A 576,716-nucleotide genomic window follows, 5' to 3' on the forward strand; every position below is an offset into this window, starting at 1 on the left:
GAACTCCAGGCTTATATTTTAAGGTGAAATTGTAGTTGGATAATGCAGCCAACCATCTATGACCTGTGGCATCTAATTTGGCTGTGGTATTTATAGATGTAAGCGGATTATTGTCAGTATGGACAGAAAATTTGGCCCCATATAAGTAGTCGTGGAATTTATCAACGATTGCCCATTTGAGTGCAAGAAATTCAAGTTTGTGCACTGCATAGTTTTTCTCACTATTGGATAATCCACGGCTGACATAAGCAATAGGTCGGCATTGATTCTGCTGTTTTTGATACAAGACTCCCCCCAATCCCTCAAAAGTAGCGTCAATGTGAACTTCATAAGGTAACTCTGGATTGCCGTAAGCTAGTACCGGTGATTGTGTTAAACAAGACTTCAGTTGTTGAAACGCAGCTTCACACTCAGGCTTCCATCTATCACCAAAATTATCTTGTGGCTTAAAGTACGTTCTTTGATTAGTAGCACTTTTAACGGCCTTGTTTTTTACTACAGGAGGATATCCCTTGGTTAATTCAGTGAGGGGCCGAGCTATTTTAGAATAATTGGGTACAAACCGCCTATAATACCCACAAAACCCCAAAAAAGAACGTAGATCTTTTAAATTTTCTGGGCGAGACCATCCCCTCACAACCTCCACTTTGCCAGGGTCGGTGGATATTCCGTCTCGGTTCACAACATGGCCTAGATAGGTCACTGTATTTTGGCACAGTTTGCATTTGTCTATTGATAACTTCAACCCGCGCTGTTGTAATCGGTCTAAAACTTTCAAGAGTCTATCATTATGTTCTTCTAGTGTTTTACCAAACACAATAATGTCATCCAAATAGACAATCACTTCTCTGTAGCACATGTCCCCAACTGTTTGCTCCATGGTGCGTTGGAAAGTCGCTGGTGCTCCTTTAATCCCTTGGGGCATCTTCAGGAATTCAAAGAAGCCAATGGGACAAATAAATGCAGTTTTAGCACGATCCTCCGGATGCATTGGAATTTGATAATATCCACATCTAAGATCCAGAATGGAAAACCATTGGCTTCCTTGTAGGCAGTCCAATGCTTCTTCTATTTTAGGGACAGTATATTGATCCACTAAAGTCCGATTATTCAAGGTACGATAATCTATACACAAACGTATATCTCCATTTTTCTTTCTAGCTACTACAATTGGAGAGGCGTAGGGGCTTTCAGAATCAGCAATGATGTTATTCTCCAATAGATGCTTCAAATGCTGCCTAACGTCATCAAAATCAGCAGGAGCCAATCGACGAGACCGTTCTCTAAATGGACTCTCATCTTGTAGTTTAATTCGATGTTCAATGCCAGTAGCTGTCCCTAAATCCCAATCTCCAACTGAGAACACAGATTGATGATGAATGAGATGTTGCAATAGTGGTTCTCTTTCTGCCTGTGAAATATCACTGCCTATGAAACAATCGTTCAATTTAGTTAGGAAAGGTTCATCCTTTACTGAGTATGTTATATTAGGTTCTGGAACTATCAAAGGAGTAGACACCTTCATTGTTATTCCATAGAAATTGCAGACTTCTCTATTCTGAATGTCCTCCTGAAGTCGTGCTTGCTCCATACACCAATCACATAATGTCCGGAATAAATGGGAGTTGGTCCCTACAATAACAGTTACCACCCCTTGATCAGAAGGAGGATCAGGACAAACTAGAGCCAAAAATGGGAATGGAGGCTTATGACTTCCTGAATCCACGGGAAATTCAATTTGGGTAACAACATATCCTAAATATGGGTATTTTTGATTGCTTAACCCCCATATTGCTAGTCCATCAAATGCTAAAATGGGAAGGTGGGATAAATGTTGCTGGTACCAACTTTCAAAAATAGTAGATACTTGTGATCCACTATCCAGTAATACATTGCAGGGTTGTCCATCAATAATTGCTTGTACCATGGGAGCCTTTCCTATAATCCCATCGGGAATTACATTAGACCACTGGGTACTCCCCATTGCACATACTTTTATAAGTTGGGCGTCGATGCGGGGTTCATCGGCGTCCCATTGGAGTTTTCCGTCGGTGTTGAAGATCTTTCTACCCTGGAAGTGTTCCTTCGTATATTTCCTCCTTGTATACATTCGAAAGCTCGATGACCATATTGTCAGGGCCGGCGCCACCATTAGGCAGCTTTAGGCAGCTGCCTATGGGCGCCGGCCACTGGAGGGCGGCACGCTCCCACTTAATCTGTTTTATTATTTTTTCCTAAGCTGCTCTTGCAGCGGCCGCAGCGCGGGTCCAGCCAGCCGCTGCCGCCGCTGTTTGTCACCCTCACCACCGGCAGTGCTGACCCCCATCAGTTGTGCTGCTGGCTGTCCTATGGGGTGTTGGGCACAAGGGGGCAGTGTGAGGTTGCGGTAGCAGTACAGCAGCACAGTGGCAGCAGAGAGCGTCTGATAGCAGAGCCCTGCGTGCAACCCAGTAACAGCAGAAGAAGAGGAGCAGGGGAAGTGGTGACAGGAGAAGCCCAATCTCCGGGGACGCTGGGCTGCTGCAGGCTGCTGAAGGTATGTAATCAGTAGTGTAAACGAGACCACGCCCATTTAACTTAGGCCACGCCCCCTTTTCCACCCGCGGACGGCACAAGGGGGATAATAGGGTGTGCTCCAGATGTCACCAGGTCCAGGTGACGCCTCTGACCAGGAGGAGAACACCATCCAGTGAACACCTCCATAGGGGAATGGATTTCAGAGAAGACTCAGGTATGGCTCATCAGCGTATAATACCTGAGTAATCACAGTTGACTTAGGGCTCTAGAATCAGGAAGAACCAGGTGATAAAAGTCTGCAGCACTGTGCGGCATGGATATGCAGCTGCAAAACTACAGAGGGTGCAGGGGATACAACTGCTATGGTGCCCAGCCAGCAAGCAATCCCACTCAGAGCCATATTAAGATGGGGGTGGGGTGGTAAGTACCCCGGGCCCCAGTCTCTAATGGGGTTCCCTGGCCGGAGCTGCTGTACAGTGACGGTTCAACTTCTCTTCATGCTTCAACATCAGCAGCAGCCTCCCAGCAACAGCTGCTGCTGACGGCGGAGCTTAGCGAACAGTTGGATCGCCTCGATACCCTGCTGCATCTACAGTATATCTGTACCCGCAGCGGGACGCGGCCTGCGTGCTCCCTACTTCTCCTGTGGTGCCTGTGACTACTAGAAGACGCCGGCACTGTGTATCTGTCAGGGGGAGCAGGAGGTTTGCTGGACGCTGCCTGAGCAGAGGTCGGTGTTTAAAGTTATGTGTGTGTGTGTGTGCTTGGTGGTTGAGGGGAGCGGGACGTTAAATATATTTTCTAAAGTGGAATTGAGCACAGTTAACTAATATTTACAAGATGGGGATGAGGTGTGATCATTAAATATTGAAGAGGTGGGGATTATATATAATGGATGTGGGGTGTCATTAAATATATAAGGGGTGGATGTGATGAGTTACTGGGAGGGGGAAAGAGACACACACATACACAACACACACACACACACACACACACACACACACACACATATACATACATACATACATCCATACATACAGAGAGGTGACAGGTTGCAGTCTATTGACTTGTTAATAGTTTCAAAAACGTCCTATATTCCTATGGTTCGGGTTAGCGCCCATTGTCAGGGATTATATTGTGCCCAATGATGGACACAAGCCCAAAATCGTTTTTGTAAACTATTAACAAGTTTGCTGAGTGCAACCTGTCATCTCTTTGCATCTAATGGGTCTACCAATCCTGTCACCATTTGCGAGTGCCAGACACATGGTACAGGTTTTATTTATATATATATATATATATATATATATATAAAATCTCCTGCAAATGGGGAGGTGGCACAGTCAGGGGTGCGGTTGTGACGTGAGGGAGAGGCCCCCTATCTTAAGTGCTCCAGGCCCCCCCAAAGACTTAATCTGGCCCTGATCCCACTGCACCCTTTTGGGAATTTTTTTTTTTTTTAATTAGTACTGCCACGCACCGGGTTCGGGACTCGGCAGTTTACTTCCTGGAAGGGAGGGTGGGAGGCAGGGTGCAGAGCTAACCTCAATGTGTGACTGGCGCCGCTTGAGGGAACCCAGAAGCACACAGTATCTGCTGTAGCAATAGCGCTGCATAGCTGACAGATCGTGTTTGGACAGTGCCACACAGAATCACTGATGGTGAGCCCCCCTCCCCTACCATCCGTCCCGTCTGTCTGTCCGTCTATGCGCTGGTGTTCTGTCTATGCCACCCCACTTCCATCTGTCCATCTATCTATGCCCCCCCCACCGTCCGTCTATGCCCGGCCTATCATCCATCTATGCCTCCATATGGTTCTTTGTCTATGCCCCCACGTCCATCTATCCATCTATGCCCCCATATAGTACTGTGTCCATCTATGCTCCCCCCACCATCCATCTATGCCAGCCCCCCGTCCGTCTGTTCATCTATCCATCCATGCTCCCATGTGGTACTCTGTCCGTCTATGCCCACCCTGTCCATTTTTCCATCTATCCCACTATATGGTGCTCCGTCCGTCTGTTTATGCCTCCCATGTCCATCTGTCCGTCTATGACCCATATGGTGCTCTGTCTGTCCGTCTACTCACCCCATCCATCTATGCCCCCATATGGTGCTCTGTCCATCCATTCGTCTGTCCACCTATGCCTCTCCCTGTCCGTCCATCTGTCTATGCCCCCGTCTGCCCATCCATGCCCCATATGGTGCTCTGTCTGTTCGTCTATGCCCCTGTCTGTCCGTCTATGCTCCCCCCCCATCCTGTGCTGTAGTCAGGTAGTGTTTCTCCTGCTCGCTCCTCCTCCCCTCTCTCTCTCTCTCTCTCTCCCTCCCTCCCTAGCACCCTCTCTTGTGCCTCTCTCTCTTTCTAACACTGTCCCTCTCACCCTCACTTTCTTCCTGACTCTCTCTGACACTGTCTCTCTCTCCCTGACACTATCTCTCTTTCCTTGACACTGTCTCTCTCTCTCCCTGACACTGTCTCTTTTCCTCTCTCTCTCTCCCTGACACTGTCCCTCTCACTGACTCCCTGTCTCTACCTCTTTCTGTCCCTGAAACTCACTCTCTCTTCCCTATTTCTCTCTCCCTTCCTCCCTGACACTTTCTCTCTCACTCCCGCTCGCACTCCCTCCTTTCTCTCTGTCTCTCTGATGCCATCTCTCTCTATCCCCTCTCAACCCCTTCTCCCTGACACCCTCTCTCTCGCTCCTCTCTCTCCTTCTCTCCCCCTGACACCCTCTTTGTCTCTCACTCCCCCCTCTCTCTCTCCTAAGGGGCATTGTAAAGACAACAATGGGGGGGGGACTTTCAAGATGTTGCAATGGGGCCCACAAAGTTTTAGTTTCACCTGTGGCTCATAGTGGTCCATTATCTTCAGGAGATCTGTAGTAGCGTGCCAGTCACTAACAGCAGCATGACTACGCTATAAAATGCACGGGACACAATAATCCCTGCTATCATAGTCATAAAGAGTTATGCACAGTGACAGCAGTGGTCTCTGCCACATAGTCATAGAGATGTATGTACGGGGACAGCACTGATTCTTGTGCCACAGTCATAGAGATGTTTGCACAGGGATAGCACTGACTCCTGACACCATAGTCATAGAGATGTATCCATAGAGACGAGGGCTGATCCCACCTTTAGGCAGCTTTACATAGTTGCATAGTGTGCAGGGATCCTTGGGGGTTCCCCTAAGTCTGGCTGTCACAAAATGAAGGATGACTCTGAGAGGTACCCTTGTTGCAGTTAATGCAGATGGTGGCTATGGAACTTATAAGACACCTCAACCACTGATTCACCCGAGGGGCTGAAAAGAGGGTATTGCTGTGTGTGTAGGGGGATGGGGGGGGGGGGGTAGGCTGAAGTTTTGCCTAGGGTGCCAAGAAACCTTGCACCGGCCCTGCATATTGTCCACAATTATAACAGGTGAAATTGTTGTAACTACTCCTGTTATCATTTCTCCTATTAATCCCCCTTCCTCTTCCCAGGGGAGTTATAGTAGATGAAACAGATAGATTGGTTTGTAGGGTAATCAATTGATCTAGTTTCTTATTTTGTTCTTCCATTAATTTATATAGCTTTTCAGATGATAAATTATTTTCAGCTGTCGGCAATACTACTTTGACACGTTTCAAACTCTTTTCTCTATTTTCAATCTGTACTTCCTCCAATTTCACTTCCTTAATCAATTCTCCTAAAGTGAAAGGAGGACTCTTGGCCAGACTACATCGCAATCTCTGTGCTACCGGATTGCTGGTAAGAGCTCCACGCAGAAGATGTTTCATTCTCCATTCATCTATATCCTTAGCTTCTATTCCCCCTTTATCCAAGAGCTTATACAGGATTTTATCTATTCTATAGATATATTTAGTAAGAGATTCATTTGGTTCTTGATAGGTATGATTTAGTCTGGCCAGAATATCACCAACATCCTCTAATGTTCCGAATGAATAATCTAAGGCCTCAAAGTAATCTTTTAGGGTGGAATTTGGATTACTTCTTCTTGTAGCATGGATAATGCCCATAGCTGGACCCCTCAAACTCTCAACAATCCTTTGTTTTTTTATGTGTTCGGGGCATCTCCATTCTTCTGACTGTTGAGTAGCTGTTTCTTTCCAGGTATCATAGTTTTCCTCTCCTGCGGGTACTGGCATAATTCCCGAAAATATTCTTAACCTTCTATATCCTCCCTCGTAGTGCCATCATTCAAAATGACTAACTACTTTGTCCATGACTGAATCTACATTCTGTTCAGTACCATCTTCACCTCTAGGAATGTCTGTTGCTGGCTCCCCCGCTATAGAATAACTACCTCCTATATTCCCTCCTTCTCCTACATCGGTTCTACTATCACACTCTACTGGGGCTTCTTCACTGAGATCTTGGGGAATCATAGGCCAAATAATTTTCAATCTTCTACCTGGAACGTTCTCTAACATAATATTAGCAGGGATTAAGGATGGATCCAATTCATTACTGTTAGTTAATAATACAGCACATATCACTCCCAAATTACCTCTCCATTTATCACATATATGTGGGTCCTTAATCCCATACCATTTCTTCACTTCTTTAAGTATCTCCTCATCAGATATATCTACTAAATTTCCTCCAATATCCACACTACATTTAATATCCACCCTCTTCCTTTTACCCCAATTATATATATCCTCTCCATTTATGCACTCCATATTCGATCTCAGCAGTGCCTCCATTATGTAACCCTAAGTATTAGGAGGTTGATTTTATGGTTACTAAATCGTCACCTTCTTTATAGTGCCTCCACCCAAATTTATGATATATAGTATTCTATAGTGAAGGGGTAAATTTGGGAAAAACCCTAACTACTTTATTGTTTTATATTATCTTTTACAGTTAACCACGTACCTTCTATTTCTCCAATCCTCCACTCTAATCCATACATCAGGTAAGTAATCAACACTCATTAGATGCCTTTTCATATAAGTACTATTTATAAATGTATAACAGTAGCAATATTCATATTACATTACATATATACCATAAAAGAATGTACCGTACATAGGAATTATTCCAGTGTACACTCAACAAATGAAACACTTACTATACAGAATAATTCTTCCTTACTCCTCCATGTAATATTAATACATTAAATCATATTACATTTCATTTATACATAACAGTTACTATAACAGTCCTGACATAACAATCTGATGAATTAAAGTCCATAGCCCATTCCTATTATTTATATATATATATGCATATATATTTATCGGTCCTTTCTCCACCACTTTAAAATCTTGGCTCCTATGAATATTGAATATATAGATATATATTCCCAGGTAATAGTTTTTTTCTCCAACCAGGGGTTGAAATCCTCTGTAGAAATAGCAAAAGAACTGGATATATCCAATACTGCTAAAGCTATCCAAGCTGGGTGTTATATTCAGAAGAATGTTACTTGTATCAATGACTTCCTGTTATGTGACACAAAGTTAATATTGTATCCAATTGCAGAACTCTTTCAAAGGATGGGTATTATACAACAGAGAGGTTATTTCTGTTACTAACTCCGTATTCATCTATCTATATCCAATGGCTAGTTATATATGTATTTATAAGTCTATATGTAGACATATATATTAATAGTCCTTTTTAGTTATAAAGTACGGATTAATACAGCCTTTAATGTATAATGAGAACTCCTTTCCAATTAATTCAGTATGGAATATATACGGGGATCCCTTATTTATAGCCTGATATTTATCATGTTAACCAGAAGTATTCTCCTCAGTGTTTTAAGTAAATATAGGAGCATCTGTCTTATATATATAGATATATATGCCTGCAGACAATATGGCATAAGTTATTCTCCAGTTCTGTGACTCGTAGAATAAGTTCACTAAGCTCCTCCTTATCTATACAGCTGAAGTTGTTACCTCACAATTAAGGACAGGCTGCATGTCATGCAAGGTGATCCCTCCAGGTAGGGCTATCAGGACATAAAACAAATAATATAGCACAGACCTGCGTTGTCTTCACAATGGGGCTCCTGCCCATTGCCTTTGCAGTTCAATATTGACCAAACCCCCGCTCACTCTCATTGGCAGTCACTGGAGACCTGTCAGTAACTATGGCTACCAGTGTGCATGATGCTGTCAGACAACGTGGACAGGTGCACTCAGGGATTGTGATAGGCGTTGCATAAGAAGCTGGGAAAATGCCATCTAGAGTATCAGCGCAGCGGGACTGTAAATCTTTGTGTAGCGCTAACAGTTAGTGTGTGGGATGCATCTTCATATCTATAGTGAAACAGGTAATTGTCTCCGGCAGGCGGGGATATAGGCAGAGGCGGCTCTTTCAGGCGGAGCTTGAGCGGCGGCTTCTATCATGGAGCGGAGACTGTAAGAGGCTCCTGCAGGCGGAGATAGAGGCATGGGAGGCTTTACCAGGCGGAGCTTGGGCGGCGGCTTCTAGCATGGAGCGGAGACTGTAAGCGGCTCCGGCAGGCAGAGATAGCGGCATGGGAGGCTGTACAAGGCGGAGCTTGGGCGGCGGCTTCTAACATGTGAATGCGGTGGGCAGTGCCGGCAGGTGGGATCAGCAGCAGCGGTACAAGCGGAGCATCTGTACTGACAGTAGAAGCTTTTAGCGGGGAGCAGCGCTAGACACTGGAGCTATTAAGGTGGGTTATCTTACCACGATGTACCGAGTATGTTGTGTGTCTCCCGCTGTGCTCGCCTCCTCGGTCTCCGCTCTTGATGATCTCTGCTGCAATCTTCAATCTTCACCTGGCTACCGCTTCATCGCCTCCACTCTCGTCTGGCTCCTCTTCTTGCCCGATCTTCAGGTGCTTTTCCCCCTGGACTGAGGCTCCTTCCTCTCCCCTGCTCCCGCTTAATGTTTACAGCTCTTGACAGCAGGGCAGAAGGAGAGAGAAGTTTTGCTCACCGAAAGGGCACCACCAGTGTCAATGCGCTGAGATCCCCTCCTTTTATATTGGTTTCAGGGGTCTCGAGAGCAGTCATTTTCCCGCTCAGGTCGCGGGACACCCCTCAATCCTCCTGTCTCGTGCTCCCCCCAGCTGTGTATTCACTCAGGCATAGTTATCTACTCAGTCTCTGACTGGGGCTCGAGACAAGTGTCTTTTCCCGCTCCACAGTAAACCTGGCATAGTCCTAATTACATTACCTCAGTTTTATAATAGTTTCATCTACAATATTATTAATACCCATATATATATATACATATTTAGTTAGAGAATGGTCATATTCACAATATTTATTATTATATTGCGCCTATTACACATATAGTAACCATTAAGGGTCACATATGTTCAAAAAAAGTCACACAAGGAGGAACAGGAGGAACACTGCCAGAGCACTGCAAAATGACCTCCAGCAAGCCACAAATGTGCATGTGTCTACTCAAACGATCAGAAACAGACTCCATGAGGGTGGTATGAGGGCCTGACGTCCACAGGTGGGGGTTGTACTTACAGCCCAACACCGTGCAGGACATTTGGCATTTGCCAGAGAACACCAAGATTGGCAAATTCGCCACTGGCACCCTGTGCTCTTCACAAATGAAAGCAGGTTCTCACTGAGCACATGTGACAGACGTGACAGAGTATGGAGACGCCAAGGAGAACGTTCTGCTGCCTGCAACATCCTCCAGCATGACCGGTTTGGCAGTGGGTCAGTAATGGTGTGGGGTGGCATTTCTTTGGGGGGCCGCACAGCCCTCCATGTGCTCGCCAGAGGTAGTCTGACTGCCATTAGGTACCGAGATGAGATCCTCAGACCCCTTGTGAGACCATATACTGGTGCGGTTGGCCCTGGGTTTCTCCTAATGCAAGACAATGCTAGACCCCATGTGGCTGGAGTGTGTCAGCAGTTCCTGCAAGACGAAGGCATTGATGCTATGGACTGGCCCGCCCGTTCCCCAGACCTGAATCCAAATGAGCACATCTGGGACATCATGTCTCGCTCCATCCACCAACGCCACGTTGCACCACAGACTGTCCAGGAGTTGGCGGATGCTTTAGTCCAGGTCTGGGAGGAGATCCCTCAGGAGACCATCCGCCACCTCATCAGGAGCATGCCCAGGCATTGTAGGGAGGTCATACAGGCAGGTGGAGGCCACACACACTACTGAGCCTCATTTTGACTTGTTTTAAGGACATGACATCAAAGTTGGATCATCCTGTAGTGTGTTTTTCCACTTTAATATTGATGGTGACTCCAAATCCAAACCTCCGTGGGTTAATAAATTTGATTTCCATTGATCATTTTTGTGTGATTTTGTTGTCAGCACATTCAACTATGTAAAGAACAAAGTATTTAATAAGAATAATTGATTCATTCAGATCTAGGATGTGTTAAGTGTTATATATATATTTAATTTATTTTTTTTATATCTTTTTAGGACATGTGATGTGGTGGGGAAACCTCTACCAATAATCCCAGAATAATGCCTTCTACACGCTCCAGGCAAACTATTTATGGAAAACTGTATTTATGCCAATGCATTTTCATTATAGGCTTACCATACGGGTGTAGTATGTTATGCCGGCGATCGGCTCCCGGCGGCCAGCATACCGGCGCCGGAATCCTGACTGCCGGCATACCGACAGCTGGGTGAGTGAAAATGAGCCCCTTGCGGGCTCGCTGCGCTCGCCATGCTGCAGGCACGGTGGCAAGTTCTCCCTCCAGGGGGGTCGTGGACCACCAAGCAGGAGAAAAGCTGTTGGTATGCCGGCAGTCAGGATTCCAGCGCCGGTATGCTGGCCGCCGGGAGCCCAGACGCCGGCAAACTAAAGACCACCCTTACCATACCTTACTGTCCCTTTAAACCGGGACACTCATGAATTACACAGGTTCTGTGGCTGCCTCACTTCAAGCTTATATTTCACCTGTTTAATTAATTTGTGTTCCTGTTTAAAGTAGTGATGTGCACCGGACATTTTTCGGGTTTTGGTTTTGGGTTCGGTTCCGCGGCCGTGTTTTGGATTCGGACGCGTTTTGGCAAAACCTCACCGAAATGTTTTTGTCGGATTCGGGTGTGTTTTGGATTCGGGTGTTTTTTTTCAAAAAACCCTAAAAAACAGCTTAAATCATAGAATTTGGGGGTCATTTTGATCCCATAGTATTATTAACCTCAATAACCATAATTTCCACTCATTTCCAGTCTATTCTGAACACCTCACACCTCACAATATTATTTTTAGTCCTAAAATTTGCACCGAGGTCGCTGGATGGCTAAGCTTAGCGACACAAGTGGCCGACACAAACACCTGGCCCATCTAGGAGTGGCACTGCAGTGTCAGGCAGGATGGCACTTCAAAAAAATAGTCCCCAAACAGCACATGATGCAAAGAAAAAAAAGAGGTGCACCAAGGTCGCTGTGTGACTAAGCTAAGCGACACAAGTGGCCGACACAAACACGTGGCCCATCTAGGAGTGGCACTGCAGTGTCAGGCAGGATGGCACTTCAAAAAAAATAGTCCCCAAACAGCACATGATGCAAAGAAAAAAAGAGGCGCACCAAGGTCGCTGGATGGCTAAGCTAAGCGACACAAGTGGCCGACACTAACACCTGGCCCATCTAGGAGTGGCACTGCAGTGTCAGGCAGGATGGTACTTCAAAAAAATAGTCCCCAAACAGCACATGATGCAAAGAAAAATGAAAGAAAAAAGAGGTGTAAGATGGAATTGTCCTTGGGCCCTCCCACCCACCCTTATGTTGTATAAACAGGACATGCACACTTTAACGAACCCATCATTTCAGTGACAGGGTCTGCCACACGACTGTAACTGAAATGACTGGTTGGTTTGGGCCCCCACCAAAAAAGAAGCAATCAATCTCTCTTTGCACAAACTGGCTCTACAGAGGCAAGATGTCCACCTCATCATCATCCTCCGATTCCTCAGCCCTTTCACTGTGTACATCCCCCTCCTCACAGATTATTAATTCGTCCCCACTGGAATCCACCATCTCAGGTCCCCGTGTACTTTCTGGAGGCAATTGCTGCTGGTGAATGTCTCCACGGAGGAATTGATTATAATTCATTTTAATGAACATCATCTTCTCCACATTTTCTGGAAGTAACCTCGTACGCCGATTGCTGACAAGGTGAGCGGCTGCACTAAACACTCTTTCGGAGTACACACTGGAGGGAGGGCAACTTAGGTAGAATAAAGCCAGTTTGTGCAAGGGCCTCCAAATTGCCTCTTTTTCCTGCTAGTATATGTACGGACTGTCTGACGTGCCTACTTGGATGCGGTCACTCATATAATCCTCCACCATTCTTTCAATGGTGAGAGAATCATATGCAGTGACAGTAGACGAAATGTCAGTAATCGTTGGCAGGTCCTTCAGTCCGGACCAGATGTCAGCACTCGCTCCAGACTGCCCTGCATCACCGCCAGCGGGTGGGCTCGGAATTCTTAGCCTTTTCCTCGCACCCCCAGTTGCGGGAGAATGTGAAGGAGGAGATGTTGACGGGTCACGTTCCGCTTGACTTGACAATTTTCTCACCAGCAGGTCTTTGAACCTCTGCAGACTTGTGTCTGCCGGAAAGAGAGATACAACGTAGGTTTTAAATCTAGGATCGAGCACGGTGGCCAAAATGTAGTGCTCTGATTTCAACAGATTGACCACCCGTGAATCCTGGTTAAGCGAATTAAGGGCTCCATCCACAAGTCCCACATGCCTAGCGGAATCGCTCTGTTTTAGCTCCTCCTTCAATGTCTCCAGCTTCTTCTGCAAAAGCCTGATGAGGGGAATGACCTGACTCATGCTGGCAGTGTTGAACTGACTTCACGTGTGGCAAGTTCAAAGGGTTGCAGAACCTTGCACAACGTTGAAATCATTCTCCACTGCGCTTGAGTCAGGTGCATTCCCCCTCCTTTGCCTATATCGTGGCCAGATGTATAGGCTTGAATGGCCTTTTGCTGCTCCTCCATCCTCTGAAGCATATAGAGGGTTGAATTCCACCTCGTTACCACCTCTTGCTTCAGATGATGGCAGGGCAGGTTCAGGAATGTTTGGTGGTGCTCCAGTCTTCTGTACGCGGTGCCTGAATGCCGAAAGTAGCCCGCAATTCTTCGGGCCACCGACAGCATCTCTTGCACGCCCCTGTCGTTTTTTAAAAATTCTGCACCACCAAATTCAAGGTATGTGCAAAACATGGGACGTGCTGGAATTTGCCCAGATGTAATGCACGCACAATATTGCTGGCGTTGTCCGATGTCACAAATCCCCAGGAGAGTCCAATTGGGGTAAGCCATTCTGCGATGATCTTCCTCAGTTCCCGTAAGAGGTTTTCAGCTGTGTGCCTGTTATGGAAAGCGGTGATACAAAGCGTAGCCTGCCTAGGAACGAGTTGGCGTTTGCGAGATGCTGTTACTGGTGCCGCCGCTGCTGTTCTTGCTGCGGGAGGCAATACATCTACCCAGTGGGCTGTCACAGTCATATAGTCCTGAGTCTGCCCTGCTCCACTTGTCCACATGTCCGTGGTTAAATGGACATTGGGTACAACTGCATTTTTTAGGACACTGGTGAGTCTTTTTCTGAGGTCTGTGTACATTTTCGGTATCGCCTGCCTAGAGAAATGGAACCTAGATGGTATTTGGTACCGGGGACACAGTACCTCAATCAAGTCTATAGTTGCCTCTGAATTAACGATGGATACCGGAACCACGTTTCTCACCGCCCAGGCTGCCAAGGCCTGAGTTATCTGCTTTGCAGCAGGATGACTGCTGTGATATTTCATCTTCCTCGCAAAGGACTGTTGGACAGTCAATTGCTTACTGGAAGTAGTACAAGTGGTCTTCCGACTTCCCCTCTGGGATGACGATCGACTCCCAGCAGCAACAACAGCAGCGCCAGCAGCAGTAGGCGTTACACTCAAGGATGCATCGGAGGAATCCCAGGCAGGAGAGGACTCGTCAGACTTGCCAGTGACATGGCCTGCAGGATTATTGGCTTTCCTGGGTAAGGAGGAAATTGACACTGAGGGAGTTGGTGGTGTGGTTTGCAGGAGCTTGGTTACAAGAGGAAGGGATTTAGTGGTCAGTGGACTGCTTCCGCTGTCATCCAAAGTTTTTGAACTTGTCACTGACTTATGATGAATGCGCTGCAGGTGACGTATAAGGGAGGATGTTCCGAGGTGGTTAATGTCCTTACCCCTACTTATTACAGCTTGACAAAGGCAACACACGGCTTGACACCTGTTGTCCGCATTTGTGTTGAAATAATTCCACACCGAAGAGCTGATTTTTTTTGTATTTTGACCAGGCATGTCAATGGCCATATTCGTCCCATGGACAACAGGTGTCTCCCCGGGTGCCTGACTTAAACAAACCACCTCACCATCAGAATCCTCCTTGTCAATTTCCTCCCCAGCGCCAGCAACACCCATATCCTCATCCTGGTGTACTTCAACAGTGACATCTTCAATTTGACTATCAGGAACTGGACTGCGGGTGCTCCTTCCAGCACTTGCAGGGGGCGTGCAAATGGTGGAAGGTGCAAGCTCTTCCCGTCCAGTGTTGGGAAGGTCAGGCATCGCAACCGACACAATTGGACTCTCCTTGGGGATTTGTGATTTAGAAGAACGCACAGTTCTTTGCTGTGCTTTTGCCAGCTTAAGTCTTTTCATTTTATTAGTGAGAGCATGAGTGCTTCCATCCTCATGTCAAGCTGAACCACTAGCCATGAACATAGGCCAGGGCCTCAGCCGTTCCTTGCCACTCCGTGTCGTAAATGGCATATTGGCAAGTTTACGCTTCTCATCAGACGCTTTCAATTTAGATTTTTGGGTCATTTTACTGAACTTTTGTTTTTTGGATTTTACATGCTCTCTACTATGACATTGGGCATCGGCCTTGGCAGACGACGTTGATGGCATTTCATCGTCTCGGCCATGACTAGTGGCAGCAGCTTCAGCACGAGGTGGAAGTGGATCTTGATATTTCCCTATTTTACCCTCCACATTTTTGTTCTCCATTTTTTAATGTGTGGAATTATATGCCAGTATCAATAGCAATGGCCTACTACTATATATACTGCGCACAACTCAAATGCACCACAGGTATAGAATGTAGATGGATAGTATACTTAATGACGACACAGAGGTAGGCACAGCAGTGGCCTTCCGTATCGTACTGCTATATATAGTATACTGGTGGACACTGTCGGCAAACTGCAAAACTAAAATGCACCACAGGTATAGAATGTAGATGGATAGTATACTTAATGACGACACAGAGGTAGGCACAACAGTGGCCTTCCGTATCGTACTGCTAGATATAGTATACTGGTGGACACTCTGCACTGTACTCCTCCTATATAATATTAATTATACTGGTGGTCCCCAGTTCCCACAATAAAGCAGCACACTGAGCACAGATATGGAGTGTTTTTCAGGCAGACAACGTATACTGGTGGTCACTGTCAGCAAAACTCTGCACTGTACTCCTGCTATATAATACATACAGCTGCTCCCCAGTCCCCACAATTAAGCAGTGTGAGCACAGATATATTTATTATGCAGCACACTGAGCACAGATATGAAGCGTTTTTTTCAGGCAGAGAACGGACTGGTGGTCACTGATCAGCAAAACTCTGCACTGTACTCCTCCTGTCCTAACAGCTGCTCCCCAGTCCTCCCCACAATTAAGCAATCAAGTTCAACAATGAATAAAGTGAATAAACGGAGAGGACGCCAGCCACGTCCTCTCCCTATCATCTCCAATGCACGAGTGAAAATGGCGGCGACGCGCGGCTGCTTATATAGAATCCGAATCTCGCGAGAATCCGACAGCGGGATGATGACGTTCGGGCGCGCTCGGGTTAGCCGAGCAAGGCGGGAAGGTTCGAACCTGCCTCGGACCCGTGTAAAATGGGTGAAGTTCGGGGGGGTTCGGTTTCCGAGAAACCGCACCCGCTCATCACTAGCCTATTTATATGGCACCAACACATTATGCAGCATGTTACAGAGAATAGTCCATCCTACACATCAGTCCCAGTGGAGGTCACGGTTTAACAACCAGTATGCTTTCGGACTAACTGTGGAAACTGGAGCTCTCACAGGATACCTATGCAAACAAAAGGAGAAGATATAAACTCCACACAGAATCCGCCCTGGTTGGAATATAAGGCATTTTGGCCCTCATTCAGCTTCAGTCACTTTTCGGCCATCTGCGCACATGCAGCATGCACAAACTTTCACTTTGTGATCGTATTCCGGAATTGTCATTGGGGGGGGTGGGGGTGGGAGGAGTGGTCCAGGAAACGCAGGCATGTCATGGCCATTTTCAGGGCGGCCCAATGATGTCACCTGCGCCTCCTGTAACAGGAATAATGGCGGCGGTGCGCCTACATATGCAGCCGGGCTGCAGGTGACTACCACTAGATGCAGATTTTAGTGATGCGATTGCAATTGAATTGCGTGTGGTCAAATCGTGGCTATGCAGTATTTTGCACCCGCATATATGCACCTGATTTCAGATAGCTCTTTTGCCCCAAGAATTGGGTTGGTGTAAGTGTGCACTGATACTGATGACACCAAGCTCCCAGATAGTGGCGGTCTACAGCAGAGATGAGTACAACTCAGCGTATGGACAAATGTATGCATTCAGTTACATGCGAGTGATGCTGGAGAAATTGTGTCCAACCTGCATTTTTCCCCAGTGTGGTTTTTCTGTTCTCCATAAAGAAAATAAGAATTAACAAGAAACTTGCAGTCAGCTAGAGAAAGACCATTATAAGATCAATGACTTCAACATGTTACATCACTAAATGAATATTTTGCCCACACTGCATACGTCTTAGGGAAATATACAGGAGGAGGCGGGAAAAATGATCTTGTTCGCTCTCAGGCACCCCTTCCCGCCTAACAGTATCCCATATTGCCATGCTCATCTGTGGCATTCTGTATGCTGGGACAACAACACAGCCCCTCCGGCAGGGCTACCATCAGAAATGATGGAGCCCGGGACTGACAAATGAGGCCCCCCCATCACCACCACCACACGCACTTCCCTGTTGCTCCCCTTTGCATTCCCCAATCTCCTCCTGATTGGCTGCCCGCTCTGTAGTAAGAATAGCTCCATGGCTCTGTCCCTCCGAGGCTGCATGCCAGTGCACAGGCAGGCAGCTGGCATGGCCCCCGATCCTAACTGCAGCCACCAGGGCCCCATCTCAGTCTGGGCCCGGGACTGGAGGCCCCATCTTCCCCCTTTGATGGTGGGCCTGCCCTCAGGATCCGGTTAGCTTACCGGCTTTTGGGATGACGGCAGAGCATTCCCAATGCTGGTATGATGACTAGATTCCCGGGGGGGTTGTTACGTTTAGGCAATATAGGGAAAATAGGGTTAGGCTGCGGGGAGGGAGGATTAGGCTGTGGAGAGGGGGGTGTTAGTTTTAGGCACCGCTGGGGAGGGTTAGGGTCAGGCTGCAGGTAGGCAGGATTAGGGATAGGGGGTAGGGTTAAAATACTCACCTTAGAGGTGTTAGGATTCTGTGCATCAGGATGCTGCTGTCGGTATTTTAACCACTGGCATCCCAAGTGGCAGGATCCAGTTTACCATCCCAGCCCCTCAATTCAGGATAGTTGGAAAGTATGACTTTGGTGAGAGTCCCCCCATATTTAGTATAGTCTAATCAAAATTAATTACTTCAATCACAAAATACACACAATTCTAAAGTACGGCTACTCTATGAGAAATATTCTGCATCCTATTTTAATGTTAACACTCCCGGGGACACTAGTATAAACTTGTCAGACTTACAATAAATAAATATACTGTAAGTGGTAGGGAGAAAATGTTTAAATAAAATTAGCATTTTCAATATACTGTCTACTTAAAGATTGTGTAGCAATTACAAAGTTCTCACACAACACTTATTTATTTGATAAATTAGCTCTACCAATGTTTCTGTCTACTGTAAAGGACAATGTCATTGGCTCCTAACTGTATCGGTCATTAAAATGTCATTCATAACCAAACCATTGACTTAATTTCAGAAGAAATGTTGGCGAAAAAAAGGGAGCAGGGTAAAAAGTTAATGAGCTGCGTCTGAATCTAATTAAGACACTTACTCTGCAGTTCAATGGCAATGATAGAGAGCCTTAGGAAAGGAGAAAAAGAGGTGTCCCCACTTCTCAACCTCGGTTCTACAGGCTTTAGGGACATAAAGGATCACTCTGAAAACATGTGAACAGCACTCTAGCGTCTGAACTACATCGCCCAAGGGCGAGCTGGTCTACTCATGAGTAAAAGCAGAGCGTGCAATATTTCTTAATTAACATATGCAAGACAGAAGTTAAATTGGTAAAATATTGACTTCCTGATCTGGGAACCAGCTCTGTAGTCATTGCAGGGGAAGATAAGTGTCTGTCTGCAGGCAATACTATCGGAGATAGAGAAACTTCAGTGTGTGTGGTTGGCCAATGTTATCTGAGACTTTGAACTCGGTAGTTTATTACATACTTACTTATACTATTTATTGCATTTCATTTCCCATAAAGACTGTGGAAAATTTATCATGCACCTAAAAAGATAGATCATAATGAATGTTTGCGTATATATAGGGGCATACTAGAGAAGTATATATTACAGTCAATCTGTGTTGTGCTCCTATGTCTATCTCTATATACAGTATCTCATAGGCAGTGTCGGACTGGGGCATGAAGGGCCCACCGGGGGGATGCTGTAGTATGGGCCCATGCTTAAGGGTGTGGCCAGGCTCCACTGGGGTGTGGCCAGCCTCCACTGAGGTTTGGCTAACCATTACATGTTCTGTTCCCCTTGGTAAATATATAATAAACCATATTCTTGTGAAGTATAATGTAACATAAGTATAATGCATACTTCAAGTGCACTAGGATAGAGTCTGGAACCTGATCTCTAGAGGAGGAGGAGGGCCCACAGGCAGTTTCCCCAGTTCCCCTGTGGGCCAGTCCGACCCTGCTCATAGGTAATTATATATTTGCATATCAGTGAACAGTTACTGCCACCCCTCATGTGGAACATTCCAGCTGCCTTGCAAGGAATGGCACATGCAGGACACATTGACACAAATAATACATGAATGACGAGCCCAACTGCAGGTGTTCTACATGTGGCAGTTAGAGTAGTATTTAAAGCAGGAAATACTCATGTCCCCTTATGCTTCAGAAGGATTGTTATCCGAAAGCGCTCAAGCAGGGGGTTTGTTTGTGTTGTTCTATGGACCAAGGAGCCGGAGGCTGTGACAAGTAACCTAGAGGCCACCTGAGTAACCGGGACTTGTGGTGACTATACTGCTGAATTACGAATTACAGTATCTTGCTCTATGGATGGTTCTTCAGCGCATTCTTGTTATATGCCGTTTTTTAATCAGTGTTTGTGAGTGTGTTTTTATTAAAATATATTGAAATCACATCCACAGACGTTATTGCACTATTACTATTTTATATCTTTTAGTGCTTGACGGAGGAAAAAGTGTGTGTACAGCACATTTATGAAGCGGAATCATGCATTCCTAAAGATTTTATATCTACATGCAATATTGCCTTGCTCCTTCGTGTGGGTGGGACCAGTAACAAATACATTTTTATCTTTGTTACCAACAGGAATGCACTATGGCCCTCATTCCGAGTTGTTCGCTCGCTAGCTGATTTTAGCAGCATTGCACACGCTAAGCCGCCGCCTACTGGGAGTGAATCTTAGCTTAGCAGAATTGCGAATAGAAATTTCTTTGCAGTTTCTGAGTAGCTCGAGACTTACTCTTCCACTGCGATCAGTTCAGTCAGTTTCGTTCCTGGTTTGACGTCACAAACACACCCAGCGTTCGCCCAGACACTCCCCCGTTTCTTCAGACACTCCCGCGTTTTTCCCAGAAACGGCTGCGTTTTTTCGCACACGCCCATAAAACTGTGAGTTTCCGCCCAGAAACACCCACTTCCTGTCAATCACACTCCGATCACCAGAACAAAGAAATTTCTTCATTAAGCCGTGAGTAAAATACCAAACTTTTTAGCAAATTTACTTGGCGCAGACGCACTGCGAACATTGCACATGCGCAGTTTGCGACAAATCGCTCCGTTGCAAAAAAACTAACGAGCGAACAACTCGGAATGAGGGCCTATGTTCTGTGTTCCTCTTATAGTGTTGATCATCTAAAAGAAATTATATGACAACCTGTTTGGAGTTTATCTGAGATCTCTATACATCAATATTGTGTAAGCTTTTGTTATTACTGGATGTGTAAAGTTGCGCCACTTGGTTCACACCTTTTTTTTTTTTTGTTATGTTGTTTATTGGAACCACGTGAAAAGTTTCTCTGTGTACTAAGAGCTGCCACTGACATTAAGCGCATAAAGGATCTTTCTCCTTGTTTGTTACAAATAATACGTATCTGAGATGCAGGTTTGGCCATTTCTGGCAGGAAAGAAAAACACACACACACACACACACACACACACACACACACAGGGCTGGACTGGGACCAAAAATAGGCCCTGGCATTTTTGAAGCACACAGGCCCACCTCGGTGTCAGCATCTGACTCCTCCCCTTACTATTCCCGACTCCTCCTACTTCTTAGTCTATGCTCTTACAAATATAAATTAATATTATAACAACATACAAGTGTACATCATTCTGTATTAAAATACACACAACCATTGGTTGAAGTGGAAATGTTGAAGTGGGGGTATGGAAAAATAAAGGTTGTAACTAAGCGCGCGCGCTCCAGAAAAGGGGTGTGGACACGCATGCGCGCCCACTCTGTAGAATGAGAGCGTCTGTGTGCACTCCCGGCGGGGCCAATCGGCGACCAATCAGACAGAGAGTGTCCCATAGAGGTACTATGGCCAATTAAAATGGGACGTGATACACAGACATATGCCCCCAATAGTGCAGTGCCAGATCCACAATTGCCCCCACAGTGCCAGGTATACAAATGCCCCCACAGTGCCAGGTATACAAATGCCCCCACAGTGCCAGATCCACAAATGCCCCACAGTGCAAGGTATACAAATGCCCCCACAGTGCCAGGTATACAAATGCCCCCACAGTGCCAGATCCACAAATGCCCCCACAGTGCCAGATCCACAAATGCCCCACAGTGCCAGGTATATAAATGCCCCCACAGTGCCAGGTATACAAATGCCCCACAGTGCCAGGTATATAAATGCCCCCACAGTGCCAGATCCACAAATGCCCCACAGTGCCAGGTATATAAATGCCCCCACAGTGCCAGGCATACAAATGCCCCACAGTGCCAGGTATATAAATGCCCCCACAGTGGCAGATCCACAAATGCCCCACAGTGCCAGGTATATAAATGCCCCCACAGTGCCAGATCCACAAATGCCCCACCGTGCCAGGTATACAAATGCCCCCACAGTGCCAGGTATACAAATGCCCCCACAGTGCCAGGTATACAAATGCCCCACAGTGCCAGGTATATAAATGCCCCCACAGTGCCAGATCCACAAATGCCCCACAGTGCCAGGTATATAAATGCCCCCACAGTGCCAGGTATACAAATGCCCCACAGTGCCAGATCCACAAATGCCCCACAGTGCCAGGTATATAATGCCCCCACAGTGCCAGGAATACAAATGCCCCCACAGTGCCAGGAATACAAATGCCCCCACAGTGCCAGGTAAACAATTGCCCCCACAGTGCCAGCCAATTGCCCCCACAATGCCAGGTATACAAATGCCCCCAGTGCCCCCCACAGTGCCAGCCAATTTGCCCCCACAGCAGCTTACTTACCGCTGCTGCTGCTCCTCCGGCTGTGATGTGAGGTGTCAGTCAGGAGCTCAGAGCGCGCCAGCGCGGCTATGTCTGGCGGCGTGTAGCGGACTTCTAACCAGCCGCCGGTTCGTGAGCCAATCAGAGCTCGCGGACCGGCAGCGGCGGCTCCTGATTGGCTGCCGGTCCGCGAGCTCTGATTGGCTCACGAACCGGCGGCAGGTTTGAAGTCCGCTACACGCCACCAGACATAGCCGCGCTGGCGCGCTCTGAGCTTCTGACAGCTGAGACACGCTGCCGCTCAGTCCGGGGGCAGCATGTCTCAGCTGTCAGAACCTCAGAGCGCGCCAGCGCGGCTATGTCTGGCGGCGTGTAGCGGACTTCAAACCAGCCGCTGGTTCGTGAGCCAATCAGAGCTCGCGGACCGGCAGCGGCGGCTCCTGATTGGCTGCCGGTCCGCGAGCTCTGATTTGCTCACGAACCGGCGGCTGGTTTGAAGTCCGCTACACGCCGCCAGACATAGCCGCGCTGGCGCGCTCTGAGCTTCTGACAGCTGAGACACGCTGCCGCCGGACTGAGCGGCAGCGTGTCTCAGTGACAAAAGAGCGGGTCAGCTGGACCGGCCCACGTGGCCATTGGCTCTTCTGGCATTTTGCCAGAAGTGCCAGATGGCCAGTCCGGCCCTGCATACATATATATACATATATATACATATATATATATATATATATATATATATAAACTGCTCAAAAAAATAAAGGGAACACTTAAACAACACAATGTAACTCCAAGTCAATCACACTTCTGTGAAATCAAACTGTCCACTTAGGAAGCAACACTGATTGACAATCAATTTCACATGCTGTTGTGCAAATGGAATAGACAACAGGTGGAAATTATAGGCCAGCGGTGGCCAACCTGTGGCTCTTGAGCCGCATGTGGCTCTTTCTTTATTCAAATGTGGCTCCCAACATTCTAAATCATGTGACCACAACAGATACAGAAACCGCTGCACTCCAGCCAGACACGCAGCAGCACTACAGGGACTGAAAACTGAAGGAGCCAGATACTAGAGGTGAGGCACCCACAAGCAAACAGAGAACACATTAGGGACTGCTGCAATGGCATGAGTTGATGGGGGGGTGGGGGGGGGGCGGGTGTAGTAATACATGAGGGTGGGCTAGACTGACACATGGCAGAGCTGGCTGGAGAGACACAGGAGGGTCCTAGCAGGAGTGACGCGGGAGGGTGCTGGAAGTAGTGACACATGGGAGAGCTGGCTGGAGTGACAGGAGGGTGTTGGCAGGAGTGACACATGGGAGAGCTGGCTGGAGTGACATAGGAGGGTGGTAGCAGGAGTGACACATGGGGGAGCTGGCTGGAGTGATAGGAGGGTGTTGGCAGGAGTGACACATGGGAGAGCTGGCTGGAGTGACATAGGAGGGTGTTGGCAGGAGTGACACAAGGGAGCTGGCTGGAGTGACATAGGAGGGTGGTAGCAGGAGTGACACATGGGGGAGCTGGCTGGAGTGACATAGGAGGGTGGTAGCAGGAGTGACACATGGAAGAGCTGGCTGGAGTGACAGGAGGGTGTTGGCAGGAGTGACACATGGAAGAGCTGGCTGGAGTGACATAGGAGGGTGCTAGCAGGAGTGACACATGGGGGAGCTGGCTGGAGTGACATAGGAGGGTGGTAGCAGGAGTGACATGGGGGAGCTGGCTGGAGTGACATAGGAGGGTGGTAGCAGGAGTGACACATGGGGGAGCTGGCTGGAGTAACAGGAGGGTGTTGGCAGGAGTGACACATGGGAGAGCTGGCTGGAGAGACACAGGAGGGTGCTAGCAGGAGTGACACATGGGGGAGCTGGCTGGAGTGACATAGGAGGGTGGTAGCAGGAGTGACACATGGGAAAGCTGGCTGGAGTGACATAGGAGGGTGCTAGCAGGAGTGACACATGGGGGAGCTGGCTGGAGTGACACATGGGGGAGCTGGCTGGAGTGACACATGGGGTAGCTGAAGTTTATTATGTGAAAGTGGCTTTTTCAATGGATTTGGCTTGCATTTTTTTATTGTATGTCCTTCTGGCTTTTTCAATGTATTTTATACCAGGGGTGTGGTCTAGCAGGCACAAGGCCACATTCCATTTTTGCATGCGCGCCATCGGCTCGATGTCGGCTCTTTGACGTACCCAACAAGGTTTTTTGGCTCTTTGTCACTGACTGGTTGGCCACCCCTGTTATAGGCAATTAGCAAGACACCCCCAATAAAGGAGTTGTTCTGCAGGTGGTGACCACAGACCACTTCTCAGCTCCTGCTTTCTGGCTGATGTTTTGGTCACTTTTGAAAGCTGGCGGTGCTTTCACTCTAGTGGTAGCATGAGACGGAGTCTACAACCTACACAAGTGTCCCAGGTAGTGCAGCTCATCCAGGATGGCACATCAATGCGAGCTGTGGCATGAAGGTTTGCTGTGTATGTCAGCGTAGTGTCCAGAGCATGGAGTCGCTACCAGGTGACAGGCCAGTACATCCGGAGACGTGGAGGAGGCCGTAGGAGGGCAGCAACCCAGCAGCAGGACGGCTACCTCCGCCTTTGTGCAAAGAGGAACAGGAGGAGCACTGCCAGAGCCCTGCAAAATGACCTCCAGCAAGCCACAAATGTGCATGTGTCTACTCAAACGATCAGAAACAGACTCCATGAGGGTGGTATGAGGGCCCGATGTCCACAGGTGGGGGTTGTGCTTACAGCCCAACACCGTGCAGGACGTTTGGCATTTGCCAGAGAACACCAAGATTGGCAAATTCGCCACTGGCGCCCTGTGCTCTTCACAGATGAAAGCAGGTTCTCACTGAGCACATGTGACAGACGTGACAGAGTCTGGAGATGCCAAGGAGAACGTTCTACTGCCTGCAACATCCTCCAGCATGACCGGTTTGGCAGTGGGTGTCACAACTGAGGGCCTGAGCTGACGGAAGGCAGCCTCAGTTGTAGGGGCTGATATGTACCGGAACCTGGAAGGTTGTATCAGACCCCTGGACATGTAAGTAACATGAAGAGAAACCGCCCGAAGGCGTGACCACGACAACTTGAGTAAAAGTCAATGATATTTATTTATGACAAACTCCATGCATCACAGTAGCAGTAAAAAGTAACATAAAAATCAGCAGAGAAATAATAATACAGTTCCTGGGTACTACAGGGTGGCAGGGGCCACAGAGCTCTGGTGGTATGAGACAGTTCTTATTATCTGCAAGTTGGAAAGTCCTTACCAGGCTCAACTGTAGCAATGAGGAAAGCCCAGGGTCGTACCAGCTGGGGTTCCAGGGAAAGCTGGACTGCTGTAGATAAAATGCTGCTGTGGGTACTGGTTAGAACCAGACAGGTGTTGGCACGGAGTGGATACTGGCTGGAACCAGTTAAATAATAAATAAAGCTTGAGAGCGATGCAATGTAGATGAAATGTAGAATTTGAGAGCGGAGAAATAATAATACCGGTGGAGAGTGGTAAACTGCAGAAAGGACACCGGCCCTTTAAGAGAAGCTGTACACTGCTGGAAGCTGAGCTGGAAGCAGGTGATGTTTGTAGCTGGAAACAGGTGAGTCCAGAATGGATCGGAGAGTCAGGCTACACCGCAGATGGAATGCTGGTGCGGGTCTCTATAGCAGAAGTCTGGAGACAGGAGCTGGAACCTGGAAGACATTCACAGAAGAGAGACAAACTGGAACTAGGTTTGACAACCAAAGCACTGACGCCTTCCTTGCTCAGGCACAACCTATTTATACCTGCAGCAAGGAAGGCATTGGCTAGGCAATTATGCAAATTAATAATACTGACAACGGATTGGTAGGAATGATCAGCTGACAGAATCCAAGATGGCTGCGCCCATGCAGACACTTGGAGGGAAGTTTGGATTGTAATCCATGTGGTCTGGAAAACAGTAATGGCGGCGCCGGCCACCGGAGACAGGAGACGCCAGGCTGACAGATGCACATCCAACCACGCGGACACAGCGGAGGCCGCGGCTGACGTAATCGCCACTCTGAATGCAGAAGCTCAGGGACGGCGGCGGAGGCCGCGGGAGACGCCATGCCAGATGCATAAGGCGTTACTGTGACTGCGTCCAGAGAGACAGGCGAGGATGCGGGAATGTGCACATCAGGATGACAGATGGGATCCGGTCCTGGAGCGCTGAGCCAGCCTTAGGAGGCATCTGATGGGTAAGAAATGGCGTCCAGATACCCGGATCGTGACAGCACCCCCCCCTTTAGGAGTGGCCCCAGGACACTTCTTTGGCTTTTGAGGAAACTTGGAATGGAATCTCCGGACCAAGGCAGGAGCATGGACATCAGAAGCATTGGTCCATGAACGTTCCTCAGGGCCGTAACCCTTCCAGTCAATAAGATACTGTAGTTGACCGTAACGGTGACGTGAGTCCAGGATCTTGGCTACTTCATACTCAACGCCTCGTTGAGTTTGGACTTTCGGAGTTGGAGGAAGTGAGGAATGAAATCGATTAAAGATTAGCGGTTTCAACAGGGAAACATGGAATGTCCTGGGTATCTTTAAGAAGGGAGGCAACTGGAGTCTGTAAGCAACAGGATTGATGACTTGATCAATTTTAAAAGGACCGATGTAGCGAGGTGCAAACTTCATGCTGGGAACTCTTAACCTCAAATTCTTCGTGGATAACCATACCCGATCACCCACCTTGAGAGCAGGAACTGCTCGACGCTTCTTATCCGCAAACTTCTTGTACCTGAACGATGCCTTGAGCAGAGCTGATCGTACGCTCTTCCAGATATTGGCAAACTGATGCAAGGTGATATCCACTGCGGGAACAGAAGTTGCTGGAAGCGGTTGGAACTCAGGGACTTTAGGGTGGAATCCAAAGTTGGTGAAGAATGGTGTTGAGGAAGATGAAGAATGATACTGGTTGTTATGACAGAACTCGGCCCAGGGAAGTAATTGAACCCAGTCATCTTGAGAGGAGGACACATAGATGCGGAGGAAGGACTCCAAGTCCTGATTCACCCTCTCAGTTTGACCATTGGTCTGAGGATGGTAAGCCGTGGAAAATTTTAGCTTGACTTGGAGGGCTTGACATAAACTTCGCCAGAATTTGGCTGTGAATTGAACTCCTCGATCTGAGATAATTTCTTCTGGAAGACCGTGGAGTCGAAAGATCTCTTGTATGAATACTTGAGCCAACTTGGAAGCTGACGGAAGACCGGTGAGAGGAATGAAGTGTGCCATCTTGGTGAACCGGTCAACTACCACCCAGATGGTATTAAACTTGTTGCACATGGGCAAATCTGTAATAAAATCCATCGACAAATGGGTCCATGGTCGACGGGGAACAGATAGTGGAACCAGTTGCCCCGCAGGCGACTGGTGGGATACTTTATGTTGAGCACACTTTGGGCAAGATGCAATAAACTCCAAAACGTCCTTTTTCAGAGTTGGCCACCAATAGGACCTAGAGATAAACTCCAGGGTTTTTTGGATACCTGTATGTCCGGCAAAGCGGGAAGCATGGGCCCAATGCATGAGCTTCTTCCTTAGTGTCGGCTTCACAAAACTTTTCCCTGATGGGGGCGTAGAGTCCATCCCTACCGTGGAGAATGCCAACGGATTTATAATAGGATGCTTGTCTGAAGACTCTGACTCATTTTCTTGCTCCCATGAGCGGGAAAGGGCATCGGCCTTGCGATTCTGAGAGCCCGGACAGAACTGGAGTTTAAAGTCGAACCTGGAAAAGAAAAGTGCCCATCTGGCCTGACGAGGGTTGAGACATTGTGCGCCTTTCAGATATAGAAGGTTCTTGTGGTCTGTAAGGATGGTGATTGAATGAGAAGCTCCCTCCAACAGATATCTCCACTCCTCTAGAGCGAGCTTGATGGCTAGCAACTCCTGGTCGCCAATGGCATAGTTGCGTTCCGCTGGGGAGAACTTCCGTGAGAAGAAACTGCAAGGATGTAAATGGCCATCTTTAGCCCTCTGAGATAACACCGCTCCTACTCCAACGGAGGAGGCATCCACCTCTAGGATGAAAGGAGAGTCGATGTCAGGCTGTTTCAGGACAGGCGCAGAGATGAACCTCTGTTTTAAAAGATGAAAAGCTTGCATGGCTTCTTCAGACCACTTGGACGGGTTAGCACCCTTCTTGGTGAAAGCAGTAATAGGCGCCACAATGGTGGAAAAGTCTCGTATAAACTTTCGGTAATAATTGGCGAACCCTAAGAACCTCTGGACCCCTTTGAGGGTTAAGGGTACTGGCCAATTCTGGATTGCTTGTAGTTTCTCAGGATCCATCTCTAGTCCGGAACCGGACACAATGTACCCTAGAAACGGAATGGACTTGACTTCAAAGACGCATTTCTCTAATTTGCAATAGAGATGATTGACACGGAGACGGGACAGAACCTCCTTTACCCAAAAACGATGTTCCTCTAAATTGTTGGCAAAAATGAGGATATCATCTAGATAGACCACGACATGACGGTATAGAATGTCTCTGAAGATCTCATTGACGAAATGCTGGAAGACAGCTGGAGCATTGCTCAATCCAAAGGGCATGACGAGGTACTCATAATGTCCGTCACGGGTGTTAAATGCGGTCTTCCACTCGTCACCCTCACGGATCCGGATGAGATTGTATGCACCTCTCAAGTCCAACTTTGTAAAGATGGTAGCTCCGCTAACTCTGTCAAAGAGCTCAGTAATCAGGGGTAAAGGATAGCGGTTCTTGATGGTAATGTCGTTCAAACCTCTGTAGTCGATGCACGGCCGCAGACCACCATCTTTCTTTTTTACAAAAAAGAAGCCTGCGCCGGCTGGAGAAGAAGAAGGTCGAATGAACCCCTTTGCTAGGTTCTCTTTAATGTATTCCTCCATAGAATGCGTCTCGGGCAGAGACAATGGATAAGTTCGGCCTCGATGTGGAACCTTCCCTGGAACGAGATCAATCGGGCAGTCCCATTCTCTATGAGGAGGAAGGATATCAGCAGAAGCTTTACTGAACACATCCGTGAAATCTTGATATGGAGGAGGTGGAACATCAGACGACCTGGGGGAGGAAGAACAGACAGGCAACACTTTAAACAAACATGTCTCAGCACAGGAGGGACCCCATGCCAGGATTTGCGTAGTCGTCCAATCAATTGTAGGATTGTGAAGACGGAGCCATGGAAGGCCCAGGACCACAGGATGTGTGGCTCTTGGAATCACTAAAAGTGAAATAAGTTCGGAATGAAGAACTCCCACTCTCAGACGAACTGGTAGAGTCCTTAGAGCAATAACTGTATCAAAAATTTTACTGCCATCCACGGCAGTTAAGGAAAAGGAGGAAGGAAGTCTCTCGGTGGGTAGGGACCACCGTTTAACATAGGCTTCGGTAATAAAGTTCCCAGCTGCTCCGGAATCCAGGAGGGCAATGACGTTCTGATAACGTTGAGCAATTTGAAGCGAGACTGGGAGATTACAATCTTGAGGAGATGGAGAGGAGATCATTACTCCTAGCCGGCCCTCTCCTTGGCGAGCTAGGATTTGGAGTTTTCCCGGACGTTTGGGACAGGCATTAATAGTGTGAGACGGAGCTGCACAATACAGACAGAGAGACTCAGAGAGACGTCTTCGGCGCTCAGCAGGAGTTAAACGGGAACGGCCAATTTGCATGGGTTCATCTTTAGTTGGTGACAGTTGGCGAGGAGGAGGAGCAGAAGATTTTGGAGCAGATGATCTTCCACGCTCAGTTGCTCTCTCTCTGAAACGTAAGTCAACTTTTGTACAAAGTGAGATTAGCTCATCTAACTTGGAGGGTAAGTCTCTGGTAGCTAACTCATCTTTAATACGCTCGGATAAACCATGCCAGAATGCAGCATACAGGGCCTCGTCGTTCCATGCCAGTTCAGATGCCAGGATCTGGAACTGTATAAGATATTGTCCTACAGTATGTGATCCCTGGCGTAAACGGAGAATCTCAGACGAAGCTGAAGTTACCCGGCCTGGCTCGTCGAAGATGCGCCTGAATGTTGACACGAATGCAGTGTAAGAAGATAGCAGGGTGTCGGACCTCTCCCATAACGGTGATGCCCAGTCAAGGGCTGAGCCACTGAGAAGTGAGATGATGTAGGCAATTTTTGTACGGTCACTGGGAAAATTGCCAGGTTGTAGCTCAAACTGAATCTCACACTGGTTGAGAAATCCCCTGCAGAATCTTGGAGATCCGTCAAATTTTGCTGGCGTTGGAAGATGAAGACGTGGAGCAGAAACGGGTAAGGTGGGTGGGGTTATAGTTGGAGTCACTGTGGTTGACGCCCCAGATGCGCCTGATCCACGGAGAGTTGTCTGAATCCCATCCAGCCGAGTAGAGAGATCCTGGAGACAGCGGATGATGTGGCCCTGTGCAGCCTCCTGATGTTCAAGTCGGGCTGCCAGTTCTTGCATCGGCCTGGCCGCTTGATCCTGGTCTCCGGCTGGATTCATCTGGTCAGTGCTTACTGTCACAACTGAGGGCCTGAGCTGACGGAAGGCAGCCTCAGTTGTAGGGGCTGATATGTACCGGAACCTGGAAGGTTGTATCAGACCCCTGGACATGTAAGTAACATGAAGAGAAACCGCCCGAAGGCGTGACCACGACAACTTGAGTAAAAGTCAATGATATTTATTTATGACAAACTCCATGCATCACAGTAGCAGTAAAAAGTAACATAAAAATCAGCAGAGAAATAATAATACAGTTCCTGGGTACTACAGGGTGGCAGGGGCCACAGAGCTCTGGTGGTATGAGACAGTTCTTATTATCTGCAAGTTGGAAAGTCCTTACCAGGCTCAACTGTAGCAATGAGGAAAGCCCAGGGTCGTACCAGCTGGGGTTCCAGGGAAAGCTGGACTGCTGTAGATAAAATGCTGCTGTGGGTACTGGTTAGAACCAGACAGGTGTTGGCACGGAGTGGATACTGGCTGGAACCAGTTAAATAATAAATAAAGCTTGAGAGCGATGCAATGTAGATGAAATGTAGAATTTGAGAGCGGAGAAATAATAATACCGGTGGAGAGTGGTAAACTGCAGAAAGGACACCGGCCCTTTAAGAGAAGCTGTACACTGCTGGAAGCTGAGCTGGAAGCAGGTGATGTTTGTAGCTGGAAACAGGTGAGTCCAGAATGGATCGGAGAGTCAGGCTACACCGCAGATGGAATGCTGGTGCGGGTTTCTATAGCAGAAGTCTGGAGACAGGAGCTGGAACCTGGAAGACATTCACAGAAGAGAGACAAACTGGAACTAGGTTTGACAACCAAAGCACTGACGCCTTCCTTGCTCAGGCACAACCTATTTATACCTGCAGCAAGGAAGGCATTGGCTAGGCAATTATGCAAATTAATAATACTGACAACGGATTGGTAGGAATGATCAGCTGACAGAATCCAAGATGGCTGCGCCCATGCAGACACTTGGAGGGAAGTTTGGATTGTAATCCATGTGGTCTGGAAAACAGTAATGGCGGCGCCGGCCACCGGAGACGCCAGGCTGACAGATGCACATCCAACCACGCGGACACAGCGGAGGCCACGGCTGACGTAATCGCCACTCTGAATGCAGAAGCTCAGGGACGGCGGCGGAGGCCGCGGGAGACGCCATGCCAGATGCATAAGGCGTTACTGTGACTGCGTCCAGAGAGACAGGCGAGGATGCGGGAATGTGCACATCAGGATGACAGATGGGATCCGGTCCTGGATCGCTGAGCCAGCCTTAGGAGGCATCTGATGGGTAAGAAATGGCGTCCAGATACCCGGATCGTGACAGCGGGTCAGTAATGGTGTGGGGTGGCATTTCTTTGGGGGCCGCACAGCCCTCCATGTGCTCCCCAGAGGTAGCCTGACTGCCATTAGGTACCGAGATGAGATCCTCAGACCCCTTGTGAGACCATATGCTGGTGCGGTTGGCCCTGGGTTCCTCCTAATGCAAGACAATGCTAGACCTCATGTGGTTGGAGTGTGTCAGCAGTTCCTGCAAGACGAAGGCATTGATGCTATGGACTGGCCCGCCTGTTCCCCAGACCTGAATCCAATTGAGCACATCTGGGACATCATGTCTCGCTCCATCCACCAACGCCACGTTGCACCACAGACTGTCCAGGAGTTGGCGGATGCTTTAGTCCAGGTCTGGGAGGAGATCCCTCAGGAGACCATCCGCCACCTCATCAGGAGCATGCCCAGGCATTGTAGGGAGGTCATACAGGCAGGTGGAGGCCACACACACTACTGAGCCTCATTTTGACTTGTTTTAAGGACATGTCATCAAAGTTGGATCAGCCTGTAGTGTGTTTTTCCACTTTAATTTTGAGTGTGACTCCAAATCCAGACCTCCATGGGTTAATAAATTTGATTTCCATTGATAATTTTTGTGTGATTTTGTTGTCAGCACATTCAACTATGTAAAGAACAAAGTATGTAATAAGAATATTTATTTCATTCAGATCTAGGATGTGTTATTTTAGTGTTCCCTATATTTTTTTAAGCAGTATATATATATATATATATATATATATATTATAATTAAACTTTGTAATAGAGCTGAAGCGAACTCAGATGCTAAGGGGGTGATTCAAGTCTTGGCATGGTCATGGCTTGCCATTGTTTGAACCATTCTGTACAGTGACATCACAGATTTTCCATTGTATCACGTAAGAGTTGTGCAGGAAAATCTATGATGTAACTTTACTATAATTCTCAGCAATGTGTGTATTTGCGTACATCGCCAAGAAATGACTCGCATCCGAAGACTGAGAAACAAATATTAACGGCAGGACAGACGTTCAAGTTGATTAGTTATCTGCCCGGCGAAGCACGTCCACCACAGATGACAGTTGGTGCTGTATTGAAGGTCTGATTCAGGAGGACGTATGCATTCCAGTTAGTGATATTTCTGATAAACTGAACATTTCAGTGGGTACTGTGTACATCATTCATGAGCAACTGTGGTACAGGAAAAAGTGTTCACACCTGGTACCAAAGCAACTGACAGAAGTGCACAAAACCAACAGAATGAGATTGTCTCTCGCTCCGTTGGTGCGGTACATTGAGGAGCGAGTGCAGTTCCTGCACCGTATTGTTACAAGTGATGAAACAGGAGTACATCATGTGACACCGGAGATGAAGCAAGCACCCATAACATGGAAACACGCATCGTCACCACCTTCAAAGAAATTCAAAACAAATCCGTCAGCAAAGGTGGTCATAGTGACCCGGTTTTGGGGCCACAAGTGCGTGTTCCTTATTGATTTCCTTACCAAGGGATATACTGTGAATGCTGACCGGTATTGTGACACACTGAGCCGGTTGCAGAGGGCAATTCGTTGAAAACGTCCTGGGTTGCTACCAACAGGCGTCATACTGGGGGTAATTCCAAGTTGATTGCAGCAGGAATTTTGTTAGCAGTTAGGCAAAACCATGTGCACTGCAGGGGGGGTGCAGATATAACATGTGCAGAGAGAGTTAGATTTGGGTGTGGTGAGTTCAATCTGCAATCTAAATTGCAGTGTAAAAATAAAGCAGCCAGTATTTACCCTGCACAGAAACAAAATAACTCACCCAAATCTAACTCTCTCTGCACATGTTATATCTGCCTCCCCCTGCAGTGCACATGGTTTTGCCCAACTGCTAAAACAAATCTTGCTGCGATCAACTTGGAATTACCCCCATTGTTTGTTGCACGATAACACCAGGCCACACCCAGCAACTACACACGTGAGTAAGTACGGCACTACAATTGAGAGGTACTGGACCATCCGCCCTACAGCCCTGTGATCCTTGGTTACCTGCACAAAACTGGATGCTGCCCTCAACGTGCCCGGACCAAGGGCCTAATTCAGAGTTGATCGCAGCAGCAAATTTGTTAGCAGTTGGGCAAAACCATGTGCAGTGCAGGGGAGGCAGATATAACATGTGCAGAGAGAGTTAGATTTGGGTGGGGTGTGTTCACACTGAAATCTAAATTGCAGTGTAAAAATAAAGCAGCCAGTATTTACCCTACACAGAAACAATATAACCCACCCAAATCCAACTCTCTCTGCACATGTTATATCTGCCACACCTGCAGTGCACATGGTTTTGCCCAACTGCTAACAAATTTGCTGCTGCGATCAACTCTGAATTACCCCCAATACTGGACTTCAAATCAGTTTTGCAGAACTAATTCTTGGTGAACAGATTCTCTTCTTGGCATCATTTCCAACGCTCACTCCACATCAAAGACACTGCACTCTGGTGAGGACCCAGGACATTGCCAGCATACACAAGGGACTCCTTCAAGGGACTATGGGCCTAATTCAGACCTGATCGGTGCTGTGCATTTTCGCACAGCAGCTGATCAGGTCTGAACTGCGCCGACACCGCAGTGCGCCGGCGCATGCCAGACGACCGATGGCCGTCTCAGCCCTGCAATCGCCTCAGGCAGAGGCAATCGCTGGGTGGGAGGGAGCGGGCCGGTGGCGTTTGGCCGCCGTTTAGAGGGCGCGGTCCGGGAAATGCAGGCGTGCCCGGACTGTGTGGGGGGCAGCCCGCGGCGGCTGCGCGACGTCACACGCAACTGATGTGACAAGCACAGCGACAAGTAGCTCCCTGCCAGCACGCAGGAGCTGCGCCGCCATGGAGCTACTCTTCTAGTACAAAAGCATCGCCACTGTGCAATGCTTTTATACTTGTGCGACGGGGTAGGGCCTGACATGCGGGGCGGACTAGCCCTGTGTTGGGCGTCCCCCCGCATGTCTGTACACATCTACAATCAGGTCTGAATTAGGCCCTGTCCCTCCAGCGGTTCATATGTGGTAATGATCTTACATTTGGACTGTGCCATCAGCTCCTAATAATTTCCTGTACACCCATCTGCAATCCAGTTTATACTTAAAGGAACGGACACTATTAGTTGAGCAGCTTGAATTTGGCGACCGTTTATCTATGAATTTTAAAACAATTGATATAGGTTTGTTTCTATTAAATGTGAACCCTTCATTCCATCCGTTTTTGATAATCTTTAATTACCAGCGCTGCTATTTTACTATTGTGTTTTTTCGGTGCCCTACAGCCCTGACCTGGCACAGAGCGATTTCTTTGAACCACCTGGGTAGAAGGCGATTTGCAGCGGACAATGAATTTCAGCAAGCTGCCATGTCCTGGCTTGAGGCGCTTGACACTGATTTCTTCTATGCCGGGATAGAGGGGGTCATTCCAACCCACTCGCACGCTGCTGTCTTTCGCAGTGGTGCGAACGGATCGGTTCTGCGCGTGCACACCGGCCACAATGTACAGGCGCGCCGTTGCCGAGCGTTGGCCATCGTTGGGCAACGACATGAAAAATGAAGAAAGCGATCGCTACGGTGATCGCAAGAAGATTGACAGGAGGAAGGCGTTGCGGGGCGTCAACTGAGAGTGGTGCGGCAAACGCAGGCGTGTCCAGGAGTTTGGAAAGCGGATGTCTGACGTCAATTCCAGGACCTGCAACGCTGGATTGATCGCACAGGGTAAGTAACTCTTACCCTTGTCTTGTTCCACACAAAACTTTTTTAGCATAGCAGGGCTGCACAAGCGATCGCAGCCTTGCTATGCAAAACTACACTCTCCCATAGGCGGCATCTAGTTGATCGCATGGGCTGCAAAAAAGTTGCAGCGTGCGATCAACTCGGAATGACCCCCAGAGGCCTTAGTGTACAGTTGAACAAATGCTTAGACGGGTATGGGGACTGTGTGGAAAAATAATCTGGACAAAGGCTATACTATTGATTATACGTATACGCATGAGCTGAATACATTTATGCAATGAGAGGTCGTGTTACCTATCTTATTGAGCCACCCTCATATTTTGTCAGTCTTTAAGACAACTAGATCCAGATGCAGCTTCGAGCGTCCTTCTGCATAATCTGACCAGGACACCAAATAAACATACTCCTATCACTGTAAAATCCCTATATTTCTCTAGATCTATTTATGCCAGTAAACATTGTACACAGGGGGCAATTCAGACCTGATCACTAGGGTGCATTTTTTGCAGCCCTGCGATCAGATAGTCGCCGCCTACAGGGGAAGGTCTGTGCAGTTGTGCAATGGCATTTGTAGCAGAGCGGCACAAACATTAGTTTGTGCAGCCTCTGCCCAGCCCAGGACTTACTCTTCCTCTGCGATGCAATCCTGCTGATCGGAGCCGGAGCTGACGTCAGACCCCCCCTCCCTGAAAACGGCTGGTTCCGCCTGCGTTTTTTCAGACACTCCTGTAAAACGGTCAGTTGCCACCCACAGATGGCTTCTTCCTGTCAATCACCTTGCGATCACCCGTGCATTAGTCTGATGCGCCGACGTATTGCGGTGCATAGGCATGTGCAGTTCAGATCTGATCGCCCGCTGTGCGACAACGCACAGCAGTGATCCGGTCTGAATTACCCCCATAATCCTAATTGAGGCAGTGCTGAAAGACCCAAATAGACCACTTTGCAATAAAGCAACATTAAACCAGAATTCCATCTTCCCTATTAACAAGATAAGGTGGAATAGCTTCTAATGAATTTATTCATATAAGGCTCAAACAGAATTATGGCTTTTACAGGCCGAGAAAACGTCAGGCTAAAAAGGTTGCCTATTCTTAATTGAAATATGTGGAAAGTGCTACCAGTAGCTGATCTTGCCACGGGCAAGCAGGACTTTAGCCCGGGCCGCTGCTGCCCCGGGCCGCCCCCGCCGCCGTGGCAAGATCCGCTACTGGTGCCGTGCGCGATGACGTCATCAAGCACCGCACGGCATTGTGGGAGCGACCATAGACGCAAGAGGTCATAATTGACCTCTAGTGTCTATGAGGTGCTATAAGACATAAATCCGAGGAGCGGCGCCGGCAGCTGGAGACGGAGGGCAGCAGCGGTCGGGAAGCAGGAGCGGGGATGGTATTTATTTATGTAAGCGGCACAGCTGCACAGGGGGCACATCTACTGAGGGCACAGCTACAAGGTGCGCCACTACTGAGGGCACAGCTACAGGGGGCATAGCTGACCACCCCCCCTCCCCATGAAGCCACACCCCTATTTTTGGCCATGCGCCAATGGTGTGCACTAACCCTGGGGGGGGGGGGGGTGCCGAAGGAAATTTTCACCCTGGGCGCCACAAGGTTTAGAACCGGGCCTGAGTGCTACCAAACTGCACAACAGGTGCTAAATTACATAAGAAACATATTGGAAAACATACCGTACATCATCGTTTTTATTTTTCCACTTTCCCATTAGATTGGGACTTCTCACCTCCCAATTCAAAGTATAATCATTTTGTTCCTCAGGACCTTGGCAAAAGCGGTTCAAGTTCAAAGCGATTCTTTCAAATTCTTATCCTTTCTCGATTAACTATTTGGCCAGAATATTTTTAGCTTTTAAAATAGGTTATTTTCTAGTAGCTTAATAAAGCATTGGGAAAAGAACACTTAGCAAATGACTGATTGATTTTATTACTTTGTAAATTAATGGATAAAAGTAAAGTTGCAGGCGGCAGCCACCTTTCTTGACCTTATAAAATGTTAATTATAGGAAAGAATGACTAAAGAAATATAACATGGCACTGCCCAGTCCAGCAATTATCTCAGAACGTAACGTACACTACTAGCAATTACAATCCTATGTGGGAACTGCATGCAGACTGAGCAGTGAACTTACAGTACTTTGTAGGATTTTCTTGTAATTAGCATACAAGTTCTTGTGAAGAACAACGATTAAATTTGCATTCATTATATTTAGAGAATGGTTTTGATTACACAGGACATTGACTTGAAATGTAAAAGTTTTGGGAGAGGGAGGGAGTAAAAAAAAAAAAAAATGAAAAACACTAAGGGGGATTTTCAATTAGTGTACAGTTCTCCGGCAGTCGGAAAATCTGACCGTTTGGTATTTAATAGCGGGCGTTTGACAGTTTTTTGCTCCGTTTTCGCCATGCCTTTTCGACTTTTTTCTGGGTCGAATTGGCATGGGCGAAAACGGACCAAAAACTGTTGAAAACGCCAGCAAATTCAACAAAACACGCGTATTGGCGGCAAATTTGCAGATCCACGTGGTTTTCACCCAGGCGATTCTTCGACTTGTCTAAAAATCCGAACGGATTTTAAATAGGTTTAAGTGCCGTTTTTTCGACTAGTTGAAACAATCTGCACTAATTGAATACCCCCCTTCGTGGGTAAAAAATTGATGAGAAACGGAAAATTATTTTGACTACCAAAGAATAAAACACCATCCAGATTACAAGGTGTAACATTAAATTTATGAATCAGCCATGACTGTTTAGACACAGTAACCCAATGTTAAAACATTTTTGTTATGTAATGCATCCATTCATGTGATAGTGGTTTACCTGCAGTGTACAGAAGGCTTATACCATATACAAGTAAAGTGGTAAGAATACCAGGTTTGTGGCATATTGTGGTCTGGCAGACCTCTTTTACTAGTTATGTTTGTATTTTCTAAATTGTTTATTTTAAAGTTCTTCTTTAATATTGGAGGTTGAGTGATTGTGTTTTCAACTTAATATTCACTGATTCTTTCCAGATTTTAACAAATCATTTAGGTCGGAGAGATATTCTGTATGTTACAGTATTCTTCACATTTTCTTTTCTATAACAAATTGAGACAAATCATACAGTTAAAGTAAAATAAAATTCAATGTAAATTTGATGCCAATTTCCCCCCTCACTCCTTGTAGATCTTTTGAATGTACAACACAATTTTATTTCTTGAACATTCCAGAAGAAAATCAAGAAGCTATTTTTTTCCTAAAGGATAAGTTCCAGTTGTGAATGAAAATTAATACTGTAGTAGTCCGACTGACCGCTTATCCAGCAAATGCAAAAATATACAAAATATTTCACTTATATAGCACAGTTCACTTAAGGTTTACAAATGTGTAGTGTTTATTATATATATATTTATGAATATTAACAGTATTTTTGTATAAAGTAGCGTGTGCATTAAGTTCAGTTTCCTATGTTATAACGTTAAAGTATTTCACAAATACATTTTACTTAAAACTTGTTTTGAGTCACATCTTGCTGATCAATATTTAAGGTGATTTTCAATTATTTTTTGTTACCTTTTGTGATTGCTCCTCTACATTTTGATATCCACCAGATCTCCACTGAGCCCCTACATGAAGCAATTAATGCTTTTTGCAAACGCCATACCTTAACAGCACAGTTGTAGCAGATTGCACTCTATATAGCACTAGTTATCTTTTCAGTGGACCTTTTAAGGCAGCCAACTTATCTCAGTGGTCCGAATGCTTTCAAATTGGAACACAACTAACGTTAAGGATCGTATTAATTAGTTGGTCATGTAGCCACCAATAGCATGTTGTCCATTATTTCAGATGGTAAATGCAGTTTAGAAAGGCCTCAATAGTAATCGACGGATAGGAAGTTTTAAAAGCAACTAACAGAAAGCACACTGTGTCCAGTGTATGTCCAATATTTTAACAATTATTAGCAAATTACCTGGTCAATATTAAGATAATATGCATTAGGAATTTACTTATATACCCTATAATATATATATATATATATATATATATATATATATATATATATATATATATATATATATATATATATATACACACACACACATACATACATACAGTGGCGGATTTAGGGGGGGGGCACCAAGGCACGTGCCCCCCCTGTCATTTTTAGTGCAGACTGACATGCGGACTAGCGTCCGCATGTCAGTCTGCGGTCTCGTTTCGTCCCCTGCTGTTAGGAGGGACACGGAGGGCACAGTGCGCGCCTCTCCTGTGTCCCTCCTGTGTCTCCGGCGGCCGCTGGTCTCATAAAGGAAGTGCCGTTCGTGAGCACTTCCTTTATTACAGTGACCCGCGGCCGCCGGAGACACAGGAGGGACACAGGAGAGGCGCGCACTGTGCCCTCCGTGTCCCTCCTAACAGCAGGGGAGCGGGGGGAGCATCGGCGGCGGCGGAGGAAGGGACGCACTGGGGGGTTATATCTGGCACTGGGGGCATATTTGGCAGGGAGGGGGGAGGGGGGGGGAAGAACATCTGGCACTGGGGACATATATGGCACTGGGGGGAATATCTGGCACTGGGGGGAATATCTGGCACTGGGGGGGGGGGATATCTGGCACTGGGGGCATATTTGGCAGGGAGGGGGGGGAAAAGAATATCTGGCACTGGGGACATATATGGCACTGGGGGGAATATCTGGCACTGGGGGCATATCTGGCACGGGGGGGGGATATCTGGCACTGGGGGCATATGTGGCACTGGGGGGGGGGATATGTGGCACTTGGGGGAATAACTAGCAGGGGAGGGATATCTGGCACTGGGGGCATATGTGGCACTGGGGGGGGGAATATCTGGCACTGGGGCATATGTGGCACTGGGGCATATGTGGCACTGGGGGCATATAAAGCACTGGGGGGGGAGATATCTGGCACTGGGGGCATATGTGGCACTGTCTGGGAATATCTGGCACTGGGGGTATATGTGTACCTGGCACATGGGGGGGGGGCTATATTTGGCACTGGGGGCATGTGAGTACCTGGCACCGTGGGGGAATATCTGGCACTGGGGACATATGTGGCACTGGGAGCACAGCCCTAGCAACAAGGACTACCTCCTAGCAACGAGCATGACACCCAGTGCATGAAACCCCTGGCAACGAGCATGACACCCAGTGCATGAAACCCCTGGCAACGAGCATGACACCCAGTGCATGAAACCCCTGACAACGAGCAGGTATTTGAAAAGTAATTAGAAGCCTTACTGTAGGACTTAATGTGTAATGGGCATTACGGTGTGTGGCATAATGTATCACGGACATTGCGGTGTGTGTCAATGTGTCACAGGCATTACGGTGTATGGTATACTATATCGCTGGCATTGTGATATGTGGTATAATGTCTCAGGGTCATTGCAGTGTGTGGCATAATGTATCACGGACATTGCGGTGTGTGTCATAATGTGTCAGGCATTACGGTGTGTGGTATACTATATCACGGGCATTGTGGTATGTGGTATAATGTCTCAGGGTCATTGCAGTGTGGCATAATATATAACGGGCATTACGGTGTGTGGCATAGGGTATAACGGGCATTGCGGTATGTGTCACAGGCATTACGGTGTATGGTATACTATATCACGGGCATTGTGGTATAATGTCTCAAGGTCATTGCAGTGTGTGGCATAATGTGTCACAGACATTGTATGTGCTATAATGTATCAGGGGCAGTGCAGTGTGTAGCATAATGTATAACGGGCATTGCGATTCCTGTCATAATGTGTCACAGGCATTACGGTGTGTGGCATAATGTGTCTGGGGCATTACAGTGTGTGCATATTGTGTCATGTGCATTATTGTGTGTGGAATAATGTCTAAGGGCCATTGCAGTATGTGGAATAATGTATACTGGGCATTATTATAAGGAGGAAAAATGACAAATAATGTAAGGGGCATGAATCAGGATTATTTTTCTTTCCTGTGGTGGCCAACGTCTGGGCGTGCAGGTTGCAAAACTGGGGTATAAGGTAGTCTTTTCCTGCAATACCACGCCCATTCCAACGAAGCCACGCCCATTCCAACGAAGCCACGTCCCTAATGGTGCCCCCCCTGTAATTTTTTCTGGATCCGCCCCTGCATACATACATACATACATACATACACACACACAGTGGGGTATATATTTAATTGAAGTCGAAAGCTGCTGTCTGTCGAAAAGACGTCAGTTTTCAACTTTTTTAGGTCGGAAGGGGTTCCGACCTATTCAATATAACCCCAAATTTTTCGACAAGTCGAGGAATTAGACTTGTCGAAAAGCACGTGGATCGGCGGAATAGCTGCCGATCCACGTGCTTGTGTCGAAAACGGGGCCCAAACTGACAGGTTTTGGCCCCCTTTTCGACCATCTCAATTCGACTTTAAAAAAATGTTGAACTGAGATGGGGAGAGCAGCGCCGGAGACGGGGAGAGCCAAGGCGGGGACGGGGTGAGCAGCGCTGGAGGATGTCACAGCCACCGCTCACAGCAGCGTCCACCCGGTTCCAGCAAGCGAAACCTTGCTTGCTGGAGCCGGGTGGACGCTGCCGTGAGAGGCGGCTGTGATGCAGGGACTGGGAGAGGAGGGACGGGGAGAGGCAGAGAGACGGGGGAGGGGGGGGCTGTAGCACTGCTCTTCCCCATCTCCCCTCCCGCATCTCAATTTGACTTTTTTAAAAGTCGAAATGAGATGTCATTGAATAGCCCAGGTCGGATCCATTCTGACAAATGAATGTCGGAATGGATCCGACTTCAATTGAATACACCCCAGTATGTATGTATGTATGTATATTATTCCTGAGATTTCTCGTCCCATGCAAAACACAAAAAACATAATACAGTTTATTTCTTTTTAATTATTTATTCAAATCCTTGCAAGGAAATGAACACTAAGATTTAAAAAAAATAATAATAAAAGAATCACACTGCATTATATACAAGGCTTGTGACACCACAGGAACACAAGAATATTTCCATTAGAATATAACACAATTAAACTGTTTTCTGTAAACTTTAGAATCCATAAATGACAGACAATGAAACATTATTTCATATTGCAATGCTAGATTACTTCATTTACCATATTCTTTTAAAGAAAATTTTAATTTATAAACTATCAGTCACATTACATTACACTGTGGGTTTCCCATCCTAAAATTGTTGTTCATATCATATAATTTAAAGTGGTTATTTGACTAAATCATCAGACCATACCATAGAGATTAGGTTTAAAAAAAAAAAAAGAAAAAGAAAAGGAAATAAAAACCCAACACACAATACTGTTATTTTTGATTAGCATCTGACCTGACTGTTTTAGAGTCATAATGCACAGGGCATCTTCCCATGCATCGTACATGCAGAAGTTAATCACATTTTTAAATAAAATTCAATATCTATACAATTTTCCCCAAGGTACAATGATATGCATCCATGCAAAAGAAAGAGCTGAAAACTATCTGCTTATATTTACATGTATTAACAGACTTTAAAACAATACAAAAAAAGTTATTTGAATTTTATGGAAAACATTATTTACAGCAATCTTTTTAAAAAATATGAACATATCAATGCATATGTGATATTAATTTACAAGTAGTCAATATTATTTACATCTCTTCAAGAAAAATTATTTTGACTAAGACACACTTTTGTACTTGTTCAAAAATACAATATATTTTTTAAATGTCATCTTTCAATAACCTCTCAAATTAAATTGAAATAATGGTTTTCAAATGGAAAAATCCGATAATACCTAAATTACATTTAAATACAGGCTTTCTGGGAAGCAAATAAAATGGGAAGTACTTTGTAAGTGGCTTTTGGAGAAATAAGCTTGTGAAAGGAAGAATAAAACCCCTCCCCCCCAAACCCCCCCCCCCCAAAAAAAAAAAACCAGTAAGGCGTCAATCTCATGCAGATACTTGTCACTGCAAAGGCCTGCTACTACACAGAGATTTTGCTGCAAGCATAGGGATCCTTGAGACCTACCGTACATTAAAATACATGGGCTCTTCACTTGTGCTTATCGGAAAATGGACCATGATGAATAGAAGAAAATAGTACAGGCACCAATTTGGAATTTTGCTATTGTACACATGTGAATAACTTGAGATATCCCTTACACAGGTATCAATGATCCAGAAAAAGCTTCTATACAAGTTTCATGTGCTTCACAAGGGGTATACATCACACCAAACCCTAATTAACTCATAACAAACGTATAGATATTTAGGGCTGGTGAACTCAGGTAGCTGCCAAGGGCACAAATTATCAGGGGGCTGCTAAACACCTTCTAAGTGACTTACTTTAAATTATCCAGGGGATTTCACTACCAAGCGTAACATTCCCAGTTTAGGCCGATGCCCCACTACTCCAGACTGGCAAGGTAAGTAAAAGCCAAGGTGGTGATGGTGGAGTTTGCTGGCCAACTCAGTGAAAGAAGGGGGGAGGGCCATATAGGGACCCTGCACCGCTTGGTACAGAGTGAAGAATATAAATTGTAACTGCCCAAACAAATAAGGAAAATTCAGAAACCAAAGTCACGAGTGAGTGGTTACAAAATTAATACGTTTTCAGAAGTATTCACAATATCTGGTGAATAGTACTATTGTTCATTCTAGCACCCTGCGCCTAATCAGTTAGGGTGCATATTTTAATTTTGTAGGGCAAATGTATAATGTATCCCTACAGCTACTGTAGCGATATATCACGCATAAAATTTTGCCCTTAAAAATTTAAGTAAGCACCCCTTACTTATAAGGTGCAGGATGCTAGAATGAACACTACTGTACTATTTTTGGACAAAACTTTTATGTTTAGATCAACTAAATAATTTAGAATGTAAAGGTTAGAAAAATAATTAAAAAAGTAAATGTTAGAAAAATAATTATTGTAACATGATTTAGATCTGCTGCTAATATCATATTAAATTGTTTAGGAAGGGAAAACATATATATCTTCCCGAATAAAAAGATGCTGTGTATAGGTGGTGGCGGTGTTGAAGAAAATTAACCATTTTGGAGTTTTAATTGTAATTTAAAAGTATGGTCTTTTTACACAATGATCAATGCGGAGAGGTTTTTTTTTATTTTTTTTTACACTTTAATGCAAGTCTTTGGGTCCCTTGTATTACAAATGTATAGTCATGTTTTCCAAACCAGCAATTTAAACTAAAATGTAATACAATTATAGGCCAGAAATAAAAATTATGTAACCAACCCTTGTCATTTGATACTGTACATTCACTGAAAAACGTCAAATCTCAGAATTTTCAACTTGGAAAATGAAAATCCTTTGCCAAATCAACCACAATATTATAACCTTCAGATGAAAAAAAAAAAAAAAAAATAGACACTGACAGGGCAATAAAATTTTTTTTTTACAGCACTAATTAAAGGACATATGACAGAGCAATTCAATTGTGTGTCCCCGTGTAACACGTACCTGAATGACTGTGTAACACGTATCCGAATGGAGAAACAAGTGAATTGCTTCGTAAGGGGCCCACTAGTAGCATTCACAGGGCGAAACAATTGAATCAACCTCTGAGGATTTCATTAAACCACTGGTTTACACCTTAGTGACCTTGTGGTAACTTGTCTGGGTTCACTGTGCTTGCAGCATTGATTTTACATTACAGTCAAGCTGCCAAGCTGACTTTACAATAAAGAAAAGCTGCCAAAAACTATTAATATCATAAACATTACAGGGCGGAGAGAAATTATGTTCTCCAATCTACTGTTAACCCTCCCACCCCCCTCAATTTAAAAAATAAATAAATCTATATAACCACCTATATTAGTTCCCATTGCCCTAGCAGCAGTCCAGTCAATTTAATTCACCTATTTTAAATGGTAGCAAGGTGGTGTTAAATGGAGCAGATGGAGAAATCGCTAACCATAATCCAAGAACTGTGGTTTAAGAGTGAGCCCTTTTCAGCCAGGAGGACTGCAAGAAATATTGGAAAAGGAAAGAACGGATGCCTGTATCAGCCCCACTTTTCTGGCTACCATGAGGGCACATTAGTAAAATCTTTTGCGTAGGTAGTAGTGCAGCTTTAAGCAGGACTTAACTTTAAAAACGTTCAAAGAATGTTTAAAAAATAAGCAAAATTAATTATGCTCATCAAAGTTTTTGTCTTTCAATTGCTTCAAAAATGTGGAAGTTAGAAGGCAAATGAAGTAAACAATTAAAAGTAACAAACATTCCCACTGTTGGCCAATACAAAGTTTTGTGGCACCTTCTAAATAAAAAATGATGAGAAGATTGCAAAAATAAAATATTTGTTCTGCTGAAACCAGGTCATTGTTAGCGCCACGTTTGGATAATGTCACAATGTTATGTGAGGGAAGAAGGGGAGTGTAATTTGTGAAGGAATAACTGTATGGTTATAAATTAAAGTAACTTATTTGAGGTTACGGAGAAACTAAAGATTCAAATATGTCCCCAAAAATATAACCTCCAGCCACTAACACTAACATCATACCCGTAATGAAAGACTCCAACAAGACCACTCTGCATTGTCCAATTGTATCTGACTATGGTCAATATCATCAGGACCATTTCAAGAGTGTAAAATGGAGACGTTATCCATAACATATGTGATAACCAAATATATTCAATATATGCACAACATTTAATGGAAAAAGTAAAAATGTAAAAGTTTAAAACAGCAATACCTGTACATTTAATAATAAGCTAAACATGAGCAAGATCACAAACCCAAGTCCTTGAAATTAAACCATGTCCGTAAAATCATGCTGTTTTGTAATCATGCATGATACATTGAAACAAAAAATAAAATTCAAATTTGAATTTATTTGATGCAAATAGGATTTCAGCAATTCATTCAGGTTCCTTCTTTATTGTAAGCATATTGAAAAGTCCATACTTGCTGCCATTGGAATTATGTAAAGTTTTATTTAAAACATCATTAGGAGGTTTGGTGTAACCAATCCCATTGGTTCCTCTACTGTAGACAGATTCTCTTTTTAAGGTCATCTCTGCTGCTTGTCCCAACAAAGATTCTGTCCAGCTGGTCCGATCTCTTAAATCTTGACTGGCAGTCGGATGTGCCCCTTTTTGTAGCATATAGTATAATATAGGGTTAGTTTTTGTCAGCCTTGGAGAATCTTTCCCACAGTCATTCTTTTCCATGTCTGTAATAACCCATTTAATGGGACCTCTATCATTTGCAGAAGGACACATATTTAAATGTCCAGACTCGGTCCGTGTGGGATTTCTTAGAATGTCTGGGGAAGAATAAGGAGAATTCTTTAGAGGAGATGGATATTGAAATGTCACTTGACCTAAATTATTTTGAGGAGAATGTTTACCCATAAACATATTTAGAGAAGGAAGCATAAATTCTGAATTCCCTGACAAGTTACTTTGATTTCCCCTCACCATCTCCTCAACCAAAGAATTATTCCTATGCTGGGAGTCTCTGACACAATTTTCCGAAAGCAACAGTTGTTTCAGTACATTAAAACCTTTACTCTCTCTTGACCAACCCAAGTTTTTATTTTCACTAAAGGAATTCTGACCCATAAAATTCTTGTGATCGTGATCAGTCTTTGTACCGTTGACTTCTTCATGGAAAAACAATGTCTCACATGGCGTAGTGCAAAACTGCATGTTTCCGGCATCAGGCGAGTTCATTTTTGCTATTTTTACTTGGCTTTCTACAGGGTCATTTTGGACCATTTTCCTCTTTTTAGGCACAATACAAGGTAATTTTGATTGTTTTTGCTTGAGTTCAGCATGTCGGTTGTTTAAGTCTAGATCACTGGCATCATAACCATCATGGTTCTGACGTAGTAAACGACTTAGAAGGCCATTTCTTGAAATGGAAAAATCTTGAGGAGAAGAGTGTGGAGAGTTTACCTCCTCTGGAGCTGGTCTTACCACTTTGTGCAAAGAGACCCCTATTGGGCTTGGAGCACTTGCGTCTCTGTGCCCATTAAAGTGATCTTCAGATTCAGTTTTAATTTTGAAAGGTACAATTTGATCACTTGCTAACTTTTCAGTTCTGTCTGGGTTAACTTCATCTTTAATGTTAGGTTTCTGCAATTTTTCATTCTTGCATTTGTTAGGTGTGGCAAGGAGTAGTTGAAGTACAGTGCGCCTTTCTAGTAGGTTCTCGATTTCAGAACCAGGAAAACCAGAATCCCCTGGTGTGGATGGGCTGCTAAAACTTCTGCCTTCTTCAAACGTATGTGATGGATTTGTAACAAGTGGACTGTTTAGTCTATCAATTAACCCTAGAGTTTTGCAATTAGCAGTACCTAATGGTTTCTGAGGCCTTTGTTCATCAGGTGTTGCAGGTTGCATTCCACACTGAGCTAAATTTTGCAGCAACTTGCTAGCACTGAAAGCTGTATTCGTTTGTGCATTATCATTTGTTAGTGGGACAGCCACTTGAAGCGCTTTGTGTCTGGTAAGCTCTATCAAATGTTTAGATGCTGGATTTGCCAGTCTTTCTGATTGAATATTGCTTGTGTAAGGTGTGAAATGAGGCTTGACTGGAAAAGGCTGGTGAGTCAGATTTATCGGAGAATCGGCTTTTGTGGAACTGTGCAAAGAGAGTGTGTTTAATGGAGAAGAATTACTAATAGTTGGACTTTCTGAAAGATGACTTGGTGTTGACACATTGAACTTTGACAGGTCGTTTGCCTTTGGTGGTGTCCTTATATCATCAATTGTAGAAGGACTGTCTTCCAGTTTATGTCCAAGCAGTAACTGTAGCAATGTTACTTTCTGATACGGTTTCAGTGTAGAGTCCACAGAAGAGTCTTTATTTTCCTTGTTAAGATCAAGTCCATTAACTTTTGGATCCCAGTTGTGAAGCAATGACTCTGTTAAATTGTCTATGGAGGCTGCAGAATGCAACACCTCGGTCTTGTCTCCCCTGTTTTTGAAGGACAAATCTATAGGTGTGCAGTTGGAATGAGTACTTTCATCATCACTGCTTTCCTCTTCTGTAAAGCTTGGATTGTTATCAGAGTAATCTTCTGTAGTTGTTGGCGTGGCACTTTCTTCAAATGCCGGATACTTTTCACTGTGAGACTGGCTTTTCCCAACACTTGCACAATTTTGACTTTTTAGTAGATGCAAGAGCAAACTGTTATTGGGTGACGGCTTTCCATGGTTTCGTTCAGTGTTATTCTTATAACTAACTGCCTTCAGAGGAGAATTTGGAACGCCAAAAGGACTTGAAAATGGAGACATATTACCTGGATTACTGATTCCATTGGTTATTGTCCTTGGATTATTGTTGAGGGTAGCATGCCCATTTGTTGACAACTGGAACCGGCCAAGATCTTTCTCCGAACTCTCTTTCAACCTTGCCATTGCAGCCAGTCTCTCGCTTGCCAACTGACTGGCACTCTGTGCTTTTAGAGCATGTTCTCTTGAGTACTGCTGCAAGTGTGCTTCACTAGAGAGCAGCAGAGCTAGCTGGCTGCAAGCCACACTTGGTTTAGGTGAAGCAGTGGGGCTTGACCTTTTCTCCACCATATTTGCAACAGCTTGAAGTCTTGCAGCACATGAAATTGGCTCACCTGCTCCTTTGGTGCTACTTTGTGCAGAAGGAGGTTCGACAAATTTTTCCTGAATAGAACCATTAGATAACCCAGTCAGATTATTGTCAACTATATGATCTTTTGATCGGCTTTTGTTTAGGATAGTCTTTAAGTGATTCGAGGCCAAACCATAGCACTGACTATCTTTTTCTTCATGTACTGCCTCTTGGTTAAGGGAAAAACATTGATCTTTGAGACTTTGTTTTATATGTTGAGACAGTGCAACACTCTGCAATCTAGAGCTGAATGACTGAAGCAAAGAGGCAAGGAGTGTGCTATCCTGTTTGCCCTTGGGGACATTTTCAACCATTCCGGCCAACAGAGACTCATTTTTCTCGTTTACATTGATAGCATCAGAGATCCGCCTTCTCTTTGCAGCATTCCAGTCTTCTGAAGATTGCAGAAGTCTGGCTTTCTTTAGATGCAACATTCCAGATGACTGGCTATTGTTGTGCACCGGGGCATTACTTTTACAGTTAGTAAAAACATTCCCAGAAATTTTAAAGTTGTCATCGACTTTCACATGGCTTGCGAGTTTGTCAACTGCTGTCCCAGAACCACCGGCTGCCTGATGCATTAGTAATCCTTCTAGATACGTTAAAACAATGGGATCCTGTTGCATTTCAGAGCTAAGCTCTTCTCCATGAGTCATGTTCAATATCCGTATGCGTAGAAGCTAGGTCTTTGCCTACTTTTGAGAGCGAAGATGTGGGGCAAATTTTATACAGCAATTTATTTTTATTTTTTGTAATAATTTGCAGCCAGTGTGAAATTCAAAGCAGATGTTCTCTGAAGAATCATTGCCTGGAAAATGAATGTTCCATTGAATTACTCTGCAGGCAGCATGTTCAAATGATGTGCGTCAAACCTTCATACTGCTAGAACAAAAGTCTTGTCCTTTATAGAAACGGCACTTCAATTCTTGCATCAGAATTCACCCTGCAAATCAAGAAGACAAATATAAGATTTTTTTTCTAAGAAACAAAGAGTCAAAAACATACTTCATTCTTCTGAGCTGATTAATGTATCTTTGTGCGCTTAAGAAAAATAAACTAAAATAAAAATAGTAATCCACAAAATATTTTTGCTAACAGCAGCTCACAAAGGAAAGTCTTTTTGTAACCCGCCATAAACACATCACTTTGCAAGCTGAACCAACACTGATTGAAATACAACTTACAAATTCACTAAGAACCAATGTATCTTAAATATTAATCAGTGGTTCCTAGGGAATGGATAGGCTGACGTTGCCTAAATATTAGTTTAATTCACTAAATAGCTGTTTAAAACATTGCATCTTTAAACAATACATTTAAAGTTGCTAACATGACCTAATTTAATTGTTAGGAAAACAACAGTTTTTAAAAGAAAAATGTTCTAAGTTAGGATAACAAGTTCTCTTTAAAATCTAATTAAGTTTTGTTTGGAAAAAAAAATACGATCGTTCCCCCCGTTATCACTGTGTTTTGCGATTAGCAAATGTTTTCTGGTTCCCTCTTTAGAAACAGTACAAAGTCAAACACGTGAAAGTCAACTTGTACCTCCCTTAAAATAGATTTAATGCAGGGTAAGTCCATGATTGCCACGTCAAGGTCATACAGTAGCATGTAAGATTACAAACAGAACTGATGTAACAGCTGGCATTTGATCCAAGCTTCTGGGGTTTAGAATACACTTAACATACATATACACACAATTTACGCATTTTGTACATTGTGTCACAAATGTTTATCTTTCTTAGGAGACACCAAGTATTTAGCCTTCCACAACCTTCAGTGTCATCCAGCGTAAACTACAGTAGAGCAGACAAGAAAACAATGGCAATGGCAAATGGGGCGAAATTCAAATGTTTGGTTCTGCCGGCAGCCACTAGATGGCGCCCAATGGAGCTATTTAATTGTAGCTTCGTATGGGCGCGATGGCTGTCGGTGTCTACATTTTCAGTTCGCACCCCCCTGGGGTGGCAAGCTGAGTTGCGCAAATAGTGACCGTCACTTTTCACGATCATGCCCAACACTTTGGTCGGGTTTAGCTGCTTTACGCCTCTAAACTAGACCTTTATTGGCACGATCAGCGCAAAAAAACCCCCCAATTGAATTGTGCCCCGTGATCTCCAGTCACTTTAGACGGGAAATCGGGTGTGCAAAACAATTGATTACCATCCATAATTACTTTATTTCCAAAATAAGTGATACAATTAGTTACAACAGACCAGAACCCCAATCATTTCCTCTTTACAAAAGTAAAGCAGGACTTTATTAAACTTACAACACACAAATTGCTTTATGGAATAGATCTACTATAATAAGATACAAATATTCTCATACTTTGATAGAGCTACAGATGTTTCTCATTGCATTTTTATTTTTTAGTAAAAGTTATTACTTCGTTATCTGTAAGTTTGTGCGAACTGGGGCCTGCTGTTATGTTAATTATGAAGGCTACTGACTTCCTGTCCTGCTGTGTGTACAAAAATATGTTCTTACCACCATCACTTCCAATACCTTTCATTTCAAAATTTCCACGTTAAACTGTACTGTAGACTTGACATGACCGGCCATTAAAGGATTGTGAAAATGATATAGCAGAGACGGATAATGCAATGATTTTAGCTGATGTCTTATAGGTTTGTGAAAGAATTTTTAAGCGGCAATACTGTAGTTAACAAGGTAAAACTAGGTTGGTTTTGCCTTGTAAATGATTACCTCTTTAAAAAATATGGGCATACAGGACTCGTTGGAATCCTGGCACAGCATGCATCTCGTAGGCTATTACATAAGCTATATCTTTTAAATGCTAATATTAATTCACCAGTTTTCCAAATCTCACAGCAAAATATGTTTCCAACGCAATAGCTGATTTAGCATGCTAGGTACAAAAGTTAGAGGAATCTATGAAAGATCAATTTTGTAAATCACTGTTTAAATGACCAAAATGGCTTTAAATTATTTCAGACACCTGAAAGGATTCATGTTCCATGAAGTAAAAGGAGGAATAACAACTTCCTATTTCTCACTATAATAGGAAAACCATGAGTGTGCGAAATATAAAAAAAAATGTTTCCTCTGCCATAATCAAAAAAAGATTCCTCAGATCACTAGTGTTGAAATGATCACAGCAGGAAGTGCCTGGGATTTGTGTTTGCTGGCAGCCAATCACAAGCGTTGTTAACACACTGGCTACTGGATGCAACAGGGAATCTCGAGGACCCCTGGCTTCAGCCATCTCAGAGAAATTGACACTAGTGAGTGGCCCTTTTTTCATTAGTTCTAAATGTTTTGCTCATTTGGACTATAATGAATCTCATCCACTTTTACTCTCCAGGCATAATGAACAGGGGTAGATGTATTAAACCTGGAGAAGGCATAAGGAAGTGATAAACCAGTGATATGTGCAAGGTGATAAAAATGCACCAGCCAATCAGCTCCTAGCTGTTAATTTGCATATTGTAGCTGATTGGCTTCCTTATGCCTTCTCCAGGTTAATACATCTGCCCCAAGAGGACTTAGGGGTCTATTTACTAAGCCTTGGATGGAGATAAAGTACCAGCCAATCGGCTCCTAACTGTCATTTTTCAAACCTAGCCTGTGACATGGCAGTTAGGAGCCGATTGGTTGGTACTTTATCTCCATCCAAGGCTTAGTAAATAGACCCCCTAGGGACCTGTGTTGATTGTACGCAGACCAGTAGGGTTGCAAAGTATTCCACCCCAGATCCCAATTTTGTTTATTACAGCTATCGAGTGAGACATTGAGATTTAACGGGAAGAGAACGGGGAAAAAATCATGTTAATGATAATCAACCGATGGAAATTGCTACAAACCAAATATAGTTGAAAGAAAACTGCAGATATAGAGCTAGATTAATGCATTCCAATTTTGGTGATTTTTTTTAATTTGTTTTAGTTTTTTTTTAAATGGTGGGAATAGGACACCATTGCTGGATTCACTTTTAAACATGCACTGTAGGATGCTGGCTGTGGATGCATCCAAATAATTCAGCACGTTGAAAACAAACCTTCAAAGATTTTTAGCCTTTTATTGTAGAACACTTTCAAGCAAAGAATGGTCTTGTAATAGTTTTGCTCCCATTAAAATCACATGCAGAAACTACACTCTGGGGAAGATTTATTAAAGCTTTGGAGAGTGGCAAAGTGGAGATAGATAAAGTACCAACCAATCAGCTCCAAACTGACACTCATTCAACATAGCAATTAGAAGCTGCTTGATACTTTATCTCTTTCCATGTTTTGATATCTCCCCCACAGCCTGCAAACTGACAGGAGCTGATTGGCTGGTTTCCTTACCTCTCTCCAAGCTTTGATAACTCTCCCCCAGAGTGTCATTTCTGCAAATGTCATAGCGTCAAGTTCTAGCACCCACATATGGGTTGTAGACGAGCGGCTATACTAGTGTGTTTTAGGACCAGTGACCAGACCATTATGGATGACCTCTTTTATAGAAATGTACAAAAAAAAAAATGATGCCAGGAAGTAGCAGTAACACAATGTATAGTAAAACATCAAATCATGCATCACGTGAATAAACTCTGTCCTTATATTTAACAATCACGCACAGGTAAAAAGAACATAACTTAATTAGTATGGAGAATCTTTCCCCCCTATTAGCCTTTTTGGCTCACTGGACATTCATCTATTGATTGATAGAGAAGAGTTAGTGGTTCCTCCAGCTGTACAGTAATTGATGCCTCACTTAAAATTCCTGGAAGAAAGCAGATCAGCCTCTCTCGCTAATAGCGAATACTTGAATTGTTGGCCAAAATCAGGTTCCTGTAATCACTTATGCTAGCCATACATCAGACCAACTTTTCTCCAGCTCTATAAACTTCCAACCGTCCAACTAAAACAGTGCTCCACACATCTAACCAACTTTTCATTAGTGCTCAACACATCTAACCAACTTTTCATCAGACCAGCCAACCTACCAACTTCTCTCCAACTTGTGATGTCACCGAAGTAGGCGGACAGTGTCTCTGGGAACATTGGTATGCTGCACACCCCAATGTTCCATCCCATGTACACATACCCCTATGCACCTGCCTTATCACCTGTACATAGGGCACAGGGTGTTGTAGCATGGCTTGCGGGTGCTGTAGGTTTGGGGTGCCAGGATGTAGGAGCACTGGAGTGGGGGCTTACTGCCCACATATTAAGTGTGTTAGGGGCAATAGCTGACCACCTAACCTCTGTCTCTTTCCCACACACCCACGTCTCTCGTTCTCCCACAACCCCCACTTCTCTCACTCTGCCACACTCCCACTTCTCTCATTCTCCCACATCTCGCTCTCCATCATGTCTCTTGTTTCCTCTCACCCAGGGGCAAACACAGGATTTTAGGGAGGGGTTTCCAGATGTGAGATATATATATATATATATATATCCCAGGGAGACATGAAGAGGCAGAGAGAAAGAGGGAGAGACATGAAGGGGGTGGTGGGCATGGAAAGGGAGAGAGAGGTGGGGGCATGAGGACCGAGAGAGAGGGGGAGGGCATTGGGAGATGGGGGGCATGGAGAGAGAGAGAGGCATGGGAGAGAGACAGGGTGGCGTGGGGAGAGAGGAGAGGGGCGTGGGGTGGCATCGGGGAGAGAGAAAGAGGGCGCAGAAAGGAAGGCGAGGGAGGCAGTGAGAGAGCAAAATAGAGAAGCAGTTAGCAGCAGCACAATACTTCAGGAGAGGTGTCCGGCAGAGCAGTTACCTGGGGGTCAGGAGGAGGCCCCGTTGTCCCTCCAGCCAGGCACCCCGGCATGTATAGTGGCTCTGGCAGGCTCACCTCACCGCAGCCGACAAGACTTTGGTGGCTGGGGGCAATGGCAGAGGCGTGGGAGGAGTGGACAGGCAGAGACGCTGGAGGCGGTCGAGGGAAGGGGATAGGAGAAGATGCGACAGCGGCGGCTGATGCAGGATGGCGTGTGAGCGAGAGAGGATCCTGCTAGCCTGTTTTGTACAGCTGGGTGTCCTAAAAAGGAGGCTGGATTTAAACGCTACTCCTACTGAAACAAAACAAAAATATTTCTGCTGCCCTGAAATCGGAAATATTAACGCAGGGGATTATTGTGTTTAAATGTTACATTTACATTTATTGTACCAGACACAGAGATATCAGCCACGGATATAGATACATCTTACACAGCCTCATTATATATATATATATACATATATATATATATATATATATATCTATCCAGAGCTACATATATATATATACAGTATATATGTAACTCTGGATATATCAAAAGCCTCATATATAGATATGTCACCCACAGCTGTATATAGAGATATATCAGCCATGGCCTCATATATGGATATATATCAGTCACAGCCTCATACATAGATATATATCAGCCACAGCCTCGTATAGATATATATCTATATACGAGGCTGTGGTTGATATATTCTATATATGAGGCTGTGGCTGATTTAATCAGCCACAGCCTCATATATTGAATATATCAGCTACAGCCTCGTATACATATATACAGTATCAGACACAGCCTCATACATAGATATAATAAGAATTTACTTACCGATAATTCTATTTCTCGGAGTCCGTAGTGGATGCTGGGGTTCCTGAAAGGACCATGGGGAATAGCGGCTCCGCAGGAGACAGGGCACAAAAAGTAAAGCTTTCCGATCAGGTGGTGTGCACTGGCTCCTCCCCCTATGACCCTCCTCCAAGCCTCAGTTAGGTACTGTGCCCGGACGAGCGTACACAATAAGGGAGGAATTTTGAATCCCGGGTAAGACTCATACCAGCCACACCAATCACACCGTACAACTTGTGATCAAACCCAGTTAACAGTATGATAACAGAGGAGCCTCTGAAAGATGGCTTCCTAAACAATAACCCGAATTAGTTAACAATAACTATGTACAATTATTGCAGATAATCCGCACTTGGGATGGGCGCCCAGCATCCACTACGGACTCCGAGAAATAGAATTATCGGTAAGTAAATTCTTATTTTCTCTATCGTCCTAGTGGATGCTGGGGTTCCTGAAAGGACCATGGGGATTATACCAAAGCTCCCAAACGGGCGGGAGAGTGCGGATGACTCTGTAGCACCGAATGAGAGAACTCCAGGTCCTCCTTAGCCAGAGTATCAAATTTGTAAAATTTTACAAACGTGTTCTCCCCTGACCACGTAGCTGCTCGGCAAAGTTGTAATGCCGAGACCCCTCGGGCAGCCGCCCAAGATGAGCCCACCTTCCTTGTGGAGTGGGCCTTTACAGATTTAGGCTGTGGCAGGCCTGCCACAGAATGTGCAAGTTGGATTGTGCTACAGATCCAACGAGCAATCGTCTGCTTAGACGCAGGAGCACCCATCTTGTTGGGTGCATACAATATAAACAACGAGTCAGATTTTCTGACTCCAGCTGTCCTTGCAATATATATTTTTAATGCTCTGACAACGTCCAGTAACTTGGAGTCCTCCAAGTCACTTGTAGCCGCAGGCACTACAATAGGCTGGTTCAGATGAAATGCTGACACCACCTTAGGGAGAAAATGCGGACGAGTCCGCAGTTCTGCCCTGTCCGAATGGAAAATCAGATATGGGCTTTTGTAAGATAAAGCTGCCAGTTCTGACACTCTCCTGGCCGAAGCCAGGGCTAGTAACATGGTCACTTTCCATGTGAGATATTTTAAATCCACCTTTTTTAGTGGTTCAAACCAATGAGATTTTAGAAATTCCAAAACCACATTGAGATCCCACGGTGCCACTGGAGGCACCACAGGAGGCTGTATATGCAGCACTCCCTTAACAAAAGTCTGGACTTCAGGAACTGAAGCCAATTCTTTTTGAAAGAAAATCGACAGGGCCGAAATTTGAACCTTAATAGATCCCAATTTGAGACCCATAGACAATCCTGATTGCAGGAAATGTAGGAATCGACCCAGTTGAAATTCCTCCGTCGGAGCACTCCGATCCTCGCACCACGCAACATATCTTCGCCAAATGCGGTGATAGTGTTGCACGGTTACTTCCTTCCTTGCTTTAATCAAAGTAGGAATGACTTCTTCCGGCATGCCTTTTTCCTTTAGGATCCGGCGTTCAACCGCCATGCCGTCAAACGCAGCCGCGGTAAGTCTTGAAACAGACAGGGACCCTGCTGAAGCAAGTCCCTCCTTAGAGGTAGAGGCCACGGATCTTCCGTGATCATCTCTTGAAGTTCCGGGTACCAAGTCCTTCTTGGCCAATCCGGAACCACTAGTATCGTTCTTACGCCTCTTTGCCGTATAATTCTCAATACTTTTGGTATGAGAGGCAGAGGAGGAAACACATACACCGACTGGTACACCCAAGGCGTTACCAGCGCGTCCACAGCTATTGCCTGCGGATCTCTTGACCTGGCGCAATACCTGTCCAGTTTTTTGTTGAGGCGAGACGCCATCATGTCCACCATTGGTCTTTCCCAACGGGTTACCAGCATGTGGAAGACTTCCGGATGAAGTCCCCACTCTCCCGGGTGAAGGTCGTGTCTGCTGAGGAAGTCTGCTTCCCAGTTGTCCACTCCCGGGATGAACACTGCTGACAGTGCTATCACATGATTCTCTGCCCAGCGAAGAATCCTTGCAGCTTCTGCCATTGCACTCCTGCTTCTTGTGCCGCCCTGTCTGTTTACATGGGCGACTGCCGTGATGTTGTCCGACTGGATCAACACCGGTTTTCCTTGAAGCAGAGGTTCTGCCTGGCTTAGAGCATTGTAGATTGCTCTTAGTTCCAGAATGTTTATGTGAAGAGACGTTTCCAGGCTCGTCCACACTCCCTGGAAGTTTCTTCCTTGTGTGACTGCTCCCCAGCCTCTCAGGCTGGCGTCCGTGGTCACCAGGATCCAATCCTGTATGCCGAATCTGCGGCCCTCTAATAGATGAGCACTCTGCAACCACCACAGAAGAGATACCCTTGTCCTTGGAGACAGGGTTATCCGCTGGTGCATCTGAAGATGCGACCCTGACCATTTGTCCAACAGATCCCTCTGCATGGAATCTGCCGAATGGAATTGCTTCGTAAGAAGCCACCATTTTTCCCAGGACTCTTGTGCATTGATGTACAGACACCTTTCCTGGTTTTAGGAGGTTCCTGACAAGCTCGGATAACTCCTTGGCTTTTTCCTCCGGGAGAAAAACCTTTTTCTGAACCGTGTCCAGAATCATCCCTAGGAACAGCAGACGAGTTGTCGGCATTAACTGGGATTTTGGAATATTCAGAATCCAGCCGTGCTGTTTTAGCACTTCTTGAGACAGTGCTAATCCCCTCTCTAGCTGTTCTCTGGACCTTGCCCTTATTAGGAGATCGTCCAAGTATGGGATAATTAATACGCCTTTTCTTCGAAGAAGAATCATCATCTCGGCCATTACCTTTGTAAAGACCCGAGGTGCCGTGGACAATCCGAACGGCAGCGTCTGAAACTGATAGTGACAGTTTTGTACAACGAACCTGAGGTACCCCTGGTGTGAGGGGTAAATTGGAACGTGGAGGTACGCATCCTTGATGTCCAAGGACACCATAAAGTCCCCTTCTTCCAGGTTCGCTATCACTGCTCTGAGTGACTCCATTTTGAACTTGAACTTCTTTATGTACAGGTTCAAGGACTTCAGATTTAGAATAGGTCTTACCGAGCCGTCCGGCTTCGGTACCACAAATAGAGTGGAATAATACCCCTTTCCCTGTTGTAGAAGAGGTACCTTGACTATCACCTGCTGAGAGTACAGCTTGTGAATGGCTTCCAAAACCGTCTCCCTTTCTGAGGGGGACGTTGGTAAAGCAGACTTCAGGAAACGGCGAGGCGGATCTGTCTCTAGTTCCAACCTGTACCCCTGAGATATTATCTGCAGGATCCAGGGATCTACCTGCGAGTGAGCCCACTGCGCGCTGAAATTCTTGAGACGACCGCCCACCGCCCCCGAGTCCGCTTGAGAAGCCCCAGCGTCATGCTGAGGCTTTTGTAGAAGCGGGGGAGGGCTTCTGTTCCTGGGAAGGAGCTGCCTGTTGGTGTCTCTTCCCCCTTCCTCTGCCTCGTGGCAGATATGAATATCCCTTTGCTCTCTTGTTTTTAAAGGAACGAAAGGGCTGCGGTTGAAAAGTCGGTGTCTTTTTCTGTTGGGGAGTAGCTTGAGGTAAAAAGGTGGATTTCCCGGCTGTAGCCGTGGCCACCAAATCTGATAGACCGACTCCAAATAACTCCTCCCCTTTATACGGCAAAACTTCCATATGCCGTTTTGAGTCCGCATCGCCTGACCACTGTCGCGTCCATAAACTTCTTCTGGCCGAAATGGACATAGCACTTACCCGTGATGCCAGTGTGCAGATATCCCTCTGTGCATCACGCATATAAAGAAATGCATCCTTTATTTGCTCTAAAGACAGTAAAACATTGTCCCTATCCAGGGTATCAATATTTTCAATCAGGGACTCTGACCAAGCTACTCCAGCACTGCACATCCAGGCTGTCGCTATAGCTGGTCGTAGTATAACACCTGTATGTGTGTATATACTTTTTTGGATATTTTCCATCCTCCTATCTGCTGGATCTTTAAGTGCGGCCGTCTCAGGAGAGGGTAACGCCACTTGTTTAGATAAGCGTGTGAGCGCCTTGTCCACCCTAGGAGGTGTTTCCCAGCGCGCCCTAACCTCTGACGGGAAAGGGTATAAAGCTAATAACTTCTTTGAAATTAGCATCTTTTTATCGGGGGCAACCCACGCTTCATCACATACATCATTTAGTTCTTCTGATTCAGGAAAAACTATAGGTAGTTTTTTCACACCCCACATAATACCCTGTTTAGTGGTACCTGTAGTATCAGCTAAATGTAACGCCTCCTTCATTGCCAAAATCATATAACGTGTGGCCCTACTGGAAAATACGGTTGATTCGTCACCGTCGCCACTGGAATCAGTGCCTGTGTCTGGGTCTGTGTCGACCGACTGAGGCAAAGGGCGTTTTACAGCCCCTGACGGTGTTTGAGGCGCCTGGACAGGCACTAACTGATTGTCCGGCCGTCTCATGTCGTCAAACGACTGCTTTAGCGTGTTGACACTATCCCGTAATTCCATAAATAAAGGCATCCATTCTGGTGTCGACCCCCTAGGAGGTGACATCCCCATATTTGGCAATTGCTCCGCCTCCACACCAATATCGTCCTCATACATGTCGACACACACGTACCGACACACAGCAGACACACAGGGAATGCTCTTAACGAAGACAGGACCCCACTAGCCCTTTGGGGAGACAGAGGGAGAGTTTGCCAGCACACACCAAAAGCGCTATATATGACAGGGATAGCCTTATAATAAGTGCTCCCTGTATAGCTGCTTTTATAATATAATTTTTGCCACTATTTTGCCCCCCCTCTCTTGTTTTACCCTGTTTCTGTAGTGCAGTGCAGGGGAGAGACCTGGGAGCCGTCCTGACCAGCGGAGCTGTGTAAGGAAAATGGCGCTGTGTGCTGAGGAGATAGGCCCCGCCCCTTTTCCGGCGGGCTCGTCTCCCGCTCTTTAGTGTATTCTGGCAGGGGTTAAATATCTCCATATAGCCCCCGGAGGCTATATGTGAGGTATTTTTTAGCCAAATAGGTTTTCATTTGCCTCCCAGGGCGCTCCCCTCCCAGCGCCCTGCACCCTCAGTGACTGCCGTGTGAAGTGTGCTGAGAGGAAAATGGCGCACAGCTGCAGTGCTGTGCGCTACCTTTAGAAGACTGAGGAGTCTTCTGCCGCCGATTCTGGACCTCTTCATGTTTCAGCATCTGCAAGGGGGCCGGCGGCGAGGCTCCGGTGACCATCCAGGCTGTACCTGTGATCGTCCCTCTGGAGCTGATGTCCAGTAGCCAAGAAGCCAATCCATCCTGCACGCAGGTGAGTTCACTTCTTCTCCCCTAAGTCCCTCGTTGCAGTGATCCTGTTGCCAGCAGGACTCACTGTAAAATAAAAAACCTAAGCTAAACTTTCTCTAAGCAGCTCTTTAGGAGAGCCACCTAGATTGCACCCTTCTCGGCCGGGCACAAAAATCTAACTGAGGCTTGGAGGAGGGTCATAGGGGGAGGAGCCAGTGCACACCACCTGATCGGAAAGCTTTACTTTTTGTGCCCTGTCTCCTGCGGAGCCGCTATTCCCCATGGTCCTTTCAGGAACCCCAGCATCCACTAGGACGATAGAGAAATATCAGCACCAGCTGGCAGCTGCAATAGGGGGTTGCCACAATCGCAGGTGGCGGGGTGCGGGGATGCCGTGATAGCGGTGATTGAGGGGGTAGTATGCGGAATCGCCGGCGGGGATGTACGGGGTGCCGCGATCCTTCAGTCCGGCAGCAGCTTTGAGAGGGGTGCCGGCTATCAGACCCCCACCCACCCATCTGACCAGCTACCTGCCCCACAGTACCTCCGCTGCCAGGCTGACAGGGGCAGCAGTGAAGTACTGCCGCCGCTGCCCCTGCACTTCCTCCCGCTCTGCCGCGTCCACTACTGGGGGCGCCCGTGTGACAGGGGCAGCCCGGCAACAATCATGAACTGCCGGGGCTGCCCCTGAACCTCCTCCCGGCTCCCACACCACTTCCGCTGCTGCCATGGTGACAGGGGCAGCTGTCACAGACTGCCACAGCTACCCCTGCACTTCCTCCCGCTCTGCCGCGTCCGCTTCTGGAGGTGCCCGTGTGACAGGGGCAGCCCGGCAACAGTGATGAACCTCCAGTGACAAAGATGGTTTCCCTTGTCAGTAATACCCCTTTTAGACCGTCAGCTTTGAACATGGGTTATTGCACATGAGCGCGCATAACCCGTGTTGCTGTGCGGTCCGAAAGGGCCCATTTGGAATAATCCGGGTCGAGCGACACGGTATTCCAACTCAGGTAGCTTGCAGGTTTGAACACGTGTTCAACGCGGCTCACTGAGCTGTGTGAGAGGGATGCCGGGATGCATCGACCCGTTTTCCGTTCACTCTGTGTGGATGGGCGGCGCTTGGAGATCATGTGATCTCTAAGCGCCGCCCCCGCCGTGTCACCACTGACGTCACCAACCCAGCAATACGTCGGGTTAGGAACAGCGGCAGCAAGGGACCTGAGGTGGGTTGCACCCGGGAAGCACCCATGTCAGGCTCCCGGGTGCGACCCCCACAGGCATTTCTATAATGGGTGCAGTGTGTGCGGTGCACACGGGCCCGATTCCAGAGGGGGCCCCCACCGCACACGCTGCACCCATTCTCTAAATACTCACCCCTCAGGAGTCCCACGCCAACGTCCATGGCGGTGTTAAAAGTCCGTGGATATTTTCACGCATGCACATGTTCTGCGCATGCACAGTAGAGAAGTCTCAGGGAAAATGGCCACCGCGCCATTTTCCCGGAGACCTGCGCATGCGCAGTAGAGTCTGAGCGCTCTAGTGCTTAGACTCTCAGCGCTGCCGGCAGATAGGAGGGGGCCCGAACGGAGGAGGCTGCACCCGGGCTTCCTCCTCTCTTAAAGCGGCCCTGGCGACCCGCCTCAGTAGATCTAAAAGGGGTATTAGATGCACTATCGTCCCTGCACCAAGACGACTTGACTTATCGCTGCACAGAGGCTGCAGACTGCGGAAAGGTCACTGTATTTGTTTTTCCTTGTACGTTAAGTTTGTGGTACATTATAAATGGTTGCTAACTATTCTAAGACTTTGAAACTCAGAAGCATATTAAGTATCCATCACCAAATCTCATGACGATTGCTATAAATGCAATTTGCATAAACTTAACATGCCGTCTCCAATACTGAACAAAGCACACATTTATTTAAAGTCCGTGACCTCACGCTAAACTCTAGCATGTTGGCTAATTTGGCATAAAGACATTCAGTACAATGCTGTACCTACTTACAGCTGTTAAATGACCCGATAAATGAACTCTCAGCTATAAACAATACGCTTACTGTACTGGATAGGTCACCGAATCAACAACTTATTTTTCCTTTGTGCTCTGTGAAAAAGCTGCTTTTATCTGTGAGGGTCTCATCGTTATTAACCTTATTATATCTACTTATGTGTAAACGCCTCAATTTATTGCTGCACCTCAAATACGTTCTGTAATGGAAGTATGACAGGAAACGGGCATGTAACCATTGCACATAACCTCAAACAAAGCTTTAAATCTAGTTACTATTTGTAATCAAGCTGAATTTTTCGTTATAATTCAAATATTTTCAGATATACACGGTTGAGTCACATTATTATGACCACTTCCTACATTTGACATCGGCAACGCGTAGCTCATGAATTACATCACGTGTCCTGCGCTGGCTTGGTGGGTATATAAGGTGTGTGATAGGCCGTCTGCACACATATCACTCGTTGCCGTCATGGGTAAAAAGGAACAATTTATCCGAACTGCAGAATGGGATGATTATCGGCTTTCGGGCCAAGGGTGGCAGTATTTCTGAAACAGCGCAGTTTGTAAACTGTTCGCGTACTGCTGTGGTAAAGGTGTATCGTGACTGGACAAATGTCACCATTGTGAATAATCGACGTGGAAACGGCGAAGCGCCACTGATGTGTGAGGTGAACGTCGGCTACGAAGGTGCGTGAGGGCCGATGGACACACTACAGTGGAGCAGCTCACCATCATAATGAACCAGGGGGCTACCAGACGTGTGTCTAAAATGACAGTTCAGCCCGTTTAGCTGCTGGCGTGCTGCACACGGCGGTTACTCTGACTATTAGCTGGCGGTCATAATAATGTGACTCCACCGTGTATAAGAATACACAGATAAAGTTTCTGTCCTAGCTTACCTTGCTACTATAGTTTGCGATCTCTAAACTATATACAAATTATCAGTCCTTTTATCCCAACTACAAAATATATGTATTTTAGTTGTCTGGGTTACAGGACAGGTTTATTGAAAAGATTAAGCATAGGGCTCTTTTTGCATTTGCAAATTCATCAAGCGCTTTTCTCTGCACATAGATCCTTGTGTTTTATGGTCCTTTTATAATCCTCCATGAATCAGACTTTAGGGGGGATACACAGTGGGATCCGAATGCCGGCACCGACATCACCAATTTCCCTCATACCTCAAAGAGGTGCATAAGACAAATTAGTGATGTAGGGCTACCATAATTCTTGGGGATGTGCAGCCAAATAGAGAATTATATTCTACACTTAAGTTGTAAGCTTCTACATAAATCGTGTGCATACTTTATTAAGTTTTATTTCTGAAGTTATACACATATTACTCCGTACTTTACAGGGAATATTTCAGTCATTCACATCAATCCCACCGCCCAGTGCTGCTTACAATCTATGTATCCTATCACATGGACACACATATACTGTATACTAGGGAACATTTATTTGTCCATTGTCAGTTAATCCACCAGGATTTTTTTGAAGTGGGGTAGAAAACCATTCAGACACTGGAAAACATACAAACTCCACACAGATCAACCACGACTATTACACTTATGACCTCAGTGCTGTGAGGTAGTACAGTAAAGCTAACCTCTATGCCAGTCTTACATAAAAAAAACTATATTTAGTTACTATGGGCGATATGTACTAAGCAGTGAAAAGAGTGGAGAAGTGAGCCAGTGGAGAAGTTGCCCTGCTCTGTATAATTTTGTAGTATGCAAATTATGAATGTAACTTCAATGCTGATTGGTTGCCATGGGCAACTTCTCCACTCCACAATTGTACTCTGGAGACAAAAATCAAGTTTCAATATCCATCTCTGATGGAGGAGTCTGGGTTTGTTTAATAGCAGAACCCTCTGTGCTCGGGTCGTCTTCAGTTTGCCGGCTGTCGGGATCCCGGCGCACAGTATACCGGTGCCGGAATCCCGACACCCGGCGTACTGACACCTTCTCTCTCTATTGGGGGATCCACAACCCCCCCTGGAGGGAGAATAGATAGCGCAGCGCGCCACCGTGCCCGCAAGGGGCTCATTTGCGCTCGCCCAGCTGTCGGTATGCTGGCCACCGGCATACCATACTACACCCCTGTGCTCCAATGTACACTAGGAACTGTAAGTTTGGGGGAGGAGAAATTATGGTGTGGGTGTAGTTTTCCTGGTTTAGACTGGGATCCTTCGTTTCAGTACAGGGAAATCTAGATGCTACGGCATACAATGACAACCTAGAGCAGAGTTTCTCAACCTCAGTCCTTAAGGCACAATAACAGAACAGGTTTTAAGTAGAGATGTGCGGGTTCGTATTTACTCAGTTCTTCTCGTCAAATTTAGTTCAGAATTATCCAGATTCATCTTATTGGCTATCCGAAACACGCGAGAGCCGACTGCCAATAAGATGATGTTTTTGAGATCTGCGTTAAAACCGTGAAAATCCGAATCCTCACATCTATAGTTTTAAATATATCTATGCTGGAGCAAAATCAAAATAACAGAGGTACTTATGATGTCACCTGTGTTCAAGTATATCTATATTAAAAACCTGGAGTGCTAGTATGCCTTGAGGAAGGAGGTTGGGAAACCCTGATCTAAAGATTTGTGTGCTACAAACTTTGTGGCTAGTTTGAGGAAGGTCCATGACTATATACCAAGAACAAAGCAAGGTCCATCAAAAAATAAATAAATAATACATTTACAGGCCAGTCAAATTCTTATACACAAAACTCAGGAAAGATCCCTGACCCCATCTCCCCATCTGAACATCTTTGGAATGAACCGGAACGCAGATTGCAAGCCAAATCTTAAACTTCCATCCTCAGTGACAACCTCACTAGTGTTCTTGTGGCTAAATGGATGGAAATTCCCACAGCCTTATTCCAAAATCTAGTTTAAAGATGAAGAATAATGTCCGTTACATCATCAACTCCATACGGTTTTGTAATGAGATGTTCAACAAGCACGTATGCAGGAGCTCTGAGAGGATGGAAGGTAGGTATGTATTATGACAGCCGAGGCATTGTAGGGGCCCGGAAGTGCATGGAAGGTGTAACCATGCACACCCCTTCAGCACAATTCCGTGACCATGCTCTCTCCCAAACTGGTAAGGAATAAAGGGTTATATACTCCCCCACCCCCACCCCGCCATGGTTTTATTAATATATACAACTTAACTAGAGTGTAAGTGACAACATCGTTTTACTATCTGCAGCTTAGGTATTGGAATACTTCTCTCGGCGAACACGGTGATTTTGAAGGTTTGACAATCTCATTGTATTCAATCTCCTGTTTATTAACCAAGAAGCTCTTTGCAAAGTACAGCTCATAAGAGTCACCGCAGCAGGAGAGGACTGAGCAGAACTTCTGGGAGCACTGACCTGTCCGCTGGTGTGATTACGTTAGGGAAGACTGGGTTGTACAGTATGTGACAGAGGTAGGGTGATGTTATGATGGGAATGGAGGCTTGTAATAGATATTGCTGAAATCACTGGACAGGTTTCAAAAGTTTTAGCTTACTTGGTCTCCTGGATTTCCAAACACTCTTGTCTTTATGAAATGGCCTGTTACTTTTTAGTACTTCCTCAACGCAAACACACTGTCTTCAGAATACATCAACTCATACTAAAAAACAGTCTGACTAGGAGATCAGTTTTCTAGTAAACATACAAACAAGTTGCATGCTCAGTATGGGATTAAGATTTTTGCAGCATTGAAAGAAAAGAACATTTAAAAGAAATACAGATGTGTTGTCATATATCCAGCCTCAACACTAGAAGGCACTAGAAGGTTCTCACATGACCTGGCGTGCCAAGAGTGGTTGTTTGGCGTGACTGCAGCAAAGATAAGCATAATCCGTGACAAGTGCCCCCTAGACCCGCGATAAGCGCCGTGAACATACACAGGTCAGCGGCTTTTCGCGGGACCTATGTATTTTCGCGGGACATAGGGGGACATTTACTAAGCAGTGATAAGAGCGGAGAAGTGAGCCAGTGGAGAAGTTGCCTGTGGCAACCAATCAGCACTGAAGTAACATCTATAATTTGTATACTATAAAATTATACAGAGCTGCTGATTGGTTGATGGGGCAACTTCTCCACTGGCTCACTTCCCCCGCTCTTTATCACTGTTTAGTAAATGTCCCCCATAATTGGAGACGGCAATAAAAAAAAACTGCAAAAAACACCAGTTTGTCACGCCAGCAGCACTATAGCGGGTAATTGGATACTCCTATTACAGTACAAAACATTGCAGAACATGAGATATGGGCTTCTGGCTGTATATAAGCATTGTGTCACAATACCCACAGATAGCACCAGTTATTGAACCTAACGATGAGATTCCATTGTAGGCAGTGGGGACGAGATGACCGTCTAAAGGCCCGTACACATTGGCCAATATATCGGGCGTTCTCTTGAACGGCCGATATATTGCGGGTCCGTCGGCCAGTGTGTACGGCCGATACGTCTGTGAACTCCGTCGTTCACAGACGTATCGCGTCGGCCCCGCAGCACAGCCGACGGCCAATATATCTACCGATATATTGGCGCTTCGCTGTGTGTGTACACATGCTGCGGCGGACGGCGGTGATTGACAGCTGAACTGGGCGGGCGTGTGTACACGCCCGCCCAGTTCATGACGTCAGTCCCCGACGGATCAGGCAGTGTGTATGCTCAACACACTGCCCGATCCGTCCATAGATATATTTGCAGATCAATTGATCTGCAGATATATCTACTAGTGTGTACCCACCTTAAGTGAGGGAGGGAAAAGCACACAAAGGAACAAGGGATCTGCTTGTGAGAGCTTACAATCTAAAGGGGGGAGGGGCAGACAGGCGGGTGACAGAGGATAGAGTGCTGGGTTAGGATAATACATAAAGGGGGAGATGTACTAACCCTTGAAAAGTGATAAATTGCACGATAATAAAATACCAGTTAATCAGCTTCTGCCACGTCAAAGGCTGGTTTTGAAAAATGACAGTTAGGAGCTGATTGGCTGGTACTTTATCACTGTGACATTTATCACTTTTCAAAGCTTAGTACATATTCCCCATATACTTATAGCGCCAACACATTTTAAGCAGAGTTTTAAAATGAGAACATTCAAATCATTCAGATCCCTCCTTCCCCAGCGGAGCTAACAATCTAATTGTCTGATACAAACACACACACTAGTGTTTATTTAACGGAGGCCAGTAAATGCACCAGAAATGTTTGTATTTACTTTTTTAACTTTGGGAGAGAAATGCACCTGAAGCAAACCCACAAGAACACAGGCAGAACATATATACTGTACATACATACATACATACATCCCGCTGCTAGAACCCTGGTCCCCAATGTAACCAAAGCATGCGTGATGCAATGCCATCTACTGTGCCACTATGCCATATTCATATAGAAGAGCAGAGGAAAAAGCAGAAATATGGACAGTATGTTATCCTTAGGAAAACTGGTTGGAGGCTGTGAGGACACTGCAAAGGTTGGGGGCAGGGTCCTTAGGAGACCTTCCCCAATGTTACCTTCTCTGGTCACGTTACGCGATAAGCTCCATACAGATTTAAACCTCGTGTCAGTCTACCCAGCAATGTTAATGAAATGGTCTGTTCTGCGAAAGTGGATGTAACACCGGGGCTGTCTCTAGTTAAGCAGCGAAAGGCTCAGCGTCCTACACAAACATCATTAGAGAAGAATCTACGTCCACGCTACTGAAGTCCTGGCATGGCCAGCGACTCGGAGTTCCTTAACGAGAACTATATTGCAATGCAACGATACATCCCAACAAATCAACACACGAAAACCGCATACGGATAAAAAAAAAGGCAACTTTATAATAAAACCCAACGCCAAGCTGACAATCTAAGGCGACGATAACCTAATTAATCCGACTGTTGCTTGCGTTGCACACTTCACTCACCCATTATCATATTTTCAAGCCTCTCAATGTATAAAAAAAAAAAAAAAAAAGAGAGAAAGAAAACAAGATCCATGATGAGGCAACAACAGATTACAAAGCGTACCTCTGTCTAGCAGCAGTGGTGCCCAGCGCAGGTACAGCGCAGCAATCAATTTGTTCTGCAGACACAACGGCTTCCTTAGAATACTAATACATCCTTTCTCCTTCCGTCTTGACTCTCCGATGCCCAGGTCCTGACCAGTAATAAGGAGAATAAGAATATCCTCTAAGACACCTACTGGCACTAATCAACAATGTGCGTGTCAGGGCATCGGATTAAAACCTCCACTACGCTTCAGTCACTCAGTGCAGCTAAGCATATGCAGAACAAGGTCAGTATTAACCACGTAAACACAGCCCTGCACACAGCCAAGTGGACCTGAGTGAACTAATTCATCACTCCATACCATTGACTGACTTTTACCTCGAGGGACTCCAATTACATCTTAGTGTACGGATAAGATCGAGTAAAGGAGAAAGAAAAAAAAACAAGGCTTAAGACATGTTACCAGACACATCAATACGTCTAATAAAATAAAATTTCCTCCGATATATATACATTGAGAAAAAAAAAGGGTCTGTTTTTCTTTGATTGCAAGTACTTGTTAATATTTAACACTATATTAATATTTATAAATATATGTTAAAAAAATTAAAAAAAGTTTTCGCTGGCTCTGTGCAACTACACCTAGGAAACCATTACAACGCTCACACAGAAGCTGGTTTCGGTGCTGTGGCAACAAACACGAGAGTGCAACCTCTTTGTCCAGAGACGTCTGGGGGCAGACACCAAATCTGCAAAGCAATTCCCCTTCACTAAACCCCTACTTAAAAATCGCTGCGCAATAAAACCTGGGAGGAAGCGCTCAGCCATGAAACATCTGATTAACCATTCAAAAAGAGGTTCCAGAAATCATCTAAAAAAATCTATAGGCATAATCTAACACAATGACGGACAATAAACAAAACGTGCACTTCTTGAGACGCTTAAAGACGCTGCGCTGCATTGCGTGGCCTGTGAAATCGCTGCATAAACCATGTAAAGAGAAGCGAACAGCCAATGTACACTTTAAGTTGTATCAAATTGTCATTTACATTTATTCATAAAGCTCTGCATTTAAAATAAATAGCCCAGAACATTACCATTCAAAATAAGTGACTGTGAACAACTTTTGCAAGTTTTGCAGCTACTCTATTCCGCGCGGTAATTGGGATTAGTCGTTTTTACCCTCTGACAATATCAGGCATTTAATCTAGTTCCAATGACAAGGATGTAGATCAATGTTTCAAGGCTTTCAATATTATAATTTCCATTCTCCATGGCTTGCTCACTGCACCGTACCGTAATCGCTGACATCCAATATATAAGCAGCCGCAATGAGACATCATGAAAAGGACGATAATCAATAATGTAGCAATCGCCCTTGACACAGTGACATTGGCGGATGGTCACGTGACAGCAAGTCGCCGTCCACCCCCCCACCTGGCTTGTGACCTTGTACTTTAGATGACCCGAAGCCTGCCGAGTGAGGCAGCAGGCTCCTCCCTGCTGTCTCAGCAAGGTCAAATGGGTCAGCATGTCCCAATCTATAATCCACCACCATTTGTCAGCAGGGATGCTTGAAGGAGGCATGCTTGCTACAAGGAGAGAATGCCCAATTAGGCAGCTGTCACACAAAGCATTGGATGCAAAATTATCCCCTGTCAAAAGAGAGAGCAGCTGCGGGTGCCAATTACAACAACCTTTCCACCCTTTAGCTGCCGAAAACCAAACAGAAGGGGACTGGGAAAAAATGTGTAACAACAAAGCACTGAACTGCAGGCAGTTATGGTAAATGGCCAAGGTCATACATGAGGGAGGGGGGCACCTAAGATACAGTGTTCTGCGATGACGTTCTTGAACTTCAATTGTTATGGGAGGCGCAAAGCACAGCCAATACGGGGTTAATTACCGCTTCTGTTGCAATAAGCGCTGTTTTCATACATGTGAATAAGAATCGCTCATTATCACTGCCTAAAAGGGAAATTTCACTTGCTGAGTTCGTGGCATCTACGCAATAACCCAACATATATTTCAAACCGTACGTTTAATTTAAGGGCATTCCACAGAACAATAAGATTAAACCTAAAGACAGTGTGTACTGAAAGGAGCACTGGCAGTGCAGGGACACTGTAGCATCTGTACTTTCACACTTAAAATAAAAAAAATCATGGGGTCATCATTTATTTTTTATTACTGGCACCAGTAATCCGCCCCCTCAAGCTATGGAGGTAACCGCTGACCCAAAACACTAGTGGGGGCCCAGAGTAGAGCATTCAGGGGCTGCAGCCTTTCACTTGCACTGAAAGCAGGACTGGGAGTATGCATGAGGTTCTGAAGTTCATTTTAACAAAAGTTTGCAAGCACAGTAATACTCCTGTACACCTGACTTGCCGGGTTTTTACCTAGGTCCTGTAAATAAATGATGGATGGGGAGGCCAAGGGGTTCCGGTATGAATGGTCGACACTCATTAGGTCGACCACTATTGGTCGACATTGACGAGGTCAACATGGACTAATATTCGACACATGGAAAGGTCGACATGGTTATTTTTTACTTTTTTTGGTGTCGTTTTCTGCGAACGGGGGACCCCTAATAAGTGCACCGCGTCCCCTCGCATGGCTCGTGAGCTTCGGACAAGGTGCCTCGCTGCGCTCGGCACAGGTTACCGTTCCCAATCGTAGTCCACGTGGATCGTAAAGTATGAAAAAGTTCCAAAAAAACAAAAAATGGGAAAAACTCATGTCGACCGTTCATGTGTCGACCATTTGTCCATGTCGACCAATAGTGGTCGACCTAATGAGTGTTGACCTTAACATTGTCGACCATCTGAACGGATACAGGCCAAGGCGGGAGGTACGGGGTTTACGGCAGCGTAAATCCTGAGAATTGTGGCACTGTGCAGTGAGCCACAATGAGACAATTCACAGCGAACTGCGTCATCTGGCTCCCAAACTGTTTGGTGTGTTGCTTCCACTCCCCCTTTCTTTTGCTGTTTATGGGGAAACCAGGGGAAATGGAGGAGGGAGAAAGATGGTGAACAGGTGATTATATGGGGATGTATTTATGCCCCCTCATAATCCCTACAGTTGGCATACCGTCTAACAGGGACTATACCTGTGGCGAACGCAGCGAGCAGCTTCGTTGCGCCCCCGCACCGGCCATTTCAATACCGGGATCTCAGTTTGTATTGTTGTGTATAGGAGATAAGAGTTTCACCATCAGCTCTTATTCCCTGGGCTTTATAAGTTAATATTTAATGAAAGTTTAATTAAAATAAAGAAAACACAAGAATTTAATGTACATTTCCAATTCTAAAAAGCAACACTATTTTGCCGTGAACAGATCTGCTAATTTGCTAATCTGCTAATTTAATAGGTGTAATTTGCAGACTTGTCTATATGTAAGCAGAAACAAAAGCAAAAAAAAAAAAAATTTAAAAAAACAAAATCCCCATTGGCGAGCACAGCTACGTCACCGCCTCTGTAAATAGGTCAGTGGATTTACATCCTATTAGTCGGCCGTTAAACAAGCAAAATATCCGACACCCTGTTTGGCATTAGGGGAAACTCTCCTCATTCAGCGAACAGTTGGGAGCAGATGGGCTGCATCTAGCGGTACAGTCAGGCTATACTAGCTCACACTTCCCAGCAGCCAGGCTGCAGAGCTCAGCAACGCTGGACCTAAGGGAACTGGAGCAAACATTCAACACTAACATAGGGGGTCATTCCGAGTTGATCGCTAGCTGCCGTTGTCCGCAGCGCAGCGATCAGGCTAAAAATCGGCACTTGTGCGCATGCGGATGGTGCGCAGTGCGCACGCGCAACGTACTTTCACACAAGACTATGCAGTTTCACTCGAGGCCTAGCAATGCTTTTCAGTCGGGTGTAGTATGGCTGACCGGCGGTCTCCTGACCGCCGGTCAGCTTACCGACGCCGGGATCCCGGCAGCATACCGACGCCGGGATCCCGGCGGGGAGGGGCAAGTGCAGCAAGCCCCTTGCGGGCTCGCTGCGCTCGCCACGCTGTGGGCTCGGTGGCGACCTGCGGTCGCTACAGGTTCTATTCCCACTCTATGGGTGTCGTGGACACCCACGAGTGGAAATAGTCCCTGTTGGTCGGCATGCCGACCATCGGGATAGTGAGCCTTCGGGACGGTGGAGGAGGTCATGTGACTGTCGGTCAGCAGACCGCCGGTCACATGAATACCACCCTTTCAGTCGCACTGCTGTTCGTTCAGTGATTAACAGGAAGTGGGTGTTTCTGGGTGGTAACTGACCGTTTTCGGGGAGTGTGTGTAAAAACGCAGGTGTGCCCGAAAAACCGCAGGAGTGGCTGGGGAAACGGGGGAGTGGCTGGCCGAACGCAGGGCGTGTTTGTGACGTCAAAACAGGAACAGTCTGAAGTCATCGCTAGCTAGGAGTAAGTCTCGAACTACTCAGAAACTGCACAATCTTTTTTTGTAGCCACGCTGCGATCCTTTCGTTTGCACTTCTGCTAAGCTAAGATACACTCCCAGAGGGCGGCGGCTTAGCGTTTGCACTGCTGCTAAAAGCAGCTAGCGAGCGAACAACTCGGAATGAGGGCCCATAGCTCCTATAGGTTCTTCTTTTTAAAAAGAGCGTCAGTCAGTGGAATAACCATTCACGAGTTTGGTATGTATTGCGGGCGGGATGCTGGGTGTCAATATTCAGACAGCGACTTCCCACTCGCCAGAATGCCGGCAGCGGGGCGAGCGCTTAGGTCTCCTTGTGGACTCATTACACGAGCCACAGGATCTATTTCCACTTAATGGGTGTTGTAGATACCCACGAGTGGGAACAGTCCTGGTGCGCCTGGATACCGGCTGCCGACATTGTCGGCTGTCGGGATTTCGCCATCGGTATTAAGTATTTTGTCCCCTTCGATCATCACTTTGCCATTAGCAACACTGCCCCACTGGAATAAACAGTGCATTTATCTTAACCTAAACCAAGAAAAAAATAAGCGCGGTCCAGTTAAGATTTTAAACAGCAAATACACATATCCGGTTTATTGTACACAACAAGCTACAGGTAAATGTTTTGTTAAACACTTACAGTTAAAAGTGAATAGAATGCGTATAATACGGGAAGCATACAGTACCATTCTAATAAATGGGCAGGGGCCCTTAAATTGCACCCATCCCCTCAACATATTGGAAGCAGCCAGAAAGCTGTAGGCCACCGATTCCTAGTGAATTAGTAGGAAGGCATTCCTAAATAGTAATGCCAATCAAAATATGTCAGAACATACGGTGTGTAAGCAACACAAACATCTACAGTAGCTGAGAGACTGATATTTTGGACACATCATTCACTAGGGCGCTAGCTATCATGTCCGATGTTACAAGCTTTTTTTTGTTTTTGTTTTATTTCATTTGCTTTGTCTTCTCCACCTTCCCATCTCTGTCCTACCACCCCTTGGTCCATTTCTCTCTCTAATCTCTGTCCCTCCTGTCTCTATTGTCTCATCTCTGCCCAATATTTCTCTCTCCCAGCTCCGTCCCTATACACCCATCTCTCGCTCATCTGTCCACTCCATCTCTTGCTTATCTCTGTCCCCCTCTCTATGTATGTCTCATCTGTCTCTCCTCTCCCCAATTACCTTTCATCTCTGTGCCCCTTCCAGTCTGTCTGTCATCCACCCCCCTCTCTAATGCGGTCTCTTTCTCATCTCTGTTCTTCCCCCCTCCATCCGTCATCTCTCATCTGTGTCCCACCTCCACCCATCTCCCTCATTCATCGCCCCTACGCTCTCCTTGTCCTTCTCACTCACATCTGACCAACATGCCTTCTCTCACCTGTCCATCTTCTATCAATCATCTCTGTTGCAGGCAGCGCCGGCTCCGGACACTGACAGTAGGTCGCTGACATGTACATCCATACAGTGCTGGGGGAAGAATGGAGGGTGTGTCCATCAAGCAGCCAGTGGGAGCTGTGATGGGAAGGGGTAGGGGACAGGCTCCCTTAAGCTCTGACTACACAAATACTAGGTGGACACAGTAGAAAATTATATCATGGATAACTTGCTGTATTATTGGGTTTCCTGAATTTCAATATCAGATGTCTGGTGAACCATTGTGTATATAGTGGGGCAAAAAATGTATTTGGATAGCCACCGATTGTGCAAGTTGACCCACTTAAAAAGATGAGAGAGGTCTGTAATTTCCATCATAGGTACACTTCAACTGTGAGAGACAGAATCTGAAAAAAAAAAACCTAGGAAATCACATTTTAATGATTTTTAAACAATTTATTTGTATATTCTTGCGGAAAATAAATATTTGGACAATCAAAAAGTTTAACTCAATACTTTGTTTTATAACCTCGGTTGGCAATTACAGAGGTCAAACGTTTCCTGTAGTTCTTGACCAGGTTTGCACACACTGTAGCAGGTATTTTGGCCCTCTCTTCCATGCAGATCTTCTCTAGATCTGTCATGTTTTGGGGCTATCGCCAGGCAACACGGACTTTCAACTCCCTCCACAGATTTTCTATTGGGTTGAGGTCTGGAGGCTGGCTAGGCCACTCCAGGACCTTGAAATGCTTCTTACGGAGCCACCCCTTAGTTGCCGGGCAGTGTGTTTGGGTTCATTGTCATGCTGGAAGACCTAGCCACGTTCCATCTTCAATGCTCTTACTGAGGGAAAGAGGTTTTTGCCCAAAATCTCACGATACATGGCCCCATTCATCTTCTCCTTAATATGGATCAGTCGTCCTGTCCCCTTTGCAGAAAAGCAGCCCCAAAGCATGATGTTTCCACCCCCATGCTTCACAGTGGGTATGGTGTTCTTGGGATGCCATTCATCATTCTTCTCCCTCCAAACACGGCGAGTGGAGTTTATGCCAAAAAGTTCGATTTTGCTCTCATCTGACCACATTACATTCTCCCAAATCTTCTAAATCATCCAGATGGTCACTGGCAAACTTTAGACGGGCTTGGACATGTGCTGGCTTAAGCAGGGGGACCTTTCGGGCACTGCAGGATTTCAATTCATGACGAGGTAGTGTGTTACTAATGGTAACCTTTGTGACTGTGGTCCCAGCTCTCTTGAGGTCATTGACCAGGTCCCCCCGTGTAGTTCTGGGCTGATTCCTCACAGTTCTCAAGATCATTGATACCCCACGAGGTGAGATCTTGCATGGAGCCCCAGGTCGAGGGAGATTGTCAGTGATCTTGTATTTCTTCCATTTTTTAATAATTGCACCAACAGTTGATCTCTTCTCACCAAGCTGCTTGCCTATTGTCGAGAAGCTCATCCCAGCCTTGTGCAGCTCTACAATTTTGTCCCTTGCGTCCTTAGACAGCTCTCTGGTCTTGGCCATGGTGGAGAGGTAGCAGTCTGACTGTTTGAGGGTGTGGACAGGTGTCTTTTATACAGATAACCAGTTCAAACAGGTGCCATTAATACAGGTAACGAGTGGAGGACAGAAGAGCTTCTTAAAGAAGTAGTAACAGGTCTGTGAGAGCCAGAAATCTTGCTGCTTGGTAGGTGTCCAAATATTTATTTTCCACAAGAATATACAAGTAAATTGTTTAAAAATCATACAATGCGATTTCCTGTTTATTTTTTTCAGATTCTGTCTCTCACAGTTGAAGAGTACCTATGATGGAAATTACAGACCTCTCTCATCTTTTTCAGTGGGTCAACTTGCACAATCGGTGGCTGTCCAAATATTTTTTTGCCCCACTGTATATTTGTATTAGAAATTGAAGTCAAGGAAGGACCACTGGGATTTTTAGGTTCAATTTGTACTTGACTCTGAAGAAGCTACTCTCTGGGAGAACCCCGGAGAGAAGATGCAGTTGACAGCTGTGGGGGCTAGGCCAGACTAATTGTGTAATTAGATAACATACCAAAAATGGAGGCTCTATGAAGAGGGATTGGGGCCTAAATTAGTCCTGCCCCCACAGATCATTCTTCACAGTATTATCCTCCGGGAGTCCTGGGGACTCTTCCAAAAATTGTGAGTCTCCCGCAGGTTCTGAGAGAGTAGGTAAGTATGGTCCAAATCCAACCAGGGTATCCTTCCTTGTAGGCTTACTCATGGTAATTCAAATTCCATCCATAGCTCAAACACACACTGGTAGAGTTGGGCTACAAGTAGCTCTCAACGCCCCTACAGAACACACAAGATAATACAAACATTTCCTGCAAATTGTCCTATTATTTGACTCCTGAAAAATAAACATTTTCTTAACCTATTTGCTTACACCAGTGGGACTGAAACATTCTGGATTTCATAGAAAAAAAATAAAACAAGACATCATTTCATAAAACCTCATTGGAGCTGAGGGGTAACAAAGCATTTAAAATTCAGTGTCTGTCATTCCATGGGAGACTATCCCTTTAAATAATTGAAATCCTCGCCATCAACTACAAAGCTGTTTTGAAGCAGTTAAGCTTTGTTCTTTACATGTGTTCTAATTAAGTAAGAAACGACCTTGTCATCACACACAGCAGAAATCCTGGATTATGTCTTACAGCAAAATGAAAAAAAAAAAAAAAAAAAACCGGGTGAAAGAAATAATATAAGCACCTCGTTTACTGATGAGCGGAGAAGTTTTGGTTGGCTGGACGCTGAAGCAGTTTCACTGCATAATTTTGTGTGTGCTGAATGTCACAGGGCGGGTTAGATTGACCTTGGGTTGCATCAGCAACACAGCAAGGGTCGAGAAGCCTGCAGGCGTCCTTGTACTGGATTTACAAGACAAAAACCTTCAAACTGGCTGAAGGACATCTTAAATCTCTTCAAAGGTTTTCTGAACTAATCTGGGCTGCTCTTAGCCGGATCTGTGCCAGTATGAAAGGCAAAATGAAAAATAAAGTCTTTGACAGGGATGTGGTCTCTTAACCCTATCCGTACGGGAAGATACTTAAAAATCGTCGCTGCAGAGTATTACAAAAATACACATAACTGCATGTATAATCCCGTATACGCAAATAAGTATAAAGAAAAAAAAAGAAAAAATAACAACCAGCAACCTAAAACAAATCCAATAGACATTTTATGCCATGGTGTAAAGGCCACAGGCAAAGAATACATTCTGAGGATTCAACAGCTACTCTATCCTGGCTAAGGTTCCAAGCGTATTTACGGATAGTCTAATATACAATCTATACAGAGTATTAGGATTAAAGGGGGGGGACACCTGGATTGCACATCCTATTACTAAAGATATAAAGAGGTGCTATCATGCTGAGGCTTCCAATACTATGCTGGAGGAAGAGATATGCAGATGCACACTCTTAGCACTAAGAACTTGGTGCTAAGAGTGTGCATCTGCATCTCTCTTCCTCCAGCAGAGTATTAGGGTTGGCAGAAAAATATAAACAGTGTAAATAAACCATGCGGGGCAGATTTAGTAAAGTGCTGGGCTGCGCACAATGTGGGTGATTACGGGAGAAAAAACCTTGCTCGTTTTTGTTTGCGGTGAGAGCAAGAACTAGCAACGCTATCCTGCCATGATACCCCATGGAATGCTGACCAATTAATTGTGCTCCCTTGTGTGCTAGAGTTCCATGCAGCATCACTGCTGATAATCTGATAAAAAGAAACAAACTGCATTTAAAGTTTAATTACCACCTAATAGCCTGTTGTATTCTCTAGCAGTATCCTCCCCCCTGGTGTACCATATTGACTGTTAAGGCCACACTCCTCCCACTCATCACTAGATTGTAAGCTCTTACAAGCAGGGCCCTAGCGATGATAGTGTCATGGCAGCGGCATGAGGAACTTTGCACATAATGGGGTTAATTTACCAAGGTGGGAGGAGTTGTTTTTTTTAGAACTGGTGATGTTGCCCATAGCAACCAATCAGATTTTATCTATTATCTTCTAGAAGCAACTAGATAAATGTTAAGTAGAGTCTGATTGGTTGCTATGAGCAACATCACCAGTTCTAAAAAAAAAAAAAAACCTCATACCTTAGTAAATTTACCTCAGTGTTTTAGTTGTGTTTTGTGGTGAATTAATATAGGCTGCAGTCTTTCCAATAATCCTATTTTCAAAAGTCCACATGATGCATTGTTAACCCCTTCAAATGAAGAGCATGTACGTACGTGCCTAAACTAGATAGTCTGGAACTGAAGCATGTTAATTCCTTTTTAAGGGTCAAGTAAAAAATAAATAAAACAAATAAAATGTGCGGACTTGGCAATGGATATAAATGACTTATAATCAACACCAGGAGTCGGAAAATGTTTTTCTTTTTTTGACCATAAGGAATTCACCTTTAAAGCCTTAGCTGGGCTAATATTGACTTAGCTTGTATCAGAGGCAGATGGGGGATAATGGACCTGGGAGAATATACAAAGTAAAGAACAGGAAGTGCAGAGAGCCGGCCGGAGCTGTCAGGTCTGCCTCCACACAGCGGTTACATTTGGTCTGAGCAGGAGCATGCTAGCTGCTTACACTCACTATGATAATGCCTTTAAGCATCTTCAGCGTATAGGTCACAGATGTCCTTGGGGGGAGACAGAAGAGGTGAAAGAGAGACCAATAATGCCTGTATAGAGTGATCGGATTTGTTTGCTACGCATCATACAATCTATTTTAAACACTTCTGCATCGTTAAAGTGAGGTAACCACCGAGAGAGTGATAAAGTGAAGTCAGCACAACTGCACGGAAAGGTCTCTATCGAAGTGCATGGGTACAGTCAGTATGTGGATGCTTAACATAGGACTAAATCCAAAACATATACATTTATGAACATTAATTTAGATATTGCCAACGTAATCAGCTTTTAACTTGGAAATAAACAGTAATAAAAAGAAGACTGAGAGAAGTAAGAGGGCCCTGCTCGTAAGCTTACAATCTATAGTGAAATAGGCATTGATACACAATGCTAAGTGGTACATATTGCATATTGGTCCAACCAGAATTCAGTTATTGGCGACTAGTCACACAGCAATGTTGGCCTGATAGTGTAAACAGAGAACATTTGTAATTTTGTGTGAACTGAGTAGATGGGAGCTGAGGGAATGAATCTTATGTGGGTGGGTAAGGAATTTAATAAGCTTGCCTGAAGGAGTCTACAGGGAATCCCTGAAGGTACAGAGACTAGAGGAAAGTCTTGTTGCGCCTAGGAGGGCATTCTCACGCAGAGTGTGCACCCTTAAAAAAAAAATCCTGTAACTGTGAATGGGAGCAGGTAATAAGTGTGGATGAGAGGTAGATTTTGTGCAAATTCCATATTAAAATCCAATATCCATTACTTTGTAGATGACAAATTCTACCCCTTTTTCACTGTAGCACGGGTCGCAGCCGTGTCGCCTGACACGGCTGCGACCCGTGCTACAGCCCCCTTTCCCACAGCGCTCACCAACCGGACATATTGCCGGGTTGGCGACGATGCTAGTGACGCGGCAGGGGCGGCGCTGGGAGATCACATGATCTCCCAGCGCCACCCTCCCATACACTGTGAACGGGAGCCGTGTCGCCTCGACACTGCTCCTGTTCACACTACACAGCTTACTGGGTTGAACACGTGTTCAACCCGGCAAGCTACCCGGGTAGGATTCCCGCATCACTTGATCCGGGAATTTGCAGGGGGACCCTTTTCCACTAGGGAAAAACACGGGTAAATGCACGCCCCCGCTAGTGGAAAAGGGGTATAAATATCAATACCACAAATGCACGATTTGCTGGCTGCAAGCAACTGAAATCGGGTGTTTCGCTGCTCTGTCATACTGCTGATATGGTAGACATGCAGGTGAAACTCAGAAAATTAGAATAACATGCAAAAGTTCATTTATTTCAGTAATTCAACTTAAAAGGTAAAACTAACATATTATATAGACTCATTACATGCAAAGTGAGACATTTCAAGTCTTTATTTGTTATAATTTTGATGATTGTGGCTCACGGTTTAAGAAAACCCCAGATCCAAAATCTCAGAAAATTAGATTATTACATAAAATCAATAAAAAAAGGATTTTAAATACAGAAATGTCGTCCCTCTGAAAAGTATAATCATGTATATGTACTCAGTACTTGGTTTGGGCCCCTTTTGCATGAATTACTACCTCAATGCGGCGTGGCATGGATTCTATCAGCCTGTGGCACTGCTGAGGTGTTATGGAGGATCAGGATGCTTCAATAGCGGCCTTCAGCTCTTCTGCATTGTTCGGTCTCATGTCTCTCATCTTTCTCTTGGCAACGCCCCATAGATTCTCTTTTTTCTTTAGCCCAGGTAACACGCTTCTGACATTGTTTATTTTTCAGGAAAGGCTAGACAAGAGGAATACGACATTTGAAGCCCATGTCCAGGATCCGTCTGTGTGTGGTGGCTCTTGATGCACTAACTCCAGCCTCAGTCCACTCCTTTTGAAGCTTCCCCACACTTTTGAATGGCCTTTCCTGACCAGAAAAAAAGAACTGGTCTGTTGCTCAGTGGTCCAAAGTCCTCTTTTCTGATGAGAGCAAATTTTGCATCTCATTTGGAAACCAAGGTCCCAGAGTATGGGGGAAGAATGGAGAGGCACACAATCCAAGATGCTTGAAGTCCAGTGTGAAGTTTCCACAGTCTGTGTTGATTTGGGGAGCTATGTCATCTGCTGGTGTTGGTCCACTCTGCTTTATTAAGTCCAGAGTCAACGCAGCCGCCTACCAGGATATTTTAGAGCACTTCATGCTTCCTTCAGCAGACAAGCTTTACGGAGATGCTGACTTCATTTTCCAGCAGGACTTGGCACCTGCCCAGACTGCCAAAAGTACCAAAACCTAGTTCAACGACCGTGGGATTACTGTGCTGGATTGGCCAGCAAACTCACCTGACCTGAACCCCATAGAGCAGACCTGGCCAACCTGTGGCTCTCCAGCTGTTGTGAAACTACAGTCCCAGCATGCCCTGCCACAGTTTTGTTATTAGGGAATGCTAAAACTGTGGCAGGGCATGCTGGGACTTGTAGTTTCACAACAGCTGGAGCCATAGAAAATCTGTGGGGCATTGCCAAGAGAAAGATGAGAGACATGAGACCGAACAATGCAGAAGAGCTGAAGGCCGCTATTGAAGCATCCTGGTCTTCCATAACACCTCAGCAGTGTCACAGGCTGATAGAATCCATGCCACGCCGCATTGAGGCAGTAATTCATGGAAAAGGGGTCCAAACCAAGTACATATGTATGATTACACTTTTTAGAGGGACAACATTTCTGTATTTAAAATCCTTTTTTTTATTTATTTTATGTAATATTCTAATTTTCTGAGATTTTGGATCTGGGGCTTTCTTAAGCTGTAAACCACAATCATCAAAATTATAACAAATAAAGGCATGAAATATCTCACTTTGCATGTAATGAGTCTATATAATATATTAGTTTCACCTTTTAAGTTGAATTACTGACATAAATGAACTTTTGCACAATATTTTAATTTTCTGAGTTTCACCTGTACTGTAATACGTGTGCATTGTACATGCTTTATATGAAGAATACCCAGTGACTATAAAAGCGTGTAATCAGCCGTACCCCACATTCTGCTGAATGCAGCATACATATTATTGGGAACTATGCTGAGGCATACGTGTCTTACGCTGTACAGTTCCACTAATCCTATATAATAAAAGGCTAATGCTGCTCCTTACGTCTATGGGGGGAATTCAAGTGTTTTGCGCGCCAGCGGCCACTTGATGGCATCAGATGGGGGCAATTCAAGTATTGCTCTGTTCAGGAGCGCACAGCAGTCAGTACCGTCATTACTGTTATGTTGTCCAGTCATTCTGATGGGCTGTTAATGACTATAATTATATATATTTATTTTTTTCTGTGAACTAGAAGCTGTACACAAACCATCGCTACTACATACAACTCTGAATTAGACCCATAGCATTTATTGTGCTAAGCAACCTGAAATACATGTCGTTACTGGTTCTGCCAAATTGGCTGATAAATGACATAAAAATTCAGTCATCCCCAAATTAATTTAATTTACGCTGAGAACGAAACACAGGAATGCCCACATGGTCTGACCATGTCAAAACTAGCCAGCATCCCTGTGTACACCACCATGCAGAGCCCCTTATCCCCCACCCTGCAGACAGCAATTACACTGCTGACATGTGACTTCCTTTGGAAGCACCAGCCACTGTTAAAAGTTTTCCCAGTTAACAACATTGTTGAGATGTTTTCACAGCTTAAAATGACAGCTTCCTTGCGATCAACAAAGAGACATTACTGTACATGGGATGTGGGAACTCCACTGTAAGTGTGCCAGCTGTAAGCATTTTAAAATCTATATAGTCATAATACTTGTAGAATGATTTTTCTAATTATCGTGGTATTTACTGTAAAATGACAACGTGATGCAGAACAGATACGAAGCTCTAGGAATATATAATGTATTATTGATTCCTGTTGAAAATGAGAAGTGCAAGGTAATTCAGGAATAAACAGATTTAAACCACATATTCGTGTTCCCATAAGAGTTGTATTTGCCCAAACGGTTTTATCTCACTGGGGGAACAGACTACCAGACTGGCCGGCTAAGCTGTGACCAGACTTGCGTTCTGCATTTATAGCTTGTGCTCACAAATAGAATATATTCACAGTTCACACATAAATATCTCTGTAGATGCTGATCAAACACAAAGAATATATGAAATAACTCTAGCTTATGTTACGCAGTATTTAGTGGTGTATAACGTACAATGAGAGGTTTATGTTAATATGTAGGAATTACTGGGGTGTGTTGGGCCATTGCTGTAGACATTAGAGAGTTCAGTATGATTTCCCGATGGACGGGATGCTGGCGGACAGAATATCGACAGCGGCATCCCGTTCATCAGAATCCCGAAAGCCCCCTAACCCTCACCTGTACCTAACTCTCCCTTGTGGGTCCCTAACCCTCCCAGTGGTGACTAACCCTAACCCCCACCGCGGCGTCCCTGAAAAGAAGGATCAGGATTCCGGGCATCGGTATTTAGACGCTGGGATCACAAGTCCTGTTGGGATTTAGACGCCGATGTTCCTGCTGCGGACGGGATTCCGGCGTCGATATTTAGAACGCTGGGATCCCATCCGTCAGGATGCTGGCTGCATCCCACATTCGATTAGTATAGACCGCGAGGTGGCAGTAGACTGTGTTCTAGGGTAAAGGATTAGTAAGGAGTGGGAAGGAGTTGGTGATATATGGGTGGGGTATTGGTGTGTGGGAGGGTGACTGTAGTTCCTGGAGGGTTCTTTGTGAATCCACATACTGTACTTTCAATGCTCGGTTTAAAAGGTCTATACAGTGGACCTCTACAAAGTGGCACATAAATAGCCCTCTTAACAGCTAGACAGTGCTTAGAATTAACCTGATTAAAAAGCTGTTGCCATAAGTGTAGCTATAGTAGGTGCTGGGGGGAGGGGGGTGGGGTGGTACAGGACCTGGCACGACACCTGCACCCAGTAATGCTGCCAGCCACACTGGCATTAGTCATTAGTACAGGGTGGGTGCTCACCTCCTGAGCCCCGTGGGCGGCTGTCCCCCCAGCTGGCTCTGCCCATGGGGCTCAGGAGGTGATTGCCCGGGGCGTACTGTGGTGGTGCACAGCAGGGGACACCTGTGAATATTTTGCTATAGGGTTCCAAAGGTCTAGGTATGTCTGTGGCTGTAGAATACACATTATGATAGGATTAAAATAAAACCCCATTAAACATTGCTGTTAAGCAGCAGAGACTAAAAATAATACACAAACTGCTCTCGAAGTACAGGGAAACTATTTGCAGTCTGCTAAGCCTGGTAGGGTGCAAAGCATCCAAAGGATACAGTTAAAAATAACCCTTCACCCATTTAAAATACAGAGTGGAGAAATTAACCTGAAGAGCAGATGAAATGAATAGGTCAAGAAACGCGTAATATTGAGCTTACACCCCTCCCCCCGACCACTACTACAACAGAATAGATTTAGATATTATAGGACTAATTGTGCACAGCGTATCGGCAACTTTTCAAAGCACCCCATGTCCGAAAAGGTCCGATTGATAAAAAAAAAATAAAAAAAAAAAAATATATATATATATATATATACATACATACATACATACACACATATATATATATATATATACACAGCTCCAGTCAGCGGCACTCCTTTCTCATAGCAAAAGACACTTGAATAATGGCCGGTGCCCTCCAGCAACAAAAGCAATGCAGTTGTTAAAAGATACAATTACCCCTTCGGCGGCACTCTCAGTCAGAGGTATATAGGTGAGTGAAATGTAATGTGCTGTATTGTCCTGACGATAAAGTTCAATGAACGTTGACCCAAAGATATTGTGGTCTATTCTTTTCAAGCGCTGAGAGTGCCGCCGAAGGGGCTGCCCTTTTTTCGATGGTCTGCTGTCAGGCCTTCATACAATCTGAAAAAAAAAACTAATGAAAATAGGCACCTCCTGGTGTGATATCATAACCATTCAGTAACCTCCACCATCCATAACACCCTATAAATGGGAGGTGTACCGTTGATGGTGGAATTCCAACCACCTGCAGACAAAGCATATACACCACAATATCACGATTCTGGTACTCGTTCTGGTATCAATATAATCATGGCTGTTATTCTCTGGATCTTAGCAGTCACTCATGGATATCACCAAATGCAGGAGAGAAAACCGGAAAAGCCAATCGTGCGATACGATTTTTTTACACATTTATTAAACATAAAAATGGTAAATAGTTGCCCGTACAATAAATAAAGTAAAAACAGCTTATCTGTAGTACAAAGTCTCCGACCACAGGGTCTAAGTCACTCAACGCGTTTCGTCCGGTGCTCAATGCTGGACTTCCTCAGGAGTGTATTAGTGCTAGTCAACTACCCCTGTAAATTACTTTCAATAAGGGGCATGGCCTAATTCTCCTGGATTTCCGGAAATCACATCTCTTCCGGACGGATTTCGAACCAAAATAAAGTATCTCGTTTACATATAAATATATTTATACAACATATATCATTGGTGTCAGTGTGGCGTTTTCCATGCAGCACAAAAAACCCATTCACTTGTAGGCAGCTCTGATTCCGCCCATCGCGACCGCCGGAAGTCGTGTACGAGCTGGGCATCACAGCCGCCCACACCCCAAACGGCTTTGGTGCGTCCGGAACGCATGCACGAGTCAGGCCGGTCACAATGCCGCTTCACCGATCCGCGTCCAGACACACCTATTGATGGAGAGACTGAGTCTTCTGTCTGTGCACGGTGGCGCCATTTTACTGAAGACCATGCTATCTGGATAATCAAAACATCCTATTATTTTACTCTAAGGGCTTCAAATGTACTTTAGCCCCTATAACAAATATTTTGGCAACGTGTGTTATTTGTGCACACTTACTAAATGTTAATTACAGAAAGAATAAACATTTATGGGAACTACTAATACATGATTCTCTTATATACTTAAAATCAATGAATTTCTTCATATATTCTTAAAATACATTTCCTCACAGTAATTATAAAAAGTGGGGATATAAAAGTATATTACAAACATCATAGGTAAAATTCAAAATTCGTAAAACGGGACTAAAAAACTATTATAATATGTATATATTAAGATTTAATTATGAACAATAAATAGTTTTATATATATTTCATAATTATCATTTAATCCCTTCGGTGGCCAAGTTTTTAATTCATGTATCCAAAACATCTCACGTTGGGATAAAAAAAATTCTCTATCCCCTCCTCTTGGACCGAGTTTCACATATAATCTATATCTTATTAATAAATAAATATATAAATTTTTATTTATCAGTAAGGTGTGTGTGTGTGTGTGTGTGTGTGTGTGTGTGTGTGTGTGTGTGTGTGTGTGTGTGTGTTCTCTTGGTGAGAGGGCATTTCTATAGGCCCCAATTGGGAAGTTTCCAAAGGGATAAGAATTCAAGGTAATCTTCGAATACGAATCCTGAATTGAATATTTCACAATCAGCGTATAATGTTTTAGCGCACTCTGTTTTTATATATATATATATATATATATATATATATATATATATATATATATATATATATATATACATACAGAGGACAAAAACTGCGGCACTCAGGGTCTTTTGCTTGGAAAGATTTGTATTTAAGAATTCAGTTACATGACCCAGTTGCATAAATACAAATCTTTCCAAGCAAAAGACCCTGAGTGCCGCAGTTTTTGTCCTCTGTATCAGCATTTACTCTGGAGGCACCGGGGCAGCTATTTAAACGGAGGGAGTGCCGGTCTTTGGACTATTGTATATATATATATATATATATATATATATACACACACATACATACATACACACACACACTATATAAAACAATAGATCTTGCAGAAAAGATTGTTATTGTTCACATCGCCCTGTGTGGTCGCCCAGTGTGTACCGGGCTTCAGTATTTGCCCTCTCCTCATGCTGCATCCCGGTCACTCCCAACATCACCTCACAAGATGAAGCAGTGAGATAAGCTAGTAGCTAACCACCACCATTAATAAAATGTTTAATAAAGAAAGAATAGCAAAAATGGTTTTATTTTCTTTGCATACTTCTAATTTTATATAGCCACACTATCCCATATATTACAAGAATCTATTTAATAGTGTGTGTATGCAGAATGTAATGAAGTGGCAAGAAAAGCAATGAACGATGACATTAAATTTGCCTACAGTGAACTGCAACTCCAGCACAGGAAACTACTGACTCCCGGGGCTGCAACTGAAGTGGAACTTGCACCATCATCTCACACAGGAGTAATAGACAGGACCACAGTCATTATACTGAATGAACACAATCTGGTTATGAACCTATTGGCAATGCGTTAGTGGCTAATAAAAGCTTGGGAAAATGCATACCGAATGAAAGCGCATTATACTAGTGTTCATTCTAGCACCCTGCCCCTTTTAAATCCTGTGCAGTTCCTCTTTCCTGCCTGGGGTGTCGCTCTCTGCTCTGGTGCGTCTCAGCACACTCTGGTCTGTATCACAGCACTGAGTAACAGATCAGAGTGTGCTGAGAAGCACCACAGCAAAGCGACACCCCAGGTAGGAAAGAGGAACTGCACGGATTTTGAAAGGTGCAGGGTGCTAGAATGAACACTATTATACTAGCACTTGGAAGTCATGGACCTCTCTGAAGATGACCTGTGGCGTGCTAAACTGCGCTATTTGACGATATATATAGCTTGATGGAGAGAAACAAAAACAAACAAAAACAGTTCTAACTAGATAACGTTTGTTAAATCATTCAGAAATTTTAGGTTACAGATATGTCCTCATAATACGCCACGCAGTGCGAGATGCATGGCATCAGTGAGCCGCCCATTAATTATCGCACATGCCGCGCCCAAATGCACCAGGTTTAGCCGCTAACTACTCCCCCCCGCCGCAGCACTTCTCTTCCTGCTGATAGCTCCGCCTGCGGCTCCACATAGGTCCCCCGCAGCCAGCCCCTCCCGCTCACGGCCGCCGCTCTCTGCTCCCCTGGCCGCTGCTGTCAGCGCATCCGACAGTCGGATTTGTCCGTCCATTGAATAGGGGTTGTCGGATCCATTCCTACAACTGCATGTCGGAATGGATCCGACTCCTATTGAATATACCTCTAAAACTAACTACTGAGCACGCTGTGTGTGGGTGCCCAAAAGCCTGACTTCAGGCACATTTCTGCTTGCCGCCGGCACAAACAATTGAATTGCACCCGGTAACTGTAGACGGTAGCTGCGGCAACACTCAACAATTTAATCCCCCCTTATTGCAGTTATCCAATAAGCACAAGTAGGTTTTTCTGAGCTACTATAGTTTGTTGTAAGCACCAGCACGACCTGAGGAAGGGTCCTGTGTGGCCCGAAATGCTGCATCGTATGTAACATGCTTGTGCCTCGATGTCATATTTTGCATACTGCACCACTGGTACTTGTGGATGTTTGTACCCCGGACCGGGAGTGATGCAGGTTCTTGATTAAGCTGGGACATTAAAATTCATTTATACTGAGTCCTGGAGTGCCGTGTCCGTCTGGAACATTTGCTTGTTCTGACTCCACCATGTATTTATGCTTGGACAAGGGCACACAGGCGGTTGGATACTATTAGGAGTGCCGGATTATCCAGATATTGTAATATACAGGTTGAGTATCCCATATCCAAATATTCCGAAATACGGAATATTCCGAAATACGGACTTTTTGAGTGAGAGTGAGATAATGAAACCTTTGTTTTTTGATAGCTCAATGTACAGAAAGCTATTAAAAAATAAGAATTTACTTACCGATAATTCTATTTCTCGGAGTCCGTAGTGGATGCTGGGGTTCCTGAAAGGACCATGGGAATAGCGGCTCCGCAGGAGACAGGGCACAAAAAGTAAAGCTTTTACAGGTCAGGTGGTGTGCACTGGCTCCTCCCCCTATGACCCTCCTCCAGACTCCAGTTAGGTACTGTGCCCGGACGAGCGTACACAATAAGGGAGGATTTTGAATCCCGGGTAAGACTCATACCAGCCACACCAATCACACCGTACAACTTGTGATCTAAACCCAGTTAACAGTATGATAACAGAGGAGCCTCTGAAAGATGGCTCCCTAAACAAAATAACCCGAAATAGTTAACAATAACTATGTACAAGTCTTGCAGATAATCCGCACTTGGGATGGGCGCCCAGCATCCACTACGGACTCCGAGAAATAGAATTATCGGTAAGTAAATTCTTATTTTCTCTATCGTCCTAAGTGGATGCTGGGGTTCCTGAAAGGACCATGGGGATTATACCAAAGCTCCCAAACGGGCGGGAGAGTGCGGATGACTCTGCAGCACCGAATGAGAGAACTCCAGGTCCTCTTTTGCCAGGGTATCAAATTTGTAAAATTTTACAAACGTGTTCTCCCCTGACCACGTAGCTGCTCGGCAGAGTTGTAATGCCGAGACCCCTCGGGCAGCCGCCCAGGATGAGCCCACCTTCCTTGTGGAATGGGCCTTAACAGAATTAGGCTGTGGTAGGCCTGCCACAGAATGTGCAAGTTGAATCGTGTTACAAATCCAACGAGCAATCGACTGCTTAGAAGCAGGTGCACCCAACTTGTTGGGTGCATACAGTATAAACAGCGAGTCAGATTTTCTGACTCCAGCCGTCCTTGAAATGTATATCTTTAAGCTCTGACAACGTCCAACAACTTGGAGTCTTCCAAGTCGTTTGTAGCCGCAGGCACTACAATAGGCTGGTTCAGGTGAAACGCTGACACCACCTTCGGGAGAAAATGCGGACGCGTCCGCAGCTCTGCCCTATCTGAATGGAAAATTAAATAAGGACTTTTATAAGATAAAGCCGCCAGTTCTGATACTCTCCTGGCCGAAGCCAGGGCCAGTAACATAGTCACTTTCCATGTGAGATATTTCAAATCCACCTTCTTAAGTGGTTCAAACCAATGGGATTTGAGGAAATCTAAAACTACATTTAGATCCCACGGTGCCACCGGAGGCACCACAGGAGGCTGTATATGCAGTACTCCTTTGACAAAAGTCTGGACCTCAGGAACTGAGGCCAATTCTTTTTGGAAGAATATAGACAGGGCCGAAATTTGAACCTTAATAGATCCCAATTTGAGACCCATAGACAATCCTGATTGCAGGAAATGTAGGAAACGACCCAGTTGAAATTCCTCCGTCGGAGCATTCCGACCCTCGCACCATGCCACATATTTCCGCCAAATGCGGTGATAATGCTTTTCGGTGACTTCTTTCCTTGCCTTAATCAAGGTAGGAATGACTTCTTCAGGAATGCCTTTTTCTTTTAGAATCTGGCGTTCAACCGCCATGCCGTCAAACGCAGCCGCGGTAAGTCTTGAAAAAGACAAGGACCCTGCTGAGGCAGGTCCCTTCTCAGAGGTAGAGGCCACGGATCGTCCGTGACCATCTCTTGAAGTTCCGGGTACCAAGTCCTTCTTGGCCAATCCGGAGCCACTAGTATCGTTCTTACTCCTCTTTGCCGTATAATCCTCAATACCTTTGGTATGAGAGGCAGAGGAGGAAACACATATACCGACTGGTACACCCAAGGTGTTACCAGCGCATCCACAGCTATTGCCTGCGGATCTCTTGACCTGGCGCAATACCTGTCCAGTTTTTTGTTGAGGCGAGACGCCATCATGTCCACCATTGGTTTTTCCCAACGGTTTATTATCATGAGGAAAACTTCTGAATGAAGTCCCCACTCTCCCGGGTGAAGATCGTGTCTGCTGAGGAAGTCTGCTTCCCAGTTGTCCACGTCCGGGATGAATACTGCTGACAATGCTATCACGTGATTCTCCGCCCAGCGAAGGATCCTGGCAGCTTCTGCCATTGCACTCCTGCTTCTTGTGCCGCCCTGTCTGTTTACATGGGCGACTGCCGTGATGTTGTCCGACTGGATCAACACCGGTCTTCCTTGAAGCAGAGGTTCCGCCTGGTTTAGAGCATTGTAGATTGCTCTTAGTTCCAGAATGTTTATGTGAAGAGACTTTTCCAGGCTCGTCCACACTCCCTGGAAGTTTCTTCCCTGTGTGACTGCTCCCCAGCCTCTCAGGCTGGCGTCCGTGGTCACCAGGATCCAATCCTGTATGCCGAATCTGCGGCCCTCCAGTAGATGAGCCTCCTGCAACCACCACAGAAGAGATACCCTTGTCCTTGGAGACAGGGTTATCCGCTGATGCATCTGAAGATGCGATCCGGACCATTCGTCCAGCAAATCTCCCTGAAAATGTTTTGCGTGAGATCTGCCGAATGGAATCGCTTCGTAAGAAGCCACCATTTTTCCCAGGCCTCCTGTGCATTAATGCACTGATACTTGGCCTGGTTTTAGGAGGTTTCTGACTAGGTCGGATAACTCCCTGGCTTTCCCCTCCAGGAGAAATACCTTTTTCTGGACTATGCCCAGAATCATTCCTGGGAACAGCAGACGTATCATCGGAAAACACAGCTGCGATTTTTGGAATATTTAGAATCCACTCGTGCTATCGTAGAACTACTTTAGATAGTTCTTTTCCGACCTCCAACTGTTCTCTGGAACTTGCCCCTTTCAGGATATCGTCCAAGTAAGGGATAATTAAGATGCCCTTTTCTTTGAAGAGAGTCATCTTTTCGGCCATTACCTTGGTAAAGGCCCGGGGTGCCGTGGATAATTCAACGGCAACTTTTGAAACTGATATTGACAGTTCTGTATCACGAACCCGATGTACCCTTGTTGAGAAGGGCAAATTTGGACATGGAGGTAATCCTTGATGTCCAGGGACACCATATAGTCCCCTTCTTTCCGGTTCGCTATCACTGCTCTGAGTGACTCCATCTTGATTTGAACCTTTATGTAAGTGTTCAAAGATTTCAGATTTAGACTATGTCTCACCAAGCCGTCTGGCTTCAGTACCACCATATAGTGTGGAAGACTAATACCCTTTTCCTTGTTGTAGGAGGGGTACTTTGATTATCACCTGCTGGAAATACAGCTTGTGAATTTTTCCCAATACTGCCTCCCTGTTGGAGGGAGCCGTTGGTAACGCAGACTTCAGGAACCTGCGAGGAAAAGATGTCTCGACTCTCCAATCTGTACCCCTGGGATAATACTAGTACGATCCAGGGGTCAACTTGCGAGTGATCCCACTGCGCGTTGAGACTCTTGAGACTACACCCCCACCTAACCTGAGTCCGCTTACACGGCCCCAGCGTCATGCTGGGGACTTGGCAGACGCGGTGGAAGGCTTCCTTTCCTGGGAAGGAGCTGTCTGCTGCAGTCTACTTCCCTTTCCTCTATGTCTGGGCAGATATGACTGGCCTTTTGCCCGCTTGCCCTCATGGGAACGGAAGGATTGAGGCTGAAAAGACGGTGTCTGTTTCTGCTGAGATGTAACTTGGGGTAAAAAGGTTGGATTTCCAGCTGTTGCCGAGACCCCCAGGTCCGTTGGACCGACCCCAAATAACTCTTTCCCTTTATACGGCCATACTTCCATGTGTCGTATGGGATATGTATCACCTGACCACTGTCGTGTCCATGACATCTTCTGGGAGATATGGATCACGCACTTATTTTGATGCCAGAGTGCACATATCCCTCTGTGCATCTCGCATACATAAATATATAATGCATCCTATTAAATGCTCTATATCAATCAAATATTTTCAGTCAGGGAAACCGACCAAGCCAACCCAGCACTGCATCTCCAGGCTGATGGCGATCGCTGGTCGCAGTATAACCACCTTATGTGTGTATATACTTTTTAGGATATTTTTCCAGCTGCCTATCAGCTGGCTCCTTGAGGGCGGCCGTATCTGGCGACGGTAACGCCACTTGATAAGCGTGTGAGCGCCTTATTCATTCCCAACGCGCCCTAACTTCTGGCGGGAAAGGGTATAACGCCAATATTTGCTATCGGGGTACACCCACGCATCATCACACACTTTATTTTATTTTATCTGATTCAGGAAAAACTACAGGTAGTTTTTTCACTCCCACATAATACCCTTTTTTGTGGTACTTGTAGTATCAGAAATATGTAACACCTCCTTCATTGCCCTTAACGTGTGGCCCTAATAAGGAATACGTTTGTTTATTCACCGTCGACACTGGATTCAGTGTCGGTGTCTGTGTCTGTGTCGACCGACTGAGGTAAATGGGCGTTATTAAAAACCCCTGACGGTGTTTCTGAGACGCCTGGACCGGTACTAATTGTTTGTCGGCCGTCTCATGTCGTCAACCGACCTTGCAGCGTGTTGACATTCTCACGTAATTCCCTAAATAAGCCATCCATACCGGTGTCGACTCCCTAGAGAGTGACATCACCATCATAGGCAATTGCTCCGCCTCCTCCAACATCGTCCTCATACATGTCGACACACACGTACCGACACACAGCACACACACCGGGAATGCTCTGACAGAGGACAGGACCCCACCAGCCCTTTGGAGAGACAGAGGGAGAGTTTGCCAGCACACACCAAAAAAACGCTATAATTACATAGGGACAACCTTATATAAGTGTTTCTCCCTTATAGCATCTTTAATATATTTATGTCGCCAATTTAGTGCCCCCCCTCTCTGTTTAAACCCTGTTTCTGTAGTGCAGTGCAGGGGAGAGCCTGGGAGCCTTCTCTCCAGCCTTTCTGTGAGAGAAAATGGCGCTGTGTGCTGAGGAGATAGGCCCCGCCCCTTTTTCGGCGGGCTCGTCTCCCGCTATTTATTGTATTTAGGCAGGGGTTAAATATCTCCATATAGCCTCTGGGGGCTATATGTGAGGTATTTTTAGCCTTATATAGGTTTACATTTGCCTCCCAGGGCGCCCCCCCCCAGCGCCCTGCACCCTCAGTGACTGCCGTGTGAAGTGTGCTGAGAGGAAAATGGCGCACAGCTGCAGTGCTGTGCGCTACCTTTAGAAGACTGCAGGAGTCTTCAGCCGCCGATTCTGGACCTCTTCTTGCTTCAGCATCTGCGAGGGGGCCGGCGGCGAGGCTCCGGTGACCATCCAGGCTGTACCTGTGATCGTCCCTCTGGAGCTTCATGTCCAGTAGCCAAGAAGCCAATCCATCCTGCACGCAGGTGAGTTCACTTCTTCTCCCCTCTGTCCCTCGTTGCAGTGATCCTGTTGCCAGCAGGAATCACTGTAAAATAAAAAACCTAAGCTAAACTTCTCTAAGCAGCTCTTTATGAGAGCCACCTAGAATTGCACCCTTCTCGGCCGGGCACAAAAATCTAACTGGAGTCTGGAGGAGGGTCATAGGGGGAGGAGCCAGTGCACACCACCTGACCTGTAAAAGCTTTACTTTTTGTGCCCTGTCTCCTGCGGAGCCGCTATTCCCATGGTCCTTTCAGGAACCCCAGCATCCACTTAGGACGATAGAGAAATATTGTATTAAATGACCTTCAGGCTGTGTGTATAAGGTGTATATGTAACATAAATGCATTCTGTGCTTAGATTTAGGTCCCATCACCATGATATCTCATTATGGTATGCAATTATTCCAAAATACGGAAAAATCCCAAATCCAAAATACCTCTGGTCCCAAGCATTTTGGATAAGGGAGACTCAACCTATATATATATATATATATATGTATATATATATATATATATATATATATATATATATATATATATATTGTTCCTTTATTAAAAAGGTTTTGAAATAACAAAGTGTCCCCACAAAGTACTGGATTTCCAAAACTGTAAAAATAAACAAAGGGAGCCATTTATTTATTTTTGCGCGACCCAGCAAAAAGAACTTGGACAGGTTCTTCTCAACCCACAAATAAACAAACAGTCTAATGGAGTAATTCCCAATAGCCACACACATAAGCTCCTTATCATAACTTTGTATAAACAGTGCTTACTGGAATCATCGCTAAGAAGTGCATGCTCTAATGACTAATACACCACTGTCTCTACTGGACATACTAAATATACCACTGTCTCTACTGGACATACTAAATATACCACTGTCTCTACTGGACATACTAAATATACCACTGTCTCTACTAGACATACTAAATACACCACTGTCTCTACTGGACGTACTAAATACACCACTGTCTCTACTGGACATACTAAATACACCACTGTCTCTACTGGACATACTAAATACACCACTGTCTCTAATGCACATACTAAATACACCACTGTCTTGTATGCACATACTAAATACACCACTGTCTCGAATGCACATACTAAATACACCGCGGTCTCTAACGGACATATTAAAGTAAACTGAAATCCAAAAGCCTTTCTAGAGCCGCGGGTGAGAGGCCATGTGTGACACCATCCTTTAAATAAAAAATAAGAATTTACTTACCGATAATTCTATTTCTCGTAGTCCGTAGTGGATGCTGGGGACTCCGTCAGGACCATGGGGTTTAGCGGCTCCGCAGGAGACAGGGCACAATAATAAAAGCTTTAGGATCAGGTGGTGTGCACTGGCTCCTCCCCCCATGACCCTCCTCCAAGCCTCAGTTAGGATACTGTGCCCGGACGAGCGTGCATAATAAGGAAGGATATTGAATCCCGGGTAAGACTCATACCAGCCACACCAATCACACCGTACAACCTGTGATCTGAACCCAGTTAACAGTATGATAACAACGAAGGAGCCTCTGAAAAGATGGCTCACAACAAGAATAACCCGATTTTTGTAACAATAACTATGTACAAGTATTGCAGACAATCCGCACTTGGGATGGGCGCCCAGCATCCACTACGAACTACGAGAAATAGAATTATCGGTAAGTAAATTCTTATTTTCTCTAACGTCCTAAGTGGATGCTGGGGACTCCGTCAGGACCATGGGGATTATACCAAAGCTCCCAAACGGGCGGGAGAGTGCGGATGACTCTGCAGCACCGAATGAGAGAACTCCAGGTCCTCCTCAGTCAGGGTGTGCCCCTGACCAAGTAGCAGCTCGGCAAAGTTGTAAAGCCGAGACCCCTCGGGCAGCCGCCCAAGATGAGCCCACTTCCTTGTGGAATGGGCTTTTACTGATTTTGGCTGTGGCAAGCCTGCCACAGAATGTGCAAGCTGAATTGTACTACAAATCCAGCGAGCAATCGTCTGCTTAGAAGCAGGAACACCCATCTTGTTGGGTGCATACAGGCTAAACAGCGAGTCAGATTTTCTGACTCCAGTCGTCCTGGAAACATATATTTTCAGGGCCCTGACAACGTCAAGTAACTTGGAGTCCTCCAAGTCCCTAGTAGCCGCAGGTACCACAATAGGTTGGTTCATGTGAAAAACAGAAAACACCTTAAGGAGAAATTGAGGACGAGTCCTCAATTCTGCCCTGTCAGAATGAAAAATTAAGTAAGGGCTTTTATATGATAAAGCCGCCCATTCTGACACACGCCTGGCTGAAGCCAGGGCTAATAGAATCTTCACCTTCCATGTGAAATATTTTAATTCCACAGTGGTGAGTGGATCAAACCAATGTGACTTTAGGAAACTCAAAACAACATTGAGATCCCAAGGTGCCACTGGAGGCACAAAAGGAGGCTGTATATGCAGTACCCTTTTTACAAACGTCTGAACTTCAGGCACTGAAGCCCGTTCTTTCTGGAAGAAATTCGACAGGGTCGAAATTTGAACCTTAATGGACCCTAATTTTAGGCCCATAGACAGTCCTGTTTTCAGGAAATGTAGGAAACGACCCAGTTGGAATTCCTCTGTAGGGACCTTCTTGGCCTCACACCACGCAACATATTTTCGCCAAATGCGGTGAAAATGTTTTTGCGGTTACATCCTTCCTGGCTTCGACCAGGGTAGGGATGACTTCATCTGGAATGCCCTTTCAGGATCCGGCGTTCAACTGCCATGCCGTCAAACGCAGCCGCGGTAAGTCTTGGAACAGACAAGGCCCCTGCTGGAGCAGGTCCTTTCTTAAAGGTAGAGGCCACGGTTCTTCCGTGAGCATCTCTTGAAGTTCCGGGTACCAAGTCCTTCTTGACCCATCCGGAACCACGAGTATCGTTCTTACTCATCTCCTTCTTATGATTCTCAGTACTTTTGGTATGAGATGCATAGGAGGGAACACATACCCTGACTGGTACACCCACAGTGTTACCAGAGCGTCCACCGCTATTGCCTGAGGGTCCCTTGACCTGGCGCAATATTTGTCTAGTTTTTTGTTCAGGCGGGACGCCATCATGTCCACCTTTGGTTTTTCCCAACGGTTTACAATCATGTGGAAGACTTCCCGCTGAAGTCCCCACTCTCCCGGGTGGAGGTTATGCCTGCTGAGGAAGTCTGCTTCCCAGTTTTCCACTCCCGGAATTAACACTGCTGAGAGTGTTATCACATGATTTTTCGCCCAGCGAAGAATCCTTGCAGTTTCTGCCATTTCCCTCCTGCTTCATGTGCCGCCCTGTCTGTTTACGTGGGCGACTGCCGTGATGTTGTCCCACTGGATCAATACCGGCTGACCTTGAAGCATAGGTCTTGCTAAGCTTAGAGCCTTGTAAATTGCCCTTAGCTCCAGTATATTTATGTGGAGAGAAGTCTCCAGACTTGATCACACTCCCTGGAAATTTTTTTTTTTTTTTTTTCCTTGTGTGACTGCTCCCCAGCCACTCAGGCTGGCATCCGTGGTCACCAGGACCCAGTCCTGAATGTCGAATCTGCGGCCCTTTCATAGATGAGCACTCTGCAGCCACCGCAGAAGAAAACACCCTTGTCCTTGGAGACAGGGTTATCCGCTGATGCATCTGAAGATGCGATCCGGACCATTTTCCCAGCAGATTCCACTGAAAGGTTCTTGCGTGAAATCTACCGAATGGGATCGCTTTGTAAGAAACCACCATTTTTCACAGGACCCTTGTGCAATGATGCACTGATACTTTTCCTGGTTTTAGGAGGTTCCTGACTAGCTCGGATAACTCCCTGGCCTTCTTCTCCGGGAGAAAACATCCTTTTCTGGACTGTGTCCAGAATCATTCCTAGGAACATTAGACGTGTCGTCGGAAAAAGCTGCGATTTTGGAATATTTAGAATCCAGTCGTGCTGTCGTAGAACTACTTGAGATAGTGCTACTCCGACCGCCAACTGTTCTCTGGACCTTGCCCTTATCAGGAAAGCGTCCATATTTCTTTTAGGAAGAATCATCATTTCGGCCATTACCATGGTAAAGACCCGGGGTGCCGTGGACAATCCAAACGGCAGCTTCTGAACTGATAGTGACAGTTCTGTACCACGAACCTGAGATACCCTTGGTGAGAAGGGCAAAATTTGGACATGTAGGTAAGCGTCCCTGATATCCAGTGACACCATATCGTCCTGGTTCGCTATCACTGCTCTGAGTGACTCCATCTTGATTTGAACCCTTGTATGTAATTGTTCAAATCTTTTAGATCTCACCGAGCCGTTTGGCTTCAGTACCACAATATAGTGTGGAATAATACCCCTTCCCTTGTTGTAGGAGGGGTACTTTGATTATCACCTGCTGGGAATACAGCCTGTGAATTTTTTCCCAATACTGCCTCCCTGTCGGAGGGAGACATTGGTAAAGCAGACTTCAGGAACTTGTGAGGGGAAGACGTCTCGAATTTCCAATGTACACCTGGGATACTACGTGTAGGATCCAGGAGTCCACTTGCGAGTGAGCCCACTGCGTGCTGAAACTCTTGAGATGACCCCCCACCGCACCTGAGTCCGCTTGTATGGCCCCAGCGTCATGCTGCGGACTTGGCAGAAGCTGTGGAGGACTTCTGTTCCTGGGAATGGGCTGCCTGCTGCAGTCTTCTTCCCTTTCCTCTAACCCTGGGCAGATATGACTGGCCTTTTGCCCGCCTGCCTTTATGGGTACGAAAGGACTGAGACTGAAAAGACTGTGTCCTTTTCTGCTGAGATGTGACTTGGGGTAACAAAAGTGGATTTTCCAGCTGTTGCCATGGCCACCAGGTCCGATGGACCGCCCCTTTATACGGCAATACTTCCATGTGCCGTCTGGAATCTGCATCACCTGACCACTGTCGTGTCTATAAACATCGTCTGGCAGATATGGACATCACATCTACTCTTGATGCCAGAATGCAAATATCCCTCTGCGCATCTCGCATATATAGAAATGCATCCTTAAAATGCTCTATAGTCAATAAAATATTGTTCCTGTCAAGGGTATCAATATTTTCAGTCAGGAAATCCGACCAAGCCCCCCCAGCGCTGCACATCCAGGCTGAGGCGATTGCTGGTCGTAGTATAACACCAGTATGTGTGTATATACTTTTTAGGATATTTTTCAGCTTCCTATCAGCTGGCTCTTTGAGGGCGGCCGTATCTGGAGACGGTAACGCCACTTGTTTTTATAAGCGTGTGAGCGCCTTATCCACCCTAAGGTGTGTTTCCCAACTCGCCCTCACTTCTGGCGGGAAAAGGTATACCTCCAATAATTTTCTATCGGAGGAAACCCACGTATCATCACACACTTTAATTTATCTGATTCAGGAAAAACTACAAGTAGATTATTCCCACCCTACATAATACCCTTATTTGTGGTACTTGTAGTATCAGAAATATGTAACACCTCCTTCATTGCCCTTAACATGTAACGTGTGGCCCTAAAGGAAAATACGTTTGTTTCTTCACCGTCGACACTGAAGTCAGTGTCCGTGTCTGTGTCTGTGTCGACCAACTGAGGTAAATGGGCGTTTTTACAAGCCCCTGACGGTGTCTGAGACGCCTGGACAGGTACTAATTTGTTTGCCGGCCGTCTCATGTCGTCAACCGACCTTGCATCGTGTTGACATTATCACGTAATTCCTAAATAAGCCATCCATTCTGGTGTCGACTCCCTAGAGAGTGACATCACCAATACAGGCAATTTGCTCCGCCTCCTCACCAACATCGTCCTCCTACATGTCGACACACACGTACCGACACACAGCACACACACAGGGAATGCTCTGATAGAGGACAGGACCCCACTAGCCCTTTGGGGAGACAGAGGGAGAGTTTGCCAGCACACACCAAAAACGCTATAATTATACAGGGACAACCCCTTATACAAGTGTTTTCCCTTATAGCATTTTCACATATGTAATCATATCGCCAAATAAGTGCCCCCCCTCTCTGTTTTAACCCTGTTTCTGTAGTGCAGTGCAGGGGAGAGCCTGGGAGCCTTCCTCACAGCAGAGCTGAGCAGGAAAATGTCGCCGTGTGCTGAGGAGAATAGGCCCCGCCCCCTAAAACGGCGGGCTCTTCTCCCGGAGTTTGTGAGTTCTGGCAGGGGTTAAATACATCCATATAGCCTCAAGGGCTATATGTGATGTATTTTAGCCATAAAAAAGGTATAATACATTGCTGCCCAGGGCGCCCCCCCCAGCGCCCTGCACCCTCAGTGACCGCTGGTATGAAGTGTGCTGACAACAATGGCGCACAGCTGCAGTGCTGTGCGCTACCTTATGAAGACTGAAAGTCTTCTGCCGCCTGTTTCTGGACCTCTGGACCTCTTTAACTTCGGCATCTGCAAGGGGGGTCGGCGGCACGGCTCCGGGACGAACCCCAGGGTGAGACCTGTGTTCCGACTCCCTCTGGAGCTAATGGTGTCCAGTAGCCTAAGAAGCAAATCCATCCTGCACGCAGGTGAGTTTACTTCTCTCCCCTAAGTCCCTCGTAGCAGTGAGCCTGTTGCCAGCAGGACTCACTGAAAATAAAAAACCTAACTTAAACTTTTATTCTAAGCAGCTCAGGAGAGCCACCTAGATTGCACCCTTCTCGGCCGGGCACAAAAATCTAACTGAGGCTTGGAGGATGGTCATGGGGGGAGGAGCCAGTGCACACCACCTGATCCTAAAGCTTTTATTATTGTGCCCTGTCTCCTGCGGAGCCGCTAAACCCCATGGTCCTGACGGAGTCCCCAGCATCCACTTAGGACGTTAGAGAAATATGAAAGAACTACTTTAAAGAAAAACAAGTCAATGATGATACAGGTGTGTGTGTGTGTGTGTGTGTGTGTGTGTGTGTGTGTGTGTGTGTGTGTGTGTGTGTGTTTACTGTCCAGTATCTGGTTGATAGATCTATAGTAAAAGATAGACAGTCAATAGGTCAACAGTGTCAAAAGCTGATAGGGTCAAAAGGTTGACAGGTTCAAAAAGGTCAACACACATATGGTCACACAAAATTTCCCCCCAATTTTTCATCATTTACCATCCACGTGGACTACGATTGGTAACAGTAACCTGGGCCAAGTGCAGGCTGAAGCATGGTGAGCAAAGAGATCCCGCAAGAGTACACATTAACACTAATTTGTCTCAGATATGGTAAAACATACAAAAAAAGACACCAAAAAAAACTTGTCAACCATTTTCATGATCTTTTGAATCTGTGACCTTTTCTACTGTCGACCTTTTCCATGTGAATCATTTGATCCTGTTGGCCTTTTGGCCGTGCCGACCTTTTGACTCTTTCAACATTTCGCATGTTCACCATTTGGGGTTGACTCACTGACTGTCTATTTTTTATACTGTAGATCTATTGAACCACACCCGTACTGTCCACACAATTTATAGGACTACTAATACATCATAAAAAATACAAGAATAAGGACAGCGACCCAGGTTGTAGTAGCAATATTATATTGCAAACGGTGACATTTCAAGACCAGCGACCACACAAAAGACAACCTCCCTAAAGTCCATATACATGTAAGTAGCTTGACGCGTTTCATACTTAATAGGACTTCACAAGGGGCGTCCCATTTGTGGGTGAAAGGCATTAAAACTATTTACCTCCTGTTCCATACATGTGGACTCTTTGAACTGTTACCCGACTTTTCCTGTTGGCTAGATACAGACATAATGAATGAAATCACATCCAGCAGATAAGACACCATATTTCTGACCCTGTAACATCAGTTTCATGCATATGACCACCTAGTGAGGGAGTCATGTGAGGATTAAAGATTCAAGTTCTACAGACATGTTTTTAAATAACAGTACTTCTGGTACGCATAGAAAGATTCAAGTTGTATTACATTGTACGAAACATACATCATTAATAGGCTAAACATACTACACTAAATGGTTTCATCTCCACCCCCCTGTAGAGTGCTACACTGACATGCCTGTTGGTTCACTGATGAACAAGCTGCTACCCACAGACATGGGATTGGGGGAGTGTACCCCATTTAGGGATTGGGGTCTATTTACTAAGCCTTGGATGGAGATGAAGTCGCTGAAGATAAAGCATCAGCCAATCGGCTCCAAACTGCCATGTCACAGGCTGCGTTTGAAAAATGACAGGAGCCGACTGGCTGGTACTTTGGGGGTGATTCAGACCTGATTGTAGATGTGGTAAATATAGAACATCTACGATCAGCTTCCCTGACATGCGGGGGGACGCCCAGCACATGGCTAATCCACCACGCATGTCAGGCCCGACCCCCCCCCCCCCCCCCCCGCAGAAGTACAAAAGCATCGCACAGCGGCGATGCTTTTGTACTTCAGGAATAGCTCTCTACCAGCGCAGCTCCTGCACACTGGCAGGGAGATATCCATCGCTGCTCGGGTCGCAGCAGCTGCGTGAAGTCACGCAGCCGCCGTGGCCCGCCTCTCAAGCGGTCCAGGCACGCCTGCGTTGCCCGGACCGTGCCCCCTCCCACTCAGCGACTGCCTGTCAATCAGGCAGAGGCGATCGCTAGCCTAAGAGAGCCGTCAGCTGTCTGGCATACTCAGGCGCATGCACAGTTCAGACACGATCGCTACTGTGCGAAAACGCACAGCAGCGATCGGGTCTGAATGGCCCCCTTTATCTCCAGCGACTTTATCTCCATCCAAGGCTTGGTAAATAGACCAATCCTGGTATATTCCGTGTTTTTTTCACTGCACTATGGGGTATATGCAATTAGCGGCGAATCGCGGCAAATTATCGCCGTTTTTTAATTCGACACAATTCGACCGTCCAATTTCGGCAAGTGGTTGCCGAAATTCACCATATTAAATGGAAAACGGATTCGACAGTCCCGCGGGCGAAAAACGGCCGATTTGCCGGATTTTGCCGCGATTTTAAAAAACGGGGGAAACCCCAACAAAAAATGGCGTGGGGTCCCCCCTCCAAAGCATAACCAGCCTCGGGCTCTTCGAGCTGGTCCTGGTTCTAAAAATCCGGGGAAAAATTGGACAGGGGATCCCCCGTATTTTTAAAACCAGCACCGGGCTCTGCGCCTGGTGCTGGTGCAAAAAAATATGGGGGACAAAAAGAGTAGGGGTCCCCCGTATTTTATACACCAGCATCGGGCTCCACTAGCTGGACAGATAATGCCACAGCCGGGGGTCACTTTTATACAGTGCCCTGCGGCCGTGGCATTAAATATCCAACTAGTCACCCTTGGCCGGGGTACCCTGGGGGAGTGGGGACCCCTTCAATCAAGGGGTCCCCCCCCAGCCACCCAAGGGCCAGGGGTGAAGCCCGAGGCTGTCCCCCCCATCCAAGGGCTGCGGGTGGGGGGCTGATAGCCTTGTCAAAATGGAAAGAATATTGTTTTTTCCAGTAGTACTACAAGTCCCAGCAAGCCTCCCCCGCAAGCTGGTACTTGGAGAACCATAAGTACCTGCATGCGGGAGAAAAACGGGCCCGCTGGTACCTGTAGTACTACAGGAAAAAAAATACCCAAATAAAAACAGGAGACACACACCGTGACAAGTACAACTTTATTACACACTGCCGATCCCCTGTCAATTTCCCCCCCGCATTTTTAGAACCAGGACCAGCTCGAAGAGCCCGAGGCTGGTTATGCTTTGGAGGGGGGACCCCACGCCATTTTTTTTCTGAATTTTACCATTCCATCTAAAAAAAAATAAAAAAAATATTATTTTAAAAAATATATAAATAATACTTGTGCCTCCAAAAAAGACAAACCAAGTACCTAATCCCTTCTAATATAAATAGATATGCTATTATCAATAAAAAAACACACAAAAAAACATTTTTTTTATTAGTTTCACCCACCAAAGTGTGGCGGATTGAAAATGTCGAATTTACTGTCTAAAAGCACTGTTGTCGAATTTCCAAACTTCAATTGAATATACTTTGGTCGAATTGCAGCACTTGTATCATTGCAGAAAAGTCGAATTTGACAAAAGTCGAATTTCAAAAAGTCGAATTTTGAAAGTCCGTTTTTTTGACGGAAAGTACTGAATTGCGTGACGATTTTTTTTTTTTTTGGCGAAAAAGTCCCGTAATTCGACAATTTCGGGAATTCGACCGCAATTGCATATACCCCTAAATCAGTAATATTCTCCAAGAGTATAAGTGAGGCACTTTAACCCTTCTAACTCTCTCTCTCTATTATATTATATGTATATATATATATATATATATATATATATATATATATATATATATATATATACATACACACATACACACACTGTACATATGCTACACTGTACAAATGCTACACACACAGGCACGTGCATAGATACACACACACAGGCACGTACATACAAATATACACACACTTAAGCACAATGAAAGTACAGACACTTCATCTGTCGTCCAAACTCTGTGCACTGTTGGCACACTGTCAGGAGGTGATCCTTTGTACCTAGGGCAATTCATAGTGACCACTAAACTCCAAAGGACAAACAATCACAGGAAACTCTGCTGTGAGAAAAACCTACTGTACATAGGATTACATCTATTTCATCACTAGAAAAGAGGAAGAGTCAATATGCAACAGGTCAGGAGTCACTTTATTATACACAAACATATATAGTACATAGATCAACTTTTGTGAGCCGAGAAACCGGAAGAGAGTCAAAACAACAGTATTAAATACCAAACAATAATAAAGCCTTAAATGTTCTATAAACCTGAAGCTGGGGGGAGAGTGTGTTTTTGTCACACAGACATGTATACATGAAAGGGGGCTGTGACCCCAAGATCTGGTGACTCTCTCTTTGGGAATGAGCATAGATGCTGAAATGCATAAAGTTCAAGCTGCGCCCTGGAGAGACAGCTGTACCCCCCTCCCCACTCCCCCACCTGATGAATAGGAAAATGATTATACAAATGATAAAATCTATGAAAAACAATGCAGTGATCTCCTTAGAAATGTCACATGACGACACAGTACATCATGTGACTATGGAAAAGCTCATATTCTTAGCGTAACATAAACAAAATCAAAACCTAAAGCTCACCACAAAAGTTTAACAATATGGTGCAAGGTGTAGTCTCTCCTAACCTGTAGCAACAAAACAGACGTTTGCTTTATTTTCTAATATGAAGCATGATAGCTAGCTATATTCTGGTTTGTTGCTATAGTCCGTAATAATAATAATAATAAATTATTATTATTATCTTTACTCCTTGGTTTGTTTTTCTCTGATGGCTATTAATGATTTATAACAGTACAAATATTCCAAATTGTTATGCGATTCCCATGGCAGCCAAATGGCACATGATGTCATGAGCAGAGAGGCTTTGGAACTACCCTCTGATCTGCCTTCTGCTTCAAGCGAGGTTTCTGTCCCCCATTAGCTCACCTTAGGACATCCTCCCCCCTCTGCTTTCGCATGACACGTGGAGATCTGTGACCGTGTGGCAGCCATTTTTGTTTGTCTTCCACAGAGTTAATGAAAAGGAGATAATGATTTGAAGATGATCGTGAAGATCAGTTGATTGAGTTGGTCCTGGAAAACCACCTGCATGGGGCAGCCCTCTGCGCTAGGCAGCAAAATACTTTGTAAGGTGGTCATGCAGCTTTAATTAAGCATATCTGCCACACAAATATAACACACTTCAGAGATTCCATCAGATGACAGCGCATACGAAACCATTCTCAATGCGGCATACCAAACTATACTCTACATCCAATTATCTGTAAAAGAAGATAACTGTTTACACTGAGAAACAACTGGTTGCCATCTCCAGTAAAGGAATGACTACAGGATTACTTGTGTTCCATTCACAAGTGAAGGAGGGAAGAACAAAACCTAAAATAAATGAATCTTAAAGTTATCAGGCTGTTTTGTATAAACAGCAGCCTGTGAAATAGAAGAATGGAAAGCAAAAAGATAAAGCAGGTCAGTGTGACCAGTCACTCTGTTCTGAAAAGATACATAACGAAAAAAAGAGGAATTATTAAACTAGATACACTCAGTGAAATCATAGACAGATTACAGCCGTACAATGAGGCTTGTTATTTTAGCCCATGCGTATATAGTGTAGGGATATGAAAGTAATGTGTAATGCCACTACTATGCTAGGATTCTCTGCATATCTATCTACAATACAATGGCTTAAAGGCGACTTGCTGCAGTATTCCACCCCTGCAGATATCCTTTTGCATAGTAATACTTGGTTGGGCAATGGCATATCCCCCCCTTCAGTGAAATCACCATTTGCTCAATATAACAGTGCCCTTATCCTCATGTGCTTTGGGGGCTCTTTTGGGTCACAGGAGGGAAGAATCCAAAGTAGCGCCTAAAATTAATCCGTTCCAGCATCATTACAGCAGCCAGCTGTCACAGTAAGTCTGGAAACCGATCAGGATACTATGAGCCAACAGCGGGGACCCAGGGGAGGCATTCTGACACCACCAATTTGCTATTGCGGGCAAGTGTGGGTAAGAAGATTTTCAGGTGGAACAATAGTCTGTATATCCCTAGCATTTGTGCACCTAAACTGAATGCTACACCGGAGATATAAAAACACAGGCTGCCCAACGTTTCCCATATTGAACTTTTTTCACTACCATGTTTCATTTAGATCCAAAATATGCTTAGATCCGTGTTAGGCAACACAGGGCATGCCAGCTGCTGTAGAAACACAAATCCCAGCATGCCCTGACACAGTTTTGCTGTTAGCACATGTTAAAACTGCAGCAGGGCATGCTGGGATTTGTAGTTCTACATAAGCTGGAGTGCCACACAATTCCTACCCGAGTTTAAATGTTACAACTGCAATGTTAATCCTAAATCCTAGTCACCATAATCAGGTATCCATGATAGGTGGTCATAAGGATATCACGTTATTGTTGATGGACGATAAACTTCCACTTTTCATTGTCTTTTATTAGCGGAGGTTGAGGAGAGCTGGATTCCGGCCCCAGGTAAATGACACGAGTTGTTTAATCCAGAATGTCCTATTACTATCTAACTGTAATCACACGGTAATATAGGAATAAGTTGTTCGCACACAGGGAAGCAGGCCATCTTTTCAGCTGGATGGGTAGGTTACACTGATCCGGTCAAACAAGACATAACGTCCCCTGGGTACAAATTTCAGACACCTTGGAGAAGTAGTGACTTAATATATATTTGTACGACTCACAACATTGTTTAATCTGCAGTCAGTGAATGCAAGGTCACAGCAAGAAAACGCCTTAGGTGTAATGGAGACACACTAAGTGGCCAGACGTTGTATGCTCTCCCATATTGCATATACGTGTATACAGGTTGAGTATCTCTTATCCAAAATGCCTGGGACCAGACATATTTTGGATATCGGATTTTTCCGTATTTTGGAATATTTGCATACCATAATGAGATATCATGGTGATGGGACCTAAATATAAGCACAGAATGCATTTATGTTACATATACACCATATACACACAGCCTGAAGGCAATTTTAGCCAATATTTTTTATAACTTTGTGCATTAAACAAAGTGAGTCTACATTCACACAATTCATTTATGTTTCATATACACCTTATACACATAGCCAGAAGGTAATTTAAAACGATATTTTTAATAACTTTGTGTATTAAACAAACTTTGTGTACATTGAGTCATCAAAAAACAAAGGTTTCACTATCTCACTCAAAAAAGTCTGTATTTCGGAATATTTGGATATGGGACACTCAACCTTTATATATATATATATATATATATATATATATATATATAGAAAGTAGTAACATGCGGCACTCACAGCTTAGTAGAAACTGGTAAATAAACGGCCAGACTCCGTGAAGATAGATCAACGTTTCAATTTATAAAATTTTCGTCAGGATACAAACAAATACAAATGAACTCACCTTATATCCCCACCAGCGTGAACATTTCTCCCGCCCGCCGGAGCGCCAGCGCAGGACGCTGAGGCAGGGCGCTGTCAGATGACGTCGCGGCTAACAGCCGTTACGTGCACACCAAACCCATCACCATGGTGACAATCTAAACAAGGCAAAATGCTGCAGTCAATGGCGGTACTTAGAAATAAGACCTCCGTATAGTAATAAGATACAATCGCTTAAAAGCTTATTCCAATACTTCGACAAAAGTTAACATTTCGGATATAACCACCATGTTCAACGTGACAGATTAAGGGGATCTGCTAAGAGAAACCCATAGATATTAGTAACACTGAGTCACGAAAAAAAGAGGAAAAAACATTGTAGTCACAAAATGAATCGGGGCAAATGTAACAATCATATGGTACAAAAAATATATATAAAAATGAAAAGAATGAAAAAAAATGAAAAAAATTCATGAAATTTTTTTTATAATCAATATATATGAAAAAATTATATCTAATAAAAATAAAAAAACAATATGATGAAAACTAGCAATACTTGACACCTAAAAGCAGGACAAGGGAAGAGTTTCGTTAAGGCCCCGTGGGGCCAAGACATCCAATTTGGATATCCATCTGGCCTCACATCTCAGCAGAGCAGCCCCTCTGTCGCCTCCTCGTAATGATAAAGGAATATGATCTATCATGCGGTACTTGATGCTGGCCACACTATGTTTAAATTCAGCAAAGTGTCTGGCCACTGGTTGTTCACTCATACCAGTGGACAGTGCCTGTCTAATAGCTGATCTGTGTGCCGTCATCCTCTCTTTGAACTTCCTGATAGTTTTACCTATATAGGAGAGTCCGCATGGGCATATGATCTGGTATACGACATAGGTGCTCTCACATGTTAAGCGATGCTGAATTTTAAGCTTTGTACCTAAATGAGGGTGACAAAAAGTGTCACCACTAATCAGATACTTACAAGTAGTACAGGGACACTTGTAGCATCCCAATTTACCTGAAGTTAAAAAGTTCTTTGGGGGTGGCTTCCCTTTACCTGTAATGTCAGTTTTAACCAGAATATCCCGCAAATTGCTATACATATACACACACACACACACACACACACACACACACACACACACACACACACACACACACATATAGCACTGTGCAAAGGTTTTAGGCGGGTGTGGAAATTTTACTGCAAACTGAGAATGCTGTCAAAAATAGAAGAAGTGTTAATAGTTTATTTAAATCAATTAACAAAATGCAGAGTGAAAGACCAGAAGATTAATCTAAATCCAATCAATATTTGGTGTTACCCTTTCCCTTCAAAGTAGCATCAATTCTTCTAGGAACACTTGCACAGTTTTTGAACTATCTCAGCAGGGAGGTTGCTCCAAACACTTGCTCAAATCCTTCTGACTCATGTAATCCCAGACAGACTCTATGCTATATCATCAGTTCCTGGACTCCTTGTTCTTCTTTACACTGAAGATAGTTTTTAATGACATTGGCTGTATGTTTGGGGTCATTATCCTGCTGCAGAATAAATTTGTAGACGCCTCCCTGATGGAACAGCATGATGGATAAGTACATGCCTGTATTTCTCAGAAATGAAGCACAAAGAAACGTTGTGGATCGTAGACGCAGTGGTTGGCCAAGTAAACTTAGTGCTCAGTGATGAGAGACATCATGTTTACTTCCCTTCAAAATCAGAAGATGTCCAGCAATGCCATCAGCTCAGAACCAGTGGGACCCAGGTACGCCCATCTACTATTCGGAGAAGCATGGACAGAAGTGGTCTTCATGGAAGAATTGTGATCAAAAAGCCATACCTTCAATGTGGAAACAAGGCCAAGCGACTCGACTATGCATGAAAACTTAGTAATTGGGGTGCAGAAAAATGACACCATGTCTTCTGGACTGGGGAGTCAAAACTTAAAATATCTGGCTGTAACAGATGGCAGTTTGTTTGCCAGAGGGCTGGAGAGTAGTATAATAATGAGTCTCTGCGGGAAACAGTGAAACATGGTGGAGGTTCCTTGCACGTTTGGTGCTTCATTTCAGCAAATGGAGTTGGGGATTTGGTCAGGAATGGTGTCCTCAATGCTGAGAAATAGAGGCAGGTACTTATCCATCATGCAGTACCATCAGGGAGGCGTCTGATTGGCTCCAAATTTATTCTGCAGAAGGACAACGACCACAAACATACAGCCAGTGTCATTAAGAACTATCATCAGCATAAACAACAACAAGGAGTTCTGGAAGTGATGATATGGCCCCCACAGAGCCCTGATTCCCAACATCATCGAATCTATCTGGGATTACATGAAGAGACAGAATGATTTTAGCAAGCCTACATCCAAAAGAAGATCTGTGGTTAGTTCTTCAAGATGTTTGGAACAACCTACCTACAGAGTTCCTTCAAAAACTGTGTGCAAGTGTGTCTAGAAGAACTGATGCTGGTTTGAAGGCAAAGAGTGGTCACACTAAATATTGATTGGATTTAGATTTTTCTTCTGTTCATTCACTTTTCATTTTGATAATTGATAATTGATAAAAATAAACGTTTAGCACTTCTATTTTTAACAGCATTCTTACTTTGCAGCATTTTTTCCCACACCTGCCTAAAACTTTTGGTGAGCTATACCATGCTAACAACTATGGAAATGGACCCTTCACTTCGGTTCAAACTAGTGTCTCAAGAACATCAATCCTTCTTCATGAATGTGAAGCCAGGAATACGGATGACGTAGTTCCCTAGTGGTGTCACAGTTTCCTAGATTAAGAAGAAGTCTGGTACAGCCCAAAAATGTCTACTTCCACTTTGTGCACATAGCAAATCTTTTTACCGTATGCCAATACTCACATAAAACATAAATGGGTCTTTAGGATCTTTGGTCTTTAATCTGTTACAGCCATGTGTTTATTAAACTTAATTTTACCGTGAAAGGCACTGCACCATTCCCGAGCTATCGATAGGATATGGAAGGAAAGTTTTCCAAGTAAAGTTTTCACATCATCAGAAAAAAAATGTCCCAAAAACATAAAACATTTAAAAAAAAAAAATTACGACTTTTCATTATTCACCACATAACAATTCGGAAATTAAACTATTTCACACGCATAAAATGAAGCACGCATTTTTTTTTCTTCAGAAAGAGAACTCCTGAGTATGGTTTCGACCTTCCCTGCATGTACAATAAAACAAAGTGCAACTCTCGAAACATGTCTGCAATTAAATGGCGATAAACCAAACTTTCCAAGTCAAATAACTATAATAAGTTAGCAGCCTTTTATTCATGGTCTTAGATCAGTACACATAATGAATCGCACTGTGAAGTGAATAATTTTAAACGAATTGGGACACTTTAAACATTATTCATGTTTGTAAAGTACTGTGTCAGGAGCCCAGTAGTGTATGTAGGTATCTTGGTGCCCCTGCCAGAGTAAAGTACTACTAGAGCTTTCCCTGGCATTGGGCAGGTGACATCCCTACCAGCTCCGCTGGTGCCCCTGGCCGGTGCCATCCTGGACAACCTTTGTTACAGCCCTGAAGGAACCCATCGGATGTGACTAGCTTGTGGTACAGTTTGAAAAACAGAGAAAAAATGTAACTGGTAACCAGCTAAGATCCATTCTAGTGATTAGGGCAGGAAGGCAGATGTGACAGCGCAAACTGCTCTATTTTCAAACTGAATTAATACGCCTCAGCTGCAATCTACAGCTCACAAGTGCATAGGCTAGAAACAGGTGTAAAAATTTTCCAACTGAAAATTAACAATTTTACTTGTTAATCTGATCAATTGGGAAACAATGAAATAAAACCGTGTGACGCACAGCAGCAAAGGAAAACAGTTACGTTCATTTCTCACAGATGTTAAGCTTACCATCACCAACAATTGTTTAAACGCCAGTGAAGGCATCCAAAATGTATTGTTCTCAATGATCCCACCCCCTGCGTCTTATGGGTGCTCCATGCTCCATTCACAGCAAATGAATACAAGTAGGTCAATTGAGTGTCCTCCCGATCGCAACTGTATGTGCTGATTGCACAATGGCCCTCATTCCGAGTTGATCGCTCGCTAGCAACTTTTTGCAGCGCTGCGATCAGATAGTCTCCGCCTATGGGGGAGTGTATTTTCACTTTGCAAGTGTGCAAACGCCTGTGCAGCCGACGGCACAAAAAAGTTTTTTGCAGTTTCTGAGTAGCTCTGGACTTACTCAGCTGCTGCGATCACTTCAGTTTTTTTGGTCCCGGAATTGACGTCAGACACCCGCCCTGCAAACGCTTGGACACGCCTGCGTTTTTCCAAACACTCCCAGAAAACGGGCAGTTGACACCCACAAACGCCCTCTTTCTGTCAATCACCTTGCGATCGGCTGTGCGAATGGATTCTTCGTTAAATCCATCGCCCAGCACCGATCCTCTTTGTACCCATACAACGCGCCTGCGCATTGCGGTGCATACGCATGCGCAGTTTTGCCGAGATTTAACCTGTGATCGCAGCGCTGCAAAAAGTTGCTAACGAGCGGTCAACTCGGATGACCCCCAATATGTCAGACACTCGGCATCAAAGGCAATTTTTAAACGCCAGAGAGCAACCGGCCTTAAAATGGAGAGATTAAAGGAGACCGTTTGTTGTGGAATGACTGGCTTCCAGAAGAAGACATATGTTACAGTTGTGTAACCCTGAACAAGTGAACAGGCTAAAATAACCACTTCCTCTTTTGTGATATCAGACACTCTTAAATTACGGCACACTTGGAAGCGAATCATAATAAATGGGAAAATAGAACTACACCCTTCATTTTTTTTATTGGCCAACTCCTTATTGCCTGTCACAAAGGGGTCAAACCTGCAATAAGTAATTTATTAACAGGTTCCACTAAAAGAGGAGGCTTGAAACATTTCCCTCTCAGTCAGATCAACAGCTTTTACACAGGATACTTAACGATCGGGCTTCCTTCTGGAGCAATTGAGTTTCATTATTCATTTATCAGCTGGGATGGTTCTGCAACATCCCTTTTACTATGAGTAGAAGATAAGGGTAAATCAACCTCCAAGACACAGTTACATCAATACACAGCTTCTATTTACGTCTGGCTTTAGCATGTGGCCGCAGAGAGGGTGTGGGGACACAGACACACATTGTACATTTTGATCATTTTAAAAGGACACAACATACACCCAGTGGAGGCAATATAGTGGTTTTAACATACATTTGCTGGAATAACTGGCACAGCAAATCGCGTCCATCCACGCGGTAAGTTCTGCCTCGTGCCTCCTAGAGGCGCACAGGAAAACTTGTGACATCATCAGTGCTGTGTATGACGAATATTGCGGCACAACGCTTAGAATTGAAATCCCCCCACAGAGTGCAATTGTTGAACAGTATAGATTAAGAAAATCGAGCACAGACTGTAAATCATTTTTGTTGTTTCCAGTTATAAACTGAACTTGTAAAGAAAAATAATAAATTGATTGTGTAAGGTTTGCACTGCGCAGCAGAATCGCACTGCAGTCATGCGCAAAGGGGGTCATTCAGACCCGAACACAGCAGCGCGTCTGTATACAGCGGCTTCATTCAGGTGGTCTGAGCATGTGCACTGGCCGCAGTGTGCGTCCGTGACCTTACACATTGCAGCCGCATTCCGAAATGATCCTGCCAAAGTGTGAATGATAGCTTTGGGCGTTCGCAGGGCGGTGACGCAGCACTGGGGGGCATGGCGGGCCAGGAGCATTTCTGGGGCGGCTGGGTTATGTCACACGCAGGTACTCTGTTTTAAAAATATGGCAGTGGACCACACAAGGGGTCAACCTTAATTTGATGCGTCCGCAATTACGGATGCATCGGGAGGCCATCCGTCACTCATGCTGGGCCCAGCATGTCAGGAGATGGACGCAGATCTGGCTGCGTATGTAAGGTTCAAGGTGCTCTGATTACAGGGAACCAGTACCATTAGTTCAATCACCAGTTATCCAAGGGAGGAATTGGCATAGAATATTTGGCATAGAATATTTGCATTTAAACACAAAATTCTCATAATTAATTGCACAGGACTGTAAAGTGACATTAAATCTAAAAATCAATAGGCACGCGGAACACTAATTTTGTGTTTAAAGGACAAAACTAAACATATGAAAAAAAAAATAATAATTATATATATATATATATATATATATATATATATATATATATATTTTAATGACACAAGCACAACAACTACAGTGTGCCAGAAATGAACGATCTCATTAATAATGATTGCCTTTCTTGCTGTATAGGTTTGATAAGAGATTCATTGCATACAGTGACATTACAGTGTACGGAACTTCATGACATGAAAGAAGACCCCCACCCCCCCTTCTCTGTCTTCATTCTCATAGAAGTGCACCAAGGCTTGCTTGAGCTCTATAACCGTTACATAAGATCTCTCACTATTATAAAATAATTATTTCATATGTTGTAACGCACGCTTTGCACACACCAGATAATGCTTTTCCACCTCCCAGCCTTGTTATACACAAATAAAAGGAAAAAAAGTGCCAAGTTCTAAGTCTACTTGGCATGGGTTCACTTTTAATGGCGGCAGGATAAAATGAGTCATTTGGCATATTTTGTAAATAAATATTGTCAAAGCGTAACATAAAATATAGGGATGCATTGCATTCTGCATGTGATGCATCCCGCCACTCATCGCAGGCATAGCGCCATTTATTAATGCCATGTGCTTGAAAAAAAAAATCCAAGAAGATAGAATGCCCACCCCCACACACACTTTATGACCCGGGAGTTCTTCTGCGCATGCATCATAAGACGCTCAGGTGGTGCTGGAAAGGATCCAATTGGATCCTTCTCAGAGGGAAGTGCGGCAAGACGCTCATGGGCTTCTATAGGGCAACGCCATCTGAGGAGGAAGTTGCCTACTGGGTCTGTGCTCTGGAATGTATTGCATTCCGGATCTTGGTGCATACGAGAAAAGCGGTCATACCTCCAAAAACTGCATTTTCTGAGGTATGTCTGCATTATTAGCTGTGGTGCATCCCCCACCCATGCGGTGGGATGTGATGGTGTCCGAGATCGCCGGAGGTGAAGGATGCCGGACGATTTCTATCGTTTTATTAAAGGGGCAATCACTTACAAGGCAAAACCAAAAGAGATTTGCCGGAATCCCAAAACTCCGGCGATCTTGGATGCCATTACGTCCCACCCATAGTGTTACATTTTAAGGAGGTTGACAAAATAGAAACTATAATAAAAGTTATATAATAAGAACCATAATATTCAATAGAGATGTCCACTTATATGTTAAATATTTGATGATAGAATGGTGGTCGTCCAAAGTCTAGGGCCAATGGTAAATCAAAGGCTTGCTGACTTACTGGCTATCACATGTGGTGTTATTCTGACTGACCAATTATCTGGCATTGCCATTCACTGTTATATAACTGGTCTACTGTCTAATGGCGAGTATATTCACTGTCAGATTCAAACACAAATGATCACATCTGTCAGACAGGCTGGAAGATTGATCATGTCCGACAGAGGAATAATGGTTGTTCCATCACGACCATACACTAGGCAATCATCCTAATACAGGTTGAGTATCCCATATCCAAATATCCGAAATACGGAATATTCCGAAATACGGACTTTTTTGAGCGAGAGTGAGATAGTGAAACTTTTGTTTTCTGATGGCTCAATGTACACAAACTTTGTTTAATACACACAGTTATTAAAAATATTGTATTAAATGACCTTCAGACTGTGTGTATAAGGTGTATATGAAACATAAATGAATTGTGTGAATGTAGACACACTTTGTTTAATGCACAAAGTTATAAAAAATATTGGCTAAAATTACCTTCAGGCTGTGTGTATAAGGTGTATATGTAACATAAATGCATTCTGTGCTTAGATTTAGGTCCCATTGCCATGATATCTCATAATGGTATGCAATTATTCCAAAATACGGAAAAATCCGATATCCAAAATACCTCTGGTCCCAAGCATTTTGGATAAGGGATACTCAACCTGTAATAATTTTATTTATATAGTGCTTTTCTCCCGCAGCACTCAAAGATGCTTTCTATACATCAAAAACATGGTACATTGTACAAAGGCATTACAATCACAGCAAGTTGAAAAACATAAAGAAATAATAAAGACTAAACCTAGATAGCACAATAAGCATAATGCAGACATTTTAGGTAATAACTTCCACGGGTTATATATTCCCCCCACGAAAGGCATCAGGAGGCAGCCATTTTGGGCATACATAGGATTTCCCTGGGTGGAATAGGACACGCCCAGGGAAGAGGACACAAAATGTGTGGTTGCAGCACCCTAATGCTAGGAGTAGGGTCTTAACATAACCGTCAGATACATGTATTTTTAATCCCATCTACAAGCGTACCAGGTGAGGCAGCCATGTTGGGTTATGCTGTGGGAGATAAGTCATACAAGAACCTGAGGCCTATATGGGACAAGTGACATGTGTGTAATAGTCTGATATACCCTGTATGAATAAATCCACATCATAGTGTCCAAAATATACCAATGGGAGCCAATGTGGGGAAGGAGGTGCTTGGAGCATGTTAAACGTGAAAATAGAATACAAAAGAAATAACCTGTAGAAGCCCCGGGAAGGACTCTGCAGGACCGTAGTCATTTGGGTCCCACCACTACATCTGCAGCTGGTGCTATTCTCATCCCTTATAGCCCGATTAGCTGATAATTGGTTGATCGGGCTGATAATTGCTCAGTGCATGGCCACCTTTAGCAAAACAGACGTCCTGAATTCTTCCATTCCCCAGTGGTAGGAGAATAATTCAATATGGAGAAGTAGGGGGAGGTTTTTCTAAAAGAACTAGCTTCCCAGGCCACCCGCAACTGTGTTCTGTCAGTTGGGCGTCATCATGTGTATAAGGGCACCCATTCTGCATTTACAACCTGCCCTACACATCCATTGGTGGGCAGTCTGCGAATTGACCAACAGATTAAGGATCAATGATCCCTACAGCAAAATTACCATTTGTATTGGATAGATAAAGGATGACCGATCCCTATCAGAAGATACATGCCCCCATCTCTGTGCATCTGCCTGACATCAGTAGTCTTGAATCACCGGGCGCATATAACAGGCTAAACACGCCAAAGTAATAATGAACAAAAAAATGCACAAATCTGCATGAGCATGCTGGGTGTTGTAGTGCCACACTTCGGTGATACAGGTTGTCTAAGCATACCGTGGCAAAATAGGCAACAGGCTCTTGCTGCCCATTAAACATTATGCCATTACTTCAGAACAACCTGAGCCAACGTATTTCTTCTGTATAAATAAAGTGCAAGTGTTCTAGACTAGGACAGCACTGCAAATAATTAATATTTTCAGTTAAGACAATGGAAAGCACAAATCTTAATATCAACGGCTTTTGTTTTGTAAGGCAGGAAAACACGGCAACAATTCGCTTCTGGCAAGGTTGACTAAGTACAGCAGATCAACAAAGCTACAGCTGAAAACGTTACTTGGTAAGGAGAAGAGAAGATATTTTCAAGGTCTCGCTGAAACTCTTTAAAAATGTAGAACTTCCTCCATAGACTTAAGATCAAGCTTAACACTGACCTTCACATACCAGCACATACGCCCTTCAGATAAATACAACTTTAAGTGATAACTTTAAAATAAAATAAAAAAATAAGAATTTACTTACCGATAATTCTATTTCTCATAGTCCGTAGTGGATGCTGGGACTTCCGTAAGGACCATGGGGAATAGCGGCTCCGCAGGAGACTGGGCACAAAAGTAAAAGCTTTAGACTAGCTGGTGTGCACTGGCTCCTCCCCCTATGACCCTCCTCCAAGCCTCAGTTAGGATACTGTGCCCGGACGAGCGTACATAATAAGGAAGGATTTTGAATCCCGGGTAAGACTCATACCAGCCACACCAATCACACTGTACAACCTGTGATCTGAACCCAGTTAACAGTATGATAAACGTAGGAGCCTCTGAAAAGATGGCTCACAACAATAAACAACCGATTTTTTTGTAACAATAACTATATACAAGTATTGCAGACAATCCGCACTTGGGATGGGCGCCCAGCATCCACTACGGACTATGAGAAATAGAATTATCGGTAAGTAAATTCTTATTTTCTCTGACGTCCTAGTGGATGCTGGGACTTCCGTAAGGACCATGGGGATTATACCAAAGCTCCCAAACGGGCGGGAGAGTGCGGATGACTCTGCAGCACCGAATGAGAGAACTCCAGGTCCTCCTCAGCCAGGGTATCGAATTTGTAAAATTTTGCAAACGTGTTTGCCCCTGACCAAGTAGCTGCTCGGCAAAGTTGTAAAGCCGAGACCCCTCGGGCAGCCGCCCAAGATGAGCCCACTTTCCTTGTGGAATGGGCTTTAACAGATTTTGGCTGTGGCAGTCCTGCCACAGAATGTGCAAGCTGAATTGTACTACAAATCCAACGAGCAATCGTCTGCTTAGAAGCAGGAGCACCCAGCTTGTTGGGTGCATACAGGATAAACAGCGAGTCAGATTTTCTGACTCCAGCCGTCCTGGAAACATATATTTTCAGGGCCCTGACTACGTCCAACAACTTGGAGTCCTCCAAGTCCCTAGTAGCCGCAGGCACCACAATAGGTTGGTTCATGTGAAACGCTGAAACCACCTTAGGGAGAAATTGAGGACGAGTCCTCAATTCTGCCCTGTCTGAATGAAAAATTAGGTAAGGGCTTTTATATGACAAAGCCGCCAATTCTGAGACACGCCTGGCTGACGCCAGAGCTAACAGCATGACCACCTTCCATGTGAGATATTTTAATTCCACAGTGGTGAGTGGTTCAAACCAATGTGATTTTAGGAACCCTAAAACTACATTGAGATCCCAAGGTGCCACTGGTGGCACAAAAGGAGGCTGTATATGCAGTACCCCCTTGACAAACGTCTGAACTTCAGGCACTGAAGCCAGTTCTTTCTGGAAGAAGATCGACAGGGCCGAAATTTGAACCTTAATGGATCCTAATTTTAGGCCCATAGACAGTCCTGCTTGCAGGAAATGCAGGAAACGACCCAGTTGAAATTCCTCTGTGGGGGCCTTCTTGGCCTCACACCACGCAACATATTTTCGCCAAATGCGGTGATAATGTTTCGCGGTTACATCCTTCCTGGCTTTGATCAGGGTAGGGATGACTTCATCTGGAATGCCTTTTTCCATCAGGATCCGGCGTTCAACCGCCATGCCGTCAAACGCAGCCGCGGTAAGTCTTGGAACAGACAAGGTCCCTGCTGGAGCAGGTCCTCTCTTAGAGGTAGAGGCCACGGGTCCTCCGTGAGCATCTCTTGCAGTTCCGGGTACCAAGTTCTTCTTGGCCAATCCGGAGCCACGAGTATAGTTCTTACTCCTCTCCTTCTTATGATTCTCAGTACTTTGGGTATGAGAGGCAGAGGAGGGAACACATACACCTACTGGTACACCCACGGTGTTACCAGAGCGTCCACCGCTATTGCCTGAGGGTCCCTTGACCTGGCGCAATATCTGTCCAGTTTTTTGTTGAGACGGGACGCCATCATGTCCACCTTTGGTTTTTCCCAACGGTTTACAATCACTTGAAAGACTTCTGGGAGAAGTCCCCACTCCCCCGGGTGGAGGTCGTGTCTGCTGAGGAAGTCTGCTTCCCAGTTGTCCACTCCCGGAATGAACACTGCTGACAGTGCCACCACATGATTTTCCGCCCAGCGAAGAATCCTTGCAGCTTCTGCCATTGCCCTCCTGCTTCTTGTGCCGCCCTGTCTGTTGACGTGGGCGACTGCCGTGATGTTGTCCGATTGGATCAATACCGACTGACCCTGAAGCAGAGGCCTTGCTTGACTTAGGGCATTGTAAATGGCCCTTAGTTCCAGGATATTTATGTGAAGAGACGTTTCCATGCTTGACCACAAGCCCTGGAAATTTCTTCCCTGTGTGACTGCTCCCCAGCCTCTCAGGCTGGCATCGGTGGTCACCAGCATCCAATCCTGAATGCCGAATCTGCGGCCCTCTAGAAGATGAGCACTCTGTAACCACCACAGGAGAGACACCCTTGTCCTTGGAGATAGGGTTATCCGCTGATGCATCTGAAGATGCGATCCGGACCATTTGTCCAGCAGATCCCACTGAAAAGTTCTTGCATGGAATCTTCCGAATGGAATCGCTTCGTAAGAAGCCACCATTTTTCCCAGGACTCTCGTGCATTGATGCACTGACACTTGGCCTGGTTTTAGGAGTTTCCTGACTAGCTCGGATAACTCCCTGGCCTTCTCCTCCGGGAGAAACACCTTTTTCTGGACTGTGTCCAGAATCATCCCCAGGAACAGTAGACGTGTTGTTGGAATCAGCTGTGATTTTGGGATATTTAGGATCCACCCGTGCTGACGTAGCACTACCTGAGATAGTGCTACTCCGACCTCTAACTGTTCCCTGGACCTTGCCCTTATCAGGAGATCGTCCAAGTAAGGGATAATTAAGACGCCTTTTCTTCGAAGAAGAATCATCATTTCGGCCATTACCTTGGTAAAGACCCGTGGTGCCGTGGACAATCCAAACGGCAGCGTCTGAAACTGATAATGACAGTTTTGTACCACAAACCTGAGGTACCCTTGGTGAGAAGGGTAGATTGGGACATGGATTTAAAATTGGTCTCACCGAGCCGTCCGGCTTCGGTACCACAAACAGCGTGGAATAATACCCCTTTCCCTGTTGTAGGAGGGGTACCTTGATTATCACCTGCTGGGAATACAGCTTGTGAATAGCTTCCACTACCGCCTCCCTGTCGGAGGGAGACGTTGGTAGAGCAGACTTCAGGAACCGGCGAGGGGGAGACGTCTCGAATTCCAATTTGTACCCCTGTGATACTACCTGCAGGATCCAGGGGTCCACTTGCGAGTGAGCCCACTGCGCGCTGAAATTCTTGAGACGGCCCCCCACCGTGCCTGAGTCCGCTTGTAGAGCCCCAGCGTCATGCTGAAGACTTGGCAGAAGCGGGGGAGGGCTTCTGCTCCTGGGAAGAGGCTGCCTGGTGCAGTCTTTTTCCCCTTCCTCTGCCCCGGGGCAGAAATGAGTGGCCTTTTGCCCGCTTGCCCTTATGGGGACGAAAGGACTGAGTTTGAAAAGACGGTGTCTTTTTCTGCTGAGAGGTGACCTGGGGTAAAAAGGTGGATTTTCCAGCCGTTGCCGTGGCCACCAGGTCCGATAGACCGACCCCAAATAACTCCTCCCCTTTATACGGCAATACTTCCATATGTCGTTTGGAATCCGCATCACCTGACCACTGTCGCGTCCATAACGCTCTTCTGGCAGAAATGGACATCGCACTCACTCTAGATGCCAGGGTGCAAATATCCCTCTGTGCATCTCGCATATATAGTAATGCATCCTTTAAATGCTCTATAGTTAATAATATACTGTCCCTATCCAGGGTATCAATATTTTCAGTCAGGGAATCCGACCAAGCCACTCCAGCGCTGCACATCCAGGCTGAGGCGATTGCTGGTCGCAGTATAACACCAGTATGTGTGTATATACCTTTTAGGATATTTTCCAGCCTTCTATCAGCTGGTTCCTTGAGGGCGGCCGTATCGGGAGACGGTAACGCCACTTGTTTTGATAAGCGTGTGAGCGCCTTATCTACCCTAGGAGGTGTTTCCCAACGTGCCCTAACCTCTGGCGGGAAAGGGTATAGTGCCAATAATTTATTAGAAATCAGCAGTTTTTTATCGGGGGAAAACCACGCTTTATCACACACCTCATTTAATTCATCTGATTCAGGAAAAACTACTGGTAGTTTTTTCACACCCCACATAATACCCTTTTTTGTGGTACTTGTAGTGTCAGAAATATTCAATGCCTCCTTCATTGCCGTGATCATGTAACGTGTGGCCCTACTGGACATTACGTTTGTCTCCTCACCGTCGACACTGGATTCAGTATCCGTGTCTGAGGTAACGGGCGTTTTAGCGCCCCTGACGGTGTCTGAGACGCCTGAACAGGCACTAATTGATTTGCCGGCTGTCTCATGTCGTCAACAGTTTTTTGCAAAGTGCTGACATTGTCACGTAATTCTTTAAATACGACCATCCAGTCAGGTGTCGACTCCCTAGGGGGTGACATCACTAACACAGGCAATTGCTCTGCTTCCACATCATTTTCCTCCTCATACATGTCGACACAATCGTACCGACACCCAGCACACACACACAGGGAATGCTCTGAAAGAGGACAGGACCCCACGAGCCCTTTGGGGAGACAGAGGGAGAGTTTGCCAGCACACACCAGAGCGCTATATATATACAGGGATAACCTTATGTAAGTGTTTCTCCCTTTATAGCTGCTGTTTTGTATTAGCTGCCAATAGTGCCCCCCCTCTCTTGTTTTACCCTGATTCTTGTAGCAAGGACTGCAGGGGAGAGTCAGGGAGCTGTCCTTCCAGCGGAGCTGTGAAAGAAAATGGCGCTTGTGTGCTGAGGAGAAAGGCTCCGCCCCCTTCACGGCGGCCTTTTCTCCCGCTTTTTTCAGGAAAACTGGCAGGGGTTAAATGCATCCATATAGCCCAGGAGCTATATGTGATGCATTTCTTTAGCCATATAAGGTTTTTATAGTGTTTTATTGCGTCTCAGGGCGCTCCCCCCCAGCGCCCTGCACCCTCAGTGACCGGAGTGTGAAGTGTGCTGAGAGCAATGGCGCACAGCTGCAGTGCTGTGCGCTACCTTATCTGAAGACAGGAACGTCTTCTGCCGCCGATTTCTCCGGACCTCTTCGCTCTTCTGGCTCTGTAAGGGGGCCGGCGGCGTGGCTCCGGGACCCATCCAGGCTGAACCTGTGATCGTCCCTCTGGAGCTAATGTCCAGTAGCCAAGAAGCCCAATCCACTCTGCACGCAGGTGAGTTCGCTTCTTCTCCCCTTAGTCCCACGATGCAGTGAGCCTGTTGCCAGCAGGACTCACTGAAAATAAAAAACCTATTTAAACTTTTACTTCTAAGCAGCTCAGGAGAGCCACCTAGCATGCACCCTTCTCGTTCGGGCACAAAAATCTAACTGAGGCTTGGAGGAGGGTCATAGGGGGAGGAGCCAGTGCACACCAGCTAGTCTAAAGCTTTTACTTTTGTGCCCAGTCTCCTGCGGAGCCGCTATTCCCCATGGTCCTTACGGAAGTCCCAGCATCCACTAGGACGTCAGAGAAAAAGGAGAGAATTCCACTCAAGCAATGGGTTCAACCTTGAAAAACATTTATGGGGCACAAATTATAATAAAGTATACAAGAGAAATGCAAGGAAGCCTGGACTGCGACTTAAAGCTTCAGACTACAGGAGCTGGGAGTAGCACAATCTGTAGCGGCAAGCATTAATTAATCCAGTATAGTTAGGGGAATTATGAGCACTTAAATATTAAAATAATTTATTAGAACGTGGGTGGGATAGGCAAAAGCATGTTTCCTAGACATGGATGCCCGTCAGTAACCCATGACAATCATTTGGACCCTGCTGCACAGTACCTGTTCATACGTCAAATTTGGGTGAGGGGGGTTGCAAGCAGGGATGTGCTAAAAGTGTGGATCGTACCCAATAACTTAGATACATTTAGCCACTTTGCAGGGCAAAACACGGTACTTTTGGGCATGTCAAGTACAAAAAACAATGGACGCCCAGCGCCAGAACAAAAACATTTCATAACACTCGTCTAAAGTGACGCTCAAACATTTGAAATGCCCCCAAAGTTTGGAAACCTTTACGAATGTATTTACAGGTTGAGTATCCCATATCCAAATATTCCAAAATACGGAATTTTTTGAGTGAGATAGTGAAACCTTTGTTTTCTGATGGCTCAATGTACACAAACTTTGTTTAATGCACAAATTTATCAAAAATATTGGCTAAAATGACCTTCAGGCTGTGTATATAAGGTGTATATGAAACAAATGTATTCTGTGCTTAGACTTAGGTCCCATCGCCATGATATCTCATTATGGTATGCAATTATTCCAAAATACAGAAAAATCCGATATCCAAAATACTTCTGGTCCCAAGCATTTTGGATAAAGGATACTCAACCTGTATTGCCTTATGAGTAGCTTTTATATAAGGAGTCATGTTTTTACTGTTTAATTAGAAGACAGTTGCTGCTATAAGGCGTATTGACCACGCTGTAATAAAATGTGCTGCTATGAAGTCACTTGGTGTCAAAACTCTTCATAAACATATTTTCTATACATGAAGATGGACTTTCTACAGTCCTGTCACACGTTTCCCATGGGTCATGTGTTTTGTGCCAGCAGCAATAATTACTGGGTCATGTAACAGAGGTCAGGTTACTCCCTTATCACACATTCTCCCATGACCAAAAAGAACTGGAAAAATATTAGAGGTGGAAAACGAACCTCTATTAACCTCCAATAACCCTCTCAGCCTGGGAGGTCAGCCGGGTAGAAGTAAACAATCCATGAGCTAAATGAATGCTATTGAAACTACTAAATTAACAAATTGAAAACATTTGTTTTTTTGGGGGGCTATATCACATATAAAACAATTATACAAGAATAGAGCTCTACAGTCTGTATAATTCTTGTATAGTGCTTAGATGGGTGTAGACTCAGTTACCCTAATCAATTCAGCTGGCTATCACCTTGAGACTGCAAGTCAAGAGAAATACTGTATATAAAATATCATATGAACATTATACTTACACATACACTGTAGACAAAAGTGACTGGAGGAGACACATGTTCGTGAAAGTATAAAACGGGTAGATGGGCACAGATTACACCATTTGCTTACAAAATGGCTTTCTGGAAGGAGCTAACCGAGTCTGAAAAGGGAATCATCGTAGGCTGTGCTATGTCAGGTTTCCAGGGCGATGCTGGACTGGTATATAGAAAACTCGGCAACATGGATGGACTGGCCAGATCAGAGTCCCGATCTTAACCCCACTGATAACCTCTGGGACAAATTGGAGCGACGGGCACATTCTAGGCCGACTCGACCTTCTTCAGTGTCGCAGTTGGTTACTGTACTTAATGCGGAATGGCAAAACATACCGCCTGCTGTTGTCCAGGAACTTGTGGACAGTTTGCCAACAAGGGTGTCTGCAGTAATCACTGCACGTGATGGACCTACAAAGAACTGACGTCAATAAAATCTCATTGACCTATTTGCTGTCAGTGTCCAATCACTTTTGCCTAAATAGTGTAGTGTTCACGCTAAGCTGTTTTAGCAGGGTACCGATTTTTAAAGGGCAAAATGTGCCCTGCTAAAACAGCCTGCCCAATGTCGTGCTGCCGCCATGTGCACATACGCACAGCATCTATTCACATTAAAGAGAGAGCTTGGGGGAAGCCCAGCTCCGTAAGTGCTGGGCATGAACCCATTAATGACTCTGATGGCTGGACACAACCCCATTTTGATGCTGATAGGGTTGCACCACCCCCAATAGTGATGATGGCGGGGTCATGCCCCCTTTTCGGGTGGTTGCCCCTGCTCACTTGCGCCATGCCCTGCCTGCATCCTAGCAGCGAAAAACACACAAAACAATGGGCAACATACCACTCACTGATAGGATATACACAGGCCAATATGGAGGTGGAGATAGATGTTTGCAAATAATGGTTCAGTATCCAGCTGAGGTTTGTGACTGGGTGAAGGAGTTTGTTTTCCCCTTCACGACAGGAGGGCTAAGGGCGTGCTGCAGTACAAAGAGTGATGGCAGGCAGGGGAATGTGCAGTGTGGGATGGTAAATAAGCGGGCAGGATGTTTTCTGCAAGGTCTGTGCAATTTAGTAGGTATTTGAAGGAGTGTCTGGATATAACTCAGTGATGGGCAGCAGACGGCCTGCAGCTCCTTCCTGCTTCATTGTAATCTGTTTGTTGTAACATGTAACCCTTGTCCAATGCCTGCCTACATGTTATTACAGGTAGAGGGCTCAATCTTTCAAACAATGTATTGTTTTTACTGATGATTGAAATACAGGGTAATGTGAGGCCGTTTTATAGGTTTGGGGGCCATTTGTGCACATATCAGGTTTGCCCAACTCTAATTTAAAGGGACTGTGTTGGAGATGTACTAAACCGTGGAGAGAGATAAAATACTAGCCAATCCGCTCCTAGCTACCATTTCTCTAACTGTGGGGCAAATTTCACAATGAGTGATATTCTTGTTATCACTTGTTACGAATGATAAATGGTGCTCCAGCCAATCAGCTCCTGTCTTATGTTTGAAAAATGACAGGGGCTGATTGGTTGGAGCATCGTTTAACATTTGTAACGAGCGATAATAAGAATATCACTCGTTAAATCTGCCACATAGTCTGCAATATGGTACTTACGAGCGGATTGGCTGGTACTTTATCTCTCTCCACTTTATCACTTTCCAAAGCTTAGTACATCTGCCCCAATATGCCCTCTTCCGTGATGACCCCATAGCTCCCATTTGTAACTGGCTTCGGGTATAGATACATTGGACCTTTACAAGTACAACGTCCACATAAATTGTAATCACATTAACCAAGAACGTCATAAAAGTGACTTATACAGGTTTAGCTTGGGTAACAGATGTCAGTATTGTTTTACAATGAATCATATACTCAACACACCTCTCTGTTAACAATAAGTACAGGGCAAGGGGTACAAGCAAAGTCAAAGAACTGTTTTCAAAAGGGGTGTGAGAGTTTATATGCAGAACAGCAGAACAAACCAGAGCCTGAGGTTCAGTCAACATTTTTTTCTTCCCCCTCGGTTGCCAAGTCAAATCACACGATGCAGAGTGTGTTAATATTAGACAACGTAGCCTGACCTCCGTCTGACATTAAACCAGAGAACAACCTTGAACTGTAAACGGACTACAAACCTTATCCCCTACAGCTTTTTCTTTCATCAACATTTTATTAAGAGTATCGTATTGCCGGACATAACTCAATCCTAACTCCACAAAGTCACGCTGTTGACAAAAACACATTTAACACCGTGCGTAAGCAACTCAGAACACACCTACTGCAGTACTAAAATACACACGCCCTAAGAACCACCACAAATCTGTGCACAGAAAATAACTGAATCAGGCCAGTTACCCACTGGCGCAATAACCTCAAAATCGGTTGGTTCCAATGACTCAATACGTATACTACTTGTGCCTTGAGATCGAGAGAATCGGCGGATTGCCACTGTCTTGTTGACAACGCAAGCTTTATCTTCACGCAAATGTAAGGAAGCCTAAGGAGTGCTTTAGAGAAAGGCTACGGGCGTCCAAAACAACTGAATAGTTACCTTTGGAAGGACATCTCTTTCAACAAACACTGGATTCAGAAGGACCACAATCTGCACATGTAGTCTGTCTGGTTTTGCTGAAAACGGATACATGCGTCATACAAATCCACTGTGACAGGCGTTCAGGCTGGATCGACCATGCTATGACACAGTGCAAGGCTACATACTAAGAGCACCTGCTAAAGAGCACGTAGGTTCTAAACTTAGCCTGAGTAATTCAGGTGTTATGAGCAAAGGGGATCTCTTTGAAAATGTGTCATCGCAAATGATAGAAAGTTCTTACGTGTTTGTTAGAGCCTACAGCAAAACACAACACTGCTAAATAATATTGGTAGAAAACTTTATTTCTTAGGAAGGTAGTCCTTTCCAGCACTCTTGGTGAATGATTGGGTATTGAAAGGAACAACATTACAGTACTGTATCCCAGATCACGTCAGATAACAGAGACGGTTGTAAAAATAAGATTTTACTTACCGATAAATCTATTTCTCGTAGTCCGTAGTGGATGCTGGGACTCCGTAAGGACCATGGGGATATAGCGGCTCCGCAGGAGACAGGGCACAAAATAAAAGCTTAAGGATCAGGTGGTGTGCACTGGCTCCTCCCCCTATGACCCTCCTCCAAGCCTCAGTTAGGATACTGTGCCCGGACGAGCGTACATAATAAGGAAGGATATTGAATCCCGGGTAAGACTCATACCAGCCACACCAATCACACCGTACAACTTGTGATCTGAACCCAGTTAACAGTATGATAAACGCAAAGGAGCCTCTGAAAAGATGGCTCACAACAATAATAACCCGAATTTTTGTAACAATAACTATATACAAGTATTGCAGACAATCCGCACTAGGGATGGGCGCCCAGCATCCACTACGGACTACGAGAAATAGTTTTATCGGTAAGTAAAATCTTATTTTCTCTGACGTCCTAGTGGATGCTGGGACTCCGTAAGGACCATGGGGATTATACCAAAGCTCCCAAACGGGCGGGAGAGTGCGGATGACTCTGCAGCACCGAATGAGAGAACTCCAGGTCCTCCTCAGCCAGGGTATCAAATTTGTAGAATTTAGCAAACGTGTTTGCCCCTGACCAAGTAGCTGCTCGGCAAAGTTGTAAAGCCGAGACCCCTCGGGCAGCCGCCCAAGATGAGCCCACCTTCCTTGTGGAATGGGCTTTTACTGATCTTGGCTGTGGCAATCCTGCCACAGAATGTGCAAGCTGAATTGTACTACAAATCCAACGAGCAATCGTCTGCTTAGAAGCAGGAGCACCCAGCTTGTTGGGTGCATACAGGATAAACAGCGAGTCAGATTTTCTGACTCCAGCCGTCCTGGAAACATATATTTTCAAGGCCCTGACAACGTCAAGCAACTTAGAGTCCTCTAAGTCCCTGGTAGCCGCAGGTACCACAATAGGTTGGTTCATGTGAAATGCAGAAATCACCTTAGGTAGAAATTGAGGACGAGTCCTCAATTCCGCCCTGTCAGAATGAAATATCAAGTAAGGGCTTTTATATGATAAAGCCGCCAATTCTGACACACGCCTGGCTGAAGCCAAGGCTAACAGCATCGACACCTTCCATGTGAGATATTTTAAGTCCACAGTGGAAAGTGGGTCAAACCAATGTGACTTTAGAAAACTCAACACCACATTGAGATCCCAAGGTGCCACTGGAGGCACAAAAGGAGGCTGTATGTGCAGCACCCCTTTTACAAATGTCTGAACTTCAGGTACTGAAGCCAGTTCTTTCTGGAAGAAAATCGACAGGGCCGAAATTTGAACCTTAATGGACCCTAATTTTAGGCCCATAGACAGTCCTGTTTGCAGGAAATGAAGGAAACGACCCAGTTGAAATTCCTCTGTAGGGGCCTTCTTGGCCTCACACCACGCAACATATTTACGCCAAATGCGGTGATAATGTTTTGCGGTTACGTCCTTCCTGGCTTTGACCAGAGTAGGGATGACTTCTTCTGGAATGCCTTTTTCCCTCAGGATCCGGCGTTCAACCGCCATGCCGTCAAACGCAGCCGCGGTAAGTCTTGGAACAGACAAGGCCCCTGCAGTAGCAGGTCCTTTCTTAGAGGTAGAGGCCACGGTTCGTCCGTGAGCATCTCTTGAAGTTCCGGGTACCAAGTCCGTCTTGGCCAATCCGGAACCACGAGTATAGTTCTTACTCCTCTCCTTCTTATGATTCTCAGTACTTTTGGTATGAGAGGCAGAGGAGGGAACACATACACTGACTGGTACACCCACGGCGTTACCAGAGCGTCCACTGCTATTGCCTGAGGGTCCCTTGACCTGGCGCAATATCTGTCCAGTTTTTTGTTTAGACGTGACGCCATCATGTCCACCTTTGGTTTTTCCCAACGGTTTACAATCAGGTGGAAGACTTCTGGGTGAAGTCCCCACTCTCCCGGGTGAAGGTCGTGTCTGCTGAGGAAGTCTGCTTCCCAGTTGTCCACTCCCGGAATGAATACTGCTGACAGTGCCATCACATGATTTTCCGCCCAGCGAAGAATCCTTGCAGCTTCTGCCACTGCCCTCCTGCTTCTCGTGTCGCCCTGTCTGTTTACGTGGGCGACTGACGTGATGTTGTCCGATTGGATCAACACCGCCTGACCCTGAAGCAGAGGTTTTGCTTGACTTAGGGCATTGTAAATGGCCCTTAGTTCCAGAATGTTTATATGAAGAGACGTTTCCAAGCTTGACCACAGGCCCTGGAAATTCCTTCCCTGTGTGACTGCTCCCCAGCCTCTCAGGCTGGCATCCGTGGTTACCAGGATCCAATCCTGAATGCCAAATCTGTGGCCCTCTAGTAGATGAGCACTCTGCAGCCACCACAGGAGAGACACCCTTGTCCTTGGCGACAGGGTTATCCGCTGATGCATCTGCAGATGCGATCCGGACCATTAGTCCAGTAGATCCCACTGAAATGTTCTTGCATGGAATCTTCCGAATGGAATCGCTTCGTAAGAAGCCACCATTTTCCCCAGGACCCTCGTGCACTGATGCACTGAGACCTGTCCTGGTTTTAGGAGGTTCCTGACTAGCTCGGATAACTCCCTGGCCTTCTCCTCCGGGAGAAACACCTTCTTCTGGACTGTGTCCAGAATCATTCCTAGGAACAGTAGACGTGTCGTTGGAATCAGCTGCGATTTTGGAATATTTAGAATCCACCCGTGCTGACGTAACACTACCTGAGATAGTGCTACTCCGACTTCTAACTGTTCCCTGGATCTTGCCCTTATCAGGAGATCGTCCAAGTAAGGGATAATTGAAATGCCTTTTCTTCGTAGAAGAATCATCATTTCGGCCATTACCTTGGTAAAGACCCGAGGTGCCGTGGACAATCCAAACGGCAGCGTCTGAAACTGATAATGACAGTTTTGTACTACAAACCTGAGGTACCCTTGGTGAGAAGGGTATATCGGGACGTGGAGATAAGCATCTTTGATGTCCAGAGACACCATATAGTCCCCTTCTTCCAGGTTCGCTATCACTGCTCTGAGTGACTCCATCTTGAATTTGAACCTTTTTATGTAAGTGTTCAAGGATTTCAGATTTAAAATTGGTCTCACCGAGCCGTCCGGCTTCGGTACCACAAACAGCGTGGAATAATACCCCTTTCCTTGTTGCAGGAGGGGTACCTTGATTATCACCTGCTGGGAATACAGCTTGTGAATGGCTTCTAGAACTGCCTCCCTGTCGGAGGGAGACTTTGGTAAAGCAGACTTCAGGAAACGATGAGGGGGAAATGCCTCGAATTCCAGTTTGTACCCCTGCGATACTACCTGTAGAATCCAGGGATCCACTTGCGAGTGAGCCCACTGCGCGTTGAAATTTTTGAGACGGGCCCCCACCATATCTGAGTCTGCTTGTAAAGCCCCAGCGTCATGCTGAAGACTTGGCAGAAGCAGGGGAGGGCTTCTGCTCTTGGGAAGCGGCTGCATGGTGCAGTCTTTTTCCTCTTCCTCTGCCCCGGGGCAGAAAGGAGTGGCCTTTTGCTCGCTTGTACTTATGGGAACGAAAGGACTGAGATTGAAAAGACGGTGTCTTTTTCTGCTGATGTGGAGTGACCTGGGGTAAAAAGGTGGATTTTCCAGCCGTTGCCGTGGCCACCAGGTCCGATAGACCAGCCCCAAATAACTCCTCCCCTTTATACGGCAATACTTCCATGTGCCGTTTGGAATCCGCATCCCCTGACCACTGTCGCGTCCACAACGCTCTTCTGGCAGAGATGGACATAGCACTTACTCTTGATGCCAGGGTGCAAATATCCCTTTGTGCATCACGCATATATAATAATGCATCCTTTAAATGTTCTATAGTTAACAAAATATTGTCCCTATCCAGGGTATCAATATTCTCAGTCAGGGAATCCGACCATGCGACTCCAGCACTGCACATCCAGGCTGAGGCGATTGCTGGTCGCAGTATAACACCAGTATGTGTGTATATACTTTTTAGGATATTTTCCAGCCTTCTATCAGCTGGTTATTTGAGGGTAGCCGTATCAGGAGACGGTAACGCTACTTGTTTAGATAAACGTGTGAGCGCCTTATCTACCCTAGGGGGTGTTTCCCAACGCGCCCTAACCTCTGGCGGGAAAGGATATAATGCTAATAATTTTTTAGAAATTAGCTGTTTTTTATCGGGAGAAACCCACGCTTTTTCACACACCTCATTTATTTCCTCTGACTCAGGAAAAAATATTGGTAGTTTTTTCTCACCCCACATAATACCCTTCTTTGTGGTACTTGTAGTGTCAGAAAGGTTCAATGCCTCTTTCATTGCCGTGATCATGTAACGTGTGGCCCTACTGGACATTACGTTTGTCTCGTCACCGTCGACACTAGACTCAGTATCTGTGTCAGGGTCTGTGTCGACCCACTGAGGTAACGGGCGTTTTAGCGCCCCTGACGGTGTCTGAGACGCCTGGACAGGCACTAACTGATTTGCCGGCTGTCTCATGTCGTCAACAGTTTTTTGCAAATTGCTGACATTATCACTTAATTGTTTAAATACAATCATCCAGTCAGGTGTCGACTCCCTAGGGGGTGACATCACCAACGCAGGCAACTGCTCCGCCTCCACATAATTTTCCTCCTCATACATGTCGACACACGCGTACCGACACACAGCACACACACACCGGGAATGCTCTGATAGAGGACAGGACCCCACTTAGCCCTTTGGAGAGACAGAGGGAGAGTCTGCCAGCACACACCCAGCGCTATATATATATATATATATATATATATATATATATATATATATATATATATATATATATATATATATATATATATATATATATATACACAGGGATAACCTTATATAAGTGTTATTCCCTTATAGCTGCTGTTAATTATTGTTATTTGCTGCCAACAATGCCCCCCCTTCTCTTTTTTACCCTGATTCTGAAGCAGGACTGCAGGGGAGAGTCAGGGAGCCGTCCTTCCAGCGGAGCTGTGAGGGAAAATGGCGCTTGTGTGCTGAGGAGATAGGCTCCGCCCCTTCACGACGTCCTTATCTCCCGCTTTTTTGTGTAAAATGGCAGGGGATTAAAATACATCCATATAGCCCAGGAGCTATATGTGATGTATTCTGTTTTGCCACCTAAGGTATTCTGTTATATTGCGTCTCAGGGCGCTCCCCCCCCAGCGCCCTGCACCCTCAGTGACCGGAGTGTGAAGTGTGCTGAGAGCAATGGCGCACAGCTGCGGTGCTGTGCGCTACCTTAGTCTGAAGACAGGATGTCTTCTGCCGCCGATTTCACCGGACCTCTTCGTCTCTTCTGGCTCTGTAAGGGGGACGGCGGCGCGGCTCCGGTGACCCATCCAGGCTGAACCTGTGATCGTCCCTCTGGAGCTAGTGTCCAGTAGCCTAAGAAACCCGATCCACTCTGCACTCAGGTGAGTCCGTTTCTTCTCCCCTTAGTCCCACGATGCAGTGAGCCTGTTGCCAGCAGGACTCACTGAAAATAAAAAAACCTAACTAAACTTTTATTCTAAGCAGCTCAGGAGAGCCACCTAGATTGCACCCTTCTCGGCCGGGCACAAAAATCTAACTGAGGCTTGGAGGAGGGTCATAGGGGGAGGAGCCAGTGCACACCACCTGATCCTTAAGCTTTTATTTTGTGCCCTGTCTCCTGCGGAGCCGCTATATCCCCATGGTCCTTACGGAGTCCCAGCATCCACTAGGACGTCAGAGAAAAAAACTAAGCACTCATTCTGCAGTCTTTTGTCTTTTTATACGGCCACAATCATAGTCACTACATGAATAAATACAAAAAGTATTAAGAAATATACCAAACCAATCTGTGTGCTCGCTTAAGTGAGAATCAAACATTTAACCCTCCGTCAGGCGCACCTCTGGGACTCCCGGGTTCAGGCGCAGTGCGCCTGACAGGCGCCTTTTAGAAAATCGCCATTAGCACCTAATTAACTCAATTCTAACGCTCTTAAAGTGATCAGTGACCTTCATTAGGACGTACAAAGAGATGAATCGTAGGTTTTACGGGCCATTTCAGCAGAAATTCTGAAGCAAAAAAGAGAAAACACAAACATGAGTATAAGTTTGGGCGCAGTGTGCCTGAGAGGCCACCCTGGACAAACATACATATTTCCGCATAATATCCACAACCTTTGTAATTTTCATTCATAAAATGAGCAAAATAAACAATTAATAGATGAAAATAAAAACGAACTTTCAAAAGTCGGTGGGGTTTGGGCGCAGTGGGCCTGAGAGGCCAGGAGGGTCACTACTGTACTCCACGCAGGCGGCGGGAAAACTGACTAAGGGGGTTTTGAACAGCACCCAGAGATAGGAAGGTACTAGGAGGGACAGGCCCCTGCGCCCCCTTGGGGCGGAGAGGGGAGCGAGAACAGCTTTGCGGCGCCTGTCAGGCCAGCTGCGCCTGACTGAGGGCTAAAAAAAGGTTTCGCCATTGACCGCAAATTGTCCAACTTATAGTGGTTGAATTTGATCTCAAGTGTCCTACTCTGAACACAACACACGGTCACAATGCAAAATAGTGCAGACTATTTCCGTTTATCCATTGGGTTTCCATACATCTCTGGCCCCAAATCGTGACAAATGCTGTATGCTTGAAAATGTCATTTTAAGCCAAGCTAGTCAGTGGTTCAGCTTGAAGACTGTGTGGAGTATACTTAATTGTCATATACAGTACGGAAAACTAATGCACGGTCTAATGAATGCAATGCCTTGACGTTGTGACCTTTTGTTCTGTCCTATTATGCCTATCAAGGAACAGTTCAAATACTTAAGAAAAATAAAACTAATTGGCAAATATTCAGTAAGTAAGGTCTGAAAAAGCATTTAAAAGCTTTCCTTGCTGAGTCATGTACTCTTCAGCGAAGTAATCAAGAGGAGGATGTTGTATGCTTCTTTTATATACCTGCTTCAGACCCAGATGGCACTCATTCCTCTGCAAGTTCTTTTATTGCCGTGCGGCTACTTAAATGACTCTTTATGGAATAGAAAACCACTTATGGGTAGACCCAGTGAACCTCAACCCACAGGTATATTTACACATGTAAAAAAATATTACACAAAGTTAGTTTTAAAACAAGTTTATGAAGTAAAAATACACATACTCACACACAAGCCATATGGAGCTGTGACTTCATGCTAGTCTATTATGTGTTCTTCTGTGAGAGGGCAAAGTGAAAAGAAAAGGAGAAAAGGTGAACAGTACTCGCCACCTACACAGCAGAGGCGGACATTTTGTATACCCCTTCACAATGATACAGCGTTGTTATTGGCTCCCTTGGGTAAGCTGCACTGATCCATCCTCACCACTGCTTCATGCACTGTGCCCTAACAATGGATGCACACACAATTATATTTAGCATGTGGACAACACTGGATCCATTTAATTGGCTATAGGTTAGTGGGGTTTCTGCATTTAGTTTCACATAAACCTGATGAATAGTACTGTATTTACTTTCAGCTTCTTCACAGTGACTGAAAAAGAAACACAAACATAAGATCATCCATTCCCCAAAACTGGGCGGTATGTACTGTGCATGGCATTTAGGATGCGATGCATCCTGCCACTTATCGTGTACATAAAGGCATTAATAACGCCAGTGTGTACCTAGAAAATAGCAAATGACAGCTCTCCCAATAAGAGATGCCCTTTGCAATATAAGGACTTCCAGGTTTATGACCTGGGAGTCCTTTTGCGCATGCGATGGAAGACGAACATGACACATGGGACACTGCGAGGGATCCGACTGGAATCCTCTCTGTGCACAGTGCGCAGAGTAGACCATAGGTTATATTAGACAACACCAACTACAGATGGCATTGCCTGACTGGTCCATTCACAAGCTTGATGCAACACCTCTCTCCAATCCAATCTGTCCTCAATGCTGCTGCCCGGCTCATTTTCCTCACCAAACGTACTACGTCTACCTCTCCTCTCTTACTAGACCTTCACTGGCTCCCCTTCCCTTTCAGAATCCATTTCAAGCTTCTCACACTCGCTTACAAAGCCCTCACCCACTCCTCTCCCATCTACATCTTTGATCTTATCTCCCTTTACATTCCCACACGTCCTCTTCGCTCTGCTAATGCAGGATGACTTTCCTGCCTACGGATCACCTCCTCCCACTCCTACCTCCAAGATTTTTCACGTGCTGCACCACTTCTCTGGAATTCCCTACCTCTCCCCCTCAGACTCTCCACCTCTCTACAAAACTTCAAACGGGCTCTCAAGACCCACTTCTTCACCAAACCCAGCCAAATCTCATCCTAACCCTCTGTTTGACACTCTCCATGTACCCCATCTATGTCACCCCTGTCTGTCTACCCCTTCCCTTTAGAATGTAAGCTCTCACGAGCAGGGCCCTCTTCCCTCATGTGCTTATCCTTTCTTACTTTAAAAATCTTCAACTGCATCAACTCCAGCAGTCTTCTGCCACCTGATACTTATTCCAGTGTCATCTGCTGATGTAACTATGTGTATTTACCCTGTACTTGTCCTATACTGTCATCAACTGTAAGTTGCTGTTTTCCTGTTTGATTATTTATGTACTCTGTAATTGGGCGCTGAGGAACCCTTGTGGCGCCATATAAAAGGATAATAAATAATAATAATATGTGAATGCAATCAAAACTTTTTCACGCATTTTGAACTTTAGAACATCTCACCCACTAACTGAAAGGAGGATGCACAGTACTCTTCACAGCATAATGCCCAAGGAAATAAAAAGCTGATGGGCCAGAGTCTGTTGGATGCTAACTGCACGCACTATGATATGCATGTAGGTGGCCGATGTTGTAAGTACTCCGCATGAGTGCATGTGTCCCGATGGTCACCACAAGGAAACGCAGGACAAATTTGGAGGGAGTGTGGATTATGGCAGTCATTCCTGGGAGCCAGAGAGTGGCTAGGTAGACACAGGGATGCCACTGACAATAGCTGGTGCAAGTTTTGTTGGCGCACCTATAGACGTACCGAGACATGTTTGCACCAATGCAAGTGGGTGCGTCAATATGAACAAAATCAGCCTAAGCATTAGCATAAGGATGCAGCCGCTCCTGACTCAGAATCAGGCCCTATGTGCCAAGCTGTACAGAACATAATCATTCCCCCAATACTCAGACCGCAGGTTCCTAACAGTCAGTAAAGTGAAGGCTGCTGTTGCAGAAAGCCAGCAGACATTATGGGATATACAGTACTGTACTTACTGCAGTGCGGGTTTTTACAAATTGAGATATTGCCCATAGCAAACAGATTCTAGATATTATCTTCTGGAAGGCGCTATATAAATAATAAGTAGACTCTGATTGGTTGCTATGAGTAACATCTCGACTGTCATTTTAGTGCATATACCCCTAAGGCTGTAACAGGTGCGTGTATGTATATGCTTTTATATATATCTATATCATACACACATATATATATATATATATATATATATATAAACACACACACACACCTGTCACTTTCAAGTGTATGACATGATTTCATAATCGCTATGAAGTCATTAAAAACTCATTATAGGTCATAGGACATGCATTAGTCATTTATCTGGAGTTAAGGTCAGCTTGAGCTCTAAACCACAACAATATAGGATATTTCTGAAGTACAGTGAACTATATCTCAGCAGGTGTTTCCTAAGATTAGATTAGAGGCAGGGAACCTACAGGTGTTCAGACGTTGTGGAACTACAAGTGCATCACAATGATTCTGATAGCGTTCGCCACTAAATAAACTAAGCACTACGCCAGTTATAAAGTGTGCATTTCCTTTAGGTTATGCGGCCCCACATATTGGAAACCATAAGCTGACCAAGTCAGAAACAGATACTGGGCCTGAGTCACATTAGTACATAAACCCAGGTCCTGTGTGATCGCCTCCCACCCTCACCCCACTTAGATGTAGCAGGATTGACATGCTGCAGTGGTTGTGGTAGGGAACCCGGACTGTTCTACAAATGGGGGCATGTGGTCGAACGCAGACTTCCTGGACATGGCTGACCAGTTATGATGGTCGATCTGAGTAACCTTAAGCTTACGCAGACTGACAGAAGGCAGCAACCGATGGTCATGATGTGGTGACGTTTGTTTTCGGACACAGTACTTGGATCGGAGACACTATGAGGAGGCATCTATTTCATGCAGATGACTCCTACTGTACTGCACAGCCGCTGAGACTGTGTAATACTGTGCCAATCAGAATTAGGCCCACTATGCGGCCTTGCACTCTTTTAAACCCCACCTCTCCGAACAAATCTGGCACATGTTTTGCTCTTGGCGAGGACCCTTCTTTTCTTTAGCCCTGACCTGTGAAGATTTTCTGATGCTTAGGATAATAAAATGGCACAAGCCACTAAATCTTGCGAAAATTAATTGGAAAATCTACCCAAATAATGCTACAAAGAATACTATTTAAAAAACAAGTCTGCATTTCCCAAGGACCCACCGTTATTTGGACCCGTGGGGTTCTCTGATGGTTATTACAGTATCATCTGCTCCAGAACGGAAAGTTGGTGGAAGAGGGGCATCGACCTAACATTAAGGAACGGGAAGCGCGGTGTAGATACACTAGGGCAGTCGGATGGATCCAGAACACAGCGCATCTATTGTATGTAGAATTCATCATATATGTAAATTTCCTAAACTTTATCCGTATAAAAAGAAAAAACACTGGTTGAGTTTCAGGTGGAGGATTTTATAGAACTGCTGCTCCACAGGCTCCTACAGTGTGCGCTAACTGCAGGCCAAGAGCAGCTGGTAATCCACAGGTTGTCTCACCCTTCTGATACTCCACGCAGCTTGCACGCAAGCCAAGCTCAGTTCAGAAGATCAAGGTCAACTCCACGTATGGTTGTTTTTTTTAGTTTTTTTACCTCGAACCATAAATCATGTAGGTTAAATCTTAGACAATTAAAAGAAAAAGGGAAACGTAGTAAGTGCAAAAACTGCAGGGCAGACGGCAGCCAGTCCAGATATGATACAAAGGGGGGGGGGGGGGAATAAAAGAAATTATAAACTACTAAAAAAGGTATTTCTGGAACAAATCAATTGCTTCAAACGTGAATCTGTACAATCAGGATCATCAGTCATTTTGTGAGCGACACCGATTCCTGGCACACAGGCATAATTATTCTCTCCGTACACATTAAACGTTACACCTGGTGTGACATTAGAATTTTCCCGCGTTTGTCACGTTGACTGAATTTATCCTAAAATGGCAAAAAAATGGTGAATAAAGTGCTTATTTATATTAAATATTTAGGGGTCTACTCATGAAGCAGTGAAAAGGTGGAGTAGTGAGCCAGCGGAGAAGTTACCCATGGCAACCAATCAGCTGCCTTGTACAATGTTATAGTATGCAAATTATAAATATTACATCAATGCTGATTGGTTGCCATGGGCAACTTCTCCACTAGCACACTTCTCCACACTTTTCACTGCTTCATGAATAGACCCCTTAGAACAGTGTTTCCCAACCACGGTCCTCAAGGCACACCAACAGTGCAGGTTTTAGTGATAACCATGTTTGAGCACAAATGGTTCAATCAAAATAACTGAGGTACTAATTAAATCACCTGTGATCAGGTATGGTTATCCTTAAAACCAGGACTGTTAGTGTGCCTTGAGGACCGTGGTTGGGAAACACTGCCTTAGAACATTATCAGCAATGTTTTTAATCTAATGCCACTTTTAGGAACCCATGAGGACAACCCAGAGGCCGCTACTGTGGGTGCGGCTCCCGACTGTGTAAATGGCAAGTGATAGCACTGCAATAAATCCATATGAAGACAGTGAAAGGTGGACTATCATAGACCAACTGAATGGTGGATGATGGCTTTCTGCCATTGGATTCATATGAAGACCGTACACATGATATGTAATAGCCTTAAAAAGCTTTGCATTTTGTGTACGGTCATTATTCCGTTAAATGGCTTTATATGTGGTATAAAAAACCATATCAAAAAAATAATAATTAAAAAAAATGATTGGATACGGATGCTGCACATAAATGAGATCAACTCCCGCTGCAGACATTTTGTTTTGGCGATACATTCTAATACATCATGGCGCTTCATACCTGCATAGTTTTTATGTTTTGGCTAAATCACAGTTTTTAGGTCCCTACACTCTCTAGCTCTTCAAGCCCCAAGGGGAACATTTGTGACAGAAACCACAGACATGACCAAAAACTGGAAGTGATTCTGGTGAACATAACTCCTCTCAGGAGTCCGAATTCTACCTTCTACTACCAGAGCTGGTGTTTTATACAGCATACACCACCCAATTCTAAGCTCACAATATGGTCTCACTCAGCCACACACAGTGGTAGCAGCCATTCCGGGAGGTGAATTAATGCAGCCTATCAATTCACAAGGAATCCCTGTGTAAGTAACGATAGGTCTCCCTAGCAAATTAATAAGCAACGTGCGCATGAATATTTACATAGCCCACAAAATCATGTCCGCTCTCACTCTATGTACATAACACGTGTGCTATATCTAGCAAGTTGTGTGCCCACCTTAAAATAAGTGGGTAAATAAAGAGAGTGTTCATTATTCCTGCTTGTTTTTATCCCTAGTGTGAACAAAACTCCAACTATATTTCAGCCAATACGAAATACTAACGAACAGATTGATGAGGTAGATACTGACAGGCGGATAAGCAACTTTGCAATTACCTCTTTTATCCTCTTTTCCAGAACATACTGTAGAGGCAAGAGCCACCTTTGTAAACTAACAAAACACTGCTCAATCTGCTTCCTCCTCCTCATTTCCACACAGATTCCAGATTAAACTGGAATTACAATGGAAATGTCAACAAGACATTTCTATTGTGCATCAGATAAAAATAAATAAAAAAAAATTAAGAAAAGTATATTACGTAGATAAATTCACATTTCAACTCCTCCTTCTTCCTTTGCTTGAAGTGATCCAGAAGAACTGTGGTGACACGTTGAAGCGATGTTCTTGAAAGATTATCACAACAAGCACCTTCTGTGTAAATGACTTCATTACGCACCCTAGCAGCACTCTCCTGCACTTACACAGATGTCCGTGACATAAGTCCCACGTAACCAGAAACAGCCAGAAACAGGCAGTAACACAGTGCTTGCAGCTCAATACTAACCGAGCTGTCTGCTCAGCTATTGTGGAGCCACAAATCCCAGCATGCCCTACCTTTGACAGAACTTGATTAAGCTTCCTACAGGCTGATGTACAGAAGAATGTCTGCAATGTACAACCAAACCCCTACTACACCAATGATAAACCCAAAAGAAAGACTCAGAGAAAAGAGCATAGGGTGCCAGGAGACAGTGGGGCAGATGTATTTAGCCTGGAGAAGTGATAAAGCAGTAATGAGAGGAAGGTGGTAACTCACCAGCCAATCATAACAGGTTTGAAAAATGACAGTTAGGAGCTGATTGGCTGGTGCGGTATCACCTTCCACTTACCACTGCTTTATCACTTCTCCAGACTTAATACATATGCCGATAGATTTTGATGGTAAAATACAGTTCGTACCAATAAATCTCTTATTTCTTTCTTTCTTTTTTTACAATATGTTTATATTTTGGCTAACATGGTTGGCGTAGTGGTTAGTATTACTATCTCATAAATTACCTTCATGACCATGGATTTGTGAAGAGTTTGTATGTTCTCCCTGTATCTGAGTGTGTTCCCGCTGTGCGCATAGGTCCTCTCCCATATTACAAACCCCACCCCAAAACATACTGGTGGGTTATTTAGCTTCTGACAAAAAACTAACACTAGGGTGTCCATTGGATATGGAATATGCTCCACTGATGCAGGGACTGATGTGAATGACTGAAATATTCTATTTAGCACTGTGGAATGTGTGAGAGCTGCATAAATAACTGATAGTATATGGCGCCACTATATTGCACAGCACTGAACAAAGAAGATTTTAAGAATTTACTTCAGTCCCTATTCCTTAAAGAAACCAACATACAGTTGCCTCCTGCCCCATATAAATACAGCCTCCTCACACCCCCTACACATACAGCCTGGCTGGCAGGGCAAGCGGGGAGGAGAAGTTCCTGACCTGCCGCCCACACAGACTCTTTCAGGCTCACTGAAGAATCAAATTTCAGGATTTCTTTTCAGTTTTAACTGAATATGCCAGGGGGGTTTATTCTGTCTTTTCTGTTCAAAATCTCATTTTTTTTTAAGCAAATCACAAAAATGGTTTCCCAAACCAAACTGCAATCCGATAAATTCCCTGTGTTAATCACCCCCATATCATTGTCTACTAACTGTAGCTACAAATTAGCATTCCTTGTAAGAAAGGAATCCTATGCGTTTTTATATTCTGCTAGCAAATTTGCCATCAATACCCTTACAATAAAGAACCCCTTCCTTGCTGGGATCTTCCATTCCCTGACATGCCCTTGTCCACAGAATGATCCCTGGTACGATGAGTTGATTAGAGAAAGCTTTGTATTAACTTAATACATTTAGATTTATAAGTCTTAAATGGACCACACTGAGGCAACATTTGTCCACTGTAAACAGTTTCCATAACCTCTTTGCGATTTTAATAATTGAAATCCCTTTAATAAGGCTGCTCACCTATAGTTCCATGTCCTTATAGGGGCATTCTTAAAACTGTGCCCCATGTGCAAGATGAGTCCAACTAGTGACTTAAACAATGGTAATACTATACAGTATGTGCGTAACGGTCCAGGGTAGAAATATTTGAACTCTGGGACACTTGGCAACTAAGTATTGTGTCCTTGCAATTATACTACAGTGATCTGGTTAAGTTTTAAAAACAAGTGGCAACTTAACACATGCAGAAACCCCTGTAGGAGAATGCTTCTGCAATTTCACACAGCAAACTGCAACATTCTTCAATGTGTGTGAAAATTCCCACACAGACAAGAGACGATATTTGACTTGCGCCATTTACCTCACTGCAAGCCACTGCTCCTCATCATGAGTGTTTGTAGCCACCTAAAAGTTACTTTAAAATGCACTCATAAAACGGACACTCTCATGAATAGGTAGGCTTAATAAATTGCTAGATTGCTTAGATTTTAAGCACGGATCAGCCGCGTGTATGCCCCCCAGCGATAGCGATGCGTGGGGCCGGTGCTAGATTGAGCCTGCATTCAGGCTCAATCTAGCGGGTCGCTCACTTCACCCTTGTGTGAAGTGAGCGGCCCCCCGTCGGCTTTCCCCCCTCGCTCAGCACATCGCGCTGTGCTGAGCGGGGTGAGAGATGTGTGCTGAGCGGTCTGTGTTAAGATCGCTCAGCACACATCTCTCCCGTGAGTACCCCCCTTAACTCAAAGCAACCAATCAGACTCAACTATAATTGATACAGCACAGGCAATAAAATGATAGCTAGAATCCAATTAGTTGTTCTTGCGGTATGCAGTTGAGATGCCGGCAGTCGCAAGGGGACTCTTTGCACTTGCCCCGCTGCCAGCATACTGACGATACCCAGAGGGTCTATTTTATAAACTTACTAAGCCTTTGATAGAGATACAGTACCATGCAATCAGCTCCTAAATGCCATGTCACAGGCTGTACTTGAACAAAGGCAACTAGGAGCTGATTGGTTGGTACTTTATCTGCACCCAAGGCTTAGTAAATAGACCCCTCAAACATTATTACGATTTTGGTGTATTTTCTCCTATGTCAAAGACATTAGTATAAACATTGCCTAAACCAGTTGTTTCCAAACTGGGTGCCGTGGCACCCTGAGGTGCCTTGGGGAACTTGCAGGGGTGTCCTGGGCTGGTGGTCCATGACCAGTTTAAATTACTGTATTTATGGTCAATGTCATAGGCAAAACCATTGCTTGTGGCTTCCCATTATAAAAAATGTGGACGAACAGAAGTGAATCCTGTCCCTCACCACACAACTAAACCTAGGATGACATATAAACACAATTTACTTAATTTTATATTTTTTTCTGACTGTCTCAATTAGAAACTTTTGGCCTAGGGGTGCCGTGAAAACAATCCTGATTCTGTGGGGCCGCCAAAAAAAAAAAGTTTGTGAATCACTGTTAGTGTTCACTCTAGGAGTGAAAAGGGGCAGGGCGCCGGACTCCGGGGGCACATGTGCGCGCGCGCGGTGAAGCCGCGTGTGCGTCCAAAATGGGAAGGCGGCCACGCAAATTAGGGGGCGTGGCCACGCCTACGTCATTTTAGGGGGCGGTGCGGCCCACAGACGCTACTATAGAGAGCGTCTGTGGCCGGCGACGTCACTGTTGGGGGCGTGCCCAGCACCTCCGTCGGTGCTGGGCTTCCCCCAGCCATCTCCCAATGCGTGAATGGATGCCGCGCGCATGTGCACGGCATCTATACACGCCGGGAGGGCAGGGAGCGGGCGGCTGTTCTAGCAGGGCGCCGCAAAAGGGGCAGGGCGGGTTTTGCCTGCTAAAAAACGGGCAGGGCGCGGCGCCCTGCTAAAACAGCCTAGAGTGAACACTGACTGTACTACACACCGCTAAGCCAGCTATTTTGTTTGGAGAACCAATACTACAGAGAATGCCACCTATCGATTCAATGGAAATCAGTGACATAACTGAGGCAGGAGGTCTGAGAGGCTCTCTCATAAATGCTTCAGTAAACAAAATGGCTGCCTCTGTCAGGTGACAGGAACACTAGTGTCTGTGACATGGGAAAAATACACCACAATAGTTAGGCTAGTTCCAAGCACAGTTATTGCTCTGCAGGATGAAACTACTTTCGCTTATAAGCAGAGATAGTGTTCTGTAAGTCTGTAAATAAGCAAATCATATTGGCAGGCGTTATGAATAATGATCTGCTTTTTGTTACATAAGTGGGAGTTGACAACAGAGACTGAGGCTTAAGAGTGCAGTATGGTGTACACATATGCCATCTCCTAAGCAGCCCTTAAGATAGAGCTAGGATTTTTTTTAGCACAGTTTAGCTAATTTTTCGGGCACTGTATATAGCTACTACTAATCATTTTAGGATTCACAAACTAAAGATAACAAGTACAAGTGGGGCAGTTTAGCGGACTTACAGCTTTTATACCACTAAGCATTAGGGGTGGATGCGGAGGCGGTGCTGACAGATGAGATCATCTCCACACCGCCTCTGCCTATGCTGTGAACGGGTCCTGTGTCGCAACCCGTTCACACTGTACCTGACCCGGGAATAACCCTTCTCCATTCCCGGGTTGAATTACTGGATCAGGCAACCCGGGAATCCGTCAGTGACCCCCTTCACACTGCACAGCGATCCGCGTCAACCCGGCAAGATACCGAGTTATTTGTGTGGTGTGAAAGGGGTGGTTCCGGTATGAAAGATAGTGTCTAGTTAGACAGTCAATAGATAGACACCATATGTTAGACAGACATTAGGTCGACAGGGTCAAAAGGTCGACAGGGTCAAAAGGTCGACATGAAAATGGTGTATGATAAATGGTTCTCCAGTCAATCAGCTCTCATCTGTTATTTTTCAAACACATGACAGTTAGGAATGAACACATAGTCAGGAGCTGATTGGCTGGAGCACCATTTATCATATGCAACAAGTTTTATCATTCACAAAGATTTTTATCACTTGTTGATAACTGAGCCCCTATATTTTGCTTAACAGGAGCTATTCCAAAGTAGATGCACCACAGCATCAGCCATTCAGATGACATAGATGATATCGGCCAGATGGTGCATGATGGGGTGCCAAACTTTAAGAGAACTGTATACATATACTCTGCATATGGATATTAAGCTTAATGTACATGTTGGACTTGGAAACACTAGTTGGATGTAGAGTGCATCTAAGCAACTGTGAGACAGTAATGAGGAGTTTAGAGATAGAAAATAGGATTCACTGAATCTATTACAGTACTTGTAACCTCCCAACGCATTCCAAAACAATATAACAAACAGATATAGAGTTTTATTAATTAAAAAGGTACAGTACTCATAAACAGATGCTTACTATTTTCCTGGACGTATGCTACAGTACACACCGCCATAGGATAAGGGATGAGATAAGAATATATTATAAGCCAAGCATACACCATGCTTATTACGGGATCCGGTCTGAAGGTCGACAATGTTTAGGTCGACCACTATAGGTCGACAGTCACTAGGTCGACATGGATGGAAGGTTGACAGGGTTGCTAGGTCGACATGTGCTAGGTCTAAAGGTCGACATGAGTTTTTCACATTTTTTTCTTTATTTGAATTTTTTCATACTTAACGATCCACGTGGACTACGATTGGAACGGTAATTTGTGCCGAGCGAAGCGGTAGCGGAGCGAAGGCACCATGCCCGAAGCATGGCGAGCAAAGCGAGCCATGCGAGGGGACGCGGTGCACTAATTGGGGATCCCGGTCACTCTACGAAGAAAATGACACCAAAAATAAAAATAAACCTCATGTCGACCTTTAGACCTGTTGACCTAACACATGTCGACCTAGAAACCCTGTCGACCTTCCATCCATGTCGACCTACTGACTGTCGACCTATAGTGGTCGACCTAGATACTGTCGATTTGATGAACCACACCCGCTTATTACATGCACTTGTGTCAGCTACTCAGTTTCCTTTAGCAATATGAGGAAACAACAAGTTTAATTACATACATTCCTCTCCTGGATACCTGCAATCTGCATTTACTCCCAATTGCAAATACAATGTAGGGATATAACTATATAGGTGTAACATATTAACCTGCAATTAACTTGTGGTGGTGGCAGTAGTACAATATATGAATCATTTATGGCAAGATGATTTGAATGCAAATATTTCAAACCAATTTGTAAAAGACCACTAAAAACAAGAGAAATTCCTAATGGAAAAGCAAAATTCTTAATGGAAAACAGCAACGAGTAATGTTAAAACATTCATATATGCAGACGTTTCAGGAGCTTGTCAAGGCTGCCGATAATTGAGATAAGGTTGTAATCATGCGGATGGGTCTTTCCAATGCACAGTAGTGTTCCTGGGTACAGAGACAATGACGAACACTACAGGGAGCCCTTCCAGGTCTGAAATGGATGAGGACATTGTACAATAAGCTGCATTCAGATGTAAATACGTACCATAAATCATCAGGTTCTGTCAGGGTACACTACAGGATTTCTTTTTTTAACACTCGCACACATCTAGGGGCACAACTATTTGGCAAAATAAATCTGCAATAATGGTGCTCAGTCCAGTGCCATACCTATATAATGCAGGCAGGGCTATACAATGCCATTACCTGCACCCATCACAACTCAGCAGTAAAATATGTACTGTAGGGCTGCACAACAGAGACACCCAAATCAGGATGATCATAAAACGGTATAAAACGACTGCAAAAAATAAATCATACATATGCCAGGCCAAACATCACAGAGGAAAGGCACACAGTGTAATTTGGGACAGACAGACATTTACTAAGGTGTGAGTTTTTAAGAAGTGGAGATATTGCCCATAGCAACCAATCAGATTCTATTATCTTCTAGAAGCAGCCAGATAAATGTTAAGTGGAGTCTGATTGGTTGCTATGGGAAACATCTACACTCACATCACAGTAAATATACTAGATAGATAGATAGATAGATAGATAGATAGATAGATAGATAGATAGATAGATAGATAGATAGATAGATAGATAGATAGAGTTGATGCAGTTTTCATAAATTTAGGGCATTTTTACCCTATGTATCCCGAATTTTTTTTTTTTCTTATTAATAAATACCTCCCATCATAAATTCAAAAGTTTCTTGATTCAATCAAAACTCAACAGATTTTCCTTTGGCCATTTACCTTTTTACAAAATGGATTAACATTCTAGGGTGTGGAAAAATATCTAAATCTAAGGCCTCCTGACATACAAGTCTCATATAAATATAAATCAGTCTTACCACATTTGCACAGAAGCTGGTCAACTTTCTGAGGGGCAGATGTACTGAGCCTCAGAGAGTAATAAAGTGGAGAGAGAAACTACAACCCAATCTGCTCCTGTCATTTTTCAAACATAAGGGTCCATTTATTAAGCCTTGGAGAGTGATAACGTGGACGGAGGTAAAGGGCCTAATTCAGGTTGGATCGCAATAAGCGATCCAACCACAATTTTTGAGAAAAATATGCGGGCGCACGTGCAGTGCCCGTCCTGTGCATGCGCCCGCATTTTCTGTGGGGGGGGGGGGGCGCAGAAAATGCGATTGCCTCTGCCTGTCAATCAGGCAGAGGAAGTGGCAGGGGGAGCGTTGCGTCAGTGGAAGTGGGCGAACAGGGGGGGGGGGGGGTGGAAGCAGCCAAACGGGGGCGTCAGGGGCGTGATCATGGCGGCTGCGTGACATCACACGCAGCTGCCGCGATCAGGAAGATGGCGGCGAGTCTCCTGCGGCCACAGCTAAGCTGCGCGGCAGGAGGTTTCCACAGTTTCTGCATAACAAGTAGAAATTGCGAACGCTTCACAATTTCTGCTTGTTGAAGTGGGGGAGGCTCCGGTCAGCATGCTGGGCTGCCTTGCCCTGCGATGGGCGGCCCCCAGCATGCGATACAAAGGATAGCAAATTCTGCTAATTAGAGCCTATAACATGACAGTTATGAGCTGATTGGCTGGAACTTTATCTCCGCCCACACTCTCCAAGGCTTAGTACATAAACCCCATAGCCTGTAACAGTGCAGTTTGGAACAGACTGGCTGGCATTCTATAAGGAGGCTTCATGACTTTTAGGATCCAATGCAGACGTGTAAACACAAGTTTGTTTATCGCCGAGCTCTCGCCATTTGTACCAACTGTGCATGCGTCGGCACATTTACAGATGATTCTGTGTCAAAGGCAGCTCAGTCAAGTATGCCCATGGCTCACTGGGTGCTAACGAGGCATTTGCAAGTCGGCTAAGCTGAGTGAGGGCGTGTTGAGAGAATTTTGGGCAATGCCCAGTTGCGTGTACAATTAGAGCCATCTCTTGCACCCGGTATGGATCTGGTACAAGGATGGCTCATTATGATGGCAGCTATTTCATCAGGCATACAAATAGGGGCGGTCAAGCCGCAGAGACAAGAACTCTGGATTTTTTAAAAAAAGACATTACACGGCATAGCATTCATTTAGGTAAAAAGTTGGCAGGTTACCAAACTTGCTTGGACCACACCTGAAAATGACCAATACCATGGCTTGCAAAAAAACGAAAGTTATTTATTGCACCATGACATAAAAAATAAACAGGATGTAATCCTTCACAAAATTCCATGTAGTAGGAAACAGATGACTCACAATACTACACATATATTTAAATTCATTACCAAGAAAAAAATAAAAAGGAAACTCAAGACACGAGGACTATCAGCAAACGAACAGGACACTGCCCTAATAGTGTAAACACGACGGCCAGGGGAGCACATGCCAAGCTGCCCATCACTTAGCCGGCTGCTACTTTGAGGGTGGCAAATATTGACTAATATGCAATGACAATTCCATGATGGCAACATGTTATTCTGAAGGGTAATGGTTTTAGACGTAGGTCAAAAACACAAGATGATTTACACAGCTCTCTGATTCTAAAAACACCTATTCATGTAACACAAACAACACATGACAACATTACAGGCAACAGCAGCGATTCCAGATAACATGACACTCTCCTTTATATGGGGCTTGTGGTTCTACTACGGCTGGATAGCATCAGGTTGTCCTGCTGCAGGAAATATGCAGCGTAATACTATAAAGGAGCAACAGATTTCCATGCAAATGTATGTTTGATCATGATTAGTAATGGAACATACAATTTGCACAAGCAATAGTTTTATTAAACGTATAATAATCGTGCGTCACACTAGCTCACACGCAGATAGCACACACGCTGGTCAGTCCCTATAGACAATAGCAAAAGTTTTAGAGTTTTTGGGGGGATATACAATTAGAAAACCCCCAAAACATATGATGCAATTCTAGAATAAGCAACGATACTGTATTTAATCACAATAAATAAATGAAGAAGAAAAAACAACAACATATACAACTCGGCAACAGAACAAAATATTATATGGCAAACATCAACAAACAAGGGATAGTTATTTCTCTCTTGTGCAACCAGATTATTTTTCTATATTGTATTTATTTTTTTGTAACCTTTCTTGAGCAGAAAGATAACAATTTGTTCCAAAGCAATGTGAAACAATCACTCTGTCTCCCACATTTGTGTTACATGATGTGACATCTTAAATTGCAATATAAGGTCAGAACAATGCAGGGGGAGCCAGCTGTGGTTAAAATAAACCGCACTTGTGTGATGATTACAACCATAACTTGGGAGACACGCCAGCGACTGGACTGACTGTCCGACATGAGTCACTGACACATCCATGTACTACTCTACTCATGACTTCCAGGTAGGTTTCTCTGTAGCCCCAGCACCCCACGAAAGAGATGCATCACACCCGCCACATGCAAAACATCGGAACTTGGGCTGACAATCTCTCTCAGATGTAGTAAAGCGCCATCTCCCTGGCCCGCACCGCTTGCACTTTACTGTCCACATCTCATCCACAAATCAAATTAAGCTAATTTACCTTTCCTTACAGTATCATTTTTTTTTTAAATTCCACCACCATATATAATAGCATCAACAGCTGCCATAACAACTTAGAACACACATTATCTTATTATATTTCTCCACCCTGACATCATCCTGGGGGTAGAATGACATCTATGGTTGGTCACGTTCTCCCCCAGGGTAGTTCTTAACCCGCTTTTCCTGTAAGTAGCTATTATAGATGGCTTTTCTCCCACTGTGTAGCATATATCGAGGGAAAGGGGGGGTTGGGAACATGGCCCCTGGGTGTGTATCCTCCCCTGTAAATGTCACACACTGCCAGATTCCCAAGGTACAGCATTACCTCATTTCCATGAGACCCTGAGCCAGAGGTCTAATCACAAAACCAGACATCCTCCTCACACAAGGGGGCATGCAGGCTGCAAGGTCTCTGCACTACAATACACACAGCAGCACTCGCAGAGGCTGTGCATCTCATTGTGATAATGCAAACTTCATTTCATCCTAGTAATGCCACCCTGCCAACCACAGTGTAACAATGCCACCCTGCCAACTACATTGCAATTATGCCACCCTGTTAAACTAGTGTAATGATGCCACCCTGCAAACTACATCCTAATGATGCCACCCTGCAAACTACTGTACATCCTAATGATGCCACCCTGCAAAACTAGTCTAATGCCACCCTGCATACTACATCCTAATGATACCCCCTGCAAACTACTGTACATCCTGATGCCACCCTGCATACTACATCCTAATGCCACCCTGCAAACTACTGTACATCCTAATGATGCCACCTTGTAAACTGTACAGCCTAATGATGCCACCCTTCATACTACATCCTAATGCCACCCTGCATACTGCATCCTAATGATACCCCCTGCAAACTACTGTATATCCTAATGATGCCACCCTGCATACTACATCCTAATGCCACCCTGCATACTACTGTACATCCTAATGATGCCACCCTGCATACTACATCCTAATGATGCCACCCTGCATACTACATCCTAATGATGCCACCCTGCAAACTACATCCTAATGATGCCAACCTGCATACTACATCCTAATGATGCCAACCTGCATACTACATCCTAATGATGCCACCCTGCATACTACATCCTAATGCCACCCTGCAAACTACTGTACATCCTAATGATGCCACCTTGCAAACTGTACAGCCTAATGATGCCACCCTGCATACTACATTCTAATGATACCCCCTGCAAACTACTGTAAATCCTAATGATGCCACCCTGCATACTACATCCTAATGATGCCACCCTGCATACTACTGTACAACCTAATGATGCCACCCTGCATACTACATCCTAATGATGCCACCCTGCATACTACATCCTAATGATGCCACCCTGCATACTACATCCTAATGATGCCACCCTGCAAACTACATCCTAATGATGCCAACCTGCATACTACATCCTAATGATGCCACCCTGCATACTACATCCTAATGATGCCACCCTGCAAACTACTGTACATCTTAATGATGCCACCCTGCATACTACATCCTAATGATGCCACCCTGCAAACTTTGCAAATGGATATAGGTTGCTGTAAGCACAGGGCCAGCAGCAGCAGGCAATCACCATGCTGTGCTCCCCGTCCCCAGCCTCCCTCCTCCCCGGCCTGGCTGAGTCAGACATGGGGCTGGATCTGTAGCAGCAGTAGCACAGTCGTGGCCATTTCTTAGCAACAATGCTGGAGCAGGCAGCGCACTTACCCCGGCTGGGAAGCCCAGGACGCATTTCCACATCCCCCAGATGCCAACACATTGTGCCCCAGATACCCCCGGAGCAGGCGGCCAGAGCGGGTGTGTGTGCAGAGAGCTGCTGCCGCCGCTATATCCTCTGTCTCTGTCCTCCTGCCTCTGGTTCAGGGCGCTGCAGCAGCAATGTCTGAGTGTCACAGCCTCCCCCCGCCCGCACCACTAATCCTCCTCCACCTCACCCGGCGCGGCTGCTGCACACGGGCCCTCCCACTTGTGTGCCATTCATCCACTCAGGCAGGTTCCTTAACCCTTCCACCCACGCAGCCAGCACTGCTGTCACTGCCGGGGCCGGGCCCCTCCTAACCACTGCCACTCAGCCGGGGCCTGCCGTGGGGCGGAGGGGGCAATGCCTCTAGGAATAGCCGCAGAGGAAGAAGAGTCCCAGAAATTCTTGAGCAATCAGTGTGGGGTTCCTGCTGTAGTGTTAGCATTCTTCTGTACCGCATAGCACACACTATTATTATTATTATTATTACTACCAGTTATTTACTAGTGTTGTACAAATGTACTGATAGCTATGTACTATGGGGGTAATTCCAAGTTGATCGCAGCAGGATTTTTGATAGCAATTGGGCAAAACCATGTGCACTGCAGGGGAGGCAGATATAACATGTGCAGAAAGAGTTAGATTTGGGTGGGTTATTTTATTTCTGTGCAGGGTAAATACTGGCTGCTTTATTTTTACACTGCAAATTAGATTGCAGATTGAACACACCCCACCCAAATCTAATAGGCCCTACACACTTGGCGATATTCTGAAAGATATGAACGATCTCGTTCATAAATGAACGAGAACTCGTTCATATCTTTCAGTGTGGAGACTTAAGCGATGAACGATGCGCGTCCCCGCGCTCGTTCATCGCTGGTCTCCCGTCGGCTGTGCATGCAGGCCAATATGGACGATCTCGTCCATATTTGCCTGCACTTCAATGCAGCCGGGTGACGGGGGGAGTGAAGAAACTTCACTCCTCCCGTCACTGCCCCCCCGCCGCCGGGTTGCTCGTCGGCCGTCGGGCACCTCGGCGGCACATCGCCAAGTGAGTAAGGCCCTTAACTCTCTCTGCACATGTTATATCTGCCTCCCCTGCAGTGCACATGGTTTTGCCCAATTGCTATCAAAAATCCTGCTGCGATCAACTTGGAATTACCCCCTATGTACAGTAGTATAACAGTATATACCTATCCATACAAAGCTATAGATAGATAGACAGATAGATAGATAGATAGATAGATAGATAGATAGATAGATAGATAGATAGATAGATAGATAAAAAAGTGACAGGACCATTTTTGTAGTTTATTAAATTTTACACACTGGAGGTGTAATCCAAATTTTGATTCGATTGTTAGTTTTGGTGTTATTATTCACGCAACGCAAGCCCCGCATTGGTGATACCGTCATTATGTCAACCCCCTTTTCATCCCCTTTGGGGAGGTTTATTACAATTCTACGTAGTTTTCCTATTTCCCACCTCAAGAATACCTGTGTTACATTTCAGCTTCCTAACATACAGAGAAGTAAGAGAATTAGGGGTACATTTACTAAGCAGTGATAAGAGCGGAGAAGTGAGCCAGTGGAGAAGTTGCCCATGGCAACCAATCAGCACTGAAGTAACATCTATAATTTGCATACTATAAAATGATACAGAGCTGCTGATTGGTTGATGGGGAAATTTCTCCACTGGCTCACTTCCCCGTTCATATCACTGCTTAGTAAATGTCCCCCTTAGTGATGAGTCAGTCAGTAAGCCAGTCAGTGAGTGAGGGCTTTCGCATTTATACAGGATAGATAGATAGATAGATAGATAGATAGATAGATAGATAGATAGATAGATAGATAGTATATCTATCTTTCTCTCTCTCCCTATGGGGGTCATTCCGAGTTGATCGCTAGATAAAAATGTTCGCTGCGCAGCGATTAAATGAAAAAGCGACACTTCTGCGCATGCGTATGCGACGCATACTTTCACAACGGCCAAAGTATTTTTACACAAGGTCTAGCGAAGCTTTTCAGTCGCAATAGCAGCCGCAGAGTGATTGACAGGAAAGGGGCGTTTCTGGATGTCAACTGACCGTTTTCAGGGCGTGTTCGAAAAAACGCAGGCGTGACAGGAAAAACGCAGGCGTGCCTGAAAGAACGCAGGCGTGGCTGGGCGAATGCAGGGCATGTTTGTGACATCAAATCCGGAACTAAACAGTCTGAAGTTGATCGCAAGATAGGAGTAGGTCTGGCTCTACTCAGAAACTGCACAATTTTTTTTTGTAGCCACTCTGCGATCCTTTTGTTTGCACTTCTGCTAAGCTAAGATACACTCCCAGAGGGCGGCGGCTTAGCGTTTGCACGACTGCGAAAAACTGCTAGCGAGCGATCAACTCGGAATGACCCCCTATATATTTACCATATAATCCCTTTAAACTGGGTCGCTCATGACTTACACAGGTTCTGTGGCTGAGTAAAACACGGTGAAATGCCAGAATCTGTGTAATTAATTAGTGTTCCAGTATAAAGGGATAGTATGGTAAGCTTATATAGATATTGTACAATATAATATACTTATAGTACATTTAGATACACTTATACAGTACATACCATTGTATAATATATCTATAGCTATATATAATGCATATATCCATAGATATACTATTGTTTATTTTAAAACAATTTGCGCTGCAGCAGAGATAGCACACATAAACATTTTATCAGCAGAATAGTTTTTAGGAATTGTTAGAACAGTGCAAATTCCATCCTTTTACGTCCACTGAATTTGATCATACAGTAAAATATTATTTTGGCCTAAACTATCACCCTACAAAACATAGAGTAGGAAAAAAAGACAGTAATCTAAAAGCATGGTGGCACAGTAGTTACCGTGTTGCGTGTTGCCACTGAGGTCTTAGGTTCAATTCCCACAAGATATTATTGGTGTGGAGTTTGTATGTTCTCAGATTGTGTGGGATTTCTCTGAGAACCCCAGATTCCTCCCCACTCCTAAAACATACTGGTAGGTCAATTACATCAGACAAAAATAATAATAAATGATCCTAGTGTAAATGTGGTAGGTAATACAGGGTGAGAGATAAAGTGGAAAGGTACCAACCATTCTTATAACTGTCATTTTTCAAACGCAACCTGTAATATAGCAGTTAGGAGCTGCGTTGTTGGTACTTTATCTCTCCAAGGATCGATACATCTCCCCCATAGTATCTAAGCTTCACTAGGACAGGGACTGATGTGAATGAGTAAATATTCTCTGTACAGTACTGTGGCATATGTGGGAGCTACAGTATATAAATAACTTAATATGTACATAAATCCACAGAGAAAGAGGAATTTTGCAGCGCAGTCAATCAATATTACAGCTAGGGACAATTCCAGGGACAAACAGTTCTACAAACCAATTGGACTGTCCCTGGAAATGGTATCTGTTCTATACATCTACACTAAAAAGATCTAAAGTCAATTGGTAGACTACTAATGGTCGACATGGTCAAAAGGTAGACATGTAAAAGCCTGTCGACCTGTTCTACTGTATCTATTCGATGTCAACCTTATGACCCCGACGGCCTAAAGCATGTCGCCCATTAGTGGTTTACCTATTGACTGTAGACCTTTTTAGTGTAGATCTAATAATCCACACCTCCTACACATTTAAAGATCCGCCGCCGAGCTGCCCGACGGCGGATGCGGCCGACGGGCGACCCGGCGGCAGGGGGACAGTGACGGAGGGAGTGAAGTAACTTCACTCCCCCCGTCACATGGCTCCATAGAAGTGCAGGCAAATATGGACGAGATCGTCCATATTGGCCTGCATGCACAGCCGACGGGGCACCAGCGATGAACGAGCGCGGGGCCGCGCATAGTTCATCGCTGGTGCCTCCACACTCAAATATATGAACGGTATCTCATTCATTAATGAACGAGATCGTTCATATCTTTGAGTGATATCGCCCAGTGTGTAGGGCCTATTAGAGGAGAGTTATTGTTTTCAAGAAAATCTTTTTTTCTGAAACATTTTTAAAGTGGAACAACAAGAGTCATTGGGCCAGATGTACTAAACCTTGAAAAGTGATAAATTGTACAGTGATAAAGTACCAACCAATCAGCTCCTACCTGACATTTTTCAAACTGCCCAGTCTGTGACATGTCAGTTAGGAGCTGATTGGCTGATACTTTATCAATGTGAAATGTATCACTTTTCAAGGCTTTGTTCATTCCTCCATTATGAGTAAAGCAACGCAGTAAACACAAGCTGTATAAAATGAGTCAGTATATTTAAGACTAAACAGAGAATATAAAGGAGTAGTACAGTTATAGTAAAACAATAAAACCACATACAACTTGCGTATGATTTAGAGGAAATAGCTATGGAGGATAGGTTAGGGGTAGGGACAGTCGCTGTGAATATTTAGGGTGTAGGGGGTAGGTACAGTGAACTGAAAACATATCAGATAATAGATAAAGGGGTTTTAGTACTCGAGGAAAAAGTTCTATTATGGGGCACGCTTAACAACCAGTGATATAACTTTTTAAACATACTATAATTCTTATTCTATTGTATAAAAATAAAAAGGAAATCTAAAACTTTTGTGACATGGAAGTTTCTAGGGGCTAAGGGGGTAATTCAGAGTTGATCGCAGCAGCAAATTTGTTAGCAGTTGGGCAAAACCATGGCCCTCATTCTGAGTTGTTCGCTCGCTAAGCTGCTTTCAGCAGCATTGCACACGCTAGGCCGCCGCCCTCTGGGAGTGTATCTTAGCTTAGCAGAATAGCGAACGAAAGATTAGCACAACTGCTACTAAATAATTTGCAGCAGTTTCTGAGTAGCTCCAGACCTACTCCTAGATTGCGATCAGCTCAGTCTGTTTAGTTCCTGGTTTGACGTCACAAACACGCCCAGCGTTCGGCCAGCCACTCCCCCGTTTCTGCAGCCACTCCTGCATTTTTACCTGGCACGCCTGCATTTTTTAGCACACTCCCTGAAAACGGCCAGTTTCCGCCCAGGAACACCCACTTCCTGTCAATCACACTACGATCCCTCTAGCGATGAAAAAACGTCGGTCGGCCTTGTGTAAATCTACAAAGTTTTGTGTGAAAGTACTTAGCGCATGCGCGATGCTTACCATGCGCATGCGCATTTTCCACATAATCGCTCCGTTGCGAAAATCGGCAACGAGCGAACAACTCGGAATGACCCCCCATGTGCACTGCAGGGGGGCAGATGTAACATGTGCAGAGAGAGTTAGATTTGGGTGGGGTGTGTTCAAACTGAAATCTAAATTGCAGTGTAAAAATAAAGCAGTCAGTATTTATCCTGCACAGAAACAAAATAACCCAGCCATACATCAGACCAACTTCAGAATAGAGATGAGCGGGTTCGGTTCCTCGGAATCCGAACCCGCCCGAACTTCATGTTTTTTTTTACGGGTCCGAGCGACTCGGATCTTCCCGCCTTGCTCGGTTAACCCGAGCGCGCCCGAACGTCATCATGACGCTGTCGGATTCTCGCGAGGCTCGGATTCTATCGCGAGACTCGGATTCTATATAAGGAGCCGCGCGTCGCCGCCATTTTCACTCGTGCATTGAGATTGATAGGGAGAGGACGTGTCTGGCGTCCTCTCCATTAGAATAGAGATAGATTAGATAGAGAGAGAGAGATTGTGCAGAGTCGCAGACAGAGTTAGTTTACCACAGTCAGTGACCAGTGCAGTTGCTAGTTAACTTTTATTTAATATAATATATCCGTTCACTTCTCTCTGCTATATCCGTTCTCTGCCTGAAAAAAAAAACGATACACAGCACAGTCAGTCACACAGTGTGACTCAGTCTGTGTGCACTCAGCTCAGCCCAGTGTGCTGCACAGTCATCAATGTATAAATTAAAAGCTTATAATTAATTGTGGGGGAGACTGGGGAGCACTGCAGGTTGTTAGCAGGAGCCAGGAGTACAATTATATTAATTAACAGTGCACACTTTTGCTGCAGGAGTGGTGACCAGTGCCTGACCACCAGTATAGTATTGTTGTATACTACTAATATCTCTTTAAATATCAACCAGTCTATATTAGCAGCAGACACAGTACAGTGCGGTAGTTCACGGCTGTGGCTACCTCTGTGTCGGCACACGGCAGGCAGTCCGTCCGACCAGAATTGTATTATTTATTATTATATACCTACCACCTAACCGTGGTTTTTTTTTCATTCTTTATACCGTCATAGTGTCATCCTAATTGTTACGAGTATACTACTATCTCTTTATCAACCAGTGTACAGTGCGGTAGTTCACGGCTGTGGCTACCTCTGTGTCGGCACACGGCAGGCAGTCCGTCCGACCAGAATTGTATTATTTATTATTATATACCTACCACCTAACCGTGGTTTTTTTTTCATTCTTTATACCGTCATAGTGTCATCCTAATTGTTACGAGTATACTACTATCTCTTTATCAACCAGTGTACAGTGCGGTAGTTCACGGCTGTGGCTACCTCTGTGTCGGCACACGGCAGGCAGTCCGTCCGACCAGAATTGTATTATTTATTATTATATACCTACCACCTAACCGTGGTTTTTTTTTTCATTCTTTATACCGTCATAGTGTCATCCTAATTGTTACGAGTATACTACTATCTCTTTATCAACCAGTGTACAGTGCGGTAGTTCACGGCTGTGGCTACCTCTGTGTCGGCACACGGCAGGCAGTCCGTCCGACCAGAATTGTATTATTTATTATTATATACCTACCACCTAACCGTGGTTTTTTTTTTCATTCTTTATACCGTCATAGTGTCATCCTAATTGTTACGAGTATACTACTATCTCTTTATCAACCAGTGTACAGTGCGGTAGTTCACGGCTGTGGCTACCTCTGTGTCGGCACACGGCAGGCAGTCCGTCCGACCAGAATTGTATTATTTATTATTATATACCTACCACCTAACCGTGGTTTTTTTTTCATTCTTTATACCGTCATAGTGTCATCCTAATTGTTACGAGTATACTACTATCTCTTTATCAACCAGTGTACAGTGCGGTAGTTCACGGCTGTGGCTACCTCTGTGTCGGCACACGGCAGGCAGTCCGTCCGACCAGAATTGTATTATTTATTATTATATACCTACCACCTAACCGTGGTTTTTTTTTCATTCTTTATACCGTCATAGTGTCATCCTAATTGTTACGAGTATACTACTATCTCTTTATCAACCAGTGTACAGTGCGGTAGTTCACGGCTGTGGCTACCTCTGTGTCGGCACACGGCAGGCAGTCCGTCCGACCAGAATTGTATTATTTATTATTATATACCTACCACCTAACCGTGGTTTTTTTTTCATTCTTTATACCGTCATAGTGTCATCCTAATTGTTACGAGTATACTACTATCTCTTTATCAACCAGTGTACAGTGCGGTAGTTCACGGCTGTGGCTACCTCTGTGTCGGCACACGGCAGGCAGTCCGTCCGACCAGAATTGTATTATTTATTATTATATACCTACCACCTAACCGTGGTTTTTTTTTTCATTCTTTATACCGTCATAGTGTCATCCTAATTGTTACGAGTATACTACTATCTCTTTATCAACCAGTGTACAGTGCGGTAGTTCACGGCTGTGGCTACCTCTGTGTCGGCACACGGCAGGCAGTCCGTCCGACCAGAATTGTATTATTTATTATTATATACCTACCACCTAACCGTGGTTTTTTTTTCATTCTTTATACCGTCATAGTGTCATCCTAATTGTTACGAGTATACTACTATCTCTTTATCAACCAGTGTACAGTGCGGTAGTTCACGGCTGTGGCTACCTCTGTGTCGGCAGTCGGCAGGCAGTCCGTCCATCCATAATTGTATTATTATTATAATATATACCACCTAACCGTGGTTTTTTTATACCACCTAACCGTGGCAGTCCGTCCATAATTGTATACTAGTATCCAATCCATCCATCTCCATTGTTTACCTGAGGTGCCTTTTAGTTCTGCCTATAAAATATGGAGAACAAAAAAGTTGAGGTTCCAAAATTAGGGAAAGATCAAGATCCACTTCCACCTCGTGCTGAAGCTGCTGCCACTAGTCATGGCCGAGACGATGAAATGCCAGCAACGTCGTCTGCCAAGGCCGATGCCCAATGTCATAGTACAGAGCATGTCAAATCCAAAACACCAAATATCAGAAAAAAAAGGACTCCAAAACCTAAAATAAAATTGTCGGAGGAGAAGCGTAAACTTGCCAATATGCCATTTACCACACGGAGTGGCAAGGAACGGCTGAGACCCTGGCCTATGTTCATGGCTAGTGGTTCAGCTTCACATGAGGATGGAAGCACTCAGCCTCTCGCTAGAAAACTGAAAAGACTCAAGCTGGCAAAAGCACCGCAAAGAACTGTGCGTTCTTTGAAATCCCAAATCCACAAGGAGAGTCCAATTGTGTCGTTTGCGATGCCTGACCTTCCCAACACTGGACGTGAAGAGCATGCGCCTTCCACTATTTGCATGCCCCCTGCAAGTGCTGGAAGGAGCACCCGCAGTCCAGTTCCTGATAGTCAGATTGAAGATGTCAGTGTTGAAGTACACCAGGATGAGGAGGATATGGGTGTTGCTGGCGCTGGGGAGGAAATTGACCAGGAGGATTCTGATGGTGAGGTGGTTTGTTTAAGTCAGGCACCCGGGGAGACACCTGTTGTCCGTGGGAGGAATATGGCCGTTGACATGCCAGGTGAAAATACCAAAAAAATCAGCTCTTCGGTGTGGAGGTATTTCACCACAAATGCGGACAACAGGTGTCAAGCCGTGTGTTCCCTTTGTCAAGCTGTAATAAGTAGGGGTAAGGACGTTAACCACCTCGGAACATCCTCCCTTATACGTCACCTGCAGCGCATTCATAATAAGTCAGTGACAAGTTCAAAAACTTTGGGTGACAGCGGAAGCAGTCCACTGACCAGTAAATCCCTTCCTCTTGTAACCAAGCTCACGCAAACCACCCCACCAACTCCCTCAGTGTCAATTTCCTCCTTCCCCAGGAATGCCAATAGTCCTGCAGGCCATGTCACTGGCAAGTCTGACGAGTCCTCTCCTGCCTGGGATTCCTCCGATGCATCCTTGCGTGTAACGCCTACTGCTGCTGTTGTTGCCGCTGGGAGTCGATGGTCATCCCAGAGGGGAAGTCGTAAGCCCACTTGTACTACTTCCAGTAAGCAATTGACTGTTCAACAGTCCTTTGCGAGGAAGATGAAATATCACAGCAGTCATCCTACTGCAAAGCGGATAACTGAGGCCTTGGCATCCTGGGTGGTGAGAAACGTGGTTCCGGTATCCATCATTACTGCAGAGCCAACTAGAGACTTGTTGGAGGTACTGTGTCCCCGGTACCAAATACCATCTAGGTTCCATTTCTCTAGGCAGGCGATACCGAAAATGTACACAGACCTCAGAAAAAGAGTCACCAGTGTCCTAAAAAATGCAGCTGTACCCAATGTCCACTTAACCACGGACATGTGGACAAGTGGAGCAGGGCAGGGTCAGGACTATATGACTGTGACAGCCCACTGGGTAGATGTATGGACTCCCGCCGCAAGAACAGCAGCGGCGGCACCAGTAGCAGCATCTCGCAAACGCCAACTCTTTCCTAGGCAGGCTACGCTTTGTATCACCGCTTTCCAGAATACGCACACAGCTGAAAACCTCTTACGGCAACTGAGGAAGATCATCGCGGAATGGCTTACCCCAATTGGACTCTCCTGTGGATTTGTGGCATCGGACAACGCCAGCAATATTGTGTGTGCATTAAATCTGGGCCAATTCCAGCACGTCCCATGTTTTGCACATACCTTGAATTTGGTGGTGCAGAATTTTTTAAAAAACGACAGGGCCGTGCAAGAGATGCTGTCGGTGGCCAGAAGAATTGCGGGACACTTTCGGCGTACAGGCACCACGTACAGAAAACTGGAGCACCACCAAAAACTACTGAACCTGCCCTGCCATCATCTGAAGCAAGAAGTGGTAACGAGGTGGAATTCAACCCTCTATATGCTTCAGAGGTTGGAGGAGCAGCAAAAGGCCATTCAAGCCTATACAATTGAGCACGATATAGTAGGTGGAATGCACCTGTCTCAAGTGCAGTGGAGAATGATTTCAACGTTGTGCAAGGTTCTGATGCCCTTTGAACTTGCCACACGTGAAGTCAGTTCAGACACTGCCAGCCTGAGTCTGGTCATTCCCCTCATCAGGCTTTTGCAGAAGAAGCTGGAGGCATTGAAGGAGGAGCTAACACGGAGCGATTCCGCTAGGCATGTGGGACTTGTGGATGCAGCCCTTAATTCGCTTAACAAGGATTCACGGGTGGTCAATCTGTTGAAATCAGAGCACTACATTTTGGCCACCGTGCTCGATCCTAGATTTAAAGCCTACCTTGGATCTCTCTTTCCGGCAGACACAGGTCTGCTGGGGTTGAAAGACCTGCTGGTGACAAAATTGTCAAGTCAAGCGGAACGCGACCTGTCAACATCTCCTCCTTCACATTCTCCCGCAACTGGGGGTGCGAGGAAAAGGCTCAGAATTCCGAGCCCACCCGCTGGCGGTGATGCAGGGCAGTCTGGAGCGACTGCTGATGCTGACATCTGGTCCGGACTGAAGGACCTGACAACGATTACGGACATGTCGTCTACTGTCACTGCATATGATTCTCTCAACATTGATAGAATGGTGGAGGATTATATGAGTGACCGCATCCAAGTAGGCACGTCACACAGTCCGTACTTATACTGGCAGGAAAAAGAGGCAATTTGGAGGCCCTTGCACAAACTGGCTTTATTCTACCTAAGTTGCCCTCCCACAAGTGTGTACTCCGAAAGAGTGTTTAGTGCCGCCGCTCACCTTGTCAGCAATCGGCGTACGAGGTTACATCCAGAAAATGTGGAGAAGATGATGTTCATTAAAATGAATTATAATCAATTCCTCCGCGGAGACATTGACCAGCAGCAATTGCCTCCACAAAGTACACAGGGAGCTGAGATGGTGGATTCCAGTGGGGACGAATTGATAATCTGTGAGGAGGGGGATGTACACGGTGATATATCGGAGGGTGAAGATGAGGTGGACATCTTGCCTCTGTAGAGCCAGTTTGTGCAAGGAGAGATTAATTGCTTCTTTTTTGGGGGGGGTCCAAACCAACCCGTCATATCAGTCACAGTCGTGTGGCAGACCCTGTCACTGAAATGATGGGTTGGTTAAAGTGTGCATGTCCTGTTTTGTTTATACAACATAAGGGTGGGTGGGAGGGCCCAAGGATAATTCCATCTTGCACCTCTTTTTTCTTTTCTTTTTCTTTGCATCATGTGCTGATTGGGGTGGGTTTTTTGGAAGGGACACCCTGCGTGACACTGCAGTGCCACTCCTAGATGGGCCCGGTGTTTGTGTCGGCCACTAGGGTCGCTAATCTTACTCACACAGCTACCTCATTGCGCCTCTTTTTTTCTTTGCGTCATGTGCTGTTTGGGGAGGGTTTTTTGGAAGGGACATCCTGCGTGACACTGCAGTGCCACTCCTAAATGTGCCCGGTGTTTGTGTCGGCCACTAGGGTCGCTAATCTTACTCACACAGTCAGCTACCTCATTGCGCCTCTTTTTTTCTTTGCGTCATGTGCTGTTTGGGGAGGGTTTTTTGGAAGGGCCATCCTGCGTGACACTGCAGTGCCACTCCTAGATGGGCCCGGTGTTTGTGTCGGCCACTAGGGTCGCTAATCTTACTCACACAGCTACCTCATTGCGCCTCTTTTTTTCTTTGCGTCATGTGCTGTTTGGGGAGGGTTTTTTGGAAGGGACATCCTGCGTGACACTGCAGTGCCACTCCTAGATGGGCCCGGTGTTTGTGTCGGCCACTAGGGTCGCTTATCTTACTCACACAGCGACCTCGGTGCAAATTTTAGGACTAAAAATAATTTTGTGAGGTGTGAGGTATTCAGAATAGACTGAAAATGAGTGTAAATTATGGTTTTTGAGGTTAATAATACTTTGGGATCAAAATGACCCCCAAATTCTATGATTTAAGCTGTTTTTTAGTGTTTTTTGAAAAAAACACCCGAATCCAAAACACACCCGAATCCGACAAAAAAAATTCGGTGAGGTTTTGCCAAAACGCGTTCGAACCCAAAACACGGCCGCGGAACCGAACCCAAAACCAAAACCCGAAAAATTTCAGGCGCTCATCTCTACTTCAGAACAACTTTTCTTCAACTCTCCAAACTTCCAACCATCCAACTTGTCTGTTCAACTAATACAGTGCTCCACACATCTAACCAACTTTTCATCAGACCAACCAACATGCCAACTTCTGTCCAACTTGTGATATCACAGAAGTAGGCGGATAGTGGCCCTCATTCCGAGTTGTTCGCTCGCAAGCTGCTTTTAGCAGCATTGCACACGCTAAGCCGCCGCCTACTGGGAGTGAATCTTAGCTTAGCAAATTTGCGAACGAAAGATTCTCAAAATTGCGAATAGAAATTTCTAAGCAGTTTCTGAGTAGCTCGACACTTACTCTGCCACTGCGATCAGTTCAGTCAGTTTCGTTCCTGGTTTGACGTCACAAACACACCCAGCGTTCGCCCAGACACTCCCCCGTTTCTCCAGCCACTCCCGCGTTTTTCCCAGAAACGGCAGCGTTTTTTCACACACTCCCATAATACGGCCAGTTTCCGCCCAGAAACACCCACTTCCTGTCAATCACACTACGATCACCAGAACGAAGAAAAAACCTTGTAATGCCGTGAGTAAAATACCAAACTTCTTAGCAAATTTACTTGGCGCAGTCGCAGTGCGAACATTGCGCATGCGCAGTTTGCGTAAAATCGCACCGATGCGATGAAAAAGAAGGAGCGAACAACTCGGAATGAGGGCCAGTGTCTGTCTGTTTTGAATATTTTTTACACATTACGACAGGCAGAGTCCCCCCTTTTGACACATGACTGTCAAATAATATGTCAAAGGCTGCAAATGATAGAGAAATTATGGTGATCGCAGGGAGGGGATGCCTGTGAGTGGTTGCCGTTGGTGTGGGTGCAGATAGGGTACACTGCTGCAGCTGGGTACTGATCGCCGGGAGGGGGGTGGTGGGTAATCAGGGCTGGAGTGTGGGCAGGGGCAGAGCCGGCCCTAACCAATATGATGCCCTAGGCAAGATTTTGTCTGGTGCCCCCTAGCACCACCGCTGGTTCTGCCTCTGACCTTGCACCTCTTTCCCAGCATCCTCACCCATAGCAGTCCTTGTACCCCCTATATTTTAAATAGGAACAGTTCGCACATTTGACGCACAGCCCAAAAAGGGGCATCTTCTTCCTGGGAAGGGGCATGGCCACACAATAGTAACCCCAATTCCAATTACGCCACACAGTACTGCAACTTTATTCACATTTTATCTTGTGATAGTGTCCATAATTCATATTACATCCCGCAGTAGTATCACATTACCTTATAAACGTTACTCCTCACAGTAGAGACCCTTATTCACATTACATCACACTGAATTGCTCCTTATTCACATTACACCACACCTTATTGCTCTTTATTCACATTAGACAACACAGTAGTGCCCTTTCTATATGCAACGCCACATAGTAGAGCACCTTATACACATAATGCCACACATTAGTAATGCATTTATACACAATTCCACACAGTAATGCCCCTTACACATATGAGACACATTAATGTCCTTATAAACATAATGCACCTTACACATTATGACAACCTTTATCAATGCCCTTTTATAATTAATGTCCCTTACACATATGTCGCACATTATTTTTGCCCTTATACACATAATGACACACATAGTGCCCCCTACACATTTGCTGCACATTATTAGTGCCCCTATACACATAATGACACACATACAGTAGTACCCTGTTACACATATGCCGCACATTATTAATGCCCTTATACACATAATGACACACATAGTGGCCCTTTACACATATGTTGCACATTATTAATGCATTTTTACATGACACACATAATGCTCCTTACACATATTCTGAACACTGCTGCACAACCAACCCACTCACATGCACACAGCACTCACACTTCCACTAACACTGTGACCTCTGCCTCTGCTTGGATACAGATGTGTCCTCACAAATCTTGCATCAATGCTAACGTCGTGCACCTTTTTTTTTAAATTAAAATGCATCTTATTTGCATTGCTATGTGGCTAGGATGCACAGGCAGCTTCTGCTGAGAAAAACTGATATGCAGCATGCCTATATACTGTGTGAGACTGTGGCTGTATCTGCATATGAAATGCTACATACAGAATATAGGCATGCCGCATATCATTTTAATCAGCAGAAGCTGATGATGCCCCTAGGCATATCAAATGCCCTAGGCAATTGCCTAGTTTGCCTATGCCTATGGCCGGCTCTGGGCAGGGGACTGGTCTTCTCCTCCTGCTCAGACCTGTGTAATGCCACTGGGGACCCTGGTGACACCAGGGCAGCAGTAAAGTACTGCTGCCGCTGCCCCTTGTTCTCCTCCTGCTCTGCCGCCGCTTCCAGGGGTCCCGGTGTCACATGGGCAGTCGGGTAGCAGTGAAGCAGTGACGTGCGGTGGGGTGTGGCAGGTGAGGCGGAGCCTTTCCTGTCATACTAAAGTTTGTGCCACAGTTTTGACTGCGTAAAGTATATGATAAACACAAAACATATGTTTGAAATATCTTCTTTGCATTATTCTAATAATTTTTATAGCCAAAACTCTGGAGTAAAAAGTCTATGGCAGGTGAGGCAGTGCTGACCTTTTCTGCACTTCTCAGATCAAAACTCACCAAATTCCCAGGAGTTTATACTGCTGCACCTGTGTATAATGCCCAGATGTACGCTTTGGCTCATATATTGCATGTAAATCTGGCTCTGGTGCTAGTCAGTGCCTCCTGAGATATTTAGCTCACCGCACGTCCCTGCAGTGAAGGGGGGTTAAGGACTACAGGTGTCTTGCGTTCTCTGGTGGGACAGTGGTTTGCGCTGTCTGGCGGCACAGTGGCTTGCATTCTCTGGCAGCGCAGTGGCTTGCGTTCTCTGGAGGCACAGTGGCTTGCAGTCTCTGGCGGCGCAGTGGCTTGTGTTCTATGGCGGCGCAGTGGCTTGCGTTCTCTGGTGGTACACTGGCTTGGGTTCCCTGGCTGCGCAGTGGCTTGCGCTCTCTGGTGCCGCAGTGGCTTGCGGTGTCTGGTGGGGCAGTGACTTGCGTTCTCTGGTGGCGCAGACACTTTGATATTGTTTGCAGTCCTTTAATATCTGTTTTTTTAAATGTACATATCCATTATGTGACATTTTCCAGGTATATATAGAACTAATTAATGACTGTATTACAGGCCGTAACAGTGAGTCAGTCAGTAAATATATGGCGTGACGCTGAATGGAGCGACCAGACTTGTAATAAGTCATCTAAGTCTGGTCGCTCCTCCTGCTCTGCCGCCGCTGCCAGGGGTCCCGGTGTCACAGGGGCAGCCGGGCGGCAGTAAAGTACTGCCGCCGCTGCCCCTGGTTCTCCTCCTGCTCTGCTGCCGCTGCCCCTGGTTCTCCTCCTGCTCTGCCGCCGCTGCCAGGGGTCCCGGTGTCACAGGGGCAGCCGGGCAGCAGTGAATTACTGCCGCCGCTGCCCCTGCTTCTCTTTCTGCCCCCGCTGCCAGGGATCCAGATGATAGTGCTAGCCATACAGTGGAGTACTGCCGGCGTCACTGCCAGGATTACAGGGGCAGCAGTGATGGACTGCCGCAGCTGCCCCTGAACCTACTCCCATCTCCGCTCCACTTCCACCGCTCGCTGCCAGGGTAACAGGGGCATCCCATCCGACAGTGATGGGAAAGAAGTAGGCAGACACTGCTGGCCAGTGTCTGCCTACTTATCGTTCAGTTGGGGGGAAAGTTTCCCCTACACCTGAACGATTAGTTGGACCAACCGTTTCTGGGCATTTTTTAGCATGTGGAAGCAAACGGCTGATAATCGTTGGCTCCCACACACTGCCAGATTATCTTTCCAACCAGCCAACTAGTTGGCTGGTTGGAAAGAAATCGTTCTGATGTATGGCTAGCATAATTCTCTCTGCACATGTTATATCTGCCCCACTTGCAGTGCACATGGGGCCTAATTCAGACCTGATCGTAGATGTGCTAAATTTAGTTTATATTCTCTGTTCAGTCTTCAGACATGCAGGAGGATGCCCAGCACAGGGCTAGTTCGCCCCGCATGTCAGGCCCGACCCCCCCCTCCCACACAAGTACAAAAGCATTGCACAGCGGCGATGCTTTTGTACTGAAAAAGTAGCTCCCTACAAGCGCAGCTCCTGCGCGCTGGCAGGGAGCTACTCGTCGCTGCCTGGGTCGCAGCGGCTGCGTGTGATATCACGCAGCCGCTGCGGCCCGCCCCCCCAACTGTCCGGGCATGCCTGCATTGCCCGGACCTCGCCCCCTAAACTGCGGGCAAACGCCGCCGGCCCGCCCCCTCCCGCCCAGCGACCGCCTCTGCCTGTCAATCACGCAGAGGTGATCGCAGGGCTAAGACAACCGTCGGCTGTCTGTCATTCACCGGCGCACTGCGGCGCTGGTGCATGTGCAGTTCAGACCTTATTGCACATGCACAGCACCGATCTGGTCTGAATTATCCCCTTGGTTTTGCCCAACTGCTAACAAATTTGCTGCTGCGATCAACTCTGAATTACCCCCCAAATGTAATAGCCTGCGAGCTGTCGGAGTTACGGGACTTTGTGCAAGTCTGCCTGTATTTTTTTAAAGCAGCAATCAATTACAAGGCAAAACCAGGTTGGTTTTGCCTTGTAAATGATTGCCGCTTGAATAATAAGGGCAGACTCGCACAAAGTCCGGCACTTCCAGCAACTCACAGGCTTTTACATTTAGCCCTGGATGTTCTGACTTTACTGAGGGAGTTTTCTTTGGTGAGGCCGATGTGCTCATTTGAACTTAGGGATTCTTTATAAAAAAATAAGTGACATGGAGGTCTCCAGCTCCCAAGTATACAGGGCTACTTATTGGGCTACACTACTTACAAGAATAATTGACTGGCCTAGGAGCCCTGTCAATAATCAGTGGGTGGGGATCGAGGAGCAACCAATGCACATCCCAGTGAATATTATTCAATGGCTCCCTACTCTTCCAAAATTCCACCATCTACTATCACTCCCACGCTCTCGTGTTGGAAGTCACTTAGGGCTAAGGCTTCTTTTTGTCTTTGATCTTCCCTCTGACATCATTTCTGTATAACTCCCTCTTTCCCCCTAGTTTAGATGAGAATGTGTTCAAGCACTGCTATGGGAGTGTTCAGGGTTGGACAGCTGGTGGACTCTGGAAATACAGTACAGTCTCTTTATCAGAGACTTGGGGTTTCCCAAGGAGGAGGTACCTGCAGGTGCACCATTTCTTACATAAGACCAATGCCCCTGCTATTCTTTATAGAACCCTCACGCTATTTAAACACTTAAGCTGAAGCCGATGACCTCCTGTAAGCTTCTTATAGGAGATTTGTACCCACATGCACCGCTCTTACTGGAAGCCTGGTAACATGACCTTTGTGTAGAGCTAGGAGCTAAGAAATGGGACAACATATTCCAGTAGACACATTCTTGGTCACCAAGCACATGTGTTGTGTTGTGTTGTGTTGTGTTGTGGAAATACAGTAAATGTTACTCGCTGGTATAGATGCCCTGACATCCTTAACAAATAGCAACAAAAGTTCTGTGGCTTCCGTATCTACCATTCACATCTGGTGGAAATATCCCAAACTGAGACCTTTCTGGGAGTCTTGGTGTGGATGTTTCTTCCACTACAGTATTTTGGCTTTTCCATCTCTCTTTTCCACCTCCTACAAATACGAAGCTACTTAATGTTTATCCATTAAGTAGGCGGTTGACTTGGTCTTTTTGCATCCCATTAAGCAAGTAGTTATTGCAGTAGCGGATCTTGGTACGGGCACACAGTACTTTTGCCCGAGGCGCCGCCGCCATCCGCAGGGCCGGCTCCAGGCCTAATAGCACCCTGTGCGAGAAAATTTCAAAGCGCCCCCTCCCATACTCTAAAAGTAGGCGTGGTCTCATGGAAAAGTGGGCGGAGCCTCGCACCTTCATATTATCACACTATAAATAAATAAATAAATATATTTTCACACCCCCTCTACGCACACAATTAGCAGCATTACACATAACAGCTACAGCAGTGTTCCTTACACACAATGTCTCCAGTATAGTGCCAGCTACACATAATGTCTACAGTAGTGCAGTGCCAGATAGACATGACATGCCCCGCAGCAGTGCCAGCTACACATGACATGCCCCCCAGCAGTGCCAGATAGACATGATATACCCCCCAGCAGTGCCAGATAGACATGACATGCCCCGCTGCAGTGCCAGCTACACATGATATGCCCCCCAGCAGTGCCAGCTACACATGATAGTGTTCACTCTAGGATGGTTTTAGGGCAGGGGTGCTGATCACGGGGAGGGCACATTTTGCATTCGGGAGGGCACATATTTAGGTTAGAAGGGCAAAATTATGTACATACTGTAATGCTTGTTGCTCCGTTCAAAATCATGGACCTTGCGCGCATCAAAAATTTAGGGGCGTTGCTTTGTGGGGAAGGGGCGCGGCCACATAATAGTGGCAATTCGCATTACACCACACAGTAGTGCAGCTAATACACATTGCACCAGGTAGAACCTCCTATACACACTGCGCCAGGCAGAGCACGTTAGAAACTTTGCGCCAGGCAGAGCAAGTTAGACACTTTGCGCCAGGCAGAGCACGTTAGACACTTTGCGCCAGGTATTGCACTGAGACACGGGAACACTACATGATATGCCCCCCAGCCGTGCCAGCTAGACACGACATGCCCCCCAGCCGTGCTAGATGCACATGACATGCCCCCCAGCAGAGCCAAATGCACATGACATGCCCCCCCAGCAGTGCCAGAAACATAATTGCCCCCACAGTGCCAGATACATAAATGCCCCCCACAGTGCCAGATACATAAATGCCCCCCACAGTGCCAGATACATAAATGTCCCCCACAGTGCCAGATACATACATACCCCCCGACAGTGCCAGATACATAAATGCCCCCCACAGTGCCAGATATGCCCCCACAGTCCCAGATAGATAAATGACCCCACAGTGCCAGATACATTAATGCCCCCTCACAGTGCCAGATAAATGCCCCCACAGTGCCAGATACATTAATGCCCCCTCACAGTGCCAGATAAATGCCGCCACAGTGCCAGATACATTAATGCCCCCCCCCCAGTGCCAGATATGCCCCCACAGTCCCAGATAGATACATGACCCCACAGTTCCAGAAATGCCCCCACAGTGCCAGATACATTAATGCCCCCTCACAGTGCACAGTTAAATGCCCCCACAGTGCCAGATAAATGCCCCCCACAGTGCCAGATACATTAGTGCCCCCCCCACAGTCTCAGATAAATGAATGCCCCCCACAGTGCCAGATACATTAATGCCCCACAGTGCCAGATAAATGCCCCCCACAGTGCCAGATAAATGCCCCCCCACAGTGCCAGATAAATGCCCCCACAGTGCCAGATAAATAAATGCCCCCACAGTGCCAGATACATTAATGCCCCCCCAGTGCCAGATATGCCCCCACAGTCCCAGATAGATACATGACCCCACAGTGCCAGAAATGCCCCCACAGTGCCAGATACATTAATGCCCCCACAGTGCCAGATACATTAATGCCCCCTCACAGTGCCAGATAAATGCCGCCACAGTGCCAGATACATTAATGCCCCCCCCCCAGTGCCAGATATGCCCCCACAGTCCCAGATAGATACATGACCCCACAGTTCCAGAAATGCCCCCACAGTGCCAGATACATTAATGCCCCCTCACAGTGCACAGTTAAATGCCCCCACAGTGCCAGATAAATGCCCCCCACAGTGCCAGATACATTAGTGCCCCCCCCACAGTCTCAGATAAATGAATGCCCCCCACAGTGCCAGATACATTAATGCCCCACAGTGCCAGATAAATGCCCCCCACAGTGCCAGATAAATGCCCCCCCACAGTGCCAGATAAATGCCCCCACAGTGCCAGATAAATAAATGCCCCCACAGTGCCAGATACATTAATGCCCCCCCAGTGCCAGATATGCCCCCACAGTCCCAGATAGATACATGACCCCACAGTGCCAGAAATGCCCCCACAGTGCCAGATACATTAATGCCCCCTCACAGTGCACAGATAAATGCCCCCACAGTGCCAGATAAATGCAGTGCCAGATAAATGAATGCCCCCCACAGTGCCAGATACATTAATGCCCCCACTGTGCCAGATAAATGCCCCCCACAGTGCCAGATAAATGCCCCCCACAGTGCCACATATGCCCCCAGTACCTGCTGTGCCGAGGGAGGGGGAGTGCTGCTGTGCGCGCCGCTGTCTGACACAGAACTGTGCGCGCTGTGCGGCGCCGGTGTCTGACATCAGACGCCAGCGCCGCATAGCGCGCACAGCTCACTATACAAGCGGGAGGACAGCAGGCTACAGGACAGGGCCGGCTCTAGGCTCCGACATGGTGGCGCCAGCGCGCGGCGCCCTTTAAGGGTGGCGCCCTGCGCGGCCGCTCAAGTCGAACATGCCTCGAGCCGGCCCTGGCCATCCGGAGGGTGCCGCCGCCATGGCAAGAGCAGCTACTTGTGGTGCCCCCCCTCGACCCGTGCCGGTACTGCTGTTCGGCGCGCGATGAAGTCATCGCGCACCACACTGCATTGTGGGAGTGGCACTAAGACACTAGGGGTCATGATTGACCTCTAGTGTCTATGCGGTTCTATGGGAGAGACGTCATGACGTCTCTCCCATAGATCAGATGAGCGGCGCCAGCGGCCAGAGATGGAGGGCAGCAGCGGTCAGGAATCAGGAACGGGGATGGTAAGTATTAATTTTTTTTATTTTTAAAATCCACACAAACAGGGGCAATACTACTGGGGGCACGAACTGGGGCAATACAACTGGGGGCACAAACGGGGGCAATACTACTGGGGGCACTAACGGGGGCAATACTATTGGGGGCACATTGACCACACCCCTTTATGAAGCCATGCCCCTATTTTCGCCCGGCGCGCCACAAGGGCTAGAACCGGCCCTGAGTTATTGTTCTAGACCACAGGTTCTCAAACTCGGTCCTCAGGACCCCACACAGTGCATGTTTTGCAGGTCTCCTTACAGAATCGCAAGTGAAATAATTAGCTCCACCTGTGGACCTTTTAAAATGTGTCAGTGAGTAATTAATACACCTGTGCACCTGCTGGGTTACATGCAAAACATGCACTGTGTGGGGTCCTGAGGACCGAGTTTGAGAACCTATGTTCTAGACAGAATTTCTGTTTGTTTCCCAGTCTGCAATTTCATTTCTCCATTTGTCTTATTTGTATTCCTATGTTTTCAAAACCAATAAAGGCTATTTACACAAAAACTCGTGTGATGTGGTGATTATTGTTTCAAGAGAATATGTATATCTGTTAAAAAAAAAACGGGTGTATAGATCTACTAGATACAAATTTCTATTTTACTTATGAACATATAAGTGTGTTATTACAGATATTTTATATATATATATATATATATATATATATATACAGCAAATAGAATCATGCAGCGGCACTCAGAGACTGGATCCCAATAGATGACGTGAAAAAAGGAACTTTAATCCATAACAACAGATAAGGTGACCAACGTTTCGGGGCGCTGGGGCCCCTTTGTCAAGGTGATACAATGTGCAAGTAACAACATACCTTAAATAAGCAGTGAAAGACCCGCGAACGGGACGCACGCCGCTGGCAAGTGGGTGTGAACGGAGAGCCGCTCTGATCACTTCCGGGTGCGGTGACGTCAGCGCTACCTTGCGTCGGTGTCCGTCATTTCCTGGATACCTAGAGCTTGCTCGGTGGCCTAGGAGACCGGCGCACGACGGTAACCAGGACTCAGGATAGACGTAGGATAGGCTGGTGAAAACAAAAATAATCAGTGAAACAAAACATAAGAGTCTAAACTGGATGCATATCAAACACCCAGCTGGGACAAAACAGTGCAGATTAAAAACAGTGCAGATTAAAAAAGGCACATTACTTTGGTTTCATAGAATGCATGATAGCTATAACAATTCAGTTTCATTATACTCAATAATTGATTCACAAAATTGCATGTATAGGGCAAGTTCAGGAGACATCTAGATAGAAGCGTAGTGGCCTTATATAAACTCAAGGAAATATTAGCTATTAATTGATTAAAGAGAGCTATAGCTTCATAGTATTAATCAAACATGGATTCAGATCTGAAATATACTCCAGGCAATTTTGTCATTGAGACCCTTGGGTCTAATAGTGTCCAAAGAATAAATCCATCTGGCTTCAAGGCGCAAAAGCTGGCCACCTCGGTCGCCGCCACGTATAGATTTGGGAACATGATCAATGATCTGAAAATGTAAATCTTGAAGTGTATGCTGAAGGTCAGCATAGTGCTTAGCCACTGGTTGATCGGAAGTTTTTCCTGAGATAGCATACTTGATCGCGGATCTGTGCATGGCAAAGCGTTCCCGGGCAGTACGTACTGTCTTCCCCACATATTGTAACTTGCATGGGCAAGTGATTAGGTATACAATGTGGGTGGTGGTACATGTAATGACATGTCTGATGTTATATGATTTGCCAGTGGAAGTGGATGTAAAGGATGCACCGGGCACTATATTAGTGCATGTTTTGCATCCAAGGCACTTGTAACAACCTGGGGGTTTGGTCAGAAAATTGGAAGGCAGGCATTCCCCAAAACCTGTTATGTCTGAATGCACAACAAAATCTTTGATGATTCTTCCTTTCTTAAAACATGTAAGAGGTCTTTTTTTCTTGAAGCTGGGTAACTTCTTATCTGTGGATACTATTGGCCACATGGCTTTCAAGGCTCTGGGTACAACAGGACTAGCAGTCGTGTATTTCGTGACTAGTGGCACCAGCTCGTCATGCTTCTTGGGTTTTTGTTGTAGTAGATCATGACGCGGGATGGCTGCAACTTCCGATTTATGTCTCAAGAGGTCGCCAGTATCGTAGCCTCTGTCTGCAAAGCGATTTACTACAGTGGATAAGGCTTGGTCCAGTCTAGAAGGGTCACTGGTGATTCTTGCGGCCCTCATCAATTGGGACCGAGGAAAACCTTTTTTCAAAGTCCTTGGATGATGGCTGTTTGCACGTAGTAACGTATTTTTATCAGTCGGCTTGTAGAAAATGTCCGTTCTTAGACTTCCATTAATAATGGACACCTGGACGTCTAAATAATTGAGCGTCAGTGGATCACTGTGTGCTGTAATCTTTATTGGTGAATCTCTACTGTTGATGTTATTAACAAGCTGTTCAAAAAGCTGCTGGCTCCCCATCCACAGGATGAACACATCATCGATGTAACGTGAGTAATGCAAGATGTGCTTACTGAAACTAATGTCAGAAAAAAACATGGCTTGCTCTTCCTTCATCATGAACACGTTGGCAAAGGAGGGGGAGATGTTGCTCCCCATGGCACACCCACTGGTTTGGCAGTAAAACTTCCCGTCGAACAGAAAATAATTCCTGGTCAAAGTGAGTTCCAGTAGTATACTCTTTATTAGTGATGTGCACCGGACATTTTTCGGGTTTTGTGTTTTGGTTTTGGATTCGGTTCCGCGGCCGTGTTTTGGATTCGGACGCGTTTTGGCAAAACCTCCCTGAAATTTTTTTGTCGGATTCGGGTGTGTTTTGGATTCGGGTGTTTTTTTACAAAAAACCCTCAAAAACAGCTTAAATCATAGAATTTGGGGGTCATTTTGATCCCATAGTATTATTAACCTCAATAACCATAATTTCCACTCATTTCCAGTCTATTCTGAACACCTCACACCTCACAATATTATTTTTAGTCCTAAAATTTGCACCGAGGTCGCTGGATGACTAAGCTAAGCGACCCAAGTGGCCGACACAAACACCTGGCCCATCTACGAGTGGCACTGCAGTGTCAGACAGGATGGCACTTCAAAAAAATAGTCCCCAAACAGCACATGATGCAAAGAAAAAAAGAGGCGAATGAGGTAGCTGTGTGACTAAGCTAAGCGACCCAAGTGGCCGACACAAACACCTGGCCCATCTAGGAGTGGCACTGCAGTGTCAGACAGGATGGCACTTCAAAAAAATAGTCCCCAAACAGCACATGAAGCAAAGAAAAAAAGAGGCGCAATGAGGTAGCTGTGTGACTAAGCTAAGCGACCCAAGTGGCCGACACCAGAGCCGGCCGTAACCAATATGATGCCCTAGGCAAGATTTTGGCAGGTGCCACCTAGCACCACCGCTAGTTCTGCAGGAGATGCCTGGCATGAGTCAGCTGGTAGCTCTGCTAACTTTGGGCGCCTTTTGTTTATGAAAATGCATCTTATTTGCATTACTATGTGGCTAGGATGCACATGCAGCTTCTGCTGATTAAAATGATATGCAGTATGGCTATATTCTGTGTGCGACTGTGGCTGTATCTGCATAGGAAATGCTACATTACAGTGGTTTCCAAGAATACACTGCAACGTAGCATTTCGTATGCAGATACAGCCGCAGTCACACACAGAATATAGGCATGCCGCATATCATTTTAATCAGCAGAAGCTGATGGGGCCCCCAAGCATACCAAATGCCATAGGCAGTTGCCTAGTTTGCCTATGCCTAAGGCCGGCTCTGGCCGACACAAACACCTGGCCCATCTAGGAGTGGCACTGCAGTGTCAGACAGGATCGCACTTCAAAAAAATAGTCCCCAAACAGCACATGAAGCAAAGAAAAAAAGAGGCGCAATGAGGTAGCTGTGTGACTAAGCTAAGCGACCCAAGTGGCCGACACAAACACCTGGCCCATCTAGGAGTGGCACTGCAGTTTTCTAGTGAGAGGATGAGTGCTTCCATCCTCATGTGAAGCTGAACCACTAGCCATGAACATAGGCCAGGGCCTCAGCCGTTCCTTGCCACTCCATGTCGTAAATGGCATATTGGCAAGTTTACGCTTCTCCTCAGATGCTTTTCATTTTGATTTTTGGGTCATTTTACTGAACTTTTGTTTTTTGGATTTTACATGCTCTCTACTATGACATTGGGCATCGGCCTTGGCAGACGACGTTGATGGCATTTCATCGTCTCGGCCATGACTGGTGGCAGCAGCTTCAGCACGAGGTGGAAGTGGATCTTGATCTGTCCCTATTTTACCCTCCACATTTTTGTTCTCCATTTTTTAATGTGTGGAATTATATGCCAGTATCAATAGCAATGGCCTACTACTATATATACTGCGCACAACTGAAATGCACCACAGGTATGGATGGATAGTATACTTGACGACACAGAGGTAGGTAGAGCAGTGGCCTACTGTACCGTACTGCTATATATTATATACTGGTGGTCAGCAAACTGTGCAAAACTGAAATGCACCACAGGTATGGATGGATAGTATACTTGACGACACAGAGGTAGGTAGAGCAGTGGCCTTCTGTACCGTACTGCTATATATTATATACTGGTGGTCAGCAAACTGTGCAAAACTGAAATGCACCACAGGTATGGATGGATAGTATACTTGACGACACAGAGGTAGGTAGAGCAGTGGCCTACTGTACCGTACTGCTATATATTATATACTGGTGGTCAGCAAACTGTGCAAAACTGAAATGCACCACAGGTATGGATGGATAGTATACTTGACGACACAGAGGTAGGTAGAGCACAGTGGCCTACTGTACCGTACTGCTATATATTATATAATGGTGGTCAGCAAAATTATGCACTGTACTCCTACTATATACTACAATGCAGCACAGATATGGAGCGTTTTTCAGGCAGAGAACGTATAATACTGGTGGTCACTGGTCACTGGTCAGCAAAACTCTGCACTCTACTCCTCCTATATAATACTGGTGGTCCCCAGTCCCCACAATAAAGCACTGTGAGCACAGATATATGCAGCACACTGAGCACAGATATGGAGCGTTTTTCAGGCAGAGAACGTATAATACTGGTGGTCACTGGTCAGCAAAACTCTGCACTGTACTCCTATATAATACTGGTGGTCCCCAGTCCCCACAATAAAGCAGTGTGAGCACAGATATATGCAGCACACTGAGCACAGATATGGAGCGTTTTTCAGGCAGAGAACGTATAATACTGGTGGTCACTGGTCAGCAATACTCTGCACTGTACTCCTCCTATATAATACTGCTGGTCCCCAGTCCCCACAATAAAGCAGTGTGAGCACAGATATATGCAGCACACTGAGCACAGATATGGAGCGTTTTTCAGGCAGAGAACGTATAATACTGGTGGTCACTGGTCAGCAAAACTCTGCACTGTACTCCTCCTATATAATACTGCTGGTCCCCAGTCCCCACAATAAAGCAGTGAGCACAGATATTTGCAGCCACCTGAATAAAACTGAGAGGACGCCAGCCACGTCCTCTCACTATCATTTCCAATGCACGAGTGAAAAATGGCGGCGACGCGCGGCTCCTTATATAGAATCCGAATCTCGCGAGAATTCGACAGCGGGATGATGACGTTCGGGCGCGCTCGGGTTAACCGAGCAAGGCGGGAAGATTCGAATCTGCCTCGGAACCGTGTAAAATGGGTGAAGTTCGGGGGAGTTCGGATTCCGACGAACCGAACCCGCTCATCACTACTCTTTATAAACTACAGAACTAACTGACAATATCCTAATCCCATTTCTAAGAATGGTTATAAATTCCAAAGCGCTTGAATAACTTAAAGAGCTTATCGCTGACGCCGGAACATCACACCTCTGCAAAGCAACATGTACTATAGTCAAAATTCTATTTGTTCCAAATTTCTCCCTAACCTTACTTAAAGGGGCTGTTTTGAACTCCAGACAATAAAAACGTGCAATGCAAAAGTTAAATGTAATTTAAAGAATAGAAGGGGAGTAGGTAGTCATTACCCAGGGCCAGAGCCGGCCCTAACCAATATGATGCCCTAGGCAAGATTTTGGCTGGTGCCCCCTAGCACCGTCGCTAGTTCCGCCTCTGACCCTGCACCTTTTTCCCTGCACCATTACCCCCTATATTTTAAATAGGAACAGAGCGCACATTCGGTGCGCAGCCCAAAGGGAAGGGGCATGGCCATAAAATAATACCCCCAATGAAAATTAGGCCACATAGTAGTGCAACTTTATTCACATTATATCATGCGATAATGTCCCTTTTTCACGTTACATCACACAGTAGTAGCTCTTTACCTTATATACGTTATTCCCCACAGTAGTGACCCTTATCCACATTAAAGATCACACAGTAGTACCCTTTCAATACATTACGCCACACAGTAGAGCACCCTTTACATATAATGCCACACATTAGTAATGCCTTTATACACTTACCATACAGTAATGCCACTCACACATATGACATACATTATTAATGCCCTTATATACATAATAGCCCTTACACATATGCCACACATTAATGATGCCCTTATACACATAATAACACTCATAGTGCCCCTTACACATATGCCGCACATTATTAATGCATATAAACAGTAACACATGACACACATAATGCCCCTTACACATATGCAGAACACTATTGCACAACCAACCCAACCGCACACAGCACTCACACAGCCACAAACACTGTGACTCTGCTTAAATACAGATGTGTCCCGACTCCTCATACATCTTGCCTCAACACGCCATGCAGCAGGAGATGCCTGGCGTGAGTCAACTGACAGCTCCCGGCCAGCTCTGCTAATGTCAGGCGCCTTATTTTGCAGAAAATGCGTCTTATTTGCATTGCTATGTGTATGTCCATACAAAATCCTACCTTACAGTGATTGCCAGGAATACACCGTAACGTAGCATTTCTTATGCAGATACAACCGCAGTCACACACAGAATATAGGCAATCAGCAGAAGCAGCTTGTGCTCCATGGCATTCAAAGCCTGTGGCTAGGGCCAACTCTGCCCAGGGCTGTGTCTCTTTAGGCTCCCCCAGATTGCAGGGAGGCGTGGCCACGTCCCTGCTATGCTAAAGTCACATTCCCAAGATCACGGCTGCAGATTTTGAGAGATCTAAGACATTAGAGGGCCTCCTGTGGCAATGTAGATAGATAGATAGATAGATAGATAGATAGATAGATAGATAGATAGATAGATAGATAGATAGATAGATTAGGCAGCTAGTGAACAGTTATTGAAGTTGATGTATTGGAAGCAAGAAACATGGACAAGGATCTGAGCAACTTTTAAATGGGCCAAATTGTGATGGCTAAATGACTTGGTCAGTGTATCTCCAAAATTACAGGTCTTGTGGGGTGTTCTTGGTATGCAGTGGTTAGTACCTAACAAAAGTGGTCCAAGGAAGAAGAAACCGATGGACTGGCGATAGGGTTTCCCAGAGCTCATTGATTTGTGTGGGGACCGAAGGTTAGCCCGCCTGGTCCTATCCCACAGAGGAGCTACTGTAGCACAATTTGCTGAATAAGTGAAATCATGTTATGATATTAAGGTGTCAAAACACACATTGCATTCCAGCTTTCTGCATATGGGGCTGTGTAGATGGGGACGAGATGGCTCCAGGATGAATTATGGGAAGAAAGCAAACTGGCAGAGTCAGTGTGATGCTCTGAGCAATGTTCTGCTGGGAAACCTTGGGTCCTGCCATTCATGTGGATTTTACTTTGACACGTACTACCTACCTAAACATTGTTCAGAAATGGTTTGAGGAGCATGGCAAAGAGTTCATAGGAGCTACATGGGCCTCCAAGTTCCCCAGATCCCAGTCCGATGGAGCATCTGTGGGTTGTGCTGGAAAAACAAGTCCGAGCTATGGAGGCCTCACCCTGCATTTTACAGGACTTAAAGGATCTGCTGCCCACGTCTTCATGCTAGACGCCACAGGACACCTTTACAGGTGAATGCCCAATGGGTAAGAGCTGTTTTGGTGGCATGTAGGGACCTACACAAAATTGGGTAGGTGGATTTAATGTTGTGGCTGATGAGTTTAGATATACAGTACAGTGCTATTATTCTAGATTATAGATTCAGGAGCATCTGATGTGGGAAGAGCTACAGCGGGGGTCGGGAATCAATTGGTGTGTAAACCAATTTATAAAGAAAAATTTCAAAGTTTGGCTGTGGGGGTGGGTGTTATGTCAATCTATCATATAATATATATAAAACTATACAAATGCAGAAATAAAGGAGACAAAACTGTTGTAAATTAACACACGCCCACATAAAACCAGTGGCCATATTAAATATACAGTAAAGACAAAGTCATATCGATTCTACATATATAAGAAAAGCCGGATCCGTATAATATACATTGAAAAAGTTTGATCCACATAAAATCATTGAAAAAGTATAATCCATATACAATACATTAAACAGTAGGATCATTGGTGTATCTACAGGGTGATTCAAAAGTCACAGTACACCCTTTTGTTTCAAAAACTGTGCAGGAAATGGGAAAACTGAATACTCCAGTAAGGTATGGGTGAGGTGAGCTATCTTTTAGGGTATGTACCGAAAATGTTGTCTGTCTTATGTAATTAGAGGCCAGAATGTGTTATTGTTTGTGGTTACTTATGTTTTTAAGCTGCCTGCTTTGTATGACATTCCTCTGGAGGATCTCACTGTCATCTCCTGCTCTCTGCAGGCAAACTCAAGGTCTGGCGGACTGTCTGATGGGGTGTTCTTCAGTATGCCGGCGGTCGTGCTCCCGGCGTCCAGCATACTGGCGCCGGGAGCCCGACAGCCGGCATACCGACACTTATTCTCCCTCGTGGGGGTCCACGACCCCCCTGGAGGGAGAATAAAATAGTGTGGTGCTCGTAGCGCGCCACCATGCCCGTAGCGTGGCGAGCGCAGCGAGCCCGCAAGGGGCTCATTTGCGCTCTCCACACTGTCGGTAAGCCGGCGGTCGGGCTCCCGGCGCCGGTATGCTGGTCGCCGGGAGCCCGACCACCGGCATATCGTAGTGAACCCGTCTGATGGAAGGAGTGCCCATCCTGATAGATGGACCCTGTGCAGTGACAAACTAAAGGCTGCTGCCAGTGCCTAGCAGACAGACAGCCAAGGAATAGCTGCAGGTGGTGCAAAGGCTGAACTTGAAGTCACCATAATTCATGCTGCTTGCCTTAGGGTCTTGGGAGACTGACATACCTCCCAACTTTTGGCTTGCCGATAGCGGGACTCTTGCCGATCCGAAAAGGGGGCGTGGCATCGCCCGTGATGGGCGTGGCCTCGATCGAGTGGGCGTGACCTAGTCAAACAGCCCAGTTTTTTTTCTTTTGGGGGCGTGCCCAGCGCTCCCCCAGCAGCAGGGCAGCCCCCGCTCCCCTCCTAGCTCTGAATACATGCCGTGCGCGTGCGCACAGCATGTATTCAGTGATCACCGGCTGCTTTGCAGAGCAGAGCAGCGGGTGATCAAAGCCTCCCCCCAACTGCCCCCCCACCCGTGGGACACTGCTGCCCTCGGGTGGGACAGCGGGACAGGGTCCGAATAGCGGGACTGTCCCGCTGAAAGCGGGACAGTTGGGAGGTATGGAGACTGACCTAGACACCGCACACCTTGGCCCCTTCACTTCTGCAAGCCCTGAATCACGTTATAGGTTAATGATGAATGTATATTATATAGAGCAATTTACGCCACATTTGTATTTTAGGAAATATGTAAATGTGGTCGCAACATGAAAATCACTCCTCTATAAAAAGCCAACAATTTAAAAGCAGCATGAATATGCTCCTAACTAAGGGGGTCATGCCGAATTGTTCGCTCGCTAGCTACTTTTAGCAGCCGTGCAAATGCATTGTCGCCGTCCACGGGGAAGTGTATTTTCACTTTGCAAATGTGCGAATGCCTTTGCAGCCGCGCTCTGCAAAAACATTTCTGCTGCAGGGTACACTGGGCTCCACAAGTCTGGACAATGGGTGTAGAGTAGGATCTTGATCCGAGGCACCAACAGGCTCAAAGCCGTGACTGTTCCCAGAATGCACAGCGCCGCCTCCTATATCACCCCGCCTCCCAGCACAGGAGCTCAGTTTGTCAGTTGGTGCTGCAGTAAGCAGGCACTTAACAGAGGGGCTGCTCCAAGCAGCCCTAAGAAAAGCTTTTTATGAGGTAAAAAGTGAAGACTTCAAGGGCAGCATCGGTGGTAAATGTCTTGTGACATTCACTGCTGCAGCTCCAGCTCTCCCCAGCGGCGCTGTACACTCCCGAGCCCTGGTTGCCGGGTACCTACAGCGGAGGCTCCGGTTTTCTTCATGTTAGACACACACGGCTGGGGCTCTCCAGGATCGCGTGGCCGCGCTTCGGGAGGTGGTAAGTGGGTCCCGCGGTCTTTATTGCGATCTGGCGCGGTCAGAGGGAGGCGGGCCACGCACGCTGGCGGTGAACACTGTGGATACAGGCGATCCCACTAGATCACCAGGGCATGGGCGCAGGTCAGGTTTTCTCTTAAAACCGATTTTAATATCGCCCACAGTACCCGGTGGTTTTGCCAGCAAGGGGGATAAGGCTTAGACCTGAAGCCCCTCCCCCAGCCCCAGGGCGCCATTTCCAGCAAGTGTTCCCGCCCTGGAGCTGCATCTCTGTCTTTTCCTCACTCCCTGTCAGTGTCTGCGGCGCCATTACTCCTCAGCTCACTGTTCCTGGGACTGCTTGGGCAAATCCTCCTATGTAAAGCCGCCTGGTTGTCAGCGCTGTGCCTTTACATGACACTTAAGTATTCTACCTGCCTTTTTAGTCAGTGTTAGTAAGAAAGAGTGCATTTAGTCACGGGTTTATAGTACAATTACCCTGTGATATACATCCAGTTTCTTACTATGTACTGTTATATCTATTGACTATATAGCTGTATAAGCTAGTCCAGTGCAGTATTATTGTCTGTAATAACCTCTGCATTGTACAAACTGTGACTATTTGTGTGTGCATTGATAGCTGAGTGGTGTCCATCTCGTATCTTTCACTCAACTTGCTATCCCTATATTCTATAACCTGAGGAGGCTTGGTGCGTCAGGTTTTATCTAATATAGGATTTTCACAAAGATATATTGTATTACGTATTTTTCTCTGTGATTTAGTCACCATATCTCTCCTTTATCTCTGCTAGTGCTGACTACACTGCGCAGGGGTTTGGGTTTAGGGATATAGTGCTGCTAATAATTGTACTGTGTTACCTCATACTGCAAGTTATATCACGTCTGCTTCTGAGGGTAACGGTTCTGGGGCGGAACACACTGCTGGTGTTGCTGAAGCCACAGGCACATATGGGGGGAATATAGCAGCTGTGGGCTCTGGTTCTGGGGGCTCCTTGCCCCCCAGTGGGACTGTGGCAACGGAGGCACATACTGACCCTCCGTGGGCCGCTTTTTCCACGCTTCTGCATACGCTAGTTCATAAACTAACACCTCCTATGGGACCCACAATGCCGGTACAACCGTATGTGGTCCCTGCAGCTAACCCACCGTGGGCGGACGATTTATCTGCTCAATTAAAGAAGTTGAACGAGTCCCTGACTACTAAAAAGTCTGACCAACGCTCGCCTAAGTCCAAGAGGTCCTCTAAACGAGCGCTCGTCTCCTCACAATCCACTGCTGTCACTGACACCTCGTCTGATGAAGACAGCACATACACTGACCCCACAGGTTCTGACTCAGATACGGCTGATTGGGAGGGTAGTTCACATGTGGATGTTCCTGATCTTTTGGAGGCTATTAAGTTAATTCTGCAGATTACGGATGATACCGAGACATCCGTTCTTCCTAAGAAACCAGATAGGTTCAAGCGTCAGAAGGTGATTAAACAAGTTTTACCTCACTCTGACCACCTAGTGGATATACGTCAGGAACCCTGGCAAATCCCGGGTACGAAGTTTGTGCCTCAAAAGAAGATGCTGGCTCGCTATGCCCTCGCGCCAGAGCTGTCTAAGAATTGGGAAACGCCTCCTCCAGTAGACTCACATGTGGCTAGGATGGTGGTTTCCTCAGCTCTACCTGTCACTAAAAAAGCCTACGGATAAACGTGTCGAGGGTTGTCTAAAAGCGATTTACACCCTCACGGGTGCTGCACAAAGGCCCACTATTGCATACATGGGAGCGGCAGAGGCTATTGAAGCATGGGCCTTGGAGTTAGAAGCTGAAATCTCCTCTGACCATGCTAGACAATGCTTGTCATATATTGTCACAGCTTCTCGCTATATTAAAGACGCGGCTTCTGATGCCGGTATCCTAGCAGCCAAGGCCTCTACTACGTCAGTCCTGGCTCGCAGGATATTGTGGCTGAGATCCTGGTCTGTGGATCTGGACACTAGAAAAACCGTGGAGGTACTCCCTTTCAAGGGGGATATTCTGTTTGGGGAGGACTTAAATAAGATAGTGGCTGACTTGGCTACTGCCAGAACTGCCTGTCTGCCTAATACAGCTCCTTCTGTGTCGAAGGCCAAAGGCACGTCCTTTCGCTCCTTTCGCCCTTCAGGTAAAGCAAAAGGTCAGGCGTACCATAAGCAGGCCCGCACTTCCAAACCTGGTAAGCCGAAGCCAAAAGAGCCTGGGCTGCCCGTCAGCCAGCTGCCAAGGCCGATAAGCCTGCCGCATGACAGGGCGGGCCTCCCCCTGGGGGATCCCAGGGTGGGGGGGCCGGCTTCTAGGGTATACCCAGGAATGGTTGAAGACCACTTCAGATGCTTGGGTACGGGAAGTCATCACTCGAGGTTACGCCATAGCCTTCAAAAACCGACCCCCTCATTAATTTTGCCAGACAGACGTCCCGTCGGACCAGACAAAGGCAAACACTCTGCATTCGGTGGTACAGACCCTCCTGGATACAGGAGTCGTAGTACAGGTGCCCCTTGCTCAGAGGAACCGGGGGTACTATTCTCCGCTGTTTCTAGTCCAGAAACCGAATGGGTCCTCCCGGCCCATTCTCAACCTCAAGGCACTGAACAAGTTTGTGAAGGTTTCCAAGTTCCGTATGGAAACCCTTCGCTCTATAGTTCTGGCCTTGGAACCTGTGGACTACATGGTCTCCCTCGACATACAGGATGCTTACCTGCATATTCCTATAGCAGTGTCACATCAGCAATACCTGAGGTTCGCTATTGGCAACCTCCATTACCAGTTTCAGGCGTTACCTTTTGGTTTAACAACGGCTCTGCGAGTCTTCACCAAAGTTATGGCGGTGATGACGGTGGTACTCCGCCGTCAAGGGGTCAGGATACTGCCGTATCTGGCTGACTTGTTAATCTTGGCAAATTCCCCAGATCTTCTCCTGCATCATCTGGATATGACGGTCTGGTTTCTACAAGCCCACGGGTGGCTCATCAACTGGAAGAAATCCTCCCTGGTCCCTGCTCAGAGCATGGTGCATCTGGGAGCGTTGTTGGACACTCACAACCAGAGGTTGTTCTTGTCTCAGGAGATAGTCCTGAAACTTCAGGACAGGATTCGTTGCTTCCTTTCTCGTCCGCAAGTGTCGATACATTCGGCAATGCAGGTGCTGGGCCTCATGGTATCAGCATTCGACATGGTGGAGTAGGCTCAATTCCATTCTCGCCCCCTCCAGAAGCTGATTCTAGCCAAGTGGGACGGCCTGCCTCACCGGCTCAGGTCTCAAATGATCTCTTTGACTCCGGAGGTCCGTCTGTCGCTGCTCTGGTGGCTCCAGGACCGACAATTGTGCAGAGGCCGTCCCTTCTGGATATCCAACTGGGTCCTGTTGACGACAGATGCCAGTCTAAGAGGTTGGGGAGTGGTGCTGGAGCAGCACTCCTAGCAGAGTCGGTGGACCAAGGAGGAATCTCTCCTCTCGATCAACATTCTGGAATTGCGGGCGGTCTTCAATGCGTTGAACCTAGCCCAGCATTTGATTCAGAACCGTTCTGTTCAAGTACAGTCGGACAACGCCACCACAGTGGCTTACATAAATCATCAAGGCGGCACTCGAAGCCGTTTGGCAATGAAGGAAGCCTCACGGATTCTACGTTGGGCAGAACGCCATCTACCGGCAATATCGGCAATATTCATTCCGGGAGTCCTGAATTGGGAAGCGGACTTTCTCAGTTCTCAGTGTGAGTGGGGCCTCCATCCAGAAGTGTTTCAACTCCTCTTGGAAAGGTGGGGTCTTCCAGATGTGGATCTGATGGCGTCTCGACACAATCACAAGGTTCCGGTCTTCGGAGCAAGGACAAGGGATCCTCAAGCAGCATTCGTGGATGCGCTGGCAGTGCCGTGGAGGTTTCGGCTGCTGTACGTGTTCCCTCCGGTGTCACTCCTGCCCAGGGTAATTCGGAAGTTCAATCAAGAAAAAGGAAATCTGCTTCTCATAGCTCCGGCGTGGCCCAGATGGCACTGGTTCTCAGACCTGCAAGGCCTATCATCAGAGCGTCCACTTCCACTTCCACAACGCCCAGACCTCCTCGTTCAGGGCCCCTGTGTCTATCAGGACCTAGCCCGGCTGTCTTTGACGGCGTGGCTCTTGAAGCTTCCGTCTTAAGAGCTAAGGGTTTTTCTGAAGAGGTCATTAAAACTATGTTGCGGGCCTGGAAACCGGCCTCTGCTCGGATTTACCATCGGGTCTGGCATTCCTACTTTGTTTGGTGCGCATCTAACCATTATGACGCTTCCAAGTTTAGTACAGCCAAACTTTTGGCTTTTCTACAGCAGGGCCTAGATTTAGGCCTGCATCTGGCCTCCCTCAAGGTTCATATTTCTGCCTTGTCGGTATGGTTTCAGAGAAAAATTGCGACTTTACCTGATGTTCATACTTTCACTAAGGGTGTGTTGCGTATCCAACCTCCCTATGTCCCGCCTGTGGCTCCTTGGGACTTGTCGGTGGTTTTGGAGGCATTGTAGGAGCCTCCATTTGAACCTCTTGGTTCAGCTGACCTTAAGTGGCTTTCCCTTAAGGTGGTGTTCTTGCTGGCTATTGCCTCTGCTAGAAGAGTGGATTTGGGTGCCTTGTCTTGTAGTTCCCCATATCTGATTTTTTACCGTGACCTGGCGGTTCTTAGGGCTCGTTCCGGATATTTACCTAAGGTGGTTTCTTCGTTCCACCTTAATCAGGAGATTGTGGTTCCAGCTTTTGTCTCTCCTGATTTGTGGTTTTTGGATGTGGTACGGGCTCTCCGTATCTATGTGAAGAGAACTGCTTCTATTCGAAAGTCTGATTCTCTCTTTGTTTTGTTTGGATTGGCTGGCCTGCTCACAAGCAGACCCTGGCCAGGTGGATTAGAATGGTGATTGCGCATGCTAATGTGAAGGCTGGTCTGTCAGCTCCTGTTCACATTACGGCCCATTCTACTCGGTCTGTTGGACCTTCTTGGGCGGCCCAACGTGGTGCGACACTTGATCAATTGTGCAAGGCGGCTACGTGGTCCTCTGGGAACACGTTCATAAGGTTCTATGCCTTCGATACTGCTGCTTCCCAGGATGCTTCCTTTGGACGCCGGCTTCTTGTGCCCGCTACAGTGCGTCCCCTCCCATAAGGAACTGCTTTAGGACATCCCCATTGTCCAGACTTGTGGAGCCCAGTGTACCCCGCAGCAGAAAACAAGTTTTATGGTAAGAACTTACCCTTGTTAAAACTCTTTCTGCGAGGTACACTGGGCTCCACAAGTCGCCCACCCTGACGCACTTAGCTTCTTTGGGTTGGTATGGCATTAGCCACTGACACTTCTCTTGTAGTGAGACTGTGGTGTATGTGGCTACTAACCATTGTCGTCTCTTTTCCTGCTACTGCATTGGGCTGGTTAACTAAACTGAGCTCCTGTGCTGGGAGGCGGGGTGATATAGGAGGCGGCGCTGTGCATTCTGGGAACAGTCAAAGCTTTGAGCCTGTTGGTGCCTCGGATCAAGATCCTACTCTACACCCATTGTCCAGACTTGTGGAGCCCAGTGTACCTCGCAGAAAGAGTTTTAACAATGGTAAGTTCTTACCATAAAACTCGTTTTTGTGCAGTTTCTGAGTAGCTCTGGACTTACTCAGCGCTTGCGATCACTTCAGTCTCTTTGGTGCCGGAATTGAGTGTCAGACACCCGCCCTGCAAATGCCCGGACACACCTGCATTTTCCCTTCCACTCCCAGAAAACGGTCAGTTGACACCCATAAATGCCCTCTTTCTGTCAATCTCCTTGCGATCGCCCGTGCGAATGGATTTTTCGCTAAATCCATTGCACAGCAACAATGCTCTTTGTACCCATATGATGCGCCTGCGCATTGCGGTGCATATGCATGGGCAGTTTTGCCGTTTTTTTTCCTGATCGCTGTGCTGAGAAAATAGGCAGCGAGCGATCAACTCGGAATGACCCCCTAAAGCTCTAACGTTTCTCCTGCAAAATAACACACAGAGAACATCGTTGATATGACAATAAAAGTTCAGCACAAATTAATTAGTGCTATTAATAAAATTGGTATTTAATTTGCAAAGAGATATTCATGAATGATAAGAGCTTCTTGTAAACTGTTAGGCTGCACGCCCTCCTGCACCTTTTACCACATACGTATATCACTGTACGGCTTACAATTGGCAACATCAGAGACGGTTGTTTCATTTACTTGAAGTGGAATTTATTTGACACAACTCTGTGTTTCTCTCTGCATTGTATACAGGGGATCAGTACGTAATCCCGCTGGACGGGATTCCGGCGGTCGAAATACTGACACTGGAATCCCGACCACACAATCCCGACAGGGGTGGCGAGCGGAACGCAGCCCCTTGCGGGCTCGCTTCGCTCGCCACGCTGCGGGCACGGTGCCTCGCTACGCTCGGCACGCTATTATATTCTCCCTCTATGGGTGTCGTGGACACCCACTGAGGGAGACTATGTCGGGATTGTGGCGGTCGGGATTCCGGTGTCGGTATTTCGACCGCCGGGATCCCGTCCAGCGGGATGTTGACCGCATCCCGTATACAGCAGTATGTAAAATTGGGAAATTAAGATATGTTCCTAAAAGTTAAAGAAGGAAGCTATAAAGATACACAATACAGATAAATTACTAACATTGCATATAGGTGTGACACTTTGACCAATAATACACCAATAATAACCCAACAATAAACGTATGTTTTATCTATCTTGTGTAAGATTATCATGAAAGCAAGTGTGTGTTTGTTTGTTGGTGAACATTTTGCACCTACAGTAATTGCAATGTTAGTTCATTTGTCCTAGTGCAGGCTGGCCAACCTGTGGCTCTCCAGCTGTTGTAAAACTACAAGTCCCATAATGTTTTGCCACAGTTTTGCTATTAGGTAATGCTAAAACTGTGGCAAGGCATGCTGGGATGTGTAGTTTCACAACATCTGGAGAGCCACAGGTTAGCCAGGCCTCTTAGGGCATCTGTAATAGTATGCAATTTAATAAAAGAACAGGTTTTCCAAAGGTTGATGAGGAAACACGTTGGACGTGGCTAACGGAACACATGATGCGCTGACATCACATGCCGATCAAAGTGCCGCGATCTAGCCCGGAAGTGATTTGAACAGGCTGGGACATGCAGAAAGCCCGAAATAGAGTCCCACTGTACGGAAGTGGAGAAACCAGAGTTGTGGCTTGAACCTGGTATTATGCCGGATGTTTTAAACTAAGGATGTATGTGAGCTTTTACCTTAGTAAAATGTATGAGTGTTTACCCACTGTGTGCGCCATGCATTCTTCTCTTTATATATAATAATAATAATAATAATAATAATAATTTTATTTATATAGCGCTCTTTCTCCAACAGGACTCAAGGTGCTTTACAGACATAAAAAACAATGCACATAATACAGAAGATTTATGTAATTAAGTAATTAATAAGCCACACAGACATAAAATTAAAACCTTAAGCACACAGTAAGCATAAATGCAGGATTGGTGTAGACATTTTGGGTAACAACTTCCAAGGGTTGTGTATTCCACGCTCACAAGGTACCAGATGAGGTAGCCATCTTGGGCGCACTGCGTAGGATTACCATGGATGGAATAGTCTACCCCTAGAAGAGATGACACAAAATGGGGAGATTGTAACATCATAACGCTCAGAGTAGGGTCCCAACAAAACCACGAGGTCCATGTATTTTTCATCCCATCTACAAGCGTACCAGATGAGGCAGCCATATTGGGTGCACTATGAAGGTTACACTGTAGGAGATGAGGCAGACAAGGGCCTAATGCATATATGGGAAAATTGACATTTGTGTAGTAGTAGTAGTAGAAGTAGTATGATGATATACCCTGCATGGAAAGATCCACATGAAGAACATCCTGCCCGCAAAGGAACCATCTGAGGCCACCATCTAGGGTGCACTGTGTAGGTCACACTGGTAGGTTGTGCCAACAGTGGAGGTACACATTACAGGAATAGCACACAGTGGGGTGGAAAAGGGAAGAAGAAAAAAAGCACATGCAGCAGGATGTAATTCCGCCCGAGTCCAGTGGCCGTGCGGGTTGCCGGCCGAACGTGGACGTTTTTTTAAAGGGGCAATCATTTACAAGGCAAAACCATGCCTTGTAAGTGATTGCCCCTTTAAAAAAAAGTCAACGTTCATCCGGCAGCCCGCACGGCCTCCGGACTCTGGCGGCATTACATCCTGCCGATGGTAAGAAAACATTTGCAGGTAACCAATGGAAGGGGGGGAGGGGGGGGGATAAGCTAATTGTTTGATAAAACTATAAATGTCCTGGTCTCATGGGAGCAGGACAGGTGGTTATGAGAATGTGGGGAGCACACTCAAGTCCAAAGGAAATGTCGGGTGTCATCCCACCTAGGGTCCATGGGGGTCATTCCGTGTTGATCGCTCGCTGACGTTTTTCGCAGCGCAGCGAACAGGATACTACTGCACATGCGTATGCACCACAATGCGCAGGTGCGTCGTACGAGTACAAAGTGGATCGTTGCTGGGCGATGGATTTAACGAAGAATCCATTCGCACAGCTGATCGCAAGGAGATTGACAGGAAGAGGGCGTTTGTGGGTGGCAACTGACCGTTTTCAGGGAGTGTTTGGAGAAATGCAGGCATGTCCAAGCGTTTGCAGGGCAGGTGTCTGACGTCAATTCCGGGACTGGACAGGCTGAAGTGATCGTAAGGGCTGAGTAAGTTCAGACCCACTCAGAAACTGCAAAAAACGTTTTCGTCCTGCTCGGCTGCACACGCGTTCGCACACTTGCAAGGCGAAAATACACTCTCCCGTGGGCGGCGACTATGCGTTTGCACGGCTGCTAAAAGTAGCTGGCGAGCGATCAACTCGGAATGACCCCCCATGTGTACTAGTTCTACGAGTACTAGCTTTCATTTTTATTCCTGCTGGATAGGAATTCTTACCTTTTTTGCAAGTGTCCAGGGATATGATGGCTTCAGATTTTATCTTTACTATTCCAAATATGATCTAAAATTTTCATCTTGAAGGGTGATTTGTTTGTTTTCAAGGGTTGACGATTTGTAACCACACACAAGCCTAAAAACCGTGTAAATGGTGTTATAAGTTATAAACCTATCATTTAGTTTATTTTATGAAACTAGAATCAGTGAAGGATTTATTGTCCATATGGTAAAATCTGCAGATGTTGCTGGAGCCAAATGGAAAGCCCTATTTATACATTCCCCCATTGGACTCAGCTGCATTAGTTTCTAAGGAACTGGGCTACATGTATGATTTTTTTGTGTTTGCCTCTTGAGAGATTAATTGAAGTCTATGTGGAACATGAGATGATAATATTGGATGCACTGTACAATGCCTTTATTTGGTATCGTCTTGATGTTTGTGCCAACAGAACTGTTTTTATATAACAATTAGTCATTAACTTTAGTCATTTAACTAAGTTTAAGTTGAGAACAGTTTATACAAATTATATATTTTTGAATGTTCTGCAGCTGAAATGCTATGCGTTAACAGTAATACTATTTATATACTGAAGCATCGATCATGTACTTACCAAGATAACATCTAGTTATTCCAGTAAGTTGGTGGCCCGGTCGGCTGTATAAATTACAATCAGGTCATCCAAGAACGGTTAATGGAGGCACCTTTACTCCTCCCCACCATCCAGCCTGGTCAGAAGGTTCAAGATTAACTTATTCCGTTGGCAAAATACTATGCGAGAGATTTATCACCGCTTGGAGAGAGATAAAGTGCCGAGAGATTAAGGGGTCTATTTACTATGCACTGGAGACAGAGAAAGTGGAGAGAGATAAAGTGCCAGTCAATCAGCTTCTAACTGCCATGTTACAGGCAGTGGGCTAGATGCGTCATCGCTTGGAGAGTGATAAAACGGAGAGAAAAAGTACCAGCCAACCAGCTTCTGTCATTTTTCAAACCCAGCCTGTGACATGTCAGTTAGGAGCTGATTGGCTGGTACTTTAGCACTTTCCATTTTATCACTGTACAAGCGATGACGTATCTAGGCCTGTGTTTGAAAAATGAGTTTGGAGCTGATTGGTTGGTACTTTGGCGTCTATGTACTAAACCTTGGAAAGAGATAAAGTGGATGTAGATACCAACCAACCAACCAACCAACCAACCAACCAACCAACCAACCAACCAACCAACCAGCCAACCAACCAACTAACCAACCAACCAGCTCCTAGCTCTCATTTTTCAAACACAGCCTGTTAAATGGCAGTTAGAAGCTGATTGGTTGGTACTGTATCTCTCTCCACTTTATCTCTCTCCAATGCATAGTAAATAGACCCCTTAATCTCTCCCCACTTTATCTCTCTCCAAACTTTGACGAATCTCTCCAAGAGTATTAACGAATATTGATTTAGAACATATTAATGCAGAAATAGGAAAATATTTCACAGAACCAGGTTTGGAACTTCCTTCTAAATCAAACTTAATAGAATGATTTGTTCAGCCGTTTAAAGTGGAACTTAATATTATTAAGAAATATTTGGATATGCTGCAGACAAAGGTGAACTGAACTGTGTTTCCTTCAATGTCAAGGCATCAACCTAAAGGGCCCCATACACTAGAGCGATAATGCCCGATTTCAGCATTCGGCCCGATATATCGGCTATAATCGGGCATTTTAGAGGTGTTCCCGAACTGATGCAATCCGATGCGCGTTCCCGTGAGCATCGAATTGGATGCTCCAGATTGAATGTGCTGCACACTCAATCTGGTCCAACCTAAGGGCATGGCTTGGGATCGCCCAGGATCGCCAAGATATATTGTATGCAAATGGGAAGCATACGATGTATCTTGGCCGATCCTGTCCCCCGGGAGCCTGCCGGGGTGATCGCCTGCGATATGAGATCGTTGTAGCGTATGGGGCCCTGTACTGGCAAAATGAATATGTATATTACTACTACTTAATGGGACAGGAATACATACCTCCCAACATGACCCTCTCCAGGAGGGACAGAATGCTCTGCTCCTGGACTTCCCTCTTAATTTATGATTGCCATCACCTGTGATGAAACACCTTTCTTGTCCATTAACCTGTTCAACACAGGTGATGGCAATCATACATTAAGTGGGAAGTCCAGAAGCAGAGCATTGTGTCCCTCCTGGAGAGGGTCATGTTGGGAGGTATGGGAATACGGTCAGTGCTGAACTACATATACTGTAAGTGAATAAACTCAGGCCAGTTCTGATCTCAGTAGCACCCAATGTTAGTGTGTAGATGTTAATAGACTGGTAAGAAAAGAACACGCAGGGGGTAGAGAGGAAGCGTGACCGGGGTCACCAGGAGAGTAGTAAGAGAAGGAAACACTTGATGAATAAGTGACTTAGGAGGAAATTGAAGGAGGCTAAGAGATAAGAAAGATAAAAGAACAGGGAAGGTCAGGGTGGTGTAATGAAGCACAATGGGACAGCTGTCTTGGGCAGGAAGATTTTAGGGGATGCTCATTGCTGTGCAATAATCATACAAATGGAAAATATCTTGCGGACACAACTAATTTATATATATACTGTATATATATATATATAAATCTATATATATATATATATATAAAAATAAAGAATATATATATATATGTGTTTGTGTATACAGTATGTATATATACTAGTGTTTACCTGCGGCTTCGCTCTCGTGGATGTCTGTTATTGTTCAGCGGGACTAATTTTACAAAGACAGTAGTGCCATCTAATATTGTGATGCATATTTTGTATTGTACAAATTGATCACAACATTTCTTTGTAAATAATATTTGCAGTTTTTCCTTCACGGATTAACACAAAAAGATGCTTGGGGCTACTAACTCGTGAGCAAGCCACGTAAAGCTGCCCATGGGAGAAGCAGCTGGTCCTGAGATCTATACCTACAGCCATGAGCATCATCATAGCGAAGCAGACACTTGCAGGCAACTGCAGGCAATTGAATTGAAAAGAAAAATTGTTGGGGATAAGGGGTATACGTGGTATAAACACAGTCTCACTTGCGCAACATCCCGTTAGAATCTCTTCCTCAATTATGTTCCTCCGCTGAGCAGTCACTTTAAGTCGGGTTCCGCTGCATAACTTGGGTGGAGTAAAGTTCTGCAGAAGCATGACTGGAACACCAACTATCAGTGCGCTGAGTATCAAGGAACTGGTTTTTCCTTTATTGCTCCTCTCCCTGGAGAGATCATACGTACCATAGTTTCTCTCTAGGTTATAAATCTATTCAATAGTGAACATGCAATCAAAATTCATCCAGTGGTTTTCGCGTCCTGCCGGAACAAACAGACAAAAAATTCCACCAAATCTTTTTTCGTCTCCATAGTTCATAAACAGTCCCTAGAAGTATATTTAGTATATTTCAAAAAAAAAAAAATTGTCTATGTACTGACACAACTCTTACAGTTTTATTATACGTATAGATACAGGAAGATGAAGACTACAGTGAAATGTCCAAAGAGTAGGAAAAGAAAAGGAACAAGACCAGTTAATTGATCAGGAAATTGGGGAAAGGAAAAGTCTTTATAATGAATGGTGGAGTAAAATGAGAGAAGATGAAGGACACGTAACCAGAGATAAGGTATATTGGAGAAAGGTCCATGGAGCCCATACATGGTTGTTTTGTTTTTCAACCCATTCAATCTCTTTAATGTGTGTAGGTAATGCTGGAGCATAGTTCATAAAGCATATGAGCTGAGCATTCCTCACCTCAGTTCCCCTTTAGGCTTATGGAGCTGGCCCAATATCACCTCGACTTCTGGCTCTACAATGTTGACATATCATATAGCCAGAGGGGATGGTGGATACCGTCCAACACCAGAGAATTAAAGGGCAACTGAGGTGAGGAATCATCACTTCCCCAACATAAACAGATAAGGATATTCTCAATCCCGCCTTACTGAGTAATGAGACAGAGGCTCAACGTGATTCAGGCAGCACAAGGTTAAGAGGCAGCTGTAGGGAGTGACTGATATTTTGGGACCAAGTAGTGGATGAGTAAAGTTCCTGATATGTATACAGTGTTCCCTTTATCACGTACACACTAATTGCTGACTAAGGAGGTAATCTATTTAAAAAGCAGTGTACAGAACACCAAGCACGCATAAAAGCAGATAAATAGGAATTTTCAACAATTATAAAATTATTTTTTTATTCTTTAATAAACGACTGTGCTGATTTTCCACTGCCTGAATATTTCTCCATATGTTTCACCCTCACTTTCAGTCAGAGCCCCCCTTGTATAGAATATGGGGAAACTGTACCGAGGAGCTATTTGTTATAATCGCCACTTTTTTTTAGTGTTTTTTGTATTTAAAGAAAATTGCAGCTTTAATTTCCTCAGCAAAAATCATCAAATATCTGTAGTTATGATAAATCTCTCTTCTTTACCATTCCCCCAAAGTCCGTAAAGGTTGCCTTTGTATATGTCTGAAAAAGAGGCAGACAGCGTACACTATAGTTGGGAGACTTGTGCACATTAGGGGGGTAATGCAGAGTTGATCGTAAATTCACCACATCTACGATCATTTACTCTGACATGCGGGGGGACGCCCAGCACAGGGCTAGTCCGGCCCGCATGTCAGGCCCTGCCCCCCTGCACAGGTACAAAAGCATTGCACGGCGGCAATGCTTTTGTATCTGGCGAGTAGCTCCCTTCCTGCGCAGCTCCTGTGTGCTGGCAGGGAGCTACCCACCGCGTTCCGTGTTGCAGCGTCTGTGTATGACGTCCCGCAGCCTCCACAGCCCGACCCCCCAATGGTCCGGACACGCCTCCGTTGTCCGGACCACACCCGCCAACGGCGTTCTAACACCGTTGGCACGCCCCCTCCCACCCTGCGACCGCCTCTACCTGTCAATCAGGCAGAGGCGATCGCAGCCAGTGAGATGCTGATAGCATCTCACTGGGCTCCGGGGGTGTGCACGCGCAATGCGCCCAACTCCACAAAGTAACTCAGACTGCGATTGCTGCCGCTGCAGCAATGCAGTCTGAATTACCCCCTAGAAGCGGTGGGTTGTTCTTAAAACTGTTATGTTTCTGCATACAGGGCCTGATACAGCGGAGGACGCTGTCCCTATGCGCTCGCATATGATTGATTGATGCTTTCTTTCTGTGCATGTGCTGGAGCTGCAGGGCAGATGTGCTGCGATGGTGCTGCAACTCTGGTCAAAATTTGGTGTTCGCCACAAGCATTTGAGGATGGTAATGGGGTACATTTGTAAAATCTGAGGTGCGCTGTTTTTTGGGGCATGCCGAAGCTAAAAACTGCATCCTCAGGTGCAGATTCACTGGCCTTGGCGGCTTAAAAAAAACATAGAAATTGATGGCAGATTAGAACCACTTGGCCCATCTAGTCTTCCTGCACTTACACACTAGGGATCATTTATTTGTCAGGAGCCAGGGTCACAATCTCCGTCCGGGCCCCCTCCTCTCTAGCCGGCATAGCAATAGACTCTGAGCACTAGGGTCACTAGGAGACTCTAGCGCTGTCCCAGAGTCTAGTGCGCATGCGCAGGTCTCCGGGATAATAGCACAGCAGCCATTTTCTCAGTGATTTTCCTATTGCGCATGTGAAATGCTGGGAAATGACCACTGCACCATTTTCCCAGTGGTTTCTGCAGTGCTGTGGCTGCCTACGCGGAACTCTGGAGGGAACTGAAAAAATAGGTGCAGTCTGTGACCCCCTGGGCGCCTCTGCAACGAACACACTGCATCCATTATAGAAACACCAGTGTCGGGAGCTAATTAACCTACCACTATATGTTTGGATTGTGGGAAGAAACCGGAGTACCCAGAGTAAACCCACGCAAGCCTGGGGAGAATATACAAACTCCACACAGATAGAGCCATAGTGGGATTCCAACCCATGGCTTTAGTGGTGTACGGCGGTAATGCTAACCATTACACCATCCGTGCTGCTAAAGCTTAGTTGTGGTGGAAATTCCATATAGCCTTAGTGTTGCTCTGATGCCCAATGGTCAGCAGGATGGTTGCGATGTTGATTTCATGCTGTTCTTCAGACACAGGCAGCAGATCTGAGAAGCCGATAGTGGCCGTTTTTTTTTTTTACATTAGACGCCACCTGCGGCATTTGCAGAAATCCTCAGACCAGCTGCTAAACTTTTGTCAATTTCAGTGCTGCCTGCAGTGCTCCCCGTCTCCTTTTCTGTAACTTGAGTAAACTGCTGCGTCTTCTTTAGCAGCTAAAGAAGACGCAGCAGTTTAGTCAAGTCACAGAAAAGGAGACGGGGACAGGAAACTGGGATCCATGCGTGACTGCATCGGGCACACAGTCTACGGTACAGACCTCCTTATGAACAATGCAGGCAGCACTGAAATTGACAAAAAAGCAAAGCTAAGTGAATGCCACAAAGCATGCGCAGCAAACACTTCTAAATAGCATCTGTGTGTACTAGGCCTAAATGTCATAGACAGAACTCCAGGATGCCTACCCCTGTTTTAGATCACGCAACAATACTGCAGTGACAAAAGAAAGTGTTGGTAAATTGTTGCTTGCTGACCTTATTTTACCTCTGCTAAAGCTGTTCCCATTTTCAAAGGTCTAACACAATTCTGTGTGCTAATGTAGCAAGGCTGTTGTCATCAATCAAATGTATGCGAAACAGGGAGCCACACTTACATAGTGCTCACTCTCATGTTTGTTAGTCATGCTGGATATCAATGTGGATGGGGAATTCTAGACTCAGAAGTACAATCCAGTGTTGTAATGGTTGTTAGAGGTTAATCTTGTTTCTATATTAAATAATGATTTATATACGTATTGATCTTTGTTAATGACGCTGGTATTGGGTTTATTTTTCACTCTGAAATCCTGTTACTTATTCACATTCAATATTAAACTGAAAGGTAAAAGTGTGAAAAAATGTAGGTATTTATGCAGTGTCTAAAGTACCTTTCACACCCCCCATAGGCAGGATGTATTCATGTGACCGGCGGTCAGGAAACCGACAGTCACATAACCTCCCCCTGCATCCCGCTCTCTCACAATCCCGACAGTCGGCATGTCGGCCAACAGGGACTATTCCCACTCGTGGGTGTTCACGACACCCATAGAGTGGGAATAGAACCCGCCACCGAGCCCGCAAGGGGCTTGTTGCACTTGCCCTCCACCGCCGAGATTCCGCTACCGGGATGCCGGCGTCGGTATGCTGACCGCCAGTCAAGCATACCACGCCCCCAAGTCCACTATGCAAAAGGAGACTTGGGGCCTGATTCAGAGCCACATGCAGTGCCCATGTTACTATTGCACGGGTGTGAAATACCCTACAAAAATCTTATGCACATTCATTACACAGAAAGAGAGGTCTATGTACTAAGCCTTGGGGAGAGATAAAGTGGATGGAGATAAAGTACCAGCCAACCAGCTCCCAACCATTGGCGCACACAGCACCCATGTTGTTTTAATTCTTACCTTTCCAGAGTCCCGCGACGGGCGCTGCAGCCACAGCAGCTGCGGCAAAAATCCCACCCAAAATGGCTACAGCGCTTGTGTAGTACAAATTTGTCTCCGGACCATGGCAGGCGCCATGTTTCCGGAGACCTGCGCATGCATAGTAGACTCCGGCACAATCCTGGAGCCTACGCAGCCGTGGAGAGGAGGGGGCCCACCCGGAGTCTGCACGCAGGACCCCTCCTTAAAACACCCCTGCTCCCAACTGTCATTTTTCAAACACAGCCTGTAAGATGGCAGTTAAGAGCTGATTGGCTGGTACTTTATCTCCATCCACGGATTAGTAAGTAGGCCCCAGAGTGTGCGCACAAAGCGCTGTTACTATGAGACGCACAATGTTGGAGATGTCTTGGACATTCTTGGGTGGTGACTGGGAGGTGACTAAACAGACACATGAAGATGGTCCAACTTATGGAGGTTTTATGGGAGTGTTGTGGTTGTGTCTCTGAGGTGTTTGGGGGGAGATGTATGAAGCAGAGAAAAGATTGAAGTGAGCCAGTGGAGAAGTAGCCCATGGCAACCAATCAGTAGCTACTTATAATTTTATAGAATGCACTTAATAAATGTTACCGTAATGCTGATTTGTTGCCAAGGGCAACGTCTCCACTGGCTCACTTCTCCTTTCTTTTCACTGCTTCATACATCTCCCCCTATGTGTACTCATGTTAATAGTTCTATTTGGAGGCCATACAGAGATGGTGAATCTGCATTTGCCATTGGGTTGGTGCGAGCTTCTATGGTGCGGCCAATTGTGGCATCTGAAGGCATCAGCGTGTATGGACCTAACAGGAGGCACCTCAGTTCTTGCACTTCCATACACACAGATGTGTTGGAAATATGTGTGTACATGTTTGAATGATGTGGCAGAGTCTCAGTCTGTACACACCAGCAGATTTCTTACAATTATGAACAGCACAGTTACTAACCGGTGGAGTAGCAGCACGTACAGCCGTACTCACTGTTTAAAACATTGGTAGATGGAGGGAGCTTGAATGGAGAAGATATTATACAACTCACCAGCCTGTGAGTGTATGTAGGTACAGGTAGCAGTGCATGATGCTAGGACAGCGGTTATATCACAGGTACTTGCAGGTCTCACAAGAGCTTAGTGGAAGACTGTGGCAATTTTGCACAGTCTCAAGATAGTCCGCACATGCTCAGTAGTATCCTGGTGGCCATCTTGTTACAGGGAATGAAGCTTCCCTGGTGTCTGCACAGTAGCCCTCTCCATTTTCAACAGGATGTACTCCAAGGAAGGGATTTGTAGCGGCATTTGCATAAAGTTGTAGATGTCCAAATCTGAATCCGCCCCATATTCTCCATTATGTGTTAATATAACTTGAATGGTTCAGTGTTACAATGCCCCTTAGAAAGGACTGGTTATCACTCATTCTTAGCTATAATATACAATATACAGTAAGATGGTGACCATAAAGTAAAGGCAATATGTGGCGCTGGGGGTGTGGTGCAGAGGCAGAGAGATATACAGTAATAAAGATAATGTGAAAAAAATACATATATGTAATCTTTAAAAAAATTGTAACTAATTTTTCTATATCAAAACTCCAAAGTAACACACAGTACATTGGCCCTCATTCCGAGGTGATCGTAGCTGTGCTAAATTTAGCACAGCTACAATCATTCACACTGACATGCGGGGGGACGCCCAGCACAGGGCTAATCCGCCCCATATGTCAGTGCCGCCTCCCCCGCAGAAGTGCAAAGGCAACGCACAGCGGCGATGCCTTTGCACTTCAACAGTAGCTCCCGACCAGCGCAGCTTTAGCGTGCTGGCCGGGAGCTACTCATCGCTCCCCGGCCCGCAGATGCTGCATATGATGTCACGCAGCCGCTGCGGACAACTCCCCGCACGGTCCGGCCAAACGCCGCCGTTCCGCCCCCTCCCATCCAGCGACCACCTCTGCCTGTCAATCAGGCAGAGGGAATCAATCACAGCCCAGCTACATCGTTTGGCCGTCTGGCATGCGCCGGCGCACTACAGCGCCGATGTATGCGCAGTGGATACACGTTTGCTCAGCTGCGATAAAAAGCAGCGAGCGAACGGGGCAGAATAACTCCCATGGTGATAAATGTAATGGACTTCCAGTAAGCATAAGCAGAATATTGAATATCATAAATGTCACGGTAGCTGAATTAAAAGTCTTAGCATATTCCTATGTTTATATTTTACTGTCTGATGTCATTATGGTGCTTGGTAAAGGTGCGCCTTACATTTTTTCACACAGGGGTATGTCCATGTCAAAGTAGCAAAACTGATTGACTCTGGATTCCTGTAATAGTGTTACAGCCATATAAGGTGTGATTATGTAGGGGTAGAGAAAGTAACCATGGTCATATCCTGGTGTTTATGAGAAACTATGTACTTGCTAGTTGGAACAGTCTAAATTCCTAATTTCATTAAAGTAAGAATTAGACTTAAAAATAATGCAACGATGTACCCCAGAGGCACAAACCAGAGAGGATGATGCTAAAGTAATGGTGAGGGGTTATCCAATTTATCTGTACTGAAGCAGAATCCAAAGAGAATAGGTATCTAATGACTAAGCCATAGATAAAGTCCATTATCACGTATAGACAAGAAACTTGGGGGAGGGAATTTACTAAGTATCGTGTTTGGTTTATTTAGTGTTTGTCAGCGATAAATCTGCGATAATGACGCAATTTTGAAAATCGGAATTTACTAATGGCCAGTTAGTATGAAAATCACATGTTAAACTTGACCTCATAGACCAAATCGCGGCATATTACCATCAAACCAAACATCGGCAAAATAACATTGGTACCAATGCAAATCATGAATATACTAAAATTTGTGTTTCCAAAATCGCAACACAATTCACTACACCAATACACAGTGTGTTTGCTGTAAAGCCTGCACGGATCAGTGAGCCCTCAGATCCCCTAGGGCTAGGGTGAATCTCGGGGCTATCCACGGCACCTCTTGGGCGGTGAGTGCCGAGTCAGCAGTTGGGTAAAAAGTTGAAAAATTTATTGACTTTTACAGGAGGACTAAAGACCCCAGCAAACCTGCATGCCGTTCTTGGGGAACCACAAGTACCAGCATGTGGGGCATTAAGGGCCCGGTGGTATCTATAGTCCCCCTATAAAAAAAACCCCAAAAAAAACCCACAAGAGACACACACACACACACACACACACACACACACACACACACACACACACACACACACACACACAAATAAATAAATAAAAAATGACTGACCTTTATCAATCCAGACCTAGAGGAATTATATCTGTATATACATACAGCTCCTCTCTGCAAATGTCGGAACTCATCTGGTTTCTGTCATTTGCAGAGCTGCTAGCCAATCAGTGACCGCTACCATAGGAACAGAACGCTGATTGTCTGTGAGTGCCATGAATGTCAAATCAACAGTGGCTTGGATGTTGAAACGGTTGTGACCTTTATACTGTTGTTCCGCTTATTGTTAAGCTTACACAAGAACTTATTAAATCAGTATCACTACCTTACTTTGGTGTAGAGAGTTGAGTTGATTAAAATGATGTCATTTGCAAGATTGCTTTACCCTTTCCAGGTCTTACCCTTGTTTTTTAAACAAGTGCATGTAAAATATTTTGTTAAGGCTTACAGTACACCACTGTCCTTTGGCAAAAGCAAAAAATAAATAATAATAATAATCTGCACTATTTATTAGACTAACTGCAACATTTAGGAGGCTTAAGCTTGCAGGTGTGAGAAGTTATAACCATGCCTTCCTCATTAAATATTTTAAGAACTAGATTACCCAACAAGATATCTAAACAAATAAAAACTTTGACAACTAATTTGCATTCCTCTACCTCCCGTCTTCTCCTCCTTCCTGTCTGTGGACCCCAAGGTACTGTTGATAGTCCCCATCTCTTCTCACTCTACACTTCCTCATTCAGAGAGGTTATCTGCTCTTTGGGGCTTCAATACCACCTATATGACAACTACATCCAAATTTACCTCAATTGATCTGACCTCTCCTCTTCTGTCCTCTGCTGTATTGCCAGACGTCTTAGTCACCTTTCTTGGATAACCCAACCCTTTTGTAACCTTAATATTTTGAAAATGGAAGTAGGTTTCTTCCCATTCGCCAAGGTTCCCTCTCCATTGACAGTACCTCTTCTCTGTATTCCAAATCCTAGATTACCCTCTCTGTTTCACCCCCTCTCCCATTCAGTCCCTCTCCAACCCTTGCCCTGTCCATCTTCATAACATTTACAGAATTAATTTCTTCCTCACCCTGAAAGCACATAAAGCTCTTATTTGTGTACTTGTCATCTGTCACTGACCTGGGTCGGGGATGTTGTGAACTCGGGGGTTCTTCCGGTGGTCGGGAAGAGGAACCACAGCTGGGTCGGAGCAGAGATGGTTGGATATGTGTTTTCCTCATACAAGACTCTGATAGTTAGGATTGGTGAAAAATGCTGAGGAGCTTTATTATGGGAAGGGAGCAATACAGCGACACATGAAAGAAAGAGAACTTGTGGGCAATGTCAAAGGCTACTGGAGAATTCGTGAGCAATGTTTAAAGGCACTGATGAATGAAGAACTTGTGAGCGATGATGAAAGACACTGAAGAATTTGTGAGCGATGTTTTGAAGACACTGATGAATGAAGAACTTGTGAGCGATGATGAAAGACACTGAAGAATTTGTGAGCGATGTTTAAAGACACTGATGAATGGAGAACTTGTGAGCAATGGTGAAAGACACTGGAGAATTTGTGAGCAATGTTTAAAGGCACTGATGAATGAAGAACTTGTGAGCGATGGTGAAAGACACTGGAGAATTTGTGAGCAATGTTTAAAGGCACTGATGAATGAAGAACTTGTGAGCGATGATGAAAGACACTGAAGAATTTGTGAGCGATGTTTAAAGACACTGATGAATGGAGAACTTGTGAGCAATGGTGAAAGACACTGGAGAATTTGTGAGCGATGTTTAAAGGCACTGATGAATGAAGAACTTGTGAGCAATGATGAAAGACACTGAAGAATTTGTGAGCGATGTTTTGAAGACACAAATGAAGAACTTGTGAGCGATGGTGAATGACACTGAAGAATTTGTGAGCGATGTTTAAAGACACTGATGAATGGAGAACTTGTGAGCGATGGTGAAAGACACTGAAGAATTTGTGTGTGATGTTTAAAGACACTGATGAATGAAGAACTTGTGAGCGATGGTGAAAGACACTGAAGAATTTGTGTGCGATGTTTAAAGACACTGATGAATGAAGAACTTGTGTGCGATGGTGAAAGACACTGAAGAATTTGTGTGCAATGTTTAAAGACACTGATGAATGAAGAACTTGTGAGCGATGGTGAATGACACTGGAGAATTTGTGAACGATGTTTAAAGACACTGATGAATGAAGAACTTGTGAGCGATGGTGAATGACACTGGAGAATTTGTGAACGATGTTTAAAGACACTGATGAATGAAGAACTTGTGAGCGATGGTGAATGACACTGAAGAATTTGTGAGCGATGTTTAAAGACACTGATGACTGAAGAACTTGTGAGCGATGGTGAATGACACTGAACGCTGGAAACACTAAAGTTGGTTCAGCCCGCAGGCCGTGCTGAATCCAGAGAGCGCTGGCAACTGCACTGCAGAGGAACACACTAGTTGCTCGGATCACTGGAGACTGTGCTGCAGGAAGGCACCCTGAATGCTAGAAGCACTGGAGTATAGCTGCTGGGGAACACACTGCGTACGGGAGCTCTGGCATCCACTTCAGAAAAGAGACGATACTCAGGCGCCGAGGCACTGCCCGGCGTCTGGTTTTGAATCTCCCGCCTCTACTGGATTGGTGAAGCGGGTTAGTGACGTCACCTGCCCACGTGACGCTGGCTGTCATGGCGGCACCCACGCTCCGGGGAACCGTCGGGAGCCGCGCCAGCCAGACGCCGGGACCCGAGGACCGCCGGAGATGGGGACCGCCAAACGGACCAGCAGCCACGCAGGGGTAAGGGCGGCGGTCGCTGCCCCTGGTGTGTGACAGTCATCTCCCTTCTAGATTACTGCAACTTTTAAATCCTCAACACTGCTGCCTGCCTTATTGTCCGGTGTCACAACTCTACCTCTACCAGTGCCTCCACTGCCTCTCAGTCATACCAAGAATCACATTCGTACTACTCTCACTCACTTACAAAGCCCTGAACCACTCTTCTTCACCCTACATCTACAACCTCTTTTCCACAAACACTCTATCTTCCGGCCAGGGCTACGGAACCCCACTGGCGCCAATGTAAATGAAATGTACTATTAACAGTGAGAACATACCTGATCTCTCTACCTACTCTATACTTGGAATTCATTACTGCTTAATCATAATAGTGACATTGAAACTAGTGTAGACATGTTTCACATTATCCTAAACACGCTCCAGACAGATAAAAGTTCTTAGTATAACTAAGCTGTTACATAACTAAGCCGTTATCTGAGTTTCACTTTACTCTGCCTTGATAAATCTGCATAAATCCTAACTTGGACATATTTCCTAGCCATAACAAGTGTCCATGATTTACAATGTATATTTTTAGAGAATACACGTTTTTATGCATAGGTTAATGGACCATTATTTTTCTAGGCAGTCTTCAAAACTGTGAATGTTAAGCTTTAGAAAACAAGGGAAAAGGAATTATAGTTTCTTAGTTCCTGGGCTGTACTAGTAGGAGGTGAGACAAACCAGTATCACCAGAGATAAGGCTACTGGTGTTTGAACAACAATTTTTTATAGATTTGTCTACCCCAAGAGTTCCTGCTGGCCATTATCATACTGTTAAACGTCTGACATTAGTAAGTACAAAGATAAATTATCTTGATGTAGTAAGAGTAGGACGATGTTTAATGATTTCTGAAGATTCTAATGTCGTAAGTTGAAGTAAATAGAATAATACGCCAGCTATGACCATGGGATGTATACATTTATGGATTCTGGGAAAAACAAGATGCATTTTGAGTGCAGTAATTTCCAAGGGGGTGATAAGAACCCGGGAGTGGGTGCGGCACAATAACATCACAGTGTTGAGCATGGCTGCCGTTTACTGAGGAAGAGCCGGCAGCGTGGGGAGAGTCTCTGTGGGCAGCCCACTAACTCCAGGAGTGCTGAGCATGCTCTCAGACTGATGAGAATAGAAACATAGAAACATAGAATTTGACGGCAGATAAGAACCACTTGGCCCATCTAGTCTGCCCATTTTTTTTTTATCCTTTAGGCAATCTCAACACTTTTTGAACCTTAATTCTTTGTACGGATATCCTTATGCCTATCCCAAGCATGTTTAAATTGCTCTACAGTCTTAGCCTCTACCACCTCTGATGGGAGGCTATTCCACTTATCCACTACCCTTTCTGTGAAGTAATTTTTCCTTAAATTTCCCCTGAACCTTCCCCCCTACAGTCTCAGTGTATGTCCTCTAGTTCTAATACTTCTCTTCCTTTGAAGATTGTTTCCCTCCTGAACTTTGTTAAGACCCTTGATATATTTGAAAGTTTCTATCATGTCCCCCCTTTCCCTTCTCTCCTTTATACTATACATGTTAAGATCTTTCAGCCTTTCCGGGTAAGTTTTGTGATGTAGGCCATGCACCATATTAGTTGCCCTTCTTTGTACACTCTCTAATGTATTTATATCTTTCTGGAGATATGGTCTCCAGAACTGGACACAGTATTCCAGATGGGGACGCACCAATGACCTATACAGTGGCATTATCACTTCTTTTTTTCCTGCTACTGATTCCTCTCCCTATGCAACCAAGCATCTGACTTGTCTTCCTCATTGCTTTGTTGCATTGCTTTCCTGCCTTCAAGTCACTTGAAATAGTGACTCCTAAATCCCTTTCCTCCTCAGTAGTTTCCATTATAGTACCCTTGATACTATATTTAGCCTTTGGGTTTTTGAGACCCAAGTGCATGATTTTGCATTTTTTAGCATTAAACTGTAGTTGCCACGTTCTTGACCATTTCTCAAGCCTACCTAGGTCATCAATCATTTGTTTTACACCTCCCAGCGTGTCTACCCTGTTGCATATCTTTGTATCATCTGCAAAAAGGCATACCTTCCCTTCAATACCATCTGCAATGTCACCAACAAAGATATTAAAGAGAACTGGACCAAGTACAGATCCCTGGGGTACTCCACTGGTAACATTTCCCTCCATAGATTGAACTCCATTCACTACAACTGTCTGTTTCCTATCTTGCAACCAGGTTCATATCCATTTAACCGTTTTATAATCCACCCCCACGCTTTCAAGTTTATTTAGCAGCCTGCGATGTGGGACAATGCCTTACTAAAGTCTAGATATGCTACATCTACAGCTCCCCCTTGATCTATTATTTTCGTCACAGAGTCAAAAAAGTCAATAAGATTTGTTTGGCATGATCTCCCACCAGTAAATCCATGCTGTTTTGGATCCTGTAAGTTGTTTGATTTAAGATATTCCACAACTCTTTCTTTTAATAGTTTTTCCATTACTTTCCCTACTACTGATGTAAGGCTTACTGGTCTGTAGTTACTTGCTTCTTCCTTGCTTCCACTTTTGTGAAGTGGAACTACATTTGCTCTTTTCCAGTCCTCTGGAATAGCACCTGTATTTAGTGACTGGTTAAATAATCCTGTTAAAGGTGTAACCAGCACATCTTTTCGCTCTTTGAGTATCCTTAGATGTATCCCATCTGGTCCCATTGATTTATCCACTTTTAGTTGTGAAAGTTCTGTTAGGACCTTCTCCTCTGTAAATGTACTTTCATCTGCCTTATTTTTATGAATGTCCTTGCAACTTAACTGTGGCCCCATCCCTTCCTCTGTAGTAAATACTGAGCAAAAATAATTATTTAGGTGATCTGCTATTGCCTTGTCTCCCTCCACCAAATGCTCACTCTCTGTCTTAAGTCTTATTATTCCTCCATTTGATTTTCTCCTTTTGCTTATATACTTAAAAAAAGTTTTGCCCCCTTTATCTACTGACTGGGCCATTTTCTCCTCAGCTTCTGCCTTTGCACGTCTGATCACTTTCTTAGAATCCTTCCGTCTGTCAAGATACACCTCTTTGTCGTTATTATTTTGAGTCTGTTTGTATTTCCTAAAAGCCATCTTTTTTTGCTTTCACACTAGTTGCTACTTCTTTTGTGAACCACACTGGCTTCCTTTTCCTGGTGCTTTTCCTAACCCTTTTGATACAAAGGTCTGTTCCACTTAGTATTGCACTTTTCAGTTTTTCCCACCTCTCCTGCACTCCTTCCAAGTTCCTCCAGTCCACCAATGAATCACTTAAACATCTCCCCATTTTTGCAAAGTCAGCATTTCTAAAATCCAACACCTTTATTTTTGTGTGACAGGAGTTGGATCCTGTCTATATACTAAACCATACTGCTTGATGATCACTGGATCCCAGGTGCTCACCCACATATATGTCGGATATCCTATCACCATTTAGTGGTGTGCCACAACGCCACGTCCCTATTTAGATGTGCGCACCTTTGGGGTCCAATAAGCACACTGTGTAACACCACTGCCTATGAAAATGTAATAACGACAGAAAGAAAGGAACTCATGCAGATTGAAGACAAAAGAAAGGGGTGACATTGTTTTTAATTGTCCCCTCAGAATGCACATTACACTTGTTCCAGGTCAGGGGCCTCATTCCCAGATGAATGTAAATATAAAATAATAACCATATCTATATATTTGTGCCTGCACCCCATTTCCTACCTATATTATCCAGTTTAAAATGTGTTGGTTGCTAAGCCGCCCTGGTGATATTATTTATAACCCATCCTTTATCCTGACAGCAATCTCCTATATATTTGCCTTAATCTGTGACTCTGTGCCCGTAACGCTGGGTGGAGTCACAGAGCTGGGCGGAGTCAACTGCATCTGCTGCAGGGAGCTACCCCATACCCAGCGCCAGCAGCAGTCAGGTGCAAGACCCTACCTTACAGTATAGGAGGTGAGGATGGCCACTAGCTGCCGGCTGCTGTGCCTGTCCCCCCCTCCAATCACCTGTGACAGCGGGCTGTGTGCTGTGCAGTGCGGGTCCCGAAAAGGGGGCGGAGCTACGGCGTCACGAAGGGGAGGGGCTACACGGAATAGAGGGGCGGAGCTACACGGGACCAGACAGCTGAACAGTGGTGGAATCAGCATTGCAGTGACGGCCAGCCAGACTTGGTAAGTGGAGGGTGAGAGAGAAATGTGTGTGCGTGTGTGTATAAAGGCCCTCATTCCGAGTTGATCGGTCGCAAGGCGATTTTAGCAGAGTTACACACGCTAAGCCGCCGCCTACTGGGAGTGAATCTTAGCTTCTTAAAATTGCGACCGACGTACGCGCAATATTGCGATTACAAACGAGTTAGCAGTTTCAGAGTAGCTCCAGACTTACTCTGCCTGTGCGATCATTTCAGTGCTTGTCGTTCCTGGTTGACGTCACAAACACACCCAGCGTTCGCCCAGGCACTCCCACCGTTTCTCCGGCCACTCCTGCGTTTTTTCCGGAAACGGTAGCGTTTTCAGCCACACGCCCCTGAAACGCCGTGTTTCCGCCCAGTAACACCCATTTCCTGTCAATCACATTACGATCGCCGGAGCGAAGAAAAAGCCGTGAGTAAAAATACTTTCATCATAGTAAAGTTACTTGGCGCAGTCGCAGTGCGAACATTGCGCATGCGTACTAAGCGGATTTTCACTGCGATGCGATGAAAAATACCGAACGAACAACTCGGAATGAGGGCCAAAGTGTGTGTGTGTGTGTGTGTGTGTGTGTGTGTGTGTGTGTGTATATATGGTGGGGTGTGTGTGTTTGTATATATGTGTGAATTGTGTGTGTGTGAGGTATGTCTGTGTGTGCGCACTTTATGGACGCCACTGCTGGGGGGCCATTACATGCAAGGACGCTACTAATATAGGGGGGGCATTACGTATAAGGACGCTACTAATATAGGGGGGGCATTACGTATAAGGACGCTACTACTATAGGGGGGGCATTACGTATAAGGACGCTACTACTATAGGGGGGGCATTACGTATAAGGACGCTACTACTATAGGGGGGGCATTACGTATAAGGACTCTACTACTATAGGGGGGGCATTACGTATAAGGACGCTACTACTATGGGGGGGCATTACGTATAAGGACGCTACTACTTTAGGGGTCATTACATATAAGGAGGCTACTAATACTGGGGGGCATTACATATAAGGACGCTACTACTGGGAGGGCATTACATGTAAGGATGCTACTACTACTGGGGGGGCATTATGTATAAGGACGGTGCTACTACTGGGGGCACATTATGTATAAGGATGCTACTACTACAGGGGTGGCATTACGTATAAGGACGCTACTATTACTGTTGGGAGGCATTACATATAACTGCTACTACTACTGGGGGGCATTACGTATAAGGACGCTACTACTACGGGTGGGGCATTACGTATAAGGATGCTACTATTACTGTTGTGGGGCATTACATATAACTGCTACTACTACTGGGGGGGCATTATGTATAAGGACACTACTACTATTGGGGGGGGGCATTATGTATAAGGACGCTACTACTACTGGGGGGCATTACGTATAAGGACGCTACTACTACGGGTGGGGCATTACGTATAAGGATGCTACTATTACTGTTGGGGAGCATTACATATAACTGCTACTACTACTGGGGGGGCATTATGTATAAGGACACTACTACTATTGGGGGGCATTACGTATATGGACGCTACTACTACGGGTGGGGCATTACGTATAAGGACGCTACTACTACGGGTGGGGCATTACGTATAAGATGAATAAGATTGTGCTACATTGTGGCGTAATTTTAAATGGGGTACTATTGTGTGGCCATGCCCCTTAGTTGTGAGACCACACCACTTTTCCCGATGCACAACAAAGGAATATGGGAGGGCGCAAAATTCATAGTTTGCAGGGGGGCGCCGAACACCCTAGCAACGGCACAGGCCACCAGCAGCAAAAGTACACCACGGCCACTGACACTATCTGCAGGGAGGGGAACAGCGCTGATATGGAGGGTACTTGCAGGCAGCGAGTCGCCGCCCGCAGCTCCTCTCCCACCTACACACCATACCTGCCGCCTGACACCCACACCCCAGGGAGAGGGCGCTAGCTCAGGCACCGCTAGATCAGCATCTGCAGCATACACACAAGGGCTGCCATGCTCAGCGGCAAGCGGTGCGGAGCATGTGCAGCGGGACAGCGCCAGGACGGGACACGCACTAATCAACATTGCTGCTGGGCCGGAGCTCCCTCCGTCTGCAGCCTAAGGACGCGCGCCGCACCTCTCCAGGGAAACACCATGCCTGCCCGCCCACAGGGCTCCGGACGCTTACCTATGCTCCGCGATCACAGCAGCTGACGCTGCCATGCAGGATGGAGGAATGACACCCGTCAGACGGGGCGGACAGTGTGCGGCGGAACGGGGCCAGGAAGGAATGCTGACCACGACCCATTGCTGCTGGGTCTGAGTTCCCTCCCTCTGCAGTCACCATCTCACAGCAGCAGCCTGGAGGTTAGTGGCCACCACGACCCGCACATCCTTACCTCACACATACCTCACACATACCTCACATATACCTCACATACCTCACACATGACAGCAAAGGTACACACACTGTGACATCACACCTGTAGCCCACCCCTATATCTGCTAAGTACTCCCCGTCACTATGCCCTGTCACCCTCATCCTGCTCTCTAACTGCCTGTCTGTGTACTGGCCTTCACCCCTCTTACACCATCACCAACCCTCACTAACTACCACAGAGACTATGTGCACTGATATCTGCCCCTCCACCACCTGCAGCGCCCCTGGACCCCTCCCCTTCCCCCGCAAACCCCCGCACCTGCCCCTCCACCACCCGTGGCACCCCCACCCACTGCGCCTTCGGACCCCGTACCCCACCCGCAGTGTCTTCCAAACCCCTCCCCCATCTGCAGCAGCCCCTCCCCCATCCGCTGCACCCCTGGACCCATCCCCTGCACCCCCACCCCTCCAGCAACCGCAACACTTTCGGTCCCACTACCCCACCCGCAGCACTCACCCCACCACCAACCACTCCACCTGCGGACCCCCTACACCACCTGCTCCTCCACCAGCTACAGCCCCTCCCGATCCACCGCACCCTCCCCCCCCCCCTCCCTCCCCCACCCGCAGCGCCTCCAGGCCCCCTACCTCACCCGCAACACCTGCACCCTTCTCCACCAGCAGCGCCTCCGGAACCCCTCCCCCATCCGCAACAGCCCCTCCCCCGCCTCCCCCACCCACAGCACCCCCACCCCTCCCGCATCCCCTGACCCCCTCCCCATCCGCTGAACCCCCGCACTCACCCCTCCCCCATCCGCTGCACCCACTGACCCATCCCCTACACCCCCACCTCTCCAGCAACCGCAACACCTTCGGACCCACTACCCCACCCTCAGCACCCACCCCTCCACCACCCACTGCACCTCCGGACCTCCTACACCACCCGCTCCTCCACCACCTGCAGCCCCTCCCCATCCACCGCACCCCCACCCGCAGCGCCTCCAGGCCCCCTACCTCACCCGCAACACCTGCACCCTTCCACCCTGCAGCGCCTCCGGAACCCCACCCTCATCCGCAACAGCCCCTCACCCGCCTCTCCCCCACCCACAGCACCTCACCTCTCCCACACTCTCGGACCACCTCCACCATCCGCTGCACCCCCGCACCCACCCCCTATCCCACCCGCGCACACACCCCTCCACCACCTGCAGCACCTCCAGACCCCCTCCCCCATCCACCGCAAATCCACACACCTGTCCCTCCACCACCCATGGCACCCCCACCCACAGCGCCTACGGACCCCACACCTCAACACACACGGACCCTCCCTCCTCCGGACCCCTAACCCCATTCACTGCACCCCCCCCTCTCCCACCCGCAACGCCTCCACACCTCCTACCCACCCGCCACACCCTTTCCCACCCGCAGTACCTCTGGAACCCCTCCCCCATCCAGCCCAGCATCTGCCCCTCCCCCACCTGCCCCTCCCCCACACACAGCGCCCCCCCGGCCCCCTCCCCCGGTACCCACCCGCGGCGCCTCCAGACCCCCTATGCCACCCGCCCCTCCACCACCTACATCACCTCCGGACCCCCTCCCCCATCCGCCACACCCCGCATCTGGCTCTCCCCCGCCCGCTGCACCTTTGGATCCCCTACCCCACCCACGCAGCAGGCCCTTCCCAATCCGCATCGCCTACACCATTCGCAACAGCACCGCACCCGCCACTTCCCCACCCACGTTACCCCCGCATCCACCCCTCCCCCACCCACCGCGCCCCCTGGACACCTCCCCCATCCACTGCACACCCGCACCCACCCCTTCCCCATCTGCAGCGCCTTCGGAACCCCTCCTCCATCCGCAACAGCCCTGCAGCTGCCATCCCCCACCTGCGACACCCCTGCTCCTACCCCACCCACAGCGCCTTCATACCCCCTCCCCCATCCGCGGTCCCCACTCCCCAAACCCCTTCCTGTTGCAAGGGACTACGCCCCCTTCACCATCGGAAGGCCTTTCATTGTGCAATATTCAAACACTAACAAAACTAGGAATGGGAATACTCCATGTATTGAACCCCAGAAAGGCGTGCAGGGGTTAAAGGGGCGTAGCCCCTTCCGACGGTGTGAAGAGCGCCCGTAGGGCGCGATGAAGCACCTAGTTTGCAGTAATTGTGGAAGAAATACTGTATTCTGCAGATCGGGCAAAATAAGTACACCAGTCACTATAGTGTACGATTAATTTAATTTACAATTGTTTCTCAATGTATCATACACATGATCTTCCCCACTGTACAATTATTTAACTATTTACTGGGTCATCACAAAAGGGGTGCGGCACGCACCCAGGTGTCACCCTTGGAGGGTGTGACACCAAAATGCCAGCTCCTCCGCAGTGACAGGCGCTGGGTGCTGCAGTGTGACATTCTCCTACTCCTACATCTCCTACTGTCATAGACGAAGGGCCGACAGTGCAGGAAATGATAATGGCCACGCCTAGAGATGATGGGCACGCCCCCGGAGTGTCAATCTTGGGATCCCCTGCAAGGCCACGCCCCTATATTTATGACCACACTCCCTTTATGTACATCCACTCACGTCCCCTTTTCAGCACACCTGGTGACTCCTCTGACTATTTGATGTCATAACTTTTACCTGGAACCAGTGAAATGAATGTTCAATATTAGGTAACAATGCCCGGGCACCATAGACACTGGATGTTAACCTGGGTGTAAAGGCAAAAGACTGAAGACTGATATGAGTGAGCTGTGCCAATCTGTCTTTACACTAACTCCGCTGAGATAAAAGAACCCAATACACTTTATGCGAGTTTGAGTGCAGCTATGATGAAACAAAGACACTAAATTCAGAAATAGGTACAAAAGTCCCAAAATCACTACTCGTGGTGGAGCCACTAAGACAAGTCACGCCTTGCATCTCAAGACTTATGGCGCAAAAAGGATGAGTGTGTCGAAGTCAAAAATATTACATAGAGAGAACATACAGACTCCACACATTATGAGTCGCTATACTTGCAAATACGCGCAGCAAGCACAGCAATATATGGTAACATACGCATTTACACAGACATGCCACAGAGATAGATTCAACACATATTTCATACAGCACATAATTTGAACATATCAAGCGCCAGACATCATAAAGTTTCAAATTATATAATGGAGTAACGTCATGTATGTGTATCATTGGAATGAAGCAAGATGGACATGTCGTGTTTGGTATTAAAGCAACCAGATTAATGTGTATATCAATTTGATGCCTGTTATTAAGTTGTAGCTCATTGCAACAAGTAGATATGATTAAATGTATGAAAGCTAAAGTCACTCTTATTAGAACAATGGATTTCCTGGAAGACAGCATGCCTGACCAGTGGCTATCTCCAGTAATTACACCATCAAGGCAGAACCTTACTTGCATATGAACTGACCAGTGACTCATCATGAATGAGAAAGTTCCCTCCCCTAGACTAGTCTGTGCACTCCCCCAAACTACATAGTTTATAACTGATTGCAGACACAAGAGCTGGCTGTTCTTTTGTCCCAGATGATGGTGGAGATGTTGACTATCCAGTGGCTGCATGATTTTACAGAGAGAGAGAGAAAGAGAGAGAGAGAGAGAGAGAGAGAGTGATATGGAATGGAGACTTTATTTGAGCAAAATATGGTAATTGTATCGCTTGCCATGTATGTATTTGAATTAGTTTGTATTAACTGCTTACTGTGTAAAATGTAACCATGTAACTATATATATATATATATATATATATATATATATATATATCTCCTTTGTATGGGCAGCACTCAGAGACTTTCACCAGGCAAGTTAAGTGCAAAAAAGACCCCACTGGGCCGATTTAATAGTGACGTTTCGGGGTATTATCCCCTTCCTCAGACTGAGGAAGGGGATAATACCCCGAAATGTCACTATTAAATCGGCCCAGTGGGGACTTTTTTGCACTTAACTTGCCTGGTGAAAGTCTCTGAGTGCCGCCCATACAAAGGAGATTAATACACAGACGTTGATCTGCAGGGAGGGCTCCGGAGCAAGGTATATGTAAGTCCGGAGTGCCAGGGACCTTGTTTGCATTGGTATATATATATATATATATATAGCAGAGTGAAAGGATCCGGCACTCAAAGGACTTGATATAAAGCAATAAGCTGGTTCAAATATCAAGCTGACAGCGCAGCATTAATAAGTCAACGTTTCATTTATTTTCATAAATTTCGTCAGGACAAGAATAATTTACAAGCAAAACAATCTTACCTTAAATAGCCCACCACACAAACCATCGTGCACGCTGTGTGTGCTTCCTGGACGGGGCTTGATGACGTCACCCCGGGGCGACGCGCGCTCTCCAGCGCCGTTTCCATTGTTACCCGCCGGAGGCAGACACAGCGCTGAAATAACAACAAAAGATGATCTCCTTACAGAATGTAAACAAACGTGAAACAACAAATATCAGAACACTGCTAGGAAGTGATCAAGAGGCAGGGCATGCAGTTGTAATAATGTATTTATAATAAAAAGACATATGCCCACTAATATAAGAACTATTTTGTGAAGGCATAAAAAGAAGGTCTAATTAACCCTATGGTGTTTAATAGCCTGGATTTATAATAACTAGTCAGACACCATGAAATAATAATTTAGCCTGATAAGAAAACAATACATGACTAAAGGAAGCACCCCAGGTTATTGGACTCATTGAGACCGTACGGTGAAAGTGTGCGGAGCTCAAAAATCCAACGGGCTTCCCTGCGTAATAACAGAGCACCCCGGTCACCTCCCCGTAAATTGGCAGGTACATGGTCAATGACCTTGTGTCGTAAACTGGCCAATGTGTGTTTTGCTTCACGAAAGTGGCGGGCGACCGGTTGTTCTTGAGGGGTGCCTGCAAGGGCAGAACGTATGGCTTGACGGTGCAGTGCCATCCTTTCCTTAAATTGTCGGATGGTCTTACCCACGTACAGTAAGCCGCATGGACATTTGATGTAGTAAATGACATAAGAGCTCTGACAAGTTAAGACATGCTTGATTTTGATTTTGGATCCAGAATGTGGGTGAGTAAAGAATGAACCACATTCCATTGAACGGCATGTCGTGCAACCTAGGCACTTATAACAGCCAGGCTGTCGAGTTAGAAAAGTTCTGGGAATGGATGTGTCCATATTTGAAATGTCATTCTTGACAAGCATGTCACGAAGGTTGCGGTTCCGCTTATAGCTTGGCATCAGCTTGCAATCTTGAAGGGATTTTAGGTCAGGATCTGCCGTGATTATGGGCCACAGATTCTTGCCTTTTTCCATGATCTTGTGATTGAGAGGATGGAATTCCTGGACAAATGGTATCCTTTTGTCCGGTGTGCCAGAAGAAGTTTTCAAACTGAGAGTGTCCTCTCGTTGAATGTTTAACACCTGAGATTTAGTATCCATCAAGCGAGTGACATCATACCCTCTGGAAGCAAACTGTTGGATCATCAGATCTATTCGTTGCTCTGCTTTGACAGGCGTGTCACAGGTACGAATTGCACGAAGAAATTGGGATTTGGGAAGACTCTGGGACACAAAGCCAGGATGTTGGCTATCAGCCCTCAAAATGGTGTTTCGATCAGTGGGTTTTTTATAAAGATCGGTTGTGAGTTTCCCATCTTGTATGGTGACTTCCACATCAAGGAATTGTACCTGTTTGTCACTGATGGAGTAGGTGAAATGTATGTTGTCATCCAAGGTATTGACATGGTCCATAGCATTTTTGAAGGCTTGGCAGGTACTTGTCCAGATGATAAATAAGTCATCTATATACCTAGTGAGGTATAAGATGTGTGGCCGCATCATGGGGTTTAACAAAAAGAGGTTATGATCAATGTCAAACATAAAGATGTTGGCTAGGGACGGCCCCACGCAAAATCCCATAGCGCAGCCTCTCAGTTGGATGTACCATCGGCAGTCAAAAAGGAAATAATTCCTGGTTAAGGATAGATGTAATAACTCACAAAAAAGGTTGATATCTGGACCACGATATGCCAAATTCCCAGTGAGAAACCTACGGACGGCCTGAACTCCCCTCTCATGGGGTATATTGGTGTATAATGACACCACGTCCACTGTGCAAAGATAACAGTCCTCTTGAAGTGTAGAGAATGAAGATAATTTCCTGAGAAATGTAGAGGAATCTTTTAGGAACGTAGGTTGATCCTGAATTAGTTCCTGCAGGAAACTGTCCAAGTATTGTGATATAATGTAATAAATGGATTCCCGTGCACTAATAATAGGTCGTCCGGGCGGGCAACTGGAATTTTTATGTAATTTCGGGATGGAATACAAGACAGGTGTTTTTGGGTGATTAGTAGTTAATGCTTGACGGACAGTCTCTGTGATGAGCCCATTTTCGGTAGCCTCCTTGAGGATAGCATCCAATTCACTTTTAAATAAATTTGTAGGATCCGACCCCAACTCCTTGTACACCTCTGTGTCATTTAATTGGGATTGCAATTCTTGGCGGTAATATTCAAGATCCAGAACAACCACCCCCCCCGCCCTTGTCTGCGGGGCGGATGACAATGTCCTTATAATTTTGTAGGTTCTTCAGGGCTGTTCTTTCGGCTCTGGTAAGGTTGTTTCTGGGAGGGACAAAATTATTGTATTCATCCATTGCACTTTTATTAAGAGTCCTAGAGAAGACTTTAAGTGAATTATTGGAGGAAGAAGGATCAAAAAATTATTTTGGTTTGAATCTTTGTAGTTGAGATGCCGGTAATTGTACTGGTTGTTTATCGAAAAACTCCTTCAGTCTGATCTGTCGGGTGAACTTATGTAGGTCCACAGTCCAGGTAAATTTGTCGAAATTAGTAGATGGTATAAAAGAAAGACCTTTATTAAGGTCACTTATCTCATCACTGGATAAGATTCTCTTGGACAGATTAAAAACTATGTCTTCTTCTTGGCTGCGCGCTTCTTGTTTGTAGATCCTTTTCCATTGGCCGCCTCGCCGAGTTTTTTTGTTGGTGCCCCGCGTTGAGCGCGGGTACGAACCCCTAAAGGGGGTTTGCCGTGAGTTTTAGGATGTTCACCATCCTGGTCGCTTTGCGATGATTGCGTACCAGAGGAATCATTAGTGGCCCGGTCACGTCGTTGTCTCCATCTGGATATTCCTAGTCGTTTGGTCGAGACACCTGGGTTGTTCACCCAGGGGTATACGGAGCCCTGTTGGTAGTCCCTTTGAACCACTGTAAGCTTGTCACGCTTGAATTTCAGCAATTCCTGTCGGTACTTGTCGACTTGCTCCTGAAGTTTAGTCATCCATTGGGTGTCCGGGTCGTCTTTGAAGGTGTTGTCCAAGGTGGCCTCAAAGGCATTGATGTTATCTTTAATCTTGGTTAATTCGCGTTGAGATTCTTCGATAACCAGTAAAAGTAGATCAAAACTACATTTGTTTAATACTGCCACCCACCGTCGGCAAAACTCCGGATTGAATTTACCGATGGTGGGGGCATTCTTGATCCGGAAACCCCTGGGAATCAATTTTTTGCGATAATAATCGCTTAGGGTGGAGCCATGTAAGAAATAATCAATCTCTTTCTTTTTTAATTTGAGAAGTTTGAAAAAGATTTGTTCATTAGGCATTGTGCTCTCAAATGTGTCTGTAATCTCAGGAAATAGGATGCCTTCCGCCTCACTCTCCGAGAGAGATAGCACTTCTCCTAGTGGCAGGGGAACATCCCTATATCCACTATGGGTAGATTGCTCATTACCCGTTGCCATATTTAATAGCAGTGCTTGACACACCAAAAAAAATTCCAAGAGGAATAATTAGTGAAAAAAAGTGAAAAAAAATATTATACAAAAAACAAGACAGTCTGTATCCTGGTAATTAAAACAGGGGGTGCCTTGTCAGATATGAGGAACATGGGTAGTATCCGTCATTTTGCACAAAGACGGACAATAGCTCAAGCTACCCCAATCACATATAGTAATGCAAGGACTGGCACTCCTTAAGATCCAAAAACAGCAAGGTAGGTGCCCAGGTGCCAGATGTAGAAATTGGTAGCAGAGTGAAAGGATCCGGCACTCAAAGGGCTTGATATAAAGCAATAAGCTGGTTCAAATATCAAGCTGACAGCGCAGCATTAATAAGTCAACGTTTCATTTATTTTCATAAATTTCGTCAGGACAAGAATAATTTACAAGCAAAACAATCTTACCTTAAATAGCCCACCACACAAACCATCGTGCACGCTGTGTGTGCTTCCTGGACGGGGCTTGATGACGTCACCCCGGGGCGACGCGCGCTCTCCAGCGCCGTTTCCATGGTTACCCGCCGGAGGCAGACACAGCGCTGAACATTCCCAGAACTTTTCTAACTCGACAGCCTGGCTGTTATAAGTGCCTAGGTTGCACGACATGCCGTTCAATGGAATGTGGTTCATTCTTTACTCACCCACATTCTGGATCCAAAATCAAAATCAAGCATGTCTTAACTTGTCAGAGCTCTTATGTCATTTACTACATCAAATGTCCATGCGGCTTACTGTACGTGGGTAAGACCATCCGACAATTTAAGGAAAGGATGGCACTGCACCGTCAAGCCATACGTTCTGCCCTTGCAGGCACCCCTCAAGAACAACCGGTCGCCCGCCACTTTCGTGAAGCAAAACACACATTGGCCAGTTTACGACACAAGGTCATTGACCATGTACCTGCCAATTTACGGGGAGGTGACCGGGGTGCTCTGTTATTACGCAGGGAAGCCCGTTGGATTTTTGAGCTCCGCACACTTTCACCGTACGGTCTCAATGAGTCCAATAACCTGGGGTGCTTCCTTTAGTCATGTATTGTTTTCTTATCAGGCTAAATTATTATTTCATGGTGTCTGACTAGTTATTATAAATCCAGGCTATTAAATACCATAGGGTTAATTAGACCTTCTTTTTATGCCTTCACAAAATAGTTCTTATATTAGTGGGCATATGTCTTTTTATTAAATACATTATTACAACTGCATGCCCTGCCTCTTGATCACTTCCTAGCAGTGTTCTGATATTTGTTGTTTCACGTTGGTTTACATTCTGTAAGGAGATCATCTTTTGTTGTTATTTCAGCGCTGTGTCTGCCTCCGGCGGGTAACCATGGAAACGGCGCTGGAGAGCGCGCGTCGCCCCGGGGTGACGTCATCAAGCCCCGTCCAGGAAGCACACACAGCGTGCACGATGGTTTGTGTGGTGGGCTATTTAAGGTAAGATTGTTTTGCTTGTAAATTATTCTTGTCCTGACGAAATTTATGAAAATAAATGAAACGTTGACTTATTAATGCTGCGCTGTCAGCTTGATATTTGAACCAGCTTATTGCTTTATATCAAGTCCTTTGAGTGCCGGATCCTTTCACTCTGCTACCAATTTCTACATCTGGCACCTGGGCACCTACCTTGCTGTTTTTGGATCTTAAGGAGTGCCAGTCCTTGCATTACTATATGTGATTGGGGTAGCTTGAGCTATTGTCCGTCTTTGTGCAAAATGACGGATACTACCCATGTTCCTCACATCTGACAAGGCACCCCCTGTTTTAATTACCAGGATACAGACTGTCTTGTTTTTTGTATAATATTTTTTTTTCACTTTTTTTCACTAATTATTCCTCTTGGAATTTTTTTTGGTGTGTCAAGCACTGCTATTAAATATGGCAACGGGTAATGAGCAATCTACCCATAGTGGATATAGGGATGTTCCCCTGCCACTAGGAGAAGTGCTATCTCTCTCGGAGAGTGAGGCGGAAGGCATCCTATTTCCTGAGATTACAGACACATTTGAGAGCACAATGCCTAATGAACAAATCTTTTTCAAACTTCTCAAATTAAAAAAGAAAGAGATTGATTATTTCTTACATGGCTCCACCCTAAGCGATTATTATCGCAAAAAATTGATTCCCAGGGGTTTCCGGATCAAGAATGCCCCCACCATCGGTAAATTCAATCCGGAGTTTTGCCGACGGTGGGTGGCAGTATTAAACAAATGTAGTTTTGATCTACTTTTACTGGTTATCGAAGAATCTCAACGCGAATTAACCAAGATTAAAGATAACATCAATGCCTTTGAGGCCACCTTGGACAACACCTTCAAAGACGACCCGGACACCCAATGGATGACTAAACTTCAGGAGCAAGTCGACAAGTACCGACAGGAATTGCTGAAATTCAAGCGTGACAAGCTTACAGTGGTTCAAAGGGACTACCAACAGGGCTCCGTATACCCCTGGGTGAACAACCCAGGTGTCTCGACCAAACGACTAGGAATATCCAGATGGAGACAATGACGTGACCGGGCCACTAATGATTCCTCTGGTACGCAATCATCGCAAAGCGACCAGGATGGTGAACATCCTAAAACTCACGGCAAACCCCCTTTAGGGGTTCGTACCCGCGCTCAACGCGGGGCACCAACAAAAAAACCCGGCGAGGCGGCCAATGGAAAAGGATCTACAAACAAGAAGCGCGCAGCCAAGAAGAAGACATAGTTTTTAATCTGTCTAAGAGAATCTTATCCAGTGATGAGATAAGTGTCCTTAATAAAGGTCTTTCTTTTATACCATCTACTAATTTCGACAAATTTACCTGGACTGTGGACCTACATAAGTTCACCCGACAGATCAGACTGAAGGAGTTTTTCGATAAACAACCAGTACAATTACCGGCATCTCAACTACAAAGATTCAAACCAAAATCATTTTTTGATCCTTCTTCCTCCAATAATTCACTTAAAGTCTTCTCTAGGACTCTTAATAAAAGTGCAATGGATGAATACAATAATTTTGTCCCTCCCAGAAACAACCTTACCAGAGCCGAAAGAACAGCCCTGAAGAACCTACAAAATTATAAGGACATTGTCATCCGCCCCGCAGACAAGGGCGGGGGGGTGGTTGTTCTGGATCTTGAATATTACCGCCAAGAATTGCAATCCCAATTAAATGACACAGAGGTGTACAAGGAGTTGGGGTCGGATCCTACAAATTTATTTAAAAGTGAATTGGATGCTATCCTCAAGGAGGCTACCGAAAATGGGCTCATCACAGAGACTGTCCGTCAAGCATTAACTACTAATCACCCAAAAACACCTGTCTTGTATTCCATCCCGAAATTACATAAAAATTCCAGTTGCCCGCCCGGACGACCTATTATTAGTGCACGGGAATCCATTTATTACATTATATCACAATACTTGGACAGTTTCCTGCAGGAACTAATTCAGGATCAACCTACGTTCCTAAAAGATTCCTCTATATTTCTCAGGAAATTATCTTTATTCTCTACACTTCAAGAGGACTGTTATCCTTGCACAGTGGACGTGGTGTCATTATACACCAATATCCCCCATGAGAGGGGAGTTCAGGCCATCCGTAGGTTTCTCACTGGGAATTTGGCATATCGTGGTCCAGATATCAACCTTTTTTGTGAGTTATTACATCTATCCTTAACCAGGAATTATTTCCTTTTTGACTGCCGATGGTACATCCAACTGAGAGGCTGCGCTATGGGATCTTGCGTGGGGCCGTCCCTAGCCAACATCTTTATGTTTGACATTGATCATAACCTCTTTTTGTTAAACCCCATGATGCGGCCACACATCTTATACCTCACTAGGTATATAGATGACTTATTTATCATCTGGACAAGTACCTGCCAAGCCTTCAAAAATGCTATGGACCATGTCAATACCTTGGATGACAACATACATTTCACCTACTCCATCAGTGACAAACAGGTACAATTCCTTGATGTGGAAGTCACCATACAAGATGGGAAACTCACAACCGATCTTTATAAAAAACCCACTGATCGAAACACCATTTTGAGGGCTGATAGCCAACATCCTGGCTTTGTGTCCCAGAGTCTTCCCAAATCCCAATTTCTTCGTGCAATTCGTACCTGTGACACGCCTGTCAAAGCAGAGCAACGAATAGATCTGATGATCCAACAGTTTGCTTCCAGAGGGTATGATGTCACTCGCTTGATGGATACTAAATCTCAGGTGTTAAACATTCAACGAGAGGACACTCTCAGTTTGAAAACTTCTTCTGGCACACCGGACAAAAGGATACCATTTGTCCAGGAATTCCATCCTCTCAATCACAAGATCATGGAAAAAGGCAAGAATCTGTGGCCCATAATCACGGCAGATCCTGACCTAAAATCCCTTCAAGATTGCAAGCTGATGCCAAGCTATAAGCGGAACCGCAACCTTCGTGACATGCTTGTCAAGAATGACATTTCAAATATGGACACATCCATTCCCAGAACTTTTCTAACTCGACAGCCTGGCTGTTATAAGTGCCTAGGTTGCACGACATGCCGTTCAATGGAATGTGGTTCATTCTTTACTCACCCACATTCTGGATCCAAAATCAAAATCAAGCATGTCTTAACTTGTCAGAGCTCTTATGTCATTTACTACATCAAATGTCCATGCGGCTTACTGTACGTGGGTAAGACCATCCGACAATTTAAGGAAAGGATGGCACTGCACCGTCAAGCCATACGTTCTGCCCTTGCAGGCACCCCTCAAGAACAACCGGTCGCCCGCCACTTTCGTGAAGCAAAACACACATTGGCCAGTTTACGACACAAGGTCATTGACCATGTACCTGCCAATTTACGGGGAGGTGACCGGGGTGCTCTGTTATTACGCAGGGAAGCCCGTTGGATTTTTGAGCTCCGCACACTTTCACCGTACGGTCTCAATGAGTCCAATAACCTGGGGTGCTTCCTTTAGTCATGTATTGTTTTCTTATCAGGCTAAATTATTATTTCATGGTGTCTGACTAGTTATTATAAATCCAGGCTATTAAACACCATAGGGTTAATTAGACCTTCTTTTTATGCCTTCACAAAATAGTTCTTATATTAGTGGGCATATGTCTTTTTATTATAAATACATTATTACAACTGCATGCCCTGCCTCTTGATCACTTCCTAGCAGTGTTCTGATATTTGTTGTTTCACGTTTGTTTACATTCTGTAAGGAGATCATCTTTTGTTGTTATTTCAGCGCTGTGTCTGCCTCCGGCGGGTAACCATGGAAACGGCGCTGGAGAGCGCGCGTCGCCCCGGGGTGACGTCATCAAGCCCCGTCCAGGAAGCACACACAGCATGCACGATGGTTTGTGTGGTGGGCTATTTAAGGTAAGATTGTTTTGCTTGTAAATTATTCTTGACCTGACGAAATTTATGAAAATAAATGAAACGTTGACTTATTAATGCTGCGCTGTCAGCTTGATATTTGAACCAGCTTATTGCTTTATATCAAGTCCTTTGAGTGCCGGATCCTTTCACTCTGCTACCAATTTCTACATCTGGCACCTGGGCACCTACCTTGCTGTTTTTGGATCTTAAGGAGTGCCAGTCCTTGCATTACTATATATATATATATATATATATATATATATATATATACTGTACATTGAATACATATCCTTTTAATAACAAATCTATGCATCAATGAGCTTTAGAACTCAGATAATGGGGGTAATTCTGAGTTGATCGCAGCAGAAAGTTTGTTAGCAATTAGGCAAAACCATGTGCACTGCAGGGGGGGGCAGATATAACATGTGCAGAGAGAGTTAGATTTGGGTGGGTTATATTGTTTCTGTGCAGGGTAAATACTGGCTGCTTTATTTTTACACTGCAATTTAGATTTCAGTTTGAATACACCCCACCCAAATCTAACTCTCTCTGCACATGTTATATCTGCCCCCCTGCAGTGCACATGGTTTTGCCCAACTGCTAACAAAATTGCTGCTGCGATCAACTCAGAATTAGGCCCAATGTGTGGGTGTATTGTTTTCTCTTATGGGATGCAGTGTTTTGCGATGTATAGTGCACATTCATAGCACATGGTAATAAGATGCGCAGGCGTCCACAGTATATATTAAAGCAGGCATTTTAAATATTTGTTAGAAAGCAATTTGACCATTTACAAGTTTATGGGAACACATCTGTATTTCCACAGTTGTAGCCTAACATTAAAACAAACTAGACAAATGTCTATCGTGTAACTTTTCAGGCAACAGAATGTTTTTGTTGTTGGTTTTCATGTTTGCTTTTTTATTGGGTTGGGTGATGAAGTTGTTGTGTTCACTAACCATCTGTTTTCACAGAAATAACTAGAGATGTGTTGTTCGGTTTTTTAAGAAATCCAAACTCACCCGAATTTAGGGGATCACATCAGAGTCGAACCGACTAACGATTCAAAGCTTCTCTCAGTTTGTATCTTGGGGGGTCTATTCATGAAGCAGTGAAATGTGTGGAGAAATGAGGCATTAGTGAAGTTGCCCATTGCAAACAATCAACATTGAAGTAACATTTATAATTTGCATACTATACAATTGTACGGAGCAGCTGATTGGTCGCCATGGGCAACTTCTCCACAGACTCCCTTCTCCACTCTTATCACTGCTTAGACCACTTGGACTTAAAATCAGAATCTTGGGGTTTGGATCGCTTGCAAGTCCCTCCCTTGTGATTTCAGGTGCCATTTCACTTAGAAGAGTGTGGTCATAGTTGACTGGAAATTAATGCTATTGGTGTTAATAATACCGTAGGAACAAGATAGGTCCAAATGACAAGATTTTAGCTGTTTTTAGCAATTTTCAAGAAATCCAAAACCAAATCCAAAACACTTTGAGTGTAGCTTTGCCAAAACAAAAAAGCCAAAACCAAAACACAAGGGTACACACATCTCTATTTAAAATGGGGAGTTGTCTATGAATATTCTGAAATCATATTCTTAATCTGCACAGCAATTGTAAACAATATATATTTGACTGTATACTAGGGATGAGCGGGTTCGGTTCCTCGGAATCCGAACCCGCCCGAACTTCATGTTTTTTTACACGGGTCCGAGCGACTCGGATCTTCCCGCCTTGCTCGGTTAACCCGAGCGCGCCCGAACGTCATCATCCCGCTGTCGGATTCTCGCGAGGCTCGGATTCTATCGCGAGACTCGGATTCTATATAAGGAGCCGCGCGTCGCCGCCATTTTCACACGTGCATTGAGATTCATAGGGAGAGGATGTGGCTGGCGTCCTCTCCGTTTATAGAGAAGAGAGTGAGACAGTAGAGAGAGACACAGTAGTAATTTTGGGGAGCATTAGGAGGAGTACTAGTTACTTGCTGAAGTGATAGATAGTGTGACTGTATATTATCTGACTTGTGGGGGAGACACTGACAGTGGGGAGCAGTTAGAGTCTGAGAGCAGGACTCAGGAGTACATATAACGTACAGTGCACACTTTTGCTGCCAGAGTGCCACACTGCCATTGTGACCACACTGACCACCAGTATAATATATATTGTGATTGTCTGCTTAGGAGTACTACTTGCAAGTTGCTGATAGTGTGACCAGTGACCTGACCACCAGTCACCACCAGTTTAATATATATATATATATATATATATATATAATTGTATATAATATATATATAATATTGTATACCACCTACCCGTGGTTTTTTTTTTTTTTTCTTCTTTATACATACTACTATAGTAGCTTACTGTAGCAGTCTGCGGTGCTGCTGAGCTGACTGTGTCCAGCAGGTCCGTCATCAGTCATTACATAATAAATATATATACCTGTCCGGCTGCAGTACTAGTGATATTATATATATATATATTGATTTCATCTCATTATCATCCAGTCTATATTAGCAGCAGACACAGTACGGTAGTCCACGGCTGTAGCTACCTCTGTGTCGGCAGTCGCTCGTCCATCCATAATTGTATACCACCTACCCGTGGTTTTTTTTTTTCTTTCTTCTTTATACATACTACTATAGTAGCTTACTGTAGCAGTCTGCGGTGCTGCTGAGCTGACAGTGTCCAGCAGGTCCGTCATCAGTCATTACATAATAAATATATATACCTGTCCGGCTGCAGTACTAGTGATATTATATATATATATATTGATTTCATCTCATTATCATCCAGTCTATATTAGCAGCAGACACAGTACGGTAGTCCACGGCTGTAGCTACCTCTGTGTCGGCAGTCGCTCGTCCATCCATAATTGTATACCACCTGCCCGTGGTTTTTTTTTTCTTTCTTCTTTATACATACTACTATAGTAGCTTACTGTAGCAGTCTGCGGTGCTGCTGAGCTGACAGTGTCCAGCAGGTCCGTCATCAGTCATTACATAATAAATATATATACCTGTCCGGCTGCAGTACTAGTGATATTATATATATATATATATATATTGATTTCATCTCATTATCATCCAGTCTATATTAGCAGCAGACACAGTATGGTAGTCCACGGCTGTAGCTACCTCTGTGTCGGCAGTCGCTCGTCCATCCATAATTGTATACCACCTACCCGTGGTTTTTTTTTTTCTTTCTTCTTTATACATACTACTATAGTAGCTTACTGTAGCAGTCTGCGGTGCTGCTGAGCTGACAGTGTCCAGCAGGTCCGTCATCAGTCATTACATAATAAATATATCTACCTGTCCGGCTGCAGTACTAGTGTGATATAATATATATTGTTTTCATCTCATTATCATCCAGTCTATATTAGCAGCAGACACAGTACGGTAGTCCACGGCTGTAGCTACCTCTGTGTCGGCAGTCGCTCGTCCATCCATAATTGTATACCACCTACCCGTGTTTTTTTTTTTCTTTCTTCTTTATACATACTACTATAGTAGCTTACTGTAGCAGTCTGCGGTGCTGCTGAGCTGACAGTGTCCAGCAGGTCCGTCATCAGTCATTACATAATAAATATATCTACCTGTCCGGCTGCAGTACTAGTGTGATATAATATATATTGATTTCATCTCATTATCATCCAGTCTATATTAGCAGCAGACACAGTACGGTAGTCCACGGCTGTAGCTACCTCTGTGTCGGCAGTCGCTCGTCCATCCATAATTGTATACCACCTACCCGTGTTTTTTTTTTTTTTCTTTCTTCTTTATACATACTACTATAGTAGCTTACTGTAGCAGTCTGCGGTGCTGCTGAGCTGACTGTGTCCAGCAGGTCCGTCATCAGTCATTACATAATAAATATATCTACCTGTCCGGCTGCAGTACTAGTGTGATATAATATATATTGATTTCATCTCATTATCATCCAGTCTATATTAGCAGCAGACACAGTACGGTAGTCCACGGCTGTAGCTACCTCTGTGTCGGCAGTCGCTCGTCCATCCATAATTGTATACCACCTACCCGTGTTTTTTTTTTTTTTCTTCTTTATACATACTACTATAGTAGCTTACTGTAGCAGTCTGCGGTGCTGCAGAGCTGACAGTGTCCAGCAGGTCCGTCATCAGTCATTACATAATAAATATATCTACCTGTCCGGCTGCAGTACTAGTGTGATATAATATATATTGATTTCATCTCATTATCATCCAGTCTATATTAGCAGCAGACACAGTACGGTAGTCCACGGCTGTAGCTACCTCTGTGTCGGCAGTCGCTCGTCCATCCATAATTGTATACCACCTACCCGTGGTTTTTTTTTTTCTTTCTTTCTTCTTTATACATACTACTATAGTAGCTTACTGTAGCAGTCTGCGGTGCTGCTGAGCTGACAGTGTCCAGCAGGTCCGTCATCAGTCATTACATAATAAATATATCTACCTGTCCGGCTGCAGTACTAGTGTGATATAATATATATTGATTTCATCTCATTATCATCCAGTCTATATTAGCAGCAGACACAGTACGGTAGTCCACGGCTGTAGCTACCTCTGTGTCGGCAGTCGCTCGTCCATCCATAAGTATACTAGTATCCATCCATCTCCATTGTTTACCTGAGGTGCCTTTTAGTTGTGCCTATTAAAATATGGAGAACAAAAATGTTGAGGTTCCAAAATTAGGGAAAGATCAAGATCCACTTCCACCTCGTGCTGAAGCTGCTGCCACTAGTCATGGCCGAGACGATGAAATGCCAGCAACGTCGTCTGCCAAGGCCGATGCCCAATGTCATAGTACAGAGCATGTAAAATCCAAAACACCAAATATCAGTAAAAAAAGGACTCCAAAATCTAAAATAAAATTGTCGGAGGAGAAGCGTAAACTTGCCAATATGCCATTTACCACACGGAGTGGCAAGGAACGGCTGAGGCCCTGGCCTATGTTCATGGCTAGTGGTTCAGCTTCACATGAGGATGGAAGCACTCAGCCTCTCGCTAGAAAAATGAAAAGACTCAAGCTGGCAAAAGCACCGCAAAGAACTGTGCGTTCTTCGAAATCCCAAATCCACAAGGAGAGTCCAATTGTGTCGGTTGCGATGCCTGACCTTCCCAACACTGGACGTGAAGAGCATGCGCCTTCCACCATTTGCACGCCCCCTGCAAGTGCTGGAAGGAGCACCCGCAGTCCAGTTCCTGATAGTCAGATTGAAGATGTCAGTGTTGAAGTACACCAGGATGAGGAGGATATGGGTGTTGCTGGCGCTGGGGAGGAAATTGACAAGGAGGATTCTGATGGTGTGGTGGTTTGTTTAAGTCAGGCACCCGGGGAGACACCTGTTGTCCGTGGGAGGAATATGGCCGTTGACATACCTGGTGAAAATACCAAAAAAATCAGCTCTTCGGTGTGGAAGTATTTCAACAGAAATGCGGACAACATTTGTCAAGCTGTGTGTTGCCTTTGTCAAGCTGTAATAAGTAGGGGTAAGGACGTTAACCACCTCGGAACATCCTCCCTTATACGTCACCTGCAGCGCATTCATAATAAGTCAGTGACAAGTTCAAAAACTTTGGGCGACAGCGGAAGCAGTCCACTGACCAGTAAATCCCTTCCTCTTGTAACCAAGCTCACGCAAACCACCCCACCAACTCCCTCAGTGTCAATTTCCTCCTTCCCCAGGAATGCCAATAGTCCTGCAGGCCATGTCACTGGCAATTCTGACGATTCCTCTCCTGCCTGGGATTCCTCCGATGCATCCTTGCGTGTAACGCCTACTGCTGATGGCGCTGCTGTTGTTGCTGCTGGGAGTCGATGGTCATCCCAGAGGGGAAATCGTAAGACCACTTTTACTACTTCCACCAAGCAATTGACTGTCCAACAGTCCTTTGCGAGGAAGATGAAATATCACAGCAGTCATCCTGCTGCAAAGCGGATAACTGAGGCCTTGGCATCCTGGGTGGTGAGAAACGTGGTTCCGGTATCCATCATTACTGCAGAGCCAACTAGAGACTTGTTGGAGGTACTGTGTCCCCGGTACCAAATACCATCTAGGTTCCATTTCTCTAGGCAGGCGATACCGAAAATGTACACAGACCTCAGAAAAAGAGTCACCAGTGTCCTAAAAAATGCAGCTGTACCCAATGTCCACTTAACCACGGACATGTGGACAAGTGGAGCAGGGCAGGGTCAGGACTATATGACTGTGACAGCCCACTGGGTAGATGTATGGACTCCCGCCGCAAGAACAGCAGCGGCGGCACCAGTAGCAGCATCTCGCAAACGCCAACTCTTTCCTAGGCAGGCTACGCTTTGTATCACCGGTTTCCAGAATACGCACACAGCTGAAAACCTCTTACGGCAACTGAGGAAGATTATCGCGGAATGGATTACCCCAATTGGACTCTCCTGTGGATTTGTGGCATCGGACAACGCCAGCAATATTGTGTGTGCATTAAATCTGGGCAAATTCCAGCACGTCCCATGTTTTGCACATACCTTGAATTTGGTGGTGCAGAATTTTTTAAAAAACGACAGGGGCGTGCAAGAGATGCTGTCGGTGGCCAGAAGAATTGCGGGACACTTTCGGCATACAGGCACCACGTAAAGAGGACTGGAGCAACACCAAAAACGCCTGAACCTGCCCTGCCATCATCTGAAGCAAGAAGTGGTAACGAGGTGGAATTCAACCCTATATATGCTTCAGAGGTTGGAGGAGCAGCAAAAGGCCATTCAAGCCTATACAATTCAGCACGATATAGGAGGTGGAATGCACCTGTCTCAAGCGCAGTGGAGAATGATTTCAACGTTGTGCAAGGTTCTGATGCCCTTTGAACTTGCCACACGTGAAGTCAGTTCAGACACTGCCAGCCTGAGTCAGGTCATTCCCCTCATCAGGCTTTTGCAGAAGAAGCTGGAGACATTGAAGGAGGAGCAAACACGGAGCGATTCCGCTAGGCATGTGGGACTTGTGGATGGAGCCCTTAATTCGCTTAACAAGGATTCACGGGTGGTCAATCTGTTGAAATCAGAGCACTACATTTTGGCCACCGTGCTCGATCCTAGATTTAAAACCTACCTTGGATCTCTCTTTCCGGCAGACACAAGTCTGCTGGGGTTCAAAGACCTGCTGGTGAGAAAATTGTCAAGTCAAGCGGAACGCGACCTGTCAACATCTCCTCCTTCACATTCTCCCGCAACTGGGGGTGCGAGGAAAAGGCTCAGAATTCCGAGCCCACCCGCTGGCGGTGATGCAGGGCAGTCTGGAGCGACTGCTGATGCTGACATCTGGTCCGGACTGAAGGACCTGTCAACGATTACGGACATGTCATCTACTGTCACTGCATATGATTCTCTCCCCATTGAAAGAATGGTGGAGGATTATATGAGTGACCGCATCCAAATAGGCACGTCACACAGTCCGTACTTATACTGGCAGGAAAAAGAGGCAATTTGGAGGCCCTTGCACAAACTGGCTTTATTCTACCTAAGTTGCCCTCCCACAAGTGTGTACTCCGAAAGAGTGTTTAGTGCCGCCGCTCACCTTGTCAGCAATCGGCGTACGAGGTTACTTCCAGAAAATGTGGAGAAGATGATGTTCATTAAAATGAATTATAATCAATTCCTCCGTGGAGACATTGACCAGCAGCAATTGCCTCCACAAAGTACACAGGGAGCTGAGATGGTGGATTCCAGTGGGGACGAATTGATAATCTGTGAGGAGGGGGATGTACACGGTGATATATTGGAGGATGATGATGAGGTGGACATCTTGCCTCTGTAGAGCCAGTTTGTGCAAGGAGAGATTAATTGCTTCTTTTTCGGTGGGGGTCCAAACCAACCCGTCATTTCAGTCACAGTCGTGTGGCAGACCCTGTCACTGAAATGATGGGTTGGTTAAAGTGTGCATGTCCTGTTTATACAACATAAGGGTGGGTGGGAGGGCCCAAGGACAATTCCATCTTGCACCTCTTTTTTCTTTTATTTTTCTTTGCGTCATGTGCTGTTTGGGGAGTGTTTTTTGGAAGGGCCATCCTGCGTGACACTGCAGTGCCACTCCTAGATGGGCCAGGTGTTTGTGTCGGCCACTAGGGTCGCTTATCTTACTCACACAGCTACCTCATTGCGCCTCTTTTTTTCTTTGCGTCATGTGCTGTTTGGGGAGTGTTTTTTGGAAGGGCCATCCTGCGTGACACTGCAGTGCCACTCCTAGATGGGCCCGGTGTTTGTGTCGGCCACTAGGGTCGCTTATCTTACTCACACAGCTACCTCATTGCGCCTCTTTTTTTCTTTGCGTCATGTGCTGTTTGGGGAGTGTTTTTTGGAAGGGCCATCCTGCGTGACACTGCAGTGCCACTCCTAGATGGGCCCGGTGTTTGTGTCGGCCACTAGGGTCGCTTATCTTACTCACACAGCTACCTCATTGCGCCTCTTTTTTTCTTTGCGTCATGTGCTGTTTGGGGAGTGTTTTTTGGAAGGGCCATCCTGCGTGACACTGCAGTGCCACTCCTAGATGGGCCCGGTGTTTGTGTCGGCCACTAGGGTCGCTTATCTTACTCACACAGCTACCTCATTGCGCCTCTTTTTTTCTTTGCGTCATGTGCTGTTTGGGGAGTGTTTTTTGGAAGGGCCATCATGCGTGACACTGCAGTGCCACTCCTAGATGGGCCAGGTGTTTGTGTCGGCCACTAGGGTCGCTTATCTTACTCACACAGCTACCTCATTGCGCCTCTTTTTTTCTTTGCGTCATGTGCTGTTTGGGGAGTGTTTTTTGGAAGGGCCATCCTGCGTGACACTGCAGTGCCACTCCTAGATGGGCCCGGTGTTTGTGTCGGCCACTAGGGTCGCTTATCTTACTCACACAGCTACCTCGGTGCAAATTTTAGGACTAAAAATAATATTGTGAGGTGTGAGGTATTCAGAATAGACTGAAAATGAGTGGAAATTATGGTTTTTGAGGTTAATAATACTTTGGGATCAAAATGACCCCCAAATTCTATGATTTAAGCTGTTTTTTAGGGTTTTTGAAAAAAACACCCGAATCCAAAACACCCCCGAATCCGACAAAAAAAATTCGGTGAGGTTTTGCCAAAACGCGGTCGAACCCAAAACACGGCCGCGGAACCGAACCCAAAACCAAAACACAAAACCCGAAAAATTTCAAGTGCACATCTCTACTGTATACCCAATATCTTATGTAGCTACTCTGGCATTTTCTCAGTTCTCTAGTGGGAACTAACGTTGCTAATGACATCCTGTAGACGCAAAAGCAATGTACACTTTACATAACACCCCCATCGAAACAGAAGATTTATTGTCAAGTGATAATTGCCATTTCGAGGGTGCTGTCATGCAATATGGACCTTCCTAAATTGGCTTTTTTACGTTAACAAGTAAAATGTTCTATCACCCATGTCTAGTTAATAGGCATCATAGAGAGAAAAGGTTGGTAAAGGCATATATCAATCACAGAAATGTCCTGCAGATAACGTCCCGGGGCTTATATAATTTACATAACAGATGTCTGGGGTTTGTTTTTTAACATGTAAAATAGTCAAAGGTCATCTGGTGACTTCACACTGAGGGACTTGTGCACCAAAGTGAACACGTGCTTACTTTTTAAGAAGGAATTAGGAATTAGTGGAGCTTGGGACACATGTTACCAAGTTTGTATGATGGAAATTAGACATTATTTGCATAATCCTTACTAGTATTTTTTTATATATATATATATACTCATTTAACAATATATTAAATTGACAGGTTTCATTTACAAAAAATAAATAAATAAAAAAACATTAAAAAAGTCAATCTTCTTAAAGGGTAGAAAGTAACACAAACGACAAGTAAATATTAAACGCCAAGTTGAACTAATGGCGGACTTCAAGCTCACATCAAAAACATTCTTTTACTCTTTCATGTTCCTGGAGGAATCTTAAACATTAGTGCCTTGTCTCTGTGCCTGTGTTTCCTCAATCTAAGGTCTCATCTGTAGCATCAAAACCCAGCTAGCAGGTAACTCAAACTAATGAACTTCTTTCTCTGTTGTGATAGATTTAGCTGTACCCAGCAGCGTTTAGTGCCAACAGCAGATAGCAGAGCAACGCAGAAGCGTAGTGCATAATGCATGTCATTCCTTTTCCTAAAGCTTATATATACTTAATTGTGGTGGGACATTATTATTATTATTATTATTATTATCCTTTATGTATATGGCACCACAAGGGTTCCGCAGCGCCCAATTACAGAGTACATAAACAAATAATCAAACAGGAAAACAGCAACTTACAGTTGATGACAGTATAGGACAAGTACAGGGTAACTAAGCATAACTACACCAGTAAACGACATAGAGATAAGTTCCAAGGTGGCCAAAAAACTGCGGGATTTGGGCAGTTGAGGATTATTGGAGTAAGAAAAGGATAAGCACATGAGGAAAGAGAGCCCTGCTCGTGAGAGCTTACATTCTAAGGGGAGGGGTAGACAGACAGGGGTGACACAGATGGGGTACATAGCAGAGGCGTATCTAGCACGGGGCGAGCAGGGCACGTGCCCTGGGCGCCATGGCAGCCCCAACAGAGGGGGGCGCCACCGGCACCTGCACGGCCCACTCGCCCCATGCTTCAGGGATTCCGCCGGCGCTACCCGCGGCGCTTTCCCTGTCTCCCCGGCTGCTGTGCCTGTCACAATAGACAGGCAGCGGCAGCCAGGAGCCTCCCCCTACTCCCCCCTGCAAAAGTGTCTGTGTGTACGCGATCGCGACCGCGGAGGTGCGCGCATGCGCGTGCGCGACCTCGGGGGGGCGTGCGGCCCCTGCCCTGAACAGCAGTAAGTGCAGGTGAGCGGGAAGGGGGTGCGGGACATTTTGTGTGTGTGTGTGTGTGTTAAGTGTGTGTGTGTGTGTCGGACAGTGTGCGTGTGACATTGTGTGTGGGACAGTGTGAGTGTGTTAATTGTGTGTGTGGGACAGTTTGAGTGTGTGTAAATTGTGTGTGTGTGTGACTGTGTGTGTGTGTGGGACAGTGTGCGTGTGTTAATTGTGTGTGTGTGGGACAGTGTGTGTGTGTTAATTGTGTGTGTGTGTGTGTGTGAGTGTGTTAATTGTGTGTGTGGGACAGTGCGTGTTTGTTAATTGTGTGTGGGACAGTGTGCGTGTGTGATATTTGTGTGTGTGGGACAGTGTGCGTGCGTGTGTGTTAATTGTGTGTGGGACAGTGTGCGTGGGTTAATTGTGTGTGTGTGTGTTAATTGTCCCGGCGGTTATTGGCGTCTGCAGTGTGCGCCCCATCCTCCTCCGCTGCCGCTGACAGGAGCGGCGGTGTGCGGCTCTCCCCCTCCTCCGCCGGCTCCGTCCTCCCGTCGTGGCCCTGCAGTGTGTGCCGGTCTCCCCGGCAGCAGCAGCAGGTTAGTCTCTTCCCCCCCCCCCCCCCCTCTCTCTCTCTCTCTCTCTCTCTCCTCCTGTGGATTGCAGTTTGTAAGTATCATTTTAATTTTTACAGGTACCCCTATTGAATTCTACTGGACAAGTGGACGTGACCGGCGTGGGATGTAGGTAAGTAATCTGTCTCTCATTTTTACAGGTACCCCTATTGGATTCTACTGGACAAGTGGACGTGACCGGCGTGGGATGTAGGTAAGTAATCTGTCTCTCATTTTTACAGATTCCCCTATTGGATTCTACTGGACAAGTGGACGTGACCAGCGTGGGATGTAGGTAAGTAATCTGTCTCTCATTTTTACAGGTAACGCTATTGGATTCTACTGGACAAGTGGACGTGACCGGCGTGGGATGTAGGTAAGTAATCTGTCTCTCATTTTACAGATTCCCCTATTGCACAGGTTCTCAGACTCGGTCCTCAGGACCCCACACAGTGCATGTTTTGCAGGTCTCCTCACAGAATGACAAGTTAAATAATTAGCTCCACCTGTGGACCTTTTAAAATGTGTCAGTGAGTAATTAATACACCTGTGCACCTGCTGGGTTACCTGCAAAACATGCACTGTGTGGGGTCCTGAGGACCGAGTTTGAGAACCCCTGCCCTATTGGATTCTACTGGACAAGTGGACGTGACCGGCGTGGGATGTAGGTAAGTAATCTGTCTCTCATTTTTACAGATTCCCCTACTGGATTCTACTGGACAAGTGGACGTGACCAGCGTGGGATGTAGGTAAGTAATCTGTCTCTCATTTTTACAGATTCCCCTACTGGATTCTACTGGACAAGTGGACGTGACCAGCGTGGGATGTAGGTAAGTAATCTGTCTCTCATTTTTACAGATTCCCCTACTGGATTCTACTGGACAAGTGGACGTGACCAGCGTGGGATGTAGGTAAGTAATCTGTCTCTCATTTTTACAGGTACCCCTATTGAATTCTACTGGACAAGTGGACGTGACTGGCGTGGGATGTAGGTAAGTAATCTGTCTCTCATTTTTACAGGTACCCCTATTGGATTCTACTGGACAAGTGGACGTGACTGGCGTGGGATGTAGGTAAGTAATCTGTCTCTCATTTTTACAGATTCCCCTACTGGATTCTACTGGACAAGTGGACGTGACCGGCGTGGGATGTAGGTAAGTAATGTGTCTCTCATTTTTACAGCTACCCCTATTGGATTCTACTGGACAAGTGGACGTGATCGGCGTGGGATGTAGGTAAGTAATCTCTCTCTCATTTTCACAGGTACCCCTATTGGATTCTACTGGACAAGTGGACGTGATCGGCGTGGGATGTAGGTAAGTAATCTGTCTCTCATTTTTACAGATTCCCCTATTGGGTTCTACTGGACAAGTGGACGTGACCAGCGTGGGATGTAGGTAAGTAATCTGTCTCTCATTTTTACAGATTCCCCTATTGGATTCTACTGGACAAGTGGACGTGACCAGCGTGGGATGTAGGTAAGTAATCTGTCTCTCATTTTTACAGGTAACGCTATTGGATTCTACTGGACAAGTGGACGTGACCGGCGTGGGATGTAGGTAAGTAATCTGTCTCTCATTTTACAGATTCCCCTATTGCACAGGTTCTCAAACTCGGTCCTCAGGACCCCACACAGTGCATGTTTTGCAGGTCTCCTCACAGAATCACAAGTTAAATAATTAGCTCCACCTGTGGACCTTTTAAAATGTGTCAGTGAGTAATTAATACACCTGTGCACCTGCTGGGTTACCTGCAAAACATGCACTGTGTGGGGTCCTGAGGACCGAGTTTGAGAACCCCTGCCCTATTGGATTCTACTGGACAAGTGGACGTGATCGGCGTGGGATGTAGGTAAGTAATCTGTCTCTCATTTTTACAGGTACCCCTATTGAATTCTACTGGACAAGTGGACGTGACCAGCGTGGGATGTAGGTAAGTAATCTGTCTCTCATTTTTACAGGTACCCCTATTGGATTCTACTGGACAAGTGGACGTGATCGACGTGGGATGTAGGTAAGTAATCTCTCTCTCATTTTCACAGGTACCCCTATTGGATTCTACTGGACAAGTGGACGTGACCGGCGTGGGATGTAGGTAAGTAATCTGTCTCTCATTTTTACAGATTCCCCTACTGGATTCTACTGGACAAGTGGACGTGACCAGCGTGGGATGTAGGTAAGTAATCTGTCTCTCATTTTTACAGATTCCCCTACTGGATTCTACTGGACAAGTGGACGTGACCAGCGTGGGATGTAGGTAAGTAATCTGTCTCTCATTTTTACAGGTACCCCTATTGAATTCTACTGGACAAGTGGACGTGACCGGCGTGGGATGTAGGTAAGTAATCTGTCTCTCATTTTTACAGGTACCCCTATTGGATTCTACTGGACAAGTGGACGTGACTGGCGTGGGATGTAGGTAAGTAATCTGTCTCTCATTTTTACAGATTCCCCTACTGGATTCTACTGGACAAGTGGACGTGACCGGCGTGGGATGTAGGTAAGTAATGTGTCTCTCATTTTTACAGCTACCCCTATTGGATTCTACTGGACAAGTGGACGTGACCGGCGTGGGATATAGGTAAGTATGTGTGAGTGTGTCAGTGTGCTTTAATAAATTTTTACTGTCACGGTGTGTGAGTTGTGTTTTTATTTGGGTATTTTTTCTGTTGTAGAACTACAGGTACCGGCGGGCCCGTTATTTCCCTGCATGTTGGTACTTGAGGTTCTCCAAGTACCAGCAAGCGGGGGAGGCTTCCTGGGCCTTGTAGTTCCACAACAAAAAACAATATTCTTTTTTTACTTACATGGCTATCAGCCTCCCATCCACAGCCCACGGATGGGGGGGACAGCCTCGGGCTTCACCCCTGGCCCTTGGGTGCCTGGAGGGGGGGTGACCCCTTGATTTAAGGGGTCCCCACTCCTCCAGGGAACCCCGGCCAGTGGTGACTAGTTGGGGGGGTAATGCCACGGCCGCAGGGACCTACATAAATGTGTCCCCCGGCTGTGGCATTATGTCCCTGGCTAGTGGAGCCCGGTGCTGGTTTTAAAAATACGGGGGGACCCCTACATCTTTTGTCCCCCGTATTTTTGGAACCAGGACCGGACTAAGAGCCCGATGCTGGTTGTCTAAATACGGGGAACCCCTGTCCAATTTTTTCCCAGTATTTAAACAACCAGGACCGGCTCAAAGAGCCCGAGGCTGGTTATACTTAGGAGGGGGACCTCATGCAGTTTTTTTTTACATTTTTAACCCATTCAGACCCTTCTCCATTAAGTTAATGGAAACCCTGGACAACAAAATTGCATTCATGTCCTCCTCCCACTCCCTTCCCAGTCCCAAACACTGATTATTATTTTTTTCTATAAAAATGTACAATACAACATCACAAGTATGATGAGCAGGCATGCAGCGGGCATTGGCAACTTTGGACTGAGTTGCAAATTAGTGGCGGAGGGCTGGGTCAGTTGATGGTGGGCGAGTTTGTAAGCCATTGGTGGTGGCATCGGCTCAGAGGCAGTGGCGGGCATTGGCTTGGTGGCGGTAGGGTTCATCGACAGGATTCGGCGGACATTATGGCTGTAGTGCCTCACCGCACGCCACTGACCTCACCGCACGCCACTGGTGTGTGGGACAGTGTGCGTTAATTGTGTGTGTGGGACAGTGTGAGTGTGTTAATTGTGTGTGTGTGGAACAGTGTCAGTGTGTGTAAATTTTTGCAGTCCAGTGTGTGTGTGGGGGAGAGGAAAGTATGAGAATGTGTGTGTGTGTGTGTAGTCTGAGTGGGTGTGTGTAGGATTTGGGGGTGGCCAGTCTGTGTGTGTGTAATCAGTGTGTGTGGGATGTACTAATGGCATTTACCGAAGAGAGATATGTATTAAACCACGGGCACTGAGATGCCCTTCTTACTCACCATCCAGCTGGGTGGGCGAGCCGGGCGGGTGGAAAGCCAGCAGCAGGGGCAGCATGCCAGATATCAGCAGCCGAGGGTGGGGGCTGTAATGCACATGCGGAGCCCAAAGCCGGAGATCAGCAGCATGCTGACCGGCAATAAGCAGCTTCTGCTTCCGCGTTCAACATGCTGCTGATCTCCGGCTTTGGGCTACGCAGGGTTCGGGGGATGGGTGTCCTCTGCCGGTGTACTGCAGCTCCGGGGGTGCGGGCTCCGGAGGCTTTCAGCACTGTTGAATATCCAGCTGCCCCAAGTATGTACAGCCCGCACCCTCTGCAGCTGATATCCGGCATGCTGCTGCTGGCTGTCCCCCCGCCCGGCTCGGCCACACAGCTGTATGGTGAGAAGGGCATCTCAGTTCCTGAGGTTTAACACATATGCCTCAGAAAATGGCCTCTGCGGTAAACGATACTAATGCTTACCGTGACAGTAACAGCGGGGAGGAAGGCGCACATCGGGATCCTGCAGCATGAAACAAGAACCCCTTCGGAGCGCAGCAGGCCACACTGAAAAGGGTGCATACCCGGTGCGGTGCTCTGCATCCCGGGTGGTGCCGAAGATGTGGAGTGTCGGAGGTGGCAGAAGCGCCGCAGCTTGGGGTGAGAAACCGCTGCAGCCCTTCCGCTGCTAAACTCTGCAATTAGTCTATTAAGGGGGTGGGCTCCCCTCATCATAGTGCCCCACAGGCCATGTTAATTCTGGGGGTAGGATCCCCTAACTCTATAATGGGAATTTTGGCTCATATCATGTGCTGTAACGTGAATTTTGGCTAATACCGTGTGCTATAATGTGAATTTCGGCTCATACTATGTGGGGTAATGTGAATTTTGGCTCATTCCGTGTGCTGTAATGTGAATTTCGGCTCATACCGTGTGCTGTAATGTGAATTTCTGCTCATACCATGTGGGGAAATGTGAATTTCTGCTCATACCATGTGGGGAAATGTGAATTTTGGCTCATACCATGTGGAGTAATGTGAATTTTGGCTCATACCGTGTGCTATAATGTGAATTTCGGCTCATACCGTGTGCTATAATGTGAATTTTGGCTCATACCATGTGGGGTAATGTGAATTTCGGCTCATACTGTGTGCTATAATGTGAATTTCGGCTCATGCCGTGTGGGGCAATGTGAATTTCGGCTCATACTGTGTGCTATAATGTGAATTTCGGCTCATACCGTGTGCTATAATGTGAAAGGGGCACCAGTACTAGATAGTATAAGGGGTCCTACTATACTGAAGGACACGCCCCTTTTGAGTGACCACGCCCCTTTTCCGGAGCGCGCGCGCCTTAGGCGCGCGCATAATTGCTATCTGCACTCTTTCATTCCACCTTCAAAAATTCAACTTCGACCACTGCACCTACATACACACCCTGACATCTTTATATGCAGTGACACCGGTGGCGTCTGCACATACTTTCCTTTTGTATTTTTTTTTTCATTATCATTTTATTAATTTATTTTATCAAAAAAAAAAATATTTTTTTTTTTTTTTTTTTTGGGGGGGGGGGGCGCGCCATTATTGATCTTGCCCTGGGCTCCAAAAACCCTAGTTACGCCTCTGGTACATAGAGAGCATGGAACAGAGGGTTAGAATGAGATTTGGCTGACATTAGTAAGACTTCGACCCAAGCTGCATAGTAGTTGAGTATTTGACAGCTAAATCATCCCCATTTTATGTAAAATAAAAGTGGATGGATTTAGCTTTTTATACTAATTTACATACTACACACATACTTTGCATATGTTCAATTTACATATACAAATATATGGGCACATGTCCTTACAATTTATGACACAATGTCAAGACACAGGGCCCAATTCAGGTTGGATCGCAATAAGTGATCCAACCACAAAAATTCCGAAAAGGATGCATGCGCAGCACCCGTTCTGTGCAGGCGCCTGCAAAAAATGCAAACGCAAACACCTCTGCCTGTCAATTAGACAGAGGCGTTCGCAGGGTGGTGGGGGTGGGTGGGCGGAAACACTCCATTTCATAGGGAGAGACAGAGTGTTGCAGGGGTGTGGCATCGAAATGGGGGGCGTGGTGGCATGAACGGGGGTGTGATGAGGGCGCGATCATAGCGGCTGCGTGATGTCACACGCAGCCATTGCAATCATAAATATGGCGGCGGGCCTTCTGCGGGTGCAGAGGCAACCCTAATTTCTACGATCAAACAGAAATTGCGATGTGATCGCAATTTCTGCTTGATCGAGGGAGGGGGGGGGGGGGTGGAGTGGCGGTCAGCATGAATCAGGCCCACAGATTACTATACAAGACATAAAACACTTAAGGGTGGATTTACTAAAGCTTCCAAATGGTAACCAATTAGGTTCTGTCTATCATTTTCTAAGATGAAATAGATAAATGACAGCTAGAATCTGATTGGTTGCTATAGGCAACAGCACTACTTTTCATTTTTAGAAGCTTTAGTGAATCTACCCCCTAATTTCACAATATTAAAATGATTGCCACCTCAAAAATGTGAAGTACTTAATTGTATCTACAAAGGAGTGTATATATACTAGATATAGTATTATTTTTTAGCACGCTGTAAAGACTGAGAAAACTTAGGGGAATGTGAATGTTACCTTTTGTTTTGTTCTATATTCTTTTTTAGTCCTTTCCAGCCCTGGACACGTTCCCAGTGATTTTATATTGCACTTGCAATTATGTTGTGCATATGTCTTGCCAATATGCCCCAAGATAATATATAGTGAAAGGATTATCATAAATAAAAAGTTTGTCAAAAAGGGAGATCCGGGAGAAGCTTAAAGCGAAAAACCCTGAAAGTAACTGCACAGGATATAACGCTACTTTACGTAAACTAGGTAAAGTCCTGTAAAGAGAATGTTTTGGACTGTCATCTAGTACTTCACTTAATAGAGTATTTAATGTTCCACTCTCTCCTGTATTTTGTTGCTACTATGCTAATTGCTACACCTAGTACACATGAAAGAAAATCTTAGGAAAGACTTGCAGACCTGCCATTTGGGGGGTGAGACTCAAACTAAGAGCTGCTCACTGACATTCTGCAATCATTCCAAGTTCACCTGTTCAGGCGTGGACTGGCCCACAGGGGTACAGGGGAATCCACCGGTGGGTCCCACTACCTGGGCACCCACCTCCTGCTCTAAGGATCAGGTTCCAGACTATGTACATGAATTATACATTATACATATGTTACCTTATGGTGTATTTACCTTATGGTGACTATGGTGTATTTTCTACAGTGCTTGCATGTTAATCTGTTATTAATCTGGTACGTTAACATGCATGCAGCAGATGAATTTACTGTATATATTTATGAAGGCGCCCAGACGTTGCACTCTTTAATGGTTAGTCAATACAATGAGGTGGAAGGCCACACCCCCTCTGCAGACTGGCTACACCCCTAATATGGGCCCCTACGACTGCATTCCCCGGAGGGCCCTACATGCCCCAGTCCAACACTGCATCTGTTTACTTATGGCTATGCATGCTTGCTGAGAGGAGTTTATATAGGCTGACTAGAAAAACAGCAGGTGTATACTTATTACTTACAAATGTTTTACAGACGCCAAAGACAAAGCGTGCTGGCCTGATGGAGAGGTGTTCGCCAAATGGGCATTAAAAAAATGCATGCAATAGTAGCAAATTTTCACCCATATACAGAGCTGTTAACATGTGCCCATTTCAACATATATAGATATCACCTTCAGCGTGCATTCGCACCTGTCCTCTAGCAAGTGGAGAACATGTGACTCCTACCCATACTAACCTACATTGTAAGTCTCCTCTCCGGGAGAAGCCCGGAGAGGAGACGGAGCAGGTGTCTTCGGGGGGCGGGGCCGGACTGTGACATCACTAAGCCCCGCCCCACATCGGGAAATGCCGCAATTCGCGGGTCCGCGGGAAGGGGGCGGGGCTAAAATGACGCGATTTGCGTCATTTTAACCCCTTCTCCACCCGACGGACCCGCGGGAGGTTATCTCCATCCTGCTCGCATCACTAAGATGCGAGCAGGATGCGGGAGACCTGTCCACTCTTCCTGGGGTGCGGGGGGCTACCCCAAAAAACGGGAGCCTCCCGCAGCTTCCGGGAGAGTAGGTAAGTATGCTCCTACCCATCATATACAGTATGTGTGTCCTCAGTCTACAGATGTTACTGAATATTACTGGTCTTAGGGCCTAACTGAGATCTAATCACAGCAACAAACTTTTTCTCTAATGGGCAAAACCATGCTGCGCTGCAGGTGGGGCAGATGTAACATGTGCAGAGACAGATTTGGGTGGGGTGCGTTCAAACTGAAATCTAAATTGCAGTGTAAAAATAAAGCTAATATTTGTGGGGTACATACAAAAGCGCAGATCAAAATAACCCACCCAAATCCAACACTCTCTCTGCACATGTTATATCTGCCCCACCTGCAGTGCACATCAGAATCAGAATCAGAATCAGCTTTATTGGCCAGGTATACTTACGTATACTAGGAATTTGTCTTCGGTTTGCTATACAACAGCCAAGTAGGTAAGCAGGTGTGTGTGTGTGTGTGGGGGGGGCAAGTAAAGTTACACAGATAGGTATACCGTAGGGACACAAGTGAGTTACATGTACGTCTAGTCAGTCAATGTTCAGGAGTTCAGCAGGCGGACAGCTTGGGGAAAGAAACTTTTGAGGCTTCTGGTGGATCTGGCGGGGACAGCCCTGTAACGCCTGCCTGAAGGAAGCAAGTTAAACATGCTGTGGCCGGGGTGTAGCTGGTCTTTTACTATCTTCATTGCCCGCTTTTTAGCTCTGGACAAGTACAGGTCCTGGACTGAGGGAAGGTCGGCCCCGATGATCTTCTCTGCGGTTCTGACCACCTTTTGGAGCCTGCATATGTCCCTCGCGCTGGCGGAGCTGTACCATACGAGTATCGAGGAGCACAGTACCGACTCCACAATCGCGGAGTAGAAGAGGAGCAGGAGCTTCTGTGGGCTGTTGAACTTCCTTAGTTGCCTGAGGAAGAACAACCTCTGCTGCGCTTTCCCAACAGTGGCGTCAGTGTTGGACCCCCATTTAAGGTCCCTGGAGATTGTGGTCCCTAGAAACTTGAAGGAGTCCACTAGCGATACCACACTGTCAGCAATCGTTAGCGGAGGTGCACTAGATGACTTCTTCCTGAAGTCCACTATCATCTCGACAGTTTTGAGGGGGTTGAGGTCAAGGTTGTAGTGGATGCACCACTGGGCCAGCCGGTCTACTTCCTGTCTATAGGCCGATTCGTCCCCATCCTTGATGAGGCCGATGACGGTGGTGTCATCGGCGAATTTGATGATCCTTACTGATTGCGCCTCTGAGGTACAGTCATTTGTGTACAGGGAGAAGAGCAGGGGTGAGAGGACACAGCCCTGAGGGGCCCCTGTACTGATGGACCGCGCTTGAGAGGTGAATTCCCCGGCTTTCACCACCTGTGTCCTATCTGTCAGGAAGTCTATTATCCAGGAACAGGTAGCTTCTGGGACCCCTAGGCGAAGTAATTTGGGGTGGAGGATGCTGGGGACGATTGTATTGAAGGCCGAGCTGAAATCGACAAACAGGACCCTCGCGTAGGTACCGGGAATGTCTAGGTGCTGTAGAATGTAGTGCAGGCCCAGGTTGACTGCATCCTCGACACACCGATTCGAGCGATAGGCGAACTGCAGGGGGTCCAGTTGGGGGCCAGTCACAGTTTTCAGGTGATTCAAAACCAGACGCTCGAACGTTTTCATGACCACAGACGTCAGTGCTATCGGCCTGTAGTCGTTCAGGTTCGTGATAGTGGGTTTCTTGGGGACCGGGACTATAGTAGACCTTTTGAGGCAGGAAGGGACTTTCTGTAGCTCCAGCGATTTATTGAAGATCTTGGTGAATATGGGGGCGAGCTGACCCGCACATGCTCTTAGGGCAGATGGTGACACTCCGTCAGGACCCGGAGCTTTCCTGGTTTTGGTCCTTTTGAACAATGCCTCCACCTCTTCTTGGGTGACTTGCAGTGCCTGGGGTTGGCCGTCGGTGTTCGGGGCATCGTAGAGGTGATTGTTTGGGTTGCAGGGGACTTCTTTTGCGAACCTGCAATAAAAGTGGTTCAGTTCATCTGCAAGGTCTTGGTGCATGGCGGTGGACTTTGATGTTTTCCTATAGTTGGTTATGGATTGCATTCCTTTCCATACAGATACGGGGTCATTGGTGGAGAGATCGTTTGTCAGCTTGTCCGAGAACCGCTTTTTTGCTAGCCTAATTCCTTTAGTCAGAGAGTTCCTAGTACGGTTGTATAGTGCTCTGTCACCGCTGCTATAGGCCTCCTCTTTGGCTCAACGAAGTTGCCTGAGCTGGGCATTGAACCAGGGCTTGTTGTTGTTGTAAATGCGGTAAGTCTTGGTAGGTACACACATGTCCTCACAGTAGCTGATGTAGGATGTGACAGTGTCTGTCAAGTCATTCAGGTCGGTTGCCGAGGCTTCAAAGACCCCCCATTCCGTGCAGTCAAAGCAGGCCTGGAGCTTCATCTTGGCCTCATTGGTCCATTTCTTGACAGTCTTAACGACAGGCTTAACTGCTCTCAGCTTCTGTGTATAGGTAGGGAGTAGGTGGACGAGGCAGTGGTCAGATAGGCCGAGTGCAGCACGCGGGATAGACCGGAAGGCAGACTTGAGGGTAGTGTAGCAGTGATCAAGGGTGCGCCCTTCCCTAGTGGGACACGTGACTTGTTGTTTGTACTTAGGTAGCTCCTTGCTCAGGTTAGTTCTGTTGAAGTCACCCAGTACTATAAGCAGAGAGTCTGGGTGTTTTTGTTCTATGTCGGATATACATATGGCCAGGTGGTGCAGGGCTTCGTTCGCGCAGGCGAGGGGGGGGATGTACACTCCCACAAGGACAATTGAGGCAAATTCCCGGGGGGAATAGAAGGGGTAATTCCAAGTTGATCGCAGCAGGAAATTTTTTAGCATTTGGGCAAAACCATGTGCACTGCAGGGAGGCAGATATAACATGTGCAGAGAGAGTTAGATTTGGGTGGGTTATTTTGTTTCTGTGCAGGGTAAATACTGGCTGTTTATTTTTACACTGCAATTTAGATTGCAGATTGAACACACCCCACCCAAATCTAACTCTCTCTGCACATGTTATATCTGCCCCCCATGCAGTGCACATGGTTTTGCCCAACTGCTAAAAAATTTCCTGCTGCGATCAACTTGGAATTACCCCCAAGGTTTTGCCCATTAGAGAAAGATTTTGCTGCTGCGATCAGGTCTGAATTAGGTCCTTAACCTCCACAATTCCAGCTCTCTGGTCATAATGAGTCATCAGTGGCATTAATGCAAAGCTCTGAAATTGCGCATATGTGGGCATTTGCTTTGTTTACGCTTTATAAACTACCATTCATGCCATGATTATGGTGCATCAACTAGGAGTATTATTGACACCTCTGGGTATTAACCCCTTTTTTGGTTTATTGGGGGTCATTCCGAGTTGTTCGCTCGGTAAATTTCTTCGCATCGCAGCGATTTTCCGCTTAGTGCGCATGCGCAATGTCCGCACTGCGACTGCGCCAAGTAAATTTGCTATGCAGTTAGGAATTTTACTCACGGTTTTTTCTTCGTTCTGGTGATCGTAATGTGATTGACAGGAAGTGGGTGTTTCTGGGCGGAAACTGGCCGTTTTATGGGTGTGTGTGAAAAAACGCTGCCGTTTCTGGGAAAAACGCGGGAGTGGCTGGAGAAACGGAGGAGTGTCTGGGCGAACGCTGGGTGTGTTTGTGACGTCAAACCAGGAACGACAAGCACTGAACTGATCGCAGATGCCGAGTAAGTCTCGAGTTACTCAGAAACTGCACAGAGATGTCTTATCGCAATATTGCGAATCTTTCGTTCGCAATTTTGATAAGCTAAGATTCACTCCCAGTAGGCGGCGGCTTAGCGTGTGCAAAGCTGCTAAAAGCAGCTTGCGAGCGAACAACTCGGAATGACCCCCATAGTTTTTCCAACCGCATTTATAGGGAGCAGACATTAAAAAAACATCCTTTCAGCTTTTCAGTGTGATTTAGTCAGGAAATTAATAAGGGGGGTATTTATAAAAGCATAGAGGAAGAAAAGAGAAAAGATATTTGAAATATTCAATATTTGTCAGTGGTAGCACCTCCTACAATTACACAGAAGGATCTGAGAAAATAGGGATTCTTTTCTATTTGAAATCCAGTATTATAAATATTCGTCCTGTGTGATTGGTTAAAATCTTGCTACATAATTGTTCAAACACAGCCAGTAAAATCGGAGTTATAGCGAGTACACATTAGAACAACCAGCAATCAGACGCATGGTCCTGGCGATTTCCCTTCGCCCCGCATCATGGGGGTCATTCTGACCCGTTCGCTCACTGCGTTTTAACGCAGCAGAGCGAACAGGTCCCTACTACGCATACGCCGGCACCGTAGTGCGCCGGCGCATGCCAGATGGCCGAAGGCTGTAGCAGGGATACGATCGCCTCTGCCTGATTGAAAGGTGATCGCTGGGCGGGAGGGGGTGGAATGGCGGCATTTGGCCGCCGTTTCGTGGGTTTGGTTCGGCCAACGCTGGCGTGGGCGGACCGAACAGGGCGCGGTCCGCATCGGCTGCGTGACGTCACATGCAGCCGCTGCGGGACGGGGAGCGATGAGTAGCTCCCGGCCAGCACGCTAAAGCTGCGCTGGCCGGGAGCTACTCTTGAAGTGCAAAGGCATCGCCGCTGTGTGATGCCTTTGCACTTCTGCGAGGGTGGGCCGGACTGACATGCGGGGCGGGCTAGCCCCCCGCGTGTCAGGGAAGAAGATCGTAGCTGTGCTAAATTTAGCACAGCTACGATCAACTCGGAATGACCCCCTATGCCAGACTGCCGGTGCACAATAGCCCAATGTAATGAACCTTCATTATACTGCAAATGGTCGCATGTGATAACTGCTGCACGGCCAGTCAGAAGATGTCGCATGCGACCCGCGGGAGGGCGCAATAGTGCATACACACTGCATAATGTAGGCAATTTGTTGTGCCAATAAGGCAAGTTGTGCCAACATCCTTCAAGTGTCTTCCCACCCTCAGAAGCTGATTGGTTTGTGCTTTATATCTCTACTGACTCTACACTTTATATCTCTAGAGACTCTACACTTTATGGGGGTCATTCCGAGTTGATCGCTCACTAGCAACTTTTTGCAGCGCTGCGATCAGGTTAAATCTTGGCAAAACTGCGCATGCGTATGCACCGCATTGCACAGGCGCATCGTACGGGTACAAAGAGGATCGGTGCTGGGCGAAGGATTTAATGAAGAATCCATTTGCACAGCTGATCGCAAGGTGATTGACAGAAAGAGGGCGTTTGTGGGTGTCAACTGACCATTTTCTGGGAGTGTTTGGAAAAACGCAGGCATGTCCAAGCGTTTGCAGGGCGGGTGTCTGACGTCAATTCCGGGACCAAAAAGAGTGAAGTGATCACAGTGGCTGAGTAAGTCCAGAGCTACTCAGAAACTGCAAAAAACTTTTTTGTGCCGTCAGCTGCAAAAGCGTTTGCACACTTGCAAAGCTAAAATACACTCCCCATAGGCAGCGACTATCTGATCGCAGCACAGGAAAAAGTTGCTAGCGAGCGATCAACTCAGAATGACCCCCCCATCTGCAGTATTTTCATGTTTTGATAAATACCCCCCAAAGATGAATATTTTACTACAGCAGATGTACATCTGCGGTGGTGGTGTGTTTATTTAGAGTCTTATAATCCTGAAAATGTATGGCATATTGCTTATTGATTCCAGAATCCTTCCATAAAGGCTCACCTGTCACTCGCAGCCAGAAAACTAGCACTACAGAAAAGACTGGCGCTGAAGAGGTTAAACCAAGCATTTCTATGGGACAGACCAAATCTCACACAGAGTTTTACAGTATAGCACCTCACCTCGGCTCACCTCATTTCAGTATTAGTTTGTACATAATAAGTCAGCCAGCTGCTGGCTTTTTGTTTCATACTGTACATTTATCCATTCAAAACGTTGCTGGAATTGTCTCACTAAACCGATCTCCTCCCTTATAATTAATTTGGTTGGCTTTCCACAATACCATGCATAATGTCACTCTATGGCCCTCATTCCGAGTTGATCGGTCGCAAGGCGAATTTAGCAGAGTTACACACGCTAAGCCGCCGCCTACTGGGAGTGAATCTTAGCTTCTTAAAATTGCGACCGATGTATTCGCAATATTGCGATTACTAACTACTTAGCAGTTTCAGAGTAGCTCCAGACTTACTCTGCCTGTGCGATCAGTTCAGTGCTTGTCGTTCCTGGTTGACGTCACAAACACACCCAGCGTTCGCCCAGGCACTCCCACCGTTTCTCCGGCCACTCCTGCGTTTTTTCCGGAAACGGTAGCGTTTTCAGCCACACGCCCCTGAAACGCCGTGTTTCCGCCCAGTAACACCCATTTCCTGTCAATCACATTACGATCGCCGGAGCGAAGAAAAAGCCGTGAGTAAAAATACTTTCTTCATAGTAAAGTTACTTGGCGCAGTCGCAGTGCGAACTTTGCGCATGCGTACTAAGCGGATTTTCACTGCGATGCGATGAAAAAGAACGAGCGAACAACTCGGAATGAGGGCCTATATTCCAATGCTTCACCTTATTCTGTAACAGTGTTTTGGAATTCTAGCTGTGTGCCATTTATATGGAAAGTTTGTTTCGGTAGACATTCAGTAAAGTGTACAGGAATAAATTATTCTGCACAGAATTTTTTTTTCTATTAAAATTTATTAGGCAAGGCTGTTTTGCTAAGTTTACTGCAACATAATTCAAAAATCTGTTAGTGTTGCACCTTGCTTTTTACCCCTGGCTCAGCCTAGAGTATGGGTCCCCTCTCTTCTCCATCCTGAGCACCATACTTCTCATGATGAAACTGGTTACTCTGCAGGCTGTTGATGTATAATCATACTTGCCTAATCAGAATTTCTCCTCTCTGGGACAAGCACGAAGAGTAAATGCTGCTGACCGCAGAGAGGGCAGAGTTGGGCTGTCACGTCATTAGGACCCACCCCTGACACAAAATGACATAAAGTGCGGGACTGTGGAGAGGGGGTGGGTTTAAAATGATGCATTTTGCATAATTTTTGCCCCACCCCTCCCTACAGACCTGCGAATCCATGCATTATCTCCCCATGCTGCCCACTTCACTAGGAAGTGGGAGGGATGAGAGAAATCCATGCACCTTCTAGGAGAGTAGGCAAGTACTGTATGTGTATAATAGATAAGTGCGTATAACACATAACCTTTACAAGGCCATCTCCGGAGAATATATAAAATGTGTTGTTACCTTATGTGAGGGCCAGGGCTGTCTTTTCGTATGGGCTCAATGGGCTCTTTCCCAAGGGCCCCAGGTGTAATAGGGGCCCTAGGCTGATAGCTGAGGGTCCTCTCTTTCCAGGGGTACCAGATTTTTGAAAATCGGCCCAGGGGAACCGGAGATATCCGACTTCAAAGCAGTGGTCCCCATCCAAGTCTGTTAATTGTTCTTCCCAGCCAGATATCTCGGGTTCTGTCTGACTTAGAGTTTTTCTGAGGGTATACTCCAAAAGCTGGGACTCTCCTCTTTCACTGGACACTGGCAGCTTGTCTCAAACTATGCCCAGAACCAGAGATATCAGCCTTAGAGCAGCTGGTCCCTGCTCCAGCTCCAAACGCCTAACATGCAGTTTTATATATTTGTTGGTTTATTGCTCTGGCTCCTGTAGTCTGATCCCCAAGTCCCCAGTATCTCCTGAAACGCGGGACTCTCTAGTTTTTTGTACCCCATTAAAGCTAAGAAATCTATTTCCAGGAACCGGAGATATCTGCAGGAAAGCAAGCTGCCCTCCCACCCGAAAATGATGAATATTAAGCCCACTCCACTATCCACCTCTCCACTGTGTATTAAACACTCCCTACCACCCTGGAAGTCATATACCAGGGCCCCTTCATTCAGCACAATGTCCCCTCCTACAGTTTAGTGTTCTCCTTCCCGTCCCATTTGTGCAGTAAAGGAGTAATTACTTAGCAGAAATTATTTCTCCAGGTCCTACATGCTGAGCGAAAGATAGAACCCCCCTACCCCCCCCCCCCCCGCAAAACATCAAAGATGCCGCTGATAGCACCCCCCACCCCTACCGCTGATGGGTGGGTAGGGGCCCCAGTGCATTGCTGTGCCCAGGGGCCTACACTGCTGTTAAGAGTAAGACGGCTCTGGTCAGGGCATCAATTTTACCCACTTTTCATACAATATAATGCTCAGTCTGTGTAGCATACAGTTTCCGAGCACTGAGCTAATATACAGCACAAGCCAGCTAAGGCAATTTGTCCTTGACCGAGTACAGTATTGACAAGTAACGAAAATGGGAAATGAGACACAAAAGAGGTTTTTGTCACAGGTTGGGACAGATGAGGAGGAAGTTTAGCAGACTGGAAGAAATGTATTCTGCAAATGAGATACCGATACACTTTCCTGCTCATATCCTACACAGAGCATAACCTCCTCTTGTATAGAGGAAAGACAGCTATGCATTATACTGCAACTATCTTGACATAGAAACCTCAGTTTAATCGGCAAGAGGCATCAGTTATATTCATTCTGTTTATGTGATTTCAATATAGAAACCAAATGTATGTAAATATTTGTTATTAAAAAGGGGTGTTGCATTGTCTCTTCCCAATGTACTGAACAGTTTCTAAACAGTGGCTTGTGACTATCAGCAAATATTTATATAATACACACATATTCCGCAGCGCAGTACAAAGAATATTTGGCCACCACGCCAGTCCCTGCCCCAGTGGAGTTTACAACCTTTATTCCCTACCACATGTACCCTCCTATAAACTAGAGATGAGCGGGTTCGGTTCCTCGGGATCCGAACCCCACCGAACTTCACCCATTTTACACGGTTCCGAGGCAGCCTCGGATCTTCCCGCCTTGCTCGGTTAACCCGAGCGCGCCCGAACGTCATCATCCCGCTGTCGGATTCTCGCGAGATTCGTATTCTATATAAGGAGCCACGCGTCGCCGCCATTTTCACTCGTGCTTTGGAGATGATAGCGAGAGGACGTGGCTGCGTTCTCTCAGATTCTGTGTTCAGTGTGCTGCAAATATCTGTGCTCAGTGTGCTGCAAATATCTGTGCTCAGTGTGCTGCAAATATCTGTGCTCAGTGTGCTGCAAATATCTGTGCTCAGTGTGCTGCAAGTGCAAATATCTACGTTCTCTGCCTGAAAAACGCTCCATATCTGTGCTGCATTGTAGTATATAGTAGGACAGTGCAGAATTTTGCTGACCACCAGTATATATAGCAGTACGGTACAGTAGTCCACTGCTCTACCTCTGTGTCGTCAAGTATACTATCCATCCATACCTGTGCTGCATTTTAGTTGTTCGCAGTATATAGTAGGAGGACAGTGCAGAATTTTGCTGACCACCAGTATATATATAGCAGTACGGTACAGTAGTCCATTGCTCTACCTCTGTGTCATCAAGTATACTATCCATATCTGTGCAGCATTGTAGTTGTGTGCAGTATATAGTAGGAGGACAGTGCAGAATTTTGCTGACCACCAGTATATATATAGCAGTACGGTACAGTAGTCCACTGCTCTACCTCTGTGTCTTCAAGTATACTATCCATTCATACCTGTGCTGCATTTTAGTTGTGCGCAGTATATAGTAGGACAGTGCAGAATTTTGCTGACCACCAGTATATATATAGCAGTACAGTACAGTAGTCCACTGCTCTACCTCTGTGTCGTCAAGTATACTATCCATCCATACCTGTGCTGCATTTTAGTTGTGCGCAGTATATAGTAGGAGGACAGTGCAGAATTTTGCTGACCACCAGTATATATATAGCAGTACGGTACAGTAGTCCACTGCTCTACCTCTGTGTCGTCAAGTATACTATCCATCCATGGCCCTCATTCCGAGTTGTTCGCTCGGTATTTTTCATCGCATCGCAGTGAAAATCCGCTTAGTACGCATGCGCAATGTTCGCACTGCGACTGCGCCAAGTAACTTTACTATGAAGAAAGTAATTTTACTCACGGCTTTTTCATCGCTCCGGCGATCGTAATGTGATTGACAGGAAATGGGTGTTACTGGGCGGAAACACGGCGTTTCAGGGGCGTGTGGCTGAAAACGCTACCGTTTCCGGAAAAAACGCAGGAGTGGCCGGGGAAACGGTGGGAGTGCCTGGGCGAACGCTGGGTGTGTTTGTGACGTCAACCAGGAACGACAAGCACTGAAATGATCGCACAGGCAGAGTAAGTCTGAAGCTACTCTGAAACTGCTAAGTAGTTAGTAATCGCAATATTGCGAATACATCGGTCGCAATTTTAAGAAGCTAAGATTCACTCCCAGTAGGCGGCGGCTTAGCGTGTGTAACTCTGCTAAATTCGCCTTGCGACCGATCAACTCGGAATGAGGGCCCATATCTGTGCTGCATTGTAGTTCTGTGCAGTATATAGTAGGACAGTGCAGAATTTTGCTGACCACCAGTATATATATAGCAGTACAGTACAGTAGTCCACTGCTCTACCTCTGTCTCGTCGAGTATACTATCCATCCATACCTGTGCTGCATTTTAGTTGTGCGCAGTATATAGTAGGAGGACAGTGCAGAATTTTGCTGACCACCAGTATATATATAGCAGTACGGTACAGTAGTCCACTGCTCTACCTCTGTGTCGTCAAGTATACTATCCATCCATACCTGTGCTGCATTTTAGTTGTGCGCAGTATATTGTGAGAGGCAGAGAGGTTCCTGCATTAGGAGGAGGTGCAGGCCCTGACATGCCACATGGAGCATTATGGGGTTGCTCCAAGGTAGGTAGCTCTTAGCTTAGACATATTGTAGTAAGGAGCCATTATCATGTGGCTCCTTGCTGGTTAAAATTGGACCCAGATTGGGGTAATGGAGGTGTGAGGTGTGGTGCCTCTGGACTGGCTGAGTTGGATGGCTTTAGTGTGGCATACCTTTACATTCTATTAACACTTTTCACTTATTAATTTTTTAGCACTATTTCTCTATTTTAATTACATTTCATGTCTGTATCACCCTCCCTATAGCTTCGGCTTCCTAAATACTAATTTATTAACACTATAGTTTTTTCACTGGTATGCTACGCTGGGCTTTCTGGCTTATGCTGGTGTTTTGGGGTGCCACACCCTGCACCTAGATATAGCGCTAGGGACCCCAAATACACAGAGACGCCTTGATGCGGCTTTGGGGCTTTACCACACATTTGCCCAAATATGTGTAACGAAGATCTCTGAATTCTATTATTATGTGGGATTTATATCTGGTTACTGTTATCATTCAGGGTGCTGGGGGAAACCAAATGCCTTTTTTTCATACTATCCATCCATACCTGTGCTGCATTTTAGTTGTGCGCAGTATATAGTAGGAGGACAGTGCAGAATTTTGCTGACCACCAGTATATATATAGCAGTACGGTACAGTAGTCCACTGCTCTACCTATGTGTCGTCAAGTATACTATCCATCCATACCTGTGCTGCATTTTAGTTGTGCGCAGTATATAGTAGGAGGACAGTGCAGAATTTTGCTGACCACCAGTATATATATAGCAGTACGGTACAGTTGATATATTACTGGCATAGAATTCCACACATTAAAAAATGGAGAACAAAAATGTGGAGGGTAAAATAGGGAAAGATCAAGATCCACTTCCACCTCGTGCTGAAGCTGCTGCCACTAGTCATGGCCGAGATGATGAAATGCCATCAACGTCGTCTGCCAAGGCCGATGCCCAATGTCATAGTAGAGAGCATGTAAAATCCAAAAAACAAAAGTTCAGTAAAATGACCCAAAAATCAAAATTAAAAGCATCTGATGAGAAGCGTAAGCTTGCCAATATGCCATTTACGATACGGAGTGGCAAGGAACGGCTGAGGCCCTGGCCTATGTTCATGGCTAGTGGTTCAGATTCACATGAGGATGGAAGCACTCATCCTCTCGCTAGAAAACTGCAGTGCCACTCCTAGATGGGCCAGGTGTTTGTGTCGGCCACTTGGGTCGCTTAGCTTAGCCATCCAGCGACCTTGGTGCACCTCTTTTTTTCTTTGCATCATGTGCTGTTTGGGGACTATTTTTTCAATCTGCCATCCTGTCTGACACTGCAGTGCCACTCCTAGATGGGCCAAGTGTTTGTGTCGGCCACTTGGGTCGCTTAGCTTAGCCATCCAGCGACCTCTGTGCACCTCTTTTTTTCTTTGCATCATGTGCTGTTTGGGGACTATTTTTTAAATCTGCCATCCTGTCTGACACTGCAGTGCCACTCCTAGATGGGCCAGGTGTTTGTGTCGGCCACTTGGGTCGCTTAGCTTAGCCATCCAGCGACCTCGGTGCACCTCTTTTTTTCTTTGCATCATGTGCTGTTTGGGGACTATTTTTTAAATCTGCCATCCTGTCTGACACTGCAGTGCCACTCCTAGATGGGCTAGGTGTTTGTGTCGGCCACTTAGGTCGCTTAGCTTAGCCATCCAGCGACCTCGGTGCGCCTCTTTTTTTCTTTGCCTCATGTGCTGTTTGGGGACTATTTTTTAAATCTGCCATCCTGTCTGACACTGCAGTGCCACTCCTAGATGGGCCAGGTGTTTGTGTCGGCCACTTGGGTCACTTAGCTTAGCCATCCAGCGACTTCGGTGCACCTCTTTTTTTCTTTGCATCATGTGCTGTTTGGGGACTATTTTTTAAATCTGCCATCCTGTCTGACACTGCAGTGCCACTCCTAGATGGGCCAGGTGTTTGTGTCGGCCACTTGGGTCGCTTAGCTTAGCCATCCAGCAACCTCGGTGCACCTCTTTTTTTCTTTGCATCATGTGCTGTTTGGGGACTATTTTTTAAATCTGCCATCCTGTCTGACACTGCAGTGCCACTCCTAGATGGGCCAGGTGTTTGTGTCGGCCACTTGGGTCGCTTAACTTAGTCATCCAGCAACCTCGGTGCAAATTTTAGGACTAAAAATAATATTGTGAGGTGTGAGGTGTTCAGAATAGACTGGAAATGAGTGGAAATTATGGTTATTGAGGTTAATAATACTATGGGATCAAAATGACCCCCAAATTCTATGATTTAAGCTGTTTTTGAGGGTTTTTTGTAAAAAAACACCCGAATCCAAAACACACCCGAATCCGACAAAAAAATTTCAGGGAGGTTTTGCCAAAACGCGTCCGAATCCAAAACACGGCCGCGGAATCGAATCCAAAAACAAAACACTAAAAAATTCCGGTGCACATCACTACTATAAACTAGGGTCAATTGTTGTCAGGATATTTTTGGGATTGTCAGAGGAATCCGGAGTATCCAAAGGAAACCCACACAAGCACATGGGAAAATATACAAACTCCACACAGTTAGGACCGTGGTGGGATTTGAATCCAAGACCTGTGAGGAAGTAATGCTAACCATTACATCAACCGTGCTGCCCTAGTAGATATGCTTAGATATGAGATTCAGCAATAGACTCAAAGAGCTGTTTCGGAATAGAAAGAATAATGCAAACCACAAGTAACTATAATTGGGCCGATGTTTGTGACCTGAGAACAAGTCTGACACTTGATTGTATTGTTGAAAAGCTGATAGAGGCTTTCCCTGTTGAATCTGCAAGTGATCAAGTTGCTTGTTCTGTGCTCCACATGCTCATATCTTATCCATTTGGGCCGGCTACACTGATCCTCTGGCTTAGAACTCACCTCCTGCCATCTTACTGCAATATATTGACCTGTAAAACCAAATTTGTGGATCTTGAACTGGACCTTTGCTGATCATTGTGCATATTTCATATAGTAGTGAGGAACGCTTGTTTTGCACAGGTCATTGTCTTATTCAAAACTAATTATGTCACTTTGTTGTCCATATTCTGCTAGCGGTTGTGTCACAATGCTCCCAAAACAATTGTATGGATATGTGGCTATGCAGTGGAGGATATGTGGTTATCAGGAGGATGGTAGGGAGTGAAAAGAAGGTGATTAAAAGGACGATGGTAGAAAGGCTTAAGAATGTATAAAAATTATTAGAAGATGGTAGGGAGGTAGAAGAAGGTGTGTATCAGGAGGATGATAGGGTGGGGGAAGAAGGTGATTATCAGGAGGATGATAGGGTGGGGGAAGAAGGTGATTATCGGGGGGGAGAAGGTAATTATCATGAGGATGGTAGGGAGGGAGAAGATGTTACATGTGCTGTCTGCAGCTCTGTTCTGTCAGTTTAATTGCAGCTCTATTCTGCAGCACACCTGTTGGGGAATGCTTTGTTACCTGACTCCAGCCTGTTTCTTGTAAAAGTCAGGAGTCTAGTGGATGTGCAAAAGCAATGCTGCGGAGAGTTGTTAATTAGGGGAGGAGGTCTGTGCTGTGACTCATTGGCTATTGTATCCTATATATGTGTTGTCTGTCCCTCATTCCTTGCTGGTCATAGAATTGGGTTGCAGCGGAAGCCTTTGTCCCTCTGTGGCAAGTCCCAGTCCTGTTGGAACACTGCTTCCATTCTTTCTTAGTTCTAGTTCTGCAGAATCCTTGTTTGTTTGTCCCTGCAATCTATCCATTGTTTATGTCCCTGTTTCATGTGTTTGTGTGAGTTCATTGTGTGGTTGCTGCTTCTTGTGAGAGACTGTCAGTCCCATTCTACTACAGTCTCTCTCTCAGGCCTCTCTTACCGTGTACATAGTCACAGCCCTATTAGTCTGTCCTCAGATCAATTCCTGGTCTCAGTGTTCTCTGTCTGTCCTTGTCTAATCTTCTCCTACAGTCGTACTGCTCCTTTGTGTTGGTACTGCGGTTGCCAGCAGTAACATCCACTGGCCTTGAGCATTCTTTGTTTGTATGTCTGTACTGCTTTCCCTCTCTGTATTCTATTGTCGTGCACTACTGTGGGTTCAGAGCATTCCTTGCTATTTATGTACCAGTTGATTTGTTTCTTGCCTGACTCTTTAATTAGATTACTCAGCCTGTTAATCTGTTATTGCCTTTTCTCCAGACTACTTCCCCATTGCTATTACCATTGGTGCACCACTCCTTCTGTGTCTCTCAATACCCAGATGTCTCATTAGTACCTTTACCCTATTACCATACCTTGTTATTAATTAATTATTCTCTTGTCTTGTTCTTGTCTCTTGGTATCCTTGGTCTTGTCCTTGTTGTGTTTCCTACCGACATTGATTCAGGTCACTCGAGGGTTGAGCTCATACCACCGCCAGTGGTATAAGTCCTTGTCATCCCAGCACTGGTAGGTGCATAAAGCCTTATGGGAAAAGCAGCTCTTATTGGCAAGAAGACCTGCTGAGTGCGTTCTGAGTCTCAACCCCCGGGTGTACAATGGTCACTGCAAGAAGATCGACTATGTTTCAAGTTCACCATCATTCGTTCAGTTCTCCGCATCATTCAGCCCAGGTTTATCCCTTAGTTTGTATCAGAAGAAGGTGATTATCAGGAGGATGGTAGGGAGGGGAAAGGTTGTTATCTGGAGGATGGTAGAGAGTGATATCTGGTGGATGATAGGGAGGTAAAAGAAGGTGATTATCAGGATGGTAGGGAGGGGGATGAAGGTGATTATAAGGAAAATGGTAGGGAGGTAGGAGAAGGTGATTATCAAGAGGTTTGTAGGGAGGTAGAAAAAGGTTATTATCCGGGATATGGTAGAAAAGGGAAAGAAGACGATATGGAGGGAAAAGAACATTATGAGGATGGTAGGGAAAGAAAATAAAGGCTTATCAGGAGGAATGCACAGAGGGACTAGAAGAGGATTATCAGGGGGATATTAGATAGAAGGAAAAACAAAAAATCTAAAAAGTATTAGTAGTAAGACAAATGGGTTGAGCATGGAAAACTAGCAGCTTATTACATTATACAGACAGACCACAAACCATTGGTGTGTAAATGGTATGTATTTATTAGTGTCATGAGTGCAGCTTTACTGTTAATGACCTACAGTTTTATTACTGTCACTGCTAAACATTTCCCAATGTGTTACTGTCTGTAGTAAGGAGGGGATGTAGTCACGTGACCGGCAGTCAGGAGACCGCCGATCACAATACCAGTGCCTACATCCCACCCACCCACAATCCCAACAGTCGGCATGCTGACTAACAGGGACTATTCCCATTGAGTAGGAAAAGAACCTGTGGCCAGCGCAGTGAGCCCACAAGGGGATTCTTTACACTCCCTCCCTACCCCCTCAGCCGACATTCTAGACCCCAGGATCCCGGCATCGATATGGTCATTGGCGGGATCCCAATGGCAAGTCACCCATACCCAACCCATAAGGAGCAACAATGCAGTGACCACAGAACTTGGTCTGACCTGAGAAGGAAAAGACATAATATTTTACATTAAAGTACTAAGAAAATTCAGTGGACAGGTTACATAAGAGACACACTTGAGAGGGAATACATATGATATCCCGGCAAACATAATGGCAGCTGTCACTATACCGGCAGCAGCATCCTGTCTACCGGAATCCATTCACGGGCTCGCCATGCATCGGGCTCGTGGCTCACTTCGCTCGCCACAGGTCCTATTCCCACTCGGTTGGTGGCATGTGTCGGGATACCGGGCGTCTGTATTTCACCAGCTGTCGGGATTCAGGCATCGGTCTCCTGAACACTGGGATCCCAACAGCCGGTATATTGACTGCGTCCCCTTAAGAGAAGCAAGTGCATTCAGTGGGCACCGTGTAACCATACTGTACATACAGACAGTACTTAGGCCTTTATGTAGAGTTGGACGTAAAAATAATTAGTGAGGGTTTTTTTCTGTACACAAAGTACTGTATGTCTTTTTCGCACTAAAACTATTACGCGTTGTGGCCCATGTAGCTGAGGTGCATCTCGCTCTCATAAGGGAGGGGGGCGAGTAATTATGTCCAAAGTGGGTGAGTTCATGGAAAATGTATCCCATGCTGACTACAAGAAAGATACATATGTATATTTGGAGGCTGATCACTTGGTGGTACAACACCCGGTGTAAAAACTGATGATGATGACAAGTGGTGACCGCTTCTAAGTGGCTGAATCTGATGCATTCAGCCAGTTAAGGTAATAATATAGAAATATCAGTGTGGCAATCTATTTACATTATTACAGTGCTATTAGCAATTAGTCAGCAACAATAACGCATGTTTCCAGTTATCTTTCAAAGGGAAAGCCAACCAATGCTCTACTAATGGGAACTTAATAAAATCTGTAATTTAAATGCTAAGCAAAATACTCTTTTTAGGGCACACATTTTCTGCTGGTGAGTTAGGGGGAAACAACAGTACGTCCATCTTGTCTGAGGAAGTTGGCTTGGTTTCAGCAGTAACACTAGGTAGTACTTGTCACGATCCGGGTAACTAGACGCCATTTTCTACCAGTTAGGTGTCTCCTGAAATTGGCCCAGCGTGCCAGGGCCGGGTTATAACTATGTTTTGTTTTACAATGCATTTGGTATTCAGCGGCCTTCTTAGTGTGTTCATTTATCTGTGGTATGGCGCTCTCAGTCCGGCCGCGGCCGTCACCACCGCACCCGTGGTGCTTGCTGCATGTAAGCGGAGTGCGGCGTCCTCCGTGTGCTGCGGCTGCCGCCGCCATCCCTGTGACCGCTGTGCTTGTGAGGAGAGCGTGGAGCCTCTGCTGCTGCGGCCTCCACCGCCATTACTGTTTGGCACATGGTTCTTCAGGTCGTCATTCCCCCTTCAAATTCTTGCATGGGCACAGCCATGTTGGATACAATCACATGTCACTCTCCTCACCAATCCGCAGCGCTGCTGCTGCCTGTGCATAATTGTCAGCCAATCCCTGTTACCCAGCAGGTATAAATATCCTGTCCCAGCACCCAGGAAACTGTCAGTGCTTCAGTTGTCTCTCCAGTGATTCCAGTCTTCAGCTTCACTAAAGACTCTCCTGTGAATACCCTCTGCGGTACAGCCTGACTCTCCTGTGTTTACCCTCTGCGGTATAGCCTGACTCTCCTGTGGTTACACTCTGCGGTGCAGCTCTAATTCTCCTGTAGTTACTCTGTGGTGCAGCCTGCTTCCCTTGCTTCCGCAGCCAGTGTTAGCAGAGTGTATAACTCCGGCTTCCAGCAGCCACTCTCCAGCAGTCCTCTGTTTCCACTACCATCAGTACTCACCATTATAGTGGAGTGTTTTACCTGCGATCCCCAGCATCACTTAATGCTTTACCTGCGATCCCCAGCATCACTTAATGCTTTACCTGCGATCCCAGCACATACTTGCCTACATTGTATTTCTCCTCTCTGGGAGAAGCCCGGAGAGACGCTGCAGGAGTCTTCAGGGGGCGGGGCCAGACTGTGACAACATCAAGCCCCACCCCCATATCTGGAAATGCCGCGATTCGCGGGAAGGGGGCGGGGCTAAAATGACACAATTTGCGTCATTTTAACCCCTTCCCCACCCGACGGACCTGCAAATACGGGAGATTATCTCTCTATCCTGCTGGCATCACTAGGGTGCGAGCAGGATGCGGGAGACCTGCCCATTCTTCCGGGGGTGCGGGGGGCTACCCCAAAAAACGGGAGCCTACCGCAGCTTCCGGAAGAGTAGGTAAGTATGCCCCAGCATCACTTAATGCTTTACCTGTGATCCCAAGTATCATAAAGCACTTCAAACTAATACTCCGGTTACTGGTCTCAAACCAGTAGGAATTCAGAGACTCTCTTTGACAGTTATTGTTTTGTTGCACATTCTATGACTTTTATTATCTAATAAAAACCCTTAAAGGCACTTTCAGTTGCCGTGGTCACGCGTTCGGGCATTGGTACTACAGTTCCTGTGCATGTCTAAGAGTCCCATCTCACCTCTTAAGTTCAGGTACCCGTCAGCCCCTACAACCGAGGCTTCCCGCTACCGACACCAGCCCTCACTTGTGACAGTACTCCTTGCATACATCAGTTTGCATACATCCAATTCTCCGGAGATGTCCTTGTACTCCAGGGGCATGATTCAGACACAATAATTGCGCAAATGTACAATGTTTTACAATCGTCCATGCGTCTTAGTAGCTACAAATTGCACAGCAGATGCGTCTCATGGTGTGTATTCAGTAGTGATTGAGATGCAGAGTCTCTGACATGTATTGGGCATTCCTGGGTGGTGAATAGGAGCAGGGCTGCCAAGAGGCGGGGAGGAGAGGGTACTAGTTATCCAGGCCCAGTCTTGTTGGAGGGGCCCAGGTCTGTGTTGCCACCCTCCCCTCTTACTGTCTCACCCAAGCCCAGCGTACTCTGCTGTGTGCTGGGCTGCAGTGGGGTCAGGGAGGTTGCTGCCACTGACTGTTTCTCCTTGGATTTATCCCTGGCTGAGGGACTCACAGCTCCCCCTTGTTCAGTATGTACCGCTGCTTCAAGTAAAAGCATTTTTCCAAGAGATCATGGCCACACTTCACACGAACAGGCCATGGCCCGGCAAATACCCAGGCCCGGCCCAGTTCTCTACAACGCTGACTGGAAGATGTCACATGGTACCATGGAGATGTACTATTGTATGAGCGTGTTATGGGAGTGTCACTGGCATGTCACATAACTGGTTGCTGACACAGACGCTTAATCGCATACATTGGAAACCAGATTCTTCCAATAGCCTGGGTCCGGTGCTAATTTCAATGGTGCACCCACAGCTGGATTGTTGCATCTGGAGATACACAAGGTGCCTGATTCAGGACCCATTGCATTAGTGGAGCATGACGCAAAGTACTGATGTTAGGCACCTTCCACATGAGTCGGGCAAGTACAGCACACAGTTCTGTGATGGAGGATTCAGTACCGCATCAGACAGGCTGATGCCATTTGGGGGAGTGTGTGTGTGTGTGTGTGGGGGGGGCAGTGATGGCCTCCATTTCCAAAAATGGAGGCGTGTCACCACCGTTGTGGGGTAGCGATGAGGCAAGGATCTCTGTCCGAGGATGGAGATTTCCTGGCCTCTGTGTACAAATGTGGTGGCAACTCCATTAGTCATGCAACCAGCAGATAGTGTCGAAGTTTATACGATGCTGCATCTGAGGAGGAGGATCATATCAGTAATGCATGCAGAGGGCGTGACGCCTACTGCTGCTTTACCATGGGGGTCATTCCGAGTTGTTCGCTTGTTGCCGATTTTCGCAATGGAGCGATTAAGGCGAAAATGCGCATGCGCATGGTACGCAGTGCACATGCGCTAAGTATTTTAGCTGAAAACTTAGTAGATTTACTCAAGTCCGAACTAAGAATTTCCATCGTTGAAGTGATCGGAGTGTGATTGACAGGAAGTGGGTGTTTCTGGGCAGAAACTGACCGTTTTCTGGGAGTGTGCGGAAAAACGCAGGCGTGCCAGGATAAAACGCGGGAGTGTCTGCAGAAACGGGGGAGTGGCTGGCCGAACGCAGGGCGTGTTTGTGACGTCAAACCAGGAACGAAATGGGCTGAGCTGATCGCAGTGTAGGAGTAAGTCTCGAGCTACTCAGAAACTGCTAAGAATTTTCTATTCACAATTCTGCTAATCTTTCGTTCGCAATTCTGCTAAGCTAAAATACACTCCCAGAGGGCGGCGGCCTAGCGTGTGCAATGCTGCTAAAATCTGCTAGCGAGCGAACAACTCGGAATGACCCCTCATATTAGAGATTCCATGTAAGCAGTAGTGGAAGCAGCTCCAACCACATCTGCATCAGGTCCAAAGTGGGCGTCCCAGTCCTTGCGCAGTGACAGCAACAGTTCTAGGCACCGTCAAGCAGGGCAAGCGCCTGGGGCGCTGCAGCCCGCGGACGCGACTGCAGTCATCCCGCAGCCGCCCACCCGCAACCCACATCCTGCTCCCGCTCCCCGACTGCAGCACGCGTCATGGGCTGTGTGGGCGTCCGCTGCAGTCGGCTCCATCGTCAGACACTAGAGGTCATAATTGACCTCTGGTGTCTGTGCGGCGCTGCTATGGGAGAGACGGTATGACGTCTCTCCCAAAGAGAGGAGCGGGCGGAGCAGCAGCGGCAGCAGAGATGGAGTGGCAGCAGCGGTCGAGAAGGGCAGCAGCGGTCGAGAAGCAGGAGTGGGGCTATTTTTTGTTTTGTTTTTTTGTCTTTGTTAGTGGCACTACCAGGGAGCACAGTTACTCCGGGCAGATCTACAGGGGGCACAACTACTGGGGGAAAATCTACAGGGGGCACAAACCAGGGGGCACAACTACTCTGGGCACAACTACAGGGGGCACAACTACTGGGGGCAAATCTGCAGGGGGCACAAACCAGGGGGCACTACTACTCCGGGCACAACTACAGGCGGCAAAGCTACAGGGGGCACAACTACTCGGGGCAAAGCTACAGGGGGCACAACTACTCAGGGCAAATCTACAGGGGGCACAACTACACTGGGCACAACTAGAGGGGGCACAAATGAGAGGGCACAACTACTGGGGGCACAAACCAGGGGGCACAGCTACAGGGTGCACAGCTATTGGGGGCACAGCTACAGGGGGCAAAACTGCTTGGGACAAATCTACAGGGGACACAAACCAGGGAGCACAACTACTCCGGGCACAACTACAGGGTGCACAAATACTAGGGGCAAATCTACAGGGGCACAGCTACAGGGTGCACAACTACTGGGGGCACAGCTACAGGGGGCATAACTACTAACGCCATAACTACAGGGAGCATAACTGTGGCCATGCCCCTGCCCTATGAAGCCACACCCCTATTTTTTTTACACGCGCCTTCAGTGTGAACTATGTTTGGGGGGTTGCTGAAGGAAACTTTCACCCTGGGTGCCACAAGGTCTAGAACCGGCCCTGCACAGTGAGGAACGCACTTGTACACCAGGGGATGGGCTGATACCAGCATTTGCAGAAAGTCACAGATAGGACTACAGCAAAATACGTGGGAGTGGTCAGGGCAGTGTGGCCAGCCCCTAGATGTGTGGATTGCTGTTTCTTCATTTGTAACTGAGGTCTAATCGCTTTTCCCACAAAGAGCACAATAGTGATCCATGTCCTGTGTAACTACAATTGATAGCGTTGACATGCAGGGACCTGTAGTTCTCTAGCACTAGTGCCACATCTTGCCTAAGCTTCCTGTAAGTAGCATACAGATATAACACACCCACTTCCTGTAAGTAGCATACAGATATAACACACCCATCGTTATTGTCATACTAATGCCAGCCTATCAATGCAATAACAGTATGAAGCTGTTCTTCTATAAGACACACATCCCAGTAACCCTATACCGTGTCATTCCCATCACTTACTGCATAGTTACACATAAACCATATTCAGAGGATCAGATATTTTAAGCAAAATATTTTATTAAAGATCATGTAGGGTGACCACCTGCTGGGGGCCTTCACAGTGGCGGATCCAGGGGGGGGGCACTCGGGCCCGTGCCCCCCCTGTCATTTGCGGCCTCCGTCCCCCGTTCTCCCCCTGCGACCCCCCCGTTCTCCCCCGGCGCCGCACAGGGAGATGACGGGCGCCCGCTGAGATTGTGTTACCAGCGGGCGCCCGTCTCCCTGCACAGCGGCAGCCGGAGGCAGGAGCTCAGTACTGAGCTCCGGCTTCCGGCGCTGTCACTGTGCGCTATGGGAGAGACGTCAGTCATGACGTCTCTCTCATAGTGCTTACTGAGGAGCGGACGCCCAGGGAGGAGGAGGACTGCAGCGGCGCGGGAACGGTGCTCGGTAAGTATGTTTTTTTTCTTCCTTAATGCAGCGGGGGCATCTACTGGGGGCAAACTACGGGGGGACTTTACTACTGGGGGGCATCAACAAGGGGCATTACTACTGGGGGGGCATTACTACTGGGGGCATTATATCTGGGGGCATCAGTACTGGGGGGGGTCATCTATTGGGGGCAGCTACTGGGGACATTTTTACTGGGTGCCATCTACTGGGGGCATTATTACTGGGGGGCACCTACTGGGGGCATTACTACTGGGGGGTCATCTATTGGGGGCACCTAATGAGGGACATTTTTACTGGGGGCCATCTACTGGGGGCATTATTACTGGGGGACATCTACTGGGGGCATTATATCTGGGGGCATCACTACTGGGGGGGTCATCTATTGGGGGCAGCTACTGGGGGAAATTTTTACTGGGGGCCATCTACTGGGGGCATTATTACTGGGAGGCACCTACTGGGGGCATTATTATTGGGGGCACCTAATGAGGGACATTTTTACTGGGGGGCATCTACTGGGGGCATTACTACTGGGGGGTCATCTATTGGGGGCAGCTACTGGGGGACATTTTTACTGGGGGCATTATTACTGGAGGGCATCTACTGGGGGGTCATCTATTGGGGGCAGCTACTGGGGGCATTATTACTGGGGGGCAGCTACTGGGGCATTACTACTGGGGGGTCATCTATTGGGGCAAAGTCCTAGGGGGCATTACTACTGGGGGCAAACTACTGGAGGACATCATTACTGGGGGCAAACTACTGGGGGCCAACTACAAAGGTGCTAACTACTGGGGGCATACTACAGGAGGGCATTACTACTGGCGGCTTAACTACAGGGGCATTACTACTTGGGGGATAAACTACAGGGGGGCCAAACTACTGGGGGCATAACTACAGGGGCCAAACTACTTGGGGATAACTACAGGGGCCAAACTACTGGGTGCATTACTACCGGAGGCTAAACTATAAGGGTGGCATAACTACAGGGGCTAAACTACAATGGGGCAAACTACAGGGGGGCATTACTACTGGTGGCTAAACTAGAGGGGGCATTACCACTGGGAGGCTAAACTAAAGGGGGGATAAACTACTGGGGCCATAACTGCAGGGGCATTACCACTGGGGGCATAATGACTGGGGGCATTACTACAGGCAACATTACTACTGGGGGCAATACGGGCATTGCATAAGGGGCACCACTACTATGGGGTCTATATAAGGGGCACTACCAGTACAGTGGACATTGCATAAAGAGCGCTACAACTGTGGGCATTGTATAAGAAGCGCCACCTCACATGCACCGAAGCCGCACCCAAATGTACTTGCCCCTTCCATCGTGCCCCCCCCTATAATTTTCTTCTGGATCCGCCCCTGGGCCTTCATATACAAATGGACATTTGCCTGTGCTGAGAAAAGTGAAGTTTGAGTTTCTTCTAATTTGAGACTTGTGAAATAGTTTCTATTAAATAACGATTGGCTGGATTATTTATACCTTGTAAGCTATGTACAGTACACTGTCATATGATATAATACACTACTACTTGTATGCCATGAAACAAGATCCCATAACGTATAACTAGGAACTCAATTTTCAATTTAAAGTGGGAATGATGTCACTGACGCACAGTGGAGGAAGCCATTATGTGACCTTATTCATGAGAAAGCAGCGACCCTTCAATTGACTGGGAATTAGTGACATCACTGAGTCGTGCACTAGGAACCAGTGGCTGAGGCCTCTGGTATTAGTGACATCACTAAACATAAGGCACAAATCAGTACCAGCCAATCAGCTCCAATATGTAAATTAACAGTTAAGAGCTGATTGGCTGATGCGTTATCACCTTCCACTTATCACTGCTTTATCACTTCTCCAGGTTTAATACATCAGCCCTAAAGGGATCTATTCATGAAGCAGTGAAAAGAGTGGAGAAAAGGACCAGTGGAGAAGTTGCCCATGGCAACCAAACAGCTTTGAAGGAAGCCTTTATCAAGTACATTCTATAAAATGTAAGGGAGATGCTGATTGGTTGCCATAGGCAACTTATCCACTGATCTGTTTCTCCACTATTTTTACTGCATTTTGAATAGGTCCCAAAGTGCTTCCTTTCAGGACGATTAGTTCATCCAAGAAAATGGTTCCTTTATTTATGTATCACAGTATGAATATAATGCATAGAACAAGTTTATTTCTCTGACGTCCTAGTGGATGCTGGGTACTCCGTAAGGACCATGGGGTATAGACGGGCTCCGCAGGAGACTGGGCACTCTTAAAAGAAAGATTAGGTACTATATCTGGTGTGCACTGGCTCCTCCCTCTATGCCCCTCCTCCAGACCTCAGTTAGTATCTGTGCCCAGCCAGAGCTGGATGCACCCTAGGGGCTCTCCTGAGCTTCCTAGAAAAGAAAGTATTTGTTAGGTTTTTTATTTTCAGTGAGATCTGCTGGCAACAGACTCACTGCTACGTGGGACTGAGGGGAGAGAAGCGAACCTACCTGCTTGCAGCTAGCTTGGGCTTCTAAGGCTACTGGACACCATTAGCTCCAGAGGGATCGAACACAGGCCCAGTCCTCGGTCGTCCGGTCCCGGAGCCGCGCCGCCGTCCCCCTTGCAGAGCCTGAAGAACGAAGAGAAGTTGAAAATCGGCGGCTGAAGACTCCGGTCTTCATTAAGGTAGCGCACAGCACTGCAGCTGTGCGCCATTGCTCCCTTAGCACACCACACACTCCGGTCACTGATGGGTGCAGGGCGCTGGGGGGGGGGGGGCGCCCTGGGCAGCAATTAGATTAACTTACTTGGCGAAAAGCACATAATACAGTCTGATAAACTGTATATGTGCATTAACCCCCGCCATTAAAGTACATAAAAGGACAGAAGCCCGCCGCTGAGGGGGCCGGGTCTTCTTCCTCAGCACACCGGCGCCATTTTCTCTTCACAGCTCAGCTGGAAGGAAGCTCCCCAGGCTCTCCTCTGCAGTATCCTGGTACACAAAGGGTAAAAAAGAGAGGGGGGGCACATAAATTTAGGCGCAAAACTGTGTATATAAGCTGCTATAGGGGAAAAATCACTCAGTATAGTGTATATCCCTGTATTATATAGCGCTGTGGTGTGTGCTGGCATACTCTCTCTCTGTCTCTCCAAAGGGCCTGGTGGGGGAACTGTCTTCAAATAGAGCATCCCCTGTGTGTGTGGTGTGTCGGTACGCGTGTGTCGACATGTCTGAGGTAAAAGGCTCCTCTAAGGAGGTGATAGAGCGGATATGTGTGTGGGAGGGTGTCTCCATCGACAACGCCGACACCTGTTTGGATATGTGTAAGTGCTGAGGTAAAATTATTGCACAAAAGGTTAGGGAACAGAAAGGAAATCTACCCTGGTCTGTCCCTATGTCACAGAGTCCTTCAGAGTCTCTCTATGTTCACTATCCAAAATAACAAAGTATCGACACGGAGTTTAACTCCACTGTCGACTACGATAATGCAAAGTTACAGCCAAGAGGGCTAAAAGATATTCAATATATGATTATTGGAATAAAAGATCATTGGCATATCACTGATGACTCATCTGTCCCTGACACGAGAGTACACATGTTAAGGGGAAGAATGCTGAGGTAAATTTCCCTCCTCTCATGAGGAAAAAGAGCGGGAATCTCCAGACAAGAGACGGCAGCTTCCCACAAGAGAATTCTCAGGCTGTATCCTTTCCCCACTAGGGCCAGGATGTGTTGAGAATCTTCCCCTTGGGTGTCCTGTTTGCACTAGCTATTCTCAGGGATCCTGCAGATAGTGTGCACATTCTAGTATACTACCCAGACCGGCGATTGTGTCGGCATGGGTTTATAGCGCTGTAGCAGCGTGGACAGGTACCTTATCAGCAGAGATTGAGACCCTAGTATGCATATAAATATTTTAAGATGCTGTCTTAAGTGATAGATATATAATTATAAAGCATGCCCAAAGGGACATGAGTATACTGGGTCCTAGAGACAAAAGCTATGTCGATTTCTGCTTGACGTGTCCTGTAGAATATACATTGGACAGATGATGCCGATTTAAGAGGCATATGGAAGGCTGAGGATTGTGTGGAGAAAGGTTCTCGGGCCTGGTCTCCACAGCTATAGCTGGTAATTCTGATATTTTGCCTTATATTCCTGCGCAGCCTAGGAAAGCACAACATTATTAAATGCAGCTTTTCGAATAAAGAAACTAGAAAGTCTGAGGTGCGTCCTTTCTTGTCAGAGCCGGGGGCAGAGGAAAGAAGCTGTACAACACAGCTAGTCCCCAGGAACAGAAGTCCTCCCCGGCCTCTACAAAAATCCACCACATGTCGCTGGGGCTCCACAGGCGGAGCTAGGCCCGGTGGGGACACGCCTTCGTAAGTTCAGCCACAAGTGGGTTCACTCCCTGTTAGATCCCTGGGCAATAGAAATTGTATTGCAGGGATACAGGCTGGACTGTGAGAAGATGCCCCCTCACCGAGGACCCGGCGGGCTTCCCCCCAAGAGAGGGAGCCAGTGTTAACTGCAATTCGTAAATTGTATCTTCAACAGGTGGTGGTCAAGGGTCCCCTCCTTCAACAAGAGGCTGTTATTATTCGACCATGTTATAATCCCGAAACCAGACGGTTCGGTTAGACCCATATTGTATTAAAATCCCTGAACATATACCTGAAAAGGTTCAGGTTCAAGATGGAATCGCTAAGAGCGGTCATTGCAAGCCTGAAATGAATCGGGACATAAGGAATGCATACCTTCGTGTCCCCATTTATCCACCTCATCAGGCGTACCTCAGAATTGCGGTACGGGTTTGTCCTTACCAATTTCACCAAGGTAATGGCGGATATGAGGGTGCTCCTGCGGAAGCAAGGTGTCACTATTATCACATACTTGGATGATCTCCTCATAAAAGCGAGATCAAGAGAGCAGTTGCTGGACAGCGTATCACCTTCTCTGGAAGTGAAACGGCAACATGACTGGATTCTATATATTTCGAAGTCGCAGTTGGTTCCTACAGCTCATCTGCCTCGCCTAGGCATGATCCTAGACACAGACCAGAAGAGGGTTTATCTCCCGATAGAGAGAGCTCAGGAGCTCATGACACTGGTCAGGAATCCATTGAAAACCAAAACACGTGTCAGTGCATCACTGCACTCGAGTCCTGGGAAGGATGATGGCATCATACGAGGCCATCCCCTTCGGCTGGTTCCATGCAAGGACAATGGAACTTACTGGACAAGTGGTCCGGATCACATCTTCAGATGCATCGGTTAATCACCCTATCCCCCAGGGCCAGGGTGTCTCTCCTGTGGTGGCTGCGGAGTGCTCACCTTCTCGAGGGCTGCAGATTCGGCATTCAGGACTGGGTCCTGGTGACCACGGATGCAAGCCTCCGAGGGTGGGGGGCAGTTACACAGGGAAGAAAATTCCAAGGTTTGTGGTCAAGCCAACAGACTTGCCTTCACATCAATATCCTGGAACTAAGGGCCATATACAACACCCTAAGTCAAGCGGAGTTCCTGCTTCGCGACCAACCGGTTCTGATCCAGTCAGACCGCAGGGGCTCATGTAAACCACCAGGGCGGCACAAGGAGCAGGGTGGCGAGGGTAGAAGCCACCAGAATTCTTCGCTGGGCGGAGAATCAAGTAAGCGCACTGTCAGCAGTGTTCATTCCGGGAGTGGACACGACCTCCACCCGGGAAAGTGGTGACTTCATCAGGAAGTCTTCACGCAGTTTTGCAAATTGATGGAAACTGCCTCAGGTGGACTACATGGCGTCCCACCTCAATAAAAATATAAAAAAGGTTTTACGCTGGGTCAAGGGACTCTCAGGCGATAGCTGTGGTCGCACTAGTAACACCGTGGGTGTTCCAGTCGGTCTATATATTCCCTCCTCTTCCTCTCAGACCCAAGGGCTGAGAATTGTAATAAACGGAGGAGTGTGAACAATATTCTTTGCTCCGGATTGGCCAAGAAGGACTCGGTACCCGGAACTGCAAGAAATGCTCTCAGAGGACCCATGGCCTCTGCCTCTCAGTCAGGACATGTTGCAACAAGGACCCTGTCTGATCCAAGACTTACCGCGGCTGCGTTGGACGGCATGGCGGTTGAACGCCGGATCCTAGCGGAAAAGGGCATTCCGGATGCAGTTATTCCTACGCTGATAAAGGCTAGGAAAGACGTGACAGCAAGACTTTTTCACTGTATATGGCGAAAATAGGTTGCTTGGTGTGTGGCCGGGAAGGCCCTACAGAGGAATTCCAGGGGGGTCGATTCCTGCACTTCCTACAGTCAGGAGTGACTATGGGCCTAAAATTAGGATCCATAAAGGCCAAGATTTCGGCCCTATCCCTTTTTCTCTCAAAAAGAACTGGCTTCACTGCCTGAAGTTCGGACGTTGTTACAGGGGTGCTGCATATTCAGCCCCTTTTGTGCCTCCAGTGGCACCTTGGGATCTTAACGTGTGTTGGATTCCTAAAATCCCACTGGTTTGAGCCACTTAAGACCGTGGAGCTAAAATATCTCACGTGGAAAGTGGTCATGCTTTTGGCCTTTGCTTGGACTAGGCGTGTGTCAGAATTGGCGGCTTTGTCATGTAAAAGCCCATATCTGATCTTCCATATGGAAAGGGCAGAATGGAGGACTCGTCCCCAATTTCTCCCTAAGGTGGTATCATCGTTTCATTTGAACCAACCTATTGTGGTGCCTGCGGCTACTAGGGACTTGGAGGATTCCAAGTTGCTGGACGTAGTCCGGGCCCTGAAACTTTATGTTTCCAGGACGGCTAGAGTCAGAAAAACTGACTCGCTATTTATCCTGCATGCACCCAACAAGCTGGGTGCTCCTGCTTCAAAGCAGACTATTACTCGCTGGATCTGTAGCACGATTCAGCTTGCACATTCTGCGGCTGGACTGCCGCATCTTACATTAGTAAAAGCCCATTCCACGAGGAAGGTGGGCTCTTCTTGGGCGGCTGCCCGAGGGGTCTCGGCTTTACAACTTTGCCGAGCTGCTACTTGGTCGGGTTCAAACACTTTTGCAAAATTCTACAAGTTTGATACCCTGGCTGAGGAGGACCTTGAGTTTGCTCATTCGGTGCTGCAGAGTCATCCGCACTCTCCCGCCCGTTTGGGAGCTTTGGTATAATCCCCATGGTCCTTACGGAGTACCCAGCATCCACTAGGACGTCAGAGAAAATAAGAATTTACTCACCGGTAATTCTATTTCTCGTAGTCCGTAGTGGATGCTGGGAGCACGTCCCAAGTGCGGACTCTCTGCAATACATGTATATAGTTATTGCTTCACTAAAGGGTTATTGTATGAGCCATCTGTTGAGAGAGGCTCAGTTATTGTTCATACTGTTAACTGGGTATAGTTATCACGAGTTGTACGGTGTGATTGGTGTGGCTGGTATGAGTCTTACCCTGGATTCCAGATCCTTTCCTAGTAATGTCAGCTCTTCCGGGCACAGTTTCCCTAACTGAGGTCTGGAGGAGGGGCATAGTGGGAGGAGCCAGTGCACACCAGATATAGTACCTAATCTTTCTTTTAAGAGTGCCCAGTCTCCTGCGGAGCCCGTCTATACCCCATGGTCCTTACGGAGTACCCAGCATCCACTACGCACTACGAGAAATAGAATTACCGGTGAGTAAATTATTATTATTTCAGGGGTCTATTTATCAAGCTTTTTGGGCCTGTAAATCACGGAGAAACATCAGTTTCCTCATGATTTAAGTAATGTGGTTATTTATGAAGTGCCTAATGCTGGAGACAGTGTGGTCTATTCATGAAGCAGTGAAAAGTGTGGAGGAGTGAGCCAGTGGAGAAGTTGCCCACTGCTTCATGAATAGAACCTCAGTGTTACAGATATCTCCTGCATTTGGCAAAAAATAGCAGCATACCGCTGTCCCTAGACAATGTATTGTGTGTCTGAAGATGGCATCACACCACTTACATGGAGCAGCCTGGCTAAGAGGGATCCCGGTGTGCTGAAGTTGATTGTTATGCCCATCTCAATTACTTTGTATTGCACATGCGTGTCTGGATATTGACTCATAAGCCCCGTACACACCGGAGATAGCGCAGCGCAGGGCCACGCATCGCTATAGCTGTTGGGCATACACACGGAGAGATCCGTGCTTGACTTCTAAGCAATCTAGTCAGAGTGCTTACAGTTTAAGCACTGATCTCTCCGTGTGTACAGTAAGAGTGGCCAGACAAGGGTGCGTCCAGGCCACTATCGCCAGCAGCTATAGAGCAACAGCGGCACATGGTGCAGGCATAGAAAAGAGACTGCCTTGCTCAGAGACAGCAGACTCCCTCCTCAGCCCAGCACATGCTGCTTTGTGCAGGGCTGGTAAAGGCCCGGTAGACCACTGAGCAGCAGCAATCTGCTCTCCCCCTGCCTGGTGTGATGCTGCACTGTTATATAACAGTGAGCGGTAGTGGGCAGGGCAGAAGTGTTCACTTTCCATGTTCAAACATAAATGTGACCGCATAGCTTCCATCCATCTACTAGTGAAAGCAGCTGCTATCATCATTATCACCAGTATGCATTTGCACCAGCCCTATCCTAGGTGCAAGGGTCGGACGGATTTCTGCATACTGTGCGCTCACCTCGGCATGACCAGCAATTCCATTTAACACCATCGCAGCAAACTTGTCTTATGCATCGATGCACCATTGCACCCACTCAGGTGCAAGGGGAGATCCTCACCACTATGAATTGCCCATAATGTCTCTAAGTTGCGCCTGCTGGCCCCAAAGATTTTACAGTTTGCTAAAAATCATGAGATCCATACACAGAAAGAATTGCTCGCAACTCTGAATCAGGCGTTGCAGTATGTCTGGACAGTAATAATAGTAATGCTCATATAATGGGTGTAGTACGGCTGACCGGCGGTCTCCTGACCGCTGGTCAGCTTACCGACGCCGGGATCCCGGCGGGGAGGGGCGAGTGCAGCAAGCCCCTTGCGGGCTCGGTGGTGACCTGCGGTCGCCACGGGTTCTATTCCCACTCTATGGGTGTCGTGGACACCCACGAGTGGAAATAGTCCCTGTTGGTCAGCATGCCGACCATCGGGACAGTGACCCGTCGGGCTGGTGGAGGAGGTCATGTGACTGTCGGTCAGCTGACCGGCGGTCACATGAATACCACCCCATATAATTGTGTATAGATGAAGTGACCAGTGCTTAACTCACAGAGTGGTCAATTGCTAATTCCCTTATATATTATACAATTTGTTAAAATGTATGCACCTCACGTGCGCAGTATGGGGCATACTGTTCCTCCTCCATCTCTAGGTGACGTCTCCTCCTGCCCATCCCCCCAAAGTGCTAGCCCTTATCAAAGCTCCCACTACTATCCTAGGCCAGATTGCCAAGGCCGTCATGACCCACCAATCTGCTAACTTTAGGGGTCTATTTACTAAGCCGTAGATGTAGATAAAGTGGATGAAGATAAAGTACCAGCCAAACAGTGTCTAACTGCCATGTTACAGGCTGGGAGCCAATTAGCTGGTACTTTATCTCCGTCCACTTTATCTCCATCTAGGGCTTAACAAATAGACCCCTATGTCCGGTACGTCTTGCCAGTCAACGAATTTATTCAAGAGAGGCATGCATGCTCACATTCCTGCCTTACCATTGCAGTCCACTGCAAGCCTCTTACAATATCAAGAGTCATCTCTTCCTATGCCCCTCCCCCCCAGCCAGAACATCCGCAACTACTGATAGAACCCCTCCCCTTCCCCCGGAAAGTCCTAATAATTGGTAAAATTGCCCCATAGTACCCTTAGGCGTCCCTGTAGGCTGCAGGCATCAGTGCAAATCCAGCTAGTATGCACGATTATTAAAGCTGCAATAATTTAAAAGGCCAAACTAGGTTGGTTTTGCCTTTTAAATTATTGATGGTTTAAAAAACGGGCAGACTGGCTGTTTTCGCACTGATGCCTGCATTTCACAGGCTATTGCATTCCAACTTGGTATATTAACCACTTAACTTGGCATGGTCAGGTCACATGCGACCACCTCGCCCCAGTTTCTGAGGAGGAGATCCGTTCTGCAGATGTGCATAACAAAATATTGAAATATTTAAAAAACATTCTATTTAAAAAAAACTTCTTTTTAAACTATATTAAATAAAACATTTTTAAAGACTATGTTTTAAATGGTTTTGAAGGATAAAAAAAATCATCAGTTAAGCGGTTAAAACACCTTCATTTGTTGGAATAAGCAATTGTTTTAGTGCCTGTAAATTCATTTTACATTTGTGAATTTATACTCCTTGAAGAAGACAAAAAATAGTATCTTACAAACGTCTTCATGCAAGCCACATCAAACTCATGACAACTTTTGACATTAATAACTAACTAGAACTTATTTTTATATTGTCTCCAATAACAAAATGAGTAGAACAATTGTGCCGACTGTCTTCAACACTCTCTGTGCCTGTCAGGTTCTTGGTTCCACCAGCTCCTCAGATTTATTAGGTAATTACTTCACATATGTTCAAAACACAGTCATATGACACTTTTCCTGTCAGATTATAATTTTCTCCAGCGTATTGGTATATTTACATTAATAACTGTAATATTCATGGGGAAGGAACACTGACAGTTTATTGCTTTACCGTCACTCTCTCTCTGGCTTTTATGCTTAAGAACTACAGTAGCTTTTCCCGCAGCCACCTTGCATTGGCCCAGAATCAGATTTATCAAGCCTTGGAGAGTGATAAATTGCACAGTGATAAGGTATCAGCCAATCAGCTCCTAACTGACATGTTACAGGCCGCGTTTGAAAAATTACAGTTAGGAGCTGATTGGTTGGTACTTTATCACAGTGCAAGTTATCACTCTCCAAGGCTTGATAAATCTGGACCACTGACTGAGTACAACCTTTAAACGCCGGTGTCAGCCGCACATGCCTCATCTACTAAGTTGCTACACCATCAATACCAAGGAGATTTAGCAAACCTTCTAAAGAGGCTAAGTGGAGGTGTTGCCAATAGCAACCAATTTGATTCATATTTGTCTACTATCTCGGAAGTCGCAGGAGACTCACAATTTTTCGGATAGTCCCATGCACCCCTGGAAGAATAGGCACATGTATCGCATCCCACCCACTTCCTAATTATTAACATACCACATGGTGATGCTCATATCTGTTGGAATATGTGTGTAATGTTGACAATGGTGTGGCATGGTTGATGAAATTCAAGCAGAATTACTAATAAAATATAATAAAAATAATATAATACAGATATAGCTATTTCTATGTAGTCTAAACTGTTGGAATATGTAGAGATGTGCACTTGAAATTTTTCGGGTTTTGTGTTTTGGTTTTGGGTTCGGTTCCGCGGCCGTGTTTTGGGTTCGACCGCGTTTTGGCAAAACCTCACCGAATTTTTTTTGTCGGATTCGGGTGTGTTTTGGATTCGGGTGTTTTTTTCAAAAAACACTAAAAAACAGCTTAAATCATAGAATTTGGGGGTCATTTTGATCCCAAAGTATTATTAACCTCAAAAACCATAATTTCCACTCATTTTCAGTCTATTCTGAATACCTCACACCTCACAATATTATTTTTAGTCCTAAAATTTGCACCGAGGTCGCTGGATGACTAAGCTAAGCGACCCTAGTGGCCGACACAAACACCGGGCCCATCTAGGAGTGGCACTGCAGTGTCACGCAGGATGTCCCTTCCAAAAAACCCTCCCCAAACAGCACATGACGCAAAGAAAAAAAGAGGCGCAATGAGGTAGCTGTGTGAGTAAGATAAGCGACCCTAGTGGCCGACACAAACACCGGGCCCATCTAGGAGTGGCACTGCAGTGTCACGCAGGATGGCCCTTCCAAAAAACACTCCCCAAACAGCACATGACGCAAAGAAAAAAAGAGGCGCAATGAGGTAGCTGTGTGAGTAAGATAAGCGACCCTAGTGGCCGACACAAACACCGGGCCCATCTAGGAGTGGCACTGCAGTGTCACGCAGGATGGCCCTTCCAAAAAACACTCCCCAAACAGCACATGACGCAAAGAAAAAAAGAGGCGCAATGAGGTAGCTGTGTGAGTAAGCTAAGCGACCCTAGTGGCCGACACAAACACCTGGCCCATCTAGGAGTGGCACTGCAGTGTCACGCAGGATGGCCCTTCCAAAAAACACTCCCCAAACAGCACATGACGCAAAGAAAAAAAGAGGCGCAATGAGGTAGCTGTGTGAGTAAGATAAGCGACCCTAGTGGCCGACACAAACACCTGGCCCATCTAGGAGTGGCACTGCAGTGTCACGCAGGATGGCCCTTCCAAAAAACACTCCCCAAACAGCACATGACGCAAAGAAAAAAAGAGGCGCAATGAGGTAGCTGTGTGAGTAAGATAAGCGACCCTAGTGGCCGACACAAACACCGGGCCCATCTAGGAGTGGCACTGCAGTGTCACGCAGGATGGCCCTTCCAAAAAACACTCCCCAAACAGCACATGACGCAAAGAAAAATTAAAGAAAAAAGAGGTGCAAGATGGAATTGTCCTTGGGCCCTCCCACCCACCCTTATGTTGTATAAACAGGACATGCACACTTTAACCAACCCATCATTTCAGTGACAGGGTCTGCCACACGACTGTGACTGAAATGACGGGTTGGTTTGGACCCCCACCAAAAAAGAAGCAATTAATCTCTCCTTGCACAAACTGGCTCTACAGAGGCAAGATGTCCACCTCATCATCATCCTCCGATATATCACCGTGTACATCCCCCTCCTCACAGATTATCAATTCGTCCCCACTGGAATCCACCATCTCAGCTCCCTGTGTACTTTGTGGAGGCAATTGCTGCTGGTCAATGTCTCCACGGAGGAATTGATTATAATTCATTTTAATGAACATCATCTTCTCCACATTTTCTGGAAGTAACCTCGTACGCCGATTGCTGACAAGGTGAGCGGCGGCACTAAACACTCTTTCGGAGTACACACTTGTGGGAGGGCAACTTAGGTAGAATAAAGCCAGTTTGTGCAAGGGCCTCCAAATTGCCTCTTTTTCCTGCCAGTATAAGTACGGACTGTGTGACGTGCCTACTTGGATGCGGTCACTCATATAATCCTCCACCATTCTTTCAATGGAGAGAGAATCATATGCAGTGACAGTAGACGACATGTCCGTAATCGTTGTCAGGTCCTTCAGTCCGGACCAGATGTCAGCATCAGCAGTCGCTCCAGACTGCCCTGCATCACCGCCAGCGGGTGGGCTCGGAATTCTGAGCCTTTTCCTCGCACCCCCAGTTGCGGGAGAATGTGAAGGAGGAGATGTTGACAGGTCGCGTTCCGCTTGACTTGACAATTTTCTCACCAGCAGGTCTTTGAACCCCAGCAGACTTGTGTCTGCCGGAAAGAGAGATCCAAGGTAGGTTTTAAATCTAGGATCGAGCACGGTGGCCAAAATGTAGTGCTCTGATTTCAACAGATTGACCACCCGTGAATCCTTGTTAAGCGAATTAAGGGCTCCATCCACAAGTCCCACATGCCTAGCAGAATCGCTCCGTGTTAGCTCCTCCTTCAATGTCTCCAGCTTCTTCTGCAAAAGCCTGATGAGGGGAATGACCTGACTCAGGCTGGCAGTGTCTGAACTGACTTCACGTGTGGCAAGTTCAAAGGGCAGCAGAACCTTGCACAACGTTGAAATCATTCTCCACTGCGCTTGAGACAGGTGCATTCCACCTCCTATATCGTGCTGAATTGTATAGGCCTGAATGGCCTTTTGCTGCTCCTCCAACCTCTGAAGCATATATAGGGTTGAATTCCACCTCGTTACCACTTCTTGCTTCAGATGATGGCAGGGCAGGTTCAGGCGATTTTGGTGTTGCTCCAGTCTTCTGTACATGGTGCCTGTACGCCGAAAGTGTCCCGCAATTCTTCTGGCCACCGACAGCATCTCTTGCACGCCCCTGTCGTTTTTTAAAAAATTCTGCACCACCAAATTCAAGGTATGTGCAAAACATGGGACGTGCTGGAATTTGCCCAGATTTAATGCACACACAATATTGCTGGCGTTGTCCGATGCCACAAATCCACAGGAGAGTCCAATTGGGGTAAGCCATTCCGCGATGATCTTCCTCAGTTGCCGTAAGAGGTTTTCAGCTGTGTGCGTATTCTGGAAACCGGTGATACAAAGCGTAGCCTGCCTAGGAAAGAGTTGGCGTTTGCGAGATGCTGCTACTGGTGCCGCCGCTGCTGTTCTTGCGTCGGGAGTCCATACATCTACCCAGTGGGCTGTCACAGTCATATAGTCCTGACCCTGCCCTGCTCCACTTGTCCACATGTCCGTGGTTAAGTGGACATTGGGTACAGCTGCATTTTTTAGGACACTGGTGACTCTTTTTCTGAGGTCTGTGTACATTTTCGGTATCGCCTGCCTAGAGAAATGGAACCTAGATGGTATTTGGTACCGGGGACACAGTACCTCCAACAAGTCTCTAGTTGGCTCTGCAGTAATGATGGATACCGGAACCACGTTTCTCACCACCCAGGATGCCAAGGCCTCAGTTATCCGCTTTGCAGCAGGATGACTGCTGTGATATTTCATCTTCCTCGCAAAGGACTGTTGGACAGTCAATTGCTTGGTGGAAGTAGTAAAAGTGGTCTTACGATTTCCCCTCTGGGATGACCATCGACTCCCAGCAGCAACAACAGCAGCGCCAGCAGCAGTAGGCGTTACACGCAAGGATGCATCGGAGGAATCCCAGGCAGGAGGGGAATCGTCAGAATTGCCAGTGACATGGCCTGCAGGACTATTGGCATTCCTGGGGAAGGAGGAAATTGACACTGAGGGAGTTGGTGGGGTGGTTTGCGTGAGCTTGGTTACAAGAGGAAGGGATTTACTGGTCAGTGGATTGCTTCCGCTGTCGCCCAAAGTTTTTGAACTTGTCACTGACTTATTATGAATGCGCTGCAGGTGACGTATAAGGGAGGATGTTCCGAGGTGGTTAACGTCCTTACCCCTACTTATTACAGCTTGACAAAGGCAACACACGGCTTGACAAATGTTGTCCGCATTTCTGTTGAAATACTTCCACACCGAAGAGCTGATTTTTTTGGTATTTTCACCAGGCATGTCAACGGCCATATTCCTCCCACGGACAACAGGTGTCTCCCCGGGTGCCTGACTTAAACAAACCACCTCACCATCAGAATCCTCCTGGTCAATTTCCTCCCCAGCGCCAGCAACACCCATATCCTCCTCATCCTGGTGTACTTCAACACTGACATCTTCAATCTGACTATCAGGAACTGGACTGCGGGTGCTCCTTCCAGCACTTGCAGGGGGCGTGCAAATGGTGGAAGGCGCATGCTCTTCACGTCCAGTGTTGGGAAGGTCAGGCATCGCAACCGACACAATTGGACTCTCCTTGTGGATTTGGGATTTCGAAGAACGCACAGTTCTTTGCGGTGCTTTTGCCAGCTTGAGTCTTTTCATTTTTCTAGCGAGAGGCTGAGTGCTTCCATCCTCATGTGAAGCTGAACCACTAGCCATGAACATAGGCCAGGGCCTCAGCCGTTCCTTGCCACTCCGTGTGGTAAATGGCATATTGGCAAGTTTACGCTTCTCCTCCGACAATTTTATTTTAGATTTTGGAGTCCTTTTTTTACTGATATTTGGTGTTTTGGATTTTACATGCTCTGTACTATGACATTGGGCATCGGCCTTGGCAGACGACGTTGCTGGCATTTCATCGTCTCGGCCATGACTAGTGGCAGCAGCTTCAGCACGAGGTGGAAGTGGATCTTGATCTTTCCCTAATTTTGGAACCTCAACATTTTTGTTCTCCATATTTTAATAGGCACAACTAAAAGGCACCTCAGGTAAACAATGGAGATGGATGGATACTAGTATACTTATGGATGGACGAGCGACTGCCGACACAGAGGTAGCTACAGCCGTGGACTACCGTACTGTGTCTGCTGCTAATATAGACTGGATGATAATGAGATGAAATCAATATATATATATATATAATATCACACTAGTACTGCAGCCGGACAGGTAGATATATTTATTATGTAATGACTGATGACGGACCTGCTGGACACTGTCAGCTCAGCAGCACCGCAGACTGCTACAGTAAGCTACTATAGTAGTATGTATAAAGAAGAAAGAAAGAAAAAAAAAACCACGGGTAGGTGGTATACAATTATGGATGGACGAGCGACTGCCGACACAGAGGTAGCTACAGCCGTGGACTACCGTACTGTGTCTGCTGCTAATATAGACTGGATGATAATGAGATGAAATCAATATATATATATATAATATCACACTAGTACTGCAGCCGGACAGGTAGATATATTTATTATGTAATGACTGATGACGGACCTGCTGGACACTGTCAGCTCAGCAGCACCGCAGACTGCTACAGTAAGCTACTATAGTAGTATGTATAAAGAAGAAAGAAAAGAAAAAAACCACGGGTAGGTGGTATACAATTATGGATGGACGAGCGACTGCCGACACAGAGGTAGCTACAGCCGTGGACTACCGTACTGTGTCTGCTGCTAATATAGACTGGATGATAATGAGATGAAATCAATATATATATATATAATATCACACTAGTACTGCAGCCGGACAGGTATATATATTTATTATGTAATGACTGATGACGGACCTGCTGGACACTGTCAGCTCAGCAGCACCGCAGACTGCTACAGTAAGCTACTATAGTAGTATGTATAAAGAAGAAAGAAAAGAAAAAAACCACGGGTAGGTGGTATACAATTATGGATGGACGAGCGACTGCCGACACAGAGGTAGCTACAGCCGTGGACTACCGTACTGTGTCTGCTGCTAATATAGACTGGATGATAATGAGATGAAATCAATATATATATATATAATATCACACTAGTACTGCAGCCGGACAGGTATATATATTTATTATGTAATGACTGATGACGGACCTGCTGGACACTGTCAGCTCAGCAGCACCGCAGACTGCTACAGTAAGCTACTATAGTAGTATGTATAAAGAAGAAGAAAGAAAAGAAAAAAAACGGGTAGGTGGTATACAATATTATATATATATTATATACAATTATATATATATATATATATATATATTAAACTGGTGGTGATTATTAAACTGGTGGTCAGGTCACTGGTCACACTATCAGCAACTTGCAAGTAGTACTCCTAAGCAGACAATCACAATATATATTATACTGGTGGTCAGTGTGGTCACAATGGCAGTGTGGCACTGACTCTGGCAGCAAAAGTGTGCACTGTACGTTATATGTACTCCTGAGTCCTGCTCTCAGACTCTAACTGCTCCCCACTGTCAGTGTCTCCCCCACAAGTCAGATATACATTATACAGTCACACTATCTATCTATCACTTCAGCAAGTAGTAGTACTCCTCCTAATGCTCCCCAAAATTACTACTGTGTCTCTCTCTACTCTAGTCTCACTCTCTTCTCTATAAACGGAGAGGACGCCAGCCACGTCCTCTCCCTATGAATCTCAATGCACGTGTGAAAATGGCGGCGACGCGCGGCTCCTTATATAGAATCCGAGTCTCGCGATAGAATCCGAGCCTCGCGAGAATCCGACAGCGGGATGATGACGTTCGGGCGCGCTCGGGTTAACCGAGCAAGGCGGGAAGATCCGAGTCGCTCGGCCCCGTGTAAAAAAAAATGAAGTTCGGATTCCGAGGAACCGAACCCGCTCATCTCTAGAATATAGTGCACTCAGGGGTACATTTACCAAGCAGTGATAAGAGCGGAGAAGTCAGCCAGTGGAGAAGTTGCCCATGGCAACCAATCAGCACTGAAGTAACATCTATAATTTGTATACTATAAAATGATACAGAGCTGTTGATTGGTTGATGGGGAAATTTCTCCACTGGCTCACTTCTCCGCTCTTATCACTGCTTAGTAAATGTACCCCTCAGTACCTTGTCTCCTGTGTATATATTACACTGGGTGTGCATCCTCTAGTGTTTACCCTCTAGTGTTGGAGCATCAGGGAGACGGAGACTAATGACACAGTTCCTCCTGCAGTGGAGAGAAAAAGGCACAGTTTCTCCTGCAGTGGAGAGAGAGACGGTTCCTCCTTTAGTGTGTGTCGCACTGCCTGAGCGGGACAGTGAGCAGTGGGCGGTGTGTGTTCCATTCCAACGGGAGTCAGTCTGCACGGATGTGCAACCTTCCATTCCATAACCTCACCAGAGCCGCATGACGTATAGCGATAAGTACCGCGCTTTCACTGTACCAGCCTGTTATATATATATATATATATATATATATGAGTGAGTTACTGCTGCTGCAGAACATCTTCCGCAGTAACAAGTGTTGTCTTTGTATGATAATAAACCAGCATTCTGGTTAACTATCAATTGTGTGGATTAACATCACTATCAAACACTGCAACACTGCATAAACATCTCCGTCAGGGGGAGGAGCCACGACACAAGGGGGAGGAGCTAGGCCAGCAGGATAGGTCCTCTACTATCCACGCCACCAACTATTACCTTTAGTAATTAGGTGGCGAGCGGAGCGAGCCACCGAGCCCGAAGCGTGGGGAGCGAAGCGAGCTCGCGGGGGTACTTTTCTGGTACCCTGTTCGGCCATAGCTCCTTCCCCTGGTGACTTGTCTCCTCCCCTAGGTACGTCAGAAGGTCCATTCTCCCACTCCGATATAGAATCAACCGTGTCTTTACCCACATAGTACCTACTTCACATGAGTCAGTTCTTAAGACCATATAAAACTATAATACGCAAAATATTTATAGAACTCAACATTATGTTTTGTGTTTTTTGCAGGTGTCTAATTCTATAACTTGTGAAACTAAAAACAAATTAATTAATTGGTATGTACCATCTGTGTTGCCTATAAGATGCCTAGGAATATATTTGAATAAAGTTATCATATGACTGTTCCACACTTCCTACTTATTGCTTGATTTAAGATTTAACAATAGCGACACACAGCAGATAATTTATGAGCTATGCGGTCATGTTGTTTTATAAAATAAATATAACTGATGTGCCTCATTGTACTAAATAAATGACATAGTATTCTGCTGATATCATGAATGTAAATTTGGGTCTTCCCATGAAATGACCTAGTGAAATTCAAGATGTCAGCCTGTTTTCTCTGACCTGAGAGCAATACAATGGACAAAGTTCCACTGATGGATTGTTTTAAGTTGTCTTATAGTAGATCCAATAGAAACAGTCTTTTGTCTAAACCCAGCAAGCGTGCCTTTTTTATTAGCTTTTATTTCATCAGACTAATTCATTATGTTGATAATAGGCTTAAACATCAGATGTCAAGTAAACTTTTTTCCAAATATTTTTTTTTCTTGGCAATTAATCTGATTTTGAAACATCTAGAACTTAACTTGAAACTAGATTGGTGTGTGTTTTACAGCAATAAGTAATTTGCCGTACGTTTAGTTACTTAAAAGGACAAATTATCACCCCATGACAGTCAGAAAATGTTTAACTGTATCATTATACATTAGTTTAAGCAATAATTGTGTAATACTTATAAATTATATCCAACTGTCATGAATGGGGAAAAACTTAAAAATGAATTCTCATTTATTGTAACTAAAACTCTATTTTTGGAAAATTCTAAATATTAGCAAATAATTCAATAAATTATTAGTAGAATGGTAATATGCACACATTTGCTTATATATTAAAATTAAAGGGTATGTGCTGTAGGTGTGATAGTTGCTTGACTAGCACACAAATATGTCAAGTTATTTATTTGCATTTTTTTAGATAATTCCATTAAAGGATTTTTGAGTATAACAAAGTACAAATAATTTGTAATTAATTATTTAGCTTTCTTTCCTGTTAACAAATAATTAGATAGAATTTATTGTTTGTTTGGTTTTTTTTTTTACTTATTTTCTTTTCTCTGGTGTCTTTATTTATATATCACAATATATATTCTGCTATTCGTTTAGTACCACTTTCTAAATTTATTAATCTGAACAAGCATTATTTTTCATTTTGAAGATACCAAAGGGAATTTTATTAGAGCCATCCTATGCATCATTTAGGAATTAAAAACATTAAAGTAAAATTATAAAAACATTATTTTTCATCTAATCATGTGATTTTATCAATATCAGGATCCTTAATAATAGGGAAAGTAAATAATTTACAATTAGGATTTGGAAATATGGATATTTCTTGGTTGGCTCAGTATTATAGGAGCCTTATACAAGATAGGGACAGTAGTCGTACTGTTAATGTTGACCTTATGCCTATCAGCAATATATCAAACATTCCCCACTTAAAAATTAGAACATTTACAATCTTATTATCACTGTGAAAAATCTATTCCACTAAACAATAGAAAATAAATGTTAAAAGAAATTGGTAAATGTAAGGGCATCCAGTACAGGGATTCTGCCCACATCACCCCAGAAAATACCAAGAATAATTTTAAAAAGCCCTATATATCCTGTATCAAATATACCTAATAAACAATATTCAGAATATTATCAATATCTACTGGCATGGTAAGATTAAATATTAAAATAAGGGAGAAAAAGATTGTTAGTAACTACAAATAGTTGAAACTTTCATAAATGCTATACAGAGTATTACTCAGGAGTACAAGACATCTAGACACCATTTGCACTCAACTACTTGTAAGGAAAGTGCAATTAAAAATAAAAACACAAATGTAAATATATTAAAATGTTTGATGGTGACACCTCAAAAAAAATGTTTTTGTGTTTTTAGGCTGCGCAAACAAAATGGAGAAGTAGCAGAAAGTGATTGGGCAAATGTAATGGGTTTTAAGCAATTGCTTTAAACGCAAAACTATACAATTGCATGGTGTTTACAAGAATATCTACAAAAACGACTTTATTGTTTAACTCACATAGGGGTAATTTATCAACGAGTGATAAAACTCGTTGTAAATGCTAAAACTTGTAGCATATGATAAATGGTGCTCCAGCCAATCACCTTCTGTCATGTGTTCAGCTCCTGACTGTCATGTGTTTGAAAAATGACAGTTGGGAGCTGATTGGCTGGAACACCATTTATTATATGGAACAAGTTTTATCATTCACAACAATTTTTTTTCACTCGTTGGTAAATGAGACCCACAATTCTTTCAAGTGTACCTGCTGCCAACACTTATAGGAAACAGATGTTTTGTAAACTAAGGGCATTATTCAGAGTTGTACGCAAACCCAATCTTTTCACAGTTGAGCGATTATCGGCTGACTGCACTGCGCATGTACCGAGATGGTCTTGTGACCTCAGTCGCAGATAGGATGTATTTGCAAAGTGGTTGACAGTAAGGCACTGTTTGGGGGAAGCAACGCAGAAAATGCAGCTTCTGGCACTTGCAAAGCCGCTGATGACATTCTCAATACAAATCCAAATGGCTGCGGCATTTGCAAAACTTCACATAGTTGTTGGATACACATTCACAGCTGTGGCGTTAGCATACAAATCAGTATTCAGCCTCTTAATTCACTACAGACTTGTTTCTAGTGAATTAATAGGCTGAGTATTGGCGCAGCCTAAAAAATGCTTAACTATTTCCAACTTCAAGTCTACAGCTAGGTACACACTATACAATTATCTGGCAGATAATCTGCCAGATCTAGCTGGTTGGAATGAAAATCTGGTAATGGATGAGAGCAAATTACAATCTATCATTTGTCCCCAAACACTGCAAAACTGTCACAAACAGTCATTCATCCAAGTTGGTTAAATTTGTGTTTAACTAATTTGTATGAACAACAGGTTTTGTTCGTTTTCCAGTGTTTGGGAACAAATGATAGATTGTCATTTGCTCTCATCCATTACCAGATTTTCATTACAACCAGACAGATTTGGCAGATTATCTGCCAGATAATTGTATAGTCTGTACCTATCTTAAGTGGAAGACTCACATGTATGATACTGATAATAGAGATATGTGCTGACCTCCGTGTTTTTGGTTTTAGTTTTGGATCTGGATTCATCTTCATGTTTTGGTATTGGATCTGGATTTATTTTTTTTAAGTTGACAAACAGCTAAAATCATGTAATTTGGGCCTATTTTTGTTTCTACAGTATTATTAACCTCAATAACATTCATTTCCACACAATTTCCAGACAATTTTGACCAGCTCAGCTGGCTGGCTACAGAGCAGTGGCACAAACACTCGGCAATTTAAAACAGCACATCTACTGTATGAAACAGTACTACACAGCAGTGGCAGACAGGACAGCAGTTTAATAAAATATACAACCACAATAACTTAATATTTTCGAAAGAAGAGGCCACAGATGGTACAGGCAAATGGAAGTGGAGTATGTATGTAGTGGAAGGTAGATAAAGGAAGGAAGGATTGATTGATTGATTGATTGATTGATTAGTTAGAAAATTTATGATGGAGAAGAACTGGTAGTATGGGCGGCAGGTCAGTCTCTTATGTTTTTTAAACCTTGTTGGAAATTCTTGGCTATTAAAATTGCTCTCCATCCCTTGTTGGGAATCCTTGGCTATTAACATTGCTCTTCAACCCTTGTTGGGATTCCCTGGCTATTAACATTGCTCTTCATCACTTGTCAGGAATCCTTGGCTATTAACTTTGCTCTTCAACCCTTGTCAGGAATCCTTGGGAATTAACATTGTTCTTCACCCATTTGTCAGGAATCCTTGGCTATTAACATTACTCTTCACCCCTTGTCAGGACTCCTTGGCTATTGTATTAACATTGTATTCTAATTTGGTCAAAAAGGTGTTGCAAATTAGTAATATATAATAACCAATAAAAATGTATGTCTATGCAAAAAAAGACCATCTCCATTGTCCCCCCAAAATACAGCCCATTATTAAAAGAGAAGTGGAGCAAGATGGAATTGTCCCACCCACCCTTATGATGTATATTAAAAGGACATGCACAGTTTTACAAACCAAGCACTTCAGCAACAGGGAATAACACTTTGGTAGCTGAAGTATTTGTTTTGTTTGGGGCCCCACAAAACAATTTTTTGGAAGGACTACCTCTGATTATTAATGAGGAGGCTGATGATGAGGGTGTTGGTGGTGTAGATTGCATGTGCTAGTTCAAACTGCTGTTAGCTGGTGCTGGACAGATTGCTATTATTTTACAAATTATCATAATTTTTGTAAAATAAATTTCATGAACTCGCTGCAAGGAAGAGGTGCCTAGATGGCTAATATTCCTACCTGTACTAGCTTTGGCCTCACAAATGAAGCAGATGGCTTTGCAAACATTGTCAGGATTTAGGTACAAATAATCCCACACCCAAGAGGTGGCTTTTTTGGTTTTATGCATGACAATGGCTTTGTTTTTATCAGAGCAAGAACTGTTGCCCCTGGTAGCTGACTTACACAAACAACATCTTCATCTTCAACATCCTCAGTAGCGTGACATAGTTCAGAAATATCCCCCTCATAGTGCTATTACACACTAGCACTGGTAATAGGGTTGTTGCGCCTGTTCTTCTATTAACTGATCCATATCGGCTCACAGCGCCATTAGTAACTGTGGAACGTTATTCATAGTAGCTCTTAATTTACAGTCACAGTAGTCCTTACTCACACTGCAGCCTGCCCCACACTATCTCCTTCCGGCGTTCTGTGTGAAATGGAGCCCGAACCATGAGGAAGCGACTTTCATTAAATCCAAAACAAGCGAGATCCGTTGCCGGGAGGATGACATTTTTTGCCTCGTTTTCAGATCCGAGTCTGGCAGGAAATACCAAACCGGGACTCGGAAACAATCAGAAACCAGAAGTTCAGCCATTAGGGTTACCATAGAAACCAAACCGCATATCTCTAATTGATAATAACGCAACTGATGCTGAAGTTATTATACATCATACTATTTTTATGACATGTAAGCCCCCAGGTAATATGTTGTTCTGAATCACAGATTTTTTACTGCCAGCAATAAGAAATATATTGTTTTCCCCACATAGATTTAAAAGGATGCTCATGAATTACTAAACATTCAGCCTTACAAACCCTTGGAGAAATGTTTTACAAGTTGCTTTTGGGATTTCGGAGGAATGCAGATTGTAAATAACATAGAGTCACTTTAATTTTCCTTCAGGTTTATCACAAAATTCCCACAAGGTGACTTTTCAGTTCTACGATAAAGCCGGCTGCATAGTCAAATTTACACCAGCTCTGTTTTGTATAGTCGAGGCTGACGGAATAATCTCTTATGTGCTTTATTCAAAGACCTCTAATTTGACCTCTTTTCTCTCACTTCCCAAATTTTACCAACTGCAATGTGTGATCTGCGGCTGGATACTCTGCAGAGAGAGCAACCCTGATTCTCTCAACAACTTGTGTAAAATTCAAATGTGAAAAGACAATAGTGTTTTTGTGACATGATTAAAAGCAAAAGCAAGTGTCTGAAAACTGTGAATTGCTTCATCCCATAAATAATGACATGCAGCAAAACAAGCTCAACTGAGTTAACCTTTTGCCATCTCTTAACCTCTTCCCATCCAACCAATACATATCCTGCAGCAGGATGTACAGTAGATACATCATATACAACTATCACTTTCAGAAACACCATGTTCCAGTGCCTAGGCTAGAAAGAAGTACATATTCTCAGGCCGTTAGATCTATAATACACAATGATATAAAGGGACTACGGGGCAAAGCAGGAGACAAATGGTCAGTCTATAAAGAGGCATGGTCAGTCTTGGGAGGGTGACTAATACTTAACTAGTCCACCTTTCATCCACTTCCCTCTCCCGCCTTTATATCCATGTAAGTTAGAGATGTGCACTTGAAATTTTTCGGGTTTTGTGTTTTGGTTTTGGGTTCGGTTCTGCGGCCGTGTTTTGGGTTCGACCGCGTTTTGGCAAAACCTCACCGAATTTTTTTTGTCGGATTCGGGTGTGTTTTGGATTCGGGTGTTTTTTTCAAAAAACACTAAAAAACAGCTTAAATCATAGAATTTGGGGGTCATTTTGATCCCAAAGTATTATTAACCTCAAAAACCATAATTTCCACTCATTTTCAGTCTATTCTGAATACCTCACACCTCACAATATTATTTTTAGTCCTAAAATTTGCACCGAGGTCGCTGGATGACTAAGCTAAGCGACCCTAGTGGCCGACACAAACACCTGGCCCATCTAGGAGTGGCACTGCAGTGTCACGCAGGATGGCCCTTCCAAAAAACCCTCCCCAAACAGCACATGACGCAAAGAAAAAAAGAGGCGCAATGAGGTAGCTGTGTGAGTAAGGTAAGCGACCCTAGTGGCCGACACAAACACCTGGCCCATCTAGGAGTGGCACTGCAGTGTCACGCAGGATGGCCCTTCCAAAAAACCCTCCCCAAACAGCACATGACGCAAAGAAAAAAAGAGGCGCAATGAGGTAGCTGTGTGAGTAAGGTAAGCGACCCTAGTGGCCGACACAAACACCTGGCCCATCTAGGAGTGGCACTGCAGTGTCACGCAGGATGGCCCTTCCAAAAAACCCTCCCCAAACAGCACATGACGCAAAGAAAAAAAGAGGCGCAATGAGGTAGCTGTGTGAGTAAGGTAAGCGACCCTAGTGGCCGACACAAACACCTGGCCCATCTAGGAGTGGCACTGCAGTGTCACGCAGGATGGCCCTTCCAAAAAACCCTCCCCAAACAGCACATGACGCAAAGAAAAAAAGAGGCGCAATGAGGTAGCTGTGTGAATAAGGTAAGCGACCCTAGTGGCCGACACAAACACCTGGCCCATCTAGGAGTGGCACTGCAGTGTCACGCAGGATGGCCCTTCCAAAAAACCCTCCCCAAACAGCACATGACGCAAAGAAAAAAAGAGGCGCAATGAGGTAGCTGTGTGAGTAAGGTAAGCGACCCTAGTGGCCGACACAAACACCTGGCCCATCTAGGAGTGGCACTGCAGTGTCACGCAGGATGGCCCTTCCAAAAAACCCTCCCCAAACAGCACATGACGCAAAGAAAAAAAGAGGCGCAATGAGGTAGCTGTGTGAGTAAGATAAGCGACCCTAGTGGCCGACACAAACACCGGGCCCATCTAGGAGTGGCACTGCAGTGTCACGCAGGATGTCCCTTCCAAAAAACCCTCCCCAAACAGCACATGACGCAAAGAAAAAAAGAGGCGCAATGAGGTAGCTGTGTGAGTAAGATAAGCGACCCTATTGGTCGACACAAACACCGGGCCCATCTAGGAGTGGCACTGCAGTGTCACGCAGGATGTCCCTTCCAAAAAACCCTCCCCAAACAGCACATGACGCAAAGAAAAAAAGAGGCGCAATGAGGTAGCTGTGTGAGTAAGATAAGCGACCCTAGTGGCCGACACAAACACCGGGCCCATCTAGGAGTGGCACTGCAGTGTCACGCAGGATGTCCCTTCCAAAAAACCCTCCCCAAACAGCACATGACGCAAAGAAAAAAAGAGGCACAATGAGGTAGCTGTGTGAGTAAGATAAGCGACCCTAGTGGCCGACACAAACACCGGGCCCATCTAGGAGTGGCACTGCAGTGTCACGCAGGATGTCCCTTCCAAAAAACCCTCCCCAAACAGCACATGACGCAAAGAAAAAAAGAGGCGCAATGAGGTAGCTGTGTGAGTAAGATAAGCGACCCTAGTGGCCGACACAAACACCTGGCCCATCTAGGAGTGTCACTGCAGTGTCACGCAGGATGTCCCTTCCAAAAAACCCTCCCCAAACAGCACATGACGCAAAGAAAAAAAGAGGCGCAATGAGGTAGCTGTGTGAGTAAGATAAGCGACCCTAGTGGCCGACACAAACACCGGGCCCATCTAGGAGTGGCACTGCAGTGTCACGCAGGATGTCCCTTCCAAAAAACCCTCCCCAAACAGCACATGACGCAAAGAAAAAAGAGGCGCAATGAGGTAGCTGTGTGAGTAAGATAAGCGACCCTAGTGGCCGACACAAACACCGGGCCCATCTAGGAGTGGCACTGCAGTGTCACGCAGGATGGCCCTTCCAAAAAACCCTCCCCAAACAGCACATGACGCAAAGAAAAAAAGAGGCGCAATGAGGTAGCTGTGTGAGTAAGATAAGCGACCCTAGTGGCCGACACAAACACCGGGCCCATCTAGGAGTGGCACTGCAGTGTCACGCAGGATGTCCCTTCCAAAAAACCCTCCCCAAACAGCACATGACGCAAAGAAAAAAAGAGGCGCAATGAGGTAGCTGTGTGAGTAAGATAAGCGACCCTAGTGGCCGACACAAACACCGGGCCCATCTAGGAGTGGCACTGCAGTGTCACGCAGGATGGCCCTTCCAAAAAACCCTCCCCAAACAGCACATGACGCAAAGAAAAAAAGAGGCGCAATGAGGTAGCTGTGTGAGTAAGATAAGCGACCCTAGTGGCCGACACAAACACCGGGCCCATCTAGGAGTGGCACTGCAGTGTCACGCAGGATGTCCCTTCCAAAAAACCCTCCCCAAACAGCACATGACGCAAAGAAAAAAAGAGGCGCAATGAGGTAGCTGTGTGAGTAAGATAAGCGACCCTAGTGGCCGACACAAACACCGGGCCCATCTAGGAGTGGCACTGCAGTGTCACGCAGGATGGCCCTTCCAAAAAACCCTCCCCAAACAGCACATGACGCAAAGAAAAAAAGAGGCGCAATGAGGTAGCTGTGTGAGTAAGATAAGCGACCCTAGTGGCCGACACAAACACTGGGCCCATCTAGGAGTGGCACTGCAGTGTCACGCAGGATGGCCCTTCCAAAAAACCCTCCCCAAACAGCACATGACGCAAAGAAAAAAAGAGGCGCAATGAGGTAGCTGTGTGAGTAAGATAAGCGACCCTAGTGGCCGACACAAACACCGGGCCCATCTAGGAGTGGCACTGCAGTGTCACGCAGGATGGCCCTTCCAAAAAATACTCCCCAAACAGCACATGACGCAAAGAAAAATTAAAGAAAAAAGAGGTGCAAGATGGAATTGTCCTTGGGCCCTCCCACCCACCCTTATGTTGTAAAAACAGGACATGCACACTTTAACCAACCCATCATTTCAGTGACAGGGTCTGCCACACGACTGTGACTGAAATGACGGGTTGGTTTGGACCCCCACCAAAAAAGAAGCAATTAATCTCTCCTTGCACAAACTGGCTCTACAGAGGCAAGATGTCCACCTCATCATCATCCTCTGATATATCACCGTGTACATCCCCCTCCTCACAGATTATCAATTCGTCCCCACTGGAATCCACCATCTCAGCTCCCTGTGTACTTTGTGGAGGCAATTGCTGCTGGTCAATGTCTCAACGGAGGAATTGATTATAATTCATTTTAATGAACATCATCTTCTCCACATTTTCTGGATGTAACCTCGTACGCCGATTGCTGACAAGGTGAGCGGCGGCACTAAACACTCTTTCGGAGTACACACTTGTGGGAGGGCAACTTAGGTAGAATAAAGCCAGTTTGTGCAAGGGCCTCCAAATTGCCTCTTTTTCCTGCCAGTATAAGTACGGACTGTGTGACGTGCCTACTTGGATGCGGTCACTCATATAATCCTCCACCATTCTTTCAATGGTGAGAGAATCATATGCAGTGACAGTAGACGACATGTCCGTAATCGTTGTCAGGTCCTTCAGTCCGGACCAGATGTCAGCATCAGCAGTCGCTCCAGACTGCCCTGCATCACCGCCAGCGGGTGGGCTCGGAATTCTGAGCCTTTTCCTCGCACCCCCAGTTGCGGGAGAATGTGAAGGAGGAGATGTTGACAGGTCGCGTTCCGCTTGACTTGACAATTTTCTCACCAGCAGGTCTTTGAACCCCAGCAGACTTGTGTCTGCCGGAAAGAGAGATCCAAGGTAGGCTTTAAATCTAGGATCGAGCATGGTGGCCAAAATGTAGTGCTCTGATTTCAACAGATTGACCACCCGTGAATCCTTGTTAAGCGAATTAAGGGCTCCATCCACAAGTCCCACATGCCTAGCGGAATCGCTCTGTGTTAGCTCCTCCTTCAATGTCTCCAGCTTCTTCTGCAAAAGCCTGATGAGGGGAATGACCTGACTCAGGCTGGCAGTGTCTGAACTGACTTCACGTGTGGCAAGTTCAAAGGGCATCAGAACCTTGCACAATGTTGAAATCATTCTCCACTGCGCTTGAGACAGGTGCATTCCACCTCCTATATCGTGCTGAATTGTATAGGCTTGAATGGCCTTTTGCTGCTCCTCCAACCTCTGAAGCATATAGAGGGTTGAATTCCACCTCGTTACCACTTCTTACTTCAGATGATGGCAGGGCAGGTTCAGTTGTTTTTGGTGGTGCTCCAGTCTTCTGTACGTGGTGCCTGTACGCCGAAAGTGTCCCGCAATTCTTCTGGCCACCGACAGCATCTCTTGCACACCCCTGTCGTTTTTTAAAAAATTCTGCACCACCAAATTCAAGGTATGTGCAAAACATGGGACGTGCTGGAATTTGCCCAGATTTAATGCACACACAATATTGCTGGCGTTGTCCGATGCCACAAATCCACAGGAGAGTCCAATTGGGGTAAGCCATTCCGCGATGATCTTCCTCAGTTGCCGTAAGAGGTTTTCAGCTGTGTGCGTATTCTGGAAAGCGGTGATACAAAGCGTAGCCTGCCTAGGAAAGAGTTGGCGTTTGCGAGATGCTGCTACTGGTGCCGCCGCTGCTGTTCTTGCGGCGGGAGTCCATACATCTACCCAGTGGGCTGTCACAGTCATATAGTCCTGAGCCTGCCCTGCTCCACTTGTCCACATGTCCGTGGTTAAGTGGACATTGGGTACAACTGCATTTTTTAGGACACTGGTGAGTCTTTTTCTGAGGTCTGTGTACATTTTCGGTATCGCCTGCCTAGAGAAATGGAACCTAGATGGTAGATGGTAGAAGTCTCTAGTTGGCTCTGCAGTAATGATGGATACCGGAACCACGTTTCTCACCGCCCAGGATGCCAAGGCCTCAGTTATCCGCTTTGCAGCAGGATGACTGCTGTGATATTTCATCTTCCTCGCAAAGGACTGTTGGACAGTCAATTGCTTGGTGGAAGTAGTAAAAGTGGTCTTACGAGTACGACTTCCCCTCTGGGATGACCATCGACTCCCAGCAGCAACAACAGCAGCGCCAGCAGCAGTAGGCGTTACACGCAAGGATGCATCGGAGGAATCCCAGGCAGGAGAGGACTCGTCAGAATTGCCAGTGACATGGCCTGCAGGACTATTGGCATTCCTGGGGAAGGAGGAAATTGACACTGAGGGAGTTGGTGGGGTGGTTTGCGTGAGCTTGGTTACAAGAGGAAGGGATTTACTGGTCAGTGGACTGCTTCCGCTGTCGCCCAAAGTTTTTGAACTTGTCACTGACTTATGATGAATGCGCTGCAGGTGACGTATAAGGGAGGATGTTCCGAGGTGGTTAACGTCCTTACCCCTACTTATTACAGCTTGACAAAGGCAACACACGGCTTGACAAATGTTGTCCGCATTTCTGTTGAAATACTTCCACACCGAAGAGCTGATTTTTTTGGTATTTTCACCAGGCATGTCAATGGCCCTATTCCTCCCACGGACAACAGGTGTCTCCCCGGGTGCCTGACTTAAACAAACCACCTCACCATCAGAATCCTCCTGGTCAATTTCCTCCCCAGCGCCAGCAACACCCATATCCTCCTCATCCTGGTGTACTTCAACACTGACATCTTCAATCTGACTATCAGGAACTGGACTGCGGGTGCTCCTTCCAGCACTTGCAGGGGGCGTGCAAATGGTGGAAGGCGCATGCTCTTCACGTCCAGTGTTGGGAAGGTCAGGCATCGCAAACGACACAATTGGACTCTCCTTGTGGATTTGTGATTTCGAAGAACGCACAGTTCTTTGCTGTGCTTTTGCCAGCTTGAGTCTTTTCATTTTTCTAGCGAGAGGCTGAGTGCTTCCATCCTCATGTGAAGCTGAACCACTAGCCATGAACATAGGCCAGGGCCTCAGCCGTTCCTTGCCACTCCGTGTGGTAAATGGCATATTGGCAAGTTTACGCTTCTCCTCTGACAATTTTATTTTAGATTTTTGAGTCCTTTTTTTACTGATATTTGGTGTTTTGGATTTTACATGCTCTGTACTATGACATTGGGCATCGGCCTTGGCAGACGACGTTGCTGGCATTTCATCGTCTCGGCCATGACTAGTGGCAGCAGCTTCAGCACGAGGTGGAAGTCGATCTTGATCTTTCCCTATTTTTGGAACCTCAACATTTTTGTTCTCCATATTTTAATAGGCACAACTAAAAGGCACCTCAGGTAAACAATGGAGATGGATGGATACTAGTATACTTATGGATGGACGAGCGACTGCCGACACAGAGGTAGCTACAGCCGTGGACTACCGTACTGCGTCTGCTGCTAATATAGACTGGATGATAATGAGATATAAAATATATATATATCACTACTGCAGCCGGACAGGTATATATTATATAATGACGGACCTGCTGGACACTGTCAGCTCAGCACTGCAGACTCCTAAAGTAAGCTACTAGTAGTATCAAGAAGATAGAAAAAAAAAAAACACCACAGGTAGGTGGTATACAATTATGGATGGACGAGTGACTGCCGACACAGAGGTAGCTACAGCCGTGGACTACCGTACTGCGTCTGCTGCTAATATAGACTGGATGATAATGAGATAAAAAATATATATATATATATATATCACTACTGCAGCCGGACAGGTATATATTATATAATGACGGACCTGCTGGACACTGTCAGCTCAGCACTGCAGACTCCTAAAGTAAGCTACTAGTATCAAGAAGATAGAAAAAAAAAAACACCACGGGTAGGTGGTATACAATTATGGATGGACGAGCGACTGCCGACACAGAGGTAGCTACAGCCGTGGACTACCATACTGCGTCTGCTGCTAATATAGACTGGATGATAATGAGATATAAAATATATATATATCACTACTGCAGCCGGACAGGTATATATTATATAATGACGGACCTGCTGGACACTGTCAGCTCAGCACTGCAGACTCCTAAAGTAAGCTACTAGTAGTATCAAGAAGATAGAAAAAAAAAAATACCACAGGTAGGTGGTATACAATTATGGATGGACGAGCGACTGCCGACACAGAGGTAGCTACAGCCGTGGACTACCATACTGCGTCTGCTGCTAATATAGACTGGATGATAATGAGATAAAATATATATATATATATATATCACTACTGCAGCCGGACAGGTATATATTATATAATGACAGACCTGCTGGACACTGTCAGCTCAGCACTGCAGACTCCTAAAGTAAGCTACTAGTATCAAGAAGATAGAAAAAAAAAAACACCACGGGTAGGTGGTATACAATTATGGATGGACGAGCGACTGCCGACACAGAGGTAGCTACAGCCGTGGACTACCGTACTGCGTCTGCTGCTAATATAGACTGGATGATAATGATATAAAAAAAATATATATATATCACTACTGCAGCCGGACAGGTATATATTGTATAATGACGGACCTGCTGGACACTGTCAGCTCAGCACTGCAGACTCCTAAAGTAAGCTACTAGTATCAAGAAGATAGAAAAAAAAAAAAACACCACGGGTAGGTGGTATACAATTATGGATGGACGAGCGACTGCCGACACAGAGGTAGCTACAGCCGTGGACTACCGTACTGCGTCTGCTGCAGTGCTAATATAGACTGGATGATAATGATATAAAAAATATATATATATCACTACTGCAGCCGGACAGGTATATATTATATAATGACGGACCTGCTGGACACTGTCAGCAGAATGCGTTTATAGAATAAAAACACCACACGACGAGTGTTTAACTTTTTCAGGCAGACAATCACAATATACTGGTGGTCAGTGGTCACTGGTCAGTCACACTGGCAGTGGCACTGTGGCAGCAAAAGTGTGCACTGTTAAAATATGTACTCCTGCTATAACTGCTCCCCAGTCTCCCCCACAATTAAGCTGTGTGAGCAGTGAGCACTCAGCACAGTCAGATATACAGTATTACATAGATGATGCAGCACACTGAGGCTGAGCACAGATATGGTATGTGACTGTGTCACACTGTGTATCATTTTTTTTCAGGCAGAGAACGGATTAATTAAACTGGTGGTCACTGGTCACACTATCAGCAAGTAGTACTCCTAATATGCTCCCCAAAATTAGTAAATCAAGTGTCTCTACTACTCTCTAGTCTACTCTAAACAGAGAGGACGCCAGCCACGTCCTCTCCCTATCAATCTCAATGCACGTGTGAAAATGGCGGCGACGCGCGGCTCCTTATATAGAACCCGAGTCTCGCGATAGAATCCGAGCCTCGCGAGAATCCGACAGCGGGATGATGACGTTCGGGCACGCTCGGGTTAACCTAGCAAGGCGGGAAGATCCGAGTCTGCCTCGGACCCGTGTAAAAAGCGTGAAGTTCGGGGGGGTTCGGTTTCCGAGAAACCGAACCCGGTCATCACTAGTCACCATCACAACCATCAGTCATGATGGTTACTGCCTTTGGCCCGTCTGCTTAAACCGAAGCTAGCTCAGACTGTTGGAACCCCTTTGCCAGGTCTAGGGCCAGTGTCGGACTGGGGCATGAAGGGCCCACCAGGGAATGACGTGGTAGGGGCCCATGTTTAGAGGTGTGGCCAGTCTCCAGGGGGTGTGTGGCCAGCCACTACATTGGTTTGCCTTACCATTACAGACTACATTGGCTGGGCCCCTTGATAAATATATAAATACTGCTAGTGCATGCATGATAATGTACCAGATAAATATTGGCAATGCACTGTAGAGTCCTGTGCAGTATAAGGTAACATATGTATAATGTATAATTCAAGTACACAGTCTGAAACCTGATCCCTAGAGGAGGTGGAGGGGGCCCCAGGAAGTTGGGCCCACCGGGGGTTTCCCCTGTGGGTCAGGCCAACCCTGTCTAGGATGTCAGCTTCTGACAACACAGACCCTAGGCTCGGCTTGCCTATGAAATTGGGTCAACAGGCTCCCGTTTTGTGTAAATGTCCCAGTTGCCGTCCTCCAAACACTGCAGCTTGTCATTCATACTGTGGCTAAGAGGGAACTACGATCGATCGGTGCATAACCAAAAATATGAGAGTAGTACGGAAACTATCAGGTTTACATACTAATCTGAATCCGGACCCTGGAACGTAAACACCATGGGACCCCCTGCATTCCCAATTTTGCCTAACAGCCACAGAGATGATTTGGAAATTCTGTGATGGTAGGCTATTGTAATGGGCAAAATGGCCGTACACATAGTCATGTACAGAGCCATGTCACCCTAAGCTGCTCTGACTGAGTCTGACTGGGTCACATGTAGATCTGTAACATACTAGAGTGGGCAGGTCACATCCTCCCAATACCTGCTCACTCATCCAAGTTTCTGTGAACAATCCACTGGCCAGGTTCCTCTATTCTCAGATGTTTTACAGCTGAGAAAACAAAGTGTGAGAATGAGACAAGATTAAACAAGAAAAAATGCTCTGTCAGCAGCCATACACGTCTAAACAGTAGTTATTGAGAAAACTCACTTTGCATAGAATGAATCAGACACTTGGGCCAAAATTTACTAAAAAAATCGAGTTTGTCCGATTTGTGTTTTTTTTTCTAAGTCCCAACACGGGAATTCACTAAGCACAAATCTCGGCAGTGTTTGGACTATTCATAATGGTTTGAATGACAAAGTTCAGAAATACGAATGAATAGACCATCGGTCAAACGCGGCTGTTATTTCCTACAACACGGATATTCACTATTCATTCGTATTTGGGTGTTAGTCTCTGAGTGCTCAAGTGCGGGTGTATTTTTTTGCGAACGGTTAAAAAAAAGCAGCAAAAAAGTAGACCTGCTTTTTCCAGTCGAGTTTGGATAACCATGCACGGATCAGTGAGATCTGTGCATGGTTATCTATGGGAAAGGGTCTGTTTAATGTAAAAACTGGGGGAAAAAATTGCGTGGGGTCCCCCCTCCTAAGCATAACCAGCCTCGGGCTCTTTGAGCCGGTCCTGGTTGCAAAAATATGGGGAAAAAATTGACAGGGGTTCCCCCATATTTTAACAACCAGCACCGGGCTCTGCGCCTGGTCCTGGTGCCAAAAATATGGGGGACAAAAAGTGTAGGGGTCCCCCGTATTTTTGGAACCAGCACCGGGCTCCACTAGTCAGTGAGATAATGCCACAGCCGGGGGACACTTTTATATAGGTCCCTGCGGCCCTGGCATTAAATCACTAACTAGTCACCCCTGGCCGGGGTACCCTGTAGGAGTGGGAACCCCTTAAATCAAGGGGTCCCCCCCTCCAGCCACCCAAAGGCCAGGGGTGAAGCCCGAGGCTGTCCCCCCATCCAAGGGCTGCGGATGGGGGCTGATAGCCTTGTGAAAAAAATAGAATATTGTTTTTTGTAGCAGTACTTCAAGTCTCGTGTGAACATAGTTAAGTATGTATGTATGGAGGTGTGCATGTATGTAATAAACTTTTACTGTCACGGTGTGTGTCCTGTTTTTTGTTGGGTATTTTTTTAGTAGTAGTACTACAGGTACCAGCGGGCCCGGTTTTCCACCGCATGCTGGTACTTGTGGTTCTCCAAGTACCAGCTTGCGGGGGAGGCTTGCTGGGACTTGTAGTACTGCTACTAAAAACAATATTCTGATTTTTTACACTTGGATATCAGCCCCCCATCCGCCGCCCTTAGATGGGGGGGACAGCCTCGGGCTTCACCCCTGGCCCTTGGGTGGCTGGAGGGGGGGACCCCTTGATTTAAGGGGTCCCCACTCCTCCAGGGTACCCCGGCCAGGGGTGACTAGTTAGTGATTTAATGCCAGGGCCGCAGGGACCTATATAAAAGTGTCCCCCGGCTGTGGCATTATCTCTCTGACTAGTGGAGCCCGGTGCTGGTTTCAAAAATACGGGGGACCCCTACGCTTTTTGTCCCCCGTATTTTTGGCACCAGGACCAGGCGCAGAGCCCGGTGCTGGTTGATCAAATATGGGGGAACCCCTGTCATTTCCCCCCCCATATTTTTTCAACCAGGACCGGCTCAAAGAGCCCGAGGCAGGTTATGCTTAGGAGGGGGGACCCCACGCAATTTTTTTCAGATTTAAAAACAATTAAAACACCTTTTTAAGGTACACAATGAAGCCCTGCACGGATCTCACAGATCCGGCCGAGATTCCTTGTGTTTTGTCAGGCAGTGTTTTACTAATCACTCCCGTAAAACACTGCCTGACTTTACGAATCACATCGACATCGGAAAAGACGAATGTTGCAAACTCGGCAGATTAGTAAATGACCGTATCAGGATTCAAAAAGTTGCAGTAAAATGCGCCCGATACCATTCGAGTTCAAACACCCTTAAAAACGGCAAAAACACGAATATTAGTAAATATACCCCCTGGTGTACACTGCACGTGCTTGTAAGCATTGCTAATATAATTAGCATATTCTAACCAACATGCATCTCTCACATGTGAATGTTATTTTTATCTTGACAAGTAAAATCCAATACTTGGATTTGTAAGAACAGAGAAACTTGTGTTCTCTTGGGAACATGGTCTATGGGGTCAATGCTGATTATAGGGAAGCAAAGTCCAGGAAAAGGTAATAGGTTAGAGGCCGCCGTAGCAAGATAGCAGAATCAATGAACTATCCAAAGGTCGGTGCATACAAGCTGGCCTTATCAGGAAGTGACCAGGAAACATGGCTGACAGGAAGCCTTATCTTGAGATAAATTAGGAAACTAGTGGATGGGACTGAAATACAACATAGGAAACCCCAAATAAAGTGATATATAATTGTACCTTTAATTGCTATACATTATAAGATTTTAGTACGCAAAGTTTAATGGCTTACATTTAGACCCATCACCAATGCATGCAACAGTGGCGGATTTAGGGGGGGGGCACCAAGGCACGTGCCCCCCCCCTGTCATTTTTAGTGCAGACTGACATGCGGACGAGCGTCCGCATGTCAGTCTGCGGTCTCGTTTCCTCCCCTGCTGTTAGGAGGGACACGGAGGGCACAGTGCGCGCCTCTCCTGTGTCCCTCCTGGGTCTCCGGCGGCCGCTGGTCTCATAAAGGAAGTGCCGTTCGTGAGCACTTCCTTTATTACAGTGACCCGCGGCCGCCGGAGACACAGGAGGGACACAGGGAGGCGTGCACTGTGCCCTCCGTGTCCCTCCTAACAGCAGGGGAGCGGGGGGAGCAGCGGCGGCGGAGGAAGGGGGGGGGGACGCACTGGGGGGGAATATCTGGCACTGGGGGCATATTTGGCAGGGAGGGGGGGGGGAGAATATCTGGCACTGGGGACATATATGGCACTGGGGAGGGAATATCTGGCACTGGGGGCATATTTGGCAGGGAGGGGGGGGGGAGAATATCTGGCACTGGGGACATATATGGCACTGGGGGGAATATCTGGCACTGGGGGCATATATGGCACTGGGGGGGGGGAATATCTGGCACTGGGGGCATAAGTGGCACTGGGGGCATATGTGGCACTGGGGGGGGAATATCTGGCACTGGGGTATATGTGGCACTGGGGGCATATATAGCACTGGGGGGGCGATATCTGGCACTGGGGGCATATGTGGCACTGTCGGGGAATATCTGGCACTGGGGGTATATGTGTACCTGGCACATGGGGGGGCTATATTTGGCACTGGGGGCATGTGAGTACCTGGCACCGTGGGGGAATATCTGGCACTGGGGACATATGTGGCACTGGGAGCACAGCCCTAGCAACAAGGACTACCTCCTAGCAACGAGCATGACACCCAGTGCATGAAACCCCTGGCAACGAGCATGACACCCAGTGCATGAAACCCCTGGCAACGAGCATGACACCCAGTGCATGAAACCCCTGGCAACGAGCATGACACCCTGAGCTTGAAAACCCCTGGCACCGTGCATGGAACCAAGAGCATGAAACCCCTGGCAACGAGCATGACACCCAGTGCATGAAACCCCTGACAACGAGCAGGTATTTGAAAAGTAATTAGAAGCCTTACTGTAGGACTTAATGTGTAATGGGCATTACGGTGTGTGGCATAATGTATCACGGACATTGCGGTGTGTGTCATAATGTGTCACAGGCATTACGGTGTATGGTATACTATATCGCTGGCATTGTGATATGTGGTATAATGTCTCAGGGTCATTGCAGTGTGTGGCATAATGTATCACGGACATTGCGGTGTGTGTCATAATGTGTCAGGCATTACGGTGTGTGGTATACTATATCACGGGCATTGTGGTATGTGGTATAATGTCTCAGGGTCATTGCAGTGTGGCATAATATATAACGGGCATTGCGGTGTGTGGCATAGGGTATAACGGGCATTGCGGTATGTGTCACAGGCATTACGGTGTATGGTATACTATATCACGGGCATTGTGGTATAATGTCTCAAGGTCATTGCAGTGTGTGGCATAATGTGTCACAGACATTGTATGTGCTATAATGTATCAGGGGCAGTGCAGTGTGTAGCATAATGTATAACGGGCATTGCGATTCCTGTCATAATGTGTCACAGGCATTACGGTGTGTGGCATAATGTGTCTGGGGCATTACAGTGTGTGCATATTGTGTCATGTGCATTATTGTGTGTGGAATAATGTCTAAGGGCCATTGCAGTATGTGGAATAATGTATACTGGGCATTACTATAAGGAGGAAAAATGACAAATAATGTAAGGGGCATGAATCAGGATTATTTTTCTTTCCTGTGGTGGCCAACGTCTGGGCGTGCAGGTTGCAAAACTGGGGTATAAGGTAGTCTTTTCCTGCAATACCACGCCCATTCCAACGAAGCCACGCCCATTCCAATGAAGCCACGCCCCTTATGGTGCCCCCCCTGTAATTTTTTTCTGGATCCGCCCCTGGCATGCAAGCAGCCATTTTGTTAGCGGAGCCACAATTCAACCTGTCGAGGGAATAATGACATCACTGAGGAATGAACTACTGGCACATAGCAATAGATGAATATAATCCCACATAATGGATGGCATAAACTGTCCCTGCAAATTATTTTAAATGTTGAGCAGAAGAATTAAACTGCAGTCACCCAGAACATCTGAAAGTCCACCATCATTCACAATAGTGTGCCATGAAGTGATTTAACTGGAAATGTAAAAGTGGTTCCAGGTTTGTATTTCAATTCAGAAGAAAACTTTAATAAATGCCAAAAGCGACGCAAGTGTTAAAAATAAACTACTCTTTGTCCACTATGACCTGACATCTGTAACGCATAAACTGGGTCAGCTCAGATCTGTAGATACATTATCAAGCCTTGAATATGAATAAATACTTCTATAAGAATTTGAAAACATTTCACTGCTGGCACACGTCCAAAAGCAATCATTGTGACACCCTCAGTAACCACATCTGCTAGCTTCACTGCCTGTTCCTAATGTTCCCGATCTGCTTCCAACATTTTACTGTGGGAAAAGAAGATCTTGGGTAACACTGTTGGCTGCAAGGAAGCCGGAGCAGATGTTAATCACTTTTTTCCCCCCTAAATAAGTCTGCAGAAATGATAGCGTTTCTAATTTGCAAGCTGCATCTGTGTGTGTCTGCTTGCCTTCCTGTGTCTTTCTATGTCTGCCTGCCTCTCTGTCTGGCTGGGTCTCACTCTACCTCATTCAGTGTCTGCCTGCAGCCTGCAACCCTAATCCTGTCCAAGTGACTCACCCTAGATGATGTCGGCCTACCTCTACCAGACGTCTGACTCTGCCTGCCCACTTCCATTTCTCAACCCACTGCCTGATTTCTTTGATTTCTGGTAGAGAGAAAAGGGCAAAGGTCTGTAGGAACCACTGTGGGCTTCCTGGAGTTTCCACATGTTTTGGTTTACTGTATATTGCTCGCTTTCTGTAATACATCAGCCATGAAATGGCATGTATGCTGGCTGAACGTGGAAATATGTATGTAGGTCTGGTTTCAATCACTGATAATACCTTAAGGGCATGCAGAGTAAAGCTGAGGTGGACGAGGCAGTCCTTCGGCCTTCATACCCTTCAATGAGATATTACTGTCCACAGTCCTGATTTTCCTGAGGCAGTCTAGGGTTGGCTATTAACCATCGATAGATAGAAACCACTGATGGTAAATTTCTTTTTTTCACTGATGGGGGAAATCTGATGGAATCGTCATTGCGCATGAGCATGGCACTTCTCCTTTAATCTATGCACACAATGTTAAAAACCATCAAGGGTTAATTCCAGATTTAAAAATAAAATAAAAACATAATTCAATGGTGACCTAAGCAGGTTCATGATACTGCAGTTCACAGTGAATTACATCGAGCCCCTAGACCACCCATTTCTGTGGTAGAGTTCTGGAGGGCTTCCCAAAATTCTACAGTCTGCTCAACTCATACCTCAACACTGACATAGATTAACACATGGCACACAAGGGACACACAACACTTGCTTAGTGTAATATATGCAAATTTGCACTCTGCATTCCCACAAGTGCATAATTTGGAATCTTACATCTGGAGAGGCAGAAATAGTGAATGGCGTCAAATGCAGGCCGAGGACAGTAAGAGTGTGTTTGCATTGTGAACGAGGCAGATGTGCATGGAGGCATATATACAGTATATTGTGATTATATGGAGTAATTAGCTTGGTAGAGGGGTGTATTGGTGCAGTGTCTGGGTGCTACATCAGGATCCACAGACAGCTTTTCCAGTGAATAAATGCTTTACTGGTAGCATTCAACACAGATGAACAGAAAATAACCAACAGCCTAGCCCCCATTCAGGGCACTGACTCACTTCTTTGCCCCTGGCTATCCTTGGGCACTGGGCAGCTAGTCTGCAAACAAAGGGCCTAATTCAGACCTAATCGCTTCTCTGCAGAGGATGCTGCTGCCTGAATTGAATTAACGGGAATCTGTAACGTATTGCTGCTACTAAACCTTTGAGATGGCTTGGTTGTGCACCATATGGTTGTATTAAATGTTTTTCTAGAAATATCACGGTTGTGCTGGTCTTACCACCATTTTTAACCTTTGTGGATCAGAGGAGGAATACTGTCTTTATAATAGCATTTTAATACCTACCGGTAAATCCTTTTCTCGTAGTCCATAAGGGATATTGGGGACAGATTAGTACGATGGGTATAGACAGGTCCAAAGGAGCCAGTGCACTTTAAATTTCTTCAACTGGGTGTGCTGGCTCCTTCCCTCTATGCCCCGTACCACAGGTAGTATAGGTACACAGTGCCCAAAGGAGAAATGACATACTTGAGAGAAGGAACATAACAACAATAAGTGTGGTGAGATTTACACACCAGCACACCATAACATAACCGGGCCAGCAACGGCTGGCAACAGAAACAGCAACAGCTGAACGGGTAACACATAACAGAGAACCTGCAGAAAGTCACTGCACAGAGGCGGGCGCCCAATGGCCCTCATTCCGAGTTGTTCACTCGTAAGATTTTTTCGCAACGGAGCGATTAGTCGCAAACTGCGCATGCGCAACGTTCGCAGTGCGTCTGCGCCAAGTAAATTTGCAAAAGAGTTTGGTATTTTACTCACGGCCTAACGAAAAAATGTCATCGTTCTGGTGATCGGAGTGTGATTGACAGGAAGTGGGTGTTTCTGGGCGGAAACTGGACGTTTTATGGGTGTGTGCGAAAAAACGCTTGCGTTTCTGGGAAAAACGCGGGAGTGTCTGAAGAAACGGGGGAGTGTCTGGGTGAACGCTGGGTGTGTTTGTGACGTCAAACCAGGAACGAAACTGACTGAAGTGATCGCAATGTAGGAGTAAGTCTCGAGCTACTCAGAAACTGCAAAGAAATTTCTATTCGCAATTCTGCTAATCTTGCGTTCGCAATTCTGCTATGCTAAGATTCACTCCCAGTAGGCAGCGGCTTAGCGTGTGCAATGCTGCTAAAAGCAGCTAACGAGCGAACAACTCGGAATGAGGGCCAATATCCCTTATGGACTACGAGAAAAGGATTTACCGGTAGGTATTAAAATCCTATTTTCTCTAGCATCTATAAGAAATATTGGGAATAGATTAGTAGGATGGGGACCTCCCAAAGCTTCCAGAATGGGCGGGAATGTGCGGAGACATCTGCAGCACCGCCTGCCCAAACTGGGTATCCTCTTTGGCCAGGGTATCAAACTTGTAGAACTTCACAAAGGTGTTCTTCCCCGACCAGGTAGCAGCTCGGCATAGTTGCAAGACTGAGACTCCCCAGGGCAGCCGCCAAGGAGGAGCCCACTGTTCTAGTAGAGTGGGCCTTTAGAGACTTACAGATGGGTCCACATTTATCTTGACCTTTAATAGGATTAACTGAGACTGGCCAATCGGACTTAATCCCCTGCTGTAATTACTTAATCCCCTGGTGTATTGTTCTCTGTATTGTATTGCAGTTGAGAACAATAGATGAAGGGTTTATGCTAATAAGTCATGTTGTGACTAGACGCAGAAAACTAGTCAAGATAACCGTGGACCCATCTGTAGGAACCAGCAAGGCTGCCGACACATAGGCCTGTTAGATAGTAAGCCGAATACAATGAACAATGGACTGCTTTGATGCAGGGCAACCCTTTTTCTGCGCATCATACAGCAAGAACAAGGAATCTGTCTTTCTGATCCGAGCCGTCCTCTTGACATAGATCCTCAAGGCTCGCACTGCATCTAATGCCTCCGGAGGGGCAGAAGAGCCAGAACTGGACGGAATCACAAGCGGTTGATTCAAGTGAAACGCAGAGACCACCTTCGGCAGGAACTGCTGCCTATTCCTGAGCTCCTCTCTGTCCTCGTAAAAGACTAAGTATGGACTTTTACACAATAAGGCCCACAATTCTGAGACACGTCTAGCAGAAGCCAGGGCCAGTAACATCACCGTCTTCCACGTGAGATATTTGTCTTCTACCATCATCAGAGGTTCAAACCAGGAGGACTGTAGAAAGTGTAACACCACCTCCAAATCCCAAGGTGCCGTAGGCGGCACAAACAGAGGATGTTTGTGAAGCACCCCTTGCAAGAAGGTCTGAACTTCTGGCAGGATAGCCAACTTCTTCTGGAAGAAGACAGAAAGAGCTGAAATCTGAACCTTAATAGATCCAAGATGTAAGCCATTATCCCCTCCAGACTGTAGGAAATGAAGGAATCTTCCCAAGTGGAATTTTGCAGATGGATATGTGCATTCCTCACACCAAGAGACATATCTTCTCCAGATATGATGATAGTGTTTTGACGTCACAGGTTTTCTGGTTTGCACCATAGTGGTAATTACCTTTTTGGAAAGCCATTTGTGAGCTAGGATGTTCCGCTCAACTTCCATGACATCAAACGAAGCCGCTGTAAATCCGGGTAGACAAACGGTCCTTGCTGAAGAAGAACCCTTCTTAGTGGCAGAGGCCAAGGGTCTTCTATGGACATGTCCAGAAGAGCCGCGTACCACGCTCTCCGGGGCCAATCCGATGCAATCGAAATTGCTTGCACTCCATGATGTCTGATCTGCTTGAGCACCCTTGGGATCAACGGAATCGGAGGAAATAGGTAGACCAGCTGGTAAGGCCAAGGCGATGTCAGCGCATCCACTGCGCTTGCCTGAGGTTCTCTGGTTCGCGAGCAGTAGCAGGAAAGCTTCTTGTTGAGACGAGACTCCATCATGTCGATCTGTGGGCATCCCCACCTGTCGACGATACGTTGAAATACCTGAGGGTGTAATCCCCACTCCCCCGGGTGGAGATTGTGGCGACTCAGGAAGTCCACTTCCCAGTTGTCCACTCCTGGAATGAAAATTGCGGACAGTGCTCTTGCATTTCTTTCCACCCAGAGAAGTATTTTGGACACTTCTCGCATGCAGGCCTTGCTTTTTGTCCCTCCTTGTCAATTGATGTACGCCACTGCCTTGGCATTGTCCGACTGAACCTGGATCACCTGATCCTGGAGTAGAGGGGAGGCCTGAATCATAGCATTGCAGATAGCCCGAAGTTCCAGTATGTTGATCGAAAGTAGGGCCTCTGAGGCAGACCACCTGCCCTGGAACTGTGCCCCCTGGGTGACAGCTCCCCATCCTCTCAGACTTGCATCCGTCGTGAGGAGTATCCAATCCTGAATCCCGAAGCGTCGACCCTCCAGTAGGTTGGAAGACTGTAGCCACCACAGGAGTGAAATCCTGGCCTGAGGTGACAGCCGAATCATCCGGTGCATCTGAGGATGGGAACCGGACCACTTGTTTAGGATGTCCAATTGGAAGAGTCTGGCATGGAACCTTCTTAACTGTATCGCCTCGTATGAGGCCACCATCTTTCCCAACAATTTTATGCAAAGATTAATGGAAACTTGAGCAGGTCAGAGAACCTTGCGAACCATTTCTTGAAGTGTTCTCACTTTGTCCTCTGGGAGGAACACTCTCTGAGCTACAGTATACAGTATCATGCCCAGAAATAGGAGCCATTGAGAATCCACCCGTGGTGAGACAGAAGTTGGATAGTGCGATCTATATGGAGCAGTAGAAGCTCCCTGGAACTCGCTTTTATCAGGAGATATTCCAGGTAAGGGACAACGTTGACCCCCTGGACTCTGAGTTGAAACATAATTTCCGCCATCACCTTTGTGAACACTCTCGGAGCTGTAGACAGGCCGAAGGGTAACACCTGAAACTGGTAGTGATCGCTCAGTAGGGCGAACCGCAGATAGGCCTAATGAGGAGGCCAAACTGGGATATGGAGGTAAGCGTCCTTGATATCCAGGGACACTAGGAATTCTTGTTGTTCCAGGACTGCGATCACCTCTCTCAAAGATTCCATCTTGAATTTGAAAACCTTCAGTTAAGGATTCAAGGACTTCATATTCAAAATGGGTCTCACAGACCCGTCTGGTTTTGGCACTACGAACAGACTGGATTAGTAAACTTGTCCTTGCTGTAGCAGGGGTACTAGAACAATAACCTGGGACTGGACCAACTTGTTGATGGCCAGTAATAGCGTAACATGCATATTTTCCAAAGCTGGCAAGCTTGATTTGAAAAATCGTTGTGGAGGAGCACCGTCGAATTCCAGCTTGTAACCCTGAGAGATAAGGTCCCTTACCCAGGCATCTTGGCAGGAACCGTCCCAGATGTGACTGTAGTGACATAACCGAGCTCCCACCACGAGATCACATCGGGGTGGGTGGGCACAGTCATGCCGAAGTCTTTGTGGAAGCTGAACTTGTGCTCTGTTCTTAAGAACCGGCAATGGCTGGTTTCTTAGGCTTACCTCTGGAGCCTCTGGCTGCGTTGGAGGCACCCCTGGCTCTAGATCAAAATCTGGAGGACCGAAAGGACTGAGTAGACGGTCCCGGGTAGGCACGCCTGGCAGGCGGAGCCCCTGAAGGGAGAAATGTGGATTTCCCAGCAGTAGCTTTGGAGATCCATGCGTCCAACTCACCTCCGAAGAACCATTCCCCTGTGAAGGGAAGAGATTCCACATTACATTTGGAGTCAGTGTCTGCAATCCACTGACGCAACCATATGGCTCTGCGTGCAGACACAGCCATAGCAGTGGTCCTAGCATTAATATTGCCAATCTTTCTAAGGGAGTCATAGAGGACTCTTGCCATGTCCTGAATGTGTTTTAGGAAAGTTACAGTAGTAACTAAGGTCATATCACCCGAAAGACCCTCCTGAATTTGAGTCTCTAAAAAGAAATTTAAAAAAATATATTTATTGTGTGTATGACCTTATTGGATGTAAGTGTATCTGGGGGTCAGTATGCCTACTGTAGCCTACACCTGGCGCATGTGCTACTGGGGCAGAACTGGGCACACCTTGCGATGCTTCTGATTCAGTGCTGCATATGGGAGCGTAGATGCTATTTTTAGATGAAGCTTCTTATAGGTTATTTTTTTGACTAATACACATCCATCTCAGCCCACATCCATTCTATGAGCCGCATAAACTCACAATAACAATACCAGGGACGCAGACATACACTGCCTCATCCTCCCTGTAATTGAGATATCAGTAGGTAACTGTGCGCCAGCTGTGCCCTTGTTAGGGTTGGAACAATAATTGAGTTTGAGGATGGGCCTACAGGAAGTGACTTCCTGCTTCTCAGACTCAGAGCTGCCACAGGCATGACCAGAGCAAGGAAGGGAGGACATTCTAAAGAGAAAGGCTATATAAATAATATTTACTGTATTATCGGCCATTATAACTGTTTATTTAGATACTATTTAAAGAAACATCCTTTGCTAGATTATATACTTGTAACCCCTTGTCTATTATCTAGTTCTAGTATCTGTTCCTTTATCCAAAGAATAAAGGGGGAGATGTATAAAAGCTTGGAGAGAGATAAAGTACCGACCAACCAACTTCTGTCATATTTCAAAGACAGCCTGTAACATGACAGGTAGAAAATACTTGCCTGTTCTTCGGGATCGGCGGTAGGCAACGGAAAATTGGGTGGCACTCTTGATCACCTGGAAAAGTAAGCGAGTCTCCCGAAGCCGGCATACGATCGCATTCTTCTGGGATGCAATAGCATAGGGAAGAGTTGCGCACACGCACTGTAGCCACTGCATGTGCGCAAACTCTCTCGCGGCTGCGTCCAACTCTGAATAAGGACCTCTGTTCCTTGCACCACCAGCATAGTTACAATCCCTTCACTGCCCAAGTATTGATTTAAGTGATGCAGTGCATGCAACAAGCTATATTATTATATATGCAGTTTCAGATAATCAGTTGGTGGTATTACACTCTTTGGTGGGTATCCAATTAGCCGCAGCAGTTTACTGCACCTAATTGGATCACCCGCGGCTATTCAGTTAGCCTTGATGTGGTGCTCTCCTCCATGTCAGCACTTATTGGGGATTATGCTTCGCGTGCCCCCTAGACGTGCGATAAGTGCCGTGAAAATAAACAGGTCCGCGGCTTTTCATGGGACCTATGTATTTTTCGCATGTAAATAAGAGTTTCTGCGGGACCTAATTGGATAGGGCAATAAAAAATGTGAAAAACACCCATTTTTTGCACCCATGGCACTATTGCAGGTAATTGGTTACTCCCCGTGATGTTACTGTCTTCTTGATAGTCTGGCTTGAATTGAATCACTGGTGGGGTTTATACGTCAGTCCCATCCCGTTAAAGGGGAAGAACCTGTACCAGGCCGGCCTACCAACTACCGCCTCCATACAGTTTGTGTCCTCATAAACACTTTCTTCACGCCCTTTGCTCTTCTGTGTACAGCGTTTAGAATTGTGTCTCTATATAGGAGACAATGATTCTTGTAAAAGTAAACCTGTCAGGGCACACAAGCGTGCAGGAAAATAGTGCAGCTCACTTGAGCATTTAATACAAAAGCAGGGTAAAGGTTAACAGAAGGAATAACAATGTACTAGCCTACATTCAGTCTTTAGCCAGTGTTCTCAGTTTTACGTTTAGGTGTGTTGTAAGCCTTGCTTCCACCTGCCTAAATGCATCGCACAGCAAAGGACCACGGAAAAACACAAATAGCCTTGTACAAATATTCATGGTATCTACACAAGGCCATATATGTTTTGCCTGTGGTCAGTTGCTCTAAGTTGCATTTAGAGCAGGGGTGGCCAGACTTTTGGAGTTGGCGATCTGCTTTGAAAGCTGAAAAGCTTTCACGATCTACCCAGGTGGGACAAAAGTCTGCGCCACAGACGCATGCCCAAAAGGGGGGCAAAGCATAACAAAAAGGCGGCGTGACCTCCTCGCTGCACAGGGTGAAGGGACTGTCTCACCCGAAATCACAAATTGGTCCCCCCACAAGTAAAAACCTCAAACACATTGGCCCCCACACAGTAGTAAAAATACATTGCCCCCACACAGTAGTAAAATTGCCCCATACAAGTAAAAAAAAAATGTCTCCCACAAAAAAAACATATATTAAATTGTCTCAGGCCCTGCTCCTCCTCCCACCCCCTTCCCCATATAAAACTTCAATAACACCGCCAAACATTACCTAACGAGCAGGCAGCCAGGGGGAACAGCAGCTTCCTACGACAGCACACCATGACAGGCAGGCCAGGCAGTCAAAGGAAGAGAAGCAGCAGCGGTGGGCTCCTCACAGTGTGCGGGTGCCACACTACTGGGAGCTGTTTAAGTTTAGTTAAGTTGGTCGCGATCTACCAGCGGGTGCTCCGCGACCTACTGGTAGATTGCGATCTACCTTTTGGCCACCCCTGATTTAGAGTCTAAATCAAGCAAACTTATTAGGTCATACAATTCTGTACGGTGGCCACTTAGTGTCAGATGTAGGCATTTTATGGGCAGTATCTGCTCATTTTTCCTCGCACTCCACGAAGGAGTGAAAGAAATTTAGTGAAGATTGTTATTATAGTGCTGCTGGATATCGCCGTGATGTATGGTGGCACATCGCGCAAAATGTAATCCTCCCCTTACTGTCCATTGTTAGTATTTGGATATGTCCTGAAGCAGTGTCGGACTGGGACATGTAGGGCCCACCGGGGGAATGCAGTGGTAGGGGCCTATGTTAGGGGTGTGGCCAGTCTGCAGAGGGGGTGTGGCCTGCCACCTCATTAGTTTGACTAACCATTAGAGAGTGCAACGTCTGGGTATCTTCATAAATTTATACAGTAAATTTAGCTGCTGCACGCATGATAATGTACCAGATTAATAACAGAGTAATAACAGCAATGCACTGTAGAAAATACACCATAGTCCAGTATAAGGTAACATATGTATAATGTATAATTCAAGTGCACAGTCTGGAACCTGATTCTTAGAGCAGGAGGTGGGCCCCCAGGCAGTAGGGCCCACCGGTGGTTTCCCCTTTACCCCTGTGGGCCAGTCCAAGCCTGTCCTGAAGGCAAACATTGAGGGAAGTGTTAAAGAAGTATATTGTGGTTTGCTATATAAATATAATTATAGTAAGTTAGATTTCTGAGGAATATTTTAATTTCAGTGTAGGCACAGTTCTATTGGTAATGCAAAAATCATGATTTTTGTTACATGAAACAAATAAATGAGAATTACAATACCAATGATAGCTGAGTTATGTTGTGTTTTCATACAAAATATTAATGTAGAGTAAACGGAAGGGAGTAAGATTTTATTCTAGTACTGACCCTATGGTAGCAGAACTGGGTGGCCTCAAGATAAGAAATAGATAAGAAAGAATAGTCTGGACAGTGATATTAATCATTACTAAAGTTGCATTTACCATGTAAAATAAAATACATGCACAAATAGAAATTAAAAAGTAGAGATGTGCGCTGGCCCCTGTGTTTTGGTTTTGTATCTTTATTCATCTCCGTGTTTTGGTTTTGAATTTTTAAAAAGATAAATTTATATTAAACAGCTAAAATCATGTCATTTGGGCCTGTTTTTGTTCCAACAGTATTTTTAACCTCAATAACATAAATTTTCAGTCAGTTTTGACCACCTCACAGCTCACAATATTGTTCACCAACATAGGCCAAAGGCTGGCTGGCTAAACAAAGCAACAGAACAGCGAAACAAACACACAGCAGTTTAAAAGACTATAGCACATTTATGAAGCAGTGACACACAGCAGTGGCAGGCAGGATGGCATATTAATAAACTATACAACCACATAGAAACCAAGACTGTTTTCATTAATAAAGAGCTAGATCAGAGGCCCAGGGGCAGTACAGGGACATGGAGATGGAGTGCGTACATAGTGGAAGGCAGGTAAAGGATTGATTTATTGATTAATTAGTTCATTTAAATGTTTATTTGATTCTAAAAATGTAGGGATAGGCTGATTTGGAGTTTGCGGCTCTGTTGCGCTTATTTATTTTCTTGGCTTTTCTTTAACCCCTGTCAGGAATCCTTGGACCTTCAACTCTTGTCAGGATTACTTAAATATTAACATTATGCTTCAAACCTTGTCAGGAATCCTTGGCTGTTAACATTGCTCTTCAACCCATATCAGGAATCTTTTGCTACTAACATTGATCTTCAATCCTTGTCAGGAATCCTTGTATTAACATTGTATTAATTTATGGTTAAAAATGTGTGCAAATTAGTAATGTATTAGAGCAGTAACCAATAAAAATGTTTGTCTATGCAAAAAAGACCCACTACACTTTCCTCCCCCAATGCTCTTTATCCCCCCCCCCAAAAAAAAAATAAAAAAAAAATAGCTCATTATGAAAATAAAAGTGGTTGTCAGGGTTTGCTCGGCAAAGTATGGGTGCTTACTAGTGGTGAGCAGGTTCGGTTCTTTGGAATCCGAACCCCTCCGAACTTCACCCATTTTACATGGTTCCGAGGCAGACTCGGATCCTCCCGCCTTGCTCGGTTAACCCGAGCGCGCCCGGACGTCATCATCCCGCTGTCATATTCTCGCGAGATTCGTATTCTATGTAAGGAGCCACGCGTCGCCATTTTCACTTGTGCATTGGAGATGATAGGGAGAGGACGTGCAGCGTTCTCTCAGTTGTGTTCAGTGTGCTGCAAATATCTGTGCTAAGTGTGCTACAAATATCTGTGCTCAGTGTGCTTGCAAATATCTGTGCTCAGTGTGCTGAAAATATCTACGTTCTCTGCCTGAAAAATGCTCCATATCTGTGATGCATTGTAGTATATAGTAGGAGGACAGTGCAGAATTTTGCTGACCAGTGACCACCAGTATTATATCAGTACGGTACAGTAGTCAACTGCTCTACCTAACTCTGTGTCATCAAGTATACTATCCATCCATACCTGTGGTGTATTTTAGTTGTGCGCAGTATATATAGTAGGAGTACAGTGCATCATTTTGCTGACCACCAGTATATAATATATAGCAGTATGGTACAGTAGTCCACTGCTCTACCTACCTCTGTGTCATCAAGTATACTATCCATCCATACCTGTGGTGCATTTAAGTTGTGCGCAGTATATATAGTAGGAGGACAGTGCATAATTTTGCTGACCACCAGTATATAATATATAGCAGTACGGTACAGTAGTCCATTGCTCTACATACCTCTGTGTCGTCAAGTATACTATCCATCCATACCTGTGGAGCATTTAAGTTGTGCGCAGTATATATAGAAGGAGGACAGTGCATAATTTTGCTGACCACCAGTATATAATATATAGCAGTATGGTACAGTAGTCCACTGCTCTACCTACCTCTGTGTCGTCAAGTATACTATCCATCCATACCTGTGGTGAATTTAAGTTGTGCGCAGTATATATAGTAGGAGGACAGTGCATAATTTTGCTGACCACCAGTATACAATATATAGCAGTACGGTACAGTAATCCACTGCTCTACCTACCTCTGTGTCGTCAAGTATACTATCCATCCATACCTGTGGTGCATTTAAGTTGTGCGCAGTATATATAGTAGGAGGACCGTGCATAATTTTGCTGACCACCAGTATATAATATATAGCAGTACGGTACAGTAGTCCACTGCTCTACCTACCTATGTGTCGTCAAGTATACTATCCATCCATACCTGTGGTGCATTTAAGTTGTGCGCAGTGTATATAGTAGGAGGACAGTGCATAATTTTGCTGACCACCAGTATATAATATATAGCAGTACGGTACAGTAGTCCACTGCTCTAACTACCTCTGTGTCGTCCAGTATACTATCCATCCATACCTGTGGTGCATTTTAGTTTTTGTGTGCAGTAGTAGGAGGACAGTGCATAATTTTGCTGACCACCAGTATATAATATATAGCAGTACGGTACAGTAGTCCACTGCTCTACCTACCTCTGTATCGTCAAGTATACTATCCATCCATACCTGTGGTGAATTTTAGTTGTTGTCCGCAGTAGTAGGAGGACAGTGCATAATTTTGCTGACCACCAGTATATAATATATAGCAGTATGGTACAGTAGTCCACTGCTCTACCTACCTCTGTGTCGTCCAGTATACTATCCATCCATACCTGTGGTACATTTTAGTTGTTGTGCGCAGTAGTAGGAGGACAGTGCATAATTTTGCTGACCACCAGTATATAATATATAGCAGTACGGTACAGTAGTCCACTACTCTACCTACCTCTGTGTCGTCCAGTATACTATCCATCCATACCTGTGGTACATTTTAGTTGTTGTGCGCAGTAGTAAGAGGACAGTGCATAATTTTGCTGACCACCAGTATATAATATATAGCAGTACGGTACAGTAGGCAACTGCTCTACCTACCTCTGTGTCGTCAAGTATACTATCCATCCATACCTGTGGTGCATTTTAGTTGTTGTGCGCAGAAGTTGGAGGACAGTGCATAATTTTGCTGACCACCAGTATATAATATATAGCAGTACGGTACAGTAGGCCATTGCTATTGATATATTACTGCCATATAATTCCACACATTAAAAAAATGGAGAACAAAAATGTGGAGGGTAAAATAGGAAAAGATCAAGATCCACTTCCACCTCGTGCTGAAGATGCTGCCACTAGTCATGGCCGAGACGATGAAATGCCATCAACGTCGTCTGCCAAGGCCGATGCCCTATGTCATAGTAGAGAGCATGTAAAATAAAAAAAAAACAAAGTTCAGTAAAATGACCCAAAAATCCAAATTAAAAGCGTCTGATGAAAAGCGTAAACTTGCCAATATGCCATTTATGACACGGAGTGGCAAGGAACGGCTGAGGCCCTGGCCTAGTTCATGGCTAGTGGTTCAGATTCACATGAGGATCGAAGCACTCATCCTCTCGCTAGAAAAATGAAAAGACTTAAGCTTGCAAAAGCACAGCAAAGAACTGTGCGTTCTTCTAAATCACAAATCCCCAAGGAGAGTCCAAATGTGTCGGTTGCGATGCCTGACCTTCCCAACACTGGACGGGAAGAGGAGACGCCTTCCACCATCTGCACGCCCCCTGCAAGTGCTGGAAGGAGCACCCGCAGTCCAGTTCCTGATAGTCAAATTGAAGATGTCACTGTTGAAGTACACCAGGATGAGGATATGGGTGTTGCTGGCGCTGAGGAGGAAATTGACAAGGAGGATTCTGATGGTGAGGTGGTTTGTTTAAGTCAGGCACCCGGGGAGACACCTGTTGTCCGTGGGACGAATATGGCCATTGACATGCCTGGTCAAATTACAAAAAAAATCACCTCATCGGTGTGGAATTATTTTAACAGAAATGCGGACAACAGGTGTCAAGCCGTGTGTCGCCTTTGTCAAGCTGTAATAAGTAGGGGTAAGGATGTTAACCACCTCGGAACATCCTCCCTTATACGTCACCTAGAGCGCATTCATCAGAAGTCATTGACAAGTTCAAAAACTTTGGGTGACAGTGGAAGCAGTCCACTGCCAACAAAATCCCTTCCTCTTGTAACCAAGCTCCTGCAAACCACACCACCAACTCCCTCAGTGTCAATTTCCTCCTTAGACAGGAATGCCAATTGTCCTGCAGGCCATGTCACTGTCAAGTCTGATGAGTCCTCTCCTGCCTGGGATTCCTCCGATGGATCCTTGAGTGTAACGCCTACTGCTGCTGGCGCTGCTGTTGTTGCTGCTGGGAGTCGATCGTCATCCCAGAGGGGAAGTCGGAAGACCACTTGTACTACTTCCAGTAAGCAATTGACTGTCCAACAGTCATTGCGAGGAAGATGAAATATCACAGCAGTCATCCTGCTGCAAAGCGGATAACTCAGGCCTTGGCAGCCTGGGCGGTGTTAAACGTGTTTCCGGTATACACCGTTAATTCACAGGAAACTAGAGAATTGCTTGAGGTACTATGTCCCCGGTACCAAATACCATCTAGGTTCCATTTCTCTAGGCAGGCGATACCGAGAATGTACACAGACCTCAGAAAAAGAGTCACCAGTGTCCTAAAAAATGCAGTTGTACCCAATGTCCACTTAACCACGGACATGTGGACAAGTGGAGCAGGGCAGACTAAGGACTATATGACTGTGACAGCCCACTGGGTAGATGTATTGCCTCCCGCAGCAAGAACAGCAGCGGCGGCACCAGTAGCAGCATCTCGCAAACGCCAACTCGTTCCTAGGCAGGCTACGCTTTGTATCACCGCTTTCCATAAGAGGCACACAGCTGACAACCTCTTACGGAAACTGAGGAACATCATCGCAGAATGGCTTACCCCAGTTGGACTCTCCTGGGGATTTGTGACATCGGACAACGCCACCAATATTGTGCGTGCATTACATGTGGGCAAATTCCAGCACGTCCCATGTTTTGCACATACATTGAATTTGGTGGTGCAGAATTATTTAAAAAACGACAGGGGCGTGCAAGAGATGCTGTCGGTGGCCCGAAGAATTGCGGGCCACTTTCGGCATTCAGCCACCGCGTGCCGAAGACTGGAGCATCAGCAAACACTCCTGAACCTGCCCTGCCATCATCTGAAGCAAGAGGTGGTATCGAGGTGGAATTCAACCCTCTATATGCTTCAGAGGATGGAGGAGCAGCAAAAGTCCATTCAAGCCTATACAGCTACCTACGATATAGGCAAAGGAGGGGGAATGCACCTGACTCAAGCGCAGTGGAGAATGATTTCAACGTTGTGCAAGGTTCTGCAACCCTTTGAACTTGCCACACATGAAGTCAGTTCAGACACTGCCAGTCAGGTCATTCCCCTCATCAGGCTTTTGCAGAAGAAGCTGGAGAGATTGAAGGAGGAGCTAAAACAGAGCGATTCCGCTAGGCATGTGGGACTTGTGGATGGAGCCCTTAATACACTTAACCAGGATTCATGGGTGGTCAATCTGTTGAAATCAGAGCACTACATTTTGGCCACCGTGCTCAATCCTAGGTTTAAAGCCTACGTTGTATCTCTCTTTCCGGCAGACACAAGTCTGCAGAGGTTCAAAGACCTGCTGGTGAGAAAATTGTCAAGTCAAGCGGAACGTGACCCGTCAACAGCTCCTCCTTCACATTCTCCCGCAACTGGGGATGCGAGGAAAAAGCTAAGAATTCCGAGCCCACCCGCTGGCGGTGATGCAGGGCAGTCTGGAGCGAGTGCTGACATCTGGTCCGGACTCAAGGACCTGCCAATGATTACAGACATGTCGTCTACTGTCACTGCATATAATTCTGTCACCATTGAAAGAATGGTGGAGGATTATATGAGTGACTGCATCCAAGTAGGCACGTCAGACAGTCCGTACGTATACTGGCAGGAAAAAAAGGCAATTTGGAGGCCCTTGCACAAACTGGCTTTAGTTTACCTAAGTTGCCCCCCCTCTAGTGTGTACTCCGAAAGAGTGTTTAGTGCAGCCGCTCACCTTGTCAGCAATCGGCGTACGAGGTTACTTCCAGAAAATGTGGAGAAGATGATGTTCATCAAAATGAATTATAATCAATTCCTCCGTGGAGACATTCACCAGCAATTGCCTCCAGAAAGTACACAGTTCCTGAGATGGTGGATTCCAGTGGGGACGAATTAATAATCTGTGAGGAGGGGGATGTACACAGTGAAAGGGGTGAGTAATCGGACGATGAGGAGGAGGTGGACATCTTGCCTCTGTAGAGCCAGTTTGTGCAAGGAGAGATTGATTGCTTCTTTTTTGGTGGGGGCCCAAACCAACCAGTCATTTCAGTCACAGTCGTGTGGCAGACCCTGTCGCTAAAATGATGGGTTTGTTAAAGTGTGCATGTCCTGTTTATACAACATAAGGGTGGGTGGGAGGGCCCAAGGACAATTCCATCTTGCACCTCTTTTTTCTTTCATTTTTCTTTGCATCATGTGCTGTTTGGGGACTATTTTTTGAAGTGCCATCCTGTCTGACACTGCAGTGCCACTCCTAGATGGGCCAGGTGTTTGTGTCGGCCACTTGGGTCGCTTAGCTTAGCCATCCAGCGACCTTGGTACACCTCTTTTTTTCTTTGCATCATGTGCTGTTTGGGGACTATTTTTTGAAGTGCCATCCTGTCTGACACTGCAGTGCCACTCCTAGATGGGCCAGGTGTTTGTGTCGGCCACTTGGGTCGCTTAGCTCAGTCACACAGCTACCTCATTGCACCTCTTTTTTTCTTTGCATCATGTGCTGTTTGGGGACTATTTTTTTAAATCTGCCATCCTGTCTGACACTGCAGTGCCACTCCTAGATGGGCCAGGTGTTTGTGTCGGCCACTTGGGTCGCTTAGCTTAGTCATCCAGCGACCTCGGTGCAAATTTTAGGACTAAAAATAATATTGTGAGGTGTGAGGTGTTCAGAATAGACTGGAAATGAGTGGAAATTATGGTTATTGAGGTTAATAATACTATAGGATCAAAATTACCCCCAAATTCTATGATTTAAGCTGTTTTTGAGGGTTTTTTGTAAAAAAACACCCGAATCCAAAACACACCCGAATCCGACAAAAAATTTTCAGGGAGGTTTAGCCAAAACGCGTCCGAATCCAAAACACGGCCGCAGAACCGAATCCAAAACACAAAACCCGAAAAATGTCCGGTGCACATCACTAGTGCTTACCATGACTCTGTGCTGCTTTGTCCTGTCGGAGTTCTTGTGGTGTCATCGGACTGCGCATCTCCTCCAAGGTCCCGGCGGGTGCATGGCAATGGGGCTCATGGGTCCAGCGGCACATTCACTGGTCACTGAGCGCCGCCATGTTAGGTCTGCTAACTGCTGGCCCACCAATGGGAATCTAATTGTTGCTCAGCTGACTGCAGCCTCCAATCCCGGCTCAGCCCAGGGTATAAATAGCTCTAAAGGTGCAGTGTTAAATCACATGAGATACGTTAGACTTCAGCCAAGCTAAGGCTCCTGACTTCTGGCAATCTGATTCCCAGTACTAAGTTTCAGTCCAGTGCTGGTTCAAATAGTTTCAGCCCAACGAGTGTGGTATTCTGGTTCCAGCCTGGTCCCTGTTGAAATAGCTTATTCCAGCCCTGCGAGTGTGCTATTCCGGTTCCAGCCTGGTCCCTGTTTGAATAGCTGCTTCCATCTCAGTGAGTGTACTATTCCAGTTCCAGCCCGGTTCCTATTTAAATAGCTGGTTCCAGCCTGGCAAGTGTGCTATACCGGGTCCAGCTTGGTTCCCCTCTAAATAGCCGCTCCAGCCTGGCAAGTGTGCAATACTGGTTCCAGGCCAGTTCCTGTCTGAATAGCCGGTCCAGCCCGCCAAGTGAGCAATACCGGTCCCAGTCCAGTTCCCGTCTAAATAGCCAGTCCAGCCCGGCAAGTGAGCAATATCGGTTCCAGCCCAGTTCCTGTCTAAATAGCCAGTCCAGCTAGGCAAGTGTGCTACACCAGTTCCAGTCCAGATCCATCATGCTCTCTCCAAACCTCTCTTACATAAGCATGCGCAAATATTCAAAAAATCACACGCAAGCTCATAGCTTGGCATATTGGCGCATATGTATCAAAGCTTGGAGAGAGATAAAGTGTCGAGAGCTGAAGCACCAGCCAATCAGCTACTAACTATCAGTTTACAGGCTGCGTTTGAAAAATGACAGGAGCTGGTTGGTTGGTTGGTAGTTTATCTCTCTCCACTTTATCACTCTCCAAGGCTTGGTACATCTGTCCCACTGAACCAGATTGCAGTCCCTGTTGAGAACACAAGGGCTCCAGTATTCTGCATTACTTTGCTGAACACAGGAGATATTGCTGCTATTTTCTCCAATTGGCTGTTGCTAAACAGCACCGATACCTGAGAGTGCCTTAATCATATCGACACACCCATTTTTGCCAGAATTAAGGCTTGATAAATAGGCCCCTAAAAATGTCACAAAATATTATTATTCAGGGGTTAACTTTTCACTCTCTCAGTATGGAAGCAGAGAAAGAACCTGTATGAATAGAGGTGAATGCACCCCCTCCGCATAGACCCTAATCTCTGACTGTAGGTTTGTCCTGACTTTACAGGTTTGGAAATGTTGGTATTATTGAAACTTGCACAGTAATCAGCTTAATACACCAATAATGAACAACATGTTCTATCCCGAGGCACAGAAGAGGGAGTAGCAATAATTTATATTCTGCTGCTGGTTATTTGAAGCCAATAAATGGTAATTCATACAGTTACATATTTGTTTAGGCTGTAAATACCTATTGCTATGTATGAATGCTGTGCTAAGATGCGTGTCTGCAGAATTTCCCAAATACCCTCTCAGTCAGCTGAATATAAATGTACACTTTTATTTACGCTTACCTTTAGAATTTATACACTGGCACCATTTGCATAACCCATATGAGAGCAGGCATTCTATTTATTATATATAACCAACATATGCAGCAGTGCTGTACAATAATAGTTTACAGATAACGACCAATACTGATGGCTGAAAGATCCCGTGTTATCAATGTGCAGTGGATGCAGGGAATAAGCGGCCAATGAAAACTCTTTGCTCTAATTTGGGGGTCTATTCATGAAGCAGTGAAAAGTGTGGAGAAGTGAGCCAGTGGAGAAGTTGCCCATGGCAACCAATCAGCACTGAAGTAACATTTACAATTTGCATACTATACAATTGTACGGAGCAGCTGATTGGTTGCCATGGGCAACTTCTCCACAGGCTCACTTCTCCACTCTTTTCACTGCTTCATGAATTGACCCCTAAAAACCTTCTTTCTTTTCAACTTCAAAACAGTTCAATGCAAGTCAGTAGCTAGGAATCCTACTTATCTACTTTCTAGACCTCCAGAAAAGGAAGGGATCCAGGGAACAACTATGCAATGTGTTAGCCCATAGGCTGGAGATGGGATAGCTGCCTGCACCAAGGATTCCAGATTAGTAAATCTGACATTTTTGCAGCCCCCATAGAAAGCTGCTGGATGGATGCTGCTCAGTGGCGGAACTAGCGAGCGGTGGGCCTAGGTGCAACAAAATGCTTTGCCCCCCCCTCATCCCGTCCAAGTCCACCCCCCTCCCCCTAACTCCAAATTAGAAATTCTTTGCATGCTCCCATATATATATATATATATATATATATATATACATACATATATATACAGTGGTGCAAGTAGAATTTTTTTTAGTTGTACTGTGTGCGCGCGGTGAAAGTGCGCACACTGGAAAAAATGGGTGTGGCCACATGGGGCGTGGCCAATGAAAATGGGGGCATAATACACATGACCCAAATAGTGCAGTGCCAGATACACATATGTCCCCACAGTGCCAGATATGCCCCCCACAGTGCCAGATATGCCCCCCACAGTGCTAGATATTCCCCCACAGTGCCAGTTTAGATACTTTTACCTGCGCATTGCCAGGGGTTTCATGCGTGTTGCCAGGGGTTTTACATGTTGTGTTATGCTTGTTCCCAGGGGTTTCATGCGTGTTGCCAGGGGTTTTACATGTTGTGCTATGCTTGTTCCCAGGGGTTTTATGCTCTGGGATCCATGCTCGTTGCCTAGGGAATGCTCGTTGCCTAGGGGTAGCTAGGGATGGTCACTGACCATCAATGTTATCCACTGATGGTGACCATCGATGGATAACCCACCGATGGCCATCCCTAGCATTTGCTCATGGGCACTAGCCCGCCAGCACTATAATGCTCTCCCCTTCCATCCTCCCTCCTCCCCTGTACTCCGCTTGGCTGGTGGAGATTTCCGGAATGACGCGGTGGCATCATTCACTGGGCCGGCCGAGCGGAGTAAAGAAGAGGGAGGGAGGAGGAAGGGGCCCACCGCTGTCAAAGTGCCCAAAGCCAGCGGCATTTCACCTCTTCACTGGCATGCCACTGAAGAGGTGAAATGCCGCCGGCTTTGGGCCCCTTGACAGCGGTGGGCCCCAGTGCAAGGCACTGCTTGCACAGGCGGTAGTTCTGCCACTGATGCTGCTTTTATGGTTGGAGATAAAGGGACCATGGATAAGGGCATAAGTACATTTATATCCATTTCCACAAATACCTGTGGTTTGAAACCTCATTTACACTGCAGTACCCGGGTTAGTGGCGGGTCTTCCCTTTGCCGTAATCTCCAAGCGCTGATGAGCCGACTCTTAATAGGCTTTTAATGGGACCCTGGTCGAATGACCCAGTTCACCCATTTACAGTGCAGCTTTAGGGGGTAATTCAGAGTTGATCGCAGCAGCAAATTTGTTAGCAGTTGTGCAAAACCATGGCCCTCATTCCGAGTTGATCGCTCGCTAGCTGCTTTTAGCAGCAGTGCACACGCTAGGCCGCCGCCCTCTGGGAGTGTATCTTAGCTTAGCAGAAGTGCGAACGAAAGGTTAGCAGAACTACTCGTAAAAATTTTCATGCAGTTTCTGAGCAGCTCCAGACCTACTCCTAGCTTGCGATCACCTCAGTCAGTTTAGTTCCTGCTTTGACGTCACAAACACGCCCTGCGTTCGGCCAGCCACTCCCCCGTTTCCCCAGGCACGCCTGCGGTTTCACCTGACACGCCTGCGTTTTTTAGCACACTCCCGGAAAACGGTCAGTTACCACCCAGAAACACCCACTTCCTGTCAATCACTCACCGATCAACAGAGCGACAGAAAAGCGTCGCTCGACCTTGTGTAAAACTGCATAGTTTTGTGTGAAAGTACTTCGCACGTGCGTACTGTGGCCCGTAAGCATGCGCAGAAATGCCGCTTTTTCACCTAATCGCCGCTCTACTACTGAAAGCAGATAGCGATCAACTCGGAATGAGGGCCCATTTGCACTGCAGGGGGGGCAGATATAACATGTGCAGAGAGAGTTAGATTTGGGTGGGTTACTTTGTTTCTGTGCAGGGTAAATATTGTCTGCTTTATTTTTACACTGCAATTTAGATTTCAGTTTGAACACACCCCACCCAAATCTCACTCTCTCTGCACATGTTATATCTGCCCCCCCCCCCCCCCCCCCCCCTGCAGTGCACATGGTTTTGCCAAACTGCTAACAAATTTGCTGCTGCAATCAACTCTGAATTAGGTCCTTACTCGGGTCCTTCCTGGGTCCGACCCCTTGAGCTACCCAGGTTGGATTCCCAGGTTATTTTTCAAGGACCCTTTTCCACTGAGCTGTGATCCAGGTAGACCCGGCAGTTACCTGGCTATTGCGGCAGTGTAAATTACTTGCTGATGATGAATGGTGCTTTGGTGGTCATTCCGAGTTGTTCGCTCGTTGCCGATTTTCGCAACGGAGCGATTAAGGCAAAAATGCGCATGCGCATGGTACGCAGCGCGCATGCGCTAAGTATTTTAGCACAAAACTTAGTAGATTTACTCACGTCCGAACGAAGAATTTTCATTGTTGAAGTGATCGGAGTGTGATTGACGGGAAGTGGGTGTTTCTGGGCGGAAACTGACCGTTTTCTGGGAGTGTGCGGAAAAACGCAGGCGTGCCAGGAAAAAACGCAGGAGTGGCTGGAGAAACAGGGGAGTGGCTGGCCGATTGCAGGGCGTGTTTGTGACGTCAAACCAGGAACGAAACAGGTTGAGCTGATCGCAGTGTAGGAGTAAGTCTGGAGCTACTCAGAAACTGCTAAGAATTATTTAAACGCAATTCTGCTAATCTTTCGTTCGCAATTCTGCTAAGCTAAGATACACTCCCAGAGGGCGGTGGCTTAGCGTGTGCAATGCTGCTAAAAGCAGCTAGCGAGCGAACAACTCGGAATGACCCCCTTTGTTGTTTTTAAAACATTTTTAGAATCACCATCACCCCACATCCCACACATAGAAGAAAATAATACAAGCTCATGTGCTCATAACCTCACTTCTGCAACAGCAAGCAGATGAACAGAATCCCCCTGCACAATCTGCAACCAACGATCACCCTATAAAGAATATTATGGTGCTAATACACAGTTGTATCACTCTAATTGGCCAGAGTGTGAGAAAGACGCTCCGGTGGGTTAGCAATGGCTGCTGAGCCATATTGGTACAATAGGGCTGATTCTAACCTGGATGTGTTCACTGACGCTTTCCCATCTGTCTGTGGATACCTGCTTACTACATTATGCGGATTCAGTCTGAAATTGCCGGGTGCTGGTATCCTGGCGGTCAGAAGACCGACGCCGGGATCCCGATGGTGCATATGCCCCACATTTGGGACTATCCTTCCCTGTCACCTACCCCCTAACCCTCCCTTCCCGCAGCCTAACCTTAACCTCCCCCTATAGTGCCTAACCCTAACCACCCTGCGGGGGTGCCTAATCCTAATTCCTCCTCCCTGCAGCCTAACCCTCCCTCTCCCGCAGCCTAACACCCTCTCCCCGCAGCCTAATCCTAACACCCCCCCCCCCCCTGCAGCCTAACCCTAACCTCCCTGTGGGTGCCTATCCGTAACCCCCACTCCCCGTAGCCTAACCCTAACCCCCCCTCCTGCAGACTAACTCTAACCTCCCCCTATAGTGCCAAAACCTAACCCCCCCTCCCCATAGCCTAAACCTATCCCTCCCTCCACCGCAGCCTAACCCCCTCTCCTGCAGCCTTGCCCTAACCTCCCCCTATAGTGCCTAAACCTAACCCCCCTCCCCGCAGCCTAAACCTAACCCTCACTCCCCCGCAGCCTAACCCTAACACCATCCCCCCCTGCAGCCTCACCCTAACCTTCCCTTGGGTGCCCCCCACTCCCCGCAGCCTAACCCTAACCCCTCCCCCCCTCTGCAGCCTCACCCTAACGTCCCCGGAGGGTGGCTAAACTAAACCCACCCCCGCTCCTAAACCTAACCACCGCGCTATACTTACTTAGGTCAGGATTTCAACTGTCAGAATTCTGGCGTCAGTCTCCTGACCATTTTTGAAATTCTGGCACCAGCATTGTGACCAGTGTTGATATTCCTGCGTCGGTATTCCAACCGCCAGGATCCCGACTTCAATTAAATTAACCGCATCCCAATTATGTGTATGCTAAAAGAGTGTGCAAAAGCATATGGAAGCCTATCCCCCACTGTTCTTGTAGCTGCAGCAGTCATCATTCATATTCTGGACTTATACCATGGATCCTTCAGGTATGATGCTTCATTCCCTTAACAAGATGGCCGTCAGTTCTACTCCTGCACATGCATGGCGCTATCTGTGTACTGTGTATGAGTGACATACAGTAGTAGGAGACGGACATCTCCCCCTAAGCTCCGGAGACCGCAACGCTATCACCTGCATTGACCACTGTTCTAGCACCGCTACAGCATCCCCCAGAGACAGTTGGTGATCTGTCTGATCCCTGCTCTGCTACAATCTCTGCTGCATGCTCCTCCTCTATCAGTGTAAGAGTGAGTATGGCTCAGAGACGTGCGGTGAGCTAACTGGCACAGGTGGCACTGGCTAGCACCAGAGCCAAATTTACATGCAATATATGAGCCAAAAGGTACATCTGGACATTATACACAGGTGCAGCAATATATACTATTGGAAATTTGGTGAGTTTTGATCAGAGATGTGTGGAACAGATAGGCAGGTGAGGCACTGCCACACCTGCCATAAGTGATGTGCATCGGACATTTTTCGGGTTTTGTGTTTTGGTTTTGGATTCGGTTCAGCGGCCGTGTTTTGGATTCGGACGCGTTTTGGCAAAACCTCCCTGAAATTTTTTTGTCGAATTCGGGTGTGTTTTGGATTCGGGTGTTTTTTTACAAAAACCCCTCAAAAACAGCTTAAATCATAGAATTTGGGGGTCATTTTGATCCTATAGTATTATTTACCTCAATAACCATAATTTCCACTAATTTTTAGTCTATTCTGAACACCTCACACCTCACAATATTATTTTTAGTCCTAAAATTTGCACCGAGGTCGCTGAATGACTAAGCTAAGCGACCCAAGTGGCCGACACAAACACCTGGCCCATCTAGGAGCGGCACTGCAGTGTCAGACAGGATGGCACTTCAAAAAAATAGTCCCCAAACAGCACATGATGCAAAGAAAAAAAGAGGCGCAATGAGGTAGCTGTGTGACTAAGCTAAGCGACCCAAGTGGCCGACACAAACACCTGGCCCATCTAGGAGTGGCACTGCAGTGTCAGACAGGATGGCACTTCAAAAAAATAGTCCCCAAACAGCACATGATGCAAAGAAAAAAAGAGGCGCAATGAGGTAGCTGTGTGACTAAGCTAAGCGACCCAAGTGGCCGACACAAACACCTGGCCCATCTAGGAGTGGCACTGCAGTGTCAGACAGGATGGCACTTCAAAAAAATAGTCCCCAAACAGCACACGATGCAAAGAAAAAAAGAGGTGCACTGTGGTCGCTGGATGGCTAAGCTAAGCGACACAAGTGGCCGACACAAACACCTGGCCCATCTAGGAGTGGCACTGCAGTGTCAGACAGAATGGCACTTCAAAAAAATAGTCCCCAAACAGCACACGATGCAAAGAAAAAAAGAGGTGCACTGTGGTCGCTGGATGGCTAAGCTAAGCGACACAAGTGGCCGACACAAACACCTGGCCCATCTAGGAGTGGCACTGCAGTGTCAGGCAGGATGGCACTTCAAAAAAATAGTCCCCAAACAGCACATGATGCAAAGAAAAATGAAAGAAAAAAGAGGTGCAAGATGGAATTGTCCTTGGGCCCTCCCACCCACCCTTATGTTGTATAAACAGGACATGCACACTTTAACAAACCCATCATATGAGCGACAGGGTCTGCCACACGACTGTGACTGAAATGACTGGTTGGTGTGGGCCCCCACCAAAAAAGAAGCAATCAATCTCTTCTTGCACAAACTGGCTCTACAGAGGCAAGATGTTCACCTCCTCCTCATCGACCGATTCCTCACCCCTTTCACTGTGTACATCCCCCTCCTCACAGATTATTAATTCGTCCCCACTGGAATCCACCATCTCAGGTCCCTGTCGTTTTTTAAATAATTCTGCACCACCAAATTCAATGTATGTGCAAAACATGGGATGTGCTGGAATTTGCCCAGATGTAATGCACGCACAATATTGCTGGCGTTGTCCGATGTCACAAATCCCCAGGAGAGTCCATTTGGGGTAAGCCATTCTGCGATGATGTTCCTCAGTTTCCGTAAGAGGTTGTCAGCTGTGTGCCTCTTCTGGAAAGCGGTGATACAAAGCGTAGCCTGCCTAGGAACAAGTTGGCGTTTGCAAGATGCTGCTACTGGTGCCGCCGCTGCTGTTCTTGCTGCGGGAGGCAATACATCTACCCAGTGGGCTGTCACAGTCATATAGTCCTGAGTCTGCCCTGCTCCACTTGTCCACATGTCCGTGGTTAAGTGGACATTGGGTACAACTGCATTTTTTAGGACACTGGTGACTCTTTTTCTGAGGTCTGTGTACATTTTCGGTATCGCCTGCCTAGAGAAATGGAACCTAGATGGTATTTGGTACCGGGGACACAGTACCTCAATCAAGTCTGTAGTTGCCTGTGAATTAACGGTGGATAACGGAAACACGTTTCTCACCGCCCAGGCTGCCAAGGCCTGAGTTATCCACTCTTCAGCAGGATGACTGCTGTGATATTTCATCTTCCTCGCAAAGGACTGTTGGACAGTCAATTGCTTACTGGAAGTAGTACAAGTGGTCTTCCGACTTCCCCTCTGGGATGACGATCGACTCCCAGCAGCAACAACAGCAGCGCCAGCAATAGGCGTTACAGTCAAGGATGCATCAGAGGAATCCCAGGCAGGAGAGGACTCGTCAGACTTGCCAGTGACATGGCCTGCAGGACTATTGGCTTTCCTGTGTAAGGAGGAAATTGACACTGAGGGAGTTGGTGGTGTGGTTTGCAGGAGCTTGGTTACAAGAGGAAGGGATTTAGTGGTCAGGTGGACTGCTTCCGCTGTCATCCAAAGGTTTTGAACTTGTCACTGACTTATGATGAATGTGCTGCAGGTGACGTATAAGGGAGGATGTTCCGAGGTGGTTAACGTCCTTACCCCTACTTATTACAGCTTGACAAAGGCAACATACGGCTTGACACCTGTTGTCCGCATTTGTGTTAAAATAATTCCACACCGAAGAGGTGATTTTTTTTGTAATTTGACCAGGCATGTCAATGGCCATATTCGTCTCACGGACAACAGGTGTCTCCCCGGGTGCCTGACTTAAACAAACCACCTCACCATCAGAATCCTCCTTGTCAATTTCCTCCTCAGCGCCAGCAACACCCATATCCTCATCCTGGTGTACTTCAAAAGCGACATCTTCAATTTCACTACCAGGAACTGGACTGCGGGTGCTCCTTCCAGCACTTGCAGGGGGCGTGCAAATGGTGGAAGGCGCCACCTCTTCCCGTCCAGTGTTGGGAAGGTCAGGCATGGCAGCCGACACAATTGGACTCTCCTTGGGGATTTGTGATTTAGAAGAACGCACAGTTCTTTGCTGTGCTTTTGCCAGCTTAAGTTTTTTCATTTTTCTAGCGAGAGGATGAGTGCTTTCATCCTCATGTGAAGCTGAACCACTAGCCATGAACATAGGCCAGGGCCTCAGCCGTTCCTTGCCACTCCGTGTCGTAAATGGCATATTGGCAAGTTTACGCTTCTCCTCAGACACTTTTAATTTTGATTTTTGGGTCATTTTACTGAACTTTTGTGTTTTGGATTTTACATGCTCTCTGCTATGACATTGGGCATCGGCCTTGGCAGACGACGTTGATGACATTTCATCGTCTCGGCCATGACTAGTGGCAGCAGCTTCAGCACGAGGTGGAAGTGGATCTTGATCTTTCCCTATTTTACCCTCCACATTTTTGTTCTCCATTTTTTAATGTGTGGAATTATATGCCAGTATCAATAGCAATGGCCTACTACTATATATACTGCGCACAACTGAAATGCACCACAGGTATGGATGGTTAGTATACTTGACGACACAGAGGTAGGTAGAGCAGTGGCTTACTGTACCGTACTGCTATATATTATATACTGGTGGTCAGCAAACTGTGCAAAACTGAAATGCACCACAGGTATGGATGGAGAGTATACTTGACGACACAGAGGTAGGTAGAGCAGTGGCCTACTGTACCGTACTGCTATATTATATACTGGTGGTCAGCAAACTGTGCAAAACTGAAATGCACCACAGGTATGGATGGATAGTATACTTGACTACACAGAGGTAGGTAGAGCAGTGGCCTACTGTACCGTACTGCTATATATTTTATACTGGTGATCAGCAAACTGTGCAAAACTGAAATGCACCACAAGTATGGATGGATAGTATACTTGACGACACAGAGGTAGGTAGAGCAGTGGCCTACTGTACCGTACTGCTATATATTATATACTGGTGGTCAGCAAACTGTGCAAAACTGAAATGCACCACAGGTATGGATGGATAGTATACTTGACGACACAGAGGTAGGTAGAGCAGTGGCCTACTGTACCGTACTGCTATATATTATATACTTCTGGTCAGCAAACTGTGCAAAACTGAAATGCAACACAGGTATGGATGGATAGTATACTTGACGACACAGAGGTAGGTAGAGCAGTGGCCTACTGTACCGTACTACTATATATTATATACTGGTGGTCAGCAAAATTATGCACTGTACTCCTACTATATTGTTAGGGTCTCCTGCCCTGTGCTGCCACGTCGTCATGGCAACCGGGAGACAAGTGCTAGCGGAGTGACCTGAGCGCAGCTGATACTCCGGTTCGGGTCTTTTGCTGTGCAGTGGTTATAGGCTCTGTGCATGGCAGGGGATCCGGTGCTGGTTTTTGTGCTCACAGTCTGTGAGGTCTGAGTGGGGCGTGGACAGCACCTGCTTTATAAGGCCTCTTCTCAGGGTAAGCAGATGCTGCTGAATCTTTGTTGGTTAGTCAGTTTCTGAAAGTTAGCCAGTACTGTGTAGCTTTGTATTTGTTTGTTGCTTACTGCAATTAGGCCTGGGGATTTGGTATTACACTCTGCCAATCCAGACCTAGCAGTAAGACTGGAGTCAGTCGTTTAGCTTGCTGGGGTTCTGTTACTACTCTGTGAACTTAGCAAGTTTGCGGCTGTATTCTAAGACTTGCCTGTCTAATCCTGTCTCACTGTGCTAGGTGTCAGGGGTCAGTTTAGTGGCAGTAAGCTGAACCTGTGCACTGCAAGTGAGAATTAGGATTGTGGAGACTCTCCTTGTGTCTATCATTCCATCTCTGACCAAGGAGTTTACTGCCACACCCGTTGGTAACCCTTTAGGGTTTTGCTGTTGCCCTTAGCAACAGCATTTCGGGTTCTCTACGTATTAAAACACAACATCTTGCTTTTCCCATCTGAGCAGTTCTAATACAAGGGAGATACCCAGTTCCTTAGCCTCTGGGCTTCTCTGTTCACTTTGTGTGTATTTTGTTACCCTATCACCTTCTGTGTACGTTATGTCATATTCCCCAGTCTGTATGTAAGTCCATTTGTTTTGCATAACAGTTCAAACACCAGTACATTCCTGCAGGCACTGGAGTGCATAACAGTCCTGACACCAGTACTTTCCTGCAGGCACTGGTGTGCATAACATATTCAGCAGCCTAATACTCCTGTTGAAATTTTGTGGGAATATGGAGCATACCCCTCAAAATACGTTGCAACAGGTGGTCGATCAGGTGCAGGTCCTGACTCGACAATTTAATGATTTGTCCATTAAAATGCACACCTCCCAGGCTGCTGGCGGAGCTCCCGCAGCAGCAGCACCTGCAGGGGTTAAGGAGCCGAAAGTAAATCTCCCGGATCGTTTTTCTGGAGATCGCTCGCAGTTCTTTTGTTTCAAGGAGAGCTGCAAGCTATACTTCCGGCTTAGGCCTCAGTCTTCTGGGTCGGAGATTCAGCGGGTGGGCATAGTGATTTCCTTGCTACAAGGAGACCCACAGGTCTGGGCATATGGGTTGCAGCCTGACTGTCCGTCGCTTAAAAGTGTTGATGCTTTTTTTACGGCACTGGGCATGTTGTATGATGACCCTGACAAGACGGCCTCAGCCGAGGCTCAGATTTCAATCCTTAAGCAAGGGCGAAGGCCAGTTGAGGTTTACTGTACGGAGTTTCGGAGGTTGGCCCATGATACCCAGTGGAATGACCCAGCCCTGAGACACCAGTACCGAAGAGGTCTTTCTAACCAGATAAAGGACCAACTGGTACAATATCCCTTGCCTGATAGCTTGGATCAGCTCATGCAGTTATCCATCCGGGTGGATAGACGGCTGAGAGAGCGTAGGCTTGAAAGGGAGACTGAGATTTCCTTCCTTCCCAAGGGAACCTCAGACTCTGAGGAATTTTCCGAGGAGCCTATGCAGATTGGGGCTACCCGCCTCTCCTCGCGTGAGAAGACGCGGAGGAGACAGCAGGGGTTGTGTTTGTACTGTGGGAATAAAGGTCATGTGGTAGTATCATGCCCAGAAAAGCCGGAAAACTTCAGGGCCTGAGGGTGATGGGAAATATCCTGTCAGGCCAGAAGTCAGAATTTCCCAAGAAGACTTTTATCATTCCGGTGACCTTGAAGATCCTCGGTCAAACTGTCAAGACTGAGGCCTTTGTGGACAGTGGGGCCGACGGGGTTTTTATGGACCGCCAATTCGCCCTGAAACACTCTGTTCCCTTAGTACCCTTGGCATCGGAAATTGAGATTTGTGGGTTAAACGGGGAACCATTATCCCAAGGTAAAATTACCTCTTGCACTAGCCAGATTTCTTTGTTTATTGGAGCCACACACTCTGAAAAATTGTCCTTTTATGTGACTGTCTGTGCTTTTGCCCCATTGGTGTTGGGGTTACCCTGGTTAAGGGCCCACAATCCTCAATTTGACTGGGTCTCTGGGGAGATTCTTAGTTGGGGTACTGATTGTTTCAGGAGTTGCTTGAGCCTTCCAGTCAGGCTCTCGCAGCTAAGTTTGCCAGGATTGCCAGGGTGTTATGCAGATTTTGCGGACGTGTTCTCCAAAAAAGTTGCAGAGGTACTACCTCCCCATCGCCCCTATGACTGTGCCATTGATTTGTTGCCAAATGCTAAGCTTCCCAAGAGCAGGTTGTACTCCCTGTCACGTCCTGAGACTCAGGCTATGGCAGAGTACATTCAGGAGAACTTGGCTAAGGGATTTATCAGACCTTCACAGTCTCCAGTTGGGTCGGGGTTCTTCTTCGTGAGTAAAAAGGACGGTTCGTTGCGGCCCTGCATCGACTTCAGGGAATTGAACCGTATCACGATTAAAAACTCATACCCACTGCCTCTCATTTCGGTCTTGTTTGACCAGCTTCGTACTGCCACCATTTTTTCTAAGATTGACCTACGCGGTGCGTACAATCTAATCCGAATAAGAGAGGGGGATGAATGGAAGACTGCCTTTAATACCCACTCAGGGCATTATGAATATTTGGTGATGCCTTTTGGGCTCTGTAATGCCCCGGCAGTCTTCCAGGATTTCATGAATGATGTGCTCAGGGAATATTTGGATAGATTCTTAGTTGTATACTTAGATGACATCCTAATCTTCTCCCATTCCCTGGAGGAACATCGGAAGCATGTACGCTTAGTCCTCCAGAAACTCAGAGACCACCGGCTTGGGGCGAAGCTGGAGAAGTGCGAATTTGAAGTTCAGCAAATCGCATTTCTAGGATATATTATCTCCCCAGAAGGTTTCCAAATGGAGGGTTCCAAGGTACAGGCAGTCCTGGATTGGGTGCAGCCCACTAGTTTGAAGGCGCTTCAGCGTTTCCTGGGCTTTGCGAATTTTTATAGACGATTTATCGCTGGATTTTCGTCTATAGTGGCGCCCTTGGTGGCACTCACTAAGAAAGGGGCGGATGTTGCTCACTGGTCTTGTGAGGCTAAAGCGGCTTTTGCCCGTCTCAAAAGGGCATTTGTTTCGGCCAAGGTGCTGCGACACCCAGATCCAGAGCGTCCTTTTGTGGTGGAGGTGGATGCCTCTGAGATGGGTATTGGGGCAGTGCTTTCTCAGATGGGAGTGTCTGATAATCGCCTTCATCCCTGTGCTTACTTTTCCCGTAAATTTTCGCCTGCCGAGATGAATTATGACGTGGGTAACCGGGAATTGTTGGCTATTAAGGATGCACTCGAGGAGTGGAGACACTGGCTTGAGGGGGCTAAGTTTGTGGTCTCAATTCTCACTGACCATAAGAATCTGGCATATTTAGAGTCAGCGAAGCGTCTCAATGCCAGGCAGGCACGATGGGCTTTGTTTTTTGCTCGCTTTAATTTTTTGATAACATATCGCCCTGGGTCAAAAAACATCAAGGCTGATGCGCTCTCGCAGAGTTTTGCTCCAATCCAGGAGACCACCGAGGAGCCGTTGCCCATTGTTTCCCCATCATGTATTAAAGTGGGCATTACCCAGGACCTCTTATCATTAGTCCTTAGAGCACAGGAGCAGGCTCCTCCAGACCTTCCGGTAGGTCTTTTGTTTGTGCCTCCTAGGTTAAGACAGCGAGTGTTTCTGGAATTCCATGCCAAGAAGTCTGCAGGTCACCCGGGTATTGCCAGAACTCGGGAGTTGCTATCTAGGGCGGTGTGGTGGCCCTCGGTGGCTAAGGATGTGGATCAGTGGGTTCGGGCATGTGACATCTGTGCCCGAAATAAGACTCCTAGAGGGGTTCCTGTTGGCCCATTACATCCACTCTCTATCCCATCTAAGCCATGGACCCACATTTCAATGGATTTTGTGGTGGACTTGCCCAAATCCTCGGGGATGACAGCCATCTGGGTTGTCGTTGACAGGTTTTCGAAGATGGCGCACTTCGTTCCACTGGTTGGGCTGCCATCGGCCAGACGCCTGTCTGAATTATTTATGCTGCATGTTGTGCGTCTCCACGGGTTGCCACTTGATGTGGTCTCTGACCGCGGATCCCAGTTTGTGGCCAAATTCTGGAGGGCATTTTGTTCCGATCTCCAGATTTCTGTCAGCTTGTCGTCGGGCTACCATCCGCAGTCTAATGGGCAGACTGAAAGGGTGAACCAGTCCTTGGAGCAGTTCCTCAGGTGTTATGTCTCCAAGTGTCAGACTGACTGGGTTGCTCATCTGTCCATGGCGGAGTTTGCCTATAACAACGCGGCTCACTCTGCTACAGGGATCTCTCCCTTCCTTTGTGTGTATGGGCATCATCCTAAGGCCAATTCTTTTGACCCTCTGGACTCCATGCCTGGTGGTTCCTCTGTGGTTTCGGTCCTTAGAGGTATTTGGCGGAAAGTGAAGAAAGCCCTTGTGTCTGTGTCATTAGTGACCAAAAGGGTTTTTGATAAGCGGAAAAGACCCTGCAGCTTCAAATTAGGAGACTTCGTCTGGTTGTCTACCAAGAATTTGAAGTTGAGACAGTCATCTCATAAGTTAGGCCCCCGGTTCATCGGCCCTTATAAGATCACCAGGGTTATCAATCCGGTGGCATTTCAGTTAGATCTGCCCCGTTCTTTGGGTATCAATAAAACATTTCATTGTTCCCTTTTAAAACGGGCGATTAGTAATCCTTCTTCCAGTGGAAGACCTTCCCCTCTTCTGATACGTGGCCAGAGGGAGTTTGTTGTTGAAAGGATTCTTGACTCCAAGGTGGTTCGGGGTCGGCTGTCATTTTTGGTGCACTGGAAGGGGTATGGCCCGGAGGAGCGGTCGTGGGTGCGCAGTTGTGATCTTCATGCCCCCAGACTGATACGCTCTTTCTTCTCGCAGTTCCCCGATAAACCCGGTGGTAGGGGTTCTTTGACCCCTCGTCAGAGGGGGGGTACTGTTAGGGTCTCCTGCCCTGTGCTGCCACGTCGTCATGGCAACCGGGAGACAAGTGCTAGCAGAGTGACCTGAGCGCAGCTGATACTCCGGTTCGGGTCTTTTGCTGTGCAGTGGTTATAGGCTCTGTGCATGGCAGGGGATCCGGTGCTGGTTTTTGTGCTCACAGTCTGTGAGGTCTGAGTGGGGCGTGGACAGCACCTGCTTTATAAGGCCTCTTCTCAGGGTAAGCAGATGCTGCTGAATCTTTGTTGGTTAGTCAGTTTCTGAAAGTTAGCCAGTACTGTGTAGCTTTGTATTTGTTTGTTGCTTACTGCAATTAGGCCTGGGGATTTGGTATTACACTCTGCCAATCCAGACCTAGCAGTAAGACTGGAGTCAGTCGTTTAGCTTGCTGGGGTTCTGTTACTACTCTGTGAACTTAGCAAGTTTGCGGCTGTATTCTAAGACTTGCCTGTCTAATCCTGTCTCACTGTGCTAGGTGTCAGGGGTCAGTTTAGTGGCAGTAAGCTGAACCTGTGCACTGCAAGTGAGAATTAGGATTGTGGAGAGACTCTCCTTGTGTCTATCATTCCATCTCTGACCAAGGAGTTTACTGCCACACCCGTTGGTAACCCTTTAGGGTTTTGCTGTTGCCCTTAGCAACAGCATTTCGGGTTCTCTACGTATTAAAACACAACATCTTGCTTTTCCCATCTGAGCAGTTCTAATACAAGGGAGATACCCAGTTCCTTAGCCTCTGGGCTTCTCTGTTCACTTTGTGTGTATTTTGTTACCCTATCACCTTCTGTGTACGTTATGTCATATTCCCCAGTCTGTCTGTAAGTCCATTTGTTTTGCATAACAGTTCAAACACCAGTACATTCCTGCAGGCACTGGAGTGCATAACAGTCCTGACACCAGTACTTTCCTGCAGGCACTGGTGTGCATAACATATATACTACAATGCAGCACAGATATTGAACGTTTTTCAGGCAGAGAACGTATAATACTGGTGGTCACTGGTCAGCAAAACTGTGCACTGTACTCCTCCTATATAATACTGCTGGTCCCCAGTCCCCACAATAAAGCAGTGTGAGCACAGATATATGCAGCACACTGAGCACAGATATGGAGCGTTTTTCAGGCAGAGAACGTATAATACTGGTGGTCACTGGTCAGCAAAACTCTGCACTGTACTCCTCCTATAATACTGCTGGTCCCCAGAATAAAGATATTTGCAGCCCCCTGAAAGTTCTGAAACAAAGTGAGAGGACGCCAGCCACGTCCTCTCACTATCATTTCCAATGCACGAGTGAAAAATGGCGGCGACGCGCGGCTCCTTATATAGAATCCGAATCTCGCGAGAATCCGACAGCGGGATGATGACGTTCGGGCGCGCTCGGGTTAACCGAGCAATACTGGAGTATGCCTCGGACCCGTGTAAAATGGGTGAAGTTCGGGGGGGTTCGGATTCCGAGGAACCGAACCCGCTCATCACTACCTGCCATAGACTTTTTACTCCACGGCTTTGGCTATAAAAATGATTATAATAATGCAAAGAAGATATTTAAAACATATTCATTGTATTTTTCATATACTTGATCCAGTCAAAACTCTGGCATAATCGTTAGTATAACAGGAAAGGTTCTGCCTCACCTGCCTCACCCCACCGCACGTCACTGGTATGGCTGTATTACCACAATTAACCACACTACCTGGTTAAGCTACACTGGACTGGTTCTGGGGTCATCTTGCAAACCGCTGGTGTGTACATTTAACTCTGCTAAAACCACCACCTGCATACACAATCCCAATAAAAAAATGCATCTGAGTCAGACGTCCCAATATACCCATGACACTCCCTTGAGATCAATCAGTTCCTCACGATAGCATGGTCACCGCCCAGTTACCGCCTATTTCACAAATAGTGTGGTCCGCCATTACAGATCAGTCCACAGTGGTGCATCCTATCAGTCCGTGTGCAACAGTGAACTCCGTCTGCAGGTTAAACTCTGCTTTGGCAGTCACCGATTGTGCGTCTATCCTTCTGGATCCGCAATCCCACAAAAGATTGCGCAGGGCATTTTTTCAGGAAGGATAATTACTTCATTTACCGTATGCACCCACTACATCGTTTGGAATCATGAAGTGTGCTGGGGCCCCATTTTTTCCCAGTTTGGAAATAGCCCCCCTGTTATATATTACATGAACTAGTCCCTAGTGGGAGGAATAAGTTGTACTGAGTTTGCCGTGCCAAAAAAATGGCAGCTTTTATAGATTAAACCAACTTCATATCATGGAATTATCCTGGCTTTCTGATCTTATTTTCCTTTTTTTTTTCTTCTTTTTTTTTTGAGCCATTTGTGAAAATGTGCAGCTGCTCACACACAAGATATACAGCCAACTCTCCAATGTTAAACTCTGAACCCTTCCTGGACCTTGCACTTGTCGGCTTAGTAACAGGAAGGGAGGAAGGCAGACATTGAACCCGCGGAATCCAAGGTTGCAGCTGCACTTTGCAACGTGACCTTTGTACTTAGACACAGGAGCATTTAATCTCCGTAACAGAGCTCTTTGTTTCATTACTCATTAACATCTCCTCCTTGAGTAAAGTTCTTTGTTAATGGGTCTTTCCATTACAGTTTTCTCATTACAGCTTACACAAAATGATCCCATGTTATTAGGCCTGAACTGGCCGCTGCACTTTCTGGCAGTTCGTACAATGTCAGCGATCAAACAAATTCTGCACTCACTTAAAGTTAGTTTATACATATTTCCCATTAATGTTTAACTGCGTAGGGGTATGAGTGATACGGTGATGGAAGGCTTTATCGTGGGGTCATTTCTGGTAAACCGACCAGTGTTTTTCTTATAGGCCACTGCCCAGTTTGCTCTCACAAATGATACATGAACTATAGCATGCATGTCCAAACTGCGGCCCTCCAGCTGTTGTGAAACTACATATCCCAGCATGCTCTGACACAGTTTTGCTGTCAGAGAATGCTAAAGCTGTGTCAGGGCATGCTGGGATGTGTAGTTTCTCAACAGCTGGAGGGCCACAGTTTGGACATGCCTGAACTATAGGGAAACCGGATGGCATATGATTTTCTTTTATTTCTGTCACTACAGTGAATCTCTCAAACAGTAACAATATATTTCCAGATTTCAAGCAAATTGCCCATAGCTAACGGCATACCTCCCATCTGTACTGCATTTAGCGGGACAGTCCTGTTTTTGGGAGGTGTGTAACTGGCCTATACCTAAGTGATGCGCTCCGGCAGTAGACCTAAGAGGGATCAATGTAAATGCCTGGAAGTTGCGGCAAATGCCGAGATTTCGGCCATATAGCCATGAAATTTAAAGCAGCACTTTTTTTTTAAATGCAAAACTAGGTTGGTTTTTGCATTTTAAAAATGACACCATAAAGCACAATAATCCCACGATGAGGAACTGTGCTTTTACAAATCAAAGCACCACATCTGATATGGCAGATATAAGAAAGACATCAGCACATGCTATATTTAAAAAAATAAGAATAAAAATATGTATTTAATAATGTAGGTAAAAATCTATCTTATGATTTGAGTGGCAACTGTAACAAATGCAGATAAACTATCATCAAAAAGTGGAATTTTCACAAAACAAAATATAAAAATGTGTTCTTTGTATGAGGTGCATGTCACAGTATATAGAAGGAAGCAATCAGTCCAAGGAGCAGTAGTCCGGGACACAATTAGAGGGGTGGGGGGTTAGTGTGTCATTGTAACGGCAGCTAATAACTACTTGGCCCATCTAAGTTGCCCTCTGGCTGAATGACACGCTCCTTGGTCAGGCACATCTGTAGTGGTGGCCACCTGACACGGCGCTGTAAAAGCCGCTAAAACCGTGGCATGCACATGCACATGCAAGGTTCTCCTGCACCAACAGCAAAGCTCCGGCGGCAGTGCTGAATACACACAGGGGTAATAGGATGCTCCAGTAGCAATTGCAAACAGTGGTACACTCATTGGTGTATCTATAATGGGTGCAGCCATTTTTTGAAATACTCACCCCTCCAGAGTCCCGCGCCGACATTAGCAATGCTGTTAAATCACTGTGAAAATGTTGCAGCGGGCATTTTCACGGAGTTCTGCGCATGCGCAGTAGAAAAATCACTGGAAAAATAGCCACCGCCCCATTTTCCCGGAGATCTGCGCGAGTGCAATAGACTCTGAGACACTTTAAAAAAAATATTTTGCTCAGACTCTCAGCGCAGCCAGCAAAGAAGAGGGGGCCCGAACAGAGTTTTCTCCTCTTTTAAAGCGCCTTTGGGTACAGTCCAGCGCGGCAAAAGTGTGTAATAGTCTCCCGCATCAATACTCAGTCCAGAAAGGGGCAATCGAGCAACTGCAGCATTATGTGATCATAAAGTCAGTATACGGAGGTGCTCAGGTATTAAAATGACCACTTTCAAACGCAGAAATCTCTAGGCTACAATTTTGTAACCTTAACGATCCCAGTAAAATAGATGCTTCCTAAAGGGAGAATAAGGAAACAAACACACACACACACACACGTTTTTTTTTTTAAACTAGAATTGAATAATCAACTGCCCAAATTGGCACTTTTTTAATATAATTTTTTGTTATATTATTGCAGTATCTATCTTAGTCCAAATGGGAAATTAGATATTTTGGGGTGAATTCAATTGATGCTGAATGGATTCGACTGGCCATAGGGTAGCGAGCACTTTTGAGTGAATTGATCAGTTGAAGGCCCCTTTTCCCACAATCTTTCTTTCTTTCTTTCTTTCTTTCTTTCTTTCTTTCTTTCTTTCTTTCTTTCTTTCTTTCTTTCTTTCTTTCTTTCTTTCTTTCTTTCTTTCTCTCTCTCTCTCTCTTTGTGTCACATAACATAAGGGGGTTATTTGCAGGTATTGTTTTTGTCTGGCTACTTTGTACTGTTTAGCTCTGCGGCTGCATCTGCTATCATGTCTGCCACGCAGGGCAGGAAATCCACGGACGCTTCTGCATCATGCAGGGCGTGCACCACGAATTTACCTGAGGGGGAAGTTATAACTGATGGTTTGTGTACTGGGTGCCATACATCTCCCAGTCAGCCCGCAGCTCCCGTAGTCACTCAGGAGCCACCTTGGCAAGCATTCTCCAATATGTCGCATATACGCTGGTGTCACATCTTACGCCCCCTGTGGGACCTCCTGTGCCATTGCAACCACATATCGTCCCTGTAGTTATTCCACCCTGGGCAGGCACTCTGTCTACCCAGTTACAACAATTAAATTAATCTTTGGTGGTACAAAAGCCTACCTAATGCCCCACTTGGGAATATACTGATCTGTCAGACACTGATACAGTTGCTTCTGATGAGGAACCTACACCTCAGGTTGATGTCCCTGACCTAGTGGTGGCTATTAAGCTGATTTTACAAATTGATGATGAGGTAGATCCCACTACTGCGTCTAAGAAACCTGGCAAGTTTAAACGTCAGAAGGTTGCTAAAGTAGTCTTAACGCATTCTGACCATTTAATTGACATACCTCAGGAATCCTGGGCCAGTATTTACTAAAAATCCGAGTTTTGCCGATTTGTGTTTTTTTTTCTAAGTCCCAATCCGGGAATTCACTAAGCAGAAAACTCGGCAGTGTCTGGTCTATTTGTAATGGTTTGATTGGCAAAGTTCAGAAATACAAATGAATAGACCATCGGTCAAACGCAGCTGTTATTTCATACAATACGGGCATTCACTATTCATTCGTATTTGGGTGTTAGTCTCTGAGTGCTCAAGTGCGGGTCTGTTTTCTCTGACGTCCTAGTGGATGCTGGGAACTCCGAAAGGACCATGGGGAATAGCGGCTCCGCAGGAGACTGTGCACAACTAAAGAAAGCTTTAGGTCACCTGGTGTGCACTGGCTCCTCCCACTATGACCCTCCTCCAAGCCTCAGTTAGATTTTGTGCCCGGCCGAGGTTGGATGCACACTAGGGGCTCTCCTGAGCTTCTAGAAAGAAAGTATAGAATTAGGTTTTTTATTTTCAGTGAGACCTGCTGGCAACAGGCTCACTGCAGCGAGGGACTAAGGGGAGAAGAAGCGAACCTGCCTGCTTGCAGCCAGCTTGGGCTTCTTAGGCTACTGGACACCATTAGCTCCAGAGGGATCGACCGCAGGCCCGTCCTTGGTGTTCGTTCCCGGAGCCGCGCCGCCGTCCCCCTTACAGAGCCAGAAGCAAGAAGAGGTCCGGAAAATCGGCGGCAGAAGACATCAGTCTTCACCAAGGTAGCGCACAGCACTGCAGCTGTGCGCCATTGCTCCTCATGAACACTTCACACTCCGGTCACTGAGGGTGCAGGGCGCTTGGGGGGGGGCGCCCTGAGCAGCAATAAAAACACCTTGGCTGGCAAAAATACCACAATATATAGCCCCAGAGGCTATATATGTGGTAAATACCCCTGCCAGAATCCATAAAAAACCGGGAGAAAAGTCCGCGAAAAAGGGGCGGAGCTATCTCCCTTAGACACACTGGCGCCATTTTCTCTTCACAGTGCAGCTGAAAGAAAGCTCCCCAGGCTCTCCCCTGTAGTTTTCAGGCTCAAAGGGTTAAAAAGAGAGGGGGGGGGGCACTAAATTTAGGCGCAATATTGTATATACAAGCAGCTATTGGGGAAAATTCACTCAGTTATAGTGTTAATCCCCACATTATATAGCGCTCTGGTGTGTGCTGGCATACTCTCTCTCTGTCTCCCCAAAGGGCTTTGTGGGGTCCTGTCCTCAGTCAGAGCATTCCCTGTGTGTGTGCGGTGTGTCGGTACGGCTGTGTCGACATGTTTGATGAGGAGTCTTATGTGGTGACGGAGCAGATGCCGATAAATGTGATGTCGCCCCCTGTGGGGCCGACACCAGAGTAGATGGATAGGTGGAAGGTATTAACCGACAGTGTCAACTCCTTACATAAAAGGCTGGATGACGTAACAGCTGTGGGACAGCCGGCTTCTCAGCCCGCGCCTGCCCAGGCGTCTCAAAGGCCATCAGGGGCTCAAAAACGCCCGCTCCCTCAGATGGCAGACACAGACGTCGACACGGAGTCTGACTCCAGTGTCGACAAGGTTGAGACATATACACAATCCACTAGGAACATCCGTGATTTGATCCCGGCAATAAAAAATGTGTTACACATTTCTGACATTAACCCAAGTACCTCTAAATATGGGTTTTATGTTTGGGGAGAAAAAGCAGGCAGTGTTTTGTTCCCCCATCATATGAATGAATGAAGTGTGTGAAAAGCGTGGGTTCCCCCGATAAGAAACTGGTAATTTCTAAAAAGTTACTGATGGCGTACCCTTTCCCGCCAGAGGATAAGTTACGCTGGGAGATATCCCCTAGGGTGGATAAGGTGCTCACACGGTTGTCAAAAGGTGGCACTGCCGTCTTAGGAACGGCCACTTTGAAGGTACCTGTTGATAAAAAGCAGGAGGCTATCCTGAAGTCTGTATTTACACACTCAGGTACTAGACTGAAACCTGCAAAGCGTGCTGCTGCAGCGTGGTCGGTGACCCTGTCAAACATACTAGTTTGCTAACATGAGAAAATATTAAAGACGTCGTCTTATATATGAGGGATGCACAGAAGGATATTTTGCCGGCTGGCATCCAAAATGAATGTAATGTCCATTCTGTCAGGAGGATATTAGAGACCTGTCACTGGACAGGTGATGCTGACTTTAAAAGGCGCATAGAGATTCTGCCTTATAAGGGTGAGGAATTATTTGGGGATGGTCTCTGGGACCTCGTATCCACAGCAACAGCTGGTAGAAATATTTTTACCTCAGGTTTCCTCACAGACTAAGAAAGCACTGTATTATCAGGTACAGTCCTTTCGGCTTCAGAAAAGCAAGCGGGTCAAAGGCGCTTTCTTTATACACAGAGACAAGGGAAGAGGGAAAAAGCTGCACCAGTCAGCCAGTTCCCAGAATCAAAATTCTTCTCCCGCTTCCTCTGAGTCCACAGTATGGCGCGGGTGCTCCACAGGTGTAGCCAGGTACGGTGGGGGGCCGCTTCGAAACATTTCAGCGATCAGTGGGCTTGCTCACAGGTGTATCCCTGTTTCATTCAAGTAGTATTTCAGGGGTACAAGCTGGAATTCGAGATATCTCCCCCCCGCCGTTTCCTCAAATCTGCCTTGCCGACAACTCCCTCAGGCAGGGAGGCTGTGCTAGAGGCAAATTAACAAGCTGTATTCCCAGCAGGTAATACTCAAGATGCCCCTACTTCAACAAGGACGGGGTTACTATTCCACACTGTTTGGGGTACCGAAACTGCATGGTTCGGTGTGACCCATTTTATATTAAAAATCCTTGAACACATACATAAAATAATTCAAGTTCAAGATGGAATCGCTCAGGGCGGTTATTGCAAGCCTGGAAGGGGGATTACATGGTATCCCTGGACATCAAGGATGCTTACCTGCATGTCCCCATTTACCATCCTCACCAGGAGTACCTCAGATTTGCGGTACAGGATTGCCATTACCAAGTCCAGACACTGCCGTTTGGACTGTACATGGCACCGAGGGTGTTTACCAAGGTAATGGCCGAAATGGTGATACTCCTTCAAAAAAAAGGGAGTTTTAATTATCCCGTACTTGGACAATCTCCTTATAAAGGCGAGGTCCATGGAGCAGTTGTTAGTCAGGGTAGCACTATCTCGGAAAGTGCTACAACAGCACGGTTGGATTCTAAACATTCCAAAGTCACAGCTGGTTCCTACGACACGTCTGCTGTTCCTGGGGATGGTTCTGGAAGACCAGAAAAAAGTGTTTCTCCCGGAGGAGAAAGCCAAGGAGCTGTCATCTCTAGTCAGAGACCTCCTGAAGCAAAACCAGGTATCGGTGCATCATTGCACGCGAGTCCTGGGACAAATGGTAGCTTCCTACGAAGCAATCCCATTCGGCAGGTTCCATGCAGGAACTTTTTAATGGGACCCGTTGGACAAGTGGTCCGGATCGCATCTTCAGATGCATTGACTGATAAACCTGTCTCCAAGGACCGGGGTATCTCTACTGTGGTGGCTGCAGAGTGCCCATCTTCAAGAGGGCCGCAGGTTCGGCATACAGGACTAGGTCCTGGTGACCATGGATGCCAGCCGTTGAGGCTGGGGGGCAGTCACACAGGGAAGAAACTTCCAGGGACTTTGGTCAAGTCAGGAGACTTCCCTACACATAAATATTCTGGAACTGAGGGCCATCTACAATGCCCTGAGTCAGGCAAGGCCTCTGCTTCAAAACCAGCCGGTACTGTTCCAATCAGACAACATCACGGCAGTCGCCCATGTAAATCAACAGGGCAACACAAGAAGCAGGATGGCGATGACAGAAGCCACAAGGATTCTCCTATGGGCGAAAAATCACGTCTTAGCACTGTCAGCAGTGTTCATTCCGGGAGTGGATAACTGGGAAGCAGACTTCCTCAGCAGGCACGACCTCCACCCGGGAGAGTTCGGACTTCATCCAGAAGTCTTTCAACTGATGGTAAACCGTTGGGAAAGACCACAGGTGGCCATGATAGCGTCCCGCTTAAACAAAAAAACTAGAGAAATATTGCGCCAGGTCAAGAGACCCTCAGGCAATAGCTGTGGACGCTCTAGTGACACCGTGGGTGTACCAGTCGGGTTATGTGTTCCCCCTTCTACCTCTCATACCAAAGGTATGGAGAATAATAAGAAGGAAAGGAGTAAGAACGATACTCGTGGTTCCGGATTGGCCAAGAAGGGCTTGGTACCCAGAACTTCAAGAAATTATATCAGAGGACCCATGGCCTCTGCCACTCAGACAGGACCTGCTGCAGCAGGGGCCCTGTCTGTTCCAAGACTTACCGCGGTTGCGTTTGACGGCATGGCGGTTGAACGCCGGATCCTAAAGGAAAAGGGCATTCCGGAGGAAGTCATTCCTACGCTGATTAAAGCCAGGAAAGATGTAACTGCAAAACATTATCACCGCATATGGCGGAAATATGTTGTTTGGTGTGAGGCCAAAAAGGCCCCAACAGAGGAATTTCAACTAGGTCGATTTCTGCACTTCCTACAAGCAGGAGTGACTATGGGCCTGAAATTAGGCTCCATTAAGGTACAGATCTCGGCTCTGTCGATTTTCTTCCAGAAAGAACTAGCTTCTCTACCTGAAGTTCAGACATTTGTAAAAGGAGTGCTGCATATTCAGCCCCGTTTGTGCCTCCAGTGGCACCTTGGGATCTCAACGTGGTGTTGAGTTTCTTAAAATCACATTGGTTTGAGCCACTAAAAACCGTGGATCTAAAATATCTCACGTGAAAAGTGGTCACGTTATTGGCCTTGGCTTCGGCCAGGCGTGTATCAGAATTGGCGGCTTTGTCATATAAAAGCCCTTATCTGATTTTCCATATGGATAGGGCAGAATTGAGGACTCGTCCCCAGTTTCTCCCTAAGGTGGTATCAGCTTTTCACTTGAACCACCCTATTGTAGTGCCTGTGGCTACTAGGGACTTGGAGGATTCCAAGTTACTGGACGTAGTCAGGGCCTTGAAAATTTATGTTTCCAGGACGGCTGGAGTCAGGAAAATTGACTCGCTGTTTATCCTGTATGCACTCAACAAACTGGGTGCTCCTGCTTCTAAGCAGACTATTGCTCGCTGGATTTGTAGCACAATTCAGCTGGCGCATTCTGCGGCTGGACTGCCGCATCCTAAATCAGTAAAAGCCCACTCCACGAGGAAAGTGGGCTCATCTTGGGCGGCTGCCCGAGGGGTCTCGGCTTTACAACTTGCCGAGCTGCTACTTGGTCAGGGGCAAACACGTTTGCTAAATTTTAAAAAATTGATACCCTGGCTGAGGAGGACCTGGAGTTCTCTCATTCGGTGCTGCAGAGTCATCCGCACTCTCCCGCCCGTTTGGGAGCTTTGGTATAATCCCCATGGTCCTTTCGGAGTTCCCAGCATCCACTAGGACGTCAGAGAAAATAAGATTTTACTCACCGGTAAATCTATTTCTCGTAGTCCGTAGTGGATGCTGGGCGCCCATCCCAAGTGCGGATAGTCTGCAATACTTGTACATAGTTATTGTTAACTAAAGGGTTATTGTTGAGCCATCTGTTGAGAGGCTCAGTTGTTTTCATACTGTAAACTGGATATAGTATCACGAGTTATACGGTGTGATTGGTGTGACTGGTATGAGTCTTACCCGGGATTCAAAATCCTTCCTTATTATGGCAGCTCGTCCGGGCACAGTGTCCTAACTGAGGCTTGGAGGAGGGTCATAGTGGGAGGACCCAGTGCACACCAGGTGACCTAAAGCTTTCTTTAGTTGTGCCCAGTCTCCTGCGGAGCCGCTATTCCCCATGGTCCTTTCGGAGTTCCCAGCATCCACTACGGACTACGAGAAATAGATTTACCGGTGAGTAAAATCTTATTTTTTTTTCGATTCGTTAAAAAAAGCAGCAAAAAAATAGACCTGCTTTTTCCAGTCGAGTTTGGATAACCATGCACGGATCAGTGAGATCTGTGCATGGTTATCTATGGGAAAGGGTCTGTTTAGTGTAAAAACAGAAAAAAAAATTGCGTGGGGTCCCCCCTCCTAAGCATAACCAGCCTCGGGCTTTTTGAGTCGGTCCTGGTTGAAAAAATATGGGGGGAAAAAATGACAGGGGTTCCTCCATATTTCATCAACCAGCACCGGGCTCTGCGCCTGGTCCTGGTTCCAAAAATACGGGGGACAAAAAGCATAGGGGTCCCCCGTATTTTTTAAACCAGCACCGGGCTCCTCTAGCCAGGTACATAATGCCACAGCCAATGGTGGGAACTTTGCGGTCAGCGGTTGACCGAAAGTAACCTCACCGCTGACCGCAAAGTTCCCACCATTGGCTACAATGGAGCGCATAGGCGCTACATTGTATCTCTGCCGTGTGCTGCCTCACAGACACTACAGGAGCACACAGCCAATCAGGAGAGTGCCACGACGTGGCGCTCCCTGATTGGCTGAAGGGACCCTCTTTGACAGGAGTCAGGGGGGGTCCTGGCAGTCGGGGAAAGGGGTCCCATGTGTAAACATGGGACCCCTTTCAGTGCGTGGTCGGGTTTCCGTTTTTTTGTTTTGCCAAGTACGTGGATTATACATTGGACACAATCTACACTGGATTATGTGAGTATAATTTTTTTCACAGGTCCCCCAAGGATTCTACATGGAGAAGAGGACCGAGCCTCGTGGGAACATAGGTAAGTATGTATGTATGGAGGTGTGCATGTATGTAATAAACTTATACTTTCACGGTGTGTGTGTCCTGTTTTTTTGGGGTATTTTTTTAGTAGTAGTACTACAGGTACCAGCGGGCCAGATTTTCCACCGCATGCTGGTACTTGTGGTTCTCCAAGTACCAGCTTGTGGGGGAGGCTTGCTGGGACTTGTAGTACTGCTACTAAAAACAATATTCAATTTTTTTTTACACATGGCTATCAGCCCCCATCCGCCGCCCTTGGGCTTCACCCCTGGCCCTTGGGTGACTGGAGGGGGGGACCCCTTGATTTAAGGGGTTCCCACTCCTCCAGGGTACCCCGGCCAGGGGTGACTAGTTGGGTATGTAATGCCAGGGCCGCAGGGACCAGTATAAAAGTGTCCCCCGGCTGTGGCATTATGTACCTGGCTAGTGGAGCCCGGTGCTGGTTACAAAAATACGGGGGACCCCTACGCTTTTTGTCCCCAGTATTTTTGGAACCAGGACTAGGCGCAGAGCCCGGTGCTGGTTGATGAAATATGGGGGAACCCCTGTCATTTTTTCCCCCATATTTTGTCAACCAGGACCGGCTCAAAGAGCCCGAGGCTGGTTGTGCTTAGGAGGGGGGACCTCACGTAATTTTTTTCTGCTTTTTTACGACTTTAAACACCTTTTTAAGCTACACAATGAAGCCCTGCATGGATCTCACAGATCTGGCCGGGATTCCTTGTGTTTTGTCAGACAGTGTTTTACTCATCACTCCCGTAAAACACTGCCTAACATTACGAATCACATCGACATCGGAAAATACGAATTTGGAAAAGTCGGCAGTAGTGAATGATCGTATCAGGATTCAAAAAGTTGCAGTAAAATGCACCCGATACCATTCGAGTTCAAACACCCTTCAAAACGGCAAAAACACGAATCTTAGTAAATATACCCCCTGGTCTTCTCTGGGGAAAGAAATTCTCCCTATCTAAAAAGATGCTAGCTCATTATCCTATCCCTGCTGAGTTGAGTAACAAATGGGAAAATCCACCGCCGATAGACTCTCATGTCGCCCATCTTGCGGTGTCATCTACTCTGCCTGTCACCACTGTCACCTCACTGAAGGAGCCGACGGATAAGCGTGTGGAGGGATGCCTGAAGTCTATTTACTCCCTTACAGGTGCTGTACATAGACCCACCATAGTAGTCTCCTGGGCAGCAAAAGGAATTGAAGCATGGGTTCAGGCATTGGAGGAAGAGCTACCCCAGGATATATCTGATACTGCCAGACAATATCTGTATCATATTACCACCACTTCCCACTATATTCAGGAGGCGTCCTCTGAGGCAGATGTTATGGCGGCCAAGGCGTCTACCACGTCTATACTGGCTCGCAGTATTCTGTGGTTGAGGTCCTGGTAGGTGGACCTGTACTACAAAAAGACCCTGGAGGTGCTCCCTTTTAAGGGAGACATCCTCTTTGGGGAGGATCTAAACAAGATTGTGACTGACTTGGTGTCTGCCAAGACTGCGTTTCTCCCAAGTACTAATCCTTCTGCTCCGAAGGCTAAGAGTACTACTTTTCATTCCTTTCGTCCTCCAGGAAAAGCGAAGGGTCAGACGTACCCGAGACAGGCTCTTACTTCCAAAGCCACTAAGCCCAAATCGAAACAATCCTAGGCTCCCCATCAGCCTGCTTCCAAACAGGACAAGCCCGCTGCATGACGGGGTGGGCCTCCTCCTGGGGGATCCCAGGGTGGGAGGCCGGCTTCTACAATTCGTCCAGGTCTGGTTAAAGACCACTTCAGATGCATGGGTGCGAGAAGTTGTCTTTCACAGGTATGCAGTCTCTTTCAAGAGACGTCCCCCTCGCCAGTTCTGCACGATGGTTCTTCCTTCAGATCCGTTGAAAGCGCAAGCTCTACACCTGGTTGTACGATCCCTCCTGGACACAGGAGTGGTAGTACTGGTACCTCTGTTCCAGAGAGGCAGAGGATACTATTCGACTCTTTTTCTAGTCCCAAAACCCAATGGGTTCTTCCGGCCTATACTCAATCTAAAATTTTTGTGAGAGTATCCAAATTCCGTATGGAAACTCTGCGCTCTATTGTGCTGGCCATGAAACCCGAGGACTATATGATATCCCTGGACATACAGGATACTTACCTGCATATACCTATTGCCATTTCACATCAGCAATATCTGCTGTTTGCTATTGGCAACCTACATTATCAATTCCAGGCTCTGACATTTGGATTAGCCACGGCCCCTCTGACTTTCACCAAGGTCATGGCTGTGATGACGGCCCTTATCTGCCGTCAGGGTATCAGGATCCTGCCATATCTGGATGACTTGCTGATCCTGGTGAACTCCCAAGACGTGTAATCTGGAACTGACGGTCCAATTCCTGCAAGCCCATGGGTGGCTCATCAACTGGAAGAAGTCCTCGCTGGTCCCTGCTCGGAGCATGGTGCACCTTGGGTCACTGCTGGACACACACAGCCAAAGACTATTTCTGTCACTGGAGAAAGTCCTGAAACTTCAGGACAGGATCAGATGCTTCCTTTCTCGCCCACGAGTGTCAATATACTTGGCGATGCAAGTACTAGGCCTCATGGTGTCGGCTTTCGACATGGTAGAGTGTGCTCAATTTCATTCCCGCCCTCTGCAGAGGTTAGTCCTTTCAAAGTGGGAAAGCCTGCCTCATCGGATCATGTCTCAAATGATCTCCTTGACTCCGAAGGTTCGTCTGTCACTGAGCTGGTGGCTACATGATCGACAGTTGAGCAGGGGCCATCCCTTCTGGATCCCCAACTGGGTCCTCCTGACTACGGACGCCAGCCCGCGGGTTGGGGTGCTGGAGCAGCACTCTCTTCAGGGTCGGTGGACCAGGGAGGAATCTCTCCTCCCATTAAACATTCTGGAATTGCGGGCAGTGTTCAATGCCTTGACTCTTGCCCTGCCTCTGATACAGAACAGGCCTGTTCAAGTACAATCAGACAACGCCACCACGGTGGCATACATAAATCATCAAGACGGCACTCAAAGCCGCATGGCAATGATGGAAGTATCAAAAATCTTTTGTTGGGCGGAACACCATCTGCCAGCAATATCGGCAGTGTTCATTCCCGGAGTCCTCAACTGGGAAGTGGATTTCCTCAGTCGTCAGGACGTTCATGCCGTAGAGTGGAGTCTTCATCCGGAAGTCTTTAAACTCCTTGCGGACAAGTGGGGCCTACCAGATGTGGACCTGATGGCGTCTCGACACAATCACAAGGTTCCGGTATTCAGATCAAGGACAAGGGATCCTCAAGCAGCGTTCGTGGACGCACTGGCAAATTCTATGGAACTTTTGGCTGCCATACGTGTTCCCTCCAGTGTCACTCCTGTCCAGAGTACTACGGAAGTTCAAGCAAGAAGGAGGAATACTACTTCTAGTCGCTCCAGCATGGCCCAGACGGCATTGGTTCTTAGACCTGCAGGGTCTATCGATAGAGCGTCCTCTTCTATTTCCTCAGCGCCCAGACCTTCTTGTTCAGGGCCCTTGTGTCGACCTGGATCTGGCCAGGCTGGCTTTGACGGTGTGGCTCTTGAAGCTTCACTCCTGAGGGCCAAAGAATTCTCAGAGGCGGTTATCCAAACTATGCTGAAGGCCCGCAAACCGGCTTCGGCACGTATTTATTATAGGGTCTGGAATTCTTACTTCACCTGGTGTGCTGCTAAGAATTACGATGCATGCAAATTCAGAACTGCCAGACTTTTGGCTTTTCTGCAACAAGGACTAGACTTAGGCCTTCGTCTGGCCTCCCTGCAAGGTTCATATATCTGCCTTGTTGGTGTGGTTTCAGAGGAAAATTGCATCTATCCCTGATGTTCATACTTTCACTCAGGGAGTTTTATGGATTCAGCCTCCCTATGTCCCTCCTGTGGCTCCATGCGATCTGTCTGTTTTCTTGAATGCCCTACAAAAGTCTCCATTTGAACCTCTTGAGTCTGTGGATGTTAAATACCTTACGCTTAAGGTCGTGTTTCTGCTGGCTATTGCCTCTGCTAGGAGGGTGTCGGACTTAGGCGCTTTGTCCTGTCGTTCACCCTTTCTGATCTTTCACCGTGACCGGGCAGTTCTTGGAACTCTCCCTGGTTATCTACCTATGGTGGTGTCATCTTTCCATCTTAACCAAGAGATTGTGGTTTACGGCTTTTATCTCTTCTGGTTTGTCCTCCAAAGAGCAGTCTTTGGATGTGGTACGAGCTCTCCGTATTTACGTGGAGAGGACTGCCTCTATCAGGAGGTCAGATGCCCTTTTTGTACTTTTTGATTTTCGCAAACGTGTCTGTCCTGCGAATAAGTACACCTTGGCCAGATGGATTAGAATGGTGATTGCACAAGCCTATGCACAGGCTGGACTCCCAGCTTCTGCTGCTATCAAAGCCCATTCTACTCGGTCTGTTGGACCTTCTTGGGCAGCCCGCCGAGGCGCGTCCACTGAACAATTGTGCAAGGCGGCTACGTGGTCCTCAATGAACACGTTCATTCGGTTCTATGCCTTTGATACTTCCGCCTCCCAGGATGTTTCCTTTGGATGCCGGGTTCTTGTGTCTGCTTTGGTGCGTCCCCTCCCATGAGGAACTGCTGCAGGACATCCCAGATGTATTCCCTGTGGAACACAGTGTACCCCGCTGCAGAAAAGGAGATTTATGGTAGACTTACCATAGATAAATCTCTTTCTGCAAAGTACTGTACACTGGGTTCCACAGGGTGCCTTTCCTGACGCACTTAGCTTCTTTGGGTTTGTATGGCATTAGCCGCTGGTGCCTTCTCCTGTCATGAGAATGTGGTTCTATGTGACTAACATCTGCCTTCTCTTTTACCTGCTACTGCATTGGACTGGTTAACGAAACTGAGCTCCAGTGTCCGGAGGCGGGGTTATAGAGGAGGCGGTGCAATGCATCCTGGGAACAGTCAAAGCTTTAGCCTGTTGGTGCCTCGGATCAAGATCCAACTCTACACCCCGATGTATTCCCTGTGGAACCCAGTGTACCTCGCAGAAAGAGATTTAACTATGGTAAGTCTACCATCAATCTCCTTTAAAAAAAAAAGCCATGTCGACCGTTTCATGTGTTGACCTGTCCTGTGTTGACCATTTTCATGTGTCGACCATTTGTCAATATCGACCATGTCAATGTCAACCAATAGTGGTCGACCTAATGACTGTCAACCTTAATTTGGTGGACCATCCAAATGGATACCATGAAAGACTTGGGGGCTGAGGTAACTTGCCCCCTGTGCTCCCTCTTAATCTGGGTCCCCCTAACACCCCCTCTCTCTGCGGCTGCGTTTGAAAGGAGCCAGATGCACTACAATGGATAAACTGAAAGTAAACGATAGCCCTTGCAAGGGCTGCTGGGAACTGTCGTTTATTTCCAGCTTCTTCACTGCCAGAGCTGGGTGCCCGGCTCCTTACGTCCGGCTCCCTGCAGGCATAGGGGGAGGGGGGTTAAGGGTTAAAGTAACTGTCCTGGCACTCCTCTGATCCAGTGTCCGGGTCACATGCACCCCTATGCTCCCCCCCCCCCACCCCCTTCCCCTAGTTGAGGCCATGATGTATAAAAGGAGCCCCTTCATATACATATAGGCTTGATTCAAATAGATTGTAAGCTTGCGAGCAGGGCCTACCTCTATGACTTTGTTTTCCAGGGACGTGCAGTCAGGGGAGGCAGGAGAGGCAGAGCCTCACCTGTCATACTCCCTATCATACTCAGAGTTCTCACTATAAAAATTATTGGGATAACACAAAGAAGATATTTATAATTTATAAACATCTTCTTTGTTCTAATACAATCATCTTTATAGATAAAACTTACCAGTGATGCAGGGCTCCTTCAATTGCAGGGAGAGATAGAGATGAGGCAGAGGCAGCTCAGCCTCATCTCTCACACTGTCGGACACTGCCTGTACAGATGGGCGGGGCTACACAGCGGCCAATCAGACCGCATACAACAGAGAAATGGGAGGCATGCCTCACAGTGGGGGCGTGTGTGAGATCTGATGGACAGCTCGGATTGGTCATGTGACCAATCCAGGAAGTGAAGAAAGGCAGACTGCGGAGCTGAGCAGTATGACAGGGGAGGTGGGAAATGGGGACCTGCAGTGCCAGCAGCAGCCCCCCGTGCAGTGTCTGAAGTTAGTAGCTGCCAGAACCTGAAGTGTGTGTGTGTGTGTGTGTGTGTGTGTGCGTGCGTGTGTGTCAGGAATCTGTGTGTGTGGCATCTGTAGTGAGTGCGGGGACAGGACTCTGTGAGTGTGTGTGTGGCATCTGTAGTGAGTGCGAGGACAGGTGTGTGTGTGTGTGTGTGTAATCTGTAGTGAGTGCGGGGACAGGTGTGTGTGTGTGTGTGTGTAATCTGTAGTGAGTGTGGGGACAGGTGTGTGTGTGACATCTGTAGTGAGTGTGGGGACAGGTGTGTGTGTGTGGCATCTGTAGTGAGTGTGGGGACAGGACTCTGTGTGTGTGTGTGTGTGTGTGTGTGTGTGTGTGTGTGTCATCTGTAGTGAGTGCAGGGACAGGTGTGTGTGTCATCTGTAGTGAGTGCGGGGACAGGTGTGTGTGTGTGTGTGTAATCTGTAGTGAGTGCGGGGACAGGTGTGTGTGTGTAATCTGTAGTGAGTGCGGGAACAGGTGTGTATGTGTGTGGCATCTGTAGTGAGTGTGGGGACAGGACTCTGTGTGTGTGTGTGTGTGTGTGTGTGTGTGTGTGTGTCATCTGTAGTGAGTGCAGAGACAGGTGTGTGTGTCATCTGTAGTGAGTGCAGGGACAGGTGTGTGTTTGTGTGTGTGTGTGTGTAATCTGTAGTGAGTGCGGGGACAGGTGTGTGTGTGTGTGTGTAATCTGTAGTGAGTGCGGGGACAGGTGTGTGTGTGTGTGTGTGTGTGTGTGTGTGTGTGTAATCTGTAGTGAGTGCGGGGACAGGTGTGTGTGTGTGTGTAATCTGTAGTGAGTGCGGGGACAGGTGTGTGTGTGTGATATCTGTAGTGAGTGCGGGGACAGGACTCTGTGTGTGTGGCTACAGTAGTGAGACGTAGTGTACATATATGTTCCTGCTCTCCCTCCCCAGGTGCTGCTGACTGTATCACTGATAACTGTATTGCCCTGTGTAACTTGCTGCACCAGGCCAGCGGTGTTCTGCAGGTGAGGGGTCAATGGGGGCACCTCACCAAGAAGTTAGTATCCACCAGTTTACTCACAACACTAGGGTGATGGCTGTGACCTGGCTATTACTGTATGCAGTGTCGGACTGGGGCATGAAGGGCCCACCAGGGAATGCAGTGGTAGGGGCCCATGTTTAGGGATGTGGTCAGTCTCCAGAGGGCGTGTGGCCAGCCGCTACATTGGATTGCCTAACCATTAGTGAGTGCATGGGCTGGGCCCCTTGACAAATATATAAATACTGCTAGTGCGTGCATGATAATGTACCAGATAAATATTGGCAATGCACTGTAGAGAATACATCATAGTCCTGTGCAGTATAAGGTAACATATATGTATAATGTATAATTCAAGTGCACAGTCTGGAACCTGATCACTAGAGGAGGAGGGCCCCCAGGCAGTGGGGCCCACCGGTGGTTTTCCCTGTACCCCTGTGGGTCAGTCCGACCCTGACTGTATGTATGTTCTCCCTGTGTTTGTATGGATGTAATGCATGGACATAAGCGTTAAATTGTGTAGGGTGTAAGACTAGGGTTACCACCTCATCCCTTTAATTCTGGACAAACATTAATTACACAGGTTCTGTGGCTGATTAAAACCAGGTGAAATAGAGTCTTGAAGTCAGCCAGCCACAGAACCTGTGTAATTAATATGTGTCCAGAATTAAAGGGATGAGGTGCTAACCCTAGGTGAGACAGGCTCCTGGCGCTGAGAGCCACCACCATTTGTGCCTCCCCAGCCTCTGACCTCACCGCACGTCACTGGTTTTATCCAGTTTTGTCTTCTAATTGTGTCCAGTTATAAAGCGCAACAGAATTTGCTGCGCTATATAAGAAACTGTTTATAAATAAATAATAATTTGCCACATCCTGGCCCAGCCCGTGTTGCAACTCCTATCATCACATAATAGGGAGTGGGGTCATGCAGGGAGATTTATCAAAGCTTGGAGAGAGATAAAGTACCAACCAATCAGCTCATAACTATCATGTTACAGGAAATGGCCCAGATTTATCAGGCCTTGGAGATTGATAAATTGCACGGTGATAAAGTACCAGCCAACCAGCTCCTAACTGTCATTTTCCAAACACAGCCTGTGACATGGCAGTTAGGAGCTGATTGGCTGATACCTTATCACTGTACTATTTATCATTTTCCAAGGCTTGATAAATGGGGGCCTAGGTTTGAAAAATAACAGCTACAGTAGGAGGTGATTGGTTGGTACTTTATATCTCTCCACATTTTCTCATACGTCCTAGAGGATGCTGGGGTCACTTCAAGAACCATGGGGTATACTATAGACGGGATCCGCAGGAGACATGGGCACTTTAAGACTTTCAAATGGTGTGACCTGGCTCCTCCCTCTATGCCCCTCCTGCAGACTCCAGTTTAGAATCTGTGCCCAGGCAGACTGGATGCACACTGAGGAGCTCTACTGAGTTTCTCGGAAAAGACTTTATGTTAGGTTTTTTATTTTCAGAGAGGCTGCTGGCAACAGTCTCCCTGCTTCGTGGGACCTAGGGGAGAGAAGCAGACCTACTTCTAGGGAGTTTAAAGGCTCTGCTTCTTAGCTACAGGACACCATCAGCTCCTGAGGGTTTGGAACACTAGGTACGCCTAGGGGTTCACTCCCAGAGCCCGCCGTCACCCCCCTTGCAGAGCCAGAAGTCAGAAGACAGGTGAGTAGAAGAAGATAGAAGACTTTAGTGACGGCTTGCTGAGGTACCGCACAGCGATCGCACGCTGCGCGCCATGCTCCCATACACAGCGGCACTGCAGGGTGCAGGGCGCGGGGGGGGGGGGGTGTGCCCTGGGCAGCATTAAAACACCTCTTTGAAGGCTGGCAGAGTGATATTGAAGTTAGCTCACTCAGCCAGCGCCATTTTCTTTTGCTGTACACTGGTCCTTCCTCACACTACTGAATGTATCAGGGTGCAAAACAGGGGGTGGGGGGGGGAAGAGGCACAGTAAAATGGTGAAATATATGTGTATTATAAAGCGCTGCAGGTTTTGGGGCATTCTTTAATGTTCAGAACTGCTAATTAAGCTAATTAAGAGCTGTGTTATGAGCTGTCAAACTCTGTGTCTCTCTGACATGTTGGGTACACGTGTGTCGGCATGTCTGAGGCGGAGTGGGAGTGACCCTGTCGGCATGGCCGACTCCTGATACATGTGAGTCAACATGTAAGTAGATGGACAAGTGAAAACTATATTGGGGACATAGACGCGGGGGTGCGGGGGTGGGTGGGGGGGGGGGGCCTGTCGGCACCTCAGATATATGACTGGGTAAAAAAAAATAATTGCATATTAATGTGATGCATATCAAAAAGGGCTATGTATATACGTATATATATAGTAAGGTTGAATAATTCGGTGTAAGAGACACAGGAATATCTATGGATGTCTTGGTCATACCTATGTTTCCCTCAGACCCCCTCGGGGTCGAAAACAGGTTATTTTGCCCAGTTACTACTCCCTTATACCGACACGGATGCTAACTCCTGTGTCGACCATAATGCTTCCTGATGAGATCCAAAAAAACAAAAAAGAGGAGCATTTAGTACATGATTAGTACATAATAAAGACGTATTAACGTCACTGTGGACCCTTCTGTTCCGAACAAAGGGGTCTATGTGTGTATATGTATATATATATATGTTTGTATGTATGTGTATATATATATATATATGTATATAGGTATATATGTATTTATAATACTGCTGAAGTATCATTCTTCATTTTCATGTGCTGAAAGCTCTGTTCGAGAAGGTCTGGGTCAGCCCTGACTAAATGATTTCAAATCCTCAAGAGGATTCCGATTGTTTATTCTTTTCCCGCCGCGGATAGAATAAAGTGGGTGTCACTCCTTGCTCTGCACGGGGCCCTGTCACGAAGCCAGCGGATCATATGTAGGAAGCTTTCGTTATGTTCTAGTTATGTGTCCACGCGTAAGTCAGTTAGACCTGGCCATTACATGCGCATGGGGAGTAGTAGTATTCAAAAATGGTCGGTTGCCTGGTCATCCGTTATAGATACCCTGGGAAGAGATGGTATACTCCTTACGTGGGGTCGTATCAAGGACGCTGCAGCATGCTTTCGTGTGACTGCAAGAGATAGAGGACTCTTGGGTTCGCGGGCCGATTCCATGGTTTCGGCTAGGAGGGAGTTGTGTATTCACCAATGGAATGCTGAGGTCGACTCTGAGAAGATATGGAGTCTCTTCCAGATGAAGGTGAAGCCCGGTTCGGTGACGACCTAGTTAATTTGATCTCGGCAGATGCCGTGGGTAGGTCTACCTTCTGGGCCTATGTTCCCTCACAACGGATGATGACGCATAATTGTCAGATGCAGTCATGTCAGCCCGATAGATATGGATTTCCTTTCTTGGCAGGCAGGGGAAGGAGAAAAGGGAAGAGGTCAGCAGCCTCTTCAAGTCACAGGGGCAGAAATCATCCTCTGTTTCTGCCAGATCCACCGCATGACACTGGGACTCTCTTGCGGGAGCCCACACCGGTGAGGTCACGTCTAAAACTTTCAGGCGGTCCTGGAACGGACTTGGACCCGTGGGGTTTACGAATAGTGTCCCAAGGGTGCATACTGGAGATTCCAGGCGTTTTCCCTCACCAATTCATCATTATTTCCGATTCTCCTCCGGATGGGGAGGGAGTACGCAACGCAACACAAGAGTTGTGTCAGGATCAGGTCATGGTCCTGGTGTCCCCTGTCACAATAGGGTGAAGACTGTTATTCATGCCTCTTCGTGCTCCCGTAGCCAGACGGCTAGGTCAGACCAATCCAAAATCTGACATACTTTAATTTCTATTTAAAGAAATTCAAATCCGATCTAAAGAATACAGGAGGTCTAATTACATTTTCCTCCACATTAGTTTACCTGTTTTGTTATTCAGGATGGTCATTACCAGTTTCACCAGGGTGATGGCAGTAATGATGGTTCTCCTTCTCTAGTATGGAGCCACGTTTATCCTGTACGGGGACGATCTCCTGATAACGGCGAGATCAAGAAACCAGTTGGTGCAAAACGTTGCACTCTCCCTGACAGTTCTTCAACAACAGGGTTGGCTCCTAAACTTACCAGAATCACTGATGGCCCACCGACACGGTCGTCAGTTATGGGAATAATACTAGATACTACAGAGAGTTTTTTCTTCCAGTGGAGAAGGATCTGGAGATCCAGAGTCTGGTCATACGAATTCCAAGACCAGCTGCAGTATCATGCCATCAACACATTAGAAAATGGTTGCGGCCTACAAGGCCGTTCAGTTGGCAGGTTCCTTGCCAAGGAGTTTTAGTGGGTCCTGTGGGACGAGGGGTCCGGTTCCCACCTACACATACACGGGAAGATAATCCACGTTGTCAAAGGCCAGGGTTTCGCTCCTGTGGTGGCTCCACACCTCGCACTTACTAGAGGCACGTAGGTTCGGGGTCAGGACTGGGTACGGAAATTCACGGATGCAAGTCTCCAAGGCTGGGGAGCTGTCATTCAAGGGAAAAGCTTCCAAGAAAAATGCTAAAGTCGGGAAGCCTGCCTTCACATGAATATGCTGGAATTGAGAGCCATTTACGATGGCCTTCAGCAGGCGGTACATCTTCTTCAAGATCACCCCGTGCAGATCGAGTTGGATAAGGTAACAGAAAAAATCAGAGCGGAAATGGCAGAAGTGACTGAGATCCTCCTCTGGGCAGAAAAATCTGTAAAGGCTCTGTCTGCAATTTTCATTCCGGTGGACAACTGGGAAGCATGATTCCTCAGCAGACACGATCTCCGTCCGGGAGAGTGGGACCTCCACCAAGAAGTCTTCGCAGAGGTGACAAGTCTTTGGAGAGTTCCTCCAGTTGACAGGATGACTTCTCGTCTCAACGAGAAAGTTCAGAAAAAAAATTGTTCCAGGTCAAAAGACCCTTAGGCAGTAGCAGTAGGTGCTCTGGTAACCCAGTGACTATTCCGGTCAGTGTAGTCCCTCCACTTCCACTGATCCAAAAAGTTTTCGGGATAATAAGAAGAACAAGGGTTCACTGCCCCAGACTGACCAAGGAGGGCTTGGTGCTCAGATATTCAGGAGTTGCTTATTAAAAGAACCTAAGCCTTTTTCCTCTTCGCAAGGACCTACTACGGTAGGTACCGGGCGTGTACCTAGACTTGCCGCGGCATTTGACGGCATGAATGTTCAGCGCCGAATCCTACCCCAAAAGGGTATTCCCAAGGAAGTCATCCCCACTCTTGTTCAGGCCAGGAAAGGAGTAACGTCTAGACATTATCACCGTTTTTGGAGAAAATATATGTCTTAGTGTAAATCCAAGACAGTTTCAATGGAAGTGTTTCAGTAAGGCGTTTTCTCCGTTTCCTACAGGCTGGGGAAAATGCAGACTGCAGTCGGACTTCATCATGGTCCAGTTTTCAGCATTGGAAATTTTCTTTCTGAAACTATTAGCTTCCCTTCCGGAAGTTCAGTTTGCGTGAAAGACGTGTTGCACGTCCAGCTTTTATTTGTGCCTTCGGTGGCACCTTGGGATCTTCATGTGGTGTTGCAGTTTCTTCAATCACATTGGTTTGAACCTTTACAGAAGGTGGAGTTGAAATTCCTCACTTGGAAAGTGGTCAGCCTATGGGCCTTGGCATCTGCACGGCAGATGTCTGAGTTAGCGGTCTTGCCTCTCAGGAGCACTTAGTTGATCTTCCTGGAAGATAGAGCTGAATTGAGGACACGTCAGCAATTTCTACCGAAGGTGGTTTCCTCGGTCCACATCGACCAACCTATTGTGGTGCCTGTGGCTACTGACGCCTTTGCTCAGTCAAAATCTCTGGATATGGTCAGAGCGTTGAAGATTTATGTAGCCGGAACGGCTCAGTTTTGGAAAACAGAGACTCTGTTTGTCCTGTATATTCCCAACAAGGTTCCAAGCAGATCATGGCATGCTGGATCCGGAACACCATTTCAGCACGCTCATTCCACGGCTGGATTGCCATTACCGATATCAGTGATAGCCCTTTATACTAAATAGATGGGCTCATTCTGGACGGCTGTCCGGGGGGTCTCGGCATAGCAACTTGCCGTGCAGCTACTTGATCGGGGTCAAACACATTTTGCAAAGTTCTACAAGTTTGACACCTTGGGCGATGAAGACCTTAAGTTGGTCAATCGGTGCTGCAGAGTCATCCGCACTCTCCCGCCCGTTCTAGAGCTTTGGTATAAACCCCATGGTTTTTGAAGTGACCCCAGCATCCTCTAGGACGTATGAGAAAATAGGATTTTAATACCTACCGGTAAATCCTTTTCTCTTAGTCCGTAGAGGATGCTGGGCGCCCGTCCCAGTGCGTACTGTATCTGCAGTTATTGGTTGAGATTACACACAGGTTGTGCTATGATTTTTGTCAGCATATTGCTGCAAATTCTTCATGCCGTTGGCTTGTGTTCTGTTGAATACCACGTTCTGCGGCATGCTTGTGGTGTGAGCTGGTAAGATGCTCACCGCGGTTTAACAATAAATCCTTTCCTCGAAATGTCCGTCTCCCTGGGCACAGTTTCTTAAACTGGAGTCTGGAGGAGGGGCATAGAGGGAGGAGCCAGGTCACACCATTTGAAAGTCTTAAAGTGCCCATGTCTCCTGCGGATCCCGTCTATACCCCATGGTTCTTGAAGTGACCCCAGCATCCTCTACGGACTAAGAGAAAAGGATTTACCGGTAGGTATTAAAATCCTATTATCTTTCTCCAAGCTTTGATTACTGTCTCTCATGATGATGGATTTTTGCAGAATGACTTCACCAGTCTTGCCTTCCCCACGTTTCACTAGGGGAGTGGCTGAGATTTGGGTTTACTGAATGGTTGCTATGGGTTACAATGGCTTATTATTATTGTTGCGCAGATTTTCAGAAATGTCCCCTTTGCTTCAGCCAAAGTAATGCTCATTGTGGAGATCTAGGGGGTCATTCCGAGTTGATCACTTGCTAGCTATTATTTGCAGCACTGCGATCAGATAATCGTCACCTATAGGGGAGTGTATTTTCGCTTTGCAAGTGTGTGATCGCTTGTGCAGTCGAGCGGTACAAAAACAGTTTGTGCAGTTTCTGAGTAGCTCTGAACTTACTCAGCCGCTGAGATCACTTCAGCCTGTCCGGTCCCGGAATTGACGTCAGACACCCGCCCTACAAACGCTTGGACACGCCTGCATTTTTCCAACCACTCACTGAAAACGGTCAGTTGACACCCATAAACGCCTTCTTCCTGTCAATCTTCTTGCGATCGGCTGTGCGAATGGATTCTTTGTTAAATCCATCGCCCAGCACCGATCCGCTTTGTACCCGTACAACGCGCCTGCGCATTGCGGTGCATACGCATGCGCAGTTTTGCAGAGTTTTGACCTGATCGCAGCACTGCAAAAAATAGCTAGCATGCGATCAGGTCATAATGACCCCCCTAGTATGTGATGTCACGCTGTGTACCCCAGCAATTAGGGTGAGCTTATCCCAAATTCACAGCAATTCTTATATTACGGCAACAGGAAAGAAAAGCATTCTAGCCTCATTAGTGAAAATACCCTATTGTGCTTGTCAAGGAAACCTGAATATTAATTGTCTGTGCAATTAATTTTAATTACAGCTAAAGCACCTTATTTACATACCGTAGACGCACTCCTCCGTACTGTACAGCAGATATGAAAGTTTGAATATTTAAAATTCAACGTGTCACTTACATTTTCATGACAATATTGGTATGGTGTTAATGGTTGCAATAAATAACTATAATTTGTTAGCACCCCAATATCTAGCCATGTCTAAGCATGGTATTTTCAGTCATATGGTGGGGATTGGGGGACCAGAGCACCCCCAATCATTTATAAAGCTGTATGCCATGCAGTCAAGAACTAATGATAAAACGTACCTTTCTGGGAGGTTAAAATGGCTGCTGTGTTTCACACTCAACTGACTAGAAGCGTTGCCATAGAAACAGAAGGGAAATAATAAATATGGAGATTTCGTTTTAGTCTTTGGCTACATTTCGCTTAAAATCTCTTTTTCATTACCCATAGCAACACTGATCATAGGTGGCTGACTCAGTATATGATCTGTGCCAAGAGCTCGCCCAATTGGGAGTCTACAGAATTCTATTTCTGTGTCCTATTGTATTATGTTTACATGCAAATATTAATACGTCTAATATATAAGAAAACAGTTACCAATGGGCTCATTTATCAATAAGTGATACATTTTACTGTGAGTGATAAATTGCACCAGCCAATCAGCTCCTAACTGCCATGTTTGTGTTTGAAAAATGACATTGTTTTACTGACCAATCATTGGGGGTCATTCCGAGTTGATCGCTAGCTGAAAATGTTTGCTGCGCTAATTAAAAAACCGGCAATTCTGCACATGCGGCGCAGTGCGCACGCGCGACTTACTTTCACAACGACCGATGTATTTTTACACAAGGTCTAGCGAAGCTTTTCAGTCGCACTGCTGGCCGCAGAGTGATTGACAGGAAGTGGGCGTTACTGGGTGTCAACTGACCATTTCCAGGGAGTGTTAAAAAAAAAACGCAGGCGTGCCAGGAAAAACGCAGGCATGGCTGGGCGAACGCAGGGCGTGTTTGTGACATCAAACCAGTAACTGAACAGTCTGAAGTAATCACAAGCGCTGAGTAGGTCTGGAGCTACTCAGAAACTGCACAAATTTTTTTTGTAGCCGCTCTGCAATCCTTTCGTTAAGCTAAAATACACTCCCAGAGGACGGCGGCAGTTTGCACGACTGCTAAAAACTGCTAGCGAGCGACCAACTCGGAATGACCCCCATTGTCTCCTGAGTTAGAGTTTAAAACTTCATTCTTATTAATTAGGTGAAAACAAGTAATTTCAGTTGTACATTAATGACCTGATGTAGAGCTGGGTGCAAGCATTTTTTCGTACTGTACATGTAAAATTGCTATCAGTGATGGATTTTACCAATAGGCTGCAGGATTGCAGTGTCCCCAGGTAAAATCCGCCACCCCACTCAGTCAGGGACGGTTCTAGCCTTTGTGGCGCCCCGGGCAAAAATAGGGCGTGGCTTCATAAAGGGGCGTGGTCAGTTATGCCCCTGTAGAGTTGTGCCCCATTTGTGCCCCCCAGTGGTATTGCCCCCAGTACAGTTATGCCCCCAGTGGTATTGCCCCCAGTACAGTTGTGCCCTCGTTTGTGCTCCCTAGTTGCACTGCTTACAAAAACATAAATAAATAAATATTTTTTTTTTAAATTAATACTCACCATCCCGGCTCCTGATTCCCGACCGCTGCTGCCCGCTGCCCTCTGTCTCCGTCTCTGGCCGCCGGCGCCGCTCCTCTTATCTATGGGTGACACGTCATGACGTCTCTCCCATAGCACCACATAGACACTAGAGGTCAATCATGACCCCTAGTGTCTATGTGCCGTTCCACAATGCCGTGCGGTGCACGATGACGTCATCATGCACCGCACAGCAGTGACAGCCAGCACCGGGGGGCACCACCAGTAGCGGATCTTGCCACGGCGACGGCCCCCTCCGGATGGCCGCGCCACCCTCCGGAAAGCGGCGCCCTGGGCAAAAATCCCGTGTCCCCGTAGCAAGATCCGCTACTGTACTCAGTACCAGTGAAGACAGATGCAGTCTGTGACTGCACTGATATTACTATGACTGGCAGTGATTTCCTATTGGAAGTCCTACCTAGCAGTCATAGACCCACAAGGCAGTCCTATTGGGAGCTGTTTCCTCCCTCGGGGACTGCCAGGCTGGGCTGTGATTAGAGGAGAGCTTGCTTCCCGTAGGAAGCCACGCCCTGCCTCATCAGCCCTAGCTGGCTTCTACGGGCTGCAGCTGATGCCGAGACCCGGGGCTTGCTGTCTCCTCTCCGAGCCCGTGGGTAGCGGCAGCCCCCCTCCTACATGTACGTAGGAGCCACCGCTGATTGCTATGTATTTTGAGCTTGCTCCTCCTCGTGCTTAGAGAGTCAGTGCAGAAAATTGAGAGGTCTTGAAAATGTGAGCCCTACTGGCACTGTGATGCACTTGCTTGAATTAACTCTTGTATAGCACACTACCTAACGAAATGTAATCATTAGGATATTTACAATGTCAACAGTTATGATCTTGACTTTATTAAAAGGTCAACTGGCAACATTGTAATTTGAAATGTCAACTTTCTGAAAATGCTGACATTATGGTTAGACTGAGAGATGGGAGGGTTAGACACTAGGGGGAGGTTAGGTATAGCATGTTGGGGTGGATAGGTTTAGGCACTAGAGGGAGACACAGAATTAGGAGTAAGGATTAGGGTTAGGGGAAGAATGCGTACCGGAACGCTGGACGGTCAGAGGTCTGTGCCGGAAGTGATGGTCAACCCACCTTGACCTGGAAGCCGTGCTGGAGCCACTGCAGCCGTGAGGGGCAGGTAAGTGACCACTGGTCCACCAGGGATGATTGGGCGATAATAAAACATGTTGACATTTTATCACTGTCTACATGAGGAGTGTTGACATGGTCAATGTTGACATTATGGCCATGTTGACAGTATGTCTGTCCACATTTCATAACACCCATCCCCCGACTAACGAAGACTCTTCTCTGCTCCAGCTATGGCATGGGTAGGGATTTCTTGGACAAGAATTACCCCCGCATAGAAGGGTGCTAAGCACATAATACCTGGTGAACAACAACTGAGTTGCATATCAAATTACGTTGAGCCCCAATCTTTTGATGAAAGAACAATAAACTTTCTGCCAACGCAATAAACATAATGGTTGTAAACACAACTTCCACCTGCACAGTGCTTACTCCACCAGACAAAACAATAAAAATAATTTCACGAATTTCTACTTTGCTCCAACACCTTCAGCACAGTCTTACACATAAATTTACTACACAAATAGTGGAGTAAATAGTGCTGTCAGGTGCACTGGGTCCATACAGAGCAGTAGGAGGGACTATAATATTCCCTGTGCAAGCTCCGACCCCTGATCGTGTGATGAAGAAGAGAAGTGCCCATAGCAGTGGCTCTGCGACAGCTCTACAGGTTGCAGGGTGCCATTCCAGTTAACAGTTGACCACTCTCTTCTCCAACACACACTACAATTCCAAGGTCTTCAGGACACAGCCCTTTCATGGTTCTCATCCTTCCTATCTAACCACTGTCAATGTCCACTTCTCTGAATCCACCTCCTCTTCACTACCTCTTTCAGTTGGAGTACCTCAAGGCTCAGTATTACGTCTTCTGCTTTTCTCAATATATACCTCATTTCTTGGCAAACTAATCAGGTCTTTTGGATTCAAGTTTCATCTGTACGTGGATGATACTCAAATCAATGGTTGCAATAAGGGAGAGGGGGGCCCAGGGGCCACATGCCCCAGGTGCCGGAAGGAGGGGGTCGTCGAGAATTCTGCCCGGCACTTTCGGCCAGCTACTCCTCCATCCCTGCTGTCCCTACGCGCCGCGCCTCCCACATTAACAGGGAAATGGCCAGCCAGCGATGAACAGTGTCTCCTATACCACGCCTCCGATGTTACTGACCGCGGTGATGGGAATAAAACAGTGCAGCGCCATCAGCATCTCTCCTGTTGCGTAAAGAGGAGGAACTGCCAGTCAGAGCCCAGAGACAGGAGGACCCATGGTAAGTTTACTGCCACAAGGAGAAAGATGTACAGATGGGTCCACATTTATCTTGGCCTTTAATAGGATTAACTGAGCCAGGTCAGTCAGACCTATTCCCCTGCTGTAATGATTTAATCCCCTGATGTATTGTGCTCTGTATTGTATTGCAGCTGAGAACAATAGATGAAGGGTTTATGTTAATAAACCATGGCGTGCCTAGGTGCAGCAAAGAAGTCAAGATAAAGGTGGACCCATCTGTAAATGAGGGGGGATGATGTGCACAGTGTCAGGTATTAAATGTGTTGGGAAGGGGGGAGAGCTGTGTGTAGGATTATTCGTGCTAGGGGTAGGGGGGAGAGCTGTGTAAAGATTATATGTGCTGGAGGGAGAGCTGCGTCATGGATAAAATGAGCTGGTGGAGAGCTGTGTGTGGAATACCCCCCTATACCTGCCTGGCACCACACACCTTATTGAAGGGTTATGTACGAGTGCATGCCACCCCTCTCTCTCCCTCCCTCACCCCTCTTCTATCTCTCCCATCTCTCTGTCCTCTCTTTATCTACCCTCTCTCTCCCATCTCTCCCTTACCCCTTTCTCCCATCTCTCTCTCCCCCCTCACTCTCTCCCTCACACCTCTCTTACATCTTCCTCTCCTCTCGCTTCCTCTGTCCCCTGTGGGGCAGCATATTGAGTGGTACTACTGTGCAGTGTAATGAGAATAAGGTTGCACTACTATGTTGCTTAGTTGTAATTTATTTTTTTACCTTTAATTTTTATTATTTTTGTGGCGGGGGGCGAGGGGGGAATGGCAGTGACAAATTACTGCCTTGCCCCGGGTACTGAAACTCCTAGCTTTGTCTCTGCTCAAATCATTCTATCCTGCCCTGAATTGTCACCATCTGTATTGGTTCGTGTTACTGAATGCCTTTCTCTGGATGTCATCTTGACACCTCAAACATACATCTAAGGAACATATCCAAAATACGACCATATCTTAGACAAGACACTGCAAAAACTCTAATCCATGCTCTCATTATCTCCAACATTGATTATTGCAATAGTCTTCTTACTGCTCTTGCCAAAAAGAGATTCTCACCACTACAATCCATTCTGAATACAGCTGCGAGGCCAATCTTCCTCGCTAGACGTTCATCTGTGGCTCCGCTCTCTCAGTCTCTCCATTGGTTACCTACTGTATATTCTACCGTATTCAATATACAATAATTTTACTCACACACAAGGCCATTAACCAAACTACTCCAACGTACATCCTTTCGCTTATCTCAAAATATCTCCCTACCCGACCTCTTCGGCCTTCACAAGATCTATGTCTCTCATCCACACTCATCATTTCTCTCCCATTTACGTTTGCAGAACTTTCTTCGGGCTGCACCAACACTGTGGAATGCACTCCCACGCACAATAAGACTCACCTCTAGTCTCCAAACCTTTAAGCGTTCCCTGAAAACTCACCTCTCCAGGCAAGCTTATCAAATTCCGGAACCACGCACATAACTTTCATTAATATTAGAGATGAGCGGGTTCGGTTTTACACGGATTTACTCGGATCTCAAAACGGCATCTTATTGGCTCACGGATGTCACGTGTTTTGGATTGCCAATAAGAAAAATCCAGAAAACCGAACTTGAACCGAGTAAATCCAAACCCGCTCATCTCTAATTAATATTTATATCCCCTTTGTACAGTCCACACATCCTCACATACAATATTTTCATTTTCTTCAATTTGACATCCTCCTGACCCTTGGCCAACATCGCTGAGTGACTATATTATACAGCCCATTAAGAACCTTTGAAATCTTGCAGGACCATTATGCAATAGATAACACTTGTGTATCAATGCCTATTTCCCCATAGATTGTACAGTAAGCTTGCGAGCAGGGCCTTCCTACCTCTATGTCTCTTTGTTCTTACCCAGTTTTGTTCTACTACTATTGTTCCAATTGTAGAGCACAACGGAATTTGCTGCGTTATATAAGAAACTGTTAATAAATAATAATAATGATAATAATAAATTACAGGCCCCCTTGTCCTACGTTATAGGTACAGGTTGTTCGGGTTGAATCTGTTCATAGTACCTACAGTATATGGTGGTTTCTTTATAACAGGGAACCACTGAAGAAATTGAGCCTCCCTGGGCAGACAGCGTTTTCAGTTGGTGTTTACTATTCATCCAGGAGATCAATTGATATGGAAGTTGCCTGGCTGCGTAGAAATATAACCAATCATGCAACAGAAGTTTAACCGGATATGTAGTAACAGAAATTTTGGGGCAGGACAAAATGTGAATTTCCCCGCTCTTCTTGTAATCCTTCAAGTTGTTTATAATCTCCAGCTCCTTCACCCCAGCCTCACCCCCTGTGACTCTCCTAGCTAATCCCGTCCGGTGTCTCTTGAGGAGCCTAATCAGGGCTATTTCTAGACAATGTGGCAACCCAGTGCAAACACAAAAGAAATGTACGCCCCCCCCCCCATTGGCATTACTGTGTGGAGCATAACAAGGGGCATTACTGTGTGGGGCTTAATATGGTGCTAGTTAAATTACTGTTTGGGGCACAACCTTGTTTAAGGTAGTATTGTCCTGCAAGACCACACCCATTTCAGCTAGACCACGCCCCTTTGCTGCTATGAAAACTTCAGTTTACCGGCGCGTGATCCTCTCTACAGCTTCCGGAGATCCTCAGGGAAGGTGAAGGCTGCTTTTTTTTTTTTTAACATTTCCCCATCTGCTGCTACTACCTGCTGTGTGGGGGGTTGCTGCCAGGCTGACCAATCAGCAGTGATTGGTGGCATGGCATGCACTGGAGGGGAGGGAACCAGGAAGCAGATGTTTCTCTGACAGCAGCAATTGCTGCGGTGCAGATGCACAGGGAGCTTTCTGACAGGTCTCGGGGGGGGGGGGGGGGGGGGTACAGGCTTACAGGCTGCTGTAGAGATGCCAGAGGGTGGTGGGGTAAGGGCTGCTGTAGAGACACCAGAGGGGGGCGGGGCACAGGCTGCTGCAGAGGCACCAGAGAGGCGGCGGGAGGAAGGGCACAGGCTGCTGTAGAGACACCAGAGGGGGGTGGGGCACAAGCTGCTGTAGAGGCTCCAGAGGGGCGGCAGGGGGAAGGGCACACGCTGCTGCAGAGACACCAGAGGGGGGTGGGGCACAGGCTTCTGTATAGACACCAGAGGGGCAGCGGGGGGAGGGGCACAGGCTGCTGCAGAGACAACAGGGGAGAGGGGGAGACAAATTACTGCCTTGCCATGGGTGACAAAAATCCTAATTTCAGCCTTGATTAAAGTACTGAATTGTGTACAAACCGTGTCCTATATCTTTAGCAATTACTACTAACACTGTGAAGCTACATCTCCTGGGGTAAACCAGATGCATATACTGTTTTTCTCTTTAGCCTCAAACTAGAGATGACAATTGATGATTCAAAATAATTGATGGTTTATGGCTGATGTAGAATACTTTTGCCATTGATGGGGGATACCCAGATGGTTTTCTTCCATCGATGGCAAGGCATTACAATTTTTAAAAAATCTTTTCTTTAAAGAGGTGCCGGGACATGGCGCATAACCCCCCGACACCCGTGAAGACACACCCCAAGTTCTGATTGGCCCTTGGGTCAGTCAGTGAAAGAACTAGGATGACTGTCAGTTGTGGAAACCATCAATGGTCATTCACTGCATAGTTGGTAGCCATCGATGGTTACTTGTCACATTGCCATCGAGGGTAACCATAAATGGCAACCACACTGAGGGCCATCCATACATCTAACTGTTACATATACGGAAATCATATAATATTCCAGCAGATGGGATGCCAGCTGTCATTATACCGTTTGTTGGAATCCCGGCAGTGAGTCCCCTTGTGGGCTTGCTGCCATCTCCGTGCCTCGGGCCCGACGGCTCGCTTTGCTTGCAATAGGTTATATTCCCACTCGGTTGGTGGCATGGACCCACCAATCGAATGGGAATAACCCATGTTTGTCGGGATTCCCTCCGGCGGCATTTCACAGGCTGACGGGATTCCGGCGTCGTTCTCCTGAATGCCAGGATCCTGACAGCCGGGATATTAACTGCCTCCCGCATATACTATTCTTTAATTCAGTTCTGCAATCCGTGTGGGAGGGGGTAGGGTGAGTTTGTGTGTGTGTGGTGGTGGGGGGGGAGGAACGGGGTTCTGGGTTGCAGGCACATTTTTTATACAAAATACAAAAGTCCCAAGGACCTAGGTTCAGGAGTGAAGAATTTCGCACCAGGTTCAAGAGGTTATATCGCAATGCCTCTACATGCATATATACAGTATGTATCTCTGTATATGTGTGTGTAGCTTCGAACAATGGCCTTCATTCCGAGTTGTTCGCTCGCTAGCTGCTTTTAGCAGCATTGCACACGCTAAGCCGCCGCCCTCTGGGAGTGTATCTTAGCTTAGCAGAATTGCGAACAGAAATTTCTTAGCAGTTTCTGAATAGCTCCAGACTTACTCCGCCATTGCGTTCAGTTCAGTCAGTTTCGTTCCTGGTTTGACGTCACAAACACACCCAGCGTTCGCCCAGACACTCCCCCGTTTCTTCAGACACTCCCGCGTTTTTTTGCACACGCCCAGAAAATGGCAAGTTTCCGCCCAGAAACACCCACTTCCTGTCAATCACAGTACGATCACCAGAACGATGAAAAATCCTCATTATGCCGTGAGTAAAATACCTAACTTTTGTGTAAAATAACTAAGCGCATGCGCTCTGCGAACCTTGCGCATGCGCAGTAAGCGACTAATCGCAATATAGCGAAAATTGGCAACGAGCGAACAACTCGGAATGACCCCCAATGAAAGTTAAAAGAACAAGTTGTGATTGTTGTGTTGTATATTATTCAGGTACAGTATCTGGTGAGACGTTTAATTCCAGAGTAAAGAGGGAGCATGAGGTTCTCATGTGTCAGTGTCTGTGTACAAGCAGTAGCACAAGTGATAGTATATATTACACACCCTTCCGTATACTGTGTGTGTGCTCACTAATGACAAATGTAACCTATTAGCAGGGATAATATACAATACAATATAAAATACAACTTGTCTCGCTCAATATATCACAGTAATGCAACTTACAATGCTAAATGATTTGTGCCTAGTAATGTGTAACCTGTGCATCATATAGGCCTACACTAAATATGAACAGATGCTTCTTTTATGTAGTATAGCCAGCATTACACATACAGTAGGTCAGACATAGGGGCCACTCTCAGACCCCTTCCCATCCACTACAAATACAGTACAAGGGTAATGCTACATGCACTACCAGTGGCAAACGTAGGATTTCTAGAGGGGGGTTTCCAAATGCAGTCCACTATTTCCCACTCTGCGAAACACTGGAGCAAGTGCGGAAAACTGGGGGAGCGGTAGAAGAGCCTAGTACTGACCGTGGACATACATGTAATCATTGGTCTTTTTATACATTGTATACTGTATGGAATACAGTATTAATATTTAATACTATAGATGGTCTATAGTATAGGTTGTATCAAGCATTTAAATAATATAAATAAGTGGTCAGGAAAAGGGTAAGCATCCCATAATAAATAAAGACACAAACATAATAGAACCAGTACTGCACTTTCTAAGCACACATTCTCCCACCTCATGGTAAGGTTCCTGTCTCTTTTTCCTGGTAGATACTCTCTGGTCCAGTGCACTCAGATACACACACACCAAACTTGGAAGAAGAATCTGCTACCACTGGGCATGTGCAGCAGCTCTGACCTGTCCCTTACACTGCATGATGTGGCGGCAACTCTAGTAATTGTATTATATACCATTGCTATTGTCATAATTTGAGCCACTTGCCAAGAGGAGGCATTTACCTACGACTACTGTCAGGAGCATGCAGCTCGCCCTTTAAAAGAAGAGCAATATGAAGGTTTAGGCTGCGGGAAAGGTGGGTTAGGGGGGGTTAGGGATCAGAGTTAGCTTTCTAAATGACCCTATTTTAATCATCAGGATGCCGCCGTCAGTATTTTGACAGCTGGCATCTCAACCGCTGGGGTCCCGATACCACCGCCGGCATTACAGTGTGCCTCAGAAATAGCACAGCCTTTTAGAATCCTGTTTTAGTGCAGATACTATTAGCTACATGCAGGGCAGCCCTGGTAGGGGGGGTACTGGTGTCCCGGGCCTTTACAGAGAGAGGGGGGCCCACCTCTGGCTCCTGTCGCCAATACCTGTAGAGCTGCACCAGTCTGTGAATCTACAGCAGTCTGATGTACAGGAAGAATTCCTAAAACAAGCCTTATCCGCACATCAGCTCTCTGTAAACCGTTCCTGTAGGTCCACAACACTCCACCTATATGTAACGTCACAATGTATGACATCACATAAGGGTGGAGCAGAACGGCAGAATCTTTTTATTGGGTGGGAGGGGCCCTGTCTATTTTGTCAGTCCCGGGCCCCATAATTTCTGATGGCAGCCCTGACTACATGTCTCCCTTGACTTGGCTTGTGTTGCAAGGCAATGGTGTGTAAGCTCCTCTTCCCTCCCACATGGCGCACTTACTGGATGCAGGAGAATCTGCGATGTGCTGCTCTCTAAGATATCAAATAAATAAAAATCTTTCACAGTAAGGGAAAACAGTGAAACTACATACCTTCCATGACCAGGTAGATAGTGCACTTGACCAGGTAGATAATTCACTAGGCTTTTATTCTCACCTGGGGGCAGGTGTACTAAGCCTAGGCGAGAGATAAAGTGGAGAGAGAGAAACTACCAACCAATCAGCTGCTACCTGCTATTTTGCAAACACAGCCTGGAACATGGCAGTTAGGAGCTGATTGGTTGGCACTTTATTTCTCTCCACTTTATCACTCTCCAAAGCTTAGTACATCTGCCCCCTGGTGCTGCATACCTTTCTCCATTGATACTGGGGTAGGCTCTGTAATACAGGCTCTAGAATGTGTCGCCAGATTCCTGCACTACAAAAGCTGCACAGTGTACACTGTATCTGCTTTAATAAATTTCAAATGATTTGAGATTTTATATATATATATATATATATATATATATATATATATATGGGCGGCCAATGCAAGAGGAAGGAGAAACAACAAGTCAAAGAAATAGAAGTTGTTTTTAATTTATCTAGTCATATTCTATCTGAGGCCGAAAATTCTGTTCTCAGTAAAGGACTCGGATTTGTACCCACCACCCCATTTGATGCATTTGAATGGAAGGTTGAGCAGTTTCGATTAGGTAGACAATTGAGGTTGAGAGAATTTTTTGGTGAGACAGAGTCCATAGAACGTCTGGACACGACCTCCATGTTTAAGAGAAAATCCTATTTTGATCCCGTATCCACTATCCAACAACATTGCCATTCAAGGATACATGAAGGCACTGGATGCTCAGGTTTTGAATGATCAAAAGACTCCTACACCCTATAAGAACAATTAGACTAAAGATGAATGGACAGCCTTGAGGGACTTGAGTAATAATAATGAAATCGTAATCAGGTCTGCTGATAAGGGGGAGGGGTGGTGGTGATGGATGTTGATTTGTATTGTGCCGAGATCTACAGACAGTTATCAGAAAAAAGTGTGTATGATCTTCTGCCCACTAATCCCACTAATTCATTCAAAGCTGAGAAAGATTTGATCTTAGATAGAGCTATGGAAGAGGGTGTCATCAACATTGATGAGTGTAATTTTTTGAAGGTTGGTGCACCAAGGGTGCCCCTATTATACACCCTCCCTAAGATCCACAAAAGTATGTGCAACCCGCCTGGACGTCCGATTGTTTCAGCCAGAGATTCCTTGTATAACAATATATCACACTTTTTGGATTATTATTCACAGCCATGCGTCCAGGCGGGAAGCACATACTTAAAGGATACTACTGATTTGCTGATGAAGTTGGATGATATACGAGAATTACCCCAAAACACGTGGATGTGCACTTTGGATATTGGTAGTTTATACACCAATATCCCCCATGATGAGGGACTTGAGGCGTTTTTTACAACCCTGAAAGATAACCCTCTATATAATGGCCCCAACTTGAAATTCTTTTTGACGTTACTTGAACTAGTTCTAAAACGTAATTATTTCTATTTCAATGGTAGATATTATAAGCAGTGTTCTGGTTGTGCCATGGGCTCTCCTGTGGCACCGGTATATGCGAACACTTACATGTCAGTATTGGAAAAACAACTTTTTTTCAATCGGGAGGTGCGAGACTATATAGTGTTTTACAAACGCTATATAGATGGGGTGGTATTCATGTGACCGCCGGTCAGCTGACCGACAGTAACATGACCTCCTCCACCAGCCCGACGGGTCACTGTCCCGATGGTCGGCATGCCGACCAACAGGGACTATTTCCACTCGTGGGTGTCCACGACACCCATAGAGTGGGAATAGAACCCGTGGCAACCGCAGGTCGCCACCGAGCCCGCAGCGTGGCGAGCGCAGCGAGCCCGCAAGGTGCTTACTGCACTCGCCCCTTCCCGCCGGGATCCCGGCGTCGGTATGCTGACCGGCGGTCAGGAGACCGCCGGTCAGCCGTACTACACCCATATAGATGATATCATACTGTTTTGGAATGGGACATATGTGGAATTGGTCAACCTCATTGAACACATTAATGGGTTGGATTGTCCAATTAAGTTTACGCACACCATCAGTCGTGAAAAAATAACATACTTGGATGTAAGGATCCAACTTGATGGAGATAACAATATTCACACTGGTATATACTCAAAAAACACAGACAGAAATACTTTATTGAGGGCAGACAGTTTTCATCCACAGGCCACGATCAACAGCCTTCCATATTCTCAATTTTTGAGAGTGAAGAGGATTACCAGTGATACAAAGTTGCTGGAGAGTAATCTTGCTATCATGACTAATAAATTCAGGGAACGAGGCTATAAGGATGACACGCTAAAGGCTGCTAGAAATAAAGTTTCTCTAGGATCTAGACAGAGTACCCTCCTAAAAAGTAAGAAGGATGATACCACGAATGCTCTTAATTGGGTTCATAGATACACTACAGCCCATAAAAAAATCAGAGACAGTAGCACGAGTCTATGGCCTATGATACAGAATGATATTAAAAGTGTAAAACACACCAAAATCAGGCATTGCTACCAGAGGGGAAAAAATATTCGAGATTGGACCATGCATGCTGATATCACCAAACAATTACAATCCAGGGATGGTACAACCAGACGCAGCAATGGTTGCCACAAATGTACAGGCTGTACTACCTGCAGTCACATGATGGCTGGAAAATATTTCTTCCATCCACATACGGGCCGCAGGTATGAAATTAGACATTCTGTAACATGCACGAGTTCCTACATTGTCTATCTGATCAAATGTCCATGTGGACTTTGTTATGTAGGGAAAACCATCCGGACCTGTCGGGAACGGATGGCCCTACACAGATCCGCAATCAGAGCGGCATTGGGTGGCAAAGGGTCTGACCAACCTATTGCCAGACATTTCAAAGAGGCCAGACACAATATGGCCAATTTGCGACATATGATTATAGATCATATTCCTGATGACGGCAGATTGGGGGACCGACATAAGAAGCTCCTACAGTGTGAGGCCAGGTGGATTCACCTTTTAGAAACAGTAAAACCCAAAGGGTTAAACGATCAGCTGAATTTAAGTGTATTCCAACTAGTCATAGTCTATACCTGTCAGTATGTTGCCTTATGTTCCCTCTTGGGGATTATACATGATCATCTATTTTTTGTTTACTGTTCATGTGACATTGGAGACTGAGTATCTATTTGTTTTTAATGTTAAGAGTTGATTTTAAATGTTTTGTTTTTTTCACATGGTGTTTGTTATTCACATTAGGTGTTTAGTGACCCTGACCGCGTTACCAGCAGGCTGTCTCATACACTGGCTCCGGGGAAGCACTGGAGTCCTTATGTGCCAGCACTGATGAGGGAACACAGCGGCCCGAGCTGCTACAGCTAGCGGCGGGTTGCCATGACAACGCACAGTGATCTGTGTGCGGGAGGAAAACGCTGCTGCACCCAGAAGCCGGAATTGACGCATGCGGGACGTGGGAGGGAGCTGCAGACACGAGATATGGAGGTAAGGGTATTTCAACTTTTTATGTATCACATGTATGCTATGATGTTGCTTGAAAAAGGCTAATTAAAGCCGAAACGTTGCAAGTTGCTTTTGGAATGTTTATTCCCTAAAAGAGACCGCCGAGTGCCGTAATTTGGAGGATCTGCATACACTGTGTAATGTGCACCACGGCATGATGCATCTGAAGTGAGAGTGCCGGTTGTCAGTTCGTTTTATATATATATATATATATATCAAAACAATCAGCCCGGCACTCCCACAAAAATAGCAACATGCCCAGGTGCCCTCAGTAATGCAATGACAAAACAGAAAAAACTGCGGCACTCGGGGACTGGTGAAAAAGTTAATGTATTAAGCAATACATATCATCCATCGACGTTTCAGGGATTTTAACCCCTTACTCAAGATGTACCAGTGTGAGGTACATCTTGAGAAAGTGGTTAAAATTCCCGAAACGTCGATGGATGATATGTATTGCTTAATACATTAACTTTTTCACCAGTCCCCGAGTGCCGCAGTTTTTTCTGTTTTATATATATATATATATATATATATATATATATTGTATTCGTTAGATCTGGCACTGCTCGCTTCCTTGCATTAAATGACCCGATGCCATCCGTATAAATGTAGTAGGAAGCTGAAGTCCGTCGGCGGCACTCAAGGGTACAGAATACAAAACGTAATAATTCATAGTTCTACGTTTCGGTTTTATTTGTTCGAAACCGTCATCAGGAATTCCTGATGACGGTTTTGCACAAATAAAACCGAAACGTAGAACTATGAATTAGTACGTTTTGTATTCTGTACCCTTGGGTGCTACCGACGGACTTCAGCTTTATATATATATATATGTTCTTACCCCATTGCCATAATCATTTACAGTCCAAGATTTTATATTTCATGATCATATTTTGACCCTTAAATGTTTCTTTGTTACATTTCGCATAGCTTACTATTCAAGTCACTGACTTTTCTAGTAATTCTTCATGATCAATAGACAACTGGGGTTTGATTTTAACTGACACTAGTTTGTTTATTGCAACCTCCACTGCTAGACACCGTGTGAGGCTTGCACGCTTTCCCATCTGCCTTCTCTTCTTGGCCCGAGCAAGAACATTCCACCATTAATTTGCATAGTAAAGGGTCCATATACATTGCAGGAGTTCTACAATGAGGATCTATAACCACTGTCGGCACTCTGCTGTTAATCCTGCAGATATCTTGAGGTGAGAGGGGAACGCGACTTTGCGTCTGCACCATAATTAGAAGTTCAGGTCCAAGGTTGTAGGAACAGGATCAGGAAGTAAAGGGAAACGTAGAGGTTTGTCAAGGAACTTTATTTTGGGCACATTCAGAACATGCCAATGTGAAAGCCGAGACATTCTTCTTTAAATAACACTGCTCAACAGCCATATCACAGTAAGTGCTTGGCAAGACTCTCTTCAGCCTGCACTACGGGCTAAGCATCCTCCCCAGACTCCTCATTCTCCATGTCATCAGAATCCCCCTCCTCATCTTCCTCATTCTATTGCCTGTGCTGGTCCTGGGGCAGAACCAGTGGCGCAGCATCAGCCCCCGCAGACTCAGACGCTGATGCTCCCACTAGTGCTATGCAAATTATATACGGTCTAGCTGCCCACATGCAATCTGCTCAAAATGTCCCTCCAAAAATAGCTTCCGTCTAGAAGGAGACAGATGCTAGAGGTCCTACTTGACCTCTAGGGTCTGTCAGTAATGGGAACGATGGCGCCGCCAGCAGAATATACAGAAAGCTGCATCTTGCGCCATGAAACCTCTGCATGGAAACCAGAGCATGAAACCCCTGGCAATGAGTATAGATCCCAAAGCATGAAACCCCTGGAAAGAATCATAGAACCAAGAGCATGAAATCCCTGACATCGCGCATGAGTCCCCTGACAACGAGCAGGTAATCTAAAGTAATTAGAAGCCTTACTGTGGGGCATAATTTGTAAGGGGCATTATTGTGTCTGGGGCATAAAATGGTGTCAGGGGTATAACTGTGTGTGGCTTAATGTGTAATGGGCATTACAGTGTGTGGTATAATGTGTCACGGGCATTACAGTATGTGGCATAATGTGTAAGGGGCGTTGCATAATGTGTAAAGGGCATCACGGTGTGTGGCATAATGTGTCACGAGCATTAAAGTGTGTGGCAGAAACTTTTTTGGCATGGGGAGCAAAATTTATAGTTATGCCATTTGGCAGATCCCTCCCCTTAGTTCTGGATGCCATGTTGTATTATGGCTCCAGTCCCAGTTCCCAGACAGCATGCAGAGGGGTAAGTAAGCAGGAAGCTCCCTGGTCTGTAGCATCAGTAACAGGGTGGTGTTCTCACAGTGGGCTGCTTTGTGATGGAGTCTCCGTCTCGGTGTCCCAGCATTCTGGCTGATGACTATAAGGAGATATGTGGCTCTCACTCCAATAGCAGTGACCAGCGCAAGAGGTGATTTTACCTTTGTTTTCATTTCTCCATTTTAAATCAGTGGTATTCTTCCCTTGTGTTCATTATTTCATATCTCCATGAGTACAATTTGTGCGCTGTTTGTAAACCATCCTGACAACTTTTGTTATGTATGCGGTAAGCAGAGGCGGAACTACCGCCAGTGCAACCAGTGCGTTGCACTGGGGCCTGCCACTGTCCAGGGGCCCAAAGCATGTAATGAGTCAAACTGACTCATTACATGCCGCTGTGTGCTGCGGGCAACCGCTGCCCGCAGCACATAACCGCCCGGAGAGGAGCGGGGGGGGGGAAGGAGGTGGAGGAGGGAGCCGCAGTAGCGCTTTGTTACTGGTGGAGGCGCTGCTGCTGCTGCTATCCCTCTGCTTCACTATAGGCTGTCTTCTGCCACTGTGAAGCGCATCCCAGCATTCACAGCGGCGGAGAACAACCTATAGTGAAGCAGAGGGACAGCAGCGCCTTCACCAATAACACAGCGCTGCTGCGGCTCCCTCCTCCACCTCCCTCCTCCTCCTTCTCTCCTGCCCGGGGTCTCTGGAGAAGCTGCACTGAGGAGCCTGAGCCAGCGGAGAGAGTAAGTATAATTATTTCTTTCTTTCTTTCTTTCTTTCTTTCTTTCTTTCTTTCTTTCTTTCTTTCTTTCTTTCTTTCTTTCTTTCTTTCTTTCTTTCCTTCTTTCTTTCTCTCTGTCTCTCTTTCTTTATGTGCAAAAAGGGGGACTGTCTGCCGTAATGTGTAAAAAGGGGGAATCTGCCTGCCGTAATGTGTAACAAGGGGACGCTGTCTGCCGTAATCTGTAACAAGGGGACGCTGTCTGCCGCTATGTGTAAAAAGGGCACGCTGTCTGCTGCTATGTGTAAAAAGGGCACGCTGTCTGCCGCTATGTGTAACAAGGGCACGCTGTCTGCCGCTATGTGTAACAAGGGCACGCTGTCTGCCGCTATGTGTAACAAGGGCACGCTGTCTGCCGCTATGTGTAACAAGGGCACGCTGTCTGCCGCTATGTGTAACAAGGGCACGCTGTCTGCCGTTATGTGTAAAAAGGGGGACGCTGTCTGCCGTAATGTGTAAAAAGGGGACGCTGTCTGACGTAATGTGTAAAAAGGGGACGCTGTCTGCCGTAAGGTGTAAAAGGGTCTCTACCTGGTGTGGTGGTGCTACTGTGCGGTGTAATTTGAATAATGGAGACTACTGTGCACCGTTTTATGAATTGGTATTATTTTGTGGCCACACCCCTTCCCCACAAAGCCACGCCACTATGTATTTTTGCACACACCTATGGCGCGCACCACACCTGTTTTGCATGCAGGGGTGGGGCTCCGATGCCATTTCTTGCACACAGTGCTAAAATGTCTAGTTACGGCACTGTTGCTAGGTATCCATTTCTCTGGCTCTGAGCAGGTCCCCCTCACCAGATCCTCTCCAGGGGTGAGGGGGTGGACTTGGATGGGATGAGGGGGGGGGGAGGCAAAGCATTTTGTCACACCTGGGCCCACCGCTCGCTAGTTCCGCCACTGGAGGTAAGTGTGCCTTGATAACGAAGACATATAAAATGTACTTTGTGTATCAGAGAACTTTAAAATCTGGGCCTTAGTAAGAAACCTGTGACAAGCATGTAGCAACAGTTTTCCAAGGACATACTGTATCATCAGATCATTGATCGATGCAACAGCCAGAGGGGAGGATTTATCAAAGCATAAGAGAGATATAGTACCATCCAATCAGCTCCTGTAATTTTTTAAACACAGCCTGTAAAATGACAGAAGCTGAATGGTTTATACTTTATCTCTCTCCAATCTTTGATAACTCTCCCCCAATTATACGGATAGGATGAATGCAATGTGAAGGATCTTAAGTATCCTCTAGGTTTGTAAAATCAAAGGACTGATAGGACAACAGATCCAGGACGGAACCACAGTGAAAAAAAGAGAATTAAACGGAAAATGATACCTCATTGTACTGTCACACCTGAGGTCAGAGGCTGGCCTGGGGAAGCCTCAGGCATAGGGGCAGACGTGTAGTTAAACCTGGAGGGCTGGATAGGGTTCCTAGACATGTAAGATACCTTTGGAGCATGCACCCGAAGGCGTGACCAGAATAACAGAGGAGTTTCTAAAAAGTTAAGTCTTTTATTAAGCACGCAGGTAAAGCAATCACAGCGGCAGATGGTAGTAGACTTAAATATCAGCAATCAGATAACCCAGTGGAAGCACACAGAGTAGGTATCACAAAGTCAGTAATAGTCCTTAATGCACAGACGTCAGATAAATGCTGTTAGTAATATAAGGACAGTACGGATGGTGTAATGGTTAGCATTACTGCCTCACAGCACTGAGGTCATGGGTTCGATTCCCACCATGGCCCTAACTGTGGGGAGTTTGTATATTCTCCCCGTACTTGCGTGGGTTTCCTCCGGGTACTCCGGTAGGTTAATTGGCTCCGAACAAAATTAACCCTAGCATGAATGCGTGTGCGTGTACATGTGATAGGGAATATAGATTGCAAGCTCCACTGGGGCAGGGACTGGTGTGAATGACCGAATATTCTCTGTAAAGCGCTGCGGAATTTGTGTGCGCTATATAAATAACTGGTAATAAATAAATAAGGCATCAATATGGTGGCACTCATGAAAGATGCGTTGCTGGTAAAAGAAGTCCATAAATTCAGACAGCTAACAACTTGTACGAAGGTAATGAGCCAATACTGACCAGAGAGAGAGATACTGGTGGTGCAGGGTTGATTGCGAATTACCGATTATACCGAGTCGATGGTGGGACCCTGATAATGAGGAACTGATGATGGAACACCAATGGTGGAAGGACTTGATGATGGAACATCAATGGTGACAGGAATCGATGATGGCACACCGATGGTAGCAGGAATCGATGATGACACACCAAAAGTAACCAGAATCAATGATGGGTCACCAATGGTATCAGGAACATTGCTGGAACATCGATAGAGTCAGGCACTGCTGGATGGAAATTGGTGCAGTTCTCTTTAAGTGGATGGAATCAAAGGACCTGGTAAACTGGAACTGCAAGACAGAGAAAACAACCACAAACAGCAGAGACATCCAGCACTGGGTTAGACAGCCATAGCACTGACAACCAGGAAGTGCTTTCGAAGGAAACTTATACCCAATGGTAAGTGGGGATTGGCTGAGCAATCAGCTAGAAAGCAGACTGCAGAAGATTGGCTGTAGAGACTCATGTGATCTGACCAAACATGGCTGCACCCATGTTTGGATACTGGAGGAAAAGTCTGTTTGGAAACAGCATGCCTGTGGCTTATAGTAATGGCGGCGGCAGTGGAGGATGTGGGGAGCTGAGAGCGACATCCACCCAGACAGGAGGGACATGCTGCACAGCTGCAGCGTCAGCAGTGCCAGGTGACCACAGGAGCGACTTGCAGGGACGCTGTGCTGCGCACCGCACGCAGTCAGCGCAGATGATAGCCGGACTTGGAACGCAGGAACAGTCTGGAGCGATAACCTGAGAGGCAAGTAAGTGTGTCCTGTCACCCGGATCGTGACATGTACCTGTTGAGGTTTCAGTCTTTGGGAAGATTTCAGATAGTAGACCATTTATTTCTGATCTGGGTTAATGGTAATTGGGTGAAGTACTCTGACCAGAAGATGTTTGCAATATTAGCAATGACTGAAGAATAGTGGTAATACATTTTCAATAATAATTTGAAAATCTGATAAAGCATTGTGTAGCTTTAAGAAAAGAGTTATGGCCTGTCAGGAACTGCTAACAGAGGCCCTCATTCCGAGCCTGATCGCTCGCTGCCATTTTTCGCAGCATAGCGATCAGGCTAAAAACGGCTGTTCTGCTCATGCGTACGGGCCGCAGGGCGCACGCGCCAAGTAATTTCACACAAAACTAAGCAATTTTACATAGGGGCGAGCGACGCTTTTCAGTCGCTCTGCTGATCGTAGTGTGATTGACAGGAAGTGGGTGTTTCTGGGCGGAAACTGACCGTTTTCCGGGAGTGTGCTAAAAAACGCAGGCGTGTCAGGCTAAAACGCAGGAGTGGCTGGAGAAACAGGGGAGTGGCTGGCCGAACGCAGGGCGTGTTTGTGACGTCAAACCAGGAACTAAACAGTCTGCAGTGATCGCAAGCTAGGAGTAGGTCTGGAGCTACTCAGAAACTGCAGGAAAAGATTTTCGAGCAATTCTGCTAATCTTTCGTTCGCACTTCTGCTAAACTAAGATACACTCCCAGAGGGCGGCGGCTTAGCAATTGCACTGCTGCTAAAAGCAGCTAGCGAGCGATCAACTCGGAATGAGGGCCAGAGTTCAGATTTAGGGGTATATGCAATTCACGGCGAATCGCGGCAAATTATCGCCGTTTTTAAATTCAACACAATTCGACAGGTGAATTCTGGCAGGTGGCTGCCGGAATTCACCATATTCAATGCAAAACGGATTCGACAGTCCCGCGGGCGAAAATCGGCCGATTTGGCGGATTTTGCCGCGATTTTAAAAAACGGGAAAAAACTGGAAAAAGCCTGAAAAAAAAATGGCGTGGGGTCCCCCCTCCAAAGCATAACCAGCCTCGGGTTCTTCGAGCTGGTCCTGGTTCTAAAAATGCGGGGAAAAATTGGGCAGGGATCCCCCGTATTTTTAAAACCACCACCGGGCTCTGCGCCTGGTGCTGGTGCCAAAAATACGGGGGACAAAAAGAGTAGGGGTCCCCCGTATTTTTAACACCAGCATCGGGCTCCACTAGCTGGACAGATAATGCCACAGCCGGGGGTCACTTTTATGCCGTGCCCTGCGGCAGTGGCATTAACTACCCAACTAGTCACCCCTGGCCGGGGTACCCTGGGGGAGTGGGGACCCCTTCAATCAAGGGGTCCCCCCCCCAGCCACCCAAGGGCCAGGGGTGAAGCCCGAGGCTGTCCCCCCCCATCCAATGGGCTGCGGATGGGGGGGCTGATAGCCTTTTGTGATAATAAAAAGATATTGTTTTTTTCCAGTAGTACTACAAGTCCCAGCAAGCCTCCCCCGCAAGCTGGTACTTGGAGAACCACAAGTACCAGCATGCGGGAGAAAAACGGGCCCGCTGGTACCTGTAGTACTACTGGGAAAAAAATACCCAAATAAAAACAGTACACAGACACCTTGATAGTAAAACTTTATTACACACTACCGACACACACATACTTACCTATGTTGACACGCCGACTGCCACGGTCTCCGACGATCCGAGGGTACCTGTGAAAAAATGATACTCACCTTCCAGCGTCCAGAGGTACATCCACGTCCAGATATAAATCCACGTACTTGTTAAAAAAACAAACCGAACACCCGCTCCATGCCGTACTGAAAGGAGTCCCATGCTTTCACATCAGACCCCTTTCTCCCGAATGCCGGGACATCACGTGACTCCTGTCACTGAAGTCCCTTCAGCCAATCAGGAAGCGCTACTTCCGTGGCGCTCACCTGATTGGCTGTGCGCTGTCTGTGCTGTGACAGCGCATCGCAAAGCCGCTCCATTAGTTTCAATGGTGGGAACTTTGCTGTCTGCGGTGGGGTTACCCGCGGTCAGCCGCTGACCGGCGGGTGACCTCACCGCTAGCCGCTAAATTCCCACCATTGAATATAATGGACAGGGCTGTGCGATGCGCTGTCTGAGTTCAGACAGCGCACAGCCAATCAGGTGAGCGCAACGAAGTTGCGCTTCCTGATTGGCTTTAGAGACCTTTGTGTGACAGCTGTCACTGACAGGTCTCATTCGTGGAAAGGGGTCTCATGTGTCAGCATGGGACCCCTTTCAGTCCGGTGGCCCGTGTGTTCGTTTTCTTTTTTTGCCAAGTACGTGGATGTATCTCTGGACCATGGCTGAGGTGAGTATATTGATCTTTTATTTTCAGGTATCCGTGGATTCTACATGGAGAAGAGGACCGATGTCGGCGTGTGAACTTAGGTAAGTATGTGTGTGTCGACGTATGAAATAAAGTTTTACTGTCACGGTGTGTGTGTCCTGTTTTTATTTGGGTATTTTTTTTCCAGTAGTACTACAGGTACCAGCGGGCCCGTTTTTCTCCCGCATGCTGGTACTTGTGGTTCTCCAAGTACCAGCTTGCGGGGGAGGCTTGCTGGGACTTGTAGTACTGCTGGAAAAAACAATATTCTTTTCATTATCACAAAAGGCTATCAGCCCCCCCATCCGCAGCCCATTGGATGGGGGGGGACAGCCTCGGGCTTCACCCCTGGCCCTTGGGTGGCTGGGGGGGGGACCCCTTGATTGAAGGGGGACCCCTGCTCGTTTTGTCCCCCGTATTTTTTGCACCAGCACCAGGCGCAGAGCCCGGTGCTGGTTTTAAAAATACGGGGGATCCCCTGTCAATTTTTCCCCCGCATTTTTAGAACCAGGACCAGCTCGAAGAGCCCGAGGCTGGTTATGCTTTGGAGGGGGGACCCCACGCCATTTTTTTAAAGGATTTTACCGTTCCAGCAATAAAAAAAAAAATTAAAAAAAATAATATTTTAAAAAATATATAAATAATATTTGTGCCTCCAAAAAAAAAAAAAAAAAGTACCTAATCCCTTCTAATATAAATAGATATGCTATTCCTAAAAAAAAAAACACCCAAAAAAAACATGTTTAAATTTTTTTTTATTGTTTTCACCCTCCAAAGTGTGGCGGATTGAAAATGACGAATTTGCTGTCTAAAAGCACTGCTGTCGAATTTCCAAACTTGAATTGAATATGCTTTTGTCGAATTGCAGCACTTGTATCATTGCAGAAAAGTCGAATTTGCAAAAATTCGAATTTCAAAAAGTCGATTTTTGAAAGTCCGTTTTTTGGTCGGAAAGCACTGAATTGCATTGGCAAATTTTTTTTTGGGGCGAAAATGACCCGAAATTCGACAATTTCGGGAATTCGACCGCAATTGCATATACCCCTTAGAGTTCAGATCTCGATATCATATTTTCAATGACGATATTTGGCATTGTTCAAGAATACATAACTAACTTGGAATATCCATAGCCAAGGGTACTCATATTTCTTCATGTAGAGGACTCCAAACATGTTTCCAACACTCCAAGGCCACCTGTTCTTTGACCATTAATCATGCACATCTAATTTGCTTAATTTTTAAAGTAAAAGTTAAGTTGTGGTAAATAGCAATCAATCAGAGTCAAGTTATCATGTATCTAGTACATTCTAGAAAGATAGCTAGAATCTCATTGGTTGCCTTTGAAACACGTCCACTTCTCCTTTTAAAATCTTTAGTGAATATAAACCTTAAACACTGGCCACAACTCCACTCGTTTCTAGCTTGTTGGGTGCCTAGAGAAACACTACTCTTCAGTCACACTCTCCGCTGGGGAGGGCAAAGAATTCCTATGGATTTGGCCCCCAGGATTGTCTGGGATTGAATGGATCCACCCCCCTTGCCCACCAACTGCCTACCTACCTACCAATCACCACAGATACCCTCACCCCTGCTGATGTCTTACAGTTGCACCGCTGCTCGTGGAGGTCACCAGCCTGGATGGACAGAGTCTGGAGTTGAGGACTCCAGGAGAACTCCCCCTGCACCGGCCCCTGGCTTCGCTTCACTGCTAGTCTTTCTGTCCCCACAGCAGCTGCTGCAGCAGCAGCAAGGACTGCGTCTCTGCCCTCTGACCTCAACAGCTGCCCACTGTGTCCTCCCACTCAACTGTTCCGGCTGCTGATGCTCACCTTGGGGTCTGGTGACTATCCTGATGTTCCGGACTGCCACTGGTCTCTCCATTGTTAGCGCTGCTTGGATCCTGCTCTTCTCCTGCTGCTGGTCTGTGAAAGCACAAGGACATCTTCCTGCTGCCATCTCGCCTATGTGGGCTTTGCTCTCTGGCCCTGACTGCTGTGCTTCTCCCACCATGCCTTCGATGCCTCCTGACTGAGCCTGCTTCTGGATTCCCTGCTCCTACCTGCAGATGTGCACAGAACTCAAGGACAAGGGTGGTCCTGTAAGTAATGCCACAGAAAGTCATCTCACATCACACTTGTGGAACTTTGATGCCAGGGCCGTAACATGCCAATGATATAGTGCCAGCCCCGCCTCCCTGAGATGAACTGGCCTGAGCTGACTGCCTGGAGCAGCCTTAGGACATCCAGGTGGCTCTGTGATCATGATCAGCTTGTGAGCCGCTGCTACAAATAAGTATGTCTGCTGTGATTTTCTAGGCTGCAGGATGATGTTCCAGACAGGCGCCATAGAGAAGTGACAGTGCAGCCCCCTAAACCTTGCCCCCAGTGCAGCGGCATTGCTTGCCCACACCTAGATACAGCCCTAATTGATGTCATGTTTGTGACATACATTAGTGACATGAATACAAATTATTTAACCTGTAATCTATATACATATTTCTGCAGCAGGTTACATTGGTTTCCACAGGGCAGACAGAGTGGATCTTGATCCAGAGGCACCAACAGGCTAAAGCTTTAATTGTCCTAGGATGCATTGGGGCCTCCTCTATAACACCGCCTCCAGGCATTGAGAGCTCAGTTTTGAGTTGGTGCCTGCAGCAACAGTTCGCCTAATAGGAGGGCTGCACTGGGCAGCCATGAAAAAGCTTTTCTGAAGATTTTTCATCTCTGGCTGGGCTGGCAGCATTGTAAGTCATAGTGACATTTCAGCGCTGCAGCTCCATCACCTCCCAAGCGGAGTCGCATACTCCTGTGGCCTGGTTCCCGGGTACTTGCGGCGGAGAAGTCACAGCTTAGGCACAGAGTCACAGACCGCTCTCCTGGTACGTGTGGCTGCTACGGGGAGGAGGTAAGAGGGTCCCCCAGTCGGGACCCGCCATTAAATTGCGTTCCGTCCGCGACCTAGGGAGACGGGTCATGGCACTGACGTGAACACTGTCACTGGGCAGGGGCCCCTACTAGACCACCAGGGCAATAGAGCACAGGTAGGGTGTACTAACGCCCCATTTAAAAAGGCTCGCTAGTACCTGGGGTGGAAGTCCAGCATAGGGGAGTGGGCGCTTAATCTGTAGCCTCTCCCCTGGTCCAGGGCGCCATCTCCTTGCAGATTTCCCACCCTGGAGCTGCCTAAAGGCCCGTACACACTGGTCGATATATCGGCCGTTCTCTTGAACGGCCGATATATCGCGGGACCGTCGGCCAGTGTGTACAGCCGATACGTCTGAACTCCGTCGTTCACAGACGTATCGCGTCAGCCGCGCAGCACAGCCGACTGCCAATATATCTACCGATATATTGGCGCGTCGCTGTGTGTGTACGGGGCGGTCGGCCGACCGCCTGTACACATGCTGCGGCGGCCGGCGGTGATTGACAGCTGAACTGGGCGGGCTTGTGTACACGCCCGCCCAGTTCATGACGTCAGTCCCCGACGGATCGGGCAGTGTGTATGCACAGCACACTGCCCGATCCGTTTATAGATATATCTGCAGATCAATTGATCTGCAGATATATCTATTAGTGTGTACCCACCTTAACACTCTCCCTCACAGAGACACTTAGTGCCATCTTACAGCATAGCAGCATCAGCTGGTTTCTGGGATTGCAGTGCAAAGTCTCCCATGTAAAGCCGCCTGTATACAGAGCCGTGACTTTACATTCACTTGAGTATCTTACATGCAGAGGCGTAGCATGGAGACATGACACCCAGAGCAGGGTCATGTCACGGCGCCCCCACCCACACATACATACATTAGAGATGAGCGGGTTCGGTTCCTCGGAATCCGAACCCCCCCGAACTTCAGCCTTTTTACACGGGTCCGAGGCAGACTCGGATCTTCCCGCCTTGCTCGGCTAACCCGAGCGCGCCCGAACGTCATCATCCCGCTGTCGGATTCTCGCGAGGCTCGTATTCTATCGCGAGACTCGGATTCTATATAAGGAGCCGCGCGTCGCCGCCATTTTCACACGTGCATTGAGATTGATAGGGAGAGGACGTGGCTGGCGTCCTCTCCGTTAGAATAGAGACACTTGAGTTGATTAATTACTTAGTAATTTTGGGGAGCATTAGGAGTACTCAGAGTGCAGAGTTTTGCTGATAGTTACTAGTGACTGACCACCACCAGTTTTATTTATTATTTAATATAATCCGTTCTCTGCCTGAAAAAAAACGATACACAGTCACATACCATATCTGTGCTCAGCCTCAGTGTGCTGCATGATAATATCATCTATGTATATCTGACTGTGCTGAGTGCTCACTGCTCACACAGCTGAATTGTGGGGGAGACTGGGGTGCAGTTATAGCAGGAGTACAGTGCACACTTTTGCTGCCAGTGTGACTGACCAGTGACCACCAGTATATTGTCTGCCTGAAAAAGTTAAACACTCCTGTGGTGTTTTTTTTTTTTTATTCTATAAACGCATTCTGCTGACAGTGTCCAGCAGGTCCGTCATTCATTATATTATATAAATATTTACCTGCAGTAGTGTTATATTTTTTTTGTTCATCTCTATCATCTTTATCATCTCTATATTAGCAGACGCAGTACGGTAGTCCACGGCTGTGGCTACCTCTGTGTCATCAGTGCTCGTCCATAATTGTATACCTACCTGTGGTGGGGTTTTTTTTTCTATCTTCTTCATACTAGTAGTTTAGGAGTCTGCTGACAGTGTCCAGCAGGTCCGTCATTATATTATATATACCTGCAGTAGTGATATATATATATTTTTTATATCATTATCATCTCTATACTAGCAGACGCAGTACGGTAGTCCACGGCTGTAGCTACCTCTGTGTCGTCAGTGCTCGTCCATAATTGTATACCTACCTGTGGTGGGGTTTTTTTTTCTATCTTCTTCATACTAGTAGTTTAGGAGTCTGCTGACAGTGTCCAGCAGGTCCGTCATTATATTATATATACCTGCAGTAGTGATATATATATATATTTTTTATATCATTATCATCTCTATACTAGCAGACGCAGTACGGTAGTCCACGGCTGTAGCTACCTCTGTGTCGTCAGTGCTCGTCCATAATTGTATACCTACCTGTGGTGGTTTTTTTTTTCTATCTTCTTCATACTAGTAGTTTAGGAGTCTGCTGACAGTGTCCAGCAGGTCCGTCATTATATTATATATACCTGCAGTAGTGATATATATATATTTTTTATATCATTATCATCTCTATACTAGCAGACGCAGTACGGTAGTCCACGGCTGTAGCTACCTCTGTGTCGTCAGTGCTCGTCCATAATTGTATACCTACCTGTGGTGGGGTTTTTTTTTCTATCTTCTTCATACTAGTAGTTTAGGAGTCTGCTGACAGTGTCCAGCAGGTCCGTCATTATATTATATATACCTGCAGTAGTGATATATATATATTTTTTATATCATTATCATCTCTATACTAGCAGACGCAGTACGGTAGTCCACGGCTGTAGCTACCTCTGTGTCGTCAGTCACTCGTCATCCATAAGTATACTAGTATCCATCCATCTCCATTGTTTACCTGAGGTGCCTTTTAGTTGTGCCTATTAAAATATGGAGAACAAAAATGTTGAGGTTCCAAAAATAGGGAAAGATCAAGATCCACTTCCACCTCGTGCTGAAGCTGCTGCCACTAGTCATGGCCGAGACGATGAAATTCCATCAACGTCGTCTGCCAAGGCCGATGCCCAATGTCATAGTACAGAGCATGTAAAATCCAAAACACAAAATATCAGTAAAAAAAGGACTCAAAAATCTAAAATAAAATCGTCGGAGGAGAAGCGTAAACTTGCCAATATGCCATTTACCACACGGAGTGGCAAGGAACGGCTGAGGCCCTGGCCTATGTTCATGGCTAGTGGTTCAGCTTCACATGAGGATGGAAGCACTCAGCCTCTCGCTAGAAAAATTAAAAGACTTAAGCTGGCAAAAGCACAGCAAAGAACTGTGCGTTCTTCGAAATCACAAATCCACAAGGAGAGTCCAATTGTGTCGGTTGCGATGCCTGACCTTCCCAACACTGGACGTGAAGAGCATGCGCCTTCCACCATTTGCACGCCCCCTGCAAGTGCTGGAAGGAGCACCCGCAGTCCAGTTCCTGATAGTCAGATTGAAGATGTCAGTGTTGAAGTACACCAGGATGAGGAGGATATGGGTGTTGCTGGCGCTGGGGAGGAAATTGACAAGGAGGATTCTGATGGTGAGGTGGTTTGTTTAAGTCAGGCACCCGGGGAGACACCTGTTGTCCGTGGGAGGAATATGGCCATTGACATGCCTGGTGAAAATACCAAAAAAATCAGCTCTTCGGTGTGGAAGTATTTCAACAGAAATGCGGACAACATTTGTCAAGCCGTGTGTTGCCTTTGTCAAGCTGTAATAAGTAGGGGTAAGGACGTTAACCACCTCGGAACATCCTCCCTTATACGTCACCTGCAGCGCATTCATCATACGTCAGTGACAAGTTCAAAAACTTTGGGCGACAGCGGAAGCAGTCCACTGACCAGTAAATCCCTTCCTCTTGTAACCAAGCTCACGCAAACCACCCCACCTACTCCCTCAGTGTCAATTTCCTCCTTCCCCAGGAATGCCAATAGTCCTGCAGGCCATGTCACTGGCAATTCTGACTAGTCCTCTCCTGCCTGGGATTCCTCCAATGCATCCTTGCGTGTAACGCCTACTGCTGCTGGCGCTGCTGTTGTTGCTGCTGGGAGTCGATGGTCATCCCAGAGGGGAAGTCGTAAGACCACTTTTACTACTTCCACCAAGCAATTGACTGTCCAACAGTCCTTTGCGAGGAAGATGAAATATCACAGCAGTCATCCTGCTGCAAAGCGGATAACTGAGGCCTTGGTATCCTGGGCGGTGAGAAACGTGGTTCCGGTATCCATCATTACTGCAGAGCCAACTATAGACTTGATTGAGGTACTGTGTCCCCGGTACCAAATACCATCTAGGTTCCATTTCTCTAGGCAGGCGATACCGAAAATGTACACAGACCTCAGAAAAAGACTCACCAGTGTCCTAAAAAATGCAGTTGTACCCAATGTCCACTTAACCACGGACATGTGGACAAGTGGAGCAGGGCAGACTCAGGACTATATGACTGTGACAGCCCACTGGGTAGATGTATTGACTCCCGCCGCAAGAACAGCAGCGGCGGCACCAGTAGCAGCATCTCGCAAACGCCAACTCTTTCCTAGGCAGGCTACGATTTGTATCACCGCTTTCCAGAATACGCACACAGCTGAAAACCTCTTACGGAAACTGAGGAAGATCATCAAAGAATGGCTTACCCCAATTGGACTCTCCTGTGGATTTGTGGCATCGGACAACGCCAGCAATATTGTGTGTGCATTAAATATGGGCAAATTCCAGCACGTCCCATGTTTTGCACATACCTTGAATTTGGTGGTGCAGAATTATTTAAAAAACGAGAGGGGCGTGCAAGAGATGCTGTCGGTGGCCAGAAGAATTGCGGGACACTTTCGGCGTACAGGCACCACGTACAGAAGACTGGAGCAACACCAAAAACGCCTGAACCTGCCCTGCCATCATCTGAAGCAAGAAGTGGTAACGAGGTGGAATTCAACCCTCTATATGCTTCAGAGGTTGGAGGAGCAGCAAAAGGCCATTCAAGCCTATACAACTGAGCACGATATAGGAGGTGGAATGCACCTGTCTCAAGCGCAGTGGAGAATGATTTCAACGTTGTGCAAGGTTCTGCAACCTTTTGAACTTGCCACACACGTGAAGTCAGTTCAGACACTGCCAGCCTGAGTCAGGTCATTCCCCTCATCAGGCTTTTGCAGAAGAAGCTGGAGACATTGAAGGAGGAGCTAACACTGAGCGATTCCGCTAGGCATGTGGGACTTGTGGATGGAACCCTTAATTCGCTTAACAAGGATTCACGGGTAGTCAATCTGTTGAAATCAGAGCACTACATTTTGGCCACCGTGCTCGATCCTAGATTTAAAACCTACCTTGGATATCTCTTTCCGGCAGACACAAGTCTGCAGGGGTTCAAAGAACTGCTGGTGAGAACATTGTCAAGTCAAGCAGAACGCGACCTGTCAACATCTCCTCCTTCACATTCTCCCGCAACTGGGGGTGCGAGGAAAAGGCTCAGAATTCCGAGCCCACCCGCTGGCGGTGATGCAGGGCAGTCTGGAGCGACTGCTGATGCTGACATCTGGTCCGGACTGAAGGACCTGCCAACGATTAACGGACATGTCGTCTACTGTCACTGCATATGATTCTCTCACCAATGAAAGAATGGTGGAGGATTATATGAGTGACCGCATCCAAGTAGGCACGTCAGACAGTCCGTACGTATACTGGCAGGAAAAAGAGGCAATTTGGAGGCCCTTGCACAAACTGGCTTTATTCTACCTAAGTTGCCCTCCCACAAGTGTGTACTCCGAAAGAGTGTTTAGTGCCGCCGCTCACCTTGTCAGCAATCGGCGTACGAGGTTACTTCCAGAAAATGTGGAGAAGATGATGTTCATTAAAATGAATTATAATCAATTCCTCCATGGAGACATTCACCAGCAGCAATTGCCTCCACAAAGTACACAGGGAGCTGTGATGGTGGATTCCAGTGGGGACGAATTGATAATCTGTGAGGAGGGGGATGTACACGGTGATGAATCGGAGGATGATGATGAGGTGGACATCTTGCCTCTGTAGAGCTAGTTTGTGCAAGGAGAGATTAATTGCTTCTTTTTTGGTGGGGGTCCAAACCAACCCGTCATTTCAGTCACAGTCATGTGGCAGACCCTGTCACTGAAATGATGGGTTGGTTAAAGTGTGCATGTCCTGTTTATACAACATAAGGGTGGGTGGGAGGGCCCAAGGACAATTCCATCTTGCACCTCTTTTTTCTTTCATTTTTCTTTGCGTCATGTGCTGTTTGGGGAGTGTTTTTTGGAAGGGCCATCCTGCGTGACACTGCAGTGCCACTCCTAGATGGGCCAGGTGTTTGTGTCGGCCACTAGGGTCGCTTATCTTAGTCACACAGCTACCTCATTGAGCCTCTTTTTTTTCTTCTTTGCGTCATGTGCTGTTTGGGGAGTATTTTTTGGAAGGGCCATCCTGCGTGACACTGCAGTGCCACTCCTAGATGGGCCAGGTGTTTGTGTCGGCCACTAGGGTCACTTATCTTAGTCACACAGCTACCTCATTGCGCCTCTTTTTTTCTTCTTTGCGTCATGTGCTGTTTGGGGAGTATTTTTTGGAAGGGCCATCCGGCCTGACACTGCAGTGCCACTCCTAGATGGGCCAGGTGTTTGTGTCGGCCACTAGGGTCGCTTAGCTTACTCACACAGCTACCTCATTGCGCCTCTTTTTTTCTTTGCGTCATGTGCTGTTTGGGGAGTGTTTTTTGGAAGGGCCATCCTGCGTGACACTGCAGTGCCACTCCTAGATGGGCCAGGTGTTTGTGTCGGCCACTAGGGTCACTTATCTTAGTCACACAGCTACCTCATTGCGCCTCTTTTTTTTCTTCTTTGCGTCATGTGCTGTTTGGGGAGTATTTTTTGGAAGGGCCATCCGACCTGACACTGCAGTGCCACTCCTAGATGGGCCAGGTGTTTGTGTCGGCCACTAGGGTCGCTTAGCTTACTCACACAGCTACCTCATTGCGCCTCTTTTTTTCTTTGCGTCATGTGCTGTTTGGGGAGTGTTTTTTGGAAGGGCCATCCTGCGTGACACTGCAGTGCCACTCCTAGATGGGCCAGGTGTTTGTGTCGGCCACTAGGGTCACTTATCTTAGTCACACAGCTACCTCATTGCGCCTCTTTTTTCTTCTTTGCGTCATGTGCTGTTTGGGGAGTATTTTTTGGAAGGGCCATCCGGCCTGACACTGCAGTGCCACTCCTAGATGGGCCAGGTGTTTGTGTCGGCCACTAGGGTCGCTTAGCTTACTCACACAGCTACCTCATTGCGCCTCTTTTTTTCTTTGCGTCATGTGCTGTTTGGGGAGTGTTTTTTGGAAGGCCATCCTGCGTGACACTGCAGTGCCACTCCTAGATGGGCCAGGTGTTTGTGTCGGCCACTTGGGTCGCTGAGCTTAGTCATCCAGCGACCTCGGGGCAAATTTTAGGACTAAAAATAATATTGTGAGGTGTGAGGTGTTCAGAATAGACTGAAAATGAGTGGAAATTATGGTTATTGAGGTTAATAATACTTTGGGATCAAAATGACCCCCAAATTCTATGATTTAAGCTGTTTTTTAGGGTTTTTTGAAAAAAACACCCGAATCCAAAACACACCCGAATCCGACAAAAAAAATTCGGTGAGGTTTTGCCAAAACGCGTTCGAACCCAAAACACGGCCGCGGAACCGAACCCAAAACCAAAACACAAAACCCAAAAAATTTCCGGTGCACATCTCTAAAATACATACATACATACATACTTACATACATACATACATACATACATACATAGATTCAAACACATTTAGGCACAGACATACATAAACACACAAATACAGTATACACAGATATACACACACACACACACACACACACACGCACACAAAAAAACACACAAATATACTAGAGATGAGCGCCGGAAATTTTTCGGGTTTTGTGTTTTGGTTTTGGGTTCGGTTCCGCGGCCGTGTTTTGGGTTCGACCGCGTTTTGGCAAAACCTAACCGAATTTTTTTTGTCGGATTCGGGTGTGTTCTGGATTCGGGTGTTTTTTTCCAAAAAACCTAAAAAACAGCTTAAATCATAGAATTTGGGGGTCATTTTGATCCCAAAGTATTATTAACCTCAAAAACCATCATTTCCACTCATTTTCAGTCTATTCTGAATACCTCACACCTCACAATATTATTTTTAGTCCTAAAATTTGCACCGAGGTCGCTGGATGACTAAGCTAAGCGACCCTAGTGGCCGACACAAACACCTGGCCCATCTAGGAGTGGCACTGCAGTGTCACGCAGGATGTCCCTTCCAAAAAAACCTCCCCAAACAGCACATGACGCAAAGAAAAAAAGAGGCGCAATGAGGTAGCTGTGTGAGTAAGATAAGCGACCCTAGTGGCCGACACAAACACCGGGCCCATCTAGGAGTGGCACTGCAGTGTCACGCAGGATGTCCCTTCCAAAAAACCCTCCCCAAACAGCACATGACGCAAAGAAAAAAAGAGGCGCAATGAGGTAGCTGTGTGAGTAAGATAAGCGACCCTAGTGGCCGACACAAACACCGGGCCCATCTAGGAGTGGCACTACAGTGTCACGCAGGATGTCCCTTCCAAAAAACCCTCCCCAAACAGCACATGACGCAAAGAAAAAAAGAGGCGCAATGAGGTAGCTGTGTGAGTAAGATAAGCGACCCTAGTGGCCGACACAAACACCGGGCCCATCTAGGAGTGGCACTGCAGTGTCACGCAGGATGGCCCTTCCAAAAAACACTCCCCAAACAGCACATGACGCAAAGAAAAAAAGAGGCGCAATGAGGTAGCTGTGTGAGTAAGATAAGCGACCCTAGTGGCCGACACAAACACCGGGCCCATCTAGGAGTGGCACTGCAGTGTCACGCAGGATGTCCCTTCCAAAAAACCCTCCCCAAACAGCACATGACGCAAAGAAAAAAAGAGGCGCAATGAGGTAGCTGACTGTGTGAGTAAGATAAGCGACCCTAGTGGCCGACACAAACACCGGGCCCATCTAGGAGTGGCACTGCAGTGTCACGCAGGATGTCCCTTCCAAAAAACCCTCCCCAAACAGCACATGACGCAAAGAAAAAAAGAGGCGCAATGAGGTAGCTGTGTGAGTAAGATAAGCGACCCTAGTGGCCGACACAAACACCGGGCCCATCTAGGAGTGGCACTGCAGTGTCACGCAGGATGTCCCTTCCAAAAAACCCTCCCCAAACAGCACATGACGCAAAGAAAAAAGAGGCGCAATGAGGTAGCTGTGTGAGTAAGATAAGCAACCCTAGTGGCCGACACAAACACCGGGCCCATCTAGGAGTGGCACTGCAGTGTCACGCAGGATGTCCCTTCCAAAAAACCCTCCCCAAACAGCACATGACGCAAAGAAAAAAAGAGGCGCAATGAGGTAGCTGTGTGAGTAAGATAAGCGACCCTAGTGGCCGACACAAACACCGGGCCCATCTAGGAGTGGCACTGCAGTGTCACGCTGGATGTCCCTTCCAAAAAACCCTCCCCAAACAGCACATGACGCAAAGAAAAATAAAAGAAAAAAGAGGTGCAAGATGGAATTGTCCTTGGGCCCTCCCACCCACCCTTATGTTGTATAAACAGGACATGCACACTTTAACCAACCCATCATTTCAGTGACAAGGTCTGCCACACGACTGTGACTGATATGACGGGTTGGTTTGGACCCCCACCAAAAAAGAAGCAATTAATCTCTCCTTGCACAAACTGGCTCTACAGAGGCAAGATGTCCACCTCATCATCATCCTCCGATATATCACCGTGTACATCCCCCTCCTCACAGATTATCAATTCGTCCCCACTGGAATCCACCATCTCAGCTCCCTGTGTACTTTGTGGAGGCAATTGCTGCTGGTCAATGTCTCCGCGGAGGAATTGATTATAATTCATTTTAATGAACATCATCTTCTCCACATTTTCTGGATGTAACCTCGTACGCCGATTGCTGACAAGGTGAGCGGCGGCACTAAACACTCTTTCGGAGTACACACTTGTGGGAGGGCAACTTAGGTAGAATAAAGCCAGTTTGTGCAAGGGCCTCCAAATTGCCTCTTTTTCCTGCCAGTATAAGTACGGACTGTGTGACGTGCCTACTTGGATGCGGTCACTCATATAATCCTCCACCATTCTTTCAATGTTGAGAGAATCATATGCAGTGACAGTAGACGACATGTCCGTAATCGTTGTCAGGTCCTTCAGTCCGGACCAGATGTCGGCATCAGCAGTCGCTCCAGACTGCCCTGCATCACCGCCAGCGGGTGGGCTCGGAATTCTGAGCCTTTTCCTCGCACCCCCAGTTGCGGGAGAATGTGAAGGAGGAGATGTTGACAGGTCGCGTTCCGCTTGACTTGACAATTTTCTCACCAGCAGGTCTTTCAACCCCAGCAGACTTGTGTCTGCCGGAAAGAGAGATCCAAGGTAGGCTTTAAATCTAGGATCGAGCACGGTGGCCAAAATGTAGTGCTCTGATTTCAACAGATTGACCACCCGTGAATCCTTGTTAAGCGAATTAAGGGCTCCATCCACAAGTCCCACATGCCTAGCGGAATCGCTCCGTGTTAGCTCCTCCTTCAATGTCTCCAGCTTCTTCTGCAAAAGCCTGATGAGGGGAATGACCTGACTCAGGCTGGCAGTGTCTGAACTGACTTCACGTGTGGCAAGTTCAAAGGGCATCAGAACCTTGCACAACGTTGAAATCATTCTCCACTGCGCTTGAGACAGGTGCATTCCACCTTCTATATCGTGCTCAATTGTATAGGCTTGAATGGCCTTTTGCTGCTCATCCAACCTCTGAAGCATATAGAGGGTTGAATTCCACCTCGTTACCACTTCTTGCTTCAGATGATGGCAGGGCAGGTTCAGTAGTTTTTGGTGGTGCTCCAGTCTTCTGTACGTGGTGCCTGTACGCCGAAAGTGTCCCGCAATTCTTCTGGCCACCGACAGCATCTCTTGCACGCCCCTCTCGTTTTTAAAAAATTCTGCACCACCAAATTCAAGGTATGTGCAAAACATGGGACGTGCTGGAATTTGCCCATATTTAATGCACACACAATATTGCTGGCGTTGTCCGATGCCACAAATCCACAGGAGAGTCCAATTGGGGTAAGCCATTCCGCGATGATCTTCCTCAGTTGCCGTAAGAGGTTTCAGCTGTGTGCGTATTCTGGAAACCGGTGATACAAAGCGTAGCCTGCCTAGGAAAGAGTTGGCGTTTGCGAGATGCTGCTACTGGTGCCGCCGCTGCTGTTCTTGCGGCGGGAGTCCATACATCTACCCAGTGGGCTGTCACAGTCATATAGTCCTGACCCTGCCCTGCTCCACTTGTCCACATGTCCGTGGTTAAGTGGACATTGGGTACAGCTGCATTTTTTAGGACACTGGTGACTCTTTTTCTGAGGTCTGTGTACATTTTCGGTATCGCCTGCCTAGAGAAATGGAACCTAGATGGTATTTGGTACCGGGGACACAGTACCTCCAACAAGTCTCTAGTTGGCTCTGCAGTAATGATGGATACCGGAACCACGTTTCTCACCACCCAGGATGCCAAGGCCTCAGTTATCCGCTTTGCAGTAGGATGACTGCTGTGATATTTCATCTTCCTCGCAAAGGACTGTTGGACAGTCAATTGCTTGGTGGAAGTAGTAAAAGTGGTCTTACGACTTCCCCTCTGGGATGACCATCGACTCCCAGCAGCAACAACAGCAGCGCCAGCAGCAGTAGGCGTTACACGCAAGGATGCATCGGAGGAATCCCAGGCAGGAGAGGACTCGTCAGAATTGCCAGTGACATGGCCTGCAGGACTATTGGCATTCCTGGGGAAGGAGGAAATTGACACTGAGGGAGTTGGTGGGGTGGTTTGCGTGAGCTTGGTTACAAGAGGAAGGGATTTACTGGTCAGTGGACTGCTTCCGCTGTCGCCCAAAGTTTTTGAACTTGTCACTGACTTATTATGAATGCGCTGCAGGTGACGTATAAGGAGGATGTTCCGAGGTGGTTAACGTCCTTACCCCTACTTATTACAGCTTGACAAAGGCAACACACGGCTTGACACCTGTTGTCCGCATTTCTGTTGAAATACTTCCACACCGAAGAGCTGATTTTTTTGGTATTTTCACCAGGCATGTCAACGGCCATATTCCTCCCACGGACAACAGGTGTCTCCCCGGGTGCCTGACTTAAACAAACCACCTCACCATCAGAATCCTCCTGGTCAATTTCCTCCCCAGCGCCAGCAACACCCATATCCTCCTCATCCTGGTGTACTTCAACACTGACATCTTCAATCTGACTATCAGGAACTGGACTGCGGGTGCTCCTTTCAGCACTTGCAGGGGGCGTGCAAATGGTGGAAGGCGCATGCTCTTCACGTCCAGTGTTGGGAAGGTCAGGCATCGCAACCGACACAATTGGACTCTCCTTGTGGATTTGGGATTTCGAAGAACGCACAGTTCTTTGCGGTGCTACTGCTTTTGCCAGCTTGAGTCTTTTCATTTTTCTAGCGAGAGGCTGAGTGCTTCCATCCTCATGTGAAGCTGAACCACTAGCCATGAACATAGCCAGGGCCTCAGCCGTTCCTTGCCACTCCGTGTGGTAAATGGCATATTGGCAAGTTTACGCTTCTCCTCCGACAATTTTATTTTAGGTTTTGGAGTCCTTTTTTTACTGATATTTGGTGTTTTGGATTTGACATGCTCTGTACTATGACATTGGGCATCGGCCTTGGCAGACGACGTTGCTGGCATTTCATCGTCTCGGCCATGACTAGTGGCAGCAGCTTCAGCACGAGGTGGAAGTGGATCTTGATCTTTCCCTAATTTTGGAACCTCAACATTTTTGTTCTCCATATTTTAATAGGCACAACTAAAAGGCACCTCAGGTAAACAATGGAGATGGATGGATACTAGTATACAATTATGGATGGACTGCCGAGTGCCGACACAGAGGTAGCTACAGCCGTGGACTACCGTACTGTGTCTGCTGCTAATATAGACTGGATGATAATGAGATGTAGTATGTATAAAGAAGAAAGAAAAAAAAAACCACGGGTAGGTGGTATACAATTATGGATGGACTGCCGAGTGCCGACACAGAGGTAGCTACAGCCGTGGACTACCGTACTGTGTCTGCTGCTAATATAGACTGGTTGATAATGAGATGTAGTATGTATAAAGAAGAAAGAAAAAAAAAACCACGGGTAGGTGGTATACAATTATGGATGGACTGCCGAGTGCCGACACAGAGGTAGCTACAGCCGTGGACTACCGTACTGTGTCTGCTGCTAATATAGACTGGTTGATAATGAGATGTAGTATGTATAAAGAAGAAAGAAAAAAAATACCACGGGTAGGTGGTATACAATTATGGATGGACTGCCGAGTGCCGACACAGAGGTAGCTACAGCCGTGGACTACCGTACTGTGTCTGCTGCTAATATAGACTGGTTGATAATGAGATGTAGTATGTATAAAGAAGAAAGAAAAAAAAACACGGGTAGGTGGTATACAATTATGGATGGACTGCCGAGTGCCGACACAGAGGTAGCTACAGCCGTGGACTACCGTACTGTGTCTGCTGCTAATATAGACTGGTTGATAATGAGATGTAGTATGTATAAAGAAGAAAGAAAAAAAAACCACGGGTAGGTGGTATACAATTATGGATGGACTGCCGAGTGCCGACACAGAGGTAGCTACAGCCGTGGACTACCGTACTGTGTCTGCTGCTAATATAGACTGGATGATAATGAAATGTAGTATGTATAAAGAAGAAAGAAAAAAAAACCACGGGTAGGTGGTATACAATTATGGATGGACTGCCGAGTGCCGACACAGAGGTAGCTACAGCCGTGGACTACCGTACTGTGTCTGCTGCTAATATAGACTGGATGATAATGAGATGTAGTATGTATAAAGAAGAAAGAAAAAAAAACCACGGGTAGGTGGTATACAATTATGGATGGACTGCCGAGTGCCGACACAGAGGTAGCTACAGCCGTGGACTACCGTACTGTGTCTGCTGCTAATATAGACTGGATGATAATGAGATGTAGTATGTATAAAGAAGAAAGAAAAAAAAACCACGGGTAGGTGGTATACAATTATGGATGGACTGCCGAGTGCCGACACAGAGGTAGCTACAGCCGTGGACTACCGTACTGTGTCTGCTGCTAATATAGACTGGTTGATAATGAGATGTAGTATGTATAAAGAAGAAAGAAAAAAAAACCACGGGTAGGTGGTATACAATTATGGATGGACTGCCGAGTGCCGACACAGAGGTAGCTACAGCCGTGGACTACCGTACTGTGTCTGCTGCTAATATAGACTGGATGATAATGAGATGTAGTATGTATAAAGAAAGAAAAAAAAAACACGGGTAGGTGGTGGTATACAATTATGGATGGACTGCCGAGTGCCGACACAGAGATAGCTACAGCCGTGGACTACCGTACTGTACTGTGTCTGCTGCTAATATAGACTGGATGATAATGAGATGTAGTATGTATAAAGAAGAAAGAAAAAAAAAACCACGGGTAGGTGGTGGTATACAATTATGGATGGACTGCCGAGTGCCGACACAGAGATAGCTACAGCCGTGGACTACCGTACTGTACTGTGTCTGCTGCTAATATAGTCTGGATGATAATGAGATGTAGTATGTATAAAGAAGAAAGAAAAAAAAAACCACGGGTAGGTGGTATACAATTATGGATGGACTGCCGAGTGCCGACACAGAGGTAGCTACAGCCGTGGACTACCGTACTGTGTCTGCTGCTAATATAGACTGGATGATAATGAGATGTAGTATGTATAAAGAAGAAAGAAAAAAAAAACCACGGGTAGGTGGTGGTATACAATTATGGATGGACTGCCGAGTGCCGACACAGAGATAGCTACAGCCGTGGACTACCGTACTGTACTGTGTCTGCTGCTAATATAGACTGGATGATAATGAGATGTAGTATGTATAAAGAAGAAAGAAAAAAAAAACCACGGGTAGGTGGTATACAATTATGGATGGACTGCCGAGTGCCGACACAGAGGTAGCTACAGCCGTGAACTACCGTACTGTGTCTGCTGCTAGTATAGACTGGATGATAAATAATGATATAAAAAAATATATATATATCACTACTGCAGCCGGACAGGTATATATTATATAATGACGGACCTGCTGGACACTGTCTGTCAGCAGAATGAGTTTTTTATAGAATAAAAAAACACCACACAAGTCACACGACGAGTGTTTAACTTTTTCAGGCAGACAATCACAATATACTGGTGGTCAGTGTGGTCAGGTCACTGGTCAGTCACACTGGCAGTGGCACTCTGGCAGCAAAAGTGTGCACTGTTTAATATGTACTCCTGGCTCCTGCTATAACCTATAACTGCTCCCCAGTCTCCCCCACAATTAAGCTGTGTGAGCACAGTCAGATATTATACATAGATGATGCAGCACACTGGGCTGAGCACAGATATGGTATGTGACTGAGTCACTGTGTATCGTTTTTTTCAGGCAGAGAACGGATTATATTAAATAATAATAAAACTGCACTGGTGGTCTCACTGGTCAGTCACTAGTATAACTAACTAACTACTATCAGCAAAATTCTGCACTCTCTGAGTACTCCTCCTAAGCTCCAGTAAATGAAGTGTCTCACTCTCACTCTCCTATCTATTTCTAAACGGAGAGGACGCCAGCCACGTCCTCTCCCTATCAATCTCAATGCACGTGTGAAAATGGCGGCGAATCGCGGCTCCTTATATAGAATCCGAGTCTCGCGATAGAATCCGAGCCTCGCGAGAATCCGACAGCGTGATGATGACGTTCGGGCGCGCTCGGGTTAACCGAGCAAGGCGGGAAGATCCGAGTCGCTCGGACCCGTGTAAAAAAACATGAAGTTCGGGCGGGTTCGGATTCAGAGGAACCGAACCCGCTCATCTCTAAAATCTACACACACAGATATACACAGACATACATAAACACACACATATACTCACACATACTGTATACAAAGATATATATATATATATATATATATATATATATATATACACACACACACACACACACACACACACAAACAAACAAACACACATATGCATACACATTAGCACACAGACCATACTTGCCGATATTTTAAATCTCCTCTCCGGGAGATGACCGGAGAGGAGAAGCAGGTGGGCGGTGATGAAGGAGGAGCCAAGCTGATTACATCAGTAGTTCCCACGCATCCACCGGCAAAAGTCTGCAATTGAACAAAATGTGCATAGGGGCGGAGCCTCAACCGGGTCCGTGATTTTGCCGTGTTATTCTCCCTATTCTGCCCACTTCACTAGGAAGTGGGCAGAATGCGGGAGGGGTGCCCACTCTTCCGGGGGCTGCGGGAGACTACCCGAAAACCGGGTGTCTGCCGCAGAATCCGGGAGAGTAGGTAAGTATGACACAGACATATACACACACATTTACACACAAACACATTTACACACAAACACAGACATATACACATAAACACACAGTATACACACACATATACACACAGTATACACACAGTAATTCTGACCAAGAGGCCAGCAGCAGAGCAGCTCCTCATTCTAGCCTGGAGGGGCGGAGCTTCTATGTGATTGACAGGCTGGACCTCCGTGGGTAGAAGGAAAGGACTGAGGAAAGGGAAGGGGTGGGGTTGGTTCTATATTGGAGCGGGAGAAGGGACCTTCTGACGTATCTAGGGGAGGAGACCCGTCACCAGGGGGAGGAGCTGCGGCCGAACAAGGTACCCGAAAAGTACCCTCGCGGGCTCGCTTCGCTCGCCACGCTTCGGGCACGGTAATAGTTAGTGGTGTGGATACTAGACCAACTGTACCGCTGGTGTAGCTCCTCCCCCTTGTGTCATGGCTCCTCCCCCTGATGGAAAAGGTCCCTTAGGCCACTTGGATCTAGCCTCTACCAAGGTGTGGCCACCACACTGCCTGCATGTTCCAGATCACTGAATGCAGATCCCTGACAACCAGGAAAGTTCATCTGACAAGCCTTCAAACCTCCCCTCTTCCTTAACAACACACCACACTGCACTGGTCTGCACTGGATTCTCTGCACTGTGCAATCAGTGATCTGCAACATGCAGGCAGTGTGGTGGCCACCCCTTCCCTCTCTTCTAGTCATTTCCTCCTACCCCTGCCCGAGATCTCGGCTCTCAGCTGTGCAGTGAGCCGGCGCCTGGAGCTCGAGCTCCACCCTCCCTACGCCCCTGCCTACATGTCTTGATACAGACAGCGTTAGATGAGAAAAAGTGTACCTTTACAGAATATGTTGTACGAGTATTCTGATATATCCTCCGGTCATGGACTGCGCTGTGATAATACCGGATTCTATTCGCAGGTATTGTATTTTGTCTGGCTTTAGCATACTAAATAGCCCTGTTGTTGCATTTTTCTCATAATGTCTAACAGAAAGGGAGGTAAATCAGTGGAAGCTCCTGCATCATGCAGAGCATGCTCCGAATATTTACCGGAGTGGGAAGTGCTGTATGATGGTCTGTGTACTATTTGTCATGCACCTCTCAGTCCGCAGCTCCTGCATCTACACAGGAGCCAACCTGGGCTGCATTCACCGACCTACTGGGTACTCTGGTGGAATGCCTAGCGCCCCTATGGGACCACCTGTGTCACTACAGTCACAAATTGTCCCCATGGTTATTCCGCTTGGCCGGAAAATTGGTCTAACCAGCTGCAGCAACTAAGTCAGTCATTGGTGAGACATAAATGTGCCCCAGGTCACTCCTGTGTCCCTGGGTCCTTTAAGCAGGCTGTTTCTTCCTCACAATCCACAAACCTCTCGGATGTTTTCATCAGAAGAGGGGGGGGGGGGGGGCGGAGCATACGGTCCTATCAGACACTGAATCCTGTGTTACTGATGAGGATTCTCCCTTGCAGATTGATGTCCCTGCCTTAGTGGTTGCTCTTAAGCATATCCTACAAATCACTGATGATGAGGATTCCACTACTGTGGCAAAGAAAACTGATAAGTTTAAACAGCAGAAAGTGGTTAAAACTATATTACCCCATTCTGACCATTTAGTGAACATCAGGTGGGAACCCTGGTCTTATCCGGGGAAGAAATTCCCTCTGCCTAAACGGCTCGCTATCCTCTCCCTGCAGAGTGTAAGAAATGGGAAACTCCACCACTATATATATATATTCACTACCATACAGGGGCTATTCATAGACCCACTGTAGCTGCCTCCTGGGCTGCAAAAAGAGGCGTGGGTTCAGGCATTAGAGGAAGAGCTGCCCGAGGATATATCTGACATTGCCAGACAATTACTGTCTCACAAACCACCGCCGCCTATTACATTCGGGAGGCATCCTCAGAGGCGGGTGTAATGGCAGCCAAGGCGTCATCCACGTCTTTCCTGGCTCGCCACATACTGTAGTTGAGGTCATGGAAAGTGGACCTAGACTCCAAAATGACCTTGGAGGTACTCCCATCTAATGGGGACATTTTGTTTGTGGAAGGCCTAAATAAAATAGTGTCTAAATAGCAGCCGCTGACTTCTACAGTTCTCCCAGGTCTGGTTAAGGACTTCTTCAGACGAATGGTACTGGAAGTTGTCTCTCACGGGTACACTGTTTCCTTCAAGAGACGTCCCCCATGCCAGTTCTGCACTACAGCCCTCCCTTCAGATCCATTAAAAGTGCAAGCTCTACAAATGGTTGTGAGTTGTCTCCTGAGTACAGGAGTTGTTGTGCCAGTACCTCAGTCCCTGAGAGACAGAGGTTATTACTGATCCCGAAACCCAATGGGTACTTCCGGCCTATACTAAACCTCAAATCTCTGAACAAGCTTGTGAGAGTGTCCATGTTTCATATGGAAATGCTGCACTCCATTGTAGTGGCTATGGAACCCAGAAACTATATGGTATCCCTGGATATACAGGATGCATATCTGCATATTCCTATTGCCATTTGGACTGCCTACGGCTGCTCTGATCTTCACCAAGGTCATGGCCGTGATAACGGCCCATCTCTGTTGCCAGAGAATCAGAATCCTGCCGTACTTGGACGACCTGCTGATTCTGGCAAATTCCCACAAAGTCCTCCTCAGTCATCTGCAACTGACAGTGACCTTTCTGCAAGCCCATGGGTGGCTAATCAATTGGATGAAGTCCTCGCTGGTCCTAGCTCTGAGCGTGGTGCACCTAAGGGCACTCTTGGACACGCACAGTCAAAGACTGTTTCTGTCTCCAAACAAAGTCTTGAAGCTTCAGGACAGGAGAAGATGCTTCCTTCGTCGCCCCAGAGTGTCAATACACTCTGCGATGCAAGTACTTGGCCTAATGGTGTCGACCTTTGACATAGTAGGGTACGCTCAATTTCATTCCTGCTCACTACAATGGTTAATCCTTTCCAAGTGGGACGGCCTGCCGCATCGGATCAGATCTTGAATGATATCTTTAATTCGTCTGTCGCTGACCTGGTTGCTCTAGGACCAGCAATTGAGATGGGCCGTCCCTTCTGGATCCCCGATTGGGTCCTGCTGTCTACGGATGCCAGTCTGAGGGGATGGGAGCGGTGTTGGATCAACACTCTTTCCAAGGTCGCTGAATCAAGGTGGTTCACTCCTTCCAATAACTATTCTGGATCTGAGGGCAGTGTTCAGTGCACTATCTCTTGCCCTGCCTCTGGTACAGAACAGGCCTGTTCAAATACGGTCAGACAACGCCACCACGGTGGCATACATAAACCATCAAGGCTGCACTCGAAGCCCCATGGCAAGGTTGGAAGTGTCAAAAATCCTTTGTTGGGCGGAACAACGCCATCTGCCAGCCATATTGGCAGTGTTCATTCCGGGTGTCCTGAACTGGGAAGTGGACTTCCTCAGTTGCCAGGATGTGCACGCTGGAGTGGAGTCTTCATCCAGAAGTCTTTCGACTCCAAGTGGACAGGTGGGGCCTACCGGACATAGACTTCATGGCGTCTTGACACAATCACAAGGTTCTGGTCTTCAGATCAAGAACCAGGGATCCTCAAGCAGCATTTGTGGACACACTGGTAGTTCCATGGAACTTTCAGCTGCCGTACGTGTTCCCTCCAGTGTCACTCCTGCCCAGGGTCCTATGGAAGTTCAATAAGAAGGAGGAATACTACTTCTAGTCGCTCCAGCGTGGCCCAGACGGCAATGGTTCTCAGACCTGCAGGGTCTGTCGACAGAGCGTCCCCTTCTTCTTCCTCAGTGACCAGGCCTCCTCGTACAGGGCCCTTGTCTCTACCCAGACCTGGCCAGACTGGTGTGACGGCATGGCTCTTGAAGCATCACTCCTGAGGGCCAAAGGATTTTCCGAGGCGGTTATTCAAACTATGTTGAAGTCCCGCAAACCGGCCTCTGCCTGGATTTATTACACGGCCTGGAATTCTTACTTCACCTGGTGTGCTGATAAGAATTCTGATGCCTATAGATCAAAACTTCCAGAATTCTGGCTTTTCTGCAAAGAGGCCTGGACTTAGGCCTTCGTCTGGCCTCCCTCAAGGTTCACATATCCGCCTTGTCGATATGGTTTCAGAGAAAAATTGCGTCTATGTCTGACAGTTATACATTCACACAGGGTGTCCTGCAGATTCAGCCTCCCTATGTCCCTCCTGTGGCTCCATGGGATCTGTTCTGCATGCCCTGCAAGAGTCTCCAAAAGAACCTCTTGAATCGGTGGACTTTAAATGGCTCACGGCCAAGGTCCTGTTCTTTCTGGCTATTGCCTCTGCAAGATGGGTGTCGGACTTAGGCGCTTTGTCCTGTCGTCCACCCTTTATGATATTTCACTGTGACCGGGCGGTTGTACGAACTCGACCAGGTTATTTGCCTAAGGTGGTGTCATCTTTTCACCTTAACCAAGAGATTGTGGTTCCGGCCTTTATCTCTTCGGACTTGTCTCCCAAAAAACGTTCTTTGGATGTGGTTAGTAGGACTCTCCATATCTATGTGGAGAGGACTGCCTCTATCAAGAGGTCAGATGCCCCTTTTGTCCTGTTTGGATTCCACAAACGTGGCTGGCCTGCGAAAAAGCTATCCTTGGCAGATAGATTAGAATGGTGGTTGCACAAGCTTTTGCACAGCCTGGACTCCCAGCTCCTGCTGCTATTAAAGCCCATTCTACTTGGTCTGTTGGACCTTTTTGGATGACCCGCCGTGGCGCGTCTGCAGAACAATTGTGCAAGACGGCTACATGGTCCTCTGTGAACACGTTTCTTAGGTTCTATGTCTTTGATACCTTCGTCTCCCAGGATGTTTCCTTTGGATGCCGGATTCTCACATTCGCTAAGGCGCGTCCCCTCCCTTGAGGAACTGCTTTAGGACATTCCCGATTTTTTCCCTGTGGAAACCAATGTAACCTGCTGCAGAAAAGGTGAGTTATGGTAGACTTACCATTGTTAACTCTCTTTCTGCGAGGTACATTGAGTTCCACAGGGCGCCCACCCTGATTCACCTAGCTTTTTTGTGTTGTATGGCTTTAGCCCCTGGTACCTTCTCCTGTCGTGAGAATGTGGTTCTATGTGACTAAAATATGCCTTCTCTTTTACCTGCTCCTGTGTTGGACTGGTTAACGAAACTGAGCTCTCAGTGCCTGGAGGCGGGGTTATAGAGGAGGCCCCAATGCATCCTGGGACAGCTAAAGCTTTAGCCTGTTGGTGCCTCTGTATCAAGATCCACTCTACGCCCCTATGTTTGCCCTGTGGAACCTAATGTACCTCGCAGAAAGAGAGTTAACAATGGTAACCTGTATAAAAGATGGTACAAGTTCTATATAAGTAGTGGGACCATTACAATATTACTATTATAATTAGATTCTCCAGCACAGGCACATGACATTAATCTGCAGTTTCTCTCTATAATATAATTATCCTAACAGATTTATAATCACAAAGAAGGATCCTTGTGTGTTACCTATGGACTAGAAAGTAATTATTTCTGTGAGTAACTTAACACCTGCTTAATGGTCGTGACTTTCAGTGTATTTTTCTTTGTTGACTGTGGGGCTAGCTATGCATAAACAAATGTGGAAATTTAAGGCTGGAAATTCCGGTGACACGATGACTTAGCAAAGCGTCACAGATGTCATGTACTAAATTAAGGACAAATAACTTGAGGACAGTTAGAAAAGCAAGGGCGGTGAGTGACACGGCGGGGGGGTGGGGGTGGGGACAAAGTAAAGAGTAAATAAGACTCTGCAATGAATTTTGGGTTGTTATGGGTGAAAGTCATGTTGATATATTTCTATAGAATGCTACTTTGTTGCTATTGCATTTGTGTTATTGTGTAGTCAAGAAAGAGTACGTATTGGTGTTTTGATAGGAAATTAGGGGTAATTCGCAGCAGCAAATTTGTTAGGTAATGGCAAAACCATGGGGGTCATTCCGAGTTGTTAGCTCGTTAAAAATCTTCGCATCGCAGCGATTTTCCGCTTAATGCGCATGCGCAATGTCCGCACTGCGACTGCGCCAAGTAAATTTGCTATGCAGTTAGGAATTTTACTCACGGCTTTTTCATCGTTCTGGCGATCGTAATGTGATTGACAGGAAATGGGTGTTACTGGGCGGAAACAGGCCGTTTTATGGGCGTGTGGGAAAAAACGCTACCGTTTCCGGAAAAAACGCGGGAGTGGCCGGAGAAACGGAGGAGTGTCTGGGCGAACGCTAGGTGTGTTTGTGACGTCAAACCAGGAACGACAAGCACTGAAATGATCGCAGATGCCGAGTAAGTCTGGAGCTACTCAGAAACTGCTACGAGGTGTGTAATCGCAATATTGCGATTACATCGTTCGCTATTTTAAGATGCTAAGATTCACTCCCAGTAGGCGGCGGCTTAGCATGAGCAAATCTGCTAAAATCCGCTTGCGAGCGAACAACTCGGAATGACCCCCCATGTGCACTGCAGGATGGCAGACATAACATGCGCAGAGAGAGTTAGATTTGGGTGGGGTGTGTTCAAACTGAAATCTAAATTGCAGTGTAAAAATAAAGCAGCCAGTATTTACTCTGCACAGAAACAAAATAACCCACCCAAATCTAACTCTGTCTGCACATGTTATATCTACCACACCTGCACTGCACATGGGGGGTCATTCCGAGTTGTTCGCTCGCTGGCAGTTTTTAGCAGCCGTGCAAACGCTATGCCGCCGCCCACTGGGAGTGTATTTTAGCATATCAGAAGTGCAAATGGGAGGATCGCAGAGCGGCTACAAAATAATTTTGTGCAGTTTCAGAGTAGCTTCAGACCTACTCAGCGCTTGCGATCACTTCAGACCATTCAGTTCTTGCATTGACGTCACAAACACACCCTGCATACGCCCAGCCAGGCCTGTGTTTTTCCTGGCACGCCTGCATTTTTCCGAACACTCCCTGAAAACGGTCAGTTGACACCCAGAAATGCACTCTTCCTGTCAATCACTCTGCGGCTGCCAGTGTGACTGAAAAGCATCGCAAGACCCTGTGTAAAACTACATTGTTCGTTGTAATAGTACGCCGCGCATTGCGCCGCATACGCATGTGCAGAACTGCCGTTTTTTTGCCTCATCGCTGCACAGCGAACGAATGCAGCTAGCGAACAACTCGGAATGACCACCATGGTTTTGTCCATTTGCTAACAAATTTGGTGCTGCGATCAGGTATAAATTAATCCCTTAGTAATAAAAATACTTTATTTCATTTCAAAAAATTTTCTTATGCTTATTCTTATGTTAGTTTTTGTTTACACATTAGTATAGTATTACACATTAGTGTCGTATTCAGTATGATATCCCAGCTGTCAGGATCCCGGTGGTCAGGAGACCAACGCCAGAATACCAGCGGTGAGCGCAGAGTATTCCCCCTTGGGTTCGCTGCACTCTCCGCACTTCGGGCACGGTGGATATATTCCACCTCGGGTGATGGTGTGGCCCACCACCCAAGTGGGGATTCCAGGCAGCATTTGGGATTGCGACTGCCGGTTTTTCAACGGGTGTCGGGATTCCGGCATCGGTATCCTGACCACTGGGATCCCGGCAGCCGGCAACTTGAATGCCTCCCATACTGTAGATCTGCACATGTTTGTTGCTCTGCGGTGAAGCCACTGACAGCTTGACATGGAGAACCAACTAACCGGTAAATACTCACTTTAAAATAGGAGGAAAGTCATCCACAAATGTGAAATTAGCATATGTCAAATTAATATTGGGATTATTTATTTAGCCATTAATTGATTTTGAAGTGTAGCGTTTGACATGTATCCACTGATTACAATTAAATAGCAATTTTACAGTGCTGCTGGGAGCTAATCAATTCTATAAATAAGCTATAAGTAATCAGGCTTATGTATTAAGCCTTGGAGAGAGATAAAGTGGAGAGAGGATGTCTGAGAGTTCACACTGACATGTTCTCAATGTGGCCAAAATAAAGTTCTTTGACAAATCTTTGTTTTCCTTTTCTTCCTCATCCCGTTCCTACAACTTTAGACCTAAACGTCTAACTTTGGAGCAGACGAGGAGAGACGTAAAGTCCATTCCCCTCTTACCTCCAGATATCTGCAGGATTAGCAGCAGAGTGCTGACAGAGGTTATAGATCCTCATTTTAGAACTCCTGCAATGTATATGGGGGTCATTCAGACCTGATCGCTCGTTAGCTGGTGTTTGCAGTCCTGTGTTCGCATAGTCGCCGCCCACTGGGGAGTGTATTTTAGCTGTGCAAGTGTGCGATCGCATGTGCAGCCGAGCGATACAAAAAAACGATGTGCGATTTCTGAGTTTCCCAGAACTTACTCAGCCGCTGCGATCACTTCAGCCTGTCTGGGGCCGGAATTGACGTCAGACACCCGCCCTGCAAACGCTTGGACACACCTGCGTTTTTCCAACCACTCCCTGAAAACGGTCAGTTGCCACCCACAAACACCTTCTTCCTGTCAATCTCCTTGCGATCGGCTATGCAAATGGTTTCTTCGTAATACCTTTCGCTCAGCAACGATCCGCATTGTACCCGTGCGACGCGCCTGTGCACTGCGGTGCATACGCATACACAGTTCTGACCTGATCGCAGCGCTGTAAAAAACGCTAGCGAGCGATGAGGTCTGAATGACGCCCATGGACTCTTTACTGCGCAAATTAATGGTGAAATGCACTCGCTTGGGCCAAAAAGAGAAGGCAGATGGGAAAGCGTGCCGCTACTGCACATACGCCAGTCCTGGCACCTGTGAACTACATTGTACAGATGCAGAATCCTAACCGGAGGCGGGGACAAGGAAGCAGAGACCCGGCAGCATGGCAAGCAGCAGCCCCCCATCATCACCGAAGCAGCAGCCTCCAATGATCGCATCTAATGTGACCATACTTACCAACTTTTGGAAACTACTTTCAGGGAGATTATAGCTAATAGTAAAATGTGCTGCGCACCATTTTGGGGGCGTGTCATGCTCCGCCCAAAGGACGTGTCTCATTTGACCTGTGGGGCATATCTACTGCCACTTAGAGGTATGTCTTGCAACGGCAGGTGAAAACTGTAGTACTAAGAGCCGCAGGCCGCCTGAGCCGGTTTGTGTATGGGTAGCTCAGCATGCAGTGAGTTCTCTGTAAGGCTCGGAAGTAGCTCCTTGTACTGCCATTATACAGCTAAGCAGTGTACAGAAATAGAATAGTAGTCCTGATGATTGAATGCCCAACCCATATCCCCATTTACCAGGGGCTGGCTGGCAACTCTCAGCCTGGGGAGCAGACTCATACAAGTGGCCCAGCTTTTCACAGGAAATGCAATGCAAAAAATGGCCCTGAAACACTTAAATTTCACTGGCTCGGGGGGCAGATGGCACCCTGCCCCCCTGCCATTTACCTAGTTTAGGTACTAAAGAGTAATAAAAAGTTTGATCAATGCATTAACGGTCCCAGCACTTATAGCCTGCAGAACAGTAACAGGTATACAGAATTCAGTGTGGGAAGGGTATATGCTTAGGTACAAGAGGCAGCTGTCTAGGGTACCTACCAATACAGTATCGGCATCATTCTCCAGCTGTGCAGCATAAATACTTAATCTATACCAATGATCTCCAACCCGTAGCACTGCTGGGGGGCATTATTTGTGTATCTGGCACTGCTGAGGGGCATTATTTGTATATCTGGCACTGCTGAGGAGCATTATTTGTATATCTGGCACTGCTGGGGGACATTATTTGTGTATCTGGCACTGCTGGGGGGCATTATTTGTGTATCTGGCACTGCTGGGAGGCATTATTTGTGTATCTGGCACTGCTGGGAGGCATTATTTGTTTATCTGGCACTGCTGGGAGGCATTATTTGTATATCTGGCACTGCTGGGGGCATTATTTGTGTATCTGGCACTGCTGAGGGGTATTATTTGTGTATCTGGCACTGCTGAGGGGTATTATTTGTGTATCTGGCACTGCTGGAAGGTATTATTTGTATAGCTGGCACTGCTGAGGAGCATTATTTGTGTATCTGGCACTACGCTGGGGGCATTACTTGTAGTTGTGAAGCCACACCCACTTTTGCAGGAACACACGCGCATTGAGGGGAGGGGTAGCTCCTTCAGAGGTCTTATTTTCCGAAAGTAACTCACACCCCAATTAAGGTTTAAGACCACTGATCTATACCCACCACTACATTAGTGACCCCTCTATACCCTACACTACATCACTAACCCCTCTATACCCTACACTACATTACTGACCCCTCTATACCCTACACTACATCACTAACCCCTTTATACACTACACTACATTACTGACCCATCTATACCCTACACTACATCACTAACCCCTCTATACCCTACACTACATCACTAACCCCTCTATACCCTACACTGCATTACTGACCCCTCTATAACCTACACTACATCACTGACCCCTCTATACCCTACACTGCATCTCTGACCCCTCTATACCCTACACTACATCACTAACCCCTCTATACCTACACTACATCACTGACCCCTCTATACCCTACACTACATCACTAACCCCTCTATACCCTACACTACATCACTAACCCCTCTATACCCTACACTACATCACTAACCCCTCTATACCTACACTACATCACTAACCCCTCTATACCTACACTACATCACTAACCCCTCTATACCCTACACTACATCACTAACCCCTCTATACCCTACACTACATCACTAACCCCTCTATACCTACACTACATCACTAACCCCTCTATACCTACACTACATCACTAACCCCTCTATACCCTACACTACATCACTAACCCCTCTATACCTACACTACATCACTAACCCCTCTATACCTACACTACATCACTAACCCCTCTATACCCTACACTACATCACTAACCCCTCTATACCGTACACTACATTACTGACCCCTCTATACCCTACACTACATCACTAACCCCTCTATACCTACACTACATCACTAACCCCTCTATAGCTACACTACATCACTAACCCCTCTATACCTACACTACATCACTAACCCCTCTATACCTACACTACATCACTAACCCCTCTATACCTACACTACATCACTAACCCCTCTATACCGTACACTACATTACTGACCCCTCTATACCCTACACTGCATTACTGACCCCTCTATACCCTACACTGCATTACTGACCCCTCTATACCCTACACTGCATTACTGACCCCTCTATACCCTACACTGCATCTCTGACCCCTCTATACCCTACACTACATCACTAACCCCTCTATACCTACACTACATCACTAACCCCTCTATACCCTACACTACATCACTAACCCCTTTATACCCTACACTACATCACTAACCCCTCTATACCCTACACTACATCACTAACCCCTCTATACCCTACACTACTGACCCATCTATACCTTACACTACATCACTAACCCCTCTATACCCTACACTACATTACTGACCCCTCTATACCGTACACTACATCACTGACCCCTCTATACCGTACACTACATCACTAACCCCTCTATACCGTACACTACATCACTAACCCCTCTATACCTACACTACATCACTAACCCCTCTATACCCTACACTACATCACTAACCCCTCTATACCCTACACTACATCACTAACCCCTCTGTCACTCCAGCTCTGCCCTGTGTCACTCTAGATCCCCCCCAACATGACTCCAGCTCCCCCCTCGTCCCCTGTCACTCCACCTCCCATTATGTCACTCCAGTTCTGCAAAGTGTCACTCTAAATCCCTCCTGCAACGCCTGCTCTCCCTACATGTCACTCCACCTCCTCCTACTGTATGTCACTCAAGTTCCCCCTGTGTCACTCCAGCTCGTGTCCGGCCTCCGTGCTCCCAACTGCTGATCTCAGTCTGCCTGGTCTCTCTCCTGTGTTCAGACTCAGGTGACCTGCACCCAGCAGAGCGTGGAGCATCAGCGCAGCTCTCTTTATAAGCGGCGGTGAGCTGTTGACTGTATTACTCACCGGTGCTCTATGAGGTACTGCCCTGGCGTACAGTCTGGCTTCCCCTATGTATGTTATCTGCAGCTGCTCCATCCTGATTAATGGCAGACTTTCGGGAGTCCTGTCAGTTCACGCTGCACAGTGCGCATTTACACAGGGAATGGGGGACTGGCCTGCGGCTAAGCACCAAGCACTTGCCACCCGTCCCAGCATGCTCCCGGCAGGAGGAGGGGAGGCGGGCCAGTTACTAGGGGTGGGATGTAGCATACAGGCTGCAGCTTTGTGGTCAGAGGAGAGGCGAAGCGCTGACACTGATGTCAGCCCGCCTATTGAGCCGCCTACGTATTTAGCATATTGTGATCAAAGTCTGCCCCATCTCTTCGGGGCTCGCGCATGCGCAGTACGGGTTTGAGACGGCACAGAATGAATACGGGAGATTTATTAAACTTTGCGGGGCAGCGTGAGAGTGGTAAACAAATCGGGAGCCTCCCGCAGGATGCGGGAGGGTTGGCAAGTATGAATGTGACCAGTCAGAAAGCTCTGGTCTCCCTGCTTACTGGTTCCCTACACCCAGTGCCTACCGTGCTGCTGATCACTGCTGATATCAATGCTGTCCAGCGACACCACCTCAGCTGCAGATTAGCTGGGGAAATGTTAAAAAGCAGCCACTCAGCTTCTGTGTGGTCACCCATCGCTGCAGAGAGGAGCAGCTTCCGGGAAAACATAGGTCCGACCATCGATGGTACTGATGTTTACAAAAAAAAATTTTTTTTTATAAAATCATGTGGGATACGTTTTAAATAAATGTTCTTAACCTGTTTCAATCATAAAAAATGACCATTTCTGAGGATTTAAAAAAAAAAAAATATGAACCAGTTAAGTGGTTAATGGCAAATGGGTGCAGCGGTAGTTACTTTTTATGGATTATATACTAACACAAAAGCAAGAGCAAGAATCTATATATTTTATTATAAATGTCTCCCTATAATGCCCTTCTTTTTAAATATTTTCTCTGTGTCATTCTATTGTCATTTAACAACGCCTGTTTAGTTCACGATGGGGAGAAAATAAAACATTTGGAGCTAAATGTAATAGCATGGAGCATATGAAAAGTGCAAAGATTTAGTCGATTTAGCCATGAGATATAGGGGTCTATTCATGAAGCAGTGAAAAGAGTGGAGAAGTGAGCCTGTGGAGAAGTTGCCCATGGCAACCAATCAGCTGCTCCGTACAATTGTATAGTATGCAAATTATAAATGTTACTTCAATGCTGATTGGTTACCATGGGCAACTTCTCCACTGGCTCACTTCTCCACACTTTTCACTGCTTCATGAATAGACCTCTTAGAGTCTGTGCTTTCACTGTGCGGCACCATCTTCAATGGGAAGATGGCGCTGTGGAGGAGGAGGGACCCTCTTCACATATCAATGTAAGGAAGGAGAAGGTGGGGGGAGGCAAACCATGGCCCTCTCCAGCAAGCCTGGGCCCAGGTTATTAGTATCTGCCCCTCTTAGTGCCAGTGAATAGATATGAGAATTACTATATACAGTAAGTAGATATATGAAATAAGTGAGGATCAGGGATGGACTAACATGATTGAATCACAGCCTCTGATGCTATCCATACACACACACTCCGTCTCCCATACATGGGGGCTCATTTATCCACAAGCGATAAAACCCTTGCTGCGTATGATATGGTGCTCCAGCCAATTGGCTCCTGCAATTTTTCAAACACATGACAGATATGAGTTGAACGCACGACAGTTGGGAGCTGATTGGCTGAAGCACCATTTATCATACGCAACAAGTTTTACCACTCACATGTTTTATCACTCGTTGATAAATGGGCCCCATAATTTGAACAACATGCAGTGCTGGGAAATATCCACTGCTAGTATCTGCTGGTCCTGTCATTTATCTAGATTCTTTGTACACAACCGTAGACTGGAAAAATAGTGTTTGGAGTTTCAGCCCTCATCTCTGTCCTCATACAGTACAATGGGGTAGATGTATGAAAATGCGTTATGGGGGGAAGTGGTATCAGCACACATTATGTTATTGATTTTAACAGCTGCAGGTGTCAATGCCCAATCTCCACAGCAGGGACAGCGCTGTCCCTGGTTGTGTCGGGTGCCAGCTCTGGACTGTATGCAACATCTTGCGTGAGTAGCGAGATCTCGCGCATGTGCAGTGACGCCAGCCGGGCAGGGGGACACATCAGCACTAAGCTGACGCGCTGTGGGCTTTAGCGGGGAGTTCTCACTACCCAGCTTCGGCAGTCAAGATCTTTATACATCTTGCCGATGTTCCTTCTGCTTTGCCTCGGTAATGAGGAGAAGCAAGAAGTAGTATAGCAGCGCGATCCGTGCCGCTATTATGCGCCACCCAGTTACGTGCACTGTACTCGGTACTCTGGGAACAGGGTGGACAAGCCCCGAGTACAGGAACGTAATGCTGCAATATAAATGGAGCTCGGCAGCACCCCCAAGGATCACGCCTGCGTGACTATGGTTTCTTGGGCCCACGGCAGCCGCGTTTGAAGGGCAGATTATGTCTGCCCAACTCCGATGCCCCCCGGTCTTAGTTGGAGACAAGGCGTAGACTGAGACGGGGCGATGACAAGGGGAACCTCTAACTAGAGAGGGAAGTACCCAGTTAGGGGTGCTACAGAACAAAAATAAAAGTATGTGCGGTACAGCCACCAAGACAAAAACTATAACAAAGGCAGTGCTGTCCACATGCCGACACAACCCCGCTGTGTTCCGGTGAGGACAACACACGCAGAACCCTCTGCAGAAAATCCAAAGCAAAAGCAACAGGTAGCTACGGCCTAGGCTGAGGGACGCGGCAAAGCCGCTACTCACGAAACCGGTACGAATACTGGCAAAAGGACAGGAACCCCCAAAGTAGCTGACACAGGCTCTCAGGACCGGAGGACAGGCAGAATTCCAAACGACAGACCAGTGGACACCAAGGAGCTGGATACTGGATCAGACACAGGCAAAACCACAGGACTCCTGGACAGGAATGCTTCAAGACAGGATACTGGATCAGACACAGGCAAAGCCACAGGACTCCTGGACAGGAATGCTTCAAGGCAGCACCAGCGTCTGTGTCAGGGTTGAGGAAGAATATAACAAGGAATACCTCCAATCGCAGCAGGGACCCTAATTAATTTTGTCGTGCAGCTGCCCTGCTGCACGACTCTAAACTGACAGGTGCAGTTAACAGACAGGTGAGGCTAAACACATGAAAACAGGCTGCAATTACACAGATTCACCACCAGCGGCCAACAAGAGTCTTCTAAACCACAGCAAAGGAAATCCTGGCCTGCAAGAGAACTATAACATAAAATACATGAACAGAATACAAAACAGGAATGAGCCACTACCGTGGCTCATAACACTCCCCCAATATTCTACTAGACAGACCAGAGCTGCAAAGTTGAAAACATTTAATACTTATTTTCCAGGATCACTACTGCATGGAAGGTCTGTATCAGATTATGGGATTGATGTATAAAGCAGTGAAAACAGTGGAAGAGAACCTGTAGATGCAGTAGCATTTATCCAGTGCATTCTAATGATAGGCAGAAGCTGTTTGCTGCTATGGGCAACTTCTTCACTCTTTTTACTGCTTAACAGCTTTACTGATATCGGATTGGTCCTTCTACTCACATCCTACCTTTACCGCGTCACAGCTCCAGGTTTTCAGATCTCAGGTGAAATAATGCTGCTTAATTTATACGGTAAATAAATAGGAGTTTGGATGGAACAGGCTAAGGATGCCCGGAACTGACATCTTGTCTAGGGCCCAGTGGGGCCTTAATCTAGCTCTGGTGCAGGCCTTCTGTTATTAATGATACATCTGTCTTTTGTGAGCATTACATGTATTAAGATTATCACTCACATAAAATATGGTATCCGGACTATAGATCTACACTAAAAAGGTCTACAGTCAATAGGTCTACCAGTAATGGTCGACAGGGTCAAAATGTCGACATGGTCAATAGGTCGACATGACGATGGTCGACGCACCTATTGTAGACAAGTTTTTTTATTATTGTTTCCATTTTTGAAAAACTTTTTCATCCTTTACCATCCTCGTGGACCATGATTGGGAATAGTAACCTGTGCCGAGCGCAGTGATAGCGGAGCGAGGCATCTTGCCCAAAGTGACAAAATACCTCAAAAATAAAATTTTCAAAATTGTCTACATTTTTTGTGTCAACCATTTCCATGTCGACCTTTTGACCTTTTGACCCAGTTGACTTTTTTTACTAACTCTACCTATTCTATGTCAACCTTTTGACCCTGTCGACCTAATACATGTCTACCATTAGTGGTAGACCTATTGACTGTAGACCTTTTTAGTGTAGATCTAATAATCCACACCCATAAAATACAGTAGGTACAAATCAAGATAACCGCAAACCGGTAATGGGACATTTGAACTCTGGAGAGTAAATTGTGTATTCTCACCCCCGCAATGTAACGCTGCCCTTGCACCACTATGTCTTGGAGGCATGGCTCGGCTGGCATGATTCACTGAAAAAGTGATGCAATGATGATGATGATGTTGACGATTGGCGGCTCTAACTATATACTTCTGATTTGATGATTGTGGATTCCCCAACTGTACGTAGTTATATTATTAGTGTGGATGTTATGTTATATGAAGTCGCAGTCATACAGTATATTAGCATTATTACTTAATGCATATTTCCATCTAAAGTGCGACAAGATAGGATTCTGAAATACAATAATATGCTAATATGCTTTTTTTTTTAAATTGACCTCACTTCATTTACATTTTAATTGTGTTTTGAATTTGTGTTTCTGTTTAATTATATTTTAGATGGTAATTATGCTAGATATAGGATTGAGGGGGACATGTACTAAGCAGTGATAAAAGTGGAGAAGTGAGCCAGTGGAGAAGTGACCCATGGCAACCAATCAGCTGCTCTGTATACGTTTATGGTATGCAAATTCTAAATTTTACTTCATTGCTGAGTGGTTGCCATGGGCCACTTCTCCACTGGCTCACTTCAACACTTTTATCACTGCTTAGTACATGTCCCCCTAAGTGTACATTTACTACTAATAATGTCTTACCAAATTTCTATACTTGCTGCCCCTGACAATAGCTTGGCATACAGTTGGACGCATCATAAGGACGAGCATTGTGTATGTTTTTTCCTCCACAAATAGAAACTACTCTACGTGAGCCCCTAAGTTGGCGGCATCCTAAGTTTATTAGGTGAATGGCTGTTAATGGATTAATGTAGTTTGAAGCTCTTTTCCTATTCTTTGGAGCGCAATTTATTGCAGAAGAAGAGAATAAACACACACATGCGGTCAATCTGCTTTGATGTTTCCCTTTCATGATTTACAGGACCCCGCCCACATGTGGGCAGTAGCTGCTTCCATGCAAATCACCCTCCACCAATTTAACAAACAAACATAAAAGTCTGCTCAAGCAGCTGGATGAAGCTAACGTTCTCCTGGCCCTCTTCAGGCCATTCCCACCACACCTAAGATTTCCCAATGCTCATCTTCTACTATCTTTATCAGATCTTACCTTGTGAGATAGATGCTGATAACTATCTCATGCATAAGATTTTACTTTGAACTTAGGCACCAATAAATGAGTTATCTGTATTTTGGCTGTTCTTTGAAAATGTTCTTTTCTGGTGTCATTGACATATCAGTATCTTCAAATCTTTCCATGGGTTCATTGGCCGGATATCTAGATGTTTAATCCAGATCCCCTTTCTTGGTTATTAACTTGTTTGTTATTTGCCTGTACAGTTGTATGTAATGCGCTAGTAAGAGTAATATATTGTCAACAAGTCTCATTTTCTCTAGCCGGTAAAGAATGCCAGTGGCAGTACTCCGCAGTTCTTTATTATTGCCGAGTGGCTCCTGTACTGCTAATGTATGTATTGTGTGTGTATATATGTCCCAAAAAGTTCTTGTCAAGGGTTACATCGCCCTTACTAAGCCTGCTGATAATGCTACTGTAAATGTGTGCTAAGCAGTGGGGGTAAGGGTAAGATGGAGGGATGGCTTAAGAGAGATGGGAGCTGTGAGCAGTCTCTGTGTGGGCCCTCTCCTCTCTCTCAGGTGGCACAGGTGAGTAGGCTCTGACACCGTGCCAACCCAGGGACTCATATGTACCACACACCCTGCATTCATTATAGCTACTGTATGTCACTGGTAAGATGACTTGCAGGACTTCACCAGAAGTACTGGTCAGCTGGAGAAAGATGAACCAGCCAAAAAAATAATAGCAGGTCAACTCAGGCAGGGAACTAGACTATGTGTATCTGTATTAAGTAATTATGCATTTTTGTTCAGGGTGTTTGAGAGCCATTGTCAGAATAACTGACCCTTGTCCTCAGAGACAAGGGTCAGAGGTTGAGTTCCAGATCAACCCCCCCACAAGGTAAGCTTCACTTGTCTCAGCAATGTGAGAGACTAGGGGGAAGAAGTAGCATGTCAAACCTTTTAAAGAGGTCAAGTGGAGAAGCTGTCAATAGAAACCAATCAGCTTCCTGCTATCATGCATCTAGTACATTCTAGAAAATGATAGAAAGAATGTGACTGCTTGCAATGGGCAACTTCTCCATTTGTCCTCTTTAGAAGTTCTGATATATGAGTATCTACCTCCTGTACTTCATAAGCAGTGACCCAATACCATGGGAACCAGAGTGAGCATAAAATACCTCGAAGAAGGACTAGCACTGGACTGTTGAACACCAGGATCTCTGACCCAACATCTAGGGGTTGTGGAATTCCATAGCTGTAGTATCTCAGCAGAACTCAAGAGGGTTTGTGCTGCCATGTGTGCCAGCTGAAAATGTGGTGACACTAGGCCACACTGGTGGTGACACTGCTTTGCTGGCAGTACGAGAGAACAAGCCAGTGTTTTTTTAGATACTGCCCAAGGAACTGACTATATTGTTTATGTATCAGTATGGTTCTGCCTCCGGTATTACTATTATACATGCTTGTAATGTGAATGATAATAAATGTCATAAAGATCTATAGCTTTGCTGGTGAGCGTGTGTTAAATAAACTCTGTTTGATTTCATCATAGTGAAACTTGACTGGATGAAAAAATATTTCCCACGCCCACTGTATTGCGGTGAGCACAGCATGAAAGGAAGCCCGATATGTGCGACTTGATAAGGGGAAGTTTTTACCAGTTAACTCTGGTTCCTCTTGATTGGCATGTGTAGATACCCCGGTATAATGACAGTATTGTACCCTCTCGTTATTCATGAACTTCTACTTTTAACTTAGTCCTATAATATTTGCCATTCTTACATTCCACAATATCAGACAGAGATGATCTGCTTTCTGGCATGTCTTTCTGCTGATTATAAAATAGAACAATGGAGGGGTCTGGACAAAAAAAACACATTTTAAACTCTTAGCCTAGTTTTAAACTAATGTAAAGGTTTCCGATTCTGCTGTTACTGGGTAACATATTTATCCTATCAGGTTATGGAGGTGCGTTTAGAAGAGGGTTTCATGGCATTTTCCTAGAAGGCAGTAGGTTCTCCCTTTCCCTCCCTCCCCTTCTATCTTATATTGGTCGGCTTCATTTAGACAGGAACAAACAATCAGTGTAGTGACCATCTTGCTGTTATCACAGGTACGCTTCCCCTTCAGCACATGGGTTAGGCAGATCATAATGGTGCAGCTTGGCAGAATGGACCTTATATAATTGGCACACAGGTATCGGATACCTCTCACTAACCATGGTGAAAGGGATAGTTGTCTCTTGCCAGTCATGGTTGTCTCCTTGAGTCAAAAGTGGTAATTGAATAGCTAGACATTCTTCCGTCATCATGTTGTTTAATTCAATAAAGATGATCACATTTTTACTCGCCAGCAGCTCCTCCTTCACCAACTGGGTATTATCTAGGGGAGAAATTCCATTGGTTACCTGCCAGGAGTGGGTTGAGAGGAGGAAAGTAGAGATGTCCGCTGGGTCAGTACCTATTGACATTTAGAATGCTGACAATGAGAAGTGGGATCGCATTATGTTGAACATGACAGTGTGAAGCATTGTAACCATGTCAGCTTTAGAACTTTAAACATGATGGTAAAACATTCTGAATGTTGACAACTTACTGTAACTACATCCCTGTCCACTGGCTTAGTCGGGCTAGTGTACGGGAACTCTACCCTGGACACCAATCCCACAAGCATGTTCTGGCCTGGAGATGCAATGGGAAAGATCTTTGCACACAGGGATGAAAACGCAACACGGAAAGGGCCGAAAACACTCATCAAGATGACTGAGAACGGTTGCAGTGTTCTCCTACTTCCAGTTTCTACAAGGTTGAAGCAGTACTGTATGTTCAAATATGCTTACATTATTTATTATATGCTGTCAATCATGTTGCTTTGCCTGCACATGAATAATGTTCTCTACTTGCTAAATGTGCAGCCTACAAATATCGGTAACCAGCAAAGAGAGACTCATCACAGCTACAAAATACACAGCTTGTTATGCAACCTCTACCATGTGATTACACACATGAAGGGAGATGCATCCAGCCTTGGAGAGAGATAAAGTGTGGTAGTTGTCCAGAGCAACTAATCAGAGTCTGTCATTTCAAAGACTGTGCTAGATAAATGACAGAAGTGATTGGTTGCTTTTTCCACTTTATCTCTCTCCAAGCCTTGATACATCTCCACCTTGATGAGGGAGGACAGACTGATGGGGTCATTCTGTCTCCTTGCATTGTGTGATGTTCTATAGAATGACATTAGAGCCACCCTTATCTGTTATAGAATTCCCTCACAATAACATGAATATAGGATCAAGTACAACACAGGAATATTGATGCTACAGTATAATCTGTGGCATCACAAGATTTTCTCTCCAAAGCTCCTAGCAATGTTTGACTGCATTATAAAACATGTCACATAGCTGTGTCAAAACCAGATTTATGTGGAGCTGTCTAGTCCCGCAGCTACAATGTTATAATTTAACAACGGGAACTTTCCTGAGTAATCTTTACCATCTGTTGTTTTACACTAATCTTAATATTCATAAATCGATGGTCTTATCTTCAAAGCTACAAGAAAGAGGATGCTAAGCTCTGAAAAATGTGTTGAAGCATTTTTAGGTGTGAAGCCGTCAGTACATATATACATGTACAATACAAATGCTTTGGCCTCTCACCTCCTCTTTAGAAGCAATTCAGTTACACCAAATAAAACACGGAGCTTGCATTTCCTGTGTGACTTACTTGAATGTCTTTTTCTACAATGGCGCTTTCACTGTTTGCAAATACATAAAAAGAATGACATGGAAACAAAAACATAGTGGGATACTGCAATTTTGAGCAAAACACCCAGGTGAGTCAAACACAATATACTGTATGTGTGTTTGCTGTACTGTATGTGGATGAAGGGAGTTGCATCATTGACATTCTCTTGTTATACCGGAAGTGATTGTTTTACAGGAAGTGCTTCATTGATAAGCATGATTTGCAACTAGTAAAGTCACACTTCTGCAGTTCTCCAGAGTCCTGTGGTGGTTTACACATATGGCCTAATTCAGAGATGTTCGCAAAGCCTGAGGTTACTCTGATGACTGATGGCCTCACTGATGATCTGATGCACTTGGATCTGCGATGCTGGAAGGAGGCATCTTTTTCTCTTAGATGTATCCTGCAGCATAAACATATTTACACATCGCTGCTGCACCCAATGACGGAGCACCAATGTGAACTGCGTCCATCTCTGAATCCAGCCCACAAACCACTACAATATGAACTTAGGTGGACATTCTGACTTTAGGTGAGAACTGTGTATCTTCCCACAATGGTGTCTCCTTTCTATATTTCTACTTTAAACGCAAGAGGTCACAAATAGAGGGAGATCCATCACTCCTTTCCTTGTTTTCCTTAATAACTGGGTCTGAAGTAAACCCTCTTTGAAGGATTCTCATTCCTCCCATCGTGAGTATAAAAGAGAAAAAGAAAGTAGAAGCAATAGTGCAAGACCGTACTGCGCTATAAATATTCCAGGTTAAAAAATTAAAACACATGATAAATAAACAAGCACACATATAAGAAAAAACACACCCAGGTTCTCCTCACCTTCTCAAGATAAGTTCCGCCTGCCAGATGTGAAGATAGTATAGGCACATCACAAAAGCATGCAGAGTTCTGGTAACGAGCAGCTGATGGTGGGATTAGTCAATCCTTACTGCATAGGTCAGTGCAGACGGTCTTGTGGGTCCCCGGATTCACCCTTATCGCGTTTTGGTCCAAAATGCTTACAGTTTATTCACTGTTTGTATTGACCGCTTACTGGCCGCCACTCTATTTCCACCACTCCAATTCTAAACACCCTTTTAAGATTATTAATGTTTTTTGTTCATGACTATTGATATTGTACGATTATGGTTTATAAAAAAAAGATTTATTTTCTTCTGTTAAGACACCCACGAGGAAGTCTTTTTAGATGAAACGCATTGGGTGACAATCTCAGACATAGTGGATGGACAGCAGTCCAAGACAGCGAGTCCCACAAGTACCATCTGACCCATGAATGTCAAGTTTGATTTAATGGTCTATTCCAGAACCGTCAGTCATAATTCTGTCTGACCTCCGTCCTGAAAGAAGTTCATAAAAAAGACTATCTGAGGACTGTCAAGTGTTGATATTGAGCGCTCCCCTTAATTCCTTTGCAATCCATTTCTCTATTTCGGTTCTCCACTGGCAAGCGGACCCGTTTGGGGATAGTTGCCGAATCCCCCAAGGACTAATGTATCCTAGGTGATTTTACATTTAGGATAAGAATTGTTTGTTAGCGCAATTTGGTCATTTGTTGTATATATATATATATATATATATATATATATAAGGATCGCACTCTCACTCTCCATCCACATCGGCTGGGGTGTCAGAGCTCACAGATATTCCTCCATGCCTCCATATAACGTACAAGATAAAGAGGGCACTCACCAGGCTTCAGCACATATAAACTTTAATTCATCCCATTAAAAATCACGGTCGACGTTTCGGCTCATGGCAAAGCCTTTCTCAAGACCATAGCAGTGCTCTGGGCACCCAAACAGTAAAATGCAGACCAAACCATACTTACCCCACCAGTGGCTCTATATATAACAGCTCATCCCTCATTCCATAATCCCGCTTCTGACATCACTGGATGTGACGTTGCGCGGTATCCAGACCACTTGATCACATCAAGTATTAAACTAATTTCTCTAATATCCTAGTGGATGCTGGGGACTCCGTAAGGACCATGGGGAATAGACGGGCTCCGCAGGAGACAGGGCACTTTAAGAAAGAATTAGGAATACTGGTGTGCACTGGCTCCTCCTCCAGACCTCAGTTTGAATCTGTGCCCGGACGAGCTGGGTGCACTTTAGTGAGCTCTCCTGAGCTTGCTGAATAGAAAGTATTTTGTTAGGTTTTTTTATTTTCAGAGAGATCTGCTGGCAACAGACTCTCTGCTACGTGGGACTGAGGGGAGAGAAGCAGACCTACTCACTGTGGATAGGTCATGCTTCTTAGGCTACTGGACACCATTAGCTCCAGAGAGATCGAACACAGGAACGTCCGTTCCCAGATTGGATTGGTCGTCCGATCCCAGAGCCGCGCCGCCGTCCCCCTCGCAGAGCCAGAAGCCGGCGTGAGAAGCAAGAAGACTTCGAAAGCGGCGGCAGAAGGCTCCAGTCTTCATATGAGGTAGCGCACAGCACTGCAGCTGTGCGCCATTGCTCCCACACTACACCCGCACACTCCGGTCACTGTAGGGTGCAGGGCGCAGGGGGGGGCACCCTGGGCAGCAATTAAGTACCTCTTGGCATAAAAGAGCATATATACAGTTGGGCACTGTATATATGCATGAGCCCCCGCCATTATTTTACACAAGTCGTGGGAAGCTCGCCGCTGAGGGGGCGGGGCTTCTTCCTCAGCACTCACCAGCGCCATTTTCTCTCCACAGCTCCGCTGAGAGGAAGCTCCCCAGGCTCTCCCCTGCAGAATCACGGTAGAAAGAGGGTAAAAAGAGGGGGGGGGGCACATAAATTTAGCGCAAAATCAGTGTATACAGCAGCTACTGGGTAAACACTAAGTTACTGTGTAATTCCTGGGTCATATAGTGCTGTGGTTTGTGCTGGCATACTCTCTCTCTCTGTCTCTCCAAAGGGCCTTGTGGGGGTTCTGTCCTCAAATAGAGCATCCCCTGTGTGTGTGGTGTGTCGGTACGCTTGTGTCGACATGTTTGACGAGGAAGGCTATGTGGAAGCAGAGCAGGTGCAGATGAATGTGGTATCGCCGCCGACGGCGTCGACACCCGATTGGATGGATATGTGGACGGTTTTAAATTATAATGTTAATTCCTTGCATAAAAGGTTGGATAAAGCTGAAGCCTTGGGACAGTCAGGGTCTCAACCCATGCCTGACCCTACAACGCAGAGGCCGTCAGGGTCTCAGAAGCGTCCACTATCCCAAATAGTTGACACAGATATCGACACGGATTCTGACTCCAGTGTCGATGGAGATGATGCAAAGTTGCAGCCTAAAATGGCTAAAGCCATCCGCTACATGATTATAGCAATGAAGGATGTATTACACATCTCAGAGGAAAACCCAGTCCCTGACAAGAGGGTTTATATGTTTGGGGAAAAAAGACATGAGGTGACTTTTCCCCCTTCACATGAATTAAATGAGTTATGTGAAAAAGCTTGGGAATCTCCAGATAGGAAAGTGCAGATTTCCAAACGGTTGCTTATGGCGTATCCTTTCCCGCCAACGGACAGGTTACGCTGGGAATCCTCCCCTAGGGTAGACAAAGCTTTGACACGCTTATCTAAGAAGGTAGCCCTGCCGTCACAGGATACGGCCACCCTAAAGGATCCTGCGGATAGAAAGCAGGAAGGGATCCTGAAGTCCATTTATACACATTCAGGTACTCTGCTAAGGCCGGCAATTGCGTCGGCCTGGATGTGTAGTGCTGTCGCAGCATGGACAGATACTTTATCTGAGGAACTTGATACCTTGGACAAGGATACTATATTACTGACCCTGGGGCATATAAAAGACGCTGTCCTGTATATGAGAGATGCCCAGAGAGATATTACCCTACTGGGCTCTAGAATAAATGCAATGTCGATTTCGGCCAGAAGGGTCCTGTGGACTCGGCAATGGACAGGTGATGCCGACTCAAAACGGCACATGGAGGTTTTACCTTATAAGGGTGAGGAATTGTTTGGGGACGGTCTCTCGGACCTAGTTTCCACAGCTACGGCTGGGAAGTCAAATTTTTTGCTATATATTCCCTCACAACCTAAGAAAGCACCGTATTACCAAATGCAGTCCTTTCAATCACAAAGAGGCAAGAAAGTCCAAGGTGCGTCCTTTCTTGCCAGAGGCAGGGGTAGAGGAAAGAAGCTGCACAATACAGCTAGTTCCCAGGAACAGAAGTCCTCCCCGGCTTCCACTAAATCCACCGCATGACGCTGGGGCTCCACAGGTGGAGCCAGGATCGGTGGGGGCACGTCTCCGACATTTCAGCCACCAGTGGGTTCGCTCACAGGTGGATCCCTGGGCTATACAGATTGTATCTCAGGGATACAAGCTGGAATTCGAAGTGATGCCCCCTCACCGTTACCTCAAATCGGCCCTGCCAGCTCCCCCCTTGGAGAGGGAAATAGTGTTAGCGGCAATTCACAAATTATATCTCCAGCAGGTGGTGGTGAAGGTTCCCCTCCTTCAACAGGGAAAGGGTTACTATTCCACAATGTTTGTGGTACCGAAACCGGATGGTCCGGTCAGACCCATTTTGATTTTAAAATCCCTGAACATTTACCTGAAAAGGTTCAAGTTCAAGATGGAATCGCTCAGAGCTGTCATTGCAAGCCTGGAAGAGGGGGATTTTATGGTGTCTCTGGACATAAAGGATGCTTACCTGCATGTCCCCATTTATCCACCTCATCAGGAGTACCTCAGATTTGTGGTACAGGATTGTCATTACCAATTCCAGACGTTGCCGTTTGGTCTCTCCACGGCACCGAGAATATTTACCAAGGTAATGGCGGAAATGATGGTGCTCCTGCGAAAGCAAGGAGTCACAATTATCCCATACCTGGACGATCTCCTCATAAAGGCGAAGTCCAGAAATCAGTTACTGATCAGCGTAGCACGCTCTCGGGAAGTGTTACAACAGCACGGCTGGATTCTGAATATTCCAAAGTCGCAGCTGATTCCTACGACGCGTCTGCCCTTCCTGGGCATGATTCTGGACACAGAACAGAAGAAGGTTTTTCTCCCGACGGAGAAGGCTCAGGAACTCATGACACTGGTCAGAGACCTCTTAAAGCCAAAACGGGTGTCGGTGCATCACTGCACGCGAGTCCTGGGGAAGATGGTGGTGTCATACGAGGCCATTCCCTTCGGCAGGTTCCATGCGAGGACCTTTCAATGGGATCTGTTGGACAAGTGGTCCGGATCACATCTACAGATGCATCGGCTGATTACCCTATCCCCCAGGGCCAGGGTGTCTCTTCTGTGGTGGCTGCAGAGTGCTCACCTTCTCGAGGGTCGCAGATTCGGCATTCAGGACTGGGTCCTGGTGACCACGGATGCAAGCCTCCGAGGGTGGGGGGCAGTCACACTGGGAAGAAATTTCCAGGGTCTGTGGTCAAGTCAGGAGACTTGCCTTCACATCAATATCCTGGAACTAAGGGCCATATACAATGCTCTAAGTCAAGCGGAGACCCTGCGTCGCGACCAATCGGTGCTGATTCAATCAGACAACATCACCGCAGTGGCTCGTGTAAACCGCCAAGGCGGCACAAGGAGCAGGGTGGAGATGGCGGAAGCCACCAGAATTCTTCGCTGGGCAGAGAATCACGTGAGAGCACTGTCAGCAGTGTTCATTCCGGGAGTGGACAACTGGGAAGCAGACTTCCTCAGCAGGCATGACCTCCACCCGGGAGAGTGGGGACTTCATCAAGAAGTCTTCGCGCAGATTGCCAGTCGGTGGGAGCTGCCACAGGTGGACATGATGGCATCCCACCTCAACAAAAAACTACAGAGGTATTGCGCCAGGTCAAGAGACCCTCAGGCGATAGCTGTAGATGCACTAGTGACACCGTGGGTGTTCCAGTCGGTTTATGTTTTTCCTCCTCTTCCTCTCATACCCAAGGTACTGAGAATCATAAGAAAAAGAGGAGTGAGAACAATACTAATTGTTCCGGATTGGCCAAGAAGGACTTGGTATCCAGAGCTGCAAGAAATGCTCACAGAGGACCCATGGCCTCTGCCTCTAAGGCAGGATCTGTTGCAGCAGGGGCCCTGTCTGTTCCAAGACTTACCGCGGCTGCGTTTGACGGCATGGCGGTTGAACGCCGGATCCTAGCAGAAAAAGGGATTCCGGATGAGGTTATTCCTACGCTAATAAAGGCTAGGAAAGATGTGACGGCTAAACATTATCACCGTATATGGCGAAAATATGTTGCTTGGTGTGAGGCCAGGAATGCCCCTACAGAGGAATTCCAGCTGGGCCGTTTCCTTCACTTCCTACAGTCGGGAGTGACTTTGGGCCTAAAATTGGGGTCCACTAAGGTCCAGATTTCGGCCCTATCAATTTTCTTTCAAAAAGAACTGGCTTCTCTGCCTGAAGTTCAGACGTTTGTAAAGGGAGTGCTGCATATTCAGCCCCCGTTTGTGCCTCCAGTGGCACCTTGGGATCTTAACGTGGTGTTGAGTTTCCTGAAATCACACTGGTTTGAGCCACTTAAAACCGTGGAGTTAAAATATCTCACGTGGAAGGTGGTCATGCTATTAGCCTTGGCTTCGGCGAGGCGTGTGTCAGAATTGGCGGCTTTGTCACATAAAAGCCCCTATCTGGTTTTCCATATGGATAGGGCAGAATTGCGGACTCGTCCGAAATTTCTGCCAAAAGTGGTGTCATCTTTTCATATGAACCAACCTATTGTGGTGCCTGTGGCTACTTGTGACTTGGAGGATTCCGAGTTACTGGACGTAGTCAGGGCTTTGAAGGTTTATGTAGCCAGAACGGCTAGAGTCAGGAAAACGGAGTCGCTGTTTATCCTGTATGCATCCAACAAGCTGGGTGCTCCTGCTTCAAAGCAAACTATTGCTCGCTGGATCTGTAACACGATTCAGCAAGCTCATTCTGCGGCTGGCTTGCCGCCTCCAAAATCAGTAAAAGCCCATTCCACAAGTAAAGTGGGCTCTTCTTGGGCGGCTGCCCGAGGGGTCTCGGCATTACAGCTTTGCCGAGCGGCTACTTGGTCGGGTTCAAACACCTTTGCAAAGTTCTACAAGTTTGATACCCTGGCTGAGGAGGACCTTGAGTTTGCTCATTCGGTGCTGCAGAGTCATCCGCACTCTCCCGCCTGTTTGGGTGCTTTGGTATAATCCCCATGGTCCTTACGGAGTCCCCAGCATCCACTAGGACGTTAGAGAAAATAAGATTTTACTTACCGGTAAATCTATTTCTCGTAGTCCGTAGTGGATGCTGGGCGCCCGTCCCAAGTGCGGACTTCTTCTGCAATACTTGTATATAGTCATGGCTTAAATAAGGGTTATTTTATGGTTGCATCAGGTTTATCTGATGCTCTGTTGTTGTTCATACTGTTAACTGCGTAAGGTTATCACGAGTTATACGGTGTGATTGGTGTGGCTGGTATGAGTCTTACCCTGGATTCCAAAATCCTTTCCTTGTACTGTCAGCTCTTCCGGGCACAGTTTCCTTAACTGAGGTCTGGAGGAGGGACATAGAGGGAGGAGCCAGTGCACACCAGTATTCCTAATTCTTTCTTAAAGTGCCCTGTCTCCTGCGGAGCCCGTCTATTCCCCATGGTCCTTACGGAGTCCCCAGCATCCACTACGGACTACGAGAAATAGATTTACCGGTAAGTAAAATCTTATTATTCCTTACCAGTGCACCAGTGTACTCATCCATACCTTACATGTGTCTATAAACTCATAGCAGCCCCGCTCCGGCATTCACTCACCACCAGCGGCAGCACCACCGCTCATGATGGTATACTGTATACAACTTCCGGTCCCTGGAATGCCGGAACAGGAAGTTATGCGGTTCAGCTGTATTTACATCAGAGCGCTGCTTAAATTAAATATATCTCGATCCCTTAGAGTTGTATGATTCATCTATACGTACACTAAAGCACTGTTTGAATGGAACATATCCTAATCCCATAATGAGCCAATACCTTATATTCAACATTTTAAAGAGCAAATATAGAGAACCAATGGTGGGCAACGCAGGTCAGTCATATACAATACAACTAGTTACATCACAAAATAAAAACATGTACACATATACATTGTGGAATGTATCCAAGCTCACTTTTAGAGTGCCGAGTCATTACACGATTAGAGCCTCAAGAAGAAGTATACAAACATAGAGAGCGTATTGCTCTTATTTAGCCCTCTCGGGTCCACAGTGTCTAAAGTGTATATCCACCTTGCTTCGCACTTCAAAACTGCTAATGCCAGATTACCTCCTCTCTCACTAGGCCATATCCAATCTTTTATCATACATCGCAGTGTGGACAATTGATGCCTTGCATCCAAGAAATGCTGTGCCACTGGTTTATCAGTGGTCCCTGTAGAATACGCCAACCTAATGGATGACCTATGTTGGTTCATCCATTCGCGGAAAGTCCTAATTGTCTTGCCAACATATACTAAACCACAGGGACAAGTTAGTATATATATACAATATGATCCATCTGGCAAGTCAGTTTATGTTTCAGATAGATTTTTCTTCCATTGTGTGGATGGCAAAAGTACTTTCCAATCATAAGGGCTCGACACGTGGTGCAGCCTAGGCATCAATAGCAACCCTTCTGTGATAACCACATTTCAGCTGAATCCTTCACAGGGCACATGTTCGGCTGTAACAACATATCCTTTAAATTCTGTCCTCTACTTCCACTGAGTAGCGGTTTAGATCTCTTCAATTGCTTAGACGCAGTATCTGTAGCTACCAATGGCCAGTGTTTGTGTATGGCACCATGCACTTCCTTATAATTTGTGTCACACCTTGTCCCAAGGATTATACGATCAGCTTGTTTAGCCTTATGGTTCGTAAGGGATTGTACATTGTTAAATTGTGCTCTAGCCCTGGTGAGGCATCTCTCTATAGTGAAGGACTTATATCCACGTTCCGAGAATTGCTCAAAGCACTCTCTTATCTGTACTTCGGCCAGTTCCGGTCGAGAGTTATTCCTCAATATCCAAACGAATTGTAAAATTGGCAGATTGGACTTTTGCGCGTCCGGGTGATGACTCGTGGCCCATAGTAAGGTGTTACGGTCTGTCGGTTTGCGGTATAAAGTGTATTCCAGTCCCGTCACACCTTTAAACATGGTTATATTCAAAAAGTCTATCGGACTCTTAAGACAATTGAGGCTACTAATCATTTCATGAAATGACTCTTCACTGTCCAACCATATGAGAAATATGTTTTTAAAAAAACCTTTTATAAAAAAAGATTTTTTACCAAATCCAGCAAGGATGTGTTCCTGCTCATAATACTGCATAAAGATGTTAGAGTAGGCAGGAGCTAAATTTAAGCCCATCGCTGTACCAGCAATTTGGACATAAAAGTCACCCTGGAACAGAAAATAATTGCATTCTAAGACTCTCCTTAGTAACTCAAGCATCCATTGAATCAGCGGGCTATTGTAAGGTCCATCAACAATTGCATTTTCTACTGCCTTTATCCCTTGTTCATGCGGGATCACAGCATACAATGAGCAAACATCCATTGTAGCTAACCTATACTCACCAGGTATAATACCCAATCTTCTTATATCAGACAGAAAATGTCCAGTGTCTCTTAGATAGCTCTCACTTTTCTTAACCAATGGTTGCAAGTAATAATCCAAAAATTGTGCAATTGGTTGTAAAATAGAGCCCCTGGCAGAGATACTCGATCTTCCAGGGGGATCTATAAGTGTCTTGTGCACTTTGGGTAAAGTGTACAATATAGGACTAATAGGGTATTCCACTGTCAGAAAAGACTTGGTATTCTCATCTATCCATCTGTTGGAAAAGGCTAAGAGTAACAATGCGTAAATCTCTTTTTTAATCCGTGGAAGTGGATTAAAGCGCAATTTCTCATACGTATCACTATCAGACAATTGTCTCCTGATCTCCTTATCATAGGAATCGAAATCCTGCAGCACTATTCCGCCTTTGTCGGCATATCTAATAACTATAGAAGTATTATTTTTCAAGGAGTCCAGTGCTAGTTTCTCAACCTTAGATAAATGATCACATTTTTTGTTACTTTCAGAAACTTTAGTCTGACAATCCATATCAACCATTTTAAGAAAACTTTTCAATCCAACATTACTAGACGGTGGACCTAATGTACTCTTTTTCTTAAATCTTACTATATCAGATGTAGCTCCTGTATCCAGTTTATTGTCATAATATTCCCTGAGCCGTAACTTTTGGCCCATTTTATAAAAGGTCTACCGACCACTTAAAGGTGTCTGTTTTACAAGTTGGAATAAATGACAATCCCCTGGACAAGAGACTAACCTCTGCCTGGGAAAGGACATGGGACGAAAGGTTAAAAATTAAGTTTTCACTCCCCTCCGGTTCCTTGGCCTTCCTCGGGTGCCCCCCCTCCCTCCTCGGGTGCGGTCTAATCCTTCTCGGCCCCGGATCCCTCTCTGGGACCTGGTATTTGATCCTAAAAAAGAGGATCCATAGGGTGGTAGGTCATTGGAAAACTCAGTATCAGAAGATGAGTTAGAACTATATCCCTCCATCTGAGGATTCCAGAATGGTTACGATAATCAAGGGTCACACATTCAAGCTTTTTCCTTTTGAAAGAAATCAGATCACATTTATATTTATCAACCTGATTTTGTAAACATCCCATCCAGTTTTTCAGATTTATCAATTTTCAAAATTTGAATATACTCACATTCAAACGATTTCAATTCAGTGCGTAACTCGCCGCCTACTTCTTCAATTTCCAGAGCCAATAAATCCAGAGAGTATTTATTTAACACTCCACACCAGCTAACACAGAAAGCTGGGTTACTGCACCCGATGGTGGGAGTGTTAATTATTCTAAAACCTCTCGGAATATATTTCTTTCAATAGTATTCCAATAAGAATTGACCGTGCAAAGTCAAATCGAGTTCCCTTTTCTTTAACTGGGTTTCAGGAATCTTCAGATGGAGGAATGTAGTTCTAACTCATCTTCTTTTTACAGTGCAGAGGGAATTGGAATAACGTGAACTATTATATCATTACATCATACTATTTAGAGATGTGCACCGGAAATTTTTCGGGTTTTGTGTTTTGGTTTTGGATTCGGTTCCGCGGCCGTGTTTTGGATTCGGACGCGTTTTGCCAAAACCTCCCTGAAAATTTTTTGTCGGATTCGGGTGTGTTTTGGATTCGGGTGTTTTTTTTACAAAAAACCCTCAAAAACAGCTTAAATCATAGAATTTGGGGGTCATTTTGATCCCATAGTACTATTAACCTCAATAACCATAATTTACACTCATTTTCAGTCTAATCTGAACACCTCACACCTCACAATATTATTTTTAGTCCTAAAATTTGCACCGAATTCGCTGGATGGCTAAGCTAAGCGACACAAGTGGCCGACGCAAACACCTGGCCCATCTAGGAGTGGCACTGCAGTGTCAGGCAGGATGGCACTACAAAAAAATAGTCCCCAAACACCACATGATGCAAAGAAAAAAAGAGGCGCACCAAGGTCGCTATGTGACTAAGCTGATAAAGCTAAAAATTGATCTTATATAATACCCTTTATGAGGTCTAAGAACACTGTACGCTATCTACGTATTAAGTACCGTAAGGGTACGCACGTTGCGTAACAATCGCTTAGCCGTAGTCGAGACGCTCAAGCGTCACTTTCGCTCACGGCCAAGAGATCACGGGCAGGCACGCTATTGGCTGCTGACTAACTTAATGATTCGCTATAGCGTAGCGGACGCTCGGGACCACGAGGAGATCACCAGCGGCGCTGACGCTCACAATGTTAAACCTTTGTATCTAAACCATAAACAGTGTATTGTGCTGTAAAACCTTAGTGTAATGATAGAGTGTAAATGCAACACAGTATAACCTTATTACCTTTAAAGCTGTTCTAGCGTCACCGACGCTCTGAGAATACTTAACACTATAAGAAATACACAGATACCTGGGCTTAGGGTCCAACGCCTAATATATATATATATTATGAATGATATACTTGCAAAAGAATTAATACAAATACAAATCATACACTACAATATAACATAGACTACCTAACCAGATAACTACACAGGAAATATAATACAATTACTATTTAAGAGAAAATAAGAGAGAAAGAGGAGGAGAGAGAGAGAGAGAGAAATTGGCCCACAATAACAAGAAGATCAATATAGTTGCGGAGAAACACTTACGCACAAGGGGAAACGATCGCATGCGCCTCGATATCCAGCTCCCGATTATCAGCAATGAGAACCGTTGAAGAGAGTGAACTGGATATGGTCGGCCTGCCTATTTATGCCCCACACACAATGCAATTCAATGGTCCCTACAATCTCATTGTTCATTGGACACAGGAATTCGGCTTCGCATTATAACAAAAGGTCATAGGTTGATTCATACAGGTGGGCTGTGACTGCTTCCAACTGTTCAGGTGGGTGGGATACTGGGTTTCCCGCCGCATGACTAAATAAGAACAAATAATAGTAAATGGACATGAACTTCTTATGTCCATAACTATTCGCACGAGCGATTAATCCGCTCCAAACCAACACCGGAATATTGCTATTTAAATACTCTTCCGATGGGTACCAAACACCACTGTATGACCCCTGTTAGACCCTTCGTACAATACAAAGAGGGATCTCTCTGTTCAGGAACATGCTATGTTAACTAAACTTTCAGAATCTATCAAAGGGACCATGATCTACAAAATACATTATATAGTGAAAATATGTAACGATTGAGTCGCACGCTACGATCACATAAACTCTACCGTAAATACGCATACCGTGCGCCTGCGGGTGCCCGCGACTGTGAGTATGCGCACGTACGGGAGAGCGTACGCATGCGCAGCACGGACCTGTGTGAGGTGCAAATATGGTAGTGTGCATAGAGATATTTTTCTGACTTTGACAGTCCACCCTTTGGCAGTCAACAATAACTGCCACCTTCTAAAACATTTCAAAAAGAGAAAAATATATGTCAGGGGTTAATACATTTACATGGTTGGGTAGGGGAGGAGAGGAGAAGGTAGGAAAAGGGTATGACCTAGTGAGATAGCAGAAGCATGTGTGTATGAATCCGTGTTTGGGGGTCATGTATCATCATGCCGTACGTGTTTTAAATCAAGCTTCGAGGTATTGCGAAGTATACATTTGAATTCCTTCTTATCCCGTGGTACGGGTCTGTGGATGGGCTGTCAAACTTTACCGAGCTCTTTTCGGCTTTGGTTGTAACAAAATGGGGGAGCACATTTTAGTTGATGATACATGAATGGGGGAGATATGTGATTGCTGATATCTGTGCCTGTATTCCCTATCGACTATATGTGTCATTACCTGAGGGTTGTAGAAATGAAGAAAAGACATAATTACGGCAAATGCGGTGGTATTCTATGTCAGGTAAATATACATTCGTCGATTGAGGTCTTGTTTGGTGTCTGTTGAATGCAGTCTTCTTTGTGCTTTTGCCCATAAGGTGCGAGCAAAAGCTGTCAATGTCCATAGATTTACAAAAGTGTTGGGCTAGCGTAATTTTAAAATTTCTAGGGAAACTGGGGATCCATGGCATAGTTCATCAAAAATCTGTGTATCAGGTTGTCAAAACTTCTTCTTTAATCTCTCTGTTGTCTGTATATCGGCTCATCAAATTCCTCGTCCAAGTGGGTCTTTTTACCTTGGAGGAAACGGAAAAACAGGTGAAAGAAACGGACCGTAGAAATCGCATTTTCATCACATCATTGTTTCTACATTTGGGTCATAAATCAAGTCCATTGGAATTACAGTTTCCTCACTCCTCAAACTCATTACCCTAGTACGACGATTGCACCTCATTAAAGCCTGACCGCATCTAAATATCAAACCAACCGTTATGATAACACCTAAGATACATAGGAGAAACTTCCCAACATCCATTATGACTCCTTGAGCCCAGTCTCCTAAACCAGAGAACCAATTTCGCGGGTTCAACCATGACACCCAACCAGTCAGCTCATTACCTACAGCAGCAAGAGTGAGATTGTGTCTCCTGCGAAATTCCCACTTCAGTTGGAGAATATCGTCCATCTTTTGGTCTATGACCTCGACCGGGTCCTCGGTGCTATTCGTAATATATGTGCAACATTTCACGCCGTATTGTGTTGCCAGTGTGACACAATATCCGCCTGTCACTGCTGTGAGGTAATTAAGAACCATTCTATGCTGTACCAGTTCTGTTTTATAAGCTTGAAGTTCTCTTCCAGTATACCTAAACGTGTCATCATACATTTCAGTGATATTATCTAACAAATTGGCGAGCGCAGATATGTATTTATAATTCAACACTCCTCTAGCGGTGCGAGTGATATCTAACGCGATTAGAAACTGAATCCCGGTGGATTCATGGATCATGTCAGAGGCCGGATGCTCTGTTCTTTCTATCAGGTGCCGTTTAACTACGTGCTCGTAATGGGTGTGAGTATAAGGAGTTTGGGCAACACGGTGTATGTCTTTCATTTTGTCATGTGATACAGTCATTACTTCAGGCAGTACGTTTCCAATATAACACAATCCTTCAGAGTTTGGGGCAAGCCACTTATACGCCTTTCTCCCGCATATGAAATATGCATCATCGGGGAGAACATATGGGACGGAGTAGGACATAACCATATTACACACCTTCCATGTGAAATCTCCTAACCCTAATTCTTCCATCTGCTTAGTACACGTATCAGGTTGTACGATATGTGCACAGTATCCTGGTGATACCTCTCCAACTCTCGTAATCCTATTTCCTAAGGTATACCTATACCGGAAAGATTTTCCTCTACTGGCTATGTGGCGTATAAGCTCTGTATCTGTAGGCATTCTATCTGCTCTATGTGAAAAGGTCATGGCTTGATTACTCCATGACACTTCCCAATTTCCCGGCTTTCGGGGATTGGAGATGTTAAAGCATAATAGGGACCTATCCACTTGGTATTGGTGGAGCTTCAAACTAGGAGGGCTGGAGATATTAAACCTCCTGTCCACCGGTCTCCCACCACTTAACTCAAGTACCTCCCCTAACGTTGAAGGAAATGGTACTAGCCCTGATTTGCTATGACCTTGAGGTACTTGAGAGCATACCCAACAATCTGTTTTATTTAACACACTACCCACTAAGGAGTGATAGTCACTCAATGGATGCCGGTCCATATGGATATTAAAACTGGATTGGCATTTCTTTATGCACCCATCCTCAATGACATTGTTACAGAGCCGACAGATACAGTTTTCTTCAGCTAACAATCCTTCACAATTCCTTCTATGGTCAATGCTATCGGATCGTTTTCTGATACTCGCCTTTGCTTGTTGATTATGTTGTTCTTGGAAAACTACGCCTCCATCTCTGTCATCAGAACCCATTCCAGAACCTCTCTCGACCTCCATGGTACTCTCGCCGGAACAGACTGCTCTGGTCAACATCATGGTCAACAGGAAAATCCGGATCACAGTCTCTTGGGGCAAGTCCATCTTGTAGGAGGAAACGGAGAAGAATGAGAAGGGGAAAAAAAAAAAATAATTTGAGGGAGAGGGGATGGGAAGTTGGAGAAAAACAATAAAAGGGAACAGGGGATCGACAACTGCTTTTGGTCTTGTGATTTTCAATGCTCAGGTGCCGCCTCAGTCCTCCTGGAACAGACACTCCAGTGATACAACCTCTACCGTCTGTTCCTTATCACGGGGCCTCTCTGGATCAGCAACCTTTTTACAGTGGGACGAATGAACCCAAGTCTCTCTCTCAGCAATCTTCAATGCTGTAGTGCTAGTCAATAAGACCTGGTATGGTCCTTCCCATCTGTCAATAAGGCAACCTGAGCGTAGAAAATTCCGTATCATTACATAATCCCCAGGTTCAATGTCATGACAATTACTATCTGGTAAATCAGGAATCACTAACTTCAGATTATCATTTTGATTCCTCAACTGTTTACTCATGTTAATCAAGTATTTTACAGTCACTTCATTGTTACACTTCAAATCATCCTGAGGGTTAATCATAACATGCGGTTGTCGACCAAACAAGATTTCAAAGGGAGACAGATTAAGAGGGGACCTGGGAGTGGTTCTGATGCTGTACAGTACAATGGGTAAAGCTTCTGGCCATGTCAATCCTGTCTCTGCCATCACTTTACTCAGTTTATTTTTAATAGTGCTGTTCACTCTTTCCACTTTCGCACTCGCCTGTGGACGGTATGGAGTGTGCAGCTTGCTATCAATTCCCATCAATTTACACATTCCTTGAAAGACATCACCTGTAAAATGGGTACCCCTATCACTTTCGATAATTCTAGGGATACCATATCTACATACAAATTCCTGCACAATTTTCTTAGCAGTAAACATAGCGGTATTTGTGGCCGCTGGAAATGCTTCGACCCAATTTGAGAAAACATCTATACAAACAAGTACATATTTCAAATTTCGACAAGGGGGTAATTGAATAAAGTCAATCTGTATTACCTGGAAAGGGCCGCCGGCAGGTGGGATATGAGATGGTTCTGTAGGTATTGCCTTTCCGATGTTCTTTCTCAGACAGGTAAGGCATGACATTGCCCTTTTACTCGCATGAGATGAAAATCCTGGGGCACACCAATATGCTCTTACCAACTTGCACATCCCTTCCTTGCCCAGATGAGTCAGCCCGTGAGCTGCCTCAGCTAAGCATGGAAGGTATGCTTTGGGGGCCACTGGTTTACCGTGTCCATCCGTCCAGAGTCCTGAGGACTCCTGACCATATCCCTTTGCCTTCCAGACTGCCTTTTCCTGTGTGGAACACAAATTTTGCATCTCACACAACTTCTGTGTGTTGATGGTATTAAATACCATCAGTTGTGTGGTGTCTGTCTGTCTGGGGGTAGCAGCTGCTAATTTAGCAGCTTCGTCTGCTCGGCTGTTACCAAGTGATACTGGGTCTTGGCTATATGTGTGTGCTTTACATTTGATAACAGCCACTCTGTCGGGTTCCTGTATCGCTGTTAGAAGCCTTTTTATGTGAGCTGCATGCGCTACCGGTGTACCAGCTGCCGTCATGAAATTTCTGAGGCGCCATAGGGCTCCGAAATCATGGACTACCCCGAATGCGTATCTAGAATCGGTGTAGATATTGGCTGATTTGCCCTTAGCCAATTCACATGCTCTGGTTAGGGCGACCAGTTCAGCAACCTGGGCTGAGTGAGGTGGGCCTAGCGGTTCCGCTTCTATGGTGCCTTGGTCATCTACGACTGCGTATCCAGTACACAAGTCTCCCGAGTCTGACTGTCTATGACAACTACCGTCCGTGTAGAACGTAAGTTCTACATCTTCCAGTGGGTTGTCACTGATGTCAGGCCTTGCGGTAAAATTTTGGGTCAAATATTCCATACAATCATGTGTGTCTTCCTTTGTATTAAATTCTCCTTCCCCACCACTCTCATCCTCCACCCTTTGTGCCTGTCCAGGCACACCTGGGAGATATGTTGCAGGATTTAATGCACTGCATCTCCTTATGGTGATGTTTACGGGGGCCATTAGTGCCAATTCCCATCTTGTAAACCGCGCTGATGAGACGTGTCTGGTTTGGGCAGAATTTAACAAGGCTGACACTGCATGTGGTGTATGAATTGTGAGGTTGTGACCTAGCACGACGTCTTCGCTTTTCGTTACTAGCAATGCTATCGCAGCAACGCTTCGCAAGCATGTGGGGAGGGATCGCGCTACCGTATCTAGCTGAGCGCTGTAATATGCTACCGGCCTGCTGGCATCACCGTGCTTTTGGGTTAGTACGCCTGCCGCGCAACCAGCACTTTCTGTTCCGTATAGTTCAAAGGGTTTCCCATAGTCTGGCATACCCAATGCTGGTGCCTGCGTTAGGCACTGTTTAAGTCTCTCAAATGCTGTCTCAGACTCGTCTGTATGCGAAATCCGATCAGGTTTGTTTGAGGAGACCATCTCCTGCAAGGGTAACGCTAGAATGGAAAACCCTGGGATCCAGTTACGGCAATACCCACACATTCCTAAAAATGTTCTGATCTGTTGCTGGGTTTGTGGCAGAGTCATGTCTCTAATTGCTTGAATTCTATCAGCGGTCAGGTGTCTCAGTCCTTGTGTTAAACAGTGTCCCAAATATTTTACCTTAGTTTGGCATAATTGCAACTTGTCTTTGGAAACCTTGTGTCCTGTGTCTGAAAGATGAAACAGGAGCTGTTTCGTATCCTTCAGGGATGCTTCCAATGAATCAGAACACAGTAGTAGATCATCCACGTACTGTATTAATACTGATCCACTCACTGGTTGGAAAGACTGTAAACAATCATGCAAAGCCTGAGAAAATATACTTGGGCTATCTATGAATCCTTGTGGTAATCGAGTCCATGTGTATTGGACTCCTCTGTATGTAAATGCAAACAAATATTGACTGTCAGGGTGCAGAGGAACCGAAAAGAAAGCGGAGCAGAGGTCAATAACAGTGAAAAATTTCGCAGTGGGAGGGATTTGCATTAAGATGACAGCTGGATTTGGCACTACGGGGAACTGACTCTCAACTATTTTGTTAATCCCCCTTAGATCCTGCACTAGCCGGTAACCCCTCCCCCCACTCTTTTTAACAGGGAAGATGGGACTATTGGCAGTGCTGGACGTTCTTACCAGAATGCCCTGTTGTAGCAAGCGCTCTATTACGGGATACACTCCTAACTCCACCTCTGGCTTCAGAGGGTACTGTGGGATTTTTGGAGCTATCCTACCCTCTTTTACTTGTACAACTACCGGAGCTACGTTTGCCATTAATCCAGTGTCCTGTCCATCTTTAGTCCAAAGTGACTCTGGTATCTGAGATGTCATTTCTTCTACTTGGGAGGGAGTCCTATTTGTCATAATGGTATGTGACATTAATTTTGACGGGGAGTCTAACATGTCTCGTACTTCCTGAGCGTGATTCTCAGGTATGTCCAAGAATACACCTTCAGGAGTACAATAAATGACGCACCCCATTTTACACAGTAAGTCTCTTCCCAGAAGATTAGTCGGTGCCGATGCAGCCAGCAAAAAGGAATGCTTGGTATGTAAAGGCCCTATTGTAATCTCGGCTGGTTTGCTAACAGGGTAGTGCTGGACTACTCCCGTTACCCCTATGGCTGGAATTGTCTTACCAGTGGTTCTCATGCCCACTGTCGAATTTATCACTGATTTGGCCGCCCCTGTGTCTACAAGAAAGTTTAATGATTTACCAGCTACATTGATTGCAATTTCTGGTTCACTTCCAAGACTTGCAATCAATTTTACTGGCTGCAGATTACAGGTATGGCCACACCCCTATTGGGTATGGTGACCTCCCTGAATCCCGCTGGCAGCAACTACTTGTGATGGAGTTAATTGGGAGCTACCAGAGGCTTGCCAGTCTCTGTTCGGGGGGTATCTTTTTGTTTCCCCTGTATGTGGCTCATAACTCCGTTTCTGCGGATCTTGCTCCCAATGTCGTGTGTCGTGTCGTTGTCTAGGGGGTTGGTATGAGTTTCGTGAATTCTTCATTCTACAATCTCGTGCCATGTGTCCCTGTTTATGACAAGAATAACAAGTAACCACATTTGACTTACCCACAGGGTTTGGTGATATAAACAAAGGCTGCCTTGTGGTCAGGGCCTGTATACTTACTGCCATTAACTTATCACCTTGTTGTTCCCTGTGTCTGGTGATGTTCCTATCGTGATCAATAGCAGCCTCTCTCAAAGTAGCCACAGACAGACCTCGCCAACATGGTTGTGTGGTCTGTACCCTAGTCTTCAATGACTCTTTTAAACCATCCATCAGTACCGATACTGCTACTTATCGATGGTTTATGTTTGTTTTAATGTCCTCTATGCCTGTGTATTTTGCCATTTCTGATAATGCTCTGTGAAAATATTCTGCAGCAGTTTCTGACTCCTTCTGTTTAATGGAGAATATTTTGTTCCATTTAACTACGGCTGGGAAATACTCCTTTAACTGTAAACTTATTCTTTTTACATTGTCTTTGTTGTACACTTCTGTAAGAGGTACATCCTGATCTAATCCACAGTCAGCTAAAAATTGAGCTGCGTCGACATTGGAGGGTAAACATGCTCTCAGCAATATCTGTCAGTCTTTGTTGTTGGGCTCTACGGTGTTACCTAGGTCTCTGATGTATTTTTGGCTGGCAACTAAGTCTTTTCTAGGGTCAGGGAATTCCGACACTATGGTCCTTAATTCCATTCGGGAAAATGGGCTGTACATGGCAATGTTCCTAACAGGAGTGACTCCTGAAGTGTCTGTTTTCCCATTTGGAACTACTATTACCTTAACAGGATTAACTCTAACAACCTCATTCTGTGTAGATTCTACAGGCTGTGGTGAAATAGTTTCAGCATAGTGTATGGTGCCGTACTTACCCGTTGATACGACCTCACCTATCCCTCCGCTAGGGGCTTTCGTTACTAATCTCGGGGGTTGAGCTGTGCCTACAGTGGTCTCTGCTATGGTGGCTGCTAGAGAGAGCGCTGAAATTGTTGCCGATTCGTCCTCTTGATCACACTCCTGAGGAAAGTTCAAAACAGGGTACAACTTGCACGGGTTAATACTTGCATTGGTTAATTGGTTAACATTATCTTTAACATTTACACAGTTGCTAAGTGTTTGTTTGTTACACCTTAATGCGTCATTCTCCGCAACCAATTTTTCTCCCGATATATATGGTGGCGGTGGGGCCGTGGCTATCAGTTTTCTGATCGAGCCAGATCCCGCCGCCTGAGCCAATCCTCTCTGTATGTCACCCTCCTGTTGCCACAACTGTAAATAATCATAATGTTTGATTCGTCTCTTGGCTGATTTAATGAGACATATCCTTCTCCTTAAATTCGTTAACACCTCTGTGCTGAAGCTACCTACTCTTGGGAATTTCTCCCCGTCATGTACCGTCATTCTCTCCCATTCATCACATAAAGCTTCTGTGTGACTTCCGTATTTCTCACACATTACGTATCTTGCCGACCCGACTGGTCGGTTCACTGAATCAACCCGAACCGAGGTTGATCGCCCCCTACCTGAACAAGTGGCCCCCATAGTTCGAAGGTGTTGCTTTATTCAACCAACCCTTACGCAAACCAAAATGTTCAAAATAGGCTGACGGTGGCGGTTTACCGAGTACCCCACTCACTCGCCCACGCCGACCAATACGACCTGATCACACCGATATGGTGCTGGCGTACTCGACCCAGGGCCCCTGCGACCTGAACCTCTATTTACTGGAACCTGTGAGGGTGATCCGAAGAACACTTACTCTTTCCAGTAACTATTGGTTGTTGGATAGTTCCTGAGTGAGCAGCGAACCTCCCTTAAAATAAAAAAAAATTACACAAATCACGTTAGAATGTACAAATAGCGTTTATGACCTTCGTACACAAATAGTACCGGTCAGGTTTACTAATGTACACAATTACGTGCGGTACAATCGTTCAGCACATAAGCAACTAATCTTATGTACGGAGCGACCAGTGGAATCGAAAATTTCGGCTGCAAATTCCTTCAGCCAGAGCTTGTATGGCCTATATGGGTGTTGCACCAACCCTTTCTTGGTGTTGTGCCTGTGGACTGTATAGCGGACTTCCTTGTCTGCTGTACCTGAACCTGCTGGTCTGCTATGACCTCCTGGTCTGTTACAGTATGACCTCCTGGTCTGCTACACTCTAATGCTCAAATTGTATGTTTTAACCAGGGATGCCTCCCTAGCCACCATGTACGTCACTTACACGCATGTACCTCACGAGAACTCGACTTTTCTTGTGGTTCAACCTCAAAAATTGTAAAAACAAACACTCACTCACCACATATACACTTTTGTTTCTATTTCTATTTCTGCGCAGAAATTTCTCTTTAGACCAGATGTGTTACAAATTAGGAGAAGGATCTGTTAATTTAAATTTCGAATGTTAAAATAGATTTGCGCGATTTATCGCCTTGCGTTATTTACCGCGTTGCGCTATTTATCGCGTTGAAAAAAAAATTTACACTTGTGATTTGAGTTACGTGGGCGTACCCGTACGCTCCGTTGCGTAATATACGCTGCGTGCGTCGGCCCTTGGGTTGCGTACACAAGTCTCAGTCCTTTGTTAGAGACACGTGTACGCAAAGCAAAGATCCACCGTAACACAATTTATACGTTTATCAATGTAGATGATCCTTTATCATCTACCGCGCACCACACTGACTTCGCCTTGTCTCTCAGGCACAGCTGTGTTTGTCTATACTTTAACTATATTACCTTTACTCTTAAACTATAAAATAGCGGCAAATCTCTCTTAGCACGTTTATCAACTATAAAACTGGCAAACAGGAGAGTGATATACGAAAATACACAAATGAAAAAAAGAAATGCAGATATGCAAGCATGTGTACGCAAGACAGAAAAATAAACAGTTTTAAAAGAGACTAGCGTGTTGTTCTTACCTCCGGTTCCCGGATTCCTTCAGCACCCTTTACTCAGAGAAGCAGACGCTTATCCAAACAGCACTACGAGGAATATGATCTCCCGCCCTTTGCTGCTGGATAATGTCTGCTGAAATTACCTAGTGCAGATGTGTGAAGGACAGGACGAGCCCGCAATTGATAAAGCTAAAAATTGATCTTATATAATACCCTTTATGAGGTCTAAGAACACTGTACGCTATCTACGTATTAAGTACCGTAAGGGTACGCACGTTGCGTAACAATCACTTAGCCGTAGTCGAGACGCTCAAGCGTCACTTTCGCTCACGGCCAAGAGATCACGGGCAGGCACGCTATTGGCTGCTGACTAACTTAATGATTCGCTATAGCGTAGCGGACGCTCGGGACCACGAGGAGATCACCAGCGGCGCTGACGCTCACAATGTTAAACCTTTGTATCTAAACCATAAACAGTGTATTGTGCTGTAAAACCTTAGTGTAATGATAGAGTGTAAATGCAACACAGTATAACCTTATTACCTTTAAAGCTGTTCTAGCGTCACCGACGCTCTGAGAATACTTAACACTATAAGAAATACACAGATACCTGGGCTTAGGGTCCAACGCCTAATATATATATATATTATGAATGATATACTTGCAAAATAATTAATACAAATACAAATCATACACTACAATATAACATAGACTACCTAACCAGATAACTACACAGGAAATATAATACAATTACTATTTAAGAGAAAATAAGAGAGAAAGAGGAGGAGAGAGAGAGAGAGAGAAATTGGCCCACAATAACAAGAAGATCAATATAGTTGCGGAGAAACACTTACGCACAAGGGGAAACGATCGCATGCGCCTCGATATCCAGCTCCCGATTATCAGCAATGAGAACCGTTGAAGAGAGTGAACTGGATATGGTCGGCCTGCCTATTTATGCCCCACACACAATGCAATTCAATGGTCCCTACAATCTCATTGTTCATTGGACACAGGAATTCGGCTTCGCATTATAACAAAAGGTCATAGGTTGATTCATACAGGTGGGCTGTGACTGCTTCCAACTGTTCAGGTGGGTGGGATACTGGGTTTCCCGCCGCATGACTAAATAAGAACAAATAGTAAATGGACATAAACTTCTTATGTCCATAACTATTCGCACGAGCGATTAATCCGCTCCAAACCAACACCGGAATATTGCTATTTAAATACTCTTCCGATGGGTACCAAACACCACTGTATGACCCCTGTTAGACCCTTCGTACAATACAAAGAGGGATCTCTCTGTTCAGGAACATGCTATGTTAACTAAACTTTCAGAATCTATCAAAGGGACCATGATCTACAAAATACATTATATAGTGAAAATATGTAACGATTGAGTCGCACGCTACGATCACATAAACTCTACCGTAAATACGCATACCGTGCGCCTGCGGGTGCCCGCGACTGTGAGTATGCGCACGTACGGGAGAGCGTACGCATGCGCAGCACGGACCTGTGTGAGGTGCAACTATGGTAGTGTGCATAGAGATATTTTTCTGACTTTGACAAAGCTAAGCGACACAAGTGGCCGACACAAACACCTGGCCCATCTAGGAGTGGCACTGCAGTGTCAGACAGGATGGCACTTCAAAAAAATAGTCCCCAAACAGCACATGATGCAAAGAAAAAAAGAGGCGCACCAAGGTCGCTGTGTGACTAAGCTAAGCGTCACAAGTGACCGACACAAACACCTGGCCCATCTATGAGTGGCACTGCAGTGTAAGACAGGATGGCACTTCAAAAAAATTGTCCCCAAACAGCACATGATGCAAAGAAAAAAAGAGGCGCACCAAGGTCGCTGTGTGACTAAGCTAAGCGACACAAGTGGCCGACACAAACACCTGGCCCATCTAGGAGTGGCACTGCAGTGTCAGACAGGATGGCACTTCAAAAAAATTGTCCCCAAATAGCACATGATGCAAAGAAAAAAAGAGGCGCACCAAGGTCGCTGTGTGACTAAGTTAAGCGGCACAAGTGGCCAACACAAACACCTGGCCCATCTAGGAGTGGCACTGCAGTGTCAGACAGGATGGCACTTAAAAAAACTGGCTCTACAGAGGCAAGATGTCCACCTCATCATCATCCTCCGATTCCTCACCCCTTTCACTGTGTACATCCTACCTACTCACAGATTATTAATTCGTCCCCACTGGAATCCACCATCTCAGATCCCTGTGTACTTTCTGGAGGCAATTGCTGGTGAATGTCTCCACGGAGGAATTGATTATAATTCATTTTGATGAACATCATCTTCTCCACATTTTCTAGAAGTAACCCCGTACGCCGATTGCTGACAAGGTGAGCGGCTGCACTAAACACTCTTTCGGAGTACACACTGGAGGGAGGGCAACTTAGGTAGAATAAAGCCAGTTTGTGCAAGGGCCTCCAAATTGCCTCTTTTTCCTGCCAGTATACGTACGGACTGTCTGACGTGCCTACTTGGATGCGGTCACTCATATAATCCTCCACCATTCTTTCAATGGTGAGAGAATCATATGCAGTGACAGTAGACAACATGTCAGTAATCGTTGGCAGGTCCTTCAGTCCGGACCAGATGTCAGCACTCGCTCCAGACTGCTCTGCATCACCGCCAGCGGGTGGGCTCGGAATTCTTAGCCTTTTCCTCGCACCCCCAGTTGCGGGAGAATGTGAAGGAGGATGCATCGGAGGAATCCCAGGCAGGAGAGGACTCGTCAGACTTGCCAGTGACATGGCCTGCAGGACTATTGGCTTGCCTGTGTAAGGTGGAAATTGACACTGAGGGAGTTGGTGGTGTGGTTTGCAGGAGCTTGGTTACAAGAGGAAGGGATTTAGTGGTCAGTGGACTGCTTACGCTGTCATCCAAAGTTTTTGAAATTGTCACTGTCTTCTGATTAATGCGGACCAGGTGACATATAAGGGAGGATGTTCCTAGGTGGTTAACGTCCTTACCCCTACTTATTACAGCTTGACAAAGGCAACACACGGCTTGACACCTGTTGTCCGCATTTGTGTTGAAATAATTCCACACCGAAGAGCTGATTTTTTTTGTATTTTGACCAGGCATGTCAATGGCCATATTCGTCCCATGGACAACAGGTGTCTCTCCGGGTGCCTGACTTAAACAAACCACCTCACCATCAGAATCCTCCTTGTCAATTTCCTCCCCAGCGCCAGCAACACCCATATCCTCATCCTGGTGTACTTCAACAGTGACATCTTCAATTTGACTATCAGGAACTGGACTGCGGGTGCTCCTTCCAGCACTTGCAGGGGGCGTGCAAATGGTGGAAGGCGCAAGCTCTTCCCGTCCAGTGTTGGGAAGGTCAGGCATCGCAACCGACACAATTGGACTCTCCTTGGGGATTTGTGATTTAGAAGAACGCACAGTTCTTTGCTGTGCTTTTGCCAGCTTAAGTCTTTTCATTTTTATAGCGAGAGGATGAGTGCTTCCATCCTCATGTGAATCTGAACCACTAGCCATGAACATAGGCCGGGGCCTCAGCCGTTCCTTGCCACTCCGTGTCGTAAATGGCATATTGGCAAGTTTACGCTTCTCATCAGACGCTTTCAGTTTTGATTTTTGGGTCATTTTACTGAACTTTTGTTTTTTGGATTTTACATGCTCTCTACTATGACATTGGGCATCGGCCTTGGCAGACGACGTTGATGGCATTTCATCGTCTCAGCTATGACTAGTGGCAGCAGCTTCAGCACGAGGTGGAAGTGGATCTTGATCTTTCCCTATTTTAACCTCCACATTTTTGTTCTTCATTTTTTAATGTCTAGAATTATATGCCAGTATCAATAGCAATGGCCTACTACTATATATACTGCGCACAACTGAAATGCACCACAGGTATGGATGGATAGTATACTTGACGACACAGAGGTAGGTAGAGCAGTGGCCTTCCGTACCGTACTGCTATATATACTGGTGGTCACTGTCAGCAAACTGCAAAACTAAAATCCACCACAGGTATAGAATCTAGATGGATGGTATACTTGACGACACAGAGGTAGGTAGAGTAGTGGCCTTCCGTACCGTACTGCTATATATACTGGTGGTCACTGTCAGCAAACTGCAAAACTAAAATGCACCACAGGTATAGAATCTAGATGGATAGTATACTTGACGACACAGAGGTAGGTAGAGCAGTGGCCTTTCCATACCGTACTGCTATATATACTGGTGGTCACTGTCAGCAAACTGCAAAACTAAAATGCATCACAGGTATAGAATCTAGATGGATAGTATACTTGACGACACAGAGGTAGGTAGAGCAGTGGCCTTCCATACCGTACTGCTATATATACTGGTGGTCACTGTCAGCAAACTGCAAAACTAAAATGCACCACAGGTATAGAATCTAGATGGATGGTATACTTGATGACACAGAGGTAGGTAGAGTAGTGGCCTTCCGTACCGAACTACTATATATACTGGTGGTCACTGTCAGCAAACGGCAAAACTAAAATACACCACAGTTATAGAATCTAGATGGATAGTATACTTGACGACACAGAGGTAGGTAGAGCAGTGGCCTTTCCGTACCGTACTGCTATATATATACTGGTGGTCACTGTCAGCAAACTGCAAAACTAAAATGCACCACAGGTATAGAATCTAGATGGATAGTATACTTGACGACACAGAGGTAGGTAGAGCAGTGGCCTTCCGTACCATACTGCTATATATACTGGTGGTCACTGTCAGCAAAACTCTGCACTGTACTCCTATATAATACTGCTGGTCCCCAGTCCCCACAATAAAGCAGTGTGAGCACAGATAAATGCAGCACACTGAGCACAGATATGGAGTGTTTTTCAGGCAGACAACGTATAATACTGGTGGTCACTGGTCAGCAAAACTCTGCACTGTACTACTCCTATATAATACTGCTGGTCACCAGTCCCCACAATAAAGCAGTGTGAGCACAGATATATGCAGCACACTGAGCACAGATATGGAGCGTTTTTCAGGCAGACAACGTATAATACTGGTGGTCACTGGTCAGCAAAACTCTGCACTGTACTCCTCCTATATAATACTGCTGGTCCCCAGTCCCCACAATAAAGCAGTGTGAGCACAGATATATGCAGCACACTGAGCACAGATATGGAGCGTTTTTCAGGCAGAGAACGGATAAAACTGGTGGTCACTGATCAGCAAAACTCTGCACTGTACTCCTCCTATATAATATACAGCTGCTCCCCAGTCCCCACAATTAAGCAATAAGCACAAATACTTGCAGCAACATTAATAAACGGAGAGGACGCCAGCCACGTCCTCTCCCTAACATTTTTAATGCACAAGTGAAAATGGCGGCGACACGCGGCTCCTTATATAGAATCCGAATCTCGCGAGAATCCGACAGCGGGATGATGACATTCGGGCGCGCTCGGATTAACCGAGCCATACGGGAGAATCCGAGTATGCCTCGGACCCGTGTAAAATGGGTGAAGTTCGGGGGGGTTTGGTTTCCGAGGAACCGAACCCGCTCATCACTACATAATCTTATATAATAGTTCACTTTATTCCAATTCACTCTGCACTGTAAATTCACTCTTTTTGACACATGTACGGTATTAAACTACTACAGTCAAACCACACTAGAAATTCCCACTCTCGTCCGACATTGGAAGCGAAGCAGTTTTGGGTCTGATCAGTACCAGAAAGGGAGACCACCTGGGAAGATCATGTACTGTAATCCAGACTGAAAATACCAAGTGCCTCTACAATTTTGTCAATAGAGTCACTCAATATACTCACAAAAACAGTAACTAAGTAACTGCACTGTTTAATATACTTATTTATTTTAGTATTAGTAACCACCGATCAGCTATACTAACTAAATAACTGCACAGTATAATATACTTATTTATTTTAGTATTAGTAACCACTGATCAGTAGCATTTTAATGACACTTTCAGCACCTTACTATAATTAAATTTTTAATTACATCTATTGTACAGGCACTTTATTTCAGCACAGCGCTGTATATTCACTTGTAAATATATTTAATGCACTAGTATTATATGTAATTGCTATGTTTAAATCATTAATAATCCTTTTCCCTGCTTCAGACTGCTAAGTATGCACTTTAGGTATTAAGAATTACATGTCCTTCTATTATTTACATTTTTTTTCTGTTCATTTCCATGGAAACCAGTTGATCAAAAATGAAGAAAGTCCTGCACCCCTGTCTCCACCAAAATGGCAGCCGTATTGAATTCAACACAAATGACTTTAAGAAAATGGCCGCCGCAATGTATTAGACAGCGCCACCAATGTCTGGGCTCTATGAACGTCCACCTCCGGAGATGACAGCGGGCGCATGCGCTGTAGAGCCCCGGGAGGGGGGCGGAAGTACAGAGTATGCGCACAGAGGGCGCGAGTACACCGGAAGTGTGGTGGAAATACCGCTCCTGTTCATTCTAAGATGATTTCTTGTATTTTATAAGTATTTGGAACACTTGTTTTTAATCCAGATATTAGTATTACTGTCTATTGTAGATATTGGTTATTTTAATCGTAATACTAACTCCAGCAACAATTGGCTCAATCTCTAGGCAGGATATGATGTCATAATTAAGTGTTGATCAGTACTAGTATAAATAGATGTCCAGTCCCATTCTGCCTTTACCCCTTGATGAAGTCTGTGAGACGAAACGCGTTGGACAACCTGTACTGACCTCTAATCCAGAAAAGATACTTACCTCTTTTTAAAATATCCTGCACTTTACTTATATATTTATTTATTTATTATTCTTGTGTATGTGCTTTTTATCCCATTTTTTTTAAAGAGAATTGTATATCAATGTGATATTTTAGAATATTGTTAATAAATTGCTTTTTATATTTTTACACTGGGTATATCATTTTATTAGAGACACCATTGGTCGCTTGTATCCCGCATCCTTTTTTCTATATATATATATATATATATATATATATATATATATATATACATATACACACACTCGATAGATAGACAGACACACATAATTATGTGTATTATATGTGGAATACACTGAAATGTGGGATGGAATAAGTTGTGGTGACAGCATCCATTCATATGCTCAAGTCCTTTAGAGTGCCGCCTCTCTCTGCCTATGTATATATATATATATATATATATACACACACACACACACACACACACACACACACACACACACACAGCAGGTACTTCCTGGTTGCCTTTACAAATTCATCATATAGACCACGGCAGGTACGTCACTCCAGACCATAATAACTCACAGTACAAGCGTGTCATATATATATATGACATATATATATAAAACATGCTTGTACTGTGTGTTATTATGGTCTGGAGTGACGCACCTGCCGTAGTCTATATGATGAATTTGTGAAGGCAACCAGCAAAGTATATATACTTTTGGAACTCTGTGTATGAGGACACACAAGGAGAGCTGCTGGGAAATAAAAGAAGCTTAATATTATTTATCCCATTGCCGGATCCTCATATATATTTTTTGGACATATGAAAGTATTGTAGGTAAATTAAATAAAAATTTGGACAAATTAATTACAAGCCTTTGGAAGATTAATATTAACCATCAGATGGTCGCAAATAGGAAGATTCATTAAATACTACAAAACTATGGAAGTTAATTATACATAATAATTCTTAGTAAAATATGGATTATAATTTTGTGAAAATACAGCTGTTTCAAACTAATTAATTACCTTTTCATAAAAAACACTCCTGAAGAAGTCGACATACGACGAAACGCGTTGAGTGAAAAAATCTTTTATTGTTTGGAAAAGTTGTTATTCAATTTTTTGGCTGTAATGAACAATAACACATTGTAAAAGTGTACATCATTTTTTATCAGTATTGAAATTTAATTATTTTAGCAATAAAAAGCAACAGATGTTTTAAAGTTTAAAGGGTGTTTGTGTGATGTCATCCTCTTTTTGTCAGAAACCAATATAACCATATTAAATTGTATTATACATAAATATATTTATTTCAGTCATTAAGTGCGCTCCACAGAGATATACTATTTCTTGATTTCTATTTTTGGTCTTGTTCGACAGGGGACCATCTCTGTGTAGAAGCTTGCCCTTTAATAAAATTATTGAGTACAATCAAAGGTATAGGTCCAATTTTAGAGCGCAAAAAGGATCTCTTATTCTATATATATATATATATATATATATATATATATACACACACGCACACACTTCTATGCAGGTCGCATTCACGTCTTCTAAACTATTCCCATCATCTGGGGTGTCACCCACATATAAGAATAAGTAGCGGGGCACTCACATGATTTAAATGGATGCAAAGCAGAATCCCTGATGAGCAGCCACAGGAGACTCGTTTTTCGGCCGATAACACATGGAGTCGGGAACTTATTCCGGATCCCATGTGTTATAACCCAATAATTAGTACCAGATTAAGGTCCACATGGGCCTGGAGCTGAGATTTCGGAAGGGCCTATTATGTGCCGTCGCAGGTAGTGTAATCAGCGACATAGAGAAGTTCTCCTGGTTGGGGGGGGGGGGGGGGGTGACATACTGTATCACTTCACTACATCCCCACACTACACCACAAAGCTACCTCCCTAAATTACATTTCTGTGCTACTTCACCACACATCACTGTGATACTTATTCACACTACGTCACCGTACTACAAAGCTGCAGTATACACTGTAACTATGCTACCTCCTCACACTACAGCTCCACACTATTTCACTGCACTACCTCTCTATTCTATATTCCCAAACTAAATCTACCTCCCCACACCACATTACTACCTTCCCACAACACCCTACTGCGCTACCTTCCAAAACCACATTACTGCGCTACCTTCCTGCACTCCCGTAATACACTGCCTTCCTGCACCACCGCACTGTGCAACTTTCCCACACCACATTACTGCACTACCTTCCCACACCACATTACTGCACTAACTTACCACACCACCGTACTGTGCTACCTTCCCACACCACATTACTGCGCTACCTTCCCACACCACATTACTGCGCTACTATCCCACACCACATTAGTGCCTTCCCACCCCACATTACTATGATACCTTCCAACACCCCATTACTGCGCTACCTTCCCGTACCCCATTACAGCGTTACCTTCCCTTACCCAATTACTGCGCTACCTTCCCATACCACCGTACTGCACTACCAGGCCCGGCGCTACCCGCTCAGCAAAGGGATGCAGAGCAGGTAGGCACCAGGCCAGGAGAGGCACTGTCTCTGCTCTGCATCCCCGCTGCTGCGCCAGCCTGTCCCCCCTGCTGCTGCTGCCAGCTGCTTTGCCTGTCACACTATATGACAGGCAGCTGCGCCAGCAGCTTGGAGCCTCCTCTCCACCTCACCTGTGACAGCGGGGTTGGTCTGGGCCGAAAAGGGAGCGTGGCTGTACGAGAATGGGGGGCGGAGATACACAGGACCAGGATGCTGCTGCTGCTATGGCCAGCCAGACTGTTAGGTAAGTGAAGGGAAAGAGAGAGAGAGAGAGTGTGTGTGTATGTGTGTGTGTGTATATATGTGCGTGTGTGTGTGTGGGGGGGGGTTGTTTGTATAAGTGCCACTACCACTATGGGCATTACATATAAGCGTCACTACCACTATGGGCATTACATATAAGCGTCACTACACTATGGGCATTACATATAAGCATCACTACCACTATGGGCATTACATATATGCGTCACTACCACTATGGGCATTACATATAAGCGGCACTACTACTATGCACATTACATAAAAGCGCCACTGCTACTATGCGCATTACGTATAAGCGGCACTACTGCTATGGGCATTACGTATAAGCAGCACTACTACTTTGGGCATTACGTAAAAGCGTCACTGCTACTATGCGCATTACATATAAGCGGTGCTACTGCTATGGGCATTACGTATAAGCAGCACTACTACTATGGACATTACGTAAAAGTAGCACTGCTACTATGGGCATTATTTAAAAGCGGCACTACTATGGGCATTACGTAAAAGCGGCGCTGCTACTATGTGCATTACATATAAGCGGTGCTACTACTGTGGGCATTACATTTAAACGGTGCTACTACTATGGGCATTACGCATAAGAGGCACTACTACTATGGGCATTACGTATAAGGGACGCTGCTACTATGGCCATTACGTATACAGGGCGCTACTACTATCTACGGGCATTATTTGTATAAGCGGCACTACTACTTGTTGTGTAATGTGAATACGATTGTGCTACTTTGTGGCGTTAATTGAAATAGGGGTACTTTGTGTGGCCACGCCCATTCCTTGTGAGACCACACCCCTTTTCCAGCGCACGCTGTCCCTTTATAAAGTGTGGGAGGGCGCAAATTTATAGTTTGCAGGAGGGCGCCGAACACCCTAGCACCGGCCCTGTGCGCTACCTTCCCACATCACATTACTGAGCTACCTTCCCACACCACATTACTGCGCTACTATCCCACACCACATTAGTGCCTTCCCACCCCACATTACTATGATACCTTCCAACACCCCATTACTGCGCTACCTTCCCGTACCCCATTACAGCGTTACCTTCCCTTACCCAATTACTGCGCTACCTTCCCATACCACCGTACTGCACTACCAGGCCCGGCGCTACCCGCTCAGCAAAGGGATGCAGAGCAGGTAGGCACCAGGCCAGGAGAGGCACTGTCTCTGCTCTGCATCCCCGCTGCTGCGCCAGCCTGTCCCCCCTGCTGCTGCTGCCAGCTGCTTTGCCTGTCACACTATATGACAGGCAGCTGCGCCAGCAGCTTGGAGCCTCCTCTCCACCTCACCTGTGACAGCGGGGTTGGTCTGGGCCGAAAAGGGAGCGTGGCTGTACGAGAATGGGGGGCGGAGATACACAGGACCAGGATGCTGCTGCTGCTATGGCCAGCCAGACTGTTAGGTAAGTGAAGGGAAAGAGAGAGAGAGAGAGTGTGTGTGTATGTGTGTGTGTGTATATATGTGCGTGTGTGTGTGTGGGGGGGGGTTGTTTGTATAAGTGCCACTACCACTATGGGCATTACATATAAGCGTCACTACCACTATGGGCATTACATATAAGCGTCACTACACTATGGGCATTACATATAAGCATCACTACCACTATGGGCATTACATATATGCGTCACTACCACTATGGGCATTACATATAAGCGGCACTACTACTATGCACATTACATAAAAGCGCCACTGCTACTATGCGCATTACGTATAAGCGGCACTACTGCTATGGGCATTACGTATAAGCAGCACTACTACTTTGGGCATTACGTAAAAGCGTCACTGCTACTATGCGCATTACATATAAGCGGTGCTACTGCTATGGGCATTACGTATAAGCAGCACTACTACTATGGACATTACGTAAAAGTAGCACTGCTACTATGGGCATTATTTAAAAGCGGCACTACTATGGGCATTACGTAAAAGCGGCGCTGCTACTATGTGCATTACATATAAGCGGTGCTACTACTGTGGGCATTACATTTAAACGGTGCTACTACTATGGGCATTACGCATAAGAGGCACTACTACTATGGGCATTACGTATAAGGGACGCTGCTACTATGGCCATTACGTATACAGGGCGCTACTACTATCTACGGGCATTATTTGTATAAGCGGCACTACTACTTGTTGTGTAATGTGAATACGATTGTGCTACTTTGTGGCGTTAATTGAAATAGGGGTACTTTGTGTGGCCACGCCCATTCCTTGTGAGACCACACCCCTTTTCCAGCGCACGCTGTCCCTTTATAAAGTGTGGGAGGGCGCAAATTTATAGTTTGCAGGAGGGCGCCGAACACCCTAGCACCGGCCCTGTGCGCTACCTTCCCACATCACATTACTGAGCTACCTTCCCACACCACATTACTGCGCTACTATCCCACACCACATTAGTGCCTTCCCACCCCACATTACTATGATACCTTCCAACACCCCATTACTGCGCTACCTTCCCGTACCCCATTACAGCGTTACCTTCCCTTACCCAATTACTGCGCTACCTTCCCATACCACCGTACTGCACTACCAGGCCCGGCGCTACCCGCTCAGCAAAGGGATGCAGAGCAGGTAGGCACCAGGCCAGGAGAGGCACTGTCTCTGCTCTGCATCCCCGCTGCTGCGCCAGCCTGTCCCCCCTGCTGCTGCTGCCAGCTGCTTTGCCTGTCACACTATATGACAGGCAGCTGCGCCAGCAGCTTGGAGCCTCCTCTCCACCTCACCTGTGACAGCGGGGTTGGTCTGGGCCGAAAAGGGAGCGTGGCTGTACGAGAATGGGGGGCGGAGATACACAGGACCAGGATGCTGCTGCTGCTATGGCCAGCCAGACTGTTAGGTAAGTGAAGGGAAAGAGAGAGAGAGAGAGTGTGTGTGTATGTGTGTGTGTGTATATATGTGCGTGTGTGTGTGTGGGGGGGGGTTGTTTGTATAAGTGCCACTACCACTATGGGCATTACATATAAGCGTCACTACCACTATGGGCATTACATATAAGCGTCACTACACTATGGGCATTACATATAAGCATCACTACCACTATGGGCATTACATATATGCGTCACTACCACTATGGGCATTACATATAAGCGGCACTACTACTATGCACATTACATAAAAGCGCCACTGCTACTATGCGCATTACGTATAAGCGGCACTACTGCTATGGGCATTACGTATAAGCAGCACTACTACTTTGGGCATTACGTAAAAGCGTCACTGCTACTATGCGCATTACATATAAGCGGTGCTACTGCTATGGGCATTACGTATAAGCAGCACTACTACTATGGACATTACGTAAAAGTAGCACTGCTACTATGGGCATTATTTAAAAGCGGCACTACTATGGGCATTACGTAAAAGCGGCGCTGCTACTATGTGCATTACATATAAGCGGTGCTACTACTGTGGGCATTACATTTAAACGGTGCTACTACTATGGGCATTACGCATAAGAGGCACTACTACTATGGGCATTACGTATAAGGGACGCTGCTACTATGGCCATTACGTATACAGGGCGCTACTACTATCTACGGGCATTATTTGTATAAGCGGCACTACTACTTGTTGTGTAATGTGAATACGATTGTGCTACTTTGTGGCGTTAATTGAAATAGGGGTACTTTGTGTGGCCACGCCCATTCCTTGTGAGACCACACCCCTTTTCCAGCGCACGCTGTCCCTTTATAAAGTGTGGGAGGGCGCAAATTTATAGTTTGCAGGAGGGCGCCGAACACCCTAGCACCGGCCCTGTGCGCTACCTTCCCACATCACATTACTGAGCTACCTTCCCCCACAATCACACTGCGCTACCGTCCCACAGCACCATACTGCGCTACCGTCCCACATCACATTACTGAGCTACCTTCCCGCACAATCACACTGCGCTGCCGTCCCACACCACCATACTGCGCTACCGTCCCGCACGCCATTACTGTGCTTTCTTCCCACACCCTACTACTGCGCTACCTTCCCACACTCCATTACTGTGCTACCTTCCCGCACCACATTACTGTGCTACCTTCCCACACCACATTACTGTGCTACCTTCCCACACCATATTACTGTGCTACCTTCCCTCACCACATTACTGAGCTGCCTTCCCTCACCACATTACTGAGCTACATTCCCGCACCCCTTTACTGCGCTACCTTCCCGCAGCATCATACTGTGCTACCTTCCCTCACCACATTACTGAGCTACCTTCCCGCACCCCATTACTGCGCTACCTTCCCGCACCCCATTACTACCTTTCCACACCACATTACTGTTCTACCTTCCCACACCACATTACTGCGCTACCTTCCCGCACCACATTACTACCTTCCCGCACCACCGTACTGCGCTACCTTCCCGCACCACATTACTGCCCTACCTTCCCACACCACTTTACAGTGCTACCTTCCCACACCCCATTACTGCGCTACCTTCCTGCACCCCATTACTGCGCTACCTTCCCACATCACATTACTGTGCTATCTACCCGCACCACACTACTGCGCTTCATTTTTTTGGTAAACAACTATAGATTTTGGCACCACTTGATGAGATAAGATTTATAAAGTGACAGCGCGCACTGCAAAATGGGTGACTGGGGTAGCAGGGAGATAATGGGTGACAGGGAGATAGTGGGTGAGTGGGGAGGCAGGGTTGACAAGGAGATAGTGTGTGAGTGGGGAGGCAGGAGTGACAAGGAGATAGTGTGTGACTGGGGACGCAGGGGTGACAAGGATATATATTATTATTATTATCCTTTATTTATATGGCGCACATATTCCGCAGTGCCCAATTACAGAGTACAAATGCACATAATCAAAACAGGAAAACAGTGACTCACATTTGAAGACAATATCGGACAAGTACAGGGTAACTAAGCATAACTACATCAGTAGACGACACTGAGATAAGTATCAAGGTGGCCGAGAACTGCAGGATTTGGACAGTTGAGGATTATTAAAGTATGAAAAGGATAATCACATGAGGGAAGAGGGCCCTACTCGTGAGAGCTCACATTCTAAAGGGAGGGGTAGACAGACAGGGGTGACACAGGTGGGATAGACCTTTCATGGGACAGAGGGTTAGAATGAGATTTGGCTGGGTTTGGTAAAGAACTGGGTCTTGAGAGCCCGTTTGAAGTTCTGTAGAGAGGTGGAGAGGTAGAGAATTCCAGAGTAAGGGAGCAGCACTTGAAAAATCTTGGAGGTAGGAGTGGGAGGAAGTAATCAGAAGACAGGAGAGTCGGCGTGCATTAGCAGAGTGAAGAGGACGGGTGGGATAGTAAAGGGAGATAAGGTCAGAGATGTAACTGGGAGAGGAGTGGGTGAGTGCTTTGTGAGTGTGAGAAGTTTGAATTGGATTCTGAAAGGGAAGCCAGTGGAGGACTTGTAGGAGAGGTGAGGTGGACGTAGTGCTTTGGTGAGAAAGCTGTGCCAGACTGCAGCATGGAGGATAGTTTGGAGTGGAGAGAGGTAATTGTCAGGGAGGCCAGTTAGGAGGAGATTACAGTAATCCAGTCTGGAAATAATCAGGGAGTGGATTATGGTCTTGGTGGCATCCTGGGTGAGAAAGGGTCTGATCCTGGAAATGTTTTTGAGATGAAAATGACAAGTTTGTGAGAGGTGCTGAATGTGTGGTTTGAAGGAAAGGGAGGAGTCAAGTATTACGCCAAGACAGCATACTTGGGGGCTAGAGGAGATAGTCGTACTATCAATGGATAATGAGATTGTGGAAGGTGAGGTTGTGCGGGAGTGTGGGAAGATGATCAGCTCAGTCTTGGACATGTTGAGTTTAAGAAAGCACTGGGACATCCAGGAAGAGATAGCAGAGAGACAGTGAGGAGAGCCGGTGAGAGATCAGGGGAGGAAAGGTAGATTTGAGTGTCATCAGCATAGAGGTGATATTGAAAGTTAAAAGAACTAATGAGTTCACCTAAAGAGGACGTATCGAGAGAGAAAAGGAGAGAACTAAGAACAGAACCTTGGGGGACACCAACAGTTAGTGGAAGTGGGGGGGAGGTAGAGTCATGATAGGAGACAGAGATGGAATGATCAGAGAGGTAGGAGGACAGCCAGGAGAGGGCAGTATCATGCAGACCAAGAGAGTGAAGGATTTGCAGTAGGAGAGGATGGTCCACAGTGTCAAAAGCAGCAGAGAGGTCAAGAAGAATAAGCAGAGAGTAGTGGCCCTTAGATTTGGCTACATGGAGGTCATTGCAGACTTTTGTGAGGGCAGTTTCAGTGGCGTGGAGAGAACGGAAACCAGACTGAAATGGGTCAAGCAGTGAGTGGGAGGAAAGAAAGGCAGTGAGGCGGTTATAGACAATATGCTCAAGGAGTTTGGAGGCAAAAGGGAGTAGAGAGATGGGTCGATAGTTGGAGAGGGTGTTTGGATCAAGGGTAGGCTTTTTAAGAATAGGGGAGACGAGTGCATGCTTGAAGGCAGAGGGGACAGTGCCTGATGAGAGGGAGAGATTGAGAAGGTGGGCAAGATGGAGACAGGCAGAAGGAGAGAGGTAGCGGAGGAGGTGGGAGGGGATAGGGTCAAGTGGGGAGGTGGTGTGGGGGGAGGAATGGATGATGGCCATGACTTCCTCACTAGATACATGGGAGAAAGATGTCAGAGTTGGTGTGAGGGAAGGGGAGGGGTGGCAAGGGATGGGTGGTGGCTGGTTGCTGGTATGGTGCGATGTGATGTCCTGACGTATGGAGTAGGGATGAGCGCCGGAAATTTTTCGGGTTTTGTGTTTTGGTTTTGGGTTCGGTTCCGCGGCCGTGTTTTGGGTTCGACCGCGTTTTGGCAAAACCTCACCGAATTTTTTTTGTCGGATTCGGGTGTGTTTTGGATTCGGGTGTTTTTTTCCAAAAAACCTAAAAAACAGCTTAAATCATAGAATTTGGCGGTCATTTTGATCCCAAAGTATTATTAACCTCAAAAACCATAATTTCCACTCATTTTCAGTCTATTCTGAATACCTCACACCTCACAATATTATTTTTAGTCCTAAAATTTGCACCGAGGTCGCTGTGTGAGTAAGATAAGCGACCCTAGTGGCCGACACAAACACCGGGCCCATCTAGGAGTGGCACTGCAGTGTCACGCAGGATGGCCCTTCCAAAAAACCCTCCCCAAACAGCACATGACGCAAAGAAAAAAAGAGGCGCAATGAGGTAGCTGTGTGAGTAAGATTAGCGACCCTAGTGGCCGACACAAACACCGGGCCCATCTAGGAGTGGCACTGCAGTGTCACGCAGGATGTCCCTTCCAAAAAACCCTCCCCAAACAGCACATGACGCAAAGAAAAAAAGAGGCGCAATGAGGTAGCTGTGTGAGTAAGATAAGCGACCCTAGTGGCCGACACAAACACCGGGCCCATCTAGGAGTGTCACTGCAGTGTCACGCAGGATGTCCCTTCCAAAAAACCCTCCCCAAACAGCACATGACGCAAAGAAAAAAAGAGGCGCAATGAGGTAGCTGTGTGAGTAAGATAAGCGACCCTAGTGGCCGACACAAACACCGGGCCCATCTAGGAGTGGCACTGCAGTGTCACGCAGGATGTCCCTTCCAAAAAACCCTCCCCAAACAGCACATGACGCAAAGAAAAAGAAAAGAAAAAAGAGGTGCAAGATGGAATTGTCCTTGGGCCCTCCCACCCACCCTTATGTTGTATAAACAGGACATGCACACTTTAACCAACCCATCATTTCAGTGACAGGGTCTGCCACACGACTGTGACTGATATGACGGGTTGGTTTGGACCCCCACCAAAAAAGAAGCAATTAATCTCTCCTTGCACAAACTGGCTCTACAGAGGCAAGATGTCCACCTCATCATCATCCTCCGATATATCACCGTGTACATCCCCCTCCTCACAGATTATCAATTCGTCCCCACTGGAATCCACCATCTCAGCTCCCTGTGTACTTTGTGGAGGCAATTGCTGCTGGTCAATGTCTCCACGGAGGAATTGATTATAATTCATTTTAATGAACATCATCTTCTCCACATTTTCTGGATGTAACCTCGTACGCCGATTGCTGACAAGGTGAGCGGCGGCACTAAACACTCTTTCGGAGTACACACTTGTGGGAGGGCAACTTAGGTAGAATAAAGCCAGTTTGTGCAAGGGCCTCCAAATTGCCTCTTTTTCCTGCCAGTATAAGTACGGACTGTGTGACGTGCCTACTTGGATGCGGTCACTCATATAATCCTCCACCATTCTTTCAATGGGGAGAGAATCATATGCAGTGACAGTAGACGACATGTCCGTAATCGTTGTCAGGTCCTTCAGTCCGGACCAGATGTCAGCATCAGCAGTCGCTCCAGACTGCCCTGCATCACCGCCAGCGGGTGGGCTCGGAATTCTGAGCCTTTTCCTCGCACCCCCAGTTGCGGGAGAATGTGAAGGAGGAGATGTTGTTGACAGGTCGCGTTCCGCTTGACTTGACAATTTACTCACCAGCAGGTGTTTGAACCCCAGCAGACTTGTGTCTGCCGGAAAGAGAGATCCAAGGTAGGCTTTAAATCTAGGATCGAGCACGGTGGCCAAAATGTAGTGCTCTGATTTCAACAGATTGACCACCCGTGAATCCTTGCTAAGCGAATTAAGGGCTCCATCCACAAGTCCCACATGCCTAGCGGAATCGCTCCGTGTTAGCTCCTCCTTCAATGTCTCCAGCTTCTTCTGCAAAAGCCTGATGAGGGGAATGACCTGACTCAGGCTGGCAGTGTCTGAACTGACTTCACGTGTGGCAAGTTCAAAGGGCATCAGAACCTTGCACAACGTTGAAATCATTCTCCACTGCGCTTGAGACAGGTGCATCCCACCTCCTATATCGTGCTCAATTGTATAGGCTTGAATGGCCTTTTGCTGCTCCTCCAACCTCTGAAGCATATACAGGGTTGAATTCCACCTCGTTACCACTTCTTGCTTCAGATGATGGCAGGGCAGGTTCAGTAGTTTTTGGTGGTGCTCCAGTTTTCTGTACGTGGTGCCTGTACGCCGAAAGTGTCCCGCAATTCTTCTGGCCACCGACAGCATCTCTTGCACGCCCCTGTCGTTTTTTAAAAAATTCTGCACCACCAAATTCAAGGTATGTGCAAAACATGGGACGTGCTGGAATTGGCCCAGATTTAATGCACACACAATATTGCTGGCGTTGTCCGATGCCACAAATCCACAGGAGAGTCCAATTGGGGTAAGCCATTCCGCGATGATCTTCCTCAGTTGCCGTAAGAGGTTTTCAGCTGTGTGCGTATTCTGGAAACCGGTGATACAAAGCGTAGCCTGCCTAGGAAAGAGTTGGCGTTTGCGAGATGCTGCTACTGGTGCCGCCGCTGCTGTTCTTGCGGCGGGAGTCCATACATCTACCCAGTGGGCTGTCACAGTCATATAGTCCTGACCCTGCCCTGCTCCACTTGTCCACATGTCCGTGGTTAAGTGGACATTGGGTACAGCTGCATTTTTTAGGACACTGGTGACTCTTTTTCTGAGGTCTGTGTACATTTTCGGTATCGCCTGCCTAGAGAAATGGAACCTAGATGGTATTTGGTACCGGGGACACAGTACCTCCAACAAGTCTCTAGTTGGCTCTGCAGTAATGATGGATACCGGAACCACGTTTCTCACCACCCAGGATGTCAAGGCCTCAGTTATCCGCTTTGCAGTAGGATGACTGCTGTGATATTTCATCTTCCTCGCAAAGGACTGTTGGACAGTCAATTGCTTGGTGGAAGTAGTAAAAGTGGTCTTACGACTTCCCCTCTGGGATGACCATCGACTCCCAGCAGCAACAACAGCAGCGCCAGCAGCAGTAGGCGTTACACGCAAGGATGCATCGGAGGAATCCCAGGCAGGAGAGGACTCGTCAGAATTGCCAGTGACATGGCCTGCAGGACTATTGGCATTCCTGGGGAAGGAGGAAATTGACACTGAGGGAGTTGGTGGGGTGGTTTGCGTGAGCTTGGTTACAAGAGGAAGGGATTTACTGGTCAGTGGACTGCTTCCGCTGTCGGCCCAAGTTTTTGAACTTGTCACTGACTTATTATGAATGCGCTGCAGGTGACGTATAAGGGAGGATGTTCAGAGGTGGTTAACGTCCTTACCCCTACTTATTACAGCTTGACAAAGGGAACACACGGCTTGACACCTGTTGTCCGCATTTCTGGTGAAATACTTCCACACCGAAGAGCTGATTTTTTTGGTATTTTCACCAGGCATGTCAACGGCCATATTCCTACCACGGACAACAGGTGTCTCCCCGGGTGCCTGACTTAAACAAACCACCTCACCATCAGAATCCTCCTGGTCAATTTCCTCCCCAGCGCCAGCAACACCCATATCCTCCTCATCCTGGTGTACTTCAACACTGACATCTTCAATCTGACTATCAGGAACTGGACTGCGGGTGCTCCTTCCATCACTTGCAGGGGGCGTGCAAATGGTGGAAGGCGCATGCTCTTCACGTCCAGTGTTGGGAAGGTCAGGCATCGCAACCGACACAATTGGAGTCGGACTCTCCTTGTGGATTTGGGATTTCGAAGAACGCACAGTTCTTTGCGGTGCTACTGCTTTTGCCAGCTTTAGTCTTTTCATTTTTCTAGCGAGAGGCTGAGTGCTTCCATCCTCATGTGAAGCTGAACCACTAGCCATGAACATAGGCCAGGGCCTCAGCCGTTCCTTGCCACTCCGTGTGGTAAATGGCATATTGGCAAGTTTACGCTTCTCCTCCGACAATTTTATTTTAGGTTTTGGAGTCCTTTTTTTACTGATATTTGGTGTTTTGGATTTGACATGCTCTGTACTATGACATTGGGCATCGGCCTTGGCAGACGACGTTGCTGGCATTTCATCGTCTCGGCCATGACTAGTGGCAGCAGCTTCAGCACGAGGTGGAAGTGGATCTTGATCTTTCCCTAATTTTGGAACCTCAACATTTTTGTTCTCCATATTTTAATAGGCACAACTAAAAGGCACCTCAGGTAAACAATGGAGATGGATGGATTGGATACTAGTATACAATTATGGACGGGCTGCCGAGTGCCGACACAGAGGTAGCCACAGCCGTGAACTACCGCACTGTACTGTGTCTGCTGCTAATATATAGACTGGTTGATAAAGAGATAGTATACTCGTAACTAGTATGTATGTATAAAGAAAGAAAAAAAAACCACGGTTAGGTGGTATATACAATTATGGACGGGCTGCCGAGTGCCGACACAGAGGTAGCCACAGCCGTGAACTACCGCACTGTACTGTGTCTGCTGCTAATATATAGACTGGTTGATAAAGAGATAGTATACTCGTAACTAGTATGTATGTATAAAGAAAGAAAAAAAAACCACGGTTAGGTGGTATATACAATTATGGACGGGCTGCCGAGTGCCGACACAGAGGTAGCCACAGCCGTGAACTACCGCACTGTACTGTGTCTGCTGCTAATATAGACTGGTTGATAAAGAGATAGTATACTCGTAACTAGTATGTATGTATAAAGAAAGAAAAAAAAACCACGGTTAGGTGGTATATACAATTATGGACGGGCTGCCGAGTGCCGACACAGAGGTAGCCACAGCCGTGAACTACCGCACTGTACTGTGTCTGCTGCTAATATAGACTGGTTGATAAAGAGATAGTATACTCGTAACTAGTATGACTATAAAGAAAGAAAAAAAAACCACGGTTAGGTGGTATATACAATTATGGACGGGCTGCCGAGTGCCGACACAGAGGTAGCCACAGCCGTGAACTACCGCACTGTACTGTGTCTGCTGCTAATATATAGACTGGTTGATAAAGAGATAGTATACTCGTAACTAGTATGTATGTATAAAGAAAGAAAAAAAAACCACGGTTAGGTGGTATATACAATTATGGACGGGCTGCCGAGTGCCGACACAGAGGTAGCCACAGCCGTGAACTACCGCACTGTACTGTGTCTGCTGCTAATATAGACTGGTTGATAAAGAGATAGTATACTCGTAACTAGTATGTATGTATAAAGAAAGAAAAAAAAACCACGGTTAGGTGGTATATACAATTATGGACGGGCTGCCGAGTGCCGACACAGAGGTAGCCACAGCCGTGAACTACCGCACTGTACTGTGTCTGCTGCTAATATATAGACTGGTTGATAAAGAGATAGTATACTCGTAACTAGTATGTATGTATAAAGAAAGAAAAAAAAACCACGGTTAGGTGGTATATACAATTATGGACGGGCTGCCGAGTGCCGACACAGAGGTAGCCACAGCCGTGAACTACCGCACTGTACTGTGTCTGCTGCTAATATATAGACTGGTTGATAAAGAGATAGTATACTCGTAACTAGTATGTATGTATAAAGAAAGAAAAAAAAACCACGGTTAGGTGGTATATACAATTATGGACGGGCTGCCGAGTGCCGACACAGAGGTAGCCACAGCCGTGAACTACCGCACTGTACTGTGTCTGCTGCTAATATAGACTGGTTGATAAAGAGATAGTATATTCGTAACTAGTATGTATGTATAAAGAAAGAAAAAAAAACCACGGTTAGGTGGTATATACAATTATGGACGGGCTGCCGAGTGCCGACACAGAGGTAGCCACAGCCGTGAACTACCGCACTGTACTGTGTCTGCTGCTAATATATAGACTGGTTGATAAAGAGATAGTATACTCGTAACTAGTATGTATGTATAAAGAAAGAAAAAAAAACCACGGTTAGGTGGTATATACAATTATGGACGGGCTGCCGAGTGCCGACACAGAGGTAGCCACAGCCGTGAACTACCGCACTGTACTGTGTCTGCTGCTAATATATAGACTGGTTGATAAAGAGATAGTATACTCGTAACTAGTATGTATGTATAAAGAAAGAAAAAAAAACCACGGTTAGGTGGTATATACAATTATGGACGGGCTGCCGAGTGCCGACACAGAGGTAGCCACAGCCGTGAACTACCGCACTGTACTGTGTCTGCTGCTAATATAGACTGGTTGATAAAGAGATAGTATACTCGTAACTAGTATGTATGTATAAAGAAAGAAAAAAAAACCACGGTTAGGTGGTATATACAATTATGGACGGGCTGCCGAGTGCCGACACAGAGGTAGCCACAGCCGTGAACTACCGCACTGTACTGTGTCTGCTGCTAATATAGACTGGTTGATAAAGAGATAGTATACTCGTAACTAGTATGACTATAAAGAAAGAAAAAAAAACCACGGTTAGGTGGTATATACAATTATGGACGGGCTGCCGAGTGCCGACACAGAGGTAGCCACAGCCGTGAACTACCGCACTGTACTGTGTCTGCTGCTAATATAGACTGGTTGATAAAGAGATAGTATACTACTAATATTATATATACTGGTGGTCAGGTCACTGGTCACTAGTCACACTGGCAGTGGCACTCCTGCAGCAAAAGTGTGCACTGTTTAATTTTAATATAATATTATGTACTCCTGGCTCCTGCTATAACCTATAACTGGCACTGCAGTGCTCCCCAGTCTCCCCCACAATTATAAGCTGTGTGAGCTGAGCACAGTCAGATATATATATATACATTGATGCAGCACACTGGGCTGAGCAGTGCACACAGATATGGTATGTGACTGAGTCACTGTGTGTATCGTTTTTTTCAGGCAGAGAACGGATATATTAAATAAAACAAACAACTGCACTGTCTGGTGGTCACTGTGGTCGTCAGTCACTAAACTCTGCACTCTCTTCTACAGTATCACAGCCTCAGGTCAATCTCTCTCTCTCTCTCTCAACCCTAATCTAAATGGAGAGGACGCCAGCCACGTCCTCTCCCTATCAATCTCAATGCACGTGTGAAAATGGCGGCGACGCGCGGCTCCTTATATAGAATCCGAGTCTCGCGAGAATCCGACAGCGTCATGATGACGTTCGGGCGCGCTCGGGTTAACCGAGCAAGGCGGGAGGATCCGAGTCTGCTCGGACCCGTGAAAAAAACATGAAGTTCGTGCGGGTTCGGATTCAGAGAAACCGAACCCGCTCATCTCTAGTATGGAGTCAATCTTGGATGTAAAATAAGTGGCAAAGTCAAGAGCAGACAATGAGTAAGGGAGAGCAGGTGGTAATGGGCAGAGGAGGGAGTTGACAGTGGCAAAGAGGCGCCGGGAGTTGGAAGACTGGGTAGAGATGAGAATTTTGAAGTATAATTGTTTAGAGAGGGAAAGAGCAGCACTGAAGGATGAGAGCATGAATTTGAAATGGAGGAAGTCTGCCTTAGAGCGTGATTGTCGCTCGGCAGTACGTGAGCATTATTGAAGATATCTGGTGCATTTGGTCTGCCAGGGTTGAGGTGTTGATCTGCAAGGGTGAATAGTGGTTGGTTGAGCGACAGAGTCAAGAGCAGAAGTAAGAGATGCATTGTATAGGGTTGTGGCTTGTTCAGGGCATGAGAGAGAATAAGAGAGAGAAGTGAGTCAAACAGGGAGGAAAGGAATGTGGTGTCAATAGCCTTTATGTAACGCTTAGTCACGGTAGCCTTAGGAGGGAGAGATGGGGAAGCAGAGATAGATAAGTTGAAAGAAATCAGGTGGTGGTCAGAGAGGGGAATTGGAGAAGTCAGAAATATTGCAGCGGTGAGTGAAAACCAGATCCAGCGAGCTCCCATTCACATGGGAGAGTGAGGTGGTCCACTGGGAGAGACTAAGTGAAGAGGTGAGGTTAAGGAGTTTAGAGGCAGGTGATTTTGTGGGGTTATCAATAGGGATGTTGAATTCACCTAGGATAATGGAGGGAATGTCAGAAGAGAGGAAGTGAGGTAGCCAGGAAGTAAAGTTGTCAAGAAATTTGGAGGAAATGCCAGGTGGACGGTAAATGACAGCAACGCGAAGATTAGTAGGTTGGTAGAGGCGTATAGCATGGACCTCAAATGTAGAGAATGTAAGGGATGGATCTGGAGGTATAAGTTGGTATGTGTAGGTAGAGAGTAGAAGGATGCCAACACCACCACCATGGCAACCCCCGGGTCGGGGGGGGGGGGGGGGGGTGAGAATGTGAGGCCCCCCAGCATAGAGAGCAGCAGGAGAAGTGGTATCATAGGGAATAATCCAGGTTTCTGTAATGGCCAGGAGGTGCAGGGATTTGGAAATTAAGAGGTCATGAGTAGGGACCAGTTTGTTGCAAACAGATCTGGCGTTCCAGAGGGCACAGGATAGGGGGTAGGAGTTTGTGGAGAGATGTGAATGAGATTATCAGGGTTGCTGGAGTGTTGACGTAAGATTAATTTGGAAGGAAGGGATATAGAGGGTGTAATGATGGTGCTGGGTCCTTGGGTAGGAAGGGAGGCTGGAGGAGAGAGGCATGGAGGGAGTGTAGAATGATAGTGGTGGAGGAGAGGTGAGGTGACAGACAGAGGAGGGAGACAGCAGGGTTGAATAGTGTGGTAGAGAGCTTGTGAGGGGGCAGAAGTAGATTGCAATGGAGAAACAGAAGAGGAGGGGAAGGGATGCAAAGGGGAGGATGGGAGACAGAGGAGAGGAGAGAAGATGAGATGTAGGAGACTGGGAGAGGAGGATAGAGGTGGTACCAGGGGACAGAATAAAGGATTAGGAAAACAAGGATTAATGGGGGATGTTGACCGCCTGGCCATACTGTGGATTGGGTGAATAGGGGTAGTAAAATGAGAATAGGAGGAGGAGTGGTGGCTGAATGAGAGAGCAGTGGAACTGCAGAAATAATGATGATTTGCACGTATTTAAAATGTGGTTAATGTCTACAGGTTAACAGTAAGGCAAATATTTTGCTGATGTAAAATAGAAAATTACACAGTGTTAGCAAACAGCAAGGTGGTGTTCCTTCATTATCTATGCTTCTTGGTGCAAAATTGGTTTTTCAAGAATTTGTAGGGTCCGATTAAAAATTGTATTACAGGTTTTTTTGTGTTTTTTTTTTTTTGCAGAAAGTGATTGTATAGTTTCCTGAGTCAGTGAGGATTGGAGAATATTCGAAGTGAACATACATTTGTAGTTGGGATGCTGTCCAAGTAGTGATGGCTTTTGAAGGATGTTTCGCATTTGTTTGTTGTTTCATTCAGTTACCGTCCAGTTTAAGTCCAGTATAAGTCACAGACGACATCCTTAGAAACATTCATCCTTTGCTAACATTCATCCCAGTCTGATTCAGCCAAGGCTTATTCAGCTAGACTACACATTAATATCAAGACCAACAACCATGTGTTTGTATATACACACATATACTGTATAAAAATCAGACTCGATGGCCACCATATAAAGAACATATAATAATGATAGAAAGACAACATAATACCAATAAATAGAGAAGAGGAAGACAACACAGGGTGCTTCTGCCTGGCCTATCTCCCCCCTCACCTTGCCCACTTGCCTCAGCTCCAAGCAGTTGGGGGATCAGATGAACTTGACGGTCAGGCCGTTCAGAGGGCTCCGTCCGGTCTTTACCACTGGGCTGGCTGCTGTCCGGGAAGTAGCACAGGCTCCGCTCCCTTCCTTGCTGCCAGCCGCCCGTCTCTGCTTCTGTCTGCGACCTGTGCCCGGCATGCACGGCCCCAGCAACAGGCACCTTCGCAGGCTCTGTCTTCTCTCCCCTCCCCAGTCCCTTCTGTCACAGCCGCTGCTGGCTTCGCGCTATTTTCCTTGCTGGCAGGCGGGCGGGTGGGCAGAGGCACATGCAGTCGGCAGCTTGTAGCGGGAGTTACCTATCTGCAGCTGCACGGAGATCTGAGGAAGCTATGGGCCTATTTTGGAGAATGTCCCTGGAGCTATCGCTCCATCAGCCCCATTGTTAATCCGGCCCTGCCAATAATGAGTCATTTACCGCACAGTAAAAACGAGCTGTAATAGTACTATCGGACTAAAATGCCCATTTTTACCATGCACTAAAGTACCGCATGTTAAAGGATGCCACCATAATATCTTATGCATATGGTGAATACAGAAACATAAAATTTGACAGCAGATAGGAACCACTTGGCAAATCTAGGGGGATATCCAATTAGCCCCGGTAATTTGCCGGGGCTAATTGTCCCGCCGGGGGCTAGCTAATTAGCCCCGATAAGCCGGCGCGTGCCGCGGCTTATCGGGGATTTTGTTTCACCTGCCTCCGGCAGGTGAAGCAGAATCCCGGGAAACAACCCCGGTTTCACTGAACCTGTGTGTGTTCGGGAGAACAGGTTTTTTTTTAACAGACGATCAATCTGGATAGCCTGTAAAAAAAAATCGGTGAAACATCGGAAAAAAGTCAGAAAACTGTTTTACTGTATTGGCCTCTACCACCTCTGATGGGAGGCTGTTCCACTTGTCCACTACCATTTCTGTGAAGTAATTTTTCCTCAAATTTCCCCTGAGCCTACGTCCCTCCAGTCTCAGTGCATGTCCTTGTGTTCTAATACTTCTCTTTCTTTGAAGAATGTTTCCCTCCTGGACTTTGTTAGAAACCCTTGATATACAGTATTTGGAAGTTTCTATCTTGTTCCCACTTTCCATTTCTCTGCTCCAAACTATGCGTATACTGGGTGGTATCCAATTACCCGCGGTCAATGATTGCAGGTAATTGCATTGCCGGGGGCTATCCTATTAGTTCCGATAAACTGTCACGAGCCACGGCTTATCAGGGATTTTGTTTCATCTGCCTCAGTCACGAGAAGCAAAATCCCCGAAAGTACTGGCTTTTTGGGGTTGTGGCAGCGATAAAACAGGGTGTTCACTGAACGGAAGATCTAGTTGGATTCCACCTACGAAAAATTTTGGTTAAACAAAGGGAAAAATCGCTGAAAACTCCTGTGTTTTACTCCCAATGTTTCATTTTGGGTAATTGGATACCACCTTAAGTATCTTGTAGTCTGTCTGTGTAAAGGGGGGTACACACGGAGAGATCCGTGTTTAAAATCTAAGCAATCTGACTAGATTGGTTAGATTCTAAGCACGGATCTGCCGTGCGTATGCCCCCAGCGATAGCGATGTGCGGCCCAGCGCATCACTATCGCCGGTGCTAGATTGAGCCTGAATGCAGGCACAATCTAGCGGGTCGCTCACTTCAGCGCTGTGAAGTGAGCGGCCCCCCGTCCGTCCGTCCCCTCGCTCAGCACATCGCGCTGTGCTGATCGGGGAAGAGATGTGTGCTGAGCGGTCTGTGTTAAGATCGCTCAGCACACATCTCCCCCGTCAGTACCCCCCTTAAGTTTTGTGGTGTAGGCCATGCAACATTTTAGTTGCTCCTGTTTGTACAATCTAATGTATTTATATCCTTCTGGAGATAACAACAACCAATCACTGGCTTAATTATATCCTTCTGGAGATAACAACAACCAATCACTGGCTTAATTAATTCTAATCTCTTAGAGTCATACCCCTTTTCCACCTACGAGCACGGGTCGAACCGGGAGCCTGACACGGGAGCTGCCCCCTGCTGCAACCCGTGCTCGGCCCCTTTCCCATCAGCAGTCACAACCCGGCATATGCCGGGTTGGTGACGCTTCTAGTGACGCGGCAGGGGCGGCGCAGGGAGATCACATGATCTCCCAGCGCCGCCCTTCCATACAGTATAAACGGGAGCCGTGTCGCATCGACACGGCTCCCGTTTACACTACAACCCTACCCGGATCATTCCCGTGTCCTACCCAGGTAGATAGCCGGGTAGGATTCACGGGTCACTTGATCCGGGTTTACCCTTTTCCACTTGCAAAAAACACGGGTAAATGCGCGCCCCCGTGCATTTACCCGTGTTTTTTGAGCTAGTGGAAAAGGGGTATCACAATGTAGCAGGGATGAAATCCTGTATAGCCACAGTGTTCAATGTTCTAGGGTTTGTTGGTTTGGAAACGTAACAAATTAGCCAAGGAAAGTTCCTAAATAACTGTTAATTTGCAGCCAGGAATGGCACATAGAGATTGTAATTACAGTAATCCTCACAAAGGTATATACCGTATATAGGGGGTGATTCCGAGTTGTTCGCTCGCTAGGTGCTTTTAGCAGCATCGCACACGCTAAGCCGCCGCCCTCTGGGAGTGTATCTTAGCTTAGCAGAAGTGCGAACGAAAGATTAGCAGAATTGCGAATAGACATTTCTTAGCAGTTTCTGAGTAGCTCCAGACTTACTCAGCCATTGCGACCAGCTCAGTCCTTTTCGTTCCTGGTTTGACGTCACAAACACACCCAGCGTTTGCCCAACCACTCCCTGTTTCTCCAGCCACTCCTGCGTTTTGCAACTCAAACGCCTGCGTTTTTCCGCACACTCCCATAAAACGGCCAGTTTCCGCCCAGAAACACCCACTTCCTGTCAATCACACTACGATCAGCACAGCGATGAAAAAGCTTCGTTATGCCGTGAGTAAAACACCTAACTTTTGTGTAAAATAACTAAGCGCATGCGCTCTGCGAACCTTGCGCATGCGCAGTAAGCGACTAATCACAGTATAGCGAAAATCGGCAACGAGCGAACAACTCAGAATGACCCCCATAGCTCACATATAGGGGGTGATTCCAACCCGTTCGCACGCTGCTGTCGCTGGGCAACGACCAGAAGAAGGAAGAAAGTGATCGCTAGCACGATCGCAAGAAGCTGGGAGGACAGTGGGGAGGCATTCCGGGGCGGATACTCACTGTTTTCTGGGAGTGGTGAGTCCAACGCAGGCGTGTCCAGGCATTTGGAGGGCGGATATCTGACGTCAATTCGTGGACCTGCATTGCTGGATCGATCACACAGGGTAAGTAACTCTTACCCTCGCCTTGTTTTACAGGAATCTTTTTTTGCATAGCAGGGCTGCACAAGTGATCGCAGCCCTGCTATGCAGATATACACTCCCCCATAGGCAGTGTCTAGTTGATCACACGGGCAGCAAAAAGTTGCTACGTGCGATCAACTCAGATTGACCCCCCATAGACGATACGGATGTGGATTATTTTACACTAAAAAGGTCTACAGTCAATAGGTCTACCACTAATGGTAAACATTAGGTCGACAGGGTCAAAAGGTCGACATAGTTAAAAGGTCAACATAGAATTGGTAGACAGTAGAAAAGGTTGACGGTCAAAAAGTTGACATGGAAATGGTCAACACAAAAAAGGTTGACACAATTATAATTTTTTTGTTCTTTGGGTATCACTTTTCTTCCAAAAACAAGCCCCATTAATGTACCACGGGGGTAATTCCAAGTTGATCGCAGCAGGAATTTTGTTAGCAGTTGGGCAAAACCATGTGCACTGCAGGGGAGGCAGATATAACGTGCAGAGAGAGTTAAGCTGGATACACACTAGCAGATATATCTGCAGATGGTACACACTGACCAACCACCACTGCCATCTGCAGATATATCTGTTGTAAAGAACATTGGCCAGTTAATTTTTCTTCCATACACACTGGCAGATTATCATCATGAAATGTGCCAAATATTCCTGCAATTTACATAATGGGCTGGACTTCTAAAGAGCACACAAGTAAAGGAAATATTGCTTTTTTCCCGTTTTTTTCTCCCACTGTCTCTCTCTCTCTCTTGCTCCGTCTCGCATTTTTTCTCTCTCCTTCCATCTCACTACCTCTGTCTCTCTCGCTGCAGGCTAGTGTTGTTGCTGAAGGCTAGTGGCGTCGCTGTGGGCTTGATGTGCTATTGCAGACCTGTTGTATTTCTGCATTGTTTGTCGCCAGCTTTCCCCATTGTCCCCCTTTGTATCAGGGCCGGCCCTATAATTACGCACATTACGCAGACGAGTAAGGCACCGCACATAGAGGGCGCTCACTTAGTCTGCAGTGCTAGCAGCGCTCAGCACAGCCCAGTATATTACTCACTGTGTCTGTGCTGCTGCGGCTGCCTGCTCGGCGAACGCGGCTCCTCCTCCCTTAGTCCCTGTGTGCATATCTGTAATGAGCGACGGGACGTTATGACGTCACGCTGCACATTACAACATGCGCAACCTGTGCGCTTGGGCAGGATGCCCGCCGCTGCCAGCCGCCGCGCCATTGCCACCACGAGTCACTCACTGTCAAGGTCATAGTGGAGTGGAGCGTGCTGTACTGCGGCTGCTGCCTGACCGTGTCCGCCGCCGGAGACATCTTGGAGCGGGTCCCTCCAGCGCACAGGCCGCACTGTTGGCTCGCGCTTCCCTGCTGGCTGCCGCTGCCTGGGCCCGGCTGACGGAGTGAGGAGGTAGAGACTGAAGTCAGTCTCACGCAGTGTGCAGACTTGTTATCATGATTCCTGGGCTGGCAGGCTCAGTGCAGGGCCGGCCATATATAAATATTAATATAAAATATATTCAGCTGCATATATAATATATGATATATATATATATATATATAGACAGACTAGTCTATAATTATTACAGAGGGAGCAGTCTTCTGCAGATGTTTGCTGTTGCAATTTTTTCAGTGGGCAGGGGGCTCAAAACTTGCAGATGGCATGGTGGCCCCATCATTAATTATAATGCCACAGTGGAATTATAATTAATAAAGAGGCCAACTGCAAGTTTTGAGCCCCCTGCCCACTGAAAAAATTGCAACAGCAAACATCTGCAGAAGACTGCTCCCTCTGTAATAATTATAGACTAGTCTATAATATATGCAAGTGAACATATTTTTAGATATATGAAAAAATAATTTTCATGATGCTGTAGCCTATACATGATGCTGTAGCCTGCCCTGTCCTCCACTCCCGTACTTCTCCCGATCCACGGTGCTCTTGCGAAGCACACGGGGGCCCTTTCAAAACTTTGCTATTGGGCCCATAAAGGTCTAGTTACGCCCCTGGCCGCCAGCCACCATCCCCTCACTGCCACCAGCCGCTCACTGCCGCCAGTCGCTCACCCGCAACAAATGGCGCTCAGAAGGACCTCACTGCACCAAGTCAGATAATGTGCCCCTGCTGTCACCCTCTCTCCCTGTCGTTACTATCCCTACTGTCACTCTCTCCCTTCTGTCACTCTCGTATCTCTCTCCCTGTCGTCTCTCTCTCTCCCTGTCGTCTCTCTCTCTCCACCGTCTCTCTCTCTCCCTGTCGTCTTTCTCTCTCTCCCTGTCGTCACTCTCTCTCCCTATCCCTGCTATCACTCTGGCTGTCCCTGCTGTCACAATTTCGGCTCATTCAGTGTGCTACAATGTGAATTTCAGCTCATTCAGTGTGTTACAATGTGAATTTTGGCTCATTCAGTGTGCTATAATGTGAATTTCGGCTCACTCAGTGTGCTATAATGTGAATTTCGGCTCACTCAGTGTGCTATAATGTGAATTTCGGCTCATTCAATGTGCTATAATGGGAATTTCGGCTCATTCAGTGTGCTACAATGTGAATTTCGGCTCATTCAGTGTGCTACAATGTGAATTTCGGCTCATTCAGTGTGTACAATGTGAATTACGGCTCATTCAATGTGCTATAATGTGAATTTTGGCTTATTCAGTGTGCTATAATGGGAATTTCGGCTCATTCAGTGTGCTATTATGTGAATTTTGGCTTATTCAGTGTGTTATAATGTGAATTTCGGCTCGTACCGTGTGCTATATTGTGGATTTTGGCTCGTACCGCGTGCTACAATGTGAATTTTGGCTTGTACCGTGTGCTATAAGGTGAAAGGGGCACCAGTACTAGATAGTATAAGGGGTTCTAATACACTGTACACGCCCCCTTTGAGTGGCCATGCCCCCTTTTCTGGAGCATCCTTAACTTTTCCATACCCCCACTTTAAAATTTCCACTTCAACCACTGTGTGTGTGTGTATATATATATATATATATATATATAGATAGAGAGAGAGAGAGAGTTAAATATTCACTTGCATATACGGCACAACAGCCCACATGTTGGTGGGGTTGTTCCATCATCCCCTGGCTAGTTGGTCAGCATGTTCATCCAAATTGCAGCCGTTTTTATGCAAAGTCCCCTACATTCATTTGTAATACTTTGCTGAGAATCACCAAATGCTGGTGGTCATTCCGAGTTGATCGCCCGTTATTTTTTCCCCGCAATGGAGCGATTAGTCGCTAATGCGCATGCGCAATGTCCGCAGTGCGACTGCGCCAAGTAAATTTGCTATTAAGTTAGGTATTTTACTCACGGCATTACAAGGCTTTTTCTTCGTTCTGGTGATCGTAGTGTGATTGACAGGAAGTGGGTGTTTCTGGGCGGAAACTGGACGTTTTATGGGTGTGTGCGAAAACACGCTGCCGTTTCTGGGGAAAACGCGGGAGTGTCTGAAGAAACGGGGGAGTGTCTGGGTGAACGCTGGGTGTGTTTGTGACGTCAAACCAGGAACGAAACTGACTGAACTGATCGCAGTGGCAGAGTAAGTCTCGAGCTACTCAGAAACTGCTAAGAACTGTCTATTCGCAAATCTGCTAATCTTTCGTTCGCAAATCTACTATGCTAAGATTCACTCCCAGTAGGCGGCGGCTTAGCGTGTGCGATGCTGCTAAAAGCAGCTTGCGAGCGAACAACTCGGAATGAGGGCCGCTGTGTTTTCTCCTTTGTTATGCTTTGCAGCTGTTTTCAGTTGTTGGTTTTTGTGTCTTGCATTTATCTTTGTTTTCAGCAAGTGAAATACATTGCCTGAGTGGGTTGAGATCAGATTATTGAATATCTTGCAAAGTTTTAACTTTATGGTAGACAGTTGTTTACACCCATATTTTGCTTAATGCAGTTTAAGCTTTTGTGTGTATAATGTCTTCCATCATCCATTGGGGGGGGGGCGGCCACAATCTATATTCTGTCAAAGTCAGAAAAATATCACGCTGCACATTGCCATATATGCACCTCATGCGTGTGCCCGCTGCACGTGCACAGACCCTCCCGTGCATGCGCACACTCGCCGTCACGGGCGCACGGTGTGCGCATTTACGGTAGAGTTTGTGCGCATCTAGCATGCGACACGATCGCTACATATCTAATCAAAATAATGTATTTTATAAGTTAATATTCCCCTGAGTTCAGCAAAGTATGGTATATTTAAAATGGCTCTTTGACCTTAGAGATTCCCCAAACAATAGCTTTCATGTTGGGAGGGCTTCACATGTTCTTATGCATAGTTAAGCACAGGAATAGTAATTGAAGATTAATTGTATTCCGAATAAATTTCACCTAAGACCAGTCAGTTTCTTTCCCGCAGACGGAATACAATAGCCTTTAATTACACTAAGCTTTGAGACTCAATGAAGAGGGCTGGCACTTTGTTTACGAATGGGGCTGGTTTTGTCTCCAGAAGAATGATTGCTGAGATGTCATTGTCTCAACTGAAAGTGGACAGTGAGACAGTATTCGCCAAACAATAGCTTCCCACAAGACAGGAATTTGAAACAAGTGTCATAACCAAGATCACATGGCCAGCCCAGCTCACTGATACAGCTAGCCCACATGCTGTGAAAGACACACACTTCCTGTGGATCACACACCCCCACAGCTGGAACGCAGGTATGATATATCCACTGGAAATCACAGGGCTCACTCACTCAGAACCAACCTAGCACCCAGAAGCATGGCTGGCTCGTCACCAGGACTGATCTCCTTACGAAGGCTAAGTATTGTATACACATGGCTTAATGGCATAGAATAGTTTAAATATGTGTTTGTGGTAAAGTAGTTGTGAAATGATTGTCATAGAATAGTTAGTTTGGAGATACAAATGGCTTAAGGTTAATGATGCTTGTGCAGTTATGTGATTGTTGTATGTTTGTGATGATACTCTATGAAATCTGTAATGAATTGGAACAGTAGACAATCTGTAGCATAGCATCTCTGGTATACATTTATGGATGGTGATTTATAACAGATTATAGTAGTTTTACATGATGCATCTTGCTGAAGGTTAGAAGTCAAAACATACTTCCTTTTGTTACTGTAGTCATGTGCTTGTAGCAATAGCAGGCTGATACTTGTGGGTACCTGGTAATCTGGCCTTGTGATGGCTCATATGGACAGCATGAGATATGTGGTGCTGATTCTGGAAGGATAGCATAGTCAGCATACCATATGCTCTGGTTATGGAGATACTGTGTTGGCTTGAAATTGTGAAAGGTGATTTAGATGGTTTGGAATTGTAAAATCAGCACATATGCATTATATTGAAGCTTAGACATTTTGGAATATAGTGGAGTCTTATGTCTTCTGCTATGTGATTATGGTGTAGCAAAGAATGCCATGTGTTTGGACTTGCAAATCTAAAATTCCCTTTTGAACCATATGTTACAGACTTTGGAATCATGGGAGTTTTTCCCAAAATGGAGTCTAGCTTCTGTCCCATGCGGTATTGTAGGGACCATTGTGTTGTTGCTGTGTGTTGTGTATATAGGGACAGCCAGCCTGGGTGAGCTCAAGTTTCTCAACACAAAGGTTCTCAGCATTGACTAACTGCGCAGCGATCATTCCCACATGTGTAAATTCTCTGCAGACATTTTGTCTCTTATTAATGTTGTAAGCCATTCTCTCTCTCCTTCCCCTTAAATGTAATCGTGTCGTTATTGTATTTTATGTGTAGTAATTCGGTTAGGTATTTTATGTTATTTTGGTAGCGTATAACTTGTATTGTGTATTCTTTTGCAATTGAACGTTCATTCTCTCCCTTAAAGGTGTTAGAACCTTAGACCGGTATTTGAGTGTTTATTATATTGCTAAAGGGTTCTCAGAGCGTCACAGACGCTCATACAGCTTTTAAGCTAACAAGGTTACACTGCATTACATCTACATATTATCACTGCACAAAGGTTTACAGTATAAGTACATTCCTTAAGGTATAGTTATTAAAGTTTAATTCTGTAAGTATCTGCGACGCCTGTGTTCACACCCTGTGCACAGCGTCTGCTACGCTAAGGGCGTACCCTTGCGGTACTTTTTGCGCCAATTGCGTACTGTGTCTCCTAACCTTTTAGAGTGTTTTAAATAGGATAAATATATAGGCTTTATCAATTGCGGAACTCGTCCGCTCTTCACATATCTGCACTAGGTAACTTTAGCAGACATTATCGGTCAGCAAAGGGCGGGAGGTGTTATCCCTCGTAGTGCTGACCAGATAAGCGTCTGCTTCACTTAGTAAGGAGTGCTGAAGGAATCCGGAACCAGAGGTAGAAACATTAAGCTATTGTCTTTGTAAATCTGGTTTTATTATTTCTTATTTCTATTTGGTGCCAACTACACACGCAGATTGGATGGTTTGTCTGTTTAAATAGGTTTAAAATTATTTTTAATCGCTCTGTATAGCGTGATAACTAAAAGGAGCTGGCATGATGATTTTCTTTGTGACAAAAGGTCTGTCCCCCATTTTGTGTAAACCTCATGGAGGTGGAAGGGGGAGGAGCAGCGGCCATTTTGGGAAGGAAAAAACATATTTTTTTTCCCTAAGCGGCTGATTTTCAGTTGACTCAGGAAATAATCAGCCATCCATTGTCAAAAAGAAATCATCATTTAATTAGTTTTTTTAATGCATTTATTTAATCTATATCATAGTCAATCATAAGTGGTTCAGATACAGTTTAATAAAAGTTAATAATAAATTAAATATTTGATTTAGAAAATACACAAATAAAACGTAGTTTTTTTTTTTTTTTTTTTTTTGTCACTGTCTCTCTTCAAGAGCTTTAACTCTGCTTGGTGTAGGATAACCATTGAAGTGCAAATTAACCTTTGGATTTTTTTTTTCTCTCCCAGCAGTGAAAGAAATCGCCTTTACAGAGTTAGTTAAAAAAAAAAAAGCACTGAATAAGGTCTCACATAAGGAATAGTGATTGGTACATATATGTAATATCTATATGCGTATGCTTACATCAATGTATGTTATTAGATTAAATTTAGAATTGCATTTTCATCTGTGTATTTTCACATATCATTCTCCTGATTGCCACATACTAGTGATAACGTGCTGAGACATTTGTTGTTATTAATAGTTAAAAGATAAAAAGTAATATTTAAGGGAAAAATTGTAAAAGGCACGCACACAGTCTCGCCTAGAAAACAAGGGAGATTTGGGTGGTGTTCAGTGAATGATTACTGTTAAAAAAGATCATTCACATTGATAAACGTGTAGTGTGTTACTGTGGACGTACTTGGTCTGCGTACACGTGTCCTTACAAGGGCAGGGCGTACGCAACGCAAGGGTCGACGCACGGAGCGTATATTACGCAACGGAGCGTACGGATACACCCACATAATACAAACAGCACGATAGAATTGTTTAGTAGGCGATAAGGAAATAACGCGATAATAACACAGATCTATCTCAAATCCAAAAGTTTAAAGTTAAAAGAAAAAAAACCTTCTCTATTGCAATTCTTCTGGGTTAGGCTAATACCGAATGAAAGGAATTCTGTACAGAAATAAGAGTGTTCGAATGTAAGAGTGTGTATATATAAGATTTCTCTTTTATTACGGAAGTGGGAACCATAGGCCAGTAGAAGGAGGTACACCAGCGAGAGTGATATCGTGGGGTGGCTTGGGAGGCGTCCCTTGTTAGTCTCGACATATTAATGAGCAGTAGAGTCTGCTGTACATAACAGACCAGGAGGTCACAGACCAGGAGGTCACAGAACAAGAGGTTCAGGTACAGCAGACTAGAAGTAGAGAAGCACAACCGAAGAGGGTTGGTGCGAGACCCATATAGGCCAAAGAAGCTCATTGCTGAAGGAATTTGCAGCCGAAATTTTCAATTCCGCTGATCGTTCCGCACATAAGATTAGTTGCTTGTGTGCAGATACGATTTTACCGCATGTGATTGTGTGCATTAGCGTGTCTTGAATTCAGAAGAACGCTACTTGCACATTGTTAACGTGATTTGTGTAATTTTTTTATTTTAAGGGAAGTAGCCTGATCACTCAGGGACATTCCAGCGACTGACACTTGCTGGGGAGGGTAAGACACTCCCACACGCCCGAGCAAGTAGACGTACTTAGGTGCCCTAGGTTGGGTACGGAACCTCTGGGAACTTTGGTCGCCGTATTGGCCAGCGTGGGCGGAGTTAAGTGGGCGGACCTCGTTGCAAAACCCCGACCGCAGCCTTACCCCGGACATCTTGGTTTTCTGTAAGGGTTGCCGAAGACCCTGATTTGAAGTCAGAGGTAGTGAAAGCAGCACCTGCAGAGATGGGGGCCATTTGTTCAGGTAAGGGGCGATCAACCGAGGTTCAGGTTGATTTGAAACCGATCATTCAGGTCGGCAAGGTCATGTGTGAGAAATCAGACCAGGATGGTCATCACACAGAAATGTTATGCAATGAATGGGAAGGGATGACTGTGCATGACGGGGAGAAGTTTTCCCGGGTAGGTACTTTTAACCCAGAAGTGTTACAAAATTTAAAGAGAAGAGTTTGCCTGATTAAATCTTCAAAAAGGCGTATAAGACATTATGATTATTTAACATTGTGGCAACAGGAAAGTGAAATGCAAAGAAATTTAACTTGCATATCTGACTCTCATCTTGGGAAGAGAGACATGGCAATGGAGAGGATTATGGCTGCAGAGAATGGCGCGATGGTGTACGATAAAAATGCACTTAGTAACTGTATTAAGAATGAAAGTAACAAATGTAATAATGTTTATAAAAATGAAAGTGTCAAAATTACAAATGTTAACCTGTGCAAGTCGCACCCCATGTTAAACTCCCCTCAGGATTACCAGCGAGAAGGTGAAACCAACACGATGTCAACACTCTACCCAGCAGTCATCATACGAGACACCCAGAGGGACACGGCCAAGTTGGTAAAGGCAATAGCAGAACCCCCTAACGGAGGGTCAGGTGAGGTCGTGTCAACAGGTAAGTACGGTATTGTATGTTACTCACAGACAAATGCATCTTACACCAAAGAGTTAACACAAAATAGCATAATGGAACAAAATCCTGTCAGGGTGAACACAATATATTAAAACAAATGTACACTACAGGAAAGTAGCAGTTTATGTGTTAATAAATGGTTTAAAGGAAGTATTAAGAACGAGTATACAAGCCTCTCTACCTAACTGGAGAAATAACTCAGTAACTGCATTAAGGAACTCCGCTGTTGGGCATAAGCAAAACATCATCAAGCACAGGGAAACAAAGAAGCCCCAGATCCCTGTGGGTAAGTCAAAGGTGAAAAGGTGTTATAATTGCCAGAAGGAAGGTCATTTTGCAAGAGATTGTAGATCAAGAAGTAGACCAAATTCATATAAACCCCCTAGACAAAGATATGAGCAAAGTTATGACACACCAAATTGTAATCAGAGATCACATAGGAAGGAGTTTGGGCCGCACCTGTAACATGCAATCAGGAAAGGTAATCAAATCAAGGTGATCATTAGGACTGATAGTAAGCCTGAGGTTACAGTTAATGAAATGGGAGGTCAGTTCCTTGCAGGCACAAGGACGGCCGGGTAGACATTGTAATTTATCTGTAAATGTTCTTTTCCCCAACTCTGACGTTCATCGGCAGGACCCAAATATCACATAGCTATTTGGTCCTTGCAGAAGTCTACCAAACCCCAGTATGACCTACCAGCATCGATGTATCCTGGCTAGATACAAAGGGTAGGTATGGAAATACTGGTGGGAGAGACTATGCAAGGATACCATTGGACATGTAGATGTGACAGCCTGATGGTGAACGGAAGATCTGACAATGTTTTTTTTCTCTCCTGAAAAATGTTTGAAAAATGTTTTTTTTCTGTTGTTGTTTATTGTTGATTTATGTGATGCATATATATATATATGAACGGTTCTCTCTCTCTCGTTGTTTTTTTTTCTCTCTCTCTCTTCTTTCTCATGTTCTCATAATGTTACAGATGGTATGTCACACATTAGTTGGACAAATGGTAATGCAAGATTTATTCTCCTTACAGAAAGAGCGCTGAGCTAGAAGAAATATTGTATCACCAGAATGTTTAGAAGACTGAGAGACAGCACCTTTGAGATGACAGCAGAACAAGAAGAACAACAAGACTAGAGAACTAATTATCGTAACAAGTTTCTCTCCCCCTCAAATTGTTTTCCTGTACCCCCATTACAAATTTCTCCTTTCTCCTCCTGTAAGATGGACTCGCCTCAAGAGACTGTGATCCGTGTTTTCATGTTGACCCTGATGTTGACCAGAGCAGTCTGTTTTGGTGAGAGTACCAGTGAGGTCGAGAAAGGATCCAGAAAGGTTCTGATGACAGAGATGGGGGCGTAGATTTCCAAGAACAACATAATCACCAAGCAAAGGCGAGTATCAGAAAACAATCTGGTAGCATTGACCATAGAAGGAATTGTGAAGGATTGTTAGCTGAAGAAAATTGCATCTGTAGGCATTGTGATAACTTAGTTGAGGATAGGTGCATCAAGAAATGTCAGTCCAGTTTTAACATTAACATGGACCGACATCCATTGGGTGACTATCACTCATTAGTGGGTAAGGTGTTAAACCAAACAGACTGTTGGGTATGCTCTCAAGTACCTCAAGGTTACAGCAAGCCAGGACTAGTACCATTTCCTTTAACGATAGGGGAGGTACTTGAGTTAAGTGGTGGGAGACCGGTGGACAAGAGGTTTAATATCTCTAGTCCTCCTAGTTTGAAGCTCCACAAATACCATGTGGATAGGTCCTTAGTGTGTTTTAACATTTCCAATCCCCGAAAGCCGGGAAATTGGGAAGTGTCATGGAATAACAAAACCATGACCTTTTCCTATAGAGCCAATAGAATGCCTACAGATACAGAGCTCATACGCCACATAGCCGATAGTGGAAAATATTTCCGATATAGGTATACCCTAGGAAGTAGGACCATGAGAGTTGGAGAAGTATCACCAGGTTACTGTGCACAGATCGTACAAACTGATAGGTGTACTAAACAGATGGGAGAATTAGGGTTAGGAGAGTTCACATGGAAAATGTGTAACATGGTAATGACATATTCAGTCCCATATGTTCTCCCTGATGATGCATATTTCATATGCGGGAGAAAGGCGTATGAGCGGCTTGCCCCAAACTCAGAGGGATTATGTTATATTGAAAAAGTACCGCCTGAAGTAATGACTGTATTGCATAACAAAATTGATTTGATTTACGACCCAACCATTGAAACCACGCTGTGATAAAAGGTGATTCCACGACCTGTTTCTTTCACCCGTTTCTCCTTTGTTTTCCTCCAAGGTACAAAGACATCCGCTTGGAAGAAGAATTTGACAACCTTTTACACAGACAACTGATGGACTATGCCATAGACCCCCCATATCCCTAGTAACTTTAACTTTACGCTAGCCCAACATTTTTTGTAAGTCTATGGACATTGAAAAAGCTTTTTGCACACCGTTTATAGCAAAAGCATCGGGAGACTACAGTCAACATGTACATCGAGACAAGACAAGACAAGACACAAGACAAGACCTCAATCGGCAAATGTATATTAAACTCACATAGTTTATGACTGCATTTACCATAATTGCTCTTTTTCTTCATTTCTACAACCTTCAGGTAATGACACACATAGTCGATAGGGAATACAGGCACAGATATCAGCACTCACATATCCCCCCATTCATGTATCATCAACTAAAATGTGCTCCCCCATTTTGTTGCAACCAAAAGCCGAAAAGAGCTCGGTAAAGTTTGACAGCCCATCCACAGGCCCGTAATACGGGATAAGAAGGAATTCAAATGTATACTTCGCAATACCTCGAAGCTTGATTTAAAACACGTACGGCACGATGATACATGACCCCCCAAACATGGATTCATACACACATGCTTCTGCTATCTCACTAGGTCATACCCTTTTCCTACCTTCTTCTCTCCTCCCTTACCCAATCATAGAAATGTATTTACATATGACATATATTTTTCTCTTTTTGAACTGTTTTAGGAAGTGCCAGTTATTGGTGACTGCCAAAGGGTGGACTGTCAAAGTCAGAAAAATATCACGCTGCACATTGCCATATATGCACCTCATGCGTGTGCCCGCTGCACGTGCACAGACCCTCCCGTGCGTGCGCACACTCGCCGTCACGGGCGCACGGTGTGCGCATTTACGGTAGAGTTTGTGCGCATCTAGCATGCGACACGATCGCTACATATCTAATCAAAATAATGTATTTTATAAGTTAATATTCCCTTGAGTTCAGCAAAGTATGGTATATTTAAAATGGCTCTTTGACCTTAGAGATTCCCCAAACAATAGCTTTCATGTTGGGAGGGCTTCACATGTTCTTATGCATAGTTAAGCACAGGAATAGTAATTGAAGATTAATTGTATTCCGAATAAATTACACCTAAGACCAGTCAGTTTCTTTCCCGCAGACGGAATACAATAGCCTTTAATTACACTAAGCTTTGAGACTCAATGAAGAGGGCTGGCACTTTGTTTATGTTAGGGTCTCCTGCCCTGTGCTGCCACGTCGTCATGGCAACCAGGAGACAAGTGCTAGTGGAGTAACCTGAGCGCAGCTGATACTCCGGTTCGGGTCTTTTGCTGTGCAGTGGTTATAGGCTCTGTGCACGGCAGGGGATCCGGTGCTGGTTTTTGTGCTCACAGTCTGTGAGGTCTGAGTGGGGCGTGGACAGCACCTGCTTTATAAGGCCTCTTTTCAGGGTAAGCAGATGCTGCTGAATCTCTGTTGGTTAGTCAGTTCATGAAAGTTAGCCAGTACTGTGTAGCTTTGTATTTGTTTGTTGCTTACTGCAAATAGGCCTGGGGATTTGGTATTACACTCTGCCAATCCAGACCTAGCAGTAAGACTGGAGTCAGTCGTTTAGCTTGCTGGGGTTCTGTTATTACTCTGTGAACTTAGCAAGTTTGCGGCTGTATTCTAACACTTGCCTGTCTAATCCTGTCTCACTGTGCTAGGTGTCAGGGGTCAGTTTAGTGGCAGTAAGCTTAAACCTGTGCACTGCAAGTGAGAATCAGGATTGTGGAGGCTCTCCTTGTGTCTATCATTCCATCTCTGACCAAGGAGTTTACTGCCACACCCGTTGGTAACCCTTTAAGGTTTTGCTGTTGCCCTTAGCAACAGCATTTCGGGTTCTCTACGTATTAAAACACAACATCTTGCTTTTTACATCTGAGCAGTTCTAATACAAGGGCGATACCCAGTTCCTTAGCCTCTGGGCTTCTCTGTTCACTGTGTGTGTATTTTGTTACCCTATCACCTTCTGTGTACGTTATGTCATATTCCCCAGTTTGTCTGTGAGTCCATTTGTTTTGCATAACAGTTCAAACACCAGTACATTCCTGCAGACACTGGAGTGCATAACAGTTCTGACACTAGTACTTTCCTGCAGGCACTGGTGTGCATAACATATTCAGCAGCCTAATACTCCTGTTGAAATTTTGTGGGAATATGGAGCATACCCCTCAAAATACGTTGCAACAGGTGGTCGATCAGGTGCAGGTCCTGACTCGACAATTTAATGATTTGTCCATTAAAATGCACACCTCCCAGGCTGCTGGCGGAGCTCCCGCAGCAGCAGCACCTGCAGGGGTTAAGGAGCCGAAAGTAAATCTCCCGGATCGTTTTTCTGGAGATCGCTCGCAGTTCTTTTGTTTCAAGGAGAGCTGCAAGCTATACTTCCGGCTTAGGCCTCAGTCTTCTGGGTCGGAGATTCAGCGGGTGGGCATAGTGATTTCCTTGCTACAAGGAGACCCACAGGTCTGGGCATATGGGTTGCAGCCTGACTGTCCGTCGCTTAAAAGTGTTGATGCTTTTTTTACGGCACTGGGCATGTTGTATGATGACCCTGACAAGACGGCCTCAGCCGAGGCTCAGATTTCGATCCTTAAGCAAGGGCGAAGGCCAGTTGAGGTTTACTGTACGGAGTTTCGGAGGTTGGCCCATGATACCCAGTGGAATGACCCAGCCCTGAGACACCAGTACCGAAGAGGTCTTTCTAACCAGATAAAGGACCAACTGGTACAATATCCCTTGCCTGATAGCTTGGATCAGCTCATGCAGTTATCCATCCGGGTGGATAGACGGCTGAGAGAGCGTAGGCTTGAAAGGGAGACTGAGATTTCCTTCCTTCCCAAGGGAACCTCAGACTCTGAGGAATTTTCTGAGGAGCCTATGCAGATTGGGGCTACCCGCCTCTCCTCGCATGAGAAGACGCGGAGGAGACAGCAGGGGTTGTGTTTGTACTGTGGGAATAAAGGTCATGTGGTAGTATCATGCCCAGAAAAGCCGGAAAACTTCAGGGCCTGAGGGTGATGGGAAATATCCTGTCAGGCCAGAAGTCAGAATTTCCCAAGAAGACTTTTATCATTCCGGTGACCTTGAAGATCCTCGGTCAAACTGTCAAGACTGAGGCCTTTGTGGACAGTGGGGCCGACGGGGTTTTTATGGACCGCCAATTCGCCCTAAAACACTCTGTTCCCTTAGTACCCTTGGCATCGGAAATTGAGATTTGTGGGTTAAACGGGGAACCATTATCCCAAGGTAAAATTACCTCTTGCACTAGCCAGATTTCTTTGTTTATTGGAGCCACACACTCTGAAAAATTGTCCTTTTATGTGACTGTCTGTACTTTTGCCCCATTGGTGTTGGGGTTACCCTGGTTAAGGGCCCACAATCCTCAATTTGACTGGGTCTCTGGGGAGATTCTTAGTTGGGGTACTGATTGTTTCAGGAGTTGCTTGAGCCTTCCAGTCAGGCTCTCGCAGCTAAGTTTGCCAGGATTGCCAGGGTGTTATGCAGATTTTGCGGACGTGTTCTCCAAAAAAGTTGCAGAGGTACTACCTCCCCATCGCCCCTATGACTGTGCCATTGATTTGTTGCCAAATGCTAAGCTTCCCAAGAGCAGGTTGTACTCCCTGTCACGTCCTGAGACTCAGGCTATGGCAGAGTACATTCAGGAGAACTTGGCTAAGGGATTTATCAGACCTTCACAGTCTCCAGTTGGGTCGGGGTTCTTCTTCGTGAGTAAAAAGGACGGTTCGTTGCGGCCCTGCATCGACTTCAGGGAATTGAACCGTATCACGATTAAAAACTCATACCCACTGCCTCTCATTTCGGTCTTGTTTGACCAGCTTCGTACTGCCACCATTTTTTCTAAGATTGACCTACGCGGTGCGTACAATCTAATCCGAATAAGAGAGGGGGATGAATGGAAGACTGCCTTTAATACCCACTCAGGGCATTATGAATATTTGGTGATGCCTTTTGGGCTCTGTAATGCCCCGGCAGTCTTCCAGGATTTCATGAATGATGTGCTCAGGGAATATTTGGATAGATTCTTAGTTGTATACTTAGATGACATCCTAATCTTCTCCCATTCCCTGGAGGAACATCGGAAGCATGTACGCTTAGTCCTCCAGAAACTCAGAGACCACCGGCTTGGGGCGAAGCTGGAGAAGTGCGAATTTGAAGTTCAGCAAATCGCATTTCTAGGATATATTATCTCCCCAGAAGGTTTCCAAATGGAGGGTTCCAAGGTACAGGCAGTCCTGGATTGGGTGCAGCCCACTAGTTTGAAGGCGCTTCAGCGTTTCCTGGGCTTTGCGAATTTTTATAGACGATTTATCGCTGGATTTTCGTCTATAGTGGCGCCCTTGGTGGCACTCACTAAGAAAGGGGCGGATGTTGCTCACTGGTCTTGTGAGGCTAAAGCGGCTTTTGCCCGTCTCAAAAGGGCATTTGTTTCGGCCAAGGTGCTGCGACACCCAGATCCAGAGCGTCCTTTTGTGGTGGAGGTGGATGCCTCTGAGATGGGTATTGGGGCAGTGCTTTCTCAGATGGGAGTGTCTGATAATCGCCTTCATCCCTGTGCTTACTTTTCCCGTAAATTTTCGCCTGCCGAGATGAATTATGACGTGGGTAACCGGGAATTGTTGGCTATTAAGGATGCACTCGAGGAGTGGAGACACTGGCTTGAGGGGGCTAAGTTTGTGGTCTCAATTCTCACTGACCATAAGAATCTGGCATATTTAGAGTCAGCGAAGCGTCTCAATGCCAGGCAGGCACGATGGGCTTTGTTTTTTGCTCGCTTTAATTTTTTGATAACATATCGCCCTGGGTCAAAAAACATCAAGGCTGATGCGCTCTCGCGGAGTTTTGCTCCAATCCAGGAGACCACCGAGGAGCCGTTGCCCATTGTTTCCCCATCATGTATTAAAGTGGGCATTACCCAGGACCTCTTATCATTAGTCCTTAGAGCACAGGAGCAGGCTCCTCCAGACCTTCCGGTAGGTCTTTTGTTTGTGCCTCCTAGGTTAAGACAGCGAGTGTTCCTGGAATTCCATGCCAAGAAGTCGGCAGGTCACCCGGGTATTGCCAGAACTCGGGAGTTGCTATCTAGGGCGGTGTGGTGGCCCTCGGTGGCTAAGGATGTGGATCAGTGGGTTCGGGCATGTGACATCTGTGCCCGAAATAAGACTCCTAGAGGGGTTCCTGTTGGCCCATTACATCCACTCTCTATCCCATCTAAGCCATGGACCCACATTTCAATGGATTTTGTGGTGGACTTGCCCAAATCCTCGGGGATGACAGCCATCTGGGTTGTCGTTGACAGGTTTTCGAAGATGGCGCACTTCGTTCCACTGGTTGGGCTGCCATCAGCCAGACGCCTGTCTGAATTATTTATGCTGCATGTTGTGCGTCTCCACGGGTTGCCACTTGATGTGGTCTCTGACCGCGGATCCCAGTTTGTGGCCAAATTCTGGAGGGCATTTTGTTCCGATCTCCAGATTTCTGTCAGCTTGTCGTCAGGCTACCATCCGCAGTCTAATGGGCAGACTGAAAGGGTGAACCAGTCCTTGGAGCAGTTCCTCAGGTGTTATGTCTCCAAGTGTCAGACTGACTGGGTTGCTCATCTGTCCATGGCGGAGTTTGCCTATAACAACGCGGCTCACTCTGCTACAGGGATCTCTCCCTTCCTTTGTGTGTATGGGCATCATCCTAAGGCCAATTCTTTTGACCCCCTGGACTCCACGCCTGGTGGTTCCTCTGTGGTTTCGGTCCTTAGAGGTATTTGGCGGAAAGTGAAGAAAGCCCTTGTGTCTGTGTCATTAGTGACCAAAAGGGTTTTTGATAAGCGGAAAAGACCCTGCAGCTTCAAATTAGGAGACTTCGTCTGGTTGTCTACCAAGAATTTGAAGTTGAGACAGCCATCTCATAAGTTAGGGCCCCGGTTCATCGGCCCTTATAAGATCACCAGGGTTATCAATCCGGTGGCATTTCAGTTAGATCTGCCCCGTTCTTTGGGTATCAATAAAACATTTCATTGTTCCCTTTTAAAACGGGCGATTAGTAATCCTTCTTCCAGTGGAAGACCTTCCCCTCTTCTGATACGTGGCCAGAGGGAGTTTGTTGTTGAAAGGATTCTTGACTCCAAGGTGGTTCGGGGTCGGCTGTCATTTTTGGTGCACTGGAAGGGGTATGGCCCGGAGGAGCGGTCGTGGGTGCGCAGTTGTGATCTTCATGCCCCCAGACTGATACGCTCTTTCTTCTCGCAGTTCCCCGATAAACCCGGTGGTAGGGGTTCTTTGACCCCTCGTCAGAGGGGGGGTACTGTTAGGGTCTCCTGCCCTGTGCTGCCACGTCGTCATGGCAACCGGGAGACAAGTGCTAGTGGAGTAACCTGAGCGCAGCTGATACTCCGGTTCGGGTCTTTTGCTGTGCAGTGGTTATAGGCTCTGTGCACGGCAGGGGATCCGGTGCTGGTTTTTGTGCTCACAGTCTGTGAGGTCTGAGTGGGGCGTGGACAGCACCTGCTTTATAAGGCCTCTTTTCAGGGTAAGCAGATGCTGCTGAATCTCTGTTGGTTAGTCAGTTCATGAAAGTTAGCCAGTACTGTGTAGCTTTGTATTTGTTTGTTGCTTACTGCAAATAGGCCTGGGGATTTGGTATTACACTCTGCCAATCCAGACCTAGCAGTAAGACTGGAGTCAGTCGTTTAGCTTGCTGGGGTTCTGTTATTACTCTGTGAACTTAGCAAGTTTGCGGCTGTATTCTAACACTTGCCTGTCTAATCCTGTCTCACTGTGCTAGGTGTCAGGGGTCAGTTTAGTGGCAGTAAGCTTAAACCTGTGCACTGCAAGTGAGAATCAGGATTGTGGAGGCTCTCCTTGTGTCTATCATTCCATCTCTGACCAAGGAGTTTACTGCCACACCCGTTGGTAACCCTTTAAGGTTTTGCTGTTGCCCTTAGCAACAGCATTTCGGGTTCTCTACGTATTAAAACACAACATCTTGCTTTTTACATCTGAGCAGTTCTAATACAAGGGCGATACCCAGTTCCTTAGCCTCTGGGCTTCTCTGTTCACTGTGTGTGTATTTTGTTACCCTATCACCTTCTGTGTACGTTATGTCATATTCCCCAGTTTGTCTGTGAGTCCATTTGTTTTGCATAACAGTTCAAACACCAGTACATTCCTGCAGACACTGGAGTGCATAACAGTTCTGACACTAGTACTTTCCTGCAGGCACTGGTGTGCATAACAGTTTACGAATGGGGCTGGTTTTGTCTCCAGAAGAATGATTGCTGAGATGTCATTGTCTCAACTGAAAGTGGACAGTGAGACAGTATTCGCCAAACAATAGCTTCCCACAAGACAGGAATTTGAAACAAGTGTCATAACCAAGATCACATGGCCAGCCCAGCTCACTGATACAGCTAGCCCACATGCTGTGAAAGACACACACTTCCTGTGGATCACACACCCCCACAGCTGGAACGCAGGTATGATATATCCACTGGAAATCACAGGGCTCACTCACTCAGAACCAACCTAGCACCCAGAAGCATGGCTGGCTCGTCACCAGGACTGATCTCCTTACGAAGGCTAAGTATTGTATACACATGGCTTAATGGCATAGAATAGTTTAAATATGTGTTTGTGGTAAAGTAGTTGTGAAATGATTGGCATAGAATAGTTAGTTTGGAGATACAAATGGCTTAAGGTTAATGATGCTTGTGCAGTTATGTGATTGTTGTATGTTTGTGATGATACTCTATGAAATCTGTAATGAATTGGAACAGTAGACAATCTGTAGCATAGCATCTCTGGTATACATTTATGGATGGTGATTTATAACAGATTATAGTAGTTTTACATGATGCATCTTGCTGAAGGTTAGAAGTCAAAACATACTTCCTTTTGTTACTGTAGTCATGTGCTTGTAGCAATAGCAGGCTGATACTTGTGGGTACCTGGTAATCTGGCCTTGTGATGGCTCATATGGACAGCATGAGATATGTGGTGCTGATTCTGGAAGGATAGCATAGTCAGCATACCATATGCTCTGGTTATGGAGATACTGTGTTGGCTTGAAATTGTGAAAGGTGATTTAGATGGTTTGGAATTGTAAAATCAGCACATATGCATTATATTGAAGCTTAGACATTTTGGAATATAGTGGAGTCTTATGTCTTCTGCTATGTGATTATGGTGTAGCAAAGAATGCCATGTGTTTGGACTTGCAAATCTAAAATGGCTGCTGGCATACCCTTTTGAACCATATGTTACAGACTTTGGAATCATGGGAGTTTTTCCCAAAATGGAGTCTAGCTTCTGTCCCATGCGGTATTGTAGGGACCATTGTGTTGTTGCTGTGTGTTGTGTATATAGGGACAGCCAGCCTGGGTGAGCTCAAGTTTCTCAACACAAAGGTTCTCAGCATTGACTAACTGCGCAGCGATCATTCCCACATGTGTAAATTCTCTGCAGACATTTTGTCTCTTATTAATGTTGTAAGCCATTCTCTCTCTCCTTCCCCTTAAATGTAATCGTGTCGTTATTGTATTTTATGTGTAGTAATTCGGTTAGGTATTTTATGTTATTTTGGTAGCGTATAACTTGTATTGTGTATTCTTTTGCAATTGAACGTTCATTCTCTCCCTTAAAGGTGTTAGAACCTTAGACCGGTATTTGAGTGTTTATTATATTGCTAAAGGGTTCTCAGAGCGTCACAGACGCTCATACAGCTTTTAAGCTAACAAGGTTACACTGCATTACATCTACACATTATCACTGCACAAAGGTTTACAGTATAAGTACATTCCTTAAGGTATAGTTATTAAAGTTTAATTCTGTAAGTATCTGCGATGCCTGTGTTCACACCCTGTGCACAGCGTCTACTACGCTAAGGGCGTACCCTTGCGGTACTTTTTGCGCCAATTGCGTACTGTGTCTCCTAACCTTTTAGAGTGTTTTAAATAGGATAAATATATAGGCTTTATCAATTCGCTTATCAAAAAATTTAGGCTTGGGCCGGCCCTGATTTGTATGTAAAGCAGAACATGATTGAGTTTCTCTTATCTGACGTTCAAATGGGTCCTTTCATGGGAGCTGTGGGCTGTTTGCGCGTGAGGACATAGCGCTGTTATGTGTACCCAAGTGCTGGAAGAAAATAAGATTTTAAACCTACCGGTAAATCTTTTTCTCCTAGTCCGTAGAGGATGCTGGGGACTCCGTAAGGATCATGGGGTATAGACAGGCTCCGCAGGAGACATGGGCACTCTAAGACTTTAGATGGGTGTGAACTGGCTCCTCCCTCTATGCCCCTCCTCCAGACCTCAGTTAGAGAACTGTGCCCAGAGGAGACGGACAGTACGAAGAAAGGATTTTTGTTAATCTAAGGGCGAGATACATACCAGCCCACACCATACACACCGTACAACCTGGTATATACCAAACCAGTTAACAGCATGAACAAAACAGCATCAGCCACAGACTGATCTCAACTGTAACATAACCCTTATGTAAGCAACAACTATATACAAGCCTTGCAGAAATAGTCCGCACTGGGACGGGCGCCCAGCATCCTCTACGGACTAGGAGAAAAAGATTTACTGGTAGGTTTAAAATCTAATTTTCTCTTACATCCTAGAGGATGCTGGGGACTCCGTAAGGACCATGGGGATTATACCAAAGCTCCAGACCGGACGGGAGAGTGCGGATGACTCTGCAGCACCGATTCAGCAAACATGAGGTCCTCATCAGCCAGGGTATCAAACTTGTAGAATTTTGCAAAAGTGTTTGAACCCGACCAAGTAGCTGCTCGGCAAAGCTGTAATGCCGAGACGCCTCGGGCAGCCGCCCAAGAAGAGCCCACCTTCCTAGTGGAATGGGCCTTTACAGAATTTGGTAACGGCAATCCAGCCGTAGAATGAGCCTGCTGAATCGTGTTACAGATCCAGCGAGCAATAGTCTGCTTAGAAGCAGGAGCGCCAACTTTGTTGGCTGCATACCGGACAAACAGTGCCTCTGTTTTCCTGACCCGAGCCGTCCTGGCTACATAAATCTTTAAGGCCCTGACTACATCAAGGGACTTGGAATCCTCCAAGTCACCCGTAGCCACAGACACAGGCACAATAGGTTGGTTCATATGAAACGACGACACCACCTTAGGTAGAAATTGAGGACGAGTCCTCAACTCTGCTCGATCCTCATGGAAAATCAGATAGGGGCTCTTGTGAGACAAAGCTGGCAATTCGGACACCCTCCTCACAGATGCCAAGTCCAAAAACATGACCACTTTTTAAGTGAGAAATTTTAATTCAACCATTTGAAGAGGTTCAAACCAGTGTGATTTAAAGAACTGTAACACCACGTTAAGGTCCCACGGTGCCACTGGGGCACAAAAGGAGGTTGGATGTGCAGCACTCCCTTTACAAAAGTCTGGACTTCTGGGAGAGAAGCCAATTCCTTCTGAAAGAATATAGATAAGGCCAAAATCTGCACCTTAATGGAGCCTAACTTAAGGCCCATATCCACTCCTGTCTGTAGAAAGTGGAGAAAACGACCCAGCTGAAAATCTTCCGTAGGAGCATTCTTGGCTTCACACCAAGATACATATTTCCTCTAGATACGGTGATAATGCTTCGCCGTTACCTCCTTCCTAGCTCTGATTAGAGTACGTATGACTTCCCCCGGAATACCTTTCCTAGCTAGGATTTGGTGTTTAACCGCCATGCCGTCAAACGTAACCGCGGTAAGTCTTGAAACACACAGGGCCCCTGTTGTAACAGGTCCTCCCTGGGAGGAAGATGCCACGGATCTTCTGTGAGCATTTCCTGAAGATCTGAATACCAGGTCCTTCGAGGCCAATCTGGAACAATGAGTATTGTCTGCACTCTTGTTCGTCTTATGATTCTCAATATTTTTGAGATGAGTGGCAGTGGAGGAAACACAGACCGACTGAAACACCCACGGTGTCACTAGGGCGTCCACCGCCACTGCCTGAGGGTCCCTCGACCTGGAACAATACGTCCAAAGCTTTTTATTGAGGCGTGACGCCATCATGTCTATTTGAGGAAGTCCCCAACGACTTGTTACCTCTGCAAAGACTTCTTGATGAAGCCCCCACTCTCCTGGATGGAGATCGTGTCTGCTGAGGAAGTCTGCTTCCCAGTTGTCTACTCCCGGAATGAAGACTGCTGACAGAGCGCTTACATGATTTTCCGCCCAGCGAAGAATCCTGGTGGCTTCTGCCATTGCTGCTCTGCTCCTTGTCCCGCCTTGGCGGTTTACATGCGCCACTGCTGTGACGTCTGACTGAATCAGAATGGGTAGGTTGCGAAGAAGACTCTCCGCTTGTTGTAGGCCGTTGTATATGGCCCTTAATTCCAGCACATTGATGTGTAGACAAGCCTCCTCTCTTGACCATATTCCCTGAAAATTTCTCCCTTGCGTGACTGCTCCCCATCCTCGGAGGCTCGCGTTCATGGTCACAAGAACCCAATCTTGAATGCCGAACCTGCGACCCTCTAGAAGGTGAGCACTCTGAAGCCACCACAGGAGAGATACCCTGGCCCTGGGGGACAGGCTTATCCTCCGATGCATTTGTAGACCACTTGTCCAGAAGGTCCCACTGAAAAGTTCTCGCATGGAACCTGCCGAACGGAATGGCCTCGTAGGCCGCCACCATCTTTCCCAATACTCGAGTGCATTGATGAACTGACACTCTTTTTGGTTTTATCAGGTCCTTGACCGTGTTCTGGAGTTCCTGGGCTTTTTCCATTGGGAGAAAAACCCTCTTTTTTCCCTTGTCCAGGACCATGCCCAAAAACGCCAGCCGAGTCGTCGGGACCAACTGCGACTTTGTCAGATTTAGAATCCAGCCGTGTTGTTGTAGTACTCTCAGGGAGAGAGACACGCTTTTCAGTAACTGATCTCTTGATCTTGCCTTTATCAAGAGATCGTCCAAGTATGGGATAATTGTGACTCCTTGCTTTCCCAGGAGCACCATCATCTCCGCCATTACCTTGGTGAAAATTCTCGGGGCCGTGGAAAGCCCAAACGGCAACGTCTGAAACTGGTAATGACAATCCTGTACAGCGAATCTCAGGTACGCTTGATGAGGCGGATATATGGGGACATGAAGGTATGCATCCTTTATGTCTAGTGACACCATAAAATACCCCCCTTCCAGGCTGGAGATCACTGCCCGGAGAGATTCCATCTTGAATTTGAACCTTTTTAAATATAGGTTCAGAGATTTTAGATTCAGAATTGGTCTGACCGAGCCAGCCGGCTTCGGGACTACAAATAGGGTTGAATAAAACCCTTTCCCCTGTTGCACTAGGGGAACCTTTATAATCACCTGCTGTTAGTAACATAGTAACATAGTATCTAAGGTTCAAAAAAGACAATTGTCCATCGGGTTCAACCTATTTGTGGTCTCCTATGCACGATTATTTTGTATAAAATTTTGACTGAAGTTGATGACTGTCGTTCCGATTTACCCCTCTTTATTATAATAACCATAGTGCGTGACTATGCCCCGTAACCCTGGATATCCTTATCCATTAGGAATTTATCTAACCCATTCTTAAAGGTGTTGACTGAGTTGACCATTACAACTCCCTCAGGCAGGGAATTCCAAACACGTATCGTCCTTACCGTAAAAAAGCCTTTACGCCGTATTGTGCGGAATCTCCTCTCCTCTAACCTGAGCGAGTGTCCACGAGTTCTCTGTGTTGATCTAACCAAAAACTAGTGATGTGCACCGGAAATTTTTTGGGTTTTGTGTTTTGGTTTTGGGTTCGGTTCCGCGGCCGTGTTTTGGGTTCGGATGCGTTTTGGCAAAACCTCACCGAAATTTTTTTGTCGGATTCGGGTGTGTTTTGGATTCGGGTGTTTTTTTTCAAAAAACCCTAAAAAACAGCTTAAATCATAGAATTTGGGGGCCATTTTGATCCCATAGTATTATTAACCTCAATAACCATAATTTCCACTCATTTTCAGTCTATTCTGAACACCTCACATCTCACAATATTATTTTTAGTCCTAAAATTTGCACCGAGGTCGCTGGATGGCTAAGCTAAGCGACCCAAGTGGCCGACACAAACACCTGGCCCATCTAGGAGTGGCACTGCAGTGTCAGACAGGATGGCCCTTCAAAAAAATTGTCCCCAAACAGCACATGATGCAAAGAAAAAAAGAGGCGCAATGAGGTAGCTGTGTGACTAAGCTAAGCGACCCAAGTGGCCGACACAAACACCTGGCCCATCTAGGAGTGGCACTGCAGTGTCAGACAGGATGGCCCTTCAAAAAAATTGTCCCCAAACAGCACATGATGCAAAGAAAAAAAGAGGCGCAATGAGGTAGCTGTGTGACTAAGCTAAGCGACCCAAGTGGCCGACACAAACACCTGGCCCATCTAGGAGTGGCACTGCAGTGTCAGACAGGATGGCACTTCAAAAAAATACTCCCCAAACAGCACATGATGCAAAGAAAAAAAGAGGCGAACCAAGGTCGCTGTGTGACTAAGCTAAGCGACCCAAGTGGCCGACACAAACACCTGGCCCATCTAGGAGTGGCACTGCAGTGTCAGACAGGATGGCACTTCAAAAAAATACTCCCCAAACAGCACATGATGCAAAGAAAAAAAGAGGCGCACCAAGGTCGCTGTGTGACTAAGCTAAGCGACACAAGTGGCCGACACAAACACCTGGCCCATCTAGGAGTGGCACTGCAGTGTCACGCAGGATGGCCCTTCAAAAAAATACTCCCCAAACAGCACATGATGCAATGAAAAAAAGAGGCGCAATGAGGTAGCTGTGTGACTAAGCTAAGCGACCCAAGTGGCTGACACAAACACCTGGCCCATCTAGGAGTGGCACTGCAGTGTCAGACAGGATGGCACTTCAAAAAAATAGTCCCCAAACAGCACATGATGCAAAGAAAAAAAGAGGCGCAATGAGGTAGCTGTGTGACTAAGATAAGTGACCCAAGTGGCCGACACAAACATCTGGCCCATCTAGGAGTGGCACTGCAGTGTCACGCAGGATGGCCCTTCAAAAAAATACTCCCCAAACAGCACATGATGCAAAGAAAAATGAAAGAAAAAAGAGGTGCAAGATGGAATTGTCCTTGGGCCCTCCCACCCACCCTTATGTTGTATAAACAGGACATGCACACTTTAACGAACCCATCATTTCAGTGACAGGGTCTGCCACACGACTGTGACTGAAATGACTGGTTGGTTTGGGCCCCCATTAAAAAAGAAGCAATCAGTCTCTCCTTGCACAAACTGGCTCTACAGAGGCAGTAAACACTCTTTCGGAGTACACACTGGAGGGAGGGCAACTTAGGTAGAATAAAGCCAGTTTCTGCAAGGGCCTCCAAATTGCCTCTTTTTCCTGCCAGTATACGTACGGACTGTCTGACGTGCCTACTTGGATGCGGTCACTCATATAATCCTCCACCATTCTTTCTATGGTGAGAGAATCATATGCAGTGACAGTAGACGACATGTCAGTACTCATTGGCAAGTCCTTCAGTCCGGACCAGATGTCAGCACTCGCTCCAGACTGCCCTGCATCACCGCCAGCGGGTGGGCTCGGAATTCTTAGCCTTTTCCTCGCACCCCCAGTTGCGGGAGAATGTGAAGGAGGAGCTGTTGACGGGTCACGTTCCGCTTGACTTGACAATTTTCTCACCAGCAGGTCTTTGAACCCCTGCAGACTTGTGTCTGCCGGAAAGAGAGATACAACGTAGGTTTTAAATCTAGGATCGAGCACGGTGGCCAAAATGTAGTGCTGTGATTTAAACAGATTGACCACCCGTGAATCCTGGTTAAGCGAATGAAGGGCTCCATCCACAAGTCCCACATGCCTAGCGGAATCGCTCTGTTTTAGCTCCTCCTTCAATGTCTCCAGCTTCTTCTGCAAAAGCCTGATGAGGGGAATGACCTGACTCAGACTGGCAGTGTCTGAACTGACTTCACGTGTGGCAAGTTCAAAGGGTTGCAGAACCTTGCACAACGTTGAAATCATTCTCCACTGCGCTTGAGACAGGTGCATTCCACCTCCTTTGCCTATATCGTGGCCAGATGTATAGGCTTGAATGGCCTTTTGCTGCTCCTCCATCCTCTGAAGCATATAGAGGGTTGAATTCCACCTCGTTACCACCTCCTGCTTCAGATAATGGCAGGGCAGGTTCAGGTGTGTTTGGTGGTGCTCCAGTCTCCTGTACGCGGTGCCTGAACGCCGAAAGTGGCCCGCAATTCTTCGGGCCACCGACAGCATCTCTTGCACACCCCTGTCGTTTTTTAAATAATTCTGCACCACCAAATTCAAGGTATGTGCAAAACATGGGACGTGCTGGAATTTGCCCAGATGTAATGCACGCACAATATTGCTGGCGTTGTCCGATGTCACAAATCCCCAGGAGAGTCCAATTGGGGTAAGCCATTCTGCGATGATCTTCCTCAGTTGCCGTAAGAGGTTTTCAGCTGTGTGCGTATTCTGGAAAGCGGTGATACAAAGCGTAGCCTGCCTAGGAACGATTTGGCGTTTGCGAGATGCTGCTACTGGTGCCGCCGCTGCTGTTCTTGCAGCGGGAGGCAATACATCTACCCAGTGGGCTGTCACAGTCATATAGTCCTGAGTCTGCCCTGCTCCACTTGTCCACATGTCCGTGGTTAAGTGGACATTGGGTACAACTGCATTTTTTAGGACACTGGTGAGTCTTTTTCTGAGGTCTGTGTACATTTTCGGTATCGCCTGCCTAGAGAAATGGAACCTAGATGGTATTTGGTACCGGGGACACAGTACCTCAATCAAGTCTATAGTTGGCTCTGAATTAACGATGGATACCGGAACCACTTTTCTCACCGGCCAGGCTGCCAAGGCCTCAGTTATCCGCTTTGCAGCAGGATGACTGCTGTGATATTTCATCTTCCTCGCAAAGGACTGTTGGACAGTCAATTGCTTGGTGGAAGTAGTAAAAGTGGTCTTCCGACTTCCCCTCTGGGATGACGATCGACTCCCAGCAGCAACAACAGCAGGCCAGCAGCAGTAGGCGTTACACTCAAGGATGCATCGGAGGAATCCCAGGCAGGAGCGGACTCGTCAGACTTGCCAGTGACATGGCCTGCAGGACTATTGGCTTTCCTGGGTAAGGAGGAAATTGACACTGAGGGAGTTGGTGGTGTGGTTTGCAGGAGCTTGGTTACAAGAGGAAGAGATTTACTGGTCAGTGGACTGCTTCCGCTGTCGCTCAAAGTTTTTGAACTTGTCACTGACATGGTGAATGCGCTGCAGGTGACGTATAAGGGAGGATGTTCCGAGGTGGTTAACGTCCTTACCCCTACTTATTACAGCTTGACAAAGGCAACACACGGCTTGACACCTGTTGTCCGCATTTGTGTTGAAATAATTCCACACCGAAGAGCTGATTTTTTTTGTATTTTGACCAGGCATGTCAATGACCATATTCCTCCCACGGACAACAGGCGTCTCCCTGGGTGCCTGACTTAAACAAACCACCTCACCATCAGAATCCTCCTTGTCAATTTCCTCCCCAGCGCCAGCAACACCCATATCCTCATCCTGGTGTACTTCAACACTGACATCTTCAATTTGACTATCAGGAACTGGACTGCGGGTGCTCCTTCCAGCACTTGCAGGGGGCGTGCAAATGGTGGAAGGCGCAAGCTCTTCCCGTCCAGTATTGGGAAGGTCAGGCATCGCAATCGACACAATTGGACTCTCCTTGGGGATTTGTGATTTCGAAGAACGCACAGTTCTTTGCTGTGCTTTTGCCAGCTTAAGTCTTTTCTTTTTTCTAGCGAGAGGATGAGTGCTTCCATCCTCATGTGAAGCTGAACCACTAGCCATGAACATAGGCCAGGGCCTCAGCCGTTCCTTGCCACTCCGTGTCGTAAATGGCATATTGGCAAGTTTACGCTTCTCCTCAGACGCTTTTAATTTTGATTTTTGGGTCATTTTACTGATCTTTTGTGTTTTGGATTTTACATGCTCTGTACTATGACATTGGGCATCGGCCTTGGCAGACGACGTTGATGGCATTTCATCGTCTCGGCCATGACTAGTGGCAGCAGCTTCAGCACGAGGTGGAAGTGGATCTTGATCTTTCCCTATTTTTTTAACCTCCACATTTTTGTTCTCCATATTTTAATGCGCACAACTAAAAGGCACCACAGGTATACAATGTAGATGGATGGATACTTAGTAAACTTATGGACGACGAGTGACGACACAGAGGTAGGTACAGCAGTGGCCTACCGTACTGCTATATGCAGTATAATGGACCTGGTGGACACTGTCAGCAGACTGCGTTTATAGTATAAAGAAAAAAAGACACCACAGGTATACAATGTAGATGGATGGATACTTAGTATACTTATGGACGACGAGTGACGACACAGAGGTAGGTACAGCAGTGGCCTACCGTACTGCTATATACAGTATAATGGACCTGGTGGACACTGTCAGCAGACTGCGTTTATAGTATAAAAAAAAAGACACCACAGGTATACAATGTAGATGGATGGATACTAGTATACTTATGGACGACGAGTGACGACACAGAGGTAGGTACAGCAGTGGCCTACCGTACTGCTATATACAGTATAATGAACCTGGTGGACACTGTCAGCAGACTGTGTTTATAGTATAAAGAAAAAAAGACACCACAGGTATACAATGTAGATGGATGGATACTTAGTATACTTATGGACGACGAGAGACGACACAGAGGTAGGTACAGCAGTGGCCTACCGTACTGCTATATACAGTATAATGGACCTGGTGGACACTGTCAGCAGACTGCGTTTATAGTATAAAGAAAAAAAGACACCACAGGTATACAATGTAGATGGATGGATACTTAGTATACTTATGGACGACGAGTGACGACACAGAGGTAGGTACAGCAGTGGCCTACCGTACTGCTATATACAGTATAATGGACCTGGTGGACACTGTCAGCAGACTGCGTTTAAAGTATAAAGAAAAAAAGACACCACAGGTATACAATGTAGATGGATGGATACTTAGTATACTTATGGACGACGAGTGACGACACAGAGGTAGGTACAGCAGTGGCCTACCGTACTGCTATATACAGTATAATGGACCTGGTGGACACTGTCAGCAGACTGCGTTTATAGTATAAAGAAAAAAAGACACCACAGGTATACAATGTAGATGGATGGATACTTAGTATACTTATGGACGACGAGTGACGACACAGAGGTATGTACAGCAGTGGCCTACCGTACTGCTATATACAGTATAATGGACCTGGTGGACACTGTCAGCAGACTGCGTTTATAGTATAAAGAAAAAAAGACACCACAGGTATACAATGTAGATGGATGGATACTTAGTATACTTATGGACGATGAGTGACGACACAGAGGTAGGTACAGCAGTGGCCTACCGTACTGCTATATACAGTATAATGGACCTGGTGGACACTGTCAGCAGACTGCGTTTATAGTATAAAGAAAAAAAGACACCACAGGTATACAATGTAGATGGATGGATACTTAGTATACTTATGGACGACGAGTGACGACACAGAGGTAGGTACAGCAGTGGCCTACCGTACTGCTATATACAGTATAATGGACCTGGTGGACACTGTCAGCAGACTGCGTTTATAGTATAAAGAAAAAAAGACACCACAGGTATACAATGTAGATGGATGGATACTTAGTATACTTATGGATGACGAGTGACGACACAGAGGTAGGTACAGCAGTGGCCTACCGTACTGCTATATACAGTATAATGGACCTGGTGGACACTTGTCAGCAGACTGCGTTTATAGTATAAAAAAAAAGACACCACAGGTATACAATGTAGATGGATGGATACTTAGTATACTTATGGACGACGAGTGACGACACAGAGGCAGGTACAGCAGTGGCCTACCGTACTGCTATATACAGTATAATGGACCTGGTGGACACTGTCAGCAGACTGCGTTTATAGTATAAAAAAAAGACACCACTGGTATACAATGTAGATGGATGGATACTTAGTATACTTATGGACGACGAGTGACGACACAGAGGTAGGTACAGCAGTGGCCTACCGTACTGCTATATACAGTATAATGGACCTGGTGGACACTGTCAGCAGACTGCGTTTATAGTATAAAGAAAAAAAGACACCACAGGTATACAATGTAGATGGATGGATACTTAGTATACTTATGGACGACGAGTGACGACACAGAGGTAGGTACAGCAGTGGCCTACCGTACTGCTATATACAGTATAATGGACCTGGTGGACACTGTCAGCAGACTGCGTTTATAGTATAAAAAAAAAGACACCACGGGTATACAATGTAGATGGATGGATACTTAGTATACTTATGGATGACGAGTGACGACACAGAGGTAGGTACAGCAGTGGCCTACCGTACTGCTATATACAGTATAATGGACCTGGTGGACACTGTCAGCAGACTGCGTTTATAGTATAAAAAAAAAGACACCACAGGAGTGTTTTTCAGGCAGACAAACGTATACTGGTGGTCACTGTCAGCAAAACTGTGCACTGTACTCCTGCTATAGCTGCTCCCCAGTCCCCACAATTGAATTAAGCAGTGTGAGCACTCGGCACAGATATATCATGCAGCACTGCACATTGAGCACAGATATGGTATGGAGCGTTTTTTTCAGGCAGAGAACGGATAAAAAACTGGTGGTCACTATTAGCAAAACTCTGCACTGTACTCCTCCTAACAGCTGCTCCCCAATCCTCCCCACAATAAGCTAAGCAATCAGATCAACTGTGTAGTATATAACTAGTATATAAACGGAGAGGACGCCAGCCACGTCCTCTCCCTATCAATCTCAATGCACGTGTGGAAAATGGCGGCGACGCGCGGCTGCTTATATAGAATCCGAATCTCGCGAGAATCCGACAGCGGGATGATGACGTTCGGGCGCGCTCGGGTTAACCGAGCCATACGGGAGAATCCGAGTGTGGCTCGGACCCGTCTAAAAAGAGTGAAGTTCGGGGGGGTTCGGTTTCTCGGAAACCGAACCCGCTCATCACTACCAAAAACAGGTCCAGCGCAAGATCTTTATATTGTCCCCTTATATGTTTGTAAATGTTGATCATGTCCCCCTCTTAATCTCCTCTTTTCCAGTGTAAACATGCCTAGTCTTGCAAGCCTTTCCTCATATTCCAGCGTCTCCATACCCTTAATTAGTTTGGTCGCCCGCCTTTGAACCCTTTCTAGCTCCAGGATATCCTTTTTGTAGTAAGGTGCCCAGAATTGTACACAGTATTCAAGGTGTGGCCTCACAAGTGATTTATATAACGGGAGTATAATACTCTCATCCCTAGCATCAATTCCCCATTTTATGCATGCTAATATCTTATTAGCCTTCTTTGCTGCAGTCCTACTTTGGGTACTACTGCTTAGTTTACTATCTATGAGGACACCTAAGCCCTTTTCCAGTACAGAATCCCCTAATTTTACCCCATTTAGTAGGTAGGTGTTATTTTTGTTCTTGTTACCACAGTACATTACCTTACACTTGTCTGTATTGAAGCGCATTCTCCATTTCGCTGCCCAAGCTTCTAATTCAACTAAGTCATTCTGAAGCGACTCAGCATCCCCCTCCGCATTTATAACTTTACACAATTTGTTATCATCTGCAAAAATTGACACCATGCTCTCTAGACCTTCTGTTAGGTCGTTAATGAAAATATTGAACAATAGCGGTCCTAATACTGAGCCTTGCGGCACACCACTTAGCACTTCAGTCCAAGTTGAAAACGATCCATTAACCACAACGCGCTGCTCCCTATTATCTAACCAGTTTTTGACCCAAGTGCATATTATCATGTGTGGTACAGTGTCGAACGCTTAGGCAAAATCTAAAAAGATTACATCCACCTCTTTACCCTGATCTAGGTTTGCGCTTACTGTTTCATAAAAGCCAAGTAAGTTGGTTTGACAGGATCTGTCCTTCATAAACCCATGTTGATTCCTTTTAATGACCTTATTGACTTCAAGGAACTTCTGAATACAACTCTTAGAATACCTTCCAATACTTTCCCTACTATAGATGTAAGACTAACTGGTCTATAATTACCTGGTTCAGCTTTACTTCCCTTTTTGAATATAGGTACTACTTCCGCTATACGCCAGTCTTTGGGAACCATACCTGATATTACTGAATCCTTAAAGATCAAAAATAGCGGTTTTGCAAGTTCAGAGTGAAGCTCCATTAGAACCCTTGGGTGAATGAATACCATCGGGACCTGGTGACTTATTAATCATTAAATGTTTTAATCGGTCACAGACTACTTCCTCGCTTAAATAAGTACCTATCGTTGGAATATTCTCATTATTGAGATTATTTGTTAGTCCCTGAATTGGGTCCTCTCTAGTAAATACTGTTGAAAAAGACTCATTTAGTGTGTCCGCTATGTCATTATCATTTTTGCTTAAGACTCCCAACTTGTCTTTTAAAGGGCCTATACTCTCCTTCTTTAATCTTTTGCTATTAATGTATTTAAATAATTTTTGGGGATTCGCTTTGCTTTCCTTTGCTACTAGTTTTTCAGTTTCTTCTTTAGCCGCTCTTATTTCCTGTTTGTATATTTTGTTACATTCCTTATAGTGCTGAAATGACTCTGCTTCCCCGTCAGATTTGTTTTTTTTTAAATGCTCGCCTTTTCTTGCCCATAAGTTCCTTTATCTTTTTGTTAAGCCACATCGGTTTATGATTTTTATTCCTTTTCTTGCTGCTCGTAGGAATAAATTTGAGGGTATATTTAGCTAGCAGGGATTTTAGTACTCCCCACTTTTCTCCATAGTATTTTTTCCTAAAAACAAACCTTCCCATTCAATATCCCTGAAAAATACCCTCATCTTTTCAAAATTCGCTTTGCTAAAGTTTAGAGTCCTAGTTGAGCCAGTATAGGGCTGTTTATGGAGACTGATATTGAATGTGACCATATTGTGGTCACTGTTTCCTATGGGTTCACCTATTTTAATACCTGATACCAAATCCCCATTGTTTGTTAATACCAGGTCTAAGATTGCATTGTACCTAGTTGGTTCCTCAATTAGTTGAACTAAGTAGTTATCATTAAGTGTGTTTAAAAACATATTGCCCCTAGCAGTATCACATGAATCGTTTTTCCAGTTTATCTCTGGATAGTTAAAATCTCCCATCACTACTATGTCTCCTACTCCTGCTGCTCTTTCAATTTGCTTTAGTAACAATTCCGCATCAGATACGTTGATACCAGGCGACCTATAGCATACACCCAATACTAACTTTTATTCCTTTTTCCCCGCAATTTCTACCCATAATGTCTCGACAGTGTCTACAGTCCCCTCCTGAATATCTTCCCGTATATCAGGTTTTAAAAATGGCTTTACGTAAAGACACACCCCTCCACCCTTTTTATTTAGTCTGTCTCTCCTAAACAGTGTATAGCCCTCTAGATTGACTGTCCAATCAAGAGATTCGTCCCACCAAGTTTCAGTAATGCCTATAATATCATACTGTTTGCTTGCTGCAAGTATTTCTAGTTCACCCTTTTTACCAGTAATGCTTCTGGCGTTTACATACATACAACTAAGATAAGTATTTTCCCTTGCGTTAGGGACATCTTTCACCTTATGTAGCAATGATGACCTGTAATCGTCATTGGTTAGTGCTTTGGTAAAATCTCTTTTAGTACCCATGTTAGTAACATTGCCGCCTGCTCTTACCCTCCCCCCAACTTCTCCCCCATTACGTTTACTACTGCCATCCCCACTATTCTCACTGCATGACCCGTAGTTTCTAGCTAAACCCTCCCCCCAGGCTCCTAGTTTAAAATCTCCTCCAACCTTCTAACCATCCTTCCCCCCAGCACCGCTGCCCCCTCCTCAGTCAGGTGCAATCCGTCACGACAAAATAGATGGTGCCTGACTGAGAAGTCCGCCCAGTGTTCCAGGAACACAAACCCCTCTTTCCTGCACCAATCCCTAAACCACACATTTACCTCCCTAATCTCCCTCTGCCTCCCTGGACTAGCGTGTGGCACGGGTAATAATTCCGAGAATATTACCTTAGATGTCCTTGCCTTCAGTTTCTAACCTAAGTCCCTATAGTCTTTCTTAAGGACATCCCACCTTCCGCTAACTTTGTCATTGGTGCCAACGTGCACCAAGACCGCCGGGTCTTTCCCAGCCCCTCCCAACAATCTATCTACCCGGTCTGCGATGTGCCGTACCCGAGCACCCGGGAGACAACAGACTGTACGGCGATCACGGTCCCGGTAGCAGATTGCCCTATCTGCCTTCCTGATGATAGAATCCCCTACCACCACCATCTGACTAGGTAACTCACTATCTTTTATCCCAGCCGCGCCAGAGGGATCGCTCCTCTGGATGCTAGAGGGAGCAGTCTCCTCCGGCACCGTCATTTCTTCACTATCATCCTCCAATTCCTCGTCCAGTCGTGCAAATTTGTTCGGGTTTGATAGTTTGGAGATGTCGAGCCTCCCCTTCTTTTTCTTCCTTCTAACTGTGACCCAGCTGGCTACCTGATCATCATCCTCTTCTACCAGTGACCCCTCCCGCAACTCCTCCACCGTTCTGTCTAAACTTCGCTCGAGATTGTGAATCTCCCTCAGTCGCGTAACGGTTTGCTCTAGATCAGTTACACACACCTCATGCAGATGTAATCACACTGGGCCGGTAGCTCCAGGTGTGCATACATCTTGCACGACATGCACTGAGTGAGGTCCCCAATCACAGCCCCTCCCATATTGTTTGTAAGGTCTAACTCCATGTTACTCTCAAAGAAAAAGCAGCAAAAAGAAAAAGTAGAAGACAAACAATCTCACTTATACAATAATTAAGCTGGCTTATACTTATCTATCTTTGTGCGGTTCTTGGTCCTTCACTTTTATGCAGCTATAGTACTCTTTCCTGCGGCACCAATACTCCACTTAGCAGTTGCAGTTGTTCCAGCTCACTGCACCTCCTTTTCACTCGGCTTCCAGCTCCTGCTTTTGCTGTTACCAACTCACACTTACAAATCCAAGCAGCACTTTAAAATACAAGCCCTTACAATGAGCCTGTATGGCAGCTGAAACTATTTCCCTCTCTGGGGGAGAAGCTGGCAAGGCCGATTTGAAAAATCGGCGTGGAGGCACCTCTTCGAACTCCAGTTTGTAGCCTTGGGATACAATTTTGACCACCCAAGGATCCAAATCCGACTGAACCCAGACTTGGCTGAAAAGCCAAAGACGTGCCCCCACCGGTGCGGACTCCCTCAGCGGAGCCCCAGCGTCATGCGGTGGATTTTGTAGAGGCCGGGGAGGACTTCTGTTCCTGGGAACTAGCCGTAGCTGGTGTTCTTTTCCCCCTACCTCTACCTCTGGTGAGGAAGGAAGAGCCCCGACCCTTTCTGAACTTATGCGACCGAAAGGACTGCATCTGGTATTGAGGTGTTTTCTTTTGCTGTGGGGGAACATAAGGCAATAAAGAAGACTTACCCGTGGTATATGTGGAAACCAGGTCCGCGAGGCCCTCCCCAAATAAAACTTCACCTTTGTAAGGTAAAGCCTCCATATGTCTCTTTGAATCAGCATCACCTGTCCATTGACGGGTCCACAGGGACCTTCTAGCAGAAACTGCCATGGCATTGGCTCTTGAACCGAACAGTCCAATATCTCTCGCAGCCTCTCTCATATACAACGCTGCGTCCTTAATGTGACCCAAGGTCAACAAAATACTATCTTTATCTAGGGTGTCAATGTCAGATGACAAGTTATCTGTCCACGCTGCAATTGCGCTGCCCACCCATGCCGACGCTACTGCCGGTCTGAGCAAGGCACCCGTATGCGTATAAATTGATTTTAAGGTAGTTTCCTGCCTGCAATCCGCAGGATCCTTGAGGGCTGCCGTGTCCGGGGACGGTAGTGCAACCTTTTTGGACAAGCGCGTTAAGGCCTTGTCCAACGTGGGCGAGGATTCCCACCGTAACCTATCCTTTGAGGGGAAAGGATACGCCATAATAATTCTCTTGGGAACCTGCAGTCTCTTGTCTGGAGCTTCCCAAGCCTTTTCAAATAAAGTGTTCAGCTCATGAGCTGGGGGAAACGATACCTCAGGTTTCTTTTCCTTAAACATGCAGACCCTCGTGTCAGGGACAGCGGGGTCCTCCGTGATATGCAAAACATCTTTTATTGCAATAATCATATATTGAATACTCTTGGCCACCCATGGGTGTAACCTTGCATCATCATAGTCGACACTGGAGTCGGAATCCGTGTCGGTATCAGTGTCTGCAATCAGGGAAAAGGGACGTTTATGGGACCCTGAGGGGTCTGGTGACACAGCCAAAACCATGGATTGACTCTTTTCCTTGGACTCTGCTTTGTCCAATCTCTTATGTAATAAGATCACATTAGCATTTAAAACATTCCACATATCCAACCAATCAGGTGTCGGCTGTGCCGACGGAGACACCACCACCATCTGCTCTGCATCCTCCCTCGACGAGCCTTCCGCTTCAGACATGTCGACACACACGTTCTGACACCCCCACACACACACTGGGATATATGAATATGGGGACAGAGATAGAGAGAGAGTATGCCAGCACACACCCAGCGCCCCTAGATACTGAAAACAAAGTCTCAGCCTGTACAGCGCTTTTTATATATTTATATATATATATATATAATTTGCTCCAAATAAATGTGCCCCCCCTCATTTTTTGACCCCTGTTACTTGTTCAGCAGGGGAGAGTCCGGGAGCAGTTTCTCTGCAGCATGATGTGGAGAAAATGGCGCTGGTTAGTGTTGGAGGATCAAGCCCCGCCCCCTCGACAGCGGGCTTCGGTCCCGCTCATTTTTTTATACTGGCGGGGGTTTTATAATATACTGCCTCCGCAGTATCTAATAATGGTGCCAGTTTTATGTGAGGTAATTCTTGCTGCCCAGGGCGCCCCCCCTGCGCCCTGCACCCTTGCTGTGCCTTGTGTGTGTGTGGGAGCAATGGCGCGCAGCACGACCGCTGCGCGGTACCTCACTGAAGAACTGAAGTCTTCTGCCGCCTTTGACGTCTTCTTACTTCATATACTTACCCGGCTTCTATCTTCCGGCTCTGTGAGGAGGACGGCGGCGCGGCTCCGGGACGAACAGCGAGGACGACACCTGTGTTCCGACCCTCTGGAGCTAATGGTGTCCAGTAGCCTAAGAAGCAGAGCCCATCAGTCCAGGAAAGTGGGTCTGCTTCTCTCCCCTCAGTCCCACGAGGCAGGGAGCCTGTTGCCAGCAGTGCTCCCTGAAAATAAAAAACCCAACAAAAGTCTTTTCCGAGAAACTCAGTAGAGCTCCCCTGCAGTGCATCCAGTCTCCTCTGGGCACAGGATCTAACTGAGGTCTGGAGGAGGGGCATAGAGGGAGGAGCCAGTTCACACCCATCTAAAGTCTTAGAGTGCCCATGTCTCCTGCGGAGCCCGTCTATACCCCATGGTCCTTACGGAGTCCCCAGCATCCTCTAGGACGTAAGAGAAATGGCAGTTCATGCTCCAGAGGGCTCCTTTTCCTGGCTCTCGACTGTGTATCTTATCAAATTTTACTTAGCTATATATAATTAGCTGTTCATTTTATCACTAAAGTTGAGAGGATGCTAACATTTTATGTAAGTGTAATTTTTAAGAAACCTCCCTCCCCCTAACCGGTAATCACAAAGCAGCAGCACCCGCACCAATACACCCCTACCCCCAATGGCCACAGCACTGACACCAATTCCCCTCTGACAGGGATGGACATCGGAATCCGATGGTTAGCAACCATCAGTGTTTTCAATCCGATGGAAATACTTTTACCATCAAATTGCGGGAATCCAATGGTTTCCAGCCGTCGGATGCAGCTTTCCATGGCTGGGATGTAGATATGTGACCGACGGTCAGGAGACCGCCGGTCACAATACTTCCCCCTACATCCCGCCCCCTGAGAATCCTGACAGTCGGCATGCCAACTAGCAGGGACTATTCCCACTCGTGGGTGTCCACAACACCCATAGAGTGGGAATAGAACCTGTGGCGTGTCCACAAGGGGCTTGTTGTGCTTCCCCCCCCCCCACCCCACACACACACACCACTACGCCGGCTTTCCGCTGCTGGGATCCCGGCAGAGGTATGCTGACTGCCAGTCTCCTGATCGCTGGTCACGCATACCAAACCCCCATGGCTGGCTGCTATTTCTCAGCTGCGGATGCATAGAAGTGGTATCCATATCCCAGCTAGTGCACTTGCGTGAAACTATGCTTCTGCGCTAAGTCTAACCATCGCGATGGTACTACCATTGGATGGTTGCGATATGATGGTTGGTGCCAACGCATTCCTGGATTTGATGTCGAAAGCCCAGTAACTATTTAATACTGGGCTTCTGATATCCATCCCTACCCTCTGATGCTCACAGCACCACACAGCAACCCGCTCCCCCCACAGAGCACAGCACAGCAACCTGCTTTCCCCCCCCCACCCCCCACATGGTCTCAGCACTGAGCCCTGTGTACCTGATGCAGTGAAGAACAGCTGCTGCTCCCAGGAGGACAACAGGGAAGGTAATTGACAACACCATAATGGGTTGACTGGTGGTTCATAGCACCAATGCCCGCAGTCACCACCAAACTACCCCCAGATGTCCCCGAACTAGCACCTGCACACTCTTGACACTGCCGTCGTCCCCGTGCCCTGTGATCACATTGCAGCTCCGCACTAATTCCCCTCTCCAACCGGCGGCTCCCTCCCGCAGACAAGTGCTCATCACCCCACCAGCCGGACCTCACATTAGCCACACCAATCCCCCACCTTCCCGGCAGTTCTGCTGCCTGCCGGCTCTTGACTCCCGGCAGCAGCGGCAACGGCACTGCGAGGACCCAGTTAGTGCTGAAACACACTACCCGGCTTTTGCCGGCCGGGAAAAAGCCGGACGGCTTTTTCCCGTGCCGGCATTGTAGTTAACAGTGTGAGGGCTAGGGTCCCTTCACACTGCACGGCCCCGGCCCGGCTGCCGGGTTGCAGCCGGGTCTCACCACTGGAAGGTCCGGCGGCCGGGCGGCCGCCGAGCCGTCTTTGGAGCCAGTAAACCATGTGTGTGAAGGGGAGCTTTCACACACAACGTTTTTTTCTGAAGCCGTGTCTGATGCTGCGCATGCGCACAGCATAACACTAGAGATGAGCGGGTTCGGTTTCTCTGAATCCGAACCCGCACGAACTTCATGTTTTTTTTCACGGGTCCGAGCGACTCGGATCTTCCCGCCTTGCTCGGTTAACCCGAGCGCGCCCGAACGTCATCATGACGCTGTCGGATTCTCGCGAGACTCGGATTCTATATAAGGAGCCGCGCGTCGCCGCCATTTTCACACGTGCATTGAGATTGATAGGGAGAGGACGTGGCTGGCGTCCTCTCCATTTAGATTAGAAGAGAGAGAGAGAGAGAGATTGACCTGATTTACTGGAGCTTAGGAGTACTGTAGAACTGTAGAGAGTGCAGAGTTTACTAGTGACTGACCACAGTGACCACCAGACAGTGCAGTTTTATTTAATATATCCGTTCTCTGCCTGAAAAAAACGATACACAGTGACTCAGTCACATACCATATCTGTGTGCACTGCTCAGCCCAGTGTGCTGCATCATCTATGTATATATCTGACTGTGCTCAGCTCACACATCTTATAATTGTGGGGGAGACTGGGGAGCACTGCAGTGCCAGTTATAGGTTATAGCAGGAGCCAGGAGTACATATTATTATTAAAATTAAACAGTGCACACTTTTGCTGCAGGAGTGCCACTGCCAGTGTGACTGACCAGTGACCTGACCACACTGACCACCAGTATAGTTAGTAGTTTAGTATACTATATTGTGATTGCCTGAAAAAGTTAAACACTCGTATCTGACTGTGCTCAGCTCACACATCTTATAATTGTGGGGGAGACTGGGGAGCACTGCAGTGCCAGTTATAGGTTATAGCAGGAGCCAGGAGTACATATTATTATTAAAATTAAACAGTGCACACTTTTGCTGCAGGAGTGCCACTGCCAGTGTGACTGACCAGTGACCTGACCACACTGACCACCAGTATAGTTAGTAGTATAGTATACTATATTGTGATTGCCTGAAAAAGTTAAACACTCGTCGTGTGACTTCACTTGTGTGGTGTTTTTTTTTTTTATTCTATAAAAAACTCATTCTGCTGACAGACAGTGTCCAGCAGGTCCGTCATTATATAATATATACCTGTCCGGCTGCAGTAGTGATATATATATATTTTTTATATCATTATTTATCATCCAGTCGCAGCAGACACAGTACGGTAGTTCACGGCTGTAGCTACCTCTGTGTCGGCACTCGGCAGTCCGTCCATAATTGTATACCACCTACCCGTGGTTTTTTTTTCTTTCTTCTTTATACATACATACTACTACTACTACATCTCTTTATCAACCAGTCTATATTAGCAGCAGACACAGTACAGTACGGTAGTCCACGGCTGTAGCTACCTCTGTGTCGGCACTGGGCAGTCCGTCCATAATTGTATACCACCTACCCGTGGTTTTATTTTCTTTCTTCTTTATACATACATACTACTACTACATCTCTTTATCAACCAGTCTATATTAGCAGCAGACACAGTACAGTACGGTAGTCCACGGCTGTAGCTACCTCTGTGTCGGCACTCGGCAGTCCATCCATAATTGTATACCACCTACCCGTGGTTTTTTTTTCTTTCTTCTTTATACATACATACTACTACTACATCTCTTTATCAACCAGTCTATATTAGCAGCAGACACAGTACAGTACGGTAGTCCACGGCTGTAGCTACCTCTGTGTCGGCACTCGGCAGTCCATCCATAATTGTATACTAGTATCCATCCATCTCCATTGTTTACCTCAGGTGCCTTTTAGTTGTGCCTATTAAAATATGGAGAACAAAAATGTTGAGGTTCCAAAATTAGGGAAAGATCAAGATCCACTTCCACCTCGTGCTGAAGCTGCTGCCACTAGTCATGGCCGAGACGATGAAATGCCAGCAACGTCGTCTGCCAAGGCCGATGCCCAATGTCATAGTACAGAGCATGTCAAATCCAAAACACCAAATATCAGTAAAAAAAGGACTCCAAAACCTAAAATAAAATTGTCGGAGGAGAAGCGTAAACTTGCCAATATGCCATTTACCACACGGAGTGGCAAGGAACGGCTGAGGCCCTGGCCTATGTTCATGGCTAGTGGTTCAGCTTCACATGAGGATGGAGGCACTCAGCCTCTCGCTAGAAAAATGAAAAGACTCAAGCTGGCAAAAGCAGTAGCACCGCAAAGAACTGTGCGTTCTTCGAAATCCCAAATCCACAAGGAGAGTCCAATTGTGTCGGTTGCGATGCCTGACCTTCCCAACACTGGACGTGAAGAGCATGCGCCTTCCACCATTTGCACGCCCCCTGCAAGTGCTGGAAGGAGCACCCGCAGTCCAGTTCCTGATAGTCAGATTGAAGATGTCAGTGTTGAAGTACACCAGGATGAGGAGGATATGGGTGTTGCTGGCGCTGGGGAGGAAATTGACCAGGAGGATTCTGATGGTGAGGTGGTTTGTTTAAGTCAGGCACCCGGGGAGACACCTGTTGTCCGTGGGAGGAATAGGGCCGTTGACATGCCTGGTGAAAATACCAAAAAAATCAGCTCTTCGGTGTGGAAGTATTTCACCAGAAATGCGGACAACAGGTGTCAAGCCGTGTGTTCCCTTTGTCAAGCTGTAATAAGTAGGGGTAAGGACGTTAACCACCTCGGAACATCCTCCCTTATACGTCACCTGCAGCGCATTCATAATAAGTCAGTGACAAGTTCAAAAACTTGGGTCGACAGCGGAAGCAGTCCACTGACCAGTAAATCCCTTCCTCTTGTAACCAAGCTCACGCAAACCACCCCACCAACTCCCTCAGTGTCAATTTCCTCCTTCCCCAGGAATGCCAATAGTCCTGCAGGCCATGTCACTGGCAATTCTGACGAGTCCTCTCCTGCCTGGGATTCCTCCGATGCATCCTTGCGTGTAACGCCTACTGCTGCTGGCGCTGCTGTTGTTGCTGCTGGGAGTCGATGGTCATCCCAGAGGGGAAGTCGTAAGCCCACTTGTACTACTTCCAGTAAGCAATTGACTGTCCAACAGTCCTTTGCGAGGAAGATGAAATATCACAGCAGTCATCCTGTTGCAAAGCGGATAACTGAGTCCTTGACAACTATGTTGGTGTTAGACGTGCGTCCGGTATCCGCCGTTAGTTCACAGGGAACTAGACAATTTATTGAGGCAGTGTGCCCCCGTTACCAAATACCATCTAGGTTCCACTTCTGTAGGCAGGCGATACCGAGAATGTACACGGACGTCAGAAAAAGACTCACCAGTGTCCTAAAAAATGCAGTTGTACCCAATGTCCACTTAACCACGGACATGTGGACAAGTGGAGCAGGGCAGGGTCAGGACTATATGACTGTGACAGCCCACTGGGTAGATGTATGGACTCCCGCCGCAAGAACAGCAGCGGCGGCACCAGTAGCAGCATCTCGCAAACGCCAACTCTTTCCTAGGCAGGCTACGCTTTGTATCACCGCTTTCCAGAATACGCACACAGCTGAAAACCTCTTACGGCAACTGAGGAAGATCATCGCAGAATGGCTTACCCCAATTGGACTCTCCTGTGGATTTGTGGCATCGGACAACGCCAGCAATATTGTGTGTGCATTAAATATGGGCAAATTCCAGCACGTCCCATGTTTTGCACATACCTTGAATTTGGTGGTGCAGAATTTTTTAAAAAACGACAGGGGCGTGCAAGAGATGCTGTCGGTGGCCAGAAGAATTGCGGGACACTTTCGGCGTACAGGCACCACGTACAGAAGACTGGAGCACCACCAAAAACTACTGAACCTGCCCTGCCATCATCTGAAGCAAGAAGTGGTAACGAGGTGGAATTCAACCCTCTATATGCTTCAGAGGTTGGAGGAGCAGCAAAAGGCCATTCAAGCCTATACAATTGAGCACGATATAGGAGGTGGAATGCACCTGTCTCAAGTGCAGTGGAGAATGATTTCAACGTTGTGCAAGGTTCTGATGCCCTTTGAACTTGCCACACGTGAAGTCAGTTCAGACACTGCCAGCCTGAGTCAGGTCATTCCCCTCATCAGGCTTTTGCAGAAGAAGCTGGAGGCATTGAAGAAGGAGCTAAAAGGGAGCGATTCCGCTAGGCATGTGGGACTTGTGGATGCAGCCCTTAATTCGCTTAACAAGGATTCACGGGTGGTCAATCTGTTGAAATCAGAGCACTACATTTTGGCCACCGTGCTCGATCCTAGATTTAAAACCTACCTTGGATCTCTCTTTCCGGCAGACACAAGTCTGCTGGGGTGCAAAGACCTGCTGGTGACAAAATTGTCAAGTCAAGCGGAACGCGACCTGTCAACATCTCCTCCTTCACATTCTCCCGCAACTGGGGGTGCGAGGAAAAGGCTCAGAATTCCGAGCCCACCCGCTGGCGGTGATGCAGGGCAGTCTGGAGCGACTGCTGATGCTGACATCTGGTCCGGACTGAAGGACCTGACAACGATTACGGACATGTCGTCTACTGTCACTGCATATGATTCTCTCAACATTGAAAGAATGGTGGAGGATTATATGAGTGACCGCATCCAAGTAGGCACGTCACACAGTCCGTACTTATACTGGCAGGAAAAAGAGGCAATTTGGAGGCCCTTGCACAAACTGGCTTTATTCTACCTAAGTTGCCCTCCCACAAGTGTGTACTCCGAAAGAGTGTTTAGTGCCGCCGCTCACCTTGTCAGCAATCGGCGTACGAGGTTACATCCAGAAAATGTGGAGAAGATGATGTTCATTAAAATGAATTATAATCAATTCCTCCGCGGAGACATTGACCAGCAGCAATTGCCTCCACAAAGTACACAGGGAGCTGAGATGGTGGATTCCAGTGGGGACGAATTGATAATCTGTGAGGAGGGGGATGTACACGGTGATATATCGGAGGATGATGATGAGGTGGACATCTTGCCTCTGTAGAGCCAGTTTGTGCAAGGAGAGATTAATTGCTTCTTTTTTGGTGGGGGTCCAAACCAACCCGTCATATCAGTCACAGTCGTGTGGCAGACCCTGTCACTGAAATGATGGGTTGGTTAAAGTGTGCATGTCCTGTTTATACAACATAAGGGTGGGTGGGAGGGCCCAAGGACAATTCCATCTTGCACCTCTTTTTTCTTTTATTTTTCTTTGCGTCATGTGCTGTTTGGGGAGGGTTTTTTGGAAGGGACATCCTGCGTGACACTGCAGTGCCACTCCTAGATGGGCCCGGTGTTTGTGTCGGCCACTAGGGTCGCTAATCTTACTCACACAGCTACCTCATTGCGCCTCTTTTTTTCTTTGCGTCATGTGCTGTTTGGGGAGGGTTTTTTGGAAGGGACATCCTGCGTGACACTGCAGTGCCACTCCTAGATGGGCCAGGTGTTTGTGTCGGGCACTTGGGTCGCTGAGCTTAGTCACACAGCTACCTCATTGCACCTCTTTTTTTCTTTGCGTCATGTGCTGTGTGGGTAATGTTTTTTGGAAGGGCCATCCTGCGTGACACTGCAGTGCCACTCCTAGATGGGCCAGGTGTTTGTGTCGGCCACTAGGGTCGCTTAGCTTAGTCATCCAGCGACCTCGGTGCAAATTTTAGGACTAAAAATAATATTGTGAGGTGTGAGGTATTCAGAATAGACTGAAAATGAGTGGAAATTATGGTTTTTGAGGTTAATAATAATATGGGATCAAAATGACCCCCAAATTCTATGATTTAAGCTGTTTTTTAGGATTTTTTGAAAAAAACACCCGAATCCAAAACACACCCGAATCCGACAAAAAAAATTCGGTGAGGTTTTGCCAAAACGCGGTCGAACCCAAAACACGGCCGCGGAACCGAACCCAAAACCAAAACACAAAACCCGAAAAATTTCAGGCGCTCATCTCTACATAACACAGTGTGCCCCCGTTACCAAATACCATCTAGGTTCCACTTCTGTAGGCAGGCGATACCGAGAATGTACACGGACGTCAGAAAAAGACTCACCAGTGTCCTAAAAAATGCAGTTGTACCCAATGTCCACTTAACCACGGACATGTGGACAAGTGGAGCAGGGCAGGGTCAGGACTATATGACTGTGACAGCCCACTGGGTAGATGTATGGACTCCCGCCGCAAGAACAGCAGCGGCGGCACCAGTAGCAGCATCTCGCAAACGCCAACTCTTTCCTAGGCAGGCTACGCTTTGTATCACCGCTTTCCAGAATACGCACACAGCTGAAAACCTCTTACGGCAACTGAGGAAGATCATCGCAGAATGGCTTACCCCAATTGGACTCTCCTGTGGATTTGTGGCATCGGACAACGCCAGCAATATTGTGTGTGCATTAAATATGGGCAAATTCCAGCACGTCCCATCAGTAAACAATATATATCGGCCTTCCAATTGAACGCCCGATATATCGTCCAGTGTGTACCCACCTTTAGATTTGGGTGTGGTGTGTTCAATCTGCAATCTAATGTGCAGTGTAAAAATAAAGCAGCCAGTATTTACCCTGCACAGAAATAAAATAACCCACCCAAATCTAACTCTCTCTGCACATGTTATATCTGCCCCCCCTGCAGTGCACATGGTTTTGCCCAACTGCGAACAAAATTCCTGCTGTGATCAACTTGGAATTACCCCCCACATCCCCTCGCTTCGGGTAAGGTTACTATTCCCAATCGTAGTCCACATGGATGGAAAAAGTTGAAGAAAAATGAAGAAACCCCCTAAAAAACCTTGTGTCGACTATTATTTATTATTATCTTTTATTTATATGGCGCCACAAGGGTTCCGCATCGCCCAATTACAGAGTACATAAACAAATATATATTGTCATGTCGACCTTTTGGCACTGTGTGGGGTGGGGGGGGGAAGCGCAGGACATTGCGCATGCGCAGTAGCGACTAATCGCTCCGTTGCGAAAAAAAATAACGAGCGAACAACTCGGAATGACCCCCAGTGTGTCCATATGTATTGCAGCATGCGGCTCCTACCCAGTGACTGCATGCTGACTGTTCTCCTGCGGTGACAGCTGACTGCCTGTCCGCGCGGTCCGCTCTTCCTGGGGTTTTGGGCCAACTGTCTCTGCCTGCCTCTAGTAGTACCCCTCTAAACTCCATGTTTGTAATGCACGAGGGTAGTACATCTGACCCAGCTACAGCACCAGCATGAGGCATAACGTCAGGGGATCACATATGTAAGTGTTCTTATGTGTTTATATGTGTGTCTGTAGGTGTTTATGTGTTTTATGTGTTTGTTTATGTTTGTATGTACAGTATGTATGTGTTTGTGTGTATACTGTATCTAGGTGTGTTTGTATACTGTATATGTATGTGTGCATGTGTATATGTTTGTGTTCTATATGTGTGTATACGTATGTGTTCCAAGGGTGTGTATGTATGTGTGTGTGTAACCCACCCTTTCCCACCTTCAAATCCTGCGTTTGCCTCTGACAAACATCTGGAAACACCCTCCTCAGGAAAATCCTGCGTTTGCCCCTGCTAACAAATTTGCTGCTGCGATCAACTCTGAATTACCCCCATAGACCGGATACCAGATGGTACCGTTTTGCAAACCCAAAGTAAGGGCTCCAATTCATTGGAAGTAGTAGGAAAGCCATTAGATCCAGTGTGACAGAGAGAGAGCAGCATATATTGGTGGTCAATCCGAGTAGATCGCACGTAGCAACTTTTTGCTGCTCGTGCGATCAACTTGACGCCGCATATGGGGGAGTGAATTTTAGCATAGCAGGGCTGCGATCGCTTGTGCAGCCCTGCTACGCTAAAAAAGCTCTGCACCTACTTACCCAGTGCGACGGATCCAGCGATGAAGGTCCCGGCTGTGAGTCAGACATCCGCCCTCCAAACGCCTGGACACGCCTGCGTTCGCCTTAACCACGCCCGGGAAACGGTGAGTAAATGCCCCGATCCTCCTTCCCGCTGTCAATCTTCTTGCGAACGGTCCTGCGATCGCTTTCTTCGATCCTGGCGTCATTGCCCGGCGACTGTTGTTGCTGGGCAATGACGCACGTGCGCAATGCGGGCGCCACGCAGCCGCATTTCCGACCTGTTCACACTGCAGCAAAGAACCGCTGCGTGCGAACGGGTCGGAATGACCCCCATTGGCCCTCATTCCGAGTTGATCGTACGCAGCAACTTTTTGCTGCTCGTGCGATCAACTTGACGCCGCCTATGGGGGAGTGTATTTTAGCATAGCAGGGCTGCGATCGCTTGTGCAGCCCTGCTACACTTTAAAGTTTCCTGCAAAATAAGACCAGGGTCAGACTTATTTACCCTGTGCGACGGACCCACTGACGAAGGTCGCGGGATTGACGTTAGACATCCATCCTACAAACGCCTGGATCCGCCTGCGTTCACTTCACCACGCCTTGAAAACGGTCAGTTGACGCCCCGGAACACCTCCCGCCTGTCAGTCTTCATGCGATCGCCGCTGCGATCACTTTCTGCGCTGGCGTCGTCGCTGGTGGTCTCCGGGCAATGATGGGCATGCACATTGCGGGCACCATGCAGCTGCAGTCCTGACCTGTTCGCACAACAGCGAAGAACCTCTGCGTGCGTACGAGTCAGAATGACCCCCATTGGCTGTAGCTGTTGCTTTTTTCAAGTTAATTGCTCTCCAATAATTCTAGCTACAATAAATGGATACAAGACTCAGGTTGTGAGGTTATATCTGGATTCTAGTTCGACAGTACTGAGGTCGACAATAGGTTGAAGACTATTGGTCGACATGGGATAAAGGTTGAGACAAAAAACATAGAAAACCTATTGTCAGCCTTTTCATGTGTTGACTGTCTAGTGCCGATCTTTTCACTGTGTCAACCTTTTTCTCATGCTGACCTTATCCATGTCGGCCAATAGTGGTTGACCTATTGACTGTCAACCTTATCCAGGTTGATCTATTGATCCATAACTGATTGTGCGTGACAAACTGTTTCATTAAGGTAATTACTCCGGGAGTGTGACTGCACCACTGAGTACAGACAAGTATTTGTAAAGTGTGCGTGTGGAAATAGAGTCTCTGAGGTAAATCCCTCACATGTCTCCTCTGTAGCGGTTAATGAGGCTGGTGCAGCAACTCTGTAGTAAAGGACAGCTACATTATAGTTGCATTAAATATACTGTAACCCTGATCATTGGTTATTAGTATACAGCATGTGTAGAGTATAAAGTTTGTAAGAGTATTTGTATAACACAGCCTTGTTATTTATAGTTATGTATAGTTTAGGTTTGATAATAAACCTTAGAAATGACGTTGAGTGCTGAGGAAGTTTCTAGAGTCACCGCGAGGAGAGAAGGGAGTCACGGGTTACAAGACCCGCAAGCGGCGGGTGCCGGGAAGAAAAACCGTTGAACGTTAAGGTGAGGGAAGGAGGTGACGCAGCACAGAGAGAAGGAGAGGGACGGGGGAGCTACGGGCATCATCCAGAGGGAGAGAGGCGGTATTGCCGTAGACGCTGCAGTGCCCCATATTACGATACCTCCGGGAAAGGACAGGGGACGGACCGCCGCTACCGCTGACCAGACACCTCACGGACGGACCGCCGCTACCGCTGACCAGACACCTCACGGACGGACCGCCGCTACCGCTGACCAGACACCTCACACTGTTGGAAAATACGTAAATACCGGAGAAGTTACTAAGGCGGCTAGGAGTGAGCGTGAGCGTGACTGGGGTGATCTCAGCGTTAAGCTGCATCGTGAGCTGCACAGTTATCGGAGGAACATCCGAGGAAGGCGGCTAGAGGTGAGCAAGAGAGCAGTGTGGCACCATAGTATCCCGCATGCATATAGCCGATAGCCCAGGTGAGAGGGGAGTGTCGGAGTATATAGAGGCAGACAGAGAGGCGAACCACAGCTAACAGAAAGGGAGCCAGAGAGGAGAGGGAAAGAGCGTCTGCTGGGCCACCTACTAACCATACACACAGCCTGGATCTCCACCCTCCCTCCTGAGTGTATTAAGCATCCCCAGCAGCAGCTGTGGAGGTAGGGGAAGCTTCAGTTTAACTGAAAGCAGTAAAGGACAGGCAGGCTAATAAATATTGCTCTGCAGGGACGGTCGCACCTGGTCCTCAAGTAAGACTGTTGATAGGAGTGTTCCTTCGAAGGAGGCGGTCAGTCATTCAGCACAGAGAAGGGGGAGTGGCAGCAGTTAAGAGAGCCAGCCAGAAAACCCTAAATCCAGGTATGGATTAGAATAAGGGTCAGCTCCAGTCCATGTGGAAAGTAATTCTTCACCCCTTCAATTATTGAATTACCAGTCCTCTTAGTCTCCAGATATACTTACCAGCATAGCATTGTCGCAATGGGAACCTATACGGTTCTATATTACTGACCGGAGATCTCAGGACATCGGGTCTCCGCAACCAGGCCTCCACCAGTCATCTAATATTTAAAGCAGACTGACTGAGTAAAGTCCCTAGGGAGGCTGAATCCAGCACGGAGGGTACGGTTCGGTAACGTTTAATATAGCTGAATCCCTAATTTCTGCTGCCTGCCCGTATATGCTATTTAATGAAACAGTACATCTAAACAAAGGCATCATAACTGTAAGAACGGTAGAATAAGGAGCATCCTTTATTGCCCAGTTGCCCAGATTAATTTCATTGCAGCTGAACTAGAGATATTATAGCGGCAATCGGTCGTTGTGGATTTACAAATCTCCGGGTAGAGAAGCAAGAGGCGTTCATCGCTCTGAGTCTGGCATCCAAGCGCTAAGTAGCTGTACTGGGCCCCAACTGTGCACCAACGTTCTGGTCAGGTATACCTAACGAGTGAACCAAACTCCAAATGCTGGTTACGAGTATAATTGTTGAATACTGTGAGCATATACAAGACCCTAACTGTGCACTAATATATATTGTATAATATAAAGAGAGTACCCGGGTTACTCTGGTACCAAAGGTGCCCTTTTTGAAAGAAAAGTGTTTTTTTTTATCTATTGCATGCAAGATAATTGTATAAGAGAGAGTAGGCAAAATGTATTATTCAATTAACTGTTATGTATATATATTACATTAAAGTATTCTATGTGTAATACTTACCGTATTGTCGGATCATATTGGGATTGTCGATCTGAAGAATCTGAAAACCAGAAGAAACAGGTACTTAATTATAGTTATTTGTACAGCTCATATTGTTCTGGAAAAGACAACACTACATCAATCTATATAAGGTTTAGGCTTACTCAAGCGAGCCTTACCAATAATAAATTATATTCACTATTAAATCAGAGAGAGGAAGCTTGAGTGGAGGCACAATTGTAGTATATAATAACCCATGGTTACTATTGGAGAATAAAGCCCATATACAGTATTGAAAGCAGGGTTACAAGTGGAGGCACTGCTGAGATCTTTAGTTCTCACTACCTACTCAGGAAATAACAATGGAGAGATTCACTGAAGAAGATATAAGTGAGTGGTGCTGCAGGAAAGGGAAAGATCCCAAGAAATGTTTTGGTATAGGGGGAAACTTTACGGAGTTTTCTGATGAAGAAATTACAGAGAGATTGACACAGTTGTATGGAGTATTTAGACCCAAAATTGTCGACAAGTGGATCGGAGGGTTGGGGAGAATTGCAGCTGTATTGATAGAAACAGACAGAGAATTGGACGTTGAAGTGATACCCTCAGTGGTGGTAGCTAGTGAAGAGTCTGGAAGGAGATGGAGTGTTATGTGGCCTAACACGCAAGATAAAGAAGCTACCAGTGCACCCGTGTCAGCTGTTATCGGCCCTATACTGAGCAACCCTAGTAGAGGTGAAGAGAACGGTGAAGGGGGAGATGCTCATAACAGTAATACTAATACTAATGAAAACAACCAGTTTGAAGCTGTCATGGATAGAGTAGTAACTCAACTGGAGAGGTGGCATTATGAAGGGAGTTACCGACGGTTACGGATATTTTCTGGAATTACCCCTGTGCCTGTAGGAGAAGAGACGTATGAGGCATGGAAAGAAGCTGCAGTGCAGCAAACAGAAGAGTGGCAGTGTCCGGACCGCATTAAGAGACAAAGGGTAGTAGAGAGTCTGAGAGGACCAGCAATGGGAATCATACAAGCCGCTAGACGTAGCAATCCCAATGCCACCTTAGATACTTACTTTGAATCATTAGATTATGCGTATGGGACTTTAGAAGATGTAGGAGATCTTACTTCCAGACTGCATCATACATTTCAGGAATCTGGAGAGAAGTTGAGCGTATTCTTAATAAGATTGGACAAATTATTATATAAAATAGTAGATAAAGGAGGCATAGCTAAAGAAGAAGTTGACAAACGCAGGATGAAACAACTACTCCGGGGTGCTTCTACTATGGATCCTGTTGCCCAAAAATTGAGGTGTTCAAGTATTAGAGATCCCTCTCCCTCTTTTAATGAATTATTGAAGGAGATAAAGCAAGACGAAGTGTTAATAGATATGAGAGAGAAGGTCGTGAAAAAGGTTAAAGTGGTTATGCCAGTAGCCGAAGTCAATACTTTTGAGGATAAAATCCTAAAAATGATGGATGAACAAAATAAAAAAATTGAACAGTTTATTACCAGGCAAAGTGCCAACGCCGAGATTCCTCCACCAAGGTCTTCCAGTGATAATACTCTAGTAAGGGGCCTAGGTCGAGGGAGTAATAACTATGGGTATGGGCGAGGGTGCTTTAGGTGTGGAAGAACAGGACACCGGGCATTTGAGTGTAATGCGACAAGAAGTATTAACCGGAATAATTCTAGGATCACCTCGAATGAGAATCAAGACCGAGAGCAAGGGCCGGGAAACGGTCGAGGGCGGTCTGTGGACCCCGCACAGGCCCCCTAGAAGTCAGTAGTTGTGCCATGGGGAATTCCTGGTGGGGTGGAAGATTACCTGAAGGATTGATTGGACCCGCTCCATTATTAACAGCAACAATAAATGGGTGTCCCTGCAAAGTCTTGATAGACAGCGGTTCTCAAGTCTCTATTATATTCCAAAACTGGTACGACAACAACATCCCTAATATACCCATTCAACCATTGAGTGGTTTGGTAATATGGGGTCTAAGTGTGGAGAAATACCCATATTTGGGGTATGTACAGGTTACCCTGGAGGTTAATAGTGATACCCAGGATAAAGCAAGGTTACAAGTACCTCTCCTTGCTTTGGTGTGCCCCGAGATTCCTGAAGGAAGAGACGAACCCCCTGTGATAATCGGGACTAACACCAGGATTTATCACATCCTCACTGAATGGCATAATAAAGAAAATGAACACTCGGCTGCAAGTTATTGTGTATCTTATGAAGAAGAGAAAAAAAGTTCTGTAGGATGGTTGGACAGATTCGGTCCATGTTTTCAGGGGAGCGACATCGCCCAGGAGGAGAAGTTTATATTAATTAAAGAACTGGAGTCCAGAAGTCAAGTTTTTTCCAGCAGAGAGTGGGATCTTGGAAAAGCAAAAGGAGTGGAACACTGCATTAGATTGACCGATGAAGCACCTTTCCGTGAGCGATCTCGAAGAATTGCCCCTGCTGACTTCGAAGACGTGAGACAACACCTCAAAGGTCTATTAGAAAATCAAGTGATTATAGAATCTAGAAGTCCCTATGCCTCCCCTATAGTGATTGCTCGGAAAAAAAATGGAAATATAAGAATGTGCGTCGACTATCGAACGTTAAATTTGAGAACTGTATCAGATCAATACACAGTACCGAAGGTGGATGAGGCTCTTGACTGCTTACAAGGGAGTTCATGGTTCTCAGTATTGGACCTAAGAAGTGGATTTTATCAAATTCCTATGAGACCAGAGGATCGGGAAAAGACTGCATTTATATGCCCTCTAGGATTCTTTGAATTCATACAAATGCCACAAGGAGTAAAAGGAGCCCCCGCTACTTTCCAGAGGGCAATGGAAAAAACGGTAGGAGACATGAATTACCGTGAGGTCATCGTATACCTAGATGATATTATCGTTTTTGGGGCTACTTTACAAGAGCATAATAATCGACTCCTCAAAGTTCTAGAGAGACTGATGGAAGCAGGACTAAAATTGTCTCTGGAGAAATGTCATCTATGCCAATCCAAAGTTAAATACCTTGGTCATATAGTTAGCAGAGAGGGGGTGGCTACCGACCCCGATAAGGTGGAAGCTGTCCGGAATTGGCCCCGCCCAACTAAACTCAAGGAGCTGAGATCTTTCTTGGGATTTTGCGGGTATTACCGCCGATTCGTCCCGAATTACTCTAATATAGCCAAGCCTTTAACGGACCTTACGAAAGGATATCCGCTCTCCAACAAGAATAAGAAGATAGGACAGAAGTTGGAAGTATCGGGACTAAGATTTAAAATTAGTGAACCTTTTGGAGAGCGATGGACTCCTGAGTGTGTGAATGCTTTTGTGACATTAAAACAGAAATTAACTACTGCTCCTGTTTTAGCTTACATTAACCCTGAGCTACCCTATGTTCTGCATATAGATGCATCATTAGATGGACTAGGAGGAGTTTTGTATCAGAAACATCAAAAAGAATTGAGGCCAGTATCTTTCATCAGTCGAGGGCTTACTAGTAGCGAAAGAAGATATCCAGTTCATAAATTAGAATTTCTCGCTTTGAAATGGAGTGTGGTCGATAAATTTCACGACTATCTATATGGGACTACTTTCGAGGTACATACGGATAACAATCCATTGACATATGTGCAGACGACGGCCAAATTAGACGCAACTGGTCACCGATGGTTAGCTGCTCTAGCTTTGTACAATTTCTCCTTAAAATATCGGCCTGGCGTCAATAATGTAGACGCCGACTCTCTCTCAAGGATCCCAAATCAACAACTATCGGACGATACTGAAAGGGAAGATGCATGGATTGAAGTACCGGCGGGAGAAGTCAAAAGTATGTGTCACAACATATTTGTGGATGCTACTACTGGGAACAAATATGTTGGAGCATTAGGTACAAGGCCTACTGCATTACCTTTGTCCTATTGTTGGATTAGCCATGTGGAATTGGAAGGCCTCCCTAGGATAAAACGGAGTCAATTATGGCAAGAACAACGACAAGATCCAGGGATTAAATATGTGATTCAGGGGAATGTGGGTCAAGCTATCCCGACTGAATTGAGGGAAGAAGTCATGTTATTAAAGAGGCAAGAGAGGAACTTGCACTTTAAGAAAGGAATCTTGTATCGTTGCGTAAGACAAAGAAATGGACAACAACGATTTCAACTAGTATTACCACAGAAGTATCGGTCTTCAGTAATGCATGCTCTACATGATGAACATGGTCACTTGGGATTCGAGAAAACCCTGAATTTAATAACTGATAGGTTTTATTGGCCCAACATGAGGAAAGAAATTCATAAATATTGCCAAACCTGTGGGAACTGTGTTATCCGGAAAACCTTACCTATTAGAACAGCACTATTAGTAACATTTAAAAGCTGTGGACCCATGGATCTTGTTTGTATGGATTATCTCACGCTAGAAGTAGAGCCGGGGAGAAAATGTAACATATTGATAGTAACGGACCACTTTACAAGATACGCTCAAGCATATGTTACCCCGAATCAGAAATCATCTACTATAGCAGACACACTTTGGGATAAATTTTTCATTCACTACGGTTTGCCCAACAGATTACATACCGACCAAGGGAGAGACTTTGAAAGCCGATTGATAAAAGAATTGTGTCGAAGTTGTGGGATTGCTAAATCCAGGACTACTCCCTATCACCCGCAGGGTGACCCGCAGCCTGAAAGGTTCAATCGGACTTTGTTGGATATGTTGGGAACACTAAATCCGTTGAATAAACAACACTGGAAAAAACACATTAATCGCCTAGTCCATGCATACAATTGTACTCGTAATGAATCAACTGGGTTTTCACCGTATTACCTGATGTTCGGAAGAGAGGCTAAGCTTCCCATTGATGTATGTTTGGGAACTTCATCTGATGGGTGTCCTTTCAGGTCACATATAAAATATGTAGAAAATTTGAGAAAAGAATTAGAGGAAGCTTACATTTTAGCTGAACAGGTTGCCAAGCGATCAGGAGCAAAGAACAAAGTCTACTATGATCGGAGAGTTCGCGATCTAGTATTATCTCCTGGGGATAGAGTACTATTGAAGAGACTGGGAACATCAAAGAAGTTCAAGATTGCAACTCGTTGGAAAGAAGAACCTTATATAGTGATTGAAAAGTTTGAAAATTTACCTGTGTATAAGATACAGTTAGAAAGTGGGATGGGTGCTGTTTTGACCCACCATCGACAGAATCTACTCCATATAGGAAGAGAAGTACGTATAGAGGGTCAAAATCAAGAGAAAAAGACAATCAATATAGCTAGAAAAGAATCAATTGGTAGCATAAGTAATCAGCTAGTACAAGACGAAGATATGGAAGATGAACCAGATATGGAAAATGGAGGAATTGAGGATATTACTATACTGAACAAGATACAGATTTTAAAGAGGTTAATGGAGTGAGGGATGCGGGAGAGGAACCCGGGCCTTCGAGAGTTCAGTTGGAATTCAACCAAGGAATTAACTATGCTTCCGATATGGATAATAGTATTTCGGGTAATGAAAGCAGTAGTATATATGGGGGTTTGGATATTTATCCTCCCTATAATGAAGAACATACAGAAAGTGAATCTACAAGTAGACCTCAAAGACAGAGAAGACCCCCTTTAATACTTACCTATGACCACCTGGGATCTCCACGAACAGTCCCCAGAACTGTTCACCCCAATACTATACTTACCTGGCCTTACTTTGACAGTTGCTATCAAGTAGCTGATAACATATCAGAAAATAGTTATATTTATTCATGGTGATCGAATTCAAATTAATTTAATTGATCACCAGGGGGAGAGTGTAACCCTGATCATTGGTTATTAGTATACAGCATGTGTAGAGTATAAAGTTTGTAAGAGTATTTGTATAACACAGCCTTGTTATTTATAGTTATGTATAGTTTAGGTTTGATAATAAACCTTAGAAATGACGTTGAGGGCTGAGGAAGTTTCTAGAGTCACCGCGAGGAGAGAAGGGAGTCACGGGTTACAAGACCCGCAAGCGGCGGGTGCCGGGAAGAAAAACCGTTGAACGTTAAGGTGAGGGAAGGAGGTGACGCAGCACAGAGAGAAGGAGAGGGACGGGGGAGCTACGGGCATCATCCATAGGGAGAGAGGCGGTATTGCCGTAGACGCTGCAGTGCCCCATATTACGATACCTCCGGGAAAGGACAGGGGACGGACCGCCGCTACCGCTGACCAGACACCTCACGGACGGACCGCCGCTACCGCTGACCAGACACCTCACGGACGGACCGCCGCTACCGCTGACCAGACACCTCACACTGTTGGAAAATACGTAAATACCGGAGAAGTTACTAAGGCGGCTAGGAGTGAGCGTGAGCGTGACTGGGGTGATCTCAGCGTTAAGCTGCATCGTGAGCTGCACAGTTATCGGAGGAACATCCGAGGAAGGCGGCTAGAGGTGAGCAAGAGAGCAGTGTGGCACCATAGTATCCCGCATGCATATAGCCGATAGCCCAGGTGAGAGGGGAGTGTCGGAGTATATAGAGGCAGACAGAGAGGCGAACCACAGCTAACAGAAAGGGAGCCAGAGAGGAGAGGGAAAGAGCGTCTGCTGGGCCACCTACTAACCATACACACAGCCTGGATCTCCACCCTCCCTCCTGAGTGTATTAAGCATCCCCAGCAGCAGCTGTGGAGGTAGGGGAAGCTTCAGTTTAACTGAAAGCAGTAAAGGACAGGCAGGCTAATAAATATTGCTCTGCAGGGACGGTCGCACCTGGTCCTCAAGTAAGACTGTTGATAGGAGTGTTCCTTCGAAGGAGGCGGTCAGTCATTCAGCACAGAGAAGGGGGAGTGGCAGCAGTTAAGAGAGCCAGCCAGAAAACCCTAAATCCAGGTATGGATTAGAATAAGGGTCAGCTCCAGTCCATGTGGAAAGTAATTCTTCACCCCTTCAATTATTGAATTACCAGTCCTCTTAGTCTCCAGATATACTTACCAGCATAGCATTGTCGCAATGGGAACCTATACGGTTCTATATTACTGACCGGAGATCTCAGGACATCGGGTCTCCGCAACCAGGCATCCACCAGTCATCTAATATTTAAAGCAGACTGACTGAGTAAAGTCCCTAGGGAGGCTGAATCCAGCACGGAGGGTACGGTTCGGTAACGTTTAATATAGCTGAATCCCTAATTTCTGCTGCCTGCCCGTATATGCTATTTAATGAAACAGTACATCTAAACAAAGGCATCATAACTGTAAGAACGGTAGAATAAGGAGCATCCTTTATTGCCCAGTTGCCCAGATTAATTTCATTGCAGCTGAACTAGAGATATTATAGCGGCAATCGGTCGTTGTGGATTTACAAATCTCCGGGTAGAGAAGCAAGAGGCGTTCATCGCTCTGAGTCTGGCATCCAAGCGCTAAGTAGCTGTACTGGGCCCCAACTGTGCACCAACGTTCTGGTCAGGTATACCTAACGAGTGAACCAAACTCCAAATGCTGGTTACGAGTATAATTGTTGAATACTGTGAGCATATACAAGACCCTAACTGTGCACTAATATATATTGTATAATATAAAGAGAGTACCCGGGTTACTCTGGTACCAAAGGTGCCCTTTTTGAAAGAAAAGTGTTTTTTTTGTCTATTGCATGCAAGATAATTGTATAAGAGAGAGTAGGCAAAATTTATTATTCAATTAACTGTTATGTATATATATTACATTAAAGTATTCTATGTGTAATACTTACCGTATTGTCGGATCATATTGGGATTGTCGATCTGAAGAATCTGAAAACCAGAAGAAACAGGTACTTAATTATAGTTATTTGTACAGCTCATATTGTTCTGGAAAAGACAACACTACATCAATCTATATAAGGTTTAGGCTTACTCAAGCGAGCCTTACCAATAATAAATTATATTCACTATTAAATCAGAGAGAGGAAGCTTGAGTGGAGGCACAATTGTAGTATATAATAACCCATGGTTACTATTGGAGAATAAAGCCCATATACAGTATTGAAAGCAGGGTTACAAGTGGAGGCACTGCTGAGATCTTTAGTTCTCACTACCTACTCAGGAAATAACAATGGAGAGATTCACTGAAGAAGATATAAGTGAGTGGTGCTGCAGGAAAGATCCCAAGAAATGTTTTGGTATAGGGGGAAACTTTACGGAGTTTTCTGATGAAGAAATTACAGAGAGATTGACACAGTTGTATGGAGTATTTAGACCCAAAATTGTCGACAAGTGGATCGGAGGGTTGGGGAGAATTGCAGCTGTATTGATAGAAACAGACAGAGAATTGGACGTTGAAGTGATACCCTCAGTGGTGGTAGCTAGTGAAGAGTCTGGAAGGAGATGGAGTGTTATGTGGCCTAACACGCAAGATAAAGAAGCTACCAGTGCACCCGTGTCAGCTGTTATCGGCCCTATACTGAGCAACCCTAGTAGAGGTGAAGAGAATGGTGAAGGGGGAGATGCTCATAACAGTAATACTAATACTAATGAAAACAACCAGTTTGAAGCTGTCATGGATAGAGTAGTAACTCAACTGGAGAGGTGGCATTATGAAGGGAGTTACCGACGGTTACGGATATTTTCTGGAATTACCCCTGTGCCTGTAGGAGAAGAGACGTATGAGGCATGGAAAGAAGCTGCAGTGCAGCAAACAGAAGAGTGGCAGTGTCCGGACCGCATTAAGAGACAAAGGGTAGTAGAGAGTCTGAGAGGACCAGCAATGGGAATCATACAAGCCGCTAGACGTAGCAATCCCAATGCCACCTTAGATACTTACTTTGAATCATTAGATTATGCGTATGGGACTTTAGAAGATGTAGGAGATCTTACTTCCAGACTGCATCATACATTTCAGGAATCTGGAGAGAAGTTGAGCGTATTCTTAATAAGATTGGACAAATTATTATATAAAATAGTAGATAAAGGAGGCATAGCTAAAGAAGAAGTTGACAAAAGCAGGATGAAACAACTACTCCGGGGTGCTTCTACTATGGATCCTGTTGCCCAAAAATTGAGGTGTTCAAGTATTAGAGATCCCTCTCCCTCTTTTAATGAATTATTGAAGGAGATAAAGCAAGACGAAGTGTTAATAGATATGAGAGAGAAGGTCGTGAAAAAGGTTAAAGTGGTTATGCCAGTAGCCGAAGTCAATACTTTTGAGGATAAAATCCTAAAAATGATGGATGAACAAAATAAAAAAATTGAACAGTTTATTACCAGGCAAAGTGCCAACGCCGAGATTCCTCCACCAAGGTTTTCCAGTGATAATACTCTAGTAAGGGGCCTAGGTCGAGGGAGTAATAACTATGGGTATGGGCGAGGGTGCTTTAGGTGTGGAAGAACAGGACACCGGGCATTTGAGTGTAATGCGACAAGAAGTATTAACCGGAATAATTCTAGGATCACCTCGAATGAGAATCAAGACCGAGAGCAAGGGCCGGGAAACGGTCGAGGGCGGTCTGTGGACCCCGCACAGGCCCCCTAGAAGTCAGTAGTTGTGCCATGGGGAATTCCTGGTGGGGTGGAAGATTACCTGAAGGATTGATTGGACCCGCTCCATTATTAACAGCAACAATAAATGGGTGTCCCTGCAAAGTCTTGATAGACAGCGGTTCTCAAGTCTCTATTATATTCCAAAACTGGTACGACAACAACATCCCTAATATACCCATTCAACCATTGAGTGGTTTGGTAATATGGGGTCTAAGTGTGGAGAAATACCCATATTTGGGGTATGTACAGGTTACCCTGGAGGTTAATAGTGATACCCAGGATAAAGCAAGGTTACAAGTACCTCTCCTTGCTTTGGTGTGCCCCGAGATTCCTGAAGGAAGAGACGAACCCCCTGTGATAATCGGGACTAACACCAGGATTTAACACATCCTCACTGAATGGCATAATAAAGAAAATGAACACTCGGCTGCAAGTTATTGTGTATCTTATGAAGAAGAGAAAAAAAGTTCTGTAGGATGGTTGGACAGATTCGGTCCATGTTTTCAGGGGAGCGACATCGCCCAGGAGGAGAAGTTTATATTAATTAAAGAACTGGAGTCCAGAAGTCAAGTTTTTTCCAGCAGAGAGTGGGATCTTGGAAAAGCAAAAGGAGTGGAACACTGCATTAGATTGACCGATGAAGCACCTTTCCGTGAGCGATCTCGAAGAATTGCCCCTGCTGACTTCGAAGACGTGAGACAACACCTCAAAGGTCTATTAGAAAATCAAGTGATTATAGAATCTAGAAGTCCCTATGCCTCCCCTATAGTGATTGCTCGGAAAAAAAATGGAAATATAAGAATGTGCGTCGACTATCGAACGTTAAATTTGAGAACTGTATCAGATCAATACACAGTACCGAAGGTGGATGAGGCTCTTGACTGCTTACAAGGGAGTTCATGGTTCTCAGTATTGGACCTAAGAAGTGGATTTTATCAAATTCCTATGAGACCAGAGGATCGGGAAAAGACCGCATTTATATGCCCTCTAGGATTCTTTGAATTCATACAAATGCCACAAGGAGTAAAAGGAGCCCCCGCTACTTTCCAGAGGGCAATGGAAAAAACGGTAGGAGACATGAATTACCGTGAGGTCATCGTATACCTAGATGATATTATCGTTTTTGGGGCTACTTTACAAGAGCATAATAATCGACTCCTCAAAGTTCTAGAGAGACTGATGGAAGCAGGACTAAAATTGTCTCTGGAGAAATGTCATCTATGCCAATCCAAAGTTAAATACCTTGGTCATATAGTTAGCAGAGAGGGGGTGGCTACCGACCCCGATAAGGTGGAAGCTGTCCGGAATTGGCCCCGCCCAACTAAACTCAAGGAGCTGAGATCTTTCTTGGGATTTTGCGGGTATTACCGCCGATTCGTCCCGAATTACTCTAATATAGCCAAGCCTTTAACGGACCTTACGAAAGGATATCCGCTCTCCAACAAGAATAAGAAGATAGGACAGAAGTTGGAAGTATCGGGACTAAGATTTAAAATTAGTGAACCTTTTGGAGAGCGATGGACTCCTGAGTGTGAGAATGCTTTTGTGACATTAAAACAGAAATTAACTACTGCTCCTGTTTTAGCTTACATTAACCCTGAGCTACCCTATGTTCTGCATATAGATGCATCATTAGATGGACTAGGAGGAGTTTTGTATCAGAAACATCAAAAAGAATTGAGGCCAGTATCTTTCATCAGTCGAGGGCTTACTAGTAGCGAAAGAAGATATCCAGTTCATAAATTAGAATTTCTCGCTTTGAAATGGAGTGTGGTCGATAAATTTCACGACTATCTATATGGGACTACTTTCGAGGTACATACGGATAACAATCCATTGACATATGTGCAGACGACGGCCAAATTAGACGCAACTGGTCACCGATGGTTAGCTGCTCTAGCTTTGTACAATTTCTCCTTAAAATATCGGCCTGGCGTCAATAATGTAGACGCCGACTCTCTCTCAAGGATCCCAAATCAACAACTATCGGACGATACTGAAAGGGAAGATGCATGGATTGAAGTACCGGCGGGAGAAGTCAAAAGTATGTGTCACAACATATTTGTGGATGCTACTACTGGGAACAAATATGTTGGAGCATTAGGTACGAGGCCTACTGCATTACCTTTGTCCTATTGTTGGATTAGCGATGTGGAATTGGAAGGCCTCCCTAGGATAAAACGGAGTCAATTATGGCAAGAACAACGACAAGATCCAGGGATTAAATATGTGATTCAGGGGAATGTGGGTCAAGCTATCCCGACTGAATTGAGGGAAGAAGTCATGTTATTAAAGAGGCAAGAGAGGAACTTGCACTTTAAGAAAGGAATCTTGTATCGTTGCGTAAGACAAAGAAATGGACAACAACGATTTCAACTAGTATTACCACAGAAGTATCGGTCTTCAGTAATGCATGCTCTACATGATGAACATGGTCACTTGGGATTCGAGAAAACCCTGAATTTAATAACTGATAGGTTTTATTGGCCCAACATGAGGAAAGAAATTCATAAATATTGCCAAACCTGTGGGAACTGTGTTATCCGGAAAACCTTACCTATTAGAACAGCACCATTAGTAACATTTAAAAGCTGTGGACCCATGGATCTTGTTTGTATGGATTATCTCACGCTAGAAGTAGAGCCGGGGAGAAAATGTAACATATTGATAGTAACGGACCACTTTACAAGATACGCTCAAGCATATGTTACCCCGAATCAGAAATCATCTACTATAGCAGACACACTTTGGGATAAATTTTTCATTCACTACGGTTTGCCCAACAGATTACATACCGACCAAGGGAGAGACTTTGAAAGCCGATTGATAAAAGAATTGTGTCGAAGTTGTGGGATTGCTAAATCCAGGACTACTCCCTATCACCCGCAGGGTGACCCGCAGCCTGAAAGGTTCAATCGGACTTTGTTTGATATGTTGGGAACACTAAATCCGTTGAATAAACAACACTGGAAAAAACACATTAATCGCCTAGTCCATGCATACAATTGTACTCGTAATGAATCAACTGGGTTTTCACCGTATTACCTGATGTTCGGAAGAGAGGCTAAGCTTCCCATTGATGTATGTTTGGGAACTTCATCTGATGGGTGTCCTTTCAGGTCACATATAAAATATGTAGAAAATTTGAGAAAAGAATTAGAGGAAGCTTACATTTTAGCTGAACAGGTTGCCAAGCGATCAGGAGCAAAGAACAAAGTCTACTATGATCGGAGAGTTCGCGATCTAGTATTATCTCCTGGGGATAGAGTACTATTGAAGAGACTGGGAACATCAAAGAAGTTCAAGATTGCAACTCATTGGAAAGAAGAACCTTATATAGTGATTGAAAAGTTTGAAAATTTACCTGTGTATAAGATACAGTTAGAAAGTGGGATGGGTGCTGTTTTGACCCACCATCGACAGAATCTACTCCATATAGGAAGAGAAGTACGTATAGAGGGTCAAAATCAAGAGAAAAAGACAATCAATATAGCTAGAAAAGAATCAATTGGTAGCATAAGTAATCAGCTAGTACAAGACGAAGATATGGAAGATGAACCAGATATGGAAAATGGAGGAAGTTGGGGATATTACTATACTGAACAAGATACAGATTTTAAAGAGGTTAATGGAGTGAGGGATGCGGGAGAGGAACCCGGGCCTTCGAGAGTTCAGTTGGAATTCAACCAAGGAATTAACTATGCTTCCGATATGGATAATAGTATTTCGGGTAATGAAAGCAGTAGTATATATGGGGGTTTGGATATTTATCCTCCCTATAATGAAGAACATACAGAAAGTGAATCTACAAGTAGACCTCAAAGACAGAGAAGACCCCCTTTAATACTTACCTATGACCACCTGGGATCTCCACGAACAGTCCCCAGAACTGTTCACCCCAATACTATACTTACCTGGCCTTACTTTGACAGTTGCTATCAAGTAGCTGATAACATATCAGAAAATAGTTATATTTATTCATGGTGATCGAATTCAAATTAATTTAATTGATCACCAGGGGGAGAGTGTAACCCTGATCATTGGTTATTAGTATACAGCATGTGTAGAGTATAAAGTTTGTAAGAGTATTTGTATAACACAGCCTTGTTATTTATAGTTATGTATAGTTTAGGTTTGATAATAAACCTTAGAAATGACGTTGAGGGCTGAGGAAGTTTCTAGAGTCACCGCGAGGAGAGAAGGGAGTCACGGGTTACAAGACCCGCAAGCGGCGGGTGCCGGGAAGAAAAACCGTTGAACGTTAAGGTGAGGGAAGGAGGTGACGCAGCACAGAGAGAAGGAGAGGGACGGGGGAGCTACGGGCATCATCCAGAGGGAGAGAGGCGGTATTGCCGTAGACGCTGCAGTGCCCCATATTACGATACCTCCGGGAAAGGACAGGGGACGGACCGCCGCTACCGCTGACCAGACACCTCACGGACGGACCGCCGCTACCGCTGACCAGACACCTCACGGACGGACCGCCGCTACCGCTGACCAGACACCTCACACTGTTGGAAAATACGTAAATACCGGAGAAGTTACTAAGGCGGCTAGGAGTGAGCGTGAGCGTGACTGGGGTGATCTCAGCGTTAAGCTGCATCGTGAGCTGCACAGTTATCGGAGGAACATCCGAGGAAGGCGGCTAGAGGTGAGCAAGAGAGCAGTGTGGCACCATAGTATCCCGCATGCATATAGCCGATAGCCCAGGTGAGAGGGGAGTGTCGGAGTATATAGAGGCAGACAGAGAGGCGAACCACAGCTAACAGAAAGGGAGCCAGAGAGGAGAGGGAAAGAGCGTCTGCTGGGCCACCTACTAACCATACACACAGCCTGGATCTCCACCCTCCCTCCTGAGTGTATTAAGCATCCCCAGCAGCAGCTGTGGAGGTAGGGGAAGCTTCAGTTTAACTGAAAGCAGTAAAGGACAGGCAGGCTAATAAATATTGCTCTGCAGGGACGGTCGCACCTGGTCCTCAAGTAAGACTGTTGATAGGAGTGTTCCTTCGAAGGAGGCAGTCAGTCATTCAGCACAGAGAAGGGGGAGTGGCAGCAGTTAAGAGAGCCAGCCAGAAAACCCTAAATCCAGGTATGGATTAGAATAAGGGTCAGCTCCAGTCCATGTGGAAAGTAATTCTTCACCCCTTCAATTATTGAATTACCAGTCCTCTTAGTCTCCAGATATACTTACCAGCATAGCATTGTCGCAATGGGAACCTATACGGTTCTATATTACTGACCGGAGATCTCAGGACATCGGGTCTCCGCAACCAGGCATCCACCAGTCATCTAATATTTAAAGCAGACTGACTGAGTAAAGTCCCTAGGGAGGCTGAATCCAGCACGGAGGGTACGGTTCGGTAACGTTTAATATAGCTGAATCCCTAATTTCTGCTGCCTGCCCGTATATGCTATTTAATGAAACAGTACATCTAAACAAAGGCATCATAACTGTAAGAACGGTAGAATAAGGAGCATCCTTTATTGCCCAGTTGCCCAGATTAATTTCATTGCAGCTGAACTAGAGATATTATAGCGGCAATCGGTCGTTGTGGATTTACAAATCTCCGGGTAGAGAAGCAAGAGGCGTTCATCGCTCTGAGTCTGGCATCCAAGCGCTAAGTAGCTGTACTGGGCCCCAACTGTGCACCAACGTTCTGGTCAGGTATACCTAACGAGTGAACCAAACTCCAAATGCTGGTTACGAGTATAATTGTTGAATACTGTGAGCATATACAAGGCCCTAACTGTGCACTAATATATATTGTATAATATAAAGAGAGTACCCGGGTTACTCTGGTACCAAAGGTGCCCTTTTTGAAAGAAAAGTGTTTTTTTTGTCTATTGCATGCAAGATAATTGTATAAGAGAGAGTAGGCAAAATTTATTATTCAATTAACTGTTATGTATATATATATTACATTAAAGTATTCTATGTGTAATACTTACCGTATTGTCGGATCATATTGGGATTGTCGATCTGAAGAATCTGAAAACCAGAAGAAACAGGTACTTAATTATAGTTATTTGTACAGCTCATATTGTTCTGGAAAAGACAACACTACATCAATCTATATAAGGTTTAGGCTTACTCAAGCGAGCCTTACCAATAATAAATTATATTCACTATTAAATCAGAGAGAGGAAGCTTGAGTGGAGGCACAATTGTAGTATATAATAACCCATGGTTACTATTGGAGAATAAAGCCCATATACAGTATTGAAAGCAGGGTTACAATACATTACATAAATTGTATCTGGAGTAACTGCACGGAGTCTAGCGAGCACAGGATTGGGAAGTACAAGTAAGTTCCTACATAGATTGTCTATGTGCTCAGCATTGTCCTCCATCAGCACTACCCCTCATAGCACTTTTCTGTGTGCCAATCTCCCATATAATAGCCCAGATCTGTGACTCTGTGCCTGTGTGTATAATGCTGGCTATGGCTAGGAGCTCTCATTGGGTAAGTGGCAGGTCTATCACACCCAGTCCACAGCTAATTGTGCGAGAAAAGCCCTCCCACACGGTTTACATCCAATGGGAGGTTCTGCCCTTTGGCTGCTGTTTGTTCCCAGAGCAGGATTAACTATGGGGCTGATGGAGCTGCAGTTCCAGGTCCACACCCCGAAATAGGCCCACTGCATCTGCAGCAACATACCCTCCAACAATTTACACATAAAAATCGGTCCAAATTTGAAAAGGGGGCGTGGCCACCGGTAAAGTGCGTGGTCACGCCCCCTTTCCCTACACTTTCAATGGAAGTTTAAAGAGCCAAAAATCGGAACAGACCATAAATAAAGGTACTGTACCTGCCAAAAAGGTACAGCTGGAGGGTATGCCACTGCATCTGCAGCAAGTCTCTGCCCTGTAGATAGGGAGGGAAAAAATCCTTTCACTGCAGCGTCCTATGTCCTGCTGCCAGTCCACCTGCCCCCTCCGCCATCAACAATCCCCACTCCCTAGCCGCGGCACAGGTGGAACAAAAGCTGCTGCGGCCACCGGCATAGATGTGTATGAAAGCGGCACAGCAGAAGTCTTTCATAGCCCTCCCTGCGCTGCATATTCTCTGAGCCCTGGAGCCTGCTCTGCGTGTGATGTCACACAAGTGCCTCCCCACCACAGCCGCGATCAGATCCCCAGAGGCCCTGACTCCGCAACACAGCACCTGGTCTGCCGGCCTGGAGGCCCCGAGATGGCTAATGTAACGGATAGAGTGGGTGATATCGCGGAGGGTAATGTCTGGACGCTGAATCAATGTAAAAGGTGACAGTGCTGTGCAGTGCAGTGGGTGTGCAGTGTCACTGACACTGCACAGCACTCTCACCTTTTACATTGATTCAGCGAGTCAGTCAGTTCTGCCAGCCAGTCATTATTGTTAGTGCTGGTGACCCAACACACCGCATTACAGGGAAATAAACTACAGCAGCCCCAGCGCCAAAGCATTCCGGCCCTTAGAGCTGCTGGAAGCTGTAGTTTATTGAGTGCATCTTCTTCCCTGTAATGCGCGCGTTGGGACAGCGGCGCTAACAATAGTGACGGGCTGCTTGGCTGCTGTGCGAGTCTCCGGGAGAGCCACTGCCAAAGGGAGGACAGCAGATTAGCTGCTTCCAGGAGGAGAAGCGTTACCTGCCCCTCCCCCACCTGCAGTACCTCCAGGCCCCATCTGTGGCACCTCCACACACCCCCTCCAGCACCCACGGTGGCTCTGGAACCCCTCCCCCACCTGCAGCACCCCACCCCTCCCCCACTCGCCGCACCCGCCCCTCTACCACACCCCTGCAATTGCTCTTCCCCCACCCTCGGCTCCGGACCCCACCCGTGGCACCCACGCACCCTCCTCCACCAGCAGCACCAATGCACCAGGCCCTCCCCCACCCGTGGCACCACCGCAACCGCCCCTCCCCCAGCCGTGGCACCCCCGGTCCCCATCCGCGTCTCCCCCGCACCCGCCACTCCCCCAACCACAGCACCTACTAGGTAATTCATCAGGCCCTGCGTGCGCTGTTCACGCCGTTGCAAGGGGCTCCGACCCCTAAACCACCGCATGCCCTTTGTCCATGCAATATTTAACCACTCACACAATTATGATTGGAGGTAAAACTCCATATAATAAAAATATTGCACGCCACAAGGGTGTGCAAGGGTTAAGGGGGCATAGCCCCTTACGACGGTGTGAAGAGCACCCGTAGGTGCGCAATGAATCACTTAGTTTGATGTATTCTTCCAATATGTAAGCCTGGATAGGAGAACGCAACACCCTTGAACTTCTCCAAAAAAGACAAAAGAATGCAGAGAATAGAAGAGGATTGCTGCAGGATCCGGTCATGTGACCGGCACTCAGGATCCCGGCAGTCACCATGCCGACGCTGGGATCTCAAACGATCAAACGCCCGACTGTTGGCATGCAGACTAACAGGGACTATTCCCACTCGTGGGTATCCACGACACCCATAGAGCGGGAATAGAACCTGTGGCGAGCGCAGCGAGGGGATTTGTTGCACTTGCTTTTATCACTCTCCAAGACTTGATAAATCTGGGCCTTTCTTGCAAAAGGAGGTGGAACAAAAACAAACATCAAAGAATGAAGCTGAGGTGGCGTGACATTATGGGGAGCAGAAGATCTTGTCATTTTTACAGGTTTTTGTTCCATATTTTCATATGTTGTAGCTTTTGTTGTCCTTCCAGTACATTGTATGGATGTTTGTATTTTAAAATTGATTATTACATTATTAAATTTGGCTCTTGGCGCTCGCTGTATTCTTTCTGATACTGTCGGTTTTTCCATTTTGGGGTCAGTTTTCCCATAACTAGTTGGGCTGCATCCAGACTCATCACTATCCTTATTTATCAATCTTAGAAGCTCCAGGGGGTAAATTTACTAAGATGTGAGTTCTATTTAAGATGGGATGTTGCAACCAATCAGATTCCAGGTATTATGTTCTAGAAGGTGCTAGATAAATGAGAACTAGAATCTGATTGGTTGCTATGGGCAACATCCCATCTTAAATAGAACTCCCATCTTAGTAAATTTACCCCCTAGTATTTATTCTGTAACTTACTGTACGTATATGTAGCCTACTGTACAAGCAGGTTTAAATATTGTAACTATAAACAGAGAGCATAAACTAAGAAATGTTAATCACATACAAAGTATTAAGATAAAATAGGCAATGAAAAAAATCGAGTTGCAGTTATTTTGGGAATCACAATATCCATTTGTACTCAGATGCCTTATAAACTATGTACAAGATGACAGCAATGTTTAATTTCTTTTAATACCACTGAAAGGTCAAAAGTTACAATACTTCATGGAATGTTTTTCAGATAGTTTCCAAGATTAAAGAGAGTCTTCATGTGCTGTATATCAATGTGAAATGCAATATATTGATATCAGTGACTATGGTGTGTGACGCAGACTGTTTGAAACAGCTGAGCTGGGAAATAATTTCACATTTGCGCAAGTAGCACGCTGCTACCACTTGTGAATACATGACGGAGAACAGTCTTAGGAAGGTCAGAGGGGTCAAGCTGATTACCTCCTGTGGCTCTGGCAGGGAAGATGCTCAGTAGGGTTATCTCAGTCCACAGCCAGTTATTGATATTCAAAAGCATTGCCTGGCCATTACTGGATCAGCAGGGGACTGTCTGTGTCTAAAGTTAACTCATATAGACCCTGATTTAAGATTAAAAAAATAAACAACTAAACATAACATACATGGATGCGTGCTTTTATATATACTGTAGTCTATGTTTTATTTGGAAAGCTAATATTTAAATTGGCAGATATATAAATAATCTCAACATTTCCAGTATATAATCAGTATATCATGTCTATGAAATTCACATATTCATTCTTCTTCTTCTTCTTCTTCTTCTTATTATTATTATTATTATTATTATTATTGTTATTATTATTATTATTATTATTATTATTATTATTATTATTATTATTATATAAAATAAAATATGGAGTGGGGAGATCTAGCTTCATAAAATGTAACTTTCCAACAAGCAAAATTCAAAACAAACTGTGTGTGTCTGTATATATATATATATATATATATATGTGTGTGTGTGTGTGTGTGTGTGTGTGTGTGTGTGTGTGTGTGTGTGTGTACTGTATGTATGTATGTATGTATGTATGTATGTATGTATGAATACCACCTAGAGTAGCACCTAGATGACTTAACTATGGTTAGTTAGACAAAAGCAATTGGATAAAAAAGTGTATTCACAATATGTGCAATGTACATCCATAAATAAAAGAGTGAATCACAATATGTATAGTATATATTTCAGAGTGAATTCATGTAAGACATTTAGCGTTTAAAAGATAATGGTACTGTTTGTGTTTGATTGTGGAGAAGAAAATCTCTATATAATTTCTTCCTAGAAGTGAAATGATCTGTAGAAAAGCAACCCTATGCGTTTCATCCAAAAGACTTCATCCGGGGTCAAATATCAATAAGAAACAGATAGTGGGGTACCCATATATGTGGATCCCATTAAGAGCATAAATCATATAATAATGATGACAAAAAGATGCCCATTACATGGAATATCAGTGAATACACCTCATTAAAATAAAATATAATAATGCCGATCAAAACAGGTCGCTGGAATAAAGCTATCTCAAATGCAAAAGCAGCGTGATTCTTCCAGTGATCGTCTTTTTGTCATCATCATACGATTAAATGTTTTATGTGGATTCACTATGAAATATATATTATACATATTGTGGTCACATGAGAAACCTTTTGTCTTTGTTCCTACAACATTGTACCCCATCTAACAGGGGGTACCTCTTGGGGTGTTGCTGCTTCAATAGCACATTGTAGGGACTTATTTGTTATTATTTATATATATATATATGTTACAACATTGGTGGTACTGAGCGCTACACCCTACGTCATTCGTCCCACATGTATTAGGTTAATATAATCAAGTCAGTGTTTCCCGACCCCTTTCGCACTCCTCTTCCACTGAGTGGCAGCTGTCCTCCAATAGACCGGTGTTCAATCAGTTCTTTCAATTTAATCTGGAAAACAAGGGTGAGAATAGCGTCTTCTAGTGCATCAAACATTACTTTTACATAGGAACCTTCACCAAATTAGATGGAGCAAGTACCGTATATAGTGGAACACATCCACTTATAATTCGCTTTTGTCTAGAATCATCCTGGTGGGTTCAAATGCAGTCCGATAGATCAACTCAGCAGCTGGTCAACCCGTGCATTATTCAGTCAAACAGACCATATAGGGAGAATAATAGAGGAAACCAACAATCGTGTAATACAATTGAACACAATTTATTGGCCCCAAAAGTAAAAAACCCATACATTAAAAAGAGAAGAGGTAAAGCTTATCTAATAGACAACAGGTAAGTACAGTAGTCCCAGCAATCACTACTCAACTCAACGCAGAGACTTGCTGCAGATACAGTGGCATACCCAGGGGCAAATGCAGGATTTAGCGAGAGGGGTTTCCGTGGGTAAGTGCGTATGCATATATCCATATATGTGTAATATCTATATATATATATATATATACACATACACACACATACATATATTTATATATATGTATATACAAATATTTATACAGATGGAGCCATGCTCATTGAGCGTGGCTACATCGCAGGCAGGGGTGCTCGGTGTGCCTGGGCGTGCCTCCGCCCAGGCACGCTGGCGAGCGCACAGAGACGCTCCCATTCACTTTGAATGGGGAGCGTCTATGATGCACGTGCGTCTCATTCGTGCACCTCGCCGGGCGCACTCAGTCGCAGATGGAGCCACGATTAGCATGGCTCCGTCTGTGTATGTGTGTATATATATATATATATATATACACATACATATATAGCACACATTCATATACAGTATACAGTACATACACAAACACACATGATACATACATACATACTGTACATACACAAGCACACACAAAGACATACATACATACAAACATACAAATACAATCACACATAAACACTGACTTCACACTTACATATACAGCGTTATATGTAATCCACCAGGCGCTGAGAGCAGTGTGAGAGGATGGAGGGAGTTGCTGTGGCTGAGCATGCGCAGCCAGCAGCTCCCCCGGGCCCAGGGACATTCTGTAAGTAGAGAGCTCCATAGCTCTCTGCTGCTGCAGCTCCGCCGAGGTGATCGCGAACGCGGTCGCGGCTTTTGTTGAGACGGAGACACAGCTGTCTCCGTCTCAAAATAGAAAATTAAACTCTTCAGGGGGGTTTCCAGGTACTCGGAAACCCCCCTGCTTTTGCCACTGATACCCTCCAACTGTACCTATTTGGCAGGTATAGTACCTTTTTTTTTGGTCTGTACCAATTTTTGGCTCTCCAAACTTCCATTGAAAGTATAGGAAAAGGGGCATGGCCACGCCACTTTACTGGTGGCCACGCCCTCTTTTCGAATTTGTACCAATTTTTATGTGTAAATTGTTGGAGGGTATGTTGCTGCAGATGCAGTGGGCCTATTTTGGGGTGTGGACCTGGAGCTGCAGCTCCATCAGCCCCATAGTTAATCTTGCTCTGGGAACAAACAGCAGCCAAAGGGCAGAGCCTCCCATTGGATGTAACCTGTGTGAGAGGGCTTTTCTCGCCCAATCAGCTGTGGACTGGGTGTGATAGACCTGTCACTAACCCGATGAGAGCTCCTAGCCACACCCAGCATTAGACACACAGGCACAGAGTCACAGATCTGGGCTATTATATAGGAGATTACCAGTTATTTATATAGGGCACACATATTTGGCAGGACTTTACAGATACTATTTGGCCATTCACATGAGTCCCTGCCCCAGTGGAGCTTACAATCTATATTACCTACCACGCACTACCATGTATACGTACACACATTCATGCTAGAGTTAAATTTTTTGTTTGCATCCAATTAACCTACCTGTATATTTTTGGATTGTGGGAGGAAACTGGAGAACATGGAGGAAACCCACGCAACTACGGGGAGAATATACAAACTCCACACAGTTAGGGCCATGGTGGGACTTGAACCCATGACCTCAGTGCTATGAGGCAGTAATACTCTTGCTGCGGTGCTCTCTAATAAAGGATGCCCAAAATCTTTCAAACTACGTATTTCTCCTTCAAGTTCATGAAATTGGATCAAAATTTTGAAACTTCAATAGAAATTCTTGAGGTTCAGATCAATTAAAAATTTCTAACTAATTCTGAGCAATTTTGCAGTCTTCTGCCAGAAAATGTGTGTTTTCGGGGGTACCCATAAATATAGTAAGGAGTCCTGGGATTTAAGAACGAAGGATAGCAGCAGCAGATATCTATGAAGACTGATATGCTGTAGGATTTACCGAGCAGAAGATGACGTTAGCTTATAGTAGCCTATAGGCTACTTTTTCGCAGACTTTATCGGTTCCTAAAGATCACTCTCCATCTGTCCCGACCGATTCATGTAACAGCCACGCATACGCAGTACAACTGCCGACGCTATAACCAGAAGCAGAGTTACAGCGTAAGCTATAACTCCTTCCAGCTTTTTACAAGGATGACTTTTATTGGAGCCCGTGTCCCAGGAAGAGTATAATGCAAAATTCCAGCAAAATTATTATTTTTGCTTTACAACTTGGACAAAAGTAATTTATCACATCCACATTCAAGATGATGATTTTAATAACTAGGGCCCTTCAGGGTGGAAGTATGTGTAGATATGGGTATGGGGTAACATGCATTATGTGTGACATATATTAATTAATGCATACCACCAGTGAAAATGCACCTTTGGTGACAGTTCAGATGGGCTGTAAAAGGAGTTCAGGTCTGGCACTGCCATTTTATTTTATTTTTAATTTTTTTAAATTAGTATTTTCAGATTTTACCCTTTCTTCCGCATTATCTTTTACTTTTTGATCTACATTGTGCCTCCCCTACCACTTAGCAAGGTTAGATCTCTTATACTGTATTAGTGATTAATGCTAATAGCTTTTCAACTAGCAGCTGAGAGGCAGGAGCCACATAGAGTGCTTGTCCACTGCCCTAATATGGCCGCCCCATCTCTGAGGATATCCCAATGATGTCATTGCAATTGACCCAGATTCCATGGCAACCCCAGTGCTGCCACGTCGCTCCTGTGACCAGGAACATAATCTATAGTCACAGCACTGGAACCACAGGGTCTATTTACTAAGCTTTGGACGGCTCTAAAGTGGACATGAAGCAGTGAAAAGTATGGAGAAGTGAGCCAGTGGAGAAATTGCCCATGGCAACCAATCAGCATTGAAGTCACATTTATAATTTGCATAGGTGGTCATTCCGAGTTGTTCGCTAGCTGCATTCGTTTGATGTGCAGCGATGAAGCAAAAAAACGGCACTTCTGCGCATGCGTATGCGGCGCAATGCACACGCGCGACTTACTATTACAACAAACTATGTAGTTTCACACAGGGTCTAGCGAAGATTTTCAGTCGCACTGCTGACCGCAGAGTGATTGACATGATGGGGGCGTTTCTGGGTGTCAACTGACTGTTTTCAGGGAGTGTTCGAAAAAACGCAAGCGTGGCTGGGCAAACGCAGGGCATGTTTGTGACGTCAAAACAGGAACTGAACAGTCTGAAGTGATCGCAAGCACTGAGTAGGTTTTGAGCTACTCTAAAACTACACAAAAAAACTTTGTAGCCGCTCTGCGATCCTTTCGTTCGCACTTCTGCTAAGCTAAAATACACTCCCAGAGGGCGGCTGCATAAATTTGCACGGCTGCTAAAAACAGCTAGCGAGCGAACAACTCGGAATGGCCACCTTAGTACGCAATTGTACGAAGCACCTGATTGGTTGCCATGGGCAACTTCTCCACAGGCTCACTTCTCCACCCTTTTCACTGCTTCATGAATAGACCCCAAAGTACCAGCCAACCAGTTCCTTACTGTAGTTTTTCAAACACAGCCTGTAACATGGCAGTTAGGAGCCGATTGACTGGTACTCTGTCCACATTTTCTCCCTCCAAGGCTTAGTAAATAGATCCCTATGTCTCTCAGTGTACAACCATTATTTTTGAATAATGTTTGCAGTATATTAAAGTGTATATGTAACGTGTATATAAACTATAAAGTGAATGGTTGGTAAGTGGTTAATCATATTGTAATGCAACTTTATTAATAAATACAATTTATACATATATTTGCAAAGGCAGTTGTGCATATTTTTTGGTGTTCATATTAGAATCTTCAGATTGACGATGATGAAGTCATTTTTATAATATAATTATTGTGTATTTTTCTTCCTGAGCTGTCTTCTTTATTTCATTTATGCCAACATCTCAGGGAACACGAGCAGTTGGTACAGGACGTTCCCGGAGATTCTCAAACCATTCCTGTGAATTCACTGCAACCCACACTCGGTGCCAGTGCAGAGTCTGGAGAGCAGTGAATTTAGATATCATTTGCAGAGGAAGCAAAATTTCACAATGTGCAATGACCTTAATTCCAAGTCCTCTTTATCGTGTCACTATTAAATTATCACTAGGCTTTTCAGTGTTGTCGTAGTCTTCAGCATTCATTACCCCGCTGTTAGCACAAGTTAAAATGGTTAATGTGCCTATTTGGCAAAGGATAAATATTCATTTTATTTCAGAACCACACACTGATGTCTTTATGTGTCATTTGTGCGACTGCCCCCACATTCCTTCCTTAATATAATCTTTCTCTAAATCATACTGTCATCTCTTAAAAATATTGCTTTGACCTTCTGTTGTAAAAACAACAACAAATCTTCAAGTTATACCCTTAACGTTTTCTGTATTGAATAGTATATCACTTAAAAAGTGATATTTTAGTGAATAGATTATTCCCACTCTAAAGTCTGATGCCTTCAAACTATTTATTATTGCCACTTTTTATATCAGGATTAGGAAATATATGGTAATCCTGTTGGCTTGCTGGGACTTAATAGTTCCATAACTGGAGGGGAGCCACAGGTTACATACCCCCATTGATGGGGAAAATGTACTTTTTTAAAGGTCCTTTTTGGGTTTTTGGTCATTTTTCTGACTCTCGAACCAACATTAGATGTTTCAGCATGGACGAGAATAGAATCCGTAGACTTACTATTGACTGGCCCCAAACTGATCATCTCAGTTCTGAAATTCTGCAGAAAGTCAGGCCCTGCTCCCACAAATGGGGTCCCCTCTCCCGAGGAACACCCAGCCAGGGCTGAAAGCCCAGGGCTATTCCACCCAACCCTGCAGTAGGTGGTGAGTGCTGGATTAATAGTTAAAAAATAGTTAGTAATATTGTTCTTTAAAGGTGGCCTACTAGTCCCAGCAAGCCTGCCATGGTATGTATAGCAACAAGTGCCAGCATGCCCAGAATTTAAAAGCTTTTATTTTAAGAAATTTAAAGAAAACGTCAATGGAATTGTGATAAGCTTAATGTGCGGTGCAGTGACCACAACTGGCTATGGCGGGAGGTCTGACATTACGGACCATGTTAAATCAAAGAAACACAAACTTGCATCTTCTGGGAAGGTGACCAGTTCTTATACACCTTCAATGAGTTTCTTACTCTCAAAACCAAAATTAAAGCGAGAGAACATCATTATCTACAGTAAATCATTTATGTGAGTTTTAAAAATATTTCTTTAATTTTTCAGTAGACTAATTTTTTAATGAAAACAGTGTCGGAACTAGCGAGCGGTGGGCCCAGGTGCGACAAAATGCTTTGGGCCCCCCTCATCCCATCCAAATCCACCCCCTCACCCCTGGAGAGGATCTGGTGAGGGGGACCTGCTCAGGGCCAGAGAAATGGATACCTAGCAACAGTGCCGTAACGAGACATTTTAGCACTGTGTGCTAGAAACGGCATCGGAGCCCCACCCCTGCATGCAAAACAGGTGCGGTGCGCGCCATAGATGTGCGCAAAAATACATAGGGGCGTGGCTTTGTAGGGAAGGGATGTGGCCACAAAATAATACCAATTCATAAACGGTGCACAGTAGTCTCCATTATTGAAATTACGCCGCACATTAGCACCACTACACCAGGTAGAGACCCTTTTACACCTTACGGCGGACAGATTCCCTTTTTACACATTACGGCAGACAGCGTCCCCTTTTTACACATTACGGCAGACAATGTCCCCTTTTTACACATTAAGGCAGACAGCGTCCCCCTTTTTACACATAACGGCAGACAGCGTGCACTTTTTACACATAACTGCAGACACCGTCCCCTTTTTACACATTAAGGCAGACAGCGTCCCCTTTTTACACATTAAGGCAGACAGCGTCACCCTTTTTACACATAACGGCAGACAGCGTGCACTTTTTACACATAATTGCAGACAGCGTCCCCTTTTTACACATAACGGCAGACAGCGTGCCCTTGTTACACATAGCGGCAGACAGTGTGCACTTTTTACACATAACGGCAGACAGCGTCCCCTTTTTACACATAACGGCAGACAGCATGCCCTTTTTACACATGGCGGAAGACAGCGTGCACTTTTTACACATAACGGAAGACAGCGTCCCCCTTGTTACACATTTCGGCAGACAGTGTGCCCTTTTTACACATAACGGCAGACAGCGTGCCCTCGTTACACATTACGGCAGACAGCGTCCCCTTTTTGCACATTACGGCAGGCAGATTCCTCCTTTTTACACATTACGGCAGACAGTCCCCCTTTTTGCACATGAAAGAAAGAAAGAAAGAAAGAAAGAAAGAAAGAAAGAAAGAAAGAAAGAAAGAAAGAAAGAAAGAAAGAAAGAAAGAAAGAATTATACTTACTCTCTCCGCTGGCTCAGGCTCCTCGGTGCAGCTTCTCCAGAGACCCTGGGCAGGAGAGAAGGAAGAGGTGGGAGGTGGAGGAGGGAGCCGCAGCAGCGCAGTGTTATTGGTGGAGGCGCTGCTGCTGCTGTCCCAGTCCTTCACCATAGGCTGTTCTCCGACGCTGTGAATGCTGGGATGCGCTTCACAGCGGCGGAAGACAGCCTATAGTGAAGCAGAGGAACAGCAGCAGCAGCGCCTCCACCAGTAACAAAGCGCTGCTGCGGCTCCCTTCTCCACCTCCCTCCTCCTCCTTCCCCCCGTGTCCGCTGCGCTCCTCTCCTCTCTGGGCGGCTGTGTGCTGCGGGCAGCGGTTGCCTGTAGCACACAGCGGCATGTAATGAGTCAGTTTGACTCATTACATGCTTTGGGCCCCTGGACAGTGGCGGGCCCCAGTGCAATGCACTGGTTGCACTGGCGGTAGTTCCGCCTCTGAATGAAAATACATATACTCCGGAATAAATTCTGAACATGAAATGTGCTTTAAATGTCCAAACACCGCTAAATTCTATGTACAGCCTGTATTTTGCCCACACCACAATATAAATCTCATATTACGGGTTTTATGTAATAGGATGCTGTGTGGGTTGACTGCGCCAATGAGAACCTGTGAGTTCTGCAATAATTAATTTAGAAGAAGGCGGGATGTACTAACCATCCGCGGTACATCCCGCCATACATCGCATTGATACTAATCACATATGTACTATTATTCGGCTCATCTTCCTCTACAAATGTACTAAGGCTGTGATTCAGATCTGATCGTAGATGTGCTAAATTTAGCACATCTACGATCAGTTACTCTGACATGCGGGGGGGGGGGACGCCCAGCACAGGAATAGTACGCCCCGCATGTCAGGCCCTGCCCCCTCCCCGCATGGGTGCGAAAGCATCACACGGAGGCAATGCTTTTGCACCCGCCGAGTAGCTCCCTGCCTGTGCAGCTTAGCTGCGCTGGAAGGCGGCTGCCCGCCACGTCCCGGGTTGCAGCGGCTGCGTGTGACGTCACCCGCAATGGTCTGGACACACCTGCGTTGTCTGGACCGTGCCCCACCAACGTCGTTCTAATGCCATTGACACGCCCCCTCCCACCCCACAACATTCTGGCATCTCACTGGGCCTCCCGTGGTGCGCGAGCGCACTCCCCAAAGGGCTTCAGACTGCGATCACTCCCGCTGCAGAAATCCAGTCTGAATTAAGCCCTATGTCCACCTCTCCTCTCTTACAAGCCCTTCACTGGCTCCCCTTCCATTTCAGATTCCAATTAAAGCTTCTCACACTCAAAAACCCTTACCAACCCGTCATCAATTTACAACTCTGACCTTATCTCCCTTTACACTCCCTCTCGTCCTCATCCCTCTACTGCCCACTGATTACTGTATTTCCTCCCACTTCTACAGCACCTCCAAGATTTTGCATGTGTTGCTCCCTTTCCCTGGAATTCTCTAACTCTCCTCCTCAGACTCTCCACCTTTCTACAAAACTTCAAGCAGGTTCTCAAGAGCCATATTCATCCAACTCTCACCCTAACTCTCTGTTCTACCCTCATTGTCTACCCCATCTGTGTCACCACATTCTGTCCCCTCCTCTTTAGAATGTAAGCTCTCACAAGCAGGACCCTCTTCTCTCATGTGCGTTTCCTTCTCTTGTATGTGTACTCTGTAATTGGGCACTGTGGATCCTTTGTGTTTCCATATAAATAAAGGATAATATTAATAACAATAATAAAAATGATTAGTATCGCAAAGGACAGCTCTTCCGATAAGGGATGCCCATTGCACTGCCAGGACTTCCGGGTTTCGCAGCTAGGGAGGTAAAATTCCGGGATCAGGATTGACAGGATCTCAGGATTTTGTCCCAAAATCGCTGTGATTTGAATCCCGTGATTGGCGCTTTCAAACCCGGGATTTCTGGGATTACAGTGCACATGCGCTGATTCACTATCTCCTCCATGCCTGGTCTCTGAGCCACCAGTGCAGTTGATTGCAGCAATGGGCACACTTTCTGGCCACGACTGAGGAGCTGCCGGCAAAATTTATGACAGCAGCGGGTACACTCCATAATAGAGGAAATTGACCAGCGGGCTATCGTCTGGCTCACCTCCTTTGCTGCAGGAGTAGAGAGGTGCAGTGCACTCTGGGACAGCATAATTAAACGTTGAACACTCATTACAAACGTATCCTATGATACGAGCTGCAGCACTAGCTACCACAAACACGGTAACTCTTCCAACATACCTGCACTGCCTGTGGTCCCTCTATTCTCTGGTATTATGTATAGGATTTAAATACATTTTTGATTCATATGTAGTTTTAATGTCTGAATATAATTATCAATCTTGTGCAGAACGGATCTCCTCATCTACAAGTGGGGGCAAACGGCGGGCATCGCATTGCATGGGATGCGACCAAACCAGGTAACGTATGCCTAGTTCCGGTTGCATCTCGATGGTTAATCAATAAAGTTACTATGCTAGAAAAATAATAAAGGCCTATATTATTTTTCTAACGCAGTAACTTTATTGGTTTAACGAATCAGCTCTGTTCGCCTTATATTGTTTATATAGGCAGGTGGAAGTCATCTTGTAATAAGCGTTACATTCACCTTGCACTTTAGTTTCTGTTGCCCCTTTAGGTTTTCCTTTACCTTTCCCTGCAGTGCTTCCTCATGGTGAATTTTCTTGGTTCGATATTAATGCTTTTTTTCTTCCTTTTTGGTTTAGGTTTCCCCCCCAATGGGCTTGATGATTGGCTTATTGGCCACTACTATATATTTTGGGCAGCTCAGTCTGGTGCGGATCAGTGTTTTTGCATGTTTGCTAGTTCTGGTAGAGTATGCTGGCTTGTTTGGTGGTGGGGTAAGCTGTGGTATTGCTTGCTAAGTCAGCTATTGGAAGCTGAAGCAGGGTATGATATCCCCCGTTATTTGGTGGTGAACTTAGGTGGGAATGATCTGGGTAATAGGTCTGCCTTGGATTTACGGCTCGCTATTTTGAGAGATTTTGGGGTGTCTATTCGCAGCCTAGCCATGGTGTAGGCTTGTTTGGTCACACATGGATCCTACTGATGTGTCGGAACGTTTGGAATTTCACTGCTATAGACAAGGTGCTTAAGAAAGTAAATTTGGCTTTTTCCAAATATCTCTTGGTCCATGGGTGGTTACTTGTTGTGAATCCTTTGATCCATTTCTGCTATAAATATATTGGGTGTGCATTTTATTAGTTATGATTTGAGGGTTTCCTTAAGGGAATTGTCTGTGTGTTTATTTTAGAGTTACGTTTAGAATGTTAGTGTTACTAGTTGGCTGACATGTGGTCCAGCCCTATTAGCTGATAGTGGGTTTATAAGAACTGAGAGCAGAAAATGCAGGATGTGACTTAGAATTTGAAACAGAGAATTTGACGGTAGATAAGAACCACTTGGCTCATCTAGTCTGCCCCTTTTTTAATTCTTTAAGCAATCCCAAACCCTTTTGAACCTTAGTTCTTTGTAAGGATATTCATATGCTTATTCCATGCATGTTTAAATTGCTCTACTGACTTAGCCTCTACCACCTCTGACGGGCAGAGCCGGCCCTAACCAATATGATGCCCTAGGCAAAATTTTGGCTGGTGCCCCCTAGCACCACCGCTGGTTCTGCCTCTGACCTTGCACCTCTTTCCCAGCACCATTACCCCTCACCCATAGCAGTCCTTGTACCCCCTATATTTTAAATAGGAACAGTTCGCACATTTGACGCACAGCCCAAAAAGGGGCATCTTCTTGCTGGGAAGGGACATGGCCACACAATAGTAACCCCAATTGCAATTACGCCACACAGTACTGCAACTTTATTCACATTTTATCTTGCGATAGTGTCCTTAATTCATATTACATCCCACAGTAGTATCACTTTACCTTATAAACGTTACTCCTCACAGTAGAGCCCCTTATTCACATTACATCACACTGAATTGCTCCTTATTCACATTACACCACACCTTATTGCTCTTTATTCACATTAGACAACACAGTAGTGCCCTTTCAATTTGCAACGCCACATAGTAGAGCACCTTATACACATAATGCCACACATTAGTAATGCATTTATACACAATTCCACACAGTAATGCCCCTTACACATATGAGACACATTAATGTTCTTATAAACATAATGCACCTTACACATTATGACAACCTTTATTAATGCCCTTTTACACATAATGTCCCTTACACATATGCCGCACATTATTAATGCCCTTATACACATAATGACACACATAGAGCCCCCTACACATTTGCTGCACATTATTAGTGCCCCTATACACATAATGACACACATACATTAGTACCCTGTTACACATATGCCTCACATTATTAATGCCCTTATACACATAATGACACACATAGTGGCCCTTTACACATATGTTGCACATTATTAATGCATTTTTACATGACACACATAATGCTCCTTACACATATTCTGAACACTACTGCACAACCAACCCACTCACATGCACACAGCACTCACACTTCCACTGTGACCTCTGCCTCTGCTTGGATACAGATGTGTCCTCACAAATCTTGCATCAATGTTAACGTCGGGCACTTTTTTTTAATGAAAATGCATCTTATTTGCATTCCTATGGCTAGGATGCACAAGCAGCTTCTGCTGATTAAACTGATATGCAGCATGCCTATATACTGTGTGAGACTGTGGCTGTATCTGCATATGAAATGCTACACACAGAATATAGGCATGTCGCATATCATTTTAATCAGCAGAAGCTATAATGCCCCTAGGCATATCAAATGCCCTAGGCAATTGCCTAGTTTGCCTATGCATATGGCCGGCTCTGCTGACGGGAGGCTATTACACTTTTCCACTACCCTTTCTGTGAAGTAATTTTTCCTTACATTTCCCCTGAACCTACATCTCTTTATTATACCCCAAGGCTGGCAGGCTGGCCCAAATCTTCTTCACTTAGTGCTAGTCTAATTTAGAGGGGTGTAGGATCAGTTGCCTTAGTGGGCCTAGGCCTCTTTGTGTTGGATCTTTGCCCTGCATGCTCTCCCAGTTTTCTTATATTTTTTTTTTGCTGGTTGATGTTTTTTCAAGATCAAAGTTACATTCATATTTGTTGTGTGGTGCACTCACCTTTGTGACTATTTTGCAAACAGCATCATCCTTACAGGGCAGAGAACACCTTCCTCACAGGAAGGGTAGTCAAGTTTAGAAGGGGGAGGGGAATTGAATACTCATGTTAGTGTCAGCCTTTCCCTTCGGTGCTTGTTAATTTAATTTGGTAGTGTATTGAGGAGTTATGCTGTGTTCTTTTCTTGGCCACCATACATTCTTTAATATCATAGTTGTTAACTTCTGGAAGAGGCACTAGCGTTTCTGTAATGTGTGCAGTGTGTACAGTACACATGGGCCCCTGAGTCCAGAGGGGGCCCCCACTGCACACCCTGCACCCATTTTTAAAATACTCACCCCTCCGGAGTCCAGCGCCGGCATTCGCAGCGCTATTAGAACTTTGTGAAAATGGCTCAGTGGCCATTTTCACAGAGTTCTGCGCATGCGCAGTAGAGAAATCTCAGGGAAAATGGCCACCGCACCATGTTCCCAGGGAGTGCTCAGACTCTACAGCGCTCCGAGCAGAGAGGAGGAGGCCCGAACGGAGGAGGCTCAACACGGGCCTCCTCCTCTCTTAAAACGCCCCTGGGTCAAGGGCAGCCAGGTTGGCACAGCAGGAGGGTAGTGCGGGGGGCATGATGTGTTATAGGGTGTGGGGCAGAGATGTGACAAGTTATTGGAGCTGTTATGGGGGTGTGCTTACTGCGATCACATCATCGTGGCCCTACCCCCACTATACAATGCAGAGATTACCGGCATTGCACAGTGGGAGTGTAACACCCCGGGGTTGGCGGGAGTGTTGAGAGAGGTATCACATCAGAGAGATTGGTATGAAACAGGAGTGAGTCAGCAATTCCGACAGGATGTCTTTTTATTGATGCACAATGAACTCTGGATTGAGGATGATGATTGGTTAATTGGCAAAAATATTAGATAATCACAAGAAGAATAGGGCATAAAAAAAAGATAAAGAGATGCCAATTGACTATAGTTCACATCACATTGGATCATTCAAGAATGCAAAAAAACAATCAATCAAATCACATATATTTGCGTATTACAATACTAAACAATGCTATATTCCTAGCTTACCTATCCAAGTGGATATAATCTTCACCGGCAAATAATGTTGGTGCTCTCTATAAATCCTGCAGTGTCACAGTTTTGCAATGAGGGAATGGCACATGTGAACACAAGTAATCCTGAGTTAGTAGGAATGTCACTGTAACTTAGTCTTATTCAAAAAGGATGAAGCTAGCAAAGGTATTGCAGTATCTCTTGATAAATACAGTTAATTTAGTAGCAAACTTACACTTGCATAAATGACTCAGTGTCTTTCTCTTCCACGATCACTAATATATCTTTCAACAGTACTTAAGCATGGAGTTTCTGCCTTAGCTATACTCATACAGGGGCTAATTTGTAAGATATTGTGATGTACGGCTGTATTACACTGCTTGTTCCATTTACACTGTGCAGCGTGTGACAAATTGGATACTTGGGCTTGGTATTTGGTTTGCCTGTGATTTGTGACAATAACAGTCTCTGTTTACTCACTCAGAACTTCTGCAGTAGAGGTACTCACTAGTCGCGACCTGTTTAAGCGGTTCCTCACTGCACAAGATGGCCACGGCGTCCATGCCTTTCACTAAAGCTGGCGGTGTCCGGTCTCTGGCTGTAACGTTTCACGTTCACTCACCCAGCTCTTTGCTTCCCAGTAGCCCCCCACTGCTCCAGCTCTGTAGTGCTGCTCTCACTTTCCAGCGAGACCATGTGGTTTGCATCCGTTACTCAGCTCCCGCTCCGCTCTTCACTCAACGTGTCCAACACCTCCAACACTTCACATCGACTCCTCCTTCTCCTTCCCACAAAGCTCCTCTGCTCCCAGACTGCCTTGTCCAATCTTCACGCAGCATCTGGACCATGTGATCGAACCAGGGTCCGCCCTTAACCAGCCAGCATTTCACCTTCACTGCTGCAGACACTGTACATTAGCTATTAAAGTTGCACACACACACACCACTTGCTGGGGTGCCACAGAGGAGTGGCTATGATGATGTGATTCAGTGCGAATCAAGTCATCACCTGGCTAGGTGGAAAGTAACAGCCAACTCCAGGAGACTTGCCAAGTCTGCCGGGTGGCCGGGAGCGCCATTCGATTGACAAGGGCCTGCCACCCATACCATGAAAGTCAACAAGTATGTTTAATATTATTTATCTAAATAAATAATTAACTGACCTAAAGAGGCTTATACATAGTGCGTTATATCTATCTACTACAGTATATAGGTGGTCATTCCGAGTTGTTCGCTCTGTAATTTTCTTCGCATTGCAGCGATTTTCCGCTAATTGCACATGTGCAATGTTCGCACTGCTACTGCGCCAAGTATGCCATTCATTCATTCTCTCTGAGGAAGCCGCCGAGTCGCACATAGGCGGGGAAACGTGTTAGAGGAGTGCTATCCTCGGCTGGGATCTATTGCCGTTCACAACCAGCACCACAAGCGTGAGGACCGGCTAGGAGCATAAGGAGTGAGACGTCACCCCGGATAATCACCATCCAGGTCTGAAGACACGCCGAGTTGCTGCTTGCTAAGCGTGGCCACGCTGGACTGATAAGTACATAATCATTACCAAAAGCTGTTTGCAGTGGATATATTGGAGCAAAGTGATTCCTGCATTAACACGCTTGTTACTAACAAATTCCATGCTTTGAACTTTATTCAAAATCTCCATCAGTTGAAAGAGTTTCATGCTTTGAATTTTCTCTGATGATTCTAAGTTTTCCATTATGGCATGATTAATGGCTACTAACATCTAGTGCACTAATTAAGCTTATTAACCCCGGAGTGGCTACATTATATATATTATATATGTTTTAAGTGATATTAGAATAACACCGGCCGTGTGATCTATGTTTGTCATGTATTTGTTAAATAAATGTTATATGTTTTAAATACACATTGATTTGGACAGCGCTTCATTATTGTGTACATAAATTTGCTATGCAGTTAGGAATTTTACTCACGGCATTACGAGGTTTTTTCTTCGTTCTGGTGATCGTAATGTGATTGACAGGAAGTGGGTGTTTCTGGGCGGAAACTGGCCGTTTTATGGGAGTGTGTGAAAAAACGCTACAGTTTCTGGGAAAAACGAGGGAGTGGCTGGAGAAACGGAGGAGTGTCTGGGCGAACGCTGGGTGTGTTTGTGACGTCAAACCAGAAACGACAAGCACTGAACTGATCGCACTGGAAGAGTAAGTCTCGAGCTACTCAGAAACTGCAAAGAAATTTCTATTCGCAATTTTGAGAACCTTTCGTTCGCAATTTTGATAAGCTAAGATTCACTCCCAGTAGGCGGCGGCTTAGCGTGTGCAATGCTGCTAAAAGCAGCTTGCGAGCGAACAACTCGGAATCACCCCCATAGTCCGTATTGATAGAAAACATAATGCATATCGCACTGTGTGGAGACACCTTGCAATGCCGATGCGCAGTCCCTCGGGATCAGCATCGCAATGAAAAAATAGAGTGTGCAGGCTGGGACAATATTGACTATATCGGAGGTTCATGACTTCGGCCGCAATATAGTCAATATCGTCCGTTAGCCTGCATCACGCAGGGTGTAGGCGGCTTGATTTGTGTCTATGTATTAGTTAAGTCTGTAACGTTGTTAGTGTTATTCATTGGCTGTCGTGGGGGATTGCCCTATCAGCCGATACTTTTAAAGTCTTGGGTTACACAACTTGTTTGTATAACTTTAGCTCATAAATATTTGCACCTCTATGTGTGAATTTGTCTCCCACACAGAATTCAGCAACATAATTCTGTCATTTGCCTGTCCATCAATGACAGCTAAATCCTGATGTTAACCTGATACTATTATTTACAATGCTAATCCTAATCTGAGCCTTTGTTTACCAACCCCTAAATATCGAGATTTATTGAGGGGCGTTCTGAGTGCTGATAATAAGGAATATGATATGCGAGGAATAGAGAAAGCTGTCCTCTAAATAGTTCTGACATCTACTTCATCAACACTGGCCGGGACTGTGCTACATCCCCCTGCACAGCTAATGCTGAGGGAGACGTAACACCCTGGAACAACTCGCTAAAATACAACAGACTATGTGGGTGATTCAGACCTGATCCCTGCGCTGCTAACTCTGCTCTCCTGCGTTCAGATAGTCGCCGCCCCAGGGGAGTGTAAATTCGCCCCGTGTAAGTGTGCGATCGCATGTGTACGCCGAGCTGCAAAAATCTACTGTATGCAGTCTCTGCGCACTCCAGGACTTACTCCTACAGTGTGATCAGAAGAGGCTGATCGGGGTCGGAGCTGACGTCACACACCCTCCCTGAAAACGCTTGGGAACGCCTGCGTTTCCCCTGACACTCCCAGAAAATGGTCAGTTACCACCCACAAACGGCCTCTTCCTGTCAATCACCTTGCAAACGCCCGTGCGATCAGAATTTTCGCACCATCCTGTCGCCTGTTGTTGTTGTCTGATGTGCGTGCACATTGCGGTGCATACGCAGGCGCAGTTATGACCTGAACAGCAGCGTTCAGGTCTGAATCCCCCCCTATGTCCCTTATTCTGAGTCAGATGGATGTCTGTGCATGGGTGCATATGGTGACTTTTGCATGCAGCACATATGCTGATGCGATATTACGAATTTTGTTTATGCCGTACGGAACGTGTCTGTATGTGTCTCTGAAACTGAGCATTTCAGGGTAGCAACTGGGCAGCAAGAAGATACTGAGGATTACAGTTACAGTGGCTGGCGTAAAATCAATGGCCGCCACAGGTTTCCCCTTGCAGTTATACAATACTCAGCGCAGTGGTCACCTTTGTATGCTTGTTATACTGCATGTTGCCTATATTCATGAAGCAAATAGAGATTAAAAGTGGCACACAGAATACAGTAGTCACCATGCTCCACTGCATGAAATGTTTATTGCACCAATGTATCAGGTTAGGGGTCACTGACAAGGAATGAGTTTGCGGTTAGGGCAGTACCTTACGAAGTTGGGGGAGGGGGTGGAGTTGGGGAGAAGCACTGTCACTGACCATCTGATGAATAGATGGTGGGACCAGGGTCAGACTGTCCCACAGGGGTACAGGAGAAACCACCGGTGGGCCCCACTGCTTAAGGGTCCACTCCTTCCTCTAGTGATCAGGTTCCAGACTGTGCACTTGTATTATACATGGTAGATATGTTGCATTACACTGCACAAGACTATTGTGCATTTCAAGCCTCTGTGGAGGGTGGCCACACCCCGTTTGTAGGCTGACCACACCCCTAAGTATGGGCCTCTGTCACTGCATTCCGCCGGTGGACCCTTCATACCCCAGTCCGACACTGGGTGGGACTGAGCCTGGGGGCTGCCCAGCATCTCACATGCCCCACAGTGATGCAGAGGAGGTTGCTGTAAGGCCCTGCCCTCTTTCCAACAAGGCTCCACCCCTTTTTCAGGTGCATGGGTGGTCCTGATCCAAGGCAAAGGCAATGTTTGAAGGTATGGAAAAAGTCCTGTTGATAAATGTATTTTTTCCATAGTTCGATGGGTTTAAAATCAAGGTTTCAGTTTCAGGTTCGGATTATTCCTCAGATGGTGTTGGGGAGGTGGTATCACCTGGGTCTATGCAGTAGCCATGGGGACCCTTCTGCACCCATTTTTTTTTTTAATATTTATTTTTCTTTGTTTTTTCATGTATGTATTGCCGTGTCTTTGTCAGACTGCAATAACCATACTTATTCCCTGTCACTGACACCTAACCAGAGACATTGGTGCAATTAACATTTTTTGCAACACCGTGACAATTGTATTTCTTTGTGCCACTTTCATATTGTATTTTATTTTACTGTGCCACTTCTGATCTTTGGTTGCATAATTAATATAGGCAACATATAACATATACTTGCCGATATTCTGCCTGGCCCATCCGGGAGGGTGCAGCCAGGTCAGCACAGCTAGGGGCGTGAGGGGGCATGGCAGGTGGTGAATTACTATGTATAGGGTTGGGGGCAGGGGGCGTGATCGCATCATTGTGGCCCCACCACCCTACAATGCCGAGATTACCGGCATTGTAAGGCAGGGGGCAGTGCCTCGATGATGCACTTAGGGGGTCATTCCGAGTTGATCGCTTGCTAGCTAGTTTTAGCAGCCGTGTAAACGCTATGCCGCCGCCCACTGGGGAGTGTATTTTAGCTTAGCAGAAGTGCAAACGCATGTGCAGCCGAGCTCTACAAAAACAGTTTGCGCAGTTTCTGAGTAGCTCTGAACCTACTCAGCGCTTGCGATCACTTCAGCCTATTCGTGTCCGGATTTGACGTCATACACCCGCCCAGCGAACGCCCAGCTACGCCTGCGCTTTTTCAGACACGCCTGCGTTTTTGCAAACACTCCCTGAAAACGGTCAGTTGACACCCAGTAACGCCCCCTTCCTGTCAATCTTCTTGCGTCCGTCAGTGCGAAGGAAAACTTCGCTAGAACCTGAGCACAACCACAAAGAGCTTTGTACCTGTACGTCGCGCATGAGCATTGCGGGGCATACGCATGCGCAGAAATGCTGTTTTTTCACCTGATCGCTGCGCTGCGAAAATCGTCAGTGAGCGATCAACTCCCCCTTAGTGCTCACAGGTGATAGGCACTGTGTTAAGGCTGCTACATACTAACATACTGTATATCAACTTTCCTAGCCAGGAGGTTAACATATGCAAACTGCAATGTATGTACTGTATATTACATATAAATTACCTACTTTCCCATAACATCCGATAGACTCCTGTATTTACAGGTAGTCCCTCAGAAGCCCTCCTCCATGCCTCTAACATCCTAGTTAAAAATAGTTTTACTAACTATTTTAAAATGTTTTGCCCTATTTAATTATGAACGCATCGATTTGTGGTCAACCCCTATCTGAGCATCCTGGCTGTGCTGGCAGATGGTATGGCGCCATTTTTATCTCGGAGCGGCTGTTTGTGATATCATGCAGCCACACTGAAAATGCTCTGCACACGTCTGTGTTGTCCGGACCACGCCTGCAAATTGCCGCGTTGACTCCCCCCGACGGCTGCGAAGGATGCGACCGCAAGGTGTTTGACAGCGGCGACCTCTGGGGGAGGGCAGTGGCATGGTGAAGGGTTGCACATGCGCACTATGGCCTGTGCACATTCACAGACCCAACAGATTCGGCCGAAAAAGAGCAATACAGAAATACAGAATACAGAAAAGAGCAATATTTTATTTTATCATGTTATATAGGTTTTCTTATTTTAGATGCTGGTTCATTAGGGATTTCCCCAGTTTGGTCTCCACCAATTAGATTCCATATGTAGACTCATTAGAGGAGGAGCTACAATTGGGTTTAATGTTACTTTCTAGATCGCTCAGCCGATCCTTGGAGCTGTTATCAGATCAGTGTGAATCCGGCACACCCTGAGCTGTGTTTAGCCGAGTGTGTTCTTTCTTCAAGGGAATAATAATTCTTAAGCAGAGCTACAGTACACTCCTGACCTCCCATGCTGACCACTGCAGAAGTGTTTGTAGCCATTCATTGGCTTATGCTCCTGGATACCCACCTGTGTAATGATTGGTCTGATCATTGCGTAGGTGTGTACCCAGCTTAAGACAGCTGTGGATGGGGTCCTGCCAGCACAGTCTACCTGTGTGGAAGTATACATGATACAAGAGACAGGGTGAACCTAGGAAATAGCAACAATACAAGTTAAATTCAGTTCCCTGACACAGCCAGTTAAGCACGGTAATCTTCATCATTTTTTAATAATTGGGTATTTATTTATTTGGTGCATTTGTGAAGTTCTTTGGATGTCTCTGAAATCACAGCAGAGAGAAGTTTGCAGAATTCAGGTCGATCACAAGGAGGGTAATGATGTTGCCCTCATCTCCTTGTGTCTGTGTGGTGACAGAGTCTTCTAAATGTCACCACAGCTCCTCCTCATATGATAGGTACAGCCAAAGGGAGGCCTCTTCTTGTCACCGCAGCAGCCCTTCCTCCTCAGCCAGCTTCTCTTTCAGATGTTTCTTTATATCAGAATATCTATCTCTTCTGGCAGTGTGGCACAGTGCCCTTTAGTTGGCCTACTGCTTTGACAGCATTGCAATCCCCATGTCACAACTGCCATTTATGGGTCAGTGGTGTCTCTGCCACCTGACTCCCAAATATCTGGTTATAAAGCATGCACAGTTACTAAGAAGAATCGTCATAGCTGAAATGGACATTTACTTATTCTCCTCATTCTGTCCACCCTGGTTGTAGTTTCCTAGGACCCTCTGGAAATGACTCTGTGATAAGATACCAAAATTGCATTCAATGCTTGCTTGACTCCAACCCTGTCTTAGAGCCTGTATGACAGCCTTACTCACTTTGCCGTAACTGTGATTAAACAGTGGGCCTAATTCAGACCTGATGGCTCGCTAGGGTTTTTTTGCACTGCTGCGAGCAGATAGTCGCCGCCCATTTGTGCGGTTTCTGAGTTGCTCAGAACTTACTCAGACGCTGCGATCACTTCTGCCTGTCTGGTCCCGGAATTGACGTCAGACACCCGCCCTGCAAACGCTTGGACACACCTGCGTTTTTCCAAACACTCCCAGAAAATGGTCAGTTGACACCCACAAAAGCCTTCTTCCTGTCAATCTCCTTGCGATCGGCTGTGCGAATAGATTCTTCGTTAAACCCATCGCACAGCAACGATCCGCTTTGTACCCGTGCGATGCGAGTGCGCATTGCGGTGCATTCGCATGTGTGGTTCAGAGCTGATTGCAGCGAAAAAACCTAGCGTGCGATCAGATCGGAATGACCCCCAATGTTCAGAGACAATGGGGGTAATTCCAAGTTGATCGCAGCAGGAATTTAGTTAGCAATTGGGCAAAACCATGTGCACTGCAGGGGAGGCAGATATAACATGTGCAGACAGAGTTAGATTTGGGTGGGTTTTATTGTTTCTGTGCAGGGTAAATACTGGCTGCTTTATTTTTACACTGCAAATTAGATTGCAGATTGAACAGACCCCACCCAAATCTAACTCTCTCTGCACATGTTATATCTGCCTCCCCTGCAGTGCACATGGTTTTGCCCAATTGCTAACTAAATTCCTGCTGCGATCAACTTGGAATTACCCTCAATATTTCCAAGAAACAGAATTTAAAAGACTCATCGCCCCATTCTTACTGATATCTTGTGAAGCCTGTATAACATGCTGAGGAGAAATGTGTGTACTACTGATATTGTTTCGTGTGTCAACTCCCTTCCAACGGTACAACCCAGCAATGCAACGATGGGATGTAATGATGATACACCACACTGCCATACACACTATGCAATCTGCTGTATGATGGCGTGATGTGTCGTCACATGCTGCATGTAACTACATTACATCGGCTATGGAATCATCATATTGGACGTACAACACATCCAATGGGACAAGTCAATAAATGATGACCTGGAATTAGGGGTACACACTATACGATGTGTACAATATATCATTCTGATCCGCATTGGAACGATATATTTGATGATAAATCACATAGTGGGCCTGATTCATGTGTGTAAGTAATGCAAAAAGAAAGCAACTGGGCAAAACCATGTTGCATTGCATATGTGGCAGTTGTAACATGTGCAGAGAGCTTTCGATTTGGGTGGGGTGTGTTCAAACTGAAATCTAAAATTACGGTGTAAAAATAAAGCTGCCGAACATTTGTGGGCTACATTCAAAAGCAGCCAGTATTTACCCTGCACGGAAACAATATAACCCACCCAAATCTAACTCTCTCTGCACAGCACATGTTACATCTGTCCCACCTGCAGTGCAACATAGTTTTGCCCAGTTGCGTGCTTTTTTGCTTTACTCACAAACATGAATCGGGCCCTCTGTACACAGCTTAAGTATGAAAACCAATCTGACAAAATAATTTTGAGCTGTTCTGTATTGTAATATTGTTATTCTTTGTCTTTTTTTTATATATTTAAAAATAAAGTATTTTTCCTGTTGCTAGCTGACCACCTATCATTGGCCCTCATTCCGAGTTGTTCGCTCGCAAGCTGCTTTTAGCAGCATTGCACACGCTAAGCCGCCGCCTACTGGGAGTGAATCTTAGCTTAGCAAAATTGCAAACGAAAGATTCTCAAAATTGCGAATAGAAATTTCTAAGCAGTTTCTGAGTAGCTCGAGACTTACTCTGCCAGTGCGATCAGTTCAGTGCTTGTCGTTCCTGGTTTGACGTCACAAACAAACCCAGCGTTCGCCCAGACACTCCTCCGTTTCTTCAGACACTCCCGCGTTTTTCCCAGAAACGGCAGCGTTTTTTCACACACTCCCATAAAACGGCCAGTTTCCGCCCAGAAACACCCACTTCCTGTCAATCACACTCCGATCACCAGAACGAAGAAAAAAACTCGTAATGCCGTGAGTAAAATACCAAACTTCTTAGCAAATTTACTTGGCACAGTCGCAGTGCGAACATTGCGCATGCGCAGTTTGCGGAAAATCGCTGCGATGCGATGAAAAAGAACGAGCGAGCAACTCGGAATGAGGGCCATTGGGTGCAAAACGAGCTAATTGTAGGCCTGGCATTCTTACTGCATTTTCAGAAATCGCTAAATAAGTGCCTCAGGCAGGGTTGGACTGGGTACAGGGGAAACCCCCGGTGGGCCCCGCTACCTGTGGGCCCTCCTCCTCCTTTAGGGAATAGGTTCCAGACTCTGCTCTTGAATTATACATATCATATGTTACCTAATACTGGACTACAGGACTATGGTGCATTTTCTACAGTGCACTGCTGTTATTAATCTGGTACATTATCATGCATGCACTAGCAGTATTTACTGTGTATATTTATCAAGGGGCCCAGACCATGCACTCTGTAATGGTTAGGCAAACCAATGTGGTGACTGGCTACACCCCTAAACATGGGCCCCTACCACTGCATCCCCCCGGCGGGCCCTTCATGCCCCAGTCCAACACTGGCCTCAGGAGGTCCTTATCTTTATAGATGTTTTGAGGTCACAGTTTCATAGGTTTTAACAACCAATTCAAAACTGTACAGTACAAAGGTACATGTGAAACACAATAGAGTTGACCATAAACCTCATGTGTTTTGATGTAATCCACAGGAGTT

The 576,716-nt window shown here is 46.0% G+C and overlaps 2 protein-coding genes and 1 long non-coding RNA gene across 3 annotated transcripts; 2 read left to right on the top strand and 1 right to left on the bottom strand.

Moving 5' to 3' along the window:
- Positions 1-43,880: 43,880 nt before the first annotated feature.
- Positions 43,881-153,111, bottom strand: NRIP1 (nuclear receptor interacting protein 1). Its single transcript, XM_063956350.1, has 2 exons — positions 152,764-153,111; positions 43,881-50,329 (listed from the first exon to the last, which is right to left on the bottom strand). The coding sequence occupies exon 2, from the start codon at positions 50,040-50,042 to the stop codon at positions 46,653-46,655; it is 3,390 nt and encodes a 1,129-aa protein (XP_063812420.1). The 5' UTR covers positions 50,043-50,329; positions 152,764-153,111; the 3' UTR covers positions 43,881-46,652.
- LOC135050153 (uncharacterized) lies at positions 150,738-460,168 on the top strand. Its single transcript, XR_010241556.1, has 3 exons — positions 150,738-150,849; positions 381,818-382,060; positions 459,520-460,168. It is a non-coding gene; the product is annotated as an uncharacterized LOC135050153 (long non-coding RNA).
- A 73,346-nt stretch (positions 460,169-533,514) lies between these two features.
- On the top strand, positions 533,515-534,936 carry LOC135027290 (paraneoplastic antigen Ma1 homolog). The gene has a single exon (XM_063953697.1). It carries the CDS (start codon positions 533,515-533,517, stop codon positions 534,934-534,936), a length of 1,422 nt encoding a protein of 473 aa, XP_063809767.1.
- Positions 534,937-576,716: the final 41,780 nt, after the last annotated feature.

The sequence above is a fragment of the Pseudophryne corroboree genome, chromosome 2, assembly GCF_028390025.1.
Source record: "Pseudophryne corroboree isolate aPseCor3 chromosome 2, aPseCor3.hap2, whole genome shotgun sequence".
Taxonomy (NCBI): Eukaryota; Metazoa; Chordata; class Amphibia; order Anura; family Myobatrachidae; genus Pseudophryne; species Pseudophryne corroboree.

Coding starts and splice junctions, on each gene's coding strand:
- LOC135027290 (XM_063953697.1), top strand. CDS start 533,515: ATGGAGAGATTCACTGAAGAAGATATAAGTGAGTGGTGCTGCAGGAAA.
- NRIP1 (XM_063956350.1), bottom strand. CDS start 50,042: ATGACTCATGGAGAAGAGCTTAGCTCTGAAATGCAACAGGATCCCATT.